We start from the raw sequence: 572,894 nt of genomic DNA on the forward strand, positions 1-572,894 counted from the left end.
ACGCAGCATCACACACACAGTATCACACATACACACGCAGCATCACAAACGCAGCTCACAAACACATGCAGCTTTGACACAAATGCATCACACACGCAGCCATCACACACACACACAGCCATCACACACACACGCAGTCATCACACACACACACAGCCATCACACACACATGCAGTCATCACACACACACACGCAGCCATCACACACACACACGCAGCCATCACACACACACGCAGCCATCACACACACACACGCAGCCATCACACACACACACACACGCAGCCATCACACACACACACGCAGCCATCACACACACACACATGCAGCCATCACACACACACACACAGCCATCACACACACACCCAGCCATCACACACACACACGCAGCCATCACACACACACACACACAGCCATCACACACACACCCAGCCATCACACACACACACACAGCCATCACACACACACACCCAGCCATCACACACACACCCAGCCATCACACACACCAGATACCTCATACACACATGACACACACACAAATGCAGCATCACACACACACAATGACACACACATGCAGCATCAGACACACACACACATATCACACACATCACACACACACACACACACACAATCTCCTCTGTGGTGCAGGGGCGGCTGATCTGTCCATGTGCAGCTCTTCAGTTTCTCCGGCTGCTCACAGCTCTGCACTGTCCCGGCACCTCCCCCGTCTCTCCTTCTCTGCCGGGATAGCAGCTAAGAGAAGGAGAAGCCGGAGCTCCGTGCACACACAAGAGGAAGTGAGTCGCTGACCTCTCATCTTGATCGCTGCTGGCTCTCTGCCTCAGCGTGGCAGCGCCGCACACACAGGGGGCGGGGGGTGGGGGGGGGGCGGGATCGGTCGGGAGGAGACCCAGCATGTATGATGCAGCAGCATGACCAGACAATAGATCATGCCGGCCGCTTACGTCACTCCTGACCCCGCCCGGAGTGCGGGAGTCCTAATCGGGCTCTCTCTACGTCCCGGAAGTGGGCGGGGCTTCACCGGCGGCCGCAAATTTGGGATTTTAAATGCCCGAAGCGGGACAGCGGGACCCCGGTGCCAAAGCGGGACTGTCACGCTGAAATCGGGACGGTTGGGAGGTATGCACTTCGTTATCAGGCGACATGGACTGTGGTGCTCTAATTTTAGGCCTCTCTGAGGCCACTCTAATGGCCTGAACTCAGCTCCCCCCTAATCCCAGTAAGGGACAACGCACAGTATGCATCATCCTTGACTCTACTTCTTCAAGCTGGTCGTATAAAACCGTGGTTCTCCATCCACTCCAACTGCTCCCATGACTAAGCTGCGCAAAAATAATCCTAGGTATGCTAGCAATAGATTCCAGGCGCTGACCAATCTGGAGGATAATATGCCTTCAGGACCTCTTTCCCAGTCCGAATCCTCCAACTCCTCCATAATAGACGGAGCAGAGTCCGAAACAATCCCAGCCTCTACCACCAGGACTCCGAGTACCCCAGCTCCGGATCATAATGCTCTACTCTCTCAATTTCAATCTATTTTACATACGGAACTATCCAAAATGTCTGACAAACTGACTAAAGATTTAACGAAGGAAATTAGGGAGCTGGGATCTCGTACCTCAGACTTGGAGGACAAAATGGATTTGTCTCTCGCCACCATTGCTACCCATGAAAAAGACATAGAGGCGCTTCACGAGGAGATTTATACCCTCAATAATAAGCTCGAGGACTTCGAGAATCGTGCTCGTAGAGGCAATATTAGAATTAGAGGCCTGCCAGAAACCATCACAGATCTTCAATCTGCAGCTACAGCCCTGTTCCAGGAACTCCTACCGGGCATTTCCATTGAACGCCTTGAGATGGACCGTATTCACAGAGCCTTAACCAGGAAAAACCCTAAAGGCCCCCCGAGGGACATAATTTTAAAGCTACATTATTATAAAACTAAAGATCAACTTCTCCAGGCCGCTAGAAATTCTACTTCTTTGGTTTTCCAGGGGCATTCCTACGAACTGTTCCCAGACTTGGCCCCCACTACTATCGCGAAAAGACGGGCAATGAGACCATATTTGGAAGTTTTACGTTCCAAAAACATTAAGTATCGCTGGGGATTCCCCTTTAAGCTGATGTTCCCCCACGGGGAGATGGTCCATACTGTCCTTTCCCCGGAAGGAGCAAGCCGCTGCCTCGCCAAGTTGCAGCTCATGAATCCCCCCTCACCTGCCTCAATGCCATCTGCGTCAATGCCACGGTCGGGGGACAGACGACCTGAACCGCAGGTCTCATCGGACCCCCCTTGAGATCCAGCATTTACCATAGCTCTACATGGAGCTTGGATATACACCTAGTCAATTCACATCTGCAGCCTTGGAACCGTCTAGTATCAATATTCCTTTTTTCCCTTTCATTTTCTTGGCTGTTTTATAGCAGACAGAAAATCGGTGTTAATAATGTTGAAGCATCTTAGTGTCTCTTCATTTTATAGTTTAAGATTGTTTTACAGTTTTCATTTAGGACTCTTCGGTTTTAGGCCCTCACTGGACGCCTACATGGAATTCGGTTCCGAAATGTTATTTCACCAGCTTTGAATGCCTGAGAGGGTCCCTTTTTCTTGCAATGCTTCGTTATATTATCTGTATTATATTTGTATTTTCAGGTTATCGATACTGACCTCACACTATGTATTGTTTTGGTGAGCTGTTGCGGCTGTAGGGTCTCCCTTCATAACCACCCCTATAGGTCTGGCATAGTTGACAACACACATGTCCTGATATACTGCTAGGCCTTATTGGTGTTTCACATACCCAGCTTTCCCCCACCTACCCCCCCCTTCCTATACATCTAATTATTAGGTTTACTCTAAATTGCGTTGTCCCTGAACTGTCCCTATGCCCCTACAGTGTCCTTATACACTGCTGCTCAGCACGTTGTGCTTAGCCAATGTTATGGTTTCTCTTGTTACCCTTATATCCCTGTTGTACCCAACTCTCCTTACTTGTGATGTCCCGACTACTCAATCCTCCTCCCCCATCTTACACCCGAGTAAAAGCAATCTACCTCGCCAGAGTCGGGAGGACTTCCTCACTTCCAACCCAAAAATACGAGTGATAGCTAACATAGGCGATCCCCATATCTCTTTACCATGCCGCTAACGATCATTTCACATAACGTACGAGGTTTGAACTCTCCACACAAACGTACCAAGGCCTTTCGCTATTATAGGTCTCAAAGGGCTGACGTGGTTTGTCTCCAAGAGACACACTTTTCGGCCAGTTCTTATCCAAAGTTCTTGTCCGCTTCCTACCCATTATATTATTTAGCCACTGCCCCTAATAAAACTAAAGGTGTGGCCATCTGTTTTAAGAGGTCCGTTCCCTTCGTCTTTAAATCCTCAGTAGCTGATAAAGAGGGGCGTTACTTGATAGTTACAGGCAATATTTCAGACGAACTGGTCACCATCGTCTCATACTATGCCCCTAACACCCATCAAACCGCCTTTTTCTCAAAATTATGCGAATTAATCACCGAACATGCCCAGGGAGCCACGATACTTTGCGGTGACTCTAACTGTATACTCAAACCCCATTTAGATAGGTCAACTACTGCACAATCTCTTCCTATCCCATCGCCACTTCCGTCGACGGACTCGTCCTCCCTTAATAAATTCCTTTCCCAATACCAGTGGGTAGACCTGTGGAGGGACTTGCACCCCTCTCAAAGGGATTATACATATTTTTCCTCGCGACACCTAGTCCACACTAGAATAGATCACATATTTGCCCATCCATCCTTCATTCCTAACATCTCTAACATTTCCATCCTTTCCACCCCATGGTCTGACCACTCCCCAATCTTGCTCATATGCTCCGCGCTGCACCCTAAACCATATTCATTTAATTGGACCCTGAATGATTCTCTGCTCTCCTACCCTGAGATCGCTTTAAAATTAAAAAGCCACTTAGAAGAATATTTTTCTCTCAATCTTCAGTCAGCCTCTTCTCTGATTTTTTTGTGGGAAGCGCACAAGTCAGTATTGAGAGGTCTGTGTATTCAAATAGCCTCCCGTAGGAAGAAAGAACGACTTGCGAGAGAGGCTGAATTGGAAGATAGGGTATCAGTGCTTGAGACTCAACTGAAAAATGCACCATCCCCGGATGTATACAGAAATCTCACTCATGCCCGAACTGAGCTTGACCTCTGTCTATCTGAAAACGCTGACCGAGCCTTACGCTGGTCCCAACAACGGTTTTATGCCCTCAATAATAAAAATAATTCTAACCTAGCGCGACGGCTAAAATGTTTACCTCAACCCCGCCCCCCAGTAAGACTACGTACTCCTTCAGGAATCACGTCCAACCCACTGAAGATCACTCAATTGTTCCAGCAGAAATTAATACAACTATATAGTGCCACTTCAACCGTCGATTCCAGTGAGCTGGATGCCTTCTTGGATTCTGTCCCGCTCCCGGCGCTGGGACCAGGTCTGATTGACCTGTTAAACCAACCTATTTCTTCCAACGACATAGAGCTAGCAATTCAACAATTGAAAGTCAATAAAAAACCCGGCCCAGACGGTTTTACAGCCTTATACTATAAAAAATATGCCCCACTCTTGATACCCCATCTTACTAATTACTTTAATTCCTTGAGAGACGGAAATAAACCCGGAGAAGCATCGTTGATAGCAGCTGTGTCTATGATACCTAAGCCTAATTCTGATCAGTTAGCATGGTCCAACTACAGACCAATATCTCTAATTAACATAGACCTTAAAATATTAGCTAAAATTTTATCTCAACGGTTAAACTCGGGGCTGGGGACCATAATACATAGAGATCAGGTGGGTTTTGTTCCCAATAGACAAGCATCAGATAACATAAGACGAGTCTCTCACCTGCTGCATCATTGTAGACAGCGCAATTTACCAAGCATGTTATTATCGCTTGATATTAAAAAAGCCTTTGACTCCGTTTCTTGGCCTTATCTGTTTGCGGTCTTGCGGAAGTGGGGTTTCCCTCCTTGCTTTCTTACAATGATTCAGGCTCTTTATAGCTCCCCTTCTGCATATGTTAGATACAATGGCTTCTCCTCCCCACGCTTCCCTATTCAAAGAGGCACTCGCCAAGGATGTCCCTTATCACCCATATTATTTCTTTTAGCCTTTGAACCCTTGGCGATACACATTCGGCTCAACACATCCATCCAGGGAGCTACTATAGCTTCAGTTCCTCATAAACTCTTCCTTTTTGCTGACGACATGCTGCTCCTCTTAACATCACCTCGCTCATCCCTCCCAGCTCTACTGCAAACTCTTAACAACTTTGAGCGCATTTCGGGTTTACAAATTAACCCCTCTAAGTCCTACGCTATGAATATCAATCTCCCCTCCTCTGTCACCACATTGTTAAAACAAGAATTCCCGTTTCAGTGGACCTCTAACCATTTGGACTACTTAGGAGTGAAACTCACTTCGGAATACGGTTCGCTATATGCGACCAACTACCCTCATATGCTCCGTAAAATCCGCCTAATACTCCAGTCATGGGGTAAACTTCATCTTTCTTGGCTCGGCAGAATACGCGCACTAAAGATGACTATTCTCCCTAAACTACTTTATCTATTCCGGGTCCTCCCGGTCTCGGTCCCCACACAATATCTGAAAATAGCCCAACGAGCAATTAATTCTTTTGTTTGGAAGGGGGGTCTCCCTAGGGTTAATAGAGCCACCCTTTACCGCCATCGTCTAAAAGGGGGACTGGGGGTCCCAAACCTCTCGAAATACTATCAAGCAGCTCAAATAGGTCAACTGACGTACCATGCCTACTCTGAACCCCCCCTGTGGCTAGCTCTAGAGGCCTCGGAACTTCACTCAAGTACCCTCGACACGATACTCTGGACTCTCCCAGTTAACCGGAGAGAAAATACTAACCCCATCATGGTTCATTCCCTTAGAATCTGGGATTCAATAAAATACTCCTCGCACTTAATTTCACCATTTTTGCCCTTGGCCCCCCTTTGGGGTAATGCCCAGTTCCCTCCGGGAATGGATTCCCTTAGGGACTTTCGATTATGGGTAGCTGCGGGAATAACTAGAGTTCATCACCTCTTTAACGTGGATGGAATTGTCCCATTTTCTGTATTGAGTGAGAAATACAATCTCCCATCGAGAGAAATATTCCGATACCTGCAACTTTAAAATTTTGTTCAATCCTTACTAAGAACCTCAGCCCCCCCTTATTCTTTCACCCCCTTTGAACAGAGATGCCGCCAAAACCCACATGCCCCAGGAATCATATCCCTTCTTTATTCACATATTAATTCCCCATCCCAGAGGAGGTCCTTGGGTTATACCGTTCGCTGGGAGTCTGACATAGGTTCAACGCTGACAGACTCGGAGTGGACCCAAATCTGGTCTTCCTCCACTGGGGGTTTGCTCAATACCCTCATGTTGGAGACTAACTACAAAGTATTAACCAGATGGTACCTGACCCCTGCCAGAGTAGCAAAGGCTGTGGCTAACTATTCCCCAAATTGCTTTCGGAAATGCAACTCCATAGGAGATATGCTTCATATCTGGTGGCTATGCCCAATATATACTATAGTAGAACACGGCACTCTGGGTATCTGAGAGGTGCTCAAGTCAGGTATCCAACCCGTAATCAATCAGCAATAATATACTTGGCACTCAGGAGAACTTTGTAGTGAAGTCAAAACATCATTTATTCAGTGCATCCAGTTCAACATGAACGTTTTCGGTCCAAACATAGGACCTTCATCAGACAGGATTTTTGAATACTGTAATGTACATATACAAAAAATACAAAAAGATATTTTTTAGAGACAAAATTCATGATGCACTTTGAGCATACAATGTATTATATTCAAAGATATGTAATACAGAAAACCAAATATCATTAGTAAGGTGATCAGACAACAATAGTGACGGACTTTGGTGAATCCTGACTTGGAGCGTGAGATGTGAGCTTCTTATCGAAGAAACAGAGAGCTGTGAATGTGTTGGTAAGAGGATTACGATAAGGTGACCATGCTGGGTCTGGACAAGGGCCTGCCAGAATGGGGAGATAATGGTGAAATTGCCCCTGAATCATGCAGGGTGAGCTGCCTAAAATACAAGAATACATACACGTAAAACATGTGACAACATATGAGGATACAAAAGGGTATACCAAAACAACGGGCTGCCGTATATGAGAGTAAGTACTAGAGTATATAGCGTGTGTGACCACCGGAGCTGTGTATGAAACCCCTATGGATCAAAATGGCTACCAAACTTTATGATGACATGCTGAGGGTAGGTGTAAGCAGTCCCCCCACTAGGAGTAATACTATTATATACCTGGAATACACAGTATGTCTGTATGGGCCCACGGATGGTGCCAGAGTCAGACAGAATCCAGGAGGTGTGGTACCGCCTACGGAGAAGGACATATTGTGGCAAGTGTGAGTACATGCCCATAGGTACTATAGAGGACCTCATGGTAAATGTAGGGCAGAGGGACACATTACCTTGTACAGTATGTGCGAATGCGCTGCCAAAGGGCGAGATGCTCGCTGGTGCAGGGAGCGCTGCAAGAAATGAAGGTAGTGCCAAATAAATAAATAAATAGTTTGGGCACGAGAGGTAAAGGCAGAAAAATTGCCAATAGGCACTATAGAGGAACCATGGTACATCCTGGGCAGAGGGACACAATACCTGGTGTAATAAACGGAGCTGCGCTGCAGATAGGCGAGGTACTCGCTGTTGAGGAAAGCGCTGTAGGGAATAAAGGAGGTGCCAATAAGATGTAAAATCCGGGCATGGGGAATAAGGACAGGAGTGTGACAGAGCGCCGCTGTACCTGGTGCTGCAGAGGAGAAAGGCGCCGTGCAGAGAGTCCTCCCGGAGACGCTGGCACTCCAGCGTTACTTCCGGGTTTATGTGTGCGCCGTCAGGGGGTCAGCTGACCCGCTGCGTCATCGGCGTCACATGACGGTGCCGGCCGCGCATGCGCAGGATCGGGGGGAGCGCTGGGCAGATTTACAGGCCAACTGGCGCCTGTATATGACATAAAAAGTGTACTAATGCACCGCACAGCTAAAGTGTCAAAGCCACAATCGGGGAGATTTAGTGGGCACTGCAGCATATGAATGAAAAATGAGGAATAAAAATGAGGAATAAAAACCGCAGGGTGGCTATATGTGGGAGTTACATGTACACATAAGGGGTAAATGAGTAAAACCCCGGGGGATTCCCAATGGTGGTCACACAACTGTAATATAGAGACAAAGCTAATACTCTATATTAGAATGGCATGGTGTGGAAATACTATACCATGTGAAGGATAGTCGGTGCTCAGTGCATAGTAGTGCAGCTAGCGATTCTGTGAGGATATAAAAGGAGAAGAAGAAGTTAATATAACTTACAAAGCATAACAGGAATCATAATGCAATATTCACAGTCATTTTACAAAAAAGCTGAGACGTCGTAGTCCCTATTCAATCCCTTTGGTTCTAAAGTCTGTAACGTGTAAATCCAAAAAGCTTCCCTTCTCTGGAGCATTTTGGTACGGTTCTGACCTCTCCTAGGGGTATCAACTTGCTCCAGAACCTGGAACCGGAGCTGGGCGATACTGTGATTTTGTTCAGAAAAGTGATGTGGGAGGGGGAGGTGTGTCTTTTTACATCGGATCGTGGACTTATGTTGGGCCACTCTATCCCTCACCATTTGAGTAGTCTCCCCCACATAGGCTAAACCACACGGGCACTTTATAAGATATACCACAAACGTGGATTCGCAGGTATAAAATCCTTTTATGGGAATTGCCTTGCCCGTTTGTGGGTGAAAAACAGAGGAGCCCCTCTGTATGTTGCTACACTGAAGACAATTCAAGCAGGGGAATGTCCCCTGTCTTTGAGTTTGCCCAATAGTTCGAAGGTTCTGGACCAGAGTTTATTTCTTGATTCTCTCAGTTACGAATATTAACCTTAAGAAAAACCCCTGGGAAGCTCTATTAAATAAGCGTATTTCTAATATTCCTAGATATTCCCGGGCCCTTATCACATTTATATTTTTAGCAGCTAAACAAACTATATCCTCGGCATGGAAAAAAACAGGCTTGGATTTATCGGGAGTTAAATCTCGCCTATCCTGGTATATGGTTAATGAAAAATTAACTGCTATACTAACTGACAGAGTCGACAGATTTGAACTTATTTGGCTCCCCTGGGCAGAATACGCAAGCCACACCCCTTTTGCGGATCCGGTATCCCGATTGTCTAACCTTAATCCTCAGGCGCCTGACTAAACTACCCAAACGGATACAGACTTACTATAATCCCTTCTCGGGTTCCCCTCTCCCTCTCCCTTCCCCCCCCCCCCAAACCCTTGTCCCACTTTCTATGTTTGTCTTTGTTTTTGCTGTTACACTCGTCCTTCATTATGACTTGTGTTAAGTTTATTGCTGGTAACTGGAACATAAATGAAAGACTGTCATACTGTCTATGATGCAATGTACTATTGGATAACGTTAAAGTACCTTCCTTTCCTGTACCACCTTTTTTTCGCAAACTTCAATAAAAATTTATTGTTAAAAAAAAATGTTTGGCCCCCATAAAACAACGCTTATACTCCCCACCAATGCCGGCTCCATTCCCATGGTGTTAGCACTCGCTCTCTGCAGGACTCTCCTCCAAGTCAAAACTTTCCTCCACCGCTCTATTGCTTATGTTATATACCTTATAGAGTGCACATGTGGGTTGCTCCATTCAGCAACTATGAACTAAAATACAATTACATGAAGCATATCGTCTCTAGGCATACTCTACAGACACAAAAAAGCAACTTCTCTGTGTTTACTATCACGCCAATAAAACACAGCCACATGTTCACCATTAATCTTCAACAAAAGAAAAACTGAAATATCCCATGGTCATAAGTATTCAGACGGTTTGCTCAGACACTCATATTTAAGTCCCATGCTGTCCATTTCCTTGTGATCGTCCTTGAGATGGTCCCACTCCTTCATTAGAGACCAGCTGTGTTTAATTAAACTGATAGGACTTGATTAAGGGTATCCTCTCCATCTCAAGCACTCCTCTACGATCCACAGTCATATACGGCTTGATCACGGAGCTGGTCCTCCATATTATTCACACTTTGGTTTTTCTCTTATTTGTTACAGCAGCACATTAAGTCATTCATTCCTACTCATATCGTTCCCGTCACATGGCAGCACGGAGTAGCCTCTCATTGTCTAAACTCTATTACACATGCTTTGGCATCAGGTCGCCTAGGATAACGAGCCTCTCATGTCTCGTCCTATCGTTCCCTTCACCACTGGTCTTAAGCTAAGTTCTGGGCAGACGGGAGGTGGGTTGGCGACTCGCCCTTAAAATCAGTTAATGCACAAGACTGCCTCTTTATAGGAAACCTCATGTTTCCTAAGCTGGGTCATTGAATCATCCTGGTTAGTGTTCCACCTCCATGGTGACACGTTTCACACATTTAAGCACTTTGCAATATGTTTTTTCGATCTACAATTGTATAGTTTTATTGTATATTTTAGTATAAATGTTAATGGGATATTTTGGTTGATACTGGTGCTCTTTTTGTAAGTATATAAAGCATTTAATGCATTGCATCCATTGATACCTTGTCAGTAAAGTAAAAAGAGACAATGTCCAATTCCGGTGGAAAAAACTGCAAGGTTTTATTTACTCTTCCGTAGATGTGATGTTTCGACCAGCAACAATGAAGCATGAAACAGACATAAGGCTGGTCAAAATGTTGCATCTATGGCAGAATAAATGTAACCTTGAAGTTTTTTTTCACCTGAATTGGATACTGTCTCGTTCTTCTATTGAATTTTTTCCTAGTGGACGCCTTGGAATTTTTTTGATGGTGCGTCCTTTCTGTGCCTATGTGTCCTTTGTAATTGTCCAATATTTGAGTGCTACAAGTCACCTTCTTTTTTATTACTGTCAATAAGGAAATCTTTCCCAACTTTTTGCATTATTATATTGTCAACTATTCCGATTATAGTTGTGAGGGTATTCCTTGTGGTGGGGTTCCCATCCATATCCTTCCTACATCTTTGAAGAAAACATTCCCGACGTCATTACTGCACCTTCATCAGGCTGGCAGGAAGGGCTTATCCATCTACAGGCATCAGAGGAGCCAGGGTGTGCAAAGAAAACATTCCCTACACCATCATGCTGGCAGGAAGGGCTAATCCATCCACAGGCATCAGAGGAGCCAGGGTGTGCCAAGAAAACATTCCCGACACCATCAGGCTGGCAGGAAGGGCTTATCCACAGGTATCAGAGGAGCTAGGGTGTGCCAAGAAGACATTCCTTACACTCAAGCTCAAACTTTACCAGCTTGCACTGTTGACGCCTGAACAAAGGTTCATAGCTTTACGCTGCTTGCTACTGATGCTTTCCCATCAGTAGAGTGCATCAGAACTCAATCTGACCAGGTGATGTTTTTCCACTGCTCGGTAACACAGTATTTGAAGTCCTTTTTTAGAGATGAGCGGTGTTCGAGTCGAACTGTTTTCCAATTTCAAATTTGAGCTGTTTTGGGCGGTGTTCGAGTCGTTCGTCGAACTCGAACAATTTGCTTAAAATTCGGCTGTTCGAGTTTCTGTTCGATAACTGTTTGTTCACCAAAAGCCTAACTTGATTTTCACATTAAAACTGTTTATCAATGTTAATAGACTGTTTCAGTGTATAGTGGGCGGGGGATAGATCTGGGCTGAAATAATGCTGATCTCCTTTTTTTTTTCTTTCCCGCATTTACAGAGGGGCGGTGCAGTCTCTCAGCCTATCAGCAGTGCGCACACACACAGCAATGTGTATGTGATGCACACAAGCAAGGGCATGTGTCATTGGCTGTGTATGTCACATTTCCTTGCCCTATAAGAACCAGCCATTTTTCCCGTCGCCACCATTTCCTCACTGCTGCAGCTTAGTGTTAGACGGCACCGGTGCTGCTGTGGGCGCTATTCAGTCAAAGAGTCATTTTTGGGAACGAATTTTCTGAAAGATAGGTTTAGGGAGTCGGGAGTCGGGACTAGTTGTAATATCAGCCCTTTTCAGGGTAGGTTACTGCAGTTCATAGCACTTTTTGCCAGGCAGGTCTGTGCCAGTGTTGTGCAAGTGTTAGTCACAGCATTTGGTGTAATCTAGCTCAGCCAATCCTTTTGGGCTAGTAGCATTGTCTGATAGTCATCTGAGTAGCCCGCATGTGAAGCTAGCTACACCACCTGTGTATCTCAATTTTTACTGCATCTAACCCAGTAAATCGTTTTGGGCCTAGGAGCAGTGTCTGCATGTCAGCAGAGTAGCCCACCCATGAAGCAAGCTACACCAACTGTGTATCTAATTACTAAGTTTTAACTGCATCTAGCCCAGGAAATCCTTTTGGGCCTAGTTGCATTTTGTGCTACTCAGCAGAGCACCCCACCCATGAAGCAAGCTACACCGCCTGTTTATCTAAGTACTAATTTTTAACTGCATCTAGCCCAGGCAATACTTTGGGCCTAGTAGCAGTTTCTGCTACTCAGCAGAGCACCCTACCCATGAAGCAAGCTACACCGCCTTCTTCCTTTCTCAATCTAACCTCTCGGCTCTGGGGTGTCCACTCTCCTTCCAGCTCTCTCCTTCTCACAGGTGGACTACCGCGTGTATTCACACTGTGGTGAATCTTTTGGGCCCAGGCATAAAAAGTCGTCGAGGTAATGGATAATATGTGCCGCCTTACAAACATCCATGATGACACATTCGAGGAAGCAACTAAACGCCTCAAATAGTGAGCAGGATATGGAGCACCCCATGGGCAAACAGCGATCTATGTAGTATGCTCCTTCACAGAAGCAGCCCAATGGGAGGACACTATTCGGAGGCACTGGTAGTAACCGGAATGCCCCCTCAATGTCTGTTTTGGCCATTAGGGTGCCCCTTCCCAACTTCTTGACCCGCCTGATTGCCTTGTCAAAAGAGGTACAGTACATAGTACTGTACTTGGTTCCACGTTGATGTTGTCATTTACTGACCTGCCCCTTGGATATGACAAATGGTGGGTTAGTCTGAATGTATTGGGTTCATTTTTTGGCACGACTCCCAACATGGATACCACTATGTCTTCTGAGGAAAGTGTTCTGAATGGACCTGCCGCCATTCTACCTAAAGATATTTCTTTTTAAAAAATTTTTGTCACGATGTCTGGGTGTTGGTAGGCTGATTTTAGATTTTTACTCCAGCCTTTCTTGATTTTAGAAGGGCATGACATGCCTATATCTGTGTCTCCTCCTCCTTTTACGCCCCCACCTCTTATATTTTCACATGACTATATGTACTTGTGACATTTCCATGTGTTGGTTGTGTCTTCTGAGCAGGTTGTCAGCTTTTGGACATCTTTTAAGGTGTTTTCTATATGTTTTCAATGAGTTTGTATGTGTTTGTGTTTGCCTGCCATTGGTTTCAATGGGGTTCGACGGTGTTCGTCGAACGCTTGATGAACATTCATCGAAGATGCCCCAATTCGACGAACCGAACCGAACTCGAACACTAGGGGGGTGGCTCAACACTAGTCTTGACTAAAATTTGACTGTATATGTTTAACACCATTGCAGGAGGAAACCACACAAGGTCGACAGGTTTTCAGCTACTGACCCCACTAGTCTATCATCGATGACTTTTTCAAGAATGAATGCATGCATAATAAATCTTTACAGCTACATTTTTCACTAATGCAACTAAAGTAAAAAGATAGACCATGGAAGTAGTAGATATAAAATATAATTTTTTTTTAATGAAGCCTGTTTGCAAAATTGCTTTATTAATTCCGTATAGATGTATTCTAGCAATAAATAGTAGTTTAGGAGATGAATAGAGCCTTTAATTAGAATAACAGATCCCGTAATATTTAAGCATTATATTATCTGTTCAACAAGATTGACCCATAATAAACATGGAGACAAAAAGTGAGACCGAAAACTACAGGCCCTGCAACTTTCCATACATCATTGGGGAAATGTATGGTGTGCAGGAAGTTGTCCTCCATAGTCTCTGATGATAACCTTCTCACCCAGCATCCGCTTGGACTCAACAGTGATTGAAACTAATCTGGTTAGCTTCTATTATGAAGGTCAGCAACTTCCTGCACTACAGCTGCTGTCGAACTACAACTCCCAACTTACCTGGACAGCTGCATGACAGCCAGGGAATGCAGGGAGTCATCGTTTTACAATAGCTAACGTGTCAAAAGTTTCAGATTTCTTTTCAGTGATGAGGTATGTCCCACATTAGCCTGGGGTAAAGCTGTCAATGTTGTTTAACTGGATTTATTATGGGCGTTGGATACTGTGGCACATAAAATGAGCATGCCGTTCATTTTCTCATGAAAATGGCCTAAATCCATGCGGCTCTTAAGGGAAATTACATCATAGACTTTTGCTCCGGCTCCATATGCTCTTTGGGAGGTTAACTTGGATTTTTTTGTTAGTAAATAAGGGGGTTGTCCACAACTAGACCACCATAAATAATAACGCCTGTACTCAGCTACTGCACTGGAGGTGTCGTCACTCGCTGTCCCTGGAGCTCACGTGACGCTGGCACCCAATCAGCGCTGGCATTACTGGACCCGACTTCAGACAAATTTGAACATGGGAATGGCGCCAGCACAGGAGGTGAGTATAAGTGTTATTATTTTAGGAGGGCAAAGCTTGGGGTATGAGAAGAAGTTGTCCAAGTAGTGGACAACTTCTTAGAGGTAAGTAAAATTGATTTGAGTACATTTGTTTAGGTATGTATAGATACAAATTTGATTAGATTTTATTGACTACTGTTTTATTTGATACTTTTTTGTGTTACTGGGAAAAAGAAAAGCCATCTTGATTTGTTGATCACTGATACATGCTTTGTTCCCGTTCTGGATGTTTCATATAGAAATTAGCAAAATGTGAAATAATTTATGGAACTGTTTTCTATTTTCAGTTGAAGAAAGTAGGAAAGATTCAAAAACAAATGTCCTTTTACCTCTCCGTGATGAAGTGGAAGATAAGGAATCACCGATTGACAAAAAAGGAACTGAACATGGACTGGATAGATCTTTTGCATCTTCTGAATGTGGACAATATTTTAAAAGAAGTCTCATCCTTCCAAGCACAAGTGCATTTACAAAGATATAAAGACATTCTCATGTTCAGAATGTGGGAAATGTTTTGCCTATTAATCACTTCTTGCTATACACAAGAGGGTTCACACAGGAGAGAAGCCATTTTCAGAAGGCAGGTCTTAGTATGCATCAGAGAACTCATGCAGGGGTGAAGCAGTTTTCTTGCTCACGGTATGGAAAACTGTTTACTTGTAAATCAAAATTAGTTGATCATTTAAGAACGCACACAGGGGAGAAGCCATTTTCATGCTCAGAATGTGAAAAAAGTTTCACCCGGAAATCATATTTGGATGATCATGTAAGAACTCACACAGGGGAGAAGCCATTTTCATGTTCAGTATGTGGAAAATGTTTTAGCCAGAAAACATCTCTTTACATCAAAGACTTCACACTGGGGAGAAGCCATATTTATGTTCTGAATGCGGTAAAGATTTTAAACATAACCCAGGTTTAGTGGAACATCTGATAAATGAAACACCGGAGAGACCATTTCCGTGCTCAGAATGTGAGAAAAATTTTATTCAGAAATCAAGTCTTTTGGAACATGTAAAAATTCACACAGGGGAGAAACCATATACATGCACAGAATGTGATAACAGTTTTAGGCACAAATCAAGTCTTGTAAAGCATCTCAGAACTCACACAGGGGAGAAGCCATTTTCATGTCTACAATGTAAGAAATCTTTTGCTTATAGAAAAGGTTTGGTCTTACATCAGAGAACTCACACAGGGGTGAAGCCATTTTCTTGCTCAGAATGTGGAAAACGTTTTACCTACAAATGCAATCTCATTAGACATCAGAGAAGACACATGGAAGAGAAACACCTTTAATGTTTGTTAGACATGGACAAATGCTTCGCTAAAATATAGAAAACCATCACCCCATTACTTGCCAAATTCAAATTTTTACAAGAACGGATTTTTCAGAAAAGGGCGTCCCAATATTTATTTAAAAATGACAATGACATGATTTCCTATTTTGAAACCATTCATTTTACAAACACAACACAAAAAATTGGACCTAATTATTAAAATTATAAAATCTTAGTTGCTAGAAGCTAAAGATTAGGCATCCCCAAAAAAGGACATTGGTAGATAATGGGTTAACATCAAGAGATTTTTGTGATGATCTCACTTATGGCTTTTGTGTTTTAGTTTTCCTGAATTATTTACGTAATTGTTGAGCCCTGTGTACACTACTGTACTAAAGCCAAGGAAGACACAGCCGAACTGTTGGATTAATACCTTAAGTACTGTGATCGCTAGCTACCACCACGTCTTAGTGGCTTGATGTGGGAGATAGTTAAGTCTTGCCATGGCTGGCTGATGGTCTAAGAAAGGCAAAGAGTAAGGCCGTTTTCACGCATCCATGAAACATGAACTGTTCTTGCTTCTGAAGACCTCGTCTCACCCCTCAATCTGAGTGACCTGTTTTATATAGATCTATGAAGCAATTAGCTCAGGTCAGGAGACCCAGCTTTGGGTCAAATCTTTTGGATCGAATGTTTCACACATGTGTGAAACTGAACCAAAATGTTGCCTGTCAGTTTAGTAGTGACTGACAATAATACTTTGTCAGACAAGTATATCAAGGCATTTTAGAAGTGATCAAAAGGGAAATAAAGAGTTAAAGAATTAAAAAGTAGTTCACTGTAAATAAAATAAAATATATATTTATCATAGGTAGTTTTATATTTTAAGACTAAAAAAAATTATAGTATCACTGCACAGGTTATTTAAATCACACAGTAAACAACTGAAAAACCCACCTTTTGTAGTTAATCCTGTTTTTTTTCCCCTCATGTTAATATCTCCCTCAACCCCTTCCCAAAAAAATAATGTACCCAAATATGTGTGTAATAAAAATATTATAAGTTCCAAAAAAATTAAACAATGCCGCAAATAGACCAGGACAAAATGGTTGGCACCTTTTTTTAAAGTAAGAAAAACTCCCAATGGTCACTGAAATCATTTGAAACTGACAACAGTAATTTTCTATTGAATTTTAGTAAATAATAATAATTATAAATCAGACTTTGTAGCAGAATTCTGGTCCTACAGGAAAATTGGGCTGTTGACAACATTTTTCATGTTGAACTGGGGTCTCTATATAATAGTGGCTGGAGTGGAAAAAAACATTTTTTTTTGCCTCTGTTGTAAAGATATTAGCAATCAAATATTTGGCAACTAATGAGTTAACTTTAGTTAAACCAAATTTTTTTTTCAGATAGTTTTCAGTGGGGCGTTTACTTCTTTTCCCAGTATGACATTGATCAATCGTATGCAGGCATCATCACGCGTCCTGCGGTTCTATGTTACTACCTGCATATGATTGGTCAGAGTCACACAGGGAGAAGTAACTGCCCCTAGTGAAAACTGTCTGATAACACTCACTTGGATTTGGCTAAAGTTAACTCATTAGGTGCCAAATATTTCATAGCTGGTATCTTCACAACAGAGAGACTAAATAAAAATTATAAAGAAATATGCTCCGCATATTACATGGCTTGTCCAATTCAACATAAAAAACTGATGAAAGGCCTCTTTTCAAGAAAACAAAACTATTAAAAATGCCCTGGAATAAAATTATGGTTCCTCTAGAAAAGATTGAAATTAATTTTACCATGTGGAGAAGTGAAACTACAGAGTGTCCTGTAGTCAGGGGCGTAGCTAGAGCTTTTGCCGCCCGGGGCTGTTCCCGAGTTTGGCGCCCCCCCCCCCCCAGAACGTATGCGATTTTCACACTTAGTCATGTACCCACGAGCTCCTCTCCCTTAAGCTCCCAATGTTCAGTGAAAAACTGAGAGAAGCAGAAGAGAAGTTCGTTGTTACAGGACCATGAGTATGAAAATCGCATATGAGTGACGTGTCCATGTGTCGACGACTGGAACCTGCAGAGCTGAATCCTGACATTGCACGCTTCTGAATTCTCACAACGCACGCACTGCACACTTTTAGGATTCTCCCTTGCCAGTGGACAGTCATGTCAGCACAAGCATGTGATTTGTATACTTCTGACCACATTCCGACTAGACGTGCCCAGCCTCTCTCAGCTCATTTTCATAGAGTGAGGCCACACATGTCTAGTCAGCACGTGACCGCATGTATGTAAATCGCCAGCACCAGAGAATCCTGACAGTGTGCAGGGCGCACTGTGAGAACTCAGAAGTCTGCAGTCACAAAGAATGACTGCAGACTCATTACAAACCTGGACATCCCCTTTAATGCTCCTAACATAAATAAAAACATGAGTGTTAGTCAGTATCACAAATAACATTTACATCCAGGTACCTGATAGATGACGTCGCCTCTGGAGCCGTTCTCCCCATGTTGAGTTTTCTCATCCACAGCTGTCTCTGCAGACTTCCATCTTCTCCGCACTTTTGCAGAAAATCTCCAGATGACGCCCTTAAAGATACAAGTGTCATTATAATGCTCCTGAATAAAAAATTTCCCCTCACTATATTGTCTGCATAAAATATGACCCCAACACTGTCTGTCTTATGGTACATGCTCTTCACACTGACCTCCCCTTTCTATACCGGACCCCTCTTCACACTGACCTCTCACACTGTGTCCCCCCTATAGGGCCCAGTATTTATACTGTACTCTCTCATCACACTCCCCCTCCTAGGTATACTGTCCCCTCCTGGCTGTGCCCTTACACTGTCCCCCATGCTACGCATGCACACATCCCAACACCCTCACTCCCCGTACTCTGTCCACATACGTTTTTCACATCGCTACTCATACTGTGTCCGCATACATTCCCCCGTTTGACCCCAAGCTGTCTGCACCCATCCCCCATACTGTTTCCTCATATATGCCCCCCCATCTCCCCCTTTGCTCTTCATTTTGTGTCCTCAGATCTCCCCCACACATTAAATCCCCCCATCCCCATGACAAATCTCCCCCCACACACAATAAATCCCCCATCTCCACTCATATTAAATATCCCCAATCCAATAATATATCCCACTATCCCCACTCACATGAAATCCCCCCCACAATATATGCCCCCATCCCCACTCACATGAAATCCCCCCCACAATATATGCCCCCATCCCCACTCACAGTAAATCCCCCCCACAATATATGCCCCCCATCCCCACTCACAGTAAATCCCCCCCCCCCCCCAATATATGCCCCCATCCCCACTCACAGTAAATCCCCCCCTGCACCTTCGGTGTCTTCAGCTCCACTGGAGCACTTTCCACCGCTCTGTGTCTCCTGGTCGATCTGCAGCTCCTGCTCTGCCGCGCAGGTGAGTGACGTCAGCAGCGTGATCACATGACCTGATCACACTGCTGGCGTCGCTCTGACCCGGCAGTCAGAGCTTCAATTGTACTCGCATCACAGATACGAGTACAATTGATCACTGGGAGCCGGCGCGCCGCAGCTTCTCTGTGCCGGCTGTCAGCTTGACAGTCGGCACAGAGAACAGCTGACTCCCAGTGCGGGGGGTGACAGAATGCAGCCGCCGGGGGAGACACTGCGGACCGCCGCTTTAGGCGGCCCGACTGCGCCCCCCTGCCGGCTGCTGCCCCCTAGATACGCCACTGACTCACCCCCACATTGTGCCGCCCCCCCGCATTGTGCCGCCCGGGGCGGACCGCCCCCCCCGCACCCCCCTTCCTACGCCACTGCCTGTAGTTATCACAAGTGTCTGCAGACTTGTAATCAGTCAGTCGCCTATTTACAGGGTAAAAAGTAGTCACTGTGCTGTTTGTTGTCATGGCGTTTACCACACAGAACATGGGGCAAAGAAAGCTAAGAAGAGAGTGGTCTCAGGAGATTAGGAGAACATTATAGACAAACAAGTCTCAGGTGAAGGCTATATGATGTCTCCTACAGCTGGATGTTCCTGTTACTACAGCTGCACATATCCAGAAGTGTAAGGTCTATGGGGCTGTAGCCGTCTTCCCTGGAGGCAGCCACACGAGGAATAAGGTCACAAATTGAAGAGATGGATAATACAAAGGGGAACCACAAAACCCAGAACTTTGAAAGAGATTAGAGGAGAACTCCAAGTCCAACAGTGTGAGGTCACACCAAGTGGCATGAAAATTCAACTCAGACGCAGTCACCATAACATTTAATTTCACCCCAATGTTTTTTTTAAATATGAGTTTGCTGTATCAAAACATTATCTCCACAAAATACAATAAATTTGGGCTAAAAAATTGTTTGTGCTCAAACCTGGTGGGGAAGGCTTTTTGGTACAATAAATAATGGCGGCTATGTATCTTCCATAGAGCCTGAGTTCACACAATTCTTTCTCAAGAGGAGGCCTGGCACCAACTGTAGTGAACTTGGACATATGGGAGTACCATTTCCATGTAACTGAACGATTGAGCGCATGTTTCTTGGACACATAAAATAAGAACTGACAATGCACTGGTGATAGAGGAAGGAGTGTGTGGAGCAGACTGGTTACGAGGAAGATGATCAAGAGGAGAGGAAGAATATGTGTGTGTGAAATGGCCAGCGCCCCCACTCCCACCTCTTTCCTACTAGGAGGTGCTCCCTGGGTCCATGTGTGACTACCACTGACAGTGTCCCTACCACTTCAACACAGATTGGCATTAAAATTGTCATGCCCATCTCCTCCATATCATTTTCTGACAATAAAGGCTGACTGACTGAACAGCAATCTAGTCTGAACTGGTGCATAACCAAAAAAGTCTTGCATAGCAAATAGATCAATGGCTGCACTCAACTGTACTTAAGCAAGGAAATGTCCAATACATGAAATGTGAATAGCTTAATGGCTTGTGAAATCTATGAAAAAACACATGAGATGCTTAGCACAAGATTTGGCCAAAAAATGTGAGCCCATCCACCAAACATCAAGGTAATCTCAGATCGGATGGGTACCTGACTTGACTGCCTAGTGTGAACACTTACCTATGGCGGGGCATTCACCATGCTGTGATTTTAACTACATCCAAACACAGTTGGTTCTGACCTTCCTATAAATGCAGGCTTTACCATGTAATTAGCCATAGGTAAGTGTTCACACTAGGCAGTCAGGTCAGGTACCCATCCGATCTGAGATTACCTTGATGTTTGGTGGATGGGCTCACATTTTTTGGCCAAATCTTGTGCTAAGCATCTCATGTGTTTTTTCATAGATTTCACAAGCCATTAAGCTATTCACATTTCATGTATCGCACATTTCCTTGCTTAAGTACAGTTGAGTGCAGCCATTGATCTATTTGCTAATAAAGGCTGACTGATCATGTCTTCCAAAATCTCAACTAGAAGAACATTTTTTTGGTGTATTATGTTCCTTAACCTCCAGGGAGCTGTTGGCGTTTGGACTTTGGGGCAGAATAGAAACAGGTGTCATTAACAGATTGGACATTTTGCTCTGCACAACATTAAACGATGTGATGGCTGAGGAGGTAAACTCAGCAGAAACGCTGACTCCAGCTGATGATGTCGCTGTCAGAGGCTACATTATCCTGCTGTGCTTAAGGTGAGCAATAGCACACATACACCATCACATCATTCACGTTCTCCTCGCTAACCTGACTGCCAGAATTTGTAAAAGAGGCCAAATGTGACTAGTGTTTGGTAATACTGAAGGTTTCTAACAGCACTGCCAGTGGTGTGAGAACATCTGCTGTCCTTGATATTGTTATTTTTTCTATCTCCCTGCCATGGCCGTTGCCTATATTTTGTTTAGGTTTAGCAAACATTTTTTTGCGAAAGTATAAGGTTTTATTTGTTTCTAAGCTTTTCGCAATTTTCATGTTTTACAATCTTATTCCCTTAAGCCATAGAGATATGTCACACAAAATAGTTAATAACTAACATTTCCCACATGTCTATTTTACATCTGCATCATTTATGAAACATATTTTTTTGCTGGGAAGTTAGAAGGCGTTGATCAGCGATTTCTCATTTTTCCATCAAAATGTACAAAAGCCCTTTTTCTTGGACCACCTCACATTTTTAATTGAATTTGAGGGGCCTATGTGACAGAAAATGCCCAAAAGTGACACCGTTCTAATAACTGCACCACTCAAAGTGCTCAAAATCATGTTCAAGAAGTTTATTAACCCTGTAGGTGCTTTACAGGAATTAAAGCAATGTAGAAGGAAAAAAATTAACATTTTATTCTTCTTTATAAAATTGTTGGTTTTGACCCAAATTACTTATTTATACAAGGGCAAAAGGAGAAAATGGACCCCAGAATTTGCCAATACCCCATATGTAGTGGAAAACTGCTGTTTGGGTGCACGGCAAAGCTTGGAACGGAAGGAGCACCGTTTAACTTTTTGAACAGAAAATTGGCTGGAATCAAGAGTGTTTTCAGAGCCCCTTATGTGCATAAACTGTGGAAACTCCCGATAAGTCAGCTTATTTTGTAAACTATACCCCTCAAGGAACATATTTAGAGGTGTGAGCACCTTGACCCCAGAGGGGCTTCATATAATTTTCTAATGTTGAGGCTCGAAATTGAAAAAAAATTAACTTATGCCATAAAAGTGTTGGTTTTGCCCCAAATTGTTCATTTTCACAAAAGTAACAGGATAAGATGGACCATACAATTTGTGGTGCAGTTTATTCTGAGCACACTGATACCCAGTATGTGTTAGAAAACTACTGTTTGGGCGCACGCCAGGTCTTGGAAGGAAGGAGCATCAACTGAATTCTGGAGCTCAATTTAGGCTGGAATAGATTGCGGATGCCATGTCACATTTGACGAGCCCCTGACAGGTTAAAACAGCAGAAACCCCACAAGTGATTCCATTTTGGAAACGAACACTCTTGAGGAATTCATCTAGGGGTGTAGTGAGCATTTTTATTCTTCAGCTGATTCACAGAATTGAATAACATTAGGCTGAGTAAATGGAAAGTTAACATTTTTTCCACTAAAATTTTCTTTTGGTACAAGTTTTTAATTTTCAAAAGGAATAATAGGAGAAAATGAATGGTGGAATTTGTTGTGTTACTCGTCCTGAGTACGCCGATACCCCATATGTGGTCAAAAACTACTTTTCCGGCACAATGCAAAGTTCAAGGGGAAGAGGCGCCATATTAGAATTAGATCTTACTAGAATGGTTTGCAGGTGCCATGTCACATTGGCAGAGCCCCTGAGGTGCTAGAACAGCAGAAACCCCAATGAAGTCATTTAAGTTTCCAAACTACACACTTGATGAATGCATCTAGGGGCGCAGTGATCATATTGACACCACATGTGCCTCACAGAATTAAAATAACTTTGGGCAGTGAAGAAAGACTAATTACATTTTTACCACTAAAATGTTGTTTCAGCCCCAAGTTTTAAATTTTTATACGGGCTAATAGTAAGAAATGAACCTGACAGTTTGTTTGACTCCACACATAAGACCTCAGGAGTGGACATGGATGTCAGACATATGTACCATCCTCCAAAACTTTGAGGACTCAACCAAGATGGTGAGCGGCGATGATACAATAATTAGCATCACCATCCCACTTCTCTCTGTTCTGAAATGCTCTCTGCTCACTATCAAAGAAGATGCGTTGCAGTCGGAGATTGATGAGATGGAGCAAGGAACCATACATGGTGAATACACACAGCCCACCCACATCTCATCTCAACGTGGATAGGGTGACAATGAGGAAGAGGAGGAGGCGGAGGAAGAACAGGAGCTACTTTCATGCAATAGATAGTACTACTAGCACAGCTGTCATACCGTCTGTTCAGCATGGATGGCCTGAGGACAGGAAGGAGGAGGACAGAATTTTCAGTCATCCTCTTGGTGAGGACACGGAAGTCTTGCCTGTTAGCAGTCTGGCACACATGGCTGAGTTTATGTTACGTTGCCATTCACGTGACCCTTGCTTTCTCAAAAGTTTGGGTAGCAGTCATTACTGGTTGGTGACACTTCTAGACCCACACTACAAAGAAAACTTTCTATCTCATATTCCAGAGTCAGACAGGTGTACTAAAATGGTGCAGGACCAGAGGGCTCTTGTTGCGGAATTATTTAAAAAATTCCCATCTGAAAACGCTGGCAGCAGACATCACAGTTCGTTGCACAACCAAGGACGACAGGCGAAAGAGACACAACTCCGATCCAGCTCAAGTTCTGGGAGTTTTCTCAGACCCCACATCGTATAGGCCCTGAGGCACGGGGTACTCTCACAAGAAGTGCAAAGTTTTGGAAGATGCTGAGGGAGTACCTTGCTGACCAAACCAAAGTCCTCCGTGATACCTCCATGCCTTATAATTATTGGGTATCCAGGCTGGACACGTGGCATGAACTGGCTATGAATGCCTTGGAGGTCCTGGCCTGCCCTGCCGCTAGCATTTTGTCAGAGTGGGTATTAAGTGCCGCTGGGGGAATTATAACTGATAAGCGCGTCCACCTGCCAACTGAAAATGCTGACAGGCTGACTCTTATAAAAATGAACAAGGGATGGATTGTGCCAGACTTCTGTACACCACTGAGCGATATCAGCCAAACATAACCTCCAATACAGTGTCTTTTTTTGTTAACGCTATTACCATGCACCTCTTTACACCCAAACATGGGTATACAGTACACTTCGTGATTTCAACTTTTTTTCTGTTGTCATTCTCCTTCTCTTCATCCTCATCACCCACCACTAGGGTTGAGCGACTTTTATTTTTATAGGATCGGGTCGGGTTTCACAAAACCCGACTTTCTCAAAAGTCGGGTCGAGTGAAATCGGCCGATCCTATAAAAATGTCGGGGTCAGCCGAAACACGAAACCCAATGCAGTGCAATGGGATACTATGGTTCCCAGAGTCTGAAGGAGAGGAAACTCTCCTTCAGGCCCTGGGATCCATATTAATGTGTAAAATAAAGAATTAAAATAAAAAATATTGATATACTCACCTCTCCGACGCAGCCTGGACCTTACCACTGGTAACCGGCAGCCTTCTTTGTTTAAAATGAGCGCGTTCAGGGCCTTAGATGACGTCACGGCTTGTGATTGGTCGCGGCCGCCCATGTAAACGCCAAGCGACCAATCACAAGCCGTGACGTAATTCTCAGGTCCTAAATTCCTAGAATTAGGAATTTAGGACCTGAAAATTATGTCACGGCTTGTGATTGGTCGCGTGGCGGTCACATGGGCGGCCGCGACCAATCACAAGCCGTGACGTCATCTAAGGCCCTGAACGCGCTCATTTTAAGCAAAGAAGGCTGCTGGTTACCAGCTGTAAGGTCCAGGCTGCGTCGGAGAGGTGAGTATATCAATATTTTTTATTTTAATTCTTTATTTTACACTTAAATGTGGATTCCGATACCGATTTCCGATATCGCAAACATATCGGAACTCGGTATCGGAGTTCCGATACCAGATTCAGAAGATCGCCGACCTCATGGCCGACCCCACACAGGGGTCGGGTCGGGTTTCATGAAACCCGACTTTGCCAAAAGTCGGCGACTTCGGAAAATGGCTGACCCGTTTCGCTCAACCCTACCCACCACCACTATATCACCATGGTGATCGTAGTCTGTGATGGAACAGCCACGTTATTGTGTTAAAGGGTGTTTTTGATGCCCATAAAAAAAATGTTTACAGTTTTTCTTTTCTTTTTTCATTGGATTGTTATGTACTTTTTTGGCTGTGCACCCGGAGTGCCCTTGCATGGATGAGTGGGTAGTTATACTGGAGCAGCTTTACAAGGCCCACCGTAAGATGATCGCATAAGGCAGCAGTGTGGGCACTATACTTTTTCTCATTGGACATTGTGTTAAAGGGTGTTTATGATGCCCGTAAAAAATATATTTACACAGCATGTTGATGTGTACCCCCCAGGGGCACATTTTTTTTTTATGAAGCCCTCCTCCACGTTTCATCCTAGGGGAATTGGGGTGCATGCAAATTTGGAGCAGGTCTGGCATTCACTGCATAGCCAAACAGTATGAGAGACCCAGTTCCTAATAATGGGAACTGTAGGGGTTTGTTACGCTGCTTCAACAATGCAATTCTCCACTTTTGGGTCTTCATCCTCAACTCTGCAATTCTCCAATGCAGGTTCTTCAGGCTTAACACTGCAATTCACTGCATAGTCAAACAGTATGGGAGTACCAGCTTCCTAATAATGGGAACTTTGGTGTCATGTGGCCATCCACTGCGTCGGTTCAAAGGGTTATTGGGGTGTAACTTTGGGGCAGGGCAGGCCTTGCATTCAATGCATAGGCGAACATTATGGGAGTAGCAAATTAAGAAAAATGGGAACTTTGGTTTCATGTGGCCTTCCAGGACGTCAGTTTTTTGGGTTATTGGGGTGCATCTAAATTTGGAGCAGGCTTTGCATTCACTTCATGGGCAAATTGTACGGGACTAGAGAAATCATAATAATGGGAACTTTGGTTTCATGTGGCCATGCACCACGTCTCTTCAAATTGTTTTGGTGGTTCGTGTAACTTTGGTGCAGGCCAGACCTTGGATTAAATGCATTGGCAAACAGAATGGGAGACCCACTTCCTAATAATGTGAACTTTGTTGGTTGTCAGCTTCAACAATGCAATTCTCCACTGCCAGTTCTTCAGCCTCAACACTGACATTCTCCAATGCAGGTTCTTCAGGCTCAACACTGCAATTCACTGCATAGGCAAACAGCATGAGAGTACCAACTTTCTAATAATGGGAACGTTGGTTTCATGGGGCCTTCCAGGACGTCTGTTTTTTGGGATACTGGGGTGCGTCCCAATTTGGAGCAGGCCTTGCATTCAATTCATGGGCAAACTCTAGGAAAGTTAAAAAATCTAATAATGGGAACTTTGGTTTCATGTGGCCATCCACCATGTCTCTTCAAACTGTTTTTGGGGTGCGATAAACTTTGGGGCAGACCAGGCCTTGCATTCAATGCATGGGCAAACAGTATGGCAGTACCAAATAAATAAGAATGGGAACTTTGGTTTCATGTGGCCTTCCAGGATGTCTGTTCAATGGGTTATTGAGGTGCGCCTAAATTTGAGTCATGCCTTGCATTCAATGCGCAGTCAATAATAGTACAGGATACACACTGTTTAATAATGGGAACAACAAAGCCCAGCCAGCTGATGGCTCTCTAAAAATAGGGAGGACACACTGCTGTCCCTTTAAGAAGATTAAAGTCCGCCTAATGGCCCTCCTCCTTTAACAGTCTCACCTTCATAACTGAAACGGGATGTGTCTGATGATGTGTCAAACACCACATGGCCAGCTAAGGTTACATAGTTACATAGTTATTAAGGTTGAATGAAGACTTTAAGTCCATCTAGTCCAACCCATAGCCTAACCTAACATGCTCTAACATGTTGATCCAGAGGAAGAATCCGCGTCTGTTATTATGCTTAAACCTTTTTTCCTCCAGACGTAGAGGATGCCCCCTTGTCCCTGTCTCAGGTCTGTGATTAAAAAGATCATCAGAAAGGTCTTTGTACTGTCCCCTCATATATTTATACATTAACATAAGATCACCCCTTAGTCTTCGTTTTTCCAAACTAAATAGCCCCAAGTGTAATAACCTATCTTGGTATTGCAGACCCCCCAGTCCTCTAATAACCGTGGTCGCTCTTCTCTGCACCCGCTCCAGTTCAGCTATGTCTTTCTTATACACCGGAGACCAGAACTGTGCACAGTATTCTAAGTGTGGTCGCACTAGTGACTTGTATAGAGGTAAAATTATGTTCTCCTCATGAGCATCTATGCCTCTTTTAATGCATCCCATTATTTTATTTGCCTTTGTAGCAGCTGCCTGACACTGGCCACTGAATATGAGTTTGTCATCCACCCATATACCCAGGTCTTTTTCATTGACTGTTTTGCCCAGAGTTTTAGAATTAAGCACATAGTTATACATCTTATTACTTCTACCCAAGTGCATGACCTTACATTTATCCCCATTAAAGCTCATTTGCCATTTATCATCCCAAGCTTCTAGTTTACATAAATCATCCTGTAATATAAAATTGTCCTCCCCTGTATTGATTACCCTGCAGAGTTTAGTGTCATCTGCGAATATTGAAATTCTACTCTGAATGCCCCCTACAAGGTCATTAATAAATATGTTAAAAAGAGGGCCCAATACTGACCCCTGTGGTACTCCACTGCTAACCGCGGCCCAGTCCGAGTGTGCTCCATTAATAACCACCCTTTGTTTCCTATCCCTGAGCCAGCTCTCAACCCACTTACACATATTTTCCCCTATCCCCATTACTCTCATTTTATGTAACAACCTTTTGTGTGGCACCGTATCAAAAGCTTTAGAAAAGTCCATATACACTACATCCACTGGGTTCCCTTGGTCCAGTCCGGAACTTACCTCTTCATAGAAGCTGATCAGATTAGTCTGACAGGAACGGTCCCTAGTAAACCCGTGCTGATACTGGGTCATGAGGCTATTCCTCTTCAGATACTCCAGTATAGCATCCCTTAGGCCATGTTCACACTTTGCGGTTTTTACCGCGGAACCGCCGCGATTTTGATGCTGCGGTTCCGCAGCAGTTTCCATAGCGTTTACATTAACATGCAAACCCTATGGAAACCGCAAACCGCAGTGCACATGCTGCAGGAAAAAACGCGCAGAAACGTAGCAGTTTACAACCCGCAGCATGTCACTTCTTTGTGCAGAATCGCTGCGATTCTGCACCCATAGGAAAGGATTGAACCACTTACTTCCCGCATGGGGCTGTGCCCACGTTGCGGGAAGTAAGCGGATAATGTGCAGGTGGTACCCAGGGTGGAGGAGAGCAGACTCTCCTCCAGGCCCTGGGAACCATATTTGGGTGTAAAAAAAAGAATTAAAATAAAAAATAATGCTATACTCACCTCTCAGCGCTGCCCGCGGCGTCCGGTCTGGGTTGATGTGCGAACAGGACCTGCGGTGACGTCGCGGTCACATGACCATGATGACGCCGTGGTCACATGACCGTGACGTCACGAAGGGTCCTTCTCGGCACAGCATCTTTGGAAGCGGACCGCCGAGTGCAGCGCCGAGGAGATCGGGACGTCAGAGAGGGTGAGTATAGCCAATTTTTTTATTTTAACATTATACTATTGATGCTGCATATTGCTGCACATGCAGCATCAATAGTATAGGCGGAAACCCGCAGCGGAAACCGCGGAACAAACCGCGATAAATCTGCAGGGATAACCGCAGCGGGTTTGCCCTGCAGATTTATCGATTCCGCTGTGGGAGAACCCGCAGAGCACACCGCAAAGTGTGCACATAGCCTTAGAATGCGCTCCAGGATTTTACCCACAGTAGAGGTGAAGCTTACTGGCCTATAATTTCCGAGTTCAGTTTTTGTCCCCTTTTTGAATATTGGCACCGCATTTGCTATACGCCAGTCCTGTGGTATAGACCCTGTTATTGTGGAGTCTTTAAAGATTAAAAATAATGGTCTATCAATGACTGTACTTAGTTCCTGCAGTACTCAGGGGTGGATCCCATCCGGGCCCGGAGATTTGTCCATTTTAGTGATTTTTAGACGCCGCCGTACTTCCTGCTGGGTTAAGCAGGTGACATTTAATGGGGAATTTTTGTTATCACTGATCATATTGTCGCTATGGGATTTTTTTGTGTTAATACTGATGAAAAAAGTCATTTAGCATATTGGCTTTTTCCTCATCCTCATCCACCATTTCCCCCAGACTATTTTTAAGGGGGCCAACACTTTCATTTTTTAGTTTCTTACTATTTATGTAGTTAAAGAATATTTTGGGATTATTTTTACTCTCTCTGGCAATGAGTCTCTCTGTCTCAATCTTTGCTGCCTTGATTTGCTTTTTACAGAATTTATTTAATTTTCTGTATTTATTTAATGCCTCCTCACTACCTACTTCCTTTAATTCTCTAAATGCTTTCTTTTTGTCCCTTATTGCGCCCCTTACAGCTCTATTTAGCCATATTGGTTTCCTCCTATTTCTAGTATGTTTATTCCCATACGGTATATACTGTGCACAGGTCCTATCCAGGATGCTAATAAACGTCTCCCATTTTCTTTGTGTATTTTTATGTCTCAGGATTAGTGTTGAGCGATACCGTCCGATACTTGAAAGTATCGGTATCGGAAAGTATCGGCCGATACCGGCAAAGTATCGGATCTCACCTATTCCGATACCCATGCAAGTCAATGGGACACCAAGTATCGGACAGTATCCTGATGGTTCCCAGGGTCTGAAGGAGAGGAAACTCTCCTTCAGGCCCTGGGATCCATATTACTGTGTAAAATAAACAATTAAAATAAAAAATATTGATATACTCACCTGTCCGGAGGCCCCTGGACATCACCGCTGGTAACCGGCAGCCTTCTTTGCTTAAAATGAGCGCGTTCAGCACCTTCCATGACGTCACGGCTTCTGGTTGGTCGTGTGCCGCTCATGTGACCACCAGGCGACCAATCACAAGCCGTGACATCATTCTCAGGTCCTAAATTCTTAGGAATTTTTATCCATATTGTCTATGGAGACAATAACATTTCCCAGTGAATGCAAAAATGAAAAATTCATCAAAAACGCTGCGTGTGAACATAGCTCAAGTGGTGGAGGAACATTTTTGTTTTGGGTTATTTATTTTGCCTAATATACAAGTCGTTACCCTGGAAAGGATGTACCTCAACATATTTCCCAGGAAAATCCATTTTGGTTTCATTTTTGTATGTTTTAATGTGCGCCTGTAAAAGTGGCGTAATACTCTGACAACATTGTTCAGAACAGTGACCTGGGAGTCAGAAATGCTTCTAGGGGTCTTCCCCATTATGTTCCCGTGTAATTTGAGAACTGTTCCCATAGATTTCTGATTCCCGGAAAAAACCTCCGGGGGGAGGGGGGGTGTCACGGCAAAAAAACTCAGGTTTCCTAGGCTTATATTGGGCTCGTTGCTCATGTTGAGCACCCAAGCATTCCAATCTGCTCGACCCGAGCAACAAGCACCCGAGCATTTTCTGCTCGCTCATCAGTAGTCCTAATATTTCCGGTACCTGAAAAAAACGGTACCGGAGATGTCAGTGACATATACATTTATTACAGTAATGTAATGGTAAACCCACATGTAAGGGTAAACCTCAAACCCTACAGAATCCCCGAACCACACCAGGAGATAATCTGCAAGGAGGTGAAGAGAATGCTGGACCCCGGGGTGATAGAGGAATCAAGAAGTGGCTGGTCAAGTCCTCGTCCTCGTATCGAAGCCCAATGGCGAGTAGCGATTTTGTAATGACTACTGCAGGCTCAATGAGGTGTCCAGTGTTGACGCGTACCCAATGTCCGGCATGGACGAACTCAAATGGGATGTTATATACCTGGTAACGAGAATCAGGCAGTGTCTCTTGGGAGAAGCAGGAACTCCAACTGTGCGGGTCAACTGCAGGGAAAGGACTCATATGGACTGTGTTTTCTTTGTTTTACCTTTATGCCAGCAAGGCTCGGTTTATTTTGCTGAACCCACCAAGGTTTATGCTATCCACAATAAACCAGCAGGTGATCGTCTACCAGAATGTTTCCTCTGTCTACCTGGGAAAGCAGCTGAGCGTGTCAAACCCTCACAACATGTACAGAAAGCTGCACACACACTGTACTAATTGTATATGTCACTGACATCTATCTATTCTATGTGTGTTATAAATATATTTTTATATCTTTATTTTTATATAGCGCTCACATATTCCGCAGCGCTTTACAGGTTTGCACACATTATCGTCACTGTCCCTGTTACAGTCTGTTACAATCTAAATTCCCTATCAGTATGTCTTTGGAATGTGGGAGGAAACTGGAGTACCCGGAGAAAACCCATGCAAACACGGAGAGAACATACAAACTCTTTGCAGATGTTGTCCTTAGTGGGGCTTGAACCCAGGACTCCAGCGCTGCAAGGCTGCTGTGCTATCCACTGCGCCACCGCGCTGTGTGTATAACCCATATATCTGTATCTATGTGTGTAATCCATCTCTTCTAGACTGTCGGGTCCCAGTGTCATTTTAGAGTACGTGGCTGCTGAATTACCGGCTTTTCTTCTATCTATATAATATTTATACATATATCTGTGTGTGTCACTGACATCTATATATCTATGTGTATACTGTATATCTATTCTAACCTGTCACTCTATGATTTTACTGTATGCAGCACATGAATTGCCGGCTTTTTATCTATCTATCTATTTATCATCTACTTTAAAATACTTTAGTGGCAACACAATTATTACCGATCACGAATCCGAATGTGCCACATTTGTGCCGAATTTGTGTTTGTCGATCGTTTTACAAACATATTAGCACATGTCCTGTCATCACTTCTATCATGGAAATGCCCCTTTGACTAACGTTATCATCCATCCAATAGACTGTATGAGGACATGAGGTCCTGGTGATGGTCGGCCTGGAATCACATGATCACACAAATCCCAGAACACTGCCCCCTATCAGTGGAAATGTGAGAAAATCCAATAATGACACCAAATGCTTGAAGACTTTATCCTGAGCATCAGATTATATAGTTCAATGTATCTTTATAGAGAGAATGAGAAGATAAAAGAAACTGTCAGAAAAGAGTAAATGTGTTATAATGTCATATGATGAGAATTGGAAATGGGAAAAGCTCAGCCAAACCTCTGTAACCACCGGCTGTAATCTAACACCTGGAAATTGCCAGGATGTTATTTCATTCATCCCTATTTCTGCCTCCATCATTATCAGCTGCTTTATAAGAGGCCGATAGTGAGAGAAAAAGTATTGGTTATTCCGCTGCATTGTGACATCATCTCTTACCTTATATGGAAGCGGGCAGTGATGTCACACAGGTGAGTGATGATGTCACAATAGAGCGGAACCTTAAAAACCCTCGGTTCCATCTCACTGGCTCAGACTTGGTATATGTCTGTCTCCTGACAACACTGTACCTAGATCTTCTCCTTGTGAGATTAGCGCTTTACTTGCGATTTACTTGTGGAATAGCGAAACTGTATTAGAGGATACTTCTGGATTTTCCTGAAGATCACTGACTGAGGACTTCTACATCTGGAGGTAAATCTGTTTTGTGTTGTTATTTATGAAACTATTATTATTTATTGTTATAGCGCCATTTTTTCCATGGCGTTTTACATGTGAGGCGGGGTATACATAATAAAAACAAGTACAATAGTCTTGAACAATACAAGTCACAACTGGTACAGGAGGAGTGAGGACCCTGCCCGCGAGGGCTCACAATCTACAAGGGATGGGTGAGAATACAGTAGGCGAGGATAGAGCTGGTCATGCAGCGGTTTGGTCGATCGGTGGTTACTGCAGGTTGTAGGCTTGTCGGAAGAGGTGGGTCTTCAGGTTCTAACTAGAAGCTTTCTTCTCATTATTTTTTCATGTATTCTTGAATTTTGTATGAAAACACTTTTTGCGTTTGTTGCCATTTTCTGACACCCGTAGCGGTTTCTTTTTTCGTGATTTGGGGTTGGGTGAAGGATTATTTTTTGCACCCTGAGCTGTCGTTTTTACTGATACCATGATGGGGAACATGCGATGTTTTGATGAGTAACTCGTCCGGCACAAATCACGGCACAATACAACAGAAAAAACATTTTCATGAATATTTTTATTTACAATTCATGAAACAAATCCAGTCCTCAGTGGCCGGATATAAGAGTAGGAATGGCCGCGAGAAAACCAGGGAGCAAATATCAGTGTCCAGCAATTTACAGGGGGAGGAGGGGAGATTTCCTTTATTAATAAATAGTAGTAATAATAATGGCAGCCAGCGCTCTACCTGTATGGGGCAGGGCGGGCTGCACCAGGGATTATAGCACTGTGTAATATGGCTCCAATGTTATCTTCTCCCCTTCAGATCTCCCTCCTGACTCTGTCTGGTCCAGGACCACAGAGGGGACGTCAGCTCCTGGCTGTCTGGTCCAGGACCACAGAGGGGACATCAGTCACCACCTACATAAGCTGAGAAGAGAACATCAGCGTGCACAGGACCCCGCAGAGCCGGACATCTGTAGAGTGAGTATAATGGCTGCCGCCAGGGTCCATCTTCTTACACTAATTAGATAAGTGGAGGAGGCCGGACCACGGCTGTCAGCACCGACCACTGAGTTAGGCCAGAATTGCACCTGACAACCTCCCGCATTTAACCACTATCATTCGGCTACTTGTTGGCTGATTGTCGGGTGTCTGGTGCCATTAAGGCAGTTCTTACTGCTGGAAAATACTGACCAAATACTGAGCATGTGAACATGGCCTAAAGCTGAAAATTATTTGGTTTAGATCTGAAATAAAACTTGTGTCAGAGTATAATGTAGCCCCCCCCTCATAAAATATGTAGCTCCCCTCATAAAATATAATGCAGCCCCCTCATAGAGTATAATGCATCCCCTCCCATAGAGTATAATGTAGCCCCCTTAAATAAAATAATGTAGCCCCCTCGTAGAATATAATGCAGCCCTCAAATAGAATAATGCAGCCCCCTCATAGAGTAAAATGCAGCCCCTTCATAGGGTATAATGCAGTCCCCTTAAAGAATATAATGTAGCCCCCTCAAATACTATATTGCAGCCCCCCATAGAGTAAAATGCTGCCCCTTCATAGGGTATAATGCAAACTCCCATAGAATATAATGTAGCCCCCTCATATAATATAATGCAGCCCCTCCATAGAATATAATGTAGCCTCTCCATAGAATATAATACAGCCCCACAGTCCTACAGTCTTATGGCCACCAGTACTAACTGATATATATATATATATATATCCCACAATCCTCACCTCTCCTCCTCATTCCCCCGCGGTTCCAGACTCTGCTCCAGTCTCAGCAGCTGCACTGCCATCTGCCCGGCACACAGTATGAGGTGACGTCATCACGCACCGGCTGTGGCAGAGGCAGAGGGCAATAATGGAGCAGGGAGTATCATCTGATGCCCTCTCCTCTATTATTGCACCTATGATGCCGATACAGTTGAATGCGGCACATGCTGGGGGCAGCAGCGGTGGAGCAGCAGGCGACAGGAGGAAGGAGACGACTGCTGCGGCTAAAGCCTGTGCCCGCTGCTAAAGAGAAATTAATATTCACTGCTCCCCACGCCCATGGCCAGTCCGACCTGGGCTCTACACACAGAACTGAGGAATAAAATGGTAAAACTCATCTGTTCCTTATACTACAGGTGGAATAATTCTCTACTGCTGGAAGGTTCTCAAAGTTTTACTTGTTGAGCGTTGAAAACTCCAAGTGTAAACTTTGTTCTGGATTAGGAATCTTATTTCCATCGGGAATTCACCAGATATTACTGTAAGTATTCTGAGGTCATAACAAACATTTCCTGCCTAAAAATAAAAGAATAAAATCTGACCGATCTATTGTTCCTTTTAGGGTTGATAAACGACTACAGAGCTGAAATCTTGACAAGAAGATCCCTGTCGATTACTAAGATCCCAGCTGAATTCTGTAGCACTACTAGTGACATCACATTTCTTGGATTTACAAGAAGAGTAAAGTAGTTAGAAGGTAACGATACTTTTCTGTAACATTTAAGTCTAAGTTGCAATGTGTGAACATGATGTGAGGAATAGCGCCATTTCCGGCCATTATATGGCTTGTATGGTATTTTGTATTGTTCTACAATTTTCACCCTACAGTCACTATCTCTAATTTGCATTTGTCTTTGAATCAGTGTCTCCCGCAAAAAAAGTATTTTACCTCTTACCTTAGGTAGCACAGAGCCATGGAGGAAATTATATATCAGTACTGAGCATTGTAGCTGTGAATCCAGCTCTGGTATAAGCTAATGTACCTGCTAGAATCCTGCAGGACAATGATTCTGTGCTTCCTCCTGGCAGTGCTCCTCCTCTGCCTCCTAACTTGTGAAATCTCTGTGCAGAGCAAGACGGATTACAGGAGGTTATTCAGAGTTAATGAGCTCAGGAGACGGGAAAGTGGAGGAATTGACCCATAAGAATAGATTAAAGACGATTTCTCTGATATCATATGTTACAAAGTTTCTTATAATCACTTATACTAGTGATTTATACAATTTGTTGCCGGGCAGTTCCCATGTAAACACTTTCTCGATGTTTTGCGGCTTCATCTTCTCGTCCTTCCATACTACTTATGGTCACTACTTTTTGGCTTTTGCTGTTTATTGTCCTATAACTTTTTTCCATTTGTGGATTATTCTGCAGGACTTCTCGCACACTGAGTGACTTCTGCGTGTTGCTCTGCGCTGTGAGATCTGCGACTATTGTGCGCCGGAAGAGCACGTTACTGAACACTTTTGAGGAGAAACCATGAGTTCTCGGGAATTGAGGCAGCTGATCATGGACAACATTGCATGGATGAACCGGCCAGAAAACCGAAGTAAGTGAACCTTTACAATGTAAGGGGTGTGTGTGGGGGGATTATACCGGGGTCTTTTTGTCGTCACCCCAGTAACAACAGGTTCCACTCTCTAGTTCTTTCCATAAGAGGAGTTAGAAATATTTCTGCCTGTATACTGGGGACAATGTTAGACGGGGAACTAAACTAATAACTCTGGGTATTGTAGTAGTGACGATCGGTGGGGTCCGGACCCTCAGACCAGCACACATCGCTCACAACAGGGGTCAACGTGCTTAGATTATTCTTGGGTGTGTGCAGAGCGGTGTCCCGGCCCAGTAAAAATTTATAGAGAAATAATAGAAAGATAATAGATAGATAATAGATGATAGACACATTTGTACCTGTCATTTATGATATTTTCTGTCATTATAATACATGAGTTTTTCCCTTCAGATCAGAGCCCTGTGATCGGAAGACTCAGGTCGTCTCAGACAAGAGGAGGAAGGATTGAAGATGACAGAGATTATTTACCTTCTCCAGAGAGAAGAAGAAGAGTTAGAGACCCATCCAGGCGCTCAGTACGAGAGGAGACCAGACACAGGAGCCGTTCGCCACATAGGCCGCTACCTGACCGTCCCATCTCTCCTGAGCCTTTACCACCGACCACGCGCCCTGACAATCTCAGGCCTGCGGAGGCTTTACCACCGACCACGCTCCCTGACAATCTCAGGCCTGCGGAAGCTTTACCACCGACCACGCTCCCTGACAATCTCAGGCCTGCGGAGGCTTTACCACCGACCACGCTCCCTGACCGTCACAGTTCTGCTGATGCGTCACTACCGAGCAGCAGCAATAACAGGAGTGGTGGAAATGAAGCGGCAACCACCTCCGGGGCCGATCCTCAGCCAAATTTTATTCCACCATCCGTGGGCACAGATGCTGAGAATCAGGCCGGATTAGATTCAGTTGAGGATACAACCCCACCGCAGGCTGCACCCCTGCGGAGGAGAGGACGGCGGAGAGGAATGACAAGGATACGGCAAATAGAACGCCTTCCTACCAGGAGCGCCACAGGCCAGGAGGAGATTCCTTCTTGTGCCATATGCCTAGGTGATTATGAAGTAGGTGAGCAGCTTATTGTGCTGCCCTGCCGACATCTTTTTCATCAGAGCTGCATTACACCATGGCTCCGCCAAAACCGCTACTGTCCTTACTGCCGCCAAAACTGTTTCCAACAGAACAGACAGAGAAGAGCATAAATCCCAACATGTGCTCGTGTATCCATCCCCAATATATATTTATTTCCTTTATTAATGATTTTTACTAAATAAAATGTATATGTTTTTTATACTTATGAAGTCAGCACTCCATTTTTTCAGTTTTCTATGTTACCAGGAGTTTCTTCGTGTACGGCCATATTGATACATTTATAGAGGAACAGTCACACGATGCAACTACTTTTTACCTATTTATGCATCATTTCCGGAATTTTCTAAACTACATCAGTGATATGTCCGCCACTGCATTACAGAATCCATTTAGCTCTAGTGGTCCCCATACTTGCCATTATCCGTTCTGCAATTTCTGGGGCAACACCTCTATTAAATCTGTGGACAGTTTGCTCCAATTACAAAACAAGCACTAAATCTATTGTACTACTTCTAATCTGATTTACTATGCTGCACGTGAGTGTCCATATATATGGGGCTGCATTACACTATAGAGGCTGCCTATGGGGGTGCATTATATTAGGGGCTGCATTACACTATAGAGGCTGCCTATGGGGGTGCATTATATTAGGGGCTGCATTATACTATAGAGGCTGCCTATGGGGGTGCATTATATTAGGGGCTGCATTACACTATAGAGGCTGCCTATGGGGGTGCATTATATTAGGGGCTGCATTATACTATAGAGGCTGCGTTATACTATAGAGGCTGCCTATGGGGGAGCATTATATTACATTATACTAGGGGGTGCATTATATTATAGAAGCTGCCTTTGGAGGTGCATTATATTAGGGGCTGAATTATACTATAGAGGCTGCCTGTGGCGGTGCATTATATTATAGAGGCTGCCTATGGGATGCATTATACTATAAAGGCTGCGTTTGGGGCTGCATTATACTATAAAGGCTGCCTGTGGGGGTGCATTATACTATAGAGGCTGCCTATGGGCCTACATTATACTATAGAGGCTGCCTATGGGGGGGGGGCATTATATTAGGGGCTGCCTTACACTATAGAGTCTGCATTATACTATAGAGTCTGCCTATGGGGGATGCATTATACTACTGAGTCGGCCTATGGGGGTGCATTATACTATAGAGTCTGCCTATAGAGGCTGCCTATGGCGGGTGCATTATGCTATAGAGGGTGCCTATGGGGGTGCATTATATTAGGGGCTGCATTATACTATAGTCTCCTTATGGGAGGTACATTATACTATAGAGTCTGCCTACGGGGGGTGCATTATACTATGGAGTCTGACTACGGGGGGTGCATTACACTTTAGAGTCTGCCTATGGCGGGTGCATTATGCTATAGAGGCTGCCTATGAGGTTGCATTATACTATAGAAGCTGCCTATGGGGGTGAATTATATTAGGAGCTGAATTATATTATAGAATTGTTATCAATAAAAGATCCAAAAATAATTATGTGCTTAAACATTGGGCTTATTAGCCACATCAGCGCCACCAGTCCTTCCTATTTCTTATATTGTAATCAGCCCCTAATCGCCCGGACCCCCAAAGATCCCGAGATTCTCCGTCAGAACAAAGCTATGGGGGAAGCCATGAATTACGTCCTATGACTGATGTGTGAACACCCGGACAGTACGGGGGGCCGGGGAGGTGACGTGCTGTGGATGGAGACCCCTTTAGGAGCTTGTCACATTGGGGGTGTTAGAGCCCTAGGGGTCTCTGGAGACGTCCTACCTTCTTCGGGCCTCCTCCATTTTCAGTCGGCAATTAGGGGTCTCGTGTTCCTTCTTTGATGGGTGGAGTCTCGTCATGGGGGTCTCGGGACAAGATCCTGCGGGAGCAGCCAGAAAATGGAGGGTTACGGTAACGTAAATGATCGGGCAGACCCCTGTATAAAAGCCGGGAGGTGGGAGCTGTGATGGGGTCACTGCAGCGGGAAAACAGAAGTTTGCAAAAATGTCTGAATTTAAAGGGGCCGTTCCCTTCTGATCTAATGTGCCAGAAAGGTGTTGTGGGGGTCCCACTGATCCCCCAGATGTCAGTCCTCCACAGGCGGATACTTACCGGAGGACACCGGGCTGTCCCCCTGCTGGCTGCCACGGTCCCCACATGGCGGGATGGAGGGGCTCGGAACGGCAGTAATTGGAGGGCGGCGTTTTCGGGACTTGGCTGCAGACAGCAGAAGCATGCGCGCGGAGCGGCTCATGGAGGCCGGGGGAGGGGAGGCCACGCTCTGCAGCTTGTCTCGCAGCTTCTGACTCCTACAGGTACAGACACGACATGAGGGGGCAGAGGATTAAATCCCAGGACCCCCAGAAATAACAGCTCGCAGGTGGCTGAGATTAATCAGAGCTCAGACCAAAGGTGCAGTAACCGCCCTCTCCAGCAAAGCAACGAACCTGAGATCAATGAGTCCGGCTGTACAACACTGTAGAAGAGCTGCAGTGTAAAGAATGGTGGAGGGACAGAGCACCAGAAGGGACGCTGCTGACTGCACCCACAGACCGCGAGATCCCAGGAGCGGGTGAGAATGCGCCCAGCGGGTACGTACCGGGCCTCGGGGTCCTGAGCGTCCAGGGTGGGCTGCTCTCCGGAGTGTAGGGGAGAGACTGGACAGGAGCGGCCGCCCTGTAAGGGAAAAAGAGCAGTGATGGGTAACAGACGGCCTGGAGCTCGACTAACGGCAGCGCTGCCGAGAGCACAACGGAGGGTGGCCGCTGCTGAGAGCACAACGGAGGGTGGCCGCTGCCGAGAGCACAACGGAGGGGGGCCGCTGCCGAGAGCACAACGGAGGGGGGCCGCTGCCGAGAGCACAGCGGAGGGGGGCCGCCGCCGAGAGCACAACGGAGGGGGGCCGCTGCCGAGAGCACAACGGAGGGGGGCCGCTGCTGAGAGCACAACGGAGGGGGACGGAGGATCTACAGTCCCCTGCAGTGGATTCAGTCTCCTCCTACGGAGGGAGATCCATCATCCGGAGTCAGATGTGTCAGCCCCTCTGGAAACAAAAGGCATGCTGGGAGATGTAGTTCCATGATGTCATTAATGAGGGAAGTAGCCGGGTCGTCCTTCCTACACCACACGACGTACCCCAGAGCCTTCGAGCCGCTCCTCATCCTCTTCATCCGGGGTGGAGAGGACGCGGATGAACGACAGACCGAACTGCTCCTGCTTGTTGAAGGGCTGCGTGCAGGTGACACGGTCCCACTTCTCCAGGGCGGCTCCTGCGAGGAAGTCTCCTGCCGAGGGGAGTCTGCTCTACAGAAAAACCTGCAGTCCCCCCAGAGCAGCACACACTCCAGTCACCTCCGGAGCTGCATCCACAGAAATTATTCATATACTCCAGCCACCACCAGAGCTGCATCCACAGAAAATATTCATATACTCCAGTCACCAGAGCTGCATCCACAGATAATATTCATATACTCCAGCCACCTCCAGAGCTGCATCCACTGAAAATATGCATATACTCCAGCCACCTCCAGAGCTGCAGTCTGTAAATTCACACATTATGCTCCACTCACATCTACAGTGGCATGTAACCGTTTATCCCCTGCTGGTCAGAATCACTGTTATTGTGAACAGTGAAGAGAGCTGAAGATGAAATGATCTGTAAAAGGCCTAAAGTTACAGATGTCGCCTCTCCTTGGTGTTTTAGGCAATAAAAATATATATTTTTTTCATCGTTTACATTTTAAAAATTACAAAAAGGAAAATGAGCAGATGAAAAAGTTTGTGCACCCTGCATGGTTAGTACAAGTATCAGCCTGTAAACGCTTTCTGTATCCAGACACGAGTCTTTCAGTTCTTGTGTGAGGGATTTTCCTCCGTTCTTCCTTGTAGAATTCCTCCAGTTCTGTGAGATTCCTGGGGCGTTTTGCTTCCTCTGCTATTTTGAGGTTTCGCCACAGATTTTCAATGATGCTGAGATCAGGGGACTGTGAGGGCCATTGTAAAACCTTCAGTTTGCCCCTTTTCAGGTCTATTGTGGATTGTGACGTGTGTTTAGGACCATTCTCCATATGTAGCAGCCATCCTCTTCCTCTTTTCACCTTCAGCTTTTTTACAGATGTTTTTTTCAAGAATTTGTTGAAATTTCATTGAATCCATTCTTCACTCTACCCTTGAAATTTTCCCCAAGCTATTGGCTGCAACACAGTGCAAAGAATGATCCTCCCCCATGCTTAATGGTTGGCGAGATGTTATTTTCCTGACATTCTGTGCCCTTTTTTCTCCACCTTTTATCATTGTGGCCACAGAGTTCTATTTTATCCTCATCGGTCCACAGGACTTGTTTCCAAAATGCATCAGGCTTGTTTAGATGTTCTTTGCAGACTTCTAAAGCTGAATTCCATTGATTGGATGCAGGAGAGGTTTTCCCCTGATGACTCTTCCATGAAGGTCATATTTGTGCAGGTGTCTCTGAACAGTAGAACAATGTACCACAACTCCAGAGTCTGCTCAATCTTTCTGAAGGTCTTTTGCAGCCAAGTGGGAGTTCTGATTTGCTTCTCTACCAATCCTATGAGCAGCTCTTGATGAAATTTTCCTTGGTCTTCCAGACCTTATCTTGACCTCCACTGTTTCTGGTAACTGCCATTTTTTAACTACATTACTAAATGAGGAAAAGGCAACATGGAAACGCTTTTCTATCTTCTTATAGCCTTCTCCTGCTTTGTGGGCTCCACCATTTTCCTTTTCAGAATGCTAGGCAGCCGCTTAGAAGAATTCAAAGCTGCTGTTTTTTGGTTAGAGGAGGCTGGGTTTTTATAAAGCTGGGAAATTTCCATCATCGGCCTTTCCTAACAATTATAGTGAAGAAGCCATAACCTTAACAGGCTAATTAAGGTCTGAAACCTGGGTCAAAGTTATCTGAGCACACATATATCCAAGGGTGCACAAACCTTGGCATCAGCCAGTTGTCCTTTAAGTAATTTTGAAAATCTAAAAGATGAAATTACTGTATATACTCGAGTATAAGCCGAGATTTTCAGCCCACTTTTTTTGGCTGAAAGTAACCCTCTCGGCTTATACTCGAGTCATACCCAAGGGTCGGCAGGGGAGGGGGAGCGGAGCTTTGTAATAATACTGCTCCTGGCACGGTCCCTGCACGTTTTTTTCCCCCCCGACAGCTTGTTTCTGTAGTGAGCGGTCACATGGTACCGCTCACTACAGTAATGAATATGGACCCGACTCCACTCCCATAGGGGTGGAGCCGCATATTCATTACTGTAATGAGGGGTACCATGTGAAAGCTCACTACAGGAAGAAGCTGCCGGGGTACAGACGTGCAGGGACCGCGCCAGGAGCAGGTGATATAACGCAGTGCGCTATATTCACCTGCTCCCCGTTCCACCGTCGGCGCCGCTGCCTCCTCTACACTGACACTCAGGTCAGAGGGTGCGGTGACGCAATTAGTGCGCGCCGCCCTCTGCCTGAACATCAGTGCACAGGATGGGGAAGACACAGCGGCGGTCGGCGGTGGAATGGGGAGCAGGTGAATATAGCAAGTGCCGAGGGCCTGAGAGGTGAGTATGCGATTTTTTTATTCTTTTAATCGCAGCAACAGCATATGGGGCAAATGTCTGTATGGAGCATCTTATGGGGCCATAATCCACATTTGTGCAGCATTGTATGGGGCATATTTTAATATGGAGCATCTTATGGGGCCATCATGAACTGTATGGAGCATTATATGGGGCTCCTGATTTAATATGGACATTCAAAAACACTTAACCTACTGATGTCTCAATTAATTTTACTTTTATTGGTATCTATTTTTATTTTTGACATTTACCAGTAGCTGCTGCATTTCACATCCCAGGCTTATACTCGAGTCAATAAGTTTTCCCAGTGTTGGCTTATACTCAAGTACATACGAGATATAGATAGATAGATAGAATTTTCCTTCTCACCCCAAATGGGGGTGGTCTTTGTTGTCCTTCCTCATTCTCGAGTCCTCCTGGGAGTTTGAGGGTTCTGCGCAGGATCTTAGCTGTTCCCAGCATTGCGCTTTTCTGGACAGAGCTCAGATGTTGCTCCTGGGATCTGTTGCAGCCATCCTTCCTCTTAGGGGTCACTGCTCCACGTGCTACGATCACCACTGGAATCACTGTTGCCTCCACACCTTCTCCAGTTCTCCTCTGAGGCCCTGGTGTTTCTCCAGCTTCTCATATTCCTTCTTTCTGATGTTGCTGCCTCATCTATTATCATTGCTGTCCTCTGCTCCTTGTCTACTATCACGTCTGGTTGGTTAGCCAACACCTGCTTATCCATCTGGATCTTTAGATCCCACAGGATTTTAGCCCCTTCATTCTCCACCATTTCTCTGGGGTCTCCCACCTGGACTTAGCCCATACGCTGTGCAGATGTTCCTGTATACAGTTCCCGCTCCTTGGTTGTGGCGTTCGGTAGACGCTGTTCCTGCATTTCGCATCCTGCCATTGTGTGTTGGACGATTTCTGAGGTTTCTTTGCATAGTCTGCACCTTGGGTCTTGTCTTGTAGATTCCGGCTTCTATGGATCTGGTCCTTGGTGCTCGCTCTTTTGCCGCTATGATCAGTGCCTCTGTCTCGGAGTCCAGCTTTCTCCAGCCATTGGTAGGATTTCTCCATGTCAGCCGCCTCCATTATCTGTCGATGGTACGTCCCATGCAGCGGCTTGTCTTGCCATGGTGCTTCATGGTCCTGCTCCTTCCAGATCTGTTGCTGCCTTAGGCTCTCTCAGCATCTCATCGTTTGGAGCCATTCTCCTGCTGTATTCCTGGATACTCCTGGTTTCATCCGTGATGGTGGCTTGGATGCTTATCAGGCCTCGACCACCCTCCTTTCTGCTGGCGTACAATCTTTGGGTGTTAGACTTAGGGTGGAGACCTCCATGCATTGTGAGGAGCTCTCGTGTCTTTTGGCCAGCACTGTTCACAATAACAGTAATTTTGACCAGGGGTGCACAAACTTTTACATGTTGCTGTACTACAGTCACACCTAAAGCTGCAATAAATAAAAAATTACATTTTCTGCACCAGCCACATCTAGAGCTGTTGTCACCATTTTCCTTTACCCTCTTTGAACATCCGGACCCCTCTGTGGTTCTTCATCAGTCTGGCGTCTGCCGGTGGCATCAGCGTGGTCGTGGGGAGGAGAGTGGTGAACCCCTTATCCAGAGTCCAGATGGAACGTCCCACGTCGATCTGTAGGAAGGCCGAACCACTGTTTCCTGTTCACGGGGGCGGACACAACACATGAGAGCAGAGACACCCAGTCACACACAAGCTGGAACACCAAGATCTGCTCCAACTGCGGCACCTATATCAATGTAGCCGATGTGACAGGCTCGATCCAACTGTAACTCCACCCGGAGCTGCCGGCTGCGGTCCCGGGGACAGCTGAGCCACGCTGGGTGAGGTTGTCTATCAGGAGATTCTCCACCGGATGTTTTGGGCCTTGCAACAGGTGGAAAGAGAAGTGTGTAACCTGCACGTCGAGGCTCCTGCAATACAAATAGGAGAGCAGAACGTCGGGGCCACGTGAAGACCGAAACTGGGATCATAAACACAAAAGAAATGCTGTCACAGCAGGCAGTAAAGCGAGCGGGTAATCCGCCTGCAGTGTATGTGCCGCCATCTAGTGGCCAAAGGTAACACACACAAGAAGATGGAAATATTAGGGGGGTTTTGCTCAATTAAAAAACAAAAAAATAAATGAAGCAACAAGTGAGTTGTGTGAGCCCGAGTGACCGAGGTTTAGCCCTAAAAATAAGAATTGTAGAATAAACAAATCATGGACACGTCGGGCGCGGCCTCAGGAGCTGCAGAGGTCAGCTGTGCTACACTGCCGGCATCCGCCTGTACCAGGAGCAGCTCCCGGCCCACTGACATTAGGGCGACCACAATCCCGGCGGGGGAGACAGCGCGCCATGTTGTGCTCACAGTCACTACGGGCAGCCGTACACTGGGGGGGGGGGGGAGGGCGGCGACCGCGCACTCTGGGGGGGGAGGGCAGGGACCGCACTCTGGGGGGGGGGGGGGCAGGGACCGCACTCTGGGGGGGGGGCAGGGACCGCACTCTGGGGGGGGGCAGGGACCGCACTCTGGGGGGGGGGCAGCGACCGTGCACTCTGGGGGGGGGGCAGGGACCGCACTCTGGGGGGGGGGGCAGGGACCGCGCACTCTGGGGGGGGGGCAGGGACCGCACTCTGGGGGGGGGGGGCAGGGACCGCACTCTGGGGGGGGGGGGGCAGGGACCGCGCACTCGGCGCCATGATGCAGAACACGGTCCGGCTGATTGTACAATGAATTGGTCTCCAGCAAAGTAACGCACAGAAAACGCCATTCACACCTCGGTATTCGGTAACAAGGTGAACCGGCCTGGGTGTACCAACATGGCAGCGTCTACACTGGAGTTGATTTCTTGAGGGGGAGGAGTGATTCCTTGGATCATGACATCACCGGAAAGGGCGGAGCCTCCTTCAGTCCAATGAAGATCCGATAACAGGAAGCTGCTGGTGGAGAAGAAGAGAAGTGAGGAGAGGACCGAGGGGCTGCAGCACGGAGCCGTGTGAGGAGAGGACCGAGGGGCCGCAGCATGGAGCCGTGTGAGCAGAGGACCGAGGGGCCGCAGCATGGAGCCGTGTGAGGAGAGGACCGAGGAGCTGCAGCATGGAGCCATGTGAGGAGAGGACCGAGGAGCTGCAGCATGGAGCCGTGTGAGGAGAGGACCGAGGGGCTGCAGCACGGAGCCGTGTGAGGAGAGGACCGAGGGGCTGCAGCATGGAGCCGTGTGAGGAGAGGACCGAGGAGCTGCAGCATGGAGCCGTGTGAGGAGAGGACCGAGGGGCCGCAGCATGGAGCCGTGTGAGGAGAGGACCGAGGGGCTGCAGCATGGAGCCGTGTGAGGAGAGGACCGAGGGGCTGCAGCACGGAGCCAGTGTGAGGAGAGGACCGAGGGGCTGCGGCATGGAGCCGTGTGAGGAGAGGACCGAGGGGCCGCAGCACGGAGCCAGTGTGAGGAGAGGACCGAGGGGCTGCAGCATGGAGTCGTGTGAGGAGAGGACCGAGGGGCTGCAGCATGGAGCCGTGTGAGGAGAGGACCGAGGGGCTGCGGCATGGAGCCGTGTGAGGAGAGGACCGAGGGGCCGCAGCACGGAGCCAGTGTGAGGAGAGGACCGAGGGGCTGCAGCATGGAGTCGTGTGAGGAGAGGACCGAGGGGCTGCAGCATGGAGCCGTGTGAGGAGAGGACCGAGGAGCTGCAGCATGGAGCCCTGTGAGGAGAGGACCGAGGGGCTGCAGCATGGAGTCGTGTAAAGAGAGGACCGAGGAGCTGCAGCATGGAGCCGTGTGAGGAGAGGACCTGCAGCATGGAGCCGTGTGAGGAGAGGACCGAGGAGCTGCAGCATGGAGCCGTGTGAGGAGAGGACCGAGGGGCTGCGGCATGGAGCCGTGTGAGGAGAGGACCGAGGGGCCGCAGCACGGAGCCAGTGTGAGGAGAGGACCGAGGGGCTGCAGCATGGAGTCGTGTGAGGAGAGGACCGAGGGGCTGCAGCATGGAGCCGTGTGAGGAGAGGACCGAGGAGCTGCAGCATGGAGCCCTGTGAGGAGAGGACCGAGGGGCTGCAGCATGGAGTCGTGTGAAGAGAGGACCGAGGAGCTGCAGCATGGAGCCGTGTGAGGAGAGGACCGAGGGGCTGCAGAATGGAGCCGTGTGAGGAGAGGACCGAGGGGCTGCAGCATGGAGCCCTGTGAGGAGAGGACCGAGGGGCTGCAGCATGGAGTCGTGTGAGGAGAGGACCGAGGAGCTGCAGCATGGAGTCGTGTGAGGAGAGGACCGAGGGGCCGCAGCACGGAGCCGTGTGAGGAGAGGACCGAGGGGCCGCAGCACGGAGCCGTGTGAGGAGAGGATCGAGGAGCTGCAGCATGGAGCCCTGTGAGGAGAGGACCGAGGAGCCACAGCACGGAGCCGTGTGAGGAGAGGACCGAGGGGCCGCAGCATGGAGCCGTGTGAGGAGAGGACCGAGGGGCCGCAGCATGGAGCCGTGTGAGGAGAGGACCGAGGGGCCGCAGCACGGAGCCGTGTGAGGAGAGGACCGAGGGGCCGCAGCACGGAGCCGTGTGAGGAGAGGATCGAGGAGCTGCAGCATGGAGCCGTGTGAGGAGAGGACCGAGGAGCCACAGCACGGAGCCGTGTGAGGAGAGGACCGAGGGGCCGCAGCATGGAGCCGTGTGAGGAGAGGACCGAGGGGCCGCAGCATGGAGCCGTGTGAGGAGAGGACCGAGGGGCCGCAGCATGGAGCCGTGTGAGGAGAGGACCGAGGAGCCGCAGCACGGAGCCGTGTGAGGAGAGGACCGAGGGGCTGCAGCACAGAGCCGTGTGAGGAGAGGACCGAGGGGCTGCAGCATGGAGCCGTGTGAGGAGAGGACCGAGGGGCTGCAGCATGGAGCCGTGTGAGGAGAGGACCGAGGGGCTGCAGCATGGAGCCGTGTGAGGAGAGGACCGAGGGGCTGCAGCATGGAGCCGAGTGAGGAGAAGACCGAAGGGCTGCACCGTGGACCCTTGTACAAGGGAATTGGGATCAGGACTCGGTGTGATGCGCTGAGGATGTAATGTGGAAAGGGGTTGGTGTCAATTGAGCAAAAGGAAGATGATGAGGGGCTGTGGGGAATGGAAGGATGATGAGGGGCCGTGTGTGGGGGGATGATGAGGGGCTGTGGGGAATGGAAGGATGATGAGGGGCCGTGTGTGGGGGATGATGAGGGGCTGTGTTGGGGATGGGAGGATGATGAGGGGTTGTGGGGGGGATCATACATACTGGTTTGCTGTAAAGTGAATGGGGTGATGTAACTCCCGTGTACACAGAATAGAAAAAAAACAGCTTACCGGAGCTCAGAAGCAGAGTCCCTGGGACCAAATGTAAATAAAATCTGAAGAAAGTCCAGCTGATAGGAAATGAAACAATTTAGTGGAAAAGAGATGAAAAATGAAAATGTGTTAATTTGCAGAGAGCATAGCAACACGAGGCCATGTGTGTCTGAAATGCGCGTTTCTATGCTGTCTCTGCAATTTAGCACGTTTTCATTTTTTATCTCTATTCCAATAAATGTAGCAATTTCCAAGAAGCTGGATTTTCTTTACATTTGTAATTCTCCTGTGTTGGGAGGTGGGGATGTCGCTCTCGTGAGGCTGCATGTTGGGGGCTGTGTTGGGGAAGCCGTCACTCCTGTGCTTTTTGTTACATATCGCTAACGTGGCTTAGGCTACTTTCACATTTCCGTCTTCTGGGCTCCGTCGCAATCCGTCGTTATGGGCAAAAAACGGATCCTGCAAATGTGCTTGCAGGATGCGTTTTTGTGCCCATAGACTTGTATTAGCAACGGATGGGCACACGTCGCATCAGTCATGCGACAGATCCGTCGTGTTTTGGCGGACGCGATGCACAAAAAAAGTTCAGTGTAACATTTTTTTGTGCGATTTGTCTGCCATTTCTGACCGCGCAAGCGTGGCTGGAACTCTGCCCCCTCCTCCCCGCTCATCACAATGGGCAGCGAATGCCCACGTTGTGCTAAATTTAGCACAACGTCCGACAGTTTGCGACGGCCCCGTACCGACGGAAGTGTGAAAGTAGCCTTAGTTGTACATATTGGTTTGTAAAGTTTATTGTTAGACTTGTATGTATAAATATATGTATATTTTTCTCCTTTTGTTAAGACTTATTTATTTGTTTTTAATAAAACTGTTTGAGAACTATGGGTTGAATTTTTATTTCTAAAGCTCGGGGTCTGTTCACACATTGCAATTTGTTGGGGAAACAATCTGCAGCAAAGTCCTCACCAGTAGACCTGCACTAAATAATTCAGATCTCACTGACAATTTATTTCCGGTCCTCAGCAGCATTTAGCATATTCTGACTAGAAGAGGCAATTTTTACCCCCACATTTGGGAGGAAAATTGGGGTGTGTTTTATAGTCTGAATATAGCTTGTGGGGGGGGGGGGGGGGCACAGTTGTGGAGCAGGGTCACAGGGGCAGGGTCACCGCTGCAGGAAACCAGTAGCAGAAGTGGAGTGAGGCTGAAGGACCTCAGCCAAGATCCCAATCTGTGCACGCAGCCGTTTTCCTGAAGCCCGACCATTTCTTCCAGCCCAGGACTTGCAGCGCTGGGACGCCCTCTCCTCCCACCCAGGGCCTGCACCACCGCCGCCGGTTTTATGCAGCACGGACCCTGCCTCCTGTCACCCCAATCCACTGCTCCCTATGTTGGCTATTGTCAGTACGGACTGTAATATCCAAATGTTATCAATTTTTTTTTTCCTCACCAAAATTTGGGGTGCTTCTTACAGTTCAAAAATACAGTAAAAAAAACCCATGAAGATCGCTTATGTATCCAATTTCTTAGTTCCTAGCGATGTTTCTCGGTGTACGTCGGCCTCCTGTGGCCACTTACCATTCTCTGTCACCCATACAGCCTGGTCCGTTTTAGGTCCTATAGGACAACACTATATAATGGATGTTTATAAAAGGGCCATCAGTCTCTGAGGGTCTGACTGCGGGTGCCCCCACTGCTCCATAGCACAGACTCTGGCAGAGGTCACATTACATATGTTACAGAGGGGTAAAAATACTCCCCTTAATAATTTTGAAGAGTATTTTTAGCCAAGAAGGACATAATTTGCAGTAACACAAATCTATGTACATAGTGTTAGGTGCTGGGATTCTTCCTCTGCACAGGATAGATCCCAGGCCTTGTCTTCCTCTGTGGTCTCCCATTCAGTTCCAACTGCAGTGGATGCTGCTCAGCAAAGACGTCGGTCTTGCTCAGACTCAGTCTGTGAGCATGGTTACTGCTGACTCTCTAGGGTCAGCTATGGTAACCAATAATAGACTGCAGCGAGAAATCACTCCTGGGACTAAGTCCAAGATTCGCTCTTCTGGGCATGCCCGTGAGGCGACTCCTCATTGGTGGTCGGCTGTCACATGCTCAGGTCCTGGTCTAGCTCTGGATTGTCCTGTGAGCAAGGTCCTCTCTGATTAAATCTATAAAAAAATATTTGGCGCGCCTCTCGGTGCGCTAAGATCATTTATGTTCTGTGAGAGTGTGGAACCTAACGGTAGTGTGACTTGTTTGCATGTGCACAGGGCAGGCCTAGAGCCTTTAGAATTCCGGCACCTCCGGAGAGGAGATTTTTTTGTGTGAGTTCAGTGCTGGCGTTTAGCCTTTAGAAGTCCAGCTTCTCTGGAGAGGAGTTCCATGTGTGCACGTGCTGTGTCTGAGTCCACTACCAGTTCCCTTGCCTCAGTGAGATAGGAAGCTCCTGTGAAGTCAATGGGGTTCACGTTTAGCGTCTAATCACAGCTCTGCTGCAGAGCATCTTTCCATTGCTGTGTGCGATTGGCACAGCCACATGCTACTCTACTGAGTGACATTAACTCAGTGCGAGTCTGTTAAGCTCGCTGCTAGTCCCGCCATTGTCCTCTGAGCTCCATCTGCACGGTGGACCGCGGGTGGCGAACGCACTTTATTATTATAATTTATTTAGTGTGTTCCGCCCACCCTAACACATAGTACACATCAGACCTGGGCATAGTGCAGCACTCTGGAGCTCCGGCCCTCTGGCTGTTCCTGTCTGGCACGTGGACTGAGAAAATTGCGGCCCACGGGCTGCACCATTTCTCAGCGACCAAGCTTGCTCCAGAAATTCTAGGCTATAGATTTTGCAGGACTACTTTGCAAGTGGCATTTGCGGGTGACATTTGCAAGCCCCTAAGGTGCCAACAGCAGAAACAAACAAAAGGGACCCAATTTTAACTATTTCGCCCCAAAGCCTGCTTTTACCTCCCTGACCAGGCTAATTTTTACAATTCTGACCACTGTCACTTTAGGTCATGACGCTGGAACGTTTAAATGGATCCCACTGATTCTGAGATTCTTTTCTCGTGACATATTGTACTTCATGATAGTGGTAACATTTCTCTGATATGACTTGCCTTTATTTGAGAAAATTTAGCAGTTTTCAAATTTTTAAGTTTTATGTCCTTAAACCCTTTACCCCCAAGGGTGGTTTGCACGTTAATGACCGGGCCAATTTTTACAATTCTGACCACTGTCCCTTTATGAGGTTATAACCCTGGAACGCTTCAACGGATCCCAGTGATTCTGCCATTGTTTTCTCGTGACATATTTTACTTCATGATAGTGGTAACATTTCTTTGATATTACCTGCGTTTATTTGTGAAAAAAATGGAAATTTGGCGAATATTTCGCAATTTTCCAACTTTTAATTTTTATGCAATTAAATTACAGAGATGTCACACAAAATACTTAAGTAACATTTCCCACATTTCTACATCAGCACAATTTTGGAACCAAAATTTTTTTTTTTGTTAGGGAGTTATAAGGGTTAAAAGTTGACCAGCAATTTCTCATTTTTACAACACCATTTTTTTTTACGGACCACGTTTCATTTGAAGTCATTTTTAGGGGTCTATGTGATAGAAAATAACCAAGTGTGACACCATTCTAAAATCTGCACCCCTCAAGGTGCTCAAAACTACATTCAAGAAGATTATTAACCCTTCAGGTGTTTCACAGGAATTTATGGAATGTTTAAATAAAAATGAACATTGAACTTTTTTTCACAAAAAATTAATTTCAGCTCCAATTTGTTTTATTTTACCAAGGGTAACAGGAGAAAATGGACCCCAAAAGTTGTTGTACAATTTGTCCTGAGTACGCCGATAACCCATATGTAGGGGTAAACCACTGTTTGGGAGCATGGCAGAGCTCGGAAGCGAAGGGGCACCATTTGACTTTTTAATGCAAAATTGACTGGAATTGAGATGGGACGCCATGTTGCGTTTGGAGAGCCCCTGATGTGCCTAAACATTGACACCCCCCACAAGTGACACCATTTTGGAAAGTAGACCCCCTAAGGAACTTATCTAGATGTGTGGTGAGCACTTTGACCCATTAAGTGATTCACAGAAGTTTACAATGCAGAGCCGTTAAAATAAAAAAATCATGTTTTTTCACAAAAATGATCTTTTCGCCCCCAATTTTTTACTTACCCAGGGGTAAGAGAAGAAATTGGACCTCAAAAGTTGTACAATTTGTCCTGAGCACGCTGATACCCCATATGTGGGGGTAAACCACTGTTCGGGTGCAAGGGAGAGCTCGGAAGGGAAGGAGCGCCATTTGACTTTTCAGTGCAAAATTGACTGGAATTGAGATGGGACGCCATGTTGCGTTTGGAGAGCCACTGATGTGCCTAAACATTGAAACCTCCCACAAGTGACACCATTTTGGAAAGTAGACCCCCTAAGGAACTTATCTGGATGTGTGGTGAGCACTTTGACCCACCATGTGCTTCACAGAAGTTTATAATGTAGAGCTGTAAAAATTAAAATAAGTTTTCCCACAAAAATTATTTTTTAGCCCCCAGTTTTGTATGTTCCCAAGGGTAACAGTTGAAATTGGACCCCAAAATTTGTTGTCCAATTTGTTCTGAGTATGCTGATATACCCAATATGTGAGGGGGGGACCACCGTTTGGGCGCATGGCAGAGCTCGAAAGGGAAGGAGCGCCATTTGGAATGCAGACTTAGATGGATTGGTCTGCAGGCGTCACGTTGCATTTGCAGAGCCCCTGATATAACTTAACAGTAGAAACCCCCCACAAGTGACCCCATATTGGAAACTAGACCCCCAAGGAACTTATCTAGATGTGTTGTGAGAACTTTGAACCCCCAAGTGTTTCACTACAGTTTATAACGCAGAGCCGTGAAAATAAAAAATATTTTTTTTTTCCTCAAATTATTTTTTGGCCCCCAGTTTTGTAGTTTCCCAAGGGTAACAGGAGAAATTGGACCCCAAAAGTTGTCCAATGTGTCCTGAGTACACTGATACCCCATATGTTGGGGTAAACCCCTGTTTGGGCACACGAGAGAGCTCGGAAGGGAAGGAGCACTGTTATACTTTTTCAACGCAGAATTGGCTGGAATTGAGATCGGACGCCATGTCGCATTTGGAGAGCCCCTGATGTGCCTGAACAGTGGAAACTCCCCAATTCTACCTGAAACCCTAATCCAAACACACCCCTAACCCTAATCCCAACGGTAACCCTAACCACACCCCTAACCCTGACACACCCCTAACTCTAATCCCAACCGTAAACGTAATCCTAACCCTAACTTTAGCCCCAACCCTAACCCTAACTTTAGCCCCAACCCTAACTGTAGCCCCAACCCTAACTCTAGCCCTAACCCTAATGGGAAAATAAATACATTTTTTTCATTTTTCCCTAACTAAGGGGGTGATGAAGGGGGGTTTGATTTACTTTTATAGCGGTTTTTTTTTAGCAGATTTTTATGATTGACAGCCGTCGCACACTAAAAGACGCTTTTTATTGAAAAAAATATTTTTTGCGTTACCACATTTTGAGAGCTATAATTTTTCCATATTTTGGTCCACAGAGTCATGTGAGGTCTTGTTTTTTGTGGGACGAGTTGATGTTTTTATTGGTAACATTTTTGGGCATGTGACATTTTTTGATCGCTTTTTATTCCAATTTTTGTGAGGCAGATTTACCAAAAAACGGCTATTCATGAATTTATTTATTTTTTTTTCTTTTGGGGGGGGGCGTTTATACCGTTCCGCGTTTGGTAAAATTGATAAAGCAGTTTTATTCTTCAGGTCAGTACGATTACAGCGATATCTCATTTATATCATTTTTTTATGTTTTGGCGTTTTTTTACGATGAAAACTATTTTATAGAAAAAATAATTATTTTTGCATCGCTTCATTCTTTGGACTATAACTTTTTTACTTTTTCACTGATGATGCTGTATGGCGGCTCATTTTTTGCAGGACAAGATGACGTTTTCAGCGGTACCATGGTTATTTATATCCGTCTTTTTGATCGCGTGCTATTCCACTTGTTCGGCGGTATGATAATAAAGCGGGTTAACTAGTGGGACAGTTTTATAGGTGGGGTCGTTATGGGCGATACGAAATATGTGTACTTTTATTGTTTGTTTTTTTTATTTAGATAAAGGAATGTATTTATTGGAACAATATTTTTTTATTATTTATTTAGGAATTTTTTTTTTTTTCACGTGTAATTTTTTTTTTTTTTTACTTTGCCCCAGGGGGGGGACATCACTGTAAAGTGTCAGATCGCTGATCTGACACTTTGCTGTGCACTGTGTCAGATCAGCGATCTGACATGCACAGCAGGGAGGCTTCCCGGCGCCTGCTCTGAGGAGGCGCTGTGAAGCCACCTCCCTTCAGGACCCGGATGCAGCCCCGCGGCCATTTTGGATCCGGGCCTGCAGGGAGGAGGAGGTAAGAGACCCTTGCAGCAACGTGATCACATCGCGTTGCTCCGAGGGTCTCAGGGAAGCACGTAGGGAGCCCCCTCCCTGCGCGATGCTTCCCTATACCGCCGGAACACTGCGATCATGTTTGATCGCAGTGTGCCGGGGGTTAATGTGCCGGGGGCAGTCCGTGACCGCTCCTGGCACATAGTGCCGGATGTCAGCTGCTATAGTCAGCTGACACTCGGCCGTGCTCCCCCCGGGAACGCGGCCGATCGCTCTGGACGTACTATTCCGTCCTTGGGAAGTAGGGTCCACCCCACATGGGCGGAATAGTACGTCCAATGGTAGAAAGGGGTTAAGGCCGGGATTACACATACGCGAGATATGTCCGACTCTCGCAGGTGAAAACCCAGCTCTGGCGCAGGCACTCCGTAGCGGAGCATGCAGCTCCATGTTTTGCTGTGCGGCTGCATGCTCCGCTCCGGAGTGCCAGCGCCAGAGCTGGATTTTCAACTGCGAGACTCAGACTTAGCTCGCGTATGTGTGATCCCAGCCTAAATCAGAGTCATAATGCACAAAATAGTTAATAAATAACATTTTCCACATGCCTACTTTACATCAGCACAATTTTTGAAACATTGTTTTGTTAGGAAGTTAAAAGGGTTAACAGTTGACCAGCGATTTTTCATTTTTACAACAATATTTGCAAATCCATTATTTTTAGGGACCACCTCACATTTGAAGTGACTTTGAGGGGCCTATGTGACAGAAAATACCAAAAAGTGACACCATTCTAACCACTACACCCATCACGGCAGTCAAAACCACATTCAAGAAGTTTATTAACCCTTCAGGTGCTTCACAGGAATTTTTGGATTGTGGAAGGAAAATATAAACATTTAATTTTATTTCACAAAAATCTACCTAATTTTTTTACTTTCGCAAGTTAAACAAGAGAAAATGGACCATATAATTTGTTGTGCAATTTGTCCTGAGCATGCCGATACCCATATGTGGGGGAAATCTACTGTTTGGGCGCACGGCAGAGCTTGGAAGGGAAGGAGCGCCGTTTCACTTTTTGAATGTAAAATTTGCTGGCATAATTTGCAGACACCATGTCACGTTTGGAGAGCCACTAATATGCTTAACCCCTTCACCCCTGGAGCTTTTTTCATTTTCGTTTTTCGCTCCCCTCCTTCCCAGAGCCATAACTTTTTTATTTTTCTGTCAATATGGCCATGTGAGGGCTTATTTTTATCTTTTGAACGATACCATTGGTTTTACCATGCCGTGTAATAGAAAACTGGAAAAAAATTCCAAGTGCGATGAAATTGCAAAAAAAGTGCAATCTCACACTTGTATTTTGTTTGGCTTTTTTGCTAGGTTCACCAAATGCTAAAACTAATGTGCCATTATGATTCTCCAGGTCATTACGAGTTCATAGACACCAAACATGTCTAGGTTCTCTTTTATCTAAGTGGTTAAAAAAAATTGCGCCATTTTCCGATACTCGTAGCGTTTCCAATTTTTGTGACCTGGGGTCGGGTGAGGGCTTATTTTTTGCGTGCCGAACTGGCGTTTTTAGTAATACCATTTTGGTGCAGATGCGTTCTTTTGATCGCCCGTTATTGCATTTTAATTCAATGTTGCAACAACCAAAATAATTTAATTTTGGCGTTTTGATTTTTTTACTCGCTACGCCATTTAGCGATCAGGTTAATCCTATGTTTTTATTGATAGATCGGGCGATTTTAAACGTGGCAATACCAGATATGTGTATGTTTGATTTTTTTTTTTTATTTTATTTTGATTGAGGCGAAATGGGGGTGATTTGAACTTTTATATATTTTTTATTTTTTTAATATTTTTAAACACTTTTTTTTTTAAATTTTGGCATGCTTCAATAGCCTCCATAGGAGCCTAGAAGCATGCACTACACGATCGCCTCTGCTACATAGAGGTGAAGCACAGATCACCTCTATGTAGCAGAAATGCAGGGTTGCTTTGAACGCCGACCACAGGGTGGCACTCAAAGCAATCTGCCTTCAACAACCATAGAGGTCTCAAGGAGACTTCTCGTTGTTATAGCAATGCAGCGATGACCTCCGATTATGTGACGGGGGTCAGCGCTGCGACTATTTCCAGCCGCGCGGCCGGGAGCGCTAGTGAAATGCCGCTGTCAGCATTTGACGGCGGCATTTAACTAGTTAATGAGCGCGGGCGGATCGCGATTCCGCTCGCGCTCATTGCGCGCACATGTCAGCTGTACAAAACAGCTGACATGTCGCGGCTTTGAGGTGGGCTCCCCACCGGAGCCCACCTCAAAGCGGGGGTTCTGCCAGCTGACGTACTATTCCGTCAGCTGGCAGAAAGGGGTTAAACAGTGGAAATCACCAACAAGTGACACTATTTTGGAAACTAGACCCCTTAGGGAACTTATCTAGACGTGTATTGAGAACCTTGAACCCACAGGTGCTTCACAGAAGTTTGTAACGTAGAGCCGTGAAAATAAAAAAAATCACATTTTTCCCAGATAAATCTTTTTTACCCAACTGTTTTGGTGCACGGCAGGGCTTGGAAGGGAAGGAGCCATGTGACTTTTTGAGTGTAAAATTGTCTGGAATAATTAGACACCATGTCGCGTTTGGAGAGCACCTGATGTGCGTAAACAGTGGAAACCTCCCAGAAGTGACTTCATTTTGGAAACTAGACCCCTTTGGGAACTGATGTAGATGTATATTGAACACCTTGAACCCCCAGGTGCTTCACAGAAGTTTATAATGTTAAGCCGAGAAAATGAAAAAAAAATCAAATTTTTCCCACAAAAATCTTTTTGACCTCCAAATTTTGAATTTTCTCAAGGGTAACAGGAGAAAATGGACCACAAAATTTGTTGTGCAACTTCTCCTGAGTTTACCGATATCCCATATGTCCTCAAAAACTACTTTTGAGCCACAGTTCACAGCTCAGAAGGAAAGAAACGCTATATTATAGTGCAGATTTTGCTGCACTTGTTTGAGGGTGACATGTTACATTGGCAGAGCCCCTGTGGTGCCAACACGGCAGACCTCTCAATGAATTCATCTAGGGGCGCAGTGATCACATTGACACCACAGGTGTGTCACAGACTTTTATACCATTGTTTAGTGAAGAAAAAATCATTTACATCTTTACCAAGATTGTGTGTTTTACATTTTCATCCTGGGAAATGGGTAAAAATGGCCCCAAAATTTGTCCCACAATTTCTACTGAACATGGTAATACCCCATATGTGGCTGCACAATACTACTTAGCCATACGGAGAGACTCGGGAGGGACAGAGCGCTATTTGCCTCCTGGAACTCCTACAATAGTTTGCGGATTCCATATACAGAGCCCCTTAGTGATAGAAAAGCAGAATCCCTCCTCAAGTGACCCCATTTTGAAAATTATAACCCATTGGGAATTTATCTACAGATATAGTGATGATTTTCATTTCATGGGTGTTTTCCAGAAAGAAGCAGCAGTGGATGTTGCTGAGTGAAAATTGCAAACTGCCGATGTAGTGACCAATATAATCCCCCAAAGAAAGACTGCAATAAAAGACAATATTTAAAAATTTTTTTTACTTCATTGAAAATAATACCAAATATTAAAAAATTATTAATATTATTATACAGCTGATCATAGGAGCACATAGAATAATATTGAAAAGCAAGCACAACAATTAATAATACATATACCAATACACCATACGAAAAGATGTGCATAAAGAATGTGGATAATACTCAGAAAACAATGTGAAAAAAAACAAAATATCATACACTATAAATTATATTTATATTTTAATGTCTAGTGTATAAACCTGAATAAGTGACAAACCAAACCACACTACGTAAATAATAATAATTGATGAATGTTGTCAAAAAAGTGCAACACTGCTAATACTAAAGGTTGTAATGGGTGTGTCCCAATAAAAAAGTGCAACAGTGCTAATACTAAAGGTCGTAATGGGTGTGTCCTAAAAAAAGTGCAACAGTGCTAATACTAAAGGTCGTAATGGGTGTGTCCTAATAAAAAAGTGCAACAATGCTAATACTAAAGGTTGTAATGGGTGTGTCCCAATAAAAAAGTGCAACAGTGCTAATACTAAAGGTCGTAATGGGTGTGTCCCAATAAAAAAGTGCAACAATGCTAATACTAAAGGTCGTAATGGATGTGTCCCAATATAAAAGTGCAATGGTGCTGATACTAAAGGTAATGGGTGTGTCCTAATAAAAAAGTGCAACAGTGCTAATACTAAAGGTCGTAATGGGTGTGTCCCAAATAAAAAAGTGCAATGGTGCTAATACTAAAGGTCGTAATGGGTGTGTCCCAAATAAAAAAGTGCAATGGTGCTAATACTAAAGGTCGTAATGGGTGTGTCCCAATAAAAAAGTGCAATGGTGCTAATACTAAAGGTCGTAATGGGTGTGTCCCAATAAAAAAGTGCAACAATGCTAATACTAAAGGTCGTAATGGATGTGTCCCAATATAAAAGTGCAATGGTGCTAATACTAAAGGTCGTAATGGGTGTGTCCCAATAAAAAAGTGCAATGGTGCTGATACTAAAGGTCGTAATGGGTGTGTCCCAATAAAAAAGTGCAATGGTGCTAATACTAAAGGTCGTAATGGATGTGTCCCAATATAAAAGTGCAATGGTGCTAATACTAAAGGTCGTAATGGGTGTGTCCCAATAAAAAAGTGCAATGGTGCTGATACTAAAGGTCGTAATGGGTGTGTCCCAATAAAAAAGTGCAATGGTGCTAATACTAAAGGTCGTAATGGGTGTGTCCTAATAAAAAAGTGCAACAGTGCTAATACTAAAGGTCGTAATGGGTGTGTCCTAATAAAAAAGTGCAACAGTGCTAATACTAAAGGTCGTAATGGGTGTGTCCCAATAAAAAAGTGCAATGGTGCTAATACTAAAGGTCGTAATGGGTGTGTCCCAATATAAAAGTGCACTGGTGCTAATACTAAAGATTATACTGAGTATATCCCAGATAAGAATCGCTTTACAAAGGCAGTAATCTAGAACACTACCATGCAAGAAGTAATGTAAAGTGCTGCAGTGCCAAGAGAATAAATACACATTTCGATAGCAGGTGAATGTGCAAATAAATGAAGGGCTCCTCATACCGATCGTGCTCCTGGTCCCTGCGCGTGTTTCAGCACTTGCCTTCTTCCGGGGCTTATACAAAGTAACAGGGAGGCATGCAGATTTATACAGCAGTGGGCCAATCAGAACTAAGTAATGCACGCAGAGCGATGTAAGAGAACCACCAATCACATGCACCCGGCGTCACCCTGACAACACACAACAAGGCCCGTAACCCCGCCCACATGAATCATGTGAACGGCCGAGAGTGCGTCGCCAAGGAGATAGACGCCAGAGTGAATGCAAACAGCGACAGGGAAAGCCGCGCAAGCGCACCACCACCTGCATGAAACTTAGGTATAACACACATAAAAGACGCATAGAATAAACTGAGAATCAATGCGCCGCCACCTGCATAGAATTGGAATATAACTCAAATGGCGCCAGATCAATGAATAGAGCAATTTATATGAATCTGTTATAAGAATAAATAAACAATTGGACAAAAATAAGATAAATAATAATAAATAAATAATAAACAAATATGTAAAAATGGAAAATAAAAAATTACGAAAAATAAAAATATATAAATAATGAATGAAAAATAGTAATGATAATTATGAATTATGGTAATTAATAATATATGAATAGATATATTAAATAATAAATAGTAAATAAATAATAGATAATACAAAAAATAATACTGAAATGAAGAAAAGTAAATAAATAAATAAAAAAAAATATATATATAAAAATAATAAATAAATGAAAAAATAAATAATAATAAATTATTATAAATTACCAGTAATCACAATTACATCCAGGAATTATACAAATACTTCTTATTTCATATGTGTCAAAGTATATCAAAAAGTGTCCATCAAAGTAAAATCCATCAAAATAAATCCATTCAACACAATAAAAAAGAGCAAAGAATCCGCACCACTGCAGCAAAGGTTCACTGCACCTCACACTCAAACCAGCCACGTGCCGTAAACGCCCCAAGAGGATCGGGTGCTCAATCTGAAAAAAGTGTGCAAAAAAATTCCAATGAAATAAGAAAACTGAGAGCACTCACCGTCCTAAAAATCAGTCCTTTATTGAAACGGAAGACTCTTCAGCAGGGGAGAATGTGAATAGTGACAGACGACGGCCGTTTCGCGCTACTGCGCTTCCACAGGTCCTACCTGATTTTTAGGATGGTGAGTGCTCTGTTTTCTTATTTCATTGAAATCCATTCAACAGATCCATCCATTGATATTCAGAATCTTCTTATTATTCTTTCAACTGAAGTTGGTCCCAGAGTGAAGAATACAACAGCCCAATATGCTAAAAAATAAATAAAATAAATCAATATGTGATATATTATAAAATCTAAAATATGCATACATCATAACAATAAAAAACTATTTTTTTACATTTGATGATCAGAGAAATGGTGAATAACTTAAAGTCTCATTGAGACCCAGAGGTTGCAGTGTATGGAGAGTCCAAATCCACCTAGTTTCTTTTGAGCGAGTCTGCAGCTAATATTGCCACCATGTAGATCTGTAATAATTCTATCAATACCAATTACCCGGGGGCCAGTTGTATCACAGTCATGATAGATCTTAAAATGTCAGGTTCTGTTTTATTTTTCTTATGTCTTTAATGTGGGATTCTTGCAGGAAAGTTCTGGTGAAACGACAAAGGGATTTGTAAAACCCACGTCAGTGTCAGTGACCGGTAAGATCGGCGTATAAATCTTATTTCACTCATTGGAGGGTCACAAAAATGACTTCTTTGCAACCATTTTTATTAACGTTCCTTCTCTTTTCCAAGAATATTTAGGTGAAGGGCCTTGTAGAGGGGTGTGATCTGTAAAACCGGGTGTGGCATGAAAAAGGGTTTATATCATGGGACCTTTCCGTGTGTTATTTTCTTCCACGTCCATTTTACTTTATCATCTCAGTAAAGCTAGGGCTACACAGCGGCCTTGGCTGTGACATAAGTTACGCAACCAAAGATTGTGATGTGTATATGCTACAATAATCAGGGTCCCGTTGGACCTCTGGGTACAATGACCACGATAAGCAAGTCAGTAAAAAATCCACCTGGGTCTGATTTTTCATAATTTGCTTATGGCGCTCGCGGTACCCTACGGGGCACAGTTCAACCCCATTTTGTTTGTATTGTGCCGTGATGCATAACTATCTTTGGCTACAAGTCAAGTGTTGAAGCCGAAGTCGCTTGTAGCTATTGCCGTAACTTTATTGTTTTATTTAGTAAAATTTACAAGGTTTTGTTTCTTTTTCCAGTTGAAGACGGGATAAGAGGCTTCCAGGGATATCCCCACCTATCCTCAGGTTATGAAGTAGAAGATGGCAATATCATACAAGTCCCATCAATAACGACTGATGCACCGGCAGATCTTCATTGCAAAGGTATGTTCTCTGACATCACTGATCACTGGATGCCTTCAACTGATCAATCGCTGATGGGCAAACAAAGAACTGGAGAGAGATGGAAACATTTTAGAAATAAATCTAATCTTACGAATAATGACAGATGTGCGGCCATTCCCCTGTTCAGAATGTGGGAAATGTTTCGCCAAGGAATTTCAACTTAAGAAACATAAAAAAACTCACACAGGGGAGAGATGCCGTATTCATGTCCTGAATGTGGGAGGTGTTTTAGTGAGAAATCCCGCGCCATAGACCATCTAAGAGTACACACAGGGGAGAAGCCATTTTCATGCTCGGAATGTGGGAAATGTTTTAGCCGGAAATCTTATCTTGTGACTCATCTAAAAATCCACATCGGAGAGAAGCCGTTTTTATGTACAGAGTGTGGGAAACGTTTTATTCACAAGTCACATATTTTAGTCCATCTCAGAAGTCACTCGGGGGAGAAACCGTTTTCATGTCCTGAATGTGGGAAATGTTTTAGTAATAGATCATATAAACATAAGGATGAATGACCTCGGGGAGATCAAAACATCCAACACCGCGGAGACACCATCACGTGTTTCTCAACGCAGTGATCCAGAACACTGCCCCCATCCCTAAAGGGAAATATGCAAATGCATGTAGAAAAGCCGTGGAGACACCATCACGTGTTTCTCAACGCAAGCAATGAATAGCCAGGTCTTTCACCAGGAAGGAACAACCACGGGAAGGGCAGCATCCAATAAAGGAAAACCACCTATGCCAAAACATGGTATCCATCCACAGACAGCTGTTTCGGGGTATTTGCCCCTCATCAGTGTGGAGTAGGAAACTGGCTATTAGGAGCAGTGCCTAGGTGGTTTTCCTTTATTGGATGCTGCCCTTCCCGTGGTTGTTCCTTCCCGGTGAAAGACCTGGCTATTCATTGCTTGCGTTGAGAAACACGTGATGGTGTCTCCGCGGCTTTTCTACATGCATTAGTAATAGATCACACATTTTGGGACATCTAAGAAGTCACACAGGGGAGAAGCCATTTTTGTGCTCAGAATCTGGGAAATGTTTCGCCAAAAAGTTTAATCTTGATAGACATAAGGGAACTCACAAATTAGAGAAACCATCGTAACCTCTCCGTGGCCATCATTAAGGGGCCTTAATCCTCAGCGCTGATTTTTATGCTAGAAACTAGTGTCCCGAAAGGGCCGAAAATGCAGCGGGCATGAGCTGTATATTATCGTTGACCCCCTGCTGCACCAGTCACCATCGGTTTTAGCACCAATCGTGTCCGTTTAGTTCACCAGATTCTGTTGCAATCACCACCGTGATATCTAGATGGTTAACAAAGAAAGAGGCCTTTTCTTTTTAACCCTATCAGGTTCCCACGATTGTGGATCCCAGTGGTTGTAATGGCAACCCAAGGTGGAGTAATGGCCTCTGGGTAAGGTGGCAGTGTGAAACAGGCTGTGTCATTGTAAAACGGACAGGTCTCAAGCACTGCAATTCAGAAGTACTGCAAAGTATTAGACATTTAATTTGAAAAATATTCAAGTCGTGAAGTGGTGCTATTTAGTAATGTAAAAACAAGTTTTAATAACATTTTTAAAAAAATGCAAGAAAGTAAAAGAAAATATTAAACACTTTCACCTCAAATAACACCACTGTTATGTAAAAACATAAACAGAAAGACATAAAAACAATTGGTATCACTACACCTAATTATCAAAATTAGAAAAATTCTTACACTGTTAGATTATCTAACAAACGTCATAAAAAAAATAAAAACTCTCCAAAAATGTAACTTTTTTACTATACCGATGTAGAGAGACACAAAGGAAGATACTAGAAACATGAAATGGGGGGTTGCACAACTTCTGAATAGTTAGTGTCACTCTGATTGGTTCATTCCAACTTCATTTCCAACTTCACTTCCATATATGGTATTCAGTCCAGTGTCCAATGTCCAGTGACTTCTTCACATTCCAAAAATTCCTTCCAGTGTGCTGCTGATCAGGAAATAGACTCCATCTTGCTACACCATATCTGAACTGACTTATATAAGGTTTAATAATTGATTTCATTAGCCATTTTCTCCTTCACACCGACACAAGAAAAAAGAAATAAGAAGCTTTTGTATGTTAAAAGAACATCTGTAAAACGCAGGCTTCCTGTGGCTCTTTAAGCAATAAAATAAAAAGTTACAGTTCTCAGAATATGGAGATTATAGTTTGTAAAATATTGTTTTTCGCGTGCAAAAGTAACAAAGGAGAAAAAAACCTATATGTGTGATATCGGTGTAATCGTACAGACCTGAATAATAAAGCTGTCTTACCACAGTTAGTGCACAATGACCGCCATAAAAAAGATCTGGACTTTGTTTTGATTCCAAAAAATTAAAAATGTAAATATAATATTACGTCCCCCAAAATTTTATGGATAAAAACTAGCGATGAGCGAATATACTCGGTACACGAGATTTATGCTGGCTAACACATGTAAATCATTCAGCTGTGGCACTAAAAACTAATTCTCCGAGTACTTACAAATACTCGGAGGACACCCGAGTGTGCTCGGGAAATCTCGAGTACCGAGTATATTCGATCATCACTAATAAAAACTTCATCTTGTCCTGCAAAAACAAAAACTAAGCCCTTATTCAATTATGTCAGGCAAAAAAAAAGTTACAGCTCTTAGAATAGGGCAACAAAAAAAATATTTTTTTTTACTAAAATTTGGTTTAGTATGCAAAAGTAGCAATACATAAAATAAAACCTTACAGAAATCTGTCATCGCTGTAATGGCGCTGACCTGAAGAGTGAAGCCGTCATCAGTCACTTATACCACACGGTGAATGGAGGTAAATAGTTTTTTCCCAAATATCAGAATAAGGCTCGGTTCACATTCTGAGCACTTACCTTAAAGTTTCTGCCTAAAGCCCCCCAAAATGCAACTCAGATTCATTATAACGAGGCAACAGTGGAGTGACTTTGTCTACTCTCTGTTTAATTGGCGTTCATCAACACGACGGACAAAAGTGTGAGCAACCATAGTGTACATGACTAAGAGGAAGGGAAATCACTGGAACAGAAGACAAACGGGAGTCCAAGTGATTCACTCTTCCCTCATTATAGTGAATGGTTGCATCGGGAGTTTAGTTTAGATCACGTTTTTTGGGGACTTGGAATGAAAACCCCGACATAAGGGCTCAGCATAGAGCACAGGATAAATGTGATTCTAAAGAGATCAAAACATGTTTTACACCCCAAAATAGTATCAGCTCATTCCACAAAAAAACAATCCCTCACTCAGGTGCTTCATCTTTCAAAAGTAAAGAGCGGATTGTATCATAAGACTCTGGAAATGTGGCATGGCTCCCCCCCCAAAAAAAATGCGCTAGTGAATCCAAATGCCCCCATCCTTCTGTAACCCAGTGTGCCAAAACCACAGCTACCTTCCATGTTTGTATTACTGTAGCAGGAAGCACTTTACTAAGGCTAGGTTCACATTGCGTTAACAGCTGCCCGTTCAACACATGTGTTAACTGTCTGCTGTTAACGCAAGTGCCGATATGTTGTCGCGCTAGCAGTGACGGACCCGAAAATGCTGCAGCCCGCGTCCTAGGGTCCGTCACTCAATGACCGCACGCCGAAGCTGAACTTTTTGTTGTTTGTTCCTGAGTGGGTGATTCCCCGCAGCAACACGGACTGTGCCATGCATTATGTTTTTGTTTTCCTGTTAGCCCAGGAAGGCCGTGTTTGTTTTGCTAACGCAGCACTGGTTTATGTAGTACCTTTATTAAACCAGTGGAAGATTTAACCCCTAAGTGACCGAGCAAAAGTTTTTTAAATCTGACCAGTGTCACCGTATGTGGTAATGACTCTGGAACGCTTCAACATATCTCATTGATTTTGAGACTGTTTTTTCATGACTTATTGTACTTTATAATAATGGTAAATTGATGTTAATATTTTCTGCGTTTATTTATAAAAAATATCAGAAATGTTACAAAAATTAAAAAAAAAAATCAGGAACTTCTTTTTCTGGCATGAAGCATCTCATTAACTCATAACTTCAAGGCGGCTTTCTCCAACCCAGGTATCATTTTAACAGCGCCAACCTGACAATGTTGACTCTGACGGGATGATGTGGAATATTAGGGGTAGTAGTCCGGTGACTCTGAAGGGATGATGAGGGATATTAGGGGTAGTAGTCCGGTGACTCTGAAGGGATGATGAGGGATATTAGGGGTAGTAGTCCGGTAGCTCTGGCTGAAGGGATGATGTGGGATATTCTGGGTAGTAGTCCGGTGGCTTTGGCTGATGGAATGATGTGGGATATTAGGGGTAGTAGTCCGGTGGCTCTGGTTGACGGGATGATGTGGGATATTAGAGTGAGTGTGGCTATGTGGCATGGGTGGGGCTATACACTCAGCTTTATATATATATATATATATATATATATATATATACTGTATATATAATCTTTATAATTTGTTTTATCTAACCACAGTTAATTTACTATGCCCGGGCAACTCCGGGCTCTTCAGCTAGTAATAAATAATAATAATCCATCATCTGCTGTAAGCACTACAAACTGCTATCTAGAAACTGTTCTAAAATCTACATTCTGGTTCTACCGTTTAACTCATCGCCTGCTCTCCAGTGTATGCTACAGCCTTGGTTCTGTGGCTTCCGGTGTGTTCTACTCTGCATGGTTTATTGACATCCTGCATGACCCGTTGTCCTGGTCGTCATTGATGTGCTGTTGCCCTTGGTCCGTGTGTTTAACCTGGCCGGTGGCTTAGCCCTGTAACGACCAGGGGTATTTCAGTTTTTCCGTTTTCGTATATTGCTCCCCTTCTTGCCAGACCCATAACTTTTTGATTTTTCGGTCAATATGGTCATGTGAGGGCTTGTTTCTTGCAGGACAAGTTATACGTTTGAACAACACCATTGGCTTTAACATATCATGTATTGGAAAACGGGGAAAAAATCAAAGTGTGGTGAAATTGCAAAAAAAGTGCAATTCCACAGTTGTTATTTTTTTACCATGTTCACTAAATGCTAAAGAGTGACCCGCTGTTATGATTCTCCAGGTTATTACTAGTTCATAGACACCAAACATGTCTAGGTTCTTTTTTATCTAAGGCCTCTTTCACACTTGCGTCATTTGGCATCCGTAGCAATCCATCGTTTTGGGAAAAAAAACGATCCTGCAAATGTGCTCACAGGATGCGTTTTTTTCCCATAGACTTGTATTAGCGACGGATGGACGGCCACACGTCGCGTCCGTCGTGCAACGGATCTGTCGTGTTTTGGCGGACCGTCGGCACAAAAAAAAGTTCAAGTGAATGTTTTTTTGTCCGTCGCGTCTGCCATTATCTACCGCTCTTGTGCGGCCGAAACTCCGCCCCCTCCTCCCCGGACTTCAGAATGGGCAGCGGATGCGTTGAAAAACTGCATCCGCTGCCCACGTCGTGCACAAATTTCACAACGTGCATCAGTACGTCGGCCCAACGCATAGCGACAGACCCGTACCGACACAAGTGTGAAAGTAGCCTAAATGGTGAAAACATTTTCTAAGTTTGTAAAAAAAAATAAAAATTGCGCTATTTTTGATACCTGTAGCGTCTCCATTTTTCGTGATATTGTGATCAGATCGCCTGTATGTAGCAGAGTTCCCACTTGGTATGAGCGCCGACCACCGGGCGGCACTCATAACAATCCGGTAGTGACAACCATGGAGGTCTACTGGAGACCTCTGCTTGTCATGCCAATCCATCAACAACCCACAGTCATATGACACGGGCACCGATGGAAGGGATTTCCGGTGCACTTGCCAGAAAACCCATGTTAAATACTTTTGTCAGAGCTTGACTGCAGCATTTAACTAGTTAACAGCTGTGGGTGGATTGCGATTCTACTCACGGCTGTTAGAGGCATATGTCAGCTGTTCAAAACAGCTGACATGTGCCAGAAAAGATGTGGGCCCTGCTCCGGAGCCCACATCAACAGGAGGGATTCTGACGTGGACGTACTATTACGTCCGATGTCGGTAAGGGGATAATGACAAATGTCATGGATCTGCCATCAATGTCTATAGTTGGAAGAAAATCATAGCTGTGTAATATTCATACAGATCAGTATATACATTAATTTATAAGGCGTATACTGCATATAGAGAGCAAGAAACCTGCGAATTACAGCTGGGCACAAGCTTAGGTCAAATACATGAAAGTAATATAACACTATAATACTGCACCCCTGTATATACCCCCCGGTGTTCCTCACCTCCTATACTAAATATTCTGTGATTATACATAATAGACTCAGATACGCCGCTGAGACCCACGGCTCAGATACATGGCTGTGATACACGGGTCAGACATACGACACAAATACATAGCTGCTAGATATTAATTGAATTCTTTATTGGCTTCATACAAGATATCACATGTAGACATTCCCACCATGATGATGATGATGATGATGGGTCCTGGACTCACAGAGAGTCGTCCGTCAATGCTCAGGAGAGGAAAAACCCCCAGTGGAGGAAACCTCTAGGGAACCATGCATGACGTGCCCTTCCCTAGGGCGGTGCTGGATCATAGACTCTACATGCCGTTTATAGACATGGAGTCACTTCTGGGCCTTTTTGGGAAATCCGCTGATCCTGCCGTTCTGCAGGCAGGATATTAGATGAGTCCTCATCTTCTGATGCTGGAACTCAGCTGTGGGTTCACCACCATCTGCCATAAGTTCGTAGGCAAATGCTATAGCATATAAGCCACAGTCGTAGCTGTTCTTCTGCTGAGCCACATTGATAAACCTCAGATTTTCAAGGGGATTGTTGACCACTGCACTGTACATGTTGATAATCTGCTGACTGATGGATGGAGACAGATTCCTGGACTTCGAGCTGTCGGCCACAAAGATTTGGCCATTTTTATAGCAGGTTGTCAGCCAGTGCTCCCTCTCCTGATCATAGTGGATTTGTACAGCATTCTGCAGTATGCCGTACCCTGGTACCATAAGAGCGCAGGGGGGCTGCAGGCCATCAAAACCCACAAACTGACTCTGCAGCAGGTCCTGGGCCATGATGATGATATCGTCACTCAGGTAGCCTTTCTTCCCTTTGCTCTGCAGGATGGTTAAGAGCTGTGGAGACAGGTTGTTCATCTCCGGGGTTACTTCTCTAAGTTAATCAATAAATCCAAGAAATGTGATGTCACTAGTAGTGCTACAGAATTCAGCTGGGATCTTAGTAATCGACAGGGATCTTCTTGTCAAGACTTCAGCTCTGTAGTCGTTTATCAACCCTAAAATGAGCAATAGATCGGTCAGATTTTATTCTTTTATTTTTAGGCAGGAAATGTTTGTTATAACCTCAGAATACTTACAGTAATATCTGGTGAATTCCCGATGGAAATGAGATTTCTAATCCAAACAAACTTTATACTTGAAGTTTTCAACGCTCCACAAGTAAAACTTTGAGAACCTTCCAGCAGCAGAGAATTATTCCACCTGTAATATAAGGAACAGATGAGTTTTACCATTTTATTTCTCAGTTCTGTGTGTAGAGCCCGGGTCGGACTGGCCATGGGCGTGGGGAGCAGTGAATATTCATTTCTCTTTAGCCGCAGCAGTCGGCTCCGTCCTCCTGTCACCTGCTGCTCCACCTCTGCTGCCACCCAGCGTGCACCGCTTTCAACTGTATCGGCATCATAGGTGCAATAATAGAGGAGAGGGCGTCAGTTGACGCTCCCTGCCTCATCATTCCCCTCTGCCTCTGACACAGCCGGAGCGCGATGACATCACTTCGTACTGTGTGCCGGGCAGATGGCAGTGCAGCTGCTGAGACTGGAGCAGAGTCTGGAACTGCGGGTGAATGAGGAGGAGAGGTGAAGATTATATATATATATATACTAGACTGTGGCCCAATTCTAATGCATCGGGTATTCTAGAATATGCATGTCCCCGTAGTATATGGACAATGATGATTCCAGAATTCGCGGCAGACTGTGCCCGTCGCTGATTGGTCGAGGCAACCTTTATGACATAATCGTCGCCATGGCAACCATTATGACATCTACGTTGATAGGGGGGCTTCATTATACCCTATGAGGGGACTGCATTAAACCCTACAAAGGGGGCTACATTACATTCTAAGGGGACTGCATTATACTCTGAGGGGGCTACATTATACTTTACGCGGAGGCTACATTATATTCTATGCAGGGGCTGCATTATATTATATGAGGGGGCTACATTATATTCTATGGGAGTTTGCATTATACACTGTGAGGGGGCTGCAGTATATTCTATGGGGGGCTGCATTATAGTATTTGAGGGGGCTACATTATATTCTATGAGGGGACTGCATTATCCCCTATGAAGGGGCTGCATTATACTCTATGAGGGGCTGCATTATACTATATGAGGGCTGAATTATATTCTATGAGGGGGCTACATTATATTATATGAGGGGGCTACATTATACTCTATGAGAGGGATGTATTATACTCTATGAGGGGGCTGCATTATATTCTATGAGGGGGCTGCATTATATTCTATGAGAGGGCTACCCCAACCCCTGCTATATCATTAACACATCTACCTTATATTATACCCTGATACAAGTGTGTTCTTGTATTTATTTCTATGTAGTGACATAGTGGGCCCCAAGAATGATTTTCTGTTCTGGGCTCAAGGTGCTCCAGTCCGACGCTGTGTGCAGCGATCGTCCATTCGGTCACCACAAACCTATTAATTCACACAAGTTTTATTTCAGATCTAAACCAAATAATTTTCAGCTTTAGGCCACGTTCACATGCTCAGTATTTGGTCAGTATTTTCCAGCAGTAAGAAATGCTTTAATGGCCATCAGACACCCGACAATCAGCCAACAAGTAGCCGAATGATAGTGGTTAAATTCGGGAGGTTGTCAGGTGCAATTCTGGCCTAACTCAGTGGTCAGTGCCGACAGCCGTGGTCCGGCCTCCTCCACTTATCTAATTAGTGTAAGAAGATGGACCCTGGAGGTGGCAGCTCCTCTGCCATTATACTCACTCTACAGATGTCCGGCTCTGCGGGGTCCTGTGCACGCTGATGTTCTCTTCTCAGCTTATGTAGGTGGTGACTGACGTCCCCTCTGTGGTCCTGGACCAGACAGCCAGGAGCTGACGTCCCCTCTGTGGTCCTGGACCAGACAGCCAGGAGCTGACGTCCCCTCTGTGGTCCTGGACCAGACAGCCAGGAGCTGACGTCCCCTCTGTGGTCCTGGACCAGACAGCCAGGAGCTGACGTCCCCTCTGTGGTCCTGGACCAGACAGAGTCAGGAGGGAGATCTGAAAGGGAGGAGAAAACATTGGAGCCATATTACACAGTGCTATAATCCCTGGTGCAGCCCCCCTGCCCCATACAGGTAGAGCGCTGGCTGCCATTATTATTACTACTATTTATTAATAAAGGAAATCTCCCCTCGTCCCCCTGTAAATTGCTGGACACTGATATTTGCTCCCTGGTTTTCTCGCGGCGATTCCTACTCTTATATCCGGCCACTGAGGACTGGATTTGTTTCATGAATTGTAAATAAAAATATTCACGAAAATGTTTTTTCTGTTGTATTGTGCCGTGATTTGTGCCGGACGAGTTACTCATCAAAACATCGCATGTTCCCCATCATGGTATCAGTAAAAACGACAGCTCAGGGTGCAAAAAATAATCCTTCACCCAACCCCAAATCACGAAAAAAGAAACCGCTACGGGTGCCAGAAAATGGCAACAAACGCAAAAAGTGTTTTCATACAAAATTCAAGAATACATGAAAAAATAATAATAAGAAAGCTTCTAGTTAGAACCTGAAGACCCACCTCTTCCGACAAGCCTACAACCTGCAGTAACCACCGATCGACCAAACCGCTGCATGACCAGCTCTATCCTCACCTACTGTATCCTCACCCATCCCTTGTAGATTGTGAGCCCTCGCGGGCAGGGTCCTCTCTCCTCCTGTACCAGTTGTGACTTGTATTGTTCAAGACTATTGCACTTGTTTTTATTATGTATACCCCTCCTCACATGTAAAACGCCATGGAAAAAATGGCGCTATAACAATAAATAATAATAGTTTCATAAATAACAACACAAAATAGACTTACCTCCAGATGTAGAAGTCCTCAGTCAGTAATCTTCAGGAAAATCCAGAAGTATCCTCTAATACAGTTTCGCTATTCCACAAGTAAATCGCTAATCTCACAAGGAGAAGATCTAGGTACAGTGTTGTCAGGAGACAGACATATACCAAGTCTGAGCCAGTGAGATGGAACCGAGGGTTTTTAAGGTTCCGCTCTATTGTGACATCATCACTCACCTGTGTGACATCACTGCCCGCTTCCATATAAGGTAAGAGATGATGTCACAATGCAGCGGAATAACCAATACTTTTTCTCTCACTATCGGCCTCTTATAAAGCAGCTGATAATGATGGAGGCACAAATAGGGATGAATGAAATAACATCCTGGTGGTTTCCAGGTGTTCGATTACAGCCGGTGGTTACAGAGGTTTGGCTGAGCGTTTCCCATTTCCAGTTCTCATCATATGACATTATAACACATTTACTCTTTTCTGACAGTTTCTTTTATCTTCTCATTCTCTCTATAAAGATACATTGAACTATATAATCTGATGCTCAGGATAAAGTCTTCAAGCATTTGGTGTCATTATTGGATTTTCTCACATTTCCACTGATAGGGGGCAGTGTTCTGGGAATTGTCATCATGTGATTCCAGGCCAACCATCACCAGGACCTCATGTCCTCATACAGTCTATTGGATGGATGATAACATTAGTCAAAGGGGCATTTCCATGATAGAAGTGATGACAGGACATGTGCTAATATGTTTGTAAAACGATCGACAAACACAAATTCGGCACAAATGTGGCACATTCGGATTTGTGATCGGTAATAATTGTGTTGCCACTAAAGTATTTTAAAGTAGATGATAAATAGATAGATAGATAAAAAGCCGGCAATTCATGTGCTGCATACAGTAAAATCACAGAGTGACAGGTTAGAATAGATATACAGTATACACATAGATATATAGATGTCAGTGACACACACAGATATATGTATAAATATTATATAGATAAAAGAAAAGCCGGTAATTCAGCAGCCACGTACTCTAAAATGACACCGGGACCCGACAGTCTAGAAGAGATGGATTACACACATAGATACAGATATATGGGTTATACACACAGTGCGGTGGTGCAGTGGATAGCACAGCAGCCTTGCAGCGCTGGAGTCCTGGGTTCAAGCCCCACTAAGGACAACATCTGCAAAGAGTTTGTATGTTCTCTCCGTGTTTCCATGGGTTTCCTCCGGGTACTCCAGTTTCCTCCCACATTCCAAAGACATACTGATAAGGAATTTAGATTGTAACAGGGACAGTGACGATAATGTGTGCAAACCTGTAAAGCGCTGCGGAATATGTTAGCGCTATATAAAGATATAAAAATATATTTATAAAAAATAAAGATTATTTATTACACAGAATAGATAGATATATAGATGTCAGTGACATATACAATTAGTACAGTGTGTGTGCAGCTTTCTGTACATGTTGTGAGGGGTTGACACACTCCGCTGCTTTCCCAGGTAGACAGAGGAAACGTTCTGGTAGATGATCACCTGCTGGTTTATTGTGGATAGCATAAACCTTGGCGGGTTCAGCAAAATAAACCGAGCCTTGCTGGCATAAAGGTAAAACAAAGAAAACAGCCCATATGAGTCCTTTCCCTGCAGGATTCCCCTGCAGTTGACCCGCACAGTTGGAGTTCCTGCTTCTCCTAAGAGACACTGCCTGATTCTCGTTACCAGGTATATAACATCCCATGTGAGTTCGTCCATGCGGGACATTGGGTACGCGTCAACACTGGACACCTCATTGAGCCTGCAGTAGTCATTACAAAATCGCTACTCGCCATTGGGCTTCGATACGAGGACGATGGGACTTGACCAGCTACTTCTTGATTCCTCTATCACCCCGAGGTCCAGCATTCTCTTCACCTCCTTGCAGATTATCTCCTGGTGTGGTTCGGGGATTCTGTAGGGTTTGAGGTTTACCCTTACATGTGGGTTTACCATTACATTACTGTAATAATTGTATATGTCACTGACATCTCCGGTACCGTTTTTTTCAGGTACCGGAAATATTAGGACTAGTGATGAGCGAGCAGAAAATGCTCGGGTGCTTGTTGCTCGTGTCGAGCAGATTGGAATGCTTGGGTGCTCAACATGAGCAACGAGCCCAATATAAGCCTAGAAAACCTGAGTTTTTTTGCCGTGACACCCCCCCTCCCCCCGGAGGTCTTTTCCAGGAATCAGAAATCTATGGGAACAGTTCTCAAATTACACGGGAACATAATGGGGAAGACCTCTAGAAGCATTTCTGACTCCCAGGTCACTGTTGTGAACAATGTTGTCAGAGTCTTACGCCACTTTTACAGGCGCACATTAAAACATACAAAAATGAAACCAAAATGGATTTTCCTGGGAAATATGTTGAGGTACATCCTTTCCAGGGTAACGACTTGTATATTAGGCAAAATAAATAACCCAAAACAAAAATGTTCCTCCACCACTTGAGCTATGTTCACACGCAGCGTTTTTGATGATTTTTTCATTTTTGCATTCACTGGGAAATGTTATTGTCTCCATAGACAATATGGAGAGGAGTCTGTTGTGAATTCCGCTCTTGGGCTCCCTCTGGTGGCTGTAAGTGGCACTTTTGTGAGTTCTGCTCTTGGGCTCCCTCCGGTGGTTTTGAGTGGAACTGCTGCTCCTTGGATTTAGCAGTCAGCAGCTGCTTCCACTGATCGTCTTTCTGGCTCGGCTATTTATCCTGGCTCTATCCTTCAGCCTGGGCCAGTTGTCAATGGTTCCTGGTTAGATCCACATCTCTGCTTGGATTTCCCTGATATTCTTACCAGTTCAGCAAAGATAAGTCCTTGCTTGTTCTTTTGCTGTCCACATATTGTGGACTTAATCATTCAGCTCTTTCTATGTTTTTTCTTGTCCAGCTTGTCAGTATGGATTTATTCAGTTAAGCTGGAAGCTCTGGAAAGCAGATTTACCCTCCACACCTTTAGTCAGGTGTGGAGATTTTTGTAAACTCTGTGGTGGATTTTATTTCGGATCTTCCTGTTTCCCAGAAGATGTCTGTTATCTGGGTGGGCCAGTTGTACAACCACCGGAGGGAGCCCAAGAGCAGAACTCACAAAAGTGCCACTTACAACCACCGGAGGGAGCCCAAGAGCGGAATTCACAACAGGAGTCTTCTGCTCACTGAGCAGACGCTCAATGGGATAGATGAGGTGGGAATGGTAGGATGGAGCTGCAGGACAGTGAAGTAGCAAGCTGGGTGACAGGAAGCGGGGTAGAGGGAAGAGTGTCAGGGAGGCTAGTCCTGATCTGGCACACCCCAATAAGTTTGCTAAGTTGGCAGATGAGGGGGGTGCCAGTACAGTGGTAGCACTGCTGCAGCCAGGCATGTCATCTGAAAGCCGGAGGAGTGACTGCTCCAGTAAGGGGGGAAATAGGAGAGCAGGGCAGGCCAGACAGGTACTGGTAGTGGGGGACTCAATTATTAGGGGAACAGATAGGGCAATCTGTCACAAAGACAGGGATCGTTGGACGGTATGCTGCCTACCTGGCGCTCGAGTCCGACACATCGCTGATCGGGTGGACAGATTACTGGGAGAGGCTGGTGAGGACCCAGCGGTCATGGTGCACATTGGCACAAATGACAAAGTTAGAGGTAAGTGGAAGGTCATTAAAGACGATTTCAGGGAATTAGGCTGCAAGCTTAAAGCACGGACCTCCAGCGTGGTATTTTCCAAAGTACTGCCTGTACCACGTGCCACGCCAGAGAGGCAACGGGAGATTAGGGAGGTTAATAAGTGGCTCAAGGATTGGTGTAGGAAGGAGGGGTTTGGGTTCCTACAGAACTGGGCCGACTTCTCAGTTGGCTACAGGCTCTACGCTAGGGACGGGCTGCACCTCACTGGGGAAGGTGCAGCTGTGCTGGGGGAGAAAATGGCTAGAAGGTTGGAGGAGTATTTAAACTAGGGATTGGGGGAGGGTGTTCATTTTATAGGAGGGGAAGATAGTGCAGATAGAGACCTGGGCACAAATAAGGAAGTTGGGGGTGGCATGGAAGGTGGGGTTAGAACAGTTAATAATTTAAGAAAGAATAGAGGTACAGAGAGGAACATCAAGTGCATGTATACTAATGCCAGAAGCTTTGCCAACAACATGGAGAAAGTAGAACTAATGTTGTTGGAGCATAATTATGACATGGTGGGGATATCTGAGACGTGGCTGGATGAGAGCCATGACTGGGCTGTTAAGTTGCAGGGCTATAGTCTGTTCAGAAATGACCGTACATATAAGCGATGGGGTGGGGTGTGTCTGTATGTAAAATTGTCCTTAAAACCCATCCGGTGTGATAATATAGGTGAATCTAATGAAAATGTAGAGTCTCAGTGGGTGGAGATAAGGGGAGGGGGAAAAAATAATAAATTACTGATAGGGGTTTGTTATAAATCTCCAAAAATAATGGAAGCAATGGAGAATATCCTCGTAAAGCAAATAGATGAAGCTGCGACTCAAGGAGAAGTCATTATTATGGGGGACTTCAACTACCCTGAAATAGATTGGGGAACAGAAACCTGCAGTTCCAGTAAAGGTGATCGGGGTCTGACAACTATGAGAGACAATTACCTTTCACAACTGGTTCAGGACCCAACAAGAAGGGGGGCACTGCTAGACCTAATATTAACCAACAGGCCAGACCGCATATCAAATATAAGGGTTGGGGGTCACTTGGGGAATAGTGATCACAAAATAATAAGTTTTCATGTATCCTTTAATAAGATTGGTAGTAGGGGGGTGACAAGGACACTAAACTTCAGGAGGGCAAATTTCCAACGGATAAGAGAGGATCTTGGTGCAATTAACTGTGATGATATCCTGAGTAGTGTTGAGCATTCCGATACCGCAAGTATCGAGTATCGGCCGATATTTGCTGTATCGGAATTCCGATACAGAGATACGATACTTTTGTGGTATTGGGAATCGGAAGTTCCCAGTGTATGGTTCCTAGGGTCTGAAGGAGAGGAAACTCTCCTTCAGGCCCTGGGATCCATATCCATGTAAAAAATAAAGAATTAAAATAAAAAATAGGGATATACTCACCCTCTGACGCGCCCTGGTAGTAACCGGCAGGCTGCTTTGCTTAAAATGAGCGCGTTCAGCACCTTCCATGACGCCACGGCTTCTGATTGGTTGCGTGCCGCTCACGTGACCACCAGGCGACCAATCACAAGCCGTGACGTCATTCTCAGGTCCTAAATTCCTAATTCTAGGAATTTAGGACCTGAGAATGACGTCACGGCTTGTGATTGGTCGCCTGGCGGTCACATGAGCGGCACGCGACCAATCAGAAGCCGTGACGTCATGGAAGGTGCTGAACGCGCTCATTTTAAGCAAAGAAGGCTGCCGGTTACCAGCGGTGATGTCCAGGGGCCTCCGGACAGGTGAGTATATCAATATTTTTTATTTTAATTCTTTATTTTACACAGTAATATGGATCCCAGGGCCTGAAGGAGAGTTTCCTCTCCTTCAGACCCTGGGAACCATCAGGATACTGTCCGATACGTTGGTGTCCCATTGACTTGCATGGGTATCGGAATCGGCGAGATCCGATACTTTGCCGGTATCGGCCGATACTTTCCGATACCGATACTTTCAAGTATCGGACGGTATCGCTCAACACTAATCCTGAGACATAAAAATACACAAAGAAAATGGGAGACGTTTATTAGCATCCTGGATAGGACCTGTGCACAGTATATACCGTATGGGAATAAACATACTAGAAATAGGAGGAAACCAATATGGCTAAATAGAGCTGTAAGGGGCGCAATAAGGGACAAAAAGAAAGCATTTAGAGAATTAAAGGAAGTAGGTAGTGAGGAGGCATTAAATAAATACAGAAAATTAAATAAATTCTGTAAAAAGCAAATCAAGGCAGCAAAGATTGAGACAGAGAGACTCATTGCCAGAGAGAGTAAAAATAATCCCAAAATATTCTTTAACTACATAAATAGTAAGAAACTAAAAAATGAAAGTGTTGGCCCCCTTAAAAATAGTCTGGGGGAAATGGTGGATGAGGATGAGGAAAAAGCCAATATGCTAAATGACTTTTTTCATCAGTATTAACACAAGAAAATCCCATGGCGACAATATGATCAGTGATAACAAAAATTCCCCATTAAATGTCACCTGCTTAACCCAGCAGGAAGTACGGCGGCGTCTAAAAATCACTAAAATGGACAAATCTCCGGGCCCAGATGGGATCCACCCCTGAGTACTGCAGGAACTAAGTACTCTCATTGATAGACCATTATTTTTAATCTTTAAAGACTCCACAATAACAGGGTCTGTACCACAGGACTGGCGTATAGCAAATGTGGTGCCAATATTCAAAAAGGGGACAAAAACTGAACTCGGAAATTATAGGCCAGTAAGCTTCACCTCTACTGTGGGTAAAATCCTGGAGGGCATTCTAAGGCTATGTGCACACTTTGCGGTGTGCTCTGCGGGTTCTCCCACAGCGGAATCGATAAATCTGCAGGGCAAACCCGCTGCGGTTATCCCTGCAGATTTATCGCGGTTTGTTCCGCGGTTTCCGCTGCGGGTTTCCGCCTATACTATTGATGCTGCATGTGCAGCAATATGCAGCATCAATAGTATAATGTTAAAATAAAAAAATTGGCTATACTCACCCTCTCTGACGTCCCGATCTCCTCGGCGCTGCACTCGGCGGTCCGCTTCCAAAGATGCTGTGCCGAGAAGGACCCTTCGTGACGTCACGGTCATGTGACCGCGGCGTCATCACGGTCATGTGACCGCGACGTCACCGCAGGTCCTGTTCGCACATCAACCCAGACCGGACGCCGCGGGCAGCGCTGAGAGGTGAGTATAGCATTATTTTTTATTTTAATTCTTTTTTTTACACCCAAATATGGTTCCCAGGGCCTGGAGGAGAGTCTCCTCTCCTCCACCCTGGGTACCACCCGCACATTATCCGCTTACTTCCTGCAACGTGGGCACAGCCCCATGCGGGAAGTAAGCGGTTCAATGCTTTCCTATGGGTGCAGAATCGCAGCGATTCTGCACAAAGAAGTGACATGCTGCGGGTTGTAAACCGCTGCGTTTCTGCGCGGTTTTTCCCGCAGCATGTGCACTGCGGTTTGCGGTTTCCATAGGGTTTACATGTTAATGTAAACGCTATGGAAACTGCTGCGGACCCGCAGCATCAAAATCGCGGCGGTTCCGTGGTAAAAACCGCAAAGTGTGAACATGGCCTAAGGGATGCTATACTGGAGTATCTGAAGAGGAATAGCCTCATGACCCAGTATCAGCACGGGTTTACTAGGGACCGTTCCTGTCAGACTAATCTGATCAGCTTCTATGAAGAGGTAAGTTCCGGACTGGACCAAGGGAACCCAGTAGATGTAGTGTATATGGACTTTTCAAAAGCTTTTAAAACGGTGCCACACAAAAGGTTGATACATAAAATGAGAATAATGGGGATAGGGGAAAATATGTGTAAGTGGGTTGAGAGCTGGCTCAGGGATAGGAAACAAAGGGTGGTTATTAATGGAGCACACTCGGACTGGGTCGCGGTTAGCAGTGGGGTACCAAAGGGGTCAGTATTGGGCCCTCTTCTTTTTAACATATTTATTAATGACCTTGTAGGGGGCATTCAGAGTAGAATTTCAATATTCGCAGATGACACTAAACTCTGCAGGGTAATCAATACAGGGGAGGACAATTTTATATTACAGGATGATTTATGTAAACTAGAAGCTTGGGATGATAAATGGCAAATGAGCTTTAATGGGGATAAATGTAAGGTCATGCACTTGGGTAGAAGTAATAAGATGTATAACTATGTGCTTAATTCTAAAACTCTGGGCAAAACCGTCAATGAAAAAGACCTGGGTGGATGGGTGGATGACAAACTCATATTCAGTGGCCAGTGTCAGGCAGCTGCTACAAAGGCAAATAAAATAATGGGATGCATTAAAAGAGGCATAGATGCTCATGAGGAGAACATAATTTTACCTCTATACAAGTCACTAGTTCGACCACACTTAGAATACTGTGCACAGTTCTGGTCTCCGGTGTATAAGAAATGCATAGCTGAACTAGAGCGGGTGCAGAGAAGAGCAACCAAGGTTATTAGAGGACTGGGGGGTCTGCAATACCAAGATAGGTTATTACACTTGGGGCTGTTTAGTTTGGAAAAACGAAGACTAAGGGGTGATCTTATGTTAATGTATAAATATATGAGGGGACAGTACAGAGACCTTTCTGATGATCTTTTTAATCATAGACCTGAGACAGGGACAAGGGGGCATCCTCTACGTCTGGAGGAAAGAAGGTTTAAGCATAATAACAGACGCGGATTCTTCCTCTGGATCAACATGTTAGAGCATGTTAGGTTAGGCTATGGGTTGGACTAGATGGACTTAAAGGGAACCTATCACCCCGTTTTTTCGGCATGAGATAAAAATACTGTTAAATAGGGCCTGAGCTGTGCATTACAATAGTGTAGTTTGTGGACCCCGATTCCCCACCTATGCTGCCGAAATACGTTACCAAAGTAGTCGTTTTCGCCTGTCAATCAGGCTGGTCAGGTCGGATGGGCGTGGTGTCTTCCCCCAGATATTGCGTAGTTTTCTGTTGGTGGCGTAGTGGTGTGCGCATGTCCAAGGTCCTGAATCCTGCACAGGGGTGTGAAAATAGCAGCGATGTCCGTTATTCCATTGGTGGTCGGTGGGCGCGGCCATCTTCCTTTGGCCGCGCGTGCGCAGAAGCGGCGCTCTGCTGGCCGCGGCTTCAGGAAAATGGCCACCGCGATATCCATCTGCGCACGCACGGCTTCAGGAAAATGGCCGCGGGATGCCGCGCGTGCGCAGATGGATATCGCGGCGGCCATTTTCCTGAAGCCGCGGCCAGTAGAGCGCCGCGGCCAGCAGAGCGCCGCTTCTGCGCACGTGCGGCCAAAGGAAGATGGCCGCGCCCACCGACCACCAATGGAATAACGGACATCGCTGCTATTTTCACACCCCTGTGCAGGATTCGGGACCTTGGACATGCGCACACCACTACGCCACCAACGGAAAACTACGCAATATCTGGGGGAAGACACCACGCCCATCCGACCTGACCAGCCTGATTGACAGGCGAAAACGACTACTTTGGTAACGTATTTCGGCAGCATAGGTGGGGAATCGGGGTCCACAAACTACACTATTGTAATGCACAGCTCAGGCCCTATTTAACAGTATTTTTATCTCATACCGAAAAAACGGGGTGATAGGTGCCCTTTAAAGTCTTCATTCAACCTTAATAACTATGTAACTATGTAACCTTAGCTGGCCATGTGGTGTGTGACACATCATCAGACACATCCCGTTTCAGTTATGAAGGAGGGACTGTTAAAGGAGGAGGGCCATTAGGCGGACTTTAATCTTCTTAAAGGGACAGCAGTTTGTCCTCCCTATTCTTAGAGAGCCATCAGCTGGCTGGGCTTGGTTGTTCCCATTATTAAACAGTGTGTCTCCTGTACTATTATTGACTGTGCATTGAATGCAAGGCATGACTCAAATTTAGGCGCACCTCAATAGCCCATTGAACAGACGTCCTGGATGGCCAAATGAAACCAAAGTTCCCATTCTTATTTATTTGGTACTGCCATACTGCTTGCCCATGCATTGAATGCAAGGCCTGGTCTGCCCCAAAGTTTATCGCACCCCAAAAACAGTTTGAAGAGACATGGTGGATGGCCACATGAAACCAAAGTTCCCATTATTAGATTTTTTTTACTTTCCTACAGTTTGCCCATGAATTGAATGCAAGGCCTGCTCCAAATTGGGACGCACCCCAGTATCCCAAAAAACAGACGTCCTGGAAGGCCCCATGAAACCAACGTTCCCATTATTAGAAAGTTGGTACTCTCATGCTGTTTGCCTATGCAGTGAATTGCAGTGTTGAGCCTGAAGAACCTGCATTGGAGAATGTCAGTGTAGAGGCTGAAGAACTGGCAGTGGAGAATTGCATTGTTGAAGCTGACAACCAACAAAGTTCACATTATTAGGAAGTGGGTCTCCCATTCTGTTTGCCAATGCATTTAATCCAAGGTCTGGCCTGCACCAAAGTTACAGGAACCACCAAAACAATTTGAAGAGACGTGGTGCATGGCCACATGAAACCAAAGTTCCCATTATTATGATTTCTCTAGTCCCGTACAATTTGCCCATGAAGTGAATGCAAAGCCTGCTCCAAATTTGGATGCACCCCAATAACCCAAAAAACTGACGTCCTGGAAGGCCACATGAAACCAAAGTTCCCATTTTTCTTAATTTGCTACTCCCATAATGTTAGCCTATGCATTGAATGCAAGGCCTGCCCTGCCCCAAAGTTACATGCACCCCAATAACCCTTTGAACCGACGCAGTGGATGGCCACATGACACCAAAGTTCCCATTATTAGGAAGCTGGTACTCCCATACTGTTTGACTATGCAGTGAATTGCAGTGTTAAGCCTGAAGAACCTGCATTGGAGAATTGCAGAGTTGAGGATGAAGACCCAAAAGTGGAGAATTGCATTGTTGAAGCAGCGTAACAAACCCCTGCAGTTCCCATTATTAGGAACTGGGTCTCTCATACTGTTTGGCTATGCAGTGAATGCCAGACCTGCTCCAAATTTGCATGCACCCCAATCCCCCTAGGATGAAACGTGGAGGAGGGCTTCATAAAAAATAATGTGCCCCTGGGGGGTACACATCAACATGCTGTGTAAATATATTTGTTACGGGCATCATAAACACCCTTTAACACAATGTCCAATGAGAAAAAGTATCGTGCCCACACTGCTGCCTTATGCGATCATCTTACGGTGTGCCTTGTAAAGCTGCTCCAGTATAACTACCCACTCATCCATGCAAGGGCACTCCGGGTGCACAGCCAAAAAAGTACATAACAATCCAATGAAAAAAGAAAAGAAAAACTGTGTAAACATTTTTTTTATGGGCATCAAAAACACCCTTTAACACAATAACGTGGCTGTTCCATGACAGACTACGATCACCATGGTGATATAGTGGTGGTGGGTAGGGTTGAGCGAAATGGGTCAGGCATTTTCTGAAGTCGCCGAATTTTGGCAAAGTCGGGTTTCATGAAACCCGACCCGACCCCTGTGTGGGGTCAGCCATGAGGTCGGCGATCTTCTGAATCTGGTATCGGAACTCCGATACCGAGTTCCGATATGTTTGCGATATCGGAAATCGGTATCGGAATCCACATTTAAGTGTAAAATAAAGAATTAAAATAAAAAATATTGATATACTCACCTCTCCGACGCAGCCTGGACCTTACAGCTGGTAACCGGCAGCCTTCTTTGCTTAAAATGAGCGCATTCAGGGCCTTAGATGACGTCACGGCTTGTGATTGGTCGCTTGGCGTTTACATGGGCGGCCGCGGAGTTTCCTCTCCTTCAGACTCTGGGAACCATAGTATCCCATTGCACTGCATTGGGTTTCGTGTTTCGGCTGACCCCAACATTTTTATAGGATCGGCCGATTTCACTCGACCCGACTTTTGAGAAAGTCGGGTTTCGTGAAACCCGACCCGATCCTATAAAAATAAAAGTCGCTCAACCCTAGTGGTGGGTGATGAGGATGAAGAGAAGGAGAATGACAACAGAAAAAAAGTTGAAATCACGAAGTGTACTGTATACCCATGTTTGGGTGTAAAGAGGTGCATGGTAATAGCGTTAACAAAAAAAGACACTGTATTGGAGGTTATGTTTGGCTGATATCGCTCAGTGGTGTACAGAAGTCTGGCACAATCCATCCCTTGTTCATTTTTATAAGAGCCTGTCAGCATTTTCAGTTGACAGGTGGACGCGCTTATCAGTTATAATTCCCCCAGCGGCACTTAATACCCACTCTGACAAAATGCTAGCGGCAGGGCAGGCCAGGACCTCCAAGGCATTCAGAGCCAGTTCATGCCACGTGTCCAGCCTGGATACCCAATAATTATAAGGCATGGAGGTATCACGGAGGACTTTGGTTTGGCCAGCAAGGTACTCCCTCAGCATCTTCCAAAACTTTGCACTTCTTGTGAGAGTACCCCGTGCCTCAGGGCCTATACGATGTGGGGTCTGAGAAAACTCCCAGAGCTTGAGCTGGATTGGAGTTGTCTCTTTCGCCTGTCGTCCTTGGTTGTGCAACGAACTGTGATGTCTGCTGCCAGCGTTTTCAGATGGGAATTTTTTAAATAATTCCGCAACAAGAGCCCTCTGGTCCTGCACCATTTTAGTACAGCTGTCTGACTCTGGAATATGAGATAGAAAGTTTTCTTTGTAGTGTGGGTCTAGAAGTGTCACCAACCAGTAATGACTGTCACCCAAACTTTTGAGAAAGCAAGGGTCACGTGAATGGCAACGTAACATAAACTCAGCCATGTGTGCAAGACTGCTAACAGGCAAGACTTCCGTGTCCTCACCAAGAGGATGACTGAAAATTCTGTCCTCCTCCTTCCTGTCCTCAGGCCATCCATGCTGAACAGACGGTATGACAGCTGTGCTAGTAGTACTATCTATTGCATGAAAGTAGCTCCTGTTCTTCCTCCGCCTCCTCCTCTTCCTCATTGTCACCCTATCCACGTTGAGATGAGATGTGGGTGGGCTGTGTGTATTCACCATGTATGGTTCCTTGCTCCATCTCATCAATCTCCGACTGCAACGCATCTTCTTTGATAGTGAGCAGAGAGCATTTCAGAGCAGAGAGAAGTGGGATGGTGATGCTAATTATTGTATCATCGCCACTCACCATCTTGGTGGAGTCCTCAAAGTTTTGGAGGATGGTACATATGTCTGACATCCATGTCCACTCCTGAGGTCTTATGTGTGGAGTCAAACAAACTGTCAGGTCCATTTCTTACTATTAGCCCGTATAAAAATTTAAAACTTGGGGCTGAAACAACATTTTAGTGGTAAAAATGTAATTAGTCTTTCTTCACTGCCCAAAGTTATTTTAATTCTGTGAGGCACATGTGGTGTCAATATGATCACTGCACCCCTAGATGCATTCATCAAGTGTGTAGTTTGGAAACTTAAATGACTTCATTGGGGTTTCTGCTGTTCTGGCACCTCAGGGGCTCTGCCAATGTGACATGGCACCTGCAAACCATTCTAGTAAGATCTAAACTCCAATATGGCGCTTCTTCCCTTCAGAACTTTGCATTGTGCCGGAAAAGTAGTTTTTGACCACATATGGGGTATCGGCGTACTCAGGACGAGTAACACAACAAATTCCACCATTCATTTTCTCCTATTATTCCTTTTGAAAATTAAAAACTTGTACCAAAAGAAAATTTTAGTGGAAAAAATGTTAACTTTCCATTTACTCAGCCTAATGTTATTCAATTCTGTGAATCAACTGAAGGATAAAAATGCTCACTACACCCCTAGATGAATTCCTCAAGAGTGTTAGTTTCCAAAATGGAGTCACTTGTGGGGTTTCTGCTGTTTTAACCTGTCAGGGGCTCGTCAAATGTGACATGGCAACCGCAATCTATTCCAGCCTAAATTGAGCTCCAGAATTCAGTTGGTGCTCCTTCCTTCCGAGACCTGGCGTGCGCCCAAACAGTAGTTTTCCAACACATACTGGGTATCAGTGTGCTCAGAATAAACTGCACCACAAATTGTATGGTCCATCTTATCCTGTTACCTTTGTGAAAATGAACAATTTGGGGCAAAACCAACACTTTTATGGCATAAGTTAATTTTTTTTCAATTTCGAGCCTCAACATTAGAAAATTCTATGAAGCCCCTCTGGGTTCAAGGTGCTCACACCTCTAAATATGTTCCTTGAGGGGTATAGTTTACAAAATAAGCTGACTTATCGGGAGTTTCCACAGTTTATGCACATAAGGGGCTCTGCAAACACTCTTGATTCCAGCCAATTTTCTGTTCAAAACGTTAAACGGTGCTCCTTCCGTTCCAACCTTTGCCGTGCACCCAAACAGCAGTTTTCCACTACATATGGGGTATTGGCGTACTCAGGAGAAATGATACAGCAAATTCTGGGGTCCATTTTCTCCTGTTGCCCTTGTATAAAAGTAATTTGGGTCAAAACCAACAATTTTATAAAGAAGAATAAAATGTTAATTTTTTTCCTTCTACATTGCTTTAATTCCTGTAAAGCACCTACAGGGTTAATAAACTTCTTGAACGTGATTTTGAGCACTTTGAGTGGTGCAGTTATTAGAACGGTGTCACTTTTGGGCATTTTCTGTCACATAGGCCCCTCAAATTCAATTAAAAATGTGAGGTGGTCCAAGAAAAAGGGCTTTTGTACATTTTGATGGAAAAATGAGAAATCGCTGATCAACCCCTTCTAACTTCCCAACAAAAAAATATGTTTCATAAATGATGCAGATGTAAAATAGACATGTGGGAAATGTTAGTTATTAACTATTTTGTGTGACATATCTCTATGGCTTAAGGGAATAAAACTTGAAAATTGCGAAAAGCTTAGAAACAAATAAAACCTTATACTTTCGCAAAAAAACGTATGCTAAACCTAAACAAAATATAGGCAACGGCCATGGCAGGGAGATAGAAAAAATAACAATATCTGGCAGTGCTGTTAGAAACCTTCAGTATTACCAAACACTAGTCACATTTGGCCTCTTTTACAAATTCTGGCAGTCAGGTTAGCGAGGAGAACGTGAAGGATGTTATGGCGTATGTGTGCTATTGCTCATCTTAAGCACAGCAGGATAATGTAGCCTCTGACAGCGACATCATCAGCTGGAGTCAGCGTTTCTGCCGGGTTTACCTCCTCAGCCATCACATCGTTTAATGTTGTGCAGAGCAAAATGTCCAATCTGTTAATGATACCTGTTTCTTTTCTGTCCCAAAGTCCCCTAGCCAACAGCACCCTGGAGGTTGAGGAACATAATACACCAAAAAAATGTTCTTCTAGTTGAGATTTTGGAAGACATGATCAGTCAGCCTTTATTAGCAAATAGATCAATGGCTGCACTCAACTGTACTTAAGCAAGGAAATGTGCGATACATGAAATGTGAATAGCTTAATGGCTTGTGAAATCTATGAAAAAACACATGAGATGCTTAGCACAAGATTTGGCCAAAAAATGTGAGCCCATCCACCAAACATCAAGGTAATCTCAGATCGGATGGGTACCTGACCTGACTGCCTAGTGTGAACACTTACCTATGGCTAATTACATGGTAAAGCCTGCATTTATAGGAAGGTCAGAACCAACTGTGTTTGGATGTAGTTAAAATCACAGCATGGTGAATGCCCCGCCATAGGTAAGTGTTCACACTAGGCAGTCAAGTCAGGTACCCATCCGATCTGAGATTACCTTGATGTTTGGTGGATGGGCTCACATTTTTTGGCCAAATCTTGTGCTAAGCATCTCATGTGTTTTTCATAGATTTCACAAGCCATTAAGCTATTCACATTTCATGTATCGCACATTTCCTTGCTTAAGTACAGTTGAGTGCAGCCATTGATCTATTTGCTATGTAAGACTTTTTTGGTTATGCACCAGTTCAGACTAGATTGCTGTTCAGTCAGTCAGCCTTTATTGTCAGAAAATGATATGGAGGAGATGGGCATGACAATTTTAATGCCAATCTGTGTTGAAGTGGTAGGGACACTGTCAGTGGTAGTCACACATGGACTCAGGGAGCACCTCCTAGTAGGAACGAGTTGGGAGGGGGGGCGCTGGCCATTTCACACACACATATTCTTCCTCTCCTCTTGATCATCTTTCTCGTAACCAGTCTGCTCCACACACTCCTTCCTCTATCACCAGTGCATTGTCAGTTCTCATTTTATGTGCCCAAGAAACATGCGCTCAATCGTTCAGTTACATGGAAATGGTACTCCCATATGTCCAAGTTCACTACAGTTGGTGCCAGGCCTCCTCTTGAGAAAGAATTGTGTGAACTCAGGCTCTATGGAAGATACATACCCGCCATCATTTATTGATTCCGAGCTTTCATTCACCCCCCACATTCGATCACTGGCTCGCTCTTCTTATTTGCATCTCAAAAACATTTCTAGAATTCGCCCTTTTCTTACTTTCGACTCTGCAAAAACTCTTACTGTTTCTCTTATTCACTCCCGTCTGGACTATTGTAACTCTCTACTAATCGGCCTCCCTCTTACCAAACTCTCCCCGCTCCAATCTGTCCTGAATGCTGCTGCCAGGATCATATTCCTCACCAACCGTTACACCGATGCCTCTACCTTGTGCCAGTCATTACACTGGCTACCCATCCACTCCAGAATCCAGTACAAAACTACTACCCTCATCCACAAAGCACTCCATGGCTCAGCACCACCCTACATCTCCTCTCTTGTCTCAGTCTATCACCCTACCCGTGCCCTCCGCTCCACTAATGACCTCCGGTTAGCATCCTCAATAATCAGAACCTCCCACTCCCGTCTCCAAGACTTTACACGTGCTGCGCCGATTCTTTGGAATGCACTACCTAGGTTAATACGATTAATCCCCAATCCCCACAGTTTTAAGCGTGCCCTAAAAACGCATTTGTTCAGACTAGCCTACCGCCTCAACGCATTAACCTAACTATCCCTGTGTTGCCTATTAAAAATAGAAAAAAAAAAAAAACACATAATCAGGTTCCTTGCATCGTGTTCTCATACACTTTATGCAGTTAATAGCCCTCTGTGTCTGTACTGCTACATACTTAGGCAGTTAACTGGTTCATGCAGCTTTACATGAACACCCGAGCCTTACACTATGGCTGGTCCAAATAACTAAAGCAATTGTTACCATCCACCTCTCGTGTCTCCCCTTTTTCCTCATAGTTTGTAAGCTTGCGAGCAGCAGGGCCCTCATTCCTCCTGGTATCTGTTTTGAACTGTGATTTCTGTTATGCTGTAATGTCTATTGTCTGTACAAGTCCCCTCTATAAGTTGTAAAGCGCTGCGGAATATGTTGGCGCTATATAAATAAAAATTATTATTATTATTATATTGTACCAAAAAGCCTTCCCCACCAGGTTTGAGCACAAACAATTTTTTAGCCCAAATTTATTGTATTTTGTGGAGATAATGTTTTGATACAGCAAACTCATATTTAACCCCTTCCTGACATCAGACGTACTATCCCGTCGAGGTGGGGTGGGCCCCCATGACCGCCGACGGGATAGAACGTCATACGCGATCGGCCGCGCTCCCCCCGTGACCCGGGGGGAGCGCGGCCGATCGCGGCCGGGTGTCAGCTGCATATCGCAGCTGACATCCGGCACTATGTGCCAGGAGCGGTCACGGACCGCCCCCGGCACATTAACCCCCGGCACACCGCGATCAAACATGATCGCGATGTGCCGGCGGTGCAGGGAAGCATCGCGCAGGGAGGGGGCTCCCTGCGGGCTTCCCTGAGACCCCCGGAGCAACGCGATGTGATCGCGTTGCTGCGAGGGTCTTACCTCCCTCCCTGCCTGCTCCAGACCCGGATCCAAGATGGCCGCGGATCCGGGTCCTGCAGGGAGGGAGGTGGCTTCACAGAAGCCTGCTCAGAGCAGGCACTGTGAAGCAGCCTGCACTTCTCGCAGATCGGTGATCTGTCAGAGTGCTATGCAAACTGGCAGATCACCGATCTGTATTGTCCCCCCCTGGGGCAAACTAAAAAAGTAAAAAAAAAAAATTTCCAAATGTGTAAAAAAAAATAAAAAAAAATATTCCAAAATAATGAAAAAAAATATATATATATTTTTCCCATAAATACATTTCTTTATCTAAATATATAAAAAAAAACAATAAAAGTACACATATTTAGTATCGCCGCGTCCGTAACGACCCGACCTATAAAACTGGCCCACTAGTTAACCCCTTCAGTAAACACCATAAGAAAAAAAAAAAAAAACGAGGCAAAAAACAACGCTTTATTATCATACCGCCGAACAAAAAGTGGAATAACACGCGATCAAAAAGACTGATATAAATAACCATGGTACCGCTGAAAGCGTCATCTTGTCCCGCAAATAACGAGTCGCCATACAGCATGATCAGCAAAAAAATAAAAAAGTTATAGTCCTGAGAATAAAGCGATGCAAAAATAATTATTTTTTCAATAAAATAGTTTTTATCGTATAAAAGCGCCAAAACATAAAAAAAGAGATAAATGCGGTATCGCTGTAATCGTACTGACCCGAAGAATAAAACTGCTTTATCAATTTTACCAAACGCGGAACGGTATAAACGCCTCCCCCAAAAGAAATTCATGAATAGCTGGTTTTTGGTCATTCTGCCTCACAAAAATCGGAATAAAAAGCGATCAAAAAATGTGACGTGCCCAAAAATGTTACCAATAAAAACGTCAACTCGTCCCGCAAAAAACAAGACCTCACATGACTGTGGACCAAAATATGGAAAATTTATAGCTCTCAAAATGTGGTAACGCAAAAAATATTTTTTGCAATAAAAAGCGTCTTTCAGTGTGTGACGGCTGCCAATCATAAAAATCCGCTAAAAAACCCGCTATAAAAGTAAATCAAACACCCCTTCATCACCCCCTTAGTTAGGGAAAAATAAAAAAAAAAGTATTTATTTCCATTTTCCCATTAGGGCTAGGGTTGGGGCAAGGGTTGGGGCTAGGGTTAAGGCTACAGTTAGGGTTGGGGCTAAAGTTAGGGTTAGGGTTTGGATTACATTTACGGTTGGGAATAGGGTTGGGATTAGGGTTAGGGGTGTGTCAGGGTTAGAGGTGTGGTTAGGGTTACTGTTGGGATTAGGGTTAGGGGTGTGTTTGGATTAGGGTTTCAGTTATAATTGGGGGGGTTTCCACTGTTTCGGCACATCAGGGGCTCTCCAAACGCAACATGGCGTCCGATCTCAATTCCAGCCAATTCTGCGTTGAAAAAGTAAAACAGTGCTCCTTCCCTTCCGAGCTCTCCCGTGTGCCCAAACAGGGGTTTACCCCAACATATGGGGTATCAGCGTACTCAGGACAAATAGGACAACAACCTTTGGGGTCCAATTTCTCCTGTTACCCCTGGGAAAGTACAAAACTGGGGGCTAAAAAATAATTTTTGTGGGAAAAACAAAGATTTTTTATTTTCACGGCTCTGCGTTATAAACTGTAGTGAAACACTTGGGGGTTCAAAGTTCTTACAACACATCTAGATAAGTTCCTTGGGGGGTCTAGTTTCCAAAATGGGGTCACTTGTGTGGGGCTTCTACTGTTTAAGTACATTAGGGGCTCTGCAAACGCAATGTGACGCCTGCAGACCATTCCATCTAAGTCTGCATTCCAAATGGCGCTCCTTCCCTTCCGAGCCCTCCCATGCATCCAAACGGTGGTTCCCCCCACATATGGGGTATCAGCGCACTCAGGACAAATTGGACAACAACTTTTGGGGTCCAATTTCTCCTGTTACCCTTGGGAAAATACAAAACCGGGGGCTGAAAAATATTTTATGTGGGAAAAATTTTTAGTTTTATTTTTACGGCTCTGCATTATAAACTTCTGTGAAGCCCTTGGTGGGTCAAAGCGCTCACCAAACATCTAGATAAGTTCCTTAGGCGGTCTACCTTCCAACATGGTGTCACTTGTGGGGGGTTTCTACTGTTTAGATACATTAGGGGCTCTGCAAACGCAATGTGACGCCTGCAGACCATTCCATCTAAGTCTGCATTCCAAATGGCGCTCCTTCACTTCCGAGCCCTTCCATGCGTCCAAACGGTGGTTCCCCCCCACATATGGGGTATCAGCGCACTCAGGACAAATTGGACAACAACATTTGGGGTCCAATTTCTCCTGTTACCCTCGGGAAAATACGAAACTGGGGGCTAAAAAATAATTTTTGTGGGAAAAAAATTTTGTTTTATTTTTATGGCTCTGCATTATAAACTTCTGTGAAGCCCTTGGTGGGTCAAAGTTCTCACCACACATCTAGATAAGTTCCTTAGGGGGTCTACTTTCCAACATGGTGTCACTTGTGGGGGGTTTCTACTGTTTAGGTACATTAGGGGCTCTGCAAACGCAATGTGACGCCTGCAGACCATTCCATCTAAGTCTGCATTCCAAATGGCGCTCCTTCCTTTCCGAGCCCTTCCATGCGCCCAAACAGTGGTTCTCCCCACATATGGTGTATCATCGCACTCAGGACAACTTGGACAACAAATTTTGGGGTCCAATTTCTCCTGCTACCCTCGGGAAAATACAAAACTGGGGGCTAAAAAAATAATTTTTGTGGGAAAAAATTTGTTTTATTTTTACGGCTCTGCATTATTAACTTCTGTGAAGCCCTTGGTGGGTCAAAGCGCTCAAAACACATCTAGATAAGTTCCTTAGGGGGTCTACTTTCCAAAATGGTGTCACTTGTGGGGGGTTTCAATGTTTAGGCACATCAGTGGCTCTCCAAACGCAACATGGCGTCCCATCTCAATTCCTGTCAATTTTGCATTGAAAAGTCAAACGGTGCTACTTCCTTTCCGAGCTCTCCCATGCGCCAAAACAGTGGTTTATCCCCACATATGGGGTATCAGCGTACTCAGGACAAATTGTACAACAACTTTTGGGGTCCAATTTCTCCTGCTACCCTTGGAAAAATACAAAACTGGGGGCCAAAAAATAAGTTTTGTGGGAAAAAAAGGATTTTTTATTTTCACGGCTCTGCGTTGTAAACTGTAGTGAAACACTTGGGGGTTTAAAGTTCTCACAACACATCTAGATAAGTTCCTTGGGGGGTCTAGTTTCCGATATGGGGTCACTTGTGGGGGGTTTGTACTATTTGGGTACATCAGGGGCTCTGCAAATGCAACGTGACGCCTGCAGACCAATCCATTTAAGTCTGCATTCCAAATGGCGCTCCTTCCCTTCCGAGCTCTGTCATGCGCCCAAACAGTGGTTCCCCCCCACATATGGGGTATCAGCATACTCAGGACAAATTGGACAACAACTTTTGGGGTCCAATTTATCCTGATACCCTTGTAAAAATACAAAACTGGGGGCTAAAAAATCATTTTTGTGAAAAAAAAAAAGAATTTTTATTTTCACGGCTCTGCGTTATAAACTGTAGTGAAACACTTGGGGGTTCAAAGTTCTCACAACACATCTAGATAAGTTCCTTGGGGGGTCTAGTTTCCAATATGGGGTCACTTGTGGGGGGTTTGTACTGTTTGGGTACATCAGGGGCTCTGCAAATGCAACGTGACGCCTGCAGACCAATCCATTTAAGTCTGCATTCCAAATGGCGCTCCTTCCCTTCTGAGCTCTGTCATGCGCCCAAACAGTGGTTCCCCCCCACATATGGGGTATCAGCATACTCAGGACAAATTGGACAACAACTTTTGAGTTCCAATTTATCCTGATACCCTTGTGAAAATACAAAACTGGGGGCTAAAAAATCATTGTTGTGAAAAAAAAGAATTTTTATTTTTACGGCTCTGCATTATAAACTTCTGTGAAGCACTTGTTGGGTCAAAGTGCTCACCACACATCTAGATAAGTTCCTTAGGGGGTCTACTTTCCAAAATGGTGTCACTTGTGGGGGGTTTCAATGTTTCGGCACATCAGGGGCTCTGCAAACGCAACATGGCATCCCATCTTAATTCCAGTCAATTTTGCATTGAAAAGTCAAATGGCGCTCCTTCCCTTCCGAGCTCTGCCCTGCGCCCAAACAATGGTTTACACCCACATATGGGGTATCAGCGTACTCAGGACAAATTGCACAACAATTTTTGAGGTCCAATTTCTTCTCTTACCCTTGGGAAAATAAAAAATTGGGGGCGAAAAGATCATTTTTGTGAAAAAATATGATTTTTTATTTTTACCGCTCTGCATTATAAACTTCTGTGAAGCACTTGTTGGGTCAAAGTGCTCACCACACATCTAGATAAGTTCCTTAGGGGGTCTACTTTCCAAAATGGTGTCACTTGTGGGGGGTTTCAATGTTTAGGCACATCAGGGGCTCTCCAAATGCAACTTGGCGTCCCATCTCAATTCCAGTCAATTTTGCATTGAAAAGTCAAATGGCGCTCCTTTCCTTCCGAGCTCTGCCATGCGCCCAAACAGTGGATTACCCCCACATATGGGGTATCAGCGTACTCAGGACAAATTGAACAACAAATTTTGGGGTCTATTTTCTCCTGTTACCCTTGGTAAAATAAAACAAATTGGATCTGAAATAAATTTTGTGTGAAAAAAAGTTAAATGTTCATTTTTATTTAAACATTCCAAAAATTCCTGTGAAACACCTGAAGGGTTAATAAACTTCTTGAAAGTGGTTTTGATTACCTTGAGGGGTGCAGTTTTTAGAATGGTGTCACACTTGGGTATTTTCTATCATATAGACCCCTCAAAATGACTTCAAATGAGATGTGGTCCCTAAAAAAAAATGGTGTTGTAAAAATGAGAAATTGCTGGTCAACTTTTAACCCTTATAACTCCGTCACAAAAAAAAATTTTGGTTCCAAAATTGTGCTGATGTAAAGTAGACATGTGGGAAATGTTACTTATTAAGTATTTTGCATGACATATGTCTGTGATTTAAGGGCATAAAAATTAAAAGTTGGAAAATTGCAAAATTTTCAAAATTTTCGCCAAATATTTGTTTTTTTCACAAATAAACTCAAGTTATATCGAAGAAATTTTACCACTATCATGAAATACAATATGTCACGAGAAAACAATGTCAGAATCGCCAAGATCCGTTGAAGCGTTCCAGAGTTATAACCTCATAAAGGGACAGTGGTCAGAATTGTAAAAATTGGCCCGGTCATTAACGTGCAAACCACCCTTGGGGGTGAAGGGGTTAAAAAAAACCATTGGGGTGAAATTAAATGTTATGGTGACTGCGTCTGAGTTGAATTTTCATGCCACTTGGTGTGACCTCACACTGTTGGACTTGGAGTTCTCCTCTAATCTCTTTCAAAGTTCTGGGTTTTGTGGTTCCCCTTTGTATTATCCATCTCTTCAATTTGTGACCTTATTCCTCGTGTGGCTGCCTCCAGGGAAGACGGCTACAGCCCCAGAGACTTCACACTTCTGGATATGTGCAGCTGTAGTAACAGGAACATCCGGCTGTAGGAGACATCATATAGCCTTCACCTGAGACTTGTTTGTCTATAATGTTTTCCTAATCTCCTGAGACCACTCTCTTCTTAGCTTTCTTTGCCCCATGTTCTGTGTGGTAAACGCCATGACAACAAACAGCACAGTGACTACTTTTTACCCTGTAAATAGGCGACTGACTGATTACAAGTCTGCAGACACTTGTGATAACTACAGGACGCTGTGTAGTTTCACTTCTCCACATGGTCAAATTAATTTCAATCTTTTCTAGAGGAACCATCATTTTATTCCAGGTCATTTTTAATAGTTTTGTTTTCTTGAAAAGAGGCCTTTCATCAGTTTTTTATGTTGAATTGGACAAGCCATGTAATATGCGGAGCATATTTCTTTATAATTTTTATTTCGTCTCTCTGTTGTGAAGATACCAGCTATGAAATATTTGGCACCTAATGAGTTAACTTTAGTTAAATCCAAGTGAGTGTTATCAGACAGTTTTCACTAGGCGCAGTTACTTCTTCTCCCTGTGTAACGCTGACCAATCATATGCAGTTAGTAACATAGAACTGCAGGACGCGTGATGATGCCTGCATACGATTGATCAGTGTCATACTAGGAAAAGAAGTAAACGCACCACTGAAAACTATCTGAAAAAAAAAATTTGGTTTAACAGCGTGGTTGTTGAATCCTGGATCCCAACTCAAGCAGGTTTCTCCCAGCAGGTCATTTCCACCATGATCAGTGCTCGCAAGATGTCTTCCGCTCGCATCTTCCACAGCACCTGGAAAGCCTTCTTCTCTTGGTGCAGACTCCGCGGTCGTTCCCCTCTCGTTTTCTCCATTCCCTTCATTCTGGAATTTCTCCAGTCCGGCTTGGATTCCGGCCTGGCCCTCAGTTCCCTCAAGGGCCAGATTTCAGCGCTGTCGGTGTTGTTCCAGCATAAGATTGCTACTAACTCGCAAGTCAGGACCTTCATTCAAGGGGTCTCCCACGTGGTTCCCCCCTACAGAATGCCACTAGAGACCTGCGATCTCAACTTGGTCCTAAGCGTCCTTCAGGAACCTCCGTTTGAACCTCTGCAAGACGTCCCACTATCTCTTGGAAGGTGGCCTTCCTTGTGGCGATAACGTCTATCAGGTGCGTCTCGGAGTTGGCCGCACTTTCCTGCCGGGCGCCCTTCCTTTCCTTCCACCAGGACAAAGTAGTCTTACGCTCATCTCCCGCTTTTCTCCCTAAAGTGGTGTCATCTTTTCACCTCAATGAAGATATTATTCTTCCCTCCTTTTGCCCACAGCCAAAACATAGGGTCGAAAAGGCCCTTCACACTTTGGACGTGGTACGGGCTCTCAGGAGGTACGTCTCTACGACTGCCTCTTTCCGTAAATCGGATTCCCTCTTTATCCTCCATGAGGGTCACAGGAAGGGTTCAGCCACGTCTAAGGCTACGATAGCCAGATGGATCCGATCGGCTATCCAAAGAAGCTTATCGGGTCAGGGGCAGGCCCATCCCGGCGGGGGTTAGAGCTCACTCTACTCGGTCAGTTGGTGCTTCCTGGGCCATTCGGCACCAGGCGTCGGCGGAGCAGGTTTGCAAGGCCGCAACATGGTCTAGCCTGCATACTTTCACAAAGCACTACAACGTCCACACTCATTCTTCCGCGGATGCGGCCCTTGGCAGACGTATTCTGCAGGCGGCCGTTGTGCATTTATAGGTCAGATGGTACACAGTTATTTGGTTGTATTGTTACCCACCCAGGGACTGCTTTAGGACGTCCCATGGTCCTGTGTCCCCCAATGTGGCGAAGGAGAAATAGGGATTTTTGTGTGTACTCGCCGTAAAATCCTTTTCTCCGAGCCACTCATTGGGGGACACAGCACCCACCCCGTTAGCCTTACGGCTCGTTACCTTTTTGGTTCTTGAATTTTTCTCACATGTTATACTCTAATGTTATGTAGTATATTGATATTAATCTCCTCCTGCTTTTGCACTGAACTGGGTCTCTGGAAGCCAGAGGGTGTATATTGCAGGGGAGGAGCTAACCTTTTTTGTCTCAACTTAGTGTCAGCCTCCTAGTGACAGCAGCATAACACCCATGGTCCTGTGTCCCCCAATGAGTGGCTCGGAGAAAAGGATTTTACGGTGAGTACACAAAAATCCCTATTTTTTTATTGATAGATCGGGCGACTCTGAATGTGGCGACACCAAATGTGTGTAGATTTGATTTATTTTTTTTTAATTGATGTATTTTGAATGGGGCGAAAGGGGGCGATTTAAATATATATATATATATATATATATATATATATATATATATATATATATGTATATATTTTTATTTTTTTCATATATTTTTTTAACTTTCTTTTTACTTTTGCCATGCTTCAATAGCCTCCATGGGAGGCTAGAAGCAGGCACAGCGCGATCGCCTCTGCTACATAGCAGCGATCTGCTGTTCGCTGCGATGTAGCAGAAAATCAGGTATGCTGTGAGCGCCGACCACAGGGTGGTGCTCACAGCTGCTGGGGATCAGTAACCATAGAGGTCTCAAGGACCTCTGGTTACCATTCTGCAGCATTGCCGACCTCCGATCATGTGACGGGGGTCGGCGATGCCATCATTTCCGGCCGCCCGGCCGGATGTGGTAGTTAAATGCCGCTGTCTGCGTTTGACAGCGGCATTTAACTAGTTAATAGGTGCGGGCAGATCGCAATTCTGCCCGCGCCTATTACGGGCACATGTCAGCTGTTCAAAACAGCTGACATGTCCCGGCTTTGATGCGGGCTAACCGCTGGTGCCCGCATCAAAGCGGGGCTTCTGACCTCGGACGTACTATCCCGCCGAGGTCAGAAAGGGGTTAAAAACGTCAGCTCGGCACACAAAAAATAAGCCTTCAGCCAACCTGAGATAACGAAAAATGGAGACGCTACGGGTATCGGAAAATGGCGCAATTTTTTATTTTTTTATTAAAGTTTTGAATTTTTTTTTACACCACTTAGATAAAAAATAACCTAGACATGTTAGGTGTCTATGAACTCGTAATGACCTGGAGAATCATAATAGCAGGTTAGTTTTAGCATTTAGTGTAGCTAGCAAAAAAGCCAATCAAAAAACCAAGTGTAAGATTGCACTTTTTTTTGCAATTTCACCGCACTTGGAATTTTTTTTCCCGTCTTCTAGTACAAGACATGGTAAAACCAATAGTGTCGTTCAAAAGTACAACTCGTCCCGCAAAAAAATAAGCCCTCACATGACCATATTGATGGAAAAATAAAAGTTGGCTCTGGGAAGGAGGGGAGCGAAAAACGAAAAAGGGCCGCGGCGGGAAGGGGTTAATCTTCAGGTCGGTCCTGGCCTTTTAATGCCATCCCAATGTTGTCAGATGTGGGTGTACGGAGCGGCCTCAGTAGCTGCGCCTGCTCCATACCCGGCAGATGCTGGTTATACAGCGGGGACTGGAGTCGGATCTGATCGCTGTTTAACACCGTACATGCTGCAGACAATCGCTGACCAGCATTTGAGCTGCACGTTCCTGACTGGGGGCGTCCAGGTGCAGAGCGGCCCCTCCGTGACACGGCTGCAGGGAGGCACTAGACGCCGTGTCCGCACCTCTGGGCTTTATAGGAGGCCGTGACGTTTGCTCTATACGGCAATACTGACAAGTTCTGGTCTCCGATGAAGAATATTAAGCAAAAAGCCACAATAGAAATCTACATTAAAAAAACATAAAATCTCTAACCTTCTGATCTGACCGCCTTTCCCGTCATTAACGATGAACACTAAAAAAATCCTATTTGTTATCGCCACATCCAGGAAAGTCCGATCTGTGAAAATCTAAAGTGATTAATTTCCTGCGTTAAAGTCTGTAAAGCAAAAAGAAGAAAAATCCAGAATTAATTGTCGTCTGTTCCCCAAAATGATAAACCCTCAGTCACATCTTCCAGTGGTTCCCACATCCCCTCGCCCACTGCTGGGATCACACACGTCCTCCACCTGCAGAGCTGACAGCGCCTGTTCTCTCCCCCCAGACTCCTGAAGATCATGGACATGAAGCAGATAGGACGCAACTACTACAACCCGAGCGACGCCACCGAAGTCCGAGCCCACCGGTAACCAGCAGAGCAGGGTTTACATGGGACTGACCATGCTGTACCCATGGGAGCATGTAATGTATGTACACAGTGACTGCACCAGCAGAATAGTGAGTGCAGCTCTGGGGTATAATACAGGATGTAACTCAGGATCAGTGATGTAATGTATGTACACAGTGACTACAGCAGAATAGTGAGGGCAGCTCTGGTGTATGTATGTACACAGTGACTGCACCAGCAGAATAGTGAGTGCAGCTCTGGGGTATAATACAGGAGGTAACTCAGGATCAGTAATGTAATGTATGTACACAGTGACTGCACCAGCAGAATAGTGAGTGTAGCTCTGGGGTATAATACAGGATGTAACTCGGGATCAGTAATGTAATGTATGTACACGGTGACTGCACCAGCAGAATAGTGAGTGCAGCTCTGGAGGATAAGTAATGTATGTAGGCACAGAATCCTCCTGCTCTTTGCTGGCTCCCTGCTGTTGCCTGTAGGTGTCTGTACACACTGATGCTGTTACTTTTCTCCTCCATCTTCACCCTCCGTCCTGTCTCCTCTCCCATCAGACTCTCCATCTGGCCGGGGTTTTCCACCTCCATCCTCCAGTATGAGTCCAGCATCAAGTTGAGCATTGATGTCAGCCATAAAGTCCTCAGGAACGAGACTGTGCACGACATCATGAGCAGCCTGTACTCCTCGTGTGGCCCTCAGAGGTTCCAGGACGCCTGCTGCAAGGAGCTGATCGGACAGATCGTCCTCACCAAGTAAGGCCTCTTTCACACTTCCGTCTTTTCTCTCCCGTCGAAATCCGTTGATTTTTGAAAAAATACAGGATCCAGCAAATTTTTCTACTGGATCCTGTTTTTTCCCATAGATTTGTATTAGCGACGAATTGTGATGGATGGCCATCCGTTTCATCCGTCGTGCACTCGATCCGTCGGTAAATCGTTGTCCGTTGAGCGGAGAAAACATTCAGAGGAACGTTTTTTCTGCACGTCGTAATATCAGGTCCTGCACTGTCCGGCGTTGGCTATAATGGAAGCCTATGGGTGCAGGATCCGTCACTGACTGTGAAAAGCAGGAATCCAGCGACGGTGCCGTCTTTTGAAACTGAGCATGCGCGGAAGAATTTCCAGTCAGGGAAATTCTCTCTCTCTCTCTCTCGTTCACTCTCTTTCTTTTTATTATTGATGCTGCCTATGCAGAGGTCATTGCACGCAAGGCATTATTGGGAACGCCAGCTGCCGGGAGCATCGCAAGCATCCTTAACGCTGCGTGGGATGCCGGAAGGTGAGAATATTACGATTTTTTTTTTCCCCCAATTTATTTTTAATTATTTTTAACCTAGGTTTTGTTTATGCGTTTTTTGCAGCGGAAAACCGCTGCGAAGACGCATACACAACAAGTGCGCATAGCCTCGACTGGTCCGTCAGGAAAAACAGGCCCAGTGCACCCGTTATATACAATCTGCACAGGATCCGTCATTTCAACATATTGACGGATCCTGTGCAGATTGCAAAAACGGAAGCATGAAAGAAGCCTAAGAGCCGCCATGTGCCTCGTACTCGGCCGCTCTGTTGGCACCGGCGCCTCTAGAAGGAAATGGATCACCTGGGTACATTCTATTCCTTCACTTTTGGAACCAAATTTATGTAATTGACTCTTAATGATCAGCAGTTTTCATTTGTGTTTAATTTTTCTTCTCAAAGATCCATAACTTTTTATTTTTTTATTTTTTTTACTTTCACTATCGCCATATTACATCTTGTTGTTTTGCGGGACGAGTTGTAGTTTTTAATTACACCATTAATTTTACACTATAATATGCTGAAAAACAAAGTGTCATGACTTTAAAAAAAAAAAAATTCTGCGTTTTTTTTTTTCTTATTGATGGTGTTCGTCGTATTAAAAAAATGACCCAATAACATTCTCCTTATTTGTACAGCTACAGCAATGCTAAACTTGTCTTTTTTAAGTAGGTAAAAAAAATATTTGAACTTTGTTTAAAAAAATAAAATTAAATTGACCATTTTCTGAGTCCTTTAATTTTTTTTTTCTTCTATCCATGGAGCGGTGTGAGTCTTTGATTTTTGTGTGGCGAGCTGTAGTTTTTGTCGATGCCACTTTGAGGTACATACAATGGTTTCTTCACATATTGTATTTTTAGGAAACTTGGATCTACTAAAAATCAGCAGTTCTGCCATTATTTTCTTTTACTTTACAGCGTTAAATCATTTTATTTTTTTTATTCCTTCTTTTGTTACTGGTGATGATACTGAATATGATCTTATTTTATTTTTTAAAATTCTGTATTTTTGACCTAAGAAAACGTGATCATATTAGATTTTTTTTTTTAAGAATATTTTTAATATATATATATATATATATTATTTTTAATTTCTGCTAAAGAGCGTGAAATTGCGATTTGTTTGATGACTTATTCTTTACTGAATTCTTAATTTCACTGATCAACGCTGCTTTTTGTGCAGGTACAACAATAAAACCTACCGTATAGACGAGATCGCCTGGAACATGACTCCAGCGTCCACCTTCAAGAAGGCAGACGGAAGCGAGATCAGCTTTGTGGACTACTATAAGAACGTAAGACCTGCTGGGAATAATGAGAACTGGGAGCCTTGAGTGCGAAACCTCAGGAAACCTGTTTTGGTTTTTTTTCTTTTTTAATTTCGTTGTTAAATATAATTGAGAAAAAAATTCTTTAAAAAAACCCTTGGATTGTCCACCACTCGTATTGCTGATTTATCCTTGGAGTTGGTGGACACCTGACACCAACAACGATTTGCTGTTTTCAGCTCCTGTTGCGACTGTGTACAAAGAAAGATTTTGGATACTTGTCGTAAAATCTGTTTCTTGGAACCTTCTTTTGGGGACACAGGAAACCATGAGTGTAAGCTGCTGACACTGTGCAGAATAAAGCTTACTCCTCCCCAGCAGTATATACCCACCATCTGGGAGAGAACCAACCAGTTTGGGAGAAAACTGGGGAAAGGGGTTAAAGTAGATTACCCTAAATGTAACCCACAATGGCTCAAACAGGGAGCGGGTGTCGTGTCCCCCAATGAAGGCTCAGAGAAAAAGATTTTACGGAAAGTACCCAAAATCTTCTTTTCTCTATTGCGTCATTGGGGGACACTGTAAACCATAGGATATCATAAAGCAGTCCTTAGTGTGGGAAGAGAGACAGGTACTCAAAAATGTAAGGTTGGTCCACTGCTGCAGGAGGGACGTCCCTAATCCAGATTGGTGATCGCTAAAGAATAGACGAGAACCGTGTAGCACTAGGAGAAGGTGTGGACTGAAGACGAAGAAGCGATCTAACAGCCCGTGAAACTCCCACTGTTGTGATCCTAAGTGGAATAGGTCTTTACCTCACTCTGTTCCTGGCAAGATCCTGATTGAAAATAGACGATGGGAGGAAAAAAGTATGAAATGCCTAGAGAAGGAAGGGAGGTAACGGCTTTACAAGGAAGGAGTGCAACCAGGCTCAGGACCCTTTGCAACCAGACATATAATAATAATTTTATTTTAATATAGCGCTAACATATTCCGCAGCGCTTTACAGTTTACACACCGTTTCATCGCTGTCCCCGATGGGGCTCACAATCTAAATTCCCTATCAGTATGTCTTTGGAATGTGGGAGGAAACCAGAGAACCCGGAGGAAACCCACGCAAACAGGGAGAGAACATACAAACTCCTTGCAGATGTTGTCCTTGGTGGGATTGAATCCAGAACCCCAGTGCTGCAAGGCTGCAGTGCTAACCACTGACCCACCGTGCTGCTCTGGCGGGAAAACGGTGGACGCCTTGCTATGATTTAGTTAAACACCCTGGTTGGAGAGACCCAGCGGCCTTATAGTCTGCTGCCTCTGTGTCCTGATGCAAACTAAGGGGCTGAGAAATCTGGAGGATGAAGAAGGGCCCATGAGATGAGCAGGACTGAGAAAAGGAACATTGAGTTCAGTTGAAAGAACACCAGATTGTCTTGTTTAGTGTTCCGCTCTGGATATAAGTCACGGCTCATGCGGATAAGGTGGACCCTGAACTTCGAAGGGTTGGTCGAAGGGAAGATTCTTGGTCTTTAAAAGTGTCCCTGGGCTGTAAGCTCCTCGTATACAGCTCTGCAAGCTGAGTAAAAGTATCCATGGACACAGCCTACCACCAATAGGCAAAGTGATTGGCTCCTCCCGGTCAGATTTGCTTCACCCAAGGGAGTAGAAAGTAAGGTACGATCTGGGGACGGCCCATCGTGTTCCTTACAATGAAAGGCAAGAGTTGTTTCAATGTCAACTGAATTTGGTGAACACGCTGAAGAAGAGGGGAAGAGGCAGGGAGATGGACACCGAAGAGGCAATATCACTAGAAGGACCGAAGACTCTTCTCCATGGGCGCCAAGGTCTTTCCATGGTAAAATTCCACACACAGGTGAAATAGGCGTGATAACGTCTACAAGGGAGCAGTAACGACCGCTCATCTGAAGGGAAGGCTCTGAAGAGAAGATCCTTCCCTGTCTCTGGAGATGGAAACTACTGGTCACGTTGTAAGCAGAAAAGAACCAGCTTAAGGACGAGCTCTCACGTCCTGATAGGCAAAGTTCTCTCACCGAATGAGATTCATCAAGAGACACAGCCTTAATGAGGTCCTTGCCTAGTATGGTGGGCCCAGGCTGCGGCATCAGATGCTTCATCTTGAAGCATATGGAAACAGTCGGTCCGTCACAGTACGAGATAGGTGACGGCCCTGGAAGGATGGAAAAAGGCGAATACCTGAATGCAGGAATGTGAAACCAGAGATACAGTTGTGCTCAGAAGTTTACACACCCAGCAGAATTTTTGATTTATTAGCCTTTTTACAGAGAATATGAATGATAACACCACAACATTTCCTCCACTCATGGCTCGTGGTTGGTGAAGCCATTTATTGTCAGACTACTGTGTTTTCTCTTTTTAAATCATAATGACAACACAAAACATCCACATGACCCTGATCAAAAGTTCACATACCCCATTTCTTATTACTGTGTGTTGTCCCCTCTAACATCAATGACAGCTTGAAGTCTTTTGTGGTAGTTGTGGATGAGGTTCTTTATTTTCTCAGATGGTAAAGCTGCTCACTCTTCTTGGCAAAAAGCCTCCAGTTCCTGTAAATGGATGATGAGGGAGCAGAGGGGATCCAGACGTGGAGCTGGATTGTGCTCGCTTCCTGGACCTATGTGAGGTCTGTCATGACTGCTTGCTTCTGAAACATGTAGGGAAATGATCAGAGCTGCAGGGACGGAGGATTAATCAGTCAGATGTGTGGAGACCTCTGCCAACGACTAAGATGCCTTGGTCAGGTCTCTACTACGAGAGATCGGGAGGAAACCTACTTGGAGGAGGGGGTACGCTTTTATCCCTGGCAGTGGGGGGTTCCTGAGAGACTTTCATGTTTGGGTTCCTGCAGTCAATGCAAGGACCAATTCCATAAAGACACTAATAGGCCGGCGTCACACTAGCGAGTTTTACAGACGTATGAGAGGTGCAGAAAATACGGATTGCATACGGTACAATGATTCTCTATGGCCCAGCTCCTATCTGCCGTATTTTACTGATCCGTATTATACGGTCTTGTACGGCCGTAGAAAATCGCAGCATGCTGCGTTTGTCACCGTATTGCGCGAAAAAATCGCCAATGAAAATCTATGGGGGCGAGAAAATTACTGATTACACACGGACCATGCATGTGACTTGCGAGAAATACGCAGCGATGTTCTATAGAAAAGCTGGTAATTCAGTGCAGTGTACAGTACAATCACACTGACAGAATAGAATAGGTAGAATAAATGTGTACACATAGAATAGGTGTGTGTGTGTGTGTGTGTGTATATGTATATGTGTATATATATATATATATATATTAGATTGTGGCCCGATTCTAACGCATCGGGTATTCTAGAATATGCATGTCCCCTTAGTATATGGACAATGATGATTCCAGAATTCGCGGCAGACTGTGCCCGTCGCTGATTGGTCGAGGAAACCTTTGACATCGTCGCCATGGCAACCATTATGACATCTACGTCAATACTGTGCCCGTCGCTGATTGGTCGAGGCAAATTCGCGGCAGACTGTGCCCCTTGCTGATTGGTCGAGGCAACCTTTATGACATCATCGTCGCCATGCTGTGCCCGTCGCTGATTGGTCGAGGCCTGGCTAATCAGAGACGCGGGATTTCCAGGACAGACGGAAAAACCCTTAGACAAAAAAAAAATATATATAAAAATATATTATAATATATATATATATATATATATATATATATATATATATATATAATATATTTTTATATATATATTTTTTTTTTTACTTCAGCGCTAGATAGCATAAAAGCCGGTAATTCAATTGTCGGCTTTTGCTATCTCCTTCCCAAACCCGACAGGATATGAGACGTGGTTTACATACAGTATACCATCTCATATCCCTTATTTTATTACATATTCCTCATTAGCAATGTTCCAAGTGTCCGTGTGTACAATTTGGTGTGTCTAGCTATTAAATTAGAGTGTTAAATCGTGGAAAAAATTGGAATAGGCTCCCGCGCAATTTTCTCCGCCAGAGTGGTAAAGCCAGTGACTGAGGGCAGATATTAATAGCCTAGAGAAAGTCCATGGTTATTGCCCCCCCCGGCTACAAACATCTGCCCCCAGCCACCCCAGAAAAGGCACATCTGGAAGATGCTCCTATTCTGGCACTTGGCCTCTCTTCCCACTCCCCTGTAGCGATGGGATATGGGGTAATGAAGGGTTAATGTCACCTTGCTATTAAGACAGATTAATATTGGAGAGGCGTCAATTATGACACCTATCCTTTATTAATCCAATAGTATGAAATGGTTAATAAAACACACACATTATTACCAAGTCCTTTAATGAAATAAAGACACAGGGTGTTGTAATATTTTATTAGACTCTTAATCCACCTGAAGACCCTCGTTCTGTAACCCTGTCACTGGCTTTACCACTCTGGCGGAGAAAATTGCGCGGGAGCCCACGCCAATGTTTTCCGTGATTTAACCCTTTATTTTACCAGCTACAGCGCCCAAATTTTGCACATACACACTACTAACAGTAGTAGTGTGGAATATCCCCCAAAAAAGGATATGAGATGGTTTACTGTATGTAAACCATCTCTCATATCATGTCGGGTTTGTGAAGGAGAAAGGAAAAGCCGGCAATTGTGTGTGCGTGCGTGCACACACACACACACACACACACACACACACACACACACATATACACATATATATTGCCCAGTGACGTAGTATACAGCACAGAGCCGCGTAGTATATTGCCCAGCTACGTAGTATATTGCCCAGCCACGTATGTCACAGGTTAACAAATAAACATATACTCACCTTCCGATCCGAGGGCCCCTTGTAGTTCTAACATACTCACCATACTTGCAGTTCTGTCGTCTGTGCGCGGTACAGGCGGCAGCTTCCGGTCCCAGAGTGTGAAGACGTCGCGGACACATGTCCGTGACGTCATGGCAGGTCCTTCTGGCATACGATCCCTGCTACCGGAACCTGCCGCTTGCACACAGCGGTTACCGGAGGGTGGCGAGGAACGGGAAAGGCGGCGGAAGGGGAGTATACAATGATTTTTTTTTTTTATTTTATTTTTTTTTAATTTTTAACATTAGATCCTTTTACTATTGACGCTGCATAGGCTGCGTCAATAGTAAAAACGTGGTCACACAGGGTTTATAGCGGCAGTAACGGAGGGAGTTACCTGCGGCATAACGCGGTCCGTTACCGCTGGCATTAACCCTGTGTGAGCCGCGACTGCGGGGAGTATGGAGCGGGCGCCGGGCACTGACTGCAGGGGAGTAGGGAGGGACTAATTGGACTGTGCCCGTCGCTGATTGGTCGCGGCAGCCATGACAGGCAGCTGGCGAGACCAATCAGCTAATGAATAACCGTGACGGAAGTTGAGGACAGACAGACAGAAGTACCCCTTAGACAATTATATATATATATATATATATATATATATATATATATATATATATATATAGTACAGACCAAAAGTTTGGACACACCTTCTCATTTAAAGATTTTTCTATATTTTCATGACTGAAAATTGTACATTCACACTGAAGGCATCAAAACTATGAATTATCACATGTGGAATTATATACTTAACAAAAAGTGTGAAACAACTGAAATTGTCTTATATTCTAGGTTCTTCAAAGTAGCCACCTTTTGCTTTGATGACTGCTTTGCACACTCTTGGCATTCTCTTGATGAGCTTCAAGAGGTAGTCACCAGGAATGGTTTTCACATCACAGGTGTGCTCTGTCAGGTTTAATAAGTGGGATTTCTTGCCTCATAAATGGGGTTGGGACCATCAGTTGTGTTGTGCAGAAGTCTGGTGGATACACAGCTGATAGTCCTACTGAATAGACTGTTAGAATTTGGCAAGAAAAAAGCAGCTAAGTAAAGAAAAACGAGTGGCCATCATTACTTTAAGAAATGAAGGTCAGTCAGTCTGAAAAATTGGGAAAACTTTGAACGTGTCCCCAAGTGCAGTGGCAAAAACCATCAAGCGCTACAAAGAAACTGGCTCACATGAGGACCGCCCCAGGAAAGGAAGACCGAGAGTCACCTCTGCTTCTGAGGATAAGTTTATCCGAGTCACCAGCCTCAGAAATCGCAGGTTAACAACAGCTCAGATTAGAGACCAGGTCAATGCCACACAGAGTTCTAGCAGCAAACACATATCTACAACAACTGTTAAGAGGAGACTTTGTGCAGCAGGCCTTCATGGTAAAATAGCTGCTAGGAAACCACTGGTAGGGACAGGCAACAAGCAGAAGAGACTTGTTTGGGCTAAAGAACACAAGGAATGGACATTAGACCAGTGGAAATCTGTGCTTTGGTCTGATGAGTCCAAATTTGAGATCTTTGGTTCCAACCACCGTGTCTTTGTGTGATGCAGAAAAGGTGAACGGATGGACTCTACATGCCTGGTTCCCACCGTGAAGCATGGAGGAGGAGGTGTGATGGTGTGGGGGGGCTTTGCTGGTGACACTGTTGGGGATTTATTCAAAATTGAAGGCATACTGAACCAGCATGGCTACCACAGCATCTTGCAGCGGCATGCTATTCCATCCGGTTTGCGTTTAGTTGGACCATCATTTATTTTTCAACAGGACAATGACCCAAAACACACCTCCAGGATGTGTAAGGGCTATTTGACCAAGAAGGAGAGTGGTGGGGTGCTACGCCAGATGACCTGGCCTTCAGTCGCCAGACCTGAACCCAATGGTTTGGGGTCAGCTGGACCACAGAGTGAAGGCAAAAGGGCCAACAAGTGCTAAGCATCTCTGGGAACTCCTTCAAGATTGTTGGAAGACCATTTCCGGTGACAACCTCCTTAAGCTCATCAAGAGAATGCCAAAAGTGTGCAAATCAGTCATCAAAGCAAAAGGTGGCTACTTTGAAGAACCTAGAATTTAAGACACATTTTCAGTTGTTTCACACTTTAATTCCACACGTGTTAACTCATAGTTTTGATGCCTTCAATGTGAATTTACAATTTTCATAGTCATGAAAATACAGAAAAATCTTTAAGTGAGAAGATGTGTCCAAACTTTTGGTCTGTAATGTATGTGTGTGTGTATATATGTATATATATGTATATATATATATCTATATGTGTATGTATATGTATGTATGTTTTAATGAACATTTGAGCCCATAAATCCATTAGATGTCGGTTTTGCAAGCCTGCAAGAAAATATCGCAGTACGGATGCCATACGGATTACATACGGAGGATGCCATGCGCAAAATACACTGCCACACCCTGCCTACGGATGACATACGGATCACTATTTTTGGAACATTTCTGCGTATTACGGCCTTAAAAAACGGACCGTATCTTCATACGCTGAGTGTGACGCTGGCCATAGTCTTAGTGTGAGGGGAGACATAAACTTAACCCATAAACTCCCTGGGGAGACATGTCCTGTAGTCTCTATGGTATGGGAATGATATGTCCATTAACTCTATGGTGTTGGAAAGAGATGTTTTGTGGCCATTGTCGTGAGTCCGCGCTGGAGAGACAGTGAAAACTTCCGTGATTAGCTGGAAAAAAAAAGACACGAGGAAGTTTCCGCCACTCTGGCTAACGTGTGTGCCCTAATCGTAGAATGGAACTAGTCTGAAGCTGGGGCCTAAATGTGGAAATTGCTTTGTCGGACAAAAATAAACGGGGCGCTATCTTGAAGGGAAAAAAAAAGGCCGAGAAGGGACGGTAATAAACTGGGGCGCTATCCAGCAGTAGGGCACCTGTGCCACATCTTTTATCAACATTTTCCTTTGATCCTGTGGAGCCCTCGCCGCCATGAAGTGACTGGAAGGGAGAGGTAACTGGTTCCAGATGTGGTCCCGACTCCTACTTCATAGTTTTGAAGACTGCATCAGGAATTCCTGGGTGAGGGGGTCGCTGGAATGGGTACGTCTTCCCTCCCACACAGTCATGGTCCCAGAAGGTGCCAACCATGGATGATGGGAGGGACGCTAGGGGGGGACACTGGGGCCGAAAGGCAGGACACTCCACCACGAGCCGCCCCGAGACACTTGTGAAGTGTTACAGGGAATAGGGTCTCGCCTCTCAGACTAGAGCGGGGACGATGTGGATGCCGCCACACTGTTCTATCTGTCCCTTAGTTGGGAAAACTGTGAGAATTTACACACTGTTACAAGGTGTATCTGAAAGAAAAAGGGAAACTGTTAGTAAAACAAAAGATGGTAGAGACTGGTCTGAACATGGACCCGTGTCTGACTTCCTTGGACACTAACCAAAACTGGTTAGTTCTCTGGGTGGGTGTAGCCTGATGGGGAGGAGTTGGCCTTTTTTCTGCCTAGTGGCAGCAGCATACACCCATGCTTTCCTGTGTCTCCCAATAAAGGAGTCACGACCCAACATTTTATCTTAATTAACCAGACCTTTATTTCTCCTTCACCTCATTGGGGGACACAGACCGTGGGTGTTATGCTGCTGCCACTATGAGGACACTAAGTTGAAACAAAGAGTTCTCTCCTCCCCTGCAGTATACACCCTCCTGCTGGCTCCCAGAGAACCAGTTCTTGCTTAGTGTCTGTAGGAGGCACTTGGGTCTGGTTCAGACCCCAACGTTCTTATTTAATTTTTACTTTTCTGTAACCTTTTATTTTTGAATTAACGGAGTGAAGGGGGTAACGGTTCCTTTCAAGGCTCCGATCTCCCCCGAATCAACAGGCGAGAATGCGGAGAGTTCCTCCCCGTACCCTCTCCTGCGACGTGGGGTGCCTGAGCTCACTGCAGAGGTGACGGTTCCTTCACGGTCCTGATCTCCCCACACAAGCAAAAGGCTAGCACATAGTGTCGCCTCTATCTATCCTCTCCTGGAGCCAGGCCTAATGCCGGACATTCTGCCCTGTTCCATGGACAACAGAGGGCCCACTATGGCATCCGTGCAGCCCCCACTGCATCACCACTGATTGAAAGCGGATGATGCAAGGAGGCAGAAAGTCCCTCTCCACCCCCCTGACTATGGGGGGTGGGGGGGGGATCCAAAGACCAGCCACAATGCAACAGGTCTGCACCAGCTCTGCTACATCACCTCAAAATGTGAGAATGACTGCGGCTGGCACCATCTGGTCGCAGAGACGGGGTCCTGGTCCCTGGGGGAGCGGTGTCACGGCGTCCAGCGGCGTTTTACACCACTTTATTCATCTGTTTGCGCCGTGGGCAGCGTTCATTTCTGGCAGGCTTCACAAATTTAGTCCCCAGCTTCTAGTTGGCCTAGGCCGTGTTTTTCATGGCTCCGCCCACCGCAGCCGGCGCTACCCACACTTCTGACGCTTCTCGTCCTAAACGTGAGGCGCCCCTCCTGCTCTCGGCGGCCATCTTTCTACACCTCAGGAACGGAGCCGGCCTTCTGACAGCGGTGACAGTAACAGCAGAGCTGACAGAAGCGCTGCGAGCCGTGAGGACACCGACACCTTCCCTGGGGACACAAGAGCAGGTCCCGGGTAAGCTGAATCCTCCGGAACTGACAGCTTAACACCTGAGGTAACGCGCCGTCGCAAAAATTTAGTCCCCGGCTTCGTCCGAGGTGTAAGTCCCTCTCTACCTCCCTATTAAAAGGATGGTGGATTGAGGGTGACCCCTTTCTCCCTGTACCATGGTCCTAGACCAGCAGCGGCACTGGACAGGCGGTCTGCGGCGACGCTGGCAGGGGGGGGGGGCTTACTCTGGCAGCGAGGACGCATTTCTGGGGCCGACTGACAGGGGCGACAGTTTGGCGTCCGTGAGGTCTGTTTCTCGCTCTCCCTCACTAGTGATTTGCAGAACAAGACTCTGAGTTTGAGTTGGATGTTTTCCCGGATCTGCACTCACCAGAGTTCCAGAAAATGAGGGACTCTCTTATTGAGCCCGTCAATCAGACTCTAAAGGTTGACGAGGATTGCGGTTCTGTCCCAGAACACACAATGCCCTTCAAGAGGACTAATCGCTCTCATAACAGCGTTTACCATTCACCCGGAGGTCTGGGTTATACTTAACCAGCGCTGAGAGCAACGTGTTAAACATCTGAAGGGTCAGCACCCTCTTGAGGCGTGGTACGCCCCTGTTTTGATCTGTGGAAAGATTGAGCTGAATCTCCTGCGGTGAACCCACTAGTATTCGTTTCGGTATTCAGAATCCTATCCTGGCCGGATGGATCATCACCCACAGACTGTCAGAGACTGACTCGCTCCGTCTTTAAGACCTCTGGTTCAGCACTATCCATCGTATGCCGCGGCAGGGGTAGCTAAAGCCATGGTATCCTGGTCGCCTTTTTGGAGGCAGTGCAGCGCAGCTAGCCATCAGCGGCGGATGCCATCACGTTCAGAAGGTGTTTCTTTTTTTATGGCTCATTGAATAGAAAACGGACTCTGTGTGCAAAAAAAAATCCTTTTTCGGACACCATAGATTTACGAGGGGCTCAAGGTGTTCTACTCTAATCTGTTTGACGTTCACTCAGTACTTTGGCTGCATGGGGTCCTGGGATCAAAATCCCACCTTAGTTTATCGGACCTGCAGCACCATTGGGCAACAGCCCTGGGTAAGTGCTCTAACCCTGAGGCACGGGTTTTTTTTTTCCTGCAAAGGATTCATGAGATTAACAGGTCATGAGGTATTCTGTCTTACAGCCTCATTTTACTGAGGCTGGGATCTAGACTACACTATACCTCCCCCTCCCCCAGTGTGGTCTTTGTCGCTGACGCAGCCCATGGCATCACTGACCAGCGATACAGTCCCTTCATTATCCTTCCTCTATCAGTCAGGGTCTTCACCAGCCTGACTGGGATAATTCATCCATCTCTAATGCAGCACGTTGTTTCAGTGGTTAGTACTACAGCCTTGCAATCTGGAGTCTTGGCATCAGATCCTACCAAAGGATCATGGTCACTCGTCGATAAGAGGGACGCTTCTAACATCCATCGACAACGGGATGTTTTTTTCTACATATTCGAATTTCCCCTCTCTAAACAATCCTGTGCTTTGCCATCCCCTAACAGCATTTTCAGTTCACATCGTGCTCTCGAAGGTCATGACGGCTGTCATGTCCATCTTGCACTCTCGAGGCGTGATCTTTCTGCCCTACTCAGACGACCTTCTCATCAGGGGTCTTTGCATCTCTGGCGATACTCTTCCTCCCCTGAGCTCGTGGATAAATGTATACAGGCTCCCCTCGTTCCAGCCCAATGGATATCCTTTTAAGGAATGACCCTGGATGCCTCCGAGGGTTAGTGATTCCCCCTCAACACAAGGTCCGAGTCTTTTCTAACACGGAGCCCACGCACTTAACCACTCACTCGATCATTCTATCTGGTTTGCTGTGACGGCACTGGGGCAAAATGGTGACCGCAATCGAAATGATCGTTCTTTTTCATTCAGCTGACTCTGTCCCCTGCAGCATGAACCCGTTTTCTTCCTTGATCGCCGATGCTGCATGCTCCGGCGGATCAGGCAGCCTCTCAGGTGATGAACATTGAGGCCTTCTCTCTTCCAGTGGAAATATTTTCTCCCGGTTTAATGGCTAGTAGTGTCTACCGATGTCAGTCTCCTTGACTGGGGAGTAGTCTTGGGCACCTCATGGCTCAGGGGCGCTGATCAACTCGGGAGTCGAGCCTTCCGATTAATGTCTGGGAAATCTGAGCAATCAGGATAGCCCTGCAACAGTTCCATTATCTCCTGCCGAGTCACCCCATCAGAATTCTATCGGATAAAGCCACAGCTGTTGCATGTATCAATCATTAAAGGGGGTAACCACAGCAGGGTGGCCATGCATGAGGTAGCCCATATTGCCCAATGGGCAGATAGGAACCACTCAGTATTTTCAGCAGTCCATATCCCAGGCGGCAGTTTTTTTGTAGCCGTCAAGGTCTCGCCTTGGGACAATGGAAGGCCTTTCGACAGAAATGTATTCATCTAAGGACTCCGGGCGTGGATCGGATGGCTTCAAGATTGAGCGCCAAGGTATTCCACTTCAGAGCTCGGTCTTGGGATCTATAGACCATCAAGGAGCATACACGAGTCTCTCCGCGGCTTCATCTTCAGCACCTGCTTTTTTTCCCCGCTTAATTTACTTCCGAGAGTCTTCAGGTAGACCTGAGCAGAGGGGATTCCAGTAATCCTTATCGCCCAGGTTAGGACACACTTGGTGTGATATGCAGATTGAGTGCAGATAGTCGTCGATGTCCTATGGCGACTGCCGGATCATCCAAATCTGCTCTGCCAGCGTCCGTTTTTTTGTCAGGACGTCCTCATGTCTTCTCTGTTCCCTCCAATTTGGGAAATTCTCCAAACTGGTCTGGAATCAGATTTGGCGCTCAGCTTTTCTTTTTTTTCTTTTTTTTTTTTTTTTCTCTCTCTCTCTCCCTCTCTCAAATTCCAGATCTTGGCCTTATCTGTTTTATTCCAGCTCAGAAGTACTTCCATTCCTTAAGTGAGCATTTTCTTTCAGGGGGTCTCCCATGTGGTATCCTCCTATATCTTGCATTCAGAGCCCTGCAACCTTTATATGGTCCCGGGTGCGCTTTAAAGGGAACCTGTCATCCCCCCCCCCCCCCCCCAGGCGTTATAAACTAAAAGAGCCACCTTGTGCAGCAGTAATGCTGCATTCTGACAAGGTGGCTCTTTTAGTTCTGGGTGCTGTAACTACCGAATAATCAGTTTTATTGTCCGAAATGCCTGCTCCTCAGTCAAGTGGGTCGGTGTTTCCCCCCTGCTTCAGACAGCACACAGCTGTCACTCACATCTTCTTGGCGCCGGGCGCTGCCTACTCCTCACCGCTGTTTTCAAAAGTACCCGGCGCCTGCGCTCTTATCCCCTGCCTGGTGCAGGCGCAGTGAGTGCTGGCCGTCTTTCCTCATATGCAGCCCAGCTGACTGCGCATGCGCCGCCTCCCTTCTTGGGAATCCCAGCCCCGCAATGTGAATAAATCATAAATCACTGCGGGGCTGGGATTCACAAGCAGGGCGGCGGCGCATGCGCAGTCAGCTGGGCTGCATATGAGGAAAGACAGCCAGCACTCACTGCGCCTGCACCAGGCAGGGGATAAAAGCGCAGGCGCCGGGTACTTTTGAAAACAGCGGTGAGGGGGAGGCGGCGCCCGGCGCCAAGAAAATGTGAGTGACAGCTGTGTGCTGTCTGAAGCAGGGGGGAAATGCCGGCCCACTTGACTAAGGAGCAGGTATTTCGGACAAATAATAAAACTGATTATTTCGGAAGTTACAGCACCCATAACTAAAAGAGCCACCTTGTCAGAATGCAGCATTACTGCTGCACAAGGTGGCTCTTTTAGTTTATAACGCCTGGGGGGGTGACAGGTTCCCTTTAACAGATGCCTTTCGAACCGTTGCAGGATGTCTCTGAAGTCGTCTGTTTCTTCTCGCTGCGCTATCAACCAAGTTTCAGAGCTACCACTCTTTTTGGTCGAGTTCCGTTCCTTTCCTGATTTTCCCCCAGGACAAGGCTGTCATCGAATCATCTATGGTCTCCGTTTTTTCCCAAGGTGGTTTTTCTCTTTCCACCTTAACAAGGACTTTGTCCTTCTCTCTTTTCTTGTCCAGCTCCAGTACATCCGGTGGAATGAGCCTTTCACACCTGGACATAATAAAGGCTTTCCGAAGGTGCATCTAGAAGACGGCGCCCTTCAGTAGGTCGGACGACCTATCTGTGCTTCCTGAGGGTCTCGGGCACCGTTTAGCCATTTCAGGGCTACGATACCAAATGGTCTCACTTGTCTTTTCAGATGTCTTACTGTGTCAGGAAACAAGCCTATCCCAATGGGGATTACGGCACACTCTACTCAGTCGGTAGACATTCTTTTTTGTGCCTTTTGGCATCAGGTGTCGGCACAAGAGGTCTGCAAGGCTGTAACTTGATACAGCTTACGCTCTCAGACTTCTGCACAAACGGTCCCTCGCAGATGTATTTTGCAAGCGGCGGTAGCGCAACTGTAGTCAGTTGGTACATGGGGTTAGATCTGTGATGTGACTCCCCACCCAAGGACTGCTTTGGGACGTCCCATGGTCTGTGTCCCCCAATGAGGCGTAGGGGAAATAGGGATTTTTGTGTACTAACTGTAAAATCCTTTTCTCTAAGCCAATCATTGGGGGACACAGCACCCACCCTGTTAATTTTTTGGCTTGCGCTTGGTTTATGTTTATGGTTTATGATCTCCTACTGCTTTTGCACCGAACTGGTTCTCTGGGAGCCAGCAGGAGGGTGTATACTGCAGAGGAGGAGCTAACTTTTTGTTTCAACTTGGTGTCCTCCTAGTGGCAGCAGCATAACACCCATGGTCTGTGTCCCCCAATGATTGGCTCGGAGAAAAGGATTTTACGGTGAGTACACAAAAATCCCTATTTTCAGTTAGCCAGGAGTCACTAACTGTTATCTACATGTTGACTTTTGAATTTTTCTTTTTGGTTCGTCAAGAAAACAGACTTTTGGTAACATTATCCTGTAATACTGACTTGTAAGTTGAAATTTGATGTAACGCATTGTGCTGTTATCCTGGGCAACTAGAGGCGCATAATTGAACAATGTTTGCTGAAATGTTGATTACACATTGTCCAGGCCAGCTGGCTTGTTGACTTGCAAAACAGGAGGAAAAACTATGCAAATAAATACAATAATTAAACAATGTGAGTTGACCTTGTCACCATTCTTCCGCTTTACCTCTGGATGTTTGAAGGACAGTTGTTAACTATAAAAAGAGGACATAAGCGCCTCTATAACCTATACCTTCGTAAACCGATATACATCCAGACAGCCAAGAGATCCGAAGAACCAGAAACTCTACAGGACAGCAGCCAGGACATCATGGCTCCATCACGAGGGACACAGATTTGACATTCTTCAGGATGTCAGCTTAGAGGACCACAGCCCTGGCTTAAAGAATGCAGATCTCCATTCACTATCGCTGAACCATGGATACGTTTGGGATAGTCAGGATTTGGACCCACCGGTCACCTGAGCTCCATGGATACGTTTATGAAAGCAAGTAATGGGACCCACCAGTCACCTGGCTCCATGGAGTTTTTCGGAGAAGCCAGGTTGTGACCCTCTGGTCAACTGGCCTTCTGCCTCAATGGACTGACATCTTCCTAAGCTTGTCAGTACCTCCTTTCTGTGCGTGCCACAGGTGGGGGTAGTCTGTCCTGGAAGCTGGAAGTCCCAGCTGCTTTAATCTTAATCCCGGTGAATTGGCAGAAAGGTGAGACTCTGTCATTTGCACCATCTTGGGTATTCATGTGTTTTGGTTAGCGCATCAGGGTGTCGGGGTCGTAACGACAATATACCCTCATTCACCAGTCATTTCAAATTAAACTATAAGCATGTGGTACCGGGTAAGAATGAGTCAGACAGGTAGCTGGTTCAATCTCAGTGCATGCTCATGTGACTATGTGTCAGCCACAGTCATACCAACTGAACTTTATTTTCCAAATACACGGTACTAAAAAGGAATGCAATAGGCGGGGTTTAAGCAGTATACGTCTAGTGCTCAGTCCTTCTGATTCGTCGGATGTCTCCTGGTGGATTCCTCCTCTTCTTTCTATTTCCAAGTTTCGATTTCAGAAGAAATGAAACTTTAACCTTTCAGATTCTAAACTGAAGTGAAGAATGAACACTGGCAGCCATCTTTAATACAGTTACATTTGCATTAGCAAGGGAAAACTTATTGTTTCACAGTATAAAATATATAAAAGTACAAAAGGTATATAAGAAAATATATTTTCACCTTGACAATCCCCCCTAAACACTAAGTTTTTCCCTTACAGAAAGATCCTTTGAGACTGTCCATGTGATGGGAAAAGGGGAGGTGGATTTCTTCATCCAGACACCTCAGAAACTCTCCCCTAGCGAGAGGCCTCCAGGCAGCTGAACCCTTCACTAACCTCACATGGAGTTCTCCCACTGTCCCTAAACTAAATCTCTTAGCATCATCTGAGAATGGGGGGTTTTGTCTATTCTCTTGAGAGGAATGTACTTAGGGATCTCCCCTGACTCAGTACCATCGTACTCTGGTGGATCTATTTCTTGATTGAGGAAGGTGCCAGTCGGAGTTGCCTTGGCAATAACCTTTTTATACAAGGGAATAACACAACAGAGGATTACACTGGTCAACAGCATTTTTGGTGCCAAAGATATTTCATCGAATTTAGGGTATTTTTGGGCTGCTGATTCTGAATATGTCATCAGTTTTGCCAGATTGGCTCAAGTTTTTGAGATTTTTGGTATCTTATTTATAGCACTTGTTGGTAAATGCGACGCATCATCTCATTAATTTCTTTGGATTAGTACTTGAACTGAGCAGTTCTCAATATAGTTTTGTGTTAATTAGTGTTCTAAAAGTTTGTTCATAGCTTGATTTTTGCACTAACTTTATGTTGTCTGTTTTCCAGTGAAAAGCATGAACTCATCAAGAAGAAGTTGTCTTAACGATCCAGACTCATTCTGTTACATTTGTGGTGAATACACACTGCCAAAACATAGAAGAAACATAAACAGACTTCGTAAAAAAAGTGTATTTTGCCTATTTTGGGGTTATGCTTGGGGACCAAGACAAGTTTTGGGCACCACACATAGTGTGCAAAGCATGTATCGAATTATTACGAAAATGGAGCAAAGGACAAAGAAAAAGCTTCAAATTTGGTGTTCCAATGGTGTGGAGAGAGCCAAAAAATCATCACGATGACTGTTATTTATGGTAAACACAGGTACAGGCACATCTTCACAATGAGGGACAGACCCTCTTGCAGATTCCATGTTACTCCCATTTTCGTTTCTTATGCTTATTGAATCCTTGCACTTGCACTGCACAGAAATAACAGTCATCATGATGATTTTTTGGCTCTCTCCACACCATTGGAACACCAAATTTGAAGCTTTTTCTTTGTCCTTTGCTCCATTTTCGTAATAATTCGATACATGCTTTGCACACTGTGTGGTGCCCAAAACTTGTCTTGGTCCCCAAGCATAACCCCAAAATAGGCAAAATACACTTTTTTTACGAAGTCTGTTATGTTTCTTCTATGTTTTGGCAGTGTGTATTCACCACAAATGTAACAGAATGAGTCTGGATCGTTAAGACAACTTCTTCTTGATGAGTTCACGCTTTTCACTGGAAAACAGACAACAACATAAAGTTAGTGCAAAAATCAAGCTATAAACAAACTTTTAGAACACTAATTAACACAAAACTATATTGAGAACTGCTCAGTTCAAGTACTAATCCAAAGAAATTAATGAGATGATGCGTCGCATTTACCAACAAGTGCTATAAATAAGATACCAAAAATGTCAAAAACTTGAGCCAATCTGGCAAAACTGATGACATATTCAGAATCAGCACCCCAAAAATACCCCAAATTCATTAAAATATTTTGGACACCAGAAAAAAAAAATTTTTTTGTTGACCTGTGTTATCGATCCAACTATAAGGAGGGCAATTAGTACCAAACAAACTTATTGAAGGAATCCCTTGATCCCACCTAACCAACTGGAGAAGAAAGATATATCTGCTCCAGCATACATGACACATCATCTTATTGTCCTAATTTGTTCAACTTCTTTTTGCAACCTTCAGGTCTTTCGGATCTACATTTCGCCATTCAGGTCTGGCTGTCTATATTTCGTCTCGTAAGTCTTTGGTCATACCGTCAATGAATGTATTTACCTATACTCTAACATAAAGTGGATTTATGGGGCTGTACTCCATGCCTTCCCATTTCAGCTGTAACCGTCCAAAGTATAGCTCTACACTCTCCTTTTGTCACATTTGTAGAAAATCTTAATTGTGTCCTAGCAAGTCACCTGCTTTTGTGCTCACTAACTACCTAGGCCTGCCTAGGTGCACTTATACGTCCAACATATGGTCATTATTTGTCTGTAGAATGAGAAAGGTTGGTTCTCAGGGTCAGCCAATTGCTTTTGCGTAGCTAGCTAGTCAGAGGGCCTCCAGGGATAATACTCCTGTATCTGTCTTACCCTACCTGATATGGTTGGTTCTCTGGTGGTGGGGAGTGACATGACATGCTGGTCTACAGCTCCTTCCCAAAAGGATTACTGTCAGCCTACTCCTAAAAGTTAATGTCCCCACTATCCACCAACCACATCCTGTGTCAGCTTCTTATATCACTACATGTGATCTTGTCTGGACAGGATTCAGTGTAATTCTTTTAGGTCGGGTTGCAGCACGGGTCATACAAGCGTTAGGGCCCAAGTCCTCAACTATATCCTGAAAGGCATCACAGCTATGATTAACGAATCTTTGTTCTCTGTAATATACCGTATATACTCGAGTATAAGCCGAGATTTTCAGCCCAAATTTTTGGGCTGAAAGTGCCCCTCTCGGCTTATACTCGAGTCATGATCGGTGGTGGGGTCGGCGGGTGAGCACTGTCATATACTTACCTGCTTCCGGCGTTCCTGTCGCTCCCCCTGCCCGTCCCACTGTCTCCGGGTGCCGCAGCCTCTTCCCCTGAGCGGTCACGTGGGACCGCTCATTAGAGAAATGAATAGGCTGCTCCACCTCCCATAGGGGCGGAGCCGCCTATTCATTTCTCTAATGAAGCGGTGCCGGTGACCGCTGATAGAGGAAGAGGCTGCGGCACCGAAGACCAGCTGTCCGGGGGAAGGAGCGGGATGCCGGGAGCAGGTAAGTATCGCATATTCACCTGTCCTCGTTCCACACGTCGGGCGTCGCGCCATCTTCCCGGCGTCTCTCCTCACTGACTGTGCAGGCAGAGGGCGCAATGACGCATATAGTGTGCGCGCCGCCCTCTGCCTGATCAGTCAGTGCGGAGAGACGCCGGGAAGATGGCGCCGAGGAGCTGCAAGCAAGACAGGTGAGTATGTGTGTTTTTTTTTTTTTTTTTTATTGCAGCAGCAGCACAGATTTATGTGGAGCATCTATGGGGCAATGGTGCTATGGCAGAGCCATGGGGCAACAGTGCAGAGCACTATATGGCACAGCTATGGGGCAACGGTGCAGAGCACTATATGGCAGAGCTATGGGGCAACGGTGCAGAGCACTATATGGCACAGCTATGGGGCAACGGTGCAGAGCACTATATGGCACAGCTATGGGGCAACGGTGCAGAGCACTATATGGCACAGCTATGGGGCAACGGTGCAGAGCACTATATGGCACAGCTATGGGGCAACGGTGCAGAGCACTATATGGCACAGCTATGGGGCAACGGTGCAGAGCACTATATGGCACAGCTATGGGGCAACGGTGCAGAGCACTATATGGCACAGCTATGGGGCAACAGTGCAGAGCACTATATGGCACAGCTATGGGGCAACAGTGCAGAGCACTATATGGCACAGCTATGGGGCAACGGTGCAGAGCATTATATATATGGCACAGCTGTCTATGGGGCAACGGTGCAGAGCATTGTATATATGGCACAGCTTTATGTGGAGTATCTATGGGGCAACGGTGCAGAGCATTGTATATATGGCACAGCTTTATGTGGAGCATCTATGGGGCCATAATGAACGGTGCAGAGCATTATATATGGCACAGCTTTATGTGGAGCATCTATGGGGCCATAATGAATGGTATGGAGTATCTATTTCTAATTTTGAAATTCACCGGTACCTGCTGCATTTTTCACCCTAGGCTTATACTCGAGTCAATAAGTTTTCCCAGTTTTTTGTGGCAAAATTAGGGGGGTCGGCTTATACTCGGGTCGGCTTATACTCGAGTATATACGGTATATATATATTTGATCCATTCAACATTTTTATTAATCTGCACCTGTGGGATTATAGAAGCAATGTCGGCATAAATCTGGTTCTGGGCTTTAAACTGGTCAGGCACCCCCCTTGGCACTCCAATGGCATTAATATATATCAGTGGATCTTCTTCATAACTCATGTGGAGCTGATTGAGACTTCTCCTCTTTCTGGTAGGTTCGTCAGGTGTCTTTGGATCCCAAGGTAAAATCTTGAACTGCATGGCTAGTTTAACAAGGGTGCATTGGCCTATCCAGGCATTAGGCAACCTAGGACGGAGCTTGCCATTTCCACATAACCAATAAATATCGTACATATATTGTGTATAAGAGAAAAGGAGTAAAACGGAGAAAGCAAATACTGCAAATAATTTATTAAGTCATACAGAAGTTAATACATACAAGTATAATAGCACAGTGAAAAAGGGGATGGTAAGAATAGGGTGAGTCCCCACCGGTATAAGCCAGCACCCAAGTAAAGATATACCTAATCTACTAGTAGTATAGAGGCAGCCGCCCATGGGCATAAAGTGAGCCCTATGGAGACACAAAATCACGCCCCACACTAGAAATAATGGCAACCAGACAGGCGCTTACCGACAGGGTGCGGAGATGGAGTGTACCGGGTGGGATTCAGTCCAGCAGGACCCCCGACGCGCGTTTCGCTAGCGCGAATGCTTGAGCTTTATCCCCTTGACTGTGCTATTATACTTGTATGTATTAACTTCTGTATGACTTAATAAATTATTTGCAGTATTTGCTTTCTCCGTTTTACTCCTTTTCTCTTATGCTTCTTATGGAGTTGCTCTGTCCTTGGGACTCTGGGTTTTTCTGGCACGATTCTGTGCTCTAAATTTCCCAGATAACATGTTGCCTAGTTTTGTTCTAATATATTGTGTATGTTTGATTAGCAAGTCAGTATCTAGAGGACTGTTCTCTTTGCAGAAACCTATCTCGGAGATCTCTACTGGTGTACCTGTGGTGTCGTGGGAATTATAGCAGGTGTAATTGTCAGCTAATACGGTTACTTCTCCTGGGACCTTTAGTCTGGGTTCCTTATGAATTAGTGGGACGTAATCTGGGCAATCAGTGGGCTTCAAACCTTTCAACAGATTCATGACACAGGCAGTGGTGTTGTCATCAGGGAAAAGCAATGCATGTGTGTATAGGTGTGTATTCGCAGCAGCACAAGCAATACATCCTACAGAGATATTCTGGACTCTTACATTGTATCTCACCCATTCTAACCATAGGTTTTTCCTTGGGGCTGTTTGTGTTTCTATGGAGAAAACCTCTTGCCAACTGAGACCTGGAATGGGGATCACTTCATTAACTACATTTTGCAAACGCTCACCTGGGCCTGTTTTAGGTGTACTGGTAACAGGGGCCTTGGTTGGTCTAGAGCTAATATCCTGGAGCTGTATATGGCCTAAATACCCATAGGGTCCAGCACTAAATATATAATTATAATGCCTTCCCAGTACGAACGTCTGCAGATCAGCAGATTGGGGGCTTTCAAGATTTAGGAGGAGGGGGTGACAACTTTTACCCCATTTACAGCCTCTAGGTGGTTGCAGAAGGGCTGTTAGATGCATTCTCTCACAAAGACTCCTACCCGTCCCATCCTTGGGGAACATGGCTTCGCTAGGTTTATATCCCCAATCATCCCCTGTATTCCAGGCAGCATCTGTCCAATAATGGCAATTATTGTTGTATTGTCTGGTAACACACATATAAAACTGGATGATCCCCTCTACCACCCGTTCAGTCTCAAGGCCCTTGACTACATCACAGAAATCAAATCGCCAGATATTCACCAGGGCTGTCAGATTTACCCAGAGAATAGTGGGACCTTAGTATTTTCATTTACATTAGGGGCCGAAGAGGTAGGGGCGAGGATGGCCCCTAGTCCCAAGGTCAAAAACAACAGCAACATTTCCCTTCAGTCACTACTGTGACTAAACACTGGTTCGGTCTCTTTTACAATATGAGGCGTGGATCCAGGTGCTCTTTCCTTCAAGTTTTACTGCAGTGGGGGGTGACCAGGATCACCGTGTGGGGTCCTTCAAATCTTGTCTGGAGACAATCTCTGCGCACAAACTTTTTCACATACACCAGGTCTCCTGGCACAAAGGGATGGTGTCCAAGAACCTTGTCTGGGTCTGGAAGAGAACTGAAGACAGTTAAATGCACTTTGGCAAGGTGTCCATGTAAGGCCTGCACATAGCTAGTCAAGTCCTGGTACTTGAGTTGCAACTGTTGTGGAAAGAAACATCCAAGATTGGGGCCCCTGCCAAACAGAATCTCATACGGTGACAGTCCTGTCTTCCTGTTTGGGGTATATCTTACTGAAAACAAAGCTAGAGGAAGGCATTCTGTCCATGGTTTACCAGTCTCTGTCATTGCCTTCTGGATTTTAAGCTTAAGAGTTCCATTTAGTCTCTCCACTTTTCCACTGTTCTGCGGATGGAGTATGCAATGCTTGACTTACCCCCAGTGCTGCCATTACCTCTGACATGATCTCTCCAGTAAAATGGGAACTCCGATCGCTTTCAATGACTTCAGGAACTCCATACCTGCATATGATCTCAGCCATCAGTTTCTTCGCCGTTGTCTTAGCCGTAGCTTTGGCAACTGGGTAGGCTTGTGGCCAACCTGAAAATAAATCAATGCAGACCAACACATACTCATACGTCCCTACCCTGGGTAACTGAATATAATCATTCTGCAGTCTCTGGAATTGGTTAAAGGGCTGGGGAGTGTGATTGGATTGGGTTTTCACTGTCCTACCCTGATTATGTGTGGCACATATCATGCAGCTCTGTACCTGCCCTTCTGCGCAGGTGGAAAACCCCGGGGGCAATTCATTGTTTCTGTAGGGTGTCACACATGGCCGTCTTCGAGTGGTGCACATTCCTGTGCAGAACCTGTGCCATCATTGGGTACAGTACCTGTGGTAAGCAGACCTTTTCACCCCTCCCCCATAGTCCAGTGACGGTATCAGAGCAAGCCCCTATCTTTTGCCACCTATTTTTCTCCTCCTTACTTGCCTGTTCTTGTAACCGGGCTAAGATGTCTTTCAACACAAGTGGAGATGGTGGGGTGTCCAGGTGATGTACTTGAGAGGCTACAGGAGTGCTTGCTGCTTTCTTTGCAGCCTGGTCTGCCAGTGCGTTACCCTTTGTCCGTCCATCAGTGCCTTTGGTATGTGCCTTTACCTTTATGATGCCTGCTTGGGTGGGAAACTGTAGTGCATTCATATGTTGCTGGACTGCCTCAGCATGTTTAAAGGGGTGGCCATTTGCTGTCAGGAAAGCTCTGGCTCTCCAGATAGGCCCATAATCGTGTGCAATGCCAAAAGCATACCTGGAATCAGTGTAGATATTTACAGTCTTACCTTCTGCTAGTTTGCACGCTTCTGTAAGCGCCTTGAGCTCTGCTTCTTGTGCAGACATATGAGCTGGCATTGACTCTGCCTTGATTACCTCATGTTCTGAGACCACAGCATATCTGGTACAGTAGCGTTCTTGGTCATCTTGGTGACGGGATCCATCTACAAAAAGCTCAAAATCAGCATTAGAATAGGCACACTAGAGACCAGCCGTTTCCTGAGACATTAATTCTAGACAATCATGTGGTTTGGAAACCTAATCTTGTTCCTCTGGATCCATTCTAGAAAGAAAAAGAGTGTCCTTGCTCATGTCACCTACTCCTCCCCCCTTTGGATCCAGGGGAACTAGGAGAAGAGTAGCGGGGTTCAGGACAGTGCACCTTTTCAAAGTAACATTAGTAGGCATGAGAATAGCACACCAAAGTCGCAGCTGTCCAGCCATGGACATGTGGCTAGGTTGTACCTGGTTAAGGATACTATATACATCGTGTGGGGTGTGGACCATCAGTGGGTAATACAACACAGTCCAAACACAGGAGGAACTTCCTCTTGCCACCGTATCCAGGCGGCCACTGTAATAAGCAACAGGTCTCTGTTTGTCTCCATAAAACTGAATCAGCACACCTGTAGCATGTCCTGCATAGGTGAGCTCTGTCTGCAAGGCAGTCTGCAATACTGTACGGCAGTGCTCGGGTGTCTTGTAATCATATACGGGGCCTGCAGTGTGTAACACTATATCACAGGGCAAATTCCCTCTTTGGGTGGACATAGCGTCTCCTGGATGCAAGGGGCCATAAACGACAAGGTAGGCCTGACACTCTTGGGCTATGGCTGGGCTTCCCTTTTCTAGCTATCTGTTGGGCCAAACAACCTCTATGTGACAGGGTAGAGTTAGCTGGGTTCACTATGGCTCCTACCTGGTGGGTAATTATGTCCCCATACCCTACTGAGAAAAGAACCTGGGATTCCTGAGGTGTGATGTAGTAGCGTGAATGACAGGGGAACCAAACTTCAGATTCCTGGAAAGTCTGGCCTTGTAAGTGTGAAGGTTTCACGGGAAGAGGAGATGTAGGGGCCTTTCCGGGCTGGGGGGTCTGCCATTTACACCGATTAAAACAAACTCTTAATCTGAAAATTGACATAACGAAGCTAGGGAGGGACCATATTATCCAACAGGGAGCCCCCCTGTTGATCTTCAATTTGCTATATATAAGCAGGTAAATCTTTTACCAATCTTTCAATTACTTACAAGTTTTTCTCTAAGACTAAGCACAGGTCTATTTCACTTCCAATTTCATACAGTACTTATTGCTTTAAACATAAATCTCTCAGCGTGTACTAAACCAAGGACAGAGAAAACTTAGAATGCAATACATGGCCCTCCTTCCCTCTAGCCCACAGCACCGAGGGGAGAAATTTCAAGCAGGTCGCGCAGGGATTCACTCACCCCCTCCCATCTAGTAACACGGAGATAAGAAAAATCACTGCATTCCACAGCGCACAAGGGAGAATACAAAAGCCCAGCTCTTTGCCCCCCTTTCTCTAAGTTCGTAGCACAGATGAGGAAAGAGGAGAAATCTCACAGCGGTCCGCTCCCTCCTCCCCTCTCCTACACAGCACTGATACAAGGCTCCGTATCTTCTACACAGTCACAAATTGCAGCAGTTTTCAGACTTAATTTCTACAAAACTTTCCTATGATCCTCCGTGGTCTGGGCGGAGCCCCAAGGACGGCCCGTACACGCACACGCGGCAGGTCTCCACCCAGGTTGGATTCTGCACAACACAAACGGGACACACCTACGCTTCTGGAGAACTCGTCCCGTCGCCATCACAGGGCGGTGGCTGGGACTGCATTTTCATCACCAGTGGCACGGCGGCCATTTTACAATCTGTGGGATCACAGTTCAAAGGCATTTTATAACCAAACACGGGTTCTACATTCTCTGATCCTCCCTCTCCATCAACCACTTTTTATCCTTTGTTCTTTAAGCCTCGCGCAACTCGCAGATAAGCTTCTTGACTGCCTCTTGCCCTCCCGTGACTCTACTATTGTCTTGACTTCAACAGCATCCTCATCTAACTTGTGGGGCACTGACTTCTGCTTTAAGATACGCAACATGACTCACAGAATACTATGGTTTTCTGCAGTAAACCACTAGCAGCGATATCAACACTGTGTTCTATATATATATATAGTACGGAGCCTCACGTTCGACGTACTAGGAAAAGAGCCTCACGCTTAATGTTTCCTGTCTGTCCCTAACCTGAACAACAGTGATTACAGACTATCCTGCCACGATATTCTAAACAGTCGGGAGGCGGTCTCCTAGTGAGAGCCCTCCACAAAAAATATAGGTGGTCCCCTCACGGAACGCCTTAGTTACCTGTCAGCACAGGTGGTCCCCTCTCGGAACGTCTTAGTTACCTGTTGTGTATCCGCTTTTTGGGCTCCCCTGGTGGTTGCTGGTGGTACTGGTGACTTGTTTGCACTTTGCTGCTTCTTTTCACCTGCTTCCATCAGCGTTTGGGAGTTTCCTATTTAGCCTTGCTCTCCAGTCATTTCCTTGCCGGTCATCATTGTAACCAGAGCCTTCGGTTGCATGTTCCTGCTACTAGTCTGCTGATCAGCTAAGTGGACTTTGTCCTTTTGTTTTGTACCTTTTGTCCAGTTTGCAGTTTTTGTAATTCTCTGTAGCTGGAAGCTCTTGCGGGCTGAAATTGCCACTCCTGTGTCATGAGTTGACACAGGAGTCTTAAAGTAATTTCAGGATGGTTTTTGAAAGGGTTTTCAGTTGACCGTGAAGTCCTCTTTTGTATCCTTCTGCTATGTAGTAAGTGGACCTCTCTTTGCTAAATCTACTTTCATACTGTGTATGTCTTTTCCTCTTAATTCACCGTTATTACATGTGGGGGGCTGCTATCATCTTTTGGGGTATTTCCCTAGAGGTAAGCCAGGTCTGTTTCTTCCTCTACCAGGCGTAGTTAGTCCTCCGGCTGGCGCGTGGCATATAGGAAGCCGTAGGTATGCTCCCTGGCTACTGTTAGTTGTGTGGTAGATTTAGCTCACGGTCAACTCGAGTTTCCATCACCCGAGAGCTCGTTCGTTATTTATATGTTTCTTACGTTCCCTTGCCATTGGGAACCATGACAGTTACCTACCTGGACAGGTGGTCCCCTCTCGGAACGCCTTAGTTACCTGTCAGCACAATATCACAGAGGCTGCGTCTCCTATCCCTTTCTCTAAGCTGCCCCACAATCTACAACTAGCTCAATTTATCACTCCACTTCACTACTAGACAATAGTCACGGGTAGGGTGGTTGAACGGAGTACAATGACCGGTGGAGGAGGTGTGGTGTACATGAGGACGCGCCGCATGCGACGTCTCTCAGTTGCTGGTTCAGAGCGTGGCACAGGATCGCATTCGATCTCACCACTCGACCGGTCACTCCCCAGACCCAAGGAGACCACAGACAAACCAATAACGGCTGAAACACTAGCAAGTGTGACACATACAGTGTATATGATCGCCACTTACCGTGTTCAGAGGGTGATCAGTCCTCGACGTCAGCCACTACGGGTATCATCCACAGACATCCAGGCATGGGTCCAGAGGGTCTCGGATCGCTGGCCACGCCCCACGTTGGTCGCGCCAAATTGTCAGGGTCGTAACGACAATATACCGTCATTCACCAGTCATTCCAAATTAAACTATAAGCATGTGGTACCGGGTAAGAATGAGTCAGACAGGTAGCTGGTTCAGTCTCAGTGCATGCTCATGTGACTATATGTGTCAGCCACAGTCATACCAACTGACCTTTATTTTCCAAATACACGGTACTAAAAAGGAATGCAATAGGCGGGGTGTTGTGAATTCGGTGTTTGTGGGCTCCCCCGGTGGTCTGTTGTGGTAGTGCCTCTTATGTGCCTTCCTCCATCTCTGATTACTTGTCGCCACCCTTTAGGGGAGTTTCCTATTTAAGGCTGCTTGGCTGTTAGTCATATGCCGGCCAACAATGTATCAGTAGCATTCTGTTGCATTCTCCTGCCTCAAGTTCCAGTTCAGCTAAGTTGAATTTCGTTTCTCGTTTATGCTATTTTTGTCCAGCTATCTGCAATGTGACTCTTCAGTGCTGGAAGCTCTTGTGGACGGAAATCACCACTCCAGTGGCATGAGTTGTCACTGGAGTTTAAAGTGATTTCTGGATGGTGTTTTTTGAGTAGTGTTTTTTTTAAGTTGACCGTGAAGTAACTCTTTCCTGTCCTTCTGCTATCTAGTAAGCGGACCTCACTGTGCTAAATCTGCTGTTCATCCTACGTATGTCATTTCCTCTGAACTCACCGTCAATATCTGTGGGGGGCTACTATCACCTTTTGGGGTTCATCACTGGAGGTAAGGCAGGCCTGTGTATTCCTCTTATAGGGGTAGTTAGATCTCCGGCTGGCGCGTGGTGTCTAGGGCATCGTAGGTACATCCCCTGGCTACTTCCAGTGTTGTGTCAGGTTCAGGTCACGGTCAACTTTAGTTTCCATCACCCGAGAGCTAGTCCGTTTGTTATTTTTTCCCCCTGCCATTGGGGTATCATAACAGATTGGCCGGCCGGTAAAAAATCTATGTGTAAAATATGCACTAAAGCAGGAAGGAGGAGAAAAGGTTTTTTTTTTTTTCTGTGTTTGAAAGTGCACCCTGGTTGCTCATTGTATTCCTTGCTTAAACTGCAGTCTTCAGCCTTTTTTTTTTCTCCTCTCCTCTTAACCTCTGAATGGCTTGGGTTACACCCATTTGAATCATGGATCCACAGAGTTTAGTTGCAGGTTTGAATAGCCTTGCGACAAAGGTACAGAACTTACAAGATTTTGTTATACGTGCTCCAATATCTGAACCGAAGATTCCTCTGCCTGAATACTTTACCGGAGACAGATCCCGGTTTTTGAGTTTCAGAGAAAATTGTAAATTGTTTTTGTCTCTGAGATCTCACTCTGCTGGTGATCATATACAACAAGTTAAAATTGTTATTTCTCTACTGCGCGGTGACCCACAAAGTTGGGCTTTTGCATTATCGCCAGGGGATCCTGCGTTGTTAAATGTAGATGCGTTTTTCCAGGCTTTGGGGTTGCTTTATGAAGAACCTAATTTGGAGAGTTTGGCTGAGAAAGCCTTGATGGCTCTTTCCCAAGGGCAAGATGAAGCTGAGATATACTGCCAGAAATTCCGTAAATGGTCGGTGCTTACTAGATGGAATGAGTGCGCTTTGGCAGCTAATTTCAGAGAGGGTCTCTCTGATGCCGTGAAGGATGTCATGGTGGGGTTCCCTGTGCCTACAGGTCTGAATGATGCCATGAAATTGGCTATCCAGATTGATCGGCGTTTACGGGAGCGCAAATCTGTGCACCATATGGCGGTGTCTTCTGAGGAAAAATCGGTGCACCATATGGCGGTGTCTTCTGAGGAAAAATCGGTGCACCATATGGCGGTATCTTCTGAGCAAAAACCTGTGCACCATATGGCGGTGTCTTCTGAGAAAAAACCTGTGCACCATTTGGCGGTGACCGCTGAAAAGGCACTAGAGCATATGCAATGCGATCGTGTTTTGTCTAGAGGCGAACGTCAGAATTACAGGCGCAAAAATGGGTTGTGCTTCTACTGTGGAGATCCAGCTCATGTTATATCAGCATGCTCTAAACGTATAAATAAGGTTGATAAAAAGGTTGATAAATCTTTTTCTACAGGTACCTTGCAGTCAAAATTTCTTTTGTCCGTGACATTGATTTGTACCTTATCATCTGTTACTGTGAATGCTTATGTGGATTCTGGCGCCGCTCTGAGTCTCATGGATTGGTCCTTTGCCAAGCGTTGTGGGTTTGATTTGGAGCCGTTGGAAGTTTCTATTCCCCTGAAGGGTATTGATTCTACACCTTTGGCTAGCAATAAACCACAATATTGGACACAAGTGACTATGCGTCTTACCCCAGACCATCAGGAGATTATTCGTTTCCTTGTGTTATACAACCTACATGATGTCTTAGTGCTTGGATTACCATGGTTACAGATTCATAATCCCGTCTTGGACTGGAAATCTATGTCTGTGTTGAGCTGGGGATGTCGGGGTATTCATGGGGATACACCTTTGGTTCCCATTTCTTCATCTACTCCCTCTGAGATCCCAGCATTTCTGTCAGATTTTCATGATGTCTTTCAAGAGCCTAAAATTGATTCTCTCCCTCCTCACAGAGAGTGTGACTGCGCTATTGAATTGATCCCCGGTAGTAAATTTCCTAAGGGTCGCTTGTTTAATTTGTCTGTACCTGAACATACTGCTATGCGGGAGTATATTAGAGAATCTTTGGAAAAGGGTCATATTCGCCCCTCGTTGTCTCCACTAGGGGCAGGATTTTTCTTTGTAGGTAAAAAGGATGGTTCATTGAGACCTTGTATCGACTATCGACTTTTGAATAAGATTACAGTTAAATACCAGTACCCGTTACCTTTACTGACTGATCTGTTTGCTCGCATAAAGGGGGCTAAGTGGTTCACTAAGATCGATCTACGTGGTGCGTATAATTTGGTGCGGATTAAGCAGGGGGATGAGTGGAAGACCGCATTTAATACGCCTGAAGGCCATTTCGAGTATTTGGTAATGCCTTTCGGTCTCGCGAATGCTCCTTCCGTTTTTCAGTCCTTTATGCACGATATTTTCCGTGAATATCTGGATAAGTTTATGATTGTGTATTTGGATGATATTCTTGTTTTTTCGGAGGACTGGGAATCTCATGTTCAACAAGTCAGGAGAGTTTTTCAGGTTTTGCGAGCTAATTCTCTTTTTGTAAAGGGCTCAAAGTGTAGTTTTGGAGTTCAGAGAATTTCCTTTCTGGGATATATTTTTTCCCCTTCATCTATGGAGATGGACCCTGTCAAGGTTCAGGCTATTTGTGATTGGATACAACCTACTTCTTTGAAGAGTCTGCAGAAGTTCTTGGGTTTTGCTAATTTCTATCGCCGATTTATAGCGGGTTTTTCTGCCATTGCTAAACCTTTGACTGACTTGACCAAAAAGGGTGCTGATGTTGCTAATTGGTCCTCTGCGGCTGTGGAGGCCTTTCAGGAGCTTAAGCGCCGCTTTTCTTCCGCTCCTGTGTTGCGCCAGCCTGATGTGTTGCTTCCGTTCCAGGTTGAAGTAGATGCTTCGGAGATCGGAGCAGGTGCAGTTTTGTCGCAGAAAGATCCTGACTGCTCAGTGATGAGACCATGTGCGTTTTTCTCCCGAAAGTTTTCGCCCGCTGAGCGAAATTATGATGTGGGAAATCGGGAACTTCTGGCCATGAAGTGGGCGTTTGAGGAGTGGCGTCATTGGCTTGAGGGTGCTAGACACCAGGTGGTGGTCCTCACTGACCACAAGAATCTAATTTATCTTGAGTCGGCCAGGCGTCTGAATCCTAGACAGGCGCGCTGGTCGTTGTTTTTCTCCCGATTTAACTTTGTGGTATCATATCTGCCTGGGTCTAAGAATGTGAAGGCGGATGCCCTCTCTAGGAGTTTTGAGCCTGACTCGCCGGGTGATTCCGAAACTACCGGCATCCTGAAGGATGGGGTGATATTGTCAGCTGTCTCCCCAGACCTGCGGCGTTCTTTGCAGGAGTTTCAGGTGGATAGGCCTGATCGCTGTCCGCCTGGTAGACTGTTTGTCCCTGATGATTGGACCAGTAGAGTTATCTCGGAGGTTCATTCTTCCGCGTTGACAGGTCATCCTGGAATTTTTGGCACCAGGGATTTGGTGTCTAGGTCCTTCTGGTGGCCTTCTTTGTCTCGAGATGTGCGCATGTTTGTGCAGTCTTGTGATGTTTGTGCTCGGGCCAAGCCCTGCTGTTCTAGGGCTAGTGGGTTGTTGTTGCCCTTGCCTATTCCTAAGAGGCCTTGGACGCACATCTCTATGGACTTTATTTCTGACCTTCCGGTTTCTCGTAGGATGTCTGTCATCTGGGTGATTTGTGACCGTTTTTCCAAAATGGTTCATTTGGTACCTTTGCCCAAATTGCCCTCCTCCTCTGAGTTGGTTCCTCTATTTTTTCAGAATGTGGTGCGTTTGCATGGTATTCCTGAGAATATAGTGTCTGACAGGGGTACTCAGTTTGTGTCTAGATTTTGGCGGACGTTCTGTGCCAGGATGGGCATCGACTTGTCTTTTTCGTCTGCATTCCATCCTCAGACTAATGGCCAGACTGAGCGTACTAATCAGACCTTGGAGACTTACTTGAGGTGTTTTGTGTCCGCTGATCAGGATGATTGGCTTGACTTTTTGCCATTGGCAGAGTTTGCCCTTAACAATCGGGCCAGTTCTGCCACTTTGGTTTCTCCATTTTTTTGTAATTCAGGGTTTCACCCTCGGTTTTCGTCCGGTCAATTGGAGTCTTCGGATTGTCCTGGAGTGGATGCTGTGGTTGATAGGATGCATCGGATTTGGGGACAGGTTGTGGACAATCTGAAGTTGTCCCAGGAGAAGACTCAACAGTTCACTAATCGTCATCGGCGTATTGGTCCTCGTCTCTGTGTTGGGGACCTGGTGTGGCTGTCTTCTCGATTTATTCCTATGAAGGTCTCGTCTCCTAAGTTTAAGCCTCGGTTTATCGGCCCTTATAGGATTCTGGAGGTTCTTAATCCTGTGTCCTTTCGTTTGGACCTCCCAGCATCTTTTACTATCCATAATGTTTTCCATCGGTCATTATTGCGGAGGTATGAGGTACCGGTTGTTCCTTCTGCTGATCCACCTGCTCCTGTGTTGGTTGAGGGTGAATTGGAGTATGTGGTGGAAAAGATCTTGGACTCCCGTGTTTCCAGACGGAAACTTCAGTATCTGGTTAAGTGGAAAGGTTATGGCCAGGAGGATAATTCTTGGGTGACAGCATCCGATGTTCATGCTCCCGATTTGGTTCGTGCATTTCATAGTGCTCATCCAGATCGCCCTGGTGGTTCTGGTGAGGGTTCGGTGCCCCCTCCTTAAGGGGGGGGTACTGTTGTGAATTCGGTGTTTGTGGGCTCCCCCGGTGGTCTGTTGTGGTAGTGCCTCTTATGTGCCTTCCTCCATCTCTGATTACTTGTCGCCACCCTTTAGGGGAGTTTCCTATTTAAGGCTGCTTGGCTGTTAGTCATATGCCGGCCAACAATGTATCAGTAGCATTCTGTTGCATTCTCCTGCCTCAAGTTCCAGTTCAGCTAAGTTGAATTTCGTTTCTTGTTTATGCTATTTTTGTCCAGCTATCTGCAATGTGACTCTTCAGTGCTGGAAGCTCTTGTGGACGGAAATCACCACTCCAGTGGCATGAGTTGTCACTGGAGTTTAAAGTGATTTCTGGATGGTGTTTTTTGAGTAGTGTTTTTTTAAGTTGACCGTGAAGTAACTCTTTCCTGTCCTTCTGCTATCTAGTAAGCGGACCTCACTGTGCTAAATCTGCTGTTCATCCTACGTATGTCATTTCCTCTGAACTCACCGTCAATATCTGTGGGGGGCTACTATCACCTTTTGGGGTTCATCACTGGAGGTAAGGCAGGCCTGTGTATTCCTCTTATAGGGGTAGTTAGATCTCCGGCTGGCGCGTGGTGTCTAGGGCATCGTAGGTACATCCCCTGGCTACTTCCAGTGTTGTGTCAGGTTCAGGTCACGGTCAACTTTAGTTTCCATCACCCGAGAGCTAGTCCGTTTGTTATTTTTTCCCCCTGCCATTGGGGTATCATAACAGCGGGGTTTAAGCAGTATACGTCTAGTGCTCAGTCCTTCTGATTCGTCGGACGTCTCCTGGTGGATTCCTCCTCTTGTTTCGATTTCAGAAGAAATGAAACTTTAACCTTTCAGATTCTAAACTGAAGTGAAGAATGAACACTGGCAGCCATCTTTAATACAGTTACATTTGCATTAGCAAGGGAAAACTTATTGTTTCACAGTATAAAATATATAAAAGTACAAAAGGTATATAAGAAAATATATTTTCACCTTGACAAGGGCACCTGCTGACCTCCCATTCCCACCCCTCCTCCCCCTGTCTCCACAGAAGGCTCAGAAATATTTTCCGGTAAACGCCCAAAATCATCTTCTCTTTGATTCGGCTCAAATATCCCCACTACATCTTGCAAGGAGCTGTGCTGTCCTGGCTGGGTGCACAGTTGCAACAGGAGCTGAAAATGAAGCGATAGAGCGAGTTTTTTAATTTTTTTTTTTTTTTTTTAAAGAATTTTGCTTATGGGTGATCTCCTTTTATTATTTGCTGGTAACTTGGACAAAGCTCTGATAACTGAGACGTTCATCATCCTGCTGTTTATTTTGCATCGCCCTCAGCAATACAATGAACAAGTGGAGGACATGAGCCAGCCGCTAATCGTGAACATCCCCCGGAGGCCCAAGCCGGGAGCCGAAAACGGAGCCATCGTACTGGTGCCAGAGTTATGTAACCTAACAGGTGAGCGCAGTCCCCGGCGGGTTACTAGCAGAGCTCGCTGACTACGCCACAGTTATCTCTGTGATTGTAAATGGTGGCTAAATAGCTATAGGGCTGGATTTGTGTCCAACATTCTTGGTCCAAGTGCTGACTGTTCTGTCTGCACTGGCCGTGGGCTTCCGGTCTTGGCCTCAGCTGAACGTAGACACATATAAGGTCTGGACATCGCAGGGTGTGCACCGACCAATAGTGTCATAGGTGTGAGAACAGCCTAAAGTAAAGCTCAAGAAGGTGATGGGAACGGTCGCAAATGCAATATTAATGCCTTCCCACAAATAGACGTCCTGGGAAGGGTCTTCACATGAGGAGGCAATGAGGAGCTGTGCTAGATTATATAGCCAGCATCTGTCTCTGACAGTCGTGGCCGTCCTGTTTGAGTTCCTGTTGTTGCTGTTAACCATTTAAATGCTGCTGTCAATCTCCGATAGCAGCATTAAACGGTGCGCATGCTCGTCCTCGATCCCTTTAGGTTCCTGCCGTGGAATTTTCACAATATGCTGCAGTACTGTGGTGTAGCACAAATGATTGGATGTTGAAGTCCCCGAATAAACTTCAAAATAATGTAGAAAATTAAAGGAAATAATAGAAATATATAAAGAATAAAAAATATTTTACCGTTTAAAAAAAAAAAAAAATTGATCTGCCCTGTCTGCTGTATGGCTGGTGTCTTGCAGATCGCTAGGGATCCCCTTCTGAAATGCGCCGGTCCCAGTAATGCCCCCCATGGCTCCTCACCAGGAGGCAGCTGCTCGTATTCTCATCTCTTACCGTTTCATCTTTATAACACAGGTCTGACCGACAGAATGAGAAACGACTTCAACGTCATGAAAGACCTGGCCGTTCACACTCGCTTACCACCAGACCAGAGGGAGCGACAAGTTGGGAAGTTCCTGAATTACATACACAAGTAAGTAGCCACGGTGGCTGGTAAGGGCCGTCTGCCTCTGACATGGGCCTTCTTTTGGGCAAGGTGAGTTTGGTTAGAAGCCATGTCTTGAGTTTGCTGTGATTTCAAAACTGGTTCCCCATCGAGGCTGTGAGTGCCTCAGTCATACCGAACAGTACGGAGGCTCCTGATAGCGGCCTCAGCTGTCAGTATGATTGGCGCATGACCGAACAGCTCACATAAGCTGGAATTTCTGAGATGTTGACCCTTCAGCCTGATTACAGCAGTAGATCGGAGACATTCCTCTATTGCTTTGCTCGCTACTTGACTACAAACACGAGGGATACCTTGCGTGATGAGATAAAAATAAGACCGCATAACAAGAGATGTCTGACCTCAGTTTGATGCTTACGTAACCCAATACACGTTTCGCCGTTGCTTCTTCCGGGGAACCACACCTCCAGAAGAAGCAGCGGCGAAACACATTCTGAGATGGTAAAGCCGTATACTGAGGTAAGGCAGCTCTTGTGGTCCCTATAGCTGCTGGATAGTCTCATCTGGATCCAATAGACGTAATGGCCACTTCTCCATTCCTGACAGTGGGGTCCTGTTCTAAAGATAGACACAGTGCCAATAGAGCACCAGCAAGACATTTATTGGGCTCCTTCCTTTCACCACCCAGTAGTGATGAATCCGGGGATTGTATATTTTTCTCCTGTCTTTAGGGACGAGAGCGTTCAGAAAGAGCTACGTGACTGGGGGCTGAATTTCGATACCGAACTCCTACAGTTCGAAGGGAGAATCGCACCTCCGGAAAAAATCCTGCAAAAAGACAGATCTGTGAGTATTTAGGTTGAGAGTGAACGCACCACAACACCTTCACATTCCCCCTAAACTATTTATTTATTTACCATATATTTTTTTTATTTTATTTTCATTTTCATAGGAGGGCTTGTATTTTGCAGGATGAGATGTAGTTTTGAAGGATAAAAATTAAATTACACTGAACGTGAATACAAGGAAAAAGGGTATAATTTCTACAGTGTCCGCAGTGTTATACAATGGCCTGGAAACAATTCTGCAGGTCCGTTCTTGTAAGGAAAATATAACACTAAGTGGTTTGGGGTTTGTTTGTTTTTTTAGACTTTTTCACCTTTTCTATTTTGTCTTTTATATTGATCCGAGTGATGACTTGATTTTTTTTTTTGCCCAATTAGCTGTGATATAAAATGCACGTTACATTTCAGGAGGCCTTTGTTTGAAATATTCAGTAGTTTTTTTGGGGGGTTTGGATAATATTCCAGGGCCCAATAGTGCTTTGTGGGGTCTTCTTGAGCTGCAGCCTGGATTCTTTCCTTCTTTTGACTCATTTTGCTCCTCTTTCAGAGGCTGTTTGGGAGTCCGACACAGACTGCCCCTGGCCATGCCTTCCCCACCAGCTTTCTTGTCTCAAAGCCAGGTTGACTCTTGGTTGCCCACTACTTTGCACAGACCTGGCATGTAACTCAGGCTGCTGAGAATCCGGGTGACAACATCCCGGAGATCCTGCACTGAGATGTAATTTGTGATTTCGGATTATTTGCAGGCAGAATATAATCCACAGTTTGCTGACTGGTCGCGAGAGTTGAGGGGTGCCGTCCTGATCAGCCCCCGAGATCTGAATAATTGGCTGCTCTTTTACACCCGGAGAAATTACGATGCGGCGAACGCTCTTCTGCAGAACTTGTTCAAGATCACACAGCAAATGCGCATCAAGATGAACCGGGCGGTTCTGTGAGGCTCGGGGGGGCTCTGCCGGGGGGGGGCTCAGCCGAGGGGCTCGCACAGTGCGGGTCTTACACCATACGTTTTGTTTGTCTTTTCTAAAGGGTTGAAGTCGAGGACACGGTGGGAGGATATTTACAGGCCTTCCAGCAGAACATTACAGACCACACCGAGATGGTGGGTAGCTATTGGACTGGGTGGAAACGTGACCAGCAAGAATGTCTGAAATGTCGCCATGATCTGTCTCTGCTCTCCAGGTGGTCTGTATCCTGTCCAGCATTAATAAGATGAAGTACGACGCCATCAAGAAGCACCTGTGCGTGGACTTCCCCATCCCCAGCCAGTGCGTCGTTGCCAGGACCTTGAGCAAACCCCAGACTGTCCTCTCCGTCTGCACCAAAATCGCCTGTTGTGAATTTGGATTCTGGGCTCCCCCGGTGGCTACTGGTGGAATTGAACTTGTGTCATCATCTGCTCTGTTCACCTGTTCCCATCATGATGTGGGAGTCGCTATATAACCATGCTTCTCTGTTAGTCTGATGCCGGTCAACAATGTTATCAGAAGCCTTCTGTGCATGTTCCTGCTCCTAGACAACTCCTAGATAAGTTGGACTTTCGTCCATGTTTGTTTTTGTATTTTTGGTTCCAGTTCACAGCTGTAGTTTCGTTACTGTGTCTGGAAAGCTCTTGTGATACAGAAATTGCCACTCTGGTGTTATGAGTTAATGCCAGAGTCTTAAAGGAATTTCTGGATGGTATTTTGATAGGGTTTTTCAGCTGACCATGAAAGTGTCCCTTCTGTCCTTCAACTATCTAGTAAGCGGACCTCAAATTTGCTAAACCTATTTTCATGCTACGTTTGTTGTTTCATCTTGATTCACCGCCAATATATGTGGGGGTCTTCTGTCTGCCTGTCGGGGAATTTCTCTAGAGGTGAGCAAGGACTGTATTTTCCTCTGCTTAGACTATTTAGTTCTCCGGCTGGCGCTGGGCATCTAGCGATCAACGTAGGCATGCTACCTGGCCACTTCTAGTTGTGTGATAGGTTTAGTTCATGGTCAGTTTAGTTCCCATCATCCAAGAGCTAGTTCTGATATATGCTGGGCTATGTCTCTTGCCATTGAGACCATGACAGTTTGACCGGCCCACTAAAGGGTTAAATCCTTGGCTGAGAAAGGAGAGAAAAGAGAAGCTGCTGAAATTTTTTTTTTTTTTTTTTTTCCTCTAGCTCTGAGTGTGCTCATAATTGAACCACCTGCCAGTCTGTCTATACTACAGCTTTCCTTTCTTTCTCTCCTTCTAAACCTTGAATGGCTCTGTGTTCATTTGTGTAAAATGGATCTTCAGGGTGTAGCTGCAGGTTTGAGTAATCTCGCCACGAAGGTACAAAATTTGCAAGATTTTGTTATTCATGCACCTATGTCTGAGCCGAGAGTTCCTTTGCCGGAATTTTTCTCGGGAAATAGATCTGGTTTTCAGAATTTTAGAAATAATTGCAAATTGTTTTTGTCCCTGAAGTCTCGCTCTGCCGGAGACCCTGCTCAGCAGGTCAGGATTGTTATTTCCTTGCTCCGGGGCGACCCTCAAGATTGGGCTTTTTCATTGAAGCCAGGGATCCTGCGTTGCTCAATGTGGATGCGTTTTTTCTGGCCTTGGGGTTGCTTTATGAGGAACCTCATTTGGAGCTTCAGGCAGAAAAAACTTTGATGTCCCTGTTTCAGGGGCAAGATGAAGCAGAAATATACTGCCAAAGATTCCGTAAATGGTCTGTGCTTACTCAGTGGAATGAGTGCGCCCTGGCGGCGACTTTCAGAGAGGGCCTCTCTGATGCCATTAAGGATGTTATGGTGGGGTTCCCTGTGCCTGCGGGTCTGAATGAGTCCATGACAATGGCTATTCAGATCGATAGGCGTCTACGGGAGCGCAAACCTGTGCACCATTTGGCGGTGTCCACTGAGAAGACGTCAGAAAGTATGCAGTGTGATAGAATTCTGTCCAGAAGCGAGCGGCAGAATTTTAGACGGAAAAATGGGTTGTGTTTCTATTGTGGTGATTCTACTCATGTTATATCAGCATGCTCTAAGCGCACTAAGAAGCTTGACAAGTCTGTTTCCATTGGCACTTTACAGTCTAAGTTCATTCTATCTGTGACCCTGATTTGCTCTTTGTCATCCATGACAGCGGACGCCTATGTCGACTCTGGCGCCGCTTTGAGTCTTATGGATTGGTCCTTTGCCAAACGCTGTGGGTATGATTTAGAGCCTTTGGAAACTCCTATTCCTCTGAAGGGGATTGACTCCACCCCATTGGCTAGTAATAAACCACAATACTGGACACAAGTAACTATGCGGATTAATCCGGATCATCAGGAGATTATTCGCTTTCTGGTGCTGTATAATCTACATGATGTTTTGGTGCTGGGATTGCCATGGCTGCAATCTCATAACCCAGTCCTCGACTGGAGAGCTATGTCTGTAAAAAGCTGGGGATGTAAGGGGACTCATGGGGACGCACCTTTGGTTTCCATTTCATCATCTATTCCCTCTGAAATTCCTGAGTTCTTGTCTGACTATCCTGACGTCTTTGAAGAACCCAAGCTGGGTTCATTACCTCCGCACCGCGAGTGCGATTGTGCTATAGATTTAATCCCGGGTAGTAAATACCCTAAGGGTCGGTTATTTAATCTGTCTGTGCCTGAACATGCTGCTATGCGAGAATATATAAAGGAGTCCTTGGAAAAGGGACATATTCGTCCGTCGTCATCTCCCTTGGGAGCCGGGTTTTTCTTTGTGTCTAAAAAAGATGGTTCTTTGAGGCCATGTATTGATTATCGGCTTTTGAATAAAATCACGGTCAAATATCAATACCCGTTGCCGCTGCTGACTGATTTGTTTGCTCGCATAAAGGGGGCCAAGTGGTTCTCTAAGATTGATCTCCGTGGGGCGTATAATTTGGTGCAAATTAAGCAGGGGGATGAGTGGAAAACCGCATTTAATACGCCCGAGGGCCACTTTGAGTATTTGGTGATGCCTTTTGGTCTTTCTAATGCCCCTTCAGTCTTCCAATCCTTTATGCATGACATTTTCCGCAATTATTTGGATAAATTTATGATTGTGTATCTGGATGATATTCTGATTTTTTCGGATGACTGGGACTCTCATGTCCAGCAGGTCAGGAGGGTTTTTCAGGTTTTGCGGTCTAATTCTTTGTGTGTGAAGGGTTCTAAGTGCCTTTTTGGGGTTCAAAAGATTTCCTTCTTGGGATATATTTTTTCCCCCTCTTCCATTGAGATGGATCCTGTCAAGGTTCAGGCTATTTGTGATTGGACGCAGCCCTCTTCTCTTAAGAGTCTTCAGAAATTTTTGGGCTTTGCTAACTTTTATCGCCGATTTATTGCTGGTTTTTCGGATGTTGTTAAGCCATTGACCGATTTGACTAAGAAGGGTGCTGATGTTGCTGATTGGTCCCCTGATGCTGTGGAGGCCTTTCAGGAGCTTAAGCGCCGTTTTTCTTCTGCCCCTGTGTTGCGTCAGCCTGATGTTGCTCTGCCTTTTCAGGTTGAGGTTGACGCTTCTGAGATCGGAGCTGGGGCAGTGTTGTCGCAGAAAAGTTCCGACTGCTCCGTGATGAGGCCTTGTGCTTTTTTCTCCCGTAAATTTTTGCCCGCTGAGCGGAATTATGATGTTGGTAATCGGGAGCTTTTGGCCATGAAGTGGGCTTTTGAAGAGTGGCGCCACTGGCTTGAGGGGGCTAGACATCAAGTGGTGGTATTGACTGACCACAAAAATCTAATTTATCTTGAATCCGCCAGGCGCCTGAATCCTAGACAGGCGCGCTGGTCGTTGTTTTTCTCTCGGTTTGATTTTGTGGTGTCATACCTACCGGGCTCTAAGAATGTTAAAGCGGATGCCCTTTCTAGGAGTTTTGAGCCTGACTCGCCTGGTGACTCTGAGCCCACAGGTATCCTTAAAGATGGAGTGATTTTGTCAGCCGTTTCTCCAGACCTGCGGCGGGCCTTGCAGGAGTTTCAGGCGGATAGACCGGATCGTTGCCCACCTGGTAGACTGTTTGTTCCTGATGATTGGACCAGCAGAGTCATCTCTGAGGTTCATTCTTCTGCGTTGGCAGGTCATCCTGGAATCTTTGGTACCAGGGATTTGGTGGCAAGGTCCTTCTGGTGGCCTTCCCTGTCACGAGATGTGCGAGGCTTTGTGCAGTCTTGTGACGTTTGTGCTCGGGCCAAGCCTTGTTGTTCTCGGGCTAGTGGTTTGTTATTGCCCTTGCCTATTCCTAAGAGGCCTTGGACGCACATCTCGATGGATTTTATCTCGGATCTGCCTGTTTCTCAGAAGATGTCTGTCATCTGGGTAGTGTGTGACCGTTTCTCTAAGATGGTCCATTTGGTTCCCTTGCCCAAGTTGCCTTCTTCTTCCGAGTTGGTTCCTCTGTTTTTTCAAAATGTTGTTCGTTTACATGGTATTCCTGAGAATATCGTTTCTGACAGAGGAACCCAATTTGTGTCTAGATTTTGGCGGGCATTCTGTGCTAGGATGGGCATAGATTTGTCTTTTTCGTCTGCTTTCCATCCTCAGACTAATGGCCAGACCGAGCGGACTAATCAGACCCTGGAGACATATCTGAGATGTTTTGTGTCTGCGGATCAGGATGATTGGGTTGCTTTTTTGCCTTTGGCGGAGTTCGCCCTCAATAATCGGGCCAGCTCTGCCACTTTGGTGTCCCCGTTTTTCTGCAATTCGGGGTTTCATCCGCGATTTTCCTCCGGTCAGGTGGAATCTTCGGATTGTCCTGGTGTGGATGCTGTGGTGGAGAGATTGCATCAGATTTGGGGGCAGGTGATGGACAATTTGAAGTTGTCCCAGGAGAAGACTCAGCTTTTTGCCAACCGCCGTCGTCGTGTTGGTCCTCGGCTTGGTGTTGGGGATTTGGTGTGGTTGTCTTCTCGTTTTGTCCCTATGAGGGTCTCTTCTCCTAAGTTTAAGCCTCGGTTTATCGGCCCGTACAAGATATTGGAGATTCTTAACCCTGTGTCCTTCCGTTTGGACCTCCCTGCATCTTTTTCTATTCATAATGTTTTTCATCGGTCATTATTGCGCAGGTATGAGGTACCTATTGTGCCTTCCGTTGAGCCTCCTGCTCCGGTGTTGGTTGAGGGTGAGTTGGAGTACGTTGTGGAAAAAATCTTGGACTCCCGTGTTTCCAGACGGAGACTCCAGTATCTGGTCAAGTGGAAGGGATACGGCCAGGAGGATAATTCTTGGGTGACTGCCTCTGATGTTCATGCCTCTGATCTTGTTCGTGCCTTTCATAGGGCTCATCCTGATCGCCCTGGTGGGTCTGGTGAGGGTTCGGTGCCCCCTCCTTGAGGGGGGGGTACTGTTGTGAATTTGGATTCTGGGCTCCCCCGGTGGCTACTGGTGGAATTGAACTTGTGTCATCATCTGCTCTGTTCACCTGTTCCCATCATGATGTGGGAGTCGCTATATAACCATGCTTCTCTGTTAGTCTGATGCCGGTCAACAATGTTATCAGAAGCCTTCTGTGCATGTTCCTGCTCCTAGACAACTCCTAGATAAGTTGGACTTTCGTCCATGTTTGTTTTTGTATTTTTGGTTCCAGTTCACAGCTGTAGTTTCGTTACTGTGTCTGGAAAGCTCTTGTGATACAGAAATTGCCACTCTGGTGTTATGAGTTAATGCCAGAGTCTTAAAGGAATTTCTGGATGGTATTTTGATAGGGTTTTTCAGCTGACCATGAAAGTGTCCCTTCTGTCCTTCAACTATCTAGTAAGCGGACCTCAAATTTGCTAAACCTATTTTCATGCTACGTTTGTTGTTTCATCTTGATTCACCGCCAATATATGTGGGGGTCTTCTGTCTGCCTGTCGGGGAATTTCTCTAGAGGTGAGCAAGGACTGTATTTTCCTCTGCTTAGACTATTTAGTTCTCCGGCTGGCGCTGGGCATCTAGCGATCAACGTAGGCATGCTACCTGGCCACTTCTAGTTGTGTGATAGGTTTAGTTCATGGTCAGTTTAGTTCCCATCATCCAAGAGCTAGTTCTGATATGCTGGGCTATGTCTCTTGCCATTGAGACCATGACAATCGCCTTACAGATGAACTGCAAGTTAGGAGGAGAGCTGTGGACAGTGGAGATGCCGGTACGTGTGTCCTTACACCTATACATGGCGAGAGGCTCGTCTCTCCCCCATGTGGCGAGGAGCAGTGAAACTTGACCCCTCCATGTGGCAATACCCATAATCCATGCACAGTAAAATCCAGTTGTCACCTATCCCTTCTCCGTGGTGTTGTTGAGGGAGGATCTGGAGTGACCCTTCATGGTTGACTCAGTGATTTTCAAATTGATCCACAGGGTGTTGCCGGCAACTGAGAATGACCAGATGGAGACATGTCTCTGTTTGGGGGGATCAATGTCAAATCCCAAGTTATACTTCAACCAATCAACATAAGAACACGCTCACAGTTTTCTTAACCTATAACGCTTCTTTCACACTAACGTCGGTACTGGTCTGTCGCTAAGCGTCGGCCGACGCACATTGTGAAAATTTGTCACGACGTGGGCAGCGGATGCAGTTTTTCAACGCATCCGCTGCCTATTCTAAAGTCTGGGGAGGAGGGGGCGGAGTTCCGGCTGCACATGCGCGGTAGGAAATGGCGGATCCGACGTAAGAAAAAATGTTACATTGAACATTTTTTTCGTGCCGACGATCCGCCAAAACACGACGCATCCAGTGTGCGACGGATGGCCAGCCGTCGGCAATACAAGTCTATGGGCAAAAAATGCATCCTGCGGGCACATTTGCAGGATCCGTTTTTTCCCCAAAACGACGCATTGCGAAGGACGTCACACAACGCAAGCGTGAAAGTAGCCTAAGAATGCAGGAACAGCCTGTACGTCAAGGTCTCGTAGAAGAATACACCTTCACTCTCGTGCTCTTGTTCAAACTAGAACAATCAAGGTCTCATAACAACTATGAACTTTAGCCTAGTAACAGAATTTATCTCAAAACAGCAAAATGGAGTCGAAAAGCACAAAATGAAGCCTGCTTTAATTTTGATCTTGGTTTAACCCTTCACATTCCCCCCCCCCCCCCTAGATAAATTTTGTTAACTAATATGCAGCATCAGAGGTACTATCCCAACCTATAAGCTTGAGGGGTACGGTCTTCACATGACCGGTGCCATGTTACCAGCCATGGCTGTTGCGGCGCACCCGTCCCCCCTGTATGCTACAATTTACGGATAACAATTTTTGATGACGGTGGAGGAGGTCTTTTGAAGATAGCCATACGCTTGGCTTCAGCATCTTCATCAGGTAACTTTGTGAAATTGGTGTAGAGAAGAGCAGGGGTGGCAACGCTTTTGGTATCATTAGTTGTTCTAGTGCAGAATTTCCTAATACATACAGAAATACACCAAAGAACAAAGCTTAGTATTACATACATAACAAGGATAAAGGCAGCGGTGTGTAACAAACTTTGCAAGATTCCAGCTATCCAGCCCCTAAGTCCCTTAAACCAATTGGCTGGATTAAGAAAGGAGAAGGTGTCTGCCCACCAACTGTCCTTATTACGGTCATTGTCTTTATCATATTGATCTCTGAGTCTTTGAATGTCTTCTAACTTTAACTTCATAGTGCTATTGGGATCTGTATGATGACCGCAAGCGGGTCCAATAACCAGACACATACCACCCTGTGCTGCTGTTAAGTAATCCAGTACTACAGTATGTTGATTAGTGACTATGATGAGTTGGTTTTGGACAGCAACAGTAGTATTAAGTATTATGCCCTTTATCTGCCACTAGTCTGTTTGACCAGCTTGCAGTGCGATGCATGGATCCACGTCGGTCTCCCTTCCAGCTTTACTGACATAGGAGTAATGAGGAGGACTTGGTAGGGACCGTCATACAAGGGTTCCAGTCCGTGTTTTCTGACATGCCTTTTCACGACCACAAAATCACCAGGCTTCAAGTTATAACAAATATCGGTTTCTGCTGAATCTGGAAGGGAAGAAGAAACTAGAGCATGGGTGTTAGCAAGATTTTTACTAAGCTGAATAACATATTGAACAGTACGGTCAGTTTCTTCTGATAACTGCTGAGACTGGAAATTTGCAACAGAGGACCTAGCACCAAACAGTATCTCATATGGGGACAGGCCATGTTTTGCCTTAGGGGTAGTACGAATGTGGTACAGTACAATGGGTTGGAGCTCTGGCCATGGAGCCGTAGTCTCCTGCATCATTTTGGTCAATTGTCCCTCCAGTGTGCCGTTCAGCCTCTCAACTTTCCCACTGGATTGTGGATGGTGCGGAGTATGGAGGGCTTCAGTGGATCCAAGCATTGTCAGAACCTCCTGATACACATGAGAAGAAAAGGCCGGGCCTTGGTCACTTTCAACGACTTCTTGAACACTATATCTGTATATAACTTCCATCACCAGTTTCTTTGCTGTAGTTTTTGCAGTCATGTTGGTAACGGAATGCTTCCGGCCAACTGGAGAACATGTAGACAACCACCAGACAATATTCATACCTTCCAGACTTAGACAACGTGATGTGGTCCACCTGGAGCCTTTGGAAAGGATAGTCGGGCTTAGCAAGATGCTTCGGGGGTACACGTTGAAGTTGACCAGGATTGCAGGTCTCACAGATATTACATACACGGTTGAGTGCTGTCAGGACTGTAGAAATACAGTTGTGGCCAAAAGTATTGACACCCCTGCAATTCTGTCAGATAATACTCAATTTATTCCTGAAAATGATTGCAATCACAAATTCTTTGGTATTATTATCTTCCTCTAATTTGTCTTAAATGAAAAAACACAAAAGAGAATGAAGCAAAAAGCAAAACATTGATCATTTCACACAAAACTCCAAAAATGGGCCAGACAAAAGTATTGGCACCCTCAGCCTAATACTTGGTTGCACAACCTTTAGCCAAAATAACTGCAACCAACCGCTTCCGGTAACTATCAATGAGTTTCTTACAATGCTCTGCTGGAATTTTAGACCGTTCTTCTTTGGCAAACTGCTCCAGGTCCCTGATATTTGAAGGGCGCCTTCTCCAAACTGCCATTTTTAGATCTCTCCACAGGTGTCCTATGGTATTCAGGTCTGGACTCATTGCTGGCCACCTTAGAAGTCTCCAGTGCTTTCTCTCAAACCATTTTCTAGTGCTTTTTGAAGTGTGTTTTGGGTCATTGTCCTGCTGGAAGACCCATGACCTCTGAGGATACCCAGCTTTCTCACACTGGGCCCTACATTATGCTGCAAAATTTGTTGGTAGTCTTCAGACTTCATAATGCCATGCACACGGTCAAGCAGTCCAGAGGCAGCAAAGCAACCCCAAAACATCAGGGAACCTCTGCCATGTTTGACTGTAGGGACCGTGTTCTTTTCTTTGAATGCCTCTTTTTCTCCTGTAAACTCTCCTGTAAAAAGCTCTACTTTTGTCTCATCTGACCAGAGAACATTCTTCCAAAACGTTTTAGGCTTTTTCAGGTAAGTTTTGGCCAACTCCAGCCTGGCTTTTTTATGTCTCGGGGTAAGAAGTGGGGTCTTCCTGGGTCTCCTACCATACAGTCCTTTTCATTCAGACGCCGACGGATAGTACGGGTTGACACTGTTGTACCCTCGGACTGCAGGGCAGCTTGAACTTGTTTGGATGTTAGTCGAGGTTCTTTATCCAACATCCGCACAATCTTGCGTTGAAATCTCTTGTCAATTTTTCTTTTCTGTCCACGTCTAGGGAGGTTAGCCACAGTGCCATGGGCTTTAAACTTCTTGATGACACTGCGCACGGTAGACACAGGAACATTCAGGTCTTTGGAGATGGACTTGTAGCCTTGAGATTGCTCATGCTTCCTCACAATTTGGTTTCTCAAGTCCTCAGACAGTTCTTTGGTCTTTCTTTTCTCCATGCTCAATGTGGTGCACACAAGGACACAGGACAGAGGTTGAGTCAACTTTAATCCATGTCAACTGGCTGCAAGTGTGATTTAGTTATTGCCAACACCTGTTAGGTGCCACAGGTAATTTACAGGTGCTGTTAATTACACTAATTAGAGAAGCATCACATGATTTTTGGAACAGTGCCAATACTTTTGTCCACCCCCTTTTTATGTTTGGTGTGGAATTATATCCAATTTGGCTTTAGGACAATTCTTGGTGTTTTTTCATTTAAGACAAATTAAATGAAGATAATAACAAAGAATTTGTGTTTGCAATCATTTTCAGGAAGAAACTGAGTATTATCTGACAGAACTGCAGGGGTGTCAGTATTTTTGGCCACAACTGTACCAGGGCTAGGGCCTGGTTTTTTCCTCAATGTGTGGGCCCATGTGCCCACGTGGCAATAGCAGGATACATCCGCTTAGTGGGACACACAAGTTGGTCCTTTTTCCAGAGACCATGTCCATACATGCTCCATCAGCCTTCCACTGCTTCACTTCTTCCTTTGGGGACATTCTCTGCATCGTCATTAAGCGGTCTTGTGGGGTCCGACAGAAAACCTCCATCTGTCATCGATCATCAGGTTCCTGTAGAGTCAGTGTTTCTTGTAACTGTTTACGCTGAGAGCATGTGGTCACCATAGTTGGTATGGTCGGTTCAACGGGTAGGAGAGCAGCAGCTTTTGCTTGCATATCCGCAAAGGCGTTGCCAACAGTCTGTGGACTGTTCCTAGGACCGTGCGCCTTAACTTTGATAATGGCTACCTGGGTAGGTAATTTGAATGAGTACATGAGGGTTTTAACAGCTTCAGCATTCTTCACTGGAGTCCTGGCGGTGGTAATAAACCCACGATTGGCCCATAGAGCTCCGAAATCATGAGCAATACCAAATACATACTGTGAGTCCGTGTATATATTAGCCCGCCTGTCTTTGGCCAGAACACATGCAGTAGACAGAGCCTGAAGTTCTGCTTCTTGTGCTGACTGTGAGGGAGGGAGTGCAGCTCCGTGCGCTACAGTGTCTTCCGTAGTAACAGCGTATCCGGTGTGGAATCTGCCAAACTCTTCAGCATATCTTGAACCATCCGTTTATAACACCAGATCAGGATTTGGAAGTGGATTTTGGAAGCTATCTCTTCAGTCAGGAGTTGGGAACAGTCATGTTGGAGGTAATCCTCATCACTGCCATCCTTCTTGGGGACCGGCAGTAAAGTAGCGGGGTTGATTGTAGTCAGGCAAAAGGAGTGAACACTGCAGCCGCAAGTGTCGTCGTACAGTCAAATGTTTTGGCTGTTGGAGTGTCAGTATTGCCGCAATATCATGTGGGGCAAAAATGTGCGTCTCATGTCCAAGAATTATGTCTGCAGTCTTGTCAAGCAACGAGTGAGTGGCGTGAACTGCCCTCATGCAACTTGGTGATGCACGGGCCACGGGGTCGAGGCGGGCTGAATAATAGCCCACAGGCCGTTGTCTATTGCCATGCGACTGTGTGAGTACCCCTGCTGCGTGTCCTTCATTCTCAGACACATACAAATGGAACGGTCGAGTATAGTCCGGGATGCCCAAGGCAGGGGCGGAAGCAATAAGCCGCTTTAATTCAGAGAAGGCACGATAAAGGCTTTCCATACAAACCGTTGATCTTTCCTTATAGTTCATATACCGTCTTTCAGGGCATTGTAGAAAGGTTGCATTATGCGGGATGCGTCCGGTATCCACTGACGACAATAAGTACATAGTCCAAGAAAATGCTGGAGTTCAGTCTCATCTTTTGGAAAAAGGAAGGGAGCTGACGGCTATTTTTCTTTCTTTTGTGAGGTGTCTGACACCCTGAAGGAGACAGTTACCCAAAAATATCACATGACCAAGGCAGAACTGAAGTTTCGAGGCCGAAACCCGACAGTTCAGATCTGCCAGATACTTGAGGAGGGGAACAGTGGCAGCAATGGCTTCCTGCTCTGTTCGTGCACACAACAAAACCTCATCCACATACTGGAGCAGCGTGACATAGCGATGGTCTAACTGCCAGGGTAAAAAACACTCGCCCATATTTTTTGCAAACTGATTGGGACTGTTTTGGGCCCCTTGTGGCATAACTTTCCACGTCAATTGTCGTCCCTGATAAGTGAATGCAAACAAACTGGCAGTCTGGGTGTAATGGAATGCTGAAGAAGGCATTGGCAAGGTCGATGACTGTGAACCAAGCAGCATTCTGAGGTATCTGGGACACAAGAGTATGTGGATTAGGCACCACCGGTGTTTACAGAACAGTAGCTGCATTAACTGCCCGTAGATCTTGTACCAGCCGGTACACATGGGGTTGGCCGGGTGGGGTCTTTTTCTTAACGGGAAACAAGGGTGTGTTACATGGGGAAACACAGGGTATCAGGGCACCATTATCGAGTAATGTTTGTATTTGCCCCTTGAGGCCCCGCTCCTGGTCATGTTTCAAAGGGTATTGATGGACTTTCGGAAAAGGGGCACCAGGTTTGAGAAACCCTTTTACTGTTTCTACAGACATTATTGGGGGTGATCTGGGCCTATCAGGGCCATCATTACCATGGGAAGGGCATGTAGGATACAGATCTCATTGTGTTCATCTGCATAAGGGTTATGTAACGTAAGAACCATCTGACCATCATCTTGGAATTGTATTCTGGAGCGGAACTGTGATAATAAATCTGCCCCCAGTAAATTTACCAGACATGTGGGAGAGATTATGAACTGGGCCGTGACCTCAGGGAAAGGTCCCACAGGGATGGGTTTTGTAATAGTATGTTTATTGGGTCTGCCATCTCTTCAGTATGGTCGATTATCAGGATTTTGAGGCTATCTGATTCTGAGTATCCCCCAGAGTTCCCAGTATTCAGGTTACGGGTGGAAGGGGGAACCTGAAGGTAGCAACTGTCAGCATGGGTATGACAATCTCTCTGAAAGTGACCAGGCCGGCCACAGCGCCAAGACTTCAAGCGAAAATTGGCACGGCGGGGCTGGGGAGTGAGATTCCCAGACATAGGGTTAAAAGGGAAATTGGAGTAGGGAACTGAATTTGTGTAGGGGAGGAGGGCAGGAGCTGGAGTCTGTTGTGTGGGCCACTGATAAGGAACAGCTGCGTCCTTGTAGCTGGGGTGGGGGCTGAGGTTGGAGCAGGAATCGCTGTGGCTACTGGTTTAACCTTTGATTTCCCTGCTGATGCAGAGCGGGCTAAATTCTTCTGAAAACTTTTTACTATTTTCAATGCATCATCCGGAGTGGAAGGCTCGATACCAGGTCTGACTGACATTATTGCCTCTTTCAATTCAGATTTGAGGCCGGACATTAAAGCTGCCACAAAAAGGTGTGAATGGGCTTTATTATACAGTGAGAATCCCAAATCTTTAAACACTACCATAAGACGCCCATAAAACTTCTCGGCAGTCTCCTCCTTGTCCTGTGTGACATCTGTGAGGGAGGTAGCTTGGTCCGCTAATCTATCTTGTGCCCAAACTTTTAAAGCATTGCAGATATCAACACCACTCATATGTTCCCCGTCTAAATTCACATTATAGAATTATTAGGCAAGTTGTATTTTAGAGGATTATTTTTATTATTGATCAACACCTATGTTCTCAATCAGCCCAAAAGACTCGAATATCAAAGCTTAATATTTTTGGAAGTTGGAGTGGGGCTTTTATAGTTTTAGCTATCTTAGGAGGATATCTGTTTGTGCAGGTAACTATTACTGTGCAGAATTATTAGGCAACTTAATAAAAACCAAATATATCCCCATCTCACTTGTTTATTTTCACCAGAAAAAACAATATCACTGCACAAAATTTAGAAATAAACATTTCTAACATGCAAAAACAAAACCTCTAAAAATGAGTGACCAATATAGCCCCCTTTCTTTATGATGACACTCAGCAGCCTTCCATCCATAGATTCTGTCAGTTGCTTGATCTGTTTACGACCAACATTGCGTGCAGCAGCCACCACAGCCTCCAGACACTGCTCTGAGAGGTGGACTGTTTTACCTCCCTGTAGATCTCACATTTTATGAGGGACCACAGGTTCTCTATGGGGTTCAGATCAGGTGAACAAGGGGGCCATGTCATTGTTTTTTCTTCTTTGAGACCTTTACTGGCCAGCTACGCTGTGGAGTAGTTGGAGGCATGTGATGGAGCATTGTCCTGCATGAAAATCATGTTTTTATTGAACGATACCAACTTCTTCCTGTACCACTGCTTGAAGAAGTTGTCTTCCAGAAACTGGCAGTAGGTCTGGGAGTTGAGCTTCACTCCATCCTCAACCTGAAAAGATCCCACAAGTTCATCTTTGATGATACCAGCCCATACCAGTACCCCACCTCCACCTTGCTGGCGTCTGAGTAAGGAATGGAGCTCTCTGCTCTTTACTGATCCAGCCTCTGGCCCATCAAGAGTCACTCTCATTTCATCAGTCCATAAAACCTTTGAAAAGTCGGTCTTAAGATATTTCTTGGCCCAGTCTTGACATTTCTTTTTTCTTGTTCAAAGGTGGTCGTTTTTCAGCCTTCCTTACCTTGGCCATGTCCCTGACTATTGCACACCTTGTACTTTTTGTTACTCCAGTAACGTTGCAGCTCTGAAATATGGCAAAACTGGTGGCAAATGGCATCTTGGCAGCTTCAAGCTTGATTTTCCTCAATTCATGGGCAGTTGTTTTGCACCTTTTTTGCCCAGCACGCTTCTTGCGACGCTGTTGGCTATTTGCCATGAAACGCTTGATTGTTCAGTGATCACGCTTCAAAAGTTTGGCAATTTCAAGACCGCTGCATACCTCTACAAGACATCTCACAATTTCGGACTTTTCAGAGCCCGTCAAATCTCTCTTCTGACCCATTTTGCCAAATAATTAAGCACACCTTATATAGGGTTTTGATGTCATTAGACAACACCCCTCCTCATTACAGAGATGCACGTCACCTGATTTACTTAATTTGTAGTTGGCTCTCAAGCCTGAACAGCTTGGAGTAGGACAACATGTATAAAAAGTATCATGTGATCAAAATACAACTTGCCTAATAGTTCTGCACCCAGTGTATATATTCCTGAGGTACGTATCCTACCCAATCTTCCATCACCTCACCACACCTGATTCTAAGGGTACTGTCACACAGTGGCACTTTTGTCGCTACGACGGTACGATCCGTGACGTTCCAGCGATATCCATACGATATCGCTGTGTCTGACACGCAGCAGCGATCAGGGACCCTGCTGAGAATCGTACGTCGTAGCAGATCGTTTGGAACTTTCTTTCGCCACTGGATCTCCCGCTGTCATCGCTGGATCGTTGTGTGTGACACCGATCCAACGATGCATTCGCTTGTAACCAGGGTAAACATCGGGCTACTAAGCGCAGGGCCGCGCTTAGTAACCCGATGTTTACCCTGGTTGCCATCGTAAAAGTAAAAAAAAAACAAACCGTACATACTCACATACCGGTGTCCTTCAGGTCCCTTGCAGTCTGCTTCCCGCTCTGACTGACTGCCGGCCGGAATGTAAGAGCAGAGCACAGCGGTGACGTCACCACTGTGCTGTGCTTTCACTTTACGGCGGCACTCAGTCAGAGCGGGAAGCAGACGGCAAGGGACCTGACGGACATTGGTATGTGAGTATGTACGTTTTTTTTTTTTTTACTTTTACGATGGTAACCAGGGTAAACATCGGGTTACTAAGCGTGGCCCTGCGCTTAGTAACCCTATGTTTACCCTGGTTACCCGGGGCCTTCGACATCGTTGGTCGCTGGAGAGCGGTCTGTGTGACACAACGACTTTCCAACGATCACGGCCAGGTCGTATCGCTGGTCGTGATCGTTGGAAAGTTGCAGAGTGTGACAGTACCCTAACAGTGATCAAGATTTCAGGATATTTTGACTAAAAATAGAGTTACGATCACTGGTCAATCCGGAGTGTCCGTCCCTTATGAGGTACGGTTCGAACACTGGGCCCCCAACGGAACTACACCTCTATATGATTCCACCCAAGAATCACCCCACCATCGGGGACAACCTCACATCCTCTTTGCAGCAACAAACACAGGAAAACCACACCAGATGGTCAGTCTGAACAGTGTAACTGCCAACTTACCGTGGTTGTTGTGGGGGATGATCAGTCCCAATTTTCCAGTGCCTGTGTCTGGTCCGAGGGTCCTTTGTCTTATTCTCCTCCGGGGGGCAGAGGCGTCCCTGTTTGGGGACCCCACTTTTGGGCGCCAAGCTGTTGAGGGAGGATCTGGAGTTACCCTTCATGGTTGAGTCAGTGATTTTCAAATTGTCAAGGTCTCATAACAACAATGAACTTTAGCCTAGTAACAGAATTTATCTCAAAACAGCAAAATGGAGTCAAAAAGCACAAAATGAAGCCTGCTTTAATTTTTCTTAGTTTAACCCTTCACAGTGTAACTAATTTGTCACGTGCCCGCTCTCAGCACGTGACTTGGGCTGTGCCTGCAAGGGTTAATCTGTCTCCCCACTCTCAGTCCAGCATTCAACCTCTGTCCTATGCTCTAATGGGAGCATAAATCACACACAGACCCAGGCCACACACCCGCTCATACACGCTGCCACCACTCATCGAGCACACGGGCGATGAGTCTCGGAAATATTAATACTACCACTCATAAGGCTCACACACCTTAGGCTATGGATTCTTTTAGAACATTCAAGGTTCAACTTGTTAAAGTTTTATACTTTAATACAAAAAAGGTTCAGTGCTTACAGTAAGAAAAGGTATAAAAATATGATAATAAAGACATACAACTTATGCTAAACAGTATAAAAATAAACAGGAGAAAACTTACAGAAATCATCTAACTGGTAGTTTGCTTTGTGCTCCCTGAGGAAGGGGGGGGTGAATGGAGTTGGTGGAACACATGAGCGTCTCAGGCTGCCCTCACATGTGAACACGTTTTTTAGGTATACAGGTCTAATTTATAGCTTTGGTCTGGAGGTCAGGTTTCTAGACCAGCCCCTCAGGTTAATATCATAATTGCTTGTATTTTGATTGGTCCACGGCCGCGCCCCCCCAATCAATATATTCTTTTCTCTTGAGATCCTTTGTGTAACAGCGGTCACAGAGATACTATCAGGCCGTAATTAACATCTCTCTTTCAAGAGCTAGGAGATGTCAAATGTTACCTTTCTTCTTGGCTTCCAGCAGGACCCCCTGGTGAGGTTAGAGACAGAAGTCTACTTGTCTCAGGAAAATACACATTAACACCTGGGTGCGACCTGCAACTTTTCAAGACAGTTACATTAACTAATGTTACATTATTGCCATTATATAATGTATCTAGATGTGTGTGTGTGTGTGTGTATGTATATATATATACACAGCAGCACATGTACAAGAATCATGTACATGTGCTGCTGTGATTTTTTTATCTATATGATGCAGTTTGCAGCTTCACTCTCTCTCTCTCTCTCTCTCTCTCTCTCTCTCGAGAGAGAGAGAGAGAGAGAGAGAGATACACACACTAGATGGTGGCCCGATTCAAACGCATTGGGTATTCTAGAATATGTATGTAGTTTATTTATGAAGTTTTCAGAATAATGCAATTTATACACAGGATTCGGCCAGGCGCGACCAATTAGCGAAGCGTGGTACAAATTCCGCCCCAATTCGCGGGCGGCCGGGCGTGACCAATCAGTGAAGCCAGGGCCGGCTCCAGGTTTTTGAGAGCCCCGGGCGAAAGAGTCTGTGGGCCCCCCTCTTTAACACATACCACGATTCATGATGCACAAATACAGCAGAGAAATACACCACAGCCAAGTAGTATATAGCAATGTGGGCACCACATCCCTGTTTAAAAAAAAAAAAAAAAAGAATTAAAATAAAAAATAGTTATATACTCACCTTCCGGCGGCCCCCGGATCCAGGCCAGGCGTTTAGCGATGCTCCTCGCGACCCTCCAGTCCCAAGAATGCATTGTGGTCTCGCGAGATGATGACGTAGCGGTCTCACGAGACGGCTACGTCATCATCTCGCGAGAGCGCAGTGCATGGCCCGGAGCGTCGTGAGGAGCGGCAAAGGCGCCAGAAGGTGAGTATATAATTTTTTTTATTATTTTCAAGATTAGATCTTTTTACTATTGAAGCTGCATAGGCACACAGGGTTAATAGCAGTGTTAATGGACTGCGTTACACAGCGGCATAACACGGTGTAATGCAGCCATTAACCCTGTGTGAGCGCTGACTGGAGGGGAGTATGGAGGGGCGAATTCACGGCCGGACTGTGCCCGTCGCTGACCAATCAGCTGGTCGCTGACCAATATATTTTCAAAATAAAAGTTCAATTTCTTCAATGTAAATGTGGAAGGTTTAATCAACCCACTGTTCTGGGCGACGTTTCGGCTCCATCTGAGCCTTTCTCAAGATTATATATATATATATATATATATATATATATATATATAATATATATTACACATATTTCACCACACCAGTGAATGTGGCTTTTTTTTTTTTTTTCTCAGCTGGATAAAGCAATAATTATTGGGATTGATTGCTACCACGACACCCTGCAGGGGAGGAGATCTATTGCTGGCTTTGTCGCGAGCACGAACAAGCAAATGACTCGGTAATGTATCTGCCACGTCCGGGTTCCTCATAGATTGCTGGCTCTTCACTCCGGCTAATGCAGAGAACTGGAGCAAGGACCCTGAGCGCCCCCTCCAGATACAGCCCCCATTGTACTGCAGCCCCAAGAAAAAACTAATTGCCCCTACGGTCTACAGCCACCATTGTACGCAGCCCCCAGAATAAACTGACTGCCCCTCCGGATACAGCCACCAGAACAAACTGATTGCCCCTCTGGATACAGCCACCATTGTACCACAGCCCCCAGAATAAACTAAATGCCCCTCCGTATACAGCCACAATTGTACCGCAGCCCCCAGAATAACCTGATTGCCCCCACGGTCTACAGCCTCCGCGCCCCTCAGCCCCGCACCCCAGAGTGGGCCGACACTGATGCCATTGTGCCCCTGATGTCTTGTAGGCCCATAGCAGCCTATGAGATGGCGGCCTTATTCTGAATGAGCCCTAAGTAACCTCTGACCTTTCTATTTTAGCTGGTTTTCCCGATGCGTCGTCCAGGATCAGAGACAAGAGATTGTCGATGGCCTAAAAGTTTGTATGCAAGGTAAAAAATATAATAAAAAGTTCCAAATGTGCAGAACAAACATCTGGATGGATTTTCACTGTATAGAAGGGGAGTCTGGTGTAGGAGACCTCGGCGTAGATTTGTGCTACAATTTCTGCCATGTTTTAGTAAATCTGCCTGCTCCCCCAGCTTCTCCGAGAAGTGCCATGGCTGATAAAATAGTGGGGGACAAATCTCCCCTTTGTTTATAGCCGACACCAGGTAACTGTGCTGAGATTTGTGTGTCATAGACTGGTGCAGGTTCTGTTCGCAGCTGTATCCGTACACCATGTAGTGGCCATTCTTGGTACTGCAGCTGTATGAAATGTGATCGGAGCTGCAGTACTGAGAGCGGCCACTACACGGTGTACGGCGCTGCACACATCTGATGCAGGGGTGTCTGATCCCCAGTCCGATGTCTGTGGCCTATAGCAGAATTTCAGTGCGCCTGTGGGCGGCCTTATTTACTGGTATCACGATGTCATGATGACTTTTTTCTGTCTTTTCTTTATGTCCTTTCTCTTTCTCTAGCGGCGCTGCACGCATGGACCAAGACTAACGAAGGAAACCTGCCGCAGCGCATCATCATCTACAGAGACGGAGTAGGCGACGGGCAGCTCAAGACCTTAGTGAACTACGAGATCCCAACGTTCATTGATTGCATCAAGTCTGCTAAACAGAATTACAGGTGCGGCAGAGGTGGCCCCAAACCCTTATGGTTCCTGACACAATTTTAATTTTTGTACTTTTAGTATTAAAAAAACAAACAAAACCCTTTTTTTAATTTCTCCATCAATATATCTGTACGAGGACTTGTTCATTGCGGGATGAGTTGTAGTGTTGAATGACGCCATTCATTTTACCATAAAATGTACTGATGAATCGGAAAATAATTCCTAGTGGGGGGGGAAATGGTGGGAAAAAAAAAATTCTGCCATAGTTTTGTAGGTTTCATTTTTTGTTTGTTTGTTTGTTTTACAAAGTACCGTGTGCAGTGAAATGACCTGACAATAAGATTCTCCGGACGATTACAGCGGCACCAAATTTCCCTACTGTTTTTTTTTGTTTGTTTTTTTTTTAAAAAGGAAGGAGAGCGTTGTTCCATCATCCTTCTATAGTCTAAATAATCAGAAGGAAGAGAAACTTCAAACTCCAGATGTTAAAAGATGTATAGTTAGAAGATATCTAAAGAAAAAACAGAGGAAAAAAAACCCAATCAAAAAGTCCACAGTAGTTAATATAAAATCATGAAAATTTTATTAAGTAATAATACATCACATTTATAACCTGTATAGAGCAAATGCAATAGAAAATAATATTTAAAATGTATAAAGGGCGCACCTAACCATTAGAAATTCTATATTTAGTAGTTGCCACATATAACGTGCAAAAGACGTGGTAAAAAATTGTAAAAAAAAATATAAATGCATAAAAAATGTGATAACCACTAATGGGCACCGCTGACACAGTGATCTCATGCGGAAAATGCTAGTGTGCAAACAGTGTGCAAGCCAAAGTACATATGCAAGAGAGTTGAAATAGTAATTAGGCTGAACTGTACAAAAATACCACTAGGTGTCGCTGTTGATAACAGCAAGTGTTGGCACACGGGAAAAGAGATTGATAGTAATAAGAAAACATAATGCGGTCATGATAGACATGTACTTACTATGCTCTTAAGATCCCGGTTTCCTGGATGGCGCCTGACGAAGGCAGCGTGCCGAAACGCGCGTTGGGGAGGGCGCCATCCAGGAAACCGGGCTCTTAAGAGCATAGTAAGTACTAGGGTTGAGCGAAACGGGTCGGCCATTTTCAGAAGTCGCCGACTTTTGGCAAAGTCGGGTTTCATGAAACCCGACCCGACCCCTGTGTGGGGTCGGCCATGAGGTCGGCGATCTTCTGAATCTGGTATCAGAATTCCGATACCGAGTTCCGATATGTTTGCGATATCGGAAATCAGTATCGGAATCCACATTTACGTGTAAAATAAAGAATTAAAATAAAAAATATTGATATACTCACCTCTCCGACGCAGCCTGGACCTTACCGCTGGTAACCGGCAGCCTTCTTTGCTTAAAATGAGCGCGTGAATGGCCTTAGATGACGTCACGGCTTCTGATTGGTCGCGGCCGCCCATGTGACCGCCACGCGACCAATCACAAGCCGTGACGTAATTCTCAGGTCCTAAATTCCTACCAATCACAAGCCGTGACGTAATTCTCAGGTCCTAAATTCCTAGAATTAGGAATTTAGGACCTGAGAATTACGTCACGGCTTGTGATTGGTAGCGTGGCGGTCACATGGGCGGCCGTGACCAATCAGAAGCCGTGACGTCATCTAAGGCCATTCACGCGCGCATTTTAAGCAAAGAAGGCTGCTGGTTCCCTCGGTAAGGTGCAGGCTGCGTCGGAGAGGTGAGTATATCAATATTTTTTATTTTAATTCTTTATTTTACACATTAATATGGATCCCAGGGCCTGAAGGAGAGTTTCCTCTCCTTCAGACCCTGGGAACCATAGTATCCCATTGCACTGCATTGGGTTTCGTGTTTCGGGCCGACCCCGACTTTTTTATATGATCGGCTGATTTCACTCGTCGGGTTTCGTGAAACCCGACCCGATCCTATAAAAATAAAAGTCGCTCAACCCTAGTAAGTACATGTCTATCATGACCGCATTATGTTTTCTTATCGATCTCTTTTCCCGTGTGCCAACAGTTTCTGTTATCAACAGCGACACCTAGTGGTATTTTTGTACAGTTCAGCCTAATTACTATTTCAACTCTCTTGCATATGCACTTTGGCTTGCACACTGTTTGCACACTGGGGTCTAAGGGGTAACGTTTCTCCTTATGGAGAGTGACATACCAGCTGGCTTGTCAAGGTAAGGAGGCTTATTCGCCGTGCAATGCTCCTCTGGGAATTTATATATGCAAATTGCCTCTGCTGAAAAAAAGAGGACGAGGGCCAACAGCCCGAAACACCGTGTCTGCGAATTGAGATACTGATTTGGCTTTTATCCTAAGTCATATTGCACGACTCGTTAAAGGGTTGATTGTGACTTGTAGGATCGCTACGTCCAATAGGTGGCGCTATAGAGTTAAGTCGTGTTTTTTTCAGCAGAGGCAATTTGCATGTTTGCACACTAGCATTTTCTGCATGAGATCACTGTCAGCGGTGCCCATTAGTGGTTATTAAATTATTTTTTATGCATTTATATTTTTTTTACTATTTTTTACCACGTCTTTTGCACTTTATATGTGGCAACTACTAAATATAGAATTTCTAATGGTTAGGTGCGCCCTTTATACATTTTAAATATTATTTTCTATTGCATTTGCTCTATTCATGTTATAAATGTGATGTATTATTACTTAATAAAATTTTCATGATTTTATATTAACTACTCTGGTTTTTTTCTTTGTTTTTTTCTTTGGCTAATTTTCCCAATTAATAGTGAAGGGCAGTCTTGCTCCCTTAACAGATACTATCACACTACATAGCGGTACTACTAGTATTATTATTATTATCATCACCACTATTACTATCATATTCCATGCTATGTAGCCGTATTTGTTAGTTCTATATGAAAAATTATTTTCTCGATCTAGGGTCGCACCCTCGTTCTGGTATTTTTTAGAAGATAACTGTCTGTTACAGAGGCCTGGAGGAAAGACCGTTCCTTGTGTCCTTACAGGGACCCAGGAAGGGGCTTAAAGTGCCGCTGGTGATGGAATCCGTCTTGTGGTTGTTGTGGAATCTTCATTTTCAGTTTTGAGTGAATGATCTGCTCGTGCCCAGGGGTGGTCTGTGGGGGCTTCATGTGGTGCTCTGATTAGGTATTCATAATGCAGACTGCTGACAGATCACTGATCCCTCAAAAAAAAATCCATTTTGAAATGGCACCTGCGCAGTAGCATCTATTTGTGTCTGTAGAGGAGATCCGATAGCTGCCACTGCACATGCACAGATGGCGCCATCTTGGAGGAGGATTTTTTTTTTTTCTCGGGCTAGCAGGGGCAGCACACAATCTAGAAATGTACAAGCGTCTAGGAAATTGATCCGCAGTACGTCTCGCGTACACTCACGTGCCATGGCGTCTCTGAGCTCCATTTCTCGTTCTCCCTCAACAGATGTTGGTAGTGAACTCTATTCTGAGTATGAATTGGACGTCTCCTTAGATCCCGTTTCGCCAGACTTTCAGAGGACTGTTGATTCTCTGAGGCCGTCAACCAAAATCTGGAGGTTGATGAAGACTCCAGCTCTGTGCCGGATCACGCTGTGTGCTTCAAATAAGCTAAGCGTCCTCATAGACCATTAACCATTCACCCGGAGTTTCGGGATATAGTTAATCTACACAGGGAGGGACCGGATAAGTGCTTTACAAGACAAAAACCGCTTGAGGCGAAGTACCCTTTCTCAGCAGATCTCAGAAAGGATTGGGCCGAGTCCCCTGCAGTAGACCTGCCAGTCTCTCACCTGGCATCCAAAACCCTTCTATCCCTGCCGGACGGATCATCTATTAAAAATCCCACAGGCTACCAGGTAGAAAATTTGGCTCGATCTGTCTTCGATGTCTCAGGTGCGGCTCTATATCCTTCCTTCGCTGCCGTGTGGGTAGGTAAAGCAATGGTTTCTTTGTCGGAGACCTTGGCTAATTCTATTCAGAGCAGTAATCTTCCTCCAGGAGCAGCGCAGCTGGCTAGCCATATTTCTCAGGCAGGAAATTACATGGTACACGCTTCTTTGGATGTGGCCAACTGTGCGACTCTATCGGCGGCAAATGCCATCATGATCAGAATATCTTTATGGCTCAGAGAATGGAAGGCAGATTCTGCATCAAAAAAGTCTGACATCTCTTCCTTACTAGTGTGGGTGTTTGTTTGGAAAGAAACTGGATCAGCTTATCTCTGATGGTACCGGAGGAAAGAGCAAATTTCTTCCCCAGCAGAGGCTTAGGCGTCCTTTTCGGCGTCAACAACAAATCCTTTTCCGATCCTTTCTTGCCAATCCAGATTGGTCCAATCCCACTACCTCTTCAGGATCAGGACGCTCTCCTCACACAGAGGACCCCAGGCATCCAATCAGCAATGGAAGGGCCAGACCAAACAGTCTGGATTTAAGGGAACTAGGTCCCACAGATTTTCCTCCCAATGACTCATGGGTTTATCCAGTCGACACCAGCAAGGTAAGCGGTCACCTACTTCTGTTTCACCAGGTTTGGCTCTGTCGTTCACGACGAATGGGTCACAGACCTGGTGTGTTCCGGATACAAAATAGATTTTTCTTCGAATCCCCCGACTCGTTTCTTTCCTTCCCAACTTCCAGCAACAAGGGCAAAGACTCTTTCCCGAGCCATAGACTCTTTGCGCCGCAATGGCGTCATTGTTCCGGTGCCGGAAAACAAAAGGTTTGAGGGATTCTACTCCAACCTATTACCGTATATACTCAAGTATAAGCCGACCCGAGTATGAGCCGACCCCCCTAATTTTGCCACAAAAAAATGGGAAAACTTATTGACTCGAGTATAAGCCTAGGGTGGAAAATACAGCAGCTACCGGTGAATTTCAAAAATAAAAATAGATGCTCCATACCGTTCATTATTGCCCCAAAGGAGGTTCCATATAAAGCTGTGCCATATATAATGCTCCATACCGTTGATTATTGCCCCATAGATGCTCCATATATAGCTGTGCCATATAGAATGCTCTGCACTGTTCATTATGGCCCCATAGATGCTCCATATAAAGCTGTGCCATATGCAATGCTCTGCACCATTCATTATGGCCCCATAGATGCTCCATATAAAGCTGTGCCATATACAATGCTCTGCACTGTTCATTATGGCCCCATAGATGTTCCTTATAAAGCTGTGCCATATATGCTCTATAGCGTTCATTATGGCCCCATAGATGCTCCTTATAAAGCTGTGCCTTATATGCTCTGCACTGTTCATTATTGCCCCATAGATGCTCCATATAAAGCTGTGCCTTATATGCTCTGCACTGTTCATTATTGCCCCATAGATGCTCCTTATAAAGCTGTGCCATATATGCTCTGCACTGTTCATTATTGCCCCATAGATGCTCCTTATTAGGCTGTGCCCTATATGCTCTGCACTGTTCATTATTGCCCCATAGATGCTCCTTATAAAGCTGTGCCATATATAATGCTCTGCACTGTTCATTATGGCCCCACAGATGCACCTAATAAAGCTGTGCCTTATATGCTCTGCACTGTTCATTATTGCCCCATAGATGCTCATTATAAAGCTGTGCCATATATGCTCTGCACTGTTCATTGTTGCCCCATAGATGTGCCATATAAATCTGTGCCATATATAACGCTGCTGCTGCAATAAAAAAAAAAAAAAACACATACTCACCTCTCTTGCTTGCAGCTCCTCAGCGTCCCGTCCCGGCGTCTCTCTGCACTGACTGTTCAGGCAGAGGGCGGCGCACACACTATATGCGTCATCGCGCCCTCTGACCTGAACAGTCAGAGCCAGAGGACGGGAAGACAGAGCGGCGCCCGGCGGTTGGAACGTGGACAGGTGAATATAAAATACTCACCTAGTCCCGGCGCTCCTGACGCTGTCCCTGCCTGTCACACTATCTTCGGGTGCCGCAGCCTCTTCCTCTGTCAGCGGTCACTGGCACCGCTGATTAGAGAAATGAATATGCGGCTCCAACCCTATGGGAGTGGAGTCCATATTCATAACTTTAATGAGCGGTCCCACGTGACTGCTGAACAGGGGAAGAGCTGCGGCACCCGACGACAGTGTGACACGCAGGGACAGCGTCAGGAGCACCGGGACTAGGTGAGTATGCGACAATCCTCTCTCCCCCTCACCCGCTGACCGTGACTCGAGTATAAGCCGAGAGGGGCACTTTCAGCCCAAAAATTTGGGCTGAAAATCTCGGCTTATACTCGAGTATATACGGTAGTTGTCCCAAGAAAGGACGGAAAAGTGAGACCCATAGTAGACCTCAAACTTCTAAACAAGTTTGTCAAGGTCCATCATTTCCACATGGAGTCTCTTCGTTCGGTCATAACCTCAAGTGAAAAAGGGGAGTTTCTAGCATCCATCAATTATTCGATATGCTTATCTGGACATCCCGATTCCCCCACCCCCAAAAGTTCCTGCGTTTCACCATTCGCGAACTGCATTTTCAATTCACAGCCTTGCCCTTCGGCCTCGCTACTACTCCCAGGGTTTTCACAGGGCGGCTGTCATGTCCATTCTGCACTCTCGGGGCCTGGTCGTCCTGCCCTGTCTGGACGAACTCTTGGTCTAGGGTCCGTCTTTCCACGACTGCACGGAGTCCGTTCGTATCACTTGAGATACTCTTTCTCGTCTAGGTTGGCTGATAAACTTAGCCAAGTCTTCCCCCGTTCCAGCTCAGCAGATATCCCCTTTTTAGGCATGATCCTGGACACCTCGCGAGGGTTGGTGATTCTCCCTCAAGACAAGGTCCTAGCCCTTCAGCAAGGAGCCCCCACACTTTTTCAGTTATCCCCTCATTCCATCCCCTTTGCGATGAGGGTACTCTAGAAAATGGTGGCAGCATTGGAAGCGGTTCCTTTCGCACAGATGCACCTCCGGCCCCTACAGCATGCTCTTCTAGCCGCTTGGGACAGGAACCCTTTCTTCCTCGACTTCCGGTGCCGCCTATCCCCGCGGGTCAGGCAAACTCTCAGATGGTGGACATTGAGTTCTTCCCTCAACCAGGGAAAGTCCTTTTTGCCGGTCCAATGGCTAGTGGTGACAACTGATGCCAGTCTTCTGGGCTGGGGAGCAGTTTTTTTGTCACCACATCGCTCAGGTCCGCTGGTCATCTCAGTAATCGAAACTGCCAATCAATGTCTTGGAAATCCGAGCGATATGGCTAGCGCTACTGCAGTTTCATTATCTCCTAGCTGGTCACCCAATCCGAATTCGATCGGACAACACCACGGCTGTGGCATACATCAAGCATCAAGGGGATACCCGCAGCAGGGAGGCCATGTGTGTAGTAACTTGCATTCTCAGCAGTGCACACACCAGGCTTGGAAAACTGGGCGGCAGACTTCCTCAGCCGCCAGGGTCTCGCCTCGGGGGAGTGGGAACTTCCAACATATCTGTCTTTTTTGGGGGACCCCGGATGTGGATCTGATGGCGTCCAGACTGAACGTCAAAGTCTCCAGGTTTTTAGCTCTGTCTTGAGTTCCAAGAGCCATAGGAGCGGGTGCTCTGGTTCTTTTGTGGTGCCAGTTCCGTTTTCTGTACGTTTTTCCCCCGCTGCCGCTTCTTCCGAGAGTCATCTGGAAGTTCAAGGCGGAAGGGGTTCCAGTGATCCTGGTCGCTTCGGATTGGCCATGCCGGTTGTGTTTCGCAGATTTGGTGTGCCTAGTCGCCGATGTACCCTGGCAACTGCTGGTTCGTTCAGATCTGCTCTCCCAGGGACTGATTTACCACCAGAACATGGCGGCCCTGTGTTTAACGACTTGGCCGATGAATCCTGGATTCTAGCCCAGGCTGGTTTTTCACAACGGGTCACGTCCACAATGATCAGTGCTTGTAAGCCTGCGTCGGTACACATTTATCACCGTACCTGGAAGACATGTTTTGCTTGGTGCAAGGCTCATGGACGTCTTCCCCCTCATCTTCTCTATTCCCACCATTTTGGAGCTCCTACAGACCAGCCTGGACTCAGGCCTGGCGCTCGGCTCGCTCAAGGGCAAGATATCCGCCTTATCGGTCTTATTCCAACGAAGGATTGCAACAATACCTCAGGTGAAGACGTTCATTTAGGGGGTTACACATGTGCTTCCCCCCCCCCTATCGCATGCCTTTAGACCTTTGGGACCTTAACTTTGTCCTTTTAGTCTTACAGGAAGCTCCTTTTGAACCGCTTCAGGACATTTTGCTCACCTTGCTATCCTGGAAGTTGTTTTTCTTGTTTCAATCACATCAGTAAGGCGGGTTTCGGAGCTGGCTGCTCTGTCCTGTCGGGCGCCTTTCCTTATTTTCCATCTGGACAAGGTTGTCCTCAGGCCGTCCCCATCCTTTTTGCCCAAGGTTGTCTCATCCTTTCAACTTAATGAGGACGCTGTTCTTCTTTCATTTTGTCCGACTCCAGTCCACATGGTGGAAAAGGCTTTCCATACTCTGGATGTAGTCAGAGCTCTGAGAAGGTATATCTCGAGGATGGTGTCCTTCCAAAGGTCGGATTTCTTGTTCGTGTTCCTGAGGGTCACAGGAAGGGTCTAGCCGTTTCGAAGGCCATGATGGCTACATGGATACGTTCCACCATTCAGGAGTCCTACAGCATCAGAGATAAGCCTATCCCAACGGGCATCAGAGCACACTCCGCTCGGTCAGTGGGTGCTTCTTGGGCCATTCGGCATTGGTGGAGCAGGTCTGTAAAGCCGCAACTTGATCCAGCTTACATACTTTCTCGAAGCACTATAATGGTCATACTCAAACTTTGGCTGATTTGCTTAATTATTGTATTGTTAATGTTGTTACTTATGACTGTTGTGTTTGAAACTGTTAAGCTGTAAAGCGCTGCAGAATATGTTGGCGCTATATAAAGATTATTACTAGTATGCGGGGAAAAATTCTGCAGGCTGTGGTGGCACACATCTAGACAGTTGTTACGTGAAGCCTGATGTTTTCGGTTGTTGTTTCCCACCCAGTGACTGCTTTGGGACGTTCCATGGTCCTGTATCCCCCAACTAGGCTAAGGAGAAACAGAGGTTTTTGTGTACTCACCATAAAATCCTTTTCCCCGAGCCACTCATTGGGGGACACAGCACCCAACCTGTTAGCCTAATGGCTTGTGCTTGTTCCTTTTTTTGACATGTTGTTGTACTCTTATGTATTATTAATGTTCTCCTACTGCTTTTGCACTGAACTGGTTCTCTGGGAGCCAGCACGAGGGTGTATACTGCAGGGGAGAAGCTAACTTTCTTTGTATTAACTTGGTGTCGGCCTCCTAGTGGCAGAAGCATACACCCATGGTCTGTGTCCCCCAATGATTGGCTCGGAGAAAAGGATTTTACGGTGAGTACACAAAAATACCCAGTTTTTAACCACTAAAGTATACATAAAAAACCTTACAAGTTTGCTATCACCATAATTGTACTGACCTGAAGAATCATGTTGAACAGCAACAAAACAAAATCCAATGATGGAATTCCTCTTTAAGAAGCCGGTTTGTAGTTGCCATCGTTCCCATTAGATCAGTTTTAGGAGGACGTCCATTATCACATTGGCAAGTTAATGGGAGCCGCTCTGCTCACTTCTGCTGTGTTTTTGGTTTTTGTAGATGCTTCTCATCAATCAAAGAAATTTTTTTTTGTTTTGTTTTTTTAGCCCAAGACTAACCGTGGTGGTGGTGAAGAAAAGAATAAATGCCAGATTCTTTGCCAATATGGGCGGCCGGCTCCAGAATCCACCACCGGGAACAATCGTTGATAGTGAAGTCACCAGACCTGAATGGTTAGTACATATGTGCCCAGAATAAGTATGGAGGGAGGACTAGTAATGTCTGAAGTGTGACTCCTGGGAGACCCCCACCTTACTTCAGACCCCACACTGGGAGATGTCTGGCAGTCAAGTAAATGAGGATGAGCTGCAATACCAGACACTGCCACATAAAAAGAGTAGCGCTGGTTTCTGATTTCAGACACCCCCTTTAATCCAGATCAAGGGAAAGTGGACACTAGGAGGTATTTTACTGTAAACCCCCCGACGTTTTAAATATTTCCATAGATCTCTGTTCCTATGGGCTCCTTGGTCGGGAGGCTCAAACATAGTGTGCTCAGTATCTTAAAGGGGTTGTCTATTACATGTAAAAAAAAAAATAGCCAATGGGGGGGTCTTAAATGAAAAAAAGCCCCCTACCGGACCCCTGACATTCCTCTGTGATACAGATCAATCCTCTTCCTGCTGAGACAGAATGTGATCGCTGAAGGGCATCAGTCATCACTAACTGGCTGCAGCGGTCACTTTGTGTTCCTTGCTGGAAGAAGTGCGGAGACTCTCAGGGATGGGAGGACACAGGCAGCGTTACAAAGAAGTGGTGGGGCTCTTGTATCTTTTTGAACTTTAAGACACCTTTGGGCCCAATCTTAATATAACATATACTGGACATCCCCTTTAATAAAGTGACCAGCAGCGATCTGACCGATGCTCTCAGCAATTAATCCATACTTCTTCTGTAAAGTCTCCGGAACAGAACTTGCTCAGAGGAGGCATGGACTTTAGGGCAACCACAAAAAGCTTAGCCAAATCCATTGTTCACGGACTTTCCTGAGTTTCCATAGTTGTCAGGTTAAACTGAAAGAAATGGAGTACAAGTCAGTATGTATGGAAGCTAGGAGCATGTTCACACGGGCCATCAATACAGAACAAAGACAGAAAATATCCTGCTGTAAGTAGAAGCAATCGTGCATATGGATAACACTGGGTATTTAATAAACACTGATTTTATAAAAGAAAAGTGAAAGCCATCCCAGCAACGTCAGTGTGCCCGAGTTCGGGATGGTGTTGACGAAGCACCCGATGTTCTCTATATCCACTACGCCTTTTACTTACAGAAGGTATTTATTGTGTTTGTTTTGGGACTTAGAGTTGCCAGGTTGCTCTCGATAGATTAGTGATGGCTGACACCATCGTCTATAAACCATTAACGCCCGTGTTGTCTGCTTCCGCCAAGGTATGGCTTCTTCATCATCAGCCAGTCTGTGAGACAAGGGACCGTCTCCCCCACACATTACAACGTGGTGTACGACACCGGAGGCCTGAAGCCCGACCACATGCAGCGCCTGACCTACAAGCTCTGCCACCAGTACTATAACTGGCCTGTACGTAGTTACTGGGAGATTACTGGAGAAGGGACTTCAGGAGTCCTGCCTGTTCACTGTTTTTTTTTTTCCTCTTAGGGTGTCATCAGAGTTCCAGCACCGTGTCAGTACGCCCACAAGCTGGCCTTCCTGGTCGGGCAAAGCATCCACAGAGAGCCCCACAATTCTCTGTCCAGTCTCCTGTACTACCTGTAGAAATTGTGCAGGGCTGGGGATTGTTCAAGTGTCTGGTTTGAATTTAAGTTTTTACTACCTGTAGAAATTGTGCAGGGCTGAGGATTGTTCAAGTGTCTGGTTTGAATTGAAGTTTTTGAAAAAATTGGCAGAGTTGGAAAAGCCAAAAGTAGCAGCAACCAAATTGTAGCTGTCATATATATTTATTTTCTTTACTTTTATTTTATTAATTGGAAATTATATTGGTTAATGTTGACAAAAGGTTTAATAAAATAGTTATGTTCTGGCTTCTCAATCATCCGATGTTTATTAGACTTGAGATTTTTCTGCTAATTTTGCAGAGGAGCTAGGTTGTTCCAATAAAATCTTCCATCTTTCAGCCAAAGAGAAATCATCCATCCTTCGGTATCGGAAGAGCCAGGGTGCACAATACTTGCCTTTTTGTAAGAGCAAAGTGGCTTCTTTAGAGCTGAACCAACATTTCTAGGCATCCATTCAAAATCAGACTTTCTCCTTCGCCTCATTGGGGGACACAGCCCGTGGGTGTATGCTGCTGCCAGTAGGAGGCTGACACTAAGTGATACACAGAAAGTTCGCTCCTCCCCTGCAGTATACACCCTCCTGCTGGCTCTCAGCTCCTCCCCTGCAGTATACACCCTCCTGCTGGCTCTCAGCTCCTCCCCTGCAGTATACACCCTCCTGCTGGCTCTCCGCTCCTCCCCTGCAGTATACACCCTCCTGCTGGCTCTCAGCTCCTCCCCTGCAGTATACACCCTCCTGCTGGCTCTCGGCTCCTCCCCTGCAGTATACACCCTCCTGCTGGCTCTCAGCTCCTCCCCTGCAGTATACACCCTCCTGCTGGCTCTCAGCTCCTCCCCTGCAGTATACACCCTCCTGCTGGCTCTCAGCTCCTCCCCTGCAGTATACACCCTCCTGCTGGCTCTCAGCTCCTCCCCTGCAGTATACACCCTCCTGCTGGCTCCCAGCTAACCAGTTCTTGCTTAGTGTCCGTAGGAGGCACATGGGTCTGGTTCAGACCCTAACGTTTTTATTTTATTTTTTACTTTTCTGTACATTTTTATTTTTTAAAGGGCCACTGTCGCCCCCCTCCAGCCGTTATAAACTAAAAGAGCCACCTTGTGCAGCAGTAATGCTGCAGTCTAACAAGGTGGCTCTTTTAGTTTATGATTCAGTTATTCCCTCAATAAAGCGTTTTAAAGTTTGTACAAAATAACCTGTCCTCAGACCTGGAGGCGGTCCGAAGCTTCCTCGGTGAATCTCCCAACGGCCGTCACTCATCTCTTCTGGGGATGTGGTCGCCGCCCCCTGCGCGCTGTTTCTTCTTAAATCCGGCGCCTGCGCTGTGCGTGCCTGCCTGGGGCAGGCGCAGTCTTCATTGTCCGTCATAGGTCAGATGCAGGGTGCCTGACTGCGCCTGTGCGGGCAGTGCGGCCACCCTGTTGCTGAATCCCTGCCCCGCACAGTGTTATTCATAATGCACAGTGCGGGGCTGGGGATCCTGGGCATGCGCACCATCTTGGTCCACCCGGCCGGCTCACACAGGGGCGACGACTTTGCATTAAAGGGGCACAATGACTCTGCAACATGGTATGACCAGTGTTCCCTGGTCTTAAAGGCACAAGACCAGTGTTCCCTGGTCTTAAAGGCACATGACCAGTATTACCTGGTCCTAAAAGCGCATGTCCAGTATTCCCTGGTCTTAGAGGCACAAGACCAGTGTTCCCTGGTCTTAAAGGCACATGACCAGTGTTCCCTGGTCTTAGAGGCACACGACCAGTATTCCCTGGTCTTAAAGGCGCATGACCAATCCGAAGCTGGTCACCCTAAATGAGCTCAGGAGCCCTCCGTAGCTGATCCCATTTTATCCCAGAGTACCTAGTTCCCTCAGTGGACTTTGTCACTGCCGCAACCCATTGCTTCTCTGACCAACAGATTGAATCCCTCCTTGATCCCTCTGTGGCTCGGAGTGATCGCAGGACTGATATACATGGTCCCTCCTACATGGGAGCCGTCGGCTAGCAGGGGCCGCAAGTATTCTGGGAAACGGAAGTTTTCATTTCATGATCTCCCCAAGGATTTGCTCAAAACAAGACTCTGAATATGGATCGGATATTGCCTTGGACCTGGACTTGCCAGAGCTTCAGTAAAGGATGAACTCGCCTGTTACGTGTTACGGAACCTGTTGTGAATTCCGCTCTTGGGCTCCCTCCGGTGGTTATAAGTAGCATTTTTGTGAGTTCTGCTCTTGGGCTCCCTCCTGTGGTTTTGAGTGGTATGGCTGCTTCTTGGATTTAGCATCAGCAGCTGTTCTCACTGATCGTCTTTCTGGCTCGGCTATATTAGTCTGGCCTTTTCCCTAATTCAATGCCAGTTGTCAATTGTTGAGCTTGGAGTCATGGCTCTCTGAGGATTCCCCTGTCACTCTGACCATTTCAGCAAAGCTAAGTCCTTGCTTGTCTTTTTGCAGTTCACTTGTTGTGGACTTTGTTGTTTAGCACTTTCTATGTTTTGCTCATTTGTCCAGCTTATCAGTATGTATCTAGTCAGCTAAGCTGGAAGCTCTGGGCGGCAGAGTTTGCCCTCCACACCTTTATTCAGGTGTGGAGATTTTTGCATTTCTCTGCGGTGGACTTTTTCTAGTTTTTATTACTGACCGCACAGTGTTCTGTCCTGTACTAATTCTTTCTAGCTAGTAGTGGCCTCCATTGCTAAATCTTGTTTCATACTACGTATGTCATTTCCTTCTCCTCTCACAGTCATTATTTGTGGGGGGCTGTCCTATCCTTTGGGGATTTTCTCTGAGGCAAAATAGCTTTCCTGCTTCTACCTTTAGGGGTAGCTAGATCTCCGGCTGTGACGAGGTGTCCAGGGAGTGACAGGAACATCCCACGGCTACTGCTAGTGTCTGTTAAGATCAGGAACTGCGGTCAGTATAGTTACCACCTGCTCAGAGCTAGTCGCATGTCGCTCCTTAATCACCAGACCATAACAGTACAACTGGCCAAAAATGAGCTGAATGCATCTCAAAAGAAGGAAAAGAAAAAGAGTTCTGAGACATTTTTTTTTCTTTAGTCTGTTTTGTCTTTTTCCTTCATCTTAATCTCTGGGTGATTCAGGATTTGGATGCGGGCATGGATGTTCAGGGGTTGTTTTCTCGTGTGGATCAGCTTGCTGCAAGAGTACAGAGTATTCAAGATTATGTTGTTCAGACTCCGGCCTTAGAGCCTAGAATTCCTACTCCAGATTTGTTTTACGGGGATAGATCTAAGTTTTTGAACTTTAAAAATAACCGCAAATTGTTTTTTGCTCTGAAACCCCGTTCCTCTGGTGACCCCACTCAGCAAGTTAAAATAGTTATTTCTCTGCTGTGTGGTGACCCTCAGGACTGGGCATTCTCCCTTGAGTCAGGGGATCCGGCATTGCTTAATGTAGATGCATTTTTTCAATCGCTTGGATTATTGTATGACGAACCTAACTCTGTAGAGCATGCTGAGAAAACACTGTTGGCCCTGTGTCAGGGTCAGGAAGCGGCAGAATTATACTGCCAGAAATTTAGAAAATGGTCTGTGCTCACTAAATGGAATGAGGACGCTCTGGCAGCAATTTTCAGAAAGGGTCTTTCTGAAGCCCTTAAAGATGTTATGGTGGGGTTCCCCACGCCTGTTGGTCTGAGCGAATCTATCTCTCTAGCCATTCAGATCGATCGGTGCCTGCGTGAGCGCAAAGTGGTGCACCATATGGCAGCATCCTCTGAACAGAGTCCTGAGCCTATGCAATAGGATTCTGACTAGAGCGGAACAGAGGGGATACAGACGTCAGAATGGGCTGTGTTTTTACTGTGGGGATTCTGCTCATGCTATCTCTGATTGCACTAAGCGTATTAAGAGGGTCGCTAGATCTGTTACCATTAGTACTGTACAGCCTAAGTTTCTCCTGTCTGTGACCCTGATTTGCTCATTGTCATCTTTTTCTGTCATGGCATTTGTGGATTCAGGCGCTGCCCTGAACTTAATGGACTTACCGTATTTTCCGGCGTATAAGACGACTGGGCGTATAAGACGACCCCCCAACTTTTCCAGTTAAAATGTAAAATCTTCTTAAAAGTCGGGGGTCTTCTTATAAACCGTGTCGTCTTATAGGGCCGGTGACTTTTGTGCCTTTTGGGAGGGGGGGGGGGGAGTGGGCCTGATGACGACGAGGGGGCGTCTCACAGGAAAGTGAGTATCCCCCATTACCTCATTGTATCGCTGCAGCGTGGGGTCTCTGCTGGGAGCGGCGACTGCTGCTCCTCATTGTGGCGCGTGGGTGCTGTGGGGCGGCGGCTCCTCTTCTTCAGTGCGGGGCCTCTGTGCTGTTGTGGGCCGGCGGCTCCTCTTCTTCAGTGTGGGGCCTCTGTGCTGCTGGGCGGCGGCTTATCTTCAGGCAGTCGGCGCTCCTCCGGTATCTCCTTAAAGCCCGGAGGCCCTGCCGGCAACTCCATCGGTGCAATGCAGTGGCCTCCGGGAACATGGCCGCTGCTCAGATTCAGATCTCGTCCCGAGATCTCGGGAGACGAGATCTGAATCTGAGCAGCGGCCATTTTCCCGGAGACAGCTCCATTGCTGCTATGCAGTGGCCTCCGGGAAAATGGCCGCTGGGGGCGGCGCATGCTCAGATTCAGATCTCTGAATCTAAGCAGCGGCCATGTTCCCGGAGGCCACTGCATTGCACCGATGGAGTTGCCGGCAGGGCCTCCGGGCTTTAAGGAGATACCGGAGGAGCCCCGACTGCCTGAAGATAAGCCGCCGCCGCTGCCCAGCAGCACAGAGGCCCCACACTGAAGAAGAGGAGCCGCCGGCCCACAGCACAGCCACCGCCGCTCCCAGCAGAGACCCCACGCTGCAGTGATACATGTCATGATCTCCATGGCCAGAGAACATAGCATAAGCCTATATAGGAACAAGCTCTTGGAAGATGGGAACTGTACTGACCATGAATTAAACCTACCGCACAACTAGAAGTAGCCAGGTAGCATGTCCTACTTTTTATCCCTATATGCCCAGCGCCGGCCGGAGAACTAAATAATGCTAGCAGAGGGAAATATAAGACCTGGCTCACCTCTAGAGAAATGCCCGTAAAGGAGACAGAGGCCCCCCACATATATTGGCGGTGATTTTAGATGAAATAACAAACGCAGCAGGAAAATAGTTTTAGCAAATTTGAGGTCCGCTTTCTAGATAGCAGAAGACAGAAAGAACACTTTCATGGTCAGCAGAAAACCCTAACAAAACACCATCCAGAAATTACTTTAGGACTCTGGCATTAACTCATAATACCAGAGTGGCAATTCCTGATCACAAGAGCTTTCCAGACACAGTAACGAAACTGCAGCTGTGAACTGGAACCAAAAAGCAAAAACAAACATGGACGAAAGTCCAACTTATCTAGTTGATGTCTGGGAGCAGGAACAAGCACAGAGAGGCTTCTGATAACATTGATGACCGGCAAGCAACTAACAGAGAAGCCAGGTTATATAGCGACACCCAGATCTGATGAGAACAGGTGAACAGGGAAGATGATGACACAAGTTCAATTCCACCAGTAGCCACCGGGGGAGCCCAGAATCCAAATTCACAACAGTACCCCCCCCTCAAGGAGGGGGCACCGAACCCTCACCAGAACCACCAGGGCGATCAGGATGGGCCCTATGAAAGGCACGAACCAGATCGGAGGCATGAACATCAGATGCAGTGACCCAAGAATTATCCTCCTGGCCGTATCCCTTCCACTTGACCAGATACTGGAGTCTCCGTCTGGAAACACGGGAGTCTAGGATTTTCTCCACAACGTACTCCAACTCACCCTCAACCAACACCGGAGCAGGAGGCTCAACGGAAGGCACAACCGGTACCTCATACCTGCGCAATAACGACCGATGAAAAACGTTATGAATAGAAAAGGATGCAGGGAGGTCTAAACGGAAGGAAACAGGGTTAAGAATCTCCAATATTTTATACGGACCGATGAACCGAGGCTTAAACTTAGGAGAAGAGACCCTCATAGGGACAAAACGAGAAGACAACCACACCAAATCTCCAACACAAAGCCGAGGACCAACACGACGGTGACGGTTGGCAAAAAGCTGAGTCTTCTCCTGGGACAACTTCAAATTGTCCATCACCTGCCCCCAGATATGATGCAATCTCTCCACCACCGCATCCACTCCAGGACAATCCGAGGATTCCACCTGACCGGAGGAAAATCGAGGATGGAACCCCGAATTACAGAAAAACGGGGACACCAAGGTGGCAGAGCTGGCCCGATTATTGAGGGCGAACTCCGCCAATGGCAAAAAAGCAACCCAATCATCCTGGTCAGCAGACACAAAACACCTCAGATATGTCTCCAGGGTCTGATTAGTCCGCTCGGTCTGGCCATTAGTCTGAGGGTGAAAAGCAGACGAAAAAGATAAATCTATGCCCATCTTAGCACAGAATGCCCGCCAAAATCTAGACACAAATTGGGTTCCTCTGTCAGAAACGATATTCTCAGGAATACCATGCAAACGAACAACATTTTGAAAAAACAGGGGAACCAACTCGGAAGAAGAAGGCAACTTGGGCAGGGGAACCAAATGGACCATCTTAGAAAAACGGTCACACACCACCCAGATGACAGACATCTTCTGAGAAACAGGCAGATCTGAAATAAAATCCATCGAGATGTGCGTCCAAGGCCTCTTAGGAATAGGCAAGGGCAACAATAATCCACTAGCCCGAGAACAACAAGGCTTGGCCCGAGCACAAACGTCACAAGACTGCACAAAGCCTCGCACATCTCGTGACAGGGAAGGCCACCAGAAGGATCTTGCCACCAAATCCCTGGTACCAAAAATTCCAGGATGACCTGCCAATGCAGAAGAATGCACCTCAGAGATGACTCTACTGGTCCAATCATCAGGAACAAACAGTCTATCAGGCGGACAACGATCCGGTCTATCCGCCTGAAACTCCTGCAAGGCCCGCCGCAGGTCTGGAGAAACGGCTGACAATATAACTCCATCCCTAAGGATACCTGTGGGCTCAGAGTTGCCAGGTGAGTCAGGCTCAAAACTCCTAGAAAGGGCATCCGCCTTAACATTCTTAGAACCCGGTAGGTATGACACCACAAAATTAAACCGAGAAAAAAATAATGACCAGCGCGCCTGTCTAGGATTCAGGCGCCTGGCGGTCTCAAGATAAATCAAATTTTTGTGGTCAGTCAATACCACCACCTGATGTCTGGCCCCCTCAAGCCAATGGCGCCACTCCTCAAACGCCCACTTCATGGCCAAAAGCTCTCGATTCCCAACATCATAATTCCGCTCAGCGGGCGAAAATTTACGGGAAAAGAAGGCACAAGGCCTCATCACGGAGCAGTCAGAACTTTTCTGCGACAACACTGCCCCAGCTCCGATCTCAGAAGCGTCGACCTCAACCTGAAAAGGAAGAGCCACATCAGGCTGACGCAACACAGGGGCAGAAGAAAAACGGCGCTTAAGCTCCCGAAAGGCCTCCACAGCATCAGGGGACCAATTAGCAACATCAGCACCCTGTCTAGTCAAATCGGTCAATGGCTTAACGACATCCGAAAAACCAGCAATAAATCGACGATAAAAGTTGGCAAAGCCCAAAAATTTCTGAAGACTTTTAAGAGAAGAGGGCTGCGTCCAATCACAAATAGCTTGAACCTTGACAGGATCCATCTCAATGGAAGAGGGAGAAAAAATATATCCCAAAAAGGAAATTCTCTGAACCCCAAAAACGCACTTAGAACCCTTCACACACAAAGAATTAGACCGCAAAACCTGAAAAACCCTCCTGACTTGCTGGACATGAGAGTCCCAGTCATCCGAAAAAATCAGAATATCATCCAGATACACTATCATAAATTTATCCAAAAAATCGCGGAAAATATCATGCATAAAGGACTGGAAGACTGAAGGGGCATTAGAAAGACCAAAAGGCATCACCAAATACTCAAAGTGGCCCTCGGGCGTATTAAATGCGGTTTTCCACTCATCCCCCTGCCTGATCCGCACCAAATTATACGCCCCACGGAGATCAATCTTAGAGAACCACTTGGCCCCCTTTATGCGAGCAAACAAATCAGTCAGCAACGGCAATGGGTATTGATATTTAACCGTGATTTTATTCAAAAGCCGATAATCAATACATGGTCTCAAAGAGCCGTCTTTTTTTGACACAAAGAAAAAACCGGCTCCTAAGGGAGATGACGATGGACGAATATGTCCCTTTTCCAAGGACTCCTTTATATATTCTCGCATAGCAGCATGTTCAGGCACAGACAGATTAAATAAACGACCCTTTGGGTAATTACTACCTGGGATTAAATCTATAGCACAATCGCACTCGCGGTGAGGAGGTAGTGAACCCAGCTTGGGTTCTTCAAAGACGTCACGATAATCAGACAGGAACTCAGGGATTTCAGAGGGAATAGATGATGAAATGGAAACCAAAGGTACGTCCCCATGAGTCCCCTTACATCCCCAGCTCAACACAGACATAGCTCTCCAGTCAAGGACTGGGTTGTGAGACTGCAGCCATGGCAATCCTAGCACCAAATCATCATGTAGATTATACAGCACCAGAAAACGAATAATCTCCTGGTGATCCGGATTAATACGCATAGTTACTTGTGTCCAGTATTGTGGTTTATTATTAGCCAATGGGGTGGAGTCAATCCCCTTCAGAGGAATAAGAGTCTCCAAAGGCTCTAAATCATACCCACAACGATTGGCAAAGGACCAATCCATAAGACTCAAAGCGGCGCCAGAGTCGATATAGGCGTCCGTGGTAATAGATGACAAAGAGCAAATCAGGGTCACAGACAAAATAAATTTAGACTGTAAAGTGCCAATGGAAACAGATTTATCAAGCTTTTTAGTACGCTTAGAGCATGCTGATATAACATGAGTAGAGTCCCCACAATAGAAACACAACCCATTTTTCCGTCTAAAATTCTGCCGCTCGCTTCTGGACAGAATTCTATCACACTGCATACTTTCTGGCGTCTTCTCAGTGGACACCGCCAGATGGTGCACTGGTTTGCGCTCCCGCAGACGCCTATCGATCTGAATAGCCATTGTCATGGACTCATTCAGACCCGCAGGCACAGGGAACCCCACCATAACATCCTTAATGGCATCAGAGAGACCCTCTCTGAAAGTAGCCGCCAGGGCACACTCATTCCACTGAGTAAGCACAGACCATTTACGGAATCTTTGGCAGTAAATTTTAGCTTCATCTTGCCCCTGAGATAGGGACATCAAAGTTTTTTCTGCCTGAAGTTCCAAATGAGGTTCCTCATAAAGCAACCCCAAGGCCAGAAAAAACGCATCCACATTGCGCAACGCAGGATCCCCTGGTGCCAATGAAAAAGCCCAGTCTTGAGGGTCGCCCCGGAGCAAGGAAATCACAATCCCAACCTGCTGTGCAGGGTCTCCGGCAGAACGAGATTTCAGGGACAAAAATAACTTGCAATTATTTCTAAAATTCTGAAAACCAGATCTATTCCCCGAGAAAAATTCCGGCAAAGGAATTCTCGGCTCAGATACCGGAGCATGAACAATAAAATCTTGCAAATTTTGTACTTTCGTGGTGAGATTATTCAAACCTGCAGTTACACTCTGAAGATCCATTATAAACAGGTGAACACAGAGCCATTCAAAGATTAGAAGGAGAGAGAAAAAAAAAGAAAGACTGCAGCATAGACAGACTGGCAAGTGATCCAATTAAGAGCACACTCAAACTAGAGGAAAAAAAAAAAAAAAAATCTCAGCAGACTTCTTATTTCTCTCCTTTCTCAGCCAAGGATTTTAACCCTTTAGTGGGCCGGTCAAACTGTCATGATCTCCATGGCCAGAGAACATAGCATAAGCCTATATAGGAACAAGCTCTTGGAAGATGGGAACTGTACTGACCATGAACTAAACCTACCGCACAACTAGAAGTAGCCAGGTAGCATGTCCTACTTTTTATCCCTATATGCCCAGCGCCGGCCGGAGAACTAAATAATGCTAGCAGAGGGAAATATAAGACCTGGCTCACCTCTAGAGAAATGCCCGGAAAGGAGACAGAGGCCCCCCACATATATTGGCGGTGATTTTAGATGAAATAACAAACGCAGCAGGAAAATAGTTTTAGCAAATTTGAGGTCCGCTTTCTAGATAGCAGAAGACAGAAAGAACACTTTCATGGTCAGCAGAAAACCCTAACAAAACACCATCCAGAAATTACTTTAGGACTCTGGCATTAACTCATAATACCAGAGTGGCAATTCCTGATCACAAGAGCTTTCCAGACACAGTAACGAAACTGCAGCTGTGAACTGGAACCAAAAAGCAAAAACAAACATGGACGAAAGTCCAACTTATCTAGTTGATGTCTGGGAGCAGGAACAAGCACAGAGAGGCTTCTGATAACATTGATGACCGGCAAGCAACTAACAGAGAAGCCAGGTTATATAGCGACACCCAGATCTGATGAGAACAGGTGAACAGGGAAGATGATGACACAAGTTCAATTCCACCAGTAGCCACCGGGGGAGCCCAGAATCCAAATTCACAACAGATACAATGAGGTAATGGGGGATACTCACTTTCCTGTGAGACGCCCCCTCGTCGTCATCAGGCCCACTCCCCCCCCACCCACCATATACACCCGGCAAGGCGATACCCGGCGTATAAGACGACCCCCGACTTTTAAGAAGATTTTCAGGGGTTAAAAAGTCGTCTTATACGCCGGAAAATACGGTAGAATTCGCTAGGCGCTGTGGTTTTTCTTTGCAGCCTTTGCAGAGTCCCATACCCTTAAGGGGGATTGATGCTACACCGTTGGCCAAGAATAAACCTCAGTATTGGACTCAGCTGACTATGTGCATGGCTCCAGCACATCAGGAAGATTGCCGTTTTCTGGTGTTGCATAATTTACATGATGTTGTTGTACTGGGTTTTCCATGGTTACAAGTACACAATCCAGTGCTGGATTGGAAATCGATGTCTGTGACTAGTTGGGGTTGTCAAGGGGTACATAGTGACGTTCCTTTAATGTCAATTTCCTCTTCCCCCTCTTCTGATGTTCCTGAATTTTTGTCAGATTTCCAGGATGTATTTGATGAACCCAAGTCCAGGTCCCTTCCTCCACATAGGGACTGTGATTGTGCTATTGACTTGATTCCTGGCTGTAAGTTCCCTAAGGGCCGACTTTTCAACCTGTCTGTGCCTGAACATACCGCCATGCGGAGCTATGTAAAGGAGTCTTTAGAGAAGGGGCATATTCGGCCGTCTTCGTCACCATTGGGAGCGGGATTCTTTTTTGTTGCCAAGAAGGATGGCTCCTTGAGACCCTGTATTGATTATCGCCTTCTTAATAAGATCACGGTCAAATTCCAATACCCTTTACCTTTGCTCTCTGATTTGTTTGCTCGGATTAAGGGGGCTAGTTGGTTTACCAAGATTGACCTAAGAGGGGCATATAATCTTGTTCGTATTAAACAGGGTGACGAATGGAAAACGGCATTTAATACGCCCGAAGGCCATTTTGAATACCTGGTGATGCCTTTTGGGCTTTCTAATGCTCCTTCTGTATTTCAGTCCTTTATGCATGATATTTTCCGCAATTATCTTATCTTGACAAATTCTTGATTGTGTATTTGGATGATATTTTGATTTTTTCCAATGATTGGGAGTCTCATGTGAAGCAGGTCAGGATGGTATTCCAGATCCTTAGAGCATTATCACGATTTGTGAAGGGGTCTAAGTGCCTATTTGGAGTTCAGAAGGTCTCTTTTTTGGGGTTTATTTTTTCTCCTTCGTCTATAGAAATGGATCCTGTTAAGGTCCAAGTCATTCATGACTGGATTCAACCCACATCTGTGAAGAGCCTTCAGAAATTTTTGGGCTTTGCTAATTTTTATCGCCGTTTCATTGCCAACTTCTCTAGTGTGGTTAAACCCCTGACCGATTTGACGAAGAAAGGCGCTGATGTGACTAATTGGTCCTCTGAGGCTGTTGAGGCCTTTCAGGAGCTTAAACGCCGATTTACTTCTGCCCCTGTCTTGCGTCAGCCGGATGTTTCTCTTCCTTTTCAGGTTGAGGTTGACGCTTCTGAGATTGGGGCAGGGGCCGTTTTGTCACAGAGGAATTCTGATGGTTCCTTGATGAAGCCATGTGCCTTCTTTTCCCGAAAGTTTTCGCCTGCGGAACGCAATCATGATGTCGGCAATCGGGAGTTGTTGGCTATGAAGTGGTCATTTGAGGAGTGGCGACATTGGCTTGAGGGAGCCAAGCACCGCATTGTGGTCTTGACCGATCATAATAATCTGATTTACCTCGAGTCGGCCAAGCGGCTGAACCCTAGACAGGCTCGGTGGTCCCTGTTTTTCTCCCGTTTTGATTTTGTAGTCTCATATCTTCCAGGATCTAAGAATGTTAAAGCGGATGCCCTCTCTAGGAGTTTTTTGCCTGATTCTCCTAGAGTCCTTGAGCCGGTTGGCATTCTTAGGGAAGGGGTGATTCTGTCTGCCATCTCCCCTGATTTGCGGCAGGCGCTTCAGGAATTTCAGGTTGATAAACCTGACCGCTGTCCTGTGGGGAAGCTGTTTGTTCCTGATAGATGGACAAGTAAGGTAATTTCTGAGGTCCATTGTTCTGTGTTGGCCGGTCATCCTGGGATTTTTGGTACCAGAGATTTGGTTGCTAGGTCCTTTTGGTGGCCTTCCTTGTCGCGGGATGTGCGTTCTTTTGTGCAGTCCTGTGGGAATTGTGCCCGGGCTAAGCCTTGCTGTTCCCGCGCTAGTGGGTTGCTTTTGCCTTTGCCTGTCCCGGAGAGGCCTTGGACGCATATTTCCATGGATTTTATTTCGGATCTACCTGTGTCCCAGAGGATGTCTGTTATCTGGGTGGTTTGTGACCGGTTTTCTAAAATGGTCCATTTGGTACCTTTGCCTAAATTGCCTTCCTCCTCTGATTTGGTTCCATTATTTTTTCAGCATGTGGTTCGTTTGCATGGCATTCCAGAGAATATTGTGTCTGACAGAGGTTCCCAGTTTGTTTCCAGGTTTTGGCGGGCCTTTTGTGCTAAGATGGGCATTAATTTGTCTTTTTCTTCGGCGTTCCATCCTCAGACAAATGGCCAAACTAAGCGAACTAACCAAACCTTGGAAACCTATTTGAGATGCTTTGTGTCTGCTGATCAGGATGATTGGGTGGCTTTCTTGCCGTTGGCCGAGTTTGCCCTCAATAATCGGGCCAGTTCGGCTACTTTGGTTTCGCCTTTCTTTTGTAATTTTGGTTTCCATCCTCGTTTTTCTTCAGGGCAGGTTGAGCCTTCTGATTGTCCTGTTGTGGATTCTGTGATGGACAGGTTGCAGCAGATTTGGACTCATGTGGTAGACAATTTGACGTTGTCTCAGGAAAAGGCTCAGCGTTTTGCTAACCGCCGTCGCTGTGTTGGTCCCCGGCTTCGGGTGGGGGATTTAGTCTGGTTATCTTCTCGTCATGTTCCTATGAAGGTTTCCTCCCCTAAGTTCAAGCCTCGGTTTATTGGTCCTTATAAGATTTCTGAGATTATCAATCCGGTGTCTTTTCGTTTAGCCCTTCCAGCCTCTTTTGCCATCCACAATGTTTTCCATAGATCTTTGGTGCGGAGATATGTGGTACCCGTTGATCCTCCTGCCCCGGTGTTGGTTGAGGGGGAGTTGGAATATGTGGTTGAGAAAATTTTGGATTCTCGTTTTTCGAGGCGGAGGCTTCAGTATCTTGTCAAGTGGAAGGGTTATGGCCAGGAGGATAATTCTTGGGTTGTTGCCTCCGATGTCCATGCCGCCGATTTGGTTCGTGCTTTTCACTTGGCTCGTCCTGATCGACCCGGGGGCTCTGGTGTGGGTTCGGTGTTCCCTCCTTAAGGGGGTGGTACTGCTGTGAATTCCGCTCTTGGGCTCCCTCCGGTGGTTGTAAGTAGCACTTTTGTGAATTCTGCTCTTGGGCTCCCTCCGGTGGTTTTAAGTGGTACTGCTGCTCCTTGGATTTAGCAGTCAGCAGCTGCTTCCACTGATTGTTTTTCTGGCTCGGCTATTTAACCTGGTTCTATCCTTCAGCCTGTGCCACTTGTCAATGGTTCCTGCTTGGATTCACATCTCTGCTTGGATTTCCCTGATATTCTGACCTGTTCAGCAAAGATAAGTTCTTGCTTTGTTCTTTTGCAGTTCACTTGTTGTGGACTTAATCGTTCTGCACTTTCTATGTTTTTTCTTGTCCAGCTTGTCAGTATGGATTTATTCAAGTAAGCTGGAAGCTCTGGGAAGCAGATTTACCCTCCACACCTTTAGTCAGGTGTGGAGATTTTTGTAAATTCTGTTATGGATTTTTCTAGTTTTTAATACTGACCGCACAGTATTCCGTCCTGTTCTATCTAGCTAGACTGGCCTCCTTTGCTACATCCTGGTTTCATTCTGCGTATGTCATTTCCCTTTCCACTCACAGTCAATATTTGTGGGGGGCTGCTTATCCTTTGGGAATTTTCTCTGAGGCAAGATAGCTTTCCTGTTTCTGTCTCTAGGGGTAGTTAGTCCTCCGGCTGTGACGAGGTGTCTAGGGAGTGACAGGAACATCCCACGGCTACTTCTAGTGTTGTGTTAAGCTTAGGAACTGCGGTCAGTACAGGTACCACCTCCTCCAGAGCACGTCCCATGTTGCTCCTAAACCACCAGTTCATAACAGGCTTCTAATACTGGACCACGCTGGTATCTGAGCTCTGCACTACCGGACGCTCTGTCACATGGTAGCAAGAGCATCTGAACCTGAGGTACTGAACTGCTGTGAATCAGACATGAAGAGATTTTTTCTTTGCAATTCAGGTCCTTCCACAACATCTGTAAAGGAACAAGTTTTTGTTCTCATTTTTTCCCGTATAGACGTGTTCTTCAGATTATTGTCTTGCTCCTCAATAACACTTCATGTTCACTTATGGCCAGAAGACTAGATGTTTTCCCGAACACTGTTCATGGTTCCTCCGATACCAGCTATCCATCCACGTGGTGAGACAGCAGAGCCCCCTTTCATGTCTGACTGTTGTATGAGGGTCTCACAGGACGCCGTGCATCATCATCATTGCCTGATGATAATTGGCTTATCCTAGGGCAGCACGATCTGTAAAAACTGCCCTGCCACCATTGCCATAAACTTCAGAAATGACATTCTGTACCGAAGCTAAATACCAATACCATAAAACATACTGTCCTACGCTTAATACTACCATAGTGTAAGGTGCCTGGGGCGAGCTGCTGCTTCTTCACACCTTGGCACCTCACAAATAAACAGTGTCCCAGTCCATCGATGTTGTGCAGTGCACTCACTTTCCAGCTGGAGGCCTCCACTGCATCCATGTCCTTAGGTCCAGGATCACCTGCACACATCAGAGGACACCTGGGTCATTATAAATTCAACTTTATTGGACAGGTCAGATACAAAGTCTTTATCATGCAGTATCGGGCACAGCAACCTCAGATTACCAATTCGGCCCCACAGCCATCAAGAGATCCACTACGCTTCCCTCATGTGGTTCTCCGACTGGCTCCCTCCTTATGGAAGGGATGAAGGCACACTCCTCAGTGCCTAGGTCAGGCTGTAAATAAGAATATAGCTGTCTAGATGGAGCGCTGATGACAGAGGCCACCGGAGCACAGATTTATGGGTTTAAAATCTTTAATCACTGATAAAAGATTTTAAACCGCTAAATCTGTGCTCCGGTGGCCTCTGTCATCAGCGCTCCATCTAGACCGCTATATTCTTTTTATTTGTATTGCTGCTTCCTCCTTGAGGGACCGCGGTGGGAGCTGCAGTTGACAAGCCAAATCACCCTTCACTGCTCCAGGACCTTCCACCACGTGACCGGAAGGTCATTGATCATGTGGGACGCAGTACTCGGAGTCTCCTGCACACCGGCACATCTCCGGACTTCAGTCGTCCATCATTGCCCTGCGTCTTCCGTGTTGAGGTCTGGGAGCTGTCGTTCATCTGTCGTATAGGACTAGGAATCCTTCTGAGCCATTCCACATTGTTATGCTTGTCCAGCATAACTGTCTTCGGTGAGTAGGTCTATGACCTTTCTGCATTCTTTTCCCGGCTGATACCATTCATGTGCGCTCCCCTCTCTCTTTGTTTCTAGGTCAGGCTGTAAACCCAGGACGTTACAGGAAGATCCATAGGAAAATAGGAAATTTCGTGCGACCTCATGCTGCTAGAATGACATGTACTTCACGTGGCTCCAGCCCACTGCAGCTTGAACCTGGACTTCACACAAACCTCTCACTTAGGTCACATTCACACATTCAGTATTTGGTCAGTATTTTATATCAGCTTTTGTAAGCCAAAATCAGGAGTGGAATAATCAGAGAAAAAGTATAATAGAAACATGTCACAACTGTGCCATACACAATGACTGTGAAAGTGTTTATATACATAGAGACGGGGATGAGTACCTCATACTCAGTGATGGGAAGAGTGTTCCCATATGCAGTAATTATAATAGAGTAACCCTTTAAACCAGTGTTCCCCAACTCCGGTCCTCAAAAGCCACCAACAGGTCATGTTTTCAGGATTTTCTTTATTTTACACAGGTGATACTTGCATCAGCTGAACGACCAAGAATCACATCACCTGTGTAATATAAAGAAAATCCTGAAAACATGACCTGTTGGTGGCTCTCGAGAGCCGGAGTTGGGGAACACTGCTTTGAACAGTGCCTACGAAAGAGCACACCTAATCAAATTATGTCCCCATACACACAGTGCCTGAGAGAGTGCATATAATCAAAGACTATCCTCATTCGCAGCAGCATGCCCGCTGTCTTGGGGTCATATTCGACACTGAACTTTCCTTTACTCCCTATATCCGATCACTCACTCGCTCTTGTCACCTGCATCTTAAAAACATCTCCAGAATCCGACCTTTTCTCACCTTGGAAACTGCTAAGACTCTTACTGTCGCTCTTATTCATTCTCGTCTGGACTACTGCAACTCTCTTCTGATCGGTCTCCCTCTTACCAAACTTTCTCCTCTCCAATCCATCTTGAATGCTGCAGCCAGAGTCATATTTCTGTCCAGCCGCTTCACCGATGCCTCCATCTTGTGCCAGTCATTACACTGGCTACCAATTCGCTACAGGGTCCAGTGCAAACTCATCTCTCTCACCCACAAAGCTCTCCACAGTTCTGCACCGCCTTATATCTCCTCTCTCATCTCTGTCTATCACCCTACACGTGCCCTCCGTTCTACAAATGACCTAAGATTAACATCCCCTGTAATCCGAACCTCGCACCTCCGTCTCCAAGACTTCTCTCGTGCTGCGCCAGCTCTCTGGAATGCACTTCCCCAGAGGATCAGACTGATGCCTAGCCCTGACCTATTCAAGCACGCTCTAAAAACCCATCTCTTCAAACAAGCCTACCGCATCAACTACTCAGTAAACTAACTTTGTTCCCTCCTTCCAAATATTCTGAATCCGCACCCTACTATTCATCTGTCTCCACACCCTCCATGCACACGATAACTGCACTTGATACTTGACTATTGCACTTAAACACACGGGCTGATGACCGGATCATGCAGCTTTATATGAAAATCCCTATTTATTATAATTGCCAGAAATAACAAGCACTTTTCACCTATTGTGTCCCCCCATTTCCTTGTAGATTGTAAGCTTGCGAGCAGGGACCTCACTCCTAATGTCACTGTTTAAATTATCTTAACTTGTACCGAATTTATTGTTTGTACATGTCTCTGCTTAATTGTAAAGTGCTGCGGAATATGTTGGTGCTATATAAATAAAAAGTATTATTATTATTATTCGCAGTGCCTGAGAGAGAGCATATCCAAACAGAGGCTATCCTCATACACAGTGCCTGAGAGAGAGCATATCCAAGCAGAGACTAGCCTCATACACAGTGCCTGAGAGAGAGTGCATCCAATCAGAGGCTATCCTCATACACAGTGCCTGAGAGTGAGTGCACCCAATCAGAGGCTATCCTCACAACAGTGCCTGAGAGAGAGCACATCCAATCAGAGGCTATCCTAATACACAGTGCAGGATTGAGCGCATCTAATCAGAGGCTATCCTCATTCACAGTGCCTGAGAGCGTATCAAATCAGAGGCTATCCTTATTCACAGTGCCTGAGAAAGCACACCCAATCAGAGGCTATCCTCATACACAGTGCCTGAGAGTGAGCGCACCCAATCAGAGGCTATCCTCATCATAATCTATGAGAGTGAGTGCATCTAATCAGTAGCTATCCTCATTCACAGTGCCTGAGAGAGTGAGTGACCACATCCAATCAGAGGGTACCCCTATACACAGTGCCTGAGAGTGAACGTATCTAATCAGAAGCTATCCTCATACACAGTGCCTGAGAGAGAGAGCGCACCCAATCAGAGGATATCATCATACACAGTGCCTGAGAGCAAGCGCACCCAATCAGGGGCTATCCTCATACACAATGCCTGAAGAGAGTGCATCCAATCAGAGGCTATGCTCATACACAGTGCCTGAGAGTTAGCGTATCCAATCAGAGGCTATCCTCATACACACTGCCTGAGAGTTAGCGTATCCAATCAGAGGCTACCCTCATAGACAGTGATGAGAGAGAGCGCATCCAATCAGAGGCTATCCTCATACACAGTGCCTGAGAGAGAGCGCACTCAATCAGAGGCTATCCTCATACACGGTTCCTGTAAAATAGTGCCTGACACACAAAACCCACATACACAATGCTATAGTCAAAAAAAAAAAAAACCCACACAGATATGTTAGTGCACATCAAGTTTTTGCTCACAGTTACCTCAATTTCCGGTGTTAAATATTATCGATAAAGATCAGGGCTGGGAAGATGTTATGTTTGGCAGAAATTACACTGATGTAGTCATGTACGTGCCATTCTAAGGGTATGTTTCCACGGTCAGGAAACGCTGCTTTTTTGACGCTGCGCAGAGCTGCAGCGTCAAAAAAGCCGCGTCCAGATGTTCCAGCATAGTGGAGGGGATTTTATGAAATCCCGTCTCCACTATGCGTGGAAACCCGCACGCGGCGGCCCTGCGACTCCGGACATGCTGCGCGTCTTTTCAGATCGCAGCATGTCCGTACACCTTGCGGGGACGCAGCGTCCCCGCAAGGCATATCACAGGGCCCTATGGGAGCGAGCGATCATCCCGGATGTGAAGAGTTAACACATCCGGCATGATCGCGTCCCAGAAAGGGGGCGGGGCTTAGCGCCGAGCGGCTTCGCCGCTGCGGCGATCCCGCCGGCCATCCTGAAAGTGGAGACATAGCCTAAGGTTCTTAAAAATCCCCCTCATTTCCTCACCATCATGAAAGGAAAAAATGGGTACGGCAAGAATTAAGAAATTACAACTGGTGGTCCATGACTCCACTGTCCTCCATTCAGTAGAGTCTCAACTTTCATAAGTGTTTGGAAGAATAGGACAGAAGATTTGGGAACTGTGTTTCCTCTTCCTTCTTACCTAACGTCTAAATCCCATAGCTTGAAAGAAAAATGATCAACTTGAGCCCAACATTAGCAGTAGAGTCTTCTTCTATAGCAGGGTAGGACTTGCCTAGAACCTGACTTTCAAGATCATTTTTATATTTTTAGGTCATGATAGAAAGGACTTTTCTCCGATTTTCCTCTAGACTTCAGGTTTCACAGTGATGCTGAATTGAACATATTATGATGTGATGCCTGAGACGCTCAGCTCGGACGTTGTGTACTTGACTTGACTTGACCTTAGTAATTCTGCTTCTAGTCTCGTTTATAATTTTTTTTCTGCTTCATGGTCATCATGTTGAGCGTGTATTTCACCACCTCCCAAAGTCACCAGGAGCCCCGTTATATCCTTTTTGACCACATGCTGATCAGTGACACCATTCACATCGTCATGGGACTCTTTGTCTTGGTCACCACAACATATCTAGTCGTCTTCTTCTTTCGTCCTTGAAACATTACACTGGTCAACGCAATTTTTCTGGCAAAATGTTTTAAAACATATTTTAAGTCAATTTTGGCTGCTGATTACAAATATGAACTCCGTTCTTGGCTGTCACATCAGGATTTCGAGATTTTAAATTTTTGATGAAAATTACTCCCATCTAATGTTTTATGATAAAAACACATGATTTTCGATACTACATTGTATATTTTTAATCAAGGAATAACAAAGATTACAAAGTCTATGTACAGCAAGTCAAATATACTTACAAAATTAAACTGCAAAATATAAAAACACATATATATGGCACACAGATGAATGACAAATGGCAGTTATTTGAACTTTCTTTTCTTGGCTGATCTGCGATGTACAGCTTCTGGGTTGTCTCTCATCAAGCTCCAGCTATAGTCAGCCATCATATGTGAGTCCCACCGGCCTTGATACCGTTCTTCCATTGTTTTAATGTCCTGATGAAAATGCTCCCCTTGTTCCTCGCTCACATCCCCAAGGTTTTCTGGAAAAAAGTCCAATTGGCTGTGTAAATAGTGAATCTTGATACTCATTCTACATCCAAGATTTCGCAGACTCATTAGTAGCTCTTCCACAATCTCTTCATAGTTGTCGGCTTTCTTATTCCCTAGAAAATTCTGCACCACATTACAAAATGCATTCCAAGCTCTTTCTTCTGTCTCATTCATTGATGTGATAACATTTCGGTCTCTCATAAGTAGGGTTGAGCGAAACGGATCGGTCAATTTCATAAATCGCCGACTTTCGGTAAAGTCGGGTTTCGTGAAACCCGAGCCAATCCCAGTGTGGGATCGGCCATGCGGTCGGCGATCTTTGCGCCAAAGTCGCGTTTCATATGACGCATTCAGTGCCATTTCTCAGCCAATGAAGGTGGACGCAGAGTGTGGGCAGCGTGATGACATAGGTCTCGGTCCCCACCATCTTAGAGAAGGGCATGGCAGTGATTGGCTTGCTTTCTGCGGCGTCACAGGGTCTATAAAGGGGCATGCACGCCGACCGCCATCTTACTGCTGCCGATCTGAGCATAGGGAGAGGTTGCTGTAGCTTCGTCTGAAGCAGGGATATTGTTAGGGAGGAAAGATTAACCCCCAAACCGCTTGTGCTGTAGCGATTTCCACTGTCCAACACCACCTTTTCTTTGCAGGGACATTTTTTTTTTGGTGCATTCTAAGGCTCCCTGATAGCTGCATTGCTGTTTGTACGCCGCTGTGCAAACCAACTGCTTTTTTCAAAGCAAAAATCCTGTTGCTTCTTTCTGCACAGTTCTCTTGTTTCTTTGTCCACACTCTTGTGTGCAGCAGTCCTTTTTATTGCTGCCATACTTGTCCTTTGATCATTGTAGGGAGATTGAAATTCTACTACAGCCCTTGTATTTTTTTATATATCTGCCAGCCACTTTCTGCCAATCAAACTGTGTAGTGTAATACAGTGGGCCTGATTTTTTCCTGCATTCTCTCACACATAAAAAGGGAGTTTTATATTGCCACTGAGTGCATCTGCATCAGTCCTGTTTGTGGCGTATATCTGCCAGCCACTTTCTGACACTGAAACTGTGTAGTGTAATACAGTGGGCCTGATTTTTCTGCTGTCTCCCACACATAAAAAAGGGAGTTTTATATTGCCACTGAGTACATCTGTGTCAGTCCTGTTTGTGGCATATCTGCCAGCCACTTTCTGCCAATCAAACTGTGTAGTGTAATACAGTGGGCCTGATTTTTTCCTGCATTCTCCCACACATAAAAAAGGGAGTTTTATATTGCCACTGAGTGCATCTGTGTCAGTCCTGTTTGTGGCATATCTGTCAGCCACTTTCTGCCACTGAAACTGTGTAGTGTAATACAGTGGGCCTGATTTTTTCCTGCATTCTCCCACACATAAAAAAGGGAGTTTTATATTGCCACTGAGTGCATCTGTGTCAGTCCTGTTTGTGGCATATCTGTCAGCCACTTTCTGCCACTGAAACTGTGTAGTGTAATACAGTGGGCCTGATTTTTCTGCTGTCTCCCACACATAAAAAAGGGAGTTTTATATTGCCACTGAGTGCATCTGCATCAGTCCTGTTTGTGGCATATCTGCCAGCCACTTTCTGACACTGAAACAGGACACTGAAACAGTGTAGTGTAATACAGTGGGCCTGATTTTTCTGCATTCTCCCACACATAAAAAAGGGAGATTTATATTGCCACTGAGTGCATCTTTGTCAGTCCTGTTTGTGGCATATCTGTCAGCCACTTTCTGCCACTGAAACTGTGTAGTGTAATACAGTGGGCCTGATTTTTCTGCTGTCTCCCACACATAAAAAAGGGAGTTTTATATTGCCACTGAGTGCATCTGCGTCAGTCCTGTTTGTGGCCTATCTGCCAGCCACTTTCTGACACTGAAACTGTGTAGTCTAATACAGTGGGCCTGATTTTCCTGCATTCTCCAACACATAAAAAAGGGAGTTTTATATTGCCACTGAGTACATCTGCGTCAGTCCTGTTTGTGGCATATCTGTCAGCCACTTTCTGCCACTCAAACTGTGTAGTGTAGTACAGTGGGCCTGATTTTTTCCTGCATTCTCCAACACATAAAAAAGGGAGATTTATATTGCCACTGAGTGCATCTGCGTCAGTCCTGTTAGTGGCATATCTGTCAGCTACTTTCTGACACTGAAACTGTGTAGTCTAATACAGTGGGCCTGATTTTTCTGCTGTCTCCCACACATAAAAAAGGGAGTTTTATATTGCCACTGAGTGCATCTGCGTCAGTCCTGTTTGTGGCATATCTGTCAGCCACTTTCTGCCACTCAAACTGTGTAGTGTAATACAGTGGGCCTGATTTTTTCCGGCATTTTCCCACACATAAAAAAGGAGATTTATATTGCCACTGAGTGCATCTGTGTCAGTCCTGTTAGTGGCATATCTGTCAGCCACTTTCTGACACTGAAACTGTGTAGTGTAATACAGTGGGCCTGATTTTCCCAGCAGTCTCCCACACCTATAAAGGGAAATTTAAATTCACAACAAGTTTACGTACACCTTCTACCTGGTTTTACAGTACCATATAACGGTTGTTAGTTTGGTTACATTTTTCCAAGAATGAGGAAGTCTGGTGGAAGAGGTCGTGGCCGTGGGCGGTCATTGCCAGCTGGTAATGATGGTAGTGGTGGTGGTCGTGGAGCATCAGGTGGTCGTGGGAAAAGCAATATAGCACCTAAGTCTCAAGTTGTTGAGCCAGCATCTTCGTCTGGCTACACAAGGCCTCGAAGACTCCCTTTTCTGGGAGTAGGAAAACCACTTTTAAAGCCGGAGCAGCAGGAAAAAGTTTCGGCTTTCCTTGCTGACTCTGCCTCTAGCTATTTCGACTCCTCTTCGGAAAGTGCAAAATTTAAAAGCAGCGCGTCGTCAGTGGATGCTCCCGGTCAGGAACAAGTCGCTTCCTTGTGTCCTTCACCCAGAACAACAGTGAAGGATGCGTCAGGCGACACAACAGGTTACTCCATGGAGCTCTTTACACATACCATGCCTGGGTTAGAAAGGGAAATTGTTAACAGGCCATGCCCATTACAGGATGAATCGGACATGGAGTGCACAGATGCACAGCCACAGCCAGATTATTATGCAGTTCCATTGACTCAGATCACAACATTGCCCTTGCAGTGTACTGAGCCAGAATCTGACCCTGATGAGACTATGGTGCCCCATCCCGAACGCTATAGCACCGGCTTACACGGTGACCGAGAGGAAGGTGCACAGGACATAGAAGAGGATGTGATAGATGACCCAGGTGTTGACCCCGATTGGCAGCCATTGGGGGAACAGGGTGCCGCTGGCAGTAGCTCTGAAGCGGAGGAGGAGGAGCCGCAGCAGGTATCAACATCGCAACAGCTTTCATCTGGCAGGCCCGTATCTGGCCAAAAACGTGTGTCAAAACCAAAAACAGTTGTAGGACAGCGTGGCCATCCGGTTAAAGTAGTACAGTGTGCAATGCCTGGAAAGGTATTCGATAGTAGGAAGAGTGCAATCTGGCAATTTTTTAACCAAGATCCGAATGATCAGTGCAAAGTGATCTGTAAGAAATGCTCAAGTACCTTTAGCAGAGGTCAGAATGTCAAAAATTTAAATACAACTTGCATGTGTAGACATTTAACCACCATGCACTTGCAAGCCTGGACTAACTACCAAACGTCCCGTAACGTTTTTGCACCCGCTCACAATGAAGCTAGTCAGCAACGCTACATTCCTTCCCTCACTGTAAGCCCACCATTTATGACACCACCAGCAAATGTGGAGGTATCGTTGCAAGGCCAAAGCAGTCAGGGAATCACCAGGTTCTTGGTAGGAAACACTGTATGTAGGTCAACAGCAAGAATACCATCACCAACCCTCTCTCAGTCTGCATGTCCACCACCACCATTCCCGCTAGTTCCACCAAATGCAGCTCTCCAGTCAACTCACCCTACAAGAGACTCTCGTTAGGAAAAGAAAGTACTCATCCTCTCATCTGTGTACACAGGGTTTGAATGCCCACATTGCTAGACTAATCTCGTTAGAGATGATGCCCTACCGGTTGGTTGAAAGCGAAGCTTTCAAAACCCTGATGGCCTACGCAGTGCCACGCTATGACCTACTCAGTCTACACTTCTTTGCGAGAAAAGCCATCCCAGCTCTCCACCAGCATGTCAAAGACCGTATTGTCCATGCACTCAGGCAATCTGTCAGTAGAAAGGTGCACCTCACAACAGATGCATGGACCAGTAGGCATGGCCAGGGACGTTACGTGTCCATCACGGCACACTGGGTTAATGTGGTGGATGCAGGGTCCACAGGGGACAGTAATATTGGGACAGTTCTGCCTAGCCCACGGTCTAGGAAACAGTTGGCTGTAGGCGTTCGCCACCCCTCCTCCTCCTCATCCTCCAGCAGAAGCGAGAGCTCGTCCACAGACCGCAGTCGCACGACCACTCCATCCGCAGCTGCCAGTGTTGCACACGAGGTATCCCATTATGGAACAGCTAGTGGTAAGCGTCAGCAGGCTGTGTTGGAAATGAAGTGTTTGGGCAACAACAGACACACCGCGGAAGTTCTGTCCGAGTTCTTGCAGCAAGAAACTCAGTCATGGCTGGGCAGTGTACATCTTGAGGCAGGCAAGGTAGTCAGTGATAACGGAAGGAATTTTATGGCTGCCATAGCCCTTTCACAACTGAAACACATTCCTTGCCTGGCTCACAGCTTGAACCTGGTGGTGCAGTGCTTCCTGAAAAGTTATCCAGGGTTACTCGCCCTGCTCCTGAAGGTGCGAAGACTTTGCTCGCACATCCGCCGTTCGCCCGTACACTCCAGCCGTATGCAGAACGATCAGCGATCTTTGAAGCTTCCCCAGCACCGCCTAATAATCGATGTTGCAACAAGGTGGAACTCCACACTGCACATGCTTCATAGACTGTGTGAACAGAGGCGTGCTGTTATGTATTTGTGGGAGGATACACATACACGGGCAGGCAGTTGGATGGCAGACATGGAGTTGTCAGGTGTGCAGTGGTCGAAGCTACAAGACCTGTGTCAAGTCCTTCAGTGTTTTGAGGAATGCACACGCCTGGTTAGTGCAGACGATGCCATCATAAGCATGAGCATCCCCCTAATGCGTCTGCTGATGCAAAGTTTGATGCACATAAAGGAGCAGGCGTCTGCAGCCGAGGAAGAGGGAAGCCTTGATGACAGTCAGCCATTGTCTACTCAGGGAAGTCTCCTGGACGAGGTGGCGGACGAAGAGGAGGAGGACGAGGAGGATGATGGGGATGAATATTTATGGGAAGAGGAAGCTTCTCAGGGGGCAATAGAAAATGATGGCATTGCAAGGTCAGGTACAGGGTTTTTGAGGGAGATAAGTGATGTTGATTTGCCAGAAAGTGCTCCTCAACCCAGCACAAGCAGTGAATTGACACCTGGAACATTGGGCCACATGGCGGATTGTGCCTTGCGTATCCTAAAAAGGGACCCCCGCATTATCAAAATGATGACCGGTGACGATTACTGGTTGGCCTGCCTCCTGGATCCATGCTATAAAGGGAAATTGCAAAATATCATGCCACATGAGAACCTTGAGCAAATATTGGCTACCAAACAAGCAACTCTTGTAGACCGCTTGTTTCAGGCATTCCCAGCACACAGCGGAAGTGATGGTTCTCACACGAGCTGCAGGGGGCAACATGGCAGAGGTGTTAGAGGTGCACAAATCAGAAGTGGCGTTGGACAGAGGGGTTTTATGACCAGGTTGTGGAGTGATTTCGCAATGACCGCAGACACGACAGGTACTGCAGTATCAATTCAAAGTGACAGGAGACAACATTTGTCCAGTATGGTTACTAACTATTTTTCCTCCCTTATCGATGTTCTCCCTCTCACGTCATTCCCATTTGAATACTGGGCAACCAAAATAGACACCTGGCCTGAATTGGCAGAATATGCATTACAGGAGCTTGCTTGCCCAGCTGCTAGTGTGCTATCAGAAAGAGTATTCAGTGCTGCTGGTTCAATACTGACCGAAAAAAGGACTCGTCTGGCTACCCAAAATGTTGATGATCTAACCTTCATTAAAATGAACCAATCATGGATTTCTAATTATTTCGCCCCACCATTCCCTGCTGATACCTAGCTTTCCTGTAAAAAGGTCTTGCTTTTGGACTCGTCTTACTGACTGCTCCAATTTCTCCATTTGCAGCTGCTGTATGTCCACCATAGGCCATTTTTACACCTCCCTAAATGGGCTGACTCCCCCCACGGGGCCGTGGTCACCACTTGGCGCAAGCACCCATGCGAGTGCCGTTTGGCTGAACAGGTGGGTGTGCCCACTTTTGGGCGACGGCACTGGCACAGGGTCCCTCATAGTACAATGAAGTGTCTCTGGCGGTGGTGGTGCACACCCAACGTCAGACACACCGTCGTAACATGAGGGGCCATGGGCCAGTACCGCCGCCCACGAGAGAGTGTTCCCCCCCAGCACAAACAGTGCTCTACCACTTGCAAAATTACCTCTCACTACTCCACCACTGTTTAGTCTGTGCTGTTAAATCCTTCAATGGCACTGCCAATACCAATTTGTTGACATGATTGATGCTAGTAAAAATATTCTGGGGCCCTGTCCTCCATTTACACCAGTTAATACTTTGCGCCAACTACCACTGTCTGCAAGTCAGCAGAGGAGCCCACCCCTGTACCTAGGTATGCCACCTGTTTATTTGTGAAATTTTTTTTTGGCCAGACATTAACCTCACTTTATTATTTTGGCCTACTAACAGTGTCAGACACTCCTTGCAGTTGTCCTCCACTGAACAAAGCTAGGCCGCCTGCGTACTCCTGTAACCTATTTTTAACTGCATTTTGCCTATTACTTTTTTGGCCCTACTAACTGTGTCACTGTCTGCCCCTCGGTGCAATCGTCCTCCGCTGACCACACCAATGCTGCCTGTGTACCCCTGTAACCTATGTAAAACTGCATAGAGCCTACTTTTTTATTTTAGGCCTAGTAAGTCTGTCTGTGGTCCCTCCTTGCAATTGTCCTCTGCTGACCACACCAATGCTGCCTGTGTACCCCTGTAACCTATGTAAACCTGCATAGAGCCTACTTTTTTATTTTAGGCCTAGTAAGTCTGTCTGCGGTCCCTCCTTGCAATCGTACTCTGCTGACCACACCAATGCTGCCTGTGTACCCCTGTAACCTATGTAAACCTGCATAGAGCCTACTTTTTATTTTAGGCCTAGTAAGTCTGTCTGCGGTCCCTCCTTGCAATCCTCCTCCGCTGACCACACCAATGCTGCCTGTGTACCCCTGTAACCTATTTAAACCTGCATAGAGCCTACTTTTTTATTTTAGGCCTAGTAAGTCTGTCTGCGGTTCCTCCTTGCAATCGTCCTCCGCTGACCACACCAATGCTGCCTGTGTACCCCTGTAACCTATTTAAACCTGCATAGAGCCTACTTTTTTTTATTTTAGGCCTAGTAAGTCTGTCTTCGGTCCCTCCTTGCAATCGTCCTCTGCTGACCACACCAATGCTGCCTGTGTACCCCTGTAACCTATTTAAACCTGCATAGAGCCTACTTTTTTATTTTAGGCCTATTTTAGGCCTAGTAAGTCTGTCTGGTTACCCCTGTAACCTATTTAAACCAGCATAGAGCCTACTTTTTTCATTTTAGGCCTAGTAAGTCTGTCTGCGGTCCCTCCTTGCAATCGTCCTCTGCTGACCACACCAATGCTGCCTGTGTACCCCTGTAACCTATTTAAACCTGCATAGAGCCTACTTTTTTTTATTTTAGGCCTAGTAAGTCTGTCTGCGGTCCCTCCTTGCAATCGTCCTCCGCTGACCACACCAATGCTGTCTGTGTACCCCTGTAACCTATTTAAACCTGCATAGAGCCTACTTTTTTATTTTAGGCCTAGTAAGTCTGCTCCACTCCTTCCAATTGTCCTCCGCTGACCACACCAATGCTGCCTGTGTACCCCTGCCACATAATGGAAGCTGCATAGAGCCTATTTTATTATTTTGGGCCTAGGAAGTCTGTCTGCGGTCCCTCCTTGCAATCGTCCTCCGCTGACCACACCAATGCTGACTGTGTACCCCTGTAACCTATTTAAACCTGCATAGAGCCTATTTTTTTTAACTTTAGGCCTAGTAAGTCTGCGCCACTCCTTCCAATTGTCCTCCGCTGACCACACCAATGCTGCCTGTGTACCCCTGTAACCTTTTTTAAACTGCGGAGAGCCAACATTTTTGTTTAAGGCCTACTACCTGTGTCTGTCTGCGCCACTCAATACAGCTGTCCTCCTCTGAAAAAAGCTGAGCTTCAATTGTCAGGTTTTCAGCCTATAGGAATTTGAAAACTGCATTGGGGCTACTAGTTTGGTTGGGCCTACTAACGGTGTCTGCCGCTCCTTGGTGTTCTCCAGGTTTTTTTTCCTGAGCTTCAATCTTCAGGCTTTCGGCCTATATTTTAAATATGAAACTGCATTTGGGATACTAGTTTGGTTGGGCCTACTAACGGTGTCTGCCGCTCCTTGGTGTTCTCCTCCACTGTACAAAGCTGAGCTTCAATCTTCAGGCTTTTGGCCTATATCAGAAATTAAACTGCATTTGGCCTAATAGTTTGGTTGGGCCCTACTAACGGTGTCTGCCGCTCCTTGGTGTTCTCCTGTTTTTTTTTCCTGAGCTTCAATCTTCAAGCTTTCGACCTACATTTTTAATATGAAACTGCATTTGGGATACTAGTTTGGTTGGGCCTACTAACAGTGTCTGCCGCTCCTTGGTGTTCTCCAGGTTTTTTTTCCTGAGCTTCAATCTTCAGGCTTTCGACCTACATTTTTAATATGAAACTGCATTTGGGATACTAGTTTGGTTGGGCCTACTAACGGTGTCTGCCGATCCTTGGTGTTCTCCTGGATTTTTTTTCCTGAGCTTCAATCTTCAGGCTTTCGGCCTATATTTTTAATATGAAACTGCATTTGAGATACTAGTTTGGATGGGCCTACTAACGGTGTCTGCCGCTCCTTGGTGTTCTCCTCCACTGTACAAAGCTGAGCTTCAATCTTCAGGCTTTCGGCCTATATCAGAAATTAAACTGCATTTTGCCTAATAGTTTGGTTGGGCCCTACTAACGGTGTCTGCCGCTCCTTGGTGTTCTCCTGGTTTTTTTTCCTGAGCTTCAATCTTCAGGCTTTCGACCTACATTTTTAATATGAAACTGCATTTGGGATACTAGTTTGGTTGGGCCTACTAACGGTGTCTGCCGCTCCTTGGTGTTCTCCTGTTTTTTTTTCCTGAGCTTCAATCTTCAGGCTTTCGGCCTAGATTTTAAATATGAAACTGCATTTGGGATACTAGTTTGGTTGGGCCTACTAACGGTGTCTGCCGCTCCTTGGTGTTCTCCTGTTTTTTTTTCTGAGCTTCAATCTTCAGGCTTTCGGCCTATATTTTAAACATGAAACTGCATTTGGGATACTAGTTTGGTTGGGCCTACTAACGATGTCTGCCGCTCCTTGGTGTTCTCCAGGTTTTTTTTCCTGAGCTTCAATCTTCAGGCTTTCGACCTACATTTTTAATATGAAACTGCATTTGGCCTACTAGTTTGGTTGGGGCCTACTAACAGTGTCTGCCGCTCCTTGGTGTTCTCCTCCACTGTACAAAGCTGAGCTTCAATCTTCAGGCTTTCGGCCTATATCAGATATTAAACTGCATTTGGCCTACTAGTTTGGTTGGGCCCTACTAATGGTGTCTGCCACTCCTTGGTGTTCTCCTCGACTGTACAAAGCTGAGCTTCCATCTTCAGGCTTTCGGCTTATATGAGATATTAAACTGCATTTGGCCTACTAGTTGGTTGGGCCCTACTAACGGTGTCTGCCACTCCTTGGTGTTCTCCTCCACTGTACAAAGCTGAGCTTCAATCTTCAGGCTTTTGGCCTATATTTACAAATTTTAAACTGCATTTGGCCTACTAGTTTGGTTGGGCCCTACTAACGGTGTCTGCCACTCCTTGGTGTTCTCCTCCACTGTACAAAACTGAGCTTCAATCTTCAGGCTTTCGGCCTATATCGGATATTAAACTGCATTTGGCCTACTAGTTTGGTTGGGCCCTACTAACGGTGTCTGACACTACTTGGTGTTCTCCTCCACTGTACAAAGCTGAGCTTCAATCTTCAGGCTTTCGGCCTATATCTGATATTAAACTGCATTTGCCCTACTAGTTTGGTTGGGCCCTACTAACGGTGTCTGCCACTCCTTGGTGTTCTCCTCCACTGTACAAAGCTGAGCTTCAATCTTCAGGCTTTCGGCCTATATCAGATATTAAACTGCATTTGGCCTACTAGTTTGGTTGGGCCCTACTAACGGTGTCTGCCACTCCTTGGTGTTCTCCTCCACTGTACAAAGCTGAGCTTCAATCTTCAGGCTTTTGGCCTATATTTACAAATTTTAAACTGCATTTGGCCTACTAGTTTGGTTGGGCCCTACTAACAGTGTCTGCCACTCCTTGGTGTTCTCCTCCACTGTACAAAACTGAGCTTCAATCTTCAGGCTTTCGGCCTATATCGGATATTAAACTGCATTTGGCCTACTAGTTTGGTTGGGCCCTACTAACGGTGTCTGACACTACTTGGTGTTCTCCTCCACTGTACAAAGCTGAGCTTCAATCTTCAGGCTTTCGGCCTATATCTGATATTAAACTGCATTTGCCCTACTAGTTTGGTTGGGCCCTACTAACGGTGTCTGCCACTCCTTGGTGTTCTCCTCCACTGTACAAAGCTGAGCTTCAATCTTCAGGCTTTCGGCTTATATCAGATATTAAACTGCATTTGGCCTACTATTTTGGTTGGGCCCTACTAACGGTGTCTGCCACTCCTTGGTGTTCTCCTCCACTGTACAAAGCTGAGCTTCAATCTTCAGGCTTTCAGCCTATATTTACAAATTTTAAACTGCATTTGGCCTACTAGTTTGGTTGGGGCCTACTAACGGTGTCTGCCGCTCCTTGGTGTTCTCCACTGAACAAAGCAGTGCCGCCTGTTTACTCCTGTTACCAATTTTGAACTTTATTTGGCCAACTTTATTATTTGGGCCTACTGTGTCTGCCTCTCATTACAGTTGTCCTCCACTGAACAAAGCAATACCGCCTGGTTAGTCCTGTTACCAATTTTGAACTGCATTTAGCCCACTTTATTATTTGGGCCTATATCTGTGTTTCCTCCTCATCCTGCCCATTGCCCAGCCAGTGCTACATGAGTCTGCTGGTACATTGACCCAGACCACTACATTCCCCTTGCACTCTACACAGCCAGAATCTGACCCTGCTGAAAGTCAGGTTCCTCTTCCCGCATACTATACCACCTTACACGGGGACAAAGAGGAAGGCGCAGATGAAAGTGCAGGTTCCTTCATCAGGTGGGGAGGGCATACTCGTTGGTGACGTCACTGTCACAGGGCCCCTCATAGTACGCAAAAGTGTCTCTGCCGGTGGGAGGCGCCCCCGCCGTCAAACACAACGCCGTACTTTGAGGGGCCCTGTGCCAGTGCCAATGCGAACGAGTGGGCCCCCCCCCTGCTTGCTCAGGATCACAGCACTTGCAAAGTTGAAATACTGACCTCTCCCTGCTCCACCGCCGTGACGTAGTCCGCGTTTCCTGGGCCCACGAAAAACTTGAGCCAGCCCTACCCCCCCACAACTTTAGCCAAATGACCCCCAATTTTCAATGCCTAACTATTATTATAAGGTCAATTAAGATTCACAAGCTTAAGTGACACGAATTGATGTTTTTGACATTAAAATGGGCACTATAGGTGTTTTCCTGTCCTCCACTCACTGCCGACTTTGCTCCCCCATTGACTTACATTGGGTTTTGTGTTTCGGTCGATCCCCTACTTTGCGCGATAATGAACCGATTTCACTCGACTCGACTTTTGACAAAGTCGGGTTTCACGAAACCCAACTCGATCCTAAAAAAGTAAAAGTCGCTCAACCCTACTCATAAGTGTTCTTATTTGAGGTCCATCAAATATTCTAGCCCCTTTCTTCTCTTCACTAAAACCAGGAAAAGTTGAACATATATAGTTAAAGCATTCTCCACTGTTATTGAGAGCTTTGATGAGCTGCTTCATCAATCCAAGTTTTATGTGTATGGGAGGAAAGACAATGTCCTTCCTATCCACTAGAGCAGAGGTCCCCAACCTTTTTTGCACCAGGGACCGGCTTTAAGCAAGACCAGTTTTCCATGGCCCGGTGGGGGTGGGGCAGGGGCGGGGCTTTGGTCATATGGGGGTGGGGTTATGGAGGGATGGAGCTTAGTGCATACTTATCATATAATTATGACATTTATAATGAGAATGTGATTCAACTTACCATAGGTTCAGAATGAGTGGGAGCACCATGCTTGTTTCCCTGGTGCTCTGCACCATTATTGCCCCATAGCTGTGCCAGATAGTGCTCTGCACCGTTTATTATTGCCCCATAGCTGTGCCATACAGTGCTCTGCACCGTTTATTATTGCCCCATAGCTGTGCCATACAGTGCTCTGCACCGTTCATAATTGCCCCATAGCTGTGCCATATAGTGCTCTGCACCGTTCATAATTGCCCCATAGCTGTGCCATATAGTGCTCTGCACCATTATTGCCCCATAGCTGTGCCATATAGTGCTCTGCACCGTTCATTATTGCCCCATAGCTGTGCTGCTGCTGCAATAAAAATAATAAATGACATACTCACCTCTCTTGCTTGCAGCTCCTCAGCGTCCCGTCCCGGCGTCTCTGCACTGACTGATCAGGCAGAAGGCGGCGCACACTATATGCGTCATCGCGCCCTCTGACCTGCACAGTCAGTGAGGAGAGACGCCGGGAAGATGGAGACAGCGCCCGGCGTGTGGAACGAGGACAGGTGACTATGTAATACTTACCTGCTCCCGGCGTCCCGCTCCTTCCCCCGGACAGCTGGTCTCCGGTGCCGCAGCCTCTTCCTCTGTCAGCGGTCACCGTTACCCCTGATTAGAGAAATGAATTATGCGGCTCCGCCCCTATGGGAGGTGGAGCAGCCTATTCATTTCTCTAATGAGCGGTCCCACGTGACCGCTGTACAGGGGAAGAGCTGCTGCACCCGGAGACCGTGGGACGGGCAGGGGGAGCGTCAGGATCGCCGGGCATAGGTGAGTATGCCTCAGCGCCCTCTCCCCCTCACCCGCCGACCGTGACTCGAGTATAAGCCGAGGGGGCACTTTCAGCCCAAAAATTTGGGCTGAAAATCTCGGCTTATACTCGAGTATATACGGTAGCTGTCAGCGGCGCCGCGGACCGGCTGAAAAACCCCAACGGCCCGGTCCTGGTCCGCGGACCGGCGGTTGGGGACCTCTGCACTAGAGGATCATGGATGACATTCTTATCGCCAGATGCCAAACTCTGTCGCTGAGGCCATTCAGTTTTCATCCAATGCTCTGCTGTAGCTCTACTGTCCCAGTAGCACAGAAAACAAGGGTGTTATCATAACAAATGGGAATTATGCATGTTCAAAGAAAACAAAGATATTCTCACATTTTTTGGGAGACTAAATGAAAACTAAATTTACCTTAGTGAACCGTAAAAACCGGCACTTTTCATACACTACTTATATTTATCATGGAATTCTTGAAAATGGGCTATATACCTGTAGCACAAAAACGTGATGTGATAGAGAAATTATAAGATCAGATTTGAATTCAGCTCCCGCAAATTAGTCTAAAACTGTTCTTAAAGTCCATGCCAGAAATTTTTTTATTTTTTTTGGAGACCAGTGTTATGTGTCCATCTGTTTCCCGCTATGACACACAGAATGGTGCACCTGACAGAAGACAATTCTCACCATTGTGGCCATTTGGATAATTGGGATAATACCCAACGTGGCAGATTTCATGATTTTGTGCGTCTCTGTCCAGAATGACTACTACTTCTCTCTTTACTGTCTCTGCACAAGATTGGCCTTTCTAAAGAACACATCTCAAAATACCTTGAGAATATTGACTGATATCGTGAGTTTTTCATTTGTGGGGTTGATCATCATCTTGACTTACGTCAAGATAATGTTCATCGCTCTTAAGAGTTGACTTGGGAAAACCGATGGCCTCTAAGGCTGGTAAAACGGTCATGCTCCATGCCTTCCAGCTTCTCCTTTGTTTAGCGGCGTTCTCCTACAATCTGATGGAAACATACCTGAGAAAATACTTTCTTACTTTACCATTCATCAATTTTTTCTTCGTCATGTGTCTTCCAAGTATCATCAGCCCCTTAATCTATGGCTTCTGGGATGAAACCTTCCTCAAATACGTCAAGAGAATTGTGCGTTGTAAACATCTAAGAACAAAATTATGGACAACATAAATTCTCTTCTTTCTTCTTTCTGGTCCAGAAGATTTCAAAATCTAAGAACCGGTAGGAAAGATTCAAGAACTTTGATTTTAACTTCCTTTTTTTAAACTTGTATTATAAATATCTTACACCTTATTATATGACAAAAAAAGAGAAAGTTTGGCATTAACAGAACACCCGCAGTGCTACACATCGGACACACCGAATGCCTGAAGTGGATACCGAGGTGCTCAACTTAATTGTAGATGATTATAATAAATGCTTTAAACAATGGAAAATGTGGCACTCACCATCCATAAAAAAATTACTTTATTGTGACATCAATAAACCATGCCAGTGGAGAAATCAGGATACTTTGTGGATGACTGTAGATTTGCGTGTGATAACGCTTCTACAGGGCCCAATCAATTTTATGATTTCACAAAATAGTAATTTTTTATGGATGGTGAGTGCCACTTTTTAATTTTTTAAACCATTTGTTGTATCCTAGCATATTTCAGTAACATCCAGAGCTACAATCATAATACTGCTGACTGGCGCTTATGACTCCCCAGCCAACAACGTTGTTGCCTTCACTGGAACAAGCTGGGATCGTAGAGGCTGAATTTTGAAAGCAGCTTTGGATGTGAATGGAGTATAAGGCGAGACGTCATTAAAGAACAGCACCAGTATATTCAGATGCCTCTCAAGCAGGGATGGACATATCATTAGTGCAACTTGTTCAGCCGTACAATGGCCCATTTCTACCTCCAAAGAAGGTGGAATTGTACATTATGATGAACTATTGGGCTGGAAAGGGGCCATAGACTGTTCTTTCACAGGGGCCCTTTTCTGCCTGTATCTGCCCCCATTCTTAACATCACCTGGTTGTACATACCAATACGTGATACCCAAATAAAGAGACATGGAAAATGACAACCCTTATTCCACCAAAAAGTGTCTTCCTAGCAAAGCATTCACCTCCCTAACAGATCTCCGTCTTCTTGCTGATTTTTTTCTGCATCCTAAAATCCATGTGTCTCCCAGATGCAAATTGTTGAGATAAATAGTCTTTTATAGTGCCCAGACAAATCCACAAAGAGGAGCAAATGGTCTAAACTACTTACTATGGTCTGGCAGACCTTCATACCTTGGCAGTGGTCAATGCTGAAAGAATAACTCCATAGTAAGCCACGTGTGGAGATCAAGCCACGGCACTCACCTTATATTAAAATCCATTTTCATTATTGCATAGACAGTGTGATACAGGCATAAAATGGAGAGGACAAGTAGCACCTTCCTCTGACGCTTTCCCAAGGCTCAAGACGAAATGGCCATAGTCGGGGTGCTGCTATTTTCCTTCTGTCCTTCCAATAGAGAAAAATGATTGCAATCGATGGTGAGTGCCGTGGCTTGATCTCTACACTCAGCATCCAGAAATTAATCATGTCTGGGTCCCCCAACAAAACAAGCAATTGTGCTACTTATTGGCCTCTTATTTAGTTTCTATTACCCTTTTTTCTCGCATTTGGTTATTTTCATTATTGCCAGTGCTCTCAGTGTTGGTAGTTTTCTTTTTGACTGCAGGTTTGTGCCTGGTTTTTAATTTCTTGATATTAAAAAAAATACGGATGTGATAATTATGTTTTGCCCTTTGGCCCTGTGTCTTTTTGCTGAGATACGCTATAAAATGTTAAAAATTATAAGTTACACATTGTTATAATATGTGTTTCCTTTTTCATTTCCATTATATTTTTGTGTGCTTTTATGTAACTTTTTATTTCCCTAATTGTAAACCTGTTGTCTAATTAAACCTGTTCATAGACCTTTCCTTAGCTCTTACTGTAAAATTTAGCCCCGAGCCTAGCCCTAAAACTACTCCTAACCCTAGCAATTATCCTAATCCTAGCTATGACTAACCATCTAGCCCTAACACTAGTCGTAGTACTAACACTAGATTTATCCTTAGTCCTATTCCAAACCCTAGCTCTAACCGTGACCCTACAAAAAGTCTTAACCCTAGCTCTAGCCCTAGCGCTAACACTAGTCCTAAACCTAGCCATAGTCTTACCTGTAGCCCTAGCCCTTGAACTGGTACTTACCATTGCTTTTACCCTAGCCCTAACACTAGCCCTAGTCCTAACCCTAGCTATAATCCTAATTTTAATCCTTGCCTTAACACTGATCCTTAGCATAGTTCTAACCCTAGCACTAACAATAGCTCTAGTCCTAACCCTAGCTCTAACCCAAGCCCTAACAATAGCTCTAGTCCTAACCCTAGCTCTTACCCAAGCCCTAACAATAGCTCTAGTCCTAACCCCAGCTCTAACCCAAGCCCTAACAATAACTCTAGTCCTAACCCTAGCTCTAACCCAAGCCCTAACAATAGCTCTAGTCCTAACCCTAGCTCTAACCCTAGCGCTAATAATTGCTCTAGTCCTAACCCTAGCTCTAACCTAGCCATAGCAATAGCTCTAGTCCTAACCCTAGCTCTAACCCTAGCCCTATCAATAGCTCTAGTCCTAACCCTAGCTCTAACCCAAGCCCTAACAATAACTCTAGTCCTAACCCTAGCTCTAACCCAAGCCCTAACAATAGCTCTAGTCCTAACCCTAGCTCTAACCCAAGCCCTAACAATAGCTCTAGTCCTAATCCTAGCTCTAACCCTATCCCTAAGATTGGTCTTAATTCTAGCTCTAACCGTCATTCTAACCATAGAAAGGGTTGAAAAAAAATATGATAAAATGAAAAATGTATCATTGGGGGACACCATTTTAAATTTGGAGGTCTCACTCAACAGACTTCCGTCTATCCTTTCTCAAAATTAGAAGTGAGAGAAGAAACAGAAAATTGGAAGAGCTCAATGCAGCACAGCAGAGCACACGATTCAATACTGACTTGCCCAGCCTCTGCCATTTAGATTTTTGTCTATGCAGAGCGCAGCAGCAGACGACAGTCTCTTCTTAAAAGCTGTGCTCTGCATAAGAACTGGTGGCCGCGAACGAGATGACAAAGCAGCTACTAGCTGCATTACTCAATTAGCGCATTGGCCACCCGTTGGCCATACAATGTGCCCATGTGCTGCTCTAAGAGGAGGTAGTGCTGCTTGCTGCTGGTTCATTTGATTTTAACTTTTTGAGTGGCATAGTCACAGATTTGTGGATTCATACTGTAAGGAGATGGACATACTGCCATGTTCCCCCTTGAGTAACAAGTGTGATGTTACAGGAAAGAAATATATCTTGGTACCGTGTTAGCCAGTAGATAGAAAAATATTTAGAATTGAGAGTCCTCAGTGGTTGAGTTGTGCTGTATAAGGTGATGTAATACATTATGATGTTTGTAGGTTTAATGATCTGCATCCTTAGTAATAGAATCGTGCTCTGCCCAGCAAAAGGTAGATAGCAGGGAGAGACAGAGTTAATGGTTGTGACTAGCCCAGGATGGAGGGGTTATGTAGGAAGGCAGTGGGGAATTTCCTGATAGAATGTCAGACAGGGCCCAGCTTGGAGATGTAGCAGACCTCAGGCCTGATGGTAGGCAGATCCGCATGTAATGGGTGTTCGTGTGGCAAGAGGGAGACCTGAGTGACAGTAAGATTCCAAGGAGAATAAATACACAGTGAGAAGCCCGATTACAGGCAGGAGATTCAATAACAATGGAAAGAAAGGACATGGACTAAAGCTTAGAGCGGGACAGTGTGGAGTCTTAGAGCAGAGAGGTAACGAGAGACCAGTGAAGGAGACCAAATGGAAGAGAATTTACATGGCATTGAAGTAATAAAGTGTCTATACCAAGTGGCCGCCATGTTGGGACACAAACACTCCTACGGAGAACAGAGACGCATTGTAATGGGATGGCTCTTGCTGACTGGACTGAGGAGTTGACTGGCTGACTGGACTGAGGGAGCGTACCGTCGCATCCCACCCTGCGGGGTCCCCATTAGTCAGCCGAGTACTGAGAGCAGCTGTGTGGGGGCCGCAGGGTTATAGAGGAAGATGGAAGCTCCTGAGATTGTTTGTAGGGCAATAGTGAGAACTAGAAGAATGCTGGAGAGAGGCAGCGTAACATCATATGTGAAGTAAAAGTGTTCACTTCTGCATAATGCTAAAGAAACAACCATGAAGCTTATTACCTACTATTTGTTGTACATAAAACGCACTAAGTAATTGTTCAGTAAAAGACTGTTTGTGTAAAGTGGTTATCTCCATCACTGAACCTTACAAGACCTGGTCCTGGCCAGCTGTAGTCACCGGCATAATGCGACCTGCAGAGGGATAATGGCTTCACAGCACAAGTTGACACACCCAGCCAGGACCCTCATCTTCATGTAAAGGTCTGAAAGATGAGTACCTCACTCATGGCTATATCACAGCGCCATATTACAATGCCTTCTGAGAAAGTGCCACATATGAAGCCCCTTGGTTCAGTATCGGGACTAAGACTCATCTACTGTATGAAAGATGTGGACACCGACTCACCAGTAGGCACAAACGATAATTAATCCCACAGTTTGTGACTCTTCCTTGTCCATTTTTTTCATCTTTGCCCCATTTATCAAGTATTTTTCCATTTACCATTTGGATATTAGGACATTCATTTCCGAACTGGTCGCAAAGGAACGCTGCAATGGGGACATTGGTGCTGGGTGTGCGCTGATGCGGCTATCATGGTGTGAAATGAAATGGCGTAGTGTCCAAAGTGATGAGATTGGCTTGTAAATTGGGCACTCCAAAAATTCTTGATCTTCACTTGGGCAAGTTTCTCAGAAGGAAGAAGTGAAATAGCTATGAGGTGAGATTTGGCAGATCATGTAGGACTTGCCCAGGTTTTATCTGACAGTCCACCAGAAATGGTGGCAGGCAAGGACCCTATGGCAGAGACCGATTCCTTGGCTTTGGCCTCTTGGGGATGTAGCAGTTTTGCACTGGACAATAGTGGGTCATGCCTTTGGATTATTTTGGGAACATTTGATGGAGCTGACCAAAATAGGTTTGGACATTTTCATTGTTGACTTACAGGAGAACCTGGAGATAAAAGTATTCATAATGTGGGGGGAAAGACACCTGGTGAGATGTGTTATTATGGCTGGGGAAACCTGTTTGTGATCTTTAAAGTGGGCAAAGTCGGGGATTATTTAAGTAAAGTTACTAATGTTGAAAAGTTGTTGAGTCCTGATGTATTTAGCCACTTTTTTTTTCAAAGCTCAATTTCAGGAAAATCTCTGTGCTCCAAGAAATGAAGACTAGTGTTGAGCGATACCTTCCGATACTTGAAAGTATCGGTATCGGATTGTATCGGCCGATATCTGAAAAATATCGGATATCGCCGATACCGATACCCGATACCAATGCAAGTCAATGGGACACAAGTATCGGAAGGTATCCTTTATGGTTCCCAGGGTCTGAAGGAGAGGAAACTCTCCTTCAGGCCCTGGGATCCATATTCATGTGTAAAATAAAGAATAAAAATAAAAAATATGGATATACTCACCCGTCCGGCGGCCCCTGGACCTTAGCGGTGTTAACCGGCAGCCTCCGTTCCTAAGAATGAGCAGGTGAAGGACCTTCGATGACGTTGCGGCTTGTGATTGGTCGCGTGACCGCTCATGTGACCGCTCACGCGACCAATCACAAGCCGCGACGTCATCCCAGGCCCTACACACTGCATTCTTAGGAACGAGAGTCTCCTCTCCTCCAGACCCTGGGAACCACACACTTGGAACTTCCGATTCCGATTTCCGATATCACAAAAATATCGGAACTCGGTATCGGAATTCCAATACCGCAAATATCGGCCGATACCCGATACTTGCGGTATCGGAATGCTCAACACTAATGAAGACCAGATACTTAATTTCACATAAGAACAGATCTGTAATGTTAGGAAAAAAGGGTGTTATTTTTTCTATTTGGGGGTTCCCACCATTATGAAATGGCATAAGTTATTGAATAGTTATTGAATAGGGGCCATCGCCTGATCAATTCAGTCTCCTGCCTACTCTCACGAGAAACCAGTGTTGTACCGCCAATGGGGGCAGACCGTGAAAATGATATGGGGCCCGTCAGCTGGGGAGTCACTGTTTACTTTCACTTTTGCTGATATCTGCCATATATGTCCTGCAGAAGGTGGGAGGATCTGTATGGAGAAGCCTGAGCTCAGCCTGGTAAATACAGTGGTTGGAGCAGGTTTTAATCCCTTAGATGTGGAGGCACTTGAGTGGTTAGATTGGGTGAGAGACCTCGGACAACACATTGAGCCCCTGCAATGTGATCCTGGAAATCCAACGAGTTAAAGGCAGCCAAGAGCCCATAGCATGGTTCCCATTTCAGGCCTATCTTTTGGGACCCTTGGATTTCATTCTAAATTCCTTGGTTGGGGGTAATTGGGCGATGGAGACTGCCAAATTCCAAAGCCCATGTGATGGGCATTCATTATTCTATTGGCAACATGACATTGTGACACAAAGTATAATGTGCCAGCATAAAAAAGTATAATAACACTACTAATGGTAGAAATAATAATAATAAAACAATAATAAACGTATTAAGAATAAAAATGTATCACTTAAAGGGGATATGGGAAAAGAATTATAAAAAAAACCCTCAAAAACTAAAATAAATGAATGAAAAACAATAAACAAAATCCTTAAAAAAGAATACTATAAATGTGAGTATAAAAAGTTTGCTATGCTTAGATTTTGTAAAAACAAAAATAGCGACACATATAAGATATTCCTTCAGTTGCAAAAGCGCAAACAATAAAATTATTGGACTGCCTGGCATGAAATGCAAAAACTATATAAAAAAATAGAAACTAAACATTATTGTATTTGTCATCCAGAAATGGTGATTATAAAACAATTCTTCTTACATTAAACAAAACTTCATAGAGATATGATGGAAAAGGAGCCCGAATATGAAAAGGAAACAACGTCCCTGTTTCTAAATGTACTTGGAGCGTCACTCATTTCATTGTCATTTATTTTATTATTTTTTTTATTACTTTTTGTTGATTTCGATCTTTCATCTTCTACTAATCACCATCATTACTTGGCTCCAGTAATTGTGCGTTTCTTGTAGAAGCCTTTGTGCTAATTAATAGGATCTCTCCGGGGTCAGGAGACGTCACCATAAGCAGATGAGCTTCTTTCCTGAGGCCGTTGTTTTCCCTCTTGGCCCCGGGCCGCTCGCACCTCTTACATCTTGATGAAACGTGTTGTTTACTGCTTAGCGACCGGAGATAATTCGCGGCTCATCAGTGCGAGAATAATGGAGAAAATATTGTCATTAGCGGCAGTTATCCTAATGAATACCAGAGGGGAGACGTGGAGCGTGCGTCCCTCGAGGTAGCAGCTCACTTAGAGTTTCCTTCCCTCGTGTTCCTGATCATAGATTTGTAAAGTACGATGTGAAATGTTAGATGAGACCCTTCTACTGGACTGGACCATAACTTCCAATGAGCTTGGGGCCAAGACTAGGGTTAGGACTAGGGTTGGGGAAAGGGCTAGGGTTAGACTTGGTGCTAGCATTAGTTATTGTCCTGTACCCAGAGTCGTAAGTAGGGATTCTCATACAGGGTGAAACACTTATAATGATGAAGATAGAGCCTAGTTCTAATGGAGGACAATGCTGTTACTGTATAACAATCACTAAGACCGATATTACCGCCATACAGTGACCATAGGAAGGTACCAGCTCTGCAGACGGTATAAGATATTACCGCACAGTTATAGATAATGACAGGTGACTTTCCTTCTTTCACTTTTCACTTATTTTCCATCTGCCCAGACCACCACGAAGACTTCTTCTTCCAGCCATGATTGGTATCCACAGAGATTGCAACACAGACACATTTGACTTCACATTTCCAGCACCGTCATCATCTATTTCTACACAAACTCCCCATCCTGCCGATACTTCCGATTCCGATATCTTCACATATATATATACCACCAAGAGTCCATACATTCTAGGTTAAACCACACACACAGACACACACACATCAATTCACGTCACTGGGCTGTCTGTCTCATAGAAGACGGCTCCTCCAGATAGAGACGCTCTTTCTAACCACTTATACTCTGACCAGGAGATGAGGATTCTGACGCAGTGACAGGACTCCTATATTAATTAAAAATCACCTAAAAATGTTTAATACAATATGTTTTATAAACTGGAGAGTTAGAAAAAAGAATGTTTTCATAGGTTTTTTGTTACTGAAATTTACAAATCTGAAATTTGTAAAAGAAAAACAATGTGCTTTTCTCGCTATTTTCTGAGACTCGTAATCCATTCTTCACAATCTGGACCTATGTGAGGACTTATTTTTTTTCTCCCTGAGCTGACGTTTTTACCGATATAATTTTGGGGCAGATATGATGTTTTAATCGCCTCTTATCGCAATTTATTGCAATGTTGCGGCTGCCAAAAAATGTAATTCTGGCGTTTTTTTCCTTGTTATACCATTTACAGATCAGATTCATTTGCCCATATTTTGGAAGAACTGACTTTTACGAATGCAGCGATACCAAATATGTGTAGTTTTTTATTTTTTTTAATTGTTCTAATGCTATTATCAGTGTGGCTCCTGCTGAGGGCCCAAGGCAATTGTCCAGTGTCCGTCCCCCTAAGGCCGGCCCTGTCCCTCAGTACCACCCAAACTGTAATACTGCCCTCTAAAATGTGATAATGTCCCCCTGGATGGCCCCAAAATGTAACACTGCCCTCTGAGTGTCCCTTTAAATGTAATACTGCCCTCTGAGTGCCTCCTAAAATGTAATACTGCCACTTCAGTGCCTAATCTAAAATGTGGTAATGCTGCCTTAGTGCCTCCCAAAATGTTATAATTTCCCTTGAGTATCCTCTAAAATGTAATAATACCCCCCAAAATGTAATAATGACCACTGAGTGCCCCCAAAATGAAATAATGCCCCTAAAGTACCCACCCTAAAATGTGGCAATTCTCCCTTGGTGCCCCAAAAAAGTAATATGAGTGCTCCACAAAATGTAATAATACCCTCTAAGTGCCCATCCTAAACTGTGGTACTTCTCCATTCTCCATTAGTGCCTTTTTTTAAAAGAAATAATGTCAGAGAAAAAAAAATATTCACCTGAAATGATGACATCATCTCGCTGCCTGCGCTGGGACGCTAAGGTCCTGTGTGTGCCCCTGCTGTCCTGTAAAAGCCATATTACTTACATAGGTATAAGTCCCGGTCCTGGATACCCCTCAGCCACCCCGACAGCGCCGTGTCGCCATATTGGCTTCCTCCATGGGGGCCCCTATTATGATAGTGATTTATAGGATTAGCACTGGGCACATTTACTGACCATTATCGGGCAAACAATATATGGTATTGATATGTATTATTATTTTTATAAGAACAGTGTTTGTGGGTTACACCGCTGCCTTGCTTCTATGGGCTCTGGCCCTTGTTTTACCCCAGCCTTATGCATTTTGTGAAATTCCTTTGCTTAATTTTATTTCCTATTTATGTTTAATAAATTAATTATTTTAACATTATATAATTTTACCTTTGCCTGTTTTTCCTCTGTTATATTTACAGAGGATATGGTAAATTATGATTATTTTGAGGTGGTGATTGGACGTTTGATATATATAGATGTTTGGAAGGGGTCAATTAAATTTTTCGGAGATTTCCATGGTTGCTCAATCCTGATGATCATATCACTAACAACCAAACCTACTGGTTCAGTTCCTACTGGGCAGTGACAGAGGGAGCAGTGGACATGAGCTGGCAGAGGAGGGTGAGAATTGGGGTGACACAATGTGGACGTGGGAGGTGCAAGCATGGAGACATTATTACTTTACACACCCAATAACCTTTTGGTGAGTCACAAGTCACAGGAGGCACAGCTGGAGGGAAGTGCTCGGGGACCTCTGGAGAGCACTGGAGCTAGGAAACAAGGGGAGGCACAGACAACTGCTCTACAGTGTTAAATCACATGATCGATGATAAGTCTGATCGTCATTGTTGGGCACCAATGGGCACAGAAGAAAGGGATGTCACTTTCTGACAACAACACCACAATCCCCTGGAGTCTTTTATGGATCTGACCAGTCTCACAAAGCCCTCACAGATTGATAGGTCCATAACAGTTGGGGCACAAGCAGAAGCTACCAGCTGGGCAGAGTGGGCAACTGCTCTGTCTACTCCCAGAGTTAGGCCTACGGGAATCCCTGGGCGAGGGCCACTGTCAGCTGTACCAGCGTTCTCTGAACAAATAAAGCCTGTAGCAGAGCAGTATTAGAGTAGAGCTCTACTGTGCTCCGTCTTGTAGGCCGAAGCCTGCATGACGCTCTCGGCCTACAGGACAGCAGGGGTACACACAGGACCAGGCAGCAAGATGATGTCATGATTTGAGGTGAATATTTTTTTTCTCTGGCATTATTTCTTTTAAAAAAGGCACTAAGGGAGAAGTACCACAGTTTAGGTAAGGCACTGAGTGCATTATTAAATTTTGTGGAGTGCTCAAGTGTCATTATTACTTTTGTGGTGCACCAAGTGAGCAGTCACATTTTAAGGTGGGTACTTATGGGAGATTATTACATTTTGGGGGCACTCAGTGGCCATTATTACATTTTGGGGGGCATTATTACATTTTAGAGGATACTTAAGGGAAATTATTACATTTTAGAGGCGTTTTGTGAAATTAATTTGCTTAATTTTATTTCTCTGATCGCCCATGACGGCACCACGGAGAGAGGGGATCCGCCCACCAAGGACAGGAAACCTACGGATAAAAAGGCGGTACCACTCTCCTGCATCAGTTGGTTTCCTGTCCTTGATGGGAGACCTACGGACTTACCAGGATCGACGTGGGAATTCCGGGGCCATCCAGTCCGGTTCAGGCAGCTGGGGTCCCTCTGCCTCGGCTGAGGTGGTGACCCGAAGCGCCACCGCGGGGGGCTAGTGGGCCTCTAGGGTGTGCGGGGGAGGTGACAAGGAGTTTGCGGTCACCTCCCCAGGTAAGATGCAGCAGGCAACATCCAGGGGGGTCCCTCTGTGGTTGCGGGAGGTGCGGCGCGGCCCTCCCCAAAAACATGCGTCAGTCTGCACACTGCACCGCCATCGGGTGTGCAGAGCCGCGCGGTAGGGACTGCATAGGACCGGGGGCGCCGGTCAGCAGCGCCATTTCTGCACTCCCGGCGCCATCTTGCAAGTTCTGCGCATGCCCGGGATTAAGCTGGTCTCGCGAGGCGCCGGCGGGGTGTCGCTCGTGCGTATACACGCTTCTGCGCAGGCGCCGCTGAAGCCCGACTGCGCAGGCGCCGGCGTTCGGCGCTCCTCGCCATCAGCTGGGCGCTACTGGGCAGGCGCGGATATAAAAAAAAAAAAAAAAAAAAAGCGGCGTGAAGGCTTTAAATGAGGAAAGTTACTTCCTCCTAGCGGCTCTGCAATATATCAGCAGGAGCCTCAAAAAAAAAAAAAAAAAAGCTACTTGCGACTACACCAGAGTGCTGTCAAAGCAGTGACCGCAGACCAGCAGCAATATGAGCGACCCGGCATCTCCCTTGCCAGAATCACCTCCACCTGTAGCATCGCCACAGCAGCAGCAGCAGCAAAAAAGGCGACAGCAGTGCCAGGACACCAGCAAAGAACGCCAGAGGTCCCAACACAGTAAGGGGTCCAGTACGGCGTCGGGGAAAAAGCCAGAGGCGGAGAATCCCCAACCGGTATTTATGGGTCCTGGAGGTGGTAAGTGGATCTTCGTGAAAGTCAGAGACAGTAAGGTTATTATTTGTCTCTTTTAGGGGAGGAAGAGCGTAGGCAAAACAAAGCATAAAATTTGTGCCATCTGTAGAGAAGATCTTCCACCTGCCTGGGAGAAGACGCTGTGTAACGCTTGCATACAGCAGACAGTATCTGAAAGTCTGCCAGGGTTTGCAACCGACTTAAAAAACCTGATTAAGGAGCAAGTGGAAGACACCCTTAGATCCCTAAAGAAGGGGAAAAAACGGAGAAAGACCAGGGATAGGTCTCCGTCTCCGGTCTCAAAATCTGACAGCGACAGTGCGAGTTCAGTATCCTCCTCCTCCTCCTCCTCCTCATCTGCATCATCCACTTCTTCCTCGGGGGGGCACAACTGTTTCCCACTAGAGGACACCGATGGCCTCATAAAGGCGGTGAGAAGTACTATGGGGTTAGTAGACTCCCACCCCAAAAAATCGGTACAAGACATCATGTTCGGGGGCCTAGAACAAAAAAAGAGGAGAGCTTTTACACATAATGATGCAATTGCAGCTTTAATTAAAAAAGAATGGAAAAAGCCCATGAAAAAGTCTCTCTTAACTCCAAAAAGGAAATACCCTTTTGAGGATGAATCCTGCTCCCTTTGGGAAAAAGCCCCCAAATTAGATGTAGCAATAGCTAAAGCATCAAAAAAATTTGCACTCCCGTTTGAAGACATGGGGGTACTAAAAGACCCTATGGACAAGAAGGCGGACGCCTTCCTCAAAGGCTCTTGGGAGGCAGCAGGGGGGGGCATAAAACCTGCAGTAGCAGCGGCGTGTACATCTCGCTCCCTAATGATTTGGCTAAATCAACTAGAGGGTCAATTAAAAGGGAAGACTTCCCGAGACTCGATACTGAATACTTTACCAGTAATGAGGGGAGCTGCGGCTTTCCTGGCTGACGCCTCGGCCGACTCAATCAGATTAGCCGCTAGGTCAGCAGCACTGGCTAATGCGGCCAGGCGCGCCCTCTGGCTTAAGAACTGGCCAGGCGACCTCCAAACGAAAACAAGACTGTGTACCATCCCCTGTGAAGGAGAATTCTTGTTTGGTTCCACTTTAGACGACATTTTAGAAAAAGCTGGGGACAAGAAAAAGTCCTTTCCTCCTCTGGGCCTCCCCTCTTACCGGAAGCCCTTTCGGAACAAGAGGTTTTTCCGCAAAAACCCGGGGAGAAGCCAAGGGAAATGGGAGGATAAGAGGAACAAAAACAAGGGGTTTATCTTTAATAAAAACCCCAATGATAACAAGAAACCTCCACAATGAAGGTTCGCCCCAGGTGGGAGGGAGGCTGTCTCTCTTTCTCCCAGCCTGGGAAAAGATTACCTCCAGTCAATGGATACTGAACATCATAGAATCAGGACTGAGGTTAACATTCAAAAGATATCCTCGTCCCTCTTTTACGATGACATCCACAAGGTCTTCGGCAGAAGAGCAGCTGGCACTAGAAAAAGAAGTCATCGGGTTAGTAGAAAAGAGAGTACTCCTGGAGGTTCCCCCTCAAGAAAGAGGACAAGGACACTATTCCCCTCTATTTCTGAGAAGAAAACCAGATGGGTCTTTCAGAACCATCATAAATCTGAAAAGTCTAAACAACTACTTAGAGGTTCAGGCATTCAAAATGGAAACGATAAAGTCGTCTATCAAAATGCTGTTTCCTCAATGCTTCATGGTGGTCCTAGACCTAAAGGACGCATATTATCACGTCCCAATACACAAAGATCACCAAAGATTCCTCAGGATGGCGGTTCACATCAGAGGAGTCCTAAGTCACTTCCAGTTCTGAGCTCTGCCTTTTGGTCTAGCCATAGCCCCGAGGATTTTCACAAAACTGATTGCGGAGGTAATGGCTCACCTCAGGGAAGAAAATACCTTGATCGTACCATATCTGGACGATTTCTTGGTAATAGGCTCCTCCCCGCAGCATTGCGAGAATCAACTGGCAAATGTGATTCATACCCTAAAAGAACTGGGCTGGCTAATAAACATAGAAAAATCCAGACTAATACCTTCTCAAGTTCAGGAGTACCTAGGTCTCACCCTAGACTCCATAAAAATGGAATGTCGGCTCCCGGAGAGCAAAATACAGAAACTAAAAAGTTTGGTATCAAGGGTTCAATCTCTCCCCTCCATAACACTCCGTCAGGGTATGTCCCTCCTAGGCTCCATGACCTCTTGCATCCCTGCAGTCCAGTGGGCCCAATTACATTCGAGAGACCTACAATGGCAGATATTGTCAGAACAAACCCATCTAGGAGGGCATTTAGACGGGCGGTTAATTCTATCTCCTCGTACCAGCCACTCTCTGACATGGTGGAAGTCGCAGGAAAATCTTTCCCAGGGGGTCCCGTGGGTAATTCAGATCTCAAAAGTCCTAACTACGGACGCAAGCCCCTCAGGGTGGGGAGCTCATCTGGGCGATCTGGTAGCCCAGGGCACCTGGTCTCCGTCCCTAGCAGACAAATCCTCCAATATGAAGGAACTTCTTGCGGTCAAATTTGCCCTTCAGGAATTCTTGGAAGTCCTTCACTCTCATCACGTAAGAGTGATGTCGGACAACCGGGTGGTAGTATCTTACCTAAATCACCAGGGGGGCACCCGTTCCAAAAATCTAATGGAAGTGACCAACTCAATCCTGCAAATAGCCGAGAGCAACCTCCTATCCCTAACAAGCCTACACATAAAAGGGGTAGACAACTACAAAGCGGACTTCCTCAGTCGGTCCAGCCTAAAACAGGGAGAATGGGAACTGAATCAGGCAATATTTACCCAGATCACAGAGAAATGGGGGGTTCCCAAAATAGATCTCTTTGCGAGCCATCTAAACAAAAAAGTAGCCTCCTTTTGCTCCCTATCGTCTCTGGGGAACCCAGTAGTTGTGGACGCTTTCCTGATGTCTTGGGGTCATCATCTGCTCTATGCCTTTCCTCCTCTCATTCTGATTCCAGCAGTGCTGAGGAAGATTCGGGAGGACGGGGCGCTGGTTATCTTAATTGCCCCGTTCTGGCCGAAGAGACCTTGGTTCTCATGGATGAGGAAGATGTCAATATCCGACCCCTGGGTATTACCAGACCTTCAGGATCTATTGTCGCAGGGCCCAGTTTGTCATCCACGGGTCAAGAACTTGCACTTGACAGCTTGGCTCTTGAATGGAAGCTGCTAGAAGACAGGGGGTTCTCTGTTGTGAATTCGCTTTTTGCTCCCTCTAGTGGTTACTAGTTTTTTGGACTCTGGTTTTTCTGTCATCCCTTTTATCCGCACCTGGGTCGTTAGTTAGGGGTGTTGCTATATAAGCTCCTTGGACCTTCAGTTCAATGCCTGGCAACGTAGTTATCAGAGCTAGTCTGCTGTGCTCTTGTCTACTGATCCTGGTTCCAGTTATATCAGCTAAGTCTGCCTTTTGCTTTTGCTATTTGTTTTGTTTTTTGTATTTTTGTCCAGCTTGTTCCAAATCTATATCCTGACCTTTGCTGGAAGCTCTAGGGGGCTGGTGTTCTCCCCCCGGACCGTTAGACGGTTCGGGGGTTCTTGAATTTCCAGTGTGGATTTTGATAGGGTTTTTGTTGACCATATAAGTTACCTTTCTTTATTCTGCTATCAGTAAGCGGGCCTCTCTGTGCTATACCTGGTTCATTTCTGTGTTTGTCATTTCCTCTTACCTCACCGTTATTATTTGTGGGGGGCTTCTATCCAGCTTTGGGGTCCCCTTCTCTGGAGGCAAGAAAGGTCTTTTTATTTTCCTCTACTAGGGGTAGCTAGATTCTCCGGCTGGAGCGTGTCATCTAGAACCAACGTAGGAATGATCCCCGGCTACTTCTAGTGTTGGCGTTAGGAGTAGATATATGGTCAACCCAGTTACCACTGCCCTATGAGCTGCCTTCCTCTTCCGATCTGGTTCCTGTGTTTTTCCAGAATGTGGTTCGTTTGCACGGCATCCCTGAGAATATTGTGTCAGACAGAGGATCCCAGTTCGTTTCCAGGTTCTGGCGATCCTTTTGTAGTAGGATGGGCATTGATTTGTCGTTTTCGTCTGCTTTCCATCCTCAGACTAATGGACAGACGGAGCGAACCAATCAGACTTTGGAGGCTTATTTGAGGTGTTTTGTCTCTGCTGATCAGGACGATTGGGTGACATTCTTGCCGTTGGCTGAGTTTGCCCTTAATAATCGGGCTAGTTCCGCCACCTTGGTTTCGCCTTTTTTCTGCAACTCTGGTTTCCATCCTCGCTTTTCTTCGGGTCATGTGGAGCCTTCTGACTGTCCTGGGGTGGATTCTGTGGTGGATAGGTTGCAGCGGATCTGGAATCATGTGGTGGACAACTTGAAGTTGTCACAGGAGAGGGCTCAGCGCTTTGCCAACCGCCGCCGCGGTGTGGGTCCCCGACTACGCGTTGGGGATTTGGTATGGCTTTCTTCCCGCTTTGTTCCTATGAAGGTCTCCTCTCCCAAATTTAAACCTCGTTTTATTGGGCCTTACAAGATATTGGAAATCCTTAATCCTGTGTCTTTTCGTCTGGATCTTCCTGTGTCGTTTGCTATTCACAATGTATTTCATAGGTCCTTGTTGCGGCGGTACATTGTGCCTGTAGTTCCTTCTGCTGAGCCTCCTGCTCCGGTGTTGGTTGAGGGCGAGTTGGAGTACGTGGTGGAGAAGATCTTGGATTCTCGCCTCTCCAGGCGGAGGCTTCAGTACCTGGTCAAGTGGAAGGGCTATGGTCAGGAGGATAATTCCTGGTTGGTCGCCTCTGATGTTCATGCGGCCGATTTAGTTCGTGCCTTTCATGCCGCTCATCCTGGTCGCCCTGGTGGTCGTGGTGAGGGTTCGGTGACCCCTCACTAAGGGGGGGGTACTGTTGTGAATTCGCTTTTTGCTCCCTCTAGTGGTTACTAGTTTTTTGGACTCTGGTTTTTCTGTCATCCCTTTTATCCGCACCTGGGTCGTTAGTTAGGGGTGTTGCTATATAAGCTCCTTGGACCTTCAGTTCAATGCCTGGCAACGTAGTTATCAGAGCTAGTCTGCTGTGCTCTTGTCTACTGATCCTGGTTCCAGTTATATCAGCTAAGTCTGCCTTTTGCTTTTGCTATTTGTTTTGGTTTTTGTATTTTTGTCCAGCTTGTTCCAAATCTATATCCTGACCTTTGCTGGAAGCTCTAGGGGGCTGGTGTTCTCCCCCCGGACCGTTAGACGGTTCGGGGGTTCTTGAATTTCCAGTGTGGATTTTGATAGGGTTTTTGTTGACCATATAAGTTACCTTTCTTTATTCTGCTATCAGTAAGCGGGCCTCTCTGTGCTATACCTGGTTCATTTCTGTGTTTGTCATTTCCTCTTACCTCACCGTTATTATTTGTGGGGGGCTTCTATCCAGCTTTGGGGTCCCCTTCTCTGGAGGCAAGAAAGGTCTTTTTATTTTCCTCTACTAGGGGTAGCTAGATTCTCCGGCTGGAGCGTGTCATCTAGAACCAACGTAGGAATGATCCCCGGCTACTTCTAGTGTTGGCGTTAGGAGTAGATATATGGTCAACCCAGTTACCACTGCCCTATGAGCTGGATTTTTGTATTCTGCAGACTTCCACGTTCCTCTGAGACCCTCGCCATTGGGGTCATAACAGTTCTCCCCAGGGTTAATCTCAACCTTGTTACAAAGTAGGAAGCCAGTTACAGCGAAACAATATGGCAAGATATGGAAAAAGTTTCTGTCTTCATCAGGTGCAAAAATAGGGAAAGAAATTCCCCTTAATTCCATATTAGAGTTCCTACAAAAGGGGTTAGAGATGGGGCTGGCCACTAGTACCCTGAAAGTTCACGTGGCAGCATTGGGAGCCCTATTCAATTTTGATTTAGCTTCAAATAGGTGGGTCGCTAGATTCATAAGAGCAGCAGGAAGATCAAGGCCTCTTCCGGTAAAAATCGTTCCTCAATGGGACTTAAACTTAGTCCTTAAAGCCCTGACCAGTCCACCATTCGAACCATTACACGAAGCTTCAATAAAAAACCTATCTCTCAAAACCGCTCTGTTAGTCGCCCTCACTTCTGCACGTAGGGTCAGCGACTTACAGGCTCTTTCGGCTAACCCTCCTTACACACAATTTCTAGAGGATAGGGTCATTTTAAAAACAGACCCAGCATATCTCCCGAAAGTGGCTTCAAAGTTTCACAGGTCTCAAGAGATTTCTCTCCCCTCCTTCTGTCCCAACCCTGTAAATAAGAAGGAACAAACATTACATACACTAGATGTAAGACGATGTCTCTTACGTTACCTAGAAGTCACGAAAGAGAGTAGGGAGGATGCCTCTCTGTTTGTGTGTTTCCAGGGTCCCCGGAAGGGGAAAAAAGCATCGAAAGCCACCATAGCAAGATGGATTACGGATGCCATCAGTCTTTCATACTCGGCAAGTGGGATGTCCGTTCCCGGGGAGGTTAAGGCTCACTCGACAAGGGCAGTGGCATCTTCCTGGGCGGAGAAGGCCGGAGTTCCCATAGACCAGATATGTAGAGCTGCTACCTGGTCCTCACCATCTACATTCTATAGGCACTATAGATTGGACCTAATCTCCTCTTCGGACCTTACCTTCGGTAAAAGGGTTCTGGAAGCGGTGGTCCCTCCCTGAATGTACTATCTATGCAATTCTCTCCGTGGTGCCGTCATGGGCGATCAGAGAAAAATATAGTTCTTACCGATAACGGTATTTCTCTGAGCCCATGACGGCACCCGTACATTCCCTCCCTTCACTTATGGGTGCTCACATTAAATAGTGCCATAGTTTATTCATAGTTTTAAAATCACGCGGTATCTCGTTATGCTAAACAGTTAAAACTAACAAATGTTTTAGTAGTCTCCCATCATTCTCTATGTAAAACAACTGATGCAGGAGAGGTACCGCCTTTTTATCCGTAGGTTTCCTGTCCTTGGTGGGCGGATCCCCTCTCTCCGTGGTGCCGTCATGGGCTCAGAGAAATACCGTTATTGGTAAGAACTATATTTTTCTTATTTATGTTTAATAAATTATTTTAACATTATATAATTTTGCCTTTTCCTCTTTTTCCTTTGTTATATTTACAGAGGATATGGTAAATTATACCTTCCAAACATCTGTTCCATATATAAAGCCCATTAAGTCCTCCCCCTCCCCCATAGTATGATGTGTCCATCACAGCCCCCCGCACAGTATGATTTCCATCACAGTACCCATACAGTATGATGTCCTCCATTGCCCACTCTACAGTATGATGTCCATCATAGCCCCCCATACATATAAGATTTCTATCACAGTCCCCATACAGTATAATGTGCTCTATAACCCCATACAGTATAATATTCCCCACAGTCCCCATACAGTATGTTCTCCCTAACCCCCATACAGTATAATGTCCAGCACAGCCTCCTGTACAATATAATATCCATCACAGTCCCCATACAGTATGATGTCCTCCATAGCCCCACACAGTATGAGGCAGTCCACAGCCCCCATATAGTATTATGCCCTCCATAGTCCCACACAGAATGATGTTCTCCACAGTCTTCATACTGGATGATGTCCAGTGCAGTCCCCCATACAGTATAATGTCCTGCACAGTCTCCATACAGTACAATGTCCACTATGGTCTCTCATACACTATAATGTCCACCATAGACCCTCATTTAGTATGTTTTCCTCTATAGCCCCCCATACGGTATGATGTCTTTCATAGTCCCCATACAGTATGATATCCTCCAGAGCCCCATATACAGTATGAAGTCCTCTATATCCTCCATACAGAATGATGTCGTCCACAGCCCCCCATGCACTATGATGTCCTCCATAGCTCCCATACAGTATAGGGTCCTCCATAGGCCCCCATACAATACGATCACCTCCTTAACCCCCCCCCCCCCCATACATTGATATACCCCACCATCCAACTCCCAGGCCCAGTAATATAAGAAAGATAAAGAAAACTTATACTCCCTTAATTCTTGTGGCCCAACCACCGCAGCCTCTGTCATCATCTCTGTCTTGTCTCGCAGTGAGATGGCTCAGGTGACATGATGCAGTGACGTCATTCCCTGTACAGAGCTAGCATCCAGCAGGCCATAGGCCGGAAGAAGCAAACGAAGGAGCAGAGAGTGGGTGTCTCTGTGCTCCGCCACAGCTATTAACAGAATAAAGACTGGAGCAAAACCCTGAGCCTTGGCAACTACTGGTTAAGGAAATTGGAATGAAGTGAAAAGTAGATCCAAAAGGATGTAGAAGTAGTTCATTGTGAAAAAGTTACTGAAAGGCACGAAAAGGGTAATGGCTGGACCGGCATCTCCATCAGGTCTGGCCCTGACTGTATATTAACAGCTGTCATGCAGATACCGTGGGTTGTAAAAAATATTGTTATTGTGGGAATAACTTATATATTATATTTTATTATTTTTAATTAATTTTCCCTAATATACTGTATATTTCTTCAATTTACAGAATGTCATCATCTCCTGATTGCCTTGTGGCCGTTCCTACAGGGAGCAGACAGGTATAAATAGTGGTATGTGTGACACACAGGAGAGAATCCGGGGTACACAGAGCTGTTACCTGCACAGGTGAGACCTCAGGACCAGGGGGTGACAGACAGAGATACACACTGACTATACAGTGATTATGAATGACTGACGTGATACAATGTACTTGGGGTACAATCATCCACACACATGGCTTCAGGATCTATTTAGAATGTAGCTTCCATCTCCTCCCTTCTGGTTTATGCAAAAAAAAACCCTAAAAATTATAGCAAACTTACAAGTAAAAATTCCTCAAGATTCCTCCAAAGGGAAAATGAAGTGATAGTATCCACCCTCGATTGCTGCTCGATTGAAATGATGGAATTGGTGGACCTTCCGTTAGAACCTGCACTTTATTATTGAAAGGGAATCTGTCGTGTTATTTCAAGCATCTAAACTGTACCCAGTACGTTGTTAGTGATGCAATTTTTTTAATTAAAAACGGTGCTGCAGTGTTGTCCAAAAAGCACTTTATATAGTTGTATGCTTGTTTAATTACAGGGGAGTACTTCATTTTTTGTTCAATTACGGGTGTCGCCGTCCACTCAATTTGATTGATTTCCCTGGTTGTGCCAATGTCATTGGAATCCTGCACTTGCGTAACGTGGCACTTGGAGTCGCACTTGCGCTGTGTTGAGTGGGCAGCCACACTTGCACAGTGTGTAGCGTGGAGCTAGTCATGTTTGCGCAGTGTGTAGCGGGGACCTTCGCATCACGGCACATTTACGGCTCCCTAATTGCCACGGCGCACACACGGCTCCCTGCTCGACACTGCGCAAGCATGGCCAGCTCCACACTACACACTGCACAAGCATGGCTGTCCACTCAACACTGCACAAGAATGGCTCCAAGCACACCACACAAGCGCGGGATTCCAGTGACAGCAGCACAACCAGGGAAATCAATCAAGTTGAGTGGACGACGCCTCCCGTGACTGAATAGGAAATGAAGCACACCCCTATGACTAAATGAGCAGGTACCATATAACTATACAAAGTGCTTTTTGGACATCATGACAGCACTGCTTTAAATTAAACAAGCGTTAGTGATGCGCATTACATCACTAACAACTATCAGGGGACAGTTTAGATGCTTGAAGTGACTTGACAGGTTCCCTTTAACAGAATCAGCTCAATCTCAAGCAATGGCTACTTGATGGATAAACAATCTGTTGGAAGATCGATATTATCCAAGCCTAGATAGGTCCACCAGGGTCCTGTCCACCATTATCTTGATAGTAAAAAGCCATGGGTTTGCTGTTTTTTCTCTTTGCCTTGTTCCTTCTATTCTTCCGACCATGATGTCCTTCACTCGTGATTGCTCTCTTTGTATGATGTGTCCAGGTAAGTCATAACTTGGTGATCCTTGCTTAGAGTAACATGTCTGCCTTGATTTGTTCCAAAATTGTTTAGTTTGTTTTCCATGCCTTCCATGGTACTGATAACATCCTTCTCCAGTACCACATTTCAGAGGTATCGATTCTTCTTCTGTCTTGTTTCTTTATCGTCCAGGTTTCACATCCATATGTTACTAAAGAAAGTATCAGACTATGTATGAGCCGTGTCTTCATCATCAGTGAAATATTCCTTGATTTGAAGACCTTGTCTAGTGACTTCTTTGCTGACTTGTCCACAGCAATTCTCCTATTGACTCCTATTCCGATGTTGACGCTGCACTATAGGGTCTAAAATAAAGGGCATTTGAGAGATTGCGCCCATAAATAGAGCAAGTCCCAAACAACGGTGCACATGAGACCATACTCCTCTCTGCAGGAAGAGATAAATGACTATCTACTTGTGTTTGCTTACAGGTCAGGCCACCTCCTGGTGCTGACCTTTTTCTGCAGAGACCAGGGCAATTAAAATGTTTAGTTGGGCAGAAGTTGGTGATCACTGATTATATCAGCCATTTCTATGAATTTGTCTTTCCAGGCTTCTGGAGAAATCCATATTCTAAAAGTCTTTTAGATCTTCTGGAAAGGTAGACAATTATGATCAAAATCAATGTAGTCCTCACCACTGGTCCATGATGCCAGACACCACAATAGAACTTGGAACTTTCACAACTTTCACAAGGTTGGCATCACCAGTCCCCATCAGCCTAGTTCTGTATTTTCATAACTTTCATAACCATTACAGGAGAGAAGGTTGGCTTCAACATCAGGACAGGTTTCCTTCCTCCATTTTCCTTAATGATTAATAAATATTTAAACCATCTAAGTTGTATGAGGATGTGTCTCACCAACATTCAGTGTAGACATGTTTACTTTAATTCCCTGATAACTGTTTTTTTCTCTTTTAGCCTACATTCGGGGCTGCTCCGTGATGGTAAATTCTAGTATTTCTGCCCTGGCATTGAAAATTGCGTTGTTTAACTCTAACATCCTCTACTTGTCATTACTAACATTGTTGCTGGTCTCCTTCATCCTGTTCCTCTGCTGTATGGTCATTATGCTGAGCGTGTATTTCACCACCTCCCACATGCACGAGGAGCCCCGCTACATCCTTTTTGCCCACATGTTGATCAGTGACACCATTTACACAAGCACAGGACTCCTTCTCTTCTTCAGTGTGATATATCTAGTTTACTTCCCTGTGCCCATTTGCTATATAGCAGTGACCATAACTTCTTTGGCCTTTAAGATTGCACCATACAACCTGGCAGTGATGTCCTTGGAACGTTATGTGGCCATCTGTTTCCCGTTACGACACACAGAATGGTGCACCCGCCAGAAGACAATTGTGACCATTGTGGCCATTTGGGTAATTGGGATAATGCCTAACTTGGCTGATTTTATGATTTTGTGCCTCTACGTAAAGAATGACTACTTCTCTCTTTACTGTCTCTGCACAAAATCTGAATTTATGAAGATTGAAGCTCAGAGTACCTTGAGGTCTGTTATCCAAGGCTTGAGTTTTTCTTTGGTGGGGTTGGTCATCATCTTCACCTACATCAAGATCATGTTGGTCGCTAAGAAAATAAACTCTGGAAATTCCGTGGCTTCCAAGGCTGGTAAAACGGTCATGCTCCACGCAGTTCAGCTCTTGCTTTCTTTAACATCCTTCTCCTATAACCTGACCGAAACATACCTGAGACAATTCTTCTTTATGTTACCATTGATCAATTTTTTCTTCTTCATGTGTCTTCCAAGGTTCATCAGCCCCTTAATCTACGGCTTCCGGGATGAAACCTTCCTCAAATACATCAAGCGAATTGTGCTTTGTAAACATCTAAGAACTTTTATAAATTTACGGACATCATAAATTCTCTTGTAGCTTCCTTTCTCTCAATAAAAAGATTAATTTGGTTTTCAAAAATTACTGATTAAAATGTTTGAATAATTAACTTGTATTTAAATGTAATGATAAGGATATTTACAAAGGTTTTGGCAAGATCTGTGGGGAAAGGTTGGTTGATTATTCAGCCAAGGCGACTGTAGTGGAGAAGTTTCTACAAGAAATACAACATTTTAAAAAAAATGTAATACTATTATCATTATTATTTATTGTTATAGCGCCTTTTATTCCATGGTGCTTTACATGTGAGGAGGGGTATACATAATAAAAACAAGTACAATATTCTTAAACAATACAAGTCATAACTGGTACAGGAGGAGTGAGGACCCTGCCCGCGAAGGCTCACAATCTACAAGGGATGGGTGAGAATACAGTAGGTGAGGGTAGAGCTGGTCATGCAGCGGTTTGGTCGATCGGTGGTTACTGCAGGTTGTAGGCTTGTCGGAAGAGGTGGGTCTTCAGGCTCTTTTTGAAGATTTCGATGGTAGGCGAGAGTCTGATGTGTTGTGGTAGAGGGTTTCAGAGTAGGGGTGATACGCGAGAGAAATCTTGTATACGATTGTGGGAAGAGGAGATAAGAAGGGAGTAGAGAAGGAGATCTTGTGAGGATCGGAGGTTGCGTGTAGGTAAGTACCGGGAGACGAGGTCACAGATGTAAGGAGGAGACAGGTTGTGGATGGCTTTGTATGTCATGGTTAGGATTTTGTACTGGAGTCTCTGGGCAATGGGGAGCCAGTGAAGGAATTGACAGAGAGGAGAGGCCGGGGAATAGCGGGGAAGGGGGGGGATAGGTGGATTAGTCGGGCAGCAGAGTTTGGGATAGATTGGAGGGGTGCGAGAGTAATACGTCACCATTTCCATAGATTTAATGACCAATCTGGTCCATTGCAGGAGATGTAGAATTTTTTTACATCAGATTAATGAAGAGTCTCCCATAAATCACAACAGTAGAGATTACTATGTGCAGACACTGAACAGGCAAAGATCAATCAAAGGAATCAAAGATTGAAACGAGTAAAATAAATATTATTATTATACTGTATTTTATTATAGTTATGTTATTTTGTTAACATATCATCAATCTCAAATCAAGGGACAATTGTACGTCCCACCTTATGTCTCCAACATAAACACAACCGGTTAAGGGGGCAAGCAATTAAAATTTGGATAATTAGATAGTATTGTTGTATCCTACTGGGCCATTTACTAAAGTGACAAGTACTAGATATCTGTCCATAAATTAGACTGGAATTGAATTCTACTAGAATTTTACAAAATTTGTGGAATTTATTTTGTAATTTGCTTCCATGTGGATTCAACAAAGTGGCAGCTGCTGGTTGCCATTTTTCTAAATTGTACAGGGCCATCAAAAGTAAAAAAAAATCCTTAAACTCACTTAATCACTCACTTGTCCGGGCCTTCCGCTCCTTACCATCACCTGTCCGGTCAAAGTTGCATATTCTAATCCCTGCCGCTCACAGGATTTACATATGATGGTGGGAAATCAGAAGATATGACGATGACCGGAAGAGTGGCGGTAACAAGCAGAGGGACAGGAGAGATGAGCAGCGAGGTGAGCATAAGGACTTTTCTTTTTACATATTTCAGACCCCAGAGCATAATAACGGACACTAACCCTTCACCCCAAAACCTGTCTTCACCTTCTTGACCAGGCAAAATTGTACAATTCTGACCACTGTCACTTTATCAGGTAATATCTCTGGAATGCTGCAACGAATCAATGATTCTGAGAATGCTTTTTCATGACACATTGTAATTTATGTTAGTAGTAAATTTAGGTAAAAATTTTTAGCGTTTATTTCTGGATACATCAGAATTTTGGTGAAAATTAAATTTTGCAATTTACATTTTTATATCCTTAAACTAGTTAGTCATGCTGTACAAAATAATTTATAAATAACATTTTCCATATGTCTACTTTACATCAGCACAATTTTTTAAACATAATTTTTGCTGTTAGGAAGTTAGAAGGGTTAAAAGTTAATCAACAATTTCATACTTTTCCAACAAAATTTACAAAACTATTTTTTATACAGACCACATCACATTTGAAGTGACTTTGAGGGGCCTATCAGCCATAAAAAAAAATAAAAGTGACACCATTCTAAAAACTGAAGCCATCAAGTGCTTCACAGGAATTAATGCAATATGGAAGGAAAAAATAAAGTTTTCCCACAGAAATGTACATTTGTCCTCAATTTTACATTTTTTTACAAGGATAACAGAAGAAAATCAACCAGAAAATTTGTTGTAAAATTTCTCCTGATAATGTTGATACCCCATATGTGGTGGACAACTACTGCGCGGCAGGACTCGTAAGGGAGGAAGCGCTATATGACTTTTAGAGGGAAACATTTTCTAGAATAGATAGTGCCATGTCAAGTATTCAGAGCCCCTGATGGGCCTAAGCAGTGGAAACTCCCCACACGTGACCCCATTTTGGAACTACACCCCTCAAGGAATTTATCTAGCGGTGTGGTGACCACCTTGATCTCACAGATGCTACAGAATTTTATAATGTTGAGCTTCGAAAATGAAAAAATACATTTTTGCCACAAAAATGTTTTTTAGCCCCTTATTTTTTCTTTTTCACAAGGGTAACAGGAGAAAATGGACAATAGAATTTATTGTGAAATTTCTCCTGAGTACGCCAATACCCCATATGTGGTTGAAAATGACTTTTGAGGCAGAATACAAAGCTCAGAAGTGAAATAACGCCATATTGTAGTGCAGATTTTGCTGCACTGGTTTGAGGGTGCCATGTCACGTTGTCAGAGCCCCTGAGGTGCCAGAACAGCAGAACCTCATTTTGCAAACTACACCTCTTAATTAATTCATCTAGGGCTTCAGTGATCATATTGACACAACAGGCAGGGCAGGGACGAGGGGTCGGCATCTGCCCAGGGCGCTACCTCCAGCTTACATGAGGGGGCTCATTTTGAAAAAAAAAACAACTGAAATTGCTGAATCCCTGCCTCTGCCCATCACATTCTTCCAGCCGCAGGCATTCAGCAGAGCTATGGATAGGGTGCGGTCACACCGGGTAGCAATGTCAGTCACTGACAGCGCTCACCCCTCTCTCTGCTTGTACCCCGGCCACTGTTCAATCCCCACACTCAATTGTAGTTACATCTGGAGACAGAGCTGCGCTGGACAGTGAGCCTGGATTAGGTGAGTATAAGCTTTTTCTTATATTTTTTCATTATTTTCATAAAGAATGGAGGTTATTATACCTAGGGCCGGTGAGGACATTCCAAGAGGAGCTGGGTATGGAGAGACAAGAGGGGCTGTGGAGGCATCACACGAGGGGCTGGATAAGAGGACATAAGGAGATTGCTATAGGGACATTATAAGAGGGGCTGTCTATGGGGACATTATAAGAGGGGCTGTCTATGGGGACATAAGGAGCTGGCTAAGGGGACATTTCCAGTTGGGGCTGCCTATGGGGATATAAGGGGCTGTCTATTGGGACATTACAAGAGGGGCTAGCTATGGGGACAAAAGGAGCTGGCTATGGGGACATTTTAAGTGGGACTGGCTATGGAGACATAAAGGGCTGTCTATGGGGACATTATAAGAGGGGCTAGCTATGGGGACATTAGAAGGGGGCTTTCGGGGCATAATGAGAGGCTGACCATACTGTATTGGATGCTGTTGGGGACCTTATATTGGGGGTTGTGTTACCATACTGTATAGGGGGCTGTGATGGATATACAGTGTGGGGTGCTGTTGGGGACATTATACTGTATATAAGGGTCTGTGAGGCCATTTTACTGTATGGGGTGCTGTGAGGATCATAATACTATATAATGGAAAACTATGATGGGCATCATAGTGTATATTGGGGCTGTAGGGATGAGGACTGCCTTACCCTGTTCTTACCCTTGAAGACAACAGACGTGCTATGTGAATATCGTTGTGAGGTTTTATTTGTAACAGTAATGTGTGCATCATGGTGATGTACAGTACATATGGTATAAGCTAACGATAGGACAGCATAGGGTATAGAATAAGGATAATGGTTTAGCATAGAAAATAAGAAATGGTTAAGGATAGCATTAGACCAGTGGGTGGGCACTAGTGCTGATAAAAGGGGGGTACTTCCTGGTTAGAGGAAGTTCTGTGTCAGCTAGAGAAGTGTATAGTGGAGTTCAAGATCAGATGGAAGGGCAGCATGGCTGCTGGGGGTAGCATGGGCCAAACGTTCAAGGCAGTGGGAGGCTAAATGGAGATCCCAGATGGACATTCCAACAGCGTCTGGTGGAGCCCAGGGCTTGGGCCAGTAGCATGGAGCGGGCCTGGTCTTCCGACGTCACAAAGTCAGTGGACATGGAGATACATGGGGTACAGGTGGCTGGTCCCAGGTTCACTGACGGAGTGGACAACAAATCTCTGAGGCTGATGGAGTCAGTGGGCTTCGGGGTATCCCATAATGAACAAGTGGCAGAACAGAAGAGGAGCTGTACTAAGGAGAAAGGAAGTCTATCCCACCTGTATCCACCTGTTGAACTTGGACTGTTTAGTAAAAGTTTGACAGTTGCAGAACCAGGTGGCCCTTGCATTGTGTGTGGCGGCTCCTAAGGACGGAAGCCTGGAAGCAGTGTAGACCTGCGGCCTACAAGTGAGTTTGAGGTACCCCACACCCTACAGCACAATGGAGCTGCTACACCACTTTTCTGTAAAGTGCCAGAGCATAATCGGACAGCAGTTCAGTCGCGACAACCGCTCTTGGGCACATTACATATGGGTGGCTTTGGTGACTGACACACTGTGTAGGAGGACAGTGTGAGAAGGGGGCACAGTTTGGAGAGAACAACATAGTTGGCTGGCTGAGGATATAGTGTGAAATGGGCACAGTATGAATATGGAGATGGGGCAGAGTGCAATGGGGCACAGAATGGAGAGTGGTTAGCATGGTGGGGGGACAGTATGGAGTTATAGAGTGTAAGAGAAAACTGTGTAGAGGGGACCCCCATGGTGTAGGCCATGGTTTATAGGGGCCAAAGGTGTGGTGGTTATAATTTAAAATGGCAGACACTGGGGATGTTATAGCTGATAATGTCAGACAGAAGGGTGGTTATACTGTAAAACCACAGGGTCCTGGTTCTTACCGCGGCTTTGCTTTCCTCACAGGGAGAGTGATGTCACTCTTGGAAGCAAGGGAAGATCTTCTTTATCAGGTAAACACAAGCATACAACATGTTCACACTCCAGGCCAGAAGGGGGAGCTCTGATCCAGCTTGTGGGTGGCTCCCCTATATATATATATTCTGGTCTGGAGTGAAAGTGAGTTAGTTCCTGTCAGAGAGACAGAGGAGAAGGAAGCAAAGGGGCCGTGCAGCCACGAGAAAGTGCTGCAGCTCCTGGACAGAGATAACACAGAATGAAGAACAGCTTGTAGTGAGTGTGCAGGAGAGCGGAACACAGGAGAGTAAAGAGCTGGGGAGAATAGCTGCGACTCAGCTACCTCCTTGCAGAGTGCAGATACCGGTAGCCAGAAGACCAAGGTTGTTTCCAACTCTAAGAGGCACAGCAGAAACAGGCTACACGTCACCTGTCCGCCATAATACCCAGGAGACACAGTAGCGCATAGAGCCCGGGTCGTGATAGAGTCCCTGTAAAAAGGCTTGAGCCACATGCCATACGGGTTAGTGTCCCACCTTTAAGAAGGACAGAGAAAACAGTGAGGACCTTGACAGAAGCCACAGGCAGCAAGGGACTACACCACAGCGCTAGTAGGAAGGCTTTCAACTCCACCTGGTAAAGGGGACTCTGACCTCGCTTCCAAGCTAGCCGGACCCTGCCTGTACCTGTAATCAGGGACCCTGTACTGTGACAGCCTGTACCTGTAATCCGGGATCCTGGACTGTGGCAGCCTGAAGTCTTCAGTAAAACAGGTAAAGAGACAGCAAACCTGTGTCCTTCGTTTCTTTATACACTACCCACCATCTCCAGCTACACACTGGGAACCACGGGGACCCAACTTCACCTGTGGGAAGTTATACCATCTTAGCTGCCATAACATCACCCCAGAGGACCCCTTTTGAGCAGCGTCGGTCCCCACTGACTGAATACCACAGGTGACATCACGAACACAAACTTTATTCAAATGCCTTTTACATGGGCGCCCAGGGCCATGGACCGGGTCACCGCAGCCGTGACACTTCCCCTTAAGTATTGGACCCGATACCGAGTACCCCTAGGCCCTGGTGGGCATTCCAATACCTCATTAAGGCGGACAGTGTGAAGGTCATATACTACAGGAAGCTTATTTAGGTCATTATATGTATAGATATTTTTATGCAAAGGGAATTTTAATAATACTGCATGTCAGAATGTGCTGCAGAAAATTGGAGAACTGGAAAGTCAGCAGAGAAGAGCTGTTGATATGAAAAGTCACTATGAACGAGATGGAGATGAAAATAAAGAAATTACTAAATCAGGGAGGATGTCACCTATAAGGTACCTGGTGTAAGTGTTTACTTATTTATACTGACTATGTCTCATCAGAATGGAGGTTCCTGTATGGTCCACAGTCTGATAATGACTGATAACAACAACTCCCAGCATCTACTTACTGTTGTTAAGGACATACTTGGAGTTGTAGATTCATGAGATACAAATGTATATGGGCCTGACTTCCGACATTACAACTGATTGCTGTACGAAGCTTGGTGATGTATACATGTACTGATGGTGGTCTGATTTTGTATTTATTTACTGTCAGTGGTTTTGTCATGTATTCATGTAATGATGGTGATTTTAGTGACCTATTAATTACTGATGATGGTTCTTGTGCCATTTTTACGTGCTGTTGATGGTTCTGGTGATGTTTACTTGTACTGATGTATTCATGTAGTGATGATGGTTCAGGTGTGAATACAGCATCAGAACTATCATCACAAGGTGAATACATCACTAGAACCAGGCAAAATTGTACAATTCTGACCACTGTCACTTTATCAGGTAATAACTCTGGAATGCTGCAAGGAATCAGTGATTCTGAGAATGCTTTTTCATGACACATTGTAATTTATGTTAGTAGTAAATTTAGGTAAAAAGTTTTAGTGTTTATTTCTGGATACATCAGAATTTTGGCGAAAATTTAAATTTTGCAATTTAAATTTTTATATCCTTAAACTAGTTACTCATGCTGTACAAAATAACTTATAAATAACATTTCCCATATGTCTACTTTACATCAGCACAATTTTTGAACCATAATTTTTGCTGTTAGGAAGTTAGAAGGGTTAAAAGTTAATCAACAATTTCATACTTTTCCAACTAAATTTACAAAACTATTTTTTATACAGACCACATCACATTTGAAGTGACTTTGAGGGGCCTATCAGCCAGAAAAAAATAAGAGTGACACCATTCTAAAAACTGAACCCATCAAGTGCTTCACAGGAATTAATGCAACTTGGAAGGAAAAATTAACATTTTATTTTTTTCCTACAGAAATGTTAATTTGTCCTCAATTTTTCATTTTTACATGGATGACAGAAGAAAATGAACCATACAATTTGCTGTAAAATTTCTCCTGATAATGTTGATACCCCATACGTGGTGGACAACTACTGCGCGGCAGGACTCGTAAGGGAGGAAGCGCTATTTGACTTTTGGAGGGAAACATTTTCTGGAATAGATAGTGCCATGTCAAGTATTCAGAGCCCCTGATGGGCCTAAGCAGTGGAAACCCCCCACACATGACCCCATTTTGGAAACTACACCCCTCAAGGAACTTATCTAGCGGTGTGGTGACCACCTTGATCCCACATATGCTACACAGAATTTTATAATGCTATACCGGAGATACAAGAGTCAAAAACTGGCCAAAATTGAAACAATCGCCACACATCCAAAGTAACAAGACCGCAACATGTGAAAAAATTTAGTATGTAGAAAGAAACGGTGTGGATCCAGCTCCGGGATAAAAATGCAAAACTTACTGAGGACTAAGGGCATCTTTGTTGCCCGAAACGCGTCCAGGTGCTGGTTGCTCTCCGTCACCTTCATGCTGGTCTGTTGTGAATTTGGATTCTGGGCTCCCCCGGTGGCTACTTGTGGAATTGGACTTGTCATCCTCTTTCCTGTTTCACCTGGTTCCATCAGATGTGGGTGTCGCTATTTAAGCTCATTTCTCTGGTGGTGCCTTGCCGGTCAACAATGTTATCTGATGCCTCTCAGTGCTTGTTCCTGCTTCTAGACAACTACTAGATAAGTTGGACTTTTGTCCATGTTTTGTTTTGCCTATTTGTTCCAGTTCACAGCTGCAGTTTTGTTACTGTGTCTGGAAAGCTCTTGTTGATCAGGGATTACTACTCTGGCGTTATGAGTTAATGCCAGAGTTTAAGGTAATCTCTGGATGGTGTTTTGTTAGGGTTTTCTGCTGACCATGAAAGTATTCTATCTGTCTTCTGCTATCTAGTAAGCGGACCTCAAATTTGCTAAAACTATTTTCCTGCTGCGTTTGTTGTTTCATCTGAAATCACCGTCATTATATGTGGGGGCTACTATCTCCTTTTGAATATTCCTCTAGAGGTGAGCCAGGTCTTATATTTCCCTCTGCTAGCTATTTAGGTCTTAGGCCAGAGCTGGGCATCTAGCGATAAATAGGAAATGCTACCTGGCTATTTCTAGTTGTGCGGTAGGCTTAGTTCATGGTCAGTATAGTTCCATCTTCCAAGAGCTTGTCCCTCTATAGGCTTGCAATGATCTCTGGCCGCAGAGATCATGACAGTTTGACCGGCCACTAAAGTGTTAAAGACCTAGGTTTAGAAAGGAGAGTAATAAGAAGTCTGCTGAGAATTTTTTTTTTTTTTTCCTCTAGTTGTGTGTTTGCTTGATTGGTTCACTTCCAGTCTGCCTTGCTGCAGTCTTTTTTCTCTCTCTCCTTCTAATCTCTGTATGGCTCTGCGTGCACCTGTTAATAATGGATCTTCAGAGTGTAACTGCGGGTTTGAATAATCTCATCACGAAAGTACAAAATTTACAAGATTTTGTGGTTCATGCTCCGGTATCTGAGCCGAGAATTCCTTTGCCGGAGTTCTTCTCAGGGAATAGATCTAGCTTTCAGAATTTCAGAAATAATTGTAAGCTATATTTGTCCCTGAAATCTCGTTCTGCTGGAGACCCTGCTCAGCAGGTTAGGATTGTGATTTCTTTGCTCAGGGATGACCCTCAAGATTGGGCCTTCTCATTACCAGCAGGGGATCCTGCGTTGCGCGATGTGGATGCGTTTTTTCTGGCCTTGGGATTGCTTTATGAGGAACCTCATTTGGAACTTCAGGCAGAAAAAACTTTGATGGCACTATCTCAGGGGCAAGACGAAGCTGAAGTTTACTGCCAAAAATTCCGTAAATGGTCTGTGCTTACTCAGTGGAATGAGTGCGCCTTGGCGGCGACTTTCAGAGAAGGTCTCTCTGTTACCGTTAAGGATGTTATGGTGGGGTTCCCTGTGCCTGCAGGTCTGAATGAGTCCATGACAATGGCTATTCAGATTGATAGGCGTCTGCGGGAGCGCAAACCAGTGCACCATCTGGCGGTGTCCTTAGAAAAGACGCCAGAAAGTATGCAGTGTGATAGAATTCTCTCCAGGAGCGAGCGACAGAATTTTAGACGGAAGAATGGATTGTGTTTCTATTGTGGGGATTCTACTCATGTTATATCAGCATGCTCTAAGCGTACAAAGAAGCTTGATAAGTCTGTTTCCATTAGCACCATGCAGTCTAAGTTTATTTTGTCTGTGACCCTGATTTGCTCTTTGTCATCCATTGCCACGGACGCCTATGTCGACTCTGGCGCCGCTCTGAGTCTTATGGATTGGTCCTTTGCCAATCGTTGTGGTTTTGATTTAGAGCCTTTGGAGACTCTTATTCCTCTGAAGGGGATTGACTCCACCCCATTGGCTAATAATAAACCACAATACTGGACACAAGTAACCATGCGTATTAATCCGGATCACCAGGAGATTATTCGTTTCCTGGTGCTGTATAATCTACATGACGATTTGGTGCTGGGATTGCCATGGTTGCAGTCTCACAATCCAGTCCTTGACTGGAGAGCTATGTCTGTGTTGAGCTGGGGATGTAAGGGTATTCATGGGGACATACCTTTGGTTTCCATTTCTTCGTCCATTCCCTCTGAAGTCCCTGAGTTCCTCTCTGATTATCGTGACGTCTTTGACGAACCCAAGCTTGGGTCGTTACCTCCGCATCGTGAGTGCGATTGTGCCATAGATTTAATACCGGGTTGTAAATACCCAAAGGGTCGTTTGTTTAATCTGTCTGTGCCGGAACATGCTGCTATGCGGGAATATATAAAGGAGTCTTTGGAAAAAGGACATATTCGTCCATCTTCATCTCCCTTGGGAGCTGGGTTTTTCTTTGTCTCAAAAAAAGACGGCTCTTTGAGACCATGTATTGATTATCGGCTTCTGAATAAAATCACTGTTAAATATCAATACCCATTGCCATTGCTTACTGACTTGTTTGCTCGTATAGAGGGGGCCAAGTGGTTCTCAAAGATTGATCTTCGTGGGGCGTATAATTTGGTGCGGATCAGGCAGGGGGATGAGTGGAAAACCGCATTTAATACGCCCGAGGGCCACTTTGAGTATTTGGTGATGCCTTTTGGTCTTTCTAATGCCCCTTCAGTTTTCCAGTCCTTTATGCATGATATTTTCCGCGATTTTTTGGATAAATTTATGATAGTATATCTGGATGATATTCTGATTTTTTCTGATGACTGGGACTCTCATGTCCAGCATGTCAGGAGGGTTTTTCAGGTTTTGCGGTCTAATTCTTTGTGTGTGAAGGGGTCTAAGTGCGTTTTTGGGGTCCAGAAAATTTCCTTTTTGGGGTATATTTTTTCTCCCTCTTCCATTGAGATGGATCCCGTCAAGGTGCAAGCTATTTGTGACTGGACTCAGCCCTCTTCTCTTAGGGGTCTTCAGAGATTTTTGGGCTTTGCCAACTTTTACCGCCGATTTATTGCTGGTTTTTCGGATGTCGTTAAACCACTGACTGATTTGACCAGACAAGGTGCTGATGTTGCTAATTGGTCCCCTCATGCTGTGGAGGCCTTTCAGGAGCTTAAGCACCGTTTTGCTTCTGCCCCTGTGTTGCGTCAGCCTGATGTGAATCTTCCTTTTCAGGTTGAGGTCGACGCTTCTGAGATCGGAGCTGGGGCAGTGTTGTCGCAGAAAAGTTCCGACTGCTCCGTCATGAGGCCTTGTGCCTTCTTTTCTCGCAAATTTTCGCCCGCAGAGCGGAATTATGATGTTGGGAATCGGGAGCTTTTGGCCATGAAGTGGGCGTTTGAGGAGTGGCGCCATTGGCTCGAGGGGGCTAGGCATCAGGTGGTGGTATTGACTGACCACAAAAATTTGATTTATCTTGAGACCGCCAGGCGCCTGAATCCTAGACAGGCGCGCTGGTCATTATTTTTTTCTCGCTTTAATTTTGTGGTGTCATACCTACCGGGTTCTAAGAATGTTAAGGCAGATGCCCTTTCTAGGAGTTTTGAGCCGGACTCTCCTGGTAATTCTGAACCCACAGGTATCCTTAGGGATGGAGTGATTTTGTCGGCCGTTTCCCCTGATCTGCGGCGGTCCTTGCAAGAGTTTCAGGCGGATAGACCAGATCGTTGTCCGCCTGATAGACTGTTTGTTCCGGATGATTGGACCAGTAGAGTCATCTCTGAGGTACATTCTTCTGCATTGGCAGGTCATCCTGGAATTTTTGGTACCAGGGATTTGGTGGCAAGATCCTTCTGGTGGCCTTCCCTGTCACGAGATGTGCGAGTCTTTGTGCAGTCGTGTGACATTTGTGCTCGGGCCAAGTCTTGTAGTTCTCGGGCTAGTGGACTGCTGTTGCCCTTGCCTATTCCTAAGAGGCCTTGGACACACATCTCGATGGATTTTATTTCAGATCTGCCTGTTTCCCAGAAGATGTCTGTCATCTGGGTGGTGTGTGACCGTTTCTCTAAAATGGTCCATTTGGTTCCCCTGCCCAAGTTGCCTTCTTCTTCTGAGTTGGTTCCTCTGTTTTTTTAGAATGTTGTCCGTTTGCACGGTATTCCTGAGAATATCGTTTCTGACAGAGGTACCCAATTTGTGTCTAGATTTTGGCGGGCATTCTGTGCTAGGATGGGCATAGATTTGTCTTTTTCATCTGCTTTCCACCCTCAGACTAATGGCCAGACCGAGCGGACTAATCAGACCCTGGAGACATATCTGAGGTGCTTTGTCTCTGCTGACCAGGATGATTGGGTTGCTTTTTTGCCATTGGCAGAGTTCGCCCTCAATAATCGGGCCAGCTCTTCCACCTTGGTGTCCCCGTTTTTCTGTAATTCGGGGTTTCACCCTCGATTTTCCTCCGGTCAGGTGGAATCCTCGGATTGTCCTGGAGTGGATGCGGTGGTGGAGAGATTGCATCATATCTGGGGGCAGGTTATGGACAATTTGAAGTTGTCCCAAGAGAAGACTCAGCTTTTTGCCAACCGTCATCGTCGTGTTGGTTCTCGGCTTTGTGTTGGAGATTTGGTGTGGTTGTCTTCTCGTTTTGTCCCTATGAGGGTCTCTTCTCCTAAGTTTAAACCTCGGTTCATCGGCCCTTATAAAATATTGGAGATTCTTAACCCTGTTTCTTTCCGTTTGGACCTCCCTGCATCCTTTTCCATTCATAACGTTTTTCATCGGTCGTTATTGCGCAGGTATGAGGTACCTGTTGTACCTTCCGTTGAGCCTCCTGCTCCGGTGTTGGTTGAGGGTGAGTTGGAGTACGTTGTGGAGAAAATTTTGGACTCTCGTGTTTCCAGACGGAGACTCCAGTATCTGGTCAACTGGAAGGGTTACGGCCAGGAGGATAATTCTTGGGTCAATGCATCTGATGTTCATGCTTCCGATCTTGTTCGTGCCTTTCATAGGGCTCATCCTGGTCGCCCTGGTGGTTCTGGTGAGGGTTCGGTGCCCCCTCCTTGAGGGGGGGGTACTGTTGTGAATTTGGATTCTGGGCTCCCCCGGTGGCTACTTGTGGAATTGGACTTGTCATCCTCTTTCCTGTTTCACCTGGTTCCATCAGATGTGGGTGTCGCTATTTAAGCTCATTTCTCTGGTGGTGCCTTGCCGGTCAACAATGTTATCTGATGCCTCTCAGTGCTTGTTCCTGCTTCTAGACAACTACTAGATAAGTTGGACTTTTGTCCATGTTTTGTTTTGCCTATTTGTTCCAGTTCACAGCTGCAGTTTTGTTACTGTGTCTGGAAAGCTCTTGTTGATCAGGGATTACTACTCTGGCGTTATGAGTTAATGCCAGAGTTTAAGGTAATCTCTGGATGGTGTTTTGTTAGGGTTTTCTGCTGACCATGAAAGTATTCTATCTGTCTTCTGCTATCTAGTAAGCGGACCTCAAATTTGCTAAAACTATTTTCCTGCTGCGTTTGTTGTTTCATCTGAAATCACCGTCATTATATGTGGGGGCTACTATCTCCTTTTGAATATTCCTCTAGAGGTGAGCCAGGTCTTATATTTCCCTCTGCTAGCTATTTAGGTCTTAGGCCAGAGCTGGGCATCTAGCGATAAATAGGAAATGCTACCTGGCTATTTCTAGTTGTGCGGTAGGCTTAGTTCATGGTCAGTATAGTTCCATCTTCCAAGAGCTTGTCCCTCTATAGGCTTGCAATGATCTCTGGCCGCAGAGATCATGACACTGGTCATGTTCTAGCAGCGTTTTAAATGTTTAAATAAAATTTTGCATTTTTATCCCGGAGCTGGATCCACACCGTTTCTTTCTACATACCAATCAGTGTTGTGGCAGCAACACTCTGTATCCGTGCTCGGACTGACTTCTACCATCTCGTCTGAACTAGGGGTGAGCTGAAATACCGTTCTTTTTTCATGTGCAAAAAATGTAGTAGACAAGTAAAAGGGCTAATTACCCATAAGTTACAAGGTGTCCCGTCCGGCTCCTGGTCACAGACCCCAACGCGCGTTTCGCGTTTGTGTATTGCCGCTTCCTCAGGATGTGTGGCGATTGTTTGAGTATGGTTAGTGCCACTCTGTAAATACAACATCTGGTTTAATCGCTATGCATCAGGCTTATAAGCATTCATGTGAGGGTAATAATTACTTTTTTTTGTTATAATAGCTGATTCAATTTTTGTCCCTGTCTGCTGCACCTGGGTCATTGGTTGTATCCACAGATGTAGTCACATTTGAAAATTTTTGTTTCTTATTATATATGTATGTTTTTAGGTGGAAATTGATTTTTCAATAAATGTGTTTTGTTATTATTACTATTTTGGCCAGTTTTTGACTCTTGTATCTCCGGTATAGCACAATTGTTATTGAGTCGCCTAATGTATGCTATTTACTGACGTTCATTTTTATACAGAATTTTATAATGTTGAGCTTCGAAAATGAAAAAATACATTTTTCCCACAAAAATGTTTTTTAGCCCCTTATTTTTTCATTTTCACAAGGGTAACAGGAGACAATGGACAATAGAATTTATTGTGCAATTTCTCCTGAGTACGCCAATACCCCATATGTGGTTGAAAATGACTTTTGAGGCAGAATACAAAGCTCAGAAGTGAAACAGCGCCATATTGTAGTGCAGATTTTGCTGCACTGGTTTGAGGGTGCCATGTCACGTTGTCAGAGCCCCTGAGGTGCCAGAACAGCAGAACCTCATTTTGCAAACTACACCTCTTAATTAATTAATCTAGGGCTTCAGTGATCATATTGACGCCACAGGCAGGGTAGGGACAAGGTGTCGGCATCTGCCCAGGGCGCTACCTCCAGCTTACATGAGGGGGCTCATTTTGGAAAAAAAAACCTGAAATTGCTGAATCCCTGCCTCTGCCCATCACCTTCTTCCAGCCGCAGGCATTCAGCAGAGCTATGGCTAGGGTGCGGTCACACAGGGTAGCAGTGTCGGTCACTGACACCGCTCACCCCTCTGTCTGCTTGTGCCCCGGCCATTGTTCAGTCCCCACACTCAATTGTAGTTACATCTGGAGACAGAGCTGCGCTGGACAGTGAGCCGGGATTAGGTGACTATAAGCTTTTTCTTATATTTTTTCATTATTTTCCTAAAGAATGGAGGTTATTATACCTAGGGCCGGTGAGGACATTCCAAGAGGAGCCGGGTATGGAGAGACAAGAGGGGCTGCGGAGACATCACACGAGGGGCTGGATAAGAGGACATAAGGAGATGGCTATAGGGACATTATAAGAGGGGCTGTCTATGGGGACATTATAAGAGGGGCTGTCTATGGGGACTTTATAAGAGGGGCTGCCTATGGGGACATTATAAGAGGGGCTGTCTATGGGGACATTATAAGAGGGGCTGCCTATGGGGACATAAGGAGCTGGCTATGGGGACATTATAAGAGGGGCTGTCTATGGGGACATTATAAGAGGGGCTGTCTATGGGGACATTATAAGAGGGGCTGTCTATGGGGACATTATAAGAGGGGCTGTCTATGGGGAAATTATAAGAGGGGCTGTCTATGGGGAAATTATAAGAGGGGCTGTCTATGGGGACATTATAAGAGGGGCTGTCTATGGGGAAATTATAAGAGGGGCTGCCCATGGGGACATTATAAGAGGGGCTGCCTATGGGGACATAAGGAGCTGGCTATGGGGACATTATAAGAGGGGCTGTCTATGGGGACATTATAAGAGGGGCTGTCTATGGGGACATTATAAGAGGGGCTGCCTATGGGGACATTATAAGAGGGGCTGTCTATGGGGACATTATAAGAGGGGCTGTCTATGGGGACATTATAAGAGGGGCTGTCTATGGGGACATTATAAGAGGGGCTGCCTATGGGGACATTATAAGAGGGGCTGCCTATTGGGACATAAGGAGCTGGCTATGGGGACATTATAAGAGGGGCTGTCTATGGGGAAATTATAAGAGGGGCTGCCTATGGGGACATTATAAGAGGGGCTGTCTATGGGGACATTATAAGAGGGGCTGCCTATGGGGACATTATAAGAGGGGCTGTCTATGGAGACATTATAAGAGGGGCTGCCTATGGGGACATTATAAGAGGGGCTGTCTATGGGGACATTATAAGAGGGGCTGTCTATGGGGAAATTATAAGAGGGGCTGTCTATAGGGAAATTATAAGAGGGGCTGTCTATGGGGACATTATAAGAGGGGCTGTCTATGGGGAAATTATAAGAGGGGCTGCCTATGGGGACATTATAAGAGGGGCTGTCTATGGGGACATTATAAGAGGGGCTGCCTATGGGGACATTATAAGAGGGGCTGTCTATGGGGACATTATAAGAGGGGCTGTCTATGGGGAAATTATAAGAGGGGCTGTCTATAGGGAAATTATAAGAGGGGCTGTCTATGGGGACATTATAAGAGGGGCTGTCTATGGGGAAATTATAAGAGGGGCTGCCTATGGGGACTGTTATGGTTACCCCAATGACCAGGGGAATAAAAATACAAAACGGACTAGCTCTCGGGTGATGGAAACTAAGGTCGACCGTGACCTGAACCTGACCCAACACTTACAGTAGCCGGGGGATGTACCTACGATGCCCTAGACACCACGCGCCAGCCGGAGATCTAACTACCCCTATAAGAGGAATATACAGGCCTGCCTTACCTCCAGTGAGGAACCCCAAAAGATGATAGTAGGCCCCCACAGATATTGACGGTGAGTTCAGAGGAAATGACATACGTAGGATGAACAGCAGATTTAGCACAGTGAGGTCCGCTTACTAGATAGCAGAAGGACAGGAAAGTGTTACTTCACGGTCAACCTAAAAACACTATTCAAAAACACCATCCAGAAATTACTTTAAACTCCAGTGACAACTCATGCCACTGGAGTAGTAATTTTCTGTCCACAAGAGCTTCCAGCACTGAAGAGTCACATTGCAGATAGCTGGACAAAAATAGCAAAAACAAGAAACAAAATTCAACTTAGCTGAACTGGAACTTGAGGCAGGTGAATGCAACAGAATGCTACTAGCACATTGTTGGCCGGCATATGACTAACAGCCAAGCAGCCTTAAATAGGAAACTCCCCTAGAGGGTGGCGACAGGTAATCAGAGATGGAGGAAGGCACATAAGAGACACTACCATAACAGACCACCGGGGGAGCCCACAAACCGAATACACAACAGTACCCCCCCCTTAAGGAGGGGGCACCGAACCCTCACCAGAACCACCAGGGCGATCTGGATGAGCACTATAAAATGCACGAACCAAATCGGGAGCATAAACATCGGATGCTGTCACCCAAGAATTATCCTCCTGGCCATAACCTTTCCACTTAACCAGATACTGAAGTTTCCGTCTGGAAACACGGGAGTCCAAGATCTTTTCCACCACATACTCCAATTCACCCTCAACCAACACAGGAGCAGGTGGATCAGCAGAAGGAACAACCGGCACCTCATACCTCCGCAATAATGACCGATGGAAAACATTATGGATATTAAAAGATGCTGGGAGGTCCAAACGAAAGGACACAGGATTAAGAACCTCCAGAATCCTATAAGGGCCGATAAACCGAGGCTTAAACTTAGGAGACGAGACCTTCATAGGAACAAATCGAGAAGACAGCCACACCAGGTCCCCAACACAAAGACGAGGACCAATACGCCGATGACGATTAGTGAACTGTTGAGTCTTCTCCTGGGACAACTTCAGATTGTCCACAACCTGTCCCCAAATCCGATGCATCCTATCAACCACAGCATCCACTCCAGGACAATCTGAAGGCTCCAATTGACCGGACGAAAACCGAGGGTGAAACCCTGAATTACAAAAAAATGGAGAAACCAAAGTGGCAGAACTGGCCCGATTGTTAAGGGCAAACTCTGCCAACGGCAAAAAGTCAAGCCAATCATCCTGATCAGCGGACACAAAACACCTCAAGTAAGTCTCCAAGGTCTGATTAGTACGCTCAGTCTGGCCATTAGTCTGAGGATGGAATGCAGACGAAAAAGACAAATCGATACCCATCCTGGCACAGAACGTCCGCCAAAATCTAGACACAAACTGAGTACCCCTGTCAGACACTATATTCTCAGGAATACCATGCAAACGCACCACATTCTGAAAAAATAGAGGAACCAACTCAGAGGAGGAGGGCAATTTGGGTAAAGGTACCAAATGAACCATCTTGGAAAAACGGTCACAAATCACCCAGATGACAGACATCCTACGAGAAACCGGAAGGTCAGAAATAAAGTCCATAGAGATGTGCGTCCAAGGCCTCTTAGGAATAGGCAAGGGCAACAACAACCCACTGGCCCTAGAACAGCAGGGCTTGGCCCGAGCACAAACATCACAAGACTGCACAAACATGCGCACATCTCGAGACAAAGAAGGCCACCAGAAGGACCTAGACACCAAATCCCTGGTGCCAAAAATTCCAGGATGACCTGTCAACGCGGAAGAATGAACCTCCGAGATAACTCTACTGGTCCAATCATCAGGGACAAACAGTCTACCAGGCGGACAGCGATCAGGCCTATCACCTGAAACTCCTGCAAAGAACGCCGCAGGTCTGGGGAGACAGCTGACAATATCACCCCATCCTTCAGGATGCCGGTAGGTTCGGAATCACCAGGCAAGTCAGGCTCAAAACTCCTAGAGAGGGCATCCGCCTTCACATTCTTGGACCCAGGCAGATATGACACCACAAAGTTAAATCGGGAGAAAAACAACGACCAGCGCGCCTGTCTAGGATTCAGACGCCTGGCCGACTCAAGATAAATTAGATTCTTGTGGTCAGTGAGGACCACCACCTGGTGTCTAGCACCCTCAAGCCAATGACGCCACTCCTCAAACGCCCACTTCATGGCCAGAAGTTCCCGATTTCCCACATCATAATTTCGCTCAGCGGGCGAAAACTTTCGGGAGAAAAACGCACATGGTCTCATTACTGAGCAGTCAGGATCTTTCTGCGACAAAACTGCACCTGCTCCGATCTCCGAAGCATCCACCTCAACCTGGAACGGAAGTAACACATCAGGTTGGCGCAACACAGGAGCGGAAGAAAAGCGGCGCTTAAGCTCTTGAAAGGCCTCCACAGCCGCAGAGGACCAATTAGCAACATCAGCACCCTTTTTGGTCAAATCAGTCAAAGGTTTAGCAATGGCAGAAAAACCCGCTATAAATCGGCGATAGAAATTAGCAAAACCCAAGAACTTCTGCAGACTCTTCAAAGAAGTAGGTTGCATCCAATCACAAATAGCCTGGACCTTGACAGGGTCCATCTCCATAGATGAAGGGGAAAAAATATATCCCAAAAAGGAAATTCTCTGAACTCCAAAACTACACTTTGAGCCCTTTACAAAAAGAGAATTAGCTCGCAAAACCTGAAAAACTCTCCTGACCTGTTGAACGTGAGATTCCCAGTCCTCCGAAAAAACAAGAATATCATCCAAATACACAATCATAAACTTATCCAGATATTCACGGAAAATATCGTGCATAAAGGACTGAAAAACGGAAGGGGCATTTGCGAGACCGAAAGGCATTACCAAATACTCAAAATGGCCTTCAGGCGTATTAAATGCGGTCTTCCACTCATCCCCCTGCTTAATCCACACCAAATTATACGCACCATGTAGATCGATCTTAGTGAACCACTTAGCCCCCTTTATGCGAGCAAACAGATCAGTCAGTAAAGGTAACGGGTACTGGTATTTAACTGTAATCTTATTCAAAAGTCGATAGTCGATACAAGGTCTCAATGAACCATCCTTTTTACCTACAAAGAAAAACCCTGCCCCTAGTGGAGACAACGAGGGGCGAATATGACCCTTTTCCAAAGATTCTCTGATATACTCCCGCATAGCAGTATGTTCGGGCACAGACAAATTAAACAAGCGACCCTTAGGAAACTTACTACCGGGGATCAATTCAATAGCGCAGTCACACTCTCTGTGAGGAGGGAGAGAATCAACTTTAGGCTCTTGAAAGACATCATAAAAATCTGACAGAAATGCTGGGATCTCAGAGGGAGTAGATGAAGAAATAGGAACCAAAGGTGCATCCCCATGAATACCCCGACATCCCCAGCTCAACACAGACATAGATTTCCAGTCCAAGACGGGATTATGAATCTGTAACCATGGTAATCCAAGCACTAAGACATCATGTAGGTTAAATAATACAAGGAAACGAATAATCTCCTGATGGTCTGGGGTAAGACGCATAGTCACTTGTGTCCAATATTGTGGTTTATTGCTAGCCAAAGGTGTAGAATCAATACCCTTCAGGGGAATAGAAACTTCCAACGGCTCCAAATCAAACCCACAACGCTTGGCAAAGGACCAATCCATGAGACTCAGAGCGGCGCCAGAATCCACATAAGCATTCACAGTAACAGATGATAAGGTACAAATCAATGTCACGGACAAAAGAAATTTTGACTGCAAGGTACCTGTAGAAAAAGATTTATCAACCTCTTTATCAACCTTTTTTATACGTTTAGAGCATGCTGATATAACATGAGCTGGATCTCCACAGTAGAAGCACAATCCATTTTTGCGCCTGTAATTTTGACGTTCGCCTCTAGACAAAACACGATCGCATTGCATAGGCTCTAATGCCTTTTCAGAGGTCACCGCCAAATGGTGCACAGGTCTTTGCTCAGAAGACACCGCCATATGGTGCACAGGTTTTTGCTCAGAAGATACCGCCATATGGTGCACAGATTTTTCCTCAGAAGACCCCGCCATATGGTGCACAGATTTGCGCTCCCGCAAACGCCGATCAATCTGGATAGCCAATTTCATGGCATCATTCAGACCTGTAGGCACAGGGAACCCCACCATGACATCCTTCACGGCATCAGAGAGACCTTCTCTGAAATTAGCTGCTAAAGCGCACTCATTCCATCTAGTAAGCACCGACCATTTACGGAATTTCTGGCAGTATATCTCAGCTTCATCTTGCCCTTGGGAAAGAGCTATCAAGGCTTTCTCAGCCAAAATCTCCAAATTAGGCTCTTCATAAAGCAACCCCAAAGCCTGAAAAAACGCATCTACATTTAACAACGCAGGATCCCCTGGCGATAATGCAAATGCCCAACTTTGTGGGTCGCCGCGCAGTAGAGAGATAACAATTTTAACTTGTTGAGTATGATCACCAGCAGAGTGAGATCTCAGAGACAAAAACAATTTGCAATTTTCTCTGAAACTCAAAAACCGGGATCTGTCTCCGGTAAAGTATTCAGGCAGAGGAATCTTAGGTTCAGACATTGGAGCACGTATAACAAAATCTTGTAAGTTCTGTACTTTTGTCGCAAGGTTATTCAAACCTGCAACTAAACTCTGTGGATCCATGTTTCAAATGGGTGTAACCCAAGCATTCAGAGGTTAAGAGGAGAGGAAAAAAAAAAAAAAGGCTGAAGACTGCAGTTTAAGCAAGGAATACAAATGAGCAAACTAAGGTGCACTTTCAAACACAGAAAAAAAAAACACCTTTTCTCCTCCTTCCTGCTTTAGTGCATATTTTAACACATAGATTTTTTACTGGCCGGCCAAACTGTTATGGTTACCCCAATGACCAGGGGAATAAAAATACAAAACGGACTAGCTCTCGGGTGATGGAAACTAAGGTCGACCGTGACCTGAACCTGACCCAACACTTACAGTAGCCGGGGGATGTACCTACGATGCCCTAGACACCACGCGCCAGCCGGAGATCTAACTACCCCTATAAGAGGAATATACAGGCCTGCCTTACCTCCAGTGAGGAACCCCAAAAGATGATAGTAGGCCCCCACAGATATTGACGGTGAGTTCAGAGGAAATGACATACGTAGGATGAACAGCAGATTTAGCACAGTGAGGTCCGCTTACTAGATAGCAGAAGGACAGGAAAGTGTTACTTCACGGTCAACCTAAAAACACTATTCAAAAACACCATCCAGAAATTACTTTAAACTCCAGTGACAACTCATGCCACTGGAGTAGTAATTTTCTGTCCACAAGAGCTTCCAGCACTGAAGAGTCACATTGCAGATAGCTGGACAAAAATAGCAAAAACAAGAAACAAAATTCAACTTAGCTGAACTGGAACTTGAGGCAGGTGAATGCAACAGAATGCTACTAGCACATTGTTGGCCGGCATATGACTAACAGCCAAGCAGCCTTAAATAGGAAACTCCCCTAGAGGGTGGCGACAGGTAATCAGAGATGGAGGAAGGCACATAAGAGACACTACCATAACAGACCACCGGGGGAGCCCACAAACCGAATACACAACAGGGGACATTATAAGAGGGGCTGTCTATGGGGACATTATAAGAGGGGCTGCCTATGGGGACATAAGGAGCTGGCTATGGGGACATTATAAGAGGGGCTGTCTATGGGGACATTATAAGAGGGGCTGTCTATGGGGACATTATAAGAGGGGCTGTCTATGGGGACATTATAAGAGGGGCTGTCTATGGGGAAATTATAAGAGGGGCTGTCTATGGGGAAATTATAAGAGGGGCTGTCTATGGGGACATTATAAGAGGGGCTGTCTATGGGGAAATTATAAGAGGGGCTGCCCATGGGGACATTATAAGAGGGGCTGCCTATGGGGACATAAGGAGCTGGCTATGGGGACATTATAGGAGGGGCTGTCTAAGGGGACATTATAAGAGGGGCTGTCTATGGGGACATTATAAGAGGGGCTGTCTATGGGGACATTATAAGAGGGGCTGCCTATGGGGACATTATAAGAGGGGCTGTCTATGGGGACATTATAAGAGGGGCTGTCTATGGGGACATTATAAGAGGGGCTGTCTATGGGGACATTATAAGAGGGGCTGCCTATGGGGACATAAGGAGCTGGCTAAGGGGACATTTCCAGTTGGGGCTAGCTATGGGGATATAAGGGGCTGTCTATGGGGACATTATAAGAGGGGCTAGCTATGGGGACATTATAAGAGGGGCTGTCTATGGGGACATTATAAGAGGGGCTGTCTATGGGGACATTATAAGAGGGGCTGTCTATGGGGACATAAGGAGCTGGCTAAGGGGACATTTCCAGTTGGGGCTGGCTACGGGGATATAAGGGGCTGTCTATGGGGACATTATAAGAGGGGCTAGCTATGGGGACAAAAGGAGCTGTCTATGATGATACTATAAGATGGGCTGCCTATGGGAAGTTCACCTTCCAACAAGACAATGACCCTAAGCACACAGCAAAAATAACAAAGGAGTGGCTTCAGAACAACTCTGTGACCATTCCTGATCGGCCCAGCCAGAGCCCTGACCTAAACCCAATGGAGAATCTCTGGAGAGACCTGAAAATGGCGTCTACCAACGTTCACCATCCAACCTGACAGAACTGGAGAGGATCTGCAAGGAAGAATGGCTGAGGATCCCCAAATCCAGGGGGGAAAAACTTGTTGCATCATTCCCAAGAAGACTCCTGGCTGTACTGGTGCAAAATGAGCTTCTACTCAATACTGAGCAAAGGGGCTGAAGACTTATGGCCATGGGAGATTTCAGTTTTTTCTTTTTCAATAAATTTGCTAAAATTTCTACATTACTGTTATCTTTTCAGTCAAGATGGGGTGCAGAGTGATCATTAATGAGAAAAAAAATAACTTTTTTGAATTGACCAAATGGCTACAATGACACACAGAGGGCATGAATACTTTCCTCACCCACTGATTATACCTATGGCTATACTCCATTTCTGTGTTAGTCTGTGTTGTTGTATACAAGTGACTGGTTCTCACAAACTCTTTTGAAGAAGCAATAAGAAATGGGCAACATTAACGACTGTATACGTAGTGGTCAGCTAATGAAACTTAGTGCAGCAGATGAAGCGCATCATGTTACTTCCCTAATAAATGGGAAGATGCACAGCAGCGCCATCAACTCAGAACCGGCCACAACCAGTGGGAACCAGCTACACTTGTCTACTGTTTGGAGAAGTCTGGCCAGAAGTGGCGTTCATGGAAGAATTGTGGCCAAACGTTAAAAAAAGTGACAAAAAGAAGTGATGGAGGTGATTGCGGTCACCAGATACTGATGATGGAGGGAACGGGCGGTCAGCAAATATTGATTTTATTTAGATTTCTCTTTGCATTTTGTTAATTGATAAACTATTCACACTTCTATTTTTTAAAGAATTCTAATTTTGCAGCATTTTTTTCAAACATGTCTAATAGGTTTGCGCAGTACTGTATATATAGAAGTCACACTTGGCAAACGTTCTAGCTCATAATTATAGGTATCAGGTCAATGACTGAATCACAAGGGTATAATGATTGCAGTTCAGGTCCCACTGGGCTTGATGTTGTGCAGTGTGATTACCCGGGTGGGAAGAGATTTGGAGCGGCCCTCAGAGCAGGGAGGGTATATATATATATGTGTATATGTATATATGTGTATATAGACTTGAGTCATGGGATGTGACTGCTGATCTGAGATGTGGTGAGTGTGAAGAGGCGGCACAGACATTTTGTATCCACTATAACAAGATAAACAAGAATCATTCTACAAAAGAAAAACTTTTATTTTGCCTTTTTGGTTGTGAATTGTTAAATGTATTTACCAAAGCCCCTTATTGGGGAACGTCTGACAACTATTTAAAGTGTATCGCCAGCTTAAAGGGGGTGTTCACCTTTGGGGACATGACTTTTTTTTTAACTTAAATGCATGTAATTAGGGCTAAAAATATATTTTTTTGCAATTGGGCTTCTGTAAACATTTTGCACCTTTTACTTTTTGCAGCCTCTGGTTGCATTGTCTATTGCAATGTGTTAACTGAGAATTCGTCGGTCAGCTCGCTATGACAATCTGATGGAGGACTTTGCATCTTTATTTGATTAGTCTTCTTCTATGGCTCGTTTCATCCGATTTGTAACCGTAAACCACATCAAAGTTAGAAGTGCAGGGACACAAAGAGTCTGTAACAGCCAAAAGGTGCAACGTGTTTATGGAAACCCAATTGCAAAAATGATTGTTATCCGCAAATCCATGCATTTAATAAAAAAAATGTCCCAAAAGGCAGATGACCCTAAACACTGGTGAAGACACAATGTGGACGGAAAGTTTTAGTTTGTATTTTTTCCTTATCAGGGAAACATTGAAAAAGTTTTGATTTTTTTTCAGTTGTGAAACTTTTTTGTTGTTGTTGGAAGCGGATATAAATGTGCGTGAAGGTTTCACAAATGTGATTGTTCATCATATGAAGGTAAGACTGTGTTTTCTTTTTTTTTTTTCAGGAAACCAATTTATATAAAAATATTCAGTTGAAAAAAGAGCAATGCAAAATTCTCCAGCTCTGATACATGAGACAATTATCCGGTGGACAGGTTATTTTTTTTAACTCATCCTGTTGATTAGATGGCTGCCCTAACACCTGTCCTGTCTGCATACTTTATTTTATTCCAGTAGAACATTTCTTAAAGGGATTCTCCATCACTTATCCATTCCACCCAAATGGGTGATGTATGGGACAGTTGCAGGGAGAACCATGCGATGTACAGATACACAGCTCATCTCTTTTAATTCATAGGACATCTCTCTGCATACAGCAAGAAGTCTCCACATTTAGGCAGAAGAGAGAGGAAATCCCTTTAACAAAGCACATAGGTCCTCATCTGTGATACTAGAGACAGCAGAAATACAGGGAACAATGTGAAACTGTGCTCCTGACAAACTGCAAGTCTGACGTTTTTAAATTTTGGAATGGAAAAAGGAAGGAACAAAAATAATAAAACAGAACAGAATGACAATGTTTGGTTTCAGCAGCCTCTATGTATCACTGAAGAATAATAAAGCAGATAGAATAGAATGACAGTGTTTGGTTTCAGCAGCCTCTATGTATCACTACAGAATAATAAAACACATAGAACAGAATGATAATGTTTGGTTTCAGCAGCCTCTATGTATAACTGCAGAATAATAAAACAGAACAGAATAATAATGTTTGCTTTCAGCAGCCTCTATGTATCACTGCAGAATAGTAAAATAGAACAGAATGACAATGTTTGGTTTCAGCAGCCTCTATGTATCACTGAAGAATAATAAAGCAGATAGAATAGATTGACAGTGTTTGGTTTCAGCAGCCTCTATGTATCACTACAGAATAATAAAACACATAGAACAGAATGATAATGTTTGGTTTCAGCAGCCTCTATGTATAACTGCAGAATAATAAAACAGAACAGAATAATAATGTTTGCTTTCAGCTGTCTCTATGTATCACTGCAGAATAGTAAAATAGAACAGAATGACAATGTTTGGTTTCAGCAGCCTCTATGTATCACTGCAGAATAATAAAATAGAACAGAATGGCAATGTTTGTTATTAGCAGCCTTTATGTATCACTGTAGAATTATAAAACAGATATAACAGAATGATAATGTTTGGTTTCAGCAGCCTCTATGTATCACTGCAGAATAATAAAAGTGATAGAAGAGAACGACAATGGTTTCAGCAGCCTCTATGTATCACTGCAGAATGAGTTGCCATTCATATCAGTCTTTGAGCGTGTCCAGCATCGTGCTCAGTACCCTTCATCTTTCTTCTTTGTCTTTGAGATGAGTAGTTTAAATATTATTACTGATCCATTAAAAAATAACTTGTATTAATTTGTTCGTTTCTCATAACTCAATAGTACACATGAAAATAAGTAATTTTGTAATTTATCTTTTCAGAGAAATCTGCTTCTTTCTCCTCCTGAACTGATCTTTCAATCTCAGTACAAGGGTAAAAGCTGTAAAATGTATATTCCGTGAAGACAGATGTGCACAATACTGAGATACTGTAGCTGTTGACAGTTGCTGCCTATAAGATTCTAGAGGAGAGGAGAGAAGGGAAGAGCTGGAGGAGACCCTGACATTCTGCTGCAAGTTCTCCTGAAATGACAGTTACACTTTAAATCTATGTTTTAAAAAAATAAATACAGTTTAAAAAGTAACTGTCATTTCAGGAGAACTTGCGATTGGACAAGAGAGTTGCTGCCTTTAAGATTCTATGGAGCGATAGGGGGAGGAAATGGAGGAGTTAGAGGAGACACTGACATTCTGCTGCAAGTTCTCCTGAAATGACAGTTACACTTTAAATCTACGTTTAAAAAAAAGGAAAAAAAAAATTGAAATGTAACTGTTGTTTCAGGAGAGATTGGACATGACATTTGCTGCCTCTAAGATTCTATGGAAGGGAAGGGGATGAGGAGAAGGGAGGAGCTAGAGGAGACACTGACATTCTGCTCCTAGTTCTCCTAAAAGTTGAAATGTAACTTGTTTCAGGAGAACTTGCAGTAAAATGTCAGCGTCTCCTCCCCCTCCCCTCTACGTAGAATCTTTTAAGAACCAATGGTCATCTACTAACACAGTAATGTGAACGTCTGTCTTTCCTAAGTACAGATTTTACCCCTGAATTGTCAGCAAAAGATCAGTCCTGGAGGAGAAAGAAGCAGAGTTCTCTGATAAGATAATTTACAAGGTTGCATATTTGCATGTGTACTATCGATTTATGAAATAAAAGTTAAAGCAATGCTGACTCTTTACATATAATAGTTGCGTTCCTCCACATCAGGTCTCCAAAAGTCTTCTCAACTGGACTCTTCACTTTTTACAGTCTGCTGTGTGCATCCATCAGTAAAGTTAGGAATAATCAGCACAAGTGAAGAAGGCTCCAACCAGGGGAGACAGCAGAACCATATAGGGTGCACGAACACTACAATAACTCATCACTATGCTTTTGAGGTGGTAGTGGCCCTCATACCTTTTGGGCCCCTGTGTGGCTGAACAGGTTGCACCAATGGTATGTCCGTCTTTGTTTCCCTCCATAAACTCTTCTTCATACTTATGCCCAACACAGAACACCTTGTCCTTGAATTATTTATAGAATTGTTTTACACTATGAATGCTTTTGATTTTTCCAAACTTTTTGTATTGTTTTTTTTTTTCATTTTATTTCTTTTTTTCTGAATTTCAGATGAATTTCACAAGTAGTCAAGCAAATTCAACCAAAGTGTCTTCCCAGCTGAGTATGAACCTAGAGGTCCTGAGAACAAGTGGTTTTATCCCGACGTTCCTCTGCTTCTTTTTCTTCTTGTATTTCATAGCTGTGATGTTGAGCATCTTCCTCAAGAGTCCGAGTGCTCGGGAAAGTGCCCGCTATGTCCTGTTTGCCCACATGCTTATTAATGACACTGTGTATCTCGCTCTTGGAATTTTTCTCTTTGCGTTTTACTTTTATCCAATCACTTTTCCCGTCCCCTTCTGTTACATTCTCGTCATCATGTCTTCGACGACTCTGAAGGTCACGCCATTCAACCTGGCAGCCTTGTCCTTGGAGCGCTACATAGCCATATGCTACCCGCTAAGACACGGAGAGTTCTGCACAGTGCACAGGTGCGGTATCGCTATTTTGGTCATGTGGACCATAGTCCTGATTCCCCATATTGTGGACGTCATTATTCTCATCTTTTCAGTTGAGAGAGCCTATTTCCTACTTTATTTAAAATGTGGCCGAATAAATCTCGGATTCACCCCGGCACAGGAAATTATTCGAGTTTTTTCAAATGCTTTTACTTTTTCCCTGGCTGGTCTAATCATTATATTCACCTATGCCAAGATCATGATGGTGGCTGTGAAGATGAACTCCGGTAAAGCCTCAGCCTCCAAAGCTGGGAAAACCATCATACTCCACGCGTTTCAGCTCCTGCTGTGCATGACGTCTCTTACCTACAGAATTGTGGAAATGCAGTTCTTAGATAATATAGTACTGCTGGCCGTCATCAATTTTTGCTTTTTCATGTGTCTTCCAAGGCTTATTAGTCCTTTGATATACGGTATAAGGGATGAGCTTTTCTCTAGTAACATGAAAAAATATTTTTTGTGCAACAGGCTGAAGATGTCTTTTAGAAAGTCTTAAAACTAAAAGGCAATATTGATTATAAAGTGGAGATTGTGGTGATTTTTCCATAGTCAAATAAAGGATTTCTACCAAAAACTCCCTTAAATGTGGTTTGCAAGATGTTGATGGCTCCTTGTTGGAGTCTTTCTTCTGATCGAGCACGTTCTGATCTACAGGAAGGCCAAAATCCAGCCAGTACACAGAAGTGGTCCTTTTAATGGATAAATTCAGTACAGACTTTAAGGGGGTGAATAGTTATGCACACTGATGTTTTCAGCTGTTTTGTCCTATTTGTTTGCTTCACAAGAAAAAGAGAACCAAGGTTTACTGCTGTAGGCATGCTTCATAGTTACATAGGTTGAAAAACGACATCGGTCCATCAAGTCCATCAAGTTCTCCCTTTCTCCAGCAATTGTTCATTTTGTCACTAAATTATCTATACCTTGCAATGTTATGTGTATTGAGGATATTGTCCAGCCCTTGCATAAAAGCTGTTATAGTGTCGGCCATTACTACCGCTTGTGGTCGGCATTCCACAGTCTGACTGATCTACAGTAAAGAACCCTTTCCTATTTATCTTCCTTCCACCCGTAATGAGTGCCCCTTGGTCCTTACTGCGGTCCTTGGAAGGAATAAGTCATGCATCGTCCTCTGTACAGACCACACATATATTTATACATGTAAATGTCATCCCCTCTGAGGTGTCTTTTTTACTAAGCTAAACAAGTTCAACTTTTCCAACCTTTCATCCTATGAGCGGCCTCCATCCTTGTAATAATCTAGTTGACACCTTTGAACTGACTCTAACTTCTGAATCTCCTTTTTAAAATGTGGAGCCCAAAACTGGATCCCATATTCTAGATGTGGCCTCACCAGTTATTTGTAAAAGGGTAATAATACATTGGGATTGTGGGATTTTATCTCTCTTTTTATACATATAGTACTAATATCTTGTTTGCTTTTGCGGCTGCTGTCTGTCATTGAGTGCTGCTGCTCAGCTTACTTGTAACCAGAATCCCCCGTCCTTCTCCTGTTCTGTAGTCCGAAATTGTTCGGAAAACGATCACAAAACATAAATTCGGCACGAATATGGCACATTCAGTTTTGTGATTGGAAACACGGTAACATTTGGTAAAAGTACAGGAAAATATTTGCGTTGACACAAAAGTATTTTCACCACTTTTGCACCGATAATGGTGTTGTATCATGAGTGTTTGGCACGTGTTTGATGAGGGAGGGGGGTTGCAGAGCTCAGAGGCGCGGCATTCTTGTAAATAGTTGTTTGTTTTTTCTCCTAACTTTATGTGTGCACTTTGTGGCTAGCCAATCATGGCGCAGGAACATCCACAATGTCCAGACACAACGGCTTGTGTCATAGGCTGCTGAAATCACATGTCCTTCTCCATATAAATAGCGGACATCTTGTTTTAGCGCCATTTTTACACTGTAACAGCGCAGAGAGGCTGCTCCTGACGCTGGCACTATAAGCAGCAAGATTGTAGCTAGTTAGCTAGGCGGTTCTATATCAGTCACATAGTGTAGCTAGATGGTGTCCGGTGTGGCTGTTAAATTTACCTTCCAGCATTTTTATTTTTTATTGTCATTACTGAGGTCCACAGACAAAGCCAGCAGGGAACATGTCCTACAAGTGTGTTGTGCACTGCTTCTAGTGTGCTCCATGCACGAGTATAGCATTCTAATAAATGTTATTTCACTAGCTAAATGTGATACAGCCCGCTGTATCCCACCTTGTCATTTAGTGCTGTGGTGATATGAAACTGTCTGCAGACCTAAGGCACATTAAAAAAAAATTACAATTTTTCTGTTGCAAAAAGCCCACTGTATCACACTTTGTTGTTGGGTAGTAAATTAAGCTGTCTGCAGATTTCATGCAGATAACCAAAAATGTTTTTCTGTTGCTAAACGTCATACAGTAGGGGACCTGACTTTCAAATAGTTTGTAGCATCTAGTGTGTTATAGATACCTGATCCAGAGACCACCAAAAAATTCTTGTGTTCCTAACGTCATACAGTACAGGACATCTGACTTTCAAATTCTTTGTAGCATATCTTCATTGTCATACAGGCCTCATCCACACTCAAACAATTCTTTCTTCTGTGAGTAACACGATACATCACGCCTTATATCACCTTGTAATTTACTGTCACTGAAATTCAGCTGTTTGCAGAGGTGGTGCAGAGTTTAAAATCTATTTTTCATGACTTGGAAAAAGCGAGGCTGTTGTTGAAGGGGAATTAGGCTTGGTGTTCAAGATGTATGTGGGGTAGATGGTAAGGTTAGTGAAAACACTAGTGAACCAACGTCACGTCCTGTGCAAAGACATCTGACAACTTCTGTTACAGGACGGGCTACTCCACTACCTTTCTTTGGCAGATGCACAGTGGTACGCCTTGTTGATGAGGCCCTGAAAGACCATGTGCTGGAGTAGATAGCAATCGCAGCTTCAAGTGGCCTTTTCTCCTCATCCTCCACCTCAACATCACACCCAGTACAGTCCACAGAGGTGGCACCCAAATTCCCTTGCTCCCCTCTGTGTCCCAGCTCTCCAACTGTACAACTGACTGTACAGAACCACAGACGGTGGTCTGAAGAGCTTTTTCACACATTCTATGCCATGGTCATCAGAAATGTACTCAAAAGCTTCACAGAGTCAAGAGGAGGAAATCTGCACAACTTTTTTTTTTAGCTTGGATCCTGGGCAGGACGAAGTAGGGTCTGAACGCTATCCTGATCCTCATCATCAGATGTTAACCCCTGGGGGGAGATGATCCTGATGAGACTCAGATATCTGAGGCTCCTGAGGACTGTACTTTGCTGTCAGGGTAGGAAGAGTAGGAGGGCAAATCCTAGGGTGAGGAATGTGATAACAGAAAGGATGATGATGATGAGGTGTTAGATCCCGTTGGTGTGAACATAGAGGCACACAGCTGAGTAGGTCATCTGAGGAGGAAGATGAGGAGGTTATGTTGCGCCATATGTCACAGACACGTAGTGATGCAGCCACAACGAGCAATGCATCCTCAGCCTCAACTGTTTCTGTGACCAGCAGTGTCCACGGGTCTGCAGCTCACAGGGGTGGCAAAGGTTGTCTAGCCTGGGACTTTTTTGACACTGCAAAGGATGAGCCAACTCACGTAATCTGCCAGCTTTGCAAAAAAAATAACTGAGTAGAGGTAAAAAGTGCAATATAATTTGACTAGTACATGTATGAACTTTCACATGCGCAATCTACATGTGTTACTGTGGGAATCCCACTGCGCAAAAATGCAGATGAGCAGACCTCAACAACCATCAGCCACCCCATCAATCGCATCTGCTGCTTCTTCCTCCTGCTCTGTTACTGTGCCAACTATTGAGATGCAGGTCTTCGACCGCAGAACCTCGGGTTCTTTACCCTCTCCAGTCATGCTGACTGAAAGGCCGCCTTCAGCTGTAACGGAAGCAGACATACCTGCTGTTTTTGACCGATCTCAGAGAATGAGCACACCACTAGTTTCTCAATCCACAGTAACATCTCCTTCTGCACCTCTCTCATAGTCCAGCAGCTTGTCTGGTTCACAATACTCCACCCCGTCTCAGCAGTGCAGCCAGCCCATGGTTCCCAGTTGTGGTCACGTAAAATATTGTTTCCTCCTATACATGACAAAGCTAGGAGGTTGAACTCCACCATCTCCAGTCTGTTGGCCACAGAAATGCTGCCTTTTTTCCTTGCAGATACAGACGGTTTTCGAAAGCTGATGGCCGTCGCAGTCCCCCAGTACCAATTGCCCAGTCGCCATTACTTTTCTAAGAAAGCTGTGTGTGTACTACACCAGCATGTTGCCGACAACGTCACACCTTCCTTGACTAAATCTATGTCTGCCATGGGTGTCCATCTGTTGGATTGGGAGTAGTAGAAGACCTGTCGGTCCCTATTATACTAATTCTACTGTGGTGAAATTGATGCCACTTTTGTGGTGTTTGCCAATAATTTTTGGAAATGTGAACACTCCTGGTTGTGTCTCCTTCATGCGTGTTGCCTGTAGCAGTAGGCCTCCGAGACCGTCAGGCCTCCACTTCCTTGGACTCAACTACCCCTGTTACTGTCCTTAGATTTTTCTGACAATGGCAGTCTACAAAACTGATATTTGTGCCACCTGAGTGTGGCTCAGCATGAAAGCAGGTAGAGGTGTTCCATTTGGTATCAGGCTCCCAGCACAGGAGGTCTACACCGATCCCTCACCCACCTCATCTTACTGTGACGTTCAATTGAAAGCTGTAAATGCTGTCCCAGACCCCAATACCTCATGCCTGGCTGATTGCTGCAGAGCCATCCTACGATCTGTGCTGTGGGTGAATTGAGGCCACTTTCCTGGTGTCTGTCCCTCATGTGATGTGTGTTGGCAGCATTTGGGGCCGTTATGAGGTGTTGTTTTGTTGTGCGTTTGTTCTTTCTTCCCATTGTCATGAATGGCGTTCGGCTATGTTGGGCGAATATTCTACTAATTAATCAGTGAATATTGCAAATTCAGCGATCGTAATCCGAACTAAACACTGAAATATTTGCTCATCTGTAGTCCCGAGTATCCTCCCATCTAATGTAGTTGCAGCCATAGGATTACTCTGTCCTGGGTGCATTACTCTACATTTATCTACATTAAACATTGTTTGCCAATCAGACGTCTTATCCAGATCGTTCTGTAATATTGTAACGTCAAGGTCAGATTTTAGTATCTTACATAGATGGTGTTGTCAGCAAAGAATAGACTGACACTTTACTATCAATCTCATCCACTATTCTTTAGTATCTTTACATGAACTGATGAAATCCCTAAAAAACCAAGTGAAATTCCAGGTTGTAAGATATATAAGACATGCCCAGGTTATACCAGCTGTACATAGAAAATTATGTACAGGAGATACCCAGGTTATACCAGCTGTACAAATATTATTATATACAGGAGATTCCCAGGCTAAACCGGCTGTATATATATAATTATATACAGAAGATGCCCAGGTTATACCAGCTGTGCATATATAATTATATACAGGAGATGCCCAGTGTTACGGAACCACTCAGCACCCAGAATATGTGTGCAGTTATATGTATGTATAATAGGTTCCATGTGAGATGCATCAGCCCACAGGCTGCGCCCCTGGGCAGAGGGGACAAGATATCCCCCTTCTGTCCTCCCCCACCTTTGTAATTCCCACAGTAAATATCGGCAGTCTCCGGCCCCCTGCGGCTATTGTAATGTATGCCTGCCGCTTTTCTATTGGCCTGCCCACTGTATCTGTGTGATATATTCTGTGTCCTGTGAATAAAGTGTTGTCAGACTGGAAATACTTGGAGAAGCAGTGAACTTTTATATGCGCCCATGTAATCAAGGAATTCCAGCCAGCGTCCTTCATTCAGACTCCAGCAAAAGCACAGTGGACCTCCTGAAACACGGGGTGGTACTGAAAGAGGTACCCCAGCTCAGTAGACCCCGTTACACTGGTGGCAGACAGCGGGATATGATACCCCTTCTACAGGAGGAAAGGAATGAATGGAAAACAACTACCAGAAGTTAAAGAGGACTACATTAAAAGATCTGGTGGAAGCCCGAGGGTTAATCACCAGCAACAAGACAAAAGCGGATTTGATAGCAGCCATCATGGAACACGACAGTGCAGCGCCCCCCAATGTGAACGTGGAGGAGACTGAATTCCAGAGGGAGGTAAAGAACAGACTGGCGTTCTATGGCCCAAACTCTGCAGTAGAGATCATACGAGAGGTGATGGCTGATGTGCGTACTGATCTGAAGGAAAAGATGGCCGAGCGGACCAGGATAGAGCTAGCCAAGATGGAGATGGCAGAGCGGACCAAAGTGGAGCTGGCCAAGATGGAGATGGCAGAGCGGAGAGAGGAGAGTCAGGGAGCAGGGGGAGCTCTGGCCTCCGACCAGGTACCTTCAACAGTAAGCCACAAAAAGATCCAGTATAATGCCTTCCGACAGTTGGGGGAGGCAGAGGAAGACATTGATGGCTTTCTGCAGGACTTTGAGCGGCAGGGTGCCCTTCATCAAATGAAGCCGGAGGAATGGGTTCAGATTCTGGCCAGCAAGCTGACAGGCTGGGCAGCGGACACCTATCGCACGGTACCTGATGAGGACTGTATGGACTATGAGCAGATCAAAGAAGTGATCTTGGCCCGGTATGCGCTGACACCAGAGGCATACCGCCAAAAGTTCCGCGGACTTATAAAATGAGTAATCGATACCCACGCTGAATGGGCCTGTAAATTATGGCGGTCACAGCTACAGTGGGTACAAGGGAGCCAAGCAACCACTAAGGAGGATGTCCTCCAGCTCGTCTTGTTAGAACGATTCTTTAATGGACTAACCCCTGAGACACAGGAATGGCTTCGCGACAGGCGGCTAACGACTCTTGAGGAAGCCGCTCGTCTGGCCGATGAACATCATGATGCCAGGAGGCCTCAGTTGTCCGGATCAAAGATAGTCACTAGGGGTCCGCCCACGGACCTGGAGGGCCCCAAACCACCGAAGATTGTAAGGGGACCAGCTAGAAACCCGGCCTACCACAGTTCCCCTGGGGCGTGATGCCACACCTGCCGTCAGCTGGGCCACCTGCAAAGACAATGTCCCAACCGGACTCAGTATACCCAGTGGCCAAAGGTGGGAACAGCTACCTTCAGCCGGGCCGCTGTACACTGCTACCAAGGCGAAGCTGACCCAACATTGGGGGCTACGACTAACCAAGGGGTGGAAGAGATGGAGGAAGTGCTGAGTGAAGTGGACCCCGTGCAGGCAGCCCGGGCAGGTAATCAACAACAGCATCGACAGATCGTGTGGGTTAATGGGAAACGTACGCAGGGACTAAGAGATTCAGGGGCAACTTTGACCCTTGTGAAGCCTCATCTCATTCGGGACCAAGAGAAGATGGACCGGACAGTGGCAGTCTGTGTAGCAGGGGGAGCCATACATCGACTGCCCACTGCTAGGATTCACCTGAACTGGGGAGTCGGGGATGGCCTTGTTGAGGTCGGCTTGATGGAGGATTTTCCTGCAGACGTCTTGCTGGGAAATGACTTGGGGCCCATGTTGTGTGCCTTCTTGGTTGCCCCTCTGGCTGAGACATATCCTGTGACCACCCGGAGACAAGCTCAAGCTGCGGAGGCGGAATCACACTCAGAAGAGGCTCAGGTAAGACATCCCAGCCCTACACGTATTCCCATAGCCAGGCACATTTCTTGGGCCACACCAGATGAATTTAAGAGGGAGTTACTTGAGGATCCTTCATTGGAGGGATATCGTGGGAAGGCACAAGAGGGGAGAGGGGTACTGGAAGGGGAACAGTTTATATGGAAGCAGGGACTCCTCTACCGGATCACAGAGCAGCACCACACAGGGACAAGCCCCACTATAAAACGACAGCTGGTAGTTCCCAAGAAGTATAGGCAGGAGTTACTGCGAATCTCTCATGACATACCCTTGGCCGGGCACTTCGGTGTCAGTCGCACCAGGCATCATCTGACACAAAACTTATTTTGGCCGGGGGTAACCTATGATGTTCGTCACTACTACCAGACCTGTGACAATTGCCAGTGCATTGGCAAGAGGGGAGATCGATGCAAGGCCAAATTACGCCCCCTCCCCATTGTGGAGGAACCATTTAGCCGAGTAGCAGTTGATCTGATAGGGCCATTAGCCAAACCCAGTCCGTCAGAAAAGGTATATATTGACAGTGGTAGATTATGCCACACGGTATCCAGAGGTGGTTGCGTTACCTAACATACTGGCAGAGACGGTGGCGGCTGCCCTGCTCCAGGTTTTCTCACAGGTTGGATTTCCCTGGGAGATTATCTCGGACAAGGGTACCCAGTTTACAGCAGAGGTGACCAACCAACTGTGGAAGCTGTGCGGCGTAAAGTCCATTAGAAGTGCCCCGTACCACCTGCAAACCAATGGGTTGTGTGAACGCTTTAACGGGACGTTAAAACAACTCATTGGGACTTTTACCAGGACCTACAGGGACTGGGAGAAATTCTTGCCTCACCTCCTGTTTGCCTATCGGGAGATGCCCCAAGAATCCACGGGGTTCTCCCCGTTCGAACTGGTATATGGGAGACGGGTAAGGGGACCCCTAGACTTAGTGCTAGAACACTGGGAAGGGGAGGGCCTCATAGAAGGGGTACCTATTGTACCCTATGTGCTGGAATTCTGGGACCACCTACAGGAGCTGACCCAGGCTGTACATGGGAACATGCAGGTGGCCCAGTGGCGCCAGCGTGTATGGTACGATCGGAGGGCCAGAGAGCGCACCTTGGAAATAGGACAGAAGGTCCTGGTGTTAGAGCCCACCAGGCAGAACAAGTTCCAAGCTGCATGGCAGGGGCCCTACCAGGTAGTGGGGAAAATAGCCGACACAACCTGTAATGTCACCGATTGTGATGACCCCAGGGTTATCCGCATGTTCCACGTGAATATGCTGAAGCCCTACCGGGAGCGCCCTGAAGAGGTAGTGGCCATCTGTGCACCTGAAGCAGAGGATTTAGCCGGACTTCCATTGCCTGATGTTTTAGAGGAAAGGACTCAGTCTAAAACATGGGACCAGGTACACTTGGGTGAAGACCTAGGCCCCGGGAGAGACAGAAGGTGGAGGAGTTGTTGAGGCAGCGACAGAGGATGTTTTCGGGGAAACCAGGTTACACTCGCCTGGCATAACACAAGGTTGGGACCCGGGATTAGACCCCCCTGCGACAACCCCCCTTCCGCTTCCCTGAGTCTGTACGAGAAGGGATGCGACAAGAGATACAAGAGATGTTGCGTTTAGGGGTCATTGGAAAGTCAGATAGTCCCTGGGCATCCCTCGTAGTGTTAGTGCCCAAGAAGGATGGGACTACACGGTTTTGTGTAGACTATCGTAAGCTCAATGAGAAAACAGTGACGGATGCGTATCCCATGCTGCGTGTGGATGAGTTGTTAGACCGGCTGGTGGGGGCAAAGTATTTGACCACCATCGATCTATGCAAAGGCTACTGGCAGATTCCCCTTAGTCCTGACGCTATTCCCAAGTTGGCATTTGTCACCCCGTTTGGCTTATTCCAGTTTCGAGTTATGCCATTCGGGATGAAGACTGCCCCGGCGACCTTCCAGAGGCTGGCTGACCGGCTTCTGGATGGTCTCCAGGACTGTGCTTGTGCCTATCTGGACGACATCGCCATCTACAGTGCAACATGGGAAGAGCATCTAAATCACCTAGAGACAGTATTGGACAGGATCCACAAGGCCGGAATCACCCTGATCCCAAACAAGTGTCACGTGGGCAAAGCAGAGGTTCAGTATTTAGGGCATTGGGTGGGAAGTGAGAAACAGAGACCAGAACCAGCCAAGATTGAGGCCATAGCCAAATGGCCCACCCCTCACACTAAAACCCAGGTCATGGTGTTTCTAGGGACAGCGGGGTATTACAGGAAATTCGTTCCCAATTACAGCAGCGTAGCAAAGACCCTCACTGATCTGACCCGTAAGAACAAACCCCGCCAGGTAACCTGGACCCCAGAGTGTGAGAAAGCCTTCCGCCAGCTAAAGGACGCCCTGACCAATACCCCTGTATTGGCCGCACCCGATCCAACTAAACGTTTCCTTGTTCACAGAGACGCTTCTATGTTTGGATTGGGGGCAGTACTGAGCCAAGTCGGGCCGGACGGCCAAGAACACCCGGTAGCTTACCTGAGTCGGAAACTACTGCCCCGTGAAGTAAGCTATGCTGCCATCAAGAAGGAGTGCCTGGCGGTAGTATGGGCACTCAAAAAGTTACAACCATATTTGTATGGACGACAGTTTTCCCTCCTAACGGACCATAATCCCCTAGTCTGGCTTAATCGGGTCTCCGGAGACAACGCCAGATTACTGCGGTGGAGTTTAGCCCTACAACCTCTGGACTTCACCATCCACTACAGACCCGGCAAACAAAACGGTAACGCCGATGGACTAAGTCGACAAACGGAACTTGTACCAACCCCATAAACTTCGGTCATCCCCAAACCGATCCGTTAAGGATCAGACTGTGTATGCCGATCGCGTCGCTGAAAAGTGGAGCCATGTTACGTGTTACGGAACCACTCAGCACCCAGAATATGTGTGCAGTTATATGTATGTATAATCGGTTCCATGTGAGATGCATCAGCCCACAGGCTGCGCCCCTGGGCAGAGGGGACAAGATATCCCCCTTCTGTCCTCCCCACCTTTGTAATTCCCACAGTAAATGTCGGCAGTCTCCGGCCCCCTGCGGCTATTGTAATGTATGTCTGGTCTGCCGCTTTTCTATTGGCCTGCCCTCTATATCTGCGTGATATATTCTGTGTCCTGTGAATAAAGTGTTGTCAGACTGGAAATACGTGGAGAAGCAGTCAGCTTTTATATGCTCTCATGTAATCAAGGAATTCCAGCCAGCGTCCTTCATTCAGACTCCAGCAAAAGCCCAGTGGACCTCCTGAAACACAGGTTGGTACTGAAAGAGGTACCCCAGCTTGGTAGACCCCGTTACACCCAGGTTATACCAGCTGTACATATATTATTATATACAGGAGATACCCAGATTATACTAGCTGTACATATATAATTATATACAGGAGATGCCCAGGTTATACCAGCTGTACATATATAATTATATACAGGAGATGCCCAGGTTATACCAGCTGGACATATATTATTATATACAGGATATACCCAGATTATACCGGCTGTACATATATAATTATATACAGGAGATGCCCAGGTTATACCGGCTGTACATATATAATTATATACAGGAGATGCCCAGGTTATACCAGCTGTACATATATAATTATATACAGGAGATGCCCAGGTTATACCAGCTGTACATATATAATTATATACAGGAGATGCCCAGGTTATACCAGCTGGACATATATTATTATATACAGGATATACCCAGATTATACCGGCTGTACATATATAATTATATACAGGAGATGCCCAGGTTATACCAGCTGTACATATATAATTATATACAGGAGATGCCCAGATTATACTAGCTGTACATATATAATTATATACAGGAGATGCCCAGGTTATACCAGCTGGACATATATTATTATATACAGGATATACCCAGATTATACCGGCTGTACATATATAATTATATACAGGAGATGCCCAGGCTATACCGGCTGTACATATATAATTATATACAGGAGATGCCCAGGTTATACCGGCTGTACATATATAATTATATACAGGAGATGCCCAGGTTATACAGGCTGTACATATACAGTATAATTATATACAGGAGATACCCAGGTTATACTGGCTGTACATACTGTATATAATTATATACAGGAGATGCCCAGGTTATACCGGCTGTACATATATAATTATATACAGGAGATGTCCAGATTATACCAGCTGTACATATATAATTATATACAGGAGATGCCCAGGTTATACCGGCTGTAGATATATAACTATATACAGGAGATGCCCAGGTTATACCGGCTGTACATATATAATTATATACAGGAGATGTCCAGATTATACCAGCTGTACATATATAATTATATACAGGAGATGCCCAGGTTATACCGGCTGTACATATATAATTATATACAGGAGATGCCCAGGTTATACCGGCTGTAGATATATAATTATATACAGGATATTTCCAGACTTTATTATCACCGCAGCTCAGGTCCCTTTGGACTGGATTCTGTGCAGTGTGGTTATTTGGGTGTGAAGGATTCAGAGCGCTCCTGAGAGCCGGAAGGGTATAAATATGTGGAGTCCGGTAGTGATTATCATCAGATGGAAAGAGAATTACAGGACTGGACGTATGGTAAGTGGGAGGTGCTGGCAGAGAATGGAAACTATCAGCAGGTTCCTTTATTCATGTACAGTATTTGTTGGCTGAAAAGTCTAGATTCTACTCATTTCTTAAAAATATTGAGGACCCAAAAAATGTATATATATGACATAGACAGGTTATTGATGTTACTGCCCACCATGCAATACTCTGCGTCCCCTGTGGAGGTGCTGCAGGGAGATCAGATCTCTGTCCACAGCTGGTTGACTGGAGTCCTAGTAGCAAGAGACTTCAATGGGTGTATTATGGACCCTACTCACGAAAAGTGATCATTTCATGTGGACAACCCCTTCACCTCTCCTGTAGGTTGTCTGGATTCTCTGGACGTGATTTGACGTTATTGACTACGGGGGGGGGTTACCATGTAGATCACACGTATTCATCCTCATTCTGACCTATACACTGATTTGGGTGACTACCTGGATGGGAACGGTGGTTTTCTGATACATTTTTCAGTGCGTTTTTAATTGATTTGAGTGAAGTAAAAAACGCACAGAGAATTAACATTCAGCAGATTATTTTCTGCACCAAATTTCCAAGTCAAAAATACATAACGTGTGCAGGACGCGTCAGGTTTCTAACTCACTTAGCTGGCATCAGGTTTTGTGACAAATCCACGCCGAAAAAAGAGATAAAAATGCACCAAATCTGCAATGTGTGCACACAGCCTAAAATTTTTAACAGGTTTTTTAAGGGTTATATTATAGCTCCCACCCATCCCGGATACAGCGGGACAGTCTTGATTTGGACACTTTGCCCCGCAGTCCCGGCCGGGATCTCCCTCTCCCACTCTGCAGTGAAAAGCAGCCGGCGCCCCTCTTGTATCAGGCTAAGCCCCCTCTGTCTGCCCCTCTTCTTATCTAGCAGTCATATCATGTCCTTCCCTTCTCCTCCTAGATTCAGGTATTTTCAGCAGCGAGAGCAAAAATGAAACCACCAGCACCAGCAGCAGCAGCAGCAGCATTAGTAGTAGTAGCAGTGCTTGTGTGCTCTGCTCTGGCTGCTTCCTACGAGTCCCCTTGTGTCTGCTGCTTCTTCACTGCTGTGTCTGCTGCAGGCACATGGGGACAGAAGACAGGATTGTCTCCTCTTTTGCAGGCACAGCATTGGGTCAGTGACATGACAGAAGCATCGCTCGCAGACAGCTGCCAGGTCCTAGCTGGATCTCTGCTAGTGACATTTCCAGGAAACTGCAGCTCCTAGACAGACTCCGGTACAGGGTGCAGTAGAAAATACGTAACATAAATAAAGATCTTTATGAGCTTTCTGGTGGTTGATAAATCCTCTGAAAAATCTGCGTATGTATGTGTATAAATATATTTTTTTTTCATAATTTTAATTAAGTTTATTAAAGGGGTTCTCCAGGCTCGAGTTAAGTCTGCAGTCGGGGGCGTAACTACTAGAGTCGCACAGTGTCGGACTGGAGCACCAGAGAAAATAATTCTTGGAGACCACTTTGTAACTGCATAGAAATAAATGCAAGACCACCAATTGTAAAATACACTAATATCAGGGTATATAATATAAAGTAGTACATGTCTCAATTATGCAGCAGGGGTTGGAGTAGCCCCCCTCATAAAATATAAAGTAGCCCCTCATAGGGTACAATGTATCCCCCTCATAGTATATAAAGTAGCCCCCTCATATAGTATAATGTAGCACCCTCACAGAATATAATGCAACCCTCATATAGAATATAATGCAGCCCCCTCATAGCAAATAATGCAGCCCCCATACAATATAATGTAGCCCCCAATAGAATATAATGCAACCAGCCTCAGAGTATAATGCAGCACCCCATAGGATATAATGTAGCCCCCTCATAGGATATAATTCAGCCCCCTTCAAATATTATAATAGTTTAATACAGCCCCCACAGAATATAATGTAGCCCCCTCAGAGTATAATGAAGCCCCTCATAAGGTATAATGCAGCCCCTCCATGGAATATAATGCAGCCCACTCATAGGGTATAATGCAGCCCCCTTCAAATAGTATAATATTATAATACAGCCCTCCCCACAGAATATAATGTAGCCCCGATCAGAGTATAATGCAGCCCCCTCATAAGGTATAATGCAGCCTCTCCATGGAATATAATGCAGCCTCCCACAGAATATAATGTATCATGCTGCCCCCCTCATAGGGTATCATGCTGCCCCCCTCATAGGGTATCATGCAGCCCCCCTCATAGGATATCATGCAGCTCATCCCCGTAGGGTATCATGCAGCTCCCCCTCCATACATCTAGGACTCATTGATATATATCTTTATATATCTATATATATAATTGTCTAAGGGTTTTTCTGTCTGTCCTGGAAATCCCGCGTCTCTGATTGGTCGAGGCCGCCAGTCTTCGACCAATCAGCGACGGGCACAGTATTGACGTAGATGTCATAATGGTTGCCATGGCAACGATGATGTCATAAAGGTTGCCTCGACCAATCAGTGACGGGCACAGTCTGCCGCGAATTCTGGAATCATCATTGTCCATATACTACGGGGACATACATATTCTAGAATACCCGATGCGTTAGAATCGGGCCACAATCTAGTAAATATATATATATATATATATATATATACTCACCTCTCCTCCTCACTCCCACACTGATTCCGGCGGTGGCTCTGCTCCGATGTCAGGAACTACGCTGCAGTCGGTCTGGCACACAGCAGGTACGCGATAAAGTGACGTCATCGCGCACCCGCTGTGTGTCAGAGACAGAAGGGAATGATGGGAGAGGGAGAGTCATCTGACACTTTCTTCTCCATTATTGCGCAATGGGGGGAGGCGCTGACGCTGGGACCCCCTGGCTTATGGCCCCATAGCAGCCGCATGGGCTGAGGGTCCCTGTGGGAGCGGGGGCCCTGATAGCTGGCAGTGTTAGCTGCAGCCTGCGGCAAACACTGCCCCCTATTAAGAAATGAAGTCACTTCTCTCCATGCCCATGGGGGCGTGGAGAAGCGTGAATATTCATTTCACTTTAGTAGTTGGAACAGGCTTAGGCTTCCTGCCACCCGCTGCTGCTCCACTGGCACCGGGGGCCCCATGGCATCTGCGTGGTGTGCCGCTATTAGCAACACCCCACTGCCTGGGGGCCCCTGGAGCAGTGGGGGCCCTAGGCAGCTGTTGGCCCTGTATGCCAGCAGGTGTCAGGGCCTGGGCCCACTGGAAAATCCTCCGGTTCTCTGGTGGCCCAGTCCGATCCTTTTCACAGAGGTCACCACCAGGCCAGCTGATGCCAGCAAATACTTTGGGTGTTTTGCTGCACAGAGACCCGTTGGGTCCATGCCGGCAATACATACTGCCGGCCAATCAAAGGCCAGCAGCTGACTTCAGTGTGCACATGACTGTGGGCGCATGGCAGAGGCGTCATGTGCTCCCGTCGCTTGCACATTGAGATCAGCTGCCCGCTTCAGAAGAGGACGCCGCACGGCGAGGGAGAGGAGAGAAGGTGGGTAGAATTAGGTTTTTTTTCGATACATGAAAGAACATCAGAATGGAGGACATATGTACCAGAATGGGACCCAGGATAAGGGACATATGCATATAACCCATCCTGGCCTGGTGATGTTCCTTATCCTGCGCCCCATCCTGGTGTATATATCCCCATCCTGATATCTACAACTGCTTCTCACTAAATTAGAATATTATCAAAAAGTAAATATATTTCAGTTCTTCAATACAAAAAGTGATACTCATATATTCTATAGAGTCATTACACACGGAGTGATCTATTTCACGGGTTTATTTCTGTTAATGTTGATGATTATGGATTACAGCCAATGAAAACCCAAAAATCATTATCTCAGTAAATTAGAATACTTTATAACACCAGCTTGAAAAATGATTGGAAAATCCGAAATGTTCCCTACTGAAATGGGCACCCAGGGCCACGGACCGGGTCGCAGCCACCGTGACATCCCATTTAAGTACCGGACCCGGTACCGAGTACCCCACGGCCCTGGCGGGCGACTCATATATATATATATCAGAGTGGAGAGGGCTGTGCTGATTCTCCAGTGTCAGCAGGGGGCGCTCATGCGACTTCGAGTATACGATTTGCATACTCCCAGCAACATTCCAACGAGAAGTGTTCGCTCTCGCTCAGTACGCCTGCATTGAGCAAGGACGCGCTCATCTAGTCAGCACCTGACCACCCACCCGCTATCAACACTGGAGAATCTTCACAGCGCACAGTGCTGTGGCTGTTAGGATTCAAAAGTCTGACATTGACCTCAAGACTGGACATCCCCTTTCAGACAAAAAAATAAATTTTATTACGTAATAAATATATTAACGAGTTTGTACACTACCTGGACAACCCCTTTAAAAGTAAAATAGTTCCCTTGTCAAATAAAAATACCCTATATAATACTCTCCTCTTTTACTGGCGCAGTTCCAGTGATGTCAGCGCCTGGTCTCCCGAGGCTCACATGACATTATGCCACATGAGCCCTGCAGCCATTCAGCGTTTTTTTTTATACGCTGCTATTTTTGCATTTACTCATTGTTTTCTATGGGTGAAAAAAAGCTGAAAAAACATTGAAACAACCCTGAAAGAAGTGACATGCTGCTTCTTTCAGCAGATTTACAAATCAGTCAGGAAAAAAAAAACTATGTGTGTGCATGGGATTTCTGAAATCTCATAGCTTTTCATAGTATTGTAAAGCACAGCTTAAAAGTTGCATTAAAAAGATACAGCAAAAAATGCACCATGCTTTAATTTATCCAATTTTTGGACAAAGGAAGTAAGAGTGCTGCAGCCTGATAGCAGCTGCTGATTGGCTGCAGGGCACATGTGACATAACGTCATGTGAGACCTGGCGCCAACAATGCTGTAACACTGCCAGCAGCAGAGGTGACTGCAGACTATTATTATTTTGTAAGTTGGAATATAGTCATTGAGAAGGGGTTGTCTGAGTAATGGACAATTCGTTTAATTCTATGGCCCAGTGTTCAGTTGTGTCTCTCCACACCCAATGTCATGTCGGATGGTAGAGCACAAACATCAACATTAGAATTATGCAAAGTCTTGTGTTGGTGCTTCCAGTGCCAATGCAGAGCACAGTAGTCGAGATAAGATTGTCCTCGCCTGCTACACTCTGTATAGGCAGTGACCGAACTGACATAAGATGAGCAGCTAACGAATGAAAACTGTGATGAATTATGTGCAGTATTAAGAGAGGCTTTTGTGATTTAGCAAATTTTGTTGGAAATATTTTTTTTTCTGACTTTGATTATGGTTTATAAAACAATGTGATTGGCAGTGCTGAATGGGTGTGGTTAAGGGGATGGTTTAAACATTTGCCACGGTGCACTTAGCATGCCGCTATCTTTGACCCTCTTTGCTTCACTGAAAAGTTGGGAGATATGATTATAGACCAACAAAATGCACTCGAGACCATGGAAGTCTATGGATGAGTAATATAATACGATACATTTTTTAACAAGTTTTTTTGAGGCTTTTATAGCAATGAAATCTACCCAAGAATTTGTAAAAGTCTATGGATGAGCAATATAATACCAATTCATGTTTGGACAAGTTTTTTTTGAGGGTTTTATACCAAGGAAATGTACTCCAGACCATGGATTAGTCTATGGATGAACAATATAATAACAATAACATTTTGAACAAGTTTTTTTGAGGGTTATATAACAACAAAATGTATCCCAGAAGACAGAATCATGGATGGGTGACAAATTTAACATAGAAAACATTTTTAACGCTTTTTTTGGAGTGTTATATTTCATAAAAATCTACCCCAGAACACAAAATAGTGTTTTGGTGAGAAATGTAACCCAGCTAAATTTTGTAACACTTTTTGGAAGAGTTATATATCGTAGAAATGTAGCCAAGACCAAATAACTCTCTATACCTGAAAATATACCCCAGCAAAATTTGTTAACACTTTTTTGAGCGCTATACATGATAAAAATGTACCCCAGGCCACAAAATGATGTATAGGTAAGAAATGTAACCCAGCAACGTTTTTAAATGCTTTTTTGGAGTGTTATGTATCCAATAAATGTAACCCAGACCACAGAATAGTATATGGGTAAGAAATGTAACCAAGCCAAATTTTTACGTTTTTTGGTACTGTTATATACTATCAACTTGTGGCAGAAATCTCATAATAATCTATGGATGAGTAATATAATCCATAAATATTTTTCAATGCTTTTTGTGAGTTTTATATACCACCTTAATGCAATAATAACCGTGTTAAACTGTATGGATGACTCATTGAATCCATAAAAAATGTAGAATGTAAATATTTTGAAAGTGTAGTTGATGTACTTATACAGTCATAAAGGCAGGCTTTGCAGGAAGTGCAAAGCCAGGCAAAAATTATAAGGAGCATCATCGATAAACCTCTAAAAGGCAAGAACTCCCAGGTCTCATTAAAATATTAAATATTAAAAACACTTTATTGACTGCTATGCCTGATCATGCTGGTGTTAGATAGGTTCTTAGTGGTCAGGCCCCACTGATCTTGGCATGGCACAGGTTGCAATTGGCCATTTTGCTTGTCTCAGAACTCTTTAAAAAAGTCCCAGACTGAGGAACAAAAAGCTCTTTGATGGAGAAATTCAGTAGTGTCAGTGCTCTCCTGAACAGTTGCCCACCTTCTCCCCCGAGGTCACCCCACCGCTTCTTCCTGTCTTCTGACAATTTCTCCCCATCAGCCCTGCTGGCCTTGCTCTGCATGCCAGCTTCCCAGGTTTGGTCGGTGACTTTGTCATCCACCTCCTCGTCTTCCCTGGTCCTCCTCACTTTGTAACTTAATAACAAACAGACTTAGCGGCAACTGTGTCTCATCATCATCTTCCTCCTTAGTCAAAATTTGCCGTTCCACACCATTTTTTTGTGGATGTGACAGCTCTAAGTTTTGTGGATCACTAAGCAGCTTGTCTTCCTGTCCCTCTTGGAGCATGCAGGTTGAGAGGCCATGATCAAGAAATGTTGTAAAGAGCTCCTCGGAGTGTTCTAGTTTGGGATCACTAGTCTCCTGGGACTCAACATGGTGGGAGGAAAGAGAATCAGGGTAAGGATTAAGTGATCCAGACTGTAGGCTGTTTATATTGGACCATGTTGAAGACTAGGTGGTGCTCCCAAGCCTGCTGGAAGCATTATCTGCTATCTAATCGACCACGTGTTCACACTGTTCTTGCTTCAGAAGTGGTGTATGGTGCCTCCATGCAAAGGAAACTATGTGTCATGGATGGGTGTGTTCCTTGTGAACCAGCAACAGGCGTAGTCGCACCTTCCCCATGTCCTCGGCATTCACCATCATCAGCACTTCCACTTCCTCATCCCTTCCCGCACGGCTTACGCATTTCGCAATTGCTAGGTCTCTTGAAACCAAGTTTATTTTTAATTTAAAAAATTAAATTTAATTTAACTTCTGCAGAAGTGAAAGCATTTTTTGGGAGTTTAATACCATCGTAATGTAACAGAAAAAAAACAAAAGTGTATGGATGACAATCAAATTCAATCCAGAAAAATGTTTCAACCCTTTTTTGGAGTGTTATAAGCCACAGAAATGTACCACAAAGCACGTAAAAATTTAAGATTGAGAAATTTAACCCAGTAAAATTCTGAAAAGCTATTTTGAAGTGTTATATATCACAGAAATGTATTTACATAGTAACATAGTTAGGCCAAAAAAAGACATTTGTCCATCCAGTCCAGCCTATATTCTGTCAAAATAAATCCCAAGATCTACGTCCTTCTAAAGAACATAATAACTGTAAGATACAATATTGTTACGCTCAATTTCATATTACGTAATACTGTATGGCTGAGAAATGTAAACTTGCAAAAAATGTTAATGCTTTTTTCAGTTTTATAGATCACAGGAAATATACCCCACACCACAGAGTAGTGTATTGATGAGAAGTATAATCCAGCCAATTTTTTTACGTTGTTTTGTAGTATTAGATAATATCACAGAAATTTACCTCACAAAATGGAATAGTGTATGTGAGTGAGACATGTAAACAAGCTAATTTAGTAAAACTTTTTTATGTCACAGAAATGTACCACAGAACTGAAAAATATAAGACTGCAACATTTTTAAAGCTTTTTTTCAGTTTTATAGATCACAGAAAATGTCACCCAGACCACAAAATAGTATATGGATGAGAACTGTAATCCAGCCAATTTTTTAACTGCTTTTTATTTTGTAGCGTTAGATAATATCAAAGAAATTTACCCCAGACTACGGAATAGTGTATGGGTGAGAAATGTAATCCAGATAATTTTTAATGGTTTTTTTGAGTGTTAGATATCACAGAAATGTACCACAACACGTGAAATTGTATGGCTGAGAGATTTAAGGATGCAAAAATTTTAAATGTTTTTTTCAGTTTTATAGATCACAGAAATGTCCCGCAGACCACGGAATAATGTATGGAAGAGAACTGTAATCCAGTCAATATTTTTTAACTTTTTTCCTCTGTTAGATAATATCACAGAAATTTACCTCAGACCATGGAATAGTGTATGGGTGAGAAATATAATCCAGCTAATTTTTAAAGACTGTTTTGAAGTGTTAGAAATGTGACAGTGACGCTCAGGCAATCCCTGCATGCTTATTTGGCTGTTCAACAGGTGCCAAAAATGCAAGGTGGGGCATTAGAATTTAACCCCTTTCTGACTTTGGACGTACTAACCCGTCGAGGTGGGGTGGGCCCGTATGACCACCGAAGGGATAGTACGTCCAGCGCGATCGGCCGCGTTCACGGGGGGAGCGCGGCCGATCGCAGCCGGGTGTCAGCTGACATCCGGCACTATGTGCCAGGAGCCGTCACGGACCGCCCTCGGCACATTAACCCCCGGCACACCACAATCAAACATGATCGCGGTGTGCCGGCGGTACAAGGAAGCATCGCGCAGGGAGGGGGCTCCCTGTGTGCTTCCCTGAGACCCCCGGAGCAACGCGATGTGATCGCGTTGCTCTGAGAGTCTCTTACCTCTCCTCCCTGCAGCAGGCCCGGATCCAAAAGGGAGGGAGGTGGCTTACCGAGTGCCTGCTCAGAGCAGGCGCTTGGTAAGCCTGCAGTGCTGTAAGTCAGATAGGTGATCTGACAGAGTGCTGTGCAAACTGTCAGATCACCGATCTGTGATGTCCCCCCCTGGGACAAAGTAAAAATGTAAAAAAAAAATTTTCCCAAGTGTAAAAAAAATAAATAAAAAAATTCCCCCCTAAAAAAGCAAAAGAAAATAATATATTGTTCCTATAAATACATTTCTTTATCTAAATAAAAAAAACAAAAAGAATAAAAGTACTCATATTTAGTATCGCCACATCCGTAGCGACCCGACCTATAAAACTGTCCCACTAGTTAACCCCTTCAGTGAACACCGTAAAAACAACAACAAAAAAACGAGGCAAAAAACAACGCTTAATTATCATACCGCCAAATACAAAGTGGAATAACACGCGATCAAAAAGACGGATATAAATAACCATGATACCGCTGAAAACATCATCTTGTCCCGCAAAAAAAGAGCCACCATACAGCGTCATCAAAGAAAAAATAAAAAAGTTATAGTCCTCAGAATAAAGCGATGCAAAAATAATTATTTTTTCTATAAAATAGTTTTTATCGTATAAAAGCGCCAAAACATAAAAAATGATATAAATGAGGTATCGCTGTAATCGTACTGACCCGAAGAATAAAACTTCTTTATCCATTTTACCAAACGTGGAATGGTATAAACGCCTCCCCCAAAAGAAATTCATGAATAGCTGGTTTTTGGTCATTCTGCCTCACAAAAATCTGAATAAAAAGCGATCAAAAAATATCACGTGCCCGAAAATGTTACAAATAAAAACGTCAACTCGTCCTGCAAAAAACAAGACCTCACATGACTCTGTGGACCAAAATCTGGAAAAATTATAGCTCTCAAAATGTGGTAACGCAAAAAATATTTTTTGCAATAAAAAGCGTCTTTCAGTGTGTGACGGCTGCCAATCATAAAAATCCGCTAAAAAACCCGCTATAAAAGTAAATCAAACCCCCCTTCATGACCCCCTTAGTTAGCGAAAAATTAAAAAATTAAAAAAATTTATTTATTTCTATTTTCCCATTAGGGTTAGGGCTAGGGTTAGGGTTAGGGTTAGGGTTAGGGCTAGGGTTAGGGCTAGGGTTAGGGTTAGGGCTAGGGTTAGGGCTAGGGTTAGGGCTAGGGTTAGGGCTAGGGTTAGGGCAAGGGTTAGGGTTGGGGCTAGGGTTAAGGCTACAGTTAGGGTTGGGGCTAAAGTTAGGGTTAGGGTTGGGGCTAAAGTTAGGGTTAGAGTTTGGATTACATTTACGGTTGGGAATAGGGTTGGGATTAGGGTTAGGGGTGTGTCAGGTTAAGGGGTGTGGTTAGGGTTACCTTTGGGATTAGGGTTAGGGATGTGTTTGGATTAGGGTTTCAGTTATAATTGGGGGGTTTTCACTGTTTAGGTACATCAGGGGCTCTAAAACGCGACATGGCATCCGATCTCAATTCCAGCCAATTCTGCATTGAAAAAGTAAAACAGTGCTCCTTCCCTTCCGAGCTCTCCCGTGCGCCCAAACAGGGGTTTACCCCAACATGTGGGGTATCAGCGTACTCAGGACTAGTGTTGAGCATTCCGATGCTGCAAGTATCGGGTATCGGCCGATACTTGCTGTATCGGAATTTCCGATACCGAGATCCGATATTTTTGTGATATCGGATATCGGTATCGAAACAACATTAATGTAAAAAGGTGTAAAAGAAAGAATTAAAATAAAAAATATCGCTATACTCACCTCTCCGACGCAGCCGGGACCTCAGCGAAGGAACCGGCAGCGTTGTTTGTTTAAAATTCGCGCTTTTACTTGCTTACGTGAATTCCCGGCTTCTGATTGGTCAGGGCGGCCATGTTGCCGGGACGCGGACCAATCACAGCAAGCCGTGACGAAATTACGTCACGGCTTGCTGTGATTGGTCCGCGTCACGGCAACATGGCCGCCATTAACCAATCACAAGCCGTGACGTCACGGGAGGCTGGACTTGCGCACTTTTTAAAAAGCGCGCGTGTCCAGCCTCCAGTGACGTCCCCGGCTTATGATTGGTCACGGCGCCATGTTGCCGTGACGCGGACCAATCACAGCAAGCTGTGACGAAATTACGTCACGGCTTGCTGTGATTGGTCCGCGTCACGGCAACATGGCCGCCATTAACCAATCACAAGCCGTGACGTCACGGGAGGCTGGACTTGCGCACTTTTTAAAAAGCGCGCGTGTCCAGCCTCCAGTGACGTCCCCGGCTTATGATTGGTCACGGCGCCATGTTGCCGTGACGCGGACCAATCACAGCAAGCCATGACGTAATTTCGTCACGGCTTGCTGTGATTGGTCCGCGTCCCGGCAACATGGCCGCCCTGACCAATCAGAAGCCGGGAATTCACGTAAGCAAGTAAAAGCGCGAATTTTAAACAAAAAACGCTGCCGGTTCCCTCGCTGAGGTCGCGGCTGCGTCGGAGAGGTGAGTATAGCGATATTTTTTATTTTAATTCTTTCTTTTACACATTTATATGGTTCCCAGGGCCTGAAGGAGAGTTTCCTCTCCTTCAGACCCTGGGAACCATCAGGGATACCGTCCGATACATGAGTCCCATTGACTTGTATTGGTATCGGGTATCGGTATCGGATTGGATCCGATACTTTGCCGGTATCGGCCGATACTTTCCGATACCGATACTTTCAAGTATCGGACGGTATCGCTCAACACTACTCAGGACACATTGGACAACAACTTTTCGGGTCCAATTTCTCCTGATACCGTTGGGAAAATACAAAACTGGAAGCTAAAAAATCATTTTTGTGGAAAAAAAAGATTTTTTCTTTTCACGGCTCTGTGTTATAAACTGTAGTGAAACACTTGGGGGTTCAAAGATCTCACAACACATCTAGATAAGTTCCTTGGGGGGTCTACTTTCCAATATGGGGTCACTTGTGGGGGGTTTCTACTGTTTGGGTACATCAGGGGCTCTGCAAATGCAACATGACGCCTGCAGACCAATCCATCTAAGTCTGCATTCCAAATGACGCTCCTTCCCTTCCAAGCTGTGCCATGCGCTCAAACGGTGGTTCCCCCCCACATATGGGGTATCAGCGTACTCAGGACAAATTGGACAACAACCTTTGGGGTCTAATTTCAACTGTTACCCTTGGAAAAATACAAAAGTGGGGGCTAAAAAATAGTTTTTGTGGAAAAAAAAGGATTTTTTATTTTCACGGCTCTGCGTTATAAACTGTAGTGAAACACTTGGGGGTTCAAAGTTCTCACAACACATCTAGATAAGTTCCTTGGGGGGTCTAGTTTCCAATATGGGGTCACTTTTGGGGGGTTTCTACTGTTTAGGTGCATTAGGGGCTCTGCAAACGCAATGTGACGCCTGCAGACCAATCCATCTAAGTCTGCATTCCAAATGACGCTCTTTCCGTTCCAAGCTGTGCCATGCGCTCAAACGGTGGTTCCCCCCACATATGGCGTATCAGCGTACTCAGGACAAATTGGACAACAACTTTTGGGGTCTAATTTCAACTGTTACCCTTGGAAAAATACAAAAGTGGGGGCTGAAAAATAATTTTTGTGGAAAAAAAAGGATTTTTTATTTTCACGGCTCTGCGTTATAAACTGTAGTGAAACACTTGGGGGTTCAAAGTTCTCACAACACATCTAGATAAGTTCCTTGGGGGGTCTAGTTTCCAATATGGGGTCACTTTTGGGGGGTTTCTACTGTTTAGGTGCATTAGGGGCTCTGCAAACGCAATGTGACGCCTGCAGACCAATCCATCTAAGTCTGCATTCCAAATGACGCTCCCTCCCTTCCGAGCTGTGCCATGCGCTCAAACAGTGGTTCCCCCCCACATATGGGGTATCAGCGTACTCAGGACAAATTTGAAAACAACATCTGCTGTCCAATTTCTCCTGATACCCTTGGGAAAATACAAAACTGGGGGCTAAAATATAATTTTTGTGGAAGAAAAGGATTTTTTATTTTCACAGCTCTGCGTTATAAACTGTAGTGAAACACTTGGGGGTTCAAAGTTCTCACAACTCATCTAGATAAGTTCCTTGGGGGGTCTAGTTTCCAATATGGGGTCACTTTTTGGGGGTTTCTACTGTTTAGGTACATTAGGGGCTCTGCAAACGCAATGTGACGCCTGTAGACCAATCCATCTAAGTCTGCATTCCAAATGACGCTCCTTCCCTTCCGAGCTCTGCCATGCGCTCAAACGGTGGTTCCCCCCACACATGGGCTATCAGCGTACTCAGGACAAATTGGAAAACAACTTTTGTGGTCTAATTTCAACTGTTACCCTTGGAAAAATACAAAACTGGGGGCTAAAAAATAATTTTTGTGGAAAAAATAATAATTTTTATTTTCACGGCTCTGCATTATGAACTGTAGTGAAACACTTGGGGGTTGAAAGCTCTCACAACACATCTAGATGAGTTCCTTAGGGGGTCTAGTTTCCAAAATGGTGTCACTTGTGTGGGGTTTCAATGTTTAGGCACATCAGGGGCTCTCCAAACGCAACATGGCGTCCCATCTCAATTCCTGTCAATTTTGCATTGAAAAGTCAATCGGCGCTCCTTCCCTTCCGAGCTCTACCATTCGCCCAAACAGTGGTTTATCCCCACATATGGGTTATCATCGTACTCAGGACAAATTGTACAACAACTTTTGGGGTCCAATTTCTTCTCTTGCCCTTGGGAAAAAAAAAATTGGGGGCGAAAAAATCATTTTTGTGAAAAAACATGATTTTTTATTTTTACGGCTCTGCATTATAAATTTCTGTGAATCACTTAATGGGTCAAAGTGCTCACCACACATCTAGATAAGTTCCTTAAGGGGTCTACTTTCCAAAATTGTGTCATTTGTGGGGGGTTTCAATGTTTAGGCACATCAGGGGCTCTCCAAACGCAACATGGCGTCCCATCTCAATTCCAGTCAATTTTGCATTGAAAAGTCAAATGGCGCTCCTTTGCTTCCGAGCTCTACCATGCGCCCAAACAGTGGTTTACTCCCACATATGGGGTATCAGCGTACTCAGGACAAATTGTACAACAACTTTTGTGGTCCATTTTCTCCTGTTACCCTTGGTAAAATAAAACAAATTGGAGCTGAAATAAATTTTTTGTGAAAAAAAGTTAAATGTTCATTTTTATTTAAACATTCCAAAAATTCCTGTGAAACACCTGAAGGGTTAATAAACTTCTTGAATGTGGTTTTGAGCACCTTGAGGGGTGCAGTTTTTAGAATGGTGTCACACTTGGTTATTTTCTATCATATAGACCCCTCAAAATGACTTCAAATGAGATGTGGCCCCTAAAAACAAATGGTGTTGTAAACATGAGAAATTGCTGGACAACTTTTAACCCTTATAATTCCCTAACAAAAAAAAATTTTGGTTCCAAAATTGTGCTGATGTAAAGCAGACATGTGGAAAATGTTACTTTTTAAGTATTTTGTGTGACATATCTCTGTTATTTTATTGCATTAAAATTCAAGGTTGGAAAATTGCGAAATTTTCAAAATTTTCGCCAAATTTCCGTTTTTTTCACAAATAAACGCAGGTAATATCAAAGAAATGTTATCACTATCATGAAGTACAATATGTCACGAGAAAACAGTGTCAGAATCACCAGGATCCGTTGAAGTGTTCCAGAGTTATAACCTCATAAAGGGACAGTGGTCAGAATTGTAATAATTGGCCCGGTCATTAACGTGCAAACCACCCTTGGGGGTGAAGGGGTTAATGTAGGACCCCGCCTATTACTCACTGAGTAACGAGTACATCCGAGCACTGTGATAACCGAGTGTCACCGAGCACGTTTGCTCATCCCTATTGCGGACTTGTCTCACCACCTTAGCCATTCTGTCCAGTCTTTTCTTTCTTACAGAGAATGATGTCCTCTCAGGACTACTTCTCTCTGCATCTGGGCTACTGGCGCCGAGTATACTTTTTATGCCAGGAGATGTATCACCCGCTGCCTAAGTCAGCACCTCGGTGGCGAATAGTGTGACATCAGAGGTCTCCTAAGTGCTTTAAGCCCCAGTGCAGAGGGTACGTTAGTGCAGCGCCCCAGAGTCCTGGTCGTTGCAGTACTGTGGCTCCGCCACTATGGGGAGCTACGGTGCGTCCGATGGCACTGAAGGAGTTCATCTGATCAGGTATCACAGACACCAATACATTTCACAGCTGGGCCTCTGGGGGGAGCTAAGGGTGCTATTCATTAGGCCACTCCCCACCATAGTGGGTAAACTGGGGGTCAGGCAGGAAGTTAGATCAGAAAGCTGACTGGATTGGACAAAGCAACACCTGGTGGCAGAGGGTGTTGTGGAGGAAGAGACAGTAGGGTCTCTGTCAGGGGTGGGATCCTGACAGAGGCTTGGCATAGAAAAGAACGTAACGGGTCCGCGCCAGCTCCGGGAAGCGGCGGGGCCCAAGAAAGGACTAGAAGCGAGATAGATTGTGCTGAGTGAGAAACGAGATCAAGCAATAGGAGAATACCAGTAGGGGTCGTGCTGTAAGACCGGAGCAACACCCTACTGAGGCGCATTACCGGTGGCCGGAACGCCGAGGGAGTATCATAACATTCAGCTTCAAGCAATACTCTAAACAGCGGCAGGACAGTCAGTCTAAGGCGGGCTGTCTCACACAAATCACCTATGAAGTCTTGGGGGGCACCTTGTGGAGAGGGGCGACTCTAGGGTCCCGGAAGAGCTCCGAGCCTACCCGTCAAACGGGTGCCGTCCCAACCAGAACATCAGGGAGGGACGGAGGATTAGAAGAACATCATTTAATCGAGTTGTGAGGGAACTTAAGAAACAGACACAACGGTTGTGGGGACTTTCCGTAAGCACAGCAGGGAAGGACCGCAACACATAGCGCTAGAAGGAAGGCACCGATTTCCACCTGTGAAGAGAACTCTGGAGGTGCCATTGGACCGGCCGGACTTGCGCAGCCTGGTGAACCGTATTCTGGACTGTGGACTCAGAGATCTTCAGTAAAGAGGTAAAGAGACTGCAACCTGGTGTCCTCGTTATTTACTGCACCGCACCACCACTACCACCATCCACACCTATCATTCACTGTGCGCCCCACGGCAGGGTCACGGACCGGGGCCTAGCCGCCGTGACAACCCCCAGAAGCAGAGACCCGTAGGCCCGGTGCCGGGTACCCCTCGGCCCTGCGGCGGTGGGGGCGCTACAACTTGGCGTCACGAACAGGATCTACTTAAGCCTGAAGAATCAGGTCATGTGTGCCTTGGAACTGTGATTTATCGTGCTTGGACTGTACTTTATTGCAAGGACTGTGCTGCGCCAGTTGCCACCAAAATCCGCCGCCATTGCAGCGCTGAGGAGAGCGCAAGAAGAGAAGAGGGGCGTGAAGTGGGCGTAGGCAAGCTGGAGAGCGCGAACAGCAATGGCCGCCCAGTCTAAGTATTTCTGTGTCCTGAGGACGTGCCCGTCAACAGCCGAGGTCCGCCTCCTGATCCTGGTTGGAGGGTGGAGACCATGGGGACGGGGCCGCCCACGAAAGAGACCGCGGGAAGAAGACGCTGGAGAAGAGACAAAGATGGCCACGCCAGAAGCCCCGCATGAGAAGGATCGGGCGCGGAGAGAGGTTGGACAGCCCAATGTAGCCCAGGGTACGCCGGCACTGCGGGGACTGACCCTAGCAGGGCCAACGATGGGCCGACCTCCCCGGCCGCCGTCGGAAGAGAGCATGGCCGCGGCCGAGGCCCGGCAGATTGCCGCCCGCCTGGAGGCCGATGCCCGCGTGATCGCTAGGCTGGGCCGACCCACGGAGGTCTGCTTGGCTCCAGTATCCCCTGCTTCTCCCAACCCGGCCGCGGCTGAAAGTGCGCTGCAGACATCAGGCCTGAAGATCATGCCTGAGGCCGAACACCTGCGGCGCTTGATGGCTGCATGGCGAACCCGACCCCAGCCGGCCGCGCAGGTTGACCTGACCACCAACGCGGAGGTTCCCTCATCCCACTGGGGGGTAGTGGTCTCCTTCAACCCCCAATATGGACGCGGGGTTATCCAGGAAATCGGGGAGCCGCTACAAATCCACGTGGATCGGGAGGAGGTGGAGCCCTGCAGCGGAAGATTTCCCCGCGATCTGGAGCCCGGTGATGCGGTGACTTACACCCGATGGAGGAGGGCTACGGGAGAGGCTGGCTGGATGGCGCGAGGCGTGCAGCGATGCATTGCCCTCCAGGCTGCTGCCGGAACACCGGAAGAAGATGATCCCGTGGGGAAAGCAGCAGAGCCCGGCCCTGCGGAACCTCGAGAAGACCAGCCTCGCCGTGCCCCGGAGGGATGTGTGCGCCTGCCAGTGAGAAGGGCCTCCCGGCGAGGGATCTTATCGTTGCTGGGACCGGAACCGCGTCCTGGCTCACCAGTGCGATCTGTTGGCCTGGTGAGACCGGATAGGAGACCACCACAGTAAGATTTTACTGTACTTTCTTACTTGTAAATAGTTACCGTTTTATTGCTTTTATGTGGCTGCTAAAACCCGTCCAGGGTAAACTCTTAAAGGGGTCCCTTCTGTTGACCCGGGATCCCTATTGTTTTTGGTTATTTTCTATTTTTCCTGCATTCTTCAAAAACTGAGAAATCATGAACAGTGCATGATCAGAACTTCTTTGTACATAGTTTGCACCTTATTAAAGGCGCTCCCTACTGGTTTTACTTAAAGAAGGACTCTTTGCGAAGATACCGCACTGGAACCTTTGCTGAGTGTGGACTGGTAGCTTGAGAAGATACGCTACCTCATAGAGACTTGGTCCTCTCTTAAAGGGGATGTTCATTTGTCACACTTCGATAGTAATATTGCTTAAGATAAGTAGCAATAATGTCTTGACCAAAGGAAATGATGATAATGTTTATATGAGAAAAGTTATATGTGTTTAATTAGTTAAATGTGAAGAAATACTGATAATGTGCTCTGAGAAGAAAAAGGTGAAAGATAGAAGAAGGATGCAGTGGACCCGTAGGGATAGACGTGGTGTCCAGCATGCATAATAGACAGAAAGAAAGAGAGAAAGATAATGAGAAGGCTTAATGTTCGATAGAAAATGTTTTTGATAATGCTGATAGATAGTTAATGGGGATAGAAGGTAAACCCTGAGTTCTCATAGGAGTCAAGAAAAGATGGCTCAGTGCTATAAAACTGAAAGTAATGTTATGTTCTATACTGTGTATAGTAGTTGAAAAGGCAGTAGGCCCTGGCTGAACGGGGCGGTCCTGTAACAGAAAGGAGAGGCAGTAGGTCTGGTGCCGATAGGACAGGCGGTCCTGCAGATCCCAAGTAGGAGAATGTAAAAGTTAAAAATGCCTTATAATGTGATTATAGGAAGGTCTTTAGTGGATGCAGAGTGTATGTCCTTAAAGGCAATGTTAAATTATTGTTCAACAGTTTTGCACTTAGTAGAATACCCGGTTGGGTAAGAAAAGCTAATTATAGCATGTTGCTATGATATTTAACCATGTTTGTAACGTTCAAGTGTCCGTACCTCCCATAAAGGGAAGCCTGTTCAAGTATACTTATTGTTATTGCACTCAACAAAATTGTATGTCTTTTTGCTAACTTGTATTGTTGTTTTCTTCCCAGTCCCGGAGTACTGTGTTTAACCAGGGGGGAGTGCAGCGCCCCAGAGTCCTGGTCGTTGCAGTACTGTGGCTCCGCCACTATGGGGAGCTACGGTGCGTCCGATGGCACTGAAGGAGTTCATCTGATCAGGTATCACAGACACCAATACATTTCACAGCTGGGCCTCCGGGGGGAGCTAAGGGTGCTATTCATTAGGCCACTCCCCACCATAGTGGGTAAACTGGGGGTCAGGCAGGAAGTTAGATGAGAAAGCTGACTGGGTTGGACAAAGCAACACCTGGTGGCAGAGGGTGTTGTGGAGGAAGAGACAGTAGGGTCTCTGTCAGGGGTGGGATCCTGACAGAGGCTTGGCATAGAAAAGAACGTAACGGGTCCGCGCCAGCTCCGGGAAGCGGCGGGGCCCAAGAAAGGACTAGAAGCGAGATAGATTGTGCTGAGTGAGAAACGAGATCAAGCAATAGGAGAATACCAGTAGGGGTCGTGCTGTAAGACCGGAGCAACACCCTACTGAGGCGCATTACCGGTGGCCCGGAACGCCGAGGGAGTATCATAACATTCAGCTTCAAGCAATACTCTAAACAGCGGCAGGACAGTCAGTCTAAGGCGGGCTGTCTCACACAAATCACCTATGAAGTCTTGGGGGGCACCTTGTGGAGAGGGGCGACTCTAGGGTCCCGGAAGAGCTCCGAGCCTACCCGTCAAACGGGTGCCGTCCCAACCAGAACATCAGGGAGGGACGGAGGATTAGAAGAACATCATTTAATCGAGTTGTGAGGGAACTTAAGAAACAGACACAACGGTTGTGGGGACTTTCCGTAAGCACAGCAGGGAAGGACCGCAACACATAGCGCTAGAAGGAAGGCACCGATTTCCACCTGTGAAGAGAACTCTGGAGGTGTCATTGGACCGGCTGGACTTGCGCAGCCTGGTGAACCATATTCTGGACTGTGGACTCAGAGATCTTCAGTAAAGAGGTAAAGAGACTGCAACCTGGTGTCCTCGTTATTTACTGCACCGCACCACCACTACCACCATCCACACCTATCATTCACTGTGCGCCCCATGGCAGGGTCACGGACCGGGGCCTAGCCGCCGTGACAACCCCCAGAAGCAGAGACCCGTAGGCCCGGTGCCGGGTACCCCTCGGCCCTGCGGCGGTGGGGGCGCTACATTAGCAAAGAGGACATTATGCACTGGAGGAAAGAAGAGGCCGAATGGAGAGGACGATCAGTGGTCGGCACAGCAGTGGTGGAACAGATAAGTGGCGAGTTGAGTATTATGGTGTTTTTTTTACATCCTATGTTTCTTATGCTTTAGGGTCTACAGAGACCCCACAACATAATAACGAACACTCAATGTGCACTGAATAGCTTAAAATTGAATAAAACGTTCTTGACAATTTGCATAAACAATCTATTACTCATCCTAGTCACACTTCCTTGCTACTGGTTTCAGGACTTCCCTCGGGCTTCAACAGGACGTGTACCGAGTTTGATCTCCACTCATGGGTATTCAAGAACATTTTCGTCTTATTGCTATCAATTTTGTAGAACCTTTCTTAAATGGCTTATAGGACGTTTGCGGAGGGACACAGATGTACATGGATGGGACAGTGATACATTTCGTCTAGAATATTTATCTCTCCAGTTACTTTAATGATTCTCTTTTTGTCCAAGTGGCCATGGTTTCCCTTTGACAACTGGCCATTTGCTGCTATCTTTGGGTCGTCAAATTTAGTACTAAGATTAACATCTGTAGGTTTCCTGATTTGCATTCAATTAAAGTTGGCCAACAGTGATTTTTTCTGGGTTGGCCAATCATTTATTGTGTATGGGGTCTCCCAACACTTTCCAACTCTTTCCGACAGATGATGTCAGGGTAGAGAATGACTGGATGTCTGGACATCTAAAGTGATCTAAGTAATGATAGAGCGATAATGTGGCTAAAAAATGTAGGTTATTACCTTTATAATCCAAAAAGTTTAGAATGCAAATGTTTTTTTTAGAAGAGGATTTTACAAAAGTAATGCAATTGCAAAAAGACACAGTCATCAAGTTCCACCAAGTGATGGACGAGCATAAAGGTAGGCGCTACAGTTGCAACCATAATGCATCTAACGGGACTTTCACACTGCATTTTGCCATCTATTCGTTGGCTCCATTTGGGCTTACGTCTTAACCCCCTGCCAAACAGTATGCAGGAGTATGCCCCGACGGGACCATAGACTATAATTCTGCCGACAGAGTAAACATGTTCTCTGTCATGCATCATTTTCGGGCATACATGCCTATTGGGGATGGACACCAAGGCGCAGTTTCATCCAATTAATTAGATGAGACCAGCTGGGATTTGGATGGTTAATTCTGCAACTGTCCCTCCAGCATCCAACAGAGTCTGTTTGAGCCTGATGTCAGGCTGTAGTGTAATGGATCTAGTAAGATACGCAAGGGACAGTGTGAAGGTTTTCCCCCGAGTACGGACTTTATACTTTCAAACAGTAGGTCTTAAATATTGAATTTCAGTAACGGATTTGGAGCGCCCCCAGACGCAGGGCCGTGGGGTTACTCGATACCGGGCCTCTCTGTCTCGGTCCTGGGGTTGTCGCGGTGGCTAGACCCGGTCCGTGACCCTGCTAAGGGGCGTCCAATGAAAGGTGTGATGGTGGTGCACGTCGCGTTGAATAATGAGGACACAGGGTTGCAGTCTCTTTACCTCTTTACTGAAGGATCCACAATCCAGAGCACTGCTAACAGGGCTGGCTGAGACCGGCCGGTCCGAAGGCACATCCAGAGTTCCCTTTGCAGGTGGAAATCAGTGCCTACCTTCTAGCACCTGTGTGTTGTAGTACTTCCCTGCTGAGCACCACGGGATAGTCCTCACAACTGTTGTGTCTGTTCTGATGATATTCCTCACAACTCATATCTGTTTTGATGTTCTTCTCCGTCCCCCAGATGATATGGCTAGGACGCAACCGTATGGCCTAATCATGAAACCCTTTGCACCCCCTGGTGGCCGGAGTGTGACGTGTAATGTGTGACTGTGATACCTGGTCAGGTGAACTCCTTAGGTGCCATCAGACATACCATCACTCCCCTTAGCGGCGGAGCATCAGTACTGCAACGACCAGGACTCTGGGGCGCTGCAGATTTATGACCACATCAACGTTTGATGTGGTCATAAATCATATGAGTACACTTCAGGAAAAGAGAAGTATGAATTCAAGTGTACTAATTGAACACTGGTAACTCATTCTGCAGCCATCTATGTACAGTGATACGTAGAGGCTGCAGAAGACAAAATGATTTTTACTCTAAATGTATGCATTTAAAGGGTTTTTAGTCTCCAAATTGAAAGTTATCCTGTATTCTATTACTGATTGTTAGGGGTTCGAGCACTATAATGTCATTCATTGTTTTCAGGGTTAAGGGAGAAAGGCAAATGGCATCACTCAATGGCCGCTCATAAGTTTGGTGATGCTCATCTTTGGTTAGAAATTGGCCAGAAATTCCCATACACTCCCAGCAGTTAGAATCGTTGTCAAGTATGCATGTTTATTGCCATGTACCAACACAACTTTTCCAGCAGCCTCCACTAATTTTAATTTGGGTCTCCACCTGACCCATATGTACAAAAAAGTCTGTTTCCACACAAGCCCTCCAAACACCCTCTCTAAGGGGCTTAGAAATAGTTTTTGGCAAGTGAACTAGGTTTTATCCAAAAACTGAGGATAAATTGTCCATAAATTGCTGCATTTCTTTAAAATGTCTTATGCTGTGAATGCTTTTTTATTTTTCCAAATTTTGTTGACATTTATTTCTAAATTTCAGATGAATATCACAGTTGGTCAAGAAAATACAACCAAAGAATCCTCCCCACTCTCAGACCAAGTTGTCAGAATGACAGTTTTTATTCCGACCTTCTTCTTCTACTTTATCTTCTTGTATTTAATCGCTGTTCTGTTGAGGATCTTCTTCAGGAGTTCGAGCGCTATGGAAAGTGTCCGCCATGTCTTCTTTGCCCACATGATTATTAACGATACTGTGTTTCTCACTTTCTCACTTTTCCTTTCTGTCCTTTACTTTTATCCCATTGCCTTTCCCATTTCATTCTGTTACCTAATAGTCACTGTGACCTCAACGACTCTGAAGGTCACGCCATACAACCTGGCAGCCTTGTCCTTGGAGCGCTACATAGCCATATGTTACCCGCTAAGACACGGAGAGTTCTGCACAGTGCACAGGTGCGGTATCGCTATTTTGGTCATGTGGATTATTGGACTCCTCCCCAACATTGCAGATTTCATGATTGTCATCTTGTCAGTTGAGAAGAATTATTTTGTACTTTATGTAAAATGCAGCCGCTTCAATCTCAAACATAACCCCGCACAGGACATAACAAAAGTTTTTGACAACGCGTTTCCTTTTTCCTTGGTCGGACTAATCATTATATTCACCTATGCCAAGATCATGATGGTGGCTGTGAGGATGAACTCCGGTAAAGCCTCAGCCTCCAAAGCTTGGAAAACCATCATACTCCACGCGTTTCAGCTCCTGCTGTGCATGACGTCTCTCGCCCATAAAATTGTGGAAATACAGTTTCCAGATAATATAGTACTGCTGTCCAACATTAATTTCTGCTTTTTCATGTGTCTTCCGAGGCTTATCAGTCCTTTGATATACGGTATAAGGGATGAGCTGTTCTCTAGTAACATGAAAAAATATTTCCTGTACAACAAGAAATCTCCAAGAGTGGATTCAAACTAAGGGCAATAGATTCTCAGAGACCTGTTATAATATTATCAGCTTGGAACATAGTGAAGGCTGCGTCTTCTTGTAATGTAAATAAAAGTTGAGAAGTCTTTGGGCTTTATTGCGAAAACTCACTTGGACATGTAAGATGTTGAGCGTACCGCTTTGGAGTCTTACTGAAGATCAAGAAATGGACATCAGGGAGAAAAGGGTTTTAGCCACAGTCTGGCCCCAGCGCTGAACCATAAAGGGCCATCAAAAGATTGAAAAAAAGTACAAATCCATACACACCTCATCACTCATCTCCCCGGCTTCTCCTCTCTTCACCGCCACCCATCCAGTCCTCACTGCATCTTCTGATCCCGGTGCTGATCAGACTCTATGTGCACGGAGGGCTACGGCGCGCGTCGTGGGCGTATGACGCCGTGACCTTCCGAGAACTTGTGTAGAACACTCCCAGGCCTCATGAAAGCTGGACGTGCCGGTTGAGTCTGAGATGCCCGGGGATTCTAGTGTGGGCAGTGAGGGATCAGAAGATGCAACACTTAGGGGGGTCGTCCATTCTGGCGCAACATCTGCTAAAACACTGGATAATCACCGTTCCCAAGACCCCACTGATCATGCAATGTTAGCGCTGCTATTTTCAGCAGGTGACGTGACGGCGGCAGATTATCAGAGGCTCCTGTTTGGCCACAGTCCTTACTATTCTGTAAGGGTCGGACAGCCATGCTTTATTGACATCTGGTGCAGAATACAGTACAGATCAATCATGTCGGCCTATTACTGATGATCGAGGACAGTACAATGCCAATAGAAAATAAAATGCCCATATGCCAGCAATAAATCCAAAACATCATAAAAGGAAATCCTTCAACATACAAAAAAAATAAAACATAACAATTAGGAAGGAACACGTTGCTCATTTTGGTCTTGACGTGGGGGAGTGCTGGAGTCAGAGGTGCCTGATTCACGAGGAGGTGTGCGCCTCGCCACTAATATTACTCTAGTCAGAGACTGGAGTAAGATTTCTGGCATATTGTAAGTCTCACCCCTGAAAGCAGTACAGTTGAAAATCCCCATAATGCCGGGATCCCCGCAGAACACTGCGCAGAGCATCACACTGCCGGTCCTGGTAGGCTGGCTGTCAGGAAACCATGATGCCTGGAGTCTGATGATACTGTCAGGGTAACTGTGCGCAGTGACCCACCAGCCCATATGACACCTGTAAGGGCAGTGCAGGTGGTCACTACACAGGTGGGATACCGCCCAGTACAACATGGAACAATAAAGGAACACCCGGAGTTACAGAAGAGGCTATATGGGGGTTATCCCCTCCTTCTGGGACATGCTCTACCAGCCTCACCCGCTACCTATCTGCGCAGGACACACTCCCAACCATTTTCATATTACTCCCAAAGAGAACTTATGACGCCCTTTATAACACCCTAAAATAGGTGCAGACCAGTGGCTTAACAGTTGCCGTAAGTATCAAAGTCTTTGAGGGACCAATGCCCCAATGTCAAGTGAACAGCCCCACAGATCAAAGTTTTGATTGCCTGCCCAGCGCTGCCTATGCAGAGCGCAGAAGTCGAGACAAGTTTGATATTGGATTTTAATAGGAAACAACTCAACTAAAGTGACAAAGCTCACACTAACTTTAAGTGAGATTTGTTGTGTTGGTTGCTGTCTATGCAGAGTGCAACAGCCGAATACAAACCCATCTCAACTCCTGCACTCTGAGATGCAATATCCGAGATGAGAGTGGCTCAGCAGCTAATGAATGAAGGCAGCATTGAATCAGGTGCACTGAAAATTCATTGTCTTTATTCCTTACTAAGGGCAGATCTTATATTTCTTATGTTTTTACTAGAGATTCAACATAACCAGTTTTGCAGAATTTTGCTAAGATATCTGTTTGTGGAGGATAAATTTGTTGCTGGTCAAAATAAATTCCCAAACCTCCAACTGCACTAAACAAAACAACTTGTCGGGGGTTGTGGGTAGCCAAACTGGGCAATTGCCCAGGGCCGCCATCCAGAAAGGGAACTCCTGCTTCTTCAGCCCCACCATGGAGTGTAGAGAAGATGTCCAGCATTGCTTACAGTGTAACGCCATGCATCCTCCACAGTCAAAGAAGAGTTAGAGAAGGAGGGGAAGGGGCCACCACACAGCAATCAGGACAGAAAGTGGCGCAGTCCTGTCTGTGCGGTGTCCCCCTCTTCATCATGTCTTTGGGTACGTGCACACGATGCAGATTTGCCTGCAGAATTTTCTGCACAGAATCTGCATCTCTTGCCACGGAAACATCAGCACGGATTTGATGCGGTTTTTATGTGGATTTTCATGCGTTTTTGAAAGCTGAATAAAAAACTATTATTGAACAAAAAAAAAGATTTGTGATGTCATTTCTTGTCCAACCTCTTCATTTACATACTCCAATGAAGAATAATGTTTATTGAGCGCCCGCTAGGGCCGTGGAGTACTAGGGCCGGGTCCAGCGGTACTTAAAGTGGTTGTCACAGTGGCAATGACCCAGTCCGTGGCCCTGGGCGTCCGGTTAAAGGGGATGAATGGAAGTGGAGAATAAAGTCTATAAAGGATAATTTGTGACGCCAACTGTGGTATTCGGCCAGGGAAGGCCGACGCTGCTTAAAGGGGTCCACTGGGGCTGATGGAGTTGCAGCAGAGTTGTTATAGCTCCCCTCAAGTAGAGCTTAGTCCCCAGGGCTACCGGTACAGTTGGTAAGAGGGATGATTGATGGTGGGGTGCAGGAATGAGGGTGCAGGAAATAATTGAAGGACACAGAGCTGCAGTTTCTTTTACCTTTTACTGATGAAATGCAGGTACAGTCCAGGGTACAGGCAACAGGCGATGGGGTCCGGGCAGCCTGGAAACAACTTGGGATTCACTTAGCCAGGTGGGTTCGGAGGCCTTCCTTCTGCGCCACATATCTGACCCTCGCTGCCCGATGCTCTACACAAGTCCTCTCAGTGTCTGTACTTCCAACCCGTATGGCTGACAGCCTGAGCTTGTCTTGGACACTGCCTTCTCATGGGAGCCCCAGGCTCCTGACCTGCTGTGTTGCCTCTGGATGTCAGGTGGGGCCTGGAGACTTGGAATCTCCTGCCCTCCGGATTCGGTGGCTGAATATGAAATCTTCTCACCATCACGGACCCTGGTGTCCGGTCTCTGCGCTTTATCTTGGGGTGAACCCAATCACAGCTCCAGACCCCAGGCTCCTATCTTTTGCTTCCTTTCCCTTCAGTGTCTCACACTAAACTCACTAACCCCATCTCCAGACCAGAACTTATAGGGAAGCTACCCTGAAACCAGGATTAGAGCTCCCCCTTCTGGTCTGGAGTTAGGAAGGTGTTGTGTGTTTGTATTACCTGATTAGGAAATCCCTTCTTGTGTCCAGGCATGATATCTGTCATGGTTCTCAATGGCAAGAGAACATAGAAGAGCATAAATAAGGACTAGCTCTTGGAAGATGGAATCTCGAGCTGACCGTGAGCTAAACCTACCGCACAACTAACAGTGGCCGGGTAGCGTGCCTACGTTTTACCCCTAGACGCCCAGCGCCAGCCGGAGGACTAAATAACCCTAGCAGAGGAAAATACAGACCTGGCTTACCTCTAGAGAAATTTCCCCAAAAGGCAGACAGAAGCCCCCACATATATTGACGGTGATTTCAGAGGAAATTGACATACGTAGTATGAAGATAGGTTTAGCAAATGGAGGCCCGCTTACTAGATAGTAGGAAAACAGAAAAGGGAACTTCACGGTCAGCTGAAAACCCTTTCAAAATACCATCCTGAAATTACTTTAAAGACTCTAATATCAACTCATGACACCAGAGTGGCAATTTCAGCTCACAAGAGCTTCCAGCCACAGAAATAATCAAACACTGAGGACTGGAACAAAAATGCAAAACAAACTTAGGACTAAAAGTCCAACTTGGGGCGTGGCATGACTGCAGTGGAGTGAGGAAGCAGGCAGAGGAGCTCCCTCCATAAAACCGACTAAATACCATATCAGAGCACGATTCCGGATCCCAACAGCACTACCATGGGTCCCAAAAAGAAGAAGGGACACGGGGGGGCCCCCTCGGTGGCAGAGGAGCCCGCAGCTCAACAGATAACAAAATTCCTGGTCGGTCCAGACAGAGGAGAAGGCCTAAGAAACATGGCGACAGTGGAAGAGAAGGAGACAGCAGACGCTGTAACAGACGCTGACACAGCAGAAGCAGGGGCAGGAAGCAGCTCCGACGGGTCAGTGACACAGGAGGTGAGACACAGTGGAGATGCTGCTTCTGGCACTGGGAAATGTGAGGGAGGACATACATCATTACCAGCAGTGCTTCAAGATGGAGCTGGGGAGGGGAGGGGGCTGCAGGAGGGAGAGGAGGGAGGAGAGCAGGGGTCAGTGCTGGCAATGACAGGAGAGAAACAGGACGATGGGGAAGTGCATAGGACAGAAGAAGAAGATTGTGAAATGGATTACAATGAAAGTCCGTCTCAGAGCCCTGTGTCCCCTTACCCCAGAAGCAGCTCTGAATCCTCCAGGCACGTTATAGCCCCTGATGTTGTGGTTGTAGGGGGAGGCCAACCAGTTCAGGAGGGTTGCCTCACACAAACTCAGGCCCCGCAGATAATGCCCTCTCTCTACTATCCTGCATATAACTCACAGGGCTTTGGATATAACACACAATTGATCCCAGGACTCGATTTGGGTTTGTTGAATGCTAGACTACGTGATATGCCCAGCAGACAGGACATGGAACAATATGTGATCCGCCTAGAGACATCATATAAGGCAGAATTATCAACCCTGAGGGATGAGATACAACAGTGCAATGAAAGGGTTAATGTACATGACCAAGCTATTGCGGCTCTGACAGCCAGATTAGATGCTCAGGATGAGACGCTTGCAGATCAATCCTATCATATTCAAATGCTGGCAGATATGCTTGATGATGCCGAAAATAGGGGAAGGCGGAACAATATTAGGGTTCGAGGACTACCAGAAACAGTGGCACCCAAAGACATAAGAGGCGCACTGCAGCAAGTATTTAACTCTGTTCTGCAGCGTCCACAGGAGTCACCCCTTGAACTAGACCGGGCTCATAGGGCGTTGGGTCCAAGACCTCAAAACCAGGCTCCTCCACGTGATGTGATATGCCGGGTGCATAGATACCAAATAAAGGATGAAGTGATGTCCAAGGCAAGAATAGAGAACACCATAAAATACAAAGATACCAGAATCCAGCTATTGCCTGATCTATCTCGGTGGACTCTGCAGAGGAGGAGAGCTCTCCGCCCGTTACTAGACGTTTTACGCCAGCATGATATATCATACACTTGGGGGTTTCCGTTCCGCCTCCGTGTCCAAAAAGAAGGCAGGGTTCACCTGCTGAGTCATCCGAACGGCATCCCTGCTTTTTCGGCAGCGCTTAACATCCCAAGGGTGGAAATCACAGAATGGCCTTCTCTGCCATTACAGTACAGAGGAGCAGACCCTCCCGGGCAATTTCTCCCTCAAAGGCAGAGGAGAGCAGGCAGAAGAATGGATAGAGAAGGGCGTGATCCCAGAGGTAACGAAGAAGGGAGAGAACCATGAAGTTAGGATCATGACAGAATGGGTTCCATGACTGCCTGTTTGGGTGGGGGAAAGGGTTTGCGGGATATATATGGTTTCATTTTCATGTGGATCAGGAGCACAGATGGATGCCCACACTCCAGTTCACTAACATTTGGTGCCATGAAGTGGAATATCTTGCATAGCAACGACCGTTATTGATTCCGCAAGGACTTCAAGATAGACAGCGCATGGAAAAAGAAGGCAGACGCTTTCCACAGGAATTTAATGGGAATCAAGAGAACGATGCCCCCTTCCCTCCCTTTTTCCCCTTCCCTCCCTTTTTTCCCCTTCCCTCCCTTTTTCCCCTTCCCTCCCTTTTTCCCCTTCCTCCTCCCCTTCCCCCCTCCTCTTTCCCCATTTTCCCTTCTTCCCTCCCTCTTTCTTTCTCCACCTTTCCCCCTTTTCCCTTCTCCCCCCCTCTCTTGGTTTTTTTTTTTTTTTTTTTTTCTCCTCCCCCACTAGGGGTGCTACATATTGTGCCATTGTTCTGCCCCACTGTGGTAGTCCAAGCGGATGATAAGTTCACGACTGTCGTGGAAGATGGTTGATTTCTGGTTTATATTGTTATAGTATGTAGATAGTATTTTATAACAACTCATTGAATCGTCGTTGATATCCTGCACCCCTGCATTATTATTTAAGTCTGGCGTTGCTTTTATTTGGGGCATGAGGGAGAATTGGGAGATGTGAATGGCATTAGAACAAAGACTGTAAACCATACTCTGGCCCTACCTCGCTATTTAACAGGTTCCGGTTAAGTCAATTTAAAGTTAACATTTATTCCCCTCAGTTGAGGAGAGGTTACTGATGGTTGTGTCGGAGGAGGGAGTCTCACTCCATATCGCACATAGCTTACGACCCTACGGAGGAGCCATAACCCGTTGAACGGCATTGGCGGTTAACACATTCCTCCACCACATATTTTAGGATATAAGAAGGCATCTTATGTAGAGCACACCACTTCAGGCTTCAAAGACGTACTACGTTTCGATAGATATTGACCCTGATTTCGCAATAATCTGAATACGTGTCTAATTATCTACCTTTTCTATTCACTATCTCTATTTCTTTTATAAATTAGATCTACTTTAGCCTCCGTGGCCCTCTCAGTAGGGAGAGAGGAGGTACGACTCAGACAACAATGCACCCAAAGATCACTATGGGATCCCTGAATGCCAGGGGATTTAACACGCCCCAGAAAAGGTCACAAATCCTATATGGAATGCATAAGCTTAAGGTACAAATACTTATACTTCAGGAGACTCATTTTAAAAAAAACAATATCCCTACTATCAAGGACCGATACTTCACGACTTGGTTCCATAGCGCTTGCCCCGAAAGTCGTTCAAGGGGGGTGTCTATTGCGATCCACAAGTCCCTCCAGCACACAGTTGAGGACACATATGCGGATCCAGAAGGCAGGTACCTACTATTAAAAGTTAGGATTCATACAACCCTCTACACTATTGCGGGGTGGTATGCCCCAAACAAAAATCAGGCCAGGGCTGGTCGGGGTTTCCTAAGGAGAGTAGCGGAATTTGCTGAGGGGGTGATGGTGATAGGAGGGGACTTCAATCTCACCCTTGACCCACGAATGGATACCTCAACACGAAATATGAGAGGAATCACTAGGCAATTGTCCCTTTTGAAACAATCTATCCATGGGATGCAGCTGGTGGACATTTGGAGAGCACATAATCCTGGAGGTAGAGATTATACGTACTATTCTAGTTCTCATGATTGCTATAGCCGAATTGACTTTTTTCTTGTCAGCCATCATGCCCTATCCTGGCGCCCCCGACCGTCCATTGGTAGCTTCTTATGGTCGGATCACGCCCCGGTGTTCTTAGACATTTCCCCACCAGATGTAGTGGACCGTCCCTGGACTTGGAGATTGAATGACAATTTGTTGAAAGACTTGAATTGCACGACAGACATAAAAAAGACAATAGAACAGTTTTGGTCAGATCACGCAAACGATGACACCTCGACCCCGGTGAAATGGGAGACCCTAAAATGCGTGCTTCGTGGAATCCTGGTAAAACACGGATCCCGTCTTAAAAAACAGAGATTGGAAAAAACAAAAGAATTAATGGATACTATATATGTATTGGAGCAAAAACATAAAAATACTATGTCACCGGTAATACTAGGGGAATTAATTAAACATAGGGAGACCCTTAGAAATTTATTAAATGAGCAATCGCTGAAATTCAGAAATAATTTTAAAAGTCTCCTTTATCATAAGGCCAATAAATGCGACCGCCCCCTAGCTCGATTATTACATCCTAGGACTCAGACGACTTACATTCCAAAAATTCAGAAACGTACGGGAACGGAGACTCACGACCCAGGAGAGATTCTAGAAACAATACGAGAATACTATCAGAAGCTATATAACTTGGAGGGTACGCAGTCGGCTAATCACGCCGGGGACATACAGGCTAAAATAGATAAATATATAGCAGATACGCCACTTCCTAGACTTTCCACAGAGATAACAGATGAGCTAGAGGCAGACATATCGACACAAGAGGTGGATGAGGCCATAAAAAATACTCCAAACGGGAAGAGCCCTGGCCCTGATGGGTTTTCCCCCCAGTTTTATAAACTCTTCAGAGAACAGTTAACACCACACATGACAAGGACTTATAACTCCATTTCTGAGTCCTCAGGGTTTACGCATCAATCTCTGGCGGCCTATATCACAGTATTGCCAAAACCGGGAAAAGATCCAACAGTGGTCTCTAACTATAGACCAATTTCTCTGATCAATATAGACATGAAATTATTCGCGAAGATCCTGGCAAACAGACTTGCACCCCTATTACCATATATCATACATTCAGACCAAGTGGGTTTCGTTCAGGGAAGAGAGGCACGTGATGGAGTGTTGAAGACTATATCTTTGATCGCTCATGCCAGGACCTACCGGAAGCACCTGGGACTGATATCGGTGGACGCCGAAAAGGCGTTTGACCGAGTGAGGTGGAGCTTCCTTCAATCAGCTCTCCGACAGATAGGGCTGGGGGATAGATTTTTATACAAAATTGCGGCCCTATACACGAACCCGTCAGCTACAATTAAAATTAATGGATGGCTCTCGGACCCCTTTAGGATTCATAATGGAACGAGACAGGGGTGTCCTCTTTCGCCCCTGTTGTACACGGTGGCAATGGAACATTTAGCAGTAGCAGTGAGAAATAACCCTAGTGTATGGGGTATCAAGATAGGCCAGAAGCATTATAAAACTTCATTGTATGCAGATGACCTTCTTCTATACATCTCCCAACCTCACATCACCATACCTGCATTAATGTCTGAATTCAAAAAGTACGGAGAGGTCAGTAATTTTAAGATAAACTACACCAAAACTGAGGCACTTAATATTACTTTGCCATCGGGAGATGTGGATAGGGCGAAGGAGAATTTCCCATTCAAATGGCAGGCTGGCGCCATTAAATACTTGGGCATACAGGTCCCCTCAGATCTAAATAAACTATACACACTAAACTACGAAACCCTACTGAATAAAACTATAAGGGATCTAAAAAAGTATGATCAAAAAATGATTTCGTGGTTTGGCCGCATAAACACATTCAAGATGGATGTGCTTCCCCGGTTCCTTTATGTGTTCCAGACGGTACCGATCACGCCACCTCGAAGTTTTTTTAAGACTATTAAATCAGCTCTAATACATTTTATATGGCGTCAGAACAGATCTAGGCTGAGTTACAGAACATTGACGAGACCTAAATCACAAGGGGGGGCGGGACTTCCAGACTTAAAGATATACCACCAGGCCTCACAATTGATCCATCTTTTTGATTGGCATTATAGACGGGAGACCAAACAATGGGTTGGACTGGAACAGGAGGGGTACCTAGTTCCATTGCGGAATTTACCGTGGATAGTGACCAGAAATAAAGAGAAAATAGGGGAGGGTTGTCGGGATATGATGGCTGGCGAGATCCTTAAGAGTTGGGACATGCTAAAATATAAGAAAAAATTAATGAGCGCAACTGTCCCATTGTCTCCTATATTCGCTAATCCTGATTTTCCACCGGGCCTTCACTGCAGGAGGTTTTTGGGATGGAGGGTGGAATCCAATCAAAGAATATATCAAATAATCTCGCAGAGGGGTCTTTCCTCTCTCAACGAGCTGCAGGACGAATGTCCTACTCGTACACTATCTTGGTTAGAGTATGAACAATTAAAATCATTTGTCAGACGAATTTCTGGTGGAGAGAGACCACCACCTTCTCTGACACAGTTTGAGAGGATATTCGCCCAGCAGACACCCCCATCGCATCAGATTTCTCTTGTGTACAAATTACTAAACGAGGAGACTTCAACAGTTATCCCGGGATATATTAGAGCGTGGGAGGCAGAAATGGGATGCACATTTACTGAGAGGGAAATCACATCGGCATACCGCTGCGCTCATGGGATGTCTCCGGCCAGCCATGCCCAAGAGAAGAATTTCAAAATTCTTACTAGATGGTACCAATATCCTGTGAGGTTGCATGCCATATTCCCCTCGGTGGCAGATGGGTGCTGGCGCTGTGGGAACGCAAGGGGAACTTTGTTCCATATTTGGTGGCAGTGTCCAGGGATAAAGAGTTTCTGGGGAGAAGTATTCTCAACTTACAATAAAATATCAGGAGAGGATATAAATCTTACTCCGCACATGGCCATCTTGTCCATGCTACCGGGACCAATAGCCAAACAAAAAAGTAGTCTCCTGAGGTTTTGCTTGACGGCAGCCCGCATGGTTATACCTAGACATTGGCGTACAACAAAAATTCCGTCCATGATTGAATGGTTAACAGAATTCTCACATATCCACCATATGGAGGAATTGTTTGCACAGGCTTTGGGTGATAACTCGAGGTACTTGCGGACATGGCAACCCTGGATTTTATTTAGGGACTCTGGGAGTTTCAGGGCTCTCATGGAGAAATGGGAGGTACTTTCCCGGCAGTGAGGTTTCTCCTCGTCTTTCCTGGGCTGGTTTCAGAGGGCTGCGGAGGCATGATCCTTCCTTTACCCTTCTCATTTTTCCTTTCTTTTTCCTCTTTTCTTCTTATCTTTCCTTTAAGTCTGACGTTATACCATAAGCAAGCTGCTGTCAGGGATAAATAATATATTGGGCGGATTCTATGGATAAATATAGCAATTGGAAATAGACTTCCGCTTAGCGAAATAATTATCGAAATGGGGCAACAGGTGGTGGACAATACGAGATGCTAAGAAAGAACAGAAGAGTTGAGCAAGGAACATATACAGCAATAACTAATATGATTCTGTGATGATACCATATTTGCGTGAAGTAAAAAACACGTACTATTTTGAGAAGTTTTGTAACTACATTAGTCTATATGTATGTTTGTATTTGTGATATGTTGTACTATTTTAATACTTTAATAAAAAAGAGATTAAACATAAAAGTCCAACTTAGCTGATAGTTGACTAGGAGCAGGAACATGCAACAGAAAGGCTTCTGGTTACATTGATGGCCGGCATAGGAGTGACTGAGGAGCAAGGCTAAATAGAAAACTCCCACATCCTGATGGAAACAGGTGAAGCACACAAGTTCAGTACCACCAGAGACCACCGGGGGAGCCCAAAAACCAAATTCACAACAGATATCACCCCTCCCTATGAAGAAGGCAATGCCAATGTGGCAACCAGACACCTGGGGTGGCACATTCCCCCCTAGTACAATTCAGTACTCCCGGACTGAGGAAACATAAAGAAAACATGTTAACAGGTGAACAATTATTAAAGGGTTACAAGGTTTCAAAAATATAAAAATTTACAAAAACCAAGCTGGTTTTCAGGTTGGTCTTCAGTCTCTGCTGCTTCAGGTGCAGTTGGTTTGGGAAAGATCAGGACAGGTACTATGATGGCTTGATTTACCTGTTTCTATGACTGGGGAAAGTCTCCAAGAATGGTATGGATTTTCTTTTCCTTCTCTTCTATGGGTTGAGGGGTATCTTGGTCTTTCTCTCTGTCTCTAAGTTGGTCAGGCCATACCTTCAGATGATCTCTTGATACTGCTTTTGAGGTCTCTCCTCCATCTTGACTGATGAGGCACACTTTGGTGTTATCAAAGTTTGAAGGCATGACGGTGTATGGTTCTGCCTCCCACTGATCATCTAGTTTGTGAATTCTTCTTTTTCTTTTTAGAACTTGTTCTCCAGGTGATAAAGGAACTGCAGGGGCATGCTGATTATAGTTCCTCTCCTGCCTCTGTCTTGCTTGGTACAAGCTTCTTTCCACTTTGCGGTATTGCTGCTGCTGCTCTGTATCCCAGTCTGCATTTGGTGATGTGCCAGGCTGGAATTCAGTTGGTGGAATTTACCGGGATATGGTTGTATAGATCTACAAAGTCCAGTAATTTCTCTTGCCATTGGTTTCTCTCTTCCAGGGGCAAGGTCTTCAACAAGTCAATTACCACCTGGTTCATTTTCTCACACATGTCAATTGTCTGTGGATGATATGGCGTTGTGTGATTTTCTTGCATCCGTACAGGTTACAGAACTCCTGGAACACTTCTGCCTCAAAGGCTGGGCCTTGGTCAAGGAGCACCTTTTCAGGGTATCCATGTGGTCGACAAAAGTGTTGTTGAAATGCCTTGGCTGCCCTCTTTGCTGTTTGGTCCTTGATGGGCACAGCTACCAGGAACCTTGAGTAATGGTCCACTATGGTCAGGGCGTAGACATAGCCTGAATGGCTTGGGGTCAGCTTCACGTGGTCCAAGGCTACCAGTTCAAGCAGCTGTTTGGTGACCATGGGCTGTAGGGGAGCCCTCTGGCTGTTACGGTCTTTCCTGTGCAGCTTGCAGGGGCCACATTCTCGGCACCATGTCTCAATGGCTATCCTCATGCCAATCCAGTAGAATCTTTCACGAAGTAGAACCTCCAACATCTTCCATCTGAAGTGTCCTGCTCCATCGTGGTACACTTCCAAGACCATTGGCACATCTCACCTAGGGACCACCACCTGCCAGACCAGTTTGTGAGTGCATTGGTCGATGTTCCTCCGACACAGCTTACCCTCATAGATGAACAGCTTGCCCTTCTCCTTCCACAATTTTTGTGTCTATTGTGGAGCATCTGGACCACGGTGTGAATCAGCTTGTGTCAGTAGCTCCTTTACTAGGCGGACTGCTGGATCACTATCCTGCGTTTCTGCCCATCTGTGGTGGGGCAATGGGTTCAGTGTGGCTTCTCGCCTGTCATTGCGCTGGCTCCTCACACAATGGGAGTACTGGGCCTCCGGGGCGGTGGAAGGCTGGTAACTTGATCTCTTTGAGTGCTTCCGGATCTTCTTCCTCTTCTGGTAAATTGGGCATCCTCAACATTGAATCAGCATTACTGTTCTTATGCCCTGCTTTTTACTTGATGGTAAACTCGTAGTTAGACAAACGGGTTATCCATCGCTGTTCCAATGCACCTAGCTTTGCCGTTTCCAGGTGAGTCAGCGGTGAATTTTACTGAAGCTAGGTAGTGCTTGAAGCCCAGACTATGGTGAGAAACTCCAACTTAAAGGAACTATAGTTGTTGGGGTTCCTTTCGGTGGGATGAAGCTTCCTGCTGGTGTAGGCAATCACTTTCTCTCTGCCTTTCTGCACCTGGGACAGCACTGCTCCGAAACCCATGTTGCTGGCATCTGTGTAGAGTATAAACGGTTGGTCATAGTCAGAATAGGCCAGGACTTCATCTCCCATGAGAGCCAACTTCAAACGGGTGAAGGATTCTTCCAACCTGTCATTCCACTCGAACGGAGGAGTCTTGCTCTTGGCCTTCTTAGATTGGCACACTAGCAAGTCTTGCAGGGGTGCGGCTAGCTTGGTAAAGTCCTTGATGAATCTTTGGTATTAGACTACCAACCCGAGGAACTGCCATACATCATGAATGTTGCTGGGTTTTGGCCACACCGGTGCCACACCTTAGTCGCTTACCACGTGACCTAGGTACTGGACCTTGGGCTTCAGCAGGTGGCATTTGGACGGCTTCACCTTCAGGCCAAAGTTGGACAGGGCTTCAAACACCTCAGCCAGGTGCTTCAAATGGTCTTCTTAGGTTTTGGAGAATACGATGAAGTCATCCAGGTACAGCAGAACAGTCTTAAAGTTCTTGTGCCCGAGGCAACACTCCATCATCCTCTTAGACGTCCCTGGTGCATTGCACAGCCCGAATAGCATGTAGTTGAACTCGGAAAGACCCATTGGTGTTGTGAAGGCAGTCTTCTCTTTATCTGACTCTGCCACGGGAAGCTGCCAATACCCACTGGTGAGATTTAAGGTGGGGAAATAGTTAGCGGATCTCAGTGCCGCTAACGGCTCCTCAATTCTAGGTAATAGGTAGGCATTCTTGTGTGTAATGCTGTTGATTCACCTGTAGTCAATGCTGTTGATTCACCTGTAGTCAACACACGTTCTCATGGTACCATCTTTTTTTCTAACGAGGACTAATGGAGCTGCCCAGGGGCTACAACTATCTTTGACCAGACCAGTCTCCTTCATCTCCTGTAACATATCTTTGGCACAATGATAGTGAGCGGGGGTTACAGGCTGGTACCTTTCTTTAATGGGTGTATGTTCTCCAGTGGGGATATGGTGTTGAACCCCTTTTACCTGCCCAAAGTCTAGTGGGTGTTTGTTGAATACCCGCTCATACTCCTGGACCACTCGGTAAGCCCCATGCTTTTGGTGCAAAGGAGTGGAGTCAATGCCTACGTGCAGTTTCTGACACCAATCCTCCAGCTGTCCTGCAGAGCCATTGTCCTCCTCCTGGTTGGGACGGGACCAAGCTCTCTGCTGTTTGTATGGCATTGTTACTGACAGTTAACAGTTTAGCAATGGTGGCATATCTGGATAAATGGACCTCTTTTCCCCCACAATTCAGGATGTGTATCGGTACCCTCCCCTTGCAGACATCAACTACCCCTTTGGCTGTCAGGATGGTCGGCCTACAATCAGAATACACAGGTTCTACCAGGGCCTGGTATCTATCTATCAATCACCGATCCATTATCTACCTATTATCTATCTAACTAGTATGTTTCTATTATCTATTTATCTATTATCTATCTATTTATTATCTATTATCTACCTTTTATCTATCTTTCTATCTATTTTCTGTGCTTATACTGCGGATCTCCTCACAATTCCATAAGGATAAATCAAGGTTCAACATCTGTAAGGCTGAAGTCTCTTGTGGGTTATTACTTCCATGATGTTCAGAAACAGAATTTTGATGTCAAAACCAATCTCTGACATTACTCATCCTTTGGAATACATCAGGGGCTGAGAAGCAGATATATAGAGCTCAGCCCCTCCATTGTCCCGTATCCTTCTCACTATATAGATTATGCAGCTTGTTGATGTAAATGGAAACACTTACATAATCCTCGTACAGTAAGTAGTAGAAACTGATAATGGGGTAGCTAGAACCATTCCAGTAGGTCTTTAGAAACCTGTGATGCCCAGAGGCAAAACCCAGATATATGGGTGCAGAGGTAACAATAGCACCAGGAACCATATTTAGGGTATGGGGGACAAATACTATGAGTTTTGATGGTACTTTATGAGTGTCACTTTATGCTGTATATAATGTGATGTCTGTTAGACTTGCTGCATGGTAAACGATGGTTGAGGGAGGTTAGCCTGCAGCCAGAGCTACATTCTGGAGGTTTCATAGCTGAAATTTCCCTTCAAATTCATTTTTTTTCACATGTGCAGAATGTGATTTCAGTTGTAGGAAGTGTCATCTTAAAAAGGCATGGTGCAATTACCTGCCCCTTGTATTTTAGTAATAATTTGGGGGGATCCTTTGCCAGAAATCTAATGTGTATAGATACTTTCAGTCACTAGAAGAAGAATTCCTCACTAGGACTCTAATATCTCTAGAGTCCATTTGGTTGCCTACAAGTTGTCCTACTCTGATGACTTTCATGAATTTCAATGAGAAAAGCAATGTAGCAAACTTTCTGCAACTTGAGGACCATCAATTTAGGTCTGATAACTATTGCCTAACTGTTGCTTGTGCTTTAGGTTATGACTGTCCTTTTTCTTTAGCATGAGGACTTCAACCAGAAGATTTTCTGTTACTATTCTGATAATGGTCAACTTCACTGAGGTCAGCAACAAGACGAACAATCAAACTGTAGAAATCGTGAGGAGTACCCTGCTTGCCTTAGTGCTCCTGTCCTTCTGTGTCTTCATCTACTTTGTGACAATCATCTTGTACGTCTTCTTCACCACTCCTCATGTTCGGGAGAATGCTCGCTACATCCTGTTTGTCCACATGCTCATAAACGATACCTTGCTACTTTCTGTGTTGATATTCGTCTCTCTTGTAGCTATATTTGATGTGTACATCCCTGTGCCGATATGTTATGCCCTCGTCATGTACTCCACAAGTTCATTTAAGGTGACAGCCTACAACTTGGCCATCATGTCCTTTGAACGTTACTTTGCCATTTGCTATCCGTTAAGACATGCACAAGTCTGCACCATGCAGAGGTCTCTTTTGGTCATTGGAGTCATGTGGCTTCTGAGTAGCACTCCTCTGGTGCCTGACTTTATCGCCATGTGTTATTCAATGCCAAAGAATTTCTTCTCCACCAGCTTGATATGTCAGTGGTCAACATTTGCAATGAACAGTTTTCAATTAACCCTAAGGTCATTGATGGAGATCACCACCTTCATCTTGGTGGGATTGGTCATCCTTTACACCTATGTGAAAGTTATGGTGGTGGCTCGGAAGATTGGATCTGGGAGGTCTTCTGCTTTTAAGGCAGAGAAAACTGTTCTTCTTCACGCCTTCCAGCTCGGACTCTGTATGATGTATTTTTCATATTCCTTCACTGATGCTTACTTGAGGAAATATTTCTATTTTATACCAATAACCAACTTTTTCTTATTCATGTGCATCCCCAGATATATCAGTCCTTTGATTTATGGTGTAAGGGATGAAGTGTTCCGAAAATATATAAGGAAGATGAACTTCTTTGTATAGTTGGATGGATGTCACTAAATAAGGCCAAACTTTACAACTTTTTGCAAAATGGGTGCAGCCAAAAGGATGGTTGGACAATATTTATTAGGTAGACTAGGAATGAAAGGACCCATATCTACATGCCCACTATCAGGTATAATACAACACATATTATAATAAATTTGTCCCAATCACCCAATTTAATTTTTTTTACTTAAAAAATATGTTTTAGTAGAGGTGGGCCAAATCTTGGGTAGGTTGGCAGTATGTATAGTATTCATCTTTTGGTTCTACTTTAGTTCAGGCATTGGTGGGCAGATCCTACTCCTGTAAACAAGCAGTATCCAGTGTAGAATGCCTTTTCACTCCATGAGAAGTTGAAAAATACATTTTGCTTTGATCCCGATATGACTATTGTAGATGGGAGCCAACAGAGGACCCTCCAACTATGAAAAACACGTGACCAGTACTATTATTATCATACAGCCAAAGCTCACCGGAGGATTTTCAGGTATTCTTGTTTGGTCCTGAGAAGCCACATTCGAGATATCTGTGAACAATACTCCAATCTTAGAGACTGATATTCTGTGTTTCCATTTCTAAGAACCAAGTAAAACTGTAAAAGTGAAAACAAAAAAACATGAAAAACTTAAAAAAAAAAAATTTGAAAAATCTTGTGGAATGTAAAAATTTGTGAAACTCAAAAATTTGTAAAATTTCAATAATTTGAAATTTTTAATAATAATGAAAACATTATTAATGTTTGAATAATTCAATCTTATGGATAGAATTGAGCAAAATGATTTGTACTGCCCATATTCGGTGTTGAGTCCTCCAAGGAAGTCAGGCCAGGAGGGGCAGTGTTCACTTCTGTATCCGATGTGTTCAGCCCTGTATCTGGATTTTGCGACGTCTTTATGTCTTACTCTATGAGATGCCTGGGATGCTGGCCCCAGGAATGCAGTCTGCCCCGGAGTAAGGCTACGTTCACATTTGCGTTGTGCGCCGCAGCGTCAGTGCCGCAGCGCACAACGCAAACAAAAACGCAGCAAAACGCATGCACAACGCTGCGTTTTGCGCCGCATGCGTCGTTTTTTTCATTGAATTTGGACGCAGCAAAAATGCAACTTGCTGCGTCCTCAGCGCCCCGACGCGGGCGCCGCAGCGACGCATGCGGCGCAAAACGCAAGTGCGCCGCATGTCCATGCGCCCCCATGTTAAATATAGGGGCGCATGACGCATGCGGCGCCGCTGCGGCGCCCGACGCTGCGGCGCCCGCCGCGAATGCGAACGTAGCCTAACTCCTCAGTAGACTGGAAGCCAGATTAGGGGAGAGCGAATCTTTTGCTCAACTCTAGTTGTAGATCATTATAGTCTCCAGAGACAAATAAGAAAACAGGGAACTGCATACAGATTTGTGTGTATAGAATAAAATGTTGTTATTCTGCTTTATCGAAGGCTTCCACAAATACCACAAAACTTTTATTATCATCTAATGAGAATGAGAGGACTCTGCTCATCTTGCCACAGTCTGTACAGACAAACTGACTGAGTGAGCTACAGAAAACGAAAAGCATCAGCCTTACGTGAAACCAGAGTGTAATCTATAGTATTATTTTCTATGAGGATAATAAAGAAAAAAAAGATCAACATTGTCATACTTAAAGGGGTTGTCCTACTTGCTTCCTTTTCTAGTACAGGGTCAAGAGAGAAAAAGCTGATTACATGGTGTTCCTAATACACAGCGACAATCTGGGTAACGCTCAACATATGACCCTTCTTCCAATAGCACCACCAAAAGAGAAATGAAGCGTTACTCATGTATCATGGACTCTGTGATGTATAGATGTGCAGCGTACTCTAAGGAGGGTGAGAACATGACTGTGCGACACTGGGGAAGCCATATGAGGAATAGAAAGGCGCCTTATAACTCTACATCCTGAGTACCGTGCTGTACCTACAAGACATTGTATTCTGTAGCGTTGTGCCTAGCAAAGATGCAACCAAAAGCTTATCTTCCCTGATTCAGCACCTGAACTGGTCCCGCAACCTACCAAATGCATATAATACACGTGCCTTCTATATGCCAGAAGGGCTTGTGGGTACCATGGAACACCAGGGCTCAGGTACAAATGCTAGAATTCCCTATCCTGCCCTTATTCGATGACCAGACTATGGACATTTGTTTTGGATCGGCCCAGAATCGGTCTGTTTTGAGGTTTTATGCTATTTTAGTAGATTGTCCCTTTTGCATTTTCTGCATGCTCAACATTGTGATTTATGATGTTGTTCCTTTAGTCATTGCCACAATCCTCTTGATCCTCCATGATTCGGCTTTTGTATGTACTGAACGACGTTATTGGTCCACTAGTTGGCCCCAGTGACATACCGAACAGCAGGCCTATGACGGCTTTATTAAATTTATTGGCTGCATGGAGCACAATCTTCCCAGAGGAAGGGGCAAGCACTTTCCTTTTATTCTGCAAGAATTTTCAACTATTTTACAGAAGTAGAATAACGGGGGGGGGGGGGGGGGGGGGGGGGATATATCCTTTACAAAAACAGAGAAGATGCTCCAAGATCACTTTGTATTAGGCCTCATAAGCCAGTAACTGTAGAGGATCAGGTTAGCGTAGAAGAGTCACAAGTTATAACCTGACTTAATGTTATACCACACGCTGAAGTAAGCCATTGTAACGGGGCTCAGGGTGGTAGCTGCAGGTGAGGTACTCGTCTTCTGCGCCCCGACCCACTAGAGAAAAACGGGGTCTTACGTTAGTGTGTGTGTGTGTGCATGCGTGCGTATGTGTGTGGACATGTTACCATAATGGACACCTCCTAGCTCTTCTTGGTCTTCCATGCATTGCACGGCTCCGCTCCTCTTTACAGACACTCTGTAAAGACACTCAGGAGATGCAGATGCCTTTCTCTTGGTTTCAATACAGTGAAATGTTTTCAATTAACATTTTTCAGTGGTATAGTTGGTGAACTGCAGAACAGGTTAGAGCATTTCAACCATTCTAAATATAGAGACAATTTAGCTGAGCTCTTTCAGTAACCATTATCCTTTATGACATTTTTCGTGATCTGCGTACCTACAGATGGGCGAACCCAAACAGTAAAGTTCGGCGTTCATACCGAACACCTACTGTTCGGTCACAAACACCGAACACGGACTTCGCCAGGAAGTGAAACTGTTCAGGTTCGGCCCCCCAAACATTTTGTCGCCCTTTCATGGCAAACACCATTTCTGATCGGCAGCAAAATCATCACCGCCAGTAAGACAGCCGCGGTTCTCACGCTGTCAAAAGACAGCTTGAGCGCACAGCAGTGATCAGGGGTATAAACTTCACCTCCGGTCACTGGTGTCAGCTGATGGGACTACTGCTCCCAACCAACTGCCGCCGGCTCCTGCACTGTAAATAAGTAATTAGAAAAAAGAACAGTGTGGATTCCCCTGTATTTTTGATAACCAGCCAGGCAAAACTCACAGCTGGAGCTGCAAATCTCAGCTCTTAGCTTCAGCAAGGCTGGTTATCAAGAATAGAGGGATCCCCATGCCATATCTTTTTAATTATTTAAATAAATAATTAAAAAAAACAATGTGGTATATCCTCCATTTTGAAAACCAGCCTTGCTAAAGCAGACAGCTGGGGGCTGATATTCTCAGGCTGGTAAGAGGCCATGGATATTGCCCTCTCTGGCCTAAAAATTGCAGCCCACAGCTAGAAAAGACACATCTGTTAGAAATGTCAAGTAGAATTCATATTTGTGGGGTTGATGTCACCTTTGTATTGTCCGGTGACATAAAGCTGATGGATTAGTAATGGAGAGGCGTCTATAAGACACCTATACATTACTAATCCTATATATCTATGGTAAATAAAGACACAGCCAGAATAAAGTATTTATTTGAAATAAAACAAAACACGCTTTTACTTTTTTATTTAAAAATAACAGTTATGCTCACCTAATGCCTATTCTACTGAATCCCTCGTCTCCTGTAATAAAACAAAAATAAAAAACAACCATACCCTTCACCTGTCCTTCGTTCTGTCCCACATAATCCATGTCTGGAGATAAACAGCTTTCAACCTGGATGGTGCCAAGATTTGACCATCCAGGCTGAGAACCACTGGTGACTGAGCTGCGGCGAGCGCAGCATCAGTGACTAACAGTGACATAACTGAGGTTACCGCAGGTCACTGAGGCTGCGTTCTCAACCGGTCTGAACTGTGGTGGCCTCGGTAAGATGCCCACTAGCACCATGAGAAAATCTCATGGTCAAGAAGCGAGTTCATCGTAGTTCACGAGGAGAATTTCACTGTGGTGGATTTGAACTGTGGTGAACTCACCTCTGCACCGTGAGACTTTCTCACGATACTAGCAGGGATCTTACCAAGGTCACAGCAGTTCAGCCCGGTTGGGAATGCAGTCTGTTTTCTGACAGGAGACGAGGGATTCAGTGGAAGTAGGCGTTACGTGAGTATAACTGTGTTTGTTATTTTTAAATAGAAAAGTAAAACTATGTGTTAAGTGTCAAGGTCCCACCACAGCCCAGGGGGAATCTCGAACCACCTCTGCTGCGGTCTCCCATTCTCCTCCTGCCGCAGTGGAGCCTGCTCAGCAGAGACATTGGTCCCAGCACCTGGCTCAGGCAGATGCTGTGCGTTTGGTTACTGCTGCTCCTCCAGGTTCAGCCATAGTAACCAGCACTGTTCAGCGGTAAGCTGAGTTGTTGACTGTTGATGGACTAATCTAGCGCCAGACAGTGCTTTTCAAGCACAAGACCACGATCCTTACAGCATCTATCCAGCAGCGACCGGCAGTGCGGCGCCATGCGCAATCAGTGCGCTTTCCTGGCCCTAGACAGGGTGGTTAGTGGCGTTCGCCAGTGCGGCGATGTACGCACTCTTGTGTGGTAAATATTAGTTAGTTTTCCCCTGGCACCACGGTTGTGGCACCGAGCACTAGTGGTCTAGAGAGACTCTTCCCCCTGTCCTTGGGGCAGAGTTCTGTGACTTGGCTCTAGTGCTCACTCTGCGGCTTGGCGGCCCTGTGAAGTAACAGGGTTCGTCTCCCTTTTCATACCGGGTGAAGCTAACCCGTGTGTCAACACGTTATACCGCCATTACTTAGCAGAAGGTTCCATCTCTGCATGGTGTACCCCGGGCTGCGAACGCACCTCTTATCACTCATTATATTATTTGGTGCGTTCCACCACCCCTAACACGATGCTTTGTTTTATTTCAAATGAAAGACTTATTCTGGCTGTGTCTTTATTTACCATATAACAACAGGATTACCAATGGCTAGGTGTCTTATAGACAACTCTCCATTACTAATCTGTGGGCCTGATGTCACTGGACAATATAAAGGTGACATCAACCCCACAAACAAGAACCCCACTTGCTACTGCTATATGGCAAATGGGAAGAGCCAGGCAAAGCACCAGAATTTTTGCATATAATAGATGTGCTTTTTCTGGGCGGCTGCGGGCTGCTATTTTTAGGCTGGTGGGGGCAATATCTATGGCCCCTTACCAGCCTGAGAATACCAGCCCCCCAGTTGTCTGCTATAGCAATGCTGGTTGTCAAAAATGTTGGTGACCCCACACCCTCTGTTCTTGATAACCAGCATTGCTTAAGCTGACAGCTGAGGGTTGCAGCCCCCCACTGTGAGTTTTGCCTGGCTGGTTATCAAAAATACAGGGGAACCGACACCATTTTTTTTCATTAATTATTTACAGCACAGGAGTCGGCTGATGAATACTCCCATCCGCCTCTCCCGCTCTTATTGTTATTAGTGGCAGCAGGCGTCAGCTGATGGGAGCAGTAGTTCCATCAGCTGACACTAGTGACCGGAGGTAAACTTTATACCTCTGATCACAGCCGTGCCCTCACGCTGTCTTTTGACAGCGTGGAACCGTGGCTCTCTGACCGGTGGTGATGATTTTGCAGCCGATCAGAAGCCGTGTTTGCTGCATTGTCATGCATGACAGCGTGGCAAACACTGGATGTTCAAGCCCCCATTCAAGTGAATGGAGTCCTGGTTCAGGATGGGGGAGTAGCCGTGGGCTAAACTCGAGTAACAAGTACACTCGCTCATCACTACTCCCAGCTCTTCTGGTCTGTGACCCATTGCACAACTCCAATTACTATGACCGCATGAACAGAAAACTACACCCATCCATAAAAACAAAATCTTCTTTAAATGGCAGTTTGACTTGTACACAAAGAACAGCAGGAGATGCCTTTCTCTTGATTACAATACAGTGGCATGTATGGGGCAGCACGGTGGCTCAGTGGATATCATTGCAGTGCTGGGGTCTTGGCTTCAAATCCCACCAAGGACAACATCTGCAAGGAGTTTGTATGTTCTCCCCATGTTTGCGCAGGTTTCCTCCGGTTTCCTCCCACATTCTAAAAACATACTGATAGGGAATGTAGATTGTGAGCCCCACCGGGGACAGCGATGATCAGGGCCGTATTTAGAGTTTATGCTGCCCTAGGCACTTTTCGTGGTGCCTCCCCCATTGGTGAGTATGACTAATGCAGACCCTGTCGGCAGTGACTAAGGCTAATTTCACACTAGCGCCGTGCACTGCGTCGCTATGCGTCGTTTTGCAGAAAAAACGCATCCTGCAAAAGTGCTTGCAGGATGCGTTTTTTCTCCATTGACTTGCATCAGCGACGCAGTGCGACGGTTGCGTCGCCACCAAAAAACGTTGCATGTAACGTTTTTTGGTGCGTCGAGAACGTCTTTTCCGATCGGCCATGCGCGGCCGGAACTCCGCCCCCGCCTCCCCGCACCTCACAATTGGCCAGCGGATGCGATGAAAAACAGCATCCGCTGCCCCCGTTGTGCGGCACTTTCAACGCTAGCGTCGGTGCGCCGCAACGACGCATAGCGACGTGCAGTGCACAACGCTAGTGTGAAAGTAGCCTTAGGCTACTTTCACATCAGCGATTTTTGCCATTTGCGGAAGATCTGGCAGTTTTTCTGCATCTGCCACATAGCAGATCACTTACGGCAACACTGTGTTCGGCCTCATTCATTCCCTATGGGACTTGCAGACATGTGCAGCACTTGCGGTTTTGCCGTGATCCAGAAAATGCGGTACTTGCAGCAATGGAAAGAAAAGTTGCTAGCAGTGTTTTTTGTATCACCACAAGTGCCGCACATGTCCGCAAGTAGACATCACTACTTGTCCCTGCACCTTGCTAGCTCATCCCTAGCATCCCTCTCTGACCTAAAACTACACTATAAAGCTTTAGAAAAACAATTTATTAACCGACATTCCTACGATAATGAGGGCTCCAGGCTACAGCGTAAGTGCATTGTTTTCCCTGTGGAGGGATTCAGGAAGACGGCCGCCACAGGCGGCGCATGTGCAGACTGAGATCGCATCTGGACCAAGATCCGAATCTCCACCTTCGGTGGCTCACAGCTTCAGAAATATGGCCGGCAGGAAAGCAATGCGCTTCACTTAGCTCTTACCGCCAACATTGGGCCCGCAGCATTGCACGGATGTGACACCCCCTCCTCCCATTCAGGGTCCGCTGCATTGTCCCACTTCTGCCACTGCAGACTTCCAGAGGAGGGGACTCAGCCTCCTGTGATCCTGTTTACAAGGCGGGAGACCGCTATTACTGGATCGGGGACGCTATTACAGGGCAGGGACATGTGTATGTATGTACACACACACACACACACACACACACACACACTGCACAGGGGGACACAGTAGGCACACATACATAGACTGCACAGGGGGGCACAGTAAGCACACACACACAGACTGCACAGGGGGCACAGTAGGCACACATACACAGACTGCACAGGGGGACACAGTAGGCACACACAGACTGCACAGGGGGGCACAGTAGGCACACACACAGACTGCACAGGGGGACACAGTAGGCACACACAGACTGCACAGGGGGACACAGTAGGCACACACACAGACTGCACAGGGGGACACAGTAGGCACACACACAGACTGCACAGGGGGACACAGTAGGCACACACAGACTGCACAGGGGGACACAGTAGGCACACACACAGACTGCACAGGGGGACACAGTAGGCACACACACAGACTGCACAGGGGGACACAGTAGGCACACACACAGACTGCACAGGGGGACACAGTAGGCACACACAGACTGCACAGGGGGGCACAGTAGGCACACACAGACTGCACAGGGGGGCACAGTAGGCACACATACATAGACTGCACAGGGGGGCACAGTAAGCACACACACACAGACTGCACAGGGGGCACAGTAGGCACACACAGACTGCACAGGGGGACACAGTAGGCACACACACAGACTGCACAGGGGGGCACAGTAGGCACACAGACTGCACAGGGGGCACAGTAGGCACACACACAGACTGCACAGGGGGACACAGTAGGCACACACAGACTGCACAGGGGGACACAGTAGGCACACACACAGACTGCACAGGGGGACACAGTAGGCACACACACAGACTGCACAGGGGGACACAGTAGGCACACACAGACTGCACAGGGGGACACAGTAGGCACACACACAGACTGCACAGGGGGGCACAGTAGGCACACACAGACTGCACAGGGGGGCACAGTAGGCACACATACATAGACTGCACAGGGGGGCACAGTAAGCACACACGCACAGACTGCACAGGGGGCACAGTAGGCACACATACATAGACTGCACAGGGGGACACAGTAGGCACACACAGACTGCACAGGGGGCACAGTAGGCACACAGACTGCACAGGGGGGCACAGTAGGCACACATACATAGACTGCACAGGGGGGCACAGTAGGCACACACACAGACTGCACAGGGGGACACAGTAGGCACACACACAGACTGCACAGGGGGGCACAGTAGGCACACACACAGACTGCACAGGGGGGCACAGTAGGCACACACACAGACTGCACAGGGGGACACAGTAGGCACACACACAGACTGCACAGGGGGGCACAGTAGGCACACATACATAGACTGCACAGGGGGGCACAGTAGGCACACATACATAGACTGCACAGGGGGGCACAGTAAACACACACAGACTGCACAGGGGGCACAGTAGGCACACATACATAGACTGCACAGGGGACACAGTAGGCACACACAGACTGCACAGGGGGCACAGTAGGCACACAGACTGCACAGGGGGGCACAGTAGGCACACATACATAGACTGCACAGGGGGGCACAGTAGGCACACACACAGACTGCACAGGGGGACACAGTAGGCACACACACAGACTGCACAGGGGGGCACAGTAGGCACACACACAGACTGCACAGGGGGGCACAGTAGGCACACACACAGACTGCACAGGGGGACACAGTAGGCACACACACAGACTGCACAGGGGGGCACAGTAGGCACACACACAGACTGCACAGGGGGGCACAGTAGGCACACACACAGACTGCACAGGGGGGCACAGTAGGCACACACACAGACTGCACACACCCATCACAAGCCAGTGCCACCAGAGCTCAGCAGTCTCCAGTGAGCAGTAGAGCAGAGCCTCAGCAGGATAACCCCGCAGCAGTGTGCCGGCATGAGTGCCTCACTTCAAGCCGAGGTCTGGCTCTGGCCCAGTGTTCTCCACTACCTGTCAGACCCCAGGACCGTCCTAACCAGCTGCGATGTGGACTGGGGACGCTGTGCCACTCTGGATCTCCTCCTTCCAGTCAGGTGAGTTCGGCAGACACTGACTGCACACAGAGTGGGCGTGTCTGTAGTGCAGGGATGCAGCTGCCGACACCCAGCCTTTAACCCAGCAAGCAGCCAGAAGCTGGGGGACCGTCCCAGGGGCATCTGAACCCTGCGCCCCAGCCCAGCCTGCCCCTGGTGGGATCCGATACTCCCACAGCAGCCGGAAGACAGGTGGGTGGGCGGCCCGACACAGGACTATGAGGCAGAAACTGAACTTGGCGCCTCAGCGAGGAGGGGGTAGGGCTTGCACTGTGACTTGTTTCCGGTGTTCTGAAATTTGTCGGCATGTCGTAGATAGTAGGGATGGGCGAGGCTACGGAGTCACGTGGCGCAAACTGACCAATCACGGCCAAGCAACAGCTGAAGCTGCAGGGTGGAGAGAAGAGGAGCTCTGGGCGGCAACATGCCTGAAAATTTCAGGGACGGGCGTGAGTATGGCACCTGGGGGCCTGGTTAAAACCACAATAGTGAGGGAGGGGGCGTGACAAAGGGAGGGGGACGCCCTGAAATTTCTGAGCATAGTAACGCCCCCCTCCCTTTGTCACGCCCCCTCCCTCACTATTGTGGTTTTAACCAGGCCCCCAGGTGCCATACTCACGCCCGTCCCTGAAATTTTCAGGCATGTTGCCGCCCAGAGCTCCTCTTCTCTCCACCCTGCATCTTCAGCTGTTGCTTGGCCGTGATTGGTCAGTTTGCGCCACGTGACTCCGTAGCCTCGCCCATCCCTACTATCTACGACATGCCGACAAATTTCAGAACACCGGATCCCTGTGCATTACACATGAGGGCGGCGCGCTGTATCTGACACCCCCGCAGCAGCCATAAGACTTAGGAGGGCGGGAGAAGGGAGGGCGGGAGAAGGGAGGGCGGGAGAAGGGAGGGAAGGAGGGCGGGAGATGGGAGGGAAGGAGGGCGGGCGGACCCGGACTATTTAAAAAAAAACAAAAAAAAAAAAACACCTTGCCTTGCTCAGGTGCCGCCCCCCCCCGCATCTTACCGCCCTAGGCACGTGCCCTCAAGTGCCTAGTGGCAAATACGGCCCTGGCGATGATAATGTGTGCAAACAGTAAAGCGCTGTGGAATATGTTAGCACTATATAAATAAAGATATTATTATTATGTCTTCAATAAACATTTTTCAGCGGCATAGCTGATAAATTAAAGAACATGTTAAAGACCTTCAACCTTTCTAAATATAGCTAGCTCTTCCAGTGACCATTACCCTTCAGGCTACTTTTCGGGAACCACATAATGATGCACGTGTGGCTGCTACCATACTGAATGTGTCCCCATCCTTGCTGACTCATCTCTTCTCAGAACTGCAGCTTCAAAGACCTGTCTGACACTTATTCATTCCCCAGAGACCTTTAGGGACTCTACCAAAGTTCCTGGCAATACATCCCCTTCAGCAACTCGCCTGCTAAAAGTATTTTGCTGCCACTGATGAAGTTCTTCTTATTTGCTTCCTCTTCCTTTCTGCTCTTTTCATCCAAACACCCCCCCAGGTTCTGATCACCTTAACCATAGGGTATCTGTACTTCTCTCTTCCTATTACTTAACTAACTTAAATAAAACATTGGGAGTTGTTATAGAGGTGGAATGCCATCCTCTAACCCCTCACACTCCTCCATTCTTTAATGATGGTCATCCGTGACCATCCAGGACCTTTAAGAAGGGTGAGCGTATACACAATAAAACACAGTAAATCGATCAGGACTGAAGGCTTAATATAGATGTCTTCTCCTCCACTGATTGGCTCCTATAGGTTAAGGGCCCCAGAAGACCAACAATACAGTCCTGAGCACAGTCCATAACTTTTTAAAATTTCTACTAAGACTGGTCCTTTTTGATAAGGACCCCAGAAACCACCAGTGTCCCTAAAAATAACAGTATCTGTTATTAAGGGTATCAGACACCCACAGATGCACCAGCATCTGCAGTCCAGCAGAAAACGTTACAAAAGGCATATCAAAACAAAAATCAAAAACAAAGATCTAACCAATTTGGCTATTACAGACTCATCTGGCCTTGTGGGTGTCTGGCCGCACACTGCATTGATCTCTCGGCCATGGGGTAATGTGACCGTTGTTTTTGACCCCTGATGAACCCTCAACAACTTGGAGGGGGAAACGCGTCGGGTCCTTCTTCTACCTCCCGCTGATAAGTATTGACTTTCTATTTTCTCTGATACCGGCCCCCTGTGATATTTTTTCCGGGTGGAGGCTATGTGTAAGGCGATTGATGGGAGACTTTTTTTTCTTGGATCGATTGTGGGTCCTTGATTCGATCTGTTATGATGAATTGTACACATTTTGTCAGCGTTTAGGTATTTAGATTTGTGTCCTATTGGAATTGTGTCTTTACTATTTCTGATTTGTACTCCGTAGGGCATTTAATAATATCATTGGGTGTGTTTAAATAATAAGTGCAATATTTGGATCTGCAAAGTAAGGGATCCCTGTGTAGACATTTTTTGGAAATCAATAGGTATGTATCAGGTGGTCATTGTTTTGAAGCAGAATACTCTTTTGAATACGAGATAAGTCTATTCAAGCTGCTTCTTTACCCACAACTTTTTTTACTTTGAGATAAGAGATACCTCTAATCAGATTTTACTCACCAGATAGAGCCCAAACACAGGCTCATAGAATTATTAGCTGCTGCAGATCAACCTCTCCTCGTGACCAGCCAGAGTAAAAAAAAACTGACCATGAAGGGCCGGACAAATGCCACTGCATACCACCGTTTTTGGCACCAGCACTTTATGAATTCGACCATCTCCCCGGGGTAGAGACTGTGTAGCCAAAGGGGGAAGGTACCTCCACTTGACAGTGCTTCTGATCACATAAATACGGTCTTTGGTCTCTTTTTTCTCTAAGAAACTGAAGCCTCACTTAATATCAAATTCTAGCACTCGGCCCTTTGTCTGGGCTTCCTACCTGGTCATGCGGCAGTCTAAGTTTGAACCTTCCAGCCACTCCCTAATATAGATATTAAATATCCATCCAATTCCTCCCCTCCACTACGTCATCATACCCTGCTAGACATTCCCACCACAGACTTTTCAGAGGATGGCTAGGGGTACACTCTAGTGGGGATGAATAGAATCACATCTTCTTCCAGTAAATTTCCAGCTTGGGCACTTCTGCCCCATATATCTTTTAGCAGTGGTACGCATGCGCTGCCCATGGACCTGTGGGATTGGCGGCTGGCGGTCAGTTGCGAGTGGTGCTCCTACGTCTTCTAAACAGATGATCTGGGGCTTCCGACCGTGTGACCGGTGGCAGTCAATACCCCCTTTTGTCTCAGGTGCCAATAGGACGGCGCATGCGCCGAATGTACTGCTGAACATATTGGGTTCATTATAAGTCTACCACTTAGGCGAATGCGCATGAGGCCCACATTTGCCACTTCATATGTGGTTTCCGGTGTCCATACGGAAGTACAGCTATCTCAACATTAGGACGTATGCCCTGTCCATACGCAATTACACACGGGCGCATGTGCAGTCCAGACACATAGTTTTCTTTCCTCTTACACAAACAGGCAGCAGCAAATTAACATCGCAGTGCATACTATTTAAACCGGCACACCCCCTGCCCTGACACGCCTCCCGAAGAAGCAGTTGTGAAACGCGCGTCGGGGAAGAGGGACGCCGAGAGAATTCCACGTGGCTATACATAAGGTAATAGTGTAGTTTTACATATATTTATAGCTGCAGCACTATAGCACTTTATACATTAAAATAATAAGGGTCAAATATTTAGGCACCCAGCTATATGGAAATGCCCAGTTAGCTTATACCTTATAGTCATTATGCTATTTCTGCTTCAGTGTGAATAAATCGTATTTACTCTATTAATAGCCCATAGAATTTTTAGGAAGACTCTATGGCTGTATAGTCCCTCGTTGTAGGATTGAGCACCCTTCCTTTTATGTTTACTTTTTGTTTTTGATTTTAATATTAATTAATAAAAATGATTTTTATCTATCTAATACTATTGTGGTGGATCAGTTCTTATTATTACTAGGTCACCATATAGTGAAAATTAGCTCACCTCTACTAGTCTGGCTGTTGCCCCTCCAGATTCTTCTTTCTCTTACGGAGATTCTGCGTCCATTCCAACAGCTTGCTACACAATTGCTGGAACTGGAACGGCCTCTTCAGAGGGTGGTGCCACAAAACTGACTGCCTCAAGAAGTGTTCTTTTGGCCGCATCAGCGGAGTCTGGTTTGGCTGCTTTTGGCACACCGCAATGCTGGCGGGCACCTCTTCCTCTGGTATAAGGCTCCAGTATCACACCCAGAGTTCATAGACCAGAAGCCACATGTCCAATTTTTATATGGAGAGGGACATGTAACTTAGGCAGCCAATGACAGAAGTCCTTGTGTGTGGACGTTGTGGATGGTTTCTGTGCCCTTATTAGGCTTCCGGAATTTCCACACATTAAGTTAATAAAAAAAAAAAAAGAATAATAGTCCGCCACTCATCTGACCTCTCGTCACCACCTCCCTTCATCAAACATGTCCCCCTCGCTCATCAAACAGCACCACTATCCAAGCCAAAGTCTTCACAAAAGCATTATTGGAAAATTGATCATTTATCTAACTTTGGCTTAATTTTGACGAGTTTGAGGAAAATGCTGCGGAACATTAACACAAATCCGAATGTTCAAGGTTCTTGCCGAATTTGAGGTTGGCGAACTTATTCTGAACAAGTTCGCTCATCTCTAATCGTCAGCTCAACATTTCTGAAGGCCTTGAAGACCAAGTTACAAGATGGCCATGACTGAGAGGTATCATCAATGCTCAAAATCACTGAGCTGGAAAAAAGAGATAATTGCAGTTCATTCAAGCCAGAGTTACTCATAGCAGATGGGCTGTGAAAAATGTGCTGAATTCCTAATTGTAGTAGAATTCACTTTAAATACCGACAATAACCAATTAGTTTGTAAGGAAAATGCCAAGGTGGGGTCCTGTAACAGAGCCAGAAGGCAAAACTCTATAAACCTAAGTACAAGGTACAATACCAGATGGGTTGCATCTAACGATGAGGGGATCAGGGAAATTTCAAATTCGCCAATTTGTGCAGTTTTTCCTGGTTTGGGGTCTTTGCAGAGCTTAGAGCGTAATATTAAACATAACATTAAAAAAAATTATAAAAATCCTTATACTTACCTCACCGCTCACCTCTCCGGCCCCACCGGTCCGGTCCTCAACGCATATTCTGATCCCTGCTGTCTGTGCTGAAATCCCGGCTCTGATGAAGCCAGGGAAGATTCTGCACAGGTGCACAATTAGGGCACAATGTCATTACATATCGAGGTGCACCATGACCTTGCACACACATTTGTAGAGTCATCCCAAGCCTCAGCAGAGCAGAATGCTGGCTCACTGCCAGAAACCTTGGGATTTCAGTATAAGCAGCAGTGATGATAAAATCCATGAGGAATAGAAAAATCTGCAATTTGGAGAACACAGATTTTTGGAGCATTCAGGTAATGTAGAATTCAATTCCACTCTAATGTATTCCCTTATTTGTAATTTCATCAAAGGTAGAGCCTTATCTCATAACCCAGTAGAAGCTAAGGCCGGGTTCACATTACCGTTTCTGTGCGCAGCGTATGATCCGCATACATCCTCATGCGTCATGCGTAAATATCTTTAACATGGTGCACACAGAGACATGCATTTGCATGCAAATTAATATGCATGCATCGTTTCACGGTGTCCGGCAAACGCAACGTGTTGCATTTTTTTTAGGCGTCAAATATTGCGCAATCATGCGCATGGGGACAATTGCGTCAAAACAGCGCATTGTCTATGGAAATGCATTGGTACGCAAGGACATGCATACGCATGCGTTCGATACGCATGTGTACTTCAGACTGTGCATGTCCAGGAAATGATGTCACCGCCTCCACCATGCGCATAAACAACGAAAACGCATGGCAAAACGCATTTAAATGCATGCACACGCAGTGTTTTTTTGGCATCATGCATAAGATGTGGAGGCGCAAGCATGCGTTTGTGCATGCAGATGATATGCTGCGCACAGAAACGCTAATGTGAACCTAGCCTAACAATCTTACTGGTGAAGAAATTGGAGACATCAAGGTCCCAACATCGTGCTTAAAGTCGAGAAAATAGCGCAGACTTATCAACTTTTTTTAATTGTTCACAACTTTAGTGCTGAACCCACGGCAGGACCAAGGGGTGGAATGGAGCAGCAAAGAATGCCGCAGAAAAGGCAATGCGGGTACTGTCACTGGGAGTGCAATGTTTGGGAAGATGCTGAGGGAGTACCTTGCTGACCGTACCAACGTCCTCGGTGATTCCTCTGTGCCTTCTAATTATTGGGTATCCAAGTTGGACACGAGGCATGAACTGGCTCTCTACACCTTGGACGTCCTGGCCTGCCCTGCCACTAGTGTTCTGTCAGAGCGGGTTTTTTCCCTCATCCCACAAGAATTTATATAGCTACGCTGCAAATACCAGACTCTGTGAACACTACTCATTCCCCCCTCCCAGAGTCATGTAACACAAAATAGTTAATAAATAACATTTCCCACATGTCTACTTTACATCAGCACAATTTTGGAACCACACTTTTTTTGTTAAGAAGTTATAAGGGTTAAAAGTTGACCAGCAATTTCTCATTTTTATAACAAAATGTACAAAACCATTTTTTTAGGGACCACCTCACATTTGAAGTGACTTTGAGGGGTCTATATGAAAGAAAATAGCCAAAAGTGACACCATGCTAAAAACTGCACTCCTCAAGGTGCTCAAAACCACATTCAAGAAGTTTATTAACCCTTCAGGTGCTTCACAGAAAATAAAGCAATGTGGAAAGAAAAAATAAACATTTCATTTTTTTTCACAAAAATTTTCTTTTAGACACATTTTTTTTTCAGTTTCACAAGGGTAGCAGGAAAAATTTGCCACCAAAATTTGTTGTGCAATGTCTCCTGCTGAAACCCAATATCTGGAGGAAAGCCACTTGGGCGCATGGCAGGGCTTAGAAGGCAAAGAGCGCCATTTGACTTTTTGAATGTAAAATTTGCTGGTGTAATTAGCGGATGACATGTCATGTTTGTAGAGCCCCTGATGTTCCTAAACAGTGGAAACTCGCCACAAGTGATACCATTTTGGAAACTAGACCCCTTTGGGAATTTATTTAGACGTGTATTGAGCACCTTGAACCCCCAGGTGCTTCTCAGAAGTTTATAAAGTTGAGCCATGAAAATAAAAAAATCACATTTTTCCCACAAGAATGATTTTAGCCCCAAATTTTGAGTTTTCATAAAAATAACAAGAGAAATTGCACCATACAATTTGTTTTGCAATTTCTCTTGAGTATGCCGATACCTCATACAGTATGTGGGGAAAACTACTGTTTGGGCGTACAGCAGAGCTTGGAAGGGAAGGAGCGCCATTTGACTTAATGAATGCCAAATTTGCTGAAATAATTAGCAGATGCCATGTCACGTTCGAACAGCCCCTGATGTGCCTAAACAGTACAGTGGAAACTAGAGATGAGTGACCTTGTTCGGAAAATGTTCATCAATCTCAAATTCGGTACAAACATAGCTCATTCTGATTCATGTTTTGATTCTCGAGCATTTTTCCTCAAAGTTGGAAAAATTCGGGCACAGTTCGGTAAATGATCGCATTTTCACTAATGCTTTTATTAGGACTTTGGCTAGGATAGTGGTGCTGTGTGGTCAGAGGTGGGGTACATGCTTTATGAAGGGAGAAGGTGGCGAGAGATCAGAGGAGCTGCGGACTGTTCTTTTTTTAATTAACTTAACGTGTGGAGATTCCGGCAGCCAATCAGGGTGCAGAAATCATCCATGATGTCCATAAACAAAGGCTTCAGTCATTGGCTGCTGAAGTCACAAGTTCCTCTTCATATAAAAAAAGACATGTTGTTTTGGTAGTGCCATTTTTTCAATGTAACAGCGCCGAAAGGCTGATCCTGCTGCAAGTGGTCAGATAGTTAGAAAGGAATTTTATTGTCAGCTACTTCAACTAGATAGGAACATGTGTGAATTTGACCTTCCAGCATCTACCTCGTTTGTGTTAATACTGTGGGGCAGGCAGGAGGACACATTTCCAAATCTAACTCGTTTGTGAGACTCAGTACAAGCAAAAATTGCAATAATTTGACTACTACATGCATACCTTACTCTGAGATTCTCACTGCGTTAAAATGCGGACCAGCGAGACTCGCCAACCACAGGCCGTCCCATCAACCGCATCTGTTCCTTCTTCCTCCTCCATCACAATGGCAAGTGTTTTCGCACAGGTCTCTGGACACAGAATCTCCACTTGTTTGACCCTACATAGTCAGGGTGAGTGATGACCCATCAGCTATTATGGAAATAAAGATGTCTGCTGTTTTTGTTTCACAGAGCACACCACACCTTTCTCAAACCACCATAACATTTCCACCTGCGCCTCACTCACAGTCCAGCCATCCTGTTCTCCATACTCACAGCAGCACAGCTCTCGGTCCCGCAGTTGTGGTCACGTAAAAGAATGTTTCCTCCTACACATGCCAATGGTAAGAGCTTTAACTCCACCATCTCCATTCTGTTGACCGCGTAAATGCTGCCTTTCTACCTGGTGGATACATACAGTTTCCAAAAGCTGATGGCCAAGTTAGTCCCCTACTACCAGTTGCCCAGTTGCCATTATTTCTCTAAGAAAGCTGCGCCTGTGCTACACCAGCATGTCACAGACAACATCACCCGTTCCTTGAAAATATCTATGTCTGCCAGGGTGCATTCCACCACTGACACACAAACAAGCAAACATGGCCAGGGGAATTAAATCTGGCTGACTGGGAACTGGGTGACTGAGGTGGCTTTGCGGGCAGGGGGGCAAGGGACTGCTCCACATGTCTTGGAATCCAAGGCTTACGGGACAAACCTCTGTATCTAACACTTCCTCCGCTGCTTCTACCTTCTCCACCTCCTCTAGGGCGTCCACCTGCACCCTCAACCTCTCCCTTAATAAACCACATGTTCCAATAGTGCAAAGAGAATCCCCCCTAACCCTGTACTGCGCAGCCAGGGCTCACTGCAATTAGGCAGTGTTTAAATTAATATGCCTTGGAGATCGCAGATACACAGCTCAAGAGTTGCGGACAGCTATCAAGGACAAGTTAGGGCAAAGGATGTCTCCACTGAGTGCAAATCTGGTGGTGGACATACGCCAGGGCAATCTCACACATGTGCCTTGCATGGCTCATGTCCTCAACCTGGCGGTAGAGCAATTTCACCGCCACTATCCCAGCCTGGATGCACTGCTGCAGAAATCACGATCACTGTGTGCTCACTTCTATCATTCGCACACAGCAGGTAATTGACTTGCATCGTTACAGAGGTCTTTCGGCCTACCAGTTAGCCATTTGACATGCGATGTACAGACATGGTGGACTTCCACTCTGCACATTTTGCACCGACTGTGGCAGCAGCAATGAGCCCTGGTGCACTAGGTCCTTTTGCATAGCCTGAGCAAACACAGTACTGATGGGGTGCAAATCACACTTGTGGAGTGGGAACAGATGAAGGACCTCTTCACCCCTCTGTGCAGTTTTAAAATAGTCTGCAGGAGGAGGTGGTGGTCAGAGAGAGATGGAAGCAGAGGAAGATGCGGAATGGATAATAAGATCTCTGTCATGGCTTGGACAGGGTTAATACCCTGCCCTCTCAGGGTTAATTGTTGTGGCCTCTTTTTGGAACCGGGAGGGATATTTATACCCACTCTGGACTAGGATTCTCTGTCAATTATACTTTCGCTCTGAGTGCCTGACCCCTGGTGTGCGTGTGCATACTGTGGTCTTTGGTCTCCGTGCTCGATCTGGTCTGTTGATTTTCTCGGCTTTCTGACCTCCGGCTTCCACCTTACTACCCTTCTGTCTCACCCTCCAGTACCTCCCAGTTATTGACCTCGGCACGTTTGACTACTCTCTGGCGCTGTTCGCCTCCTTTGCACCCCGGCATCTGGCTCCAACCCTGGCCACTCCCCCTCTGTCACATAGTTCAGGTCCGGCTTGCTGCCCAGTGAGTTCTTCGCCATTTTGCGCTGGGCTCCCTTACTGCGGTGAGTAGCCTCCCAGCAGTAGTTACACCCGGGATCCTTGACAATCTCTAAGTTCCGGACTGTCATCGCACAGATGGGTGCCATGGGAGGGTGGATTACAACGATCGAGGGGCTCTTATAGTGATGGGTGCGCAATAGTCAGAAGATAGAGAGGATAATGATCTCCTCTCTGTTGTCCGTGGTTGACGGGAGGGCACGGAGGAAGCAACCTTGAGTGTTACCCCTCCACCAACACACCATGGACTTGGACCTCATGGAAGCGCAAGTCACATGAGCACCTTCTTGCTGCACTATCTGCAACATGATGCCCATATTGTTAGCATTAGAAATAGCGCCGACTACTGGGTTATCTCTTGGTTAGATCAACGGTACAATAGTAAATTTTACCAGATGCTTCCTCCCCCGGAGAGGGATGTGCACTTGCTGCAGTATTGAAACACATTTGTAGACAAATTTAAGAGTGGTTTTCCCCAAGACAGCAGTTAGACACACAGTGTGCAACACAGGTCTAAACTTCCAACCCAGGGAACATCGAGGTGTCATTGCAAAAACATTAGCAGCAACAATGTAAATGGCAGAAGGAAATTCTGTAAGTTGTTTCCCACATTTTTTAGACCAGACCACGCACCAGCAGAACAGAGTACAAGTCTGACACGTGGAGTGAGGGACTGGAGGGGATGGTGCAGGAGTATCTGGAGCTCAGTATCAATACCATCAGGTGAATTTGACCATTTTGAATTTTGGTCTTCAAAAATTCAAGAGTGGCCTGAGCTCGCCTGTCACACCTTGAAGATTTTGTCATGTCCGGCAGCAAGCATTCTCTCAGAACGTGTCTTCAGGGCTGCTGGTGGTGTCCTGATGGACAAGCGCACTCGGCTGTCCCCTGAAAGTGTAGACCTCCTAACTTTCATCAAGATGAACAAGTTGTGGATCTCCAATGACTTCTGCAACCCAGTCTTAGACTGGGCAGACTAGGCGATGGTGTCATTTTTATTGTGATGCATTGATCACGCATTATTGCAGCCTGTGAAGCTTTTGCCATGGCTTCTGTGCCTGCTGTTGCTGTTGCTGCTGATGTTACAATTTTTTGAAATGTGGAGACTTCAAGCTGGGTCTTCATCTGGCGGGTTGCCTGTAATGGATGTTGTGTCACAGGCCTAATTTACGGTTTCTACTCTGAGGAAATTGATGCCACTTTAGTGATGTGTGGCAATAATTTTTTGAAATGTGGAGTCTCCTTCATGTGTGTTGCCTGTAGCAGTATTGCTCCCAGACAGGCAGGCCTGCACTTACATTAAGTCAACAAGCTGTGTTACTTTCCTTAATCTTTATACCAATAGGAGTCTACAAAGCTGATATTTCTGCCACCTGAGTGTAGCTGAGCAGAGAAGCACTTTGAGCTGTTGCATGAGGTATCAGAGCTCCCAGCAAAGAAGGCTTACACAGATCCCTCACCCACCTCATCTTAATTGAAACTTAAGGTACCGTCACACTAAGCGACACTGCAGCGATAGCGACAATGATGCCGATCGCTGCAGCGTCGCTGTTTGGTCGCTGGAGAGCTGTCACACAGACCGCTCTCCAGCGACCAACGATGCCGAGGTCCCCGGGTAACCAGGGTAAACATCGGGTTGCTAAGCGCAGGGCCGCGCTTAGTAACCCGATGTTTACCCTGGTTACCAGCGTAAAATGTAAAAAAAACAAACAGTACATACTTACATGCGTCCCCCGGCGTCCGCTTCCTGCAATGACTGAGCGCCGGCAGTAGCAGGGCACAGCGGTGACGTCACCGCTGTGCTGTACTTTCACTTTCATTTTACGGCGCTCAGTCAGTGTGGGAAGCGGACGCCGGGGGACGCATGTGAGTATGTACTGTTTGTTTTTTTTACATTTTACGCTGGTAACCAGGGTAAACATCGGGTTACTAAGCGCGGCCCTGCGCTTAGTAACCCGATGTTTACCCTGGTTACCAGTGTAAAATATCGCTGGTATCGTTGCTTTTGCTGTCAAACACAACGATACACAGCGATCGGACGACCAAATAAAGTTCTGGACTTTATTCAGCGACCAGCGACATCACAGCAGGATCCTGATCGCTGCTGCGTGTCAAACTAAACGATATCACTAGCCAGGACGCTGCAACGTCACGGATCGCTAGCGATATCGTTTAGTGTGACAGTACCTTTAACCTCTAAGCTGTAAATGCTGGCCCAGACCCCGATACTTCATGCATGGCCCATGCCTGACTGCTGCTGTGCTATTATCAAATTTCTACTCTGGGTCAATTTGTCACTTTTCCTGGTGTGCACCTCTAATTTTTAGATATGTTTGGACTCCAAGTTAGATCTCCTTCATGTGTGTTGCCTGAATTTGGCAGACATCTCAGAGCACCAGGCCTACACCTGTCACTCCTCCACCTGTTGCTAATCAATGTTTCAGCCAGAAATGCTGGTCTTGGCCCTGTCCCAGGCCTCCATGCTACCTAATTATACTATTTGCAATCTCGGTCAATTTATTCCATTTTCCTGGTGTCTCACCCTAATTTGAGCTCTTTTGGCAGCTTTTTGGCCCACCTGAAGGTGTTATCTATGCGTTTGGTTTTGCCTCCAATTGAATTCAGTGGGGTTCAGTATGTACAACGAACATGTTTGACGAACATTAGGGACATTCGCGAACATCGGTCCCCAAAGAAGCTGGGCGAAAAGTGCGCGTCGAGGCAGAAGGCAGGAGCTCCCTACACTCTGTTTACGCAGCGGTTTACCAAACAGGTATGCTAAAAGTCGTTTATCATTTTTTCAGCTAGCATTTACAAGTAACGTATTCATGATAGATAGCCAGCTAATGACATCTGACATGCGCAGATATAATTTTAATCATTGCACTAATCAGCAATATGTCTTCTTGTCTACTTAATAAGATTTAAAACAATTGCACCCATGTATGTATTATTAATGAGGTTCAATGATGATGATAGTTATGTTTAATTTCTAAACACATGGTTATCTCAGTATACTACAGTGATCTTCATTGTTTGTGTCCGATGGTTTCTATAAGAACAAGCACTTTACACCTATAAATGTTTCATGCCATCTGCTGGTAACACTAAGTTGCTGCAATTGGTTATTTGCTTTTCTGATGAGTTGTTAGTGGAAATGGCAGGATTATAAAACTAAGAGTGTGCAGTTCCTTGTGTGATACATTTATTATCCTTCATGTAATAAACTCTTAGATCCAATAGTCAATTGTATGCCTATTCTGATATCAATTAGTTGTGATTTGCACAACCATATTGTCATTGTACTCCTCGCTGCTACCAACATATAGGAGTTTACAGCCTTCTATTATTTCCAGGACCTATTCCTGAATTTTATTATAAAAAAAAGTTTATTGACTTTTCTAAATAAAAATTGTGTTTTTATGTTAACCCCTTTCTGCCAGCTGACGGAATAGTACATCAGCTGGCAGATCCCCGGCTTTAAGGTGGGCTCCGGCGCTGAGCCCACCTTAAAGCCGCGACATGTCATTTATCCAGCGCTCTACACTGAGCACTTACTTTGAGGTTTCCATAAAAATCTCTGAGTGGTTTGAAGGGTGAATCCCCCAAGGGATCCATTCACTATAATGAGGCAGCAGAGTTACTCTGGACTCCATCTGGCCTCTGTCCAGCCGTGTCCTTCTTTTCAGAAGTGCAGAAAACTTTTATGCTCACCTAAAAGACAAACACTGCCAGACCACAGATCCTATGGCCTCCACAGGAACTGCTTGTGCCTCATTATAGGGAATCTTCCATTGAAGGTTCCACCTGAATCAAGGATTTCAGAGATTTACACAGAAACCCCAGTGTAAGCGCTCAGAGCAGAGAGCAGGATAAATTTGAGTTGGGCCTTACTACGATCTTTGGGAGGCAGAATGAACAAATCCACAGCAGGTGAAGAATTGGTTTTATTCATTTTTTTACACCATTCCTTGTGCGGTATAAGTGATTTGGCGACTTTATTCTTTGGGTTGGTGCAATTACAATGATACCAGATTTATATTGGATTTTTATCTTTGGCTGCTGTTACACACTAAAAGACACTTTTCATTGCAAAAAATAGTTTTTGCATAACCATGTTTTGAGAGCTATAATTTTTCCATATTTTGGCCCAAAGAGTCATGTAAGGTCTTGTTTTTTTGTGGTACAAGTTGACGTTTTTATTGGTACCATTTTTGCGCACATGACATTTTTTGATCGCTTTCTATTCTGATTTTTGAAAGGCAAAAAGAAAAAAAAACAGCAATTCAGGATTTTTTTTTCATGCCATTCCACATGTGATAAAATTGATAATTTAGCTTTATTCTTCGGGTCAGTACAATTAAAGCGATACCACATTTATTTTTTTATGCATTGCAGCTTTTACACAATAAATACTATTTTATAGAAAAACTAATTATTTTTGCATCACTTTAGTCTAAGAGCTATAACTTTTTTATTTTTCTGCTGATGGAGCTGTATGGGGGCTTGTTTTTTTGTGGGACAAAATAACATTTTCAGCGGCACCATGTTTTTTTTACACTCGCCTCTTTGATCACATTTATTGCACTTTTTATCGGCGGTATGATGAAAAAGCATTGTTTTTTGCCTCTGTTTCCTTTTTACGGTGTTCACTGAAGGGGTTAACGAGTGAGACAGTTCTATAGGTCGGGTCGTTTACATAAATGTATTTATTGGAATAATTTTTTTCAATTTTTTTTGTTCTTCGGGTTTTTTTTTTAATATATTTTTAATTTTTTTTATACTGTCCCAGGATGGGATACAAGCCACCTTTCCTCCAGGACCCTGAAGGACCCCACAGCCATCTTGTGGCCCGGGGTCACCATGGAAGCACAAATGTGTAATGGAAACACCCAAGGAGCTCACTCCCTGTGCGATGCTCCTCAATGTCATTGTCGCTATTGACAGAGGCATCAGAGGGGTTAACCCTTTAACACCAAGGGTGGTTTGCACGTTAATGACCGGGCCAATTTTTACAATTCTGACCACTGTCCATTTATGAGGTTATAACTCTGGAACGCTTCAACGGATCCCAGTGATTCTGACAATGTTTTCTTGTGACATATTGTACTTCATGATAGTGGTAACATTTATTTGATATTACCTGCGTTTATTTGTGAAAAAAATGGAAATTTGGCAAAAATTTTGAAAATTTCGCAATTTTCCAACTTTGAATTTTTATGCCCTTAAATCACAGAGATATATCACGCAAAATACTTAATAAGTAACATTTCCCACATGTCTACTTTACATCAGCACAATTTTGGAAACAACATTTTTTTTTGTTAGGGAGTTATAAGGGTTAAAAGTTGACCAGAAATTTCTCATTTTTACAACACCATTTTATTTTAGGGACCACATCTCATTTGAAGTCATTTTGAGGGGTATATATGATAAAAAATACCCAAGTGTGACACCATTCTAAAAACTGCACCCCTCAAGGTGCTCAAAACCACATTCAGGAAGTTTATTAACCCTTCAGGTGTTTTACAGGAATTTTGGAATGTTTAAATAAAAATTAACATTTAACTTTTTTCACACAAAATTTATTTTAGCTCCAATTTGTTTTATTTTACCAAGGGTAACAGGAGAAAATAGACCCCAAAAGTTGTTGTACAATTTGTCCTGAGTACGCTGATACCCCATATGTGGGGGTAAACCACTGTTTGGGCGCATGACAGAGCTCGGAAGGGAAGGAGCGCCATTTTACTTTTCAATGCAAAATTGACTGGAATTTATATGGAACGCTGTCCAACACAACTGATGGTCCCAACCCCATTTATAAGGCAAGAAATCCCACTTATTAAACCTGACAGGGCACACCTGTGAAGTGAAAACCATTCCCGGTGACTACCTCTTGAAGATCATCAAGAGAATGCCAAGAGTGTGCAAAGCAGTCATCAAAGCAAAAGGTGGCTACTTTGAAGAACCTAAAATATAAGACATATTTTCAGTTGTTAAAACCTACAAGAGAAAAAGTAAGCAAAAACCCTGATGTAACTAAGTAAAAAAGCAAAAGTGCATTTAAATAACACAGAGTTTTCAGTAATACTCTTTTTTGATCAAAAAATAGCACAAAAGCCATCCCACCGCGTAAAGGTAACTCTGATCGGGACAGTCCTACACTGTATAATATTAAAACTTTACCATGTGTCAATGTTGACCTCATTGTGACTAAGGGCAGACAAAAGGACTGGGCCCAACCAGTGAACACCAGACCGGGGATCTCACGCCGTTAACGGTGATAAAGGGGCAGGACGGCATACTGGGACTCACACCTGTCCCTGCCACTATAAAGGGGCCCTGGCTTACCCTTATCTCAGGGGTACCTATAATGGTTAGGAGGCCTGAGCCGCCAGCGTATCCCTGTCTCCTGTGCAGGCCCTATCAGTGGCCCCCTCTCCCCCCCCCAGGGAGGAGGACTGCACCAGTGGATTAATATGACAAGTAAACAGGGTATGCAGACAAGGTAACTAAAATCTCAAACTCACCAAATGCTCACACAGCCACAGAGGAAACACAGAGAAAGGAAGAGGGAGGAAAAAACTTAGGAAGGAAAACAGGTTTAACATGCAACCAAAACAGCAGACAACAATCTCTGTAAATAAACCTCCAAGCTCCTAACACCATGCTGCTTCCCACTTCAAGCCAGGGAGCATAACTGATCACTGACAACAGTTGTAGTCAAAGCTGAGTCTATATAGGAGAGGAGATTACCAAAACCAATTCAGCTGAGAAACCAAGCTCTCAGCAACTTCAGCAACAAGGTTTAACTCCTGCCTTGCTGGCACAAGACAGCCAGTATATTCACACACAGTTGCTCAATATACCACAATAGCAAATCCCTCCCAAACGAAGGGTATATGTACCATCCAACTAGAACCTACACATTAAGTGTGATCTATAGAATAAATCGATCTCCACTATGGTACTGATATAATACAATCAATTTTATTAAACATAGTAATAAAAACATAAAAAATTGAATTACTACATGTAAGAAAGGTACAAATCCACAAAAGGATCCACAAAATTGATTGTTTTATATCAGTACCATAGTGGAGATCGATTTATTCTATAGATCACACTTAATGCGTAGGTACAAGACAGCCAGGTCAGAATTCAGAAGAGCTTCTGTTCACCGTGTGTGAACGAGGCCCAGAGTGCTGCGGTTCTCTGGAACCTCTCTGTCGCAGTAGCCCCGTGACAGTACCCCCCCTTCTACGAGGTACCTCCAGAACCTCAGGACCAGGTTTCTCAGGATGAGCTGTATGAAATGCCCTGACTAACCTAACCTCAGGGACATCGGCTGCAGGTACCCACATCCTCTCCTCAGGACCGTACCCTTTCCAATGTACTAGATACTGTAGAGACCGGCGAACAAATCGAGAATCCATGACCCTGGCTATCTGGAACTCGAGATTTCCATCAACAAGGACCGGAGAGGGAGGTAAAGGTGATGGATTAGGTGACGCCACAAACCTCTTGAGTAAGGAGCGATGAAAAATATTATGGATCCTAAACGACTGAGGTAAAGCCAGCCAAAATGCAACAGGATTGACGACGGCCACAGTCCTATAAGGGCCAATAAACCTAGGGCCCAATTTCCACGAGGGAACTCTCAGTTTAATATTCTTTGAGGACAACCAAACTCAATCACCCACACATAGGTCCGGACCTTCCATACGTCTCCGATCAGCCGCATTCTTATATCTGGAACTCATCCTCTTTAATTTATCAAGAACCCCTTGCCATACGGACGTGATGGATTAAGAAAACCTCTCCTCTTCAGGAACCCCTGAGGAATCCTTCCTATTAAATGAACTGAATTGAGGATGAGAACCATATGCCCTGAAAAACGGGGACTTACCAGTAGACTCATGAGTACAGTTGTTTATTGCAAACTCTGCCAACTGTAAGTACTTAACCCAGTCCTCCTGATTTTCTGAAATGAAACACCTGAGAAGTTTCAAGATTTTGATTTACACGTTCAGTCTGACCATTGGATTGAGGATGAAAAGCTGAAGAAAACGACAAATGAATCCCCAGCCGGCTGCAAAAAGCCCTCCAAAACTTAGAAATAATTTGCACCCCATGGTCTCACACAATATCTGAAGGAACACATGCAGTCTCACAACCTCCTTGATAAAGATCTGTGCCAGAGTCTTGTCATTAGGTAACGCGGGAAAGGCAATAAAATGTGACATCTTGCTAAATCTGTCAACTACGGCTAAAATAACTGTATTACCCTCAGAAACCGGCAAGTCAGTGATGAAGTCTATTGACAAATGGGTCCAAGGTCTATTGGGCACCTCCAGAGGTTGGAGAGACCCAGACAGGCGAGTACGAGGGGTCTTGGAATGCGCACACACACTGCAGGCAGCGACATATTCCTGTACATCATGATTTACCCCAGACCACCAAAAACGCAGAGTGAGAAGGTCCGTGGTAACTTTACTTCCAGGGTGTCCGGCCAAAACCGAATCATGATGTTCATTGATGACCCTAAGACGAAGATTAGCAGGAACATAAAGTTTACCTAAAGGACAGGCTGCTGGGGCGTCCCCCTGCGCCTCTACCACCTCTCTCTCAAGATCCGAATTAATTGCGGCGACAATTACACCCTTCTGTAGTATAGGACCTGGCTCACAATTATCCCCACCCCCCGGAAAACAGCGGGATAACGCATCAGCCTTGACATTCTTGCTTCCTGGCCTATACGTAATATAGAAATTGAACCTGGCGAAGAACAGAGACCACCTAGCTTGCCTAGGTGTGAGACGCTTCACAGATTCTAAATACAACAGATTTTTGTGATCTGTGATCACCATGACTGGGTGAAGTGTTCCCTCCAAAAAATGGCGCCATTCTTCAAATGCTCATTTAATTGCCTTTGGTCTTCACGATAGTGGAGTTTGGAGTGTGACTGTTTGAGGTTGTGGACAGGTTTCTTTTTATACAGATAACAAGTTCAAACAGGAGCCATTACTACAGGTAATGAATGGAGGACAGAGGAGCCTCTTAAAGAAGAAGATACACGTCTGTGAGAGCCAGAAAGTTTGCATGTTTTTAGGTGACAAAATACATATTTACCACCATAATAGGCAAAATAAATCTTGCCATATCAGGCAAGATGATTTTCTGAATTTGTTTTCTCAATTTTGACTGTCATAGTTGTGGTCTACCTATGATGTCAATTACAGGTCTCTCTCATCTTTTAAATTGGGAGAGCTTGCACAATTGGTGGCTGGCTAAATACTTTGTTTCCCCCACTGTATATCACCTGAACAACAAAAAATACAGAAATGCATCATCAGAAGCCCTAGAACAATCAACAGTACATAAATACCAAAGTACTGAAAGTACTGAAATGCATCACCAGAACCACCATCAGTACAGAAATTCATTAACAGATGAACCAAAAGTACAGAAATATAGCAGCATAATCACTATTGGTATATAAATACATTACCATAACCACTATCAGTACATGAATATATAAAAAGAACCATTATCAGTACTGATACCAAGCCATATATTCTTCTCTTCTGATACTTATATAGCAGTGTATTCCATCTGTGCAACGCAGAAGTGATGTTGACGTTGCCCTGACCCCGAATTGCTTCAATTGTGCTAGTTCCTGAAAGGCAATTCAATCTAGGGAGTCGGCATTTTCCACAGTTTGGAGAATGGCCAAGGGGGAGCAAGCGAAATGCAGTCACCTGGGAGACACTTCAACCCACCACATCAGGCAGCCGGACAGTCCAATCAGATGTACCCAGGGCAAATGCATCACCTAGATAGGCTTCTTTGCAAGGCTATGCTCCCATTGTGCAAAAACATACACTTATGGAAAACCTGCTGCATTTTAAAGCAGAATCATATGACAACGCATGCTGCAGAATGCACTCACTCCGGGTGAGAGGCGCAACATGTCAATTTATGCTGCAGATGTACTCGTGAATTTCAACCTTTGCAATGCAAAAGATTAAAATGTGCGGATCCCCCAGTTATTAACTTGCAATGATATCTGCAGCAGAAAAAGCCGCAGCGTTATTCGCAGAATCAATTACCGCTACGGGAGATTCACAGTGGAGATGCCTAATGGGAATGTAACCTACTGGGTTTGTAATTATTGTCAACATTGCTCCACCTGAGGGCTCCAGGACACTATGTTCTCACAAAGATGGTCTCCAGCCACTCCTTACTGGACCACCCGTCACCAAGACAGGAGCTGATCATACACAGTGCACTAATTATTACAACAACTGGTTAAATTCAAATTTTCTGAAATATTGATGGGTTTTTTTGCATTTTCCGAGTACAAAAAAAAGTCTGTTTTGACCCATTTCTCTTCGGAACATGTAGAAATCCAGCTTGCTTGTTGTCTAGACTGGGCACGGAGTGACACTGTGCATTATCTGAGCCCTGGCACGCTGCCCCCTCCCTTCTATTGTATGGTATCAGGGGATAAATGCAGGGGCAGTGTGATCATCTGGGCATCAGCACCACACCACCATGCGCTGCCTCGGGACGCTGGCCCTGCTGCTCTTGTTTACTGCGATTCTGCTGCTTGGTTCGTATACTTGTTGTCTTCAGAGCATGACTGCCTTCTGTTGGATGTAGCAGAGCTGCATGTGTTATTTGTGGAGCGTGACACCTGCCTGGGGTAAGGTAGGGCTTATCATGTAGATTTATCCTGCCATAGAAGTTGTATACCTTTATCATACGACCTTCATGGAAGCCATTACACCTCGTGCACGGTGGAGTCATGGTGGACAACTCATGGTGGACAACCCTTTGTATTGTGGATTCATGAGGGACACATAGAATCAACGATTAATCTGTGAGGACCCATGAGTTGACACTGGTGAAAACCTCAGAATATTGTGCTTGGAAATTTCCAGATCTCCAAGAAAATATTCACTATAGTCCCTGTTCAGACTAACGTTGGCAGATTTTTTTTCCAGAATTGGAGCATGAGGATTAAATCTAAAATTCGAGTCGCTATTCAAAGTTTTGACATCTGGAGAAAGGGATCCCACCAAAAGAAAGAAGAGTGACCTCCTAGAAGGAACCTTTATTTTTCTTGCAGGATGCAGATTGGTTTTGGACCATAAAAAAACAACAGTGTCCTCAAACAATATTGTGGTCTTATTGTTTTTTTCCTTCTTGTATCCCTTTTGTTTGGAGAAAAAAGCAAAAACAGAATGTAGATTTTTAAATACATCTTTTATTCAAAAATTACTGAGCAGTAGTGATAAGAGAACACAAGCGAGAATTGCAGCTGCGGGGACTCCAACATATTTTTCGAGCATGCCGAAGACACTTGGTTAGCACACCGGCATTAAAATGTAATCTTGTTACCTATAGAGTTGAGCGACTTTAACTTTTTGGGGGTCGAGTCGGGTTTTGCGAAACCCGACTATCTCAAAAGTCGAGTCGAGTGCAATCGGCCGATAATCGCGTAAAGTCGGGGATCGATCGAAACACGAAACCCAATGCAAGTCAATGGGGAAGCATAGTCGGCAGTGAGTGGGGGCCAGGAAAACACCTACAGTGCCCATTTTGATGGCAAAAACATCCATTCTTGGTTGTGAAGCTTGTCAATCTTAATTAACTTTATAATAATAGTTAGGCATTGGAAATTGGAGGTCATTTGGCTAAAGTTGTGGGGGTAGGGCCGGTTCAAGTTTTTAGTGGGCCCAGGAAAGGTGCACTACGTCACGGCGGTGGAGCAGTGAGAGGTAAGTATTTCCACTTTGCAAGTGCTGTGATCCTGAGCAAGCAGGGGGGGGGGGCACTCGTTCGCATTGGCACTGGCACAGGGCCCCTCAAAGTATGGCGGTGTGTTTGCATGGCGGGGGCGCCTCCCACCGGCAGCGACACTTCTGCGGGCCCTGTGCCTGTGACGTCGTCAATGAGTATGCACTTTCTTCTGCACCTTTCTCTTTGTCCCTGTGTAAGGTGGTATAGTATGCGGGAAGCGGAGCCTGACTTTCAGCAGGGTCAGATTGTGGCTGTGTAGCGTGCAAGGGGAATGTAGTGGTCTGGGTCAATGTACCACAAGAGTCATCTAGCACTGGCTGGGCAATGGGCAGGATGAGGATGAAACACAGATATAGGCCCAAATAATAAAGTGGGATAAATGCAGTTCAAAATTGGTAACAGGACTAACCAGGCGGCATTGGTTTGTTTAGTGGAGAATAAAACACAGGAGCGGCAGACACCGTTTTAAGGGCCCAACCACAGTAGTAGGCCAAATGCAGTTTAATATTACAAATAAAGGCCGAAAGCCTGAAGATTGAAGCTCTGGAAAATAACACAGGGCAACACCAAGGTGCTATGCAGCTTCCATTATGTGGCAGGAGTACACAGGCAGCATTGGTGTGCTCGGTGGAGGACAATTGGAAGGAGGGACCGCAGACAGTAAGTACTCCAAAAAACTAAATACACTGTGTTCCAAATTATTATGCAAATTGGATTTAAGTGTCATAAAGATTTAATCAATTTGTTTTTCAAATAAACTCATGGATGGTATTGTATCTCAGGGCTCAATGGATCACTGAAATCAATCTTAAATACATGTGATAATTGGTTTTCCAGGTGATTCTAATTAAAGGAAAACTACTTAAAAATGATGTTCCACATTATTAAGCAGGCCACAGGTTTCAAGCAATATAGGAAATAAAAAGGATCTCTCTGCTGCTGAACAGTGTTAAATAGTGCAATGCCTTGGACAAGGTTTGAAAATATTAGATATTTCATGAAAACTTAGGAGTGATCATCATACTATGAAGAGATTTATGACTGAAACAGAGTTCATGCAGATAAAGGCATATTGAGGAAGGTTTCTGCCAGATAAATTCATTGAATTAAGAGAGCAGCTGCCAAAATACCATTACAAAGCAGCAAAAAGTTATTTGAAGTTGCTGGTGCCTCTGGAGTCCCTCAAACCTCAAGGTGTAGGATCCTTCAAAGGCTTGCTTTGGTGCAAAAACCTACTATTCGGCCACCCCTAAACAGTGATCACAAGCAGAAATGGTTGCAGTGGGCTCAGACATACATGAAGACTATTTTTCAAGCAGTCTTGTTTACTGATGAGTGTCGAGCAACCCCGGATGGTCCACATGGATGGAGTAGTGGATGGTTGGTGGATGGCCACCATGTCCCAACAAGGCTGCGACGTCAGCAAGGAGGTTGAGGAGTCATGTTTTGGTCCAGAACAGCTGGTAGGGCCCTTTAAGGTTCCTGAAGGTGTGAAAATGACCTCTGCAAAGTATATAGAGTTTCTGACTGACAACTTTCTTTCATGGTATAAAAAGCAGAAATGTGCCTTCAGGAGCAGAAGCATCTTCATGCTGACAATGCACTATCTCATGCTGTCATGCTGCAAAGAATACATCTGAGTCATTGGCTGCAATGGGCATAAAAGGAGATAAACTCATGGTGTGGTGTTGTGAATTCAGTTTGTGGGCTCCCCCGGTGGTCTGTTATGGTAGTGCCTCTTATGTGCCTTCCTCCATCTCTGATACTTGTCGCCACCCTTTAGGGGAGTTTCCTATTTAAGGCTGCTTGGCTGTTAGTCTTATGCCGGCCAACAATGTATCAGTAGCATTCTGTTGCATTCTCCTGCCTCAAGTTCCAGTTCAGCTAAGTTGAATTTCGTTTCTTGTTAATGCTATTTTTGTCCAGCTATCTGCAATGTGACTCTTCAGTGCTGGAAGCTCTTGTGGACGGAAATCACTACTCCAGTGGCATGAGTTGTCACTGGAGTTTAAAGTAATTTCTGGATGGTGTTTTTTGAGTAGTGTTTTTTAAGTTGACCGTGAAGTAACTCTTTCCTGTCCTTCTGCTATCTAGTAAGCGGACCTCACTGTGCTAAATCTGCTGTTCATCCTACGTATGTCATTTCCTCTGAACTCACCGTCAATATCTGTGGGGGGCTACTATCACCTTTTGGGGTTCATCACTGGAGGTAAGGCAGGCCTGTGTATTCCTCTTATAGGGGTAGTTAGATCTCCGGCTGGCGCGTGGTGTCTAGGGCATCGTAGGTACATCCCCTGGCTACTTCCAGTGTTGTGTCAGGTTCAGGTCACGGTCAACTTAGTTTCCATCACCCGAGAGCTAGTCCGTTTGTTATTTTTTCCCCCTGCCATTGGGGTATCATAACAGTTTGGCCGGCCAGTAAAAAATCTATGTGTAAAATATGCACTAAAGCAGGAAGGAGGAGAAAAGTTTTTTTTTTTTTTTTTTCTGTGTTTGAAAGTGCACCCTGGTTGCTCATTGTATTTCTTGCTTAAACTGCAGTCTTCAGCCTTTTTTTTTTTTTCCTCCTCTCCTCTTAACCTCTGAATGGCTTGGGTTACACCCATCTGAATCATGGATCCACAGAGTTTAGTTGCAGGTTTGAATAACCTTGCGACAAAAGTACAGAACTTACAAGATTTTGTTATACTTGCTCCAATGTCTGAACCGAAGATTCCTCTGCCTGAATACTTTACCGGAGACAGATCCCGGTTTTTGAGTTTCAGAGAAAATTGTAAATTGTTTTTGTCTCTGAGATCTCACTCTGCTGGTGATCATATACAACAAGTTAAAATTGTTATTTCTCTACTGCGGGGTGACCCACAAAGTTGGGCTTTTGCATTATCGCCAGGGGATCCTGCGTTGTTAAATGTAGATGCGTTTTTTCAAGCTTTGGGGTTGCTTTATGAAGAACCTAATTTAGAGAGTTTGGCTGAGAAAGCCTTGATAGCTCTTTCCCAAGGGCAAGATGAAGCTGAGATATACTGCCAGAAATTCCGTAAATGGTCGGTGCTTACTAAATGGAATGAGTGCGCTTTAGCAGCTAATTTCAGAGAAGGTCTCTCTGATGCCGTGAAGGATGTCATGGTGGGGTTCCCTGTGCCTACAGGTCTGAATGATGCCATGAAATTGGCTATCCAGATTGATCGGCGTTTACGGGAGCGCAAATCTGTGCACCATATGGCGGTGTCTTCTGAGGAAAAATCGGTGCACCATATGGCGGTATCTTCTGAGCAAAAACCTGTGCACCATATGGCGGTGTCTTCTGAGAAAAAACCTGTGCACCATTTGGCGGTGACCGCTGAAAAGGCACTAGAGCATATGCAATGCGATCGTGTTTTGTCTAGAGGCGAACGTCAGAATTACAGGCGCAAAAATGGGTTGTGCTTCTACTGTGGAGATCCAGCTCATGTTATATCTGCATGCTCTAAACGTATAAATAAGGTTGATAAAAAGGTTGATAAATCTTTTTCTACAGGTACCTTGCAGTCAAAATTTCTTTTGTCCGTGACATTGATTTGTACCTTATCATCTGTTACTGTGAATGCTTATGTGGATTCTGGCGCCGCTCTGAGTCTCATGGATTGGTCCTTTGCCAAGCGTTGTGGGTTTGATTTGGAGCCGTTGGAAGTTTCTATTCCCCTGAAGGGTATTGATTCTACACCTTTGGCTAGCAATAAACCACAATATTGGACACAAGTGACTATGCGTCTTACCCCAGACCATCAGGAGATTATTCGTTTCCTTGTGTTATACAACCTACATGATGTCTTAGTGCTTGGATTACCATGGTTACAGATTCATAATCCCGTCTTGGACTGGAAATCTATGTCTGTGTTGAGCTGGGGATGTCGGGGTATTCATGGGGATACACCTTTGGTTCCCATTTCTTCATCTACTCCCTCTGAGATCCCAGCATTTCTGTCAGATTTTTATGATGTCTTTCAAGAGCCTAAAATTGATTCTCTCCCTCCTCACAGAGAGTGTGACTGCGCTATTGAATTGATCCCCGGTAGTAAATTTCCTAAGGGTCGCTTGTTTAATTTGTCTGTACCTGAACATACTGCTATGCGGGAGTATATTAGAGAATCTTTGGAAAAGGGTCATATTCGCCCCTCGTTGTCTCCACTAGGGGCAGGATTTTTCTTTGTGGGTAAAAAGGATGGTTCATTGAGACCTTGTATCGACTATCGACTTCTGAATAAGATTACAGTTAAATACCAGTACCCGTTACCTTTACTGACTGATCTGTTTGCTCGCATAAAGGGGGCTAAGTGGTTCACTAAGATCGATCTACGTGGTGCGTATAATTTGGTGCGGATTAAGCAGGGGGATGAGTGGAAGACCGCATTTAATACGCCTGAAGGCCATTTCGAGTATTTGGTAATGCCTTTCGGTCTCGCGAATGCTCCTTCCGTTTTTCAGTCCTTTATGCACGATATTTTCCGTGAATATCTGGATAAGTTTATGATTGTGTATTTGGATGATATTCTTGTTTTTTCGGAGGACTGGGAATCTCATGTTCAACAAGTCAGGAGAGTTTTTCAGGTTTTGCGAGCTAATTCTCTTTTTGTAAAGGGCTCAAAGTGTAGTTTTGGAGTTCAGAGAATTTCCTTTCTGGGATATATTTTTTCCCCTTCATCTATGGAGATGGACCCTGTCAAGGTTCAGGCTATTTGTGATTGGATACAACCTACTTCTTTGAAGAGTCTGCAGAAGTTCTTGGGTTTTGCTAATTTCTATCGCCGATTTATAGCGGGTTTTTCTGCCATTGCTAAACCTTTGACTGATTTGACCAAAAAGGGTGCTGATGTTGCTAATTGGTCCTCTGCGGCTGTGGAGGCCTTTCAGGAGCTTAAGCGCCGCTTTTCTTCCGCTCCTGTGTTGCGCCAGCCTGATGTGTTGCTTCCGTTCCAGGTTGAAGTAGATGCTTCGGAGATCGGAGCAGGTGCAGTTTTGTCGCAGAAAGATCCTGACTGCTCAGTGATGAGACCATGTGCGTTTTTCTCCCGAAAGTTTTCGCCCGCTGAGCGAAATTATGATGTGGGAAATCGGGAACTTCTGGCCATGAAGTGGGCGTTTGAGGAGTGGCGTCATTGGCTTGAGGGTGCTAGACACCAGGTGGTGGTCCTCACTGACCACAAGAATCTAATTTATCTTGAGTCGGCCAGGCGTCTGAATCCTAGACAGGCGCGCTGGTCGTTGTTTTTCTCCCGATTTAACTTTGTGGTATCATATCTGCCTGGGTCTAAGAATGTGAAGGCGGATGCCCTCTCTAGGAGTTTTGAGCCTGACTCGCCGGGTGATTCCGAACCTACCGGCATCCTGAAGGATGGGGTGATATTGTCAGCTGTCTCCCCAGACCTGCGGCGTTCTTTGCAGGAGTTTCAGGTGGATAGGCCTGATCGCTGTCCGCCTGGTAGACTGTTTGTCCCTGATGATTGGACCAGTAGAGTTATCTCGGAGGTTCATTCTTCCGCGTTGACAGGTCATCCTGGAATTTTTGGCACCAGGGATTTGGTGTCTAGGTCCTTCTGGTGGCCTTCTTTGTCTCGAGATGTGCGCATGTTTGTGCAGTCTTGTGATGTTTGTGCTCGGGCCAAGCCCTGCTGTTCTAGGGCTAGTGGGTTGTTGTTGCCCTTGCCTATTCCTAAGAGGCCTTGGACGCACATCTCTATGGACTTTATTTCTGACCTTCCGGTTTCTCATAGGATGTCTGTCATCTGGGTGATTTGTGACCGTTTTTCCAAAATGGTTCATTTGGTACCTTTGCCCAAATTGCCCTCCTCCTCTGAGTTGGTTCCTCTATTTTTTCAGAATGTGGTGCGTTTGCATGGTATTCCTGAGAATATAGTGTCTGACAGGGGTACTCAGTTTGTGTCTAGATTTTGGCGGACGTTCTGTGCCAGGATGGGCATCGACTTGTCTATTTCGTCTGCATTCCATCCTCAGACTAATGGCCAGACTGAGCGTACTAATCAGACCTTGGAGACTTACTTGAGGTGTTTTGTGTCCGCTGATCAGGATGATTGGCTTGACTTTTTGCCATTGGCAGAGTTTGCCCTTAACAATCGGGCCAGTTCTGCCACTTTGGTTTCTCCATTTTTTTGTAATTCAGGGTTTCACCCTCGGTTTTCGTCCGGTCAATTGGAGTCTTCGGATTGTCCTGGAGTGGATGCTGTGGTTGATAGGATGCATCGGATTTGGGGACAGGTTGTGGACAATCTGAAGTTGTCCCAGGAGAAGACTCAACAGTTCACTAATCGTCATCGGCGTATTGGTCCTCGTCTTTGTGTTGGGGACCTGGTGTGGCTGTCTTCTCGATTTGTTCCTATGAAGGTCTCGTCTCCTAAGTTTAAGCCTCGGTTTATCGGCCCTTATAGGATTCTGGAGGTTCTTAATCCTGTGTCCTTTCGTTTGGACCTCCCAGCATCTTTTACTATCCATAATGTTTTCCATCGGTCATTATTGCGGAGGTATGAGGTACCGGTTGTTCCTTCTGCTGATCCACCTGCTCCTGTGTTGGTTGAGGGTGAATTGGAGTATGTGGTGGAAAAAATCTTGGACTCCCGTGTTTCCAGACGGAAACTTCAGTATCTGGTTAAGTGGAAAGGTTATGGCCAGGAGGATAATTCTTGGGTGACAGCATCTGATGTTCATGCTCCCGATTTGGTTCGTGCATTTCATAGTGCTCATCCAGATCGCCCTGGTGGTTCTGGTGAGGGTTCGGTGCCTCCTCCTTAAGGGGGGGGTACTGTTGTGAATTCAGTTTGTGGGCTCCCCCGGTGGTCTGTTATGGTAGTGCCTCTTATGTGCCTTCCTCCATCTCTGATTACTTGTCGCCACCCTTTAGGGGAGTTTCCTATTTAAGGCTGCTTGGCTGTTAGTCTTATGCCGGCCAACAATGTATCAGTAGCATTCTGTTGCATTCTCCTGCCTCAAGTTCCAGTTCAGCTAAGTTGAATTTCGTTTCTTGTTAATGCTATTTTTGTCCAGCTATCTGCAATGTGACTCTTCAGTGCTGGAAGCTCTTGTGGACGGAAATCACTACTCCAGTGGCATGAGTTGTCACTGGAGTTTAAAGTAATTTCTGGATGGTGTTTTTTGAGTAGTGTTTTTTAAGTTGACCGTGAAGTAACTCTTTCCTGTCCTTCTGCTATCTAGTAAGCGGACCTCACTGTGCTAAATCTGCTGTTCATCCTACGTATGTCATTTCCTCTGAACTCACCGTCAATATCTGTGGGGGGCTACTATCACCTTTTGGGGTTCATCACTGGAGGTAAGGCAGGCCTGTGTATTCCTCTTATAGGGGTAGTTAGATCTCCGGCTGGCGCGTGGTGTCTAGGGCATCGTAGGTACATCCCCTGGCTACTTCCAGTGTTGTGTCAGGTTCAGGTCACGGTCAACTTAGTTTCCATCACCCGAGAGCTAGTCCGTTTGTTATTTTTTCCCCCTGCCATTGGGGTATCATAACAGTGTGGCCACCATCCTCCCCTGACCTCAACCCTATAGAGAACCTTTGGATTATCATCAAGCAAAAGATCTATGAGGGTGGGAAGCAGTTCACATCAAAACAGCAGCTCTGGGAGGCTATTCTGACTTCATGCAAAGAAATACAAGCAGAAGCTCTCCAAAAACTCACAAGTTCAAAGGATGCAAGAATTGTGAAGGTGATCTCAAAGAAAGGTTCCTATGTTAACATGTAACTTGGCCTGTTAGGATGTTTTAGAGTTAAATAGCTTTTTTGTCCAGTGAATGTGACCTCCTAATGCTGCAAATTCCACAAATGAGCATTTTCAGTTCTTTAAAACATATCAAATGTTTAGAAATCCTACTGTGCATAACAATTTGGTACAGTGCATTTTGAGTTTTTATTCCTGCCTATTTTAAATACTCTTTCTGATAGCACACTAGCTGCTGGGCAAGCAAGCTCCTGCAATGCATATTCGGCCAATTCAGGCCAGGTGTCTATTTTGGATGCCCAGTAATCAAAGGGGAATGACGGTTGAGGGAGAACATCGACAATGGCGGAAAAATAGTTAGTAACCATACTGGACAAATGTCTCCTTTCACTTTGAATTGATGCTGCAGTACCTGTCGTGTCTGCGGTCATTGCGAAATCACTCCACAACCTGGTCAGAAAACCCCTCTGTCCAACGCCACTTCTGATTTGTGAACCTCTAACACCTCTGCCCTGTTGCCCCCTGCAGCTCGTGTGAAAACCATCACCGGCGCTGTGTGCTGGGAATGCCTGAATCAAACGGTCTACAAGAGTTGCTTGTTTGGTTGCCAATATTTGTTCAAGGTTCTCATGTGGCATGATATTTTGCAATTTGCCTTTATAGCGAGGATCAAGGAGGCAGGCCAACCAGTAATCGTCATCGGTCATCATTTTAATAATGCGTGGGTCCCTTTTGAGGATACGCAAGGCATAATCCGCCATGTGTGCCAATGTTCCAGTTGTCAAATCTGTGCATGTGTTGGGTTGAGGAGCACTTTCGGGCAAATCAACGTCACTTGTCTTCCTCAAAAAAACAGAACCCAGCCTTGCAACGCCAGCAGTTTCTGTTGCCCCCTGAGAAGCTTCCTCATCCAAAAAATATTCATCCCCATCATCCTCCTCTTCGCCCGCCACCTCGTCCTGTTGACTTCCCTGAGCAGACAATGGCTGACTGTCATCTAAGCTTCCCTCGTCCTCAGCTGCAGACGCCTGCTCCTTAATGTGCGTCAAACTTTGCATCAGCAGACGCATTAGGGGGATGCTCATACTTATTATGGCGTTGTCTGCACTAACCAGCCGTGTGCATTCCTCAAAACACTGAAGGACTTGACACAGGTCTTGTAGCTTCGACCACTGCACACCTGACAACTCCATGTCTGCCATCCAACTGCCTGCCCGTGTATGTGTATCCTCCCAAATACATAACAGCACGCCTCTGTTCGCACAGTCTCTGAAGCATGTGCAGTGTGGAGTTCCACCTTGTTGCAACGTCGATGATTAGGCAATGCTGGGGAAGTTGCAAAGACCGCTGATGGTTCTGTATACGGCTGGAGTGTACGGGCGAACGGCGAATGTGCGAGCAAAGTCTGCACACTCTCAGGAGCAGGTCGGGTAACCCCGGATAACTTTTCAGAAAGCACTGCACCACCAGGTTTAAGGTGTGAGCCAGGCAAGGAATGTGTTCAGTTGTGAAAGGGCTATGGCAGCCATAAAGTTCCTTCTGTTATGACTCACTACCTTGCCTGCCTCAAGATGTACAGTGCCCAGCCATGACTGAGTTTCTTGCTGCAAGAACTCGGACAGTACTTCGGTAAGGTGTGTCTGTTGTCCCCCAAACACTTCATTGCTAATACAGCCTGCTGACGCTTGCCACTAGCTGTTCCATAATGGGACACCTCATGTGCAACAGTGGCAGCTGCGGATGGACTGGTCGTGCGACTGCGGTCTGTGGACGAGCTCTCACTTCTGCTGGAGGACGAGGAGGAGGAGGGGTACGAACGCCTACAGCCAACTGTTTCCTAGACCGTGGGCTAGGAAGAACTGTCCCAATATTGCTGTCCCCTGTGGACCCTGCATCCACCACATTAACCCAGTGTGCAGTGATGGAGACGTAACACCCCTGGCCATGCCTACTGGTCCATGCATCTGTTGTCAGGTGCACCTTTCTACTCACAGATTGCCTGAGTGCATGGACAATGCGGTCTTTTACATGCTTGTGGAGGGCTGGGATGGCTTTTCTCGAAAAGAAGTGTCGACTGGGTAGCTCGTAGCATGGTACAGCGTAGTCCATCAGGGCTTTGAAAGCTTCGGTTTCAACTAACCGGTAGGGCATCATCTCTAACGAGATTAGTCTAGCAATGTGGGCGTTCAAACCCTGTGTACGCGGATACGAGGATGAGTACTTCCTTTTCCTAACGAGAGTCTCATGTAGGGTGAGCTGGACTGGAGAGCTGCATAGGGTGGAACTAGCGGGGGTGTCGGTGGACATGGCAGACTGAGAGAGTGTTGGTGATGGTATTCTTGCTGTTGCCCTACATACAGTGTTTCCTACCACGAACCTGGTGATTCCCTGACGGCTTTGGCCTTGCGACGAAACCGCCACATTTACTGCAGGTGGTGTGGTAAACGGTGGGCTTACAGTGAGGGAAGGGATGTAGCGTTGCTGACTAGCTTCATTGCGAGAGGGTGCTACAACGTTAAGGGACGTTTGGTAGTTAGTCCAGGCTTGCAAGTGCATGGTGGTTAAATGTCTACGCATGCAACTTGTATTTAGATTTTTAACATTCTGACCTCTGCTGAAGGTCCTTGAGCATTTCTTACAGATGACTTTGCACTGATCATTTGGATCTTGGTTAAAAAAATGCCAGACTGCACTCTTCCTACTATCGGATACCTTTTCAGGCATTGCACACTGAGCTACTTTAACCGGATGGCCACGCTGTCCTACAACTGGTTTTAGTTTTGCCACACGTTTTTGACCAGATACGGGCCTGCCAGATGGAACCTGTTGTGATGTTGATGCCTCCTGCGGCTCCTCCTCCTCCGCTTCAGAGCTACTGCTGCCTGCACCCTGTTCCCCCAATGGCTGCCAATCGGGGTCAACAACTGTGTCATCTATGACCTCCTCTTCTATGTCCTGGGCATCTTCCTGTGGGTCACCGTGTAAGCCGGTGCTATAGTGTTCGTGATGGGGCTTAATAGTGTCATCAGGGTCAGATTCTGGATCAGTACACTGCGAGGGCAATGTTCTGATCTGAGTCAAAGGAACAGCATAATAATCTGGCTGTGCATCTGTGCACTCCATGTCCGATTCATCTTGTAATGGGCATGGCCTGTTAACAATTTCACTTTCTAACCCAGGAATGGTATGTGTAAATAGCTCCATGGAGTAACCTGTTGTGTCGCCTGAAGTATCCTTCTCTGTTGTTCTGGGTGAAGAACACAAAGAAGCGACTTGTCCCTGACCAGGAACATCCACTGACTGCTTTTACATTTGGTACTTTCCGAGGAGGAGGCGAAAGAGCTAGAGGCAGAGTCAGCAATGAAAGCCAAAACTTGTTTCTGCTGCTCCGGCTTTAAAAGCAGTTTTCCTACTCCCAGAAAAGGGAGCCTTCGAGGCCTTGTGTAGCCAGACGATGCCGCTGGCTCAACAACTTGAGCCTTAGGTGCTATTTTGCTTTTCCCACTACCACCAGATGCTCCACCACCACCATCATTACCAGCTGGCAATGACCGCCCACGGCCACGACCTCTTCCACCAGACTTCCTCATTCTTGGAAAAATTTAACCAAACTAACAACCATTATGTGGTCCTGTACAAGCAGGTAGAAGGTGTACGTAAACTTGTTGTGAATTTAAATCTCCCTTTTTTATGTGTGGGAGAATGCTGGAAAAAATGGGGCCCACTGTATTACACTACACAGTTTGATTGGCAGAAAGAGGCTGGCAGATATGCCACGAACAGGACTGACGCACGCAGATGCACACACTGGCAATAGAAATCTCACTCTTTATGTGTGGGAGAATGCAGGGAACAATCAGGCCCACTGGATTACACTACACAGTTTGATTGGCAGAAAGAGGCTGGCAGATATGCCACTAACAGGACTGATGCAGATGCACACACTGTCAATAGAAATTTCCCTCTTTATGTGTGGGAGAATGCAGGATTTAATCAGGCCCACTATGTCACAGTATAGTTTCTGTGGCAAAAAATGAATGACAGATACCACAGACAGCACTGGCACAGATGCACAGATTTGGCAAGATTATTCTCCCTTTATTTAAATTTTTTTTTATATGGGAGACAAGTGATTTAATCAGGCCCACTATATCACAGTATAGTTTCTGTGGCACAAAATGAAAGACAGATACCACAGACAGCACAAGCACAGATGCACTGATTGGCAATATAAATCTCCCTTTTTAGGTGTGGGACAGTGCAGAAAAATACAGGCCCACTGTTTTACACTACACAGTTTCAGGGGCTGAAAGTGGCTGGAAGATAATAATAATAAAAAAAAAGGGACTGTACTACAATCACTATCTCCCTACAATAATCTCTGAAAAGTATGGCAGGCAGCAATAAAAAGGACTGCTGCACACAAAAAATGAGGACAAACAAACAAGATAGCTGTGCAGAAAGGAAGGAGCAACAGGATTTGTGCTTTTAAAAAAGCAGTTGGTTTGCACAGCGGCGTACACACAGCAATGCAGCTATCAGGGAGCCTTATAAGCTACAGAGCTGTTGCACAGAAATCTTGCCTCCACTGTCCCTGCAAAGAAAAGGTGGTGTTGGACAGTGGAAATCGCTACAGCACAAGCGGTTTTGGGGTTAATGGACCCTGCCTAACGCTCTCCCTGCTTCTGACGAAGCTGCAGCAACCTCTCCCTATGCTCAGATCAGCAGCAGTAAGATGGCGGTCGGCGGGAACGCCCCTTTATAGCCCCTGTGAAGCCGCAGAAAACAAGCCAATCACTGCCATGCCCTTCTCTAAGATGGTGGGGACCAGGACCTATGTCATCACGCTGCCCACACTCTGCGTGCAGCTTCATTGGCTGAGAAATGGCGCTTTAAGCATCATATGAAACGCGACTTTGGCACAAAGATCGCGTACCGCATGGCCGATCCCATGCTGGGATCTGGTCGGGTTTCATGAAACCCGACTTTGCCAAAAGTTGGCGACTTATGAAAATGACCGATCCGTTTCGCTCAACCCTAGTTACCTAGCGTATAAATGCTGCTGTTTTCCTGAATTTGGCGATGTTTTTCTTTTGTTCCTGCTCCTCTCCGTTCCCGAGATACGGCCCCATCTTCCTTGTCTATAAATTTGTCTTTTGGCCAAGTGTTCATGAAAGAGGAGGTCACATCTCAGGAATGTAGAGGAGCAGGAACGAAAGAAAAGCAATGCTGGATTCAGGAGAACAGCGGCATTTACACCAGGTAACAAAATTCCAAATTTTTGGCATGTGACAGGTCCAGTGTAAACTGGTATCACATCCCTTGTAGCTACAGATCCACTTCCTATCACTTTCTCCACTCATCTGCTAAACTTTGAGATCTTAAGGCTTTTCTTGACATTGGGTCATGACCCTCAAACATATGGAAGACCTCCAAAATGATTCCATTACTGGAAAATATATTTGCGTTAACCAGAATTTATTGTGCAGAACATCTAGTCAGATTTAAAGTAATTACATTTTGTGATCATCATTTATTGAATGGTCAGACACCAGCAATGAATGTCTGGAGGACACTTCAGAACATCTACCTTGGATGGACTCTCGGTTCCTAGATTTCTAAAACTTGGACTCCATATCCATTAATAAACTACTTATCCATCAAGAGTCCTCCTCCTCTCAATGCTCGGTGACAAAACTACATTTTAAGATTAGCCTTTGGGTCACAAGCCTTGAGTCGTTTGTAAAATTAGCTTTAGGTCTAAATTTCAAGAAGATTGCACTTCTCGTAAATGGTGGCTCTGGAGTCCATATGGTTCCAGGAGCTTCTCGGCCTACTTTTTAGGATGTTTTAACAAGTTTTCTTCTTAAGGAAGCCAGATAACTCCACTTCTTGATTTATGGGGGTGGTAGAACATATTTCTCACGAGAGTTTTAGCCACTTTCTTTGCTCTCACTCAGCAATTTTCAGAACTTTCACAGCAATGGAAAAAATGTGCTCAAACGCGTCCATCACTCAATTACTGAGAGCGCGCATCGGGGTCCTCTTCTAGAAATGGATGCAGATGGTACAAAACAATTACACATAAGGTTTCTGCCACTCAAAGTCACACCCTGCTAATCAGTTATGCTGGGAAATGGGGCGATGATGTGACAACTTCCTATCGATTTACACTATGTAGAGAGGCAGGTTGTCAACACTTGCACATGGAGCGGCTGATGCTTTAGTACTAGGGCTCAGTATCTTAGGAACATTGTTAATCCTGTGACAGAAATCAGAGTGTCGATGGAGTTCCCCTTTAATAAAGTCATTATTATTGCAGCTGGCAGCAGTAAGGACCTGAAGTTCTCCTTATGGACATGTGGAAACCACCAGGGTTACTGTCGTCGCTACTGCTTTACCCATGAGAGCTCCGTAGGGGCATTTGGTTGTCCTCGAAAATTCAGGTAGCGTAAAGTTTTCCTGGTGCTTGGAGCGGTCGCAATATTTTCTTGTAAATTAGGTCCACACTTTTTTTTTACAGTCATTTTTCTGTCTTATCTTTTTGTCTTTGTCTAGTAGATTATTCATCTTTAACTGCACAAAATAAAATCTTGATAGCAAGAGTTTATAACTTATTATCTTCCTTCTTCTGAGCTTTTTATAGCCAATTTATGACTATAGGATGGTTGGACTGAACTTTGTAGAAATAAATCAGCCAAAAGGAGCTTAGAGGACGGAAGGTAAGTGTTAAACTCTCCCATCAGAAGCCGCTCACTGATGGATTCTCAGTTAACTCAATGCTAAATTTAAAGGGATAGCCAAAAAATTTTTGAAGGCTTCTTTCTCCTTTAAAGGGAGCCTGTCATTAACTAGTGGCATGTAGGTAAAGGGGCTTTAATCCTGATTAAATCCTATATTCGCACAAAGAAATCTGCAAGGTAAGGATTTTCTCAGCAGCAACGTGTCTTTACATACATGAAATTAGTTTGGGGTATAGAAATCCCGATTTCCAATTCTCTTTAAATGCATATACAGTGGGGCAAAAAAGTATTTAGTCAGTCAGCAATAGTGCAAGTTCCACCACTTAAAAAGATGAGAGGCGTCTGTAATTTACATCATAGGTAGACCTCAACTATGGGAGACAAACTGAGAAAAAAAAATACAGAAAATCACATTGTCTGTTTTTTTAACATTTTATTTGCATATTATGGTGAAAAATAAGTATTTGGTCAGAAACAAACAATCAAGATTTCTGGCTCTCACAGACCTGTAACTTCTTCTTTAAGAGTCTCCTCTTTCCTCCACTCATTACCTGTAGTAATGGCGCCTGTTTAAACTTGTTATCAGTATAAAAAGACGCCTGTGCACACCCTCAAACAGTCTGACTCCAAACTCCACTATGGTGAAGACCAAAGAGCTGTCAAAGGACACCAGAAACAAAATTGTAGCCCTGCACCAGGCTGGGAAGACTGAATCTGCAATAGCCAACCAGCTTGGAGTGATGAAATCAACAGTGGGAGCAATAATTAGAAAATGGAAGACATTCAAGACCACTGATAATCTCCCTCGATCTGGGGCTCCACGCAAAATCCCACCCCGTGGGGTCAGAATGATCACAAGAACGGTGAGCAAAAATCCCAGAACCACGCGGGGGGACCTAGTGAATGACCTGCAGAGAGCTGGGACCAATGTAACAAGGCCTACCATAAGTAACACACTACGCCACCATGGACTCAGATCCTGCAGTGCCAGACGTGTCCCACTGCTTAAGCCAGTACATGTCCGGGCCCGTCTGAAGTTTGCTAGAGAGCATTTGGATGATCCAGAGGAGTTTTGGGAGAATGTCCTATGGTCTGATGAAACCAAACTGGAACTGTTTGGTAGAAACACAACTTGTCGTGTTTGGAGGAAAAAGAATACTGAGTTGCATCCATCAAACACCATACCTACTGTAAAGCATAGTGGTGGAAACATCATGCTTTGGGGCTGTTTCTCTGCAAAGGGGCCAGGACGACTGATCCAGGTACATGAAAGAATGAATGGGGCCATGTATCGTGAGATTTTGAGTGCAAACCTCCTTCCATCAGCAAGGGCATTGAAGATGAAACGTGGCTGGGTCTTTCAACATGACAATGATCCAAAGCACACCGCCAGGGCAACGAAGGAGTGGCTTCGTAAGAAGCATTACAAGGTCCTGGAGTGGCCTAGCCAGTCTCCAGATCTCAACCCTATAGAAAACCTTTGGAGGGAGTTGAAAGTCCGTGTTGCCAAGCGAAAAGCCAAAAACATCACTGCTCTAGAGGAGATCTGCATGGAGGAATGGGCCAACATACCAACAACAGTGTGTGGCAACCTTGTGAAGACTTACAGAAAACGTTTGACCTCTGTCATTGCCAACAAAGGATATATTACAAAGTATTGAGATGAAATTTTGTTTCTGACCAAATACTTATTTTCCACCATAATATGCAAATAAAATGTTAAAAAAACAGACAATGTGATTTTCTGGATTTTTTTTCTCAGTTTGTCTCCCATAGTTGAGGTCTACCTATGATGTAAATTACAGACGCCTCTCATCTTTTTAAGTGGTGGAACTTGCACTATTGCTGACTGACTAAATACTTTTTTGCCCCACTGTATTTTGGGCTTTCAATTGTTTTGTTTTTCAATTGAGTTTCATCGAAAATTTAGCATAGAATTAACTGAGAATCTGTGATCGAGCTGCTTCTTATAGGATAGTTTAACACTTATGTTACAGTTCCCTTTAAAAGGAGAAACACTTTTTTTAAAAAAACAACATTTTTTCCCTTAAAACTTTACATATGATCGGAAACCTCCTTAAATCTGCATAAAATCTACTCAATTTCTTAAAAGAACAGTCTAAGAAAAAAGTTTTTGGAGTCAATATATTCCCTACAGAGACAGAAAACTGTCTGGATAGGGATACACCAATCAGGACAGTAGAAAATCTGAGTGCCCGCCCCCAAGGGATCTGTAATGGGGTCTGACAATCGTTATACTGTTCTTTGATCAGAATTCTCTGCTCTTCCAGATGTTGCATCCCCGGGACTTAAATCTTCCTTGTTGAGACTGAGGATCGCCTACAAGTTGCGGGTCCAATCATAAAAATGGCCTGACGGTTACAGAAAGAAAATGCAGCAGAAGCCTTCCAATCCCTCAACAATGTGAACGAGATACTGAAGTAATAAAATTTATTTATTAGAAATCTGTGTATCCGGTTGGCAGGTCCGTCTTTTTTATGCATGGTCTTGTCCCTGGCCAACATGATTTCCCTACGAAAAAAGGATCTGCTGAGGACGAAGTCACCTTAATGGAGAGTGCTCAGTATCGGGCAGTATGAGACCAGGTGTCCGGTGCTGCTCACTGGCCAGAAGTATTCAGTGCTGGGAGTTTCTGCTGGGAGAGGGGCAGAGGAAGCTTTATCAGCCGTAGTCTCAGATTTCATTAGTGAAGGTTCCGATGTGTCAATGTGAAAAAAGAAATGTCTCTGACTTGCACTCCGCAGTCCATCATGAATGGAAACAGCAAATGGATCAACGATACTGGAGTTGGAATAAGTATCTTATATCACTGGGCTGGCATGCACTCGGACCCCACACTTCCTTTACAGCTTGACACATACTGTTTAGTTACTGATTTAATTGAATAGTGGTAGAATTTCTACAAATACAGCGCCACCTCCATGTATGGGTCATGTGTGGTATTGCAGTTCCGGGTCATTCACTTAAATAGAGCTAATCTGCAATACCAGACATAACCTGTGGCCAAATGTGGTGCTATGTTTTTTTTTTTATATTTAAGCCTCCATGGTTTTTAATTAGTTCACCATCTGCAGCAATTGCTGTAGATCCTTCATCAATGGAACTGCAACATTCTTTACAGAAAAAGGTTTGGTAGGTCACGGAGGTCATACAAAAAAAAGGCAAATGGAGACTGAGATGAGCAGTAGAGGAGGGGAGAAAAAAAAAGAAAGCCTTGGAGAAAGCGCAGACTAAGTTTCACACGTCCGTTATTTTCCAGTACCAGAGATGACAGTGTTAGTGTCCAATACTTGCAGCACATGTGTGGCAACCATGTGCCACATCAGTACCACACAGACGGGCTCCAGGGAAGAGGCGCTACAGTAAGCGCTGTTCCCCGGCGCCGGGTGCTGAAGATGACTCATCATTCTCCCCTGCTCTGCCAGTGATTGGCGCGAGCAGGTGAAAATGATGAGTTATATTCAACTGATAACAGCGAGAGCAAGCAGTGGCTGATGGGACTACTACTCCCATCAGCCTTCACCTGCTGCTGCTAATGACAGTGACAGCAGGAGTGGCTGATGGGAGTATTCATCATCCACCACCTGTGCTAGGTGGATTCATGAATCCTATGTCTAATAAAACGTAACGTCACTGGCTGCAAAATATCATTAAGTTTCTATACACAGGTAAAGCTCATGGCATCATCTCACTTTTATGGTATGTGTCCATGGGCCATATTACATCCGGAATAGCTGCGGATTGAACGCTGCATAGAGCCGCAGTGTTCAATCCGCAGCGTCCAGATGTTACAGCATAGTGGAGGGGATTTTGTGAAATCCCGTCTCCACTATGTGTGCGAACACGCACCCAGTGGCCCCGCATTTCCGGACATGCGGCGCGTCTTTTTAGAACGCAGCATATCCGTTTACCTTGTGGCGACATTGCGCCGCCGCAAGGTAAAACACAGGGCCCTATGTGTGGGGTGCGATGATTCTGGATGTGTGCAATGCACATCCGGAATCATTGTGTCTACAGAAGGGGGCGGCACTTTGGGCGGAGCGAGTTTTCCGCTCCGTCCAAAGCGCCGGCCATCCTGAACATGGATACATACCCTAATTGTTCCACTCCTGGTTTTGTCTTATAAATACTGATGTGAAATAATGACCAATACTGACCGTGTGAACGCAACCTATGCCACCACCTTTATCTGCTCCTACAAAAGTGTTAATCATCTCCCAACTTCCCCTGTAGACCCCCCCAAAATACTATTTCAATTCACTCCTGGAGTCCTCACTATTTCGATTCACTCTGTGCGTCCTCACTGCAGCGTCTGTGCCTCTTCTCTGCTCTTAATCACCGTCCTCCAGCTCTGATTGCTGCGGCTGCGCAGTAGCATCACCAGCCTGAGCAGGCGCACTTCCACTGGAGCTGGAATGACGAGTTTTTTGTGCACGAGCAGTGATGTCCTTTGCTCTGCCCACAGTGGGGGAACACACCAGAAGAAGCACAATGTGTAAAGAAAAAGAGGCATGGATAACGAAGAGGCATGGATAACGAAGAGGCATGGATAACGAAGAGGCATGGATAACGAAGAGGCATGGATAACGATGAGGCATGGATAACGAAGAGGCATGGATAACCAAGAGGCATGGATAACCAAGAGGCATGGATAACCAAGAGGCATGGATAACCAAGAGGCATGGATAACGAAGAGGCATGGATAACGAAGAGGCATGGATAACCAAGAGGCATGGATAACGAAGAGGCATGGATAACGAAGAGGCATGGATAACCAAGAGGCGTGGATAACGAAGAGGCATGGATAACGAAGAGGCATGGATAACGAAGAGGCATGGATAACGAAGAGGCATGGATAACGATGAGGCATGGATAACGAAGAGGCATGGATAACCAAGAGGCATGGATAACCAAGAGGCATGGATAACCAAGAGGCATGGATAACCAAGAGGCATGGATAACGAAGAGGCATGGATAACGAAGAGGCATGGATAACGAAGAGGCATGGATAACGAAGAGGCATGGATAACGATGAGGCATGGATAACGATGAGGCATGGATAACGAAGAGGCATGGATAACCAAGAGGCATGGATAACCAAGAGGCATGGATAACCAAGAGGCATGGATAACGAAGAGGCATGGATAACCAAGAGGCATGGATAACCAAGAGGCATGGATAACGAAGAGGCATGGATAACGAAGAGGCATGGATAACGAAGAGGCATGGATAACGAAGAGGCATGGATAACCAAGAGGCATGGATAACCAAGAGGCATGGATAACCAAGAGGCATGGATAACCAAGAGGCATGGATAAATCGGCATCTGTTACTTTTCACGCCTGTGCAAAGATTTAGCAAGGATTTACAGATGCTGATTTACACATGAGCGCACTGAACAGGCTTTGGAAGATTGACTGCGCACGCGTCATGAGTGTACCCAGATGCAAACATGATTACTTCATTTCATCACACACTTTCACTGTTCATGTAGCTTTAGTAACATATCATTTTTGAACAAACGCTCAGTGAGGCTGAGCACATGGACCTTGTCTTCCATAGCTGCTAATAATTTAATTGATTTATTATCTATCTATATGCATATAAACAGAACTTCATATGTTTTCAGCTTGTTCCCTTTTGCCTCTGATGAAGCCACAGTTTTCATGGCGATACGTGTGGGTCTCTACCCCGATCTCTTTATAGGTTGACACCGTATTTTCCTCTTGGACTTATCATCGGCTTCTTGGACTGTGTCGGTAGGATGTTGGTTATGGTCTTGAACCATTTGACTATACCTCATTATCAGGTCATTTGGGGATGCTACGCAATTCCAGCATTTATCATACTGATATTTATGTTGACATTACTGACTGATCAGCTTTTATCATTTATAGCGGGTTCTTATTCAAAACAGTGACAGATGGGGGAGACTGGAGTCTTATTTTCGGCCTTTGTTCTAGTTATTTTATTTACATTTTTTAAATGTATGTTTTTGGCTCATGTGTGAAATATTAATATCCGTAGGTGACCTCTTGGCTTTACATACCTCTTTTTCTACACAAATCTGGTGATGCTACTGGGCAGGTGCGAGACTTTGGTGACGTAGGTCACATCATCCACATCAATCCAAGCAAGAGGATGGACGTGAGGAGCAGAGAGGAGGCACAGACGCCCAATAGACCAACCACCCTCATTTAAATCCAGCAAGGGTTCAATTCAAGTAGTATTTTGGGGGTGTTTACAGGAGGAGTCAGGAGATGATGAACACATCGGGCAGGTTCCTTTTAAGTCAGATGTGTACGTGTACTAGTGATGAGCGAGCATGCTCGGATAAGGTGTTATGATGCTCCGGTGCTAACCGAGGGTCTTCGGTATAGTCGAAAATATGTTCGCGTTCCCGTGGCTGCATGTCTCATGACTGTTCGACAGCCACAACATATACCAAGATTGTCTGCTTGTTAAGCTGTGAAATATGCAGCCACTGGGACTCGAACATACTATTCGAGCACGCCGAAGACGATCATTTATTACCTGAGCATGCTCAGACAACACCATGAAAAAGCTGATTTAATCAGTCATTGGGTGCCTCCGACAGTCGCTTTGACAGCAGCATTTAGCACGCACCAACAGGGAGGAGAGTCATTCAATACTCTCACTGGCACACCCATGATGCGATGGCGGAGCACCGATGGATTGGTTCGGTTGATGACCCCCATGCCTGTAATTACAATACTCCCATGAAAGCTGGCTTTTAGTTAGCATTCATAGATCATCATGATTTTCACTACACATAGCAGTGTTGATGCCCTGCTATGTATAGCACAAGTAATCAAATGATCGCAGTTTCAAGTCCCCTAAAGGGACTATTAAATAAAGTAAAAAAGGGAGAAGGGAGAAGTAAAAATATGAAAAAAATAGAAATCGAAAGTTCAAATTCTCCCCTATTAGAACATCAAACAAATAAAAAACAAAACACACACACACTTGCTATCGCTGCGCTTGTAAAAGTCTGATCTGTCAATATATAAAATAAATTAATTTCTTCTATAAACGGCGTAAGAAGAAAAAAAAGCAAATAGCAAAAAATTATGGGTTTTTTTGGCCGCACTGCAATAAAACGCAAAAGAGGAGATCCAAACATTATATCTACCCCAAAATAATATCAGTAAAACGTCAGCTCAGGGCACAAAAAAAAAATCTCTCACAGCCCTATATCCCAAGAAGCGAAAATGTTACGGGCCTCGAAAAATGGAAGCAAAAACAAACTTTTTTTTCATTTTTACTTTATAATTATTTATTTTTAAATTTGATTTTTTTTTATACCACTGCTCTAAAAAGTTCCTCTCGGCCATTTAATAATACAAGTTTAGAAAAATAGGAATAAAAGAGTTATATACTCTCAAGTGACAACAAACTCGCTGAATGCTAAATGGATTTAATTGAAGCCCCTGGATCTGGTCATGTCAGGTCAGCTGGAGAGGTGAGTCAAGGACATCCCAATGCCTGCGGAAATACCATCACATACAGGATTGGACAACAGTCTCCGATTTGCCAGTCATCTATGGCTTTTGTCCCCCCAATTGGGATCAAAAACTACATCCAATTTAATCTCAAAACAAAAAAAGTCACAAAAGCCGAATGAGGACAACGACCCCTTCTATTGTCCTAAAAAGCAGAATGTAATTACTAGAACAGGATCTATAGAAAATATCCTACAATTGCCACAGAGTTCCACTAGTGGTTGTAAAACTAGAGGGACATTGACAACCAAAAAAACGTATGCCTGGCAAGTTGTCAAAAACACAGACATTTTTATTTTGAGCCATGTAAGGTCAAGGCGTCCAAGAACATATCTGCTGTAAAGTTACGAGAAGCCTTCATGACTCCAACAGGCGTCCACACCAACACCGCCAATATTAATGACAGTAAATCCAACGTGGCAAACTGCATAAAAGATGAGATTTCCGGGATCCTGGTGATCCAGATGATCAGGCACAGTAACACAGCTAGCAAAAAAAGACATTTGTCCATCCAGTTCAGCCTATATTTAGTCAGAATAAATCCCCAGATCTACGTCCTTATAAAGAACCTAATAACTGTAAGATACTATATCGTTACGCTCCAGGAAGACATCCAGGCCTCTCTTGAACCCCTCGACTGAGTTCGCCATCACCACCTCCTCAGGCAAGCAATTCCAGATTCTCACTGCCCTAACAGTAAAGAATCCTCTTCTATGTTGGTGGAAAAACCTTCTCTCCACCAGACGCAGAGAATGCCCCCTTGTGCCCGTCACCTTCCTTGGTATAAACAGATCCTCGGAGAGATATTTGTATTGTCCCCTTATATACTTATACATGGTTATTAGATTGCCCACCAGTTGTCTTTTTCCTAGACTAAAAAATCCTAATTTTGCTAATCACTCTGGGTATTGTAGTTCTCCCATCCCCTTTATTAATTTTGTTGCCCTCCTTTGTACTCGCTCTAGTTCCATTATATCCTTCCTGAGCACCGGTGCCCAAAACTGTACACAGTCCTCCATGTGCAGTCTAACCAGGGATTTTTACAGAGGCAGTATAATGTTCTCATCATGTGTATCATCATCATCATCATCATCATCAGGCAGCTTGGAAACTTCAGCTGATTAGTCACGAACATTGTTAGCTTTTTCCATTGGACAGCTCACCACTAGAGATCAGCGAATGGAAAAGCGTTCGCCAATCTTAAGTTCGACACGAACGTAGCACATTCAGATTCGTGTTCAATTTTCCAAGCATTTTACCTCAAAGTTGGCAAAATTCGGCCACAGATCGGTAAAATGATCGCACTTCTACTAATGCTTTTGATTTCACTTGTCTAGGATAGTGATGAAGATAAGTGGGGGGACAGGGAGATGTGTTTTATGAGGGGAAGGAGTGTATCTAAGTCAGAGGAGCTGCTGAGTGTAATTTTTTTAAAATAACTTAATATGTGAACACTCCGGCAGTCAAAGGGCCCAGAAACCATCCACAATGTCATGACACGAGGGCTTCTGTGATTAGAAACCGAAGTCACGTTTCCCTCCATATACAAAGCTGACATGTTGTTTTGCCGGGGCCATTTTCTTAGTGTAACAGCGAAGAGAGGCCGCTCTTGCTGCTGCGGAAAGTGAACTTGCCATTAAGTTAGACAGGATCATCTCCTGCTTGAAATCGATCTTCCAGCATCTAACTAGTTTTTGCTAATAGTTTTGTGGAGGCAGGAGTCCACATTTCGTATGTAAAATTGTTTGGGCAAAAACTGTGTTGTAGTCAGTAATCAGGAGTCCCCATTGGCTAATCAAAATTGTTAGGCCTAATATTGGGGTTCAGCAAGGAGGCCCTATTTGCTAATCAAAATCGTTAGGGCTAATAGTATTGTTCAATCACAGTATCTAAGAAAATAAATAGTGATTGTTCATTTAGTGACAGGTGACTGACGGATGTGAGCCTAAGGTTGCTAAACAGCAGGGTACTAGAGGGGAAGGCTACATACAAAATGAGTGGGAAAAAGCGCGGTCCTGATGGAAGGGGAATGGGCTTGGTATTCGACGTGTACGTGGGTTAGGTGTTATTGTTAATGAAAGCTCAACTGAACAAACACTGTCTCGTCCTATCCAAAGACAACTGACAATATCTGTTACCTGAAGGTCTACTTGAGTCCCTTTCCAGTGGATTGCAAGCGCTGCATCAATTCGCCTCTCCTCCTCTTCCTCCACCTTAGCATCACACACAGTACAATCCTCATAGATTGCACCCAAATCACCCTTGTTTCACAAAATTCCAATCACCCCATTGACTGTGTGGAACCACAGATGGGCCATACTGAAGAGCTGTCACACATTTTATTCCTTAAGCATCACAGGTCTGCTCCATAGATTCACAGAATCCAGAGGAGGAAAGCCTCTGCACCAATGCTCTGCTCACAATATTTTCCTGTTGGATCCGGGACAGACAAACTAGAGTCCGAGCAGAATCCCGACTTTTCTCTTTAGATCAGAGCCACGTGGTTGGAAGACTCAGGTCTTCTCAGACAGGAGGAGGAAGGAGAGAAATGGTGAGGAGGTGGCTTACAGAACATGACAGAGATTCTGTACCTCCTCCAGAGAGAAGAAGAGCTAGAGATCCATCCAGGAGCTCGGTACCAAAGGAGACCAGATACAGGAGCCGTTCGCCACATAAGCCGCTTTCTGACCATCCCAGCTCTCCTGAGGCTTCACCACCGAGCATGTTTCCTGACCGCCCTAGCTCTGCTGAGTCTTCACAACCGAGCATGCTCACTGACCATCCTAGCTCTGCTGAGTCTTCACAACCGAGCATGCTCACTGACCGTCCTAGCTCTGCTGAGTCTTCACAACCGAGCATGCTCACTGACCGTCCCAGCTCTGCTGAGTCTTCACAACCGAGCATGCTCACTGACCGTCCTAGCTCTGCTGAGTCTTCACAACCGAGCATGCTCACTGACCGTCCTAGCTCTGCTGAGTCTTCACAACCGAGCATGCTCACTGACCGTCCCAGCTCTGCTGAGTCTTCACAACCGAGCATGCTCACTGACCATCCTAGCTCTGCTGAGTCTTCACAACCGAGCATGCTCACTGACCGTCCCAGCTCTGCTGAGTCTTCACAACCGAGCATGCTCACTGACCGTCCTAGCTCTGCTGAGTCTTCACAACCGAGCATGCTCACTGACCGTCCCAGCTCTTCTGAGGCTTCTAGATAATAGATAGATAATATAGATAGATAATAGATAGATTATAGATAGATAATAGAAAGATACATTTCTACCTGTCATTTATGACATTTTCTGACATTCTAATACAACTTTTCTCTTTAGATCAGAGCCCTGTGGTCGGATAACTCAGGTCTTCCCAGACAGGAGGAGGAGGGATGGAAATAGAGAGGAGGCGGCTTACAGAAGATGACAGAAATTTTGTACCTTCTCCAGAGAGAAGAAGAGCTAGAGATCCATCCAGGAGCTCAGGTTGCACTCTTGCAGGAAAGAAAATGGCAGAGAGGAATGAGAAGGATATGGCAAATCCAACGCCTTCCTACCAGGAGCGCCACAGGCCAGGAGGAGATTCCTTCTTGTGTCATCTGTGATAGATAGATAATAGATAGATAATAATTAATAGATATATACTGTAGATAGATACTAGATAATAGATAGATAATAGATAAAAGATAGATAATAGATAATATAGATAGATTTATAGATAGATAGATACATATATAGTAGATAGATAGATAATAGATAATAGATTGATAGTTAGATAATAGATAGATAATAGATGGTAGACAGATAATAGATTATAGATAATAGATAGATAGATAGATAGATAGATAGATAGATAGATAGATAATAGATAGATTTCTACCTGTCATTTATGACATTTTCTGTGGCTCCGCGAAAATCGCATCTGTCCTCTCTGCCGCCAAAACTGTTTCCAACACAACAGACAGAGAAGAGCCTAAATCCCAACATGTGCTCGTGTCCATCCCCATCTCGTAAAGAGGACACTAACAACTATTATTCCTTTTCTTACAACATAAAAACCTTCTGTAAATCAAACCTTCTACTCACTGATCTGGGAACTGATATGGCAGCCATCCAACTCCTGGCGGACATACCTGCCTTGGAAGCGGCTCCAGCACCAATCCGCTATGTACCGTAAGGCTACGAAGGAGACCTTGGGTACCTACACAGGGCTCTGACCACCACCCAGCATTAACATGGCCTACTACACCTGAGCGCGAACCTTAGGAACCAAAAACTTCCTCTGATATCAGATCCAGAATATGAAGTGTGAGAAAAGGAAATCAGATGAATCTGATTGGAATGTAAAAATAAAAAACGATTAAGAAATATATGAGAATTCCATTATTTATTGGTGTCGTAGGATTGAGGACTGAGGTTCAATGGCACAAAATAAGAGGCATCAGCACTATGCCAGCGGGATGGAGGTAATGACTGACGACTTGTAGCTTCGTTCATAAATACATAATTGGGGTTATGGCCTCATACACATTAGATAACAGTCATCCAAACCCGGCTCTGTCATAGAGAACACAGGAATGTTCCTGTATATGGGTCAGGGATCGGATCCATCGTGAATCCAGCAGCTATATAATGTGTAAGGCCAAGTTCAGCAGCGCAGCTACCAGGGGCAGAGGGGGCCATCGCCCCAGGTCCCTCGTTCTGAGGGGGCCCACCCGGAACTACACTACTGGAACTGTATCGGTGTGCACATCGCGCCGATACAGTTACATTCTGCAGCAGTGCAGGGAGAATTGATCTCACTGCTCTGCCGCCCGGCCACAATGGGGCCCCTGAGCAGGTGGGGGGCCCTGTGCCAGCAGTGGGCCCCCCGCACATCATCGCAGGGCCAGCTGTATCAGCTGGATGCCGATACAGCTGACCGCAGTAATAAGAGAGGGAGCTTTACGCTCCCTCTCCCATTATCCCTCTGTCAGCATCTAATGTCACTGACCCCGACATTGACAGTGGTTGCAATGATGCCAGTACTCGGCGCCTGCAGTCAAAAATGAGCGGGAGCAGCGCAGGAACCAGGAGGAAGAGAGGTGAGTATTTTGTTTATGGGGCTACATTACACTACAGAGGGTGGCTATGGGGGTGTATTATACTACAGAGGGTGGATAAGGGGGTGCATTATATTATAGAGGATACCTATGGGGGTGCATGACACTATAGAGGCTGCCTATGGGGGAGCATTATGCTACAGAGGCTGCCTATGGGGGTACATTATGCTATAGAGGCTGCCTATGGGGGTGCATTACATTATAGAGTCTGCCTATAGGGGTGCATTAGATTATAGAGGATGCCTCTGGGGAGTACATTACACTTCAGAGGCTGCCTATGGGGGTGCATTATGCTATAGAGGCTGCCTATGGGGGTGCACAGGAATGAACGTATGTGGCAGCTGTGACCCAGAGTCAGGCTACGGCTCAGAATCAACTCCAGAGATTAGAGGATAAGTCTCAGACAGAACTGCCAGAACAGGAGGACCATACTGTGGTCCCAGAACCTCCTCACATGGCAGACCCAACAAGGTCCCTGATAACCGACACTGAAGACTCAGCTTCAGACCAGGGCCTGGCAGTCACACTAGGCCAGAGCCTGCAAACTGACAGTCAGAGCCTCCAGTAGGCCCTGAGGACACATGTCAGTCTGCAGAAGCTCTGATGTCTTGCAGACCGACCCCCTACTGCTTCTGACAAAGAGAGAGTATACTGGGACCAGGGCAGACTGTATAAAGAGACACTCCCCACGGATACTACAGAATCTTGGGACTGTGAAAAGCGACTGGTCGTTCCTTATCTATTCAGAGAACAATTATTGAGAATTGCTCATAAAATTCCTCTGGCCGGACACTTTGTAATACAAAAGGCTAAAGCTCAACTGACACAAGACTAAAGCCCCCGTCTCACTAAGCGAGATCGCTAGCGAGATCGCTGCTGAGTCACAAGTTTTGTGACGCAACAGCGACCTCAGTAGCGATCTTGCTATGTGTGACACGCAGCAGCGACCAGGCCCCTGCTGTGAGATCGCTGGTCGTGTCGGAATGGCCTGGACCTTTTTTTGATCGTTGAGGTCCCGCTGGGTAGCACACATCGCTGTGTTTGACACCTTACCAACGCCCTCGTTGACGACTCAGACACTGAATCGTCATAATAGCTCCCATGTGACATCGTTGTACAGGTCGCTACAGGTCGCTGGTGAGATGTCAAACAGTGAGATCGCAGCAGCGATCGTTGGGAAGATCTCACTGTTTGACATCTCACCAGCGACCACATAGTGACGCAGCAACGATCCCTGACAGGTCGTATCATTGTCGGGATCGCTTTAGCGTCGCTAAGTGAGACGGGGCCTTAAAGCTCAACTGACACATAACTTCTATTGTCCCAAGATGGGTACAGATATTGCCAATTACTGTCGGTCATATGTAGTTTGTCAGAGAGTTGGAAAGTTCGGGAATATACAGAAAGCTCCATTGATACCACTGCCAGTGATAGATGAGCCTTTCCAGCGAGTGGCTGTGGATATCATAGGGCCACTTGCCATCCCTAGCAGCTCTGGCAAAATGTTCATTATCACAGTGGTGGACTATGCTACACGATACCTGGAAGCTGTGGCACTGTCCTCCATCCGAGCAGACAAAGTGGTGGATGTTTTACTGACTGTTTTCTCTTGTGTGGGGTTCCCCAAGGAAATGTCAACCGATCAGGGAACCCAATTCATGTGCAGTCTGATGGATAGCCTCTACGAGAAAACACAAGTGCAGCATTTTGTGGCCAGCGCATATCATCCCCAAACCAACGGACTCTGCGAGCTTTTTAATGGAACATTAAAACAAATGCTGAAAATGCTGGTGGAGACTGAAGGGAGAGAAAGGGAGCGGTACCTCCCCATCTGCTTTTTATGTACAGAGAGGTACCCCAGGGGTCTACAGGATTTCCCCCCTTTGAACTGGTTTATGGGAGGGTAAGGGGGCCACTTGATTTGTTTAAGGACTGTTGGGAGGGTGACCCCAAAACTACAGGAGTCTCAGTGGTTGAATATATACTGCGACTCAGAGAAAGAATGCAAAAACTGAGCAACCTAGCCCATGAGGACGTGACCCAGGCCCAAATCAACCAGAAGGTCTGGTATGACCGCAATGCCAGACTGAGGGCCTACGAGGAGGGGCAGAAGGTTTGGGTATTGGTCCCTATGTTGTGTTCGTGACACCACCTGTGGTATTCGGTCAGTAGGGACCGACACTGCTTAAATGGGTCCTCTGGGGTGATGTTATGGCAGCAAAGATGGGGTAACTTCCCACAGGTGAAGTAGGTCCCCAGGGCTCCCGGTGTATAGATGGAACATGGTGAGAGGTGCAATAAAGAACGAGGACACAGGTTTGCAGTCTCTTTACCTGGTTTACTGAAGCTTCAGGCAACCGCAGTCCAGGGCACCAGATCACAGGTACAGGCAGGGTCCGGCCAGCTTGGAAGGGAATCCAGAGTCCCCTTTACCTGGTGGAGATAAAAGCCTTCTTCAAAGCGTGGTGGTGTTGTAGTCCCTTACTGCCTATGGCTTCTGATAAGGTCCTCGCAGTTCCTCTCTGTCCCCCATGAAGGTTAGGACACAAACCCGTATGACAGGTGGCTCGAGCCTATTTACAGGGTCTCTATCATGACCCGGGCTCTATATGCCACTGTGCCTCCTGAGTATAATGGTAAATTAAAGTCCAGCTGTCCTGCCAGTTTCCGCTATGCCTCTTAGAGACTGACACAGCCTCGGTCTACCAGCTACCAGAATTCTACGCTCAGCCAGGGAGGTAGCCAAATCACTACTCTGCTCCACTGGTATCAATCTCCTGTGCTTTACTCTCCGACACACTTTCTACAAGCTGTCCTTTCCTTCTCTGTTCTCTTTTTCCAGGAGCTGTAGCGACTCTGGCTACACGGACCCTTCAGTCTTGCTGACACTTACTGTCCGACTGCTCTCTTCCTGTCCTCCTGACAGACTGTTCTCTAACTTCCCCTCCAGCCAGAATATATCAGGGAAGTTCCCCTCAATCCATGTTCATAGCTCCTCCATCTGGCCTGGAGTACGAACATGTTGTGTGTGATTACCTGACAAAAGAGATCTTTCATCGCTTCCAAGCGTGACATCACTCTCCCCGTGAGGAAAGCAATGCCACTGTGACGACCAGGACCATGGGGTGTCACATACACTGTACATAAGTGGCTAAATGATGTTAATTATGTGGTGACCCTAGATGAACATGCAAAGCGTCAGAAAGTATTTCATGTAAATATGTTGAAGGCTCATCATGACAGGGAGACCTGTGTCTTACCTGTCTGTAGCCAGGCTGAAGAATGGGAGGCTGATCTGTTACTAGATCTGGGGGCTGGGACTTAGCACATGGAGTCCCTGGAGTCAGCAGAGTTTAACCCTGAGCTATCCCACAGTCAGAGGTCTGAGCTGATGGGGGTGCTTAGTGAGTTCCCAGAAGTCTTCAAAGGGGAGCCTGGGAGGATGCACTTAGCAACTCACCATGTGGACACTGGTACTAATCCCCCAGTACAGCAGTCTGCATACCCGGTGTCAGCAGAGGTGAAGGCACACATGAGGGAACAGGTAGAGGAGATGCTAAACCTTGAGGTAATACAAAAATCCCAGAGTGCCTGGGCCTCGCCTGTGGTCCTTGTCCCGAAAAAGGACCGTACTACCCGGTTCTGTGTAGAATACAGGAAATTAAATCTATTGACTACATGTGAGGTTTACCCCATGTTGAGGATAGACGAGCTGTTAGAGCAGCTAGCTAAGGCATCGTACCTCACCATCATGGACCTAAGTAGGGGATATTGGCAGATACTTCTGACCAGAGAAGCTCAGGAGAGGCCTGCCTTTATAACGCCATTCGGGCTGTTTGAGTTTCTGGTGATGCCATTTGGTATGAAAAATGCCCCTGCCACCTTCCAGAGGTTGCTTAATCACTTACTGGAACTGGAAGGATTTGAGGGCTTTGCCGTTGCTAATCTCGATGATATAGCCATTTTTTTAGTAATTCTTGGGAGGAACACCTCGTACATCTTTCCCAGGTGTTGCAAAGGATTAACGCAGCTGTTAAGCCACGGAAGTGTCAGGTAGCCAGGTTCCTCGGACATCGGGTGGGGGGAGGGCTGCTAAAACCTGATCCAGGGAAGGTAGAAGCCATTACAGCCTGGACCACCCCACGAACCGAGAAGCAGATACTGTCCTTCCTGGGTATGGCTGGCTACTATAAGAGGTTTGTACCAAGCTACAGTGCAAGCAAGGTGAGGAGCACCCAATTCTCTACCTAAGCAGGAAACTCCTGCCAAGAGAAATGGCTTATGCCACCATTGAAAAGGAATGTTTACCAATTGTGTGGGCTCTGCTGAAACTGCAACCATACCTCAAATTCACTGTGATAACATCATAACCTATGGAGTTGGCTCAAAAGAGTAGTTGGGGACAATGGGAAATTGCTTAGATGGAGCCTAATATTCCAGCAATATGATTTTACCATCCAACATAAGAAAGGGATCGATCACGGCAATGCTGATGTCTTATCTCACCAAGGTGGGGGGGGAACCAGATATGCTCTCGGGAGCTGACCTGTAAGTCAACTCCATGCATGTTCATAAAGAGGGAGGTGTAGTGAAATATGTATATGTGTGGCTGGCAGTTAATTAACATCTGTCTTGAAGATTGCAGGTCTCACCAAGGTGATAATATATGCTATCCTGAGAAAAGGCAGTTTTCTGTTCTCAGACCACAGAGGGCCTTCTTGGGAAGACACAAAATTGGAAACATTTAACACCTCTGATGCCTCAAAGGCAGATGCCAAATGGGACCTAGTGCAGCATGACAATTTCTATTTACTATGAGAAAGAATGGTACACAAAGAGTGTTCAGAGGAAAATAATGTATTCATTAGAAAATAGCCAGTATCCAGCCAAAAACCAAAGATTAGAATAGTGACCTGGGAGGCTGGTCTAGAAATCTGACATCCAAGTTAACTCTATAAATTAGGCCTGTACACATAGAAAGATGTTCACAGTGAGGGACAGCCAAGCTGGTGTGATCCGTTCCATATTTCACCTCCCTCAGGGGCAGAATACCAGACTGCAAAGTTCCATATTTCTGTAAGTTCTCCTTTTTAATTTAAAACTGTTTTTGCATATTTGTATTTCACTTTTAATTTCCATATTTTTGTATCTTTTATTGTAAGCACTGTACCTTTCCTATTAAAGCTTAAAACTATAATAAGTCTGAACCTTGTATGCTCTAAATAATCCATAGCCTTAGAGTGTGTGATCCTTATAATTGGCAGACAGCAGAAGTATTTCTGAGACTCATGGCCCATGTGTTTGGTGAGTGGTGGCAGCGTGTATGAGCAGCGTGTGTGGACTGTCGTGGTGTGAATTGTGCTCACATTGCAGCATGGGACAGAAGTTGAATGCTGGACTGAGACAGAGTAGATAGATTAACCCTTGCAGGCGCAACCTCAAGTCACATGCTGAGAAGTGGGTACGTGACAATTTCTCATGTGGAATATTGGAATATAAGGATGCTGTATCAAGGGTGACCTTTTTATTTCAATATAAGTGTCCACAACTTCTTAGCAGGTGCCATTCTGTTCACATATAATCATTAAAGGGGTTGTCCACTACTAGGACAACCCCTTCTTGTTCAAAAATGTTTGGCCCCCCCTGGGACCAGGAGCCGAGCAGACGTGCCTTGGATGTGCTCCTCGGTCCCCTTCAGAATTTAAGGTTGAATTCTACTTTTTCACCCATCGGAACCCGGACTAAAAGGCCCACAATATCCCACACACATCCGGGCTGACACACCTGCCGGTGCTCGCTACCGACGTGAGCCAGAACGCTTCCACCGCGAGCCGCCATCACTGCCCGTTGGCTGGAGCACGGAGGCAGAAGCGCACTGCTCCGGTGACAGAGGAGCAGCGGTGAGGGGGCCGGCGTGAGGCAGCACGCCTGGAATCGCGGCGCTGCCCAGAGAGGATCCGGTGAGTGTGGAGCCGTTGGAACGGGTGGACAGCAGCCACCAGAAGACGCGGCAGCCATCTTTAACACCGGAGTACTGCTCTAAAGGGTAGGCAGACTGTGGCTCCGGTCACCAACGGGGAGACCCCGCTTCAGCCCCCCCGGTGGTCACTCACCTGCCGGTTCGGTACCCGTGGTGGGGCATCCGGTTGCGGCGCCTGCAGGTCCCTGGAGGCGCCATACACGCTCTCCTCCCTGATCTCCTCTTTTGGCGCCAATAGCCGCCATCTTGCGGGGTGGCAAAAACTCAGCCTGAGACCCAGTTCACCCATTTAGGACAGCGCTATAATGCGCATTGTGCTGGACATCTAAAGGTCCTTAGGACGGGGGGCGAGACCTGACTACACTACGGTCTGGTCGCACTAGTTAGGAGCTCCTGCACTGACTTGCTTATTACATTAAATCACCTGGAGCGACATATTGCGGTTACCAAGACAACACTAATCAGGCAGAGAAGTGTTTCTCTTTTAACCCTTAATACCGCTCAAGCTGTCTCTTCTACTGACAAACTTCTCCTTTGGCAGAACTTAAAAAGGGGAAAATAGTGTTTAAACTTTCTTGTTATAATAACTATGGAAGGTGCTCTGCAGTTTCTTTCCTCTCATTAATGTCCCTACGGCGACACCTAGTGTCCATTCCTAAAAATTTGTGCTAATCTCTAACATATGTGCACATCAAAGTGGAGTTAAGCTCCTCCATGAGAATTTTGTGATTTTTTGATCATTAGATTGTCCTGCCATAGTGTTCTGTGCAGCGGTCCCTGGCCAGAACAGTAGTGAACCTCTGCCCATACAACACTTTCACGGACCCAACAACCCTAGCCCTGACGGCTCTCCAGACATTATTGACACTTCCATACCTCCCAACTTTTGAAGATGGGAAAGAGGGACAAAGTTTGCGGCGCGCAAAGCGCGCCGCGGCAAATTTTAGGCCACGCCTCTGACCACACCCATTCATAATTAGTCACACCCATATCCACGTCCCAACCACACCCATTTAGCACTGCCGATCACACTGTTTCATATACAATAGTTATAAACAAAAAAATATGGCCACACAGTGCTCCATACTGTATAATGACCACACATGATGGTCAATACTGTATAATGACCGCACATGATGCTCCATACTGTATAATGACCACACATGATGCTCCATACTGTATAATGGCCGCATATGATGCTCCATATTGTATAATGGCCGCACATAATGCTCCATACTGTATGCTGGCTGCACATGATGCTTCATACTGTATAATGACCGCACATGATGCTCCATACTGTATAATGACCACACATGATGCCCCATACTGTATAATGGCCGCACATGATGCTCCATACTGTATAATGACCGCACATGATGCTCCATACTGTATAATGGCCGCACATGATGCTCCATACTGTATAATGACCGCACATAATGCTCCATACTGTATGCTGGCTGCACATGATGCTTCATACTGTATAATGACTGCACATGATGCTCCATACTGTATAATTACCGCACATGATGCTCCATACTGTATAATGACCGCACATGATGCTCCATACTGTATAATGACCGCACATGATGCTCCATACTGTATGCTGGCTGCACATGATGCTTCATACTGTATAATGACCGCACATGATGCTGCATACTGTATAATGACTACACATGATGCTCCATACTGTATAATGACCGCACATGATGCTCCATACTGTATAATGACCGCACATGATGCTCCATACTGTATGCTGGCTGCACATGATGCTTCATACTGTATAATGACCGCACATGATGCTGCATACTGTATAATGACTACACATGATGCTCCATACTGTATAATGACCGCACATGATGCTCCATACTGTATAATGACCGCACATGATGCTCCATACTGTATGCTGGCTGCACATGATGCTGCATACTGTATAATGACCGCACATGATGCTCCATACTGTATAATGACATACAGGCAGGCAGCTCACACACACGCTCACACACACGCAGCACACACACAGCTCACGCAGCTCACACACGCACGCAGCATCACACACACAGTATCACACATACACACGCAGCATCACAAACGCAGCTCACAAACACATGCAGCTTTGACACAAATGCATCACACACGCAGCCATCACACACACACACAGCCATCACACACACACGCAGTCATCACACACACACACAGCCATCACACACACATGCAGTCATCACACACACACACGCAGCCATCACACACACACACACAGCCATCACACACACACGCAGCCATCACACACACACACGCAGCCATCACACACACACACACACGCAGCCATCACACACACACACGCAGCCATCACACACACACACATGCAGCCATCACACACACACACACAGCCATCACACACACACCCAGCCATCACACACACACACGCAGCCATCACACACACACACACACAGCCATCACACACACACCCAGCCATCACACACACACACACAGCCATCACACACACACACCCAGCCATCACACACACACCCAGCCATCACACACACCAGATACCTCATACACACATGACACACACACAAATGCAGCATCACACACACACAATGACACACACATGCAGCATCAGACACACACACACATATCACACACATCACACACACACACACACACACACAATCTCCTCTGTGGTGCAGGGGCGGCTGATCTGTCCATGTGCAGCTCTTCAGTTTCTCCGGCTGCTCACAGCTCTGCACTGTCCCGGCACCTCCCCCGTCTCTCCTTCTCTGCCGGGATAGCAGCTAAGAGAAGGAGAAGCCGGAGCTCCGTGCACACACAGGAGGAAGTGAGTCGCTGACCTCTCATCTTGATCGCTGCTGGCTCTCTGCCTCAGCGTGGCAGCGCCGCACACACAGGGGGCGGGGGGTGGGGGGGGGGCGGGATCGGTCGGGAGGAGACCCAGCATGTATGATGCAGCAGCATGACCAGACAATAGATCATGCCGGCCGCTTACGTCACTCCTGACCCCGCCCGGAGTGCGGGAGTCCTAATCGGGCTCTCTCTACGTCCCGGAAGTGGGCGGGGCTTCACCGGCGGCCGCAAATTCGGGATTTTAAATGCCCGAAGCGGGACAGCGGGACCCCGGTGCCAAAGCGGGACTGTCACGCTGAAATCGGGACGGTTGGGAGGTATGCACTTCGTTATCAGGCGACATGGACTGTGGTGCTCTAATTTTAGGCCTCTCTGAGGCCACTCTAATGGCCTGAACTCAGCTCCCCCCTAATCCCAGTAAGGGACAACGCACAGTATGCATCATCCTTGACTCTACTTCTTCAAGCTGGTCGTATAAAACCGTGGTTCTCCATCCACTCCAACTGCTCCCATGACTAAGCTGCGCAAAAATAATCCTAGGTATGCTAGCAATAGATTCCAGGCGCTGACCAATCTGGAGGATAATATGCCTTCAGGACCTCTTTCCCAGTCCGAATCCTCCAACTCCTCCATAATAGACGGAGCAGAGTCCGAAACAATCCCAGCCTCTACCACCAGGACTCCGAGTACCCCAGCTCCGGATCATAATGCTCTACTCTCTCAATTTCAATCTATTTTACATACGGAACTATCCAAAATGTCTGACAAACTGACTAAAGATTTAACGAAGGAAATTAGGGAGCTGGGATCTCGTACCTCAGACTTGGAGGACAAAATGGATTTGTCTCTCGCCACCATTGCTACCCATGAAAAAGACATAGAGGCGCTTCACGAGGAGATTTATACCCTCAATAATAAGCTCGAGGACTTCGAGAATCGTGCTCGTAGAGGCAATATTAGAATTAGAGGCCTGCCAGAAACCATCACAGATCTTCAATCTGCAGCTACAGCCCTGTTCCAGGAACTCCTACCGGGCATTTCCATTGAACGCCTTGAGATGGACCGTATTCACAGAGCCTTAACCAGGAAAAACCCAAAAGGCCCCCCGAGGGACATAATTTTAAAGCTACATTATTATAAAACTAAAGATCAACTTCTCCAGGCCGCTAGAAATTCTACTTCTTTGGTTTTCCAGGGGCATTCCTACGAACTGTTCCCAGACTTGGCCCCCACTACTATCGCGAAAAGACGGGCAATGAGACCATATTTGGAAGTTTTACGTTCCAAAAACATTAAGTATCGCTGGGGATTCCCCTTTAAGCTGATGTTCCCCCACGGGGAGATGGTCCATACTGTCCTTTCCCCGGAAGGAGCAAGCCGCTGCCTCGCCAAGTTGCAGCTCATGAATCCCCCCTCACCTGCCTCAATGCCATCTGCGTCAATGCCACGGTCGGGGGACAGACGACCTGAACCGCAGGTCTCATCGGACCCCCCTTGAGATCCAGCATTTACCATAGCTCTACATGGAGCTTGGATATACACCTAGTCAATTCACATCTGCAGCCTTGGAACCGTCTAGTATCAATATTCCTTTTTTCCCTTTCATTTTCTTGGCTGTTTTATAGCAGACAGAAAATCGGTGTTAATAATGTTGAAGCATCTTAGTGTCTCTTCATTTTATAGTTTAAGATTGTTTTACAGTTTTCATTTAGGACTCTTCGGTTTTAGGCCCTCACTGGACGCCTACATGGAATTCGGTTCCGAAATGTTATTTCACCAGCTTTGAATGCCTGAGAGGGTCCCTTTTTCTTGCAATGCTTCGTTATATTATCTGTATTATATTTGTATTTTCAGGTTATCGATACTGACCTCACACTATGTATTGTTTTGGTGAGCTGTTGCGGCTGTAGGGTCTCCCTTCATAACCACCCCTATAGGTCTGGCATAGTTGACAACACACATGTCCTGATATACTGCTAGGCCTTATTGGTGTTTCACATACCCAGCTTTCCCCCACCTACCCCCCCCTTCCTATACATCTAATTATTAGGTTTACTCTAAATTGCGTTGTCCCTGAACTGTCCCTATGCCCCTACAGTGTCCTTATACACTGCTGCTCAGCACGTTGTGCTTAGCCAATGTTATGGTTTCTCTTGTTACCCTTATATCCCTGTTGTACCCAACTCTCCTTACTTGTGATGTCCCGACTACTCAATCCTCCTCCCCCATCTTACACCCGAGTAAAAGCAATCTACCTCGCCAGAGTCGGGAGGACTTCCTCACTTCCAACCCAAAAATACGAGTGATAGCTAACATAGGCGATCCCCATATCTCTTTACCATGCCGCTAACGATCATTTCACATAACGTACGAGGTTTGAACTCTCCACACAAACGTACCAAGGCCTTTCGCTATTATAGGTCTCAAAGGGCTGACGTGGTTTGTCTCCAAGAGACACACTTTTCGGCCAGTTCTTATCCAAAGTTCTTGTCCGCTTCCTACCCATTATATTATTTAGCCACTGCCCCTAATAAAACTAAAGGTGTGGCCATCTGTTTTAAGAGGTCCGTTCCCTTCGTCTTTAAATCCTCAGTAGCTGATAAAGAGGGGCGTTACTTGATAGTTACAGGCAATATTTCAGACGAACTGGTCACCATCGTCTCATACTATGCCCCTAACACCCATCAAACCGCCTTTTTCTCAAAATTATGCGAATTAATCACCGAACATGCCCAGGGAGCCACGATACTTTGCGGTGACTCTAACTGTATACTCAAACCCCATTTAGATAGGTCAACTACTGCACAATCTCTTCCTATCCCATCGCCACTTCCGTCGACGGACTCGTCCTCCCTTAATAAATTCCTTTCCCAATACCAGTGGGTAGACCTGTGGAGGGACTTGCACCCCTCTCAAAGGGATTATACATATTTTTCCTCGCGACACCTAGTCCACACTAGAATAGATCACATATTTGCCCATCCATCCTTCATTCCTAACATCTCTAACATTTCCATCCTTTCCACCCCATGGTCTGACCACTCCCCAATCTTGCTCATATGCTCCGCGCTGCACCCTAAACCATATTCATTTAATTGGACCCTGAATGATTCTCTGCTCTCCTACCCTGAGATCGCTTTAAAATTAAAAAGCCACTTAGAAGAATATTTTTCTCTCAATCTTCAGTCAGCCTCTTCTCTGATTTTTTTGTGGGAAGCGCACAAGTCAGTATTGAGAGGTCTGTGTATTCAAATAGCCTCCCGTAGGAAGAAAGAACGACTTGCGAGAGAGGCTGAATTGGAAGATAGGGTATCAGTGCTTGAGACTCAACTGAAAAATGCACCATCCCCGGATGTATACAGAAATCTCACTCACGCCCGAACTGAGCTTGACCTCTGTCTATCTGAAAACGCTGACCGAGCCTTACGCTGGTCCCAACAACGGTTTTATGCCCTCAATAATAAAAATAATTCTAACCTAGCGCGACGGCTAAAATGTTTACCTCAACCCCGCCCCCCAGTAAGACTACGTACTCCTTCAGGAATCACGTCCAACCCACTGAAGATCACTCAATTGTTCCAGCAGAAATTAATACAACTATATAGTGCCACTTCAACCGTCGATTCCAGTGAGCTGGATGCCTTCTTGGATTCTGTCCCGCTCCCGGCGCTGGGACCAGGTCTGATTGACCTGTTAAACCAACCTATTTCTTCCAACGACATAGAGCTAGCAATTCAACAATTGAAAGTCAATAAAAAACCCGGCCCAGACGGTTTTACAGCCTTATACTATAAAAAATATGCCCCACTCTTGATACCCCATCTTACTAATTACTTTAATTCCTTGAGAGACGGAAATAAACCCGGAGAAGCATCGTTGATAGCAGCTGTGTCTATGATACCTAAGCCTAATTCTGATCAGTTAGCATGGTCCAACTACAGACCAATATCTCTAATTAACATAGACCTTAAAATATTAGCTAAAATTTTATCTCAACGGTTAAACTCGGGGCTGGGGACCATAATACATAGAGATCAGGTGGGTTTTGTTCCCAATAGACAAGCATCAGATAACATAAGACGAGTCTCTCACCTGCTGCATCATTGTAGACAGCGCAATTTACCAAGCATGTTATTATCGCTTGATATTAAAAAAGCCTTTGACTCCGTTTCTTGGCCTTATCTGTTTGCGGTCTTGCGGAAGTGGGGTTTCCCTCCTTGCTTTCTTACAATGATTCAGGCTCTTTATAGCTCCCCTTCTGCATATGTTAGATACAATGGCTTCTCCTCCCCACGCTTCCCTATTCAAAGAGGCACTCGCCAAGGATGTCCCTTATCACCCATATTATTTCTTTTAGCCTTTGAACCCTTGGCGATACACATTCGGCTCAACACATCCATCCAGGGAGCTACTATAGCTTCAGTTCCTCATAAACTCTTCCTTTTTGCTGACGACATGCTGCTCCTCTTAACATCACCTCGCTCATCCCTCCCAGCTCTACTGCAAACTCTTAACAACTTTGAGCGCATTTCGGGTTTACAAATTAACCCCTCTAAGTCCTACGCTATGAATATCAATCTCCCCTCCTCTGTCACCACATTGTTAAAACAAGAATTCCCGTTTCAGTGGACCTCTAACCATTTGGACTACTTAGGAGTGAAACTCACTTCGGAATACGGTTCGCTATATGCGACCAACTACCCTCATATGCTCCGTAAAATCCGCCTAATACTCCAGTCATGGGGTAAACTTCATCTTTCTTGGCTCGGCAGAATACGCGCACTAAAGATGACTATTCTCCCTAAACTACTTTATCTATTCCGGGTCCTCCCGGTCTCGGTCCCCACACAATATCTGAAAATAGCCCAACGAGCAATTAATTCTTTTGTTTGGAAGGGGGGTCTCCCTAGGGTTAATAGAGCCACCCTTTACCGCCATCGTCTAAAAGGGGGACTGGGGGTCCCAAACCTCTCGAAATACTATCAAGCAGCTCAAATAGGTCAACTGACGTACCATGCCTGCTCTGAACCCCCCCTGTGGCTAGCTCTAGAGGCCTCGGAACTTCACTCAAGTACCCTCGACACGATACTCTGGACTCTCCCAGTTAACCGGAGAGAAAATACTAACCCCATCATGGTTCATTCCCTTAGAATCTGGGATTCAATAAAATACTCCTCGCACTTAATTTCACCATTTTTGCCCTTGGCCCCCCTTTGGGGTAATGCCCAGTTCCCTCCGGGAATGGATTCCCTTAGGGACTTTCGATTATGGGTAGCTGCGGGAATAACTAGAGTTCATCACCTCTTTAACGTGGATGGAATTGTCCCATTTTCTGTATTGAGTGAGAAATACAATCTCCCATCGAGAGAAATATTCCGATACCTGCAACTTTAAAATTTTGTTCAATCCTTACTAAGAACCTCAGCCCCCCCTTATTCTTTCACCCCCTTTGAACAGAGATGCCGCCAAAACCCACATGCCCCAGGAATCATATCCCTTCTTTATTCACATATTAATTCCCCATCCCAGAGGAGGTCCTTGGGTTATACCGTTCGCTGGGAGTCTGACATAGGTTCAACGCTGACAGACTCGGAGTGGACCCAAATCTGGTCTTCCTCCACTGGGGGTTTGCTCAATACCCTCATGTTGGAGACTAACTACAAAGTATTAACCAGATGGTACCTGACCCCTGCCAGAGTAGCAAAGGCTGTGGCTAACTATTCCCCAAATTGCTTTCGGAAATGCAACTCCATAGGAGATATGCTTCATATCTGGTGGCTATGCCCAATATATACTATAGTAGAACACGGCACTCTGGGTATCTGAGAGGTGCTCAAGTCAGGTATCCAACCCGTAATCAATCAGCAATAATATACTTGGCACTCAGGAGAACTTTGTAGTGAAGTCAAAACATCATTTATTCAGTGCATCCAGTTCAACATGAACGTTTTCGGTCCAAACATAGGACCTTCATCAGACAGGATTTTTGAATACTGTAATGTACATATACAAAAAATACAAAAAGATATTTTTTAGAGACAAAATTCATGATGCACTTTGAGCATACAATGTATTATATTCAAAGATATGTAATACAGAAAACCAAATATCATTAGTAAGGTGATCAGACAACAATAGTGACGGACTTTGGTGAATCCTGACTTGGAGCGTGAGATGTGAGCTTCTTATCGAAGAAACAGAGAGCTGTGAATGTGTTGGTAAGAGGATTACGATAAGGTGACCATGCTGGGTCTGGACAAGGGCCTGCCAGAATGGGGAGATAATGGTGAAATTGCCCCTGAATCATGCAGGGTGAGCTGCCTAAAATACAAGAATACATACACGTAAAACATGTGACAACATATGAGGATACAAAAGGGTATACCAAAACAACGGGCTGCCGTATATGAGAGTAAGTACTAGAGTATATAGCGTGTGTGACCACCGGAGCTGTGTATGAAACCCCTATGGATCAAAATGGCTACCAAACTTTATGATGACATGCTGAGGGTAGGTGTAAGCAGTCCCCCCACTAGGAGTAATACTATTATATACCTGGAATACACAGTATGTCTGTATGGGCCCACGGATGGTGCCAGAGTCAGACAGAATCCAGAAGGTGTGGTACCGCCTACGGAGAAGGACATATTGTGGCAAGTGTGAGTACATGCCCATAGGTACTATAGAGGACCTCATGGTAAATGTAGGGCAGAGGGACACATTACCTTGTACAGTATGTGCGAATGCGCTGCCAAAGGGCGAGATGCTCGCTGGTGCAGGGAGCGCTGCAAGAAATGAAGGTAGTGCCAAATAAATAAATAAATAGTTTGGGCACGAGAGGTAAAGGCAGAAAAATTGCCAATAGGCACTATAGAGGAACCATGGTACATCCTGGGCAGAGGGACACAATACCTGGTGTAATAAACGGAGCTGCGCTGCAGATAGGCGAGGTACTCGCTGTTGAGGAAAGCGCTGTAGGGAATAAAGGAGGTGCCAATAAGATGTAAAATCCGGGCATGGGGAATAAGGACAGGAGTGTGACAGAGCGCCGCTGTACCTGGTGCTGCAGAGGAGAAAGGCGCCGTGCAGAGAGTCCTCCCGGAGACGCTGGCACTCCAGCGTTACTTCCGGGTTTATGTGTGCGCCGTCAGGGGGTCAGCTGACCCGCTGCGTCATCGGCGTCACATGACGGTGCCGGCCGCGCATGCGCAGGATCGGGGGGAGCGCTGGGCAGATTTACAGGCCAACTGGCGCCTGTATATGACATAAAAAGTGTACTAATGCACCGCACAGCTAAAGTGTCAAAGCCACAATCGGGGAGATTTAGTGGGCACTGCAGCATATGAATGAAAAATGAGGAATAAAAATGAGGAATAAAAACCGCAGGGTGGCTATATGTGGGAGTTACATGTACACATAAGGGGTAAATGAGTAAAACCCCGGGGGATTCCCAATGGTGGTCACACAACTGTAATATAGAGACAAAGCTAATACTCTATATTAGAATGGCATGGTGTGGAAATACTATACCATGTGAAGGATAGTCGGTGCTCAGTGCATAGTAGTGCAGCTAGCGATTCTGTGAGGATATAAAAGGAGAAGAAGAAGTTAATATAACTTACAAAGCATAACAGGAATCATAATGCAATATTCACAGTCATTTTACAAAAAAGCTGAGACGTCGTAGTCCCTATTCAATCCCTTTGGTTCTAAAGTCTGTAACGTGTAAATCCAAAAAGCTTCCCTTCTCTGGAGCATTTTGGTACGGTTCTGACCTCTCCTAGGGGTATCAACTTGCTCCAGAACCTGGAACCGGAGCTGGGCGATACTGTGATTTTGTTCAGAAAAGTGATGTGGGAGGGGGAGGTGTGTCTTTTTACATCGGATCGTGGACTTATGTTGGGCCACTCTATCCCTCACCATTTGAGTAGTCTCCCCCACATAGGCTAAACCACACGGGCACTTTATAAGATATACCACAAACGTGGATTCGCAGGTATAAAATCCTTTTATGGGAATTGCCTTGCCCGTTTGTGGGTGAAAAACAGAGGAGCCCCTCTGTATGTTGCTACACTGAAGACAATTCAAGCAGGGGAATGTCCCCTGTCTTTGAGTTTGCCCAATAGTTCGAAGGTTCTGGACCAGAGTTTATTTCTTGATTCTCTCAGTTACGAATATTAACCTTAAGAAAAACCCCTGGGAAGCTCTATTAAATAAGCGTATTTCTAATATTCCTAGATATTCCCGGGCCCTTATCACATTTATATTTTTAGCAGCTAAACAAACTATATCCTCGGCATGGAAAAAAACAGGCTTGGATTTATCGGGAGTTAAATCTCGCCTATCCTGGTATATGGTTAATGAAAAATTAACTGCTATACTAACTGACAGAGTCGACAGATTTGAACTTATTTGGCTCCCCTGGGCAGAATACGCAAGCCACACCCCTTTTGCGGATCCGGTATCCCGATTGTCTAACCTTAATCCTCAGGCGCCTGACTAAACTACCCAAACGGATACAGACTTACTATAATCCCTTCTCGGGTTCCCCTCTCCCTCTCCCTTCCCCCCCCCCCCAAACCCTTGTCCCACTTTCTATGTTTGTCTTTGTTTTTGCTGTTACACTCGTCCTTCATTATGACTTGTGTTAAGTTTATTGCTGGTAACTGGAACATAAATGAAAGACTGTCATACTGTCTATGATGCAATGTACTATTGGATAACGTTAAAGTACCTTCCTTTCCTGTACCACCTTTTTTTCGCAAACTTCAATAAAAATTTATTGTTAAAAAAAAATGTTTGGCCCCCATAAAACAACGCTTATACTCCCCACCAATGCCGGCTCCATTCCCATGGTGTTAGCACTCGCTCTCTGCAGGACTCTCCTCCAAGTCAAAACTTTCCTCCACCGCTCTACTGCTTATGTTATATACCTTATAGAGTGCACATGTGGGTTGCTCCATTCAGCAACTATGAACTAAAATACAATTACATGAAGCATATCGTCTCTAGGCATACTCTACAGACACAAAAAAGCAACTTCTCTGTGTTTACTATCACGCCAATAAAACACAGCCACATGTTCACCATTAATCTTCAACAAAAGAAAAACTGAAATATCCCATGGTCATAAGTATTCAGACGGTTTGCTCAGACACTCATATTTAAGTCCCATGCTGTCCATTTCCTTGTGATCGTCCTTGAGATGGTCCCACTCCTTCATTAGAGACCAGCTGTGTTTAACTAAACTGATAGGACTTGATTAAGGGTATCCTTTCCATCTCAAGCACTCCTCTACGATCCACAGTCATATACGGCTTGATCACGGAGCTGGTCCTCCATATTATTCACACTTTGGTTTTTCTCTTATTTGTTACAGCAGCACATTAAGTCATTCATTCCTACTCATATCGTTCCCGTCACATGGCAGCACGGAGTAGCCTCTCATTGTCTAAACTCTATTACACATGCTTTGGCATCAGGTCGCCTAGGATAACGAGCCTCTCATGTCTCGTCCTATCGTTCCCTTCACCACTGGTCTTAAGCTAAGTTCTGGGCAGACGGGAGGTGGGTTGGCGACTCGCCCTTAAAATCAGTTAATGCACAAGACTGCCTCTTTATAGGAAACCTCATGTTTCCTAAGCTGGGTCATTGAATCATCCTGGTTAGTGTTCCACCTCCATGGTGACACGTTTCACACATTTAAGCACTTTGCAATATGTTTTTTCGATCTACAATTGTATAGTTTTATTGTATATTTTAGTATAAATGTTAATGGGATATTTTGGTTGATACTGGTGCTCTTTTTGTAAGTATATAAAGCATTTAATGCATTGCATCCATTGATACCTTGTCAGTAAAGTAAAAAGAGACAATGTCCAATTCCGGTGGAAAAAACTGCAAGGTTTTATTTACTCTTCCGTAGATGTGATGTTTCGACCAGCAACAATGAAGCATGAAACAGACATAAGGCTGGTCCAAATGTTGCATCTATGGCAGAATAAATGTAACCTTGAAGTTTTTTTTCACCTGAATTGGATACTGTCTCGTTCTTCTATTGAATTTTTTCCTAGTGGACGCCTTGGAATTTTTTTGATGGTGCGTCCTTTCTGTGCCTATGTGTCCTTTGTAATTGTCCAATATTTGAGTGCTACAAGCCACCTTCTTTTTTATTACTGTCAATAAGGAAATCTTTCCCAACTTTTTGCATTATTATATTGTCAACTATTCCGATTATAGTTGTGAGGGTATTCCTTGTGGTGGGGTTCCCATCCATATCCTTCCTACATCTTTGAAGAAAACATTCCCGACGTCATTACTGCACCTTCATCAGGCTGGCAGGAAGGGCTTATCCATCTACAGGCATCAGAGGAGCCAGGGTGTGCAAAGAAAACATTCCCTACACCATCATGCTGGCAGGAAGGGCTAATCCATCCACAGGCATCAGAGGAGCCAGGGTGTGCCAAGAAAACATTCCCGACACCATCAGGCTGGCAGGAAGGGCTTATCCACAGGTATCAGAGGAGCTAGGGTGTGCCAAGAAGACATTCCTTACACTCAAGCTCAAACTTTACCAGCTTGCACTGTTGACGCCTGAACAAAGGTTCATAGCTTTACGCTGCTTGCTACTGATGCTTTCCCATCAGTAGAGTGCATCAGAACTCAATCTGACTAGGTGATGTTTTTCCACTGCTCGGTAACACAGTATTTGAAGTCCTTTTTTAGAGATGAGCGGTGTTCGAGTCAAACTGTTTTCCAATTTCAAATTTGAGCTGTTTTGGGCGGTGTTCGAGTCGTTCGTCGAACTCGAACAATTTGCTTAAAATTCGGCTGTTCGAGTTTCTGTTCGATAACTGTTTGTTCACCAAAAGCCTAACTTGATTTTCACATTAAAACTGTTTATCAATGTTAATAGACTGTTTCAGTGTATAGTGGGCGGGGGATAGATCTGGGCTGAAATAATGCTGATCTCCTTTTTTTTTTCTTTCCCGCATTTACAGAGGGGCGGTGCAGTCTCTCAGCCTATCAGCAGTGCGCACACACACAGCAATGTGTATGTGATGCACACAAGCAAGGGCATGTGTCATTGGCTGTGTATGTCACATTTCCTTGCCCTATAAGAACCAGCCATTTTTCCCGTCGCCACCATTTCCTCACTGCTGCAGCTTAGTGTTAGACGGCTCCGGTGCTGCTGTGGGCGCTATTCAGTCAAAGAGTCATTTTTGGGAACGAATTTTCTGAAAGATAGGTTTAGGGAGTCGGGAGTCGGGACTAGTTGTAATATCAGCCCTTTTCAGGGTAGGTTACTGCAGTTCATAGCACTTTTTGCCAGGCAGGTCTGTGCCAGTGTTGTGCAAGTGTTAGTCACAGCATTTGGTGTAATCTAGCTCAGCCAATCCTTTTGGGCTAGTAGCATTGTCTGATAGTCATCTGAGTAGCCCGCCTGTGAAGCTAGCTACACCGCCTGTGTATCTCAATTTTTACTGCATCTAACCCAGTAAATCGTTTTGGGCCTAGGAGCAGTGTCTGCATGTCAGCAGAGTAGCCCACCCGTGAAGCAAGCTACACCAACTGTGTATCTAATTACTAAGTTTTAACTGCATCTAGCCCAGGAAATCCTTTTGGGCCTAGTTGCATTTTGTGCTACTCAGCAGAGCACCCCACCCATGAAGCAAGCTACACCGCCTGTTTATCTAAGTACTAATTTTTAACTGCATCTAGCCCAGGCAATACTTTGGGCCTAGTAGCAGTTTCTGCTACTCAGCAGAGCACCCTACCCATGAAGCAAGCTACACCGCCTTCTTCCTTTCTCAATCTAACCTCTCGGCTCTGGGGTGTCCACTCTCCTTCCAGCTCTCTCCTTCTCACAGGTGGACTACCGCGTGTATTCACACTGTGGTGAATCTTTTGGGCCCAGGCATAAAAAGTCGTCGAGGTAATGGATAATATGTGCCGCCTTACAAACATCCATGATGACACATTCGAGGAAGCAACTAAACGCCTCAAATAGTGAGCAGGATATGGAGCACCCCATGGGCAAACAGCGATCTATGTAGTATGCTCCTTCACAGAAGCAGCCCAATGGGAGGACACTATTCGGAGGCACTGGTAGTAACCGGAATGCCCCCTCAATGTCTGTTTTGGCCATTAGGGTGCCCCTTCCCAACTTCTTGACCCGCCTGATTGCCTTGTCAAAAGAGGTACAGTAGGTGGCTTCCTTGAAGCAGGCCTTCCCCTTCAGATGGCAACGGGATCAGATTTCATATCTCGGGGTGAACCTCACCTCGGATCCTCTTCAATTATTTTCTTTGAACCATCAGGTCATTTTGAACAAGGTGGGATCCCTTCTGGAGTCTTACGGCCCATTGAGGCTGTCGTGGCTCGGTAGGATTCAGGTGGTAAAGATGGATATCCTGCCGAGATTTCTTTATATCTTTCAGGCAATTCCCATTTGGCCACATAAATCGTTTTTTATTAAAATACAGTCCTTGATTTCCCGTTTTATCTGGAAGGGGAAAACACCGAGGGTGAGTTACAAGGTTTTATCTAGGCCACGCCAGTTTGGTGGGGTTGGTCTACCCAACCTCCGAAACTATTGCAGGGCGGCCATATTAGTTCGCCTCTTGGACTGGAAATATAAAATTAAATTTAAAAAATGGGTAGAGTTGGAACAAGAATGGTCCGATTTGCCTCTTCAGTATCTTCAGTGGATCCCAAAGCAATATGCTCTTCAACAGGGGAGTTTTTCCTTCCTAACCTCAGAGGCTATGAGGGCATGGCACTGCAGTGGGGTGAAGGGGTCCGCTCCTTCTGGGGCCAGCCTTCTTACACCTATTTTTTGCAACCCGGCATTTCCTCCGGGCATTCACAGGAAAGCCTTCATGGGATGGAAATACGAGGATGACATACGGGTTGGTGATATCTTACAGCGTGGCGAGATTCCCACCCTCTGTTCCCTCCAAACCCAATCTCCCTCCACTAAACTTCTATGGTGGGAGTACTTGCAGGTCCGGTCTTTCCTGGCCTCTTTGAATTTGCCTAGGGGTTCGAACTGTAGACTCTCTCCCTTGGAACTGTTGTTTGCCGGTGGTGACGCCCCGAGCAGGGGAATCTCTTCCCTCTACTCAATTTTTTCAACACCTGATTCTGACGCAAGGCTCTATTTCCAGTCTGCTTGGGAGAAGGATTTAGGGCGGACTCTGTCGGATGAGGATTGGGAGCGTTGCTTCCTGATGAACCATAAACTCCCGAGTTCCAGTGAGGCCTCGGAGAAGGGGTATAAACTGCAATATAGGTGGTACCTCACACCTGACAGGTTACACAAATTTTCTCCCTCAATTTCAAACTGCTGCTGGAGGTGTGGAAATGGCATTGGCTCCCTTTTGCATATCTGGTGGGACTGCCCCTTGATTAGAACATTCTGGGACCAAGTGTTCCGAAATTATGGTTTGATCACAGGCAAGCACATCACCGGTACTCCGGAGATAGCATTGCTCTCCATGATTCCCGGTTCGGTGAGATCCCAAAAAAAGGACATCCTTAAATTTTGCCTAGCAGCTGCTAGAACGGTCATCCCCCGCCGATGGCGAGACCCGGTTCCCCCCGATGTTGTGGAGTGGTTTTCAGAATTTGAAACCATCTTTAGGATGGAGGAAATTGAAGCAGACCTTTCACAGACAAGGGTCTCCTTCTTAGGTACCTGGACTGAATGGATTCTATTTAAAGATTCTGCTCGTTTCCCTGACCTGTTTACCTGAATACACCTGTCTATTCTACAGTCGATTACTAAGCTACTCTTCCTTTCTTTTCGTGTTCTCATTTTATATATCTTTTCTTGAGCCCCACCTAATTGGGCTCCCCCCTCTATTTTTTCTTCTTTCTATCTCCCCCCTGGGTGAGCTGTTCACCTTCCACCAGCTCGGTGTGATAGGTCTGTACCATGATTTACCAGTTACTTTTATAATGATACTATCTGCGTGCATGTCTCGCTTTAGGGGACATGGGCGAACTGATTTTGGGTATGCTTTACTTTATTTACGGTAATGAAAGTCCTCGCCTGTTGCGGGGGCAAGGAGTCATTGCTTATATGTTAAAGATACCGTAGTTATTCTTGAGGGTTTACTCCCTCTAATTTTTTTTTTTTTTTTTTCTCTCTTTTTTGTAAGATTTATGCAAGGTTTGTGAATGAGTGTTTTTTTGTTTTACTCTTCTCGAATTGTATATTATAAGAAAAAGTACTTTGATCATTGACGTAGTTTTCAACTACTGTTTTTCTTGTAAAATTCTCTTCTCTTTAATAAAAATATATTTAACCATAAAAGAGGTACAGTACATAGTACTGTACTTGGTTCCACGTTGATGTTGTCATTTACTGACCTGCCCCTTGGATATGACAAATGGTGGGTTAGTCTGAATGTATTGGGTTCATTTTTTGGCACGACTCCCAACATGGATACCACTATGTCTTCTGAGGAAAGTGTTCTGAATGGACCTGCCGCCATTCTACCTAAAGATATTTCTTTTTAAAAAATTTTTGTCACGATGTCTGGGTGTTGGTAGGCTGATTTTAGATTTTTACTCCAGCCTTTCTTGATTTTAGAAGGGCATGACATGCCTATATCTGTGTCTCCTCCTCCTTTTACGCCCCCACCTCTTATATTTTCACATGACTATATGTACTTGTGACATTTCCATGTGTTGGTTGTGTCTTCTGAGCAGGTTGTCAGCTTTTGGACATCTTTTAAGGTGTTTTCTATATGTTTTCAATGAGTTTGTATGTGTTTGTGTTTGCCTGCCATTGGTTTCAATGGGGTTCGACGGTGTTCGTCGAACGCTTGATGAACATTCATCGAAGATGCCCCAATTCGACGAACCAAACCGAACTCGAACACTAGGGGGGTGGCTCAACACTAGTCTTGACTAAAATTTGACTGTATATGTTTAACACCATTGCAGGAGGAAACCACACAAGGTCGACAGGTTTTCAGCTACTGACCCCACTAGTCTATCATCGATGACTTTTTCAAGAATGAATGCATGCATAATAAATCTTTACAGCTACATTTTTCACTAATGCAACTAAAGTAAAAAGATAGACCATGGAAGTAGTAGATATAAAATATAATTTTTTTTTAATGAAGCCTGTTTGCAAAATTGCTTTATTAATTCCGTATAGATGTATTCTAGCAATAAATAGTAGTTTAGGAGATGAATAGAGCCTTTAATTAGAATAACAGATCCCGTAATATTTAAGCATTATATTATCTGTTCAACAAGATTGACCCATAATAAACATGGAGACAAAAAGTGAGACCGAAAACTACAGGCCCTGCAACTTTCCATACATCATTGGGGAAATGTATGGTGTGAAGGAAGTTGTCCTCCATAGTCTCTGATGATAACCTTCTCACCCAGCATCCGCTTGGACTCAACAGTGATTGAAACTAATCTGGTTAGCTTCTATTATGAAGGTCAGCAACTTCCTGCACTACAGCTGCTGTCGAACTACAACTCCCAACTTACCTGGACAGCTGCATGACAGCCAGGGAATGCAGGGAGTCATCGTTTTACAATAGCTAACGTGTCAAAAGTTTCAGATTTCTTTTCAGTGATGAGGTATGTCCCAGATTAGCCTGGGGTAAAGCTGTCAATGTTGTTTAACTGGATTTATTATGGGCGTTGGATACTGTGGCACATAAAATGAGCATGCCGTTCATTTTCTCATGAAAATGGCCTAAATCCATGCGGCTCTTAAGGGAAATTACATCATAGACTTTTGCTCCGGCTCCATATGCTCTTTGGGAGGTTAACTTGGATTTTTTTGTTAGTAAATAAGGGGGTTGTCCACAACTAGACCACCATAAATAATAACGCCTGTACTCACCTACTGCACTGGAGGTGTCGTCACTCGCTGTCCCTGGAGCTCACGTGACGCTGGCACCCAATCAGCGCTGGCATTACTGGCCCCGACTTCGGACAAATTTGAACATGGGAATGGCGCCAGCACAGGAGGTGAGTATAAGTGTTATTATTTTAGGAGGGCAAAGCTTGGGGTATGAGAAGAAGTTGTCCAAGTAGTGGACAACTTCTTAGAGGTAAGTAAAATTGATTTGAGTACATTTGTTTAGGTATGTATAGATACAAATTTGATTAGATTTTATTGACTACTGTTTTATTTGATACTTTTTTGTGTTACTGGGAAAAAGAAAAGCCATCTTGATTTGTTGATCACTGATACATGCTTTGTTCCCGTTCTGGATGTTTCATATAGAAATTAGCAAAGTGTGAAATAATTTATGGAATTGTTTTCTATTTTCAGTTGAAGAAAGTAGGAAAGATTCAAAAACAAATGTCCTTTTACCTCTCCGCGATGAAGTGGAAGATAAGGAATCACCGATTGACAAAAAAGGAACTGAACATGGACTGGATAGATCTTTTGCATCTTCTGAATGTGGACAATATTTTAAAAGAAGTCTCATCCTTCCAAGCACAAGTGCATTTACAAAGATATAAAGACGTTCTTATGTTCAGAATGTGGGAAATGTTTTGCCTATTAATCACTTCTTGCTATACACAAGAGGGTTCACACAGGAGAGAAGCCATTTTCAGAAGGCAGGTCTTAGTATGCATCAGAGAACTCATGCAGGGGTGAAGCAGTTTTCTTGCTCACGGTATGGAAAACTGTTTACTTGTAAATCAAAATTAGTTGATCATTTAAGAACGCACACAGGGGAGAAGCCATTTTCATGCTCAGAATGTGAAAAAAGTTTCACCCGGAAATCATATTTGGATGATCATGTAAGAACTCACACAGGGGAGAAGCCATTTTCATGTTCAGAATGTGGAAAATGTTTTAGCCAGAAAACATCTCTTACTCTACATCAAAGACTTCACACTGGGGAGAAGCCATATTTATGTTCTGAATGCGGTAAAGATTTTAAACATAACCCAGGTTTAGTGGAACATCTGATAAATGAAACACCGGAGAGACCATTTCCGTGCTCAGAATGTGAGAAAAATTTTATTCAGAAATCAAGTCTTTTGGAACATGTAAAAATTCACACAGGGGAGAAATCATATACATGCACAGAATGTGATAACAGTTTTAGGCACAAATCAAGTCTTGTAAAGCATCTCAGAACTCACACAGGGGAGAAGCCATTTTCATGTCTACAATGTAAGAAATCTTTTGCTTATAGAAAAGGTTTGGTCTTACATCAGAGAACTCACACAGGGGTGAAGCCATTTTCTTGCTCAGAATGTGGAAAACGTTTTACCTACAAATCCAATCTCATTAGACATCAGAGAAGACACATGGAAGAGAAACACCTTTAATGTTTGTTAGACATGGACAAATGCTTCGCTAAAATATAGAAAACCATCACCCCATTACTTGCCAAATTCAAATTTTTACAAGAACGGATTTTTCAGAAAAGGGCGTCCCAATATTTATTTAAAAATGACAATGACATGATTTCCTATTTTGAAACCATTCATTTTACAAACACAACACAAAAAATTGGACCTAATTATTAAAATTATAAAATCTTAGTTGCTAGAAGCTAAAGATTAGGCATCCCCAAAAAAGGACATTGGTAGATAATGGGTTAACATCAAGAGATTTTTGTGATGATCTCACTTATGGCTTTTGTGTTTTAGTTTTCCTGAATTATTTACGTCATTGTTCAGTCCTGTGTACACAACTGTACTAAAGCCAAGGAAGACACAGCCGAACTGTTGGATTAATACCTTAAGTACTGTGATCGCTAGCTACCACCACGTCTTAGTGGCTTGATGTGGGAGATAGTTAAGTCTTGCCATGGCTGGCTGACGGTCTAAGAAAGGCAAAGAGTAAGGCCGTTTTCACGCATCCATGAAGCATGAACTGTTCTTGCTTCTGAAGACCTCGTCTCACCCCTCAATCTGAGTGACCTGTTTTATATAGATCTATGAAGCAATTAGCTCAGGTCAGGAGACCCAGCTTTGGGTCAAATCTTTTGGATCGAATGTTTCACACATGTGTGAAACTGAACCAAAATGTTGCCTGTCAGTTTAGTAGTGACTGACAATAATACTTTGTCAGACAAGTATATCAAGGCATTTTAGAAGTGATCAAAAGGGAAATAAAGAGTTAAAGAATTAAAAAGTAGTTCACTGTAAATAAAATAAAATATATATTTATCATAGGTAGTTTTATATTTTAAGACTAAAAAAAATTATAGTATCACTGCACAGGTTATTTAAATCACACAGTAAACAACTGAAAAACCCACCTTTTGTAGTTAATCCTGTTTTTTTTCCCCTCATGTTAATATCTCCCTCAACCCCTTCCCAAAAAAATAATGTACCCAAATATGTGTGTAATAAAAATATTATAAGTTCCAAAAAAATTAAACAATGCCGCAAATAGACCAGGACAAAATGGTTGGCACCTTTTTTTAAAGTAAGAAAAACTCCCAATGGTCACTGAAATCATTTGAAACTGACAACAGTAATTTTCTATTGAATTTTAGTAAATGATAATAATTATAAATCAGACTTTGTAGCAGAATTCTGGTCCTACAGGAAAATTGGGCTGTTGACAACATTTTTCATGTTGAACTGGGGTCTCTATATAATAGTGGCTGGAGTGGAAAAAAACATTTTTTTTTGCCTCTGTTGTAAAGATATTAGCAATCAAATATTTGGCAACTAATGAGTTAACTTTAGTTAAACCAAATTTTTTTTTCAGATAGGTTTCAGTGGGGGCGTTTACTTCTTTTCCTAGTATAACAAGTTTTCAGTGGGGGCGTTTACTTCTTTTCCTAGTATGACACTGATCAATCGTATGCAGGCATCATCACGCGTCCTGCGGTTCTATGTTACTACCTGCATATGATTGGTCAGAGTCACACAGGGAGAAGTAACTGCCCCTAGTGAAAACTGTCTGATAACACTCACTTGGATTTGGCTAAAGTTAACTCATTAGGTGCCAAATATTTCATAGCTGGTATCTTCACAACAGAGAGACTAAATAAAAATTATAAAGAAATATGCTCCGCATATTACATGGCTTGTCCAATTCAACATAAAAAACTGATGAAAGGCCTCTTTTCAAGAAAACAAAACTATTAAAAATGCCCTGGAATAAAATTATGGTTCCTCTAGAAAAGATTGAAATTAATTTTACCATGTGGAGAAGTGAAACTACAGAGCGTCCTGTAGTTATCACAAGTGTCTGCAGACTTGTAATCAGTCAGTCGCCTATTTACAGGGTAAAAAGTAGTCACTGTGCTGTTTGTTGTCATGGCGTTTACCACACAGAACATGGGGCAAAGAAAGCTAAGAAGAGAGTGGTCTCAGGAGATTAGGAGAACATTATAGACAAACAAGTCTCAGGTGAAGGCTATATGATGTCTCCTACAGCTGGATGTTCCTGTTACTACAGCTGCACATATCCAGAAGTGTGAAGTCTCTGGGGCTGTAGCCGTCTTCCCTGGAGGCAGCCACACGAGGAATAAGGTCACAAATTGAAGAGATGGATAATACAAAGGGGAACCACAAAACCCAGAACTTTGAAAGAGATTAGAGGAGAACTCCAAGTCCAACAGTGTGAGGTCACACCAAGTGGCATGAAAATTCAACTCAGACGCAGTCACCATAACATTTAATTTCACCCCAATGTTTTTTTTTAAATATGAGTTTGCTGTATCAAAACATTATCTCCACAAAATACAATAAATTTGGGCTAAAAAATTGTTTGTGCTCAAACCTGGTGGGGAAGGCTTTTTGGTACAATAAATAATGGCGGCTATGTATCTTCCATAGAGCCTGAGTTCACACAATTCTTTCTCAAGAGGAGGCCTGGCACCAACTGTAGTGAACTTGGACATATGGGAGTACCATTTCCATGTAACTGAACGATTGAGCGCATGTTTCTTGGGCTCATAAAATGAGAACTGACAATGCACTGGTGATAGAGGAAGGAGTGTGTGGAGCAGACTGGTTACGAGGAAGATGATCAAGAGGAGAGGAAGAATATGTGTGTGTGAAATGGCCAACGTCCCCCCTCCCAACTCGTTCCTACTAGGAGGTGCTCCCTGGGTCCATGTGTGACTACCACTGACAGTGTCCCTACCACTTCAACACAGATTGGCATTAAAATTGTCATGCCCATCTCCTCCATATCATTTTCTGACAATAAAGGCTGACTGACTGAACAGCAATCTAGTCTGAACTGGTGCATAACCAAAAAAGTCTTGCATAGCAAATAGATCAATGGCTGCACTCAACTGTACTTAAGCAAGGAAATGTGCGATACATGAAATGTGAATAGCTTAATGGCTTGTGAAATCTATGAAAAAACACATGAGATGCTTAGCACAAGATTTGGCCAAAAAATGTGAGCCCATCCACCAAACATCAAGGTAATCTCAGATCGGATGGGTACATGACTTGACTGCCTAGTGTGAACACTTACCTATGGCGGGGCATTCACCATGCTGTGATTTTAACTACATCCAAACACAGTTGGTTCTGACCTTCCTATAAATGCAGGCTTTACCATGTAATTAGCCATAGGTAAGTGTTCACACTAGGCAGTCAGGTCCCCATCCGATCTGAGATTACCTTGATGTTTGGTGGATGGGCTCACATTTTTTGGCCAAATCTTGTGCTAAGCATCTCATGTGTTTTTTCATAGATTTCACAAGCCATTAAGCTATTCACATTTCATGTATCGCACATTTCCTTGCTTAAGTACAGTTGAGTGCAGCCATTGATCTATTTGCTAATAAAGGCTGACTGATCATGTCTTCCAAAATCTCAACTAGAAGAACATTTTTTTGGTGTATTATGTTCCTTAACCTCCAGGGAGCTGTTGGCGTTTGGACTTTGGGGCAGAATAGAAACAGGTGTCATTAACAGATTGGACATTTTGCTCTGCACAACATTAAGGCTAGGTTCCCATTGCGTTAATGGGATAGCGCTAACGGACAGTGTTGCACGGCGAAATTAACGCCGTGCACCGCGTCCGTTAGCGTTCCCATTGCCGGCAATGTTAGAGCGCATTGCTAGCGCGTGTCATTTTCGGCACGCGCTAGCGATGTGCCGGTCTTTTGTAGCGCGCCTCGGACGCTGCTTGCAGCGTCCGCGGCGCGCCAGAGGTCCGTTCCCCGCTCTCGCAGATCGGGGATCTGCGAGAGCGGGGACGTTAACGCGACCCCTGAACGCGGCCCCGAAAAAGACATTGCGTTAGCGCAATCCGCTAGCGCTCGCGCTAAACGGATTGCACTAACGCAATCTGAACCTAGCCTAAACGATGTGATGGCTGAGGAGGTAAACTCAGCAGAAACGCTGACTCCAGCTGATGATGTCGCTGTCAGAGGCTACATTATCCTGCTGTGCTTAAGATGAGCAATAGCACACATACACCATCACATCCTTCACGTTCTCCTCGCTAACCTGACTGCCAGAATTTGTAAAAGAGGCCAAATGTGACTAGTGTTTGGTAATACTGAAGGTTTCTAACAGCACTGCCAGTGGTGTGAGAACATCTGCTGTCCTTGATATTGTTATTTTTTCTATCTCCCTGCCATGGCCATCCCCTATATTTTGTTTAGGTTTAGCATACATTTTTTGTGAAAGTATAAGGTTTTATTTGTTTCTAAGCTTTTCGCAATTTTCAAGTTTTACAATCTTATTCCCTTAAGCCATAGAGATATGTCACACAAAATAGTTAATAACTAACATTTCCCACATGTCTATTTTACATCTGCATCATTTATGAAACATATTTTTTTGTTGGGAAGTTAGAAGGGGTTGATCAGCGATTTCTCATTTTTCCATCAAAATGTACAAAAGTGCTCAAAATCACGTTCAAGAAGTTTATTAACCCTGTAGGTGCTTTACAGGAATTAAAGCAATGTAGAAGGAAAAAAATTAACATTTTATTCTTCTTTATAAAATTGTTGGTTTTGACCCAAATTACTTATTTATACAAGGGCAACAGGAGAAAATGGACCCCAGAATTTGCCAATACCCCATATGTAGTGGAAAACTGCTGTTTGGGTGCACGGCAAAGCTTGGAACGGAAGGAGCACCGTTTAACTTTTTGAACAGAAAATTGGCTGGAATCAAGAGTGTTTTCAGAGCCCCTTATGTGCATAAACTGTGGAAACTCCCGATAAGTCAGCTTATTTTGTAAACTATACCCCTCAAGGAACATATTTAGAGGTGTGAGCACCTTGACCCCAGAGGGGCTTCATAGAATTTTCTAATGTTGAGGCTCGAAATTGAAAAAAAATTAACTTATGCCATAAAAGTGTTGGTTTTGCCCCAAATTGTACATTTTCACAAAGGTAACAGGATAAGATGGACCATACAATTTGTGGTGCAGTTTATTCTGAGCACACTGATACCCAGTATGTGTTAGAAAACTACTGTTTGGGCGCACGCCAGGTCTTGGAAGGAAGGAGCACCAACTGAATTCTGGAGCTCAATTTAGGCTGGAATAGATTGCGGATGCCCTGTCACATTTGACGAGCCCCTGACAGATTAAAACAGCAGAAACCCCACAAGTGATTCCATTTTGGAAACTAACACTCTTGAGGAATTCATCTAGGGGTGTAGTGAGCATTTTTATCCTTCAGCTGATTCACAGAATTGAATAACATTAGGCTGAGTAAATGGAAAGTTAACATTTTTTCCACTAAAATTTTCTTTTGGTACAAGTTTTTAATTTTCAAAAGGAATAATAGGAGAAAATGAATGGTGAAATTTGTTGTGTTACTCGTCCTGAGTACGCCGATACCCCATATGTGGTCAAAAACTACTTTTCCGGCACAATGCAAAGTTCTGAAGGGAAGAAGCGCCATATTGGAGTTTAGATCTTACTAGAATGGTTTGCAGGTGCCATGTCACATTGGCAGAGCCCCTGAGGTGCCAGAACAGCAGAAACCCCAATGAAGTCATTTAAGTTTCCAAACTACACACTTGATGAATGCATCTAGGGGTGCAGTGATCATATTGACACCACATGTGCCTCACAGAATTAAAATAACTTTGGGCAGTGAAGAAAGACTAATTACATTTTTACCACTAAAATGTTGTTTCAGCCCCAAGTTTTAAATTTTTATACGGGCTAATAGTAAGAAATGGACCTGACAGTTTGTTTGACTCAACACATAAGACCTCAGGAGTGGACATGGATGTCAGACATATGTACCATCCTCCAAAACTTTGAGGACTCCACCAAGATGGTGAGCGGCGATGATACAATAATTAGCATCACCATCCCACTTCTCTCTGCTCTGAAATGCTCTCTGCTCACTATCAAAGAAGATGCGTTGCAGTCGGAGATTGATGAGATGGAGCAAGGAACCATACATGGTGAATACACACAGCCCACCCACATCTCATCTCAACGTGGATAGGGTGACAATGAGGAAGAGGAGGAGGCGGAGGAAGAACAGGAGCTACTTTCATGCAATAGATAGTACTACTAGCACAGCTGTCATACCGTCTGGTCAGCATGGATGGCCTGAGGACAGGAAGGAGGAGGACAGAATTTTCAGTCATCCTCTTGGTGAGGACACGGAAGTCTTGCCTGTTAGCAGTCTTGCACACATGGCTGAGTTTATGTTACGTTGCCATTCACGTGACCCTTGCTTTCTCAAAAGTTTGGGTAGCAGTCATTACTGGTTGGTGACACTTCTAGACCCACACTACAAAGAAAACTTTCTATCTCATATTCCAGAGTCAGACAGGTGTACTAAAATGGTGCAGGACCAGAGGGCTCTTGTTGCGGAATGATTTAAAAAATTCCCATCTGAAAACGCTGGCAGCAGACATCACAGTTCGTTGCACAACCAAGGACGACAGGCGAAAGAGACACAACTCCAATCCAGCTCAAGTTCTGGGAGTTTTCTCAGACCCCACATCGTATAGGCCCTGAGGCACGGGGTACTCTCACAAGAATTGCAAAGTTTTGGAAGATGCTGAGGGAATACCTTGCTGATCAAACCAAAGTCCTCCGTGATACCTCCATGCCTTATAATTATTGGGTATCCAGGCTGGACACGTGGCATGAACTGGCTATGAATGCCTTGGAGGTCCTGGCCTGCCCTGCCGCTAGCATTTTGTCAGAGTGGGTATTTAGTGCCGCTGGGGGAATTATAACTGATAAGCGCGTCCACCTGTCAACTGAAAATGCTGACAGGCTGACTCTTATAAAAATGAACAAGGGATGGATTGTGCCAGACTTCTGTACACCACTGAGCGATATCAGCCAAACATAACCTCCAATACAGTGTCTTTTTTTGTTAACTCTATTACCATGCACCTCTTTACACCCAAACATGGGTATACAGTACACTTCGTGATTTCAACTTTTTTTCTGTTGTCATTCTCCTTCTCTTCATCCTCATCACCCACCACTAGGGTTGAGCGACTTTTATTTTTATAGGATCGGGTCGGGTTTCACGAAACCCGACTTTCTCAAAAGTCGGGTCGAGTGAAATCGGCCGATCCTATAAAAATGTCGGGGTCAGCCGAAACACGAAACCCAATGCAGTGCAATGGGATACTATGGTTCCCAGAGTCTGAAGGAGAGGAAACTCTCCTTCAGGCCCTGGGATCCATATTAATGTGTAAAATAAAGAATTAAAATAAAAAATATTGATATACTCACCTCTCCAACGCAGCCTGGACCTTACCACTGGTAACCGGCAGCCTTCTTTGTTTAAAATGAGCGCGTTCAGGGCCTTAGATGACGTCACGGCTTGTGATTGGTCGCGGCTGCCCATGTAAACGCCAAGCGACCAATCACAAGCCGTGACATAATTCTCAGGTCCTAAATTCCTAGAATCTAAGGCCCTGAACGCGCTCATTTTAAGCAAAGAAGGCTGCCGGTTACCAGCTGTAAGGTCCAGGCTGCGTCGGAGAGGTGAGTATATCAATATTTTTTATTTTAATTCTTTATTTTACACTTAAATGTGGATTCCGATACCGATTTCCGATATCGCAAACATATCGGAACTCGGTATCGGAGTTCCGATACCAGATTCAGAAGATCGCCGACCTCATGGCCGACCCCACACAGGGGTCAGGTCGGGTTTCATGAAACCCGACTTTGCCAAAAGTCGGCGACTTCAGTAAATGGCTGACCCATTTCGCTCAACCCTACCCACCACCACTATATCACCATGGTGATCGTAGTCTGTGATGGAACAGCCACGTTATTGTGTTAAAGGGTGTTTTTGATGCCCATAAAAAAAATGTTTACAGTTTTTCTTTTCTTTTTTCATTGGAATGTTATGTACTTTTTTGGCTGTGCACCCGGAGTGCCCTTGCATGGATGAGTGGGTAGTTATACTGGAGCAGCTTTACAAGGCACACCGTAAGATGATCGCATAAGGCAGCAGTGTGGGCACTATACTTTTTCTCATTGGACATTGTGTTAAAGGGTGTTTATGATGCCCGTAAAAAATATATTTACACAGCATGTTGATGTGTACCCCCCAGGGGCACATTTTTTTTTATGAAGCCCTCCTCCACGTTTCATCCTAGGGGGATTGGGGTGCATGCAAATTTGGAGCAGGTCTGGCATTCACTGCATAGTTAAACAGTATGAGAGACCCAGTTCCTAATAATTGGAACTGTAGGGGTTTGTTACGCTGCTTCAACAATGCAATTCTCCACTTTTGGGTCTTCATCCTCAACTCTGCAATTCTCCAATGCAGGTTCTTCAGGCTTAACACTGCAATTCACTGCATAGTCAAACAGTATGGGAGTACCAGCTTCCTAATAATGGGAACTTTGGTTTCATGTGGCCTTCCAGGACGTCAGTTTTTTGGGTTATTGGGGTTGCATCCAAATTTGGAGCAGGCTTTGCATTCACTTCATGGGCAAATTGTACGGGACTAGAGAAATCATAATAATGGGAACTTTGGTTTCATGTGGCCATGCACCACGTCTCTTCAAATTGTTTTGGTGGTTCCTGTAACTTTGGTGCAGGCCAGACCTTGGATTAAATGCATTGGCAAACAGAATGGGAGACCCACTTCCTAATAATGTGAACTTTCTTGGTTGTCAGCTTCAACAATGCAATTCTCCACTGCCAGTTCTTGAGCCTCAACACTGACATTCTCCAATGCAGGTTCTTCAGGCTCAACACTGCAATTCCCTGCATAGGCAAACAGCATGAGAGTACCAACTTTCTAATAATGGGAACGTTGGTTTCATGGGGCTTTCCAGGACGTCTGTTTTTTGGGATACTGGGGTGCGTCCCAATTTGGAGCAGGCCTTGCATTCAATTCATGGGCAAACTGTAGGAAAGTAAAAAAAATCTAATAATGGGAACTTTGGTTTCATGTGGCCATCCACCATGTCTCTTCAAACTGTTTTTGGGGTGCGATAAACTTTGGGGCAGACCAGGCCTTGCATTCAATGCATGGGCAAACAGTATGGCAGTACCAAATAAATAAGAATGGGAACTTTGGTTTCATTTGGCCATCCAGGATGTCTGTTCAATGGGTTATTGAGGTGTGCCTAAATTTGAGTCATGCCTTGCATTCAATGCACAGTCAATAACAGTACAGGAGACACACTGTTTAATAATGGGAACAACAAAGCATAGCCGGCTGATGGCTCTCTAAGAATAGGGAGGACAAACTGCTGTCCATTTAAGAAGATTAAAGTCCGCCTAATGGCCCTCCTCCTTTAACAGTCCCACCTTCATAAATGAAACGGGATGTGTCTGATGATGTGTCACACACCACATGGCCAGCTAAGGTTACATAGTTACATAGTTATTAAGGTTGAATGAAGACTTTAAGTCCATCTAGTCCAACCCATAGCCTAACCTAACATGCTTTAACATGTTGATCCAGAGGAAGAATCCGCGTCTGTTATTATGCTTAAACCTTCTTTCCTTCAGACGTAGAGGATGCCCCCTTGACCCTGTCTCAGGTCTGTTATTAAAAAGATCATCAGAAAGGTCTTTGTACTGTCCCCTCATATATTTATACATTAACATAAGATCACCCCTTAGTCTTCGTTTTTCCAAACTAAATAGCCCCAAGTGTAATAACCTATCTTGGTATTGCAGACCCCCCAGTCCTCTAATAACCTTGGTCGCTCTTCTCTGCACCCGCTCCAGTTCAGCTATGTCTTTCTTATACACCGGAGACCAGAACTGTGCACAGTATTCTAAGTGTGGTCGCACTAGTGACTTGTATAGAGGTAAAATTATGTTCTCCTCATGAGCATCTATGCCTCTTTTAATACATCCCATTATTTTATTTGCCTTTGTAGCAGCTGCCTGACACTGGCCACTGAATGTGAGTTTGTCATCCACCCATACACCCAGGTCTTTTTTATTGACGGTTTTGCCCAGAGTTTTAGAATTAAGCACATAGTTATTCATCTTATTACTTCTACCCAAGTGCATGACCTTACATTTATCCCTATTAAAGCTCATTTGCCATTTATCAGCCCAAGCTTCTAGTTTACATAAATCATCCTGTAATATAAAATTGTCCTCCCCTGTATTGATTACCCTGCAGAGTTTAGTGTCATCTGCAAATATTGAAATTCTACTCTGAATGCCCCCTACAAGGTCATTAATAAATATGTTAAAAAGAAGAGGGCCCAATACTGACCCCTGTGGTACCCCACTGCTAACCACGACCCAGTCCGAGTGTGCTCCATTAATAACCACCCTTTGTTTCCTATCCCTGAGCCAGCTCTCAACCCACTTACACATATTTTCCCCTATCCCCATTACTCTCATTTTATGTAACAACCTTTTGTGTGGCACCGTTTTAAAAGCTTTTGAAAAGTCCATATACACTACATCCACTGGGTTTCCTTGGTCCAGTCCGGAACTTACCTCTTCATAGAAGCTGATCAGATTAGTCTGACAGGAACGGTCCCTAGTAAACCCGTGCTGATACTGGGTCATGAGGCTATTCCTCTTCAGATACTCCAGTATAGCATCCCTTAGGCCATGTTCACACTTTGCGGTTTTTACCGCGGAACCGCCGCGATTTTGATGCTGCGGGTCCGCAGCAGTTTCCATAGCGTTTACATTAACATGTAAACCCTATGGAAACCGCAAACCGCAGTGCACATGCTGCGGGAAAAAACGCGCAGAAACGCAGCGGTTTACAACCCGCAGCATGTCACTTCTTTGTGCAGAATCGCTGCGATTCTGCACCCATAGAGGGTGAGTATAGCCAATTTTTTTATTTTAACATTATACTATTGATGCTGCATATTGCTGCACATGCAGCATCAATAGTATAGGCGGAAACCCGCAGCGGAAACCGTGGAACAAACCACGATAAATCTGCAGGGATAACCGCAGCGGGTTTGCCCTGCAGATTTATCAATTCCGCTGCGGGAGAACCCGCAGAGCACACCGCAAAGTGTGCACATAGCCTTAGGATGCCCTCCAGGATTTTACCCACAGTAGAGGTGAAGCTTACTGGCCTATAATTTCCGAGTTCAGTTTTTGTCCCCTTTTTGAATATTGGCACCACATTTGCTATACGCCAGTCCTGTGGTACAGACCCTGTTATTGTGGAGTCTTGTGGAGATTAAAAATAATGGTCTATCAATGACTGTACTTAGTTCCTGCAGTACTCAGGGGTGGATCCCATCTGGGCCCGGAGATTTGTCCATTTTAGTGATTTTTAGACGCCGCCGTACTTCCTGCTGGGTTAAGCAGGTGACACTTAACCCCTTCCCGACATCGGACGTACTATACCGTCCGATGTCGGGTCCCCTGCTTTGATGTGCGCTCCGGCGGTAAGCGCACATCAAAGTCGCGACATGTCAGCTGTTTTTTACAGCTGACATGTGCGCGCAATAGCGGCGGGTGAAATCGCGATCACCCGCCGCTATTAACTAGTTAAATGCCACTGTCAAACGCAGACAGCGGCATTTAACTACCGCATCCGGCCGGGCGGCCGGAAATGAGCGCATCACCGACCCCCGTCACATGATCAGGGGTCGGCGATGCATCAGGATGGTAACCATAGAGGTCCTTGAGACCTCTATGGTTACTGATCGCCGGTGGCTGTGAGCGCCCCCCTGTGGTCGGCGCTCACAGCACACCTGCATTTTAGCTACATAACAGCGATCTGATGATCGCTGTTATGTAGCAGAGCCGATCGGGCTGTGCCTGCTTCTAGCCTCCCATGGAGGCTATAGAAGCATGGCAAAATTTAAAAAAAAAAGCTACAAAAATGTGAAAAAAATAAAAAAAATATAAAAGTTTAAATCACCCCCCTTTCGCCCCAATCAAAATAAATCAATAAAAAAAATATCAAATCTACACATATTTGGTATCGCCGCGTTCAGAATCGCCCGATCTATCAATAAAAAAAAGCATTAACCTGATCGCAAAACGAGAAAAAAAATCGAAACGCCAGAATTACGTTTTTTTGGTCGCCGCGACATTGCATTAAAATGCAATAACGGGCGATCAAAAGAACGTATCTGCACCGAAACGCTATTATTAAAAACGCCAGCTCGGCACGCAAAAAATAAGCCCTCACCCGACCCCAGATCACGAAAAGTGGAGACGCTACGGGTATCGGAAAATGGCGCAATTTTATTTATTTTTTTTTTCTAGAATTAGGAATTTAGGACCTGAGAATGACGTCACGGCTTGTGATTGGTCGCCTGGTGGTCACATGAGCGGCACGCGACCAATCAGAAGCCGTGACGTCATGGAAGGTGCTGAACGCGCTCATTTTAAGCAAAGCAGCCTGCCGGTTACTACCAGGGCGCGTCAGAGGGTGAGTATATCCCTATTTTTTATTTTAATTCTTTATTTTTTACATGGATATGGATCCCAGGGCCTGAAGGAGAGTTTCCTCTCCTTCAGACCCTGGGAACCATACACTGGGAACTTCCGATTCCCAATACCACAAAAGTATCGGATCTCGGTATCGGAATTCCGATACAGCAAATATCGGCCGATACCCGATACTTGCGGTATCGGAATGCTCAACACTACTCAGGATATCATCACAGTTAATTGCACCAAGATCCTCTCTTATCCGTTGGAAATTTGCCCTCCTGAAGTTTAGTGTCCTTGTCACCCCCCTACTACCCATCTTATTAAAGGATACATGAAAACTTATTATTTTGTGATCACTATTCCCCAAGTGACCCCCAACCCTTATATTTGATATGCGGTCTGGCCTGTTGGTTAATATTAGGTCTAGCAGTGCCCCCCTTCTTGTTGGGTCCTGAACCAGTTGTGAAAGGTAATTGTCTCTCATAGTTGTCAGACCCCGATCACCTTTACTGGAACTGCAGGTTTCTGTTCCCCAATCTATTTCAGGGTAGTTGAAGTCCCCCGTAATAATGACTTCTCCTTGAGTCGCAGCTTCATCTATTTGCTTTACGAGGATATTCTCCATTGCTTCCATTATTTTTGGAGATTTATAACAAACCCCTATCAGTAATTTATTATTTTTTCCCCCTCCCCTTATCTCCACCCACAGGGACTCTACATTTTCATTAGATTCACCTATATTATCACGCCGGATGGGTTTTAAGGACGATTTTACATACAGACACACCCCGCCCCATCGCTTATATGTACGGTCATTTCTGAACAGACTATAGCCCTGCAACTTAACAGCCCAGTCATGGCTCTCATCCAGCCATGTCTCAGATATCCCCACCATGTCATAATTATGCTCCAACAACATTAGTTCTACTTTCTCCATGTTGTTGGCAAAGCTTCTGGCATTAGTATACATGCACTTGATGTTCCTCTCTGTACCTCTATTCTTTCTTAAATTATTAACTGTTCTAACCCCACCTTCCATGCCACCCCCAACTTCCTTATTTGTGCCCAGGTCTCTATCTGCACTATCTTCCCCTCCTATAAAATGAATACCCTCCCCCAATCCCTAGTTTAAACACTCCTCCAACCTTCTAGCCATTTTCTCCCCCAGCACAGCTGCACCTTCCCCAGTGAGGTGCAGCCCGTCCCTAGCGTAGAGCCTGTAGCCCACTGAGAAGTTGGCCCAGTTCTGTAGGAACCCAAACCCCTCCTTCCTACAGCAATCCTTGAGCCACTTATTAACCTCCCTAATCTCCCGTTGCCTCTCTGGCGTGGCACGTGGTACAGGCAGTACTTTGGAAAATACCACGTTGGAGGTCCGTGCTTTAAGCTTGCAGCCTAATTCCCTGAAATCGTCTTTAATGACCTTCCACTTACCTCTAACTTTGTCATTTGTGCCAATGTGCACCATGACCGCTGGGTCCTCACCAGCCTCTCCCAGTAATCTGTCCACCTGATCAGCGATGTGTTGGACTCGAGTGCCAGGTAGGCAGAACACCGTCCAACAATCCCTGTCTTTGTGACAGATTGCCCTATCTGTTCCCCTAATAATTGAGTCCCCCACTACCAGCACCTGTCTGGCCTGCCCTGCTCTCCTATTTCCCCCCTTACTGGAGCAGTCACTCCTCCGGCTTTCAGATGACATCCCTGGCTGCAGCAGTGCTACCACTGTACTGGCACCCCCCTCATCTGCCAACTTAGCAAACTTATTGGGGTGTGCCAGATCAGGACTAGCCTCCCTGACACTCTTCCCTCTACCCCGCTTCCTAACTGTCACCCAGCTTGCCTCTTCACTGTCCTGCAGCTCCATCCTACCATTCCCCCCTCATCTATCCCATTGAGCGTCTGCTCAGTGAGCAGAAGACTCCTGTTGTGAATTCCGCTCTTGGGCTCCCTCCGGTGGTTGTAAGTGGCACTTTTGTGAGTTCTGCTCTTGGGCTCCCTCCGGTGGTTGTACAACTGGCCCACCCAGATAACAGACATCTTCTGGGAAACAGAAAGATCCGAAATAAAATCCACCACAGAGTTTACAAAAATCTCCACACCTGACTAAAGGTGTGGAGGGTAAATCTGCTTTCCAGAGCTTCCAGCTTAACTGAATAAATCCATACTGACAAGCTGGACAAGAAAAAACATAGAAAGAGCTGAATGATTAAGTCCACAATATGTGGACAGCAAAAGAACAAGCAAGGACTTATGTTTGCTGAACTGGTAAGAATATCAGGGAAATCCAAGCAGAGATGTGGATCCAACCAGGAACCATTGACAACTGGCCCAGGCTGAAGGATAGAGCCAGGATAAATAGCCGAGCAAGAAAGACGATCAGTGGAAGCAGCTGCTGACTGCTAAATCCAAGGAGCAGCAGTTCCACTCAAAACCACCGGAGGGAGCCCAAGAGCAGAACTCACAAAAGTGCCACTTACAGCCACCGGAGGGAGCCCAAGAGCGAAATTCACAACAGACTCCTCTCCATATTGTCTATGGAGACAATAACATTTCCCAGTGAATGCAAAAATGAAAAAATCATCAAAAACGCTGCGTGTGAACATAGCTCAAGTGGTGGAGGAACATTTTTGTTTTGGGTTATTTATTTTGCCTAATATACAAGTCGTTACCCTGGAAAGGATGTACCTCAACATATTTCCCAGGAAAATCCATTTTGGTTTCATTTCTGTATGTTTTAATGTGCGCCTGTAAAAGTGGCATAAGAATCTGACAACATTGTTCACAACAGTGACCTGGGAGTCAGAAATGCTTCTAGAGGTCTTCCCCATTATGTTCCCGTGTAATTTGAGAACTGTTCCCATAGATTTCTGATTCCCGGAAAAGACCTCCGGGGGGAGGGAGGTGTCACGGCAAAAAAACTCAGGTTTCCTAGGCTTATATTGGGCTCGTTGCTCATGTTGAGCACCCAAGCATTCCAATCTGCTCGACCCGAGCAACAAGCACCCGAGCATTTTCTGCTCGCTCATCAGTAGTCCTAATATTTCCGGTACCTGAAAAAAACGGTACCGGAGATGTCAGTGACATATACAATTATTACAGTAATGTAATGGTAAACCCACATGTAAGGGTAAACCTCAAACCCTACAGAATCCCCGAACCACACCAGGAGATAATCTGCAAGGAGGTGAAGAGAATGCTGGACCTCGAGGTGATAGAGGAATCAAGAAGTAGCTGGTCAAGTCCCATCGTCCTCGTATCGAAGCCCAATGGCGAGTAGCGATTTTGTAATGACTACTGCAGGCTCAATGAGGTGTCCAGTGTTGACGCGTACCCAATGTCCGGCATGGACGAACTCACATGGGATGTTATATACCTGGTAACGAGAATCAGGCAGTGTCTCTTGGGAGAAGCAGGAACTCCAACTGTGCGGGTCAACTGCAGGGGAATCCTGCAGGGAAACGACTCATATGGGCTGTGTTTTCTTTGTTTTACCTTTATGCCAGCAAGGCTCGGTTCATTTTGCTGAACCCGCCAAGGTTTATGCTATCCGCAATAAACCAGCAGGTGATCATCTACCAGAATGTTTCCTCTGTCTACCTGGGAAAGCAGCGGCGGAGTGTGTCTACCCCTCACAACATGTACAGAAAGCTGCACACACACTGTACTGTACTCTGTACTGTACTAATTGTATATGTCACTGACATCTATATATCTATCTATTCTATGTGTAATAAATAATCTTTATTTTTTTATAAATATAATTTTATATCTTTATATAGCGCTAACATATTCCGCAGCGCTTTACACATATTATCGTCACTGTCCCTGTTACAATCTAAATTCCTTATCAGTATGTCTTTGGAATGTGGGAGGAAACTGGAGTACCCGGAGGAAACCCATGCAAACACGGAGAGAACATACAAACTCTTTGCAGATGTTGTCCTTAGTGGGGCTTGAACCCAGGACTCCAGCGCTGCAAGGCTGCTATGCTATCCACTGCGCCACCGTGCTGTGTGTATAACCCATATATCTGTATCTATGTGTGTAATTCATCTCTTCTAGACTGTCGGGTCCCAGTGTCATTTTAGAGTACGTGGCTGCTGAATTACCGGCTTTTCTTCTATCTATATAATATTTATACATATATCTGTGTGTGTCACTGACATCTATATATCTATGTGTATACTGTATATCTATTCTAACCTGTCACTCTGTGATTTTACTGTATGCAGCACATGAATTGCCGGCTTTTTATCTATCTATTTATCATCTACTTTAAAATACTTTAGTGGCAACACAATTATTACCGATCACGAATCCGAATGTGCCACATTTGTGCCGAATTTGTGTTTGTCGATCGTTTTACAAACATATTAGCACATGTCCTGTCATCACTTCTATCATGGAAATGCCCCTTTGACTAACGTTATCATCCATCCAATAGACTGTATGAGGACATGAGGTCCTGGTGATGGTCGGCCTGGAATCACATGATGACAATTCCCAGAACACTGCCCCCTATCAGTGGAAATGTGAGAAAATCCAATAATGACACCAAATGCTTGAAGACTTTATCCTGAGCATCAGATTATATAGTTCAATGTATCTTTATACAGAGAATGAGAAGATAAAAGAAACTGTCAGAAAAGAGTAAATGTGTTATAATGTCATATGATGAGAACTGGAAATGGGAAAAGCTCAGCCAAACCTCTGTAACCACCGGCTGTAATCTAACACCTGGAAACCGCCAGGATGTTATTTCATTCATCCCTATTTCTGCCTCCATCATTATCAGCTGCTTTATAAGAGGCCGATAGTGAGAGAAAAAGTATCGGTTATTCCGCTGCATTGTGACATCATCACTTACCTTATATGGAAGCGGGCAGTGATGTCACACAGGTGAGTGATGATGTCACAATAGAGCGGAACCTTAAAAACCCTCGGTTCCATCTCACTGGCTCAGACTTGGTATATGTCTGTCTCCTGACAACACTTACCTAGATCTTCTCCTTGTGAGATTAGCGATTTACTTGTGGAATAGCGAAACTGTATTAGAGGATACTTCTGGATTTTCCTGAAGATCACTGACTGAGGACTTCTACATCTGGAGGTAAGTCTATTTTGTGTTGTTATTTATGAAACTATTATTATTTATTGTTATAGCGCCATTTTTTCCATGGCGTTTTACAAGTGAGGCGGGGTATACATAATAAAAACAAGTACAATAGTCTTGAACAATACAAGTCACAACTGGTACAGGAGGAGAGAGGACCCTGCCCGCGAGGGCTCACAATCTACAAGGGATGGGTGAGGGTAGAGCTGGTCATGCAGCGGTTTGGTCGATCGGTGGTTACTGCAGGTTGTAGGCTTGTCGGAAGAGGTGGGTCTTCAGGTTCTAACTAGAAGCTTTCTTCTCATTATTTTTTCATGTATTCTTGAATTTTGTATGAAAACACTTTTTGCGTTTGTTGCCATTTTCTGACACCCGTAGCGGTTTCTTTTTTCGTGATTTGGGGTTGGGTGAAGGATTATTTTTTGCACCCTGAGCTGTCGTTTTTACTGATACCATGATGGGGAACATGCGATGTTTTGATGAGTAACTCGTCCGGCACAAATCACGGCACAATACAACAGAAAAAACATTTTCATGAATATTTTTATTTACAATTCATGAAACAAATCCAGTCCTCAGTGGCCGGATATAAGAGTAGGAATGGCCGCGAGAAAACCAGGGAGCAAATATCAGTGTCCAGCAATTTACAGGGGGAGGAGGGGAGATTTCCTTTATTAATAAATAGTAGTAATAATAATGGCAGCCAGCGCTCTACCTGTATGGGGCAGGGCGGGCTGCACCAGGGATTATAGCACTGTGTAATATGGCTCCAATGTTATCTTCTCCCCTTCAGATCTCCCTCCTGACTCTGTCTGGTCCAGGACCACAGAGGGGACGTCAGCTCCTGGCTGTCTGGTCCAGGACCACAGAGGGGACATCAGTCACCACCTACATAAGCTGAGAAGAGAACATCAGCGTGCACAGGACCCCGCAGAGCCGGACATCTGTAGAGTGAGTATAATGGCTGCCGCCAGGGTCCATCTTCTTACACTAATTAGATAAGTGGAGGAGGCCGGACCACGGCTGTCAGCACCGACCACTGAGTTAGGCCAGAATTGCACCTGACAACCTCCCGCATTTAACCACTATCATTCGGCTACTTGTTGGCTGATTGTCGGGTGTCTGGTGCCATTAAGGCAGTTCTTACTGCTGGAAAATACTGACCAAATACTGAGCATGTGAACATGGCCTAAAGCTGAAAATTATTTGGTTTAGATCTGAAATAAAACTTGTGTCAGAGTATAATGTAGCCCCCCCCTCATAAAATATGTAGCTCCCCTCATAAAATATAATGCAGCCCCCTCATAGAGTATAATGCATCCCCTCCCATAGAGTATAATGTAGCCCCCTTAAATAAAATAATGTAGCCCCCTCGTAGAATATAATGCAGCCCTCAAATAGAATAATGCAGCCCCCTCATAGAGTAAAATGCAGCCCCTTCATAGGGTATAATGCAGTCCCCTTAAAGAATATAATGTAGCCCCCTCAAATACTATATTGCAGCCCCCCATAGAGTAAAATGCTGCCCCTTCATAGGGTATAATGCAAACTCCCATAGAATATAATGTAGCCCCCTCATATAATATAATGCAGCCCCTCCATAGAATATAATGTAGCCTCTCCATAGAATATAATACAGCCCCACAGTCCTACAGTCTTATGGCCACCAGTACTAACTGATATATATATATATATATATATCCCACAATCCTCACCTCTCCTCCTCATTCCCCCGCGGTTCCAGACTCTGCTCCAGTCTCAGCAGCTGCACTGCCATCTGCCCGGCACACAGTATGAGGTGACGTCATCACGCACCGGCTGTGGCAGAGGCAGAGGGCAATAATGGAGCAGGGAGTATCATCTGATGCCCTCTCCTCTATTATTGCACCTATGATGCCGATACAGTTGAATGCGGCACATGCTGGGGGCAGCAGCGGTGGAGCAGCAGGCGACAGGAGGAAGGAGACGACTGCTGCGGCTAAAGCCTGTGCCCGCTGCTAAAGAGAAATTAATATTCACTGCTCCCCACGCCCATGGCCAGTCCGACCTGGGCTCTACACACAGAACTGAGGAATAAAATGGTAAAACTCATCTGTTCCTTATACTACAGGTGGAATAATTCTCTACTGCTGGAAGGTTCTCAAAGTTTTACTTGTTGAGCGTTGAAAACTCCAAGTGTAAACTTTGTTCTGGATTAGGAATCTTATTTCCATCGGGAATTCACCAGATATTACTGTAAGTATTCTGAGGTCATAACAAACATTTCCTGCCTAAAAATAAAAGAATAAAATCTGACCGATCTATTGTTCCTTTTAGGGTTGATAAACGACTACAGAGCTGAAATCTTGACAAGAAGATCCCTGTCGATTACTAAGATCCCAGCTGAATTCTGTAGCACTACTAGTGACATCACATTTCTTGGATTTACAAGAAGAGTAAAGTAGTTAGAAGGTAACGATACTTTTCTGTAACATTTAAGTCTAAGTTGCAATGTGTGAACATGATGTGAGGAATAGCGCCATTTCCGGCCATTATATGGCTTGTATGGTATTTTGTATTGTTCTACAATTTTCACCCTACAGTCACTATCTCTAATTTGCATTTGTCTTTGAATCAGTGTCTCCCGCAAAAAAAGTATTTTACCTCTTACCTTAGGTAGCACAGAGCCATGGAGGAAATTATATATCAGTACTGAGCATTGTAGCTGTGAATCCAGCTCTGGTATAAGCTAATGTACCTGCTAGAATCCTGCAGGACAATGATTCTGTGCTTCCTCCTGGCAGTGCTCCTCCTCTGCCTCCTAACTTGTGAAATCTCTGTGCAGAGCAAGACGGATTACAGGAGGTTATTCAGAGTTAATGAGCTCAGGAGACGGGAAAGTGGAGGAATTGACCCATAAGAATAGATTAAAGACGATTTCTCTGATATCATATGTTACAAAGTTTCTTATAATCACTTATACTAGTGATTTATACAATTTGTTGCCGGGCAGTTCCCATGTAAACACTTTCTCGATGTTTTGCGGCTTCATCTTCTCGTCCTTCCATACTACTTATGGTCACTACTTTTTGGCTTTTGCTGTTTATTGTCCTATAACTTTTTTCCATTTGTGGATTATTCTGCAGGACTTCTCGCACACTGAGTGACTTCTGCGTGTTGCTCTGCGCTGTGAGATCTGCGACTATTGTGCGCCGGAAGAGCACGTTACTGAACACTTTTGAGGAGAAACCATGAGTTCTCGGGAATTGAGGCAGCTGATCATGGACAACATTGCATGGATGAACCGGCCAGAAAACCGAAGTAAGTGAACCTTTACAATGTAAGGGGTGTGTGTGGGGGGATTATACCGGGGTCTTTTTGTCGTCACCCCAGTAACAACAGGTTCCACTCTCTAGTTCTTTCCATAAGAGGAGTTAGAAATATTTCTGCCTGTATACTGGGGACAATGTTAGACGGGGAACTAAACTAATAACTCTGGGTATTGTAGTAGTGACGATCGGTGGGGTCCGGACCCTCAGACCAGCACACATCGCTCACAACAGGGGTCAACGTGCTTAGATTATTCTTGGGTGTGTGCAGAGCGGTGTCCCGGCCCAGTAAAAATTTATAGAGAAATAATAGATAGATAATAGATAGATAATAGATGATAGACACATTTGTACCTGTCATTTATGATATTTTCTGTCATTATAATACATGAGTTTTTCCCTTCAGATCAGAGCCCTGTGATCGGAAGACTCAGGTCGTCTCAGACAAGAGGAGGAAGGATTGAAGATGACAGAGATTATTTACCTTCTCCAGAGAGAAGAAGAAGAGTTAGAGACCCATCCAGGCGCTCAGTACGAGAGGAGACCAGACACAGGAGCCGTTCGCCACATAGGCCGCTACCTGACCGTCCCATCTCTCCTGAGCCTTTACCACCGACCACGCGCCCTGACAATCTCAGGCCTGCGGAGGCTTTACCACCGACCACGCTCCCTGACAATCTCAGGCCTGCGGAAGCTTTACCACCGACCACGCTCCCTGACAATCTCAGGCCTGCGGAGGCTTTACCACCGACCACGCTCCCTGACCGTCACAGTTCTGCTGATGCGTCACTACCGAGCAGCAGCAATAACAGGAGTGGTGGAAATGAAGCGGCAACCACCTCCGGGGCCGATCCTCAGCCAAATTTTATTCCACCATCCGTGGGCACAGATGCTGAGAATCAGGCCGGATTAGATTCAGTTGAGGATACAACCCCACCGCAGGCTGCACCCCTGCGGAGGAGAGGACGGCGGAGAGGAATGACAAGGATACGGCAAATAGAACGCCTTCCTACCAGGAGCGCCACAGGCCAGGAGGAGATTCCTTCTTGTGCCATATGCCTAGGTGATTATGAAGTAGGTGAGCAGCTTATTGTGCTGCCCTGCCGACATCTTTTTCATCAGAGCTGCATTACACCATGGCTCCGCCAAAACCGCTACTGTCCTTACTGCCGCCAAAACTGTTTCCAACAGAACAGACAGAGAAGAGCATAAATCCCAACATGTGCTCGTGTATCCATCCCCAATATATATTTATTTCCTTTATTAATGATTTTTACTAAATAAAATGTATATGTTTTTTATACTTATGAAGTCAGCACTCCATTTTTTCAGTTTTCTATGTTACCAGGAGTTTCTTCGTGTACGGCCATATTGATACATTTATAGAGGAACAGTCACACGATGCAACTACTTTTTACCTATTTATGCATCATTTCCGGAATTTTCTAAACTACATCAGTGATATGTCCGCCACTGCATTACAGAATCCATTTAGCTCTAGTGGTCCCCATACTTGCCATTATCCGTTCTGCAATTTCTGGGGCAACACCTCTATTAAATCTGTGGACAGTTTGCTCCAATTACAAAACAAGCACTAAATCTATTGTACTACTTCTAATCTGATTTACTATGCTGCACGTGAGTGTCCATATATATGGGGCTGCATTACACTATAGAGGCTGCCTATGGGGGTGCATTATATTAGGGGCTGCATTACACTATAGAGGCTGCCTATGGGGGTGCATTATATTAGGGGCTGCATTATACTATAGAGGCTGCCTATGGGGGTGCATTATATTAGGGGCTGCATTACACTATAGAGGCTGCCTATGGGGGTGCATTATATTAGGGGCTGCATTATACTATAGAGGCTGCGTTATACTATAGAGGCTGCCTATGGGGGAGCATTATATTACATTATACTAGGGGGTGCATTATATTATAGAAGCTGCCTTTGGAGGTGCATTATATTAGGGGCTGAATTATACTATAGAGGCTGCCTGTGGCGGTGCATTATATTATAGAGGCTGCCTATGGGATGCATTATACTATAAAGGCTGCGTTTGGGGCTGCATTATACTATAAAGGCTGCCTGTGGGGGTGCATTATACTATAGAGGCTGCCTATGGGCCTACATTATACTATAGAGGCTGCCTATGGGGGGGGGGGCATTATATTAGGGGCTGCCTTACACTATAGAGTCTGCATTATACTATAGAGTCTGCCTATGGGGGATGCATTATACTACTGAGTCGGCCTATGGGGGTGCATTATACTATAGAGTCTGCCTATAGAGGCTGCCTATGGCGGGTGCATTATGCTATAGAGGGTGCCTATGGGGGTGCATTATATTAGGGGCTGCATTATACTATAGTCTCCTTATGGGAGGTACATTATACTATAGAGTCTGCCTACGGGGGGTGCATTATACTATGGAGTCTGACTACGGGGGGTGCATTACACTTTAGAGTCTGCCTATGGCGGGTGCATTATGCTATAGAGGCTGCCTATGAGGTTGCATTATACTATAGAAGCTGCCTATGGGGGTGAATTATATTAGGAGCTGAATTATATTATAGAATTGTTATCAATAAAAGATCCAAAAATAATTATGTGCTTAAACATTGGGCTTATTAGCCACATCAGCGCCACCAGTCCTTCCTATTTCTTATATTAGGTCGATGTCTGGGAAACAGATTACTGAAAATAAGGTCTTAGAATCTTGATAGAATCGCTGACCGTCTGAAAAACCCAAAGATTTTAATCAATGACCATTTTAACTAGAATCGGAGAAAGAAGTATTGCTCGTTCCTGTCTCAGATTCACCTTCTGGTCTTTTCCTTCCTACTGAGATTCAATATTGTGTGTAGCTTACAAAATAAATAGGCCTTTTCACGTTTCTCTTCCTCATTCCCCTTTTTCTTATCTACCACTGTTTCTGGAGAGATGGAATCACTAAGCCGTAGGTCAGAGTGACAGAAAGGAACATGGATCAGCAAGGGCCAGGACCGCAGAGTATGAAGGATAAAAGGCAGACAAGCAAACCAAGAAGCAACAGAAGATACAGAGTCAGGAGTGCGGAGAAACACTCACCTCCGGCGTGGAGCAGGAGCTGAGCGGGGGGGAAGTGTCCTGAGAACAGATATATAATGTGTCATCAGACGTATAATCCGCACTGATGTGTATAGAGGGAGACGTGGCCTGTAATAACCATATAATGGACATGTGCCCCCCGTACAGGAAGCGGCGTGGAGCAGGAGCTGAGCGGGGGGAAAGTGTCCTGAGAACAGATATATAATGTGTCATCAGACGTATAATCCGCACTGATGTGTATAGAGGGGGATGCGACCTGTAATAACCATATAATGGACATGTGCCCCCCGTACAGGAGGCGGCGTGGAGCAGGAGCTGAGCGGGGGGAAAGTGTCCTGAGAACAGATATATAATGTGTCATCAGACGTATAATCCGCACTGATGTGTATAGAGGGGGAGACGTGACCTGTAATAACCATATAATGGACATGTGCCCCCCGTACAGGAGGCAGCGTGGAGCAGGAGCTGAGCGGGGGGAAAGTGTCCTGAGAACAGATATATAATGTGTCATCAGACGTATAATCCGCACTGATGTGTATAGAGGGGGAGACGTGGCCTGTAATAACCATATAATGGACATGTGCCCCCCGTACAGGAGGCAGCGTGGAGCAGGAGCTGAGCGGGGGGGAAAGTGTCCTGAGAACAGATATATAATGTGTCATCAGACGTATAATCCACACTGATGTATATAGAGGGGAGACGTGGCCTGTAATAACCATATAATGGACATGTGCCCCCCCCGTACAGGAGGCAGCGTGGAGCAGGAGCTGAGCGGGGAGAAAGTGTTCTGAGAACAGATATATAATGTGTCATCAGACGTATAATCCACACTGATGTGTATAGGGGGAGACGTGGCCTGTAATAACCATATAATGGACATGTGCCCCCCGTTCTCACCTGCACAGATCGGACACGTGTCGGTCTCGGGGGAGCGCTGCGCGGTGCTCGGACTGTCACGCTCTCCTTGGTGTCCGGTGTCTCTCGCTGGTACGAGTCTGCGCTCTCTTCCTGATAAAGGAGACATTATCAGCTTGTTAGTAACGGTCACACGGCTCCCTGTGAGCGGAGCAGCCCCCCGCCTCGTGCTGCAATGTGCCTGCGGTCAGCAGTGAGGACCCCCGGAGGCGGGCACAGCGCAGTGTAACCCCTGGAGCTGTGCAGCATCAGAAGGCGAGGGACGGGGGCAGCCAGGTGCTGGATCCTCCTGCAAGGGGTCTTTCAACACTGAAAGGTGCCAAGGGAGCAAGTTCTCTCCATATTGTAATCAGCCCCTAATCGCCCGGACCCCCAAAGATCCCGAGATTCTCCGTCAGAACAGAGCTATGGGGGAAGCCATGAATTACGTCCTATGACTGATGTGTGAACACCCGGACAGTACGGGGGGCCGGGGAGGTGACGTGCTGTGGATGGAGACCCCTTTAGGAGCTTGTCACATTGGGGGTGTTAGAGCCCTAGGGGTCTCTGGAGACGTCCTACCTTCTTCGGGCCTCCTCCATTTTCAGTCGGCAATTAGGGGTCTCGTGTTCCTTCTTTGATGGGTGGAGTCTCGTCATGGGGGTCTCGGGACAAGATCCTGCGGGAGCAGCCAGAAAATGGAGGGTTACGGTAACGTAAATGATCGGGCAGACCCCTGTATAAAAGCCGGGAGGTGGGAGCTGTGATGGGGTCACTGCAGCGGGGAAACAGAAGTTTGCAAAAATGTCTGAATTTAAAGGGGCCGTTCCCTTCTGATCTAATGTGCCAGAAAGGTGTTGTGGGGGTCCCACTGATCCCCCAGATGTCAGTCCTCCACAGGCGGATACTTACCGGAGGACACCGGGCTGTCCCCCTGCTGGCTGCCACGGTCCCCACATGGCGGGATGGAGGGGCTCGGAACGGCAGTAATTGGAGGGCGGCGTTTTCGGGACTTGGCTGCAGACAGCAGAAGCATGCGCGCGGAGCGGCTCATGGAGGCCGGGGGAGGGGAGGCCACGCTCTGCAGCTTGTCTCGCAGCTTCTGACTCCTACAGGTACAGACACGACATGAGGGGGCAGAGGATTAAATCCCAGGACCCCCAGAAATAACAGCTCGCAGGTGGCTGAGATTAATCAGAGCTCAGACCAAAGGTGCAGTAACCGCCCTCTCCAGCAAAGCAACGAACCTGAGATCAATGAGTCCGGCTGTACAACACTGTAGAAGAGCTACAGTGTAAAGAATGGTGGAGGGACAGAGCACCAGAAGGGACGCTGCTGACTGCACCCATAGACCGCGAGATCCCAGGAGCGGGTGAGAATGCGCCCAGCGGGTACGTACCGGGCCTCGGGGTCCTGAGCGTCCAGGGTGGGCTGCTCTCCGGAGTGTAGGGGAGAGACTGGACAGGAGCGGCCGCCCTGTAAGGGAAAAAGAGCAGTGATGGGTAACAGACGGCCTGGAGCTCGACTAACGGCAGCGCTGCCGAGAGCACAACGGAGGGTGGCCGCTGCCGAGAGCACAACGGAGGGTGGCCGCTGCCGAGAGCACAACGGAGGGGGGCCGCTGCCGAGAGCACAACGGAGGGGGGCCGCTGCCGAGAGCACAGCGGAGGGGGGCCGCCGCCGAGAGCACAACGGAGGGGGGCCGCTGCCGAGAGCACAACGGAGGGGGGCCGCTGCTGAGAGCACAACGGAGGGGGACGGAGGATCTACAGTCCCCTGCAGAGGATTCAGTCTCCTCCTACGGAGGGAGATCCATCATCCGGGGTCAGATGTGTCAGCCCCTCTGGAAACAAAAGGCATGCTGGGAGATGTAGTTCCATGATGTCATTAATGAGGGAAGTAGCCGGGTCGTCCTTCCTACACCACACGACGTACCCCAGAGCCTTCGAGCCGCTCCTCATCCTCTTCATCCGGGGTGGAGAGGACGCGGATGAACGACAGACCGAACTGCTCCTGCTTGTTGAAGGGCTGCGTGCAGGTGACACGGTCCCACTTCTCCAGGGCGGCTCCTGCGAGGAAGTCTCCTGCCGAGGGGAGTCTGCTCTACAGAAAAACCTGCAGTCCCCCCAGAGCAGCACACACTCCAGTCACCTCCGGAGCTGCATCCACAGAAATTATTCATATACTCCAGCCACCACCAGAGCTGCATCCACAGAAAATATTCATATACTCCAGTCACCAGAGCTGCATCCACAGATAATATTCATATACTCCAGCCACCTCCGGAGCTGCATCCACAGAAAATATTCATATACTCCAGCCACCTCCAGGGCTGCATCCACAGATAATATTCATATACTCCAGCCACCTCCAGAGCTGCATCCACTGAAAATATGCATATACTCCAGGTCTTTTATTAAATAAAATAAAAATACTTTACATGACAATAACCAAGATACAGTACAAATAAAACACAACAGAACAAAACATAAGAACAAAGCTCCAATCAGACGACAACAAACGACAAAAATCACAAAGAAATAAACCAGAAATGAAACCAAAATGGAGAAAGTTCATGACCCCTGTAAAAATTTTACATAATAAATAGTATAAAATCATATAAGACCCCCGGCCCAGCTTCATTCATACTACTATATACAACCCCAACTACATTCACACCGTGCTATATACAATATTATATACAATATATACACTATAAACACATTATACTAAACCAAACATTATACAACACCGCAAACACAACACAACCCTACCGGTCCCACTGCCTCACCTTACAGCCACCCCCTTACACCACCACATTCACCCCACAACAAACCTAAATACAATACAGTGTACAACATTAACATTAACACATTTTTTTTTTTTTTTTTTCTCTTTTTACTATTTTTTTTCTTTTTTAATATATATATATACACACAGCTACTCTAACTATCCCGCCACCCCTGATCCAGCTCTGGCCACAAAGTTCAGGAATTATCCGAGCTAGGATCAGGCCCCAAAGTTTTTCCCCAGGCGGGGCCTGGGCCAGGCCAGATCAGTCTCTTATCACCGCCGTTGAACCCCCCAATCCCCCCGCCCAACCTAACTAAGACCCTCTATTATACACACTATATACAATACACTATATACAACATATACATAAACCAACATCACAGAACACAACCTACATACTCGCCACCCAAGGCTCAAGTTCGATGCCTGCAAACCTTCTATTCAGGGAACAGAAATACAAAACAAAAACCTAGGGTGTAAAGACATCAGCCCACCACCAGGATATAGGAGCGCTAACGGACTAAGGCACCCCGAAGGAGAAACCCCTCCAGAGATGGGCCGCCCTCCGGGCACCCAGTCTTTCGCACTCCAGAGAACGCACCTTCACCAGGGCACCTAGGATGCTGCTACCAACTTCATCTACACGGAGGATTTTACTCTGCGTCGTAACTAAAACTCGTGCGTTCCACGTGAAGTACCTGACCACTGCGCTGACTAAGAATAAAGTGGCTCGGTCCCTTCTCCCGAGGTCTCTGAACGCTCCATAGGCCCACTCGGCATAGGACAGAGTGGCCAGCCGCGGCCAACCAATGGAAGCACCCACCCTGTTGTACACCTCTGTATTAAAGGGACAATGAAGCAGGAAGTGCTCCATGCTTTCCAGCATGGTAGCGCAATCCTCACGGGGACAATTCCTGTCCACGGAGCTCCTGTGCTTCAAATTGTCCCTCACATACAACTTACCTTGGAAGCAGCGCCAAGTCAAGTCCCAATACTTCTTGGGGATCCTACTAGAATTTAACAAACTTAACCCAACCTCTAGATCCCGACTCGGGCAGTCCCTGAGGACCAATGGTCTCTGAAAATGCGAAAGCAAGACCCGCATGTCGAGGAGTTTCCTCGGGAGGGACCTCACTTCCCACATTCCCAGACCCCACCGGCGCATCATCTTCAGAACCGGGGTAACATAAGCCGGGAGATGCCCGTGCGGTGTGCGAAGATCCTTCAATCTTCCCCCTGTCTCCCATTCCTGGAAGAAAGGCTGAAACCATCCTTTGCAGGAGAATACCCACGGAGGAGCCCTCTCTTTCCAGAGGTTTGCCACATTAACTTTCAAAAAGGTGTTCACTAGAAACACCACGGGGTTCACCATATTCAACCCCCCTAGTCTCCTCGTGCGATAAGTGACCTCCCGTTTGACTAGGTTTAGTCTATTCCCCCATAACATCTGGAAGAACAGACTGTAGACCCGTGTCCAGAGAGGCTCCGGCAAGACACAGACGCTGCCCAGGTAGATTAACAAGGGGAGCAGGAAAGCCCTGCACAGGTCAACCCTTTCCCTCAGGGTCAAAGACCAACCCTTCCATTGGTCCACTTTTTGGGCGACACCCTTGATTCTGCCTTCCCAGTTTTTCGTGGGGTAATCACCCTGGCCAAATTCGATGCCTAGGACTTTGGCATGTTCTTGGGGTTCGGGGAGGGTGTCCGGAAGATCAAACGTGGGATCCCCGCCTCCCAGCCAGAGACTCTCACACTTGTCCTGGTTGACCTTGGACCCGGATGCCTCCGAGTAGCTCTCCACTTCTGACATCACCACCATCGCCTCCTCTTGCGAAGAAACAAAGACAGTAACGTCGTCCGCGTAGGCCACTACCCTCAGGATAGCCTCTGGCGCCAACCCGCCCATCCTCACCCCCGCCAACGGTCCACAATCAACCCTTCTGAGGAAGGGATCGATCGCAAACGCGTAAAGCAAAGGACTAAGAGGGCAGCCCTGGCGGACACCAGATCCCACCCCGAAAGGTTGTCCAATCCACCCGTTTACCAGAGGGAAAGTCTCAGCCCCTGTGTACAAGGTCTTAAGCCAGTCCACAAACCCTCCAGGCAGACCATACCTCAAAAGAGTGGACCAGAGGTACTCGTGGTCGACCCGATCAAAGGCTTTTGCCTGATCCAGGGTCAGCAAGAACCCCTTCCAAAGGCCCGCCCTGCCTTGCTCCACGGCCTCTCGGACACCCAGAACAGCACTGAAAGTGCTACGGCCAGGAACGCAACAGTGCTGGGCCTCCGAAAGGAGCCGCGGTGCAAACTTTACCAGCCTATTGAAGAGTATCTTAGCCAAAACCTTCCTATCCACATTGAGAAGTGATATGGGACGCCAATTCTCAATGCGTGACGGATCCTTACCCTTTGACAAAATGATCAAAGCCGACCTCCTTAATGATCTCGGCAGAGTGCCCGAGGAGAGACACTCATTAAACACCTGAGTCAAGAGGGGGACCAAGGAGTCCCTAAAGGTCTTAAAGAACTCGGATGTTAAGCCATCCGGACCTGGCGATTTTTTGGGCCAGAGCCCATCGATCGCCAGTCTCACTTCCTCTTCTTTGATCGCTTCTGCCAAACCGCCCAGCGAGAGGTCAGCCCCTGGCTCAGGAACAGCTTCAGCCAGGAAAGCCGACATCCTGTCACGATCCACTTCCTTCCTCCCCAAGAGGTGCGAGTAGTATGAACTGACGACCTCCAAGATCCCTGATCTGGACCTTCTCAGGGATCCCGTACTGTCCATCAGCCCGGTCACTATCTTACTATTCACTGACATCTTGCAGCTTCTGTAAGGGTCGGGCGAGTAGTACTTCCCGTAATCCCTCTCAAAAACCAAAGATGCGTGCCTATCGTACTGACACCTCTTTAGCAAGGATTTCACACTGGAGATCGCCTCGCGGCTACCCCCAGTCGAGACAAGTTGCTCGAGTTTCCTCCTCAGGCTCTGATACAGGCGATCCCTGTTCAGGCTTCTGAGGTTCGAGAGTTGCCGGAAGAATCTCGCCACCCGATGTTTGAACATCTCCCACCACTCAGACTTAGTGTTACTTAGGCCCAGCAGCGGTACCTGGCTCGAAGAAATTCCTCAAAGGACCGTCTTACAGCTTCTTCCTCAAGGAGTGACGAATTCAGCTTCCAATAACCTCTTCCCATTCGAGGAGTCTCTGTAACGCTCAGAGAAAACATAATCAAACAGTGATCGGAGAACTCCACCTCCACAACCGACAACGGCGAGGAGACGGCATCCTCCTTCAAATAAAACCTGTCTAACCTAGACCTGCACTGACTACCTCTAAAAAAGGTGAACCCCGCGTGGCCTGTGTTGTGCCGGATGTGGACATCCACCAGGCGTGCCTCACTTACTATCCTATTTAGCGCGACGCAATCGTAAGCCAGCCGGTCTCCGGAACCTCCTCTATCACAGGGTCTCGTGACGTTGTTGAAATCCCCTCCAAAGACCACCTGCCGACTTGAAAATAAGAAAGGTTTGATCTTCATGAAGAGACACTTGCGGTCCCACTTGGACTGGGGACCGTAGATGTTAATGAGCCGAAGCTCCTGTCCCCCAATGGAGACATCTAGGATCAAGCATCTCCCCATTTCTAACTCGATCAATCGTCTGCATTCAACCGCTGCGGTCTTAAAAAGGACCGCCACCCCACTATACGGCTCGGCCGCAAGAGACCAGTAGGAGGGCCCGTGCCTCCACTCCCGCCTTGCTTTATGCATGGTTGATAGGTCGGTCAACCTGGTCTCCTGCAAAAACAAAATGTCGGCGTCAAGTTGGCCGAGAAAATGAAAGGCCGTGTACCTTGCCACATCTGACTTTATGCTGGCAACATTAATGGTTGCCAGCGTCAATGGGGTGGGTGCCGCCATCATGATTGATTGAATTAGATAGCCTTTTTCTTCCCACCCCCAACAGTTTCACCCTCTTCCTCTGACAATGATGAGTTTTTAGTGCGCTTAAGACAAACAGACTCATCCATTCTCTCCTTACATACACTCTGGCCCTTGTCTGGTGGTCCTGAGGTAGTCCCCCCCCCAGAAGGCTTTGTATTTGCCCCCTGAGAAGAAGACCCAGCGACCTCCTGAGCCCCAACAACCTTGTCCGCAACCTCCGGCCCCGGGTCCCCATCGCCCCCCTCTGGAGGGGAGTCCTGGAGGGCCCGGAACCGGTTAGAGAGATCCACCAGAGGGGGGGCGGCTGGACCTTCCAATGGCACCTGGTTCAGGCCTACGGAGTCAGAGGGGTCGCACTCCAAGGAGGAGGCTCGAGGCCCGGACCCCCTCTTATCCTTAGTTGTTTTCCTGTTACCCTTTTTCTTTTGCTGTGACCACTCCCCATCTCCCTCATCCAGACTGTCACCGGATGAAGGTTCCTGGGCAGACATGGCGTCCTTTTGCTCCTCCCTTTCAAGTCTCTTGACTTCCTCGCTCAATTCGCCGTCTTTAGGATCCTCAGCTGCAAGTGAAGCACCCGGGTCAGAGTTTAGGGTCATTACTCCCTGCCCCCTGTTCCCATGGCGCTGCTCCTGCCGCCTGATATTGGATGGCGGCAGCCTGCTCCTCACCGGTTCCCTGCCTCCTCTGCCTCTACTGGTCCCTTCACCGGCGAGATTAGTCCCGGCTTTCGCCTGTCCCGCACTCGCCGCTTTCAGGACCGCATTGGCAAAGGAACGCGGACAGCGACTGAACGGGTGACCGAGGTCACCACACAAGTTACACCTAATCCTGCCACAGGTAGCAGCAAGATGGCCGAGGTCCCCACACAGTGCGCATTTCTGGGTGGTACACTGCGCACTGAAGTGTGTGGGGCTGCCGCACCTGTGACAGACCTTAGGCTGCCCCCGATAGAAAATCAAGATCCTGTCCCTCCCCAAAAATGTTGAGGAAGGGATATGGGTAACGGTGTTTCCTGAAACCCTCAATTTCACCATGAAGGTCCAGGCTCCTGACCAGATACCATGCTCATCGAGGGTCTTCTCGGGAATACCGACGATGTCACCGTATCGTCCCACCCATGTGGAGATGTCGACACAGGAAAGTGACTCGTTACTGGTCAAAACGGTCACCTTCCTGACCGAGTTCTGGCGGGATATTGCCACAGTGTGGAAACCCTGCCATTCGGGGCGGCCCCGAGCCAGCTCATGGCGAGACCAGAAAAGCTCAAGGCCCTCAGGTCTCACGAAGCTGACATCGAAGTAGGAGGTCCCATAGGGATGGATCAAGGCAAAGATGTCATATGCCACGAAGCCCATCCCCAGCAGGAGCTCAGCAACCTTTGACCGATCAGGACAGGCATCCTTGCTTACCCACTGGAGACGGGCCACGTTCCTACGGTTACTCCTCTGCCCCGGTGTCGGCAGAGACCAGACAGTCTCTGCCCCTCTGTCTCGGAAGGCGGAAAGACCGTGTCTCTCTATCCAGAAAGACAGATCAACCTCCCTCCCCTCTACATTGATGGAACTCTCCCCTCTCCTCAGGGCGTCCAGGAAGCGCTGTTGCAAGTCACCATTCTCAGGGTCACCAGACAAGGACGCACTACTACCCCCAGCAGTGACAGCTCCTGAATAGCTTGGGGCTGAAGCCCCCGCCACCGCTGGGGGGGCAGCGGGACCACTACCTGCTTCCCCTCCACCAACACCAGTAATGCTCTCCTCATTCACTCCACCACTACTCCCATCATTCACTCCACCACTACTCCCATCATTCACTCCACCACTACTCCCACCATTCACTCCACCACTACTCCCACCATTCACTCCACCACTACTCCCATCATTCCCGTTACCATTGCCAACACTTCCCATCACTTTATTACCAGTATTCTCACCACCATTTTTTTCAGTGTTCTCTGCACCTTCCACAGTAACATCCATTCCTTCCTCACTTGTGTCTGGCTTCTCTGCACTCACACCTGCTGGACCGGGGGAGGGGTGCAGCACCACACCCGGTTTCCCTTGATTGGTGTGTGTCTCTGGAGCGCCTTGCCCCCCTACTGCAGCAGTTTGTATTTTATTATTAGTCAGGGCCCGCTGCTTGTTGGGGGGCACCGCCTGCCCCGCACCCATAGACTTCGGGGTCCTGATATCACGTTTGGGTGCTGGAGCACTCTGTCCTCCTGTCGCAGCAGGCCGCCCAGTGTTCCCTGCAGATGATTTTTCCTGCTTTTTTTTTTCTTTTTGGACTTGCTCCCCTATCGCAGCCGCATGCCTCTTCTCTGTTGAGGCGCACTGCGCCCCTGTCACAACAGTGCGCCCTCCTTTCGCCGCACCATGTTCCTCGGACCTGCCCCCCACAGCCCCGGCGTCGGCCGGCTCAGCCGTAGTGAGCAGGGATGGAGTCTGCCCACACCGTCCCCCTCTCGCAACGGCGTGGACATCCCCCTCGCCCCCCTCAGCCCCGGTGATAACCGGCTTAGCCGCAGAGGGCAGAGAGGGAAACTCCTCGGGGTCCCCTATGTCCGGCGCCGTGAGTACCTCCACAGCCTCGCCCCCTGCACTGTTCCCCGCACAGACGGCAGCACCGCCGGACGTCCTCCTCCTCTCCCCACCTTGCCTTTGCCCCGGACCCACTGCAGAGCCCGTGCCTTTAGGTTTGGTGGGGTTTACACAGGAGGTGGTAGGTGTAACATCATCCATCAGTACATATCTGTAACTCACCACCTCCCGTGCGGTCTCCTTCGTTTTCTTCTTCCTCTTCTTTGTTTCCTCTGCTGGCTCGTCCTCACCAAAGGAGAAGCGGTCCAGGTTCACTGGAGACTCCAGCTGTCGGATCTCCTGTAGCAGACCGCCCTCCTCCTCTTCCTTCGCTGACACTCCAGCCTGTGCTGTCGGAGTCCTCTGCCGTGCCGGGAGGCCGCTTCCCTGTTGTCGGCTCTGCGACTCACTCTCCCGGCTGGTTCCAGCTTGTAGGACTCCAGTCACAGCCACGTCGTCGTCCTCCTCCTCGTCGCTTAGGACGCCGGCTGGCGGCTCTCCTGAGGTATTTAACCCCTTCATTTCTGAGAACCGCCGCTGGTTCTTAAACCTCTCCAGGAAGGGACCTGCGCTTTTCTCAATCCCCTCCCGGAGGAGCACTAACCGGGCCACCTCATCTCTGAGGGCTCTCAACCTCTGGGAGGTCACGGGTTTCTCCTTGCTAGAGGCTCGGGTGTTCAGGATCCGTGCCTCCTGCAGCTTCTCCTTCAGCCCGGTCAGTGCTTTGCCGGCGTCCTCGTACTCACGTAGCATGGCGACCACTCAGGAGGAGAAGGTACTCGTGGACTCGCCGGAGCTCCTCTCCCCCCAGGATGTTCCTGGGCTCTCCTTCCTGGGGCCTGGGGTGCCCCTGTCTCCCTCTCTGGGCGGACGATGAGCCGTCTCAGGGTTGGAGTAGGTGAGTAAGGTTTTCTTCACCCGTCCTGACCTCCTCAGTCCCTCTTGGGCCGGTTGCTGCTGCTGCTGCTCTCTGTCCCCCGCCGGCACAGACCGGGGAACAGAAGCCTGGGAAGCCATGCCGGCCTCCCAGGAAGCCTGCCTCTCCCTGGGGAGAAGAGAGGCAGACTCTGGGCCTCCTGGTGGAAGTGCTGGAGCTCACAAGACAGGTGCTGCTCCTAGCAGGGTGTGACTGATTGTGGGCACCTGTCCTCCAGTCACCTCCAGAGCTGCAGTCTGTAAATTCACACATTATGCTCCACTCACATCTACAGTGGCATGTAACCGTTTATCCCCTGCTGGTCAGAATCACTGTTATTGTGAACAGTGAAGAGAGCTGAAGATGAAATGATCTGTAAAAGGCCTAAAGTTACAGATGTCGCCTCTCCTTGGTGTTTTAGGCAATAAAAATATATATTTTTTTCATCGTTTACATTTTAAAAATTACAAAAAGGAAAATGAGCAGATGAAAAAGTTTGTGCACCCTGCATGGTTAGTACAAGTATCAGCCTGTAAACGCTTTCTGTATCCAGACACGAGTCTTTCAGTTCTTGTGTGAGGGATTTTCCTCCGTTCTTCCTTGTAGAATTCCTCCAGTTCTGTGAGATTCCTGGGGCGTTTTGCTTCCTCTGCTATTTTGAGGTTTCGCCACAGATTTTCAATGATGCTGAGATCAGGGGACTGTGAGGGCCATTGTAAAACCTTCAGTTTGCCCCTTTTCAGGTCTATTGTGGATTGTGACGTGTGTTTAGGACCATTCTCCATATGTAGCAGCCATCCTCTTCCTCTTTTCACCTTCAGCTTTTTTACAGATGTTTTTTTCAAGAATTTGTTGAAATTTCATTGAATCCATTCTTCACTCTACCCTTGAAATTTTCCCCAAGCTATTGGCTGCAACACAGTGCAAAGAATGATCCTCCCCCATGCTTAATGGTTGGCGAGATGTTATTTTCCTGACATTCTGTGCCCTTTTTTCTCCACCTTTTATCATTGTGGCCACAGAGTTCTATTTTATCCTCATCGGTCCACAGGACTTGTTTCCAAAATGCATCAGGCTTGTTTAGATGTTCTTTGCAGACTTCTAAAGCTGAATTCCATTGATTGGATGCAGGAGAGGTTTTCCCCTGATGACTCTTCCATGAAGGTCATATTTGTGCAGGTGTCTCTGAACAGTAGAACAATGTACCACAACTCCAGAGTCTGCTCAATCTTTCTGAAGGTCTTTTGCAGCCAAGTGGGAGTTCTGATTTGCTTCTCTACCAATCCTATGAGCAGCTCTTGATGAAATTTTCCTTGGTCTTCCAGACCTTATCTTGACCTCCACTGTTTCTGGTAACTGCCATTTTTTAACTACATTACTAAATGAGGAAAAGGCAACATGGAAACGCTTTTCTATCTTCTTATAGCCTTCTCCTGCTTTGTGGGCTCCACCATTTTCCTTTTCAGAATGCTAGGCAGCCGCTTAGAAGAATTCAAAGCTGCTGTTTTTTGGTTAGAGGAGGCTGGGTTTTTATAAAGCTGGGAAATTTCCATCATCGGCCTTTCCTAACAATTATAGTGAAGAAGCCATAACCTTAACAGGCTAATTAAGGTCTGAAACCTGGGTCAAAGTTATCTGAGCACACATATATCCAAGGGTGCACAAACCTTGGCATCAGCCAGTTGTCCTTTAAGTAATTTTGAAAATCTAAAAGATGAAATTACTGTATATACTCGAGTATAAGCCGAGATTTTCAGCCCACTTTTTTTGGCTGAAAGTAACCCTCTCGGCTTATACTCGAGTCATACCCAAGGGTCGGCAGGGGAGGGGGAGCGGAGCTTTGTAATAATACTGCTCCTGGCACGGTCCCTGCACGTTTTTTTCCCCCCCGACAGCTTGTTTCTGTAGTGAGCGGTCACATGGTACCGCTCACTACAGTAATGAATATGGACCCGACTCCACTCCCATAGGGGTGGAGCCGCATATTCATTACTGTAATGAGGGGTACCATGTGAAAGCTCACTACAGGAAGAAGCTGCCGGGGTACAGACGTGCAGGGACCGCGCCAGGAGCAGGTGATATAACGCAGTGCGCTATATTCACCTGCTCCCCGTTCCACCGTCGGCGCCGCTGCCTCCTCTACACTGACACTCAGGTCAGAGGGTGCGGTGACGCAATTAGTGCGCGCCGCCCTCTGCCTGAACATCAGTGCACAGGATGGGGAAGACACAGCGGCGGTCGGCGGTGGAATGGGGAGCAGGTGAATATAGCAAGTGCCGAGGGCCTGAGAGGTGAGTATGCGATTTTTTTATTCTTTTAATCGCAGCAACAGCATATGGGGCAAATGTCTGTATGGAGCATCTTATGGGGCCATAATCCACATTTGTGCAGCATTGTATGGGGCATATTTTAATATGGAGCATCTTATGGGGCCATCATGAACTGTATGGAGCATTATATGGGGCTCCTGATTTAATATGGACATTCAAAAACACTTAACCTACTGATGTCTCAATTAATTTTACTTTTATTGGTATCTATTTTTATTTTTGACATTTACCAGTAGCTGCTGCATTTCACATCCCAGGCTTATACTCGAGTCAATAAGTTTTCCCAGTGTTGGCTTATACTCAAGTACATACGAGATATAGATAGATAGATAGAATTTTCCTTCTCACCCCAAATGGGGGTGGTCTTTGTTGTCCTTCCTCATTCTCGAGTCCTCCTGGGAGTTTGAGGGTTCTGCGCAGGATCTTAGCTGTTCCCAGCATTGCGCTTTTCTGGACAGAGCTCAGATGTTGCTCCTGGGATCTGTTGCAGCCATCCTTCCTCTTAGGGGTCACTGCTCCACGTGCTACGATCACCACTGGAATCACTGTTGCCTCCACACCTTCTCCAGTTCTCCTCTGAGGCCCTGGTGTTTCTCCAGCTTCTCATATTCCTTCTTTCTGATGTTGCTGCCTCATCTATTATCATTGCTGTCCTCTGCTCCTTGTCTACTATCACAACGTCTGGTTGGTTAGCCAACACCTGCTTATCCATCTGGATCTTTAGATCCCACAGGATTTTAGCCCCTTCATTCTCCACCATTTCTCTGGGGTCTCCCACCTGGACTTAGCCCATACGCTGTGCAGATGTTCCTGTATACAGTTCCCGCTCCTTGGTTGTGGCGTTCGGTAGACGCTGTTCCTGCATTTCGCATCCTGCCATTGTGTGTTGGACGATTTCTGAGGTTTCTTTGCATAGTCTGCACCTTGGGTCTTGTCTTGTAGATTCCGGCTTCTATGGATCTGGTCCTTGGTGCTCGCTCTTTTGCCGCTATGATCAGTGCCTCTGTCTCGGAGTCCAGCTTTCTCCAGCCATTGGTAGGATTTCTCCATGTCAGCCGCCTCCATTATCTGTCGATGGTACGTCCCATGCAGCGGCTTGTCTTGCCATGGTGCTTCATGGTCCTGCTCCTTCCAGATCTGTTGCTGCCTTAGGCTCTCTCAGCATCTCATCGTTTGGAGCCATTCTCCTGCTGTATTCCTGGATACTCTGTCATGATCTCCATGGCCAGAGAACATAGCATAAGCCTATATAGGTACAAGCTCTTGGAAGATGGGAACTGAGCTGACCATGAACTAAACCTACCGCACAACTAGAAGTAGCCAGGTAGCATGTCCTACTTTTTATCCCTAGATGCCCAGCGCCGGCTGGAGAACTAAATAATGCTAGCAGAGGGAAATATTAGACCTAGCTCACCTCTAGAGAAATACCCCGAAAGGAGACAGAGGCCCCCCACATATATTGGCGGTGAATTAAGATGAAATAACAAACGCAGCAGGAAAATAGGTTTAGCAAATTTGAGGTCCACTTACTAAATAGCAGAAGACAGAAAGATCACTTTCATGGTCAGCTGAAAACCCTAACAAAACACCATCCAGAAATTACTTTAGGACTCTGGCATTAACTCATAATACCAGAGTGGCAATTCCTGATCACAAGAGCTTTCCAGACACAGTAACGAAACAACAGCTGTGAACTGGAACCAAAAATGCAAAAACAAACATGGACAAAAGTCCAACTTATCTAGTTGTTGTCTAGGAGCAGGAACAAGCACAGAGAGGCTTCTGATAACATTGTTGACCGGCAAGCAACTAACAGAGAAGCCAGGTTATATAGCGACTCCCACATCTTGATGGGAACAGGTGAACAGGGAAGATGATGACACAAGTTTCAATTCCACCAGTAGCCACCGGGGGAGCCCAGAATCCAAATTCACAACAGTACCCCCCCCTCAAGGAGGGGGCACCGAACCCTCACCAGAACCACCAGGGCAATCAGGATGGGCCCTATGAAAGGCACGAACCAGATCGGAGGCATGAACATCAGATGCAGTCACCCAAGAATTATCCTCCTGGCCGTATCCCTTCCACTTGACCAGATACTGGAGTCTCCGTCTGGAAACACGGGAGTCTAGGATTTTCTCCACAACGTACTCCAACGCACCCTCAACCAACACCGGAGCAGGAGGCTCAACGGAAGGCACAACCGGTACCTCATACCTGCGCAATAACGACCGATGAAAAACGTTATGAATAGAAAAGGATGCAGGGAGGTCCAAACGGAAGGAAACAGGGTTAAGAATCTCCAATATCTTATACGGGCCGATGAACCTAGGCTTAAACTTAGGAGAAGAGACCCTCATAGGGACAAAACGAGAAGACAACCACACCAAATCCCCAACACAAAGCCGAGGACCAACACGACGGTGACGGTTGGCAAAAAGCTGAGTCTTCTCCTGGGACAACTTCAAATTGTCCACCACCTGTCCCCAGATCTGATGCAATCTCTCCACCACCGCATCCACTCCAGGACAATCCGAAGATTCCACCTGACCGGAGGAAAATCGAGGATGGAACCCCGAATTACAGAAAAACGGGGACACCAAGGTGGCAGAGCTGGCCCGATTATTGAGGGCGAACTCCGCCAATGGCAAAAAAGCAACCCAATCATCCTGGTCGGCAGACACAAAACACCTCAGATATGTCTCCAGGGTCTGATTAGTCCGCTCGGTCTGGCCATTAGTCTGAGGATGAAAAGCAGACGAAAAAGATAAATCTATGCCCATCCTAGCACAGAATGCCCGCCAAAATCTAGACACAAATTGGGTTCCTCTGTCAGAAACGATATTCTCAGGAATACCATGCAAACGAACAACATTTTGAAAAAACAGAGGAACCAACTCGGAAGAAGAAGGCAACTTGGGCAGGGGAACCAAATGGACCATCTTAGAGAAACGGTCACACACCACCCAGATGACAGACATCTTCTGGGAAACAGGCAGATCTGAAATAAAATCCATCGAGATGTGCGTCCAAGGCCTCTTAGGAATAGGCAAGGGCAACAATAATCCACTAGCCCGAGAACAACAAGGCTTGGCCCGAGCACAAACGTCACAAGACTGCACAAAGCCTCGCACATCTCGTGACAGGGAAGGCCACCAGAAGGACCTTGCCACCAAATCCCTGGTACCAAAAATTCCAGGATGACCTGCCAACGCAGAAGAATGAACCTCAGAGATGACTCTACTGGTCCAATCATCAGGAACAAACAATTTATCAGGTGGACAACGATCCGGTCTATCCGCCTGAAACTCCTGCAAGGCCCGCCGCAGGTCTGGAGAAACGGCTGACAATATCACTCCATCCTTAAGGATACCTGTGGGCTCAGAGTTACCAGGCGAGTCAGGCTCAAAACTCCTAGAAAGGGCATCCGCCTTAATATTCTTAGAACCCGGTAGGTATGACACCACAAAATTAAACCGAGAGAAAAATAATGACCAGCGCGCCTGTCTAGGATTCAGGCGCCTGGCGGTCTCAAGATAAATCAAATTTTTGTGGTCAGTCAATACCACCACCTGATGTCTGGCCCCCTCAAGCCAATGGCGCCACTCTTCAAAAGCCCACTTCATGGCCAAAAGCTCCCGATTCCCAACATCATAATTCCGCTCAGCGGGCGAAAATTTACGGGAGAAGAAGGCACAAGGCCTCATCACGGAGCAGTCAGGACTTTTCTGCGACAACACTGCCCCAGCTCCGATCTCAGAAGCGTCGACCTCAACCTGAAAAGGAAGGGCAACATCAGGCTGACGCAACACAGGGGCAGAAGAAAAACGGCGCTTAAGCTCCCGAAAGGCCTCCACAGCATCAGGAGACCAATCAGCAACATCAGCACCCTGCTTAGTCAAATCGGTCAATGGCTTAGCGACCTCCGAAAAACCAGCAATAAATCGACGATAAAAGTTAGCAAAGCCCAAAAATTTCTGAAGACTCTTGAGAGAAGAGGGCTGCGTCCAATCACAAATAGCTTGAACCTTGACAGGATCCATCTCAATGGAGGAGGGAGAAAAAATATATCCCAAAAAGGAAATCCTCTGAACCCCAAAGACACACTTAGAACCCTTCACACACAAAGAATTAGACCGTAAAACCTGAAAAACCCTCCTGACTTGCTGGACATGAGAGTCCCAGTCATCCGAAAAAATCAGAATATCATCCAGATACACAATCATAAATTTATCCAAATAATCGCGGAAAATATCATGCATAAAGGACTGGAAGACTGAAGGGGCATTTGAAAGACCAAAAGGCATCACCAAATACTCAAAGTGACCCTCGGGCGTATTAAATGCGGTTTTCCACTCATCCCCCTGCCTGATTCGCACCAAATTATACGCCCCACGGAGATCAATCTTAGAGAACCACTTGGCCCCCTTTATGCGAGCAAACAAATCAGTCAGCAACGGCAATGGGTATTGATACTTAACCGTGATTTTATTCAAAAGCCGATAATCAATACATGGTCTCAAAGAGCCGTCTTTTTTTGACACAAAGAAAAAACCGGCTCCTAAGGGAGATGACGATGGACGAATATGTCCCTTTTCCAAGGACTCCTTTATATATTCTCGCATAGCAGCATGTTCAGGCACAGACAGATTAAACAAACGACCCTTTGGGTATTTACTACCCGGGATTAAATCTATGGCACAATCGCACTCTCGGTGCGGAGGTAGCGAACCAAGCTTGGGTTCTTCAAAGACGTCACGATAGTCAGACAGGAACTCAGGAATTTCAGAGGGAATAGATGATGAAATGGAAACCAAAGGTACGTCCCCATGAGTCCCCTTACATCCCCAGCTCAACACAGACATAGCTTTCCAGTCGAGGACTGGGTTATGAGACTGCAGCCATGGCAATCCTAACACCAAATTATCATGTAGATTATACAGCACCAGAAAGCGAATTATCTCCTGGTGATCCGGATTAATACGCATAGTTACTTGTGTCCAGTATTGTGGTTTATTATTAGCCAATGGGGTGGAGTCAATCCCCCTCAGAGGAATAGGAGTCTCCAAAGGCTCTAAATCATACCCACAGCGACTGGCAAAGGACCAATCCATAAGACTCAAGGCGGCGCCAGAGTCGACATAGGCGTCCGTGGTAATGGATGACAAAGAGCAAATCAGGGTCACAGATAGAATAAATTTAGACTGTAAAGTGCCAATGGAAACAGATTTATCAAGTTTTTTAGTGCGCTTAGAGCATGCTGATATAACATGAGTAGAATCACCACAATAGAAACACAACCCATTTTTCCGTCTAAAATTCTGCCGCTCGCTTCTGGACAGAATTCTATCACACTGCATACTTTCTGGCGTCTTCTCAGTGGATACCGCCAGATGGTGCACAGGTTTGCGCTCCCGCAGACGCCTATCGATCTGAATAGCCATTGTCATGGACTCATTCAGACCCGCAGGCACAGGGAACCCCACCATGACATCCTTAATGGCATCAGAGAGACCCTCTCTGAAAGTCGCCGCCAGGGCGCACTCATTCCACTGAGTAAGCACAGACCATTTACGGAATCTTTGGCAGTAAATTTCAGCTTCATCTTGCCCCTGAGATAGGGACATCAAAGTTTTTTCTGCCTGAAGCTCCAAATGAGGTTCCTCATAAAGCAACCCCAAGGCCAGAAAAAACGCATCCACATTGAGCAACGCAGGATCCCCTGGTGTCAATGAGAAAGCCCAGTCTTGAGGGTCGCCCCGGAGCAAGGAAATCACAATCCTGACCTGCTGTGCAGGGTCCCCGGCAGAGCGAGATTTCAGGGACAAAAATAACTTGCAATTATTTCTAAAATTCTGAAAACCAGATCTATTCCCCGAAAAAAATTCCGGCAAAGGAATTTTCGGCTCAGATACTGGAGCATGAACAACAAAATCTTGCAAATTTTGTACCTTCGTGGCGAGATCATTCAAACCTGCAGTTACACTCTGAAGATCCATTACAAACAGGTGAACACAGAGCCATTCAAAGATTAGAAGGAGAGAAAGAAAAAAGAAAGACTGCAGAATAGACAGACTGGCAAGGGGTCCAATTAAGAGCACACTCCAAACTAGAAAAAAAAAAAAAATTCTCAGCAGACTTCTTTTTTCTCTCCTTTCTCAGCCAAGGATTTTAACCCTTTAGTGGGCCGGTCAAACTGTCATGATCTCCATGGCCAGAGAACATAGCATAAGCCTATATAGGTACAAGCTCTTGGAAGATGGGAACTGAGCTGACCATGAACTAAACCTACCGCACAACTAGAAGTAGCCAGGTAGCATGTCCTACTTTTTATCCCTAGATGCCCAGCGCCGGCCGGAGAACTAAATAATGCTAGCAGAGGGAAATATTAGACCTAGCTCACCTCTAGAGAAATACCCCGAAAGGAGACAGAGGCCCCCCACATATATTGGCGGTGAATTAAGATGAAATAACAAACGCAGCAGGAAAATAGGTTTAGCAAATTTGAGGTCCACTTACTAAATAGCAGAAGACAGAAAGATCACTTTCATGGTCAGCTGAAAACCCTAACAAAACACCATCCAGAAATTACTTTAGGACTCTGGCATTAACTCATAATACCAGAGTGGCAATTCCTGATCACAAGAGCTTTCCAGACACAGTAACGAAACAACAGCTGTGAACTGGAACCAAAAATGCAAAAACAAACATGGACAAAAGTCCAACTTATCTAGTTGTTGTCTAGGAGCAGGAACAAGCACAGAGAGGCTTCTGATAACATTGTTGACCGGCAAGCAACTAACAGAGAAGCCAGGTTATATAGCGACTCCCACATCTTGATGGGAACAGGTGAACAGGGAAGATGATGACACAAGTTTCAATTCCACCAGTAGCCACCGGGGGAGCCCAGAATCCAAATTCACAACAATACTCCTGGTTTCATCCGTGATGGTGGCTTGGATGCTTATCAGGCCTCGACCACCCTCCTTTCTGCTGGCGTACAATCTTTGGGTGTTAGACTTAGGGTGGAGACCTCCATGCATTGTGAGGAGCTCTCGTGTCTTTTGGCCAGCACTGTTCACAATAACAGTAATTTTGACCAGGGGTGCACAAACTTTTACATGTTGCTGTACTACAGTCACACCTAAAGCTGCAATAAATAAAAAATTACATTTTCTGCACCAGCCACATCTAGAGCTGTTGTCACCATTTTCCTTTACCCTCTTTGAACATCCGGACCCCTCTGTGGTTCTTCATCAGTCTGGCGTCTGCCGGTGGCATCAGCGTGGTCGTGGGGAGGAGAGTGGTGAACCCCTTATCCAGAGTCCAGATGGAACGTCCCACGTCGATCTGTAGGAAGGCCGAACCACTGTTTCCTGTTCACGGGGGCGGACACAACACATGAGAGCAGAGACACCCAGTCACACACAAGCTGGAACACCAAGATCTGCTCCAACTGCGGCACCTATATCAATGTAGCCGATGTGACAGGCTCGATCCAACTGTAACTCCACCCGGAGCTGCCGGCTGCGGTCCCGGGGACAGCTGAGCCACGCTGGGTGAGGTTGTCTATCAGGAGATTCTCCACCGGATGTTTTGGGCCTTGCAACAGGTGGAAAGAGAAGTGTGTAACCTGCACGTCGAGGCTCCTGCAATACAAATAGGAGAGCAGAACGTCGGGGCCACGTGAAGACCGAAACTGGGATCATAAACACAAAAGAAATGCTGTCACAGCAGGCAGTAAAGCGAGCGGGTAATCCGCCTGCAGTGTATGTGCCGCCATCTAGTGGCCAAAGGTAACACACACAAGAAGATGGAAATATTAGGGGGGTTTTGCTCAATTAAAAAACAAAAAAATAAATGAAGCAACAAGTGAGTTGTGTGAGCCCGAGAGACCGAGGTTTAGCCCTAAAAATAAGAATTGTAGAATAAACAAATCATGGACACGTCGGGCGCGGCCTCAGGAGCTGCAGAGGTCAGCTGTGCTACACTGCCGGCATCCGCCTGTACCAGGAGCAGCTCCCGGCCCACTGACATTAGGGCGACCACAATCCCGGCGGGGGAGACAGCGCGCCATGTTGTGCTCACAGTCACTACGGGCAGCCGTACACTGGGGGGGGGGGCAGGGCGGCGACCGCGCACTCTGGGGGGGGAGGGCAGGGACCGCACTCTGGGGGGGGGCAGGGACCGCACTCTGGAGGGGGGGCAGGGACCGCACTCTGGGGGGGGGGGCAGGGACCGCACTCTGGGGGGGGGGCAGGGACCGCACTCTGGGGGGGGGGGCAGGGACCGCACTCTGGGGGGGGGGCAGCGACCGTGCACTCTGGGGGGGGGGGCAGGGACCGCACTCTGGGGGGGGCAGGGACCGCGCACTCTGGGGGGGGGGCAGGGACCGCACTCTGGGGGGGGGCAGGGACCGCACTCTGGGGGGGGGGCAGGGACCGCGCACTCTGGGGGGGGGGGCAGGGACCGCACTCTGGGGGGGGGGCAGGGACCGCACTCTGGGGGGGGGGGCAGGGACCGCACTCTGGGGGGGGGGGGGCAGGGACCGCGCACTCGGCGCCATGATGCAGAACACGGTCCGGCTGATTGTACAATGAATTGGTCTCCAGCAAAGTAACGCACAGAAAACGCCATTCACACCTCGGTATTCGGTAACAAGGTGAACCGGCCTGGGTGTACCAACATGGCAGCGTCTACACTGGAGTTGATTTCTTGAGGGGGAGGAGTGATTCCTTGGATCATGACATCACCGGAAAGGGCGGAGCCTCCTTCAGTCCAATGAAGATCCGATAACAGGAAGCTGCTGGTGGAGAAGAAGAGAAGTGAGGAGAGGACCGAGGGGCTGCAGCACGGAGCCGTGTGAGGAGAGGACCGAGGGGCCGCAGCATGGAGCCGTGTGAGCAGAGGACCGAGGGGCCGCAGCATGGAGCCGTGTGAGGAGAGGACCGAGGGGCTGCAGCATGGAGCCATGTGAGGAGAGGACTGAGGAGCTGCAGCATGGAGCCGTGTGAGGAGAGGACCGAGGGGCTGCAGCATGGAGCAGTGTGAGGAGAGGACCGAGGGGCTGCAGCACGGAGCCGTGTGAGGAGAGGACCGAGGGGCTGCAGCATGGAGCCGTGTGAGGAGAGGACCGAGGAGCTGCAGCATGGAGCCGTGTGAGGAGAGGACCGAGGGGCCGCAGCATGGAGCCGTGTGAGGAGAGGACCGAGGGGCTGCAGCATGGAGCCGTGTGAGGAGAGGACCGAGGGGCTGCAGCACGGAGCCAGTGTGAGGAGAGGACCGAGGGGCTGCGGCATGGAGCCGTGTGAGGAGAGGACCGAGGGGCCGCAGTACGGAGCCAGTGTGAGGAGAGGACCGAGGGGCTGCAGCATGGAGTCGTGTGAGGAGAGGACCGAGGGGCTGCAGCATGGAGCAGTGTGAGGAGAGGACCGAGGGGCTGCAGCACGGAGCCGTGTGAGGAGAGGACCGAGGGGCTGCAGCATGGAGCCGTGTGAGGAGAGGACCGAGGAGCTGCAGCATGGAGCCGTGTGAGGAGAGGACCGAGGGGCCGCAGCATGGAGCCGTGTGAGGAGAGGACCGAGGGGCTGCAGCATGGAGCCGTGTGAGGAGAGGACCGAGGGGCTGCAGCACGGAGCCAGTGTGAGGAGAGGACCGAGGGGCTGCGGCATGGAGCCGTGTGAGGAGAGGACCGAGGGGCCGCAGTACGGAGCCAGTGTGAGGAGAGGACCGAGGGGCTGCAGCATGGAGTCGTGTGAGGAGAGGACCGAGGGGCTGCAGCATGGAGCCGTGTGAGGAGAGGACCGAGGGGCTGCGGCATGGAGCCGTGTGAGGAGAGGACCGAGGGGCCGCAGCACGGAGCCAGTGTGAGGAGAGGACCGAGGGGCTGCAGCATGGAGTCGTGTGAGGAGAGGACCGAGGGGCTGCAGCATGGAGCCGTGTGAGGAGAGGACCGAGGAGCTGCAGCATGGAGCCCTGTGAGGAGAGGACCGAGGGGCTGCAGCATGGAGTCGTGTAAAGAGAGGACCGAGGAGCTGCAGCATGGAGCCGTGTGAGGAGAGGACCTGCAGCATGGAGCCGTGTGAGGAGAGGACCGAGGGGCTGCAGCATGGAGCCGTGTGAGGAGAGGACCGAGGGGCTGCGGCATGGAGCCGTGTGAGGAGAGGACCGAGGGGCCGCAGCACGGAGCCAGTGTGAGGAGAGGACCGAGGGGCTGCAGCATGGAGTCGTGTGAGGAGAGGACCGAGGGGCTGCAGCATGGAGCCGTGTGAGGAGAGGACCGAGGAGCTGCAGCATGGAGCCCTGTGAGGAGAGGACCGAGGGGCTGCAGCATGGAGTCGTGTGAAGAGAGGACCGAGGAGCTGCAGCATGGAGCCGTGTGAGGAGAGGACCGAGGGGCTGCAGCATGGAGCCGTGTGAGGAGAGGACCGAGGGGCTGCAGCATGGAGCCCTGTGAGGAGAGGACCGAGGGGCTGCAGCATGGAGTCGTGTGAGGAGAGGACCGAGGAGCTGCAGCATGGAGTCGTGTGAGGAGAGGACCGAGGGGCCGCAGCACGGAGCCGTGTGAGGAGAGGACCGAGGGGCCGCAGCACGGAGCCGTGTGAGGAGAGGATCGAGGAGCTGCAGCATGGAGCCGTGTGAGGAGAGGACCGAGGAGCCACAGCACGGAGCCGTGTGAGGAGAGGACCGAGGGGCCGCAGCATGGAGCCGTGTGAGGAGAGGACCGAGGGGCCGCAGCATGGAGCCGTGTGAGGAGAGGACCGAGGGGCCGCAGCACGGAGCCGTGTGAGGAGAGGACCGAGGGGCCGCAGCACGGAGCCGTGTGAGGAGAGGATCGAGGAGCTGCAGCATGGAGCCGTGTGAGGAGAGGACCGAGGAGCCACAGCACGGAGCCGTGTGAGGAGAGGACCGAGGGGCCGCAGCATGGAGCCGTGTGAGGAGAGGACCGAGGGGCCGCAGCATGGAGCCGTGTGAGGAGAGGACCGAGGGGCCGCAGCATGGAGCCGTGTGAGGAGAGGACCGAGGAGCCGCAGCATGGAGCCGTGTGAGGAGAGGACCGAGGAGCCGCAGCACGGAGCCGTGTGAGGAGAGGACCGAGGGGCTGCAGCACGGAGCCGTGTGAGGAGAGGACCGAGGGGCTGCAGCATGGAGCCGTGTGAGGAGAGGACCGAGGGGCTGCAGCATGGAGCCGTGTGAGGAGAGGACCGAGGGGCTGCAGCATGGAGCCGTGTGAGGAGAGGACCGAGGGGCTGCAGCATGGAGCCGAGTGAGGAGAAGACCGAAGGGCTGCACCGTGGACCCTTGTACAAGGGAATTGGGATCAGGACTCGGTGTGATGCGCTGAGGATGTAATGTGGAAAGGGGTTGGTGTCAATTGAGCAAAAGGAAGATGATGAGGGGCTGTGGGGAATGGAAGGATGATGAGGGGCCGTGTGTGGGGGGATGATGAGGGGCTTTGGGGAATGGAAGGATGATGAGGGGCCGTGTGTGGGGGATGATGAGGGACTGTGTTGGGGATGGGAGGATGATGAGGGGTTGTGGGGGGGATCATACATACTGGTTTGCTGTAAAGTGAATGGGGTGATGTAACTCCCGTGTACACAGAATAGAAAAAAAACAGCTTACCGGAGCTCAGAAGCAGAGTCCCTGGGACCAAATGTAAATAAAATCTGAAGAAAGTCCAGCTGATAGGAAATGAAACAATTTAGTGGAAAAGAGATGAAAAATGAAAATGTGTTAATTTGCAGAGAGCATAGCAACACGAGGCCATGTGTGTCTGAAATGCGCGTTTCTATGCTGTCTCTGCAATTTAGCACGTTTTCATTTTTTATCTCTATTCCAATAAATGTAGCAATTTCCAAGAAGCTGGATTTTCTTTACATTTGTAATTCTCCTGTGTTGGGAGGTGGGGATGTCGCTCTCGTGAGGCTGCATGTTGGGGGCTGTGTTGGGGAAGCCGTCACTCCTGTGCTTTTTGTTACATATCGCTAACGTGGCTTAGGCTACTTTCACATTTCCATCTTCTGGGCTCCGTCGCAATCCGTCGTTATGGGCAAAAAACGGATCCTGCAAATGTGCTTGCAGGATGCGTTTTTGTGCCCATAGACTTGTATTAGCAACGGATGGGCACACGTCGCATCAGTCATGCGAAAGATCCGTCGTGTTTTGGCGGACGCGATGCACAAAAAAAGTTCAGTGTAACATTTTTTTGTGCGATTTGTCTGCCATTTCTGACCGCGCAAGCGTGGCTGGAACTCTGCCCCCTCCTCCCCGCTCATCACAATGGGCAGCGAATGCCCACGTTGTGCTAAATTTAGCACAACGTCCGACAGTTTGCGACGGCCCCGTACCGACTGAAGTGTGAAAGTAGCCTTAGTTGTACATATTGGTTTGTAAAGTTTATTGTTAGACTTGTATGTATAAATATATGTATATTTTTCTCCTTTTGTTAAGACTTATTTATTTGTTTTTAATAAAACTGTTTGAGAACTATGGGTTGAATTTTTATTTCTAAAGCTCGGGGTCTGTTCACACATTGCAATTTGTTGGGGAAACAATCTGCAGCAAAGTCCTCACCAGTAGACCTGCACTAAATAATTCAGATCTCACTGACAATTTATTTCCGGTCCTCAGCAGCATTTAGCATATTCTGACTAGAAGAGGCAATTTTTACCCCCACATTTGGGAGGAAAATTGGGGTGTGTTTTATAGTCTGAATATAGCTTGTGGGGGGGGGGGGGCACAGTTGTGGAGCAGGGTCACAGGGGCAGGGTCACCGCTGCAGGAAACCAGTAGCAGAAGTGGAGTGAGGCTGAAGGACCTTAGCCAAGATCCCAATCTGTGCACGCAGCCGTTTTCCTGAAGCCCGACCATTTCTTCCAGCCCAGGACTTGCAGCGCTGGGACGCTCTCTCCTCCCACCCAGGGCCTGCACCACCGCCGCCGGTTTTATGCAGCACGGACCCTGCCTCCTGTCACCCCAATCCACTGCTCCCTATGTTGGCTATTGTCAATACGGACTGTAATATCCAAATGTTATCAATTTTTTTTTTCCTCACCAAAATTTGGGGTGCTTCTTACAGTTCAAAAATACAGTAAAAAAAACCCATGAAGATCGCTTATGTATCCAATTTCTTAGTTCCTAGCGATGTTTCTCGGTGTACGTCGGCCTCCTGTGGCCACTTACCATTCTCTGTCACCCATACAGCCTGGTCCGTTTTAGGTCCTATAGGACAACACTATATAATGGATGTTTATAAAAGGGCCATCAGTCTCTGAGGGTCTGACTGCGGGTGCCCCCACTGCTCCATAGCACAGACTCTGGCAGAGGTCACATTACATATGTTACAGAGGGGTAAAAATACTCCCCTTAATAATTTTGAAGAGTATTTTTAGCCAAGAAGGACATAATTTGCAGTAACACAAATCTATGTACATAGTGTTAGGTGCTGGGATTCTTCCTCTGCACAGGATAGATCCCAGGCCTTGTCTTCCTCTGTGGTCTCCCATTCAGTTCCAACTGCAGTGGATGCTGCTCAGCAAAGACGTCGGTCTTGCTCAGACTCAGTCTGTGAGCATGGTTACTGCTGACTCTCTAGGGTCAGCTATGGTAACCAATAATAGACTGCAGCGAGAAATCACTCCTGGGACTAAGTCCAAGATTCGCTCTTCTGGGCATGCCCGTGAGGCGACTCCTCATTGGTGGTCGGCTGTCACATGCTCAGGTCCTGGTCTAGCTCTGGATTGTCCTGTGAGCAAGGTCCTCTCTGATTAAATCTACAAAAAAATATTTGGCGCGCCTCTCGGTGCGCTAAGATCATTTATGTTCTGTGAGAGTGTGGAACCTAACGGTAGTGTGACTTGTTTGCATGTGCACAGGGCAGGCCTAGAGCCTTTAGAATTCCGGCACCTCCGGAGAGGAGATTTTTTGTGTGAGTTCAGTGCTGGCGTTTAGCCTTTAGAAGTCCAGCTTCTCTGGAGAGGAGTTCCATGTGTGCACGTGCTGTGTCTGAGTCCACTACCAGTTCCCTTGCCTCAGTGAGATAGGAAGCTCCTGTGAAGTCAATGGGGTTCACGTTTAGCGTCTAATCACAGCTCTGCTGCAGAGCATCTTTCCATTGCTGTGTGCGATTGGCACAGCCACATGCTACTCTACTGAGTGACATTAACTCAGTGCGAGTCTGTTACGCTCGCTGCTAGTCCCGCCATTGTCCTCTGAGCTCCATCTGCACGGTGGACCGCGGGTGGCGAACGCACTTTATTATTATAATTTATTTAGTGTGTTCCGCCCACCCTAACACATAGTACACATCAGACCTGGGCATAGTGCAGCACTCTGGAGCTCCGGCCCTCTGGCTGTTCCTGTCTGGCACGTGGACTGAGAAAATTGCGGCCCACGGGCTGCACCATTTCTCAGCGACCAAGCTTGCTCCAGAAATTCTAGGCTATAGATTTTGCAGGACTACTTTGCAAGTGGCATTTGCGGGTGACATTTGCAAGCCCCTAAGGTGCCAACAGCAGAAACAAACAAAAGGGACCCAATTTTAACTATTTCGCCCCAAAGCCTGCTTTTACCTCCCTGACCAGGCTAATTTTTACAATTCTGACCACTGTCACTTTAGGTCATGACGCTGGAACGTTTAAATGGATCCCACTGATTCTGAGATTCTTTTCTCGTGACATATTGTACTTCATGATAGTGGTAACATTTCTCTGATATGACTTGCCTTTATTTGAGAAAATTTAGCAGTTTTCAAATTTTTAAGTTTTATGTCCTTAAACCCTTTACCCCCAAGGGTGGTTTGCACGTTAATGACCGGGCCAATTTTTACAATTCTGACCACTGTCCCTTTATGAGGTTATAACCCTGGAACGCTTCAACGGATCCCAGTGATTCTGCCATTGTTTTCTCGTGACATATTTTACTTCATGATAGTGGTAACATTTCTTTGATATTACCTGCGTTTATTTGTGAAAAAAATGGAAATTTGGCGAATATTTCGCAATTTTCCAACTTTTAATTTTTATGCAATTAAATTACAGAGATGTCACACAAAATACTTAAGTAACATTTCCCACATTTCTACATCAGCACAATTTTGGAACCAAAATTTTTTTTTTTGTTAGGGAGTTATAAGGGTTAAAAGTTGACCAGCAATTTCTCATTTTTACAACACCATTTTTTTTTTACGGACCACGTTTCATTTGAAGTCATTTTTAGGGGTCTATGTGATAGAAAATAACCAAGTGTGACACCATTCTAAAATCTGCACCCCTCAAGGTGCTCAAAACTACATTCAAGAAGATTATTAACCCTTCAGGTGTTTCACAGGAATTTATGGAATGTTTAAATAAAAATGAACATTGAACTTTTTTTCACAAAAAATTAATTTCAGCTCCAATTTGTTTTATTTTACCAAGGGTAACAGGAGAAAATGGACCCCAAAAGTTGTTGTACAATTTGTCCTGAGTACGCCGATAACCCATATGTAGGGGTAAACCACTGTTTGGGAGCATGGCAGAGCTCGGAAGCGAAGGGGCACCATTTGACTTTTTAATGCAAAATTGACTGGAATTGAGATGGGACGCCATGTTGCGTTTGGAGAGCCCCTGATGTGCCTAAACATTGACACCCCCCACAAGTGACACCATTTTGGAAAGTAGACCCCCTAAGGAACTTATCTAGATGTGTGGTGAGCACTTTGACCCATTAAGTGATTCACAGAAGTTTACAATGCAGAGCCGTAAAAATAAAAAAATCATGTTTTTTCACAAAAATGATCTTTTCGCCCCCAATTTTTTACTTACCCAGGGGTAAGAGAAGAAATTGGACCTCAAAAGTTGTACAATTTGTCCTGAGCACGCTGATACCCCATATGTGGGGGTAAACCACTGTTCGGGTGCAAGGGAGAGCTCGGAAGGGAAGGAGCGCCATTTGACTTTTCAGTGCAAAATTGACTGGAATTGAGATGGGACGCCATGTTGCGTTTGGAGAGCCACTGATGTGCCTAAACATTGAAACCTCCCACAAGTGACACCATTTTGGAAAGTAGACCCCCTAAGGAACTTATCTGGATGTGTGGTGAGCACTTTGACCCACCATGTGCTTCACAGAAGTTTATAATGTAGAGCTGTAAAAATTAAAATAAGTTTTCCCACAAAAATTATTTTTTAGCCCCCAGTTTTGTATGTTCCCAAGGGTAACAGTTGAAATTGGACCCCAAAATTTGTTGTCCAATTTGTTCTGAGTATGCTGATACACCCAATATGTGAGGGGGGGACCACCGTTTGGGCGCATGGCAGAGCTCGAAAGGGAAGGAGCGCCATTTGGAATGCAGACTTAGATGGATTGGTCTGCAGGCGTCACGTTGCATTTGCAGAGCCCCTGATATAACTTAACAGTAGAAACCCCCCACAAGTGACCCCATATTGGAAACTAGACCCCCAAGGACCTTATCTAGATGTGTTGTGAGAACTTTGAACCCCCAAGTGTTTCACTACAGTTTATAACGCAGAGCCGTGAAAATAAAAAATATTTTTTTTTTCCTCAAATTATTTTTTGGCCCCCAGTTTTGTAGTTTCCCAAGGGTAACAGGAGAAATTGGACCCCAAAAGTTGTCCAATGTGTCCTGAGTACACTGATACCCCATATGTTGGGGTAAACCCCTGTTTGGGCACACGAGAGAGCTCGGAAGGGAAGGAGCACTGTTATACTTTTTCAACGCAGAATTGGCTGGAATTGAGATCGGACGCCATGTCGCATTTGGAGAGCCCCTGATGTGCCTGAACAGTGGAAACTCCCCAATTCTACCTGAAACCCTAATCCAAACACACCCCTAACCCTAATCCCAACGGTAACCCTAACCACACCCCTAACCCTGACACACCCCTAACTCTAATCCCAACCGTAAACGTAATCCTAACCCTAACTTTAGCCCCAACCCTAACCCTAACTTTAGCCCCAACCCTAACTGTAGCCCCAACCCTAACTCTAGCCCTAACCCTAATGGGAAAATAAATACATTTTTTTCATTTTTCCCTAACTAAGGGGGTGATGAAGGGGGGTTTGATTTACTTTTATAGCGTTTTTTTTTTAGCAGATTTTTATGATTGACAGCCGTCGCACACTAAAAGACGCTTTTTATTGAAAAAAATATTTTTTGCGTTACCACATTTTGAGAGCTATAATTTTTCCATATTTTGGTCCACAGAGTCATGTGAGGTCTTGTTTTTTGTGGGACGAGTTGATGTTTTTATTGGTAACATTTTTGGGCATGTGACATTTTTTGATCGCTTTTTATTCCAATTTTTGTGAGGCAGATTTACCAAAAAACGGCTATTCATGAATTTATTTATTTTTTTTTCTTTTGGGGGGGGGCGTTTATACCGTTCCGCGTTTGGTAAAATTGATAAAGCAGTTTTATTCTTCAGGTCAGTACGATTACAGCGATATCTCATTTATATCATTTTTTTATGTTTTGGCGTTTTTTTACGATGAAAACTATTTTATAGAAAAAATAATTATTTTTGCATCGCTTCATTCTTTGGACTATAACTTTTTTACTTTTTCACTGATGATGCTGTATGGCGGCTCATTTTTTGCAGGACAAGATGACGTTTTCAGCGGTACCATGGTTATTTATATCCGTCTTTTTGATCGCGTGCTATTCCACTTGTTCGGCGGTATGATAATAAAGCGGGTTAACTAGTGGGACAGTTTTATAGGTGGGGTCGTTATGGGCGATACGAAATATGTGTACTTTTATTGTTTGTTTTTTTTATTTAGATAAAGGAATGTATTTATTGGAACAATATTTTTTTTATTATTTATTTAGGAATTATTTTTTTTTTCACGTGTAATTTTTTTTTTTTTTTACTTTGCCCCAGGGGGGGGACATCACTGTAAAGTGTCAGATCGCTGATCTGACACTTTGCTGTGCACTGTGTCAGATCAGCGATCTGACATGCACAGCAGGGAGGCTTCCCGGCGCCTGCTCTGAGGAGGCGCTGTGAAGCCACCTCCCTTCAGGACCCGGATGCAGCCCCGCGGCCATTTTGGATCCGGGCCTGCAGGGAGGAGGAGGTAAGAGACCCTTGCAGCAACGTGATCACATCGCGTTGCTCCGAGGGTCTCAGGGAAGCACGTAGGGAGCCCCCTCCCTGCGCGATGCTTCCCTATACCGCCGGAACACTGCGATCATGTTTGATCGCAGTATGCCGGGGGTTAATGTGCCGGGGGCAGTCCGTGACCGCTCCTGGCACATAGTGCCGGATGTCAGCTGCTATAGTCAGCTGACACTCGGCCGTGCTCCCCCCGGGAACGCGGCCGATCGCTCTGGACGTACTATTCCGTCCTTGGGAAGTAGGGTCCTCCCCACATGGGCGGAATAGTACGTCCAATGGTAGAAAGGGGTTAAGGCCGGGATTACACATACGCGAGATATGTCCGACTCTCGCAGGTGAAAACCCAGCTCTGGCGCAGGCACTCCGTAGCGGAGCATGCAGCTCCATGTTTTGCTGTGCGGCTGCATGCTCCGCTCCGGAGTGCCAGCGCCAGAGCTGGATTTTCAACTGCGAGACTCAGACTTAGCTCGCGTATGTGTGATCCCAGCCTAAATCAGAGTCATAATGCACAAAATAGTTAATAAATAACATTTTCCACATGCCTACTTTACATCAGCACAATTTTTGAAACATTGTTTTGTTAGGAAGTTAAAAGGGTTAACAGTTGACCAGCGATTTTTCATTTTTACAACAATATTTGCAAATCCATTATTTTTAGGGACCACCTCACATTTGAAGTGACTTTGAGGGGCCTATGTGACAGAAAATACCAAAAAGTGACACCATTCTAACCACTACACCCATCACGGCAGTCAAAACCACATTCAAGAAGTTTATTAACCCTTCAGGTGCTTCACAGGAATTTTTGGATTGTGGAAGGAAAATATAAACATTTAATTTTATTTCACAAAAATCTACCTAATTTTTTTACTTTCGCAAGTTAAACAAGAGAAAATGGACCATATAATTTGTTGTGCAATTTGTCCTGAGCATGCCGATACCCATATGTGGGGGAAATCTACTGTTTGGGCGCACGGCAGAGCTTGGAAGGGAAGGAGCGCCGTTTCACTTTTTGAATGTAAAATTTGCTGGCATAATTTGCAGACACCATGTCACGTTTGGAGAGCCACTAATATGCTTAACCCCTTCACCCCTGGAGCTTTTTTCATTTTCGTTTTTCGCTCCCCTCCTTCCCAGAGCCATAACTTTTTTATTTTTCTGTCAATATGGCCATGTGAGGGCTTATTTTTATCTTTTGAACGATACCATTGGTTTTACCATGCCGTGTAATAGAAAACTGGAAAAAAATTCCAAGTGCGATGAAATTGCAAAAAAAGTGCAATCTCACACTTGTATTTTGTTTGGCTTTTTTGCTAGGTTCACCAAATGCTAAAACTAATGTGCCATTATGATTCTCCAGGTCATTACGAGTTCATAGACACCAAACATGTCTAGGTTCTCTTTTATCTAAGTGGTTAAAAAAAATTGCGCCATTTTCCGATACTCGTAGCGTTTCCAATTTTTGTGACCTGGGGTCGGGTGAGGGCTTATTTTTTGCGTGCCGAACTGGCGTTTTTAGTAATACCATTTTGGTGCAGATGCGTTCTTTTGATCGCCCGTTATTGCATTTTAATTCAATGTTGCAACAACCAAAATAATTTAATTTTGGCGTTTTGATTTTTTTACTCGCTACGCCATTTAGCGATCAGGTTAATCCTATGTTTTTATTGATAGATCGGGCGATTTTAAACGTGGCAATACCAGATATGTGTATGTTTGATTTTTTTTTTTTTTTTTATTTTGATTGAGGCGAAATGGGGGTGATTTGAACTTTTATATATTTTTTATTTTTTTAATATTTTTAAACACTTTTTTTTTAAATTTTGGCATGCTTCAATAGCCTCCATAGGAGCCTAGAAGCATGCACTACACGATCGCCTCTGCTACATAGAGGTGAAGCACAGATCACCTCTATGTAGCAGAAATGCAGGGTTGCTTTGAACGCCGACCACAGGGTGGCACTCAAAGCAATCTGCCTTCAACAACCATAGAGGTCTCAAGGAGACTTCTCGTTGTTATAGCAATGCAGCGATGACCTCCGATTATGTGACGGGGGTCAGCGCTGCGACTATTTCCAGCCGCGCGGCCGGGAGCGCTAGTGAAATGCCGCTGTCAGCATTTGACGGCGGCATTTAACTAGTTAATGAGCGCGGGCGGATCGCGATTCCGCTCGCGCTCATTGCGCGCACATGTCAGCTGTACAAAACAGCTGACATGTCGCGGCTTTGAGGTGGGCTCCCCACCGGAGCCCACCTCAAAGCGGGGGTTCTGCCAGCTGACGTACTATTCCGTCAGCTGGCAGAAAGGGGTTAAACAGTGGAAATCACCAACAAGTGACACTATTTTGGAAACTAGACCCCTTAGGGAACTTATCTAGACGTGTATTGAGAACCTTGAACCCACAGGTGCTTCACAGAAGTTTGTAACGTAGAGCCGTGAAAATAAAAAAAATCACATTTTTCCCAGATAAATCTTTTTTACCCAACTGTTTTGGTGCACGGCAGGGCTTGGAAGGGAAGGAGCCATGTGACTTTTTGAGTGTAAAATTGTCTGGAATAATTAGACACCATGTCGCGTTTGGAGAGCACCTAATGTGCGTAAACAGTGGAAACCTCCCAGAAGTGACTTCATTTTGGAAACTAGACCCCTTTGGGAACTGATGTAGATGTATATTGAACACCTTGAACCCCCAGGTGCTTCACAGAAGTTTATAATGTTAAGCCGAGAAAATGAAAAAAAATCAAATTTTTCCCACAAAAATCTTTTTGACCTCCAAATTTTGAATTTTCTCAAGGGTAACAGGAGAAAATGGACCACAAAATTTGTTGTGCAACTTCTCCTGAGTTTACCGATATCCCATATGTCCTCAAAAACTACTTTTGAGCCACAGTTCACAGCTCAGAAGGAAAGAAACGCTATATTATAGTGCAGATTTTGCTGCACTTGTTTGAGGGTGACATGTTACATTGGCAGAGCCCCTGTGGTGCCAACACGGCAGACCTCTCAATGAATTCATCTAGGGGCGCAGTGATCACATTGACACCACAGGTGTGTCACAGACTTTTATACCATTGTTTAGTGAAGAAAAAATCATTTACATCTTTACCAAGATTGTGTGTTTGCCCCAAGTTTTACATTTTCATCCTGGGAAATGGGTAAAAATGGCCCCAAAATTTGTCCCACAATTTCTACTGAACATGGTAATACCCCATATGTGGCTGCACAATACTACTTAGCCATACGGAGAGACTCGGGAGGGACAGAGCGCTATTTGCCTCCTGGAACTCCTACAATAGTTTGCGGATTCCATATACAGAGCCCCTTAGTGATAGAAAAGCAGAATCCCTCCTCAAGTGACCCCATTTTGAAAATTATAACCCATTGGGAATTTATCTACAGATATAGTGATGATTTTCATTTCATGGGTGTTTTCCAGAAAGAAGCAGCAGTGGATGTTGCTGAGTGAAAATTGCAAACTGCCGATGTAGTGACCAATATAATCCCCCAAAAGAAAGACTGCAATAAAAGACAATATTTAAAAAAATTTTTTACTTCATTGAAAATAATACCAAATATTAAAAAATTATTAATATTATTATACAGCTGATCATAGGAGCACATAGAATAATATTGCAAAGCAAGCACAACAATTAATAATACATATACCAATACACCATGCGAAAAGATGTGTATAAAGAATGTGGATAATACTCAGAAAACAATGTGAAAAAAAACAAAATATCATACACTATAAATTATATTTATATTTTAATGTCTAGTGTATAAACCTGAATAAGTGACAAACCAAACCACACTACGTAAATAATAATAATTGATGAATGTTGTCAAAAAAGTGCAACACTGCTAATACTAAAGGTTGTAATGGGTGTGTCCCAATAAAAAAGTGCAACAGTGCTAATACTAAAGGTCGTAATGGGTGTGTCCTAAAAAAAGTGCAACAGTGCTAATACTAAAGGTCGTAATGGGTGTGTCCTAATAAAAAAGTGCAACAATGCTAATACTAAAGGTTGTAATGGGTGTGTCCCAATAAAAAAGTGCAACAGTGCTAATACTAAAGGTCGTAATGGGTGTGTCCCAATAAAAAAGTGCAACAATGCTAATACTAAAGGTCGTAATGGATGTGTCCCAATATAAAAGTGCAATGGTGCTGATACTAAAGGTAATGGGTGTGTCCTAATAAAAAAGTGCAACAGTGCTAATACTAAAGGTCGTAATGGATGTGTCCCAATATAAAAGTGCAATGGTGCTAATACTAAAGGTCGTAATGGGTGTGTCCCAAATAAAAAAGTGCAACGGTGCTAATACTAAAGGTCGTAATGGGTGTGTCCCAATAAAAAAGTGCAATGGTGCTAATACTAAAGGTCGTAATGGGTGTGTCCCAATAAAAAAGTGCAACAATGCTAATACTAAAGGTCGTAATGGATGTGTCCCAATATAAAAGTGCAATGGTGCTAATACTAAAGGTCGTAATGGGTGTGTCCCAATAAAAAAGTGCAATGGTGCTGATACTAAAGGTCGTAATGGGTGTGTCCCAATAAAAAAGTGCAATGGTGCTAATACTAAAGGTCGTAATGGATGTGTCCCAATATAAAAGTGCAATGGTGCTAATACTAAAGGTCGTAATGGGTGTGTCCCAATAAAAAAGTGCAATGGTGCTGATACTAAAGGTCGTAATGGGTGTGTCCCAATAAAAAAGTGCAATGGTGCTGATACTAAAGGTCGTAATGGGTGTGTCCTAATAAAAAAGTGCAACAGTGCTAATACTAAAGGTCGTAATGGGTGTGTCCTAATAAAAAAGTGCAACAGTGCTAATACTAAAGGTCGTAATGGGTGTGTCCCAATAAAAAAGTGCAATGGTGCTAATACTAAAGGTCGTAATGGGTGTGTCCCAATATAAAAGTGCACTGGTGCTAATACTAAAGATTATACTGAGTATATCCCAGATAAGAATCGCTTTACAAAGGCAGTAATCTAGAACACTACCATGCAAGAAGTAATGTAAAGTGCTGCAGTGCCAAGAGAATAAATACACATTTCGATAGCAGGTGAATGTACAAATAAATGAAGGGCTCCTCATACCGATCGTGCTCCTGGTCACCGCGTGTTTCAGCACTTGCCTTCTTCCGGGGCTTATACAAAGTAACAGGGAGGCATGCAGATTTATACAGCAGTGGGCCAATCAGAACTAAGTAATGCACGCAGAGCGATGTAAGAGAACCACCAATCACATGCACCCGGCGTCACCCTGACAACACACAACAAGGCCCGTAACCCCGCCCACATGAATCATGTGAACGGCCGAGAGTGCGTCGCCAAGGAGATAGACGCCAGAGTGAATGCAAACAGCGACAGGGAAAGCCGCGCAAGCGCACCACCACCTGCATGAAACTTAGGTATAACACACATAAAAGACGCATAGAATAAACTGAGAATCAATGCGCCGCCACCTGCATAGAATTGGAATATAACTCAGATGGCGCCAGATCAATGAATAGAGCAATTTATATGAATCTGTTATAAGAATAAATAAACAATTGGACAAAAATAAGATAAATAATAATAAATAAATAATAAACAAATATGTAAAAATGGAAAATAAAAAATTACGAAAAATAAAAATATATAAATAATGAATGAAAAATAGTAATGATAATTATGAATTATGGTAATTAATAATATATGAATAGATATATTAAATAATAAATAGTAAATAAATAATAGATAATACAAAAAATAATACTGAAATGAAGAAAAGTAAATAAATAAATAAAAAAAATATATATATAAAAATAATAAATAAATGAAAAAATAAATAATAATAAATTATTATAAATTACCAGTAATCACAATTACATCCAGGAATTATACAAATACTTCTTATTTCATATGTGTCAAAGTATATCAAAAAGTGTCCATCAAAGTAAAATCCATCAAAATAAATCCATTCAACACAATAAAAAAGAGCAAAGAATCCGCACCACTGCAGTAAAGGTTCACTGCACCTCACACTCAAACCAGCCACGTGCCGTAAACGCCCCAAGAGGATCGGGTGCTCAATCTGAAAAAAGTGTGCAAAAAAATTCCAATGAAATAAGAAAACTGAGAGCACTCACCGTCCTAAAAATCAGTCCTTTATTGAAACGGAAGACTCTTCAGCAGGGGAGAATGTGAATAGTGACAGACGACGGCCGTTTCGCGCTACTGCGCTTCCACAGGTCCTACCTGATTTTTAGGATGGTGAGTGCTCTGTTTTCTTATTTCATTGAAATCCATTCAACAGATCCATCCATTGATATTCAGAATCTTCTTATTATTCTTTCAACTGAAGTTGGTCCCAGAGTGAAGAATACAACAGCCCAATATGCTAAAAAATAAATAAAATAAATCAATATGTGATATATTATAAAATCTAAAATATGCATACATCATAACAATAAAAAACTATTTTTTTACACTTGATGATCAGAGAAATGGTGAATAACTTAAAGTCTCATTGAGACCCAGAGGTTGCAGTGTATGGAGAGTCCAAATCCACCTAGTTTCTTTTGAGCGAGTCTGCAGCTAATATTGCCACCATGTAGATCTGTAATAATTCTATCAATACCAATTACCCGGGGGCCAGTTGTATCACAGTCATGATAGATCTTAAAATGTCAGGTTCTGTTTTATTTTTCTTATGTCTTTAATGTGGGATTCTTGCAGGAAAGTTCTGGTGAAACGACAAAGGGATTTGTAAAACCCACGTCAGTGTCAGTGACCGGTAAGATCGGCGTATAAATCTTATTTCACTCATTGGAGGGTCACAAAAATGACTTCTTTGCAACCATTTTTATTAACGTTCCTTCTCTTTTCCAAGAATATTTAGGTGAAGGGCCTTGTAGAGGGGTGTGATCTGTAAAACCGGGTGTGGCATGAAAAAGGGTTTATATCATGGGACCTTTCCGTGTGTTAAAAAAAGCGTTCGCCAATCTTAAGTTCGACACGAACGTAGCACATTCAGATTCGTGTTCAATTTTCCAAGAATTTTACCTCAAAGTTGGCAAAATTCGGCCACGGATCGGTAAAATGATCGCACTTCTACTAATGCTTTTGATTTCACTTGTCTAGGATAGTGATGAAGATAAGTGGGGGGACAGGGAGATGTGTTTTATGAGGGGAAGGAGTGTATCTAAGTCAGAGGAGCTGCTGAGTGTAATTTTTTTTAAATAACTTAATATGTGTACACTCCGGCAGTCAAAGGGCCCAGAAACCATCCACAATGTCATGACACGAGGGCTTCTGTGATTAGAAACCGAAGTCACGTTTCCCTCCATATACAAAGCTGACATGTTGTTTTGCCGGGGCCATTTTCTTAGTGTAACAGCGAAGAGAGGCCGCTCTTGCTGCTGCGGAAAGTGAACTTGCCATTAAGTTAGACAGGATCATCTCCTGCTTGAAATCGATCTTCCAGCATCTAACTAGTTTTTGCTAATAGTTTTGTGGAGGCAGGAGTCCACATTTCGTATGTAAAATTGTTTGGGCAAAAACTGTGTTGTAGTCAGTAATCAGGAGTCCCCATTGGCTAATCAAAATTGTTAGGCCTAATATTGGGGTTCAGCAAGGAGGCCCTATTTGCTAATCAAAATCGTTAGGGCTAATAGTATTGTTCAATCACAGTATCTAAGAAAATAAATAGTGATTGTTCATTTAGTGACAGGTGACTGACGGATGTGAGCCTAAGGTTGCTAAACAGCAGGGTACTAGAGGGGAAGGCTACATACAAAATGAGTGGGAAAAAGCGCGGTCCTGATGGAAGGGGAATGGGCTTGGTATTCGACGTGTACGTGGGTTAGGTGTTATTGTTAATGAAAGCTCAACTGAACAAACACTGTCTCGTCCTATCCAAAGACAACTGACAATATCTGTTACCTGAAGGTCTACTTGAGTCCCTTTCCAGTGGATTGCAAGCGCTGCATCAATTCGCCTCTCCTCCTCTTCCTCCACCTTAGCATCACACACAGTACAATCCTCATAGATTGCACCCAAATCACCCTTGTTTCACAAAATTCCAATCACCCCATTGACTGTGGGGAACCACAGATGGGCCGTACTGAAGAGCTGTCACACATTTTATTCCTTAAGCATCACAGATCTGCTCCATAGATTCACAGAATCCAGAGGAGGAAAGCCTCTGCACCAATGCTCTGCTCACAATATTTTCCTGTTGGATCCGGGACAGACAAACTAGAGTCCGAGCAGAATCCAGACTTTTCTCTTTAGATCAGAGCCACGTGGTTGGAAGACTCAGGTTTTCTCAGATAGGAGGAGGAAGGAGAGAAATGGTGAGGAGGCGGCTTACAGAAATATGACAGAGATTCTGTACCTCCTCCAGAGAGAAGAAGAGCTAGAGATCCATCCAGGAGCTCGGTACCAAAGGAGACCAGATACAGGAGCCGTTCGCCACATAAGCCGCTTTCTGACCATCCTAGCTCTGCTGAGTCTTCACAACCGAGCATGTTTCCTGACCGCCCTAGCTCTGCTGAGTCTTCACAACCGAGCATGCTCACTGACCATCCTAGCTCTGCTGAGTCTTCACAACCGAGCATGCTCACTGACCATCCTAGCTCTGCTGAGTCTTCACAACCGAGCATGCTCACTGACCGTCCCAGCTCTGCTGAGTCTTCACAACCGAGCATGCTCACTGACCGTCCCAGCTCTGCTGAGTCTTCACAACCGAGCATGCTCACTGACCATCCTAGCTCTGCTGAGTCTTCACAACCGAGCATGCTCACTGACCGTCCTAGCTCTGCTGAGTCTTCACAACCGAGCATGCTCACTGACCGTCCTAGCTCTGCTGAGTCTTCACAACCGAGCATGCTCACTGACCGTCCCAGCTCTTCTGAGGCTTCTAGATAATAGATAGATAATATAGATAGATAATAGATAGATTATAGATAGATAATAGATAGATACATTTCTACCTGTCATTTATGACATTTTCTGACATTCTAATACAACTTTTCTCTTTAGATCAGAGCCCTGTGGTCGGATAACTCAGGTCTTCCCAGACAGGAGGAGGAGGGATGGAAATAGAGAGGAGGCGGCTTACAGAAGATGACAGAAATTTTGTACCTTCTCCAGAGAGAAGAAGAGCTAGAGATCCATCCAGGAGCTCAGGTTGCACTCTTGCAGAAAAGAAAATGGCAGAGAGGAATGAGAAGGATATGGCAAATCCAACGCCTTCCTACCAGGAGCGCCACAGGCCAGGAGGAGATTCCTTCTTGTGTCATCTGTGATAGATAGATAATAGATAGATAATAATTAATAGATATATAGATAGATACTAGATAATAGATAGATAATAGATAAAAGATAGATAATATAGATAGATTTATAGATAGATACATATATACTAGATAGATAGATAATAGATAATAGATTGATAGTTAGATAATAGATAGGTAATAGATGGTAGACAGATAATAGATAGATAGATAATAGATTATAGATAATAGATAGATAGATAGATAGATAGATAGATAGATAGATAGATAGATAGATAGATAGATAGATAGATAGATTTCTACCTGTCATTTATGACATTTTCTGTGGCTCCGCGAAAATCGCATCTGTCCTCTCTGCCGCCAAAACTGTTTCCAACACAACAGACAGAGAAGAGCCTAAATCCCAACCTGTGCTCGTGTCCATCCCCATCTTGTAAAGAGGACACTAACAACTATTATTCCTTTTCTTACAACATAAAAACCTTCTGTAAATCAAACCTTCTACTCACTGATCTGGGAACTGATATGGCAGCCATCCAACTCCTGGCGGACATACCTGCCTTGGAAGCGGCTCCAGCACCAATCCGCTATGTACCGTAAGGCTACGAAGGAGACCTTGGGTACCTACACAGGGCTCTGACCACCACCCAGCATTAACATGGCCTACTACACCTGAGCGCGAACCTTAGGAACCGAAAACTTCCTCTGATATCAGATCCAGAATATGAAGTGTGAGAAAAGGAAATCAGATGAATCTGATTGGAACGTATAAATAAAAAACGATTAAGAAATATATGAGAATTCCATTATTTATTGGTGTCGTAGGATTGAGGACTGAGGTTGAATGGCACAAAATGAGAGGCATCAGCACTATGCCAGCGGGATGGAGGTAATGACTGACGACTTGTAGCTTCGTTTATAAATACATAATTGGGGTTATGGCCTCATACACATTAGATAAAAGTCATCCAAACCCGGCTCTGTCATAGAGAACACAGGAATGTTCCTGTATATGGGTCAGGGATCGGATCCATCGTGAATCCAGCAGCTATATAATGTGTAAGGCCAAGTTCAGCAGCGCAGCTACCAGGGGGCAGAGGGGGCCATCGCCCCAGGTCCCACGCTCTGAGGGGGCCCACCCGGAACTACACTACTGGAACTGTATCGGTGTGCACATCGCGCCGATACAGTTACATTCTGCAGCAGTGCAGGGAGAATTGATCTCACTGCTCTGCCGCCCGGCCACAATGGGGCCCCTGAGCAGGTGGGGGGCCCTGTGCCAGCAGTGGGCCCCCCGCACATCATCGCAGGGCCAGCTGTATCAGCTGGATGCCGATACAGCTGACCGCAGTAATAAGAGAGGGAGCTTTACGCTCCCTCTCCCATTATCCCTCTGTCAGCATCTAATGTCACTGACCCCGACATTGACAGTGGTTGCAATGATGCCAGTACTCGGCGCCTGCAGTCAAAAATGAGCGGGAGCAGCGCAGGAACCAGGAGGAAGAGAGGTGAGTATTTTGTTTATGGGGCTACATTACACTACAGAGGGTGGCTATGGGGGTGTATTATACTACAGAGGGTGGATAAGGGGGTGCATTATATTATAGAGGATGCCTATGGGGGTGCATGACACTATAGAGGCTGCCTATGGGGGAGCATTATGCTACAGAGGCTGCCTATGGGGGTACATTATGCTATAGAGGCTGCCTATGGGGGTGCATTACATTATAGAGTCTGCCTATAGGGGTGCATTAGATTATAGAGGATGCCTCTGGGGAGTACATTACACTTCAGAGGCTGCCTATGGGGGTGCATTATGCTATAGAGGCTGCCTATGGGGGTGCACAGGAATGAACGTATGTGGCAGCTGTGACCCAGAGTCAGGCTACGGCTCAGAATCAACTCCAGAGATTAGAGGATAAGTCTCAGACAGAACTGCCAGAACAGGAGGACCATACTGTGGTCCCAGAACCTCCTCACATGGCAGACCCAACAAGGTCCCTGATAACCGACACTGAAGACTCAGCTTCAGACCAGGGCCTGGCAGTCACACTAGGCCAGAGCCTGCAAACTGACAGTCAGAGCCTCCAGTAGGCCCTGAGGACACATGTCAGTCTGCAGAAGCTCTGATGTCTTGCAGACCGACCCCCTACTGCTTCTGACAAAGAGAGAGTATACTGGGACCAGGGCAGACTGTATAAAGAGACACTCCCCACGGATACTACAGAATCTTGGGACTGTGAAAAGCGACTGGTCGTTCCTTATCTATTCAGAGAACAATTATTGAGAATTGCTCATAAAATTCCTCTGGCCGGACACTTTGTAATACAAAAGGCTAAAGCTCAACTGACACAAGACTAAAGCCCCCGTCTCACTAAGCGAGATCGCTAGCGAGATCGCTGCTGAGTCACAAGTTTTGTGACGCAACAGCGACCTCAGTAGCGATCTTGCTATGTGTGACACGCAGCAGCGACCAGGCCCCTGCTGTGAGATCGCTGGTCGTGTCGGAATGGCCTGGACCTTTTTTTGATCGTTGAGGTCACCATCTCACCAGCGACCACATAGTGACGCAGCAACGATCCCTGACAGGTCGTATCATTGTCGGGATCGCTTTAGCGTCGCTAAGTGAGACGGGGCCTTAAAGCTCAACTGACACATAACTTCTATTGTCCCAAGATGGGTACAGATATTGCCAATTACTGTCGGTCATATGTAGTTTGTCAGAGAGTTGGAAAGTTCGGGAATATACAGAAAGCTCCATTGATACCACTGCCAGTGATAGATGAGCCTTTCCAGCGAGTGGCTGTGGATATCATAGGGCCACTTGCCATCCCTAGCAGCTCTGGCAAAATGTTCATTATCACAGTGGTGGACTATGCTACACGATACCTGGAAGCTGTGGCACTGTCCTCCATCCGAGCAGACAAAGTGGTGGATGTTTTACTGACTGTTTTCTCTTGTGTGGGGTTCCCCAAGGAAATGTCAACCGATCAGGGAACCCAATTCATGTGCAGTCTGATGGATAGCCTCTACGAGAAAACACAAGTGCAGCATTTTGTGGCCAGCGCATATCATCCCCAAACCAACGGACTCTGCGAGCTTTTTAATGGAACATTAAAACAAATGCTGAAAATGCTGGTGGAGACTGAAGGGAGAGAAAGGGAGCGGTACCTCCCCATCTGCTTTTTATGTACAGAGAGGTACCCCAGGGGTCTACAGGATTTCCCCCCTTTGAACTGGTTTATGGGAGGGTAAGGGGGCCACTTGATTTGTTTAAGGACTGTTGGGAGGGTGACCCCAAAACTACAGGAGTCTCAGTGGTTGAATATATACTGCGACTCAGAGAAAGAATGCAAAAACTGAGCAACCTAGCCCATGAGGACGTGACCCAGGCCCAAATCAACCAGAAGGTCTGGTATGACCGCAATGCCCAGACTGAGGGCCTACGAGGAGGGGCAGAAGGTTTGGGTATTGGTCCCTATGTTGTGTTCGTGACACCACCTGTGGTATTCGGTCAGTAGGGACCGACACTGCTTAAATGGGTCCTCTGGGGTGATGTTATGGCAGCAAAGATGGGGTAACTTCCCACAGGTGAAGTAGGTCCCCAGGGCTCCCGGTGTATAGATGGAACATGGTGAGAGGTGCAATAAAGAACGAGGACACAGGTTTGCAGTCTCTTTACCTGGTTTACTGAAGCTTCAGGCAACCGCAGTCCAGGGCACCAGATCACAGGTACAGGCAGGGTCCGGCCAGCTTGGAAGGGAATCCAGAGTCCCCTTTACCTGGTGGAGATAAAAGCCTTCTTCAAAGCGTGGTGGTGTTGTAGTCCCTTACTGCCTATGGCTTCTGATAAGGTCCTCGCAGTTCCTCTCTGTCCCCCATGAAGGTTAGGACACAAACCCGTATGACAGGTGGCTCGAGCCTATTTACAGGGTCTCTATCATGACCCGGGCTCTATATGCCACTGTGCCTCCTGAGTATAATGGTAAATTAAAGTCCAGCTGTCCTGCCAGTTTCCGCTATGCCTCTTAGAGACTGACACAGCCTCGGTCTACCAGCTACCAGAATTCTACGCTCAGCCAGGGAGGTAGCCAAATCACTACTCTGCTCCACTGGTATCAATCTCCTGTGCTTTACTCTCCGACACACTTTCTACAAGCTGTCCTTTCCTTCTCTGTTCTCTTTTTCCAGGAGCTGTAGCGACTCTGGCTACACGGACCCTTCAGTCTTGCTGACACTTACTGTCCGACTGCTCTCTTCCTGTCCTCCTGACAGACTGTTCTCTAACTTCCCCTCCAGCCAGAATATATCAGGGAAGTTCCCCTCAATCCATGTTCAGAGCTCCTCCATCTGGCCTGGAGTACGAACATGTTGTGTGTGATTACCTGACAAAAGAGATCTTTCATCGCTTCCAACCGTGACATCACTCTCCCCGTGAGGAAAGCAATGCCACTGTGACGACCAGGACCATGGGGTGTCACATACACTGTACATAAGTGGCTAAATGATGTTAATTATGTGGTGACCCTAGATGAACATGCAAAGCGTCAGAAAGTATTTCATGTAAATATGTTGAAGGCTCATCATGACAGGGAGACCTGTGTCTTACCTGTCTGTAGCCAGGCTGAAGAATGGGAGGCTGATCTGTTACTAGATCTGGGGGCTGGGACTTAGCACATGGAGTCCCTGGAGTCAGCAGAGTTTAACCCTGAGCTATCCCACAGTCAGAGGTCTGAGCTGATGGGGGTGCTTAGTGAGTTCCCAGAAGTCTTCAAAGGGGAGCCTGGGAGGACGCACTTAGCAACTCACCATGTGGACACTGGTACTAATCCCCCAGTACAGCAGTCTGCATACCCAGTGTCAGCAGAGGTGAAGGCACACATGAGGGAACAGGTAGAGGAGATGCTAAACCTTGAGGTAATACAAAAATCCCAGAGTGCCTGGGCCTCGCCTGTGGTCCTTGTCCCGAAAAAGGACCGTACTACCCGGTTCTGTGTAGAATACAGGAAATTAAATCTATTGACTACATGTGAGGTTTACCCCATGTTGAGGATAGACGAGCTGTTAGAGCAGCTAGCTAAGGCATCGTACCTCACCATCATGGACCTAAGTAGGGGATATTGGCAGATACTTCTGACCAGAGAAGCTCAGGAGAGGCCTGCCTTTATAACGCCATTCGGGCTGTTTGAGTTTCTGGTGATGCCATTTGGTATGAAAAATGCCCCTGCCACCTTCCAGAGGTTGCTTAATCACTTACTGGAACTGGAAGGATTTGAGGGCTTTGCCGTTGCTAATCTCGATGATATAGCCATTTTTTTAGTAATTCTTGGGAGGAACACCTCGTACATCTTTCCCAGGTGTTGCAAAGGATTAACGCAGCTGTTAAGCCACGGAAGTGTCAGGTAGCCAGGTTCCTCGGACATCGGGTGGGGGGAGGGCTGCTAAAACCTGATCCAGGGAAGGTAGAAGCCATTACAGCCTGGACCACCCCACGAACCGAGAAGCAGATACTGTCCTTCCTGGGTATGGCTGGCTACTATAAGAGGTTTGTACCAAGCTACAGTGCAAGCAAGGTGAGGAGCACCCAATTCTCTACCTAAGCAGGAAACTCCTGCCAAGAGAAATGGCTTATGCCACCATTGAAAAGGAATGTTTACCAATTGTGTGGGCTCTGCTGAAACTGCAACCATACCTCAAATTCACTGTGATAACATCATAACCTATGGAGTTGGCTCAAAAGAGTAGTTGGGGACAATGGGAAATTGCTTAGATGGAGCCTAATATTCCAGCAATATGATTTTACCATCCAACATAAGAAAGGGATCGATCACGGCAATGCTGATGTCTTATCTCACCAAGGTGGGGGGGGGAACCAGATATGCTCTCGGGAGCTGACCTGTAAGTCAACTCCATGCATGTTCATAAAGAGGGAGGTGTAGTGAAATATGTATATGTGTGGCTGGCAGTTAATTAACATCTGTCTTGAAGATTGCAGGTCTCACCAAGGTGATAATATATGCTATCCTGAGAAAAGGCAGTTTTCTGTTCTCAGACCACAGAGGGCCTTCTTGGGAAGACACAGAATTGGAAACATTTAACACCTCTGATGCCTCAAAGGCAGATGCCAAATGGGACCTAGTGCAGCATGACAATTTCTATTTACTATGAGAAAGAATGGTACACAAAGAGTGTTCAGAGGAAAATAATGTATTCATTAGAAAATAGCCAGTATCCAGCCAAAAACCAAAGATTAGAATAGTGACCTGGGAGGCTGGTCTAGAAATCTGACATCCAAGTTAACTCTATAAATTAGGCCTGTACATAGAAAGATGTTCACAGTGAGGGACAGCCAAGCTGGTGTGATCCGTTCCATATTTCACCTCCCTCAGGGGCAGAATACCAGACTGCAAAGTTCCATATTTCTGTAAGTTCTCCTTTTTAATTTAAAACTGTTTTTGCATATTTGTATTTCACTTTTAATTTCCATATTTTTGTATCTTTTATTGTAAGCACTGTACCTTTCCTATTAAAGCTTAAAACTATAATAAGTCTGAACCTTGTATGCTCTAAATAATCCATAGCCTTAGAGTGTGTGATCCTTATAATTGGCAGACAGCAGAAGTATTTCTGAGACTCATGGCCCATGTGTTTGGTGAGTGGTGGCAGCGTGTATGAGCAGCGTGTGTGGACTGTCGTGGTGTGAATTGTGCTCACATTGCAGCATGGGACAGAAGTTGAATGCTGGACTGAGACAGAGTAGATAGATTAACCCTTGCAGGCGCAACCTCAAGTCACATGCTGAGAAGTGGGTACGTGACAATTTCTCATGTGGAATATTGGAATATAAGGATGCTGTATCAAGGGTGACCTTTTTATTTCAATATAAGTGTCCACAACTTCTTAGCAGGTGCCATTCTGTTCACATATAATCATTAAAGGGGTTGTCCACTACTAGGACAACCCCTTCTTGTTCAAAAATGTTTGGCCCCCCCTGGGACCAGGAGCCGAGCAGACGTGCCTTGGATGTGCTCCTCGGTCCCCTTCAGAATTTAAGGTTGAATTCTACTTTTTCACCCAGCGGAACCCGGACTAAAAGGCCCACAATATCCCACACACATCCGGGCTGACACACCTGCCGGTGCTCGCTACCGACGTGAGCCAGAACGCTTCCACCGCGAGCCGCCATCACTGCCCGTTGGCTGGAGCACGGAGGCAGAAGCGCACTGCTCCGGTGACAGAGGAGCAGCGGTGAGGGGGCCGGCGTGAGGCAGCACGCCTGGAATCGCGGCGCTGCCCAGAGAGGATCCGGTGAGTGTGGAGCCGTTGGAACGGGTGGACAGCAGCCACCAGAAGACGCGGCGGCCATCTTTAACACCGGAGTACTGCTCTAAAGGGTAGGCAGACTGTGGCTCCGGTCACCAACGGGGAGACCCCGCTTCAGCCCCCCCGGTGGTCACTCACCTGCCGGTTCGGTACCCGTGGTGGGGCATCCGGTTGCGGCGCCTGCAGGTCCCTGGAGGCGCCATACACGCTCTCCTCCCTGATCTCCTCTTTTGGCGCCAATAGCCGCCATCTTGCGGGGTGGCAAAAACTCAGCCTGAGACCCAGTTCACCCATTTAGGACAGCGCTATAATGCGCATTGTGCTGGACATCTAAAGGTCCTTAGGACGGGGGGCGAGGCCTGACTACACTACGGTCTGGTCGCACTAGTTAGGAGCTCCTGCACTGACTTGCTTATTACATTAAATCACCTGGAGCGACATATTGCGGTTACCAAGGCAACACTAATCAGGCAGAGAAGTGTTTCTCTTTTAACCCTTAATACCGCTCAAGCTGTCTCTTCTACTGACAAACTTCTCCTTTGGCAGAACTTAAAAAGGGGAAAATAGTGTTTAAACTTTCTTGTTATAATAACTATGGAAGGTGCTCTGCAGTTTCTTTCCTCTCATTAATGTCCCTACGGCGACACCTAGTGTCCATTCCTAAAAATTTGTGCTAATCTCAAACATATGTGCACATCAAAGTGGAGTTAAGCTCCTCCATGAAAATTTTGTGGTGCTTTGATCATTAGATTGTCCTGCCATAGTGTTCTGTGCAGCGGTCCCTGGCCAGAACAGTAGTGAACCTCTGCCCATACAACACTTTCACGGACCCAACAACCCTAGCCCTGACGGCTCTCCAGACATTATTGACACTTCGTTATCAGGCGACATGGACTGTGGTGCTCTAATTTTAGGCCTCTCTGAGGCCACTCTAATGGCCTGAACTCAGCTCCCCCCTAATCCCAGTAAGGGACAACGCACAGTATGCATCATCCTTGACTCTACTTCTTCAAGCTGGTCGTATAAAACCGTGGTTCTCCATCCACTCCAACTGCTCCCATGACTAAGCTGCGCAAAAATAATCCTAGGTATGCTAGCAATAGATTCCAGGCGCTGACCGATCTGGAGGATAATATGCCTTCAGGACCTCTTTCCCAGTCCGAATCCTCCAACTCCTCCATAATAGACGGAGCAGAGTCCGAAACAATCCCAGCCTCTACCACCAGGACTCCGAGTACCCCAGCTCCGGATCATAATGCTCTACTCTCTCAATTTCAATCTATTTTACATACGGAACTATCCAAAATGTCTGACAAACTGACTAAAGATTTAACGAAGGAAATTAGGGAGCTGGGATCTCGTACCTCAGACTTGGAGGACAAAATGGATTTGTCTCTCGCCACCATTGCTACCCATGAAAAAGACATAGAGGCGCTTCACGAGGAGATTTATACCCTCAATAATAAGCTCGAGGACTTCGAGAATCGTGCTCGTAGAGGCAATATTAGAATTAGAGGCCTGCCAGAAACCATCACAGATCTTCAATCTGCAGCTACAGCCCTGTTCCAGGAACTCCTACCGGGCATTTCCATTGAACGCCTTGAGATGGACCGTATTCACAGAGCCTTAACCAGGAAAAACCCTAAAGGCCCCCCGAGGGACATAATTTTAAAGCTACATTATTATAAAACTAAAGATCAACTTCTCCAGGCCGCTAGAAATTCTACTTCTTTGGTTTTCCAGGGGCATTCCTACGAACTGTTCCCAGACTTGGCCCCCACTACTATCGCGAAAAGACGGGCAATGAGACCATATTTGGAAGTTTTACGTTCCAAAAACATTAAGTATCGCTGGGGATTCCCCTTTAAGCTGATGTTCCCCCACGGGGAGATGGTCCATACTGTCCTTTCCCCGGAAGGAGCAAGCCGCTGCCTCGCCAAGTTGCAGCTCATGAATCCCCCCTCACCTGCCTCAATGCCATCTGCGTCAATGCCACGGTCGGGGGACAGACGACCTGAACCGCAGGTCTCATCGGACCCCCCTTGAGATCCAGCATTTACCATAGCTCTACATGGAGCTTGGATATACACCTAGTCAATTCACATCTGCAGCCTTGGAACCGTCTAGTATCAATATTCCTTTTTTCCCTTTCATTTTCTTGGCTGTTTTATAGCAGACAGAAAGTCGGTGTTAATAATGTTGAAGCATCTTAGTGTCTCTTCATTTTATAGTTTAAGATTGTTTTACAGTTTTCATTTAGGACTCTTCGGTTTTAGGCCCTCACTGGACGCCTACATGGAATTCGGTTCCGAAATGTTATTTCACCAGCTTTGAATGCCTGAGAGGGTCCCTTTTTCTTGCAATGCTTCGTTATATTATCTGTATTATATTTGTATTTTCAGGTTATCGATACTGACCTCACACTATGTATTGTTTTGGTGAGCTGTTGCGGCTGTAGGGTCTCCCTTCATAACCACCCCTATAGGTCTGGCATAGTTGACAACACACATGTCCTGATATACTGCTAGGCCTTATTGGTGTTTCACATACCCAGCTTTCCCCCACCTACCCCCCCCCTTCCTATACATCTAATTATTAGGTTTACTCTAAATTGCGTTGTCCCTGAACTGTCCCTATGCCCCTACAGTGTCCTTATACACTGCCGCTCAGCACGTTGTGCTTAGCCAATGTTATGGTTTCTCTTGTTACCCTTATATCCCTGTTGTACCCAACTCTCCTTACTTGTGATGTCCCGACTACTCAATCCTCCTCCCCCATCTTACACCCGAGTAAAAGCAATCTACCTCGCCAGAGTCGGGAGGACTTCCTCACTTCCAACCCAAAAATACGAGTGATAGCTAACATAGGCGATCCCCATATCTCTTTACCATGCCGCTAACGATCATTTCACATAACGTACGAGGTTTGAACTCTCCACACAAACGTACCAAGGCCTTTCGCTATTATAGGTCTCAAAGGGCTGACGTGGTTTGTCTCCAAGAGACACACTTTTCGGCCAGTTCTTATCCAAAGTTCTTGTCCGCTTCCTACCCATTATATTATTTAGCCACCGCCCCTAATAAAACTAAAGGTGTGGCCATCTGTTTTAAGAGGTCCGTTCCCTTCGTCTTTAAATCCTCAGTAGCTGATAAAGAGGGGCGTTACTTGATAGTTACAGGCAATATTTCAGACGAACTGGTCACCATCGTCTCATACTATGCCCCTAACACCCATCAAACCGCCTTTTTCTCAAAATTATGCGAATTAATCACCGAACATGCCCAGGGAGCCACGATACTTTGCGGTGACTCTAACTGTATACTCAAACCCCATTTAGATAGGTCAACTACTGCACAATCTCTTCCTATCCCATCGCCACTTCCGTCGACGGACTCGTCCTCCCTTAATAAATTCCTTTCCCAATACCAGTGGGTAGACCTGTGGAGGGACTTGCACCCCTCTCAAAGGGATTATACATATTTTTCCTCGCGACACCTAGTCCACACTAGAATAGATCACATATTTGCCCATCCATCCTTCATTCCTAACATCTCTAACATTTCCATCCTTTCCACCCCATGGTCTGACCACTCCCCAATCTTGCTCATATGCTCCGCGCTGCACCCTAAACCATATTCATTTAATTGGACCCTGAATGATTCTCTGCTCTCCTACCCTGAGATCGCTTTAAAATTAAAAAGCCACTTAGAAGAATATTTTTCTCTCAATCTTCAGTCAGCCTCTTCTCTGATTTTTTTGTGGGAAGCGCACAAGGCAGTATTGAGAGGCCTGTGTATTCAAATAGCCTCCCGTAGGAAGAAAGAACGACTTGCGAGAGAGGCTGAATTGGAAGATAGGGTATCAGTGCTTGAGACTCAACTGAAAAATGCACCATCCCCGGATGTATACAGAAATCTCACTCACGCCCGAACTGAGCTTGACCTCTGTCTATCTGAAAACGCTGACCGAGCCTTACGCTGGTCCCAACAACGGTTTTATGCCCTCAATAATAAAAATAATTCTAACCTAGCGCGACGGCTAAAATGTTTACCTCAACCCCGCCCCCCAGTAAGACTACGTACTCCTTCAGGAATCACGTCCAACCCACTGAAGATCACTCAATTGTTCCAGCAGAAATTAATACAACTATATAGTGCCACTTCAACCGTCGATTCCAGTGAGCTGGATGCCTTCTTGGATTCTGTCCCGCTCCCGGCGCTGGGACCAGGTCTGATTGACCTGTTAAACCAACCTATTTCTTCCAACGACATAGAGCTAGCAATTCAACAATTGAAAGTCAATAAAAAACCCGGCCCAGACTGTTTTACAGCCCTATACTATAAAAAATATGTCCCACTCTTGATACCCCATCTTACTAATTACTTTAATTCCTTGAGAGACAGAAATAAACCCGGAGAAGCATCGTTGATAGCAGCTGTGTCTATGATACCTAAGCCTAATTCTGATCAGTTAGCATGGTCCAACTACAGACCAATATCTCTAATTAACATAGACCTTAAAATATTAGCTAAAATTTTATCTCAACGGTTAAACTCGGGGCTGGGGACCATAATACATAGAGATCAGGTGGGTTTTGTTCCCAATAGACAAGCATCAGATAACATAAGACGAGTCTCTCACCTGCTGCATCATTGTAGACAGCGCAATTTACCAAGCATGTTATTATCGCTTGATATTAAAAAAGCCTTTGACTCCGTTTCTTGGCCTTATCTGTTTGCGGTCTTGCGGAAGTGGGGTTTCCCTCCTTGCTTTCTTACAATGATTCAGGCTCTTTATAGCTCCCCTTCTGCATATGTTAGATACAATGGCTTCTCCTCCCCACGCTTCCCTATTCAAAGAGGCACTCGCCAAGGATGTCCCTTATCACCCATATTATTTCTTTTAGCCTTTGAACCCTTGGCGATACACATTCGGCTCAACAGATCCATCCAGGGAGCTACTATAGCTTCAGTTCCTCATAAACTCTTCCTTTTTGCTGACGACATGCTGCTCCTCTTAACATCACCTCGCTCATCCCTCCCAGCTCTACTGCAAACTCTTAACAACTTTGAGCGCATTTCGGGTTTACAAATTAACCCCTCTAAGTCCTACGCTATGAATATCAATCTCCCCTCCTCTGTCACCACATTGTTAAAACAAGAATTCCCGTTTCAGTGGACCTCTAACCATTTGGACTACTTAGGAGTGAAACTCACTTCGGAATACGGTTCGCTATATGCGACCAACTACCCTCATATGCTCCGTAAAATCCGCCTAATACTCCAGTCATGGGGTAAACTTCATCTTTCTTGGCTCGGCAGAATACGCGCACTAAAGATGACTATTCTCCCTAAACTACTTTATCTATTCCGGGTCCTCCCGGTCTCGGTCCCCACACAATATCTGAAAATAGCCCAACGAGCAATTAATTCTTTTGTTTGGAAGGGGGGTCTCCCTAGGGTTAATAGAGCCACCCTTTACCGCCATCGTCTAAAAGGGGGACTGGGGGTCCCAAACCTCTCGAAATACTATCAAGCAGCTCAAATAGGTCAACTGACGTACCATGCCTACTCTGAACCCCCCCTGTGGCTAGCTCTAGAGGCCTCGGAACTTCACTCAAGTACCCTCGACACGATACTCTGGACTCTCCCAGTTAACCGGAGAGAAAATACTAACCCCATCATGGTTCATTCCCTTAGAATCTGGGATTCAATAAAATACTCCTCGCACTTAATTTCACCATTTTTGCCCTTGGCCCCCCTTTGGGGTAATGCCCAGTTCCCTCCGGGAATGGATTCCCTTAGGGACTTCCGATTATGGGTAGCTGCGGGAATAACGAGAGTTCATCACCTCTTCAACGTGGATGGAATTGTCCCATTTTCTGTATTGAGTGAGAAATACAATCTCCCATCGAGAGAAATATTCCGATACCTGCAACTTTAAAATTTTGTTCAATCCTTACTAAGAACCTCAGCCCCCCCTTATTCTTTCACCCCCTTTGAACAGAGATGCCGCCAAAACCCACATGCCCCAGGAATCATATCCCTTCTTTATTCACATATTAATTCCCCATCCCAGAGGAGGTCCTTGGGTTATACCGTTCGCTGGGAGTCTGACATAGGTTCAACGCTGACAGACTCGGAGTGGACCCAAATCTGGTCTTCCTCCACTGGGGGTTTGCTCAATACCCTCATGTTGGAGACTAACTACAAAGTATTAACCAGATGGTACCTGACCCCTGCCAGAGTAGCAAAGGCTGTGGCTAACTATTCCCCAAATTGCTTTCGGAAATGCAACTCCATAGGAGATATGCTTCATATCTGGTGGCTATGCCCAATATATACTATAGTAGAACACGGCACTCTGGGTATCTGAGAGGTGCTCAAGTCAGGTATCCAACCCGTAATCAATCAGCAATAATATACTTGGCACTCAGGAGAACTTTGTAGTGAAGTCAAAACATCATTTATTCAGTGCATCCAGTTCAACATGAACGTTTTCGGTCCAAACATAGGACCTTCATCAGACAGGATTTTTGAATACTGTAATGTACATATACAAAAAATACAAAAAGATATTTTTTAGAGACAAAATTCATGATGCACTTTGAGCATACAATGTATTATATTCAAAGATATGTAATACAGAAAACCAAATATCATTAGTAAGGTGATCAGACAACAATAGTGACGGACTTTGGTGAATCCTGACTTGGAGCGTGAGATGTGAGCTTCTTATCGAAGAAACAGAGAGCTGTGAATGTGTTGGTAAGAGGATTACGATAAGGTGACCATGCTGGGTCTGGACAAGGGCCTGCCAGAATGGGGAGATAATGGTGAAATTGCCCCTGAATCATGCAGGGTGAGCTGCCTAAAATACAAGAATACATACACGTAAAACATGTGACAACATATGAGGATACAAAAGGGTATACCAAAACAACGGGCTGCCGTATATGAGAGTAAGTACTAGAGTATATAGCGTGTGTGACCACCGGAGCTGTGTATGAAACCCCTATGGATCAAAATGGCTACCAAACTTTATGATGACATGCTGAGGGTAGGTGTAAGCAGTCCCCCCACTAGGAGTAATACTATTATATACCTGGAATACACAGTATGTCTGTATGGGCCCACGGATGGTGCCAGAGTCAGACAGAATCCAGAAGGTGTGGTACCGCCTACGGAGAAGGACATATTGTGGCAAGTGTGAGTACATGCCCATAGGTACTATAGAGGACCTCATGGTAAATGTAGGGCAGAGGGACACATTACCTTGTACAGTATGTGCGAATGCGCTGCCAAAGGGCGAGATGCTCGCTGGTGCAGGGAGCGCTGCAAGAAATGAAGGTAGTGCCAAATAAATAAATAAATAGTTTGGGCACGAGAGGTAAAGGCAGAAAAATTGCCAATAGGCACTATAGAGGAACCATGGTACATCCTGGGCAGAGGGACACAATACCTGGTGTAATAAACGGAGCTGCGCTGCAGATAGGCGAGGTACTCGCTGTTGAGGAAAGCGCTGTAGGGAATAAAGGAGGTGCCAATAAGATGTAAAATCCGGGCATGGGGAATAAGGACAGGAGTGTGACAGAGCGCCGCTGTACCTGGTGCTGCAGAGGAGAAAGGCGCCGTGCAGAGAGTCCTCCCGGAGATGCTGGCACTCCAGCGTTACTTCCGGGTTTATGTGTGCGCCGTCAGGGGGTCAGCTGACCCGCTGCGTCATCGGCGTCACATGACGGTGCCGGCCGCGCATGCGCAGGATCGGGGGGAGCGCTGGGCAGATTTACAGGCCAACTGGCGCCTGTATATGACATATAAAGTGTACTAATGCACCGCACAGCTAGAATGTCAAAGCCACAATCGGGGAGATTTAGTGGGCACTGCAGCATATGAATGAAAAATGAGGAATAAAAATGAGGAATAAAAACCGCAGGGTGGCTATATGTGGGAGTTACATGTACACATAAGGGGTAAATGAGTAAAACCCCGGGGGATTCCCAATGGTGGTCACACAACTGTAATATAGAGACAAAGCTAATACTCTATATTAGAATGGCATGGTGTGGAAATACTATACCATGTGAAGGATAGTCGGTGCTCAGTGCATAGTAGTGCAGCTAGCGATTCTGTGAGGATATAAAAGGAGAAGAAGAAGTTAATATAACTTACAAAGCATAACAGGAATCATAATGCAATATTCACAGTCATTTTACAAAAAAGCTGAGACGTCGTAGTCCCTATTCAATCCCTTTGGTTCTAAAGTCTGTAACGTGTAAATCCAAAAAGCTTCCCTTCTCTGGAGCATTTTGGTACGGTTCTGACCTCTCCTAGGGGTATCAACTTGCTCCAGAACCTGGAACCGGAGCTGGGCGATACTGTGATTTTGTTCAGAAAAGTGATGTGGGAGGGGGAGGTGTGTCTTTTTACATCGGATCGTGGACTTATGTTGGGCCACTCTATCCCTCACCATTTGAGTAGTCTCCCCCACATAGGCTAAACCACACGGGCACTTTATAAGATATACCACAAACGTGGATTCGCAGGTATAAAATCCTTTTATGGGAATTGCCTTGCCCGTTTGTGGGTGAAAAACAGAGGAGCCCCTCTGTATGTTGCTACACTGAAGACAATTCAAGCAGGGGAATGTCCCCTGTCTTTGAGTTTGCCCAATAGTTCGAAGGTTCTGGACCAGAGTTTATTTCTTGATTCTCTCAGTTACGAATATTAACCTTAAGAAAAACCCCTGGGAAGCTCTATTAAATAAGCGTATTTCTAATATTCCTAGATATTCCCGGGCCCTTATCACATTTATATTTTTAGCAGCTAAACAAACTATATCCTCGGCATGGAAAAAAACAGGCTTGGATTTATCGGGAGTTAAATCTCGCCTATCCTGGTATATGGTTAATGAAAAATTAACTGCTATACTAACTGACAGAGTCAACAGATTTGAACTTATTTGGCTCCCCTGGGCAGAATACGCAAGCCACACCCCTTTTGCGGATCCGGTATCCCGATTGTCTAACCTTAATCCTCAGGCGCCTGACTAAACTACCCAAACGGATACAGACTTACTATAATCCCTTCTCGGGTTCCCCTCTCCCTTCCCCCCCCCCCCCCAAACCCTTGTCCCACTTTCTATGTTTGTCTTTGTTTTTGCTGTTACACTCGTCCTTCATTATGACTTGTGTTAAGTTTATTGCTGGTAACTGGAACATAAATGAAAGACTGTCATACTGTCTATGATGCAATGTACTATTGGATAACGTTAAAGTACCTTCCTTTCCTGTACCACCTTTTTTTCGCAAACTTCAATAAAAATTTATTGTTAAAAAAAAATGTTTGGCCCCCATAAAACAACGCTTATACTCCCCACCAATGCCGGCTCCATTCCCATGGTGTTAGCACTCGCTCTCTGCAGGACTCTCCTCCAAGTCAAAACTTTCCTCCACCGCTCTACTGCTTATGTTATATACCTTATAGAGTGCACATGTGGGTTGCTCCATTCAGCAACTATGAACTAAAATACAATTACACAAAGCATATCGTCTCTAGGCATACTCTACAGACACAAAAAAGCAACTTCTCTGTGTTTACTATCACGCCAATAAAACACAGCCACATGTTCACCATTAATCTTCAACAAAAGAAAAACTGAAATATCCCATGGTCATAAGTATTCAGACGGTTTGCTCAGACACTCATATTTAAGTCCCATGCTGTCCATTTCCTTGTGATCGTCCTTGAGATGGACCCACTCCTTCATTAGAGACCAGCTGTGTTTAACTAAACTGATAGGACTTGATTAAGGGTATCCTTTCCATCTCAAGCACTCCTCTACGATCCACAGTCATATACAGCTTGATCAAGGAGCTGGTCCTCCATATTATTCACACTTTGGTTTTTCTCTTATTTGTTACAGCAGCACATTAAGTCATTCATTCCTACTCATATCGTTCCCGTCACATGGCAGCACGGAGTAGCCTCTCATTGTCTAAACTCTATTACACATGCTTTGGCATCAGGTCGCCTAGGATAACGAGCCTCTCATGTCTCGTCCTATCGTTCCCTTCACCACTGGTCTTAAGCTAAGTTCTGGGCAGACGGGAGGTGGGTTGGCGACTCGCCCTTAAAATCAGTTAATGCACAAGACTGCCTCTTTATAGGAAACCTCATGTTTCCTAAGCTGGGTCATTGAATCATCCTGGTTAGTGTTCCACCTCCATGGTGACACGTTTCACACATTTAAGCACTTTGCAATATGTTTTTTCGATCTACAATTGTATAGTTTTATTGTATATTTTAGTATAAATGTTAATGGGATATTTTGGTTGATACTGGTGCTCTTTTTGTAAGTATATAAAGCATTTAATGCATTGCATCCATTGATACCTTGTCAGTAAAGTAAAAAGAGACAATGTCCAATTCCGGTGGAAAAAACTGCAAGGTTTTATTTACTCTGCCGTAGATGTGATGTTTCGACCAGCAACAATGAAGCATGAAACAGACATAAGGCTGGTCAAAATGTTGCATCTATGGCAGAATAAATGTAACCTTGAAGTTTTTTTTCACCTGAATTGGATACTGTCTCGTTCTTCTATTGAATTTTTTCCTAGTGGACGCCTTGGAATTTTTTTGATGGTGCGTCCTTTCTGTGCCTATGTGTCCTTTGTAATTGTCCAATATTTGAGTGCTACAAGCCACCTTCTTTTTTATTACTGTCAATAAGGAAATCTTTCCCAACTTTTTGCATTATTATATTGTCAACTATTCCGATTATAGTTGTGAGGGTATTCCTTGTGGTGGGGTTCCCATCCATATCCTTCCTACATCTTTGAAGAAAACATTCCCGACGTCATTACTGCACCTTCATCAGGCTGGCAGGAAGGGCTTATCCATCTACAGGCATCAGAGGAGCCAGGGTGTGCAAAGAAAACATTCCCTACACCATCATGCTGGCAGGAAGGGCTAATCCATCCACAGGCATCAGAGGAGCCAGGGTGTGCCAAGAAAACATTCCCGACACCATCAGGCTGGCAGGAAGGGCTTATCCACAGGTATCAGAGGAGCTAGGGTGTGCCAAGAAGACATTCCTTACACTCAAGCTCAAACTTTACCAGCTTGCACTGTTGACGCCTGAACAAAGGTTCATAGCTTTACGCTGCTTGCTACTGATGCTTTCCCATCAGTAGAGTGCATCAGAACTCAATCTGACTAGGTGATGTTTTTCCACTGCTCGGTAACACAGTATTTGAAGTCCTTTTTTAGAGATGAGCGGTGTTCGAGTCGAACTGTTTTCCAATTTCAAATTTGAGCTGTTTTGGGCGGTGTTCGAGTCGTTCGTCGAACTCGAACAATTTGCTTAAAATTCGGCTGTTCGAGTTTCTGTTCGATAACTGTTTGTTCACCAAAAGCCTAACTTGATTTTCACATTAAAACTGTTTATCAATGTTAATAGACTGTTTCAGTGTATAGTGGGCGGGGGATAGATCTGGGCTGAAATAATGCTGATCTCCTTTTTTTTTTCTTTCCCGCATTTACAGAGGGGCGGTGCAGTCTCTCAGCCTATCAGCAGTGCGCACACACACAGCAATGTGTATGTGATGCACACAAGCAAGGGCATGTGTCATTGGCTGTGTATGTCACATTTCCTTGCCCTATAAGAACCAGCCATTTTTCCCGTCGCCACCATTTCCTCACTGCTGCAGCTTAGTGTTAGACGGCTCCGGTGCTGCTGTGGGCGCTATTCAGTCAAAGAGTCATTTTTGGGAACGAATTTTCTGAAAGATAGGTTTAGGGAGTCGGGAGTCGGGACTAGTTGTAATATCAGCCCTTTTCAGGGTAGGTTACTGCAGTTCATAGCACTTTTTGCCAGGCAGGTCTGTGCCAGTGTTGTGCAAGTGTTAGTCACAGCATTTGGTGTAATCTAGCTCAGCCAATCCTTTTGGGCTAGTAGCATTGTCTGATAGTCATCTGAGTAGCCCGCCTGTGAAGCTAGCTACACCGCCTGTGTATCTCAATTTTTACTGCATCTAACCCAGTAAATCGTTTTGGGCCTAGGAGCAGTGTCTGCATGTCAGCAGAGTAGCCCACCCATGAAGCAAGCTACACCAACTGTGTATCTAATTACTAAGTTTTAACTGCATCTAGCCCAGGAAATCCTTTTGGGCCTAGTTGCATTTTGTGCTACTCAGCAGAGCACCCCACCCATGAAGCAAGCTACACCGCCTGTTTATCTAAGTACTAATTTTTAACTGCATCTAGCCCAGGCAATACTTTGGGCCTAGTAGCAGTTTCTGCTACTCAGCAGAGCACCCTACCCATGAAGCAAGCTACACCGCCTTCTTCCTTTCTCAATCTAACCTCTCTGCTCTGGGGTGTCCACTCTCCTTCCAGCTCTCTCCTTCTCACAGGTGGACTACCGCGTGTATTCACACTGTGGTGAATCTTTTGGGCCCAGGCATAAAAAGTCGTCGAGGTAATGGATAATATGTGCCGCCTTACAAACATCCATGATGACACATTCGAGGAAGCAACTAAACGCCTCAAATAGTGAGCAGGATATGGAGCACCCCATGGGCAAACAGCGATCTATGTAGTATGCTCCTTCACAGAAGCAGCCCAATGGGAGGACACTATTCGGAGGCACTGGTAGTAACCGGAATGCCCCCTCAATGTCTGTTTTGGCCATTAGGGTGCCCCTTCCCAACTTCTTGACCCGCCTGATTGCCTTGTCAAAAGAGGTACAGTACATAGTACTGTACTTGGTTCCACGTTGATGTTGTCATTTACTGACCTGCCCCTTGGATATGACAAATGGTGGGTTAGTCTGAATGTATTGGGTTCATTTTTTGGCACGACTCCCAACATGGATACCACTATGTCTTCTGAGGAAAGTGTTCTGAATGGACCTGCCGCCATTCTACCTAAAGATATTTCTTTTTAAAAAAAATTTGTCACGATGTCTGGGTGTTGGTAGGCTGATTTTAGATTTTTACTCCAGCCTTTCTTGATTTTAGAAGGGCATGACATGCCTATATCTGTGTCTCCTCCTCCTTTTACGCCCCCACCTCTTATATTTTCACATGACTATATGTACTTGTGACATTTCCATGTGTTGGTTGTGTCTTCTGAGCAGGTTGTCAGCTTTTGGACATCTTTTAAGGTGTTTTCTATATGTTTTCAATGAGTTTGTATGTGTTTGTGTTTGCCTGCCATTGGTTTCAATGGGGTTCGACGGTGTTCGTCGAACGCTTGATGAACATTCATCGAAGATGCCCCAATTCGACGAACCGAACCGAACTCGAACACTAGGGGGGTGGCTCAACACTAGTCTTGACTAAAATTTGACTGTATATGTTTAACACCATTGCAGGAGGAAACCACACAAGGTCGACAGGTTTTCAGCTACTGACCCCACTAGTCTATCATCGATGACTTTTTCAAGAATGAATGCATGCATAATAAATCTTTACAGCTACATTTTTCACTAATGCAACTAAAGTAAAAAGATAGACCATGGAAGTAGTAGATATAAAATATAATTTTTTTTTAATGAAGCCTGTTTGCAAAATTGCTTTATTAATTCCGTATAGATGTATTCTAGCAATAAATAGTAGTTTAGGAGATGAATAGAGCCTTTAATTAGAATAACAGATCCCGTAATATTTAAGCATTATATTATCTGTTCAACAAGATTGATCAATAATAAACATGGAGACAAAAAGTGAGACCGAAAACTACAGGCCCTGCAACTTTCCATACATCATTGGGGAAATGTATGGTGTGCAGGAAGTTGTCCTCCATAGTCTCTGATGATAACCTTCTCACCCAGCATCCGCTTGGACTCAACAGTGATTGAAACTAATCTGGTTAGCTTCTATTATGAAGGTCAGCAACTTCCTGCACTACAGCTGCTGTCGAACTACAACTCCCAACTTACCTGGACAGCTGCATGACAGCCAGGGAATGCAGGGAGTCATCGTTTTACAATAGCTAACGTGTCAAAAGTTTCAGATTTCTTTTCAGTGATGAGGTATGTCCCAGATTAGCCTGGGGTAAAGCTGTCAATGTTGTTTAACTGGATTTATTATGGGCGTTGGATACTGTGGCACATAAAATGAGCATGCCGTTCATTTTCTCATGAAAATGGCCTAAATCCATGCGGCTCTTAAGGGAAATTACATCATAGACTTTTGCTCCGGCTCCATATGCTCTTTGGGAGGTTAACTTGGATTTTTTTGTTAGTAAATAAGGGGGTTGTCCACAACTAGACCACCATAAATAATAACGCCTGTACTCACCTACTGCACTGGAGGTGTCGTCACTCGCTGTCCCTGGAGCTCACGTGACGCTGGCACCCAATCAGCGCTGGCATTACTGGCCCCGACTTCGGACAAATTTGAACATGGGAATGGCGCCAGCACAGGAGGTGAGTATAAGTGTTATTATTTTAGGAGGGCAAAGCTTGGGGTATGAGAAGAAGTTGTCCAAGTAGTGGACAACTTCTTAGAGGTAAGTAAAATTGATTTGAGTACATTTGTTTAGGTATGTATAGATACAAATTTGATTAGATTTTATTGACTACTGTTTTATTTGATACTTTTTTGTGTTACTGGGAAAAAGAAAAGCCATCTTGATTTGTTGATCACTGATACATGCTTTGTTCCCGTTCTGGATGTTTCATATAGAAATTAGCAAAGTGTGAAATAATTTATGGAACTGTTTTCTATTTTCAGTTGAAGAAAGTAGGAAAGATTCAAAAACAAATGTCCTTTTACCTCTCCGCGATGAAGTGGAAGATAAGGAATCACCGATTGACAAAAAAGGAACTGAACATGGACTGGATAGATCTTTTGCATCTTCTGAATGTGGACAATATTTTAAAAGAAGTCTCATCCTTCCAAGCACAAGTGCATTTACAAAGATATAAAGACGTTCTTATGTTCAGAATATGGGAAATGTTTTGCCTATTAATCACTTCTTGCTATACACAAGAGGGTTCACACAGGAGAGAAGCCATTTTCAGAAGGCAGGTCTTAGTATGCATCAGAGAACTCATGCAGGGGTGAAGCAGTTTTCTTGCTCACGGTATGGAAAACTGTTTACTTGTAAATCAAAATTAGTTGATCATTTAAGAACGCACACAGGGGAGAAGCCATTTTCATGCTCAGAATGTGAAAAAAGTTTCACCCGGAAATCATATTTGGATGATCATGTAAGAACTCACACAGGGGAGAAGCCATTTTCATGTTCAGAATGTGGAAAATGTTTTAGCCAGAAAACATCTCTTACTCTACATCAAAGACTTCACACTGGGGAGAAGCCATATTTATGTTCTGAATGCGGTAAAGATTTTAAACATAACCCAGGTTTAGTGGAACATCTGATAAATGAAACACCGGAGAGACCATTTCCGTGCTCAGAATGTGAGAAAAATTTTATTCAGAAATCAAGTCTTTTGGAACATGTAAAAATTCACACAGGGGAGAAATCATATACATGCACAGAATGTGATAACAGTTTTAGGCACAAATCAAGTCTTGTAAAGCATCTCAGAACTCACACAGGGGAGAAGCCATTTTCATGTCTACAATGTAAGAAATCTTTTGCTTATAGAAAAGGTTTGGTCTTACATCAGAGAACTCACACAGGGGTGAAGCCATTTTCTTGCTCAGAATGTGGAAAACGTTTTACCTACAAATCCAATCTCATTAGACATCAGAGAAGACACATGGAAGAGAAACACCTTTAATGTTTGTTAGACATGGACAAATGCTTCGCTAAAATATAGAAAACCATCACCCCATTACTTGCCAAATTCAAATTTTTACAAGAACGGATTTTTCAGAAAAGGGCGTCCCAATATTTATTTAAAAATGACAATGACATGATTTCCTATTTTGAAACCATTCATTTTACAAACACAACACAAAAAATTGGACCTAATTATTAAAATTATAAAATCTTAGTTGCTAGAAGCTAAAGATTAGGCATCCCCAAAAAAGGACATTGGTAGATAATGGGTTAACATCAAGAGATTTTTGTGATGATCTCACTTATGGCTTTTGTGTTTTAGTTTTCCTGAATTATTTACGTAATTGTTGAGCCCTGTGTACACTACTGTACTAAAGCCAAGGAAGACACAGCCGAACTGTTGGATTAATACCTTAAGTACTGTGATCGCTAGCTACCACCACGTCTTAGTGGCTTGATGTGGGAGATAGTTAAGTCTTGCCATGGCTGGCTGACGGTCTAAGAAAGGCAAAGAGTAAGGCCGTTTTCACGCATCCATGAAACATGAACTGTTCTTGCTTCTGAAGACCTCGTCTCACCCCTCAATCTGAGTGACCTGTTTTATATAGATCTATGAAGCAATTAGCTCAGGTCAGGAGACCCAGCTTTGGGTCAAATCTTTTGGATCGAATGTTTCACACATGTGTGAAACTGAACCAAAATGTTGCCTGTCAGTTTAGTAGTGACTGACAATAATACTTTGTCAGACAAGTATATCAAGGCATTTTAGAAGTGATCAAAAGGGAAATAAAGAGTTAAAGAATTAAAAAGTAGTTCACTGTAAATAAAATAAAATATATATTTATCATAGGTAGTTTTATATTTTAAGACTAAAAAAAATTATAGTATCACTGCACAGGTTATTTAAATCACACAGTAAACAACTGAAAAACCCACCTTTTGTAGTTAATCCTGTTTTTTTTCCCCTCATGTTAATATCTCCCTCAACCCCTTCCCAAAAAAATAATGTACCCAAATATGTGTGTAATAAAAATATTATAAGTTCCAAAAAAATTAAACAATGCCGCAAATAGACCAGGACAAAATGGTTGGCACCTTTTTTTAAAGTAAGAAAAACTCCCAATGGTCACTGAAATCATTTGAAACTGACAACAGTAATTTTCTATTGAATTTTAGTAAATGATAATAATTATAAATCAGACTTTGTAGCAGAATTCTGGTCCTACAGGAAAATTGGGCTGTTGACAACATTTTTCATGTTGAACTGGGGTCTCTATATAATAGTGGCTGGAGTGGAAAAAAACATTTTTTTTTGCCTCTGTTGTAAAGATATTAGCAATCAAATATTTGGCAACTAATGAGTTAACTTTAGTTAAACCAAATTTTTTTTTCAGATAGGTTTCAGTGGGGGCGTTTACTTCTTTTCCTAGTATAACAAGTTTTCAGTGGGGGCGTTTACTTCTTTTCCTAGTATGACACTGATCAATCGTATGCAGGCATCATCACGCGTCCTGCGGTTCTATGTTACTACCTGCATATGATTGGTCAGAGTCACACAGGGAGAAGTAACTGCCCCTAGTGAAAACTGTCTGATAACACTCACTTGGATTTGGCTAAAGTTAACTCATTAGGTGCCAAATATTTCATAGCTGGTATCTTCACAACAGAGAGACTAAATAAAAATTATAAAGAAATATGCTCCGCATATTACATGGCTTGTCCAATTCAACATAAAAAACTGATGAAAGGCCTCTTTTCAAGAAAACAAAACTATTAAAAATGCCCTGGAATAAAATTATGGTTCCTCTAGAAAAGATTGAAATTAATTTTACCATGTGGAGAAGTGAAACTACAGAGCGTCCTGTAGTTATCACAAGTGTCTGCAGACTTGTAATCAGTCAGTCGCCTATTTACAGGGTAAAAAGTAGTCACTGTGCTGTTTGTTGTCATGGCGTTTACCACACAGAACATGGGGCAAAGAAAGCTAAGAAGAGAGTGGTCTCAGGAGATTAGGAGAACATTATAGACAAACAAGTCTCAGGTGAAGGCTATATGATGTCTCCTACAGCTGGATGTTCCTGTTACTACAGCTGCACATATCCAGAAGTGTGAAGTCTCTGGGGCTGTAGCCGTCTTCCCTGGAGGCAGCCACACGAGGAATAAGGTCACAAATTGAAGAGATGGATAATACAAAGGGGAACCACAAAACCCAGAACTTTGAAAGAGATTAGAGGAGAACTCCAAGTCCAACAGTGTGAGGTCACACCAAGTGGCATGAAAATTCAACTCAGACGCAGTCACCATAACATTTAATTTCACCCCAATGTTTTTTTTTAAATATGAGTTTGCTGTATCAAAACATTATCTCCACAAAATACAATAAATTTGGGCTAAAAAATTGTTTGTGCTCAAACCTGGTGGGGAAGGCTTTTTGGTACAATAAATAATGGCGGCTATGTATCTTCCATAGAGCCTGAGTTCACACAATTCTTTCTCAAGAGGAGGCCTGGCACCAACTGTAGTGAACTTGGACATATGGGAGTACCATTTCCATGTAACTGAACGATTGAGCGCATGTTTCTTGGGCTCATAAAATGAGAACTGACAATGCACTGGTGATAGAGGAAGGAGTGTGTGGAGCAGACTGGTTACGAGGAAGATGATCAAGAGGAGAGGAAGAATATGTGTGTGTGAAATGGCCAACGTCCCCCCTCCCAACTCGTTCCTACTAGGAGGTGCTCCCTGGGTCCATGTGTGACTACCACTGACAGTGTCCCTACCACTTCAACACAGATTGGCATTAAAATTGTCATGCCCATCTCCTCCATATCATTTTCTGACAATAAAGGCTGACTGACTGAACAGCAATCTAGTCTGAACTGGTGCATAACCAAAAAAGTCTTGCATAGCAAATAGATCAATGGCTGCACTCAACTGTACTTAAGCAAGGAAATGTGCGATACATGAAATGTGAATAGCTTAATGGCTTGTGAAATCTATGAAAAAACACATGAGATGCTTAGCACAAGATTTGGCCAAAAAATGTGAGCCCATCCACCAAACATCAAGGTAATCTCAGATCGGATGGGTACATGACTTGACTGCCTAGTGTGAACACTTACCTATGGCGGGGCATTCACCATGCTGTGATTTTAACTACATCCAAACACAGTTGGTTCTGACCTTCCTATAAATGCAGGCTTTACCATGTAATTAGCCATAGGTAAGTGTTCACACTAGGCAGTCAGGTCCCCATCCGATCTGAGATTACCTTGATGTTTGGTGGATGGGCTCACATTTTTTGGCCAAATCTTGTGCTAAGCATCTCATGTGTTTTTTCATAGATTTCACAAGCCATTAAGCTATTCACATTTCATGTATCGCACATTTCCTTGCTTAAGTACAGTTGAGTGCAGCCATTGATCTATTTGCTAATAAAGGCTGACTGATCATGTCTTCCAAAATCTCAACTAGAAGAACATTTTTTTGGTGTATTATGTTCCTTAACCTCCAGGGAGCTGTTGGCGTTTGGACTTTGGGGCAGAATAGAAACAGGTGTCATTAACAGATTGGACATTTTGCTCTGCACAACATTAAGGCTAGGTTCCCATTGCGTTAATGGGATAGCGCTAACGGACAGTGTTGCACGGCGAAATTAACGCCGTGCACCGCGTCCGTTAGCGTTCCCATTGCCGGCAATGTTAGAGCGCATTGCTAGCGCGTGTCATTTTTGGCACGCGCTAGCGATGTGCCGGTCTTTTGTAGCGCGCCTCGGACGCTGCTTGCAGCGTCCGCGGCGCGCCAGAGGTCCGTTCCCCGCTCTCGCAGATCGGGGATCTGCGAGAGCGGGGACGTTAACGCGACCCCTGAACGCGGCCCCGAAAAAGACATTGCGTTAGCGCAATCCGCTAGCGCTCGCGCTAAACGGATTGCACTAACGCAATCTGAACCTAGCCTAAACGATGTGATGGCTGAGGAGGTAAACTCAGCAGAAACGCTGACTCCAGCTGATGATGTCGCTGTCAGAGGCTACATTATCCTGCTGTGCTTAAGATGAGCAATAGCACACATACACCATCACATCCTTCACGTTCTCCTCGCTAACCTGACTGCCAGAATTTGTAAAAGAGGCCAAATGTGACTAGTGTTTGGTAATACTGAAGGTTTCTAACAGCACTGCCAGTGGTGTGAGAACATCTGCTGTCCTTGATATTGTTATTTTTTCTATCTCCCTGCCATGGCCATCCCCTATATTTTGTTTAGGTTTAGCATACATTTTTTGTGAAAGTATAAGGTTTTATTTGTTTCTAAGCTTTTCGCAATTTTCAAGTTTTACAATCTTATTCCCTTAAGCCATAGAGATATGTCACACAAAATAGTTAATAACTAACATTTCCCACATGTCTATTTTACATCTGCATCATTTATGAAACATATTTTTTTGTTGGGAAGTTAGAAGGGGTTGATCAGCGATTTCTCATTTTTCCATCAAAATGTACAAAAGTGCTCAAAATCACGTTCAAGAAGTTTATTAACCCTGTAGGTGCTTTACAGGAATTAAAGCAATGTAGAAGGAAAAAAATTAACATTTTATTCTTCTTTATAAAATTGTTGGTTTTGACCCAAATTACTTATTTATACAAGGGCAACAGGAGAAAATGGACCCCAGAATTTGCCAATACCCCATATGTAGTGGAAAACTGCTGTTTGGGTGCACGGCAAAGCTTGGAACGGAAGGAGCACCGTTTAACTTTTTGAACAGAAAATTGGCTGGAATCAAGAGTGTTTTCAGAGCCCCTTATGTGCATAAACTGTGGAAACTCCCGATAAGTCAGCTTATTTTGTAAACTATACCCCTCAAGGAACATATTTAGAGGTGTGAGCACCTTGACCCCAGAGGGGCTTCATAGAATTTTCTAATGTTGAGGCTCGAAATTGAAAAAAAATTAACTTATGCCATAAAAGTGTTGGTTTTGCCCCAAATTGTACATTTTCACAAAGGTAACAGGATAAGATGGACCATACAATTTGTGGTGCAGTTTATTCTGAGCACACTGATACCCAGTATGTGTTAGAAAACTACTGTTTGGGCGCACGCCAGGTCTTGGAAGGAAGGAGCACCAACTGAATTCTGGAGCTCAATTTAGGCTGGAATAGATTGTGGATGCCCTGTCACATTTGACGAGCCCCTGACAGATTAAAACAGCAGAAACCCCACAAGTGATTCCATTTTGGAAACTAACACTCTTGAGGAATTCATCTAGGGGTGTAGTGAGCATTTTTATCCTTCAGCTGATTCACAGAATTGAATAACATTAGGCTGAGTAAATGGAAAGTTAACATTTTTTCCACTAAAATTTTCTTTTGGTACAAGTTTTTAATTTTCAAAAGGAATAATAGGAGAAAATGAATGGTGAAATTTGTTGTGTTACTCGTCCTGAGTACGCCGATACCCCATATGTGGTCAAAAACTACTTTTCCGGCACAATGCAAAGTTCTGAAGGGAAGAAGCGCCATATTGGAGTTTAGATCTTACTAGAATGGTTTGCAGGTGCCATGTCACATTGGCAGAGCCCCTGAGGTGCCAGAACAGCAGAAACCCCAATGAAGTCATTTAAGTTTCCAAACTACACACTTGATGAATGCATCTAGGGGTGCAGTGATCATATTGACACCACATGTGCCTCACAGAATTAAAATAACTTTGGGCAGTGAAGAAAGACTAATTACATTTTTACCACTAAAATGTTGTTTCAGCCCCAAGTTTTAAATTTTTATACGGGCTAATAGTAAGAAATGGACCTGACAGTTTGTTTGACTCAACACATAAGACCTCAGGAGTGGACATGGATGTCAGACATATGTACCATCCTCCAAAACTTTGAGGACTCCACCAAGATGGTGAGCGGCGATGATACAATAATTAGCATCACCATCCCACTTCTCTCTGCTCTGAAATGCTCTCTGCTCACTATCAAAGAAGATGCGTTGCAGTCGGAGATTGATGAGATGGAGCAAGGAACCATACATGGTGAATACACACAGCCCACCCACATCTCATCTCAACGTGGATAGGGTGACAATGAGGAAGAGGAGGAGGCGGAGGAAGAACAGGAGCTACTTTCATGCAATAGATAGTACTACTAGCACAGCTGTCATACCGTCTGGTCAGCATGGATGGCCTGAGGACAGGAAGGAGGAGGACAGAATTTTCAGTCATCCTCTTGGTGAGGACACGGAAGTCTTGCCTGTTAGCAGTCTTGCACACATGGCTGAGTTTATGTTACGTTGCCATTCACGTGACCCTTGCTTTCTCAAAAGTTTGGGTAGCAGTCATTACTGGTTGGTGACACTTCTAGACCCACACTACAAAGAAAACTTTCTATCTCATATTCCAGAGTCAGACAGGTGTACTAAAATGGTGCAGGACCAGAGGGCTCTTGTTGCGGAATGATTTAAAAAATTCCCATCTGAAAACGCTGGCAGCAGACATCACAGTTCGTTGCACAACCAAGGACGACAGGCGAAAGAGACACAACTCCAATCCAGCTCAAGTTCTGGGAGTTTTCTCAGACCCCACATCGTATAGGCCCTGAGGCACGGGGTACTCTCACAAGAATTGCAAAGTTTTGGAAGATGCTGAGGGAATACCTTGCTGATCAAACCAAAGTCCTCCGTGATACCTCCATGCCTTATAATTATTGGGTATCCAGGCTGGACACGTGGCATGAACTGGCTATGAATGCCTTGGAGGTCCTGGCCTGCCCTGCCGCTAGCATTTTGTCAGAGTGGGTATTTAGTGCCGCTGGGGGAATTATAACTGATAAGCGCGTCCACCTGTCAACTGAAAATGCTGACAGGCTGACTCTTATAAAAATGAACAAGGGATGAATTGTGCCAGACTTCTGTACACCACTGAGCGATATCAGCCAAACATAACCTCCAATACAGTGTCTTTTTTTGTTAACTCTATTACCATGCACCTCTTTACACCCAAACATGGGTATACAGTACACTTCGTGATTTCAACTTTTTTTCTGTTGTCATTCTCCTTCTCTTCATCCTCATCACCCACCACTAGGGTTGAGCGACTTTTATTTTTATAGGATCGGGTCGGGTTTCACGAAACCCGACTTTCTCAAAAGTCGGGTCGAGTGAAATCGGCCGATCCTATAAAAATGTCGGGATCAGCCGAAACACGAAACCCAATGCAGTGCAATGGGATACTATGGTTCCCAGAGTCTGAAGGAGAGGAAACTCTCCTTCAGGCCCTGGGATCCATATTAATGTGTAAAATAAAGAATTAAAATAAAAAATATTGATATACTCACCTCTCCAACGCAGCCTGGACCTTACCACTGGTAACCGGCAGCCTTCTTTGTTTAAAATGAGCGCGTTCAGGGCCTTAGATGACGTCACGGCTTGTGATTGGTCGCGGCTGCCCATGTAAACGCCAAGCGACCAATCACAAGCCGTGACATAATTCTCAGGTCCTAAATTCCTAGAATCTAAGGCCCTGAACGCGCTCATTTTAAGCAAAGAAGGCTGCCGGTTACCAGCTGTAAGGTCCAGGCTGCGTCGGAGAGGTGAGTATATCAATATTTTTTATTTTAATTCTTTATTTTACACTTAAATGTGGATTCCGATACCGATTTCCGATATCGCAAACATATCGGAACTCGGTATCGGAGTTCCGATACCAGATTCAGAAGATCGCCGACCTCATGGCCGACCCCACACAGGGGTCAGGTCGGGTTTCATGAAACCCGACTTTGCCAAAAGTCGGCGACTTCAGTAAATGGCTGACCCATTTCGCTCAACCCTACCCACCACCACTATATCACCATGGTGATCGTAGTCTGTGATGGAACAGCCACGTTATTGTGTTAAAGGGTGTTTTTGATGCCCATAAAAAAAATGTTTACAGTTTTTCTTTTCTTTTTTCATTGGAATGTTATGTACTTTTTTGGCTGTGCACCCGGAGTGCCCTTGCATGGATGAGTGGGTAGTTATACTGGAGCAGCTTTACAAGGCACACCGTAAGATGATCGCATAAGGCAGCAGTGTGGGCACTATACTTTTTCTCATTGGACATTGTGTTAAAGGGTGTTTATGATGCCCGTAAAAAATATATTTACACAGCATGTTGATGTGTACCCCCCAGGGGCACATTTTTTTTTATGAAGCCCTCCTCCACGTTTCATCCTAGGGGGATTGGGGTGCATGCAAATTTGGAGCAGGTCTGGCATTCACTGCATAGTTAAACAGTATGAGAGACCCAGTTCCTAATAATTGGAACTGTAGGGGTTTGTTACGCTGCTTCAACAATGCAATTCTCCACTTTTGGGTCTTCATCCTCAACTCTGCAATTCTCCAATGCAGGTTCTTCAGGCTTAACACTGCAATTCACTGCATAGTCAAACAGTATGGGAGTACCAGCTTCCTAATAATGGGAACTTTGGTTTCATGTGGCCTTCCAGGACGTCAGTTTTTTGGGTTATTGGGGTTGCATCCAAATTTGGAGCAGGCTTTGCATTCACTTCATGGGCAAATTGTACGGGACTAGAGAAATCATAATAATGGGAACTTTGGTTTCATGTGGCCATGTACCACGTCTCTTCAAATTGTTTTGGTGGTTCCTGTAACTTTGGTGCAGGCCAGACCTTGGATTAAATGCATTGGCAAACAGAATGGGAGACCCACTTCCTAATAATGTGAACTTTCTTGGTTGTCAGCTTCAACAATGCAATTCTCCACTGCCAGTTCTTGAGCCTCAACACTGACATTCTCCAATGCAGGTTCTTCAGGCTCAACACTGCAATTCCCTGCATAGGCAAACAGCATGAGAGTACCAACTTTCTAATAATGGGAACGTTGGTTTCATGGGGCTTTCCAGGACGTCTGTTTTTTGGGATACTGGGGTGCGTCCCAATTTGGAGCAGGCCTTGCATTCAATTCATGGGCAAACTGTAGGAAAGTAAAAAAAATCTAATAATGGGAACTTTGGTTTCATGTGGCCATCCACCATGTCTCTTCAAACTGTTTTTGGGGTGCGATAAACTTTGGGGCAGACCAGGCCTTGCATTCAATGCATGGGCAAACAGTATGGCAGTACCAAATAAATAAGAATGGGAACTTTGGTTTCATTTGGCCATCCAGGATGTCTGTTCAATGGGTTATTGAGGTGTGCCTAAATTTGAGTCATGCCTTGCATTCAATGCACAGTCAATAACAGTACAGGAGACACACTGTTTAATAATGGGAACAACAAAGCATAGCCGGCTGATGGCTCTCTAAGAATAGGGAGGACAAACTGCTGTCCATTTAAGAAGATTAAAGTCCGCCTAATGGCTCTCCTCCTTTAACAGTCCCACCTTCATAAATGAAACGGGATGTGTCTGATGATGTGTCACACACCACATGGCCAGCTAAGGTTACATAGTTACATAGTTATTAAGGTTGAATGAAGACTTTAAGTCCATCTAGTCCAACCCATAGCCTAACCTAACATGCTTTAACATGTTGATCCAGAGGAAGAATCCGCGTCTGTTATTATGCTTAAACCTTCTTTCCTCCAGACGTAGAGGATGCCCCCTTGACCCTGTCTCAGGTCTGTTATTAAAAAGATCATCAGAAAGGTCTTTGTACTGTCCCCTCATATATTTATACATTAACATAAGATCACCCCTTAGTCTTCGTTTTTCCAAACTAAATAGCCCCAAGTGTAATAACCTATCTTGGTATTGCAGACCCCCCAGTCCTCTAATAACCTTGGTCGCTCTTCTCTGCACCCGCTCCAGTTCAGCTATGTCTTTCTTATACACCGGAGACCAGAACTGTGCACAGTATTCTAAGTGTGGTCGCACTAGTGACTTGTATAGAGGTAAAATTATGTTCTCCTCATGAGCATCTATGCCTCTTTTAATACATCCCATTATTTTATTTGCCTTTGTAGCAGCTGCCTGACACTGGCCACTGAATGTGAGTTTGTCATCCACCCATACACCCAGGTCTTTTTTATTGACGGTTTTGCCCAGAGTTTTAGAATTAAGCACATAGTTATTCATCTTATTACTTCTACCCAAGTGCATGACCTTACATTTATCCCTATTAAAGCTCATTTGCCATTTATCAGCCCAAGCTTCTAGTTTACACAAATCATCCTGTAATATAAAATTGTCCTCCCCTGTATTGATTACCCTGCAGAGTTTAGTGTCATCTGCAAATATTGAAATTCTACTCTGAATGCCCCCTACAAGGTCATTAATAAATATGTTAAAAAGAAGAGGGCCCAATACTGACCCCTGTGGTACCCCACTGCTAACCACGACCCAGTCCGAGTGTGCTCCATTAATAACCACCCTTTGTTTCCTATCCCTGAGCCAGCTCTCAACCCACTTACACATATTTTCCCCTATCCCCATTACTCTCATTTTATGTAACAACCTTTTGTGTGGCACCGTTTTAAAAGCTTTTGAAAAGTCCATATACACTACATCCACTGGGTTTCCTTGGTCCAGTCCGGAACTTACCTCTTCATAGAAGCTGATCAGATTAGTCTGACAGGAACGGTCCCTAGTAAACCCGTGCTGATACTGGGTCATGAGGCTATTCCTCTTCAGATACTCCAGTATAGCATCCCTTAGGCCATGTTCACACTTTGCGGTTTTTACCGCGGAACCGCCGCGATTTTGATGCTGCGGGTCCGCAGCAGTTTCCATAGCGTTTACATTAACATGTAAACCCTATGGAAACCGCAAACCGCAGTGCACATGCTGCGGGAAAAAACGCGCAGAAACGCAGCGGTTTACAACCCGCAGCATGTCACTTCTTTGTGCAGAATCGCTGCGATTCTGCACCCATAGAGGGTGAGTATAGCCAATTTTTTTATTTTAACATTATACTATTGATGCTGCATATTGCTGCACATGCAGCATCAATAGTATAGGCGGAAACCCGCAGCGGAAACCGTGGAACAAACCACGATAAATCTGCAGGGATAACCGCAGCGGGTTTGCCCTGCAGATTTATCAATTCCGCTGCGGGAGAACCCGCAGAGCACACCGCAAAGTGTGCACATAGCCTTAGGATGCCCTCCAGGATTTTACCCACAGTAGAGGTGAAGCTTACTGGCCTATAATTTCCGAGTTCAGTTTTTGTCCCCTTTTTGAATATTGGCACCACATTTGCTATACGCCAGTCCTGTGGTACAGACCCTGTTATTGTGGAGTCTTGTGGAGATTAAAAATAATGGTCTATCAATGACTGTACTTAGTTCCTGCAGTACTCAGGGGTGGATCCCATCTGGGCCCGGAGATTTGTCCATTTTAGTGATTTTTAGACGCCGCCGTACTTCCTGCTGGGTTAAGCAGGTGACACTTAACCCCTTCCCGACATCGGACGTACTATACCGTCCGATGTCGGGTCCCCTGCTTTGATGTGCGCTCCGGCGGTGAGCGCACATCAAAGTCGCGACATGTCAGCTGTTTTTTACAGCTGACATGTGCGCGCAATAGCGGCGGGTGAAATCGCGATCACCCGCCGCTATTAACTAGTTAAATGCCACTGTCAAACGCAGACAGCGGCATTTAACTACCGCATCCGGCCGGGCGGCCGGAAATGAGCGCATCACCGACCCCCGTCACATGATCGGGGGTCGGCGATGCATCAGGATGGTAACCATAGAGGTCCTTGAGACCTCTATGGTTACTGATCGCCGGTGGCTGTGAGCGCCCCCCTGTGGTCGGCGCTCACAGCACACCTGCATTTTAGCTACATAACAGCGATCTGATGATCGCTGTTATGTAGCAGAGCCGATCGGGCTGTGCCTGCTTCTAGCCTCCCATGGAGGCTATAGAAGCATGGCAAAATTTAAAAAAAAAAGTTACAAAAATGTGAAAAAAATAAAAAAAATATAAAAGTTTAAATCACCCCCCTTTCGCCCCAATCAAAATAAATCAATAAAAAAAATATCAAATCTACACATATTTGGTATCGCCGCGTTCAGAATCGCCCGATCTATCAATAAAAAAAAGCATTAACCTGATCGCAAAACGAGAAAAAAAATCGAAATGCCAGAATTACGTTTTTTTGGTCGCCGCGACATTGCATTAAAATGCAATAACGGGCGATCAAAAGAACGTATCTGCACCGAAACGCTATTATTAAAAACGCCAGCTCGGCACGCAAAAAATAAGCCCTCACCCGACCCCAGATCACGAAAAGTGGAGACGCTACGGGTATCGGAAAATGGCGCAATTTTATTTATTTTTTTTTTCTAGAATTAGGAATTTAGGACCTGAGAATGACGTCACGGCTTGTGATTGGTCGCCTGGTGGTCACATGAGCGGCACGCGACCAATCAGAAGCCGTGACGTCATGGAAGGTGCTGAACGCGCTCATTTTAAGCAAAGCAGCCTGCCGGTTACTACCAGGGCGCGTCAGAGGGTGAGTATATCCCTATTTTTTATTTTAATTCTTTATTTTTTACATGGATATGGATCCCAGGGCCTGAAGGAGAGTTTCCTCTCCTTCAGACCCTGGGAACCATACACTGGGAACTTCCGATTCCCAATACCACAAAAGTATCGGATCTCGGTATCGGAATTCCGATACAGCAAATATCGGCCGATACCCGATACTTGCGGTATCGGAATGCTCAACACTACTCAGGATATCATCACAGTTAATTGCACCAAGATCCTCTCTTATCCGTTGGAAATTTGCCCTCCTGAAGTTTAGTGTCCTTGTCACCCCCCTACTACCCATCTTATTAAAGGATACATGAAAACTTATTATTTTGTGATCACTATTCCCCAAGTGACCCCCAACCCTTATATTTGATATGCGGTCTGGCCTGTTGGTTAATATTAGGTCTAGCAGTGCCCCCCTTCTTGTTGGGTCCTGAACCAGTTGTGAAAGGTAATTGTCTCTCATAGTTGTCAGACCCCGATCACCTTTACTGGAACTGCAGGTTTCTGTTCCCCAATCTATTTCAGGGTAGTTGAAGTCCCCCGTAATAATGACTTCTCCTTGAGTCGCAGCTTCATCTATTTGCTTTACGAGGATATTCTCCATTGCTTCCATTATTTTTGGAGATTTATAACAAACCCCTATCAGTAATTTATTATTTTTTCCCCCTCCCCTTATCTCCACCCACAGGGACTCTACATTTTCATTAGATTCACCTATATTATCACGCCGGATGGGTTTTAAGGACGATTTTACATACAGACACACCCCGCCCCATCGCTTATATGTACGGTCATTTCTGAACAGACTATAGCCCTGCAACTTAACAGCCCAGTCATGGCTCTCATCCAGCCATGTCTCAGATATCCCCACCATGTCATAATTATGCTCCAACAACATTAGTTCTACTTTCTCCATGTTGTTGGCAAAGCTTCTGGCATTAGTATACATGCACTTGATGTTCCTCTCTGTACCTCTATTCTTTCTTAAATTATTAACTGTTCTAACCCCACCTTCCATGCCACCCCCAACTTCCTTATTTGTGCCCAGGTCTCTATCTGCACTATCTTCCCCTCCTATAAAATGAATACCCTCCCCCAATCCCTAGTTTAAACACTCCTCCAACCTTCTAGCCATTTTCTCCCCCAGCACAGCTGCACCTTCCCCAGTGAGGTGCAGCCCGTCCCTAGCGTAGAGCCTGTAGCCCACTGAGAAGTTGGCCCAGTTCTGTAGGAACCCAAACCCCTCCTTCCTACAGCAATCCTTGAGCCACTTATTAACCTCCCTAATCTCCCGTTGCCTCTCTGGCGTGGCACGTGGTACAGGCAGTACTTTGGAAAATACCACGTTGGAGGTCCGTGCTTTAAGCTTGCAGCCTAATTCCCTGAAATCGTCTTTAATGACCTTCCACTTACCTCTAACTTTGTCATTTGTGCCAATGTGCACCATGACCGCTGGGTCCTCACCAGCCTCTCCCAGTAATCTGTCCACCTGATCAGCGATGTGTTGGACTCGAGTGCCAGGTAGGCAGAACACCGTCCAACAATCCCTGTCTTTGTGACAGATTGCCCTATCTGTTCCCCTAATAATTGAGTCCCCCACTACCAGCACCTGTCTGGCCTGCCCTGCTCTCCTATTTCCCCCCTTACTGGAGCAGTCACTCCTCCGGCTTTCAGATGACATCCCTGGCTGCAGCAGTGCTACCACTGTACTGGCACCCCCCTCATCTGCCAACTTAGCAAACTTATTGGGGTGTGCCAGATCAGGACTAGCCTCCCTGACACTCTTCCCTCTACCCCGCTTCCTAACTGTCACCCAGCTTGCCTCTTCACTGTCCTGCAGCTCCATCCTACCATTCCCCCCTCATCTATCCCATTGAGCGTCTGCTCAGTGAACAGAAGACTCCTGTTGTGAATTCCGCTCTTGGGCTCCCTCCGGTGGTTGTAAGTGGCACTTTTGTGAGTTCTGCTCTTGGGCTCCCTCCGGTGGTTGTACAACTGGCCCACCCAGATAACAGACATCTTCTGGGAAACAGAAAGATCCGAAATAAAATCCACCACAGAGTTTACAAAAATCTCCACACCTGACTAAAGGTGTGGAGGGTAAATCTGCTTTCCAGAGCTTCCAGCTTAACTGAATAAATCCATACTGACAAGCTGGACAAGAAAAAACATAGAAAGAGCTGAATGATTAAGTCCACAATATGTGGACAGCAAAAGAACAAGCAAGGACTTATGTTTGCTGAACTGGTAAGAATATCAGGGAAATCCAAGCAGAGATGTGGATCCAACCAGGAACCATTGACAACTGGCCCAGGCTGAAGGATAGAGCCAGGATAAATAGCCGAGCAAGAAAGACGATCAGTGGAAGCAGCTGCTGACTGCTAAATCCAAGGAGCAGCAGTTCCACTCAAAACCACCGGAGGGAGCCCAAGAGCAGAACTCACAAAAGTGCCACTTACAGCCACCGGAGGGAGCCCAAGAGCGAAATTCACAACAGACTCCTCTCCATATTGTCTATGGAGACAATAACATTTCCCAGTGAATGCAAAAATGAAAAAATCATCAAAAACGCTGCGTGTGAACATAGCTCAAGTGGTGGAGGAACATTTTTGTTTTGGGTTATTTATTTTGCCTAATATACAAGTCGTTACCCTGGAAAGGATGTACCTCAACATATTTCCCAGGAAAATCCATTTTGGTTTCATTTCTGTATGTTTTAATGTGCGCCTGTAAAAGTGGCATAAGAATCTGACAACATTGTTCACAACAGTGACCTGGGAGTCAGAAATGCTTCTAGAGGTCTTCCCCATTATGTTCCCGTGTAATTTGAGAACTGTTCCCATAGATTTCTGATTCCCGGAAAAGACCTCCGGGGGGAGGGAGGTGTCACGGCAAAAAAACTCAGGTTTCCTAGGCTTATATTGGGCTCGTTGCTCATGTTGAGCACCCAAGCATTCCAATCTGCTCGACCCGAGCAACAAGCACCCGAGCATTTTCTGCTCGCTCATCAGTAGTCCTAATATTTCCGGTACCTGAAAAAAACGGTACCGGAGATGTCAGTGACATATACAATTATTACAGTAATGTAATGGTAAACCCACATGTAAGGGTAAACCTCAAACCCTACAGAATCCCCGAACCACACCAGGAGATAATCTGCAAGGAGGTGAAGAGAATGCTGGACCTCGAGGTGATAGAGGAATCAAGAAGTAGCTGGTCAAGTCCCATCGTCCTCGTATCGAAGCCCAATGGCGAGTAGCGATTTTGTAATGACTACTGCAGGCTCAATGAGGTGTCCAGTGTTGACGCGTACCCAATGTCCGGCATGGACGAACTCACATGGGATGTTATATACCTGGTAACGAGAATCAGGCAGTGTCTCTTGGGAGAAGCAGGAACTCCAACTGTGCGGGTCAACTGCAGGGGAATCCTGCAGGGAAACGACTCATATGGGCTGTGTTTTCTTTGTTTTACCTTTATGCCAGCAAGGCTCGGTTCATTTTGCTGAACCCGCCAAGGTTTATGCTATCCGCAATAAACCAGCAGGTGATCATCTACCAGAATGTTTCCTCTGTCTACCTGGGAAAGCAGCGGCGGAGTGTGTCTACCCCTCACAACATGTACAGAAAGCTGCACACACACTGTACTGTACTCATTGTATATGTCACTGACATCTATATATCTATCTATTCTATGTGTAATAAATAATCTTTATTTTTTTATAAATATAATTTTATATCTTTATATAGCGCTAACATATTCCGCAGCGCTTTACACATATTATCGTCACTGTCCCTGTTACAGTCTGTTACAATCTAAATTCCTTATCAGTATGTCTTTGGAATGTGGGAGGAAACTGGAGTACCCGGAGGAAACCCATGCAAACACGGAGAGAACATACAAACTCTTTGCAGATGTTGTCCTTAGTGGGGCTTGAATCCAGGACTCCAGCGCTGCAAGGCTGCTGTGCTATCCACTGCGCCACCGTGCTGTGTGTATAACCCATATATCTGTATCTATGTGTGTAATCCATCTCTTCTAGACTGTCGGGTCCCGGTGTCATTTTAGAGTACGTGGCTGCTGAATTACCGGCTTTTCTTCTATCTATATAATATTTATACATATATCTGTGTGTGTCACTGACATCTATATATCTATGTGTATACTGTATATCTATTCTAACCTGTCACTCTGTGATTTTACTGTATGCAGCACATGAATTGCCGGCTTTTTATCTATCTATTTATCATCTACTTTAAAATACTTTAGTGGCAACACAATTATTACCGATCACGAATCCGAATGTGCCACATTTGTGCCGAATTTGTGTTTGTCGATCGTTTTACAAACATATTAGCACATGTCCTGTCATCACTTCTATCATGGAAATGCCCCTTTGACTAACGTTATCATCCATCCAATAGACTGTATGAGGACATGAGGTCCTGGTGATGGTCGGCCTGGAATCACATGATCACACAAATCCCAGAACACTGCCCCCCTATCAGTGGAAATGTGAGAAAATCCAATAATGACACCAAATGCTTGAAGACTTTATCCTGAGCATCAGATTATATAGTTCAATGTATCTTTATACAGAGAATGAGAAGATAAAAGAAACTGTCAGAAAAGAGTAAATGTGTTATAATGTCATATGATGAGAACTGGAAATGGGAAAAGCTCAGCCAAACCTCTGTAACCACCGGCTGTAATCTAACACCTGGAAACCGCCAGGATGTTATTTCATTCATCCCTATTTCTGCCTCCATCATTATCAGCTGCTTTATAAGAGGCCGATAGTGAGAGAAAAAGTATCGGTTATTCCGCTGCATTGTGACATCATCACTTACCTTATATGGAAGCGGGCAGTGATGTCACACAGGTGAGTGATGATGTCACAATAGAGCGGAACCTTAAAAACCCTCGGTTCCATCTCACTGGCTCAGACTTGGTATATGTCTGTCTCCTGACAACACTTACCTAGATCTTCTCCTTGTGAGATTAGCGATTTACTTGTGGAATAGCGAAACTGTATTAGAGGATACTTCTGGATTTTCCTGAAGATCACTGACTGAGGACTTCTACATCTGGAGGTAAGTCTATTTTGTGTTGTTATTTATGAAACTATTATTATTTATTGTTATAGCGCCATTTTTTCCATGGCGTTTTACAAGTGAGGCGGGGTATACATAATAAAAACAAGTACAATAGTCTTGAACAATACAAGTCACAACTGGTACAGGAGGAGAGAGGACCCTGCCCGCGAGGGCTCACAATCTACAAGGGATGGGTGAGAATACAGTAGGTGAGGATAGAGCTGGTCATGCAGCGGTTTGGTCGATCGGTGGTTACTGCAGGTTGTAGGCTTGTCGGAAGAGGTGGGTCTTCAGGTTCTAACTAGAAGCTTTCTTCTCATTATTTTTTCATGTATTCTTGAATTTTGTATGAAAACACTTTTTGCGTTTGTTGCCATTTTCTGACACCCGTAGCGGTTTCTTTTTTCGTGATTTGGGGTTGGGTGAAGGATTATTTTTTGCACCCTGAGCTGTCGTTTTTACTGATACCATGATGGGGAACATGCGATGTTTTGATGAGTAACTCGTCCGGCACAAATCACGGCACAATACAACAGAAAAAACATTTTCATGAATATTTTTATTTACAATTCATGAAACAAATCCAGTCCTCAGTGGCCGGATATAAGAGTAGGAATGGCCGCGAGAAAACCAGGGAGCAAATATCAGTGTCCAGCAATTTACAGGGGGAGGAGGGGAGATTTCCTTTATTAATAAATAGTAGTAATAATAATGGCAGCCAGCGCCTTACCTGTATGGGGCAGGGCGGGCTGCACCAGGGATTATAGCACTGTGTAATATGGCTCCAATGTTATCTTCTCCCCTTCAGATCTCCCTCCTGACTCTGTCTGGTCCAGGACCACAGAGGGGACGTCAGCTCCTGGCTGTCTGGTCCAGGACCACAGAGGGGACATCAGTCACCACCTACATAAGCTGAGAAGAGAACATCAGCGTGCACAGGACCCCGCAGAGCCGGACATCTGTAGAGTGAGTATAATGGCTGCCGCCAGGGTCCATCTTCTTACACTAATTAGATAAGTGGAGGAGGCCGGACCACGGCTGTCAGCACCGACCACTGAGTTAGGCCAGAATTGCACCTGACAACCTCCCGCATTTAACCACTATCATTCGGCTACTTGTTGGCTGATTGTCGGGTGTCTGGTGCCATTAAGGCAGTTCTTACTGCTGGAAAATACTGACCAAATACTGAGCATGTGAACATGGCCTAAAGCTGAAAATTATTTGGTTTAGATCTGAAATAAAACTTGTGTCAGAGTATAATGTAGCCCCCCCCTCATAAAATATGTAGCTCCCCTCATAAAATATAATGCAGCCCCCTCATAGAGTATAATGCATCCCCTCCCATAGAGTATAATGTAGCCCCCTTAAATAAAATAATGTAGCCCCCTCGTAGAATATAATGCAGCCCTCAAATAGAATAATGCAGCCCCCTCATAGAGTAAAATGCAGCCCCTTCATAGGGTATAATGCAGTCCCCTTAAAGAATATAATGTAGCCCCCTCAAATACTATATTGCAGCCCCCCATAGAGTAAAATGCTGCCCCTTCATAGGGTATAATGCAAACTCCCATAGAATATAATGTAGCCCCCTCATATAATATAATGCAGCCCCTCCATAGAATATAATGTAGCCTCTCCATAGAATATAATACAGCCCCACAGTCCTACAGTCTTATGGCCACCAGTACTAACTGATATATATATATATATATATATATATATATATCCCACAATCCTCACCTCTCCTCCTCATTCCCCCGCGGTTCCAGACTCTGCTCCAGTCTCAGCAGCTGCACTGCCATCTGCCCGGCACACAGTATGAGGTGACGTCATCACGCACCGGCTGTGGCAGAGGCAGAGGGCAATAATGGAGCAGGGAGTATCATCTGATGCCCTCTCCTCTATTATTGCACCTATGATGCCGATACAGTTGAATGCGGCACATGCTGGGGGCAGCAGCGGTGGAGCAGCAGGCGACAGGAGGAAGGAGACGACTGCTGCGGCTAAAGCCTGTGCCCGCTGCTAAAGAGAAATTAATATTCACTGCTCCCCACGCCCATGGCCAGTCCGACCTGGGCTCTACACACAGAACTGAGGAATAAAATGGTAAAACTCATCTGTTCCTTATACTACAGGTGGAATAATTCTCTACTGCTGGAAGGTTCTCAAAGTTTTACTTGTTGAGCGTTGAAAACTCCAAGTGTAAACTTTGTTCTGGATTAGGAATCTTATTTCCATCGGGAATTCACCAGATATTACTGTAAGTATTCTGAGGTCATAACAAACATTTCCTGCCTAAAAATAAAAGAATAAAATCTGACCGATCTATTGTTCCTTTTAGGGTTGATAAACGACTACAGAGCTGAAATCTTGACAAGAAGATCCCTGTCGATTACTAAGATCCCAGCTGAATTCTGTAGCACTACTAGTGACATCACATTTCTTGGATTTACAAGAAGAGTAAAGTAGTTAGAAGGTAACGATACTTTTCTGTAACATTTAAGTCTAAGTTGCAATGTGTGAACATGATGTGAGGAATAGCGCCATTTCCGGCCATTATATGGCTTGTATGGTATTTTGTATTGTTCTACAATTTTCACCCTACAGTCACTATCTCTAATTTGCATTTGTCTTTGAATCAGTGTCTCCCGCAAAAAAAGTATTTTACCTCTTACCTTAGGTAGCACAGAGCCATGGAGGAAATTATATATCAGTACTGAGCATTGTAGCTGTGAATCCAGCTCTGGTATAAGCTAATGTACCTGCTAGAATCCTGCAGGACAATGATTCTGTGCTTCCTCCTGGCAGTGCTCCTCCTCTGCCTCCTAACTTGTGAAATCTCTGTGCAGAGCAAGACGGATTACAGGAGATTATTCAGAGTTAATGAGCTCAGGAGACGGGAAAGTGGAGGAATTGACCCATAAGAATAGATTAAAGACGATTTTTCTGATATCATATGTTACAAAGTTTCTTATAATCACTTATACTAGTGATTTATACAATTTGTTGCCGGGCAGTTCCCATGTAAACACTTTCTCGATGTTTTGCGGCTTCATCTTCTCGTCCTTCCATACTACTTATGGTCACTACTTTTTGGCTTTTGCTGTTTATTGTCCTATAACTTTTTTCCATTTGTGGATTATTCTGCAGGACTTCTCGCACACTGAGTGACTTCTGCGTGTTGCTCTGCGCTGTGAGATCTGCGACTATTGTGCGCCGGAAGAGCACGTTACTGAACACTTTTGAGGAGAAACCATGAGTTCTCGGGAATTGAGGCAGCTGATCATGGACAACATTGCATGGATGAACCGGCCAGAAAACCGAAGTAAGTGAACCTTTACAATGTAAGGGGTGTGTGTGGGGGGATTATACCGGGGTCTTTTTGTCGTCACCCCAGTAACAACAGGTTCCACTCTCTAGTTCTTTCCATAAGAGGAGTTAGAAATATTTCTGCCTGTATACTGGGGACAATGTTAGACGGGGAACTAAACTAATAACTCTGGGTATTGTAGTAGTGACGATCGGTGGGGTCCGGACCCTCAGACCAGCACACATCGCTCACAACAGGGGTCAACGTGCTTAGATTATTCTTGGGTGTGTGCAGAGCGGTGTCCCGGCCCAGTAAAAATTTATAGAGAAATAATAGATAGATAATAGATAGATAATAGATGATAGACACATTTGTACCTGTCATTTATGATATTTTCTGTCATTATAATACATGAGTTTTTCCCTTCAGATCAGAGCCCTGTGATCGGAAGACTCAGGTCGTCTCAGACAAGAGGAGGAAGGATTGAAGATGACAGAGATTATTTACCTTCTCCAGAGAGAAGAAGAAGAGTTAGAGACCCATCCAGGCGCTCAGTACGAGAGGAGACCAGACACAGGAGCCGTTCGCCACATAGGCCGCTACCTGACCGTCCCATCTCTCCTGAGCCTTTACCACCGACCACGCGCCTGACAATCTCAGGCCTGCGGAGGCTTTACCACCGACCACGCTCCCTGACAATCTCAGGCCTGCGGAAGCTTTACCACCGACCACGCTCCCTGACAATCTCAGGCCTGCGGAGGCTTTACCACCGACCACGCTCCCTGACCGTCACAGTTCTGCTGATGCGTCACTACCGAGCAGCAGCAATAACAGGAGTGGTGGAAATGAAGCGGCAACCACCTCCGGGGCCGATCCTCAGCCAAATTTTATTCCACCATCCGTGGGCACAGATGCTGAGAATCAGGCCGGATTAGATTCAGTTGAGGATACAACCCCACCGCAGGCTGCACCCCTGCGGAGGAGAGGACGGCGGAGAGGAATGACAAGGATACGGCAAATAGAACGCCTTCCTACCAGGAGCGCCACAGGCCAGGAGGAGATTCCTTCTTGTGCCATATGCCTAGGTGATTATGAAGTAGGTGAGCAGCTTATTGTGCTGCCCTGCCGACATCTTTTTCATCAGAGCTGCATTACACCATGGCTCCGCCAAAACCGCTACTGTCCTTACTGCCGCCAAAACTGTTTCCAACAGAACAGACAGAGAAGAGCATAAATCCCAACATGTGCTCGTGTACCCATCCCCTATATATATTTATTTCCTTTATTAATGATTTTTACTAAATAAAATGTATGTTTTTTATACTTATGAATTCAGCACTCCATTTTTTCAGTTTTCTATGTTACCAGGAGTTTCTTCGTGTACTGCCATATTGATACATTTATAGAGGAACAGTCACACGATGCAACTACTTTTTACCTATTTATGCATCATTTCCGGAATTTTCTAAACTGCATCGGTGATATGTCCGCCACTGCATTACAGAAACCATTTAGCTCTAGTGGTCCCCATACTTGCCATTATCCGTTCTGCAATTTCTGGGGCAACACTTCTATTAAATCTGTGGACAGTTTGCTCCAATTTCAAATCAAGCACTAAATCTATTGTAATACTTCTAATCTGATTTACTATGCTGCACGTGAGTGTCCATATATATGGGGCTGCATTACACTATAGAGGCTGCCTATGGGGGTGCATTATATTAGGGGCTGCATTACACTATAGAGGCTGCCTATGGGGGTGCATTATATTAGGGGCTGCATTATACTAAAGAGGCTGCGTTATACTATAGAGGCTGCCTATGGGGGAGCATTATATTACATTATACTAGGGGGTGCATTATATTATAGAAGCTGCCTTTGGAGGTGCATTATATTAGGGGCTGAATTATACTATAGAGGCTGCCTGTGGCGGTGCATTATATTATAGAGGCTGCCTATGGGATGCATTATACTATAAAGGCTGCGTTTGGGGCTGCATTATACTATAAAGGCTGCCTGTGGGGGTGCATTATACTATAGAGGCTGCCTATGGGCCTACATTATACTATAGAGGCTGCCTATGGGGGGGGCATTATATTAGGGGCTGCCTTACACTATAGAGTCTGCATTATACTATAGAGTCTGCCTATGGGGGATGCATTATACTACTGAGTCGGCCTATGGGGGTGCATTATACTATAGAGTCTGCCTATAGAGGCTGCCTATGGCGGGTGCATTATGCTATAGAGGCTGCCTATGGGGGTGCATTATATTAGGGGCTGCATTATACTATAGTCTCCTTATGGGAGGTACATTATACTATAGAGTCTGCCTATGGGGGGTGCATTATACTATGGAGTCTGACTACGGGGGGTGCATTACACTTTAGAGTCTGCCTATGGCGGGTGCATTATGCTGCCGAGAGCACAACGGAGGGGGGCCGCTGCATCTACAGTCCCCTGCAGTGGATTCAGTCTCCTCCTACGGAGGGAGATCCATCATCCGGGGTCAGATGTGTCAGCCCCTCTGGAAACAAAAGGCATGCTGGGAGATGTAGTTCCATGATGTCATTAATGAGGGAAGTAGCCGGGTTGTCCTTCCTACACCACACGACGTACCCCAGAGCCTTCGAGCCGCTCCTCATCCTCTTCATCCGGGGTGGAGAGGACGCGGATGAACGACAGACCGAACTGCTCCTGCTTGTTGAAGGGCTGCGTGCAGGTGACACGGTCCCACTTCTCCAGGGCGGCTCCTGCGAGGAAGTCTCCTGCCGAGGGGAGTCTGCTCTACAGAAAAACCTGCAGTCCCCCCAGAGCAGCACACACTCCAGTCACCTCCAGAGCTGCATCCACTGAAAATATTCATATACTCCAGCCACCACCAGAGCTGCATCCACAGATAATATTCATATACTCCAGCCACCTCCAGAGCTGCATCCACAGAAAATATTCATATACTCCAGCCACCTCCAGAGCTGCATCCACTGAAAATATGCATATACTCCAGCCACCTCCAGAGCTGCAGTCTGTAAATTCACACATTATGCTCCACTCACATCTACAGTGGCATGTAACCGTTTATCCCCTGCTGGTCAGAATCACTGTTATTGTGAACAGTGAAGAGAGCTGAAGATGAAATGATCTGTAAACGGCCTAAAGTTACAGATGACGCCTCTCCTTGGTGTTTTAGGCAATAAAAATATATATTATTTTCATCGTTTACATTTTAAAAATTATAAAAAGGAAAATGAGCAGATGAAAAAGTTTGTGCACCCTGCATGGTTAGTACAAGTATCAGCCTGTAAACGCTTTCTGTATCCAGACACGAGTCTTTCAGTTCTTGTGTGAGGGATTTTCCTCCGTTCTTCCTTGGAGAATTCCTCCAGTTCTGTGAGATTCCTGGGGCGTTTTGCTTCCTCTGCTATTTTGAGGTTTCGCCACAGATTTTCAATGATGCTGAGATCAGGGGACTGTGAGGGCCATTGTAAAACCTTCAGTTTGCCCCTTTTCAGGTCTATTGTGGATTGTGACGTGTGTTTAGGACCATTCTCCATATGTAGCAGCCATCCTCTTCCTCTTTTCACCTTCAGCTTTTTTACAGATGTTTTTTTCAAAAATTTGTTGAAATTTCATTGAATCCATTCTTCACTCTACCCTTGAAATTTTCCCCAAGCTATTGGCTGCAACACAGTGCAAAGAATGATCCTCCCCCATGCTTAATGGTTGGCGAGATGTTATTTTCCTGACATTCTGTGCCCTTTTTTCTCCACCTTTTATCATTGTGGCCACACAGTTCTATTTTATCCTCATCGGTCCACAGGACTTGTTTCCAAAATGCATCAGGCTTGTTTAGATGTTCTTTGCAGACTTCTAAAGCTGAATTCCATTGATTGGATGCAGGAGAGGTTTTCCTCTGATGACTCTTCCATGAAGGTCATATTTGTGCAGGTGTCTCTGAACAGTAGAACAATGTACCACAACTCCAGAGTCTGCTCAATCTTTCTGAAGGTCTTTTGCAGCCAAGTGGGAGTTCTGATTTGCTTCTCTACCAATCCTATGAGCAGCTCTTGATTACATTTTCCTTGGTCTTCCAGACCTTATCTTGACCTCCACTGTTTCTGGTAACTGCCATTTTTTAACTACATTACTAAATGAGGAAAAGGCAACATGGAAACGCTTTTCTATCTTCTTATAGCCTTCTCCTGCTTTGTGGGCTCCACCATTTTCCTTTTCAGAATGCTAGGCAGCCGCTTAGAAGAATTCAAAGCTGCTGTTTTTTGGTTAGAGGAGGCTGGGTTTTTATAAAGCTGGGAAATTTCCATCATCGGCCTTTCCTAACAATTATAGTGAAGCCATAACCTTAACAGGCTAATTAAGGTCTGAAACCTGGGTCAAAGTTATCTGAGCACACATATATCCAAGGGTGCACAAACCTTGGCATCAGCCAGTTGTCCTTTAAGTAATTTTGAAAATCTAAAAGATGAAATTACCGTATATACTCGAGTATAAGCCGAGATTTTCAGCCCACTTTTTTTGGCTGAAAGTAACCCTCTCGGCTTATACTCGAGTCATACCCAAGGGTCGGCAGGGGAGGGGGAGCGGAGCTTTGTAATAATACTGCTCCTGGCACGGTCCCTGCACCTTTTTTCCCCCCCCCCCGACAGCTTGTTTCTGTAGTGAGCGGTCACATGGTACCGCTCACTACAGTAATGAATATGGACCCGACTCCACTCCCATAGGGGTGGAGCCGCATATTCATTACTGTAATGAGGGGTACCATGTGACCGCTCACTACAGGAAGAAGCTGCCGGGGTACAGATGTGCAGGGACCGCGCCAGGAGCAGGTGATATAACGCAGTGCGCTATATTCACCTGCTCCCCGTTCCACCGTCGGCGCCGCTGCCTCCTCTACACTGACGCTCAGGTCAGAGGGTGCAGTGACGCAATTAGTTCGCGCCGCCCTCTGCCTGAACATCAGTGCACAGGATGGGGAAGACACAGCGGCGGTCGGCGGTGGAATGGGGAGCAAGTGAATATAGCAAGTGCCGAGGGCCTGAGAGGTGAGTATGCGATTTTTTTATTCTTTTAATCGCAGCAATAGCATATGGGGCAAATATCTGTATAGAGCATCTTATGGGGCCATAATCCACATTTGTGCAGCATTGTATGGGGCATATTTTAATATGGAGCATCTTATGGGGCCATCATGAACTGTATGGAGCATTATATGGGGCTCCTGATTCAATATGGACATTCAAAAACACTTAACCTATTGATGTCTCAATTAATTTTACTTTTATTGGTATCTATTTTTATTTTTGACATTTACCAGTAGCTGCTGCATTTCACATTCCAGGCTTATACTCGAGTCAATAAGTTTTCCCAGTGTCGGCTTATACTCAAGTACATACGAGAGATAGATAGATAGATAGAATTTTCCTTCTCACCCCAAATGGGGGTGGTCTTTGTTGTCCTTCCTCATTCTCGAGTCCTCCTGGGAGTTTGAGGGTTCTGCGCAGGATCTTAGCTGTTCCCAGCATTGCGCTTTTCTGGACAGAGCTCAGATGTTGCTCCTGGGATCTGTTGCAGCCATCCTTCCTCTTAGGGGTCACTGCTCCACGTGCTACGATCACCACTGGAATCACTGTTGCCTCCACACCTTCTCCAGTTCTCCTCTGAGACCCTGGTGTTTCTCCAGCTTCTCATATTCCTTCTTTCTGATGTTGCTGCCTCATCTATTATCATTGCTGTCCTCTGCTCCTTGTCTACTATCACAACGTCTGGTTGGTTCGCCAACACCTGCTTATCCATCTGGATCTTTAGATCCCACAGGATTTTAGCCCTTTCATTCTCCACCATTTATCTGGGGTCTCCCACCTGGACTTAGCCCATACGCTGTGCAGATGTTCCTGTATACAGTTCCCGCTCCTTGGTTGTGGCGTTCGGTAGACGCTGTTCCTGCATTTCGCATCCTGCCATTGTGTGTTGGACGATTTCTGAGGTTTCTTTGCATAGTCTGCGCCTTGGGTCTTGTAGATTCCGGCTTCTATGGATCTGGTCCTTGGTGCTCGCTCTTTTGCCGCTATGATCAGTGCCTCTGTCTCGGAGTCCAGCTTTCTCCAGCCATTGGTAGGATTTCTCCATGTCAGCCGCCTCCATTATCTGTCGATGGTACGTCCCATGCAGCGGCTTGTCTTGCCATGGTGCTTCATGGTCCTGCTCCATCCAGATCTGTTGCTGCCTTAGGCTCTCTCAGCATCTCATCTTTTGGAGCCATTTTCCGGATGTATTCCTGGATACTCCTGGTTTCATCCGTGATGGTGGCTTGGATGCTTATCAGGCCTCGACCACCCTCCTTTCTGCTGGCGTACAATCTTTAGGTGTTAGACTTAGGGTGGAGACCTCCATGCATTGTGAGGAGCTCTCGTGTCTTCACATCTGCAGCTTCCATCTCCTCTTTTGGCCAGCACTGTTCACAATAACAGTAATTTTGACCAGGGGTGCACAAACTTTTACATGTTGCTGTACTACAGTCACACCTAAAGCTGCAATAAATAAAAAATTACATTTTCTGCACCAGCCACATCTAGAGCTGTTGTCACCATTTTCCTTTAGCCTCTTTGAACATCCGGACCCCTCTGTGGTTCTTCATCAGTCTGGCGTCTGCCGGTGGCATCAGCGTGGTCGTGGGGAGGAGTGGTGAACCCCTTATCCAGAGCCCAGATGGAACGTCCCACGTCGATCTGTAGGAAGGCCGAACCACTGTTTCCTGTTCACGGGGGAGGACACAACACATGAGAGCAGAGACACCCAGTCACACACAAGCTGGAACACCAAGATCTGCTCCAACTGCGGCACCTATATCAATGTAGCCGATGTGACAGGCTCGATCCAACTGTAACTCCACCCGGAGCTGCCGGCTGCGGTCCCGGGGACAGCTGAGCCACGCTGGGTGAGGTTGTCTATCAGGAGATTCTCCACCGGATGTTTTGGGTCCTGCAACAGGTGGAAAGAGAAGTGTGTAACCTGCACGTCGAGGCTCCTGCAATACAAATAGGAGAGCAGAACGTCGGGGCCACGTGAAGAAAGAAACTGGGATCATAAACACAAAAGAAATGCTGTCACAGCAGGCAGTAAAGCGAGCGGGTAATCAGCCTGCAGTGTATGTGCCGCCATCTAGTGGCCAAAGGTAACACACACAAGAAGATGGAAATATTAGGGGGGTTTTGCTCAATTAAAAAACAAAAAAATAAATGAAGCAACAAGTGAGTTGTGTGAGCCCGAGAGACCGAGGTTTAGCCCTAAAAATAAGAATTGTAGAATAAACAAATCATGGACACGTCGGGCGCGGCCTCAGGAGCTGCAGAGGTCAGCTGTGCTACACTGCCGGCATCCGCCTGGACCAGGAGCAGCTCCCGGCCCACTGACATTAGGGCGACCACAATCCCGGCGGGGGAGACAGCGCGCCATGTTGTGCTCACAGTCACTACAGGCAGCCATACACTCTGGGGGGGGGGCAGGGACCGTGCACTCTGGGGGGGGGGGGCAGGGACCGCACTCTGGGGGGGGGGCAAGGACCGCGCACTCTGGGGGGGGCAGGGACCGCACTCTGGGGGGGGCAGGGACCGTGCACTCTGGGGGGGGCAGGGACCGCACTCGGGGGGGGGGGGGCAGCGACCGTGCACTCTGGGGGGGGGGGGGCAGGGACCGCACTCTGGGGGGGGGGGCAGGGACCACGCACTCTGGGGGGGGGGCAGGGACCGCACTCGGGGGGGGCAGCGACCGTGCACTCTGGGGGGGGGGCAGGGACCGCACTCTGGGGGGGGGGCAGGGACCGCGCACTCTGGGGGGGGGGGCAGGGACCACGCACTCTGGGGGGGGGGCAGGGACGCACTCGGGGGGGGGGCAGCGACCGTGCACTCTGGGGGGGGGGCAGGGACCGCACTCTGGGGGGGGGGGCAGGGACCGCGCACTCTGGGGGGGGGGCAGGGACCGTGCACTCTGGGGGGGGGGCAGGGACCGCACTCTGGGGGGGGGCAGGGACCGCACTCTGGGGGGGGGGGCAGGGACCGCGCACTCTGGGGGGGGGGCAGGGACCGCACTCTGGGGGGGGGGCAGGGACCGTGCACTCGGCGCCATGATGCAGAACACGGTCCGGCTGATTGTACAATGAATTGGTCTCCAGCAAAGTAACGCACAGAAAACGCCATTCACACCTCGGTATTCGGTAACAAGGTGAACCGGCCTGGGTGTACCAACATGGCAGCGTCTACACTGGAGTTGATTTCTTGAGGGGGAGGAGTGAGTCCTTGGATCATGACATCACCGGAAAGGGCGGAGCCTCCTTCAGTCCAATGAAGATCCGATAACAGGAAGCTGCTGGTGGAGAAGAAGAGAAGTGAGGAGAGGGTTGTGGCTAAATCCAAGTCGGCTAAAGGACCTGGTCCCTCTGTGCACTGGGATTTCGCTTTCTCACACAGAGTCGGCTATTTCCCAGTCGGCAGAGGGACCAGGTCCTTTAGTGACTTGGATTTAGCCTGCTCTATATAAGAATGCTAAATCCCAGTAGATAGAAGGACCCTCATTGTATATAGATATATATGAATCCTGTCATGTGATTTTTTGCAGTAATATTGAGCCGCAGACTAGATATGACATCTGATTACACATTTATTTATATGTGACAATTATACACAAGAATTTTCCCCGTAATCCCAGTGTGTACAATATTCTGCGCCAATCTCATCCTCGCCCCGTTTTATTTACTGGTGATCATTTTTGTAGATCACACAACCACAGATTTTTTTCCATGCATGCACCTAGGAGTGTTTTAACCTTCGGGCGATTTTCCGTTTTTTAAATTTTTTTTTCCTTCCCATAACTTATTTTTCCATCCACATCGATGTTGGGATTTTTTTTTATTTTGGCGGGAAGTTCTTAATGATACCATTTTGGCGCAGATAACATGTTTTGATCACCTCTTATTTCATTTTATTGCAATGTTGCGGCGACCAAAAAAAACGTAATTATGGCGTTTCTAGTTTTTTCTCGTTATGCCATTTACCGATCAGATTATTTTACATTTTGATTGGTCAGACCTTTCTGAACATGTCAAGTCCCAATTTATTTATTTTTTTTAAATGGAGCAAAAGCGATATTTTTTTTTTCTGATATTTTTATGATATATGATGTAACTGCATCATGCGTTGTGAAGGGGTTAATACTATAATTATTGGCCAAATGGACCAGGTCCTTCTGCCGACTTGGATTTAGCCTGCTCTCTGTGAGAAAGCTAAATCCAAGTGGGATAAAGGACCAGGCCCCTTGGAGTGGTTTCAGGGGCGGAACTACCGGGGTCGCAGAGGTCGCGGCTGCACCAGGGCCCGGGCCCAAAAGAGGGCCCGGTGCCGCCGCGACCTCTGCGACCTCGGTAGTCCGCCGTGGGCAGGGCCGGCCTTTGCCCTGTGCGGCCGCACAGGGCGCCAAGCAGTGGCGTAGGAAGGGGGGCGCAATGCGGGGGGCGGCACAATGCGGGGGGCGGGTCGCCGGCGGCGCAGAATTTACCTGTTCGCATGTCGGCTTCAGAAAAATGGCCGCCGCGATCTCCATCTGCGCATGCGCGGCATCCCGCGGCCATTTTCCTGAAGCCCCAGGCAGCAGAGCACTCCACCTGCGCACGCGCGGCCTCAGGAAGATGGCCGCCCCCACCGATAACCAGACAGAGCAGGATCGCGGTCAGGTAAGCAGAACTTGTTTTGTTTTTTTTTATTGAGAGCGGCGATCGGGGGGGGGGCCCAGGGCAGAAAGCTGGACACAGGGGGGCAGAAAGCTGGACACTGGGGGGCAGAAAGCTGGACACAGGGGGGCAGAAAGCTGGACACTGGGGCAGAACGCTGGACACAGGGGGGGGCAGAAAGCTGGACACTGGGGGGCAGAAAGCTGGACACAGGGGGGCAGAAAGGACATTGGGGCAGAACGCTGCACACGAGGGCAGAACGCTGGACACGGGGGGCAGAACGCTGGACACGGGGGCAGAACGCTGGACACGGGGGCAGAACGCTGGACACGGGGGCAGAACGCTGGACACTGGGGCAGAACGCTGGACACTGGGGCAGAACGCTGGACACGGGGGCAGAACGCTGGACACTGGGGCAGAACGCTGGACAAGGGGGCAGAACGCTGGACACGGGGGCAGAACGCTGGACACTGGGGCAGAATGCTGGACACGGGGGCAGAACGCTGGACACGGGGGCAGAAAGCTGGACACAGGGGCAGAAAGCTGGACACTGGGGCAGAACGCTGGACACTGGGGCAGAACGCTGGACACTGGGGCAGAAAGCTGGACACGGGGGCAGAACGCTGGACACTGGGGCAGAACGCTGGACACTGGGGCAGAATGCTGGACACTGGTGCAGAATGCTGGACACTGGTGCAGAATGCTGGACACGGGCAGAATGCTTGACACAGGGGCAGAATGGAGACACGGGGCAGGATGACAGACATGGCGTCATGACTGGAGACACTGGAGGCAGGATTGGAGACAGATGGGGCAGGATGGATACGATGGAGACCGATGGGGCAGGATGGGAAGATCATATGGGGCAGGATAGATACTCATTAGGGCAGGATGGGAGAATATATGGCTGACGCCAGGAATGAGACACACGGGGGCCAGGATGGCGAATATTATTACCATAGGGGCTAATTAAGGGATATTATTACTGCAGTGATGTATTTATTTTATTTTTTGAGTATACTGTTTTAAATGGAGGGGCGGTCCTATTACTGTGTAGAGTGACACTATGCCGCCTTCTTCATGTGGTGTAATGTAGAAGTTGGGAAAATTAAGTAATGTGTTCTGCAAGTGGAACTCGAGATAACTGTGTTATTTCCTGCAGAGACGAGTCCTGGCTGGATGAAGTGATGGCGGTCTGTGCGGGATGAAAGATGAAGGACTTCACCTAGAGATGTCACTGGTGAGTCAGTGTGTTACCTATACACTGACACTATACACTGTATACTATATACTGAGGTCCTGTGTATGTCACCGGTGATCACTGTATTACCTATACACAGACGCTGCATACTAAGTACAGATCTCCTGTGTATAATGTCACTTATGGTGATAGCATTGTGTTTTTTTTTATTATTGATCAGTATTGTAGTATTCAGTCACTATGTGGTGGTAATATGTGGTCTGGTCATGATGTTGTGGTATTCGTTCCTTGTATTTGATATTATTCGATCACTGTGGTGGTAATATGTCATCTGGTCATGGTGTGGCGGTATTTGTATTGTATTGTATTGGTATTGTATTTGTGTGTGGTATTTGGCCTTGCAGGCCGCCGCTCTGCACTCTGATTGGCTGTCAGCCCATATGGCTTTGGACCAAGCGTCATTTTTTCCTTTTGGTCCGCTTTAAAGCACTTTATAATTCCCGTTATTGCAATATTAGTGTTTCTTCAAGTGTTTTGCAGGGAAACACAAGTTTTCTAAGTAAACGTGTTGTTGTGAATATTAAAGAGTTATTGTTTTCTTTCAAAGTTTGGAGGGGGGGGGGGGGGCGCCGTCCTGCAGTCTCGCACAGGGCGCCTTTTGGGCTAAGTCCGGCCCTGGCCGTGGGCGCAGCTTACCGGGCCGCCGCCAGGATGAATTGCAGGCTGAGCGGCCGGTCACTGTGGGGGCAGGCCGTGCGGCGTCACGTTCCTCGGCTCCTCCTCCTCCTTTTCGCGGGGCTGCCAGGCGCGCGCGCGCTGCCTGGGGGACTTCGAGCGGTGAAGGTACGTGCAGCAACAGGACATGTGGGGGGTGCGACATGTGGGTGCGCCATGCTCTTCCCAGGTCCCGGGCTGCCTGGCGATGCCGATCGCCGGGCCCACGGCCCAGGTATGTCCGGGCGGCAGGAGCCGGTGCCATTATCGTTTAGCTGGGGGGGGGTGCCCTGCAGTGTCTGTATATCATTTTTTTTTTTTTTTTTGGGGGGGGGGGCCCCATTCAAAAGTTCGCACCGGGGCCCGCAGGACTGTTGTTACGCCCCTGAGTGGTTTAATACCAGACTTAGTAAGCTAAAACACCAGGTCCTTCTGCCCACTTAGCTTTAGCTTGCTGTATATAACAAAGTCTAGTGGGCAGCGCAGTCCACCAGTGATTCACCAATCTGATGCACTGTAATGATCCCATTGGTTCACTGTCGGACTTCCGTACTGTAGTGCCCCTGTGTCACGCTGGGGGCAGTCCGGCAATCCAACCTACTACAATGTTTCCGCCAGGTTATGCGTATTGCCGGTCACTGTGCTCCTTGAGTTCACCTCCAGTGACAGCTCAGAGGGTCTGTGATAACCGCAAACTGTAATCTCCAGTGACCTCAGAGGTGGCGGCTTCCATGCCACCCATAGTGTGTGTACGGCGGACACGGGGAGGGGTCACGTTTTATGATGTCACTGTGGCTTCTGTATGTATTGGAGCAGGGGATCGTCTTGGGACCTTGATGATGATGATAAATGGGTGAAAGAGGGTGTCTGTTTTTATATTTTAATTACATGTTTTTAATCTGTGTTTCTTTATTTTTACTTACAGTGTTAGTAAACGGGGTGTTTCATAGACACCTCTCTATTACTAACCCTGGGCTTGATGTCAGCTGTGATTATTGACAAATCACAGTTGTCATGTTACTTACAGCTCTGGCAAAAATTAAGAGACCACTGCAAAATGTCCAGTTTGTCTGATTTTTCTCTTTATAGGTATATTTTTGAGTAAAATGTAAATTGTTCTTTTATTCTATAAACTTCTGACATGTCTCAGAATTTTCAAGAAATTTAGTATTTTTTTCTAACAAAGAAAAATGGTCAAAATTAAAAAAACCCAGTGCTTTCAGACCTCAAATAATGCAAAGAAAACAAGTTCATAATCATTTAGAAACAACAGTACTAATTTTTTAACTCAGGAAGAGTTCAGAAATAGTGATGAGTGACCGTGCTCGCCACTACTCGTTACTCGTCCAGGTATCGGGGTACTCGGCGAGCAGCGAGCATTTCCGGTACTATTCGGCGGTAACTGCAGTCTCCACCCAGCAGTTTTAGCGGACTTTAGAGACCCAATCATGGTGCAGAGATTGTCTGCCAGGCCTTGAAACGCGGCAGCCATCTTTGTGGTGTCGTGCAGTGATTGGCTGGGCCGCACAGCATCATCCCGAGTATAAGAGACCTGGCGAGGCCCTGCTCGCCGCATTCTGTTCCTGTTTCAGCAAGAATAGGGAGAGCTGCTGCCGAGATAGGGTCAGAATCGTGGTTTTAGAGTGTAGGGCTGCAACTCTTACATCCACAACTCCTCAGAAACCAAAAGTCCTTTTTAGGGCTAATTTGTGGGTCCCGAGATTGCAGCGCTAGGCAGGCAGGGCATAGCATATCCACATCAGTGCAAGGCCTGCAGGCACTGTATGTGCGTCCATTGCTCCCACTGCATCCCTCCCAAAGCTCCATAACTGCCTGCAGCTGCAGCTTATTTACGGTCTATATATTTATTTTTCCTTTTTTTTTCAAAAATTCCCCCCCCCCAAAAAAAAAATACAGTCTGTTCTGTCAGACTGAGGCCTGTTGAAAAGTTATAGTTTGTCAGGCATACGTAGCATAGTTGTCTGTGCGACCCTTGTGCTCCCTTTTTTTTGGTGTTTTAAATTCACTGAAAAAGGCCTCATATATCTGCGTGCTCCATGTTTGGTCATTGGAGGCCGGTGTACTTATTTTTTGACTGTGTGATAGTCAAATTCTATACAGCACTATTTCGTATCAAAAAATTCAAAGGCCACAGATTTGCCAGTGTGGTATTTCCGTTAGAGCCGTCATATATCTCTGTGCTCCTAGTTTGGGCATTGGAGGCTGGTGTACTTATTTTTTGGCTGTGTGATACTCAAATTCAATACAGCACTATTTTGCATAAATTAACTTAAAAAAAAAAAAATGAATACAGCCTGTTAGGTCAGGCTGAGGCCTGCCTGGTGTTTGGGTTTGAAAAATCATAGATTTGCAGGCATACTGATCACATATTATTTCGCTACTAATAAAGACATTTGTGTTGAGCATTTGAAATAGTGCAGTAGTCCATTTAAAATGGTTAAGGCAAGGGGCAAAGGACGGGGAAGTGGACGTGATGGTGCATCCAGAGGATGAGGCCGTGGGCAAGGTGAAAGTGGGCAACAACAAAGACCCACATCTTCTCGCTCGACATTCCTGTCCCAGTTTCTAGGGTACCGCAGCACACAACTATTGAAGCCAGAGCAGTGTGTAACGGTTGTTGGTTGGATAGCGGATAATGCTTCCAGTCACTTAGCCACCACCACCACCACCTTGTCTTCCACACGGTCAAGTCTGAGTAGCCGTGAGTGAGGCCAGGATATTCCTCACCCTGATCCTCCTTCCTCCCACCATGCCGAGTGCCCTGAGACAACTGATCCCACACTTGGACACTCTGAAGAGCTGTTCAGTTTTCCATTTCAAGATTCAGAAATCTCTCCCAGTCAACTTGAAGTGGGGAAAGATGAGATCGCATGTAGAGCTGCCCAAAGCTTTGACCAGCCCCAGTCACACGAAGGCAATGGTGGGAAAGTGTCACAAGAGGTGGACCATGATGAGACCTAATTTCTAGAAAGTCAGGAGGAGGAGCAAGGTGCACATGTGGAAGACGAGGTGGTGGATGTCATAGTAAATGACCCAAGCTGGCAGGAGGACATGCGTAGCGAGGACAGCAGCACAAATGGGGAAGGAGGCATATCCCCCAACAGGCAGGAAGAAGCAGTGTGGTGGCCACAAACAGAAGGCGTGCATCCGTTCCCTGTAACACCAACATGAGTGAAGTTGCCATTCCACCTGTGAGATCTTCCCGAGTCTGGCTATTTTTTAAAGACTCTGCCGATAACCCTAAACAGGCCATTTGCAGCACCTGCCATGCCTGCTTCAGCAGGGGTAGCAAAACAACCAGCCTGACCACCAGCATGATCAGGCACATGCAAGCAAAGCACCTGACTTTGTGGGCCGAACCCCAGGCTCGAGGACCACTGCATGCTGGTCACACCACTGCTTCTTCCACTGTTTTGCATAGAAGCCAATCCCTAGTACACCGTGCATGTGAAGATGCCTCTAGCCCTGCACCTGTTGTGGCCCACAGTCAAGCAGCACCATCAGCAAGCCCGTCCACGTCCTTGACCCAGCACAGCATTCAGTTGTCTATAACCCAGTCTTTGGAACACAAGCAGAAATACCCAGCCAACACCCCACAGGCCACAGTCCTCAATTCTAATATTTCTCTTCTGCTTGTGCTAGAAATGCTGCCTTTTAGGCTTGTTGAGACGGAAGCATTCCGCAACCTGATGGGGGCGGTCATCCCAAGGTACTCGGTCCCCAGTCGCCACTATTTCTCCCGGTGTGCCGTACCGGCATTACACCAGCATGTGTCCCACAACATTACCCGTGCCCTCAACAATGCTGTTACCGGGAAAGTCCACCTAACCACGGACACGTGGACAAGTGCTTGTGGGCAGGGATGGTAAATCTCAATGACGGCACACTGGGTTAACATAGTAGAAGCCGGGACCCAGTTGGACCTTGAGATGGAACACATCCTCCCCACGCTGAGGATTGCTGGCCCTATGTCAATCAGGGTTGCCCCCACAGTCTACAGCTCCTGCACCTCCTCCTCCTCCTATTCATCCTCCATCTCTGAAATCAACACATCAGTCAGAAGCTGGAAGCACTGCAGCACTGCCTCAGCCAAGCGGCAATAGGCTGTGCTGAAGATAATCTGCATAGGTGACAAACCGCACAATGCAGAAGAGTTGTGGACAGCGCTGAAAGAGCAGTCAGATGTTTGGATGACACCGCTGAACCTACAGCCAGGCATGGTCATGTGTGACAATGGCCGTAACCTGGTGGCGGCTCTGAGGCAAGGTGAGCTCACACACGTACCTTGCTTGGCCCATGTGCTTAATCTCTTGGTTCAACGTTTTCTGAAAAGCTACCCGGAGCTGCCGGATCTGCTAGTGAAAGTACGCCATCTGTCTGACCATTTTAGAAAGTCAGCTACAGCTTCAGTCGCCCTTGCCGTGCTTCAGCAGCGTTTTCAGATTCCAGCTCACTGACTATTGTGTGATGTCCCCCATCCCCACGCGCTGGAACTCTACGCTGCATATCTTGGAAAGGATTTGTGAGCAGAAGAGGGCCGTTGTTGACTACCAACATTAACAAGGCCGTCGAATTTCAGGTCAGACTCCACACATAAGACCTCAGGAGTGGAAATGGATGTCAGACATATATAACATCCTCCAAAACTTTGAGCACTGCACTAAGATGGTGAGTGGAGATGATGCCATAATTAGCATCACTATCCCGCTTCTCAGCATTCTGAAAAACTCTCTGCTCACAATCAAAGAGGATGCATTGCAGGCGGAGCACGAGGACATGGAGCAAGGAAACATACAGGGGGATTACACTCAGCCCAGCCTCATGTCTTCTCAACGTGGATTGGTAGGCAATCAGGAGGAGGAAGAACAGGAGCTACTTTCATGTGCTATAGATGGTACTACAAACACATATGTATTAGCTTCTGTTCAGTGGGGATGACCTGAGGACAGGGAGGAGGAGGACAGCATCGTCAGTCGTCTTGTTGATGAGGACACGGAAGTCTTGCCTGTTAGCAGTCTGGCACGCATGGCTGACTTTATGTTGCACTGCATTTCACGTGACCCTCGGATTATCAAAATTTTGGGTGACACTCATTACTGGTTGGTGACACTTCTAGACCCACGCTACAAGGAGAACTTTCAATCTCTTCTGCCTGAGGCAGAGAGGTGTACTAAAATTTTGCAGTACCACAGGGCCCTTGTAGCGGAATTACTTAAAAAATTCCCATGTGAGAACGCTGGCAGCAGACGTCAAGAGTTTGTTGTACAACCAAGGACTCCAAGCAAGAGAGAGACAAAAGTACAATCCAGCTCAGGCAGGGGAACAATGGCCAAGTTCTGGGACAGTTTTCTCAGACACTCCCATCGTGGTGGCCCAGAGGCAAGGGGTGCTGTCACAAGAAGTGCAATGTTTGGGAAGATGGTGAGGGAGTACCTTGCAGATCGTGCAAACATCCTCCGGGATTCCTATGTGCCTTTGAATTATTGGGTATCCAAGTTGGACACGTGACATGAACTGGCTGTCTACACCTTGGAGGTCCTGGCCTGCCCTGCTGCTAGCGTTCTATCAGAGAGGGTTTTTAGTGCCGCTGGTGGAATTATAACAGAAAAGCGCATCCGCCTGTCAACTGAAAATGCTGACAGGCTGACTCTTATAAAAATGAACAAGGCCTGGATTGGGAAAGACTTCTGTACACCACCAAGTGAAAACAGCGAAACATAACCTCAAATACATTCTCTCTTTTGGGGAGGCGTATTCTTATGCACCTCTTCACAACCCAACATGGGTATACGCTTACAGATTTGGTCTGTTTGTTCTTATCTTCCTCCTTATCCTCATCCAGAACCAATATATCACCAGCGTGAACGTGGTCTGTACGGTGCATTTTGGCCAAGGATGCTCTGATGGCACTCTTTTATTTTTTTTAAAAAGGACAACACATTGGGGAACTGGGCATGACATTACATTGGGCCTACTTCTTAACTCGGTCTCCTGCAAACTGTCCTGTACCTGCCAGTAGATCACCAGGGTGAACGTGCTCTGTACGGTGCATTTTGGCCAAGGGGGCTGTGATGGCACTCTTATTTTTTTTTTTTTTTTTTAAAAGATCCCACATTGTGGAATTGGGCATGACATTCCATTGGGCTGACTTCTTAACTTGGTCTCCTGCAATCTAAAATGTTCCTGCCACTAGATCACCAGGGTAAACGTGCTCAGTACTGTTATAGGCCGTTAATATTTGGGCTAGGGGCATGCGATGGCACTAGTGTACTTTTAAAAAAGGTACCCCCATTGGGGAATTGTTTGGCAGATCATGCACTGCATTACAAGTCTCAGAGACACACACCACTACATTGGCCCTAATTCTTAACTGTCTCCTGCAATTTCTCTTCCTTATCTCCGACAACATGACCTGGGTGAACATGCTTTGTATTGTTATAGGCCCGTGAAGTTTGGGCATGGGTGGCTGTGATGGCAATAGTATATTTTTAAAAAAGGTACCCCCCATTGGTGAAACCACATCCTTAATAGCAAACACTTCACATTTGTGTACCTTAAAGAGCTCACTGGAAAAGCTCCTTTTTGTGTTGCCTGGTTGCGCAAATTGGACACAATACACTTCATATAAATTTGATAATGCAATGATGTTAGTTTGGCTCAGTAGTTTATTACAAATATTTCTTTGTCCACTATATTAGTTTCTCTCCTTGAGAGTGATAATTTTGGCTGCCTCAAATGTACAAATGGCGATTTGTAAACAAGATTGAAATACTGTACACCGAATGCATTCAGACAATCACATAGCTGCATGTCTTGTAAAACATTTACAGATGTGACAGACAATGCTCATAGTGACACCATGTTGATAAATGTTTGTTTTCTCACTTCAGAAACAGTTTGAAGCCTCTATATGTTTGCTGTTTGTCGTTGTAAAACATTAAGGTTTACTGAAACTCTGCCTGTGGTGGTTTGATCTAAATCCTTGTGGTTTTTATTTTCTAGTGGTTTATGGCCACTCGTCTGATGACTCCATGATATCTCAGTTTAATACACCCGTGAAAGCTGGCCACTTGAAGGTCTGTGTGAAACTAGAGTTACTACATAGAGTAAATCACTATATAAGACCAGAGAAACATGACTAAGACAGATACCAAAACTGGGGTACCTGTACATGTACAGTGTGCTGATACCTGCATAATTGGGGACGCCCATGCAGTGTAGGTAATCTCCCAGGGGTTCTCTGTCTTGGTGTTGCTTCTCGGATATTCCAGACGGATGATATTTAAAAGCCTCTTGGTGATGATCTAAGTAGACTGTATGAAGTTAATCTTCATATATACACGTAATCAGTATATCTATGTAATCCTTATATGTAATCATTACTTTTTGTATGTTATTGGTAACATATACAAAAATGTACGCACTCACACTATTCAATCTTAATATTCCTTGAATTTTATAGTTTGCAATGAAATTGCTTTGTATTGCTAAGATTAGACTTTTTTAAAGCCGTATCTGAACCTTAGTGTTAAAAACATGGCAAACACAATTGCCAAATTCTCCTGTAAATAATTCTGCAAAGAGGGAACCATCATACCATAAAAAATACGAGTGGATTTTCATGGGCACATCCAGTATGTGTGTTCCAAGGCCTAATGGGGTGCATATGACTATGCAGCAGGGCTGGCCTTGCCGCCAATGTGTAAAACAAAGGAGTATGGGAGTACAAAATGCATATTGTGAAGTGGATTTTCATGGGCCCATCCACTATGTGGGTTCAAAGGCTTATTGGGGTGCATATGAATTGGTAGCAGGGCAGGCCTTGAATTCAATGCAACACTTTTTCAGGAGTCCCCCCTGGACATCTTATGACAGGGGTACTGTGGTGCGTCGTAATTCTTAGCAGCCCATCCACTCACAGCATAGGCTACAACAGCTTAGGAGACCCACTGTTTCATATTGGCCCTTTAAGAAGATTATTGCCGCCTGATGCACCAGTAAAAATAGGCTGTGTGACTTTAAGAGTCCCTCCTTTGTAAATGAAACAAGATGGGTCTGCTTATGTGTCACACACCACATGGCCAGTTAAATGTTACAATGACATTTCCCAGTGAATGCATTTGTAGTGGTTGAAAGCAATGTTAAAGTTGAAAAACGCTTCAAAAACGCTGCGTCTGAACTAAGCCTAAGAGGGAGAGGAAATTTTCGGCCTGGGGTTAAATATTTGGCCTTACAGGCCAGCAAAACCCGTTTTGGTTTCGTTTTAATGTGTTTTTTGTGGCACCAGGAAAAATGGCATGAATCTCGGAAAAAAATTATTAAGGCTGTGAACTAGGAGTCAGGAATTCTTTCAGGGGCGATCCCCATGATGTTCCTGTGTCTTTTGAGCAGTGTTTCCATCATTTTTAGACCTTAAAAGGACCCCCGGGGGAGATCGTAGTAAAAATACTTGGGTCTCCCATAGACTTATATTGGGTTCGCTGTTCTGGCCGAGTACCCGAGTATTCCAATTTGCTCGACCCCATCACTATTCAGAAATTAATATTTTGTGTACTAACCATAATTTTTAATCACAGCTTTCATGCATCTTGGCATGCTTTCCAGCAGTGTTTCACACTGCTTCTGGCGCAAAAATGTAAGCAGTTCTTTGTTTGATGGCTTGTGACTATCCATCATCCTCTTGATTACATTCCACAGATTTCCAGTGGGGTTCAGGTCTGGAGAATGGGCTGCCCACGGCAGGGTTTTGATGTGGTGGTTTCTTAATTTTGGCCAGAGCTGTATATATTACCCCAATTGCCACTGCACACATGCAATCAGGAAGAGCTGAGTCGATGCTCAAGAATTAGCGCTTCTAATAGATGCTCCATTTTTCGTGCGGCTGAGGACTAGTCTTATTAGTATTGGTAGGGGCCAATATCCATGGACCTTCACAGCTTTTTAATATCAGCCCTTAGCTGTGTTTTGCCGTAGCTGGTTATTAAAAATGGAGGGGGCCCCAATTAATTTTTTGGATGAGTCCACCCATTTTTTTAATAACCAGCAAAGAAAAAGCAGACAGCTGTTCACTGATTAATAAGCTGAAAAGTTAAATCTTTATTGGGCCCTTCCCAGCATAATGAGACCAGCTCACAGCCAATGTGGTCTCGTACTTTCGCGTGGTAAAATGGGGGTAGTAAGCGGTAAAGGTGAAAAATAGAACAAAAAGGGGGTAAGCAGGACAATAGCCCTGAAAACAAATGTGGATAGTAAGATCACTTAAAATAACAGAGAATAAAAAGTAATAATAATAATCTTGAAAAAAGAGGCATAGGTCCAAATGTAGGAGGAGGTGTAGTAGGTGGATGAGCTTGAGGCGAATGTGGCGATGAAGGTGGAAGAGGCAGGGGATGAGGTATCCAACAGTTTTTTGGAGGGTTTATTATTAATTTTTTTTTTTTAGGGACAGCATTTAAAAGAACATAGTATAAAATAAAATAAAAAAGAACAATGTAGATACAGTAGTCGGATGTCCTAGTGGAGGAGGTGGTGTAGGTGGACATTGCAGTGGAGGTGGAAGAGGCAGGCCTGATGGTATCCAACATTATTTTTGTGGATTTTATTTCTCTTCCTTTTTGGTAAGGCCCCAAAATAAAACAAATGGCAAATAAAATATAACAATGTCTGGGTGCAGATGGTACCTTTGTCTGGTTTGCCAAAGGCAAAGACAAGTCCTGTGGACTCCACTCCTGGTTTCTTTTAATGAATGCGAGAGTGCCCATGTTGGCTTTGGACAGGTGGATGCGCCTATGTGTGACTATATCCCCTGCTGTGATAAACACATGTTCCAACATTACACTTGCCACGGGGCATGCCGGCACTTCCAAGTCAAAAAGTACAAGCCTAGGCCATGTGTCCAGTTTGGAAACCAAGAAGTTAAATGGGCAGACCCATCACTTAATACATGCAGACGTGTGGACATTGACATGTACTCTTCCACCATGTTGTTATAACGCTGGCACCTGGTTGTATAGACCGTATCAGATGGTGGTTCTGGATGCTGTGTCATGCTGATGAATTTTTTTTCACATTTTAGCCATGTTAACCCTCCCTTCTGAGGTGGTGCCACAGCTGCGTTGGCGACTTCCTCCTCCTCTGCGTTGTGTTACTTCTGTCAGGTGGGAATGCCGTCAGTAGTGCCTCTACCAGCATGTGCTTTTATTCACACATTTTGCCATCCCGCTCCAGTGACGGAACAAATAATGGTACTTTGTCTTTGCAGCAGGGATCCAGCAGGGTGGCCACCCGGTAATCAGTAGGGAAGATCTGGGCAACTCTGCGGTCGTTGGGCAGGCACAGCAGACTGTATTGGCTCATTCCGCCCTCTCTCTGTTGGAGTCCCTCAAGGCTCTGTCCTGGGGCCCCTACTTTTTTCCATCTATACCCTTGGCCTAGGATAACTCAAAGTCCCATGGCTTCCAGTATCACCTGTATGCTGATGACACTCAGATCTACCTCTCTGGCCCAGATGTCACCTCTCTGCTGTCCAGAATCCTGAAGTGTCTAGCAGCCATATCCTCCTTCATCACCTCACTTCCTAAAACTCAATGTAGACAATACCGAACTCATCATCTTTCCTCCATCTCGCGTATCCCCCCTACCTGATCTATCTATTATGGTAAGCGGCATCACGCTCTCTCCCACACCTGAAATACGCTGCCCGTGGTAACTCTCGACTCTGCCCTGTCCATCAAACCGCACGTCCAAACTCTTGCCACCTCCTGTCGCCTCCAACTCAAACATATTGCCATAATCCGTCCCTTCCTCTGCCCTCAATCTACTAAAATGCTTGTGCATGCCCTCATCATCTCTCGCCTCGACTACTGCAACATCCTCCTCTGTGGCCTCCCCGCTAACTCTCTTGCACCACTCCAGTCTGTCCTCAACTCTGCTGCCCGTCTAATCCACCTCTTTCCTCGCTACTCCTGTTTCTCCCCTCTGCAAATCCCTCCACTGGGTCCCAATTCCACAACGAATCCATTTCAAACTACTAACACTGATCTACAAAGCCATCCACAACCTGTCCCCTCCCTATATCTCTGAACTAATCTCCCAATATCTTCCCTCACGTAATCTCCGATCCTCCCAAGACCTCCTACTCTCCTCCACACTTAAGGCCCAGTCACACCTAGCGACGCTAAAGCGATCCCGACAACGATACGACCTGTCAGGGATCGTTGCTGCGTCGCTATGTGGTCGCTGGTGAGATGTCAAACAGTGAGATCTTACACGATCGCAGCTGCGATCTCACTGTTTGACATCTCACCAGCGACCTGTACAATGATGTCACATGGGAGCTATTATGACGATTCAGTGTCTGAGTCGTCAATGAGGTCGTTGGTAAGGTGTCAAACACAGCGATGTGTGCTACCCAGCGGGACCTCAACGATCAAAAAAAGGTCCAGGCCATTCCGACACGACCAGCGATCTCACAGCAGGGGCCTGGTCGCTGCTACGTGTCACACATAGCGAGATCGCTACTGAGGTCGCTGTTGCATCACAAAACTTGTGACTCAGCAGCGATCTCGCTAGCGATCTCGCTTAGTGAGACGGGGGCTTTATTCCTCACACAACCGCCTCCAAGATTTCTCCCCAATATCCCTCATCCTCTCGAATTCCACGTCTCAACACGTCCGATTATCCGCCACCCTTGGATCCTTCAGACGGAACCTGAAAACTCATCTCTTCAGGAAAGCCTACAGCCTGCAATAACCATTCTGCCGCCTCACCACCACCAGAGCTACTGCACCCCCGACCTTCTGTCTCTTCCCCATTATCCCATAGAATGTAAATCCGCAAGGAAATGAAATTTCAACTCATAGCTGTCAAACAAGTTTATTACAAGACGAATAGTTAGAAATAAAAAAGAGAAATATATAAGTATGCATACATACAAATCAATAATAAAGAGTTTTAGAAATCAAAACAATGAATTAAACATTAAAGACAGATTAATAACAAAAAAGAAAACCACATTTTTTACCAAAGTCCACTGTGCTTTAGCTGCAAAAATTGTATTGTGGTGCTTAAAGGCAACCTGTCACCCCCAAAATCGAGGGCGAGCTAAGCCCACCAGCATCAGGGGCTTATCTACAGCATTCTGTAATGCATTCTGTAATGCTGTAGATAAGCCCCCGATGTATCCTAAAAAATGAGAAAAAGAGGTTATATTATACTCACCCAGGGACAGTCCCAGTTCTGTCCGATGGGCATCGCGGTCCGGAGCCTCCTATCTTCATCAGATGACGTCCTCTTCGTGTCTTCACGCTGCGGCTCCAGCACAAAGTACTGCAGTGTGCAGGCCCCTCTGACCTTTCCAGGCGCCTGCGCACCGCAGCGTGAAGACAAGAAGAGGAAGTCATCCTATCAAGATGGGAGGCCCAGGACCGGACCACGACTTGGATCGGACCGCCAGCGTGAGTATAATATAACCTCTTTTTCTCATCTTTTAGGATACATCGGGGGCTTATCTACAGCATTACAGAATGCATTACAGAATGCTGTAGATAAGCCCCTGACGCTGGTGTGCTTAGCTTACCATCGATTTTGGGGGTGACAGGTTCCCTTTAAGAGAGCGGGGGAGACAGAGGGAGGGAGAGCGGGGGAGACAGAGGGAGGGAGGGCGGGGGAGACAGAGGGAGGGAGGGCGGGGGAGACAGAGGGAGGGAGGGCGGGGGAGACAGAGGGAGAGCGGGGGAGACAGAGGGAGTGTCATCCCTTTGGGTCCTCACATGGATTGCGGGGGCACCGCCATTCCACTTGGTGAAAAGAAGTCCAGTGATGTAATGACATCTGCAGGGAGGTCACTGCTCTGGGGGGCACAGGATGGGGAAAAGTCAGAATACCTAGAATAAAACAGAAAAAAAAATCATGCAGAAAACTGGATACAAGTAGTGGCTGACACCAGTGGCCACCGGGCTAATACTGACCAGCACAGCGTGCGAGGGGAGGATAAAGCCAGGGATCTGGAGACATTGTTGTAAAGCTGTTTCGCTCCCAGAGGTCATAGGTCAGTCATCAACCTGACAGCAGGTGTCCCCAATAATATTAATAATATTAACAGGACCGACTCCTCACTATCAGGCAGAGATTCTCATGCCAAGTAATATAAATCCCTCAGATCTCCATCATCATTCATCCCCTCCCCTGTTCGCCCCCATACACAGCACTATACTTCCCTGCACCCCCCACCGCAAGTGACATCACACACACTGACCTGCACAGCACGTGACATCAGCCCCCCACACCACACAGACCCATGCGAGTAACATCAGCCCCATTCTGCAGGTAGACCCCCCTGCACGCAGATCCCCCACGCAGGCAACATGACCCCCTTCCCAACAGACTCCAGCACACAGCCTCTCTTCCCCAGAGACCTGCAGCCCCCCCTTCACAACAGACACCCAGCCCAGCTAGCAAGAAACATGACCCCCTTCCCACTGAGACCCCCAGCATGCAGTCACCCTTCCCCAGGCAGGCCCCTCCAGCACGCAGTCCCATGCAAACAACATCTCCCCAGGCAGCCCCATGCAAGCAACACCACCCCATTCTCCCCAGGCAGCCCCATGCAAGCAACATCCCCCCCATTCTCCCCAGGCAGCCCCATGCAAGCAACATCCCCCCCATTCTCCCCAGGCAGCCCCATGCAAGCAACATCCCCCCCATTCTCCCCAGGCAGCCCCATGCAAGCAACATCCCCCCCATTCTCCCCAGGCAGCCCCATGCAAGCAACATCCCCCCCATTCTCCCCAGGCAGCCCCATGCAAGCAACATCACCCCGTTCTCTCCAGGCAGCCCCATGCAAGCATCACCACCCCGTTCTCCCCAGCAGCCCCATGCAAGCATCACCACCCCGTTCTCCCCAGCAGCCCCATGCAAGCAACACCACCCCATTCTCCCCAGCAGCCCCATGCAAGCATCACCACCCCATTCTCCCCAGCAGCCCCATGCAAGCAACACCACCCCATTCTCCCCAGCAGCCCCATGCAAGCAACACCACCACCCCATTCTCCCCAGACAGACCCATGCAAGCAACACCACCCCATTCTCCCCAGACAGACCCATGCAAGCAACACCACCCCATTCTCCCCAGACAGACCCATGCAAGCAACACCACCCCATTCTCCCCAGACAGACCCATGCAAGCAACACCACCCCATTCTCCCCCAGGCAGCCCCATGCAAGCAACATACCCCCATTCTCCCCAGGCAGCCCCATGCAATCACCACCACCCCATTCTCCCCAGCAGCCCTATGCAAGCAACACCACCCCATACTCCCCCAGGCAGACCCATGCAAGCATCACCCCATTCTCTCCAGGCAGCCCCATGCAAGCATCACCACCCCATTCTCCCCAGCAGCCCCATGCAAGCAACACCACCCCATTCTCCCCAGGCAGACCCATGCAAGCAACATCACCCCATTCTCTACAGGCAGCCCCATGCAAGCATCACCACCCCCCCATGCAAGCATCACCACCCCATTCTCTCCAGGCAGACCCATGCAAGCAACATCACCCCATTCTCCCCAGGCAGACTCCCACTTACCTGATCTATGACTTTGGAGAATGACCCCCATAATACCCCAAATCTTGCACAAAAATCCTCGAAATCCAGCCATGACATCCACAGCCTCCTCCTGTCTGCGCTGCTCTATGGAGGAAGAGGCAAATCCTGCACAAAACACTCCAAAACCAAATCCTACGCGAAATCCCGCCATGACATCCACAGCCTCCTCCTGTGTGCCCTGTCTGTTCTATGGAGGAAGAGGCACCGCCCCTTCCGGTCACATGGGCAGAGGTCCTTTAGCCGACTTGGATTTAGCCTCTACCGTGAGGGTTGCGTCTAGTTTGGAGTTGATTTTTTGTGGTCCTCAAAAAATCAACTCCATTGTAGCTGATTCACTAGTGAGCCGTCTAGATCGGAGTTGATTTTTTGAGGCCTCATTTTATCAACTCCACTCTAGACTGCTCACTACTGAAGTGACTAGATCGGAGTGGATATTTTGTGGTCCTCATTCCAGCCACTCCACTCTAGATGGTTCACTGGTGAGGTGACTAGATTGGAGTTGAATTTTTGAGGCCTCACTGCAGTCACATGCCTTTGGTGACCTCATTTTAGCCACTCCACTCTAGACAATTCACTAGTGAGGTGACTAGATCGGAGTTGATTTTTTGATGATCTCTCTGCAGCTTCTCCATTCTAGACAGTTCAGTTTCTACAGTGATGTCCCTCAAAAAATCAGCTCCAATGTTCAGAATGGAGCTGATTCCAGGAGCCTCATAGACTGCAATGTAGTGGAATTGGAATGTATACACACACATTGTGTGCGTGTGTGTGTGTGTGTGTGTGTGTGTGTGTGTGTATATATATATATATATGTCAGCTTTATAATTATAATATAATACTTTTATTTTTGAGATACTTGCTTAAACTGTTATATTTGTTATGTATTTCCAAAGGGCCAATTTTTTTTTTCATGATTAATCAAACTTGCATTTTATTATTGCTTTTTATAATATAAATAATTACACATAGCGCGGTTTGTTGATTTTTGCCTGAATTTTACTTTTGCTGTATTACCAGTCCTGGCCGCAGCACCGACATTGGAAGAGTGGACGGAGCCTCACGGGAAAAACGTAACAGCGCATCAACAGAGTCCTCATAATTAACATTGGATCGGAGTGGATTTTTTGAGGACCTCATTTTAGCAACTCCATTCTAGCTGATTCACCATTGAGCTGTCTAGATCGGAGTGGATTTTTTGAGGACCTCATTTTAGCAACTCCATTCTAGCTGATTCACCATTGAGCCGTCTAGATCGCAGTGGATTTTTTGAGGACCTCATTTTAGCCACTCCATTCTAGCTGATTCATTAGTGAACCGTCTAGATCGGAGTGGATTTTTTGAGGACCTCATTTTAGCCACTCCATTCTAGCTGATTCATTGGTGAGCTGTCTAGATCGGAGTGGATTGTTTGAGGACCTCCCTGTAGCCTCAAATCTGTACAGTTTGATGCTGAGGTGACTGGAATCGAGTTTTTCAAAGAGTGAGCGGAGCTTCGCAGGGAGAAACATAACATAGCACAGCAACAGAGTCCTCATAATTTATAACATTGGATCCTAGTGGATTTTTTGAGGACCTCATTTTAGCCACTCCATTCTAGCTGATTCACCATTGAGTTGTCTAGATCGGAGCGGATTGTTTGAGGACCTCCCTGTAGCCTCAAATCTGTACAGTTTGCTGCTGAGGTGACTGGAATCGAGTTTTTCAAAGAGTGAGCGGAGCTTTGCAGGGAAAAACATAACATAGCACAGCAACAGAGTCCTCATAATTTACAATATTAGATCGGAGTAGATTTTTGAGGACCTCATTTTAGCAACTCCATTCTAGCTGATTCACCATTGAGCCGTCTAGATCAGAGTGGATTTTTTGAGGACCTCATTTTAGCCACTCCATTCTAGCTGATTCATTAGTGAGCTGTCTAGATCGGAGTGGATTGTTTGAGGACCTCCCTGTAGCCTCAAATCTGTACAGTTTGATGCTGAGGTGACTGGAATTGAGTTTTTCAAAGAGTGAGCGGAGCTTCGCAGGGAGAAACATAACATAGCACAGCAACAGAGTCCTCATAATTTATAACATTGGATCCTAGTGGATTTTTTGAGGACCTCATTCTAGCCACTCCATTCTAGCTGATTCACCATTGAGCTGTCTAGATCGGAGTGGATTGTTTGAGGACCTCCCTGTAGCCTCAAATCTGTACAGTTTGATGCTGAGGTGACTGGAATCGAGTTTTTCAAAGAGTGAGCGGAGCTTTGCAGGGAGAAACATAACATAGCACAGCAACAGAGTCCTCATAATTTACAATATTGGATCGGAGTAGATTTTTGAGGACCTTATTTTAGCAACTCCATTCTAGCTGATTCACCATTGAGCCGTCTAGATCGGAGTAGATTTTTTGAGGACCTCATTTTAGCCACTCCATTCTAGCTGATTCACCATTGAGCTGTCTAGATCGGAGTGGATTGTTTGAGGACCTCCCTGTAGCCTCAAATCTGTACAGTTTGATGCTGAGGTGACTGGAATCGAGTTTTTCAAAGAGTGAGCGGAGCTTTGCAGGGAGAAACATAACATAGCACAGCAACAGAGTCCTCATAATTTACAATATTGGATCGGAGTAGATTTTTGAGGACCTCATTTTAGCCACTCCATTCTAGCTGATTCATTAGTGAGCTGTCTAGATCGGAGTGGATTGTTTGAGGACCTCCCTGTAGCCTCAAATCTGTACAGTTTGATGCTGAGGTGACTGGAATCGAGTTTTTCAAAGAGTGAGCGGAGCTTCGCAGGGAGAAACATAACATAGCACAGCAACAGAGTCCTCATAATTTATAATATTGGATCGTAGTGGATTTTTTGAGGACCTCATTTTAGCCACTCCATTCTTGCTGATTCACCATTGAGCTGTCTAGATCGGAGTGGATTGTTTGAGGACCTCATTTTAGCAACTCCATTCTAGCTGATTCATTAGTGAACCCTCTAGATCGGAGTGGATTTTTTGAGGACCTCATTTTAGCAACTCCATTCTAGCTGATTCATTAGTGAACCGTCTAGATCGGAGTGGATTTTTTTAGGACCTCCCTGTAGCCTACAATCGTGACAGTTTGGTGCTGAGGTGACTGGAATCGAGTTTTTCAAAGAGTGAACGGAGCTTCACAGGGAGAAACATAACAGAGCGAAGCAACAGAGTCCTTGTAATTTACAACATTGGATCGTAGTGGATTTTTTGAGGACCTCATTTTAGCAACTCCATTCTAGCTGTTTCACCATTGAGCCATCTAGATCGGAGTGGATTTTTTGAGGACCTCATTTTAGCAACTCCATTCTAGCTGATTCATTAGTGAACCCTCTAGATCGGAGTGGATTTTTTGAGGACCTCATTTTAGCAACTCCATTCTAGCTGATTCATTAGTGAACCGTCTAGATCGGAGTGGATTTTTTTAGGACCTCCCTGTAGCCTACAATCGTGACAGTTTGATGCTGAGGTGACTGGAATCAAGTTTTTCAAAGAGTGAATGGAGCTTCACAGGGAGAAACATTACAGAGCAATGAAACAGAGTCCTTGTAATTTACAACACTGGATCGTAGTCGATTTTTTGAGGACCTCCTTTTAGCAACTCCATTCTAGCTGATTTACTAATTATTTATTACTAGATGGTGGCCCAATTCTAACGCATCGGGTATTCTGGAATAAGTATGTAGTTTATTTATGAAGATTTTAGAATAATACAATGAATATACAGGATTCGGCTGGCCGGGCGCGACCAATTAGTGAAGCGTGGTTCAAATCCCACGCCAATTTGCGGCCGGTCTGCACGTGTCGCTGATTGTTCGCGGCCGACGACATAGTATATAGCATAGCCACGTAGTATATAACAGCCCACGTAGCATATAACAGCTCACGTAGCATATAACACAGCCCACATAGTATATAGCACAGCCACATATATAGCACAGCCCACATATATAGCACAGCCCACATAGTATATAACAGCCCACGGAGTATATAACAGCCCACATAGCATATGACACAGCCATGTAGTATAAAACAGCCCACGTAGCATATAACACAGCTCACATAGTATATAACAGCCCACGCAGTATATAATACAGCCCACGTAGTGTATAACACAGCCCACGTAGTATATAGCGCAGCCACGTAGTATATTGCACAGCCACGTAGTATATAACAGCCCACGTAGTATATTGCACAGCCACGTAGTATATTGCACAGCAACGTAGTATATTGCACAGCTACATAGTATGTTGCACAGCCACGTAGTATGTTGCACAGCCACGTAGTATATTGCACAGCCATGTAGTATATTGCACAGCCACGTAGTATATTGCACAGCCACGTAGTATGTTGCACAGCCACGTAGTATATTGCACAGCCACGTAGTATATTGCACAGCCCACGTAGTATATTGCACAGTCCACATAGTATATAACACAGCCAACGTAGTATATATCAATGTGGGCACCATATTACTGTTAAAAAAAAGAATTAAAATAAAAAATCATTATATACTCACCCTCCAACGGCCCCCGAATACAGCCCAGGCATTCAGCAATGCTCCTCGCGACACTCCGGTCCCAAGAATGCATTGCGGTCTCATGAGATGATGACATAACGATCTCGTGAGACCGCTACTTCATCATCTCGCAAAACCGCAATGCATGGACTGGAGCGTCGCGAGGAGCGGGAAAGGCGCCGGAAGGTGAGAATATAATGATTCTTTTTTTTTTTTATTATTTTTAACATTAGATCTTTTTACTATTGATGCTGCATAGGCAGCATCAATAGTAAAAAGTTGGTCACACAGGGTTAATAGCAGCGTTAACTGAGTGCGTTACACCGCGGCATAACGCGGTCCGTTAACACTGCCAATAACCCAGTGTGAGCGCTGACTGGAGGGAAGTATGGAGGGGGCACTGACTGCAGGGGCGTAAGGAGCGGCCATTTCACTGCCGGACTGTGCCCGTCGCTGATTGGTCGTGGCCGTTTGGCCGCGACCAATCAGCGACTTGGGATTTCCATGACAGACAGACAGAAAGACGGAAGTGACCCTTAGACAGTTATATAGTAGATTATAATACATTTTTATACCGCCATTTATTCCACGGTGCTTTACATGTGAAAGGGGCAGATATAGGCAAGCACAATAAGCATTAGTAAAACAAGGCACACACAAGTACAGAAGGAGGACCCTGCCCGTGAGGGCTCACAGTCCACAGGGGATGAGTGAGGATACAGTAGGAGAGGATAGAGCTGGTCATGCAGCGGTTCAGCAGACTAAGCATCACTGCAGGTTGTAGGCTTGTCAGAAGAGGTGGATCTTCAGGTTCTTTTTGAAGGTTTCCGTGGTAGGCGAGAGTCTGATGTGTTGGGGTAGAGAGTTCCAGAGTATGGGGAGGCATAGGAGAAGTCTTGTATGCAGTTGTGGGAAGAAGAGATAATAGGGGAGTAGAGGAGATCTTGAGAGCTTCGAAGGTTGTGTGTGAGTAAGTACCAGGAGACCATGTCACAGATGTATGGAGGAGACAGGTTGTGGATGGATTTGTATGTCATAGTTAGGGTTTTGAACTGGAGCCTCTGGACAATAGGAAGCCAGTGAAGGGCTTGGCAGACAGGAGAGGCTGGGGAATAATGGGGAGACAGGTGGATTAGTCGGGCAGCAGAGTGTAGGATGGATTAGAAAGGTGCCAGAGTCCTAGAGGGGAGGCCAGAGAGTGGGAGGTTGCAGTAATCAAGGCGGTAGATGATAAGGGCGTGCACTAGCGTTTTTGTGGTTTCATGGTCATTGAATGCACGGATCCGGGAAATATTACTGAGTTTAAGTCAAAAGGAGGAGGCAAGGGCTTGGATATGAGGCTTGAAAGAGAGGGCAGAGTTGAGGATCACCCCGAGGCATCGAGCATGCGGGACTGGGGAAAGTGAGCAGCCATTGACATTGATGGATAGGTCTCATGGAGGGGCAGATTGAGATGCGGAAAGATGATGAATTCTGTTTTGTCAATGTTCAGTTTTTGAAAGCAAGCAGAAAAGACCGCAGAAATAGCAGACATTGTGGGATTTTGGTAAGGATGTGAGGTCGGGTCCAGATTGGTAGATCTGCGTGTCATCGGCGTAGAGATGATACTGCAAACTGTGGGTTTCTGTGAGCTGTCCCAGGACGAAGGTGTAGATGGAGAAGAGCAGGGGCACTAGGACTGAGCCTTGGGGACACTGACAGACAGGGGGCGAGGTGAGGTGGTGTGGGAGAGGGAGACATTGAATGTTCGGTCTGTTAGATATGACGAGATCCAGGATAGAGCCAAGTCTGTGATGCCAAGAGATGAAAGAATCTGTAGCAGGATGGAATGGTCGACAGTATCGAAGGCAGAACATAGGTCCAGGAGAAGGAGGACAGAGTAGTGTCGTTTGCTCTTGGCAGTCAGTAAGTCGTTGGTGACTTTAGTTAGGGCAGTATCAGATGAGTGATGCGGTCAAAAGCCATATTGTAACCGGACAAAGAGGGAGCAGGAGAGGAAGGAGGACAGTTCAAGATGGACATGCAGTTCAAGTAGTTTTTAGGCATAAGGGAGAAGAGATATTGGGTGATATCTAAACACAGAGGATGGGTCAAGGGAGGGCTTTTTGAGGATGGATGTGATCAAGGCATGCTTGAAGGATGAGGGGAATTTGAGTGAGAGATTGAAGGTGTGTTAGGATTGGGATGAAGACTATGGCGAGGTTAGGGATGAGGTGGGACGGGGTGGGTCAAGTGTGCAAGTGGTGAGATGCGATCTTGACAGGAGGGTGGAGAGCACATCTGTGGAGATACGGGGTCAGTGGGTGCTCTCGTCCACTGGCCCGGCTGTCTTTAGCAAGACTGCATGGACTACGGCTCATACCACTGAACGCCCGCTCTATCTCCCAGTGGGCAATACATTACACAGACAACACAGGGTTAAGGTAAAACAGTGTGGCAATACTTTATTGAACCACAACACACAATAGCCAACAGAACACTCCCACCAATTACCCCAAGATGGTGCACATTACAGGGCCTCACCCTTCCGCTGACTCGCCGAGACAATGGTAGATGTTACGTCAGAGCTCCCAGGGTCGCTACTCCATCTGTGGATGCACGCACCGAGAAGGGATAACGACAAGCATAGGGAGATGACCAAGAACTGTTCATAGAGTCCATACAAGGTCCAAAGCCAGTTTACATGATGTCAGAGCTCCCAGGATCACTACTCCATCTGTGGATGCACGCACAGAGAAGGGGTAACGACAAGCATAGGGAGATGACCAAGAACTGTCTATAGAGTCCATACAAGGTCCAAAGCCAGTTGACACGAGAGTCACCACCTGGCTTATCTGACCATCTCCATGGAACCAGGCGACCAGCGGGTCCCAAACCTGGCTTTCTCCAAACATATCCATGGTTCAGAGATGGTCACTGGATCAGATCTGTGTCCTTCCAACTGGAGCCGAAAACCCATAGGTTGTTTCCTATAGAATCATAGATCAGTGTCCCTCGTGATGGTGCCATGATGAATTGGCTGCAGTCCTTTCTCTTGTCTGTTGGGTGGTTTGCAGAATGTCTGGCTGGTAGCTCTGTGTTACTTCCGTCCCCCAGGATGTGTTCTCTGAGTCTTTTTATACCCAAGGCATGCAAGCTATTTTTAGAATTACCCAGGGTCTTTCAGTCCAACATCAAGATAAGGTAAACAATGGTGATGGGATTAAGTAGCACTGTTAGCATATAAGCACACATCAATAAACAAAGCTTAACACTCTCAATGTACAGTCACTATTACAGACTTACACAGTATGTTAGATAGTATATCAGTTGGCAAGTCTGTCTTCTTGACCCACCAGACATAAACACTTAAATTCACAAGCCAATATACAGATAAAAAGCAAGTTATTTTGGTTTTGCAAAAACATGGTTGTTTGGGAAATTAAGATACAATCTGGTTTCTTCACAACATCTTCTGTCATGGAGAAGCTGGTTTGGGGGGGGGAACAGTGTTGAGCAGCTAAGAGGGGTATTGGGGGCTGTGGGCCAAAGCTTTCTCTGATCATAACAATCTTCTGCTTAAAGAGGCAAAGTCTTCAGCAGAAATGAGAGGAGAGGGGGAGGTGCTGGGGGACGTAGTAGAGAATTGAAAGTGTTGAAAAGCTGTTTAGGGTTGTGGGACAGGGAGAATATGAGAGATGAGAAGTTTGCGTGAGCATTGACTTAAAGCTGGCAAGGGACTGCTTGTATGCGATGACGTGCTCGGCAGAGCGGGATCGCTTCCATCTCTGCTCAGTGATCCTGGAAGCCCGCCTCAGTTCTGTGGTCAGGCTGGTCAGGCAGGGCTGCCTGTTGATTGTACGAGTTTTGCTATGAGTGTGGGGGCAGCGGAGTCAAGTGTTGCTGTCATTGTGCTGTGATATAAAAAGTGGCAGCAGTATCTTTGTCATGAAGGGAAGCTATATCTGTTAGAGGGAGAAGGAACTCAGAGTGATTGTAAATTGACGTGTTAGATTTCTGCAAGGGTGAGTTTGTGGAGTAGGGGTTGCACACTAGGAGAGGAGAGAGAAGAGAATGTCAGTAGGTTGTGGACAGACAGGGGGAGGGGTTAGTGAGATAAGTAAGGGAACAGAGGCGGGTGGAGATAAGGTCCAGCATCTTTGTGAGTGGCCACGGAGGACCATTGAGTGAGGACAAAGGAGGCAGTGAGTGATAGAAGTTTAGAGGCAGCTGGGGTGGAAGCATCAATGGGGATGTTGAAATAGACCATGATGATAGTGAGGATGTCAGCAGAAAGGAAATTAAATAGCCAGGTGGTGAAGTGGTCGAGAAAGGTGGAGATGGCTAGTTCTGAGGGGTGGCAGATGAAGGCCAGCTGGAGGTTGGAGGGGGAGTAGATGCGGACGGAGTGCACCTCAAACGATGGAAGAGTAGCTGAGTGTGGTAGTGGAATTGGGGTAAAGGAGCAGGTATCGGACAAAAGCAAGCCAACTCCTCCACCGTGTTTGTTGCTGGGACGAGGGGTGTGAGAGGTGGAATCCACCATAGGAAAGTGCAGCTGGAGAGGCTGAGTCAGAGGTAGTGAGCCAGGTTTCAGTGATGGCAAGGAAGGAGAGTTTGTTGGTGATAAAGAGGTCATGGATAAACGGCAGTTTGTTGCAGACAGAGCGTGCGTTCCATAGAGCGCCAGCTAAGGGGACCGGATGAGTGGGTATGAGGTTATCATCATTGAGAAAACATGTAGAGGATCGTGGTAGGGTATTCGAAATGAGTGTGGGGATGTGTTGAGGAGGGCCAGGATTTGGGGATACGTCTCCAGCAACGAGGAGTAGCAGAAAGAGCATTAGAAGGTGGGAGCAGGATAGGACATGATGAACTGTCTAGACTGGCCTCTATTCTGTAGTTTGGTGCTGAGGTGACTGGAATTGAGTTTTTCAAACAGTAAGCAGAGTTTTTCCTTGTAGCCTCTATTCTGTATAGTTCATTGTTGACATGACTAGAATGGAGTTGCTGGAGTGATGTCCTCATAGGATCAAATCTAATCTAGACGGCTCATGACTGAAACTTCCAGAATGGAGTTAATTCCAGGAGCTCCTCCTAGATTCCAATCTAGTGGCATACGAATTATAAATGTATGCCATGTATGTATTGTCACTTTTTGTAAAAAGAATAATTACACACAGCATTGATTGTTCAGTTTTGGCCAAATTTGACTTTTACTGTATTTCAACCAGTCCCAGCTCCGACATTCCTGGAGTGGGTGGATCTAGACCAGCTGATAACCTCTGAAGGAGCATGCGACTTTTGCCATTTGTTGTGTGCCTGATTTTGCCTATCGGGACTTTGCGACGCGTCGGACCCTTCTGATGAAGATGTGGAGAGCCATCCAGAGGCCGAGATCTGCGGCGGCTCGTATGTAAGCTGTGTCTGTGGTGGTATAGGGAGGAATGACTTTTAGAGGGATAGGAGAAATGTTGGCGGGAATTATTAAATGATTGGGAAGACGTGTGGCATCTACGCTTGCGTCCGCTGTAGCTATGGGGTATGTTGGGGTAATTGAACCGGCAGCCAGGGGTGGGTTACTGGCCATAATCGGTAACGTTGTGCTGTTTAGCATTGGGGGTGTTATAGTGCTACTGTAATCAACATTGTTGGGATATGAAAGAGCGGGGGTTAATAGAAATTCTTTATTAGCTATTTGGGCTATAGTGAATGATGTAGGATGCCCCAAAATTGCCATAGAAACACAGCTGTGACCTAATAAAATAGTCTGTAGGAGGAAAAAGATCTACATTATTGCAGACCTATTATTGTGGCTATTTGTGTAAATACTTCTGGATTTTTTTTTAAAGATTTTGCAAGAAAACACGTTTACATACCTTGATAGAGATCAAACAGCCAGTAACCTGTCATTAATGCCCCAACAAGCTTTTCTCAAACTGTTTAATTAACCCCTTAGTGACAGAGCCAATTTAGTACTTAGGGTACCGTCTCACATAACGATTTACCAACGATCATGACCAGCGATACGACCTGGCCGTGATCGTTGGTAAGTCGTTGTGTGGTCGCTGGGGAGCTGTCACACAGACCACTCTCCAGCGACTAACGATGCCGAGGTTCGCTGGTAACCAGGGTAAACATCGGGTTACTAAGCGCAGGGCCGCGCTTAGTAACCCGATGTTTACCATGGTTACCAGCGTAAAAGTAAAAAAAAACAAAACCGTACATACTCACCATCTGATGTCCGTCAGGTCCCTTGCAGTCTGCTTCCCGCTTTGACTGAGTGCCGCCGTACAGTGAGAGCAGAGCACAGCGGTGACGTCACCGCTGTGATCTGCTCTCACTTTCCGCCCGGCAGACAGTCAGAGCGGGAAGCAGACTGCGAGGGACCTGACGGACATCAGATGGTGAGTATGTACGTTTTTTTTTTTTTTTTACTTTTACGCTGGTAACCACGGTAAACATCGGGTTACTAAGTGCGGCCCTGCGCTTAGTAACCCGATGTTTACCCTGGTTACAAGTGAACGCATCGCTGGATCGCTGTCACACACAACGATCCAGCGATGACAGCGGGAGATCCAGCGACGAAAGAAAGTTCCAAACGATCTGCTACGACGTACGATTCTCAGCAGGGTCCCTGATCGCAGTAGCGTGTCAAGACACAGCGAGATCGTAACTATATCGCTAGAACGTCACGAATCGTGCCGTCGTAGTGATGAAAATGCCACTGTGTGACGGTATCCTAAATGACCGAGCCAATTTTTACAATTCTGACCACTGTCCCTTTATGAGGTTATAACTCTGGAACGCTTTAACGGATCCCGCTGATTCTGAGACTGTTTTTTAGTGACATATTGTACTTCATGTTAGTGGTAACATTTATTCAATATTAAAAATTAAATTTCGCAATTTTCAAACTTTGAATTTTTATGCCCTTAAATCAGAAAGATATGTCACACAAAAAAGTTAATAAATTTTCAGGGACCATCTCACATTTAAAGTCACTTTGAGGTGTGTACATGACAGAAAATACCCAAACTTAACACCCTTCTAAAAACTACACCCTTCAAGGTGCTCAAAACCACATTCAAGACGTTTATTAACCCTTTACGTGCTTGACAGGAACTGAAACAATGTGGATGGAAAAAATTAACATTTACCTTTTTTTTTTTGCAAATATTTTACTTCAGAACCAATTTTTTTTATTTTGACAAGTGTAAAAAGAGAAAATGAACCACAAAATTTGTTGTGCAATTTCTCCTGAATACGCCGATACCCCATATGTGGGGGTAAACAACTGTTTGGGCGCACGGCAGGGCTTAGAAGAGAAGGAGCGCCGTTTGACTTTTTCAATGTAGAATTGGCTGGAATTGAGATCGGACGCCATGTCGCGTTTGGAGAGCCCCTGGTGTGCCTAAACAGTGGAAACCCCCACAAGTGACACCATTTTGGAAACTAGACCCCTTATGGAACTTATCTTGATGTGTGGTGAGCACTTTGAGCCCCCAAGTGCTTCACAGAAGTTTATAACGTAGAGGCGTGAAAATAAAAAATCGTTTTTACACAAAAATCATTTTTTCGCCCACAAATTCTTATTTTTACAAGGGTAGCAGGAGAAATTAGACCATGAAAGTTGTTGTGCAATTTCTCCTGAGTACGTCGATACCCTATATGTGGGGATAAACCGCTGTTTGGGCGCACGGCAGAGCTTGGAAGAGGAGCGCCGTTTGACTTTTTCAATGCAGAATTGCAGAGCTCCTGATGTACCTAAACAGTAAAAACCCCTCACAAGTGACCCCATTTTGGAAACTAGACCCCCCCAAAGAGCTTATCTAGATGTGTGGAGAGCACTATGAAGCCCAAAGTGTTTCACTACAATTTATAACGCAGAGCCGTGAAAATACAAAATCATTTTTTTCCCCACAAAAATAATTTTAGTCCACATTTTTTTATTTTCCCAAGGGTAACAGGAGAAATTAGACCCCCAAAGTGGTTGTGCAGTTGTTCCTGAGTACACTTATGCCCCATGTTTGGGTAAACCACTGTTTGGGCGCACGTCGGGGCTCGGAAGGGAGGGAACACCATTTGACTTTTTGAATGCAAGATTGGCTGGAATCAATGGTGGTGCCGTGTCGCATTTGGAGAGCCCCTGATGTGCCTAAACAGTGGAGACCCCTCAATTCTAACTTCAACACTAACCCCAACACACCCGTAACCCTAATCCCAAACCTAACACACCCCTAACCCTAATACCAACCATAACCATAACCACAACCCTAACCCCAACACACCCCTAACCCTAACCACAAGCCTAACCCTAACCTTAACTCTAACTCTAGTTCCAACCCTAACCCTAAGTGCCCACGTTGCGGATTTTTCCGCAGTTTTTGAAAAATCCGCAGGCAAAACGCACTGCATTTTACTTGCGGATTTACAATGTTTTCTGTTCCGATTTCACCTGTGGATTCCTATTGAGGAACAGGTGTAAAACGCTGCGGAATCCACACAAAGAATTGACATGCTGCGGAAAATACGAGGTGTTTCCGCGCGGTATTTTCCGCACCATTGACACAGATTTGGTTTTCCATAGGTTTACATGGTACTGTAAACGTGATGGAAAACTGCTATGAATCCGCAGCGGCCAATCTACACCGCGTGCACAGAGCCTAATTTTAACCCCAACCCTAATTCTAACCCTAATTGTAACCCTACCCCTAGTGGAAACAAAAATATATATTTTCTTTATTTTATTATTTTGCCTACCTATGGGAGTGATAAAGGGGAGGGGGGTATTTACTATTTTTTTTTTCTATTTTGATCACTGTGATAGGTTGTATCACGATGATCAAAATGTACCTGGAATGAATCTGCGGGCCGATTCGGCGGGCGTACTGCGCATGTGCCCGCCATTTTGGAAGATGGCGGCGCCCATGGAGAAGACGGACGGACAACCAGACTTGGTAAGTATGGGGGGGTGGGATCGGAAAGCGGGGGGGCGCAAGCGGAGAGAAGACTGATGGCGGCGGATTGCCGCTGTCAGTCAGTGGAGAGGGCAGATCGGGGTCTCCAACCATGGCTGATGATATTGCAGCATCGGCCATGGCTGGATTGTAATATTTCACCAATTCTCAGTTAACACTTTCACCCGATCTACAGGAATGCGATCCTGCCATGACGTCACATAGGCGTCACAGGTCGGATTAACTCTCTATGTACCATTTTATTATGTTCATTACTAGGGTTGAGCGAAACGGATCGGACACATTCAAAAATCGCCGACTTTCGGCAAAGTCGGGTTTCATGAAACCTGACCCTAGTGTGAGATCGGCCATGAGGTCGGCAATCTTCGCGCCAAAGTCGCGTTTCATATGACGCGTTCAGCGCCATTTTTCAGCCAATGAAGGAGGACGCAGAGTGTGGGCATCGTGATGACATAGGTCTCGGTCCCCATCTTAGAGAAGGGCATGACAATGATTGGCTTGCTTTCTGCGGCGTCACAGGGGCTATAAAGGGGCGTGCCAACCGCCATCTTACTTCTGCTGATCTTAGCATAGGGAGAGGTTGCTGCAGCTTCATCAGAAGGGAAATAGGGAGGGAAGATTAACCCCCAAACCGCTTGTGCTGTAGCGATTTCCACTGTCCAACACCACCTTTTGTTTGCAGGGACAGTGGAGGCTATATTTTTATGCATCAGCTCTGTAGCTTATTAGGCTGCCTTATAAGGCTCCCTGATAGCTGCATTGCTGTTTGCACGCTGCTGTGCAAACCAACTGCTTTTTTAAAAGCAAAAATCCTGTTGCTCCTTTCTGCACAGTTATCTTGTTTATTTGTCCACACTTTTGTGTGCAGCAGTCCTTTTTATTGCTGCCATAATTGTCCTCTGAGATCATTGTAGGGAGACTGAAATTGTACTCCAGTCCTTGTATTTTTTCATATATCTTCCAGCCACTTTCTGCCACTTACATTGTGTTGTGTTATACACTGGGCCTGAGTTTTGGTGCAGTCTCCTCCAAAAAAGGAGAGATTCAGATTGTCACAAAGTGGATATACATCAGTTCTGTTAGTTTGTCGTATATCAGACAGCCACGTTCTGCCACTTACATTGTGTTGTGTTATACACTGGGCCTGAGTTTTGGTGCAGTCTCCCCTCCCCCCCTCCCAAAAAAGGGAGATTCAAATTGTCACAAAGTGGATATACGTCAGTTTGACGTATATCAGCCAGCCACGTTCTGCCACTTACATAGTGTTGTGTTATACACTGGGCCTGAGTTTTGGTGCAGTCTCCCCCCCCCCCCCCCCAAAAAAAAAAGGGAGATTTAAATTCTCAAGTTTATATACACCTTCTACCTTGTTTTACAGTACCATATAACGGTTGTTATTTTGGTAAGATTTTCGCAAAAATGAAGAAGTCCGGGGGAAGAGGCCATGGGCGGTCGTTGCCAGCTGGTACTGATGGTGGTGGTGGAGCATCTGGTGGTAGTGGGAAAAGCAAAATAGCACCTAAGGCTGGAGGTGTTGAGCCAGCGTCATCGTCTGGCTACACAAGGCCTCGAAGGCTCCTTTATCTGGGAGTAGGAAAACAGCTTTTAAAGCTGGAGCAGCAGGAAAAAGTTTTGGCTTTCCTTGCTGACTCAGCCTCTAGCTCTTTCGCCTCCTCTTCAGAAAGTTCCAAATATAAAAGCAGCGAGTCGTCAGTGGATGCTCCGGGTCAGGAACAAGTCGATTCCTTGTATCCTTCACCCAAACCAAAAGTGAAGGATGCGTCAGGCAACACTACAGTTTACTCCATGGAGCTCTTTACACATACCGTGCCTGGGTTAGAAAGGGAAATTGTTAACTGCCCATTACAAGACGAATCGGACATGGAGTGCACTGATGCATAGCCACAGCTAGATTATGCTACTTTTCCTCCCTTATCGATGTTCTCCCTCACAGGTCATTCGCCTTTGATTACTGGGCATCTAAAATAGACACCTGGCCTGAAATGGCAGACTATGCATTACAGGAGCTCGCTTACCCTGCTGCTAGTGTGCTATCCGAAAGTCTTCAGTGCTGCTGGTTCAATACTGACTGAAAAAAGGACACGTCTGGCTACCCGAAATGTCGATGATCTAACCTTCATTAAAATGAACCCATCATGGATTTAAAATTATTTGGCCCCACCTTCCCCTGCTGACACGTAGCTTGCCTGAAAAATGTCTTGCTTTTGGCCTCCTCTTACTGACTGCTCCAATTCCTCCATTTGCAGCTGCTGAATGTCCACCATAGGCCATTTTTATACCTCTCTAAATGGGCTGACTACCCCCACAGGACCGTGGTCACCACCTAGCGCAAGCACCCGTGTGAGTGCCGTTTGCCTGGACAGGTGGGTGTGCCCACTCTTGGGCGACGGCCCTGGCACAGGGTCCCTCGTAGTACAATGAAGTGTCTCTGACGGTGGTGGTGCACAACCGTCAGACACACCGTCGTAATGAGGGGCCCTGTGCCAGTACCGCCGCCCACGAGTGTTTCCCCCCCCAGCTCGAACAGTGCTCTACCACTTGCAATACTTACCTCTCCCTGCTCCACTGTGTAGGCTGTGCTGATAAATCCTTCAATGGCACTGCTAATACAAATTTGTTGAAATGATAGATGATAGTTAAAATATACAGGGGCCCTGGCCTCCATTTAGACCAGTTAATACTTTGCGCCAACTACCACTGTCTGCTACTCAGCAGAGGAGCCCACCCCTGTACCTAGCTATGCCACCTGTTTATTTATGAACAATTTTTTGGCAGTCATTTAGCCTACTTAATTATTTGGGCCTACAAACTGTGTCAGCCACTCATTACAGTTTTCCTCCACTGAACAAAGCAATGCCGCCTGTTTAGTCCTGTTAGCAATTTTGAACTGCATTTAGCCTACATAATTATTTGGGCCTATATCTGTGTTTCCTCCTCATCCTGCCCATTGCCCAGCCACTGCTAGATGAGTCTGCTGGTACATTGACCCAGAACACTACATTCCCCTTGCACTCTACACAGCCAGAATCTGACCCTGCTGAAAGCCAGGTTCCCCTTCCCGCATACTATACCACCTTAGGCCTCTTTCACACGTCCTGATATTTCCGGTACCGGAGATATCCGTGTCCGTATGCTCAAGTGGCACATCAGTGTGGCACACGTGCGGCATCCGTGTGCTAAGCGCTGTCCCCCCCCCCCCCCCCCCCCACATGTGGTGCTTAAGGCAGAATTCATCTCTTCTCCCCCAGCGTTCGTTGGAGAGGAGATGAAAGATCATCTTTTTTTTTTTTTTTTGGGGGGGGGGGGGGGGGTGAAAAATAATGTTTGCATGTGCCCCCGCCTCCCCCCCCAGTGAGCCGCCCGGCCCCTTGCCGCAGAAATACTCACCTAGCTCCCGCGATGTCTCCTCTGTCCTCTACGCGCTGGCAGCTTCTCCTGTGTGAGCGGTCACGTGGGACCGCTCATTACAGTCAGGGAAGTCAGGGAATATTCACTATAACATGCAAAATGTATTTTTCACAAGAAAAAAAAAAACAAAACTTGATCTTTCATCTCTTCTCTCCGGCGGGGGAGAAGAGATGAATTCCGCCTTCAGCACCACAGCGGGGGGGGGACAGCGCTTACTGTAGCGCTGTCTCTCCTGCGGGCGGTACGTGCACACGGAGGAGAGTGCACACTGTTCTCCGTGTGCTGTCCGTATTGTGGTCCGTGCTGCCAGTAAAAAACGGACATGTCTATGTGTTTTCAGCACGGACATACGGTCCATGTGAAAACACGCACATGTGCATAAACCCATTCATTTAAATTGGTCTACGTGTGTCAGTGTCTCCGGTACGTGAGAAAACTGTCACTACACGTACCGGAGACACTGACGTGTGAAAGAGGCCTTACACGGGGACAAAGAGGAAGGTGCAGATGAAAGTGCAGGTTCCTTCATCAGGTGTGTGTGTGTGTGGGGGGGGGCATACTCGTTGGCAACGTCACTGGCACAGGGCCCCTCATAGTACGCAAAAGTGTCTCTGCCTGTGGGAGGCGCCACCCGTCAAACACACCGCCGTACTATGAGGGGCCCTGTGCCAGTGCCAATGAGTGGGCCCCCACTGCTTGCTCAGGATCAGAGCACTTGTAAAGTTTAAATACTTACCTCTCCCTGCTCCACGAAAATCTTGAGCCAGCCCTACCCCCCAACTTTAGCCAAATGACCCCCAGTTTTCAATGCCTAACTATTATTATAAAGTAATTTATAAATTATTATAAAGTAATTTAAGATTGACGAGCTTCAGTAATAAGAATTTATGTTTTTGGCATTAAAATGGGCACTGTTGGTGTTTTCCTGTCTTCCACTTAATGCCTACTTTGATTCCCCATTGACTTGCATTGGGTTTCGTGTTTCAGTCGGCCCCCGACTTTTCGCAGTAATCGGCCGATTTCACCCGACCCGACTTTTCACTCGATCCGAAAAAAAGTAAAAGTCGCTCAACTCTATTCAATACTAAACATCGGGCTTGGTATTATCTATATATCTATCTATAGATTCATCTATTATCTATGTGTGTGTAAACATTATTCTTCAATGGAGTATATAAAGGAAAAGGTTGAACAAAAAATTACATCACTTTGTTTGGGGGGTTAAATAATAGATCTTTATTTAGCTTAGCCGCATGAAAATCAGCATCAAATCTGCACGGATTTTTTCTGCCAAGAGATGCAGAATCTGCACAGAAAATTCCACAGGAAGATCTGCAACGTGTGCACATACCCCAACGCACATCCCCCCCCCCCCCAAATTGGTGCGAAAACAGGGTGCATCTTATAATCTGAACGTTAAAAAAAAAAAAAAAAACACCGAGGGGGGTTGCGGTGGTGGAGCAGTGATGCATGTCCCCTCACACCAGCCCCCTGGATGCCCCTCTACATAACCCATGCCCCCCTCACACTATGCAACACAGCCCCCTGGATGCCCATCTACATACCCCCTCATACCAGCCCCCTGGATGCCCCTCTACATACCCCATGCCCCCTCACAACAGTCATAAGACCCCTGGATGCCCCATGCCCCCTCACCTACATACCCCATGCCCCCTTACACCAGCCCCCTGAATGCCCCACTACATACCCCCTCACACTATGCAACAGAGCCCAAAAGGGTGCCCCTCTGCATACCCCATGCCCCCTCACAACAGCCACAAGGCCCCCTGGATGCCCCCCCCTCACACCAGCCCCCTGACACTATGAAACAGCCCCTGGATGCCCCCTCAACCAGCCACAAGGCTCCCTGGATGCCGCATGCCCCCTCACCTACACACCCCAATGCCCCCTCACACTACGCAACACAGCCCCCTGAATGCCCCGCTACATACCCCATGCCCCCTCTCAACAGCCACAAGGCACCCTGGATGCCCCTCTACATACCCCATGCCCCCTCACAACAACCACAAGGCACCCTGGATGCCCCTCTACATACCCCATGCCCCCTCACAACAGCCACAAGGCACCCTGGATGCCCCTCTACATACCCCATGCCCCCTCACAACAGCCACAAGGCACCCTGGATGCCCCTCTACATACCCCATGCCCCCTCACAACAGCCACAAAGCACCCTGGATGACCCTCTACATACCCCATGCCCCTTCACAACAGCCACAAAGCACCCTGGATGACCCTCTACATACCCCATGCCCCCTCACAACAGCCACAAAGCACCCTGGATGACCCTCTACATACCCCATGCCCCCTCACAACAGCCACAATGCACCCTGGATGCCCCTCTACATACCCCATGCCCCCTCACAACAGCCACAAGGCACCCTGGATGCCCCTCTACATACCCCATGCCCCCTCACAACAGCCACAAGGCACCCTGGATGCCCCTCTACATACCCCATGCCCCCTCACAACAGCCACAAGGCACCCTGGATGCCCCTCTACATACCCCATGCCCCCTCACAACAGCCACAAGGCACCCTGGATGCCCCTCTACATACCCCATGCCCCCTCACAACAGCCACAAGGCACCCTGGATGCCCCTCTACATACCCCATGCCCCCTCACAACAGCCACAAAGCACCCTGGATGACCCTCTACATACCCCATGCCCCTTCACAACAGCCACAAAGCACCCTGGATGACCCTCTACATACCCCATGCCCCCTCAACAGCCACAATGCACCCTGGATGCCCCTCTACATACCCCATGCCCCCTCACAACAGCCACAAGGCACCCTGGATGCCCCTCTACATACCCCATGCCCCCTCACAACAGCCACAAGGCACCCTGGATGCCCCTCTACATACCCCATGCCCCCTCACAACAGCCACAAGGCACCCTGGATGCCCCTCTACATACCCCATGCCCCCTTACACCAGCCCCCTGAATGCCCCACTACATACCCCCTCACACTATGCAACAGAGCCCCCCCCCCCCCCCCGGGTGCCCCTCTGCATACCCCATGCCCCCTCACAACAGCCACAAGGCCCCCTGGATGCCCCCCCCCCCCTCACACCAGCCCCCTGACACTATGAAACACAGCCCCTGGATGCCCCCTCACCTACAAACCCCATGCCCCCTCACCTACACACCCCAATGCCCCCTCACACTATGCAACACAGCCCCCTGAATGCCCCTCTACATACCCCATGCCCCCTCACACCAGCCCCCCTGGATGCCCCTCTACATGACCCATCACACCAGACCCCTGAATGTCCCTCTACATACCCCATGCCCCCCACAACAGCCACAAGGCCTCCTGGATGCCCCTCTACATACCCCATGCCCTCTCACACCAGCCCCCTGGATGCCCCTCTACATACCCTATGCCCCCTCACACCATCCACACAGCACTCTGGATGCCCCATGCCCCCTCTACATACCCCATGCCTCCTCACACCAGACAAAAGGCACCCTGGATGCTCCTCTACATACCCCATGCCCCCCTCACACCAGCCCCCTGGATGCCCCGCTACATACCCCATGCCTCCTCACAACAGACACAAGGCACCCTGGATGCCCCGCTACATACCCCATGCCTCCTCACAACAGACACAAGGCACCCTGGATGCCCCTTTACATACCCCATGCCTCCTCACACCAGCCCCCTGGATGCCCCTCTACATACCCCATGCCTCCTCACACCAGACAAAAGGCACCCTGGATGCTCCTCTACATACCCCATGCCCTCTCACACCAGCCCCCTGGATGCCCCTCTACATACCCCATGCCTCCTCACAACAGTCACAAGCCCCCTGGATGCCCCATGCCCCCTCACCTACATACCCCATGCCCCCTTAACAGCCACGAGGCCCCCTAATTGCCCCATGCCCCCTCACCTACATACCCCATGCCCCCTTACACTATGCAACAACTCCCTGGATGCCCCTTTCCACCTCACACCAGCCCCCTGAATGCCCTTATACATACCCCCTCACACTATGCAACACAGCCCCCCAAGGATACCCCTCTACATTCCCCCTCACACCATCCACACAGCACTCTGGATTCCCCATGCCCCCTCTATATACCCCATGCCCCCCTTACAACAGCCCCCTGGATGCCCCTCAACAGCCACAAGGCCCCCTGGATGCCCCTCTACATACCTCATGCCTCCTCACATCAGATAAAAGGCCCCCTGGATGCCCCGCTACATAACCCATGCCTCCTCACAACAAACACAAGGCACCCTGGATGCCCCTCTACATACCCCATGCCTCCTCACAACAGACACAATGCACCCTGGATGCCCCTTTACATACCGCATGCCTCCTCACAACAGACACAAGGCACCCTGGATGCCCCGCTACATACCCCATACTTCCTCACAACAGATACAAGGCACCCTGGATGCCGCTCTACATACCACATGCCTCCTCACAAGAGACAAGGCACCCTGGATGCCGCTCTACATACCCTCTCACAACAGCCACAAGGCACCCTGGATGCCCCTCTACATACCCCATGCCCCCTCACAACAGCACAAGGCACCCTGGATGCCCCTCTACATACCTCATGCCCCCTCACAATACCCCATGCCCCCTCACAACAGCCACAAGGCACCCTGGATGCCCCTCTACATACCCCATGCCCCCTCACAACAGCCACAAGGCACCCTGGATGCCCCTCTACATACCCCATGCCCCTTCACAACAGCCACAAAGCACCCTGGATGCCCCTCTACATACCCCATGCCCCCTCACAACAGCCACAAGGCACCCTGGATGCCCCTCTACATACCCCATGCCCCCTCACAACAGCCACAAGGCACCCTGGATGCCCCTCTACATACCCAATGCCCCCTCACAACAGACACAAGGCACCTTGGATCCCCTTTACATACCCCATGCCTCCTCACAACAGACACAAGGCACCCTGGATGCCCCTCTACATACCCCATGCCTCCTCACAACAGACACAAGGCACCCTGGATGCCCCGCTACATACCCCATGCCTCCTCACAACAGACACAAGGCACCCTGGATGCCCCGCTACATACCCCATACCTCCTCACAACAGATACAAGGCACCCTGGATGCCGCTCTACATACCCCATGCCTCCTCACAAGAGACAAGGCACCCTGGATGCCGCTCTACATACCCTCTCACAACAGCCACAAGGCACCCTGGATGCCCCTCTACATACCCCATGCCCCCTCACAACAGCACAAGGCACCCTGGATGCCCCTCTACATACCTCATGCCCCCTCACAATACCCCATGCCCCCTCACAACAGCCACAAGGCACCCTGGATGCCCCTCTACATACCCCATGCCCCCTCACAATACCCCATGCCCCCTCACAACAGCACAAGGCACCCTGGATGCCCCTCTACATACCTCATGCCCCCTCACAATACCCCATGTCCCCTCACAACAGCCACAAGGCACCCTGGATGCCCCTCTACATACCCCATGCCCCCTCACAACAGCCACAAGGCACCCTGGATGCCCCTCTACATACCCCATGCCCCTTCACAACAGCCACAAAGCACCCTGGATGCCCCTCTACATACCCCATGCCCCCTCACAACAGCCACAAGGCACCCTGGATGCCCCTCTACATACCCCATGCCCCCTCACAACAGCCACAAGGCACCCTGGATGCCCCTCTACATACCCAATGCCCCCTCACAACAGACACAAGGCACCTTGGATCCCCTTTACATACCCCATGCCTCCTCACAAGAGACAAGGCACCCTGGATGCCGCTCTACATACCATCTCACAACAGCCACAAGGCCCCCTGGATGCCCCTCTACATACCCCATGTCTCCTCACACCAGACAAAAGGAACCCTGGATGCTCCTCTACATACCCCATGCCCCCTCACACCAGCCCCCTGGATGCCCCGCTACACAACCCATGCCTCCTCACAACAAACACAAGGCACCCTGGATGGCCCTTTACATACCCCATGCCTCTTCACACCAGACAAAAGGCACCCTGGATGCCCCTCTACATACCCCATGCCTCCTCACAACAGACACAAGGCACCCTGGATGCCCCTTTACATACCGCATGCCTCCTCACAACAGACACAAGGCACCCTGGATGCCCCTTTACATACCGCATGCCTCCTCACAACAGACACAAGGCACCCTGGATGCCCCTCTACATACCACCTCACAACAGACACAAGGCACCCTGGATGCCGCTCTACATACCCCATGCCTCCTCACAAGAGACAAGGCACCCTGGATGCCGCTCTACATACCCTGTCACAACAGCCACAAGGCACCCTGGATGCCCCTCTACATACCCCATGCCCCCTCACAATACCCCATGCCCCCTCACAACAGCACAAGGCACCCTGGATGCCCCTCTACATACCTCATGCCCCCTCACAACAGCCACAAGGCACCCTAGATGCCCCTCTATATACCCCATGCCCCTTCACAACAGCCACAAAGCACCCTGGATGCCCCTCTACATACCCCATGCCCCCTCACAACAGCCACAAGGCACCCTGGATGCCCCTCTACATACCCCATGCCCCCTCACAACAGCCACAAGGCACCCTGGATGCCCCTCTACATACCTCATGCCCCCTCACAACAGCCACAAGGCACCCTGGATGCCCCTCTACATACCCCATGCACCCTCACAACAGCCACAAGGCACCCTGGATACCCCATGCCCCCTCACAACAGCCACAAGGCACCCTGGATGCCCCTCTACATACCCCATGCCTCCTCAACAGCCACAAGGCACCCTGGATGCCCCTCTACATACCCCATGCCTCCTCACAACAGCCACAAGGCACCCTGGATGCCCCTCTACATACCCCATGCCCCTTCACAACAGCCACAAGGCACCCTGGATGCCCCTCTACATACCCCATGCCCCCTCACAACAGCCACAAGGCACCCTGGATGCCCCTCTACATACCCCATGCCCCCTCACAACAGCCACAAGGCACCCTGGATGCCCCTCTACATACCCCATGCCCCTTCACAACAGCCACAAGGCACCCTGGATGCCCCTCTACATACCCCATGCCCCCTCACAACAGCCACAAGGCACCCTGGATGCCCCTCTACATACCCCATGCCCCTTCACAACAGACACAAGGCACCCTGGATGCTCGCTACATACCCCATGCCTCCTCACAACAGCCACAAGGCACCCTGGATGCCCCTCTACATACCCCATGCCCCTTCACAACAGCCACAAGGCACCCTGGATGCCCCTGTACATACCCCATGCCCCCTCACAACAGCCACAAGGCACCCTGGATGCCCCTCTACATACCCCATGCCCCTTCACAACAGACAAGGCACCCTGGATGCTCGCTACATACCCCATGCCTCCTCACAACAGCCACAAGGCACCCTGGAAGCCCCGCTACATACCCCATGCCTCCTCACAACAGACACAAGGCACCCTGGATGCCCCGCTACATACCCCATGCCTCCTCACAACAGCCACAAGGCACCCTGGATGCCCCTCTACATACCCCATGCCCCTTCACAACAGCCACAAGGCACCCTGGATGCCCCTCTACATACCCCATGCCCCCTCACAACAGCCACAAGGCACCCTGGATGCCCCTCTACATACCCCATGCCCCTTCACAACAGCCACAAGGCACCCTGGATGCCCCTCTACATACCCCATGCCCCCTCACAACAGCCACAAGGCACCCTGGATGCCCCTCTACATACCCCATGCCCCTTCACAACAGACACAAGGCACCCTGGATGCTCGCTACATACCCCATGCCTCCTCACAACAGCCACAAGGCACCCTGGAAGCCCCGCTACATACCCCATGCCTCCTCACAACAGACACAAGGCACCCTGGATGCCCCGCTACATACCCCATGCCTCCTCACAACAGCCACAAGGCACCCTGGATGCCCCTCTACATACCCCATGCCCCTTCACAACAGCCACAAGGCACCCTGGATGCCCCCTCACAACAGCCACAAGGCACCCTGGATGCCCCCTCACAACAGCCACAAGGCACCCTGGATGCCCCTCTACATACCCCATGCCCCCTCACAACAGCCACAAGGCACCCTGGATGCCCCTCTACATACCCCATGCCCCCTCACAACAGCCACAAGGCACCCTGGATGCCCCTCTACATACCCCATGCCCCCTTACAACAGCCACAAGGCACCCTGGATGCCCCTCTACATACCCCATGCCCCCTCACAACAGCCACAAGGCACCCTGGATGCCCCTCTACATACCCCATGCCTCCTCACAACAGACACAAGGCACCCTGGATGCCCCGCTACATACCCCATGCCTCCTCACAACAGACACAAGGCACCCTGGATGCCCCGCTACATATCCCATACCTCCTCACAACAGATACAAGGCACCCTGGATGCCGCTCTACATACCCCATGCCTCCTCACAAGAGACAAGGCACCCTGGATGCCGCTCTACATACCCTCTCAACAGCCACAAGGCACCCTGGATGCCCCTCTACATACCCCATGCCCCCTCACAACAGCACAAGGCACCCTGGATGCCCCTCTACATACCTCATGCCCCCTCACAATACCCCATGTCCCCTCACAACAGCCACAAGGCACCCTGGATGCCCCTCTACATACCCCATGCCCCCTCACAACAGCCACAAGGCACCCTGGATGCCCCTCTACATACCCCATGCCCCTTCACAACAGCCACAAAGCACCCTGGATGCCCCTCTACATACCCCATGCCCCCTCACAACAGCCACAAGGCACCCTGGATGCCCCTCTACATACCCAATGCCCCCTCACAACAGACACAAGGCACCTTGGATCCCCTTTACATACCCCATGCCTCCTCACAACAGACACAAGGCACCCTGGATGCCCCTCTACATACCCCATGCCTCCTCACAACAGACACAAGGCACCCTGGATGCCCCGCTACATACCCCATGCCTCCTCACAACAGACACAAGGCACCCTGGATGCCCCGCTACATACCCCATACCTCCTCACAACAGATACAAGGCACCCTGGATGCCGCTCTACATACCCCATGCCTCCTCACAAGAGACAAGGCACCCTGGATGCCGCTCTACATACCCTCTCACAACAGCCACAAGGCACCCTGGATGCCCCTCTACATACCCCATGCCCCCTCACAATACCCCATGCCCCCTCACAACAGCACAAGGCACCCTGGATGCCCCTCTACATACCTCATGCCCCCTCACAATACCCCATGTCCCCTCACAACAGCCACAAGGCACCCTGGATGCCCCTCTACATACCCCATGCCCCCTCACAACAGCCACAAGGCACCCTGGATGCCCCTCTACATACCCCATGCCCCTTCACAACAGCCACAAAGCACCCTGGATGCCCCTCTACATACCCCATGCCCCCTCACAACAGCCACAAGGCACCCTGGATGCCCCTCTACATACCCCATGCCCCCTCACAACAGCCACAAGGCACCCTGGATGCCCCTCTACATACCCAATGCCCCCTCACAACAGACACAAGGCACCTTGGATCCCCTTTACATACCCCATGCCTCCTCACAAGAGACAAGGCACCCTGGATGCCGCTCTACATACCATCTCACAACAGCCACAAGGCCCCCTGGATGCCCCTCTACATACCCCATGTCTCCTCACACCAGACAAAAGGAACCCTGGATGCTCCTCTACATACCCCATGCCCCCTCACACCAGCCCCCTGGATGCCCCGCTACACAACCCATGCCTCCTCACAACAAACACAAGGCACCCTGGATGCCTCTTTACATACCCCATGCCTCTTCACACCAGACAAAAGGCACCCTGGATGCCCCTCTACATACCCCATGCCTCCTCACAACAGACACAAGGCACCCTGGATGCCCCTTTACATACCGCATGCCTCCTCACAACAGACACAAGGCACCCTGGATGCCCCTTTACATACCGCATGCCTCCTCACAACAGACACAAGGCACCCTGGATGCCCCTCTACATACCACCTCACAACAGACACAAGGCACCCTGGATGCCGCTCTACATACCCCATGCCTCCTCACAAGAGACAAGGCACCCTGGATGCCGCTCTACATACCCTGTCACAACAGCCACAAGGCACCCTGGATGCCCCTCTACATACCCCATGCCCCCTCACAATACCCCATGCCCCCTCACAACAGCACAAGGCACCCTGGATGCCCCTCTACATACCTCATGCCCCCTCACAACAGCCACAAGGCACCCTAGATGCCCCTCTATATACCCCATGCCCCTTCACAACAGCCACAAAGCACCCTGGATGCCCCTCTACATACCCCATGCCCCCTCACAACAGCCACAAGGCACCCTGGATGCCCCTCTACATACCCCATGCCCCCTCACAACAGCCACAAAGCACCCTGTATGCCCCTCTACATACCCCATGCCCCCTCACAACAGCCACAAGGCACCCTGGATACCCCATGCCCCCTCACAACAGCCACAAAGCACCCTGGATGCCCCTCTACATACCCCATGCCCCCTCACAACAGCCACAAAGCACCCTGGATGCCCCTCTACATACCCTATGCCCCCTCACAACAGCCACAAGGCACCCTGGATGCCCCTCTACATACCCAATGCCCCCTCACAACAGCCACAAGGCACCCTGGATGCCCCTCTACATACCCCCTCACAACAGCCACAAGGCACCCTGGATGCCCCTCTACATACCCCATGCCCCTTCACAACAGACACAAGGCACCCTGGATGCTCGCTACATACCCCATGCCCCCTCACAACAGACACAAGGCACCCTGGATGTCCCTCTACATATCCCATGCCCCCCCCCCCCCCCCCAACAGCCAAAAGGCACCCTGGATGCCCCTCTACATACCCCATGCCTACTAACAGCCACAAGGCACCCTGGATGCTCCTCTACATACCCCATGCCCCCTCACAACAGCCACAAGGCACCCTGGATGCCCCTCTACATACCCCATGCCTCCTCACAACAGCCACAAGGCACCCTGGATGCCCCTCTACATACCCCATGCCTCCTCACAACAGCCACAAGGCACCCTGGATGCCCCTCTACATACCCCATGTCTCCTCACACCAGACAAAAGGAACCCTGGATGCTCCTCTACATACCCCATGCCCCCTCACACCAGCCCCCCGGATGCCCCGCTACATACCCCATGCCTCCTCACAACAAACACAAGGCACCCTGGATGCCCCTTTACATACCCCATGCCTCTTCACACCAGACAAAAGGCACCCTGGATGCCCCTCTACATACCCCATGCCTCCTCACAACAGACACAAGGCACCCTGGATGCCCTTCTACATACCTCATGCCCCCTCACAACAGCCACAAAGCACCCTGTATGCCCCTCTACATACCCCATGCCTCCTCACAACAGCCACAAGGCACCCTGGCTACCCCATGCCCCCTCACAACAGCCACAAAGCACCCTGTATGCCCCTCTACATACCCCATGCCTCCTCACAACAAACACAAGGCACCCTGGATGCCCCTTTACATACCCCATGCCTCTTCACACCAGACAAAAGGCACCCTGGATGCCCCTCTACATACCCCATGCCTCCTCACAACAGACACAAGGCACCCTGGATGCCCTTCTACATACCTCATGCCCCCTCACAACAGCCACAAAGCACCCTGTATGCCCCTCTACATACCCCATGCCTCCTCACAACATCCACAAGGCACCCTGGATGCCCCTCTACATACCCCATGCCTCCTCACAACAGCCACAAGGCATCCTGGATGCCCCTCTACATGCCACAAGGAACCCTGGATGCCCCTCTACATACCCCATGCCCCCTCACAACAGCCACAAGGCACCCTGGATGCCCCTCTACATACCTCATGCACCCTCACAACAGCCACAAGGCACCCTGGATGCCCCTCTACATACCCCATGTCTCCTCACACCAGACAAAAGGAACCGTGGATGCTCCTCTACATACCCCATGCCCCCTCACACCAGCCCCCTGGATGCCCCGCTACATAACCCATGCCTCCTCACAACAAACACAAGGCACCCTGGATGCCCCTCTACATACCCCATGCCTCCTCACAACAGACACAATGCACCCTGGATGCCCCTTTACATACCGCATGCCTCCTCACAACAGACACAAGGCACCCTGGATGCCCCGCTACATACCCCATACTTCCTCACAACAGATACAAGGCACCCTGGATGCCGCTCTACATACCCCATGCCTCCTCACAAGAGACAAGGCACCCTGGATGCCGCTCTACATACCCTCTCACAACAGCCACAAGGCACCCTGGATGCCCCTCTACATACCCCATGCCCCCTCACAACAGCACAAGGCACCCTGGATGCCCCTCTACATACCTCATGCCCCCTCACAATACCCCATGCCCCCTCACAACAGCCACAAGGCACCCTGGATGCCCCTCTACATACCCCATGCCCCCTCACAACAGCCACAAGGCACCCTGGATGCCCCTCTACATACCCCATGCCCCCTCACAACAGCCACAAGGCACCCTGGATGCCCCTCTACATACCCAATGCCCCCTCACAACAGACACAAGGCACCTTGGATCCCCTTTACATACCCCATGCCTCCTCACAACAGACACAAGGCACCCTGGATGCCCCTCTACATACCCCATGCCTCCTCACAACAGACACAAGGCACCCTGGATGCCCCGCTACATACCCCATGCCTCCTCACAACAGACACAAGGCACCCTGGATGCCCCGCTACATATCCCATACCTCCTCACAACAGATACAAGGCACCCTGGATGCCGCTCTACATACCCCATGCCTCCTCACAAGAGACAAGGCACCCTGGATGCCGCTCTACATACCCTCTCAACAGCCACAAGGCACCCTGGATGCCCCTCTACATACCCCATGCCCCCTCACAATACCCCATGCCCCCTCACAACAGCACAAGGCACCCTGGATGCCCCTCTACATACCCCATGCCCCCTCACACCAGCCCCCTGGATGCCCCGCTACATAACCCATGCCTCCTCACAACAAACACAAGGCACCCTGGATGCCCCTTTACATACCCCATGCCTCTTCACACCAGACAAAAGGCACCCTGGATGCCCCTCTACATACCCCATGCCTCCTCACAACAGACACAAGGCACCCTGGATGCCCCTCTACATACCACCTCACAACAGACACAAGGCACCCTGGATGCCGCTCTACATACCCCATGCCTCCTCACAAGAGACAAGGCACCCTGGATGCCGCTCTACATACCCTGTCACAACAGCCACAAGGCACACTGGATGCCCCTCTACATACCCCATGCCCCCTCACAATACCCCATGCCCCCTCACAACAGCACAAGGCACCCTGGATGCCCCTCTACATACCTCATGCCCCCTCACAATACCCCATGCCCCCTCACAACAGCCACAAGGCACCCTGGATGCCCCTCTACATACCCCATGGCCCCTCACAACAGCCACAAAGCACCCTGTATGCCCCTCTACATACCCCATGCCCCCTCACAACAGCCACAAGGCACCCTGGATACCCCATGCCCCCTCACAACAGCCACAAAGCACCCTGGATGCCCCTCTACATACCCCATGCCCCCTCACAACAGCCACAAGGCACCCTGGATGCCCCTCTACATACCCCATGCCCCCTCACAACAGCCACAAAGCACCCTGGATGCCCCTCTACATACCCTATGCCCCCTCACAACAGCCACAAAGCACCCTGGATGCCCCTCTACATACCCTATGCCCCCTCACAACAGCCACAAGGCACCCTGGATGCCCCTCTACATACCCCATGCCCCCTCACAACAGCCACAAGGCACCCTGGATGCCCCTCTACATACCCCATGCCCCTTCACAACAGACACAAGGCACCCTGGATGCTCGCTACATACCCCATGCCCCCTCACAACAGACACAAGGCACCCTGGATGTCCCTCTACATACCCCATGCCTACTAACAGCCACAAGGCACCCTGGATGCTCCTCTACATACCCCATGCCCCCTCACAACAGCCACAAGGCACCCTGGATGCCCCTCTACATGCCACAAGGAACCCTGGATGCCCCCTCTACATACCTCATGCCCCCTCACAACAGCCACAAGCCACCCTGGATGCCCCCTCTACATACCCCATGCCCCCTCACAACAGCCACAAGGCACCCTGGATGCCCCTCTACATACCCCATGCCCCCTCACAACAGCCACAAGGCACCCTGGATGCCCCTCTACATACCCCATGCCCCCTCAACAGCCACAAGGCACCCTGGATGCCCCTCTACATACCCCATGCCCCCTCACAACAGCCACAAGGCACCCTGGATGCCCCTCTACATACCCCATGCCCCTCTACATACCTCATGCCCCCTCACAACAGCCACAAGCCACCCTGGATGCCCCTCTACATACCCCATGCCCCCTCACAACAGCCACAAGGCACCCTGGATGCCCCTCTACATACCCCATGCCCCCTCAACAGCCACAAGGCACCCTGGATGCCCCTCTACGTACCCCATGCCCCCTCAACAGCCACAAGGCACCCTGGATGCCCCTCTACATACCTCATGCCCCCTCACAACAGCCACAAAGCACCGTGGATGCTCCTCTCCTCACATGGCTCCATGCTGTAGCTCCTCGGTCCTCTCCTCACACGGCTCCATGCTGCAGCTCCTTGGTCCTCTCCTCACACGGCTCCATGCTGCAGCCCCTCGGTCGTCTCCTCACACGGCTCCATGCTGCAGCCCCTCGGTCCTCTCCTCACACGGCTCCATGCCGCAGCTCCTCGGTCGTCTCCTCACACGGCTCCATGCCGCAGCCCCTCGGTCCTCTCCTCACACGGCTCCATGCTGCAGCCCCTCGGTCCTCTCCTCACACGGCTCCATGCTGCAGCTCCTCGGTCGTCTCCTCACACGGCTCCATGCTGCAGCCCCTCGGTCGTCTCCTCACACGGCTCCATGCTGCAGCTCCTCGGTCCTCTCCTCACACGGCTCCATGCTGCAGCTCCTCGGTCCTCTCCTCACACGGCTCCATGCTGCAGCTCCTTGGTCCTCTCCTCACACGGCTCCATGCTGCATCTCCTCGGTCCTCTCTTCACACGGCTCCATGCTGCAGCTCCTCGGTCCTCTCCTCACACTGGCTCCGTGCTGCAGCCCCTCGGTCCTCTCCTCACACAGCTCCATGCTGCATCTCCTCGGTCCTCTCTTCACACGGCTCCATGCTGCAGCTCCTCGGTCCTCTCTTCACACGGCTCCATGCTGCAGCTCCTCGGTCCTCTCCTCACACGGCTCCATGCTGCAGCTCCTCGGTCCTCTCCTCACATGGCTCCATGCTGCAGCTCCTCGGTCCTCTCCTCACTGGCTCCATGCTGCAGGTCCTCGGTCCTCTCCTCACACGGCTCCATGCTGCAGCTCCTCGGTCCTCTCCTCACACGGCTCCATGCTGCAGCTCCTCGGTCCTCTCCTCACACGGCTCCATGCTGCAGCCCCTCGGTCCTCTCCTCACACGGCTCCATGCTGCAGCCCCTCGGTCCTCTCCTCACACGGCTCCATGCTGCAGCCCCTCGGTCCTCTCCTCACACGGCTCCATGCTGCAGCTCCTCGGTCCTCTCCTCACTGGCTCCATGCTGCAGCTCCTCAGTCCTCTCCTCACACGGCTCCATGCTGCAGCTCCTCGGTCCTCTCCTCACACGGCTCCATGCTGCAGCTCCTCGGTCCTCTCCTCACACGGCTCCATGCTGCAGCTCCTCGGTCCTCTCCTCACACGGCTCCATGCTGCAGCTCCTTGGTCCTCTCCTCACACGGCTCCATGCTGGGTAGATGCTAGAGTGTATGGGCTCCTTCCAGGTGTGACGTCATTTCCGGGGGCGTGTCCTATCGGGAGGGGGGCGTGTTCTCCAAGGCGGCAAATGAGAGCAGCATGACAGCTTGTGGACGCCATGGAGGTCAGTGGTTTCAGGGTGAAAAATGCTACTTGCCGATCGCTATTCGCTATTGGGGGGAGGCCCTGTGGTGGTCGACCTACTTGTCTGTGTGGGGAGTAACCCGTGGTGGGATTTTGGGGGGTGTTGCTGGCTATTGTGGGGGACCCCTGTGGTGGGATTTTGGGGGGCTCCGCTGCTGCTGGCTATTGTGGGGGACCCCTGCAGTAGGATTTTGGGGGTCTCTGCTGTTGCTGGCTACTGTGGGGGATCCCTGCGGTGGGATTTTGGGGGGTGTTGCTGGCTATTGTGGGGGACCCCTGCAGTAGGATTTTGGGGGTCTCTGCTGTTGCTGGCTATTGTGGGGGATCCCTGCCGTGGGATTTTGGGGGGCTCCGCTGCTGCTGGCTACTGTGGGGGACCCCTGTGGTGGGATTTTGGGGGGCTCCGCTGCTGCTGGCTATTGTGGGGGACTCCTGTGGTAGGATTTTGGGGCGCTCTGCTGCTGTTGGCTATTGTGGGGGATCCCTGCGGTGGGGTTTTGGTGGGCTCCGCTGCTGCTCGCTATTGTGGGGGACCCCTGTGGTGGGGTTTTGGTGGGCTCCGCTGCTGCTGGCTATTGTGGGGGACCGCTGCGGTGTAGTTTTGGGGGGCTCCGCTGCTGCTCGCTATTGTGGGGGACCCCTGTGGTGGGGTTTTGGTGGGCTCCGCTGCTGCTGGCTATTGTGGGGGACCCCTGCGGTGGGATTTTGGGGGGCTCCGCTGCTGCTGGCTATTGTGGGGGACCGCTGCGGTGTAGTTTTGGGGGGCTCCGCTGCTGCTGGCTATTGTGGGGGACCCCTGTGGTGGGGTTTTGGGGGGCTCCGCTGCTGCCGGCTATTGTGGGGGACCCCTGTGGTGGGGTTTTGGGGGGCTCTGCTGCTGCTGGCTATTGTGGGGGACCCCTGTGGTAGGATTTTGGGGGGCTCTGCTGCTGCTGGCTATTGTGGGGGATCCCAGCGGTGGGATTTGGGGGGGCTCCGCTGCTGCTGGCTATTGTGGGGGACCCCTGCGGTGGGATTTTGGGGGGCTCCGCTGCTGCTGGCTATTGTGGGGGACCCCTGTGGTAGGATTTTGGGGGGCTCTGCTGCTGTTGGCTATTGTGGGGGATCCCTGCGGTGGGGTTTTGGTGGGCTCCGCTGCTGCTCGCTATTGTGGGGGACCCCTGTGGTGGGGTTTTGGTGGGCTCCGCTGCTGCTGGCTATTGTGGGGGACCCCTGCGGTGGGATTTTGGGGGGCTCCGCTGCTGGCTATTGTGGGGGACCGCTGCGGTGTGGTTTTGGGGGGCTCCGCTGCTGCTGGCTATTGTGGGGAACCCCTGTGGTGGGGTTTTGGGGGGCTCCGCTGCTGCCGGCTATTGTGGGGGATCCCTGCGGTGGGGTTTTGGTGGGCTCCGCTGCTGCTCGCTATTGTGGGGGACCCCTGTGGTGGGGTTTTGGTGGGCTCCGCTGCTGCTGGCTATTGTGGGGGACCCCTGCGGTGGGATTTTGGGGGGCTCCGCTGCTGCTGGCTATTGTGGGGGACCCCTGTGGTGGGATTTTGGGGGGCTCTGCTGCTGTTGGCTATTGTGGGGGATCCCTGCGGTGGGGTTTTGGTGGGCTCCGCTGCTGCTCGCTATTGTGGGGGACCCCTGTGGTGGGGTTTTGGTGGGCTCCACTGCTGCTGGCTATTGTGGGGGACCCCTGTGGTAGGATTTTGGGGGGCTCTGTTGCTGTTGGCTATTGTGGGGGATCCCTGCGGTGGGGTTTTGGTGGGCTCCGCTGCTGCTCGCTATTGTGGGGGACCCCTGTGGTGGGGTGGGGTTTTGGTGGGCTCCGCTGCTGCTGGCTATTGTGGGGGACCCCTGCGGTGGGATTTTGGGGGGCTCCGCTGCTGCTGGCTATTGTGGGGGACCGCTGCGGTGTAGTTTTGGGGGGCTCCGCTGCTGCTGGCTATTGTGGGGGACCCCTGTGGTGGGGTTTTGGGGGGCTCCGCTGCTGCCGGCTATTGTGGGGGACCCCTGTGGTGGGATTTTGGGGGGGCTCTGCTGCTGCTGGCTATTGTGGGGGATCCCTGCGGTGGGATTTGGGGGGCTCCGCTGCTGCTGGCTATTGTGGGGGACCCCTGTGGTGGGATTTTGGTGGGCTCCGCTGCTGGCTATTGTGGGGGACACCTGCGGTGGGATTTTGGGGGGCTCCGCTGCTGCTGGCTATTGTGGGGGACCGCTGCTGCTGGCTATTGTGGGGGACCGCTGCGGTGTGGTTTTGGGGGGCTCCGCTGCTGCTGGCTATTGTGGGGGACCCCTGTGGTGGGGTTTTGGGGGGCTCCGCTGCTGCCGGCTATTGTGGGGGACCCCTGTGGTAGGATTTTGGGGGGCTCTGCTGCTGCTGGCTATTGTGGGGGATCCCTGCGGTGGGATTTGGGGGGCTCCGCTGCTGCTGGCTATTGTGGGGGACCCCTGTGGTGGGATTTTGGTGGGCTCCGCTGCTGCTGGCTATTGTGGGGGACCCCTGCGGTGGGATTTGGGGGGGCTCCGCTGCTGCTGGCTATTGTGGGGGACCGCTGCGGTGTGGTTTTGGGGGGCTCCGCTGCTGCTGGCTATTGTGGGAGACCCCTGTGGTGGGGTTTTGGTGGGCTCCGCTGCTGCTGGCTATTGTGGGGGACCGCTGCTGCTGGCTATTGTGGGGGATCCCTGCGGTGGGATTTTGGGGGGCTCCGCTGCTGCTGGCTATTGTGGGGGACCGCTGCGGTGTGGTTTTGGGGGGCTCCGCTGCTGCTGGCTATTGTGGGGGACCGCTGCGGTGTGGTTTTGGGGGGCTCCGCTGCTGCTGGCTATTGTGGGAGACCCCTGTGGTGGGGTTTTGGTGGGCTCCGCTGCTGCTGGCTATTGTGGGGGACCCCTGTGGTGGGACTTTGGTGGGCTCCACTGCTGCTGGCTATTGTGGGGGACCGCTGTGGTAGGATTTTGGGGGGCTCTGCTGCTGCTGGCTATTGTGGGGGATCCCTGCGGTGGGATTTTGGGGGGCTCCGCTGCTGCTGGCTATTGTGGGGGACCGCTGCGGTGTGGTTTTGGGGGGCTCCGCTGCTGCTGGCTATTGTGGGGGACCGCTGCGGTTTTGGGGGGCTCCGCTGCTGCTGGCTATTGTGGGGGACCCCTGCGGTGGGATTTTGGTGGGCTCCGCTGCTGGCTATTGTGGGGAACCCCTGCGGTGGGATTTTGGGAGGCTCTGCTGCTGCTGGCTATTGTGGGGGACCCCTGCGGTGGTATTTTGGGAGGCTCCGCTGCTGCTGGCTATTGTGGGGGACCCCTGTGGTGGGCTTTTGGGGGGACCTGCTGCTGGCTATTGTGGGATTTTGTGGGGGGGGGGGGGGCTGCTGCTGGCTGTTGTGGTGGACTTCTGTGGTAGGCGACCTGCTTGTGTGAGGGGGGCTGCAGGCTATTGGGGGACCCCTGACCTGCTTGTGGGGGGGCGACCTGCTGAATGCTATTGGGGGTGACCCATTTTAGTGGGGGGTGACCTGCTTGTGGGGGGGGGACCTGCTGCTGGCAATTGGGGGGACCCCTGTGGTGGGATTTAGGGGTGACCTGCTTATGGGGTGACTTGTTTGGGGTGGGAGACCTGCTGCTGGCTATTGGGGTGACCCCTATGGTGGGACCCCTGTGGTGTGATTTGGGGGCGACCTGTGTGCGGGGGACCCCTTTTAGTGAGGGTGACCTGCTTATAGTTGGGTTTGGGGAGGCGACCTGCTTGTTGCGGGACCCCTTTTAGTGGGGGCGACCTGCTTGTGGAGGGGTGACCTGCTGATGGCTATTGATGGGCCCCTGTGGTGGGGTTTGGGGGTGACCTGCTGGCTATTGAGGGGGACCCCTGTGGTGGGGTTTGGAGGTGACGTGCTGCTTACGGGGTGGACCCCTTTTAGTGGGGGCGACCTGCTGCTGGCTATTGGGGAGACCCTGGTGGTGGGGTTTGAGGGCGACATGCTTGTGGTCGGGTTTTGGGAGGGCGTGACCTGCTGTCTATTGGGGGGGACCCTTGTGGTGGATGTGGGGGGAGACCTGCTGGAAGCTATTGGGGGACCCCTGTGGTGGGATGTGGGGGTGACCTGCTTGTGGTGGGATGTGGGGTGGCGACCTGCATGTGAGGGGTGACCTGCTGCAGGCTATTTGGGGGACCCCTGTGGTCAGATTTGAGGGCGACCTGCTTGTGGGGAGGCGACCTGCTTGTCATTGAATGTGGGGAGGCGACCTGCTTGTCGTTGAATGTGGGGAGGCGACCTGCTTGTCGTTGAATGTGGGGAGGCGACCTGCTTGTCGTTGAATGTGGGGAGGCGACCTGCTTGTCGTTGAATGTGGGGAGGCGACCTGCTTGTCGTTGAATGTGGGGAGGCGACCTGCTTGTCGTTGAATGTGGGGAGGCGACCTGCTTGTCGTTGAATGTGGGGAGGCGACCTGCTTGTCGTTGAATGTGGGGAGGCGACCTGCTTGTCGTTGAATGTGGGGAGGCGACCTGCTGCTGACTATTGGGGGGATCCCGTGGTGGGATTTGGGGATGACCTGCTGCTTACAGATGGAACCCTTTTATTGGGGGGTGACCTGCTGCTTACTGGGGGATCCCTTTTATTGGGGGGCGACCTGCTTATGGGTTGGGTTTGGGGGGGGGCTGAAGAGGGTTTAAGCTGGGTGGGGGGTGGACATCGAAGGGGGTGTGTGCTGGGTGGGGGGTTCACGTCCGATGGGGGTTTGTGGGGGTTGGACGTCCGAAGGGGGTGTGTGCTGGGTGGGGGGGTCCACGTCCGATGGGGGTTTGTGCTGGGTGGGGGGGGGGGTCCACGTGTGATGGGGGTTTGTGCGGGGTGGGGGGTCTGCATCTGGGGGTTTCTGCTGGGTGGGGGGGTTCCGCGTCCGGTGGGGGTTGTACGTCCGATGGGGGTTTGTGGGGTTTGGACGTCCGATGAGAGTTTAAGCTAGGGTGGCGTTCGATTGGAGAGGGTGTCTGATGGGATTTATGGTTGGGGCAGGGGGCTTCATATTTGGATTTACGCTTGAGGGGAGGGAATGTCTGGTGGGCTTTGGATTTATCCTGTGGGGTCCGTTGGTTAATGTGAGGTGGATGTTTCTGACTGGGGGAGCGAGGTTATGCTGTGTGGCAATCTGGTTGATGTGGGGGGGGCTAATGCTTCATTGGGGTACACAAAAAAAATATGAGTGTATGCTGCTTATGCTATGCAAAAAAATTTTTGAGGTATTTCCCTGTAGAGTAGGCCACACCACCAACTGGCACGAAGCTAATCCTTTTTAGCTTAATGTCAGTAGGAGGCAGACATGGGTCTGGACCACCCAGCCCAGTTCTGAATTAGGTTTTGGGGTTTTTTTTTATTAACGATTTTCCTTTTTCTTTTCTTTTTTTTTCAGATACGGCTTTTGAGGGCGACAGTGGAATTGTCACTCTAATCTCCCACCTAGAATTGTCACTACCGTATCATCTGTGGTCTACGAGGCAAGGACGGTCCATGCCACGAATCCCCCTACCCTCCGGCCCCCCCAGAGCCAGATAGAGTAGGGAGGGAAGACTAATCCGTTATGTGCCAGCCGCCGAAAGGTCTGCGTCCAGGTTATTCCATGCCCATCTTCATCATCGGTCTGTGAAGAATGATGTGTGATCTTCAGGACACATATATCCTACCAGGCAGTGAGGGGGCTACTTTAAAAAAAAAAAAAAAAATGGACAGGACAAGTATGTCCTAGTTTGCCCCTGAGCAATATGGACGTCTCCTGGGGAAACCTTCCTATTCATGCAGCCTCCATGTTTTCCAGAGGCTACTGTGACCCTGCTCTTAAAATATCCAGGCTTCGGTCTAGGACTTCTCTGGTGGCCGGTCCACACCGCCAGTGCCCTGAACAATCATGCACGCCAACTTTCTAGTGCGTCCTACTCTGCACCTATCAGTTTAAGAGTACTTCGCTTCTGCAACAGAGTACTAAAGTCTGCCTCCCAAGAGATCTGCTGTTCAATTTTGGTTGTCTTGGAAATGTTCTGTCCAAAAGACCGACGGGACAACTCTCCGACCCGCCAGGAAAAGACGAGACCTTCCTTTAAGCCCCTGTCTCACATAGCGAGATCGCTAGCGAGATCGCTGCTGAGTCACAAGTTTTGTGACGCAACAGCGACCTCAGTAGCGATCTCGCTATGTGTGACACGTACCAGCGATCAGGCCCCTGCTGTAAGATCGCTGGTCGTGTCGGAATGGCCTGGACCATTTTTTGGTCGTTGAGGTCCCGCTGACATCGCTGAATCGGTGTGTGTGACACCGATCCAGCGATGTCTTCACTGGTAACCAGGGTAAACATCGGGTTACTAAGCGCAGGGCCGCGCTTAGTAACCCGATGTTTACCCTGGTTACCAGCGTAAATGTAAAAAAACAAACAGTACATACTCACCATCTGATGTCCGTCAGGTCCCTTGCCGTCTGCTTCCTGCTCTGACTGTGAGCGCCGGCCGTACAGTGAGAGCACAGCACAGCAGTGACGTCACCGCTGTGCTCTGCTCTCACTGTACGGCGGCACTGTCAGAGCAGGAAGCAGACGGCAAGGGACCTGACGGACATCAGATGGTGAGTATGTAGTGTTTGTTTTTTTTGGTAACCAGGGTAAACATCGGGTTACTAAGCGCGGCCCTGCGCTTAAGTAACCCGATGTTTACCCTGGTTACCCGGGTGCTGCAGGGGGACTTCGGCATCATTGAAGACAGTTTCAACAATGCCGAAGTCGTTCCCCTGATCGTTGGTCGCTGGAGAGAGCGGTCTGTGTGACAGCTCCCCAGCGACCACACAACGACTTACCAACGATCACGGCCAGGTCGTATCGCTGGTCGTGATCTTTGGTAAATCGCTATGTGAGACGGGGCCTTTAGGCCAACCCCCTCCTGGCATCCATGAACCCACCAGCACTGGTCTGCTAGGCCTGGATCTAGCAGACTCTCTTCGACATGATAGGACGTTCCCACCTTGGATGTTTCTCAGGGTCGGCTGCCGTGTCCTTCACAATTCAAGGCCGGTATTATGATCTCTGGTCTGGGACACCGAAACCTCAGACATCGGAGGCAGGCCTGGGGGGAACAGAGCCACATACCAAACCGACAGTCCAGCCCGCATGCACCAACAGCATACTACAGTTTTACAATACTTTAGAAATGCATAAAATGAAACAAGCAAAGGCATAAAGTTATTCAATGCAAAAAATGCAGTTTTAGAAAATTGGAAATGTTTCTATATCTAATGGTAAAATGATATTTATCCAGTATTTCTATAAGTAAAAGTCTGAGATTTCTGTGGGAAATGGTAATTTGTTCCTCTTAAACCAGTTCTGAATGTAAATAAAACATTGCTCTGATGAAGTCTCCACATTGTATTTTTGCCTTTCATTTCATGCGCAGGGCAGGACAAGCCCATGATGTATCTGTGTTTAGGTACCTTCACATTAAGCGACGCTGCAGCGATAGCGACAACGATGCCGATCGCTGCAGCGTCGTTGTTTGATCGCTGGAGAGCTGTCACACAGACCTCTCTCCAGCGACCAACGATGCCGAGGTCCCCGGGTAACCAGGGTAAACATCGGGTTGCTAAGCGCAGGGCCGCGCTTAGTAACCCGATGTTTACCCTGGCTACCAGCGTAAAATGTAAAAAAAACAAACAGTACATACTTACATTCGCGTCCCCCGGCGTCCGCTTCCAGCACTGACTGAGCGCCGGCCCTAACAGCAGAGCTGTACTGTACTTTCACTTTATGGCACTCAGTCAGTGTGGGAAGCGGACGCCGGGGGATGCGAAGGTGAGTATGTACTGTTTGTTTTTTTGCATTTTACACTGGTAACAAGGGTAAACATCGGGTTACTAAGCGCGGCCCTGCGTAAAACATCGCTGGTATCGTTGCTTTTGGTGTCAAACACGACGATACACGCCGGTCTGACGACCAAATAAAGTTCTGAACTTTGTTCAACGACCAGCGATATCACAGCAGGATCCTGATCGCTGCTGCGTGTCAAATATCGCTAGCCAGGACGCTGCAACGTCACGGATCGCTAGTGCTATCGTTTAGTGTGAAGGTACCTTAACACATGGAAGGTGCTATAATAACAGCCGTAGGCTGGTTTCACACCAGCGTTCGGCAGGGCTGCGGACGGCAGCCTTCTTCCTCCGTTAAGGCTACTTTCACACTAACGTCGCTTGCTGTACGTCTCAATGCGTCGTTTTGGAGAAAAAACGCATCCTGCAAAGTTGCCTGCATGATGCATTTTTTCTCCATAGACTTTCATTAGCAACACATTGGGACGGATTGCCACACGTCGCACACAGAAAAGGTGAACGGATGGACTCTAAATGCCTGGTTTCCACCGTGAAGCATGGAGGAGGAGGTGTGATGGTGTGGGGGTACTTTGCTGGTGACACTGTTGGGGATTTATTCAAAATTGAAGGCATACTGAACCAGCATGGCTACCACAGCATCTTGCAGCGGCATGCTATTCCATCTGGTTAGCGTTTAGTTGGACCATCATTTATTTTTCAACAGGACAATGACCCCAAACACACCTCCAGGCTGTGTAAGGGCTATTTGACCAAGAAGGAGAGTGATGGGGTGCTATGCCAGATGACCTGGCCTCCACAGTCACCAGACCTGAACCCAATCGAGATGGTTTGGGGTGAGCTGGACCGCAGAGTGAAGGCAAAAAGGGCCAACAAGTGCTAAGCATCTCTGGGAACTCCTTTAAGATTGTTGGAAGACCATTCCCAGTGACTACCTCTTGAAGCTCATCAAGAGAATGCCAAGAGTGTGCAAAGCAGTCATCAAAGCAAAAGGTGGCTACTTTGAAAAACCTAGAATATAACACATATTTTCAGTTGCCTTACACTTTTATTAAGTATATAATTCCACATAGTTTTGATGCCTTCAGTGTGAATGTACAGTTTTCATAGTCATAAAAATACAGAAAAATCTTTAAATGAGGTGTGTCTAAACATTTGGTCTGTACTGTCTGTGTGTATGTATGTATATGTGTGTGTGTGTGTGTATATATATATATATATATATATATATATATATATATATATTACACGGACAGCGGAATAGCTGATAGTTAATTTGTCGGCTTCTGTTAAATCATTGCAGAGGCTGACAGGATAGGAGACATGGTTTACATACAGTAAACCATTGCAGAACAGTTTGACTTATATAGGTCAGTGACTAATACGGTTAGTAGTGTGTGTGTGTGTGTGTGTGTGTGTGTGTGTGTGTGTGTGTGTGTGTGTGTGTGTGTGTAAAATTTGGGGCCTGTATGTATTTAATAATGTTTTCACTGAAAAAACTGGCGTGGGCTCCCGCACAATTTTCTGTGCCACAGAGGGAAACTGAGGACAGATATTATAGCCTAGAGAGGGACCATGGTTATTGCCACCCCAGAAAAGGTGCATCTGTAAGATGCGCCAATTCTGGCACTCAGCCTCTGTCTTCTCACTGCCCTGTAGCAGTGGCATATGGGGTAATAAGGGGTTAATGTCACCTTTGTATTGTAAGGTGACATTAGGCCAGCTTAGTAATGGAGAGATGTCTGATAGATGCCTCTCCATTACTAACCTGTGGGCTTGATGTTACTTGACAATAAAAAGGTGACATCAACCGCACAATTATGAACCCCTCTGCTACAGGGCAAGTGGGAAGAGCGAGGCTAAGTGCCAGAATTGGCACATCTATAAGATGCACCATTTCTGGGACGGCTGACAGCTGATGGTTTTTAGCCTGTGGGGCTGCCAATATCCATGGCCTCTTCACAGGCTATAAATATCAGCCTACAGCTGTCTGCCTAGCATTTGCTGGTTGGATTTTATGTCAATATTTTGTGTCCCCCTGTAAAATAGCCAGTAAAGGCTAAGCAAAAAGCTGTGAGCTGATATTAATAGCCTGGGAACCTTTATGGTTATTGGCTCCTTTCCAGAATAGTAACATCAGCTGTCAGCTTTCCCACTGCTGGTTATGAAAATTATGCGGGAGCCCATGCAGGTTTTATTTTTTGAAAAATAAACATTGCATTTCACGCAGGTTTCTTAGTTTTTTTTTTTACAGCATATGTAGGTTAATTATGTTAATGCTCCTACATGGGTGTGTGTGTGTCTTTAGTTAATATTAATGAGGGTATCTCGTGAAGAGATTGAATAAGGAAATGCATCAAATTCCTTTATTTATTTATTTTTTAATATATCTTTATTTAGCGCTCACGATTTACAGAAACGCATCAAATCCGCATAAGGCTACGTTCACACGATCCGTTTTTCACTGCGGATTTTTCCGGTCCTTTTTCGGGAAAATCCGCAGTGGAAAACGGCGGTGATTCTCTCGGCGGTTTTGTGTCCTTTTTCTACTGCGGATTCCACTGCGGGTTTCCAACTGCAGTTTCCTATTGGTGCTGTTGGAAACCCGCAGCGGAATCCGCAGAAAGAATTGACATGGTACTTCTTTTTTCTGCAGGCAAATCCGTGCGGATTTGCCGGCGAAAAAAAGGATCGTCGGCACAGCGTTTTTTGTTTTCCATAGGGTAACATTGTACTGTACCCTGCATGGAAAACTGATGCGGATCCGCAGCTGCAATTCCGCTGCGGATCCGCAGCAAAAAACGCATCGTGTGAACGGAGCCTAAAAAAGTACAGAATTTCCACTGCGTTTTCTGCTAAGAGACGCACTAACCATGCAGACATTTCCTCAAGCAAATCTGCAACGTGCGCACATAGCCTTAACCATTATGCGTCCATATTCATTAATGGAGAAGAAATTGGTGTGCACTAAGGTTGAAATAAGGCGAGGTGCA

At 46.3% G+C, this 572,894-nt stretch overlaps 4 protein-coding genes, 4 long non-coding RNA genes and 1 pseudogene across 15 annotated transcripts; 6 read left to right on the forward strand and 3 right to left on the reverse strand.

Annotated features, from left to right (window-relative positions):
• Positions 1-14,684: 14,684 nt before the first annotated feature.
• On the forward strand, positions 14,685-482,008 carry LOC143786226 (uncharacterized; annotated as a pseudogene).
• LOC143785865 (uncharacterized) lies at positions 33,031-37,805 on the forward strand. 3 transcript variants are annotated; one of them, XR_013218122.1, is made up of 6 exons: positions 33,031-33,178; positions 33,990-34,147; positions 35,305-35,429; positions 35,511-35,645; positions 36,320-36,494; positions 36,896-37,805. XR_013218122.1 is itself a non-coding variant. In XM_077275001.1 (6 exons), exons 5-6 carry the CDS (start codon positions 36,425-36,427, stop codon positions 37,712-37,714), a joined length of 876 nt encoding a protein of 291 aa, XP_077131116.1. In that variant the 5' UTR covers positions 33,031-33,178; positions 33,990-34,147; positions 35,305-35,429; positions 35,511-35,645; positions 36,320-36,424; the 3' UTR covers positions 37,715-37,805. The 3 variants fall into 3 exon arrangements, 2 of the variants coding, with proteins under 2 accessions (XP_077131116.1, XP_077131117.1); XM_077275001.1 differs by having other exon boundaries at positions 36,909-37,805; XM_077275002.1 differs by lacking the exon at positions 33,031-33,178 and adding an exon at positions 33,210-33,463 and having other exon boundaries at positions 36,909-37,805.
• On the forward strand, positions 60,181-139,753 carry LOC143785860 (piwi-like protein 1). The gene is made up of 12 exons (XM_077274994.1): positions 60,181-60,433; positions 61,744-61,801; positions 62,374-62,499; positions 99,746-99,826; positions 100,381-100,578; positions 102,304-102,415; positions 135,878-135,998; positions 136,827-136,944; positions 137,649-137,763; positions 138,509-138,696; positions 138,792-138,864; positions 138,945-139,753. Exons 4-12 carry the CDS (start codon positions 99,759-99,761, stop codon positions 139,203-139,205), a joined length of 1,254 nt encoding a protein of 417 aa, XP_077131109.1. The 5' UTR covers positions 60,181-60,433; positions 61,744-61,801; positions 62,374-62,499; positions 99,746-99,758; the 3' UTR covers positions 139,206-139,753.
• Positions 69,086-72,796, reverse strand: LOC143784927 (uncharacterized). The gene is made up of 4 exons (XR_013217916.1): positions 72,653-72,796; positions 71,565-71,842; positions 69,896-70,019; positions 69,086-69,814 (listed from the first exon to the last, which is right to left on the reverse strand). It is a non-coding gene; the product is annotated as an uncharacterized LOC143784927 (long non-coding RNA).
• LOC143785871 (uncharacterized) lies at positions 318,737-357,747 on the forward strand. The gene is made up of 4 exons (XR_013218130.1): positions 318,737-319,076; positions 331,578-331,785; positions 354,864-354,987; positions 357,576-357,747. It is a non-coding gene; the product is annotated as an uncharacterized LOC143785871 (long non-coding RNA).
• Positions 411,554-416,276, forward strand: LOC143785866 (uncharacterized). 3 transcript variants are annotated; one of them, XR_013218123.1, is made up of 6 exons: positions 411,554-411,662; positions 412,459-412,616; positions 413,776-413,900; positions 413,982-414,116; positions 414,791-414,965; positions 415,367-416,276. XR_013218123.1 is itself a non-coding variant. In XM_077275004.1 (6 exons), exons 5-6 carry the CDS (start codon positions 414,896-414,898, stop codon positions 416,183-416,185), a joined length of 876 nt encoding a protein of 291 aa, XP_077131119.1. In that variant the 5' UTR covers positions 411,567-411,662; positions 412,459-412,616; positions 413,776-413,900; positions 413,982-414,116; positions 414,791-414,895; the 3' UTR covers positions 416,186-416,276. The 3 variants fall into 3 exon arrangements, 2 of the variants coding, with proteins under 2 accessions (XP_077131119.1, XP_077131120.1); XM_077275004.1 differs by having other exon boundaries at positions 411,567-411,662; positions 415,380-416,276; XM_077275005.1 differs by lacking the exons at positions 411,554-411,662; positions 412,459-412,616; positions 413,776-413,900 and having other exon boundaries at positions 413,958-414,116; positions 415,380-416,276.
• Positions 418,964-420,930, reverse strand: LOC143785076 (uncharacterized). Its single transcript, XM_077273748.1, has 5 exons — positions 420,896-420,930; positions 420,360-420,758; positions 419,873-420,069; positions 419,543-419,639; positions 418,964-419,074 (listed from the first exon to the last, which is right to left on the reverse strand). Exons 1-5 carry the CDS (start codon positions 420,928-420,930, stop codon positions 419,020-419,022), a joined length of 783 nt encoding a protein of 260 aa, XP_077129863.1. The 3' UTR covers positions 418,964-419,019.
• Positions 482,009-499,486: 17,478 nt separating the features above from the next.
• LOC143784928 (uncharacterized) lies at positions 499,487-503,531 on the forward strand. 3 transcript variants are annotated; one of them, XR_013217919.1, is made up of 6 exons: positions 499,487-499,576; positions 500,388-500,545; positions 501,715-501,839; positions 501,921-502,055; positions 502,730-502,904; positions 503,306-503,531. It is a non-coding gene; the product is annotated as an uncharacterized LOC143784928 (long non-coding RNA). The 3 variants fall into 3 exon arrangements; XR_013217917.1 differs by having other exon boundaries at positions 503,319-503,531; XR_013217918.1 differs by lacking the exon at positions 499,487-499,576 and adding an exon at positions 499,723-499,861 and having other exon boundaries at positions 503,319-503,531.
• A 4,488-nt stretch (positions 503,532-508,019) lies between these two features.
• On the reverse strand, positions 508,020-511,178 carry LOC143784930 (uncharacterized). 2 transcript variants are annotated; one of them, XR_013217920.1, is made up of 3 exons: positions 511,105-511,178; positions 509,747-509,884; positions 508,020-509,657 (listed from the first exon to the last, which is right to left on the reverse strand). It is a non-coding gene; the product is annotated as an uncharacterized LOC143784930 (long non-coding RNA). The 2 variants fall into 2 exon arrangements; XR_013217921.1 differs by having other exon boundaries at positions 509,747-509,930; positions 511,105-511,168.
• Between the last annotated feature and the right edge of the window lie 61,716 nt (positions 511,179-572,894).

This window comes from Ranitomeya variabilis, chromosome 7, assembly GCF_051348905.1.
Source record: "Ranitomeya variabilis isolate aRanVar5 chromosome 7, aRanVar5.hap1, whole genome shotgun sequence".
In the NCBI taxonomy this organism is placed as follows: Eukaryota; Metazoa; Chordata; class Amphibia; order Anura; family Dendrobatidae; genus Ranitomeya; species Ranitomeya variabilis.

Bases quoted from the DNA above. Each gene is read 5' to 3' on its own strand.
- LOC143785865 (XM_077275001.1), top strand. From the start codon at position 36,425: ATGAGTTCTCGGGAATTGAGGCAGCTGATCATGGACAACATTGCATGG. The intron at 36,495-36,908 runs GTAAGTGAACCT...TTTTCCCTTCAG, and splicing joins GAACCGGCCAGAAAACCGAA to ATCAGAGCCCTGTGATCGGA.
- LOC143785860 (XM_077274994.1), top strand. From the start codon at position 99,759: ATGGACATGAAGCAGATAGGACGCAACTACTACAACCCGAGCGACGCC. The intron at 102,416-135,877 runs GTAAGACCTGCT...CATCGCCCTCAG, and splicing joins TTGTGGACTACTATAAGAAC to CAATACAATGAACAAGTGGA. The intron at 136,945-137,648 runs GTAAGTAGCCAC...TCCTGTCTTTAG, and splicing joins TTCCTGAATTACATACACAA to GGACGAGAGCGTTCAGAAAG.
- LOC143785866 (XM_077275004.1), top strand. From the start codon at position 414,896: ATGAGTTCTCGGGAATTGAGGCAGCTGATCATGGACAACATTGCATGG. The intron at 414,966-415,379 runs GTAAGTGAACCT...TTTTCCCTTCAG, and splicing joins GAACCGGCCAGAAAACCGAA to ATCAGAGCCCTGTGATCGGA.
- LOC143785076 (XM_077273748.1), bottom strand. From the start codon at position 420,930: ATGAAGAGGATGAGGAGCGGCTCGAAGGCTCTGGG. The intron at 420,759-420,895 runs GTACGTCGTGTG...CTCCCTCCGTAG, and splicing joins AGCGGCTCGAAGGCTCTGGG to GAGGAGACTGAATCCTCTGC. The intron at 419,075-419,542 runs GTAGGACGTCTC...CTCCTTTATCAG, and splicing joins ATGGAGGAGGCCCGAAGAAG to GAAGAGAGCGCAGACTCGTA.